General features: G+C 51.0%; 5 protein-coding genes, 2 long non-coding RNA genes and 1 other non-coding gene across 31 annotated transcripts; 3 read left to right on the forward strand and 5 right to left on the reverse strand.

The window, feature by feature from the left end:
• Positions 1-18,391: 18,391 nt before the first annotated feature.
• CTDP1 (CTD phosphatase 1) lies at positions 18,392-44,215 on the reverse strand. Of its 4 annotated transcripts, XM_086372084.1 has the most exons (14): positions 43,753-44,215; positions 41,612-41,700; positions 38,800-38,883; positions 38,202-38,295; positions 36,876-37,004; positions 35,308-35,458; positions 34,339-34,429; positions 32,633-32,799; positions 30,890-31,867; positions 30,511-30,652; positions 29,733-29,933; positions 24,851-25,013; positions 23,506-23,657; positions 18,392-19,186 (listed from the first exon to the last, which is right to left on the reverse strand). In XM_086372084.1, exons 2-14 carry the CDS (start codon positions 41,644-41,646, stop codon positions 19,045-19,047), a joined length of 2,529 nt encoding a protein of 842 aa, XP_086228210.1. In that variant the 5' UTR covers positions 41,647-41,700; positions 43,753-44,215; the 3' UTR covers positions 18,392-19,044. The 4 variants fall into 4 exon arrangements, with proteins under 4 accessions (XP_086228210.1, XP_086228208.1, XP_086228209.1 ...); XM_086372082.1 differs by lacking the exon at positions 41,612-41,700 and having other exon boundaries at positions 43,995-44,215; XM_086372083.1 differs by lacking the exon at positions 41,612-41,700.
• Positions 44,216-93,831: 49,616 nt separating this feature from the next.
• Positions 93,832-98,014, reverse strand: LOC147345824 (uncharacterized). Its single transcript, XR_015153362.1, has 2 exons — positions 97,675-98,014; positions 93,832-95,028 (listed from the first exon to the last, which is right to left on the reverse strand). It is a non-coding gene; the product is annotated as an uncharacterized LOC147345824 (long non-coding RNA).
• Positions 98,015-111,591: 13,577 nt separating this feature from the next.
• Positions 111,592-200,286, reverse strand: NFATC1 (nuclear factor of activated T cells 1). 4 transcript variants are annotated; one of them, XM_086372089.1, is made up of 10 exons: positions 199,823-200,286; positions 185,883-186,954; positions 176,001-176,160; positions 165,172-165,374; positions 163,094-163,266; positions 161,826-161,966; positions 155,540-155,595; positions 149,301-149,433; positions 138,612-138,970; positions 111,592-113,417 (listed from the first exon to the last, which is right to left on the reverse strand). In XM_086372089.1, exons 1-10 carry the CDS (start codon positions 199,947-199,949, stop codon positions 113,415-113,417), a joined length of 2,427 nt encoding a protein of 808 aa, XP_086228215.1. In that variant the 5' UTR covers positions 199,950-200,286; the 3' UTR covers positions 111,592-113,414. The 4 variants fall into 4 exon arrangements, with proteins under 4 accessions (XP_086228215.1, XP_086228213.1, XP_086228214.1 ...); XM_086372087.1 differs by having other exon boundaries at positions 138,305-138,970; XM_086372088.1 differs by lacking the exon at positions 199,823-200,286 and adding an exon at positions 195,249-195,635.
• A 12,853-nt stretch (positions 200,287-213,139) lies between these two features.
• On the reverse strand, positions 213,140-364,730 carry ATP9B (ATPase phospholipid transporting 9B). Of its 13 annotated transcripts, XM_086372091.1 has the most exons (29): positions 364,579-364,730; positions 350,700-350,873; positions 340,319-340,469; positions 336,473-336,586; positions 335,520-335,628; positions 325,053-325,111; positions 320,017-320,068; positions 309,103-309,197; positions 298,820-298,900; positions 293,266-293,341; positions 287,045-287,121; positions 259,055-259,215; positions 247,981-248,123; positions 239,613-239,725; positions 235,659-235,904; positions 227,634-227,795; positions 226,969-227,061; positions 225,249-225,332; positions 224,980-225,150; positions 222,512-222,610; positions 220,553-220,642; positions 219,060-219,204; positions 218,849-218,913; positions 218,114-218,269; positions 217,776-217,840; positions 216,287-216,395; positions 215,968-216,025; positions 215,154-215,357; positions 213,140-213,666 (listed from the first exon to the last, which is right to left on the reverse strand). In XM_086372091.1, exons 1-29 carry the CDS (start codon positions 364,698-364,700, stop codon positions 213,530-213,532), a joined length of 3,411 nt encoding a protein of 1,136 aa, XP_086228217.1. In that variant the 5' UTR covers positions 364,701-364,730; the 3' UTR covers positions 213,140-213,529. The 13 variants fall into 13 exon arrangements, with proteins under 13 accessions (XP_086228217.1, XP_086228219.1, XP_086228224.1 ...); XM_086372093.1 differs by lacking the exon at positions 325,053-325,111; XM_086372098.1 differs by lacking the exon at positions 247,981-248,123.
• LOC147345827 (uncharacterized) lies at positions 256,642-263,829 on the forward strand. 5 transcript variants are annotated; one of them, XR_015153365.1, is made up of 5 exons: positions 256,642-257,062; positions 257,695-257,865; positions 261,352-261,738; positions 262,167-262,308; positions 262,943-263,829. XR_015153365.1 is itself a non-coding variant. In XM_086372105.1 (5 exons), the coding sequence occupies exons 3-5, from the start codon at positions 261,744-261,746 to the stop codon at positions 263,121-263,123; spliced, it is 474 nt and encodes a 157-aa protein (XP_086228231.1). In that variant the 5' UTR covers positions 256,642-257,062; positions 257,695-257,865; positions 261,352-261,743; the 3' UTR covers positions 263,124-263,829. The 5 variants fall into 5 exon arrangements, 2 of the variants coding, with proteins under 2 accessions (XP_086228231.1, XP_086228232.1); XR_015153366.1 differs by having other exon boundaries at positions 262,946-263,829; XM_086372105.1 differs by having other exon boundaries at positions 261,352-261,894.
• On the forward strand, positions 341,564-341,670 carry LOC147345828 (U6 spliceosomal RNA). Its single transcript, XR_015154206.1, has one exon. It is a non-coding gene; the product is annotated as a U6 spliceosomal RNA (small nuclear RNA).
• A 31,416-nt stretch (positions 364,731-396,146) lies between the features above and the next one.
• Positions 396,147-415,439, reverse strand: SALL3 (spalt like transcription factor 3). Of its 2 annotated transcripts, XM_086372108.1 has the most exons (4): positions 415,294-415,437; positions 400,493-403,396; positions 399,936-400,276; positions 396,147-398,873 (listed from the first exon to the last, which is right to left on the reverse strand). In XM_086372108.1, the coding sequence occupies exons 1-4, from the start codon at positions 415,373-415,375 to the stop codon at positions 398,442-398,444; spliced, it is 3,759 nt and encodes a 1,252-aa protein (XP_086228234.1). In that variant the 5' UTR covers positions 415,376-415,437; the 3' UTR covers positions 396,147-398,441. The 2 variants fall into 2 exon arrangements, with proteins under 2 accessions (XP_086228234.1, XP_086228233.1); XM_086372107.1 differs by having other exon boundaries at positions 399,936-403,396; positions 415,294-415,439.
• Positions 404,525-406,436, forward strand: LOC147345830 (uncharacterized). The gene is made up of 3 exons (XR_015153367.1): positions 404,525-404,825; positions 404,906-405,060; positions 406,082-406,436. It is a non-coding gene; the product is annotated as an uncharacterized LOC147345830 (long non-coding RNA).
• Positions 415,440-574,645: the final 159,206 nt, after the last annotated feature.

Genomic DNA, 574,645 nt, shown 5'->3' on the forward strand with positions numbered 1-574,645 from the left:
CCTTGCCTGATCACAGTGCCAGAGACGCTCTACCCAACCCTGGCTGCTCCGGCAGCACACATTTTCTATTTTCTCTGGGATACTGTCTTGCTGTGTCTCACTGATCAATGAACCCAGGGCAGGATACGGGTGTTTGACCCTCCAGCGGCCATGTGTCTGGGGATCCAGCTCTGCTGGTGTTTTATAAAGTGCCTGCTGGTCCACAGGACGGAACCAGAGGCAAAGCTGAAAACCATGGTGCGTCATTACTTTTCCTGCATGTTTGTTCAGTCATGTCTGACTCTGTGCGACTCTATGGACTGTTGCCCGTCAGGCTCCTCTGGTCATGGGGATTGTCCAGGCAAGAATACTGGAGTGGATTGCCATGTCCTCCTTGCGGAACATGGTGCATCGTTGCTTTTCTTAAATAATATTAAATTCATTGCTGGTTGATGCATTTGCATTTTTGTGTGGCTTCTGTTTTAGGAAAGGAGCAAACATTTACAAAATGTTTTTGGAATGTAATACATGCCCGTTGTAGAAAATGAGTAACCTTCTGTGAAAAACACAAAAGAGAAAACGAGAAATCTCTACACCTCTCAGCTCCATCACCCACGCTTTATCACTGTTACTATTTAGGACCTATTTTGGTACCAAAACATTTTGTACCCTTTAAATGTAAGAATGTTTTTGTTTGTTTCTATACAAAAATAGCATCATAACAGCTCCTGGATTTTCACTGTATTTAACAGGATATTAGCGTCTTCAATGTTTTTCAGGATCCAACATAATTTTAAATGATTATCATGTGGCTGGTACCATACTGTAACTCAAACTCTATTGTGTGATTTCTATGTTTTCTCCAGTTTTCTACTGTTACAAAATACTTTGGCCAAAAGGGCTTTCATATATATTTTAACCCACTTTTTTGACTATAGCTGCATATTAGTAAATACTGACTGGTATGTTATTAGTGGAAAATCCTTGGTGTGAATGTAATTGAAATCGTTTCTTTGAAGAAATAGAAAGTTGACATGCATTTCCTTGTCTCTGTCTCAGCAGGCAGTAAGGCCCTTGCACAGGGCCTTTTTATCCTTGCTTCCTTGTCCTCCACACAGGTGGGGCCTGGCACCCACATATGTTTGGAAAGTGTTTCCTGTGAGGGTGGAAGTGATGAGGGGAATGAAAGCTGTTAAAACGTAGACCTCTAATTCCCTTCTTTACCAATATTTTCCAAATTAGTTATTTTCTTCTAGCTATTTATATTTAACTTTCATGAATTTTCATTTATTGGCTCCTTTTCAAAACAAGATGACACAATCAGTCTGCTTTTTTTGGTAACAGCTTTATTGAGAAGAATTCAGACACCACACAATTTATCCCTGTAAAGTGTGTGATCCAGTGGGCTTTAGGTTGTTCACAGAATTATAGAGACGTCACAACCGATGGTAGAACATGACTATCTTCGCCTAAAGAATCCCGGCCCCTAGTGACATGGACCCCCTTTCAGTTCATCTGTCCATGTGTCCATCTGTCCACCTGTTCACGTGTACCCTCTGCATTCAGCAGAGCTCCTGGACCCTGTCAGCCTTCCAGACACTTGACTCTTTGTCTTCCTGTTCTTGGCTTTATTTTTCACTTTCTCTTCCTGTCCATGTCCATCTCTGGCCTGTGTCAGCTCCCCGCCTGAGCGTGGAGGGGAGCCAGCCTTCTAGCCCTCATGGCTCCCCAGCCTGAGTCGCCTTTCCCTGGTTCACTCGGCTGTTACTTGGAAGGCATCTCTTCCCGCCTCTCTCGCCTCTGATGTCTCTTTCTCCAGAGCGCTTGCTGCAGTGCACGTGTTCTCTTCACTTTGCAGTTCCCACAGACAGCCCTGATCTGTGCTCCACCCCCACCCCCAGCTGCGGGTGGCCGTCTGGCTCCTGTGTCCGCTCGTCTCCGCTTTGATGATCAGATGCCGCCACCACAGGAGGACGGGCCTCTGAGCCGCCTCAGCCTTCCTCCCTTGTTCACCCCTCTCATCCCCCGCCTGCCGCCCCTGCTCTGTGCTTCTCTTCTTCCGTTTCCTCATCTCACTTTGAGCTCCATGCAGGGGCTCCATCTGCCGAAGGGACACCGTCTGCTTCAGCCCTTCATCCAGGAAGGCCTGAATCTCCTTGAACCTTGTTCACAAACAGGGTGGGGTTCACCCAGGAAACAGAGGTCCTTCTGAAACATGTGCACCATACAGTTTTGTCAATCAGCTTGAAAATTAGAGATACCAAGGGAACATTTCATGCAAAGATGGGCACAATAAAGGACAAAGCAGTATGGACCTAAAAGAAGCAGAAGATATTAAGAAGAGGTGGCAAGAATACACAGAAGAGCTATACAAAAAAGATTTTCATGAACCAGATAACCACACTGGTGTGATCACTCACCTAGAGCCAGACAACCTGGAATGCAAAGTCAGGTGGGCCTTAGGAAGCATTACTATGAACAAAGCTAGTGGAGGTGATGGAATTCCAGCTGAGCTATTTCAAGTCCTAAAAGATGATGCTGCTAAAGTGCTTCACTCAATCTGCCAATAAATTTGGAAAACTCAGCCGTGGTCACAGGACTGGGAAAGATCCGTTTCCATTGCAATCATAAAGAAAGACAATGTCAAAGAATGTTCAAACCACCGTACAACTGCACTCATCTCACATACTAGCAAAATAATGCTCAAAATTCTCCAAGCCAGGCTTCAATAGTACCTAAACTGAGAACTTCCAGATGTTCAAGCTGTATTTAGAAAAGGCAGAGGAACCAGAGATCAAATTGCCAACATCTGCTGGATCATCGAAAAAGCAAGAGAGTTCCAGAAAAACATTTACTTCTGCTTTATTGACTACATTGAAGCCTTTGCCAATGTGGATCACAATAAACTGAAAAACTCTTAAAGAGATGGGGATACCAGACCACCTGACCTGCCTCCTGAGAAATCTGTATGCAGGTCAAGAAGCAACAATTAGAACCAGACATGGAACAACGAACTGGTTCCAAATTGGGAAAGGAGTACGTCAAGGCTGTGTATTGTCACCCTGCTTATTTAACTTATATGCAGAGTACATCATGTGAAATGCCAGGCTTGATGAAGCACAAGTTGGAATCAAGATTGCCAGGAGAAATATCAATAACTTCAGATCTGCAGATGACACCACCCTTATGGCAGAAAGAGAAGAAGAATTAAAGAGCCTCTGGGTGAAAGTGAAAGAGGAGAGTGAAAAAGTTGGTTTAAAACTCAACATTCAAAAAAAAAGATCATGGCATCTGGTCCCATCACTTCAGGACAAATAGATGGGGAAACAATGGAAACCGTGAAAGATTTTATTTTCTTGGGCTCCAAAATCACTGCAGATGGTGACTGCAGTCATGAAATTAAAAGACATTTGCTCCTTGGAAGAAAAGGTATGACTAACCTAGACAGCATATTAAAAAGTAGAGACATTACTTTGCCGACAAAAGTCTGTCTAGTCAAAGCTATGGTTTTTCCAGTAGTCATGTATGGATGTGAGAGTTGGACTATAAAGAAGGCTGAGCGTTGAAGAATTGATACCTTTGAACTGTGGTGTTGGAGAAGACTCTTGAGAGTTCCTTGGACTGCAAGGAGATCCAACCAGTCCATCCTAAAAGAAATCAGTCCTGAATATTCATTGGAAAGACTGATGCTGAAGCTGAAACTCCGATACTTTGGCCACCTGATGTGAAGAACTGAGTCATTGGAAAAGACCCTGATGCTGGGAAAGATTGAGGGCAGGAGGAGAAGGGGACGACAGAGGATGAGATGGTTGGATGGCATCACTGACTCGATGGACATGAGTTTGAGCAAGCTCCAGGAGTTGGAGATGGACAGGGAACCCTGGCGTGCTGCAGTCCATGGGGTCGCAAAGAATCGGACATCGGTTAGGGGGTGGGGCCCACATATTTGAATTCTCTTAACTCCATGCATCTGAGGAGCCAGGCACTTGGAGGCCTGGGTCCTCCTCTCCTGACCTGTGTGTCGTCCAGGCTGTGGGCCCTGCTTGGCTGCGTTTTGTGTGTAAACTTCTGAATCTGCTCTCAGTGGGCGATTCTCATGACACTCCTCAGCATTCTCTCGCTATGAGAGCTTGTGACCCCAGGACACCTTGGGGTCTCCTCAGGAGTCCCTCGTCGTTTAATTTAAACCTACGATGGTGCCGGCGTCTTTCTGCCTCTGTCAGTTTTGTGCTTGTGAATTTAATATTTAATTTCACCCAGGTCATGCTTCTTGGAAGCAGCCTCAGATTGGATGCAGTAACATTTTAAATGGTTTGAATTGCTTAACCCTGTACAGAATGCTGAGTGAGGGTCTGACCGAATGGGACTTGCTTTTCTCCTGAGCCATTGAGCATGAGTGACTCTCGCCTTAGTGAACAGGGCAAAGACCTGGGCTAGTCCCGTGCATGGACACGCCACTCACACTCACCCGAGTTCCAAGTCCTTGTTCACGCCTGTGCCCTGCGGCCGGGCTGGACACCCCGTTCTGCGGTAGCCACTGCTGGGGGGGTCTCAGAGAGCAGAGCCCGAGATGGGAAGAGCCTGAATATTGACACTTGGGGCTTTTCTGCCTTGACTCAGCTTTTAAATGAGCTTTAAATTCTTCCTCTCAAAACATGAACAAACCATTGTGGCCCCCTCACCCTCCACCACACACACCAGTCTCTACAGAACAGTGGTGGCTGAGGTCATAGAACAGCAGTGAGGAGAAGAGAGACACAGAGGGAGGCTGCAGTCTGCCCTGAGCCCCACCACATGTGCTCACACACACACATGTGCACACACATCAGAACAAAGAGCTGTTCTGGATGGACTAGCAGCAGGCAGCAGGTGGCCCTCAGCCTGGGGTGAAAGTGGCCTCCTTCCTGAATAACAGTGAATGAATCAGGAGCGGCCAGGAGAGACAGAGATTTCCAGCAAGTAATGGGAGCGGCACAGAGAAGGGTCAGCAGGGTGGATGAGAAAAAACTAAACATGGTTGCCAGAGCAGTGACCTCCCAGCCGCCTTTGACCGTGCTTTCCTCACCCTCGGAGGGCAGCGGCCGCCACCATCAGCCCAGGCTGCAACCGTCCCCACACCCTCCGCAGCTGCTCCGGCCGCCTCCTCACCGGGATGGTGCTTAGAGCTTCGGAACTGAAAGCCAGGCAAGCAAATACAGAAAGTGCAGCCACCTTCGGCGCTGTGACCCTTGTCTGTGCATAAATGCTGCTGCTAACAGTACCTCTGCCTAAGCTGGTCTCCTCAAGTCCACCCACGTGCCCAGGTGTCCAGGCGCCCAGGTGCTGTTTCTGCTGAGATCAGACCTGCCTGTGGCCTCACCTGGACTCTCACTCCTGCCTTCAGAGGACTGACTGCCATTCATCTTGCATGTGGGCCGTTTTCCTGTATTTTCCTCTTAAATCTCTGCTCCATTGCCCCCAACACTCAGCATGATCATGGCTTGTAAGGAGGTGCTGTATTTCAGGCAAAAGTGCCTGTCTGTTGGACTTTTCCCTGGATGAGTGTTCAGCTTTGCACCCTTGCTGTCGGTTCTCTTGCATACATTTATCCTCACAGCCTCTGAGGTGGGTGCCTCAGCCTGTCTGGTCTTTAATTATCGACCAGCGATGTGGCTCCTGGCCTCCACAAAGACCCCGGTGGGGATGCGAGGTTTGTGCTCCGTGCTGGCTTTGGGCTTTTTCTTTGCTGAGGAATAACAAGGCCCAATACTAATTACAAGGAGTTCCCACAGTTCTGACAACACTTCCATCTGTGGCTGTCCTGCTCGCATCTGCCACCAGGGAACAGGCCGCCCACAGTGGTTACACAGCCGGGGCGCAGTGCCTTCCCTGGGGACGAAACGCACCGAGTCATCTAGCAGGAAGCACGGTCCATGCTTCCTGGGGGCCAGGAGTCCGGCCAGCTTCCTAGGAGTGTCAAGGACAGGCCCAGAGCCCTGGGGACAATCCATGTGCCTGTGCACGGGTGAGGTGGGTGTGTGAGTGTGTGTGTGCGCCTCGAGTGGCAGGCACTGGCATGTGCATTCAGAGAACAGACACAGCACTTCCCGCGGGAACGGCTGGGGCTCCTCCGTCCTGAGCTGGCCGCTGCCCCCTCTCCCACACCTCCTTGCCCCACTCTGCTGTCCCAGGGGAGGCCCCTCCCGGATTCAGAGATGTGCACCGTTGCGGGTGGGTTGGGGCCGGCCCCTGGGGGCGAGCGCCTGGCAGACAGCCTGTCTGGGAGCGGCTGGGATGGGAGGAACCCTCCAGAAGGGTGGTCCCAGTGAACCCCAAAGCAGAGAAGGGCCAGGCTGATGGGCAATGTGTTTCCCCAGCTTCTGGGGAGAATCTGTGTCTGCCTGGCCGGCTCAGGGCCCGGGGGCCTCATGGTGGGGGAGCGGGGACAGGGGTGGAGGCTGCAGGGCCGTGGCTGAAGGGCTGGTGAGGGGCTCAGCCTCCAGGTTTCCTCTCTCCATGGAGTGGGGGCTCTGTGGGGAGGACCCGCCTGCCTCCCTGAGGGACAGCCCTGCTGTCGGGGAGCCCCCGTGCCCCGTGTGAAGGACAGGCAGGGCCGCATGCCCTCGGGCTGGACCGGCTCCCGCTGTGGCCCTGGGGCTGGAGGCCCTGGCTCCCAGTTGCCCATCTGAGAGTCGAGCTGGGTGCTCTTCAGCCACAGTTTCCCACTCAAAAGTGGTCAACCAGCTCTCTGCTCATCACAAAGGCTACATTCCTTACCTCTCGAAGCAGACAGGCCTTCAGTGTGAATTTCTAGAAAGTCGCATTTCCAACCTCAAATCCTTTGGGGGAGTTATGATCACGTTTCCAGCTTCAGATCTGATCAGAGAATATGGGCTTGGACCGAAGAGTGCTGTTAAACACTGAGGCCTTGACGTTTCATTTACTCAGGCAGCCCCTTCCCCAGACACAGCTGTTGCGTTAGCAGGTGGGCCGGCATAGACCCACACCTCGCTTCTCACAGCCAGGGGCCTGAGCTGAGGCTGTGTGCAATGCAGTCGGGCCCTGCGTCTCTGGCCCACCCCTCCGCTTGTTCTTGGCAGGACTGCACCTGGACTGAGGCCACTCAGGGCTCCAAGGGGAGAGAAGGTCCTGACAACACTCCCAGGGGGGTCTGGCCCTGTGTCTGCCCTGAAATGGGTTGCTGTGTCCAGAGGCACATGCTCTTGGGACATCAGGCTGGGATCACGGGAAAGCAGTCCAGGCCATGGTCCCTCAGTGTCTGTGGGGGCTCTCCATGGGGCTCTGTGCCCAAGAGTGCTCAGCACATTCCTCCCCCCCGAGATCCCAGGGGCCTCCAGTGGTTTAACCAAGGCCAAGTGTCCCCAGGTGAGCAACGTCGTGGTGAACAGTGTCCACACCCCAAATTCTCCATTAAACCAAGAAAGGAAATGGCGTTCAGGGCCGGAATGGGCTGTGAGTCGCGTGGATTTCATCTCAGAGCTTGTCTGGTCCCGTTTCATCCACAGGAGAGGAAAAGTTACTGAAGTCTCACACAGCTTAGAGCAGTAGGAACCGCAAAGCTTGGTTTGTTTTCCTAGTTTCAGGGCTGACTGAGAGGAACGAAGACGGACACGGGAGAAAACAGGGCAGGATGTGTCGCCACATCAGGGGCCGCCCTGGGAACTTGCCCAGCTGCCCACGGCCCCCAGCAGTCCTCCAAAGCCCCCAACCTCAAGAACGGGAACTGCAGGAGCTAAAAATAGATGTGTTCTGGGTGACAAAGGCAGCCGTCTTCTTCCTTCTCCAACTTGAATATTTCCAGCTCCGTTAAGATCTTTCATAAGCCGTAGCTGCCAGCACTATACCCTTCTGCGTGTCTGCAGATGAATCGCCCCAAGCCCCTACTCTCAGTCCCTGTGGGGTCCAGGGCTGAGACAGCACGTGAAGTGGGGAGCATCAGCTTGAGGCCTGGGAGGCACAGGGAACCTGCCACATCCAGGAGCTACGACTGGGCCTCTTGGGGGAAACTCGCCACCATGCAGTGTCTTGGGGGACCTCTAGATAGGTGTGATGTGCAGGTAGAGAGGTATGACATTGCAGGTAGACAGGTGTGGCTGTGTGATTACACAGGTGTGACTGTGCAGGTAGACAGGTGTGACTGTGTGAGTAGATAGGTGTGACATTGCAGGTAGGCAGACGAGGCTATGTGAGTAGACAGGTGTGTGACTGTACAGGTAAACAGATGTGACTGTGCAGGTAGACAGGTGTGGCTTTGCAGGTAGACAGGTGTGACTGTGTGAGTAGACAGGTGTGGGTGTGCAGGTAGACAGGTGTGACTGTGCGGGTAGACAGATGTGACTATGTGAGTAGACAGGTGTGGCTGTGTGAGTAGACACGTGTGGGTGTGCAGGTAGACAGGTGTGACTATGTGAGTAGACAGGTGTGACTGTGTGAGTAGACAGGTGTGACTGTGTGAGTAGACAGGTGTGATTGTGTGAGTAGACAGGTGTGGCTGTGTGAGTAGACAGGTGTGGCTGTGTGAGTAGACAGGTGTGACTGTGTGAGTAGACAGGTGTGGCTGTGCAGGTAGACAGGTGTGACTGTGTAGGTAGACAGGTGTGACTGTGTGAGTAGACAGTTGTGACTGTGTGAGTAGACAGGTGTGACTATGCAGGTAGACAGGTGTGACTGTGTGAGTAGACAGGTGTGGCTGTGTGAGTAGACAGGTGTGACTGTGTGAGTAGACAGGTGTGGCTGTGCAGGTAGACAGGTGTGACTGTGTAAGTAGACAGGTGTGACTGTGTGAGTAGACAGGTGTGACTGTGTGAGTAGACAGATGTTACTGTGCAGGTAGAGAGGTGTGACTGTGTGGGTAGACAGGTGTGGCTGTGCAGGTGGACAGGTGTGACTGTGTGGGTAGACAGGTGTGGCTGTGCAGGTAGACAGGTGTGGCTGTGTGAGTAGACAGATGTGACTGTGCAGGTAGAGAGGTGTGACTGTGTGGGTAGACAGGTGTGGCTGTGCAGGTGGACAGGTGTGACTGTGTGGGTAGACAGGTGTGGCTGTGCAGGTAGACAGGTGTGATTGTGTGAGTAGACAGGTGTGACTGTGTGAGTAGACAGGTGTGGCTGTGCAGGTAGACAGGTGTGGCTGTGCAGGTAAACAGATGTGGCTGTGCAGGTAGACAGGTGTGGCTGTGCAGGTAGACAGGTATGACTGTGTGAGTAAACAGATGTGGCTGTGTGAGTGAAAAGGTGTGGCTGTGCAGGTAGACAGGTGTGGCTGTGTGAGTAGACAGGTGTGGGTGTACAGGTAGACAGATAGTAGACAGGTGTGACTGTACGAGTAGATAGGTGTGGCTGTGTGAGTAGACGCAAGTAGACAGGTGCGGCTGTGCGAGTAGACAGGTATGACTGTGTGAGTAAACAGGTGTGGCTGTGCAGGTAGACAGGTATAGCTGTGTGAGTAGACAGGTGTGACTGTATGAGTAGACAGGTGTGGCTGTGCAGGCATTCAGGTCACTGGCACACACTTCCTTGGTGTGTGCCACTGGCACACACTTCCTTGGTCTTGGCTGAGCGTGTCTCCTCCCAGGTGGGGAAAGCCAGCCACTGCCCCCGACCCCTGGTGAGCTGGTACCTGGCCAGGCCACAAGCCCCTGCAGGAAGGCGGGAGGGCTGCGGAAGCAGGGCCGGCTTCCCTTTCACTGGGTGGGGGCAGGGGTGAGAGGCCGAGGCCCCCGCAGGCCTCCTCCACCTGCCCTCAGGCCGCCCTTGCCCCGGCTTTGCTGAATTGCTCTGGCCTACTTTCCACACACACCTCGCTCCGCACGTCCGCATCGCTCCGAGGCTCCCTGATGCCTCCTGACGGCCCTGTGCTCCTGCCGAGGTTCACGGCCTCCCCCAGCCTCTGCCCCAGTTACAAGGCGACAGCTCCCTGAGGAGCAAGACATGCAAGGGAGGCTCCTCTGTGTCCAAGGTGACGGGAAATTCAGGGTTGGATACGTCACTGTCCTTCAAACGCTCCTTGGACGTGGCTGGGCCTCGGGAGGGACCAGGTGGCCCGGCCTTGCTCCACTGTCCCTGTGTTTCCAGGGCTCCTACGAGGCTGGCGGTGGGCATGAGGCCTCTGCGTTCCGGCCGCTGCGTGCAGCCATCCCACCGGTCCCCAGGCCGCCTGAGGGGCCACACTTCCTGTGGGTCCCCTGACCTAGGGTCCTTTTCCCTCAAGGGCCCCGGAGAAGCCCCAGTGACCTGTGACCCTGCTCTGCAACTGCAAGCTCGGTGAAGACAGCGGAAAGGCTGCACTGTGACACCCTCCTTGGGAGGCTGTGTCCAGTCTGCTCAGCGGTGGAGCAAACGTTCAGGTTCCTGCAGGACTGGGGCCCGACCCGGCCTGCTGTCTCAGAGCAATTGTGGTCCGGAAACGCAAAGTCCACGGAAAACCAAACCAAAGCATGGTTTTCTTTACAGGCAGTGAGCATGTCCTCAGCTGGTGGTGGACACACTGGACCCAGGCCCACTGGTGCTGGGCTGCAGCAGGGACACCACTGGGCGTGATGCTCACGGCCATGGTGTTGGGGTGCAGTGGAGGCTCTGCCCCCCAGTCTGGGCTGGTCCCTCCGCTGGGGGACAGTCAGTGTACCCACAGAAAAGAACCCAGCCTGAGAGGAGTGCCCAGTGCCCAAGTCACGGGTGAATGTAGGCGTCGGCTCGGGGCATGTCCTGGGACATGCCCTGTGTGGCTGCCCCTCCGAGTGCTCGGGACCACGGGGTCCCTGAGGTTGGGGCCCCAGTTCTGCCACGGGCTCCCCCGGCTGCCATCTGTGTCTTTTCTCTGGGATAAAGCACAGCCCTGAGAGTGACAGCTTCCTGTGTGTTCACATCCAGTCTGAGGTGGGGGTCCTTCTGTGGATGCATCCTTCTCCCTGAGCACCCAGCTGGGATCTGTTGGATGCAGAGAGGGTTCTCTGATGGGCTGGTGTGCCAGCTGCAGACCCCGGGACATGTAATCGCCCCAGCCCCTCCTGTGGGGACATCTAGAGGGCAGACCCAGGGGCAGGCTCCGCATTTGGACAAAAGGAGAGAAGAGTCATTTCTCAATGAAACAGGCCGGAGTGGTGGGCCCTGGGCACCTGGGGTGCCATGTCCAGAGGGGAGGAGGCCGTGACTGCAGGACAGAGAGGTGGGGTGACTCTGGGATCTTCATGGGAACAGGACCTGGTGACTCAGACGCTGAGGCCACATCTCCCCCCGGGGGAGGCTGGACTGGGGTCTCAGGGGCAGGTAACGGGCCCCGTCCAGTGGGACGTCCTCCAGAGATGTCATCGCAAGTGTGACATCATCACCCACGTGACCTCACGGTGAAGCAGGTGCACAGTGAAGGGCGAGCTGACGGGTGAGGGGACGCTCCTCGAGCTGGTTCAGGTGTTTCTAGTGCCCTTCAGATCGCTCCCCGCCATGTGCCCCTTCCTCCACCCACAGTGTAAATTTCCCCACTTGTTATCAGAAGTGGGAAATACAATTACCAGGTGAGGAACTGTGAGTAAAAATCTTCCTTGGAAACAGGCAAGGATGCTGATTCCAAGTCTGCTCTGGGTATAAAGCTTTACTCTTTGACAGCAAGGTAACAGGTGTTGACCGGAAGTTGCTTTTTGCAAAGACCTACGTGAAGAACGTTGGAAGGTCCTCTAAGCGCTCCCACCAAGTCTCAGCTGGACACCCCTGCCGCCCCCGCCTCCCCAGCCAGCTCCGAACCCAACTGTGGGCCCTAACTTGATGGCAGATGAGCGACGCCCTGGGGACGCCTCTCGTCCTGCAGAGGCGTGTGCATCCCTGCAGGTGACCTGGACGGGGGTCTGCTGGGGCCCCAGCTCTGGACTCAGCCTGCAGTTCCCGGTGCCTGGTTGAAGCCCTGAACCCCCGCCCACCCCTGCCGCCCAAGCACCACGGAGTGAGGCTCCCACAGCGATCTCAGGGCAGGAACAGGGGCCAGCCCGGTTTCCGGCCAACCAGAGGCCAGGGCTGAGAGGACAGGGGCCAGCCCCTCCCAGCCCACAGCCGCACCACGCTAAACCCAGCCGTCCAACACGTGCTGCCTTTGAAACTGCCCAGGACTTGTCACTTTGTTCAGGTTAACTGTGGACACTCATGTGTCCCTCCAAGTGGTTTTCAGGGACCCATCCTGGCCAGACCGGCCCCTCGTGGGCCTGGTGCTGAGACAGACCCCCTTGAGGGTCAGTGGCCCTGGGGCGTCCATGGCCGACTTGCCCTTGGTGGACACCAACATGTCTTGGGAACATTATGGCATCACCGAGGCTCCAAAGGCAGGGTCCAGTATTTGAAGAGTTGCTCTGCTCACTTATTTTCCTGTATTTGCTGTGGAGTGACTGGAAAATTCCCCATCCGTCAACACCTACGAACCAGAGATTACCAGAACCAAAAATAAAAGACGCCCCGCAGCTTTCCAAGGAGGCGCCCGTGCAGTGATTGAAGGCTCCCAGCCCTCCTCCAACAGCCTGGCAGGGCCTCCAAGACAGCCAAGCAATTAGAGAAACAGTTCAGTAGGGAGGAAAAATACCCAATGCTGCTAGCTTTAGACTCCTCTCTTTTGTCAAGTTGGACACTGGCCACGTTATAAAGCTGAGCGTGTAGATTTTAGAAGGAAATGCAACAGCCCACTGGTTCAAGAGTGATACCAGGCAGGTCCTAGAAGACAAATGGTATGAAACACATAGAAAGAGCCCTCATGATGTATCGTGCCCTGCACTCCTTCCAAATATAGCCAGAGCGCAACTGAAAGCTCCCCAGAGTCACTATCTTCATCACAGGAGCAGATGTGCCCACGTGGGCACACCCCGACGAGACCAGAGCTTTGCGGGGCATCCTCAGGCCCAGAGGCCTCCATGGGCCTCCCTGGAGGTGGACCCTGCTCTCACCCTCAGCCGCTGTCCCGCCCCCGTTCCCGAGGAGATGGAGGGGAGGGCGTGGGGTCCCCACTTGCCCAGCAGATGCCCCTGCTCTGCCCTGGACAGGGTGTGGCTGGAGGGCAGTGAGGGCAGTGGCTGCAGAGCCCAGAGGGAGCAGCCCCGTCCCTTACGGAGCGTCAGTGTGCACCCAGGGGGCTGCCCATGGGGAGACGCACAGGACAGTTCTCAGGGGAGGCCCCGGATGCCCAGCCCTGGGCCAGGACGGATCAGTGGGTGGGGGAGGCAGAGCCCAGAACGTGGCTGCAAACCGAGCCCGGAGCATGACGTGTGGTGTGTTCATCAGGGACACAGTGTGTGCCTGCGTGTGTGTGTGTCTGTGCCTGTGTGTGTGTGTCTGTGTGTCTGTGTGTGTCTGTGTGTCCGTGTGTGTGTCTGTGTGTCTGTGTCTGTGTGTCTGTGTGTGTCTGTGTGTCTGTGTGTGTGTCTGTGTGTGTCTGTGTGTCTGTGTGTGTCTGTGTGTGTGTCTGTGTGTGTGTGTCTGTGTGTCTGTGTGTGTCTGTGTGTGTGTCTGTGTGTGTGTCTGTGTCTGTGTGTCTGTGTGTGTCTGTGTGTGTGTCTGTGTGTGTGTCTGTGTGTGTGTCTGTGTCTGTGTGTCTGTGTGTGTCTGTGTGTGTGTCTGGGTCTGTGTCTGGGTCTGTGTGTCTATGTGTGTCTGTGTGTCTGTGTGTGTCTGTGTGTGTGTCTGTGTGTCTGTGTGTGTCTGTGTGTCTGTGTGTGTCTGTGTGTGTGTCTGTGTCTGTGTGTCTGTGTCTGTGTGTCTGTGTGTGTGGTGGGGGTTCACTTGGCTCCAGAATCCGGACATTTGCTGTCTGATGAACCGCAGGCCGGTTCTTGCGTGGAGATTGTGGGAAAGGTCTAGGAAGGCCAGCGTGATTCAGGCCTGATGGTGGCCGTTCCCACAGCATCTTGGTGCTCAGCAGCACGTTTCCCTAGGTCACTGTTCAGAGCGAGACCCAGGAGAGCGAGTGTCTGCAGTCGGGGCCGGGGTCACCCCTCCATGTGAGCTGCGGATCTCACGCTGTGACCACATTACAGAGGGGTTTCTCTTCATTCCTGAGGTCTGCTCAGTCTGTGTGGAAGTATAGGTGAGAGCACTGAACGCAGGTGAAAATCAGAGCAAAGACGACGTTGGCCCGTCTGGTGTTAGGGTTGACCTGGGTGAGCGGGCTGCTACTGGTCTGCAGCGGGCAGCTGTACCCGGAGCCTGCGGGACCGGTCTCTGGCGCCGCCCCGGCCTGGGCTCATCGCACCAGCTCCTGGACGACTCAGCCGCATGCAGCCAGATTCCAGAGACTGGGCCTCCCGTCTCTGCACCCCGGGCAGCTCTGTGTTGATTTGATTCTATGAAACGAAGGAAGACGCTGAAGAGGTCATAAAGGGACCAGCAGAGCTGAGGTCTCTCCCCGAACAGGCCGCAGAGCGTCACTGATGACGAACCTTGGCAGTTTAATGTCTGCACAGGGACGTGCAGGCAGCCTGCAGGCAGCCTGCAGGCCGTGCTGTTATTAAAATGGACATTCTGAACCGACCGTGAAGCAACGTATCACAGGAGATGCATCGGTTCCTAACTGCTGTCCTGGAGGTCGGTCATCCTGGCCGCCTGGGTCAGTGCTCCAGGTCCGGCAGGGTCAGGCCCCTTGGCGGAAGGGGCTGCCCCATACCGTCACCCCATCACCGGCTCAGCCTTGCCAGCTCACACACTTTCTAACACACGTGTCGAAGGGTGTGCTGTTGGCGTGAGCTGCCGGCATCCAGGGATGTTCCTTGGGCTGGCATAGCCAACACATGGGAGGAATTTCAGGCGAGAGCTCAATGCCAAGCTGTTTCCAGGGTCCACTCGTCTGCTCTTCCACTCGGCACCGGCAGAGTGACTCAGCAGCGGAGAGGAGCGCTTGCGGACCGGCATGGAGGGTCAGGGCCCCCACTGCCCTGGCCCGTCCCCGCCCCGGCCGCCGGCCCGGGCTCTGCGTGTGGCCGGGTCCAAGGACTGTTCTCCTCTCCACGCACGTATGTGTTTACCATGCAGCAAGTGCAAATGCAAACAACAGTTAAGTTCACACGCGTGGGGGTTTCATGTGTATACTTTTTCTGATGCAGAAATGAAACTACTGCTAAATACGTTATACGTACATATATATAAACACATATATGTCCTGACTGTGAGTCCCAGGGGCTCCCCTCCCCGCAGCACATGCAGGAAGCCACGCTGTCCCTGACTTCAAATCTAGGCCTGCTTCTCTGGAACGCGGCCGTCTCAGGGGAGCCGCAAGGGCCGAGGCTGCTGCCCAGAAAGTGCTCTGGAGCTCGGTCTGGCCTCTCAGGTGGCGTGTCACCCGGTGACCTTGTCAGCCCGCGTTGTTGTGCGGAGCTCAGACTCCAAGGCCGGATCCTTAGGGGCCTTCTTCTCCACTCAGGCGGTCCTGCTGGTGCCAGGCCGCGGCGGGCGCTCAGCTGTTAGAGGTTGGAGCCTGAGGAAGCCATCTCCTGTGAATACAGTGCTAGCCCACACGGGCCGTGGCACGTGCATGAGTGTGTCTAGATGGGGTCCATAAGCTCTCCAGGACAAGGCGTGCACTGAGGTGTGTCCAGCATGGGCCACAGACACTGCTGACCTCAGGCCCAAGGCCCCCATGGAGGCAGACAGTGGGTAGACGGCTGCCCGCCAGCGGGTCTGCAGCCGGGGGTGCAGGGACCACAGAGCCATTCTTCTACCTCGAAGAAACTGGCCTTGTTCTGTGCATCTTTAAGACTCAGACTGAGCGACTTTGTTCATAGTGTTGTCACTTTTTATTACAGAACATTCCAAACACACGCAAAGTAGGCAGACCTTGAGATTTTCCTGAAAATAGCGCTGACCTCGCACCCCTCCAAGCCTCAGCTCTCCCGCTGTGCCTCGTACTGTCCAATGCAAACCTCAGCATCATGTCACTTATCATAAATATTTCAGGACATTCTCTTTAAAAGGGGGCTCTGGAAAGAGGTGCACTTCGCCTAAGTGAACAATATTCATCTGTATCTGACATCTGTTCACATTTAAAGTTTCTGTTGTCATGCTGCGTGTGCACGTTCAGTTTGTGTGAACTAGGATCCAAGCAAGCCCACGCACCGGGATTGGCTGACATGCTTCAGTCTTCAAACTGCGCCAGTGCGCTCTGCTCCATCTCTCTGGCTATTCCTGAGAACTACCTTTTGAAGGAGCCAGGGAGTCTCTCCGAGTCTCTGGCAGCCCGCCTTCGTTGATTATTGGTGAAGAGACACGGAGGAGACGTGTGTGCGTGCCACTAAGTGAAAGAAGACAATCTGAAAAGGCTGCCCATGTGTCCAATGTTCACCCGCAGGACTTTCTGGAAAAACTATGGACACAGTGAGCAGGTCAGTGGTCTAGGGGCCGGGGAGGGAGGGAGGAACAGGAGGGCATAGAGGATTTTTAGGGCACTGAAAAGCCTCTGAATGAACCCATCGTGATGGATACATGTCATCACACAGCTGTCCAAACCCACTGAACGTACAACATCCAGAGGGAATCTTAACATGAGCTGTGGACCTGGGTGATGATGTACTGATGTAGGTCCATCAGTTGTACAAATGTCCTGTCTGGTGGGGAAGCAGACAGCAGGGGAGGCTGTGTGCAGGGGAGATGCACAGGAAACCTCTGAACCTTCCCCTCAGCTGTCCTCTAGGCTTAAAACTGCTCTAAAAATTAATTCTATAAAAACAGTGTAAGAAACTAAAAAAAAAAAAAAAACAACAGTTTGAAATGTTAATGTGGGTGGACTTGGTGGACTGAAGCCATTTTCCTTCTCCATCTTTGATGGTTGATGTTGTCATTCAGGGGCCAAGGTGTGTCTGACTCTTTGTGACCCCGTGGCGTCCCAGACCCTCACCATCTCCCACAGTTGTCCAAGTTCATGTCCACTGTACTGGTGACGCCATCCAACCATCTCATCCTCTGTCGCCCTCTCCTCCTTCTGCCCTCAGTGTCTATGTTAAAAGGTGACAATCAGATTTATCTTAAAAGGCCAGGCACATGACCACAGGAAAGCGCCCCAAGTGCTGGCTCTGACTGCTACCCTGGGTGCCTTTTGTTTCATTACTTAAAAAATTTTCCACCTGGGCTGCATTTTGAAATAGGGCTTTTAATATTTAGTTATTGTTGGCTGTGATAGGTCTTCGTTGCTCTTAGTGGGCTTCTCGTTGCGATGGCTTCACTGTTGTGGAGCACAGGCTCCTGAACGCACCGGCTCAGGAGTTCTGGCGCGTGGGATTAGTTGCCCCAAGGCACGTGGGATCATCCCAGACCAGGGACAGAACCCGTTGTCCATTGCACTGGCAGGTGGACTATTAACCACTGGATCACCAGGGAAGTCCTGGGCAGCAGTTTCAAAATGGAAACACTTTATTTAGAGAGCAGGCTGTGCCTCTGTCTGTGCACACATGATCCGTGTGAGGATGAACCGCGGGGAGGGAGTCAGGATCCAGGAGAGAGGACGAACCATGGCGGGGCAGTCAGGATCCCAGACACCTGAGCATCTGGTGGACTTCTGGACCCAGCTGTACCTGAAGCCACACCTCACCTCCTAGACAAGTGAGTCAACAGAGGAAGACAAGCCCACTGGAGCTGTGACTGTTACTTCCAACTGTTGCATGTGAGGATACGGCCATAGCCAGCCCTCACCTTTAACCGGTGATTACCCCAGAAAATAGGAAGAGAAAGGTTTGCCCTGCTGCTGACCTAGAGTGGAAGCAGGCCCGCTTTCTGCGTCTGGTGGCTCAGCAGTGCTGCCGCCCATCCATGCCTCAGACTGGCTGACGCCCCAGGCCCCGGCTCTGCACTGCTCCACAGGCCTGCATGTTTCTCAGGCCTTCCTGGGCTCCGTGCCTCCACCTGTAGGCCAACCCAGGGTCACCAGGAAGGGCCAGAGGGCCGTCTTAGGGGAGGCACGAAGGTGAAATCGCTCTCGTACTGCCCTGCGTGTGGAGGCCGGAGGCAAGCGCCTGGGGTCTCAGGTCAGCGGTGCCAGGCGGGCTCTCATTGGAGCCATCTGAGCACACAGGCCTCCAGGTGAGACCCGAGATCCCGGGAACAGGACCACGCTGTCCATGCTGCTGGCTGACAAGCCGTACTTGATGAATTTTACAGTCTTGTCAGCTCTGAGCTCCTAGGATCAGAATTGCTCTGCTTTCCTTCGGTGTTGGATCTAATTTTCATAAATCTATTAGAAACAGCAGCGGTCCTTAGCTTTTCTAAAGCTTTGGTGTGTACAGAACGAGCAACAGCCATGGGCCAGCTTGGGAGGACCCTGCTTCTCCATCCCAACGTCCAAGGCCCTGCTCACTCACCCATGAACCTCCCCACGTCTCTGCCCACGACCTCCCTGACCGGCACTGGGGTGGGGCGGCAGGTGGCTGGACCCTGTGAGGAGGGAACGGGGCAGGGAAGAAGGCTTACAAAAAAGACTTTTATTAAATGAAAGAAAAATCTGTTTGGTGGGTCACATATGAAATAGATATACAAAACTTTACATCTGATCTCACAAAGGAGCCGAAGGCGTTGGCCTTTGTCCCGATGCCCATGGGAGTGAGGAGGCGGCCTGGGCGCGAAGCCACGGGACCTGGTGTCAGCAGCCCCCACGGGCCACAGTGCGCTGGGCGCCCTGGCCCATCCGCGCTCGGCGCAGGTGTGTGCATGCCACGCAGCCTCACTTAAACCCCGCGCGCCACCGCTTCCGTCAGGAGAGCCAGGACGCCGGGCTCCTGCGCACCATCCCCTGAGTCTCGTCGGGGCCCCAGGCCTCATCCTAAGTGACGTGCTGTGGCATTAACGGCACAAGTGCCCCCGCCTCTGATGACAGACCCCACGCTCCAGCCCACACCCCTCCTCTGATGACAGACCCCACGCTCAGTCCTGCCGTGTGGCCCGGCTGAGCTCAACGACGGTCTGTGGCGTGGCCTGTACTCCCCACGATACTGTCCTTAACAAGTTGGCCTTCCTGTGGTAAAACTTCTAAAAACACCTATTTCTGCAAAATAATGTTTCTGCAGGTGGAGCTCTGCAAACAGACACGTCCTTCCATGGGTGAGCTGCAGGCCGTCCCAGGTCACATGAGGTCACCCAGCTCGGCCTCCAGCGCAGCCGCCATCTCGTCTGCTTCCGAGCTGCCCCCCTCCTCGTCCTCGCAGCTGGACGCCCCGCTGGACTCGCTGGCCGCATCCTCTTCGTTCAGCTTCCTCTTGTGGCCCCTGCAACAGAAGCAGATGCACCGTGAGACGCTCCCAGCCCTGACGGCCAGGACCCACAGCAGGTGACACAGTGACTGTGACGCCCGAGGACAGGAGAGGGCAGGGTGGGACAAGCTGCTGGAAAGGGACATGGGGACAGTCGCCAGCAGACAGGTTCATGGTTTAGGCCTATAATCTATTTTGAGTTAATTTCTGGATAAATTTCTGACTGTGGCCAAGACTATCTTGCATTTGACATCTAATTGTTGGAGCACCATTTATCGAAAAGGAAACTTCAGTTTTATAAGAGTATGTACATCCCCTGACACACACCTCTGGTTTGGGAAAACCTTCCAGAAAGAAGAAAACCACCAAAAGTGCATCTCTCTGAGCCACAAAAGGCACGGCCAGCAGCCACACACAGGACGACGTCGTCTGTTACTCAAGCTCTACCACAAAAATGCTTCTACAACAGACAATAAATGATCTAATCGTGAGAAACATGCCCCAGACAGAAAGCAACCACCGACTCCCTCAAAAGAGAAAACTCAAAAAGGACAATAAACACTAAAAAAATAGTTCGACTTAATTGGAAAGTGAAACGGAGGTGCAGTTAGGAAGCACCTCACCCCTCAGGCTGGCAGGATTGGGGGGAGGCCCTGGGCCTTGCATGGGAGCGGGACTGGCCCTGGGAAGCGAGTCCCCGAGCCGGGACGTGCAGCAGGCACGTCTCCCTGTGAGGAGACACGTCCCCGGACAACCTCCCAGCTGCATCCAGCGAGGTGCTGCGGGGTGGGCGCTGGATGGGAGCTCGGTACCCTCAGCTCCTCGGCCGACACGCCCGCAGCCTGGCACCCAGAACCGCCCCCCACCGCGAGGTCACACTCCCCCACACTGAGCTCAGAGGCTGAGAGTCCCCCACATCCTGTGCCTCCAGCCCCGCCCAGAGGGACACATCCCAGAAAAGGAGTGGGCGCCGGACACACGCGTCTAAGTTGCGGACTTTGCTCTGCACCAGGTAAGCAAAGCGTCACTCTGGATGCTCTTCTGTCGTCATGGCTACAAGAAGAGCTGCAGGCAGAACAGCCTTGGGGTGAGACGCATCTCTGTTTAAAAAACCACTCTGTTTTACGCTGTCACTTACAGAGAAACGTGAGGCGGTGGGATGAGGAGACACGTGAACTGTGGGTCTCTGGGGCCTGAGCTCAGAGGCCTCGCGGAGCAGCCGGGTCTGGGAGGGCAGCGGGCCCCTAGGGCATCCTGCCTCACCCTAGAAACAGCCTTGCAGCAGCTGCACCCACCCGAGACAGGCTGACTCGGGACAGGGCACAGCCACAGGCCACAGCCGCCTTTCCAGTCAGTGCCCACAGCTGGAGCTGGGCGCTGGGCCCCGCAGGGGGGGCCAGGGAAGGGAAAGTCAACGGAAAAGAACCCGTTCTCTCAGGCCCCGTTCGCACCTTGAGGAGGCTAGGCTGGGAAGAGGGGAGGGTGCCGGGGCCTGGACACAAGGATGGGGCCAAGTGGGTCCCTGCGATGCTTCCAGGAAAGGCGCCAGCCAAGCTGGGGTCGGGCGCCGGGTGGGGGTACGCGTGGATGCAGGGCTGCAGCTCTCAAACCAAATCAGAGCAGACGGGGGGCCCCGGGCCGGCCTCCACACCGCAGGCTGACTCTGGACGTGCAGAGATGCTCGAACAGAAGGTGTTACTAAGTGTGATTAATCTGAAGCACCCAGATTATTACCCTTTGTCGAGTGGTAAACATGCAGATATGTTTCGAAATGACACGTAGAAACAGTTTTGAAAGACTGCTTAGTTCTTTATCGTTCAAACCACTGCAAACAACCCCAATAACCACATTCCTCACAGGGGTACCACCTCCCAGGGACAGAACTGGAGGTCGTGTGTGTGCACATGTGCACAGCAATAACACGTGTGCAGTGAACACACAGCCCCAGGTGGGTCCTGTTCAACTGTGGATGCTGGCCACCAGGCAGGTGGTGACCCAGGCCCCACCCCAGCTGCACGGCCTCAGCTGCAGCGAGACCCTGGGGTCATGGGCTGTCCCTCCAGCTCCTCCTCGGCCACCTTCCACTCCGTGTGCTGGGAGACCCCCAGTGAGTCACCAGGGGTGGGGTGGGGGGGTGGGCAACCTTCCCGGAAGTAAGAAACACGAGGTGCAGAGACCCTCATGCACCCCAGGGTGTTTCAATGAGGAGCTGAGGCCATCAGCGGTGAGCCCCCAGGGGTGCAGATGGGGCCAGGCAGGGCGCCAGGGCAGAAGCACAGGTCCCCACAAGGGTACTCCGGGCTACTTGTCGATAAAACCTTCTCAACTGCATCTGGAGACACTGCTGCAGGGGCGCCAGCCCCTCCACTCTCAGGGCCACGGCCCCGATGGACTCAGAGCCGGGAAGACGTGAGCCCCAGGGAGACGCCAGCAGCCGGCCGGGAGGGGGGACACCACAGCCTACTGCAGCCTCCGCTCAGAGACGAGCGCCAACTTGCTGAGCCCTGGGGGCTCCACAGGAGGAAGGCTCGGGGACCGTGGGGTCCAGTAGGCGGGCTTGCCCCGGATGAAAGTCAGGCCACAGGGGCAGTGCCCACTGGTGGAACAGGCAAGCCTTCAGTCCCGGTTACACGCTGTTTGGAATAATCTCACGTCCAACACAATTGAGTTTTAGTGCTTAAATTACCTCAAAGGCTGGAAACAGCTGCAAGCCATGGTTAATAAAGGCCTATAATTGAGACCAGCTTCCTCTCCTCCCAGCAGAACAAGCAATATTTGTGTTTTGTTTCCACAACCAGCTGCACAGTTCCCTAGGGAAACGCTAACAGATTTAATTTGGAGAAAATTTAAGGCCCGAGAGTCATCTCAAATTTGATGTAGAATAAAGCAACAATGTGAACAGGACACAAACACCCATGCAAACTTCCTCCCCCAGGGTCCGCTGTCTGAGCACTTTGCTGTGGAAAAGCATGTAGACCCACACCTAAAGTCTGCTGTTTAGTAAATACTAAATAAAAAATTGTTATTTTGTATCAACACCTAACCCAGATTAGACAAAATCCATAAAGCACGTATGTTTGAACTGCTGGTTACATCTCGCTGGGTGTTTTGGCAAAAATAAAAGGGCAGTGTTGCACCTGGTAAGGTCACTAGTTCGCCATCAAGGCCACATCGGGTGCACGTGTGTGCACGCGTGTGTCTGTGTGGACAGGTCTGTATTCCGCCGCTGTCCCAGCTGCACTCACAGTGGAGGAGATGGTTATTTCCGTGCACGTGGGCATTAAGTGGAGGTTATGACGGGCGGGTGGGAGGACAGGGCAGTGTGCCAGGAACAGGGCATCAGGAGGGAACAGCGGCCTGCTGCTACCAGGACACAAAAGGACCTGAAAAGAATGTCTCATTTGGAAACATGGGCCATTATTACAAAAATGAGGAAACACCTGATCTGATCCAGCAGTACTGGCAAACCCTGAGCTGAGCAACCCAGGAGCACCCGCTCTGTGGTGTGGAAGGCAGCTGGGGCCCCGAAGCCGAGCGAATGCCACCTCCTGGGTGGGCTCCCGCCCGGCCCAGCCACAACAGAGGCTCTGAGCGTCTTCAGAGATGCACATGTGGGGAGCGTACCATGGCACCAGGGTCCCGGGGCACGCAATCTGGGTCAGGACCACAGGGTGAGAGGGCACGCTCCAAGAAAAGCTTATCCAGACCTCATGTGCTCGACCGTTTCTGAAAAGCCTGAGTGTGTTTCATGACAAAAGCAGCTTTCTGAGCCCTTGAGGGATGGAGCACAGGGCTTCCCCAGCCTTCACGCCCGGTGTAGACGCGGGGCCCACGACGCCTGCACCCCTCATACCCTCCGCCCTGACGGCGGGACTCCCCACGTGCGAGAACACGGAGTCAAACTATCGTGTGCAGCCGATCACCCAGAACAGAGTTCACAGTTCTCTCCTTGACCCACGGAACAGCATTCCTAGAAAACGGGGAAGCACAGTGTGCCAAGCGGGCTTCTGCAGCGGAGGGCGTGGTGCCACCTCCGCCTGCTGCGGGGCACTGGCCTGTGCCTGCCTGAAAGGGCCGCACTTTTTCCTCAGGTCAGTTCACCTACAGGACGGCCTGGGAGTCAGACCATATGGCCAGGAAAACACAGATGCAGACACCCACCGGTGCTCACACAGCGAAGCCGGACCCAGCCTCCTGCTCAGAAAGCAGGGAGGCCTCTGCCCTCTGGGGACCCCCTCAGGGTTCCCAGCCCTCCTATCAGGGTCCCCGATGCCGGGAAGACCCAACAGGATGGCGCGCGCTCACCACGTGGGAGGCGCCCGGCCCGCACTCACCTGAGCCCCCGGTTGTCCCCGGCGCTCCTCTCCAGCCGGCGCCCCCTTGGCGCCCCCAGGGCCTCGGGCGGGCCACGCCCCGGCTCCTCCTCCTCCGGCGGTTTCTTCTCACTGTCACTGTCGTCGCTGCCCTCGCCCAGGATGTCGTCCACCTGACAAGGGGCCGAGCGTCAGCACAAACGGAGCACTATCCCAAGGAACCCGCCTGGCGGCCCCTCCCCAGGGCGGGTCTCAGTGCTGCCCGCTCCAGGAGGACATGCAGCAGCTCCTGCAGCTCCGATGTGGGGTCTGCCCGGGAGGGAAGGGGCGGCCCAGGCTGTGTCCCCTCCCCCACCAAGAACTCCAACACCCAACAAGTCACCATTTCTGCCGGAGCCCCGAGTCAGGGAGGCCCAGCGCCCAGGATGACGGCCGGTGCCCTCGGAGCCCCGTCCTGGGTGTGTGTCCTGCACACCTGTGCACCCCACGGCTCTAAGGGGCCCACTTCCCTGCAGAAGTCGTGGACACACAGTGGACGGTGGGGATGCCTTGGAGGAAGGCCCTGGAACCTGGCCCGGCCAGGATTAAAAACCCTCTGATGAAATTTGGGCGATGGGGGTGAAGGAGGACATCCCCGCCCCCAAATAGAGCAGCTCTGAGCAGGGACCACAGCCACGTCGGAGGGCTCAGACCAGCGACATCTCCAGTTGCAAACCTACACATGCAGCTGAGAAGGGACAAGGCACACGCACCCACGAGTTCAAGCACACACACGCTGCGCCGACAGTTCAAGGGCTGGCTTTGCTGTTGGGCCCACAGGGTCTTCCAGGCGTCCCTGGTAGCACAGATGGTAAAGAATCTGCCTCAACGCAGGAGACCTGGGTTTGATCCCTGGGTCAGGAAGACCCCCTGGAGAAGGCAATGGCTACCCACTCCAGTATGCTTGCCTGGAGGATTCCAGGGACAGAGGAGCCTGGTGGGCTACAGTCCACCGGTCACGAGAAGTCAGACACGACTGAGGGACTACCGCTTTCGCAAGGCCTCCACACGTAATACACCCTCTTTGTTAAGCTGAAGGCCTCCATTTCTCCCGTGAAACGCGAGAATGCCCACGAAGGGAGGCAAGGCAGGACTCCTGTGCTCACAGACAGCGCTCACTGCTCCAAACAGAACCACACGTCCACAGACACAAAGCACCCGGACTGTAAGAGAGCCTGCAGTCTCCTCTGAGAAGCTGCCCACAGCCCACAGGCGGGGCGCCATGGTCCCCAGGCGGGGTCAGAAAGCTGCCTCCTGCACTGCCCGCACACTGGCCAGTCTCGCCCCACTGAGCCGCCCCCGCGGCCAGAGGGCAGCGTGGGCTCACCTCCTTGTCCATGCTCTCTAAGTCCTCCTTGCACAGCGTGTACAGCGGCATGGTTTCCGACATGCTGGGCTGGCGCTTCCTCCGTGAAGGACCAGGCTGCTCCCCATCCTGACTGTCTGGCAGGTCATCACCAAACACCTGCTGGGGGCGTGGCTGCACCGCCCTGAAAGGGAAGTCACAGCCCATGAGGACAGCCGGCCCGAGCCTGACTCTCAGGACAGGTACACACACACACGGTATACATACACCCAGGGTACACACACCCACCTCGGGTACACACACACACACCCCCACCCACCCACCCACACAGGGTATACATACACCCAGGGTGCACACACCCACACACACACACAGGGTATACATACACCCAGGGTGCACACACCCACCTGGGGTACACACACACACACAGGGTATATATACACCCAGGGTACACACACCTACCTGGAGTACATACACACACACACACACACAGTATACATACACCCAGGATGCACACACACCCACCTGGGGTACACACACACAGGGTATGCACACACCTGGGGTACACACACCCAGGGCACACACACACACCTAGGGTACACACACACACACACACACACACACACAGGGTATACATACACCCAGGGTACACACACCCACTTGGGTACACACACACAGGGTATGCACACACCTGGGGTACACACACACAGGGCGCACACACACACCCACCTGGGGTACACACACACACAGGACACACACACCCAGGGCACACACACATACAAGGTACAAATACACACACAGGTTATAAACATACCCAGGGTAAACCCACACACACCCCCAGGGAGTGCACACACACACACACACACACACACAGTATACATATTCCCAGAGTACACACACACACCCGGGGTACACACACAGGGCATACACACACCTGGGGTGCACATACACAGAGAATATACATATACCCGGGGTATACACACACCCCCCCTCAGGGTATACACACACACACAGTATATAAACATACCTGAGGTACACACACCCCCACCCACACAGCATACACACCCGGGGTACACATACAGAGCACACACACACAGCTGTGAAGACACACACTGCCTCGTGGGTGGTGCCTACTCAGCTTTCATCAGTCTGTATTTACGAAACTAAAGCCCAGCAGGTCCAGCCAGAATGCGGCAGGTCAGGCTCTCCTGTCCTCGGGCTGAAAGCAGACACTGACCTCCTCTCTCACCAACAAACCACACCACTCAGCGCCGGTCTGGCGGGGTGGACAGGGAGGGTGAACACTTGCCCAGAAGCCAGCGCGGGGGGATATGCCCTCCGTGTGAGGTCAAGCAGCCACAAGATCTCTGTACGGTCCCACATCAGGTCACATCAATAACCACAGCTCTCATGAGCGTGGAAAAACGGCAATGGTATCCTTTTACTAAAGACACGCCCGTCACAGCCTCCCTCCAGGTCCAGAACGGGAGAGGAGGAACACGAGTGTCCTCCGCGGGAGGCGGAGGCCCGGGGCTCCCAGGACCCTACGGGCACCGCCAAGACGCTCCCTCCTCCAGGGACAGGACGAGCTCGGCCACGACTCCCGCCTCGTGGCCGCCCCTGCCAGATGGCAGTCACACCGGGTGGGCGAACAGCAGGAGGGCACCTGCCCTCCATCAGCCAGAGATTCCCCATAATGCAAACAAGCCACGGTTCTCCATACGTTTCTTTTCTACTTGGAAAACAGTCGTGTGTGCCCCCATGGACTGTAGCCCTCCCTCCAGGCTCCTCTGTCCACGGGATTCTCCGGGCAAGAACACTGGAGTGGGTAGCCATTTCCTTCTCCAGGGGATCTTCCCGACCCAGGGATAGAACCTGCGTCTCCAACACTGCAGGCATATTCTTTACTATCTGAAGCACCAAGGAACTGGAAAATAGTTGCTCTTCATTAAAAAGGTGTTAGCATACAGAGGTTTGCTGTCTTAAAAAGAACGAGAAGTAAGTATTTTAAAGACGTCTCTACTCTGTCTCCTAACATGGCGACCACCAGTTGCCTAAGCCCCGCCGCTCCCACGGGCTCTCGGCATCCCACGCTGCCTGCACGACTCCCCAGGTGGGAACACCTGCGCCACCTACAGAGACTGGGGGGGTCAGACGGCCACAGACCACTCCCCGCCCTGGTGTTAGCAAGCCCACAGCAGCCCCCATGGCCAACCCAGGAGAAACAGAGATATGCACACGTTTACAGCGGCCCTGTCGCTCAGAGTCTAGAGCTGGACATGCCCCTGATGTCCTCAGCGGGTGGACAGTCACAGAAACTGCCGCACCTTACACCACGACGCCCTCTGAGCAGTCGACACAGTGACGCTGGGGCAGAGTCTCCAGGAAGCTGAGCCGGGCAGAGCTACATGGCGCCAGCCCGCCAACCTGCGCTCTCTCACGACAGGACAGGGACGGACACAGACCAGGGGGGCCGTGCACGGGAGGCTGAGGGGGGCAGGGGGCTGGTGGGGGTGGGCAGGGAGGCTAGGGGTGGCCGCTCCAGGTCTGGACCGTCGGGGCAGGCATCTCGGCTCTATGTGGGCTGCAGGTCTGGAGATGTGGCCACTGAGGGGAGATGGTTAAAGGGTCCTTGGGCTCTCTGTCATTTCTGTTAACTGCCTGTTCCCCTACAATCATCTCCAAAGAAAACCTATACTATAAAAAACAAGACATTCACAACCTGCAGCATACAGCTAACAAAGGGCATAGAAGAAGCTGTTTCAGTGGCTGACCCACTGGGAGACGCATGTGAGGCATGCTGCCGTGGCCCCGATCTCGCACCCTGCTCATGGCCCCAGCCCAGTGACCCCATGGAGCCGTGCCTGCCACACAGGCAGCCTGGACCCGTGCCCCAGCCCGGTGGCTCTGAACAGCAGCTGCTCTCCCCTCCACGGTCCCAGCAGTGACCTGCACATGGAGATCCCGTGTGAGAGGCACTCCATCCATATTCCCCAAGGACCTCTGACTCCAGGCCCCTCGCGGGCTGGCACCTTAGCCCAGAACCAGAACATCAAAGCAGGAGGTCTGAGACTTAAGACTCCCAAACAAGTATCAGACGGAAGCAACTGCCCAACGGCTGTGGTGTCCGGTCACAATCGGGTCTGCCCTGGGGTTCCGGATCAGAACGTGGCCGGCACGCCGCCCCCGGGAGTGTAGCCCACCCTGCCCTTTGCACACCCGTGGGCTACACGCCGCTACCTCCAGGAAACAGGACCGGAAAGGGTGGATGGCCCAGGGGGTGGCCTAGCTGGGCGCTTGGAGGTGAGCCCGGCACCCCGTCGGGCTCACCCTCACAAGGAGGAACCTCAGAGATGGAGCTCACTGCAACACTTCAGAGAACAGCTCGGTGTAAGGATGAGTGCATAGCAAGCACGCGCTACGCGGCGACAAGCAGGACATGCCACACACGCGCGGAGTGCGAGGAGTGAGAAGACCAGCTTCACAGAACAAGAGCCCCGTGAAGCTTCTGGGATGACAGAATACAGAGCTGCACCCCAAAACCCAAACGCTGTTTAGGATAAGCTGCACGAGTTACTATAGAAACACTGGGCTGCTTTTGTCCAGACGGCGCACCCTCCATAGACATGCACTGAGGCCAGCGCAGCTCCAGGGCCCTCAACCCACCACCCGAACACCTGCTCTCCGTCAGGAAGGACCTGACAGAGAACACAACGATCACCGCAAAGAAAACCCCAGCAGGCCACGTGTCCACACGGATGAGGAGATAGCACCGTTTGGCTGGCAGCACGGGACCAGCGTCTCCTGAACCCAGGCAGTGATGCAGCCCTCTCACAGCGACCGCCACCCAGGAGGACCAGGGCAGAACTCCCAGAAGCCAGCCAGGAAGAAGCATCAACTCAGGGTGTAAGACGACAGCCAGTGAGGTGGAGGCGGGTCCACAGGGCTGCAGAGGCCGGAGACGCGTCATAGCGTAGCCGTGCACCCGAGATGGGCCAGGGCCAGGAGGCTGCCGGGCGGGACCACGGAGCTCAACAAGCCTTGGGCGAAACAACAACTAACTCCCCCATTTATCAGAGTCACAGATGTCCACGACCTTTAACCCAGCCGGAAAGCAACTCCACAGGAACAAAAGCAGCACAGAGGCTCACAACGCATCTACTTAAATGATTAAATGTCACGTTGTCATGAAAAAAAAATCAAAGCTCTATCAGTGACCATGCTCTTGCTGCTGCTGCTAAGTCGCTTCAGTCGTGTCCGACTCTGTGTGACCCCATAGACATCAGCCCATCAGGCTCCCCCGTCCCTGGGATTCTCCAAGCAAGGACACTGGAGTGGGTTGCCATTTCCTTCTCCAATGCGTGAAAGTGAAGTCGCTCAGTCACGTCCGACTCTTAGCGATCCCATGGACTGCAGCCTACCAGGCTCCTCCATCCATGGGATTTTCCAGGCAGGAGTGCTGGAGTGGGGTGCCATTGCCTTCTCCGGACCATGCTCTTAGTTTCAAATAAAAAAAAACCACCAACCAACATCTAACTGAAACTGGCCTCAACCAGTGAGTGCATCCGTCTGTCCACAGCTGGAGCCCAACAGCAGGACAGACACACAGCCTACAGTCTCTAAGGCCCGTGTGTCTGTGCAGGGCGGGAGCTGCTCCCGACAGGGCAGCCCTGTGTCTCAGGGATGCAGCCGGCAGGGCAAGACAGGAGGGCCAGGGCTGCCTCCTGCTCCCTCACTGATCCTGGGCAGAGGAGGGCCACGTGTCCATCCAGGCGGAACCACGCCTTGTCCGGCCCAGCCCCACACCAGACAGGAGACTGTGCACCAGGCCTGCCCCACACGCAGCCTGCTCCTCGCAGCCGGCCATGGCTCAGGGGTGGCTCCCTGCGAGCAGATGGAGTACCTGAAGGAGGAAAGCCCTGCGTGGGGCAGGGCGCCAGGCGGCCCGGGGCCCGAGGTGGCTGTGCGGATGAGCTTGCCCGTGCTGGCATCGTAGATCCGGACTTCAGGACCAGGCGGAGCCTTCGGGTGCACAGGCGTCGGGTGGAACAGGGCGGCGGGGACCAGGCTCTGCCTGTCTGGGAAGGACGCGGGGCTGTCCTCCCTACGGGTGAGAAGGAGGGCCGTGTAAAGGGCTGGAACCCATGGGACCCCGGCAACCCCTCCCACCGGGACATCACTCTGCAGGGGGCATGTGGTTCCTGGTCAGGCCTGGGGCTCTGCCGCAGCCTTGGACACAGGCCGGCACTCTCGGCACTGCTGTCTCTCAGGCTGTTTGCAGCCCTGCCTGTAAACCCAGCACCTGCTCTCATGGAGAGGGGTGCCCGTGAGCCCTCTCCCCCAACACCGCGGCCCACACACCTCCGCACTGCCCTACCCCAGCCACCACCTCCCTCCATGTTGGACTCTGCAGACACCCCGGGACTTGACAGAGCATTCCCAGCCTCAAAACACCTGTAAACCAGGAATCATAGCAGAATGCTGTCTGGTGTCTTAGAAGCAGCGATTCTGCTCCTTCTCCAGGTGGCACCAGGGAGACGGGCTATCGGTGACATCCCGCTCAGCAGGGACAGGGGAGAGACAGGCAGGTGTCTCCGCAGATGGGAAGCTGCGGGCTGCAAGCGCTGAGCAGGCCCACCGCCCGCACCTGCTCGTCGGGGACCGGGCCGCCTGGAGCTCACCTCTGCGTCCTGCCCTGGTCATCGCGCAGCGGGAACAGCTGCTCCTCCACCCTGTCCCAGCGCTCGAGGCAGCTCCACAGCCAGTCGGGGTTGACCACGTGCAGCTGCCCGCACTCCTGGGCCTGGCGCACCTTCTCCGTGCCTGCAGGCAAGCTCAATCCACTCAGAGCCACGGGATGGGGGGCAGGGCGCCTCGGGGGCGGCAGGGACAGAGGGGAGAAGCTGGGGCTGGGGGCAGGGGCACAGAGGGGCGGGGCTGCTGGGGCTCAGGGCTGCTGGGGTTCAGGGTGGGGGACACGGAAGGGCAGGGCCGGGCGCTTCAGGCCTCGGGGACACCTGGACCCCCCGCTCACCAGCGAGCGGGCTGGGGGTGACTCACCGGCCCGCGCGGCGATGAGGTGGGTAGGCCGGGCCGGGTCGTCGGGGTCGAGCACGAGCTGGGTGAGGATGCGCGCGCCCAGCGCCCGGGCATGGTAGTGCTCCCGCGTGCGCTCCACGGGGAAGTTGGTGGGGTGCAGGCCGCTGAAGATGATGGCCACATCCGCCAGCACCTTGCTGCGCAGCTCAGGGACGATCTTGCGGATGTCGGGGGCCTCGGGGCTCTCGCCGCTGAGGAAGCGGTCATACTTGGCGTAGTAGTCGGAGTGCACGCGGGAGAGGATTTCCTCCAGGTGCACCAGGTGGTCGTCGTCGTCCGCGTCCTCCTCCTCCTCCTCCTCCATACTCTGGTCCAGGGACTCACCCACCGTGATGCCCGACTGCTCGCTGTTCTGGGACTCGGTCTCGGCCTCCTTGCGGTCGGCGCAGCCACCGCCCAGCGCGCACAGCCCATCCCGCTCTCCGTCCTCCTGCGCGTCCGCCGGCACGCCGGGGCTGGGCTCCCCGCAGTGGTTGGCGCCCGCGAGCCGCTCCCCGGCCGGACCTGGGGGGCCTCCCTGCAGCATGGCCTTCCCAGCGTCGCGGGCGGCCTGGGGCTTCCTCCGGGTCCGCCTCTCCCCGCTCTCCCCGTCGGAGGGGGCAGGCGAGGGCTGGCCCTCGGACTCGCTGCTGCTCCCGCTGTCGCTGGGCACGTCCGGGTCCGCGTCGGGGCCGGCTGGACCCCGCACAGGCCTCTTTTCTGGTGGGGTCTTTCCGCGCGGCAGGTTACCTGCCGAAGTCCCGCGGCCGTCAGCGGAGGGGGTGCGGGCAGTGGGCCGGGGGCCCCTCTCCTCCTCCTGGCAGGGCCAGCACCCCCGAGGGCCCGGGCCCCCGTTGAGCTCCCGGGCGGGCCTCCCAAGGCCGTTACTCTCCACCGTGGACGCTGGCCTTCCTTCCTCGGGGTCCCTGATGGACAGAGGCTGCTCTGCGGCGTCTGCACCTTCAGGACGATCGACCAGGTGAGGACACAGAAGACAAGGCCACCGTTACTCAGCGAGCAACAGGAAGCCTCCTGTGGACACACTGCCCGCCAGCCCGTGCCTGCGGTTCCAGTCACCTCTGGACGGTGGCACACACCAGGAGGCGGCCAGCGGGTGACTGCTCCAGGCTGGCCGCCTCGTTGGTCACTGGGTTAGGGGCTCCACAGGGTCCGAGACGTGTGGACCGCTCTTGGCTCCCAGGCTACGGTCAGAAGGCCCGTGCCTCAGCCGTGCGGGTCGCCCTGGGGCCTCCCTCCCCTCTGCCTGGCCTCAAAGTTCTGCTTCAGCCAGTGCAGCAGTTAACTGTATTCTCAAAATAATTTAAAAGCTAAAGATTATCAGAAACACTTTAAACCGAAACTTCAAACTTTCTCCAGACTTTGGGCTCGACTGGCCGGAGGGGCTCCGTGTAGGTCTGGGCAGGGTGCAATGGCCCTGCCTCTGCGGGAGCCCCCACACCACACCCCTGGGCCCCGCTGTTCTTTCCAGGGAGAACCAGGAAGAGGGGCAAGTTCAGATGCATTAAGTCAAGTAGCATTCTTCACTCAACTCAACAGGAAAGACGCTCAGGCTAACACTGTTACATTGAAACCACATAGTATCAGTGTAACAAACAAACTCACAGGACCTCTCTGAGGCTGAAACACAAATAAAGGAACAAAACCAAAAACAACTAGGAAGGAGCAGTAGCCACAGTTGAGAAGGGACAGCAGGGGCCCACCCACCTCTCTTCCTCGCTGGGGGCTCCCGGGGCGCAGACGGGGCATGGATGTCCCCAATGCCCTGGAAGTAGACGTATTTCTTCACGGTTATCAGGTTGGGGGCGAACTTCCAGACGTCTTCTCGGTCGTCGATGATGCAAACCATGGAGTCTCCACAGGGAAAGAGATTTCTGGAAGTAAATATGCATCACTAGTACCCTTTATGGAAGTCACCACCCGCCGAACATCTACATTGTCTCTCACGTGGAACCAAGGGAGAGCAGGCTAACCAGAACCAGGCATGAGCTGCACGGAAAGGCTTGTTTAAAAAACAAGACTTTCAAGATTTCCAGAGAAAGTGACACTGAGATTGCTAACACTCCTCCCGTGTCTGGCGCTCCTCCGGGCAGGAGCAGGACAGAGTGAGGCGTCAGGGCTGGGGAGAGCCCTGCCTGGGGGAGCTGGCGTGGACCGACAGGCCTGGCCGCGGCCTGACCCAGCAGGCCATCGGCCCGCGCCATGTGAGAGCTACCGGCTCCAGGCGGGAGACAGAGCCCCACTTGCGTCTCAGCTGGGCACATACGTGACGTCAGGACAGAACAGTGATGCTGGGGTGCCAGGGGAGCAAGGGTCCAGAAAGCCCGAGGGACACAGGCCCACTCTGGGGTCTCGTCACCTTGTTTCTGCCCCCAAGGCCGACATTCAGACAAGCAAGTGCGAAGACAGAGAGTCAGAAGATGGTGCTTCCTGCCCATCTTCCAGGCCTGAGGAACAAACCCAGCAGAAGCGCCTGCCACTGCTCAGGTTTTCCAGCTGCCACTACAGGCAGGAAGAAGGCTCACATGTCCGGAATGACTTTCCATGCGTCTGTTTCCACGGCACAAGGTGCCTACAGTGACTTACGCTGGTGATGCTTTCAGCACATCTAACTCCAGCAAGACCAGGGAACAGCTTGTGGCCAGAAACCTGCCTCACCAAGCACCCCCGCCTGGAGCTGCCAGGAGCCCTGTCCCTGGACACCCCGTCCTCAGGCAGCTTCTCCCCTGACAAGCATCACACCTTCCCTTGTGCCTGTATCTGCTCATCCAGATGCTCAACCTGTAAACACGAGCGCTGTTTCCAGACAAGTACTCCCAAGCTCTCTTATGTACTACAGACGTGAATAGGACATCCTAAACCTGAAACTCGAAATGTCAGCTAAGGGTCACCAACACCGGCCAAAAGACCACACCCGAGATAGGAGTATGTACCCCCTTATTGGGGGGAGGCTGCCTCTCTCTAGGTAGAAAACAGGGAAATTCCTTATACAGGCTGAGCAAGAAATTCGCAATATAAAACAGGCCTTCAGTGAGGGGTCGGGGGCCAGGACCGGAGGGGCCCGTGGGGTGGAAGGAGGCAGGACGCTGACGGCAGGGTCAGCATACGCAAGGCCCTGAAGGAACAAGGCCCCAGGGGCGGCCAGGGGGCTGCAGGCGCTCCGCCCCAGGCGCTCGCGCCCTCACCCCGTGCTCACTCCCACATGTGCGATCCCGGGCTCCAGCCTGAGCCCCCCAGGAGCCACTGCTGCCTGGACATTCAGGGAAAGCAGGGAAGGGAGAGGTCTAGTTAGAAGACAGTGGCTATCCACACGCCAGAGTGAACGCTGGGGACAGGGAGAGGAGATACGGAACCCGCAGCCTAATGCTCCAGATGCAGACTTTACAACCGGAAGTGCACAGCCAGGTACCTACCTAAGGTTCCCTGTTTTGGAAAACGGGTCAATACATTCATCCCTCGATAATATTCGATGAGAAAACAGCTTCTTCTCAGGATCTAAAAAGCCTTTGAAAAGCAAACAGGACACGGTCACGTGTCTGAGACGCGCTGCCATCCCACTGCGTGTGAGATGGGGAGACACGGAGCCCACCCCCCTTAGGGGAAGGGGATCGGTCCAGATGCTGACAGAGCCCCCACCCAGATGCTGCTGGCTCAGCAGGTGGGGTGAACACAGCTCAGTGCTGCCCCAGGAGCCCAGGGCCTGCCAGTAACCAGCACGGGGACCCCACACATGCCACGGCTCCCGAGAGGGGCCCGTGGCCTGTGCATGTCCTGGGCCGTCGTGTTCGTACAGCAGAGGGGAGAGCAGGGCATCCAGGCAGTGCTTTGAAACTCGCCCCTGACAGCAGGACTGCATGGACATGGACGAGGAAGCACCTGCCCAGCCACGCACGGCGCCAGTGCTCAGCTGTTCCCAGGCTCACTGAGTGCCCACCAGAGCCCCCGCCCTCTGTGACAGGACCCCAAGGTCACAGACTTGACACCCACGCCGACTGCTGTCTACTGAGACAGACATGTTCCCGGTGACCAGGCTGGCAGCCCCGAGGGTCTCTACCTGTATAAGAAAGCTCTTATAGAGAGCTCCTACTTCCCCAAGTGTCTGTGATCCTGACCAGCCTCTCCAGGGGCCGGCGGCGTGCAGCTGACAGAGGGACAGGGGCTTGCACTTGGGACTGGAGCGTGACTGCTGGCCGAGCAGAGCAGAGATTCTGGAGGACTGGCCTGCCCGCGCCCCAGCCACTACCACGGGGCCGAGGCCGAGTCAGGCAGAGCCTCTGACCTTCCCTCCATCTGCAGGACCCACCTTTGAGAAGGAGAGGAGCCAAACCCACACGCCGGCCGTTGAGTATCCAGAGTGGGACAAAACCCCATGGGCTGCTCACCTGCGATGGTGTGTGCGTACAGCCGGCTGCCGAATGTGAACACGTGCAGCTCGTACAGCCGGGCCACCTTCTCCAGGAACTCCTTGCAGTGGGGACGCAGGCGTGTGTGCAGCATGGGCTCTCCCCGGCCTAGCTGGAAGTGGAAGATGCCCTGCAGAGAGCAGGCCCAGTCAGAGGGCAGCGCTGACATGTGGCAGGTGACAGCCGCCAGGCTGGGGGTTATGGGGAGGGAAGTCACGGCAGCACAGCCTGCCGCGCCACACAAACGCCTTCCTCTCTCACACTCTGTAAGGGGGCTCAGCCTTTTCCTGCATTAACCGCCTGGGTGAGTACTCCGGATAATCACAGCGACTGCCCAGAATAGCCAGGTGACCTGTGATAGCTTCCTGTGACAACTATGGCGCCTTAGTTGTCTGAGGACCGGGCACCGGAGGCCTCACTAAGTGTCTCAGGATTCTGGTGGACACTCACGTCCCAACCATTTCACGAGCACCCTGGGTGGGTCACTTCACGCAGGGCAGGCAGCCAACCACCGCAGATTCCAGGGTCTATCCACAGTGCCTCCCAGAGCCAGAGAGGAAGGTAAGCTAAGAGCCCCACACAACTCAGCCTAACTTCCTTACGGTTATAAAATGCAACTCCACTGACTTACAGCACAAAAACAGGTCCATCTTTAGGAGACAGATGAGATCAGTAACTCCAACCTGCTCACACATGATCAACATGCACGTAAGTCTACTCTCCTTAGAAAGTTAAACTCTGATCCTTTTAATTCTGTTTATCATTCATTTTCCCAGTAATAATAAACTCAAAAAGAAAAGGAAATGACCCAAGGCATTGTTAAGTTTTCACTGGCTATAAATCTGTCACACTGTTCACGACAGGGCTACTCTGGTAAAACACTTGGGAGTCAAGATGGTACAACCACCACCGCCCCCCCCCACCACCAGCCCCACGCTCAGCGGTAAATCGTCTGGACACTGCAACAGAAAAATCCTCAAATCCCAAGTCAGGGTATCTGAGGTTAAGGGTTCAACCCACCTCTCTAAGTGCTGCCCGCAGGTCTGGGAGCTGTGGTGGTGGGGAATCGGGAGGGCACAGGGAAGCCCCCGGCAGTGGGCATGGTCCACGCGGCCCCAAGGACACCTTGCTATCACACATGCAAGCGGGTGTGATGCAACCGTTCAAACTCTTATGAAACGAATGGAAATGTCTGGCTCCGCAGCAGACAAGCCCCGAGTGGCTGCAGTTGCCACCCCGGCACCCCACCCCTGCCACCCAGCTCTGCCGCCCATGAATGCGGTGGTCGTGATAAGGAAACCCTGAGACACGTCCACAGGCGATGGCACAGACGGCATGGAGAGCTGTCACAGGACAGAAGATTCCACGACACAGAAACACTAGCCATCCGAACACCTGCACTGCTCTGTGGGAGAGAGGGTCCACTCCAGCCCCCACCAGCTCTCCACTGTCCCCCAGCGTGGCCATGAGCTCAGGGGCAGAGCCTGTTCGCTTCCTAAGCTGAACACCAGGCTCCTTCCCAGGACGGCAGTGCCGCCCGCGCTCACCTTGTTGGACATCTGCTGGCAGTGCTGCTCCGTGGTGTGGATCAGCGTCTGGTCCAAGTCCACCATGAGCACCAGCTTCCTGTTGCGGTGCAGTCGCTGCTGGTCTTCCCTCCCCAGCTTTTCTGCTTGCTACAGCCAGGGAGGCAAAGAGAAATGACTGAGGAAGGCTGTGTGGCGACAAGGTGACGCTCCGTCTTCTCAGGAAACAGAACAGGAAGCTGGGGGTGCCCGCTGCACCCACGCGCCCAGCAGCCCGGAGCCGATGCCCTGGTGCCTGAAGCCCGTTCCATTTGCTCGAATGTCCTCAAGCCAGTCTGACCGTGACCGCATCTGGTTACATGTGGACCAGTGATCGGGGCGGGGGCGGGGGGGAGAGGCAAGAGGCTGAGTCTATACGGACTCGCTCAGGGCGGGGCGCTGGAGGACTGAGACTCTGTAAGCCGCGGGGCGGCTGCGGCCGTCCTGATGAGCGACAGGAATCCCACCTTGTGCTCCCGAAAGAGTTTATGCAGAAAGGCCAAGAGCTACTCTGTTACAGCAGAAACAGCGGGAACACTTCCTTCTCTTTTCTACCTCAGACTTCCTTGTTTTGTCTTAAACATACGCTTACGTACTTATGCTTAGATTTCAGTAATTCAGAGAAGTCAGAATCACGTCTCTGGCATTGTCTTTTCCACAAAATACAAAGTAGGCCTGTGTCGTTTACAAGCACAGTGCTTCGACTGACAGCTTACAGAGACGCAGAGCTCCAGGGCTCCCTCAACAAGACAAGAAGCCAGTGCCCTGTCCTGGCGAGGCTCGCACACGTGGGGGCCCTGACCCAGCATCAGGCGGCTTCTGGCCAGCACAGCCACGTGACTCTCGCAACGTAGAAGAGCAAGCTTTCTGTTCCCAGACCTCCCTGCAGCACGCGCACGTCTGCTCGTGAAAGCATGCACTGGGCCCCCACGCCCACGTTGCCAGCACCACTTAGCCGACACCGCTTACTTCCTGCACAGCCCTGCTCCCAGGCAGGGGCCTTCCGGTGCCCCCAGCTCACGACCCCGCCCGGCGGCCAGGGTTCCCCGCCCAAGGCTATCTTCCCCTCTGAGCCCAGGCTCTGGGGGAAGCATCCCGGAGAGCTCCCACCCCAAAGGCAGGGAGATAACAGGAGAGGCACAGCCCCCGTCCCGCGGACAGGCCGCTTGCTTCACACGGACCATCCGTGCACTGTGGTCACTTGGGATAGTGACAAGAACAGGCCTGCCCCCTCCGCCCCCACCCCCACCCTGACTGAGGAGTGCCCCCAGGACCACCCTCCCAGCCCCGGCTCCCCAGGACACCTACCTCGGAGCTCACCATGAGCTCGGGGACGCTGTGCACCATGGACACGGTGGCCGTGGACAGCGGCACCTGCGGCCGCCCGTTCTCGCTCTGCAGCCTGCGGGGAGAGGGGCGCTGAGGCTAGGGCTCTAGCTCGCTAACTCACGGGGACTTCAGCTTGGCCTAATTCTAGTAGACGTGCACCACGGGCCTAGTGCTGAAGTGTCCTCCCCGTCTGGAAACACAGGAGCACTGAGGAAGACTAAGTCACACTCACAAAGTTTCCTTTGAAAATAAAGACGGTCCCAGAGGCCCACAGTGTGAGAAACAGAAGGGTCCACACGGCTCCACACGCGCGAACCAGGGACACCCTCGACCACGGGGGCAGACGTGCCCAGGCTGAGACACGCCCAGGCGAGAAGTCCAGGCCAGGTCCAGGACGGCAGTCCCACAGGGACAAGGAGGAGGGCTCGTCGCAGCTCCTCCCACCACACCGGGGTATGCGCCTCCCGAGGAGGCAGCCCAGCCCGTGGCGTGTGGGGGACAGCGGGGCCGCCGCCTGCACCCAGCCCTTGGCCCTCGCCCCCACAGGCCCCGCTGCTCCCAAGCCGCCAGCACTTACTGGGTCAGGTCCTGGCCACACTCGGCGCACAGGCCCTTCATGACGACGGGGTGACTACATCCTTCTAAGCGCACCAGGACTGCCCTGGAAACGGGGGAGAACAAGCACACATCAGCAAGAGCTGCAACCCCTGGGCTTATTGGATGCCCCAGGACTGCAGGGGGTCACGCCGCCCCCGAGCCACCTCTCTGGCGATAAAGTGAAGGGCTTTCCCCTCCGTGGGTCCTTCACGTGAAACACAGCAAAACTACCTACGGAACAACAGAAAGGACTCAGGATGTCCTGTCAGATAACAGAAAACTGTCTCAAAACGCATGAGAAGCTTACATGGGATTCTCCTATGGTTTCTGATAAACAGCTTAGAAAAACCGAAACGTTAATATGACAAGAAACAACTCGTTAAAATACAGACAGATAATAAATGATTCTTGTCTCCCGTAGTCATTCCCAGTCTAGGAAAAGGCTGTGATTAATCTAAATTTTTCTGACAGGACTAACATTCCTAGTTTTCATAAACACAGAAATTGCTATTTTCTTTGTACATTCACCTCAAACCCTGGTGGCCTGGCAGCGGTCTCTGAAGCGGGGCTTTCAGCTCCGCAACCTGATGGCTGTGGGTCAGCGTGCCAGGCAGGCCAGCGTGGTCCCACCTCCCAACCTGGCGGGTGTGGGCCCGGGCGCCCAGCATGGGGGGCCCTCGGGTTGATCCTCATAGACTCTCTGAGGCCTCTCCCGCCTCCCGGGCAGCGCCCCATCCCTGCTGTTCATGACCCGGCTCCCCGTGCCCCCAGCCGTGTCCCCCCCAAGGCCTGTGCTGGGCTGGCGGCACGGCCCCTTCCCTGAGGGGCCACCATCAGCGCCATCTCAACCCCTCCCCGAAACTGCCCCCTCTCCCTGACCCTAGACAGGCTGGGGGAGTGGATGAGCCCCTTTCCTGAGCACACACAGCTCCTCCAGGTGACCGTGCCCGTCAGCAGCGCCGGCGTGGGGTCCCGCCTGCTTCAGTCCTCGGTTCTGGGGGGAGGCCACTGCTGCCACGGCCCCCGCCCCCCACCTGGGACCCAACTGCATGACAGGGAGGGCGGATGGGGAGGATCCCTTCCTGCCAGGGACCCTCCTGCGCGCAAGGGGGGAACGGGCCCAGGATGCGCCTGAGACCGCGCAGTGGAGCTGGCAGGCAGACGGAGGCGCTCCGCTCCAAGTTGAGGGTGCCCTCCAGCATCTGCTCATGGGTCGGGGCGCTGTGGGCCCTGTGGCACCTGCACACAGCCTGTCGCCTGCCTCCTGGGACACCCACAGGTGGCGGGCGGGGGAGAAACAGTGACTGCTCATCCACCATCTCACTGATGCCACTCACGCTGCGGTCACAGGCCCCGCAGACCTGCTGCCCATGAGGCCACAGGGACACAGCGGCCGGTGGGCTCCCGGGCCAGGGGGCCCCCACACGCCACTCCTCTCAGCAGGTGTGGCTCGGGCTGACACTTGCCGGGTAAGTTGCAGGAACGCCCAGCCCACATTAGAGGGAAGCCGACCTGACAGTCACCTGTGTGTATCCACGGGAGGCTGCTCCCAGGACCCACAGGTACCAGAGTCGGGGGATGCTCTAGTCCCTTACGGAAAACGGCCTGGTGTGTGCACACGTCCTCCTGTATACACTGGCTGTCTCCCGGTCACTGGGGACACCCAACACAAGGTCAGCACTATCACAGTTGCTGGTATGCGGCAAATTCAAGCTCTGCTTTTTGGAACTTTCTGAATCCCTACTCTCACTGCTCAGATGTTCTGACCCAAAGTCAGCTGAACACACAGGTGGGGAAACTCGTGGACAGGGAGGGCCGACTGCATTTTCTGTAAGTTACAGGACCAGATCTGCCCCCCAGGGTCAGAGCTGGGTGTGACACTGTCTGTCCAGCTGACTTCGGCATCTCTGCTTGGGCTTAAAAAATATCCCCCCAAAGAGATGCAGTCCCCAGAGAGGGAAAGGGGGTCAGACAGGAGCAACAGCCACGGCCTTTTGGCACGAGATGCCCTCCCTCTTCAGCTCTGCAGACCTTGCCATGGGCAGGGTCGTTCTACCCTCAACCCACTGCACAGTCAAGGGACTGATGTGCTGTGAACTCTAGAAACACTTCAACCAAGGAGACGAGCCTCAGAATGGCAAGCCAGCCACCAACACAGGCCCACCTCCCCGGTGGGTGAAGAGAGGCCACGGGACAGGTGTCAGTGTGGTCCCCACACAAGGTATTCCCCTCAACACACAAGGACCAAGCTCTTCGGAGGCTTCTGTGCTCAGGCTTCTGTGTCTGCTCTAACGGGGAGCTCAGAGCGCACCGGCTGTGTCAGGGAGCGGGTCCCGGGGTGCTGCCAGGTGCTGGATCTGGGCGGGTCGGACGGGTGAGGGGCAAAGGGGCCTCTTCAGAGCGGTAAATGTCTGGCTACTGAAGAGCACTGGGGGGCGAGGCGTCCAGACCACGGCTGCACTGAAAGGAAGCAGGACTTCTGTGAGAAAGGCTGATTCCAGGGCTGTGTCAGGGAACAGGACCTGGAAGGGTGCCTGCTGCCTAGTCCAGGATAATCTGAGTGTTGAGAAAGTGACTGGAATGGACTATAATCCACTGAATAAGAACCCATGAGTCCACGCCAATAAGTTAGTTTTTCTTACAGTAGAAAGCCAACCAAGAAAGGAAGAAGAAATGAAGGAATTAAAAACATCACCACTGTACAATCCTGATACAAATAGCAGATTCAGACAGACAAGCTACCAGGCACAGATAATGCTAGTTGGACGTCAAGAAAAGACGCAAGCACGCACCTACACAGCCTCCTCCTGTGCCGGTCCTTATCCATCACCAGGCTTGTTTTCTGATTATTTTATGTGTATATTTTCCTTTCCTTTGGAGACTTCAATGTATCCACATGAATTGAAAAAAAAAGTAGACAAGTGAAAAGAAAGGACAAATAATTAACAGAAATACTTTCTGCTAACAGTGCCTTGTCAGAATATTTCCAAATCAAAATAATTTCACTCCACATATGCATTACGAGGACAGAAACAGACTCTTCCTTCGTCTACTTCCCCCACAGGGATGCTCCGGGTGAAATGCGGCCTAAGCAGACAACAGTGTGGAGAAAACCCGGGGAAGCCCAGCAGGGACAGGGCTGGTGTGTCAGAACCTGCTAGGACCTCGTCTCCTCCTCTGTCTAAAAGGTCAGAACAATCCTCGCTCTCCCTGACAGTGTGAGCGCTACAAAAACACGCAATCCCATCGCATGTCACAAGAGCGTCTGCCATTTCCACTACATCCAGAGACAAGTTCTCTAAGTTCCTGGAACTGTTCTTGCCAGAGAACCACCTCTGGTGTGGTCAGGATGAGGCCAGCTGATGACAGCGATGATGGACCCAAGGACAACTCTGGCCACAGAGCCTGGCTCTGGGCTGGTGCTTTACACACCCTCTCAGACCTGAGTTCCAGGAGAAATGCTACCACTGGTCAGAGTCTCAAAAGGCCCAGGGACAAACCACTGCAGTAAGATACCCCAAGACCTGAAATACCAAAAACACACAGAAAATTACCCACAGCTGGGAACTCATCACTAGGCCAGCTGCTGGGCTGACTGGCGGCATTACCTGCCTGGGCTCCCCTTGCTTTGCAGGACGGCTGCACGTGAAGGCTCGCTAGCTGCTGTGACCAGTAACCGGCCTGCCTGGGCCTTGGGGTCATTTCCGTGCAGTCAGAGTAACAGAACAACATGGAGCAGAGGTCTTTCCCTCAGGGGTTTTCTACCCAGTCAAAACGGCAGCATCAAGCAGCATGTCCATCGTTCAGGTGGTGGGTTTACAGGCTCCTTAGGGCCCAGGCAATGGTCAAGGAAGATCTGACTTCAAAGCAATGCTGAAAGCACCCCGGGGTGTCACACACAGCGAGCCTCTCCCTCGTAAGGCCAGGCGGATGGTTCTGGCAGTGGCCAGTGAGAGTGCAGCCCAGCCACCTCCCCTGCACTCTGCGGCAGGTACAGAAGGCTGAAGACCTGGCTCTGCCTCCAAAGATGAGAGAAGAGAAATGGATGCGGGATGAGGTGCCCAGGACTGCAAGGCAGGCAGAGGATGAACTTGCGCCACCAGGAGAGGAGCAGGGGCCGGTGCCCACCTCTCCAGGGGAGGGCCAGGGTGGGGAGAAAGGGAACTGAGCGCCCAGGGCACTGGCGCCCCCACAGAGGGAAACGGCACCCCAGCCACTGAACAGGAGGCAGGGATGCTCACCTGCCCCAGGTTTCCGTTCCTGCAATGGAAACCACACCAGTCATGTGTACACAACTTTGCGCACAACACTGGTCAACTTATAAACAAACAAACAAAAAATCCCTTCACAAGTTTAAAACATTGGGTACAACAGCAAGAGCCGACGATAGAAGGATACACTACTGCTTGCCCTGACCTACCTATGCCAGAGCCGCACCCCCTTCCTGAGCTATGCAGCAGAACTGCCAGGTTTTACAACCGCGCTTCACAAGGTTTACTATGACCTGAACAATTGCATGCCTCTCAACAATTAACGCTGTGACAACAAGCATGAAACACGCCTGCTTCTTCCTCTACGCGCTATGACCCCTAGTTTTCCTAACTTACAAACGTGACGTCTTGGGTGGAGACACCTGTCACAGAGAGAAAAGAACGCAACTGTCTTTCAAAGAGTGCAATCTCGGTGACACAGGGCTTTTTTTTTAAGTTTGCTGCCTCCGATCAGTAGATGACTAGCAGGGACTGTCATCCAGCCTTAGAAAAACAGGCAGAGGCGCAGCTGTGCGCCCTACCTTCCAAACTTCTCCCGGAGCGCAGCCCCTTCAGCGACAGCTCGGGAGACCCTCTCCCACCCAGTGCCCAGCCCAGGACCCGCTCCCGGCCCAGGCCCAGAGCTCCCTCCAGACCTGGCTTCCTTCCCCGTTACCACTCACCCGGGGGCCACCACCTGGCCCGGCTGCGCGCACAGCTCTCGCACCACGCCCGCGCGCTCCGACCTCAGCCTGCGCTCCGCGCGCACGCAGCCTCCGGAGCCGGTGCGGACAGGGGCGGGACCGGGGGGCTGCGTGGAGGCGGCGGCCTCGCACACAGCCAGCACGGAGCCGATGCGGACGGCAGCGCCAGCCGCTACCCTCCACTGGAGTAGGCGCAGCGGCCCGGGGCCGGGGCAGCGCACCTCGGCTACGGCCGGCGGCTGGGAGCCCTCGGAAGGAAGGCGGCCGCCGGGCGGCGCCTCCATCGCAGCCACGCGGAGACGCTGCGGAAGGGCGCCGGCAGACGATCAGGGCCCGGCGTCCCTCGCCGCGGGCGGGCGACCCCGGCCCAGGAAGGGACAACGGCGGTAACGCTGCGATCCTCAGCCCCGCACCGGCTTCCACCCGCCGCCCGTCCCGCGCCGACTTCCGGGACAGCGTGCGGAGTCACGTGTCGCCGCGCGCGCGCGCATGCGCCGAGGGCCGTGGCGGACGCACGCCACGCGGGGCCTGAGAGGCCAGGCCGGTCCCCGGAACCGGCCGCTGCCTGGACGGCGCGGGCGGGGCTGGGCCTGCTAGGAACAGGGCCCCTTCGCCGCGTCCACCCCGTGAGCACCAGCATCCAGGACTGGCGACGGCAGGCAAAGCGGGCCCCCCGGGCCGCAAACCGCGTCAGGCACTGCAGCTGGACGTCCTGGGACTACGAGTCCCGGCGTCCAGCGCGCCCCGCGGGATCACGAGTCCCCGTCTGGCTCCGGGAGTCCCGGCATGCAACAGGGGTGTCTGTCCCGCAGCTCCCAGCGCCGGCTCGTGGCCGGTGCCAGGAGAACTACAAGTACCAGTATGCAGCGCGCCCCGCCGCCCTTTCCGCGCTGAGGGCTGGCTGGCGTCTCAGGACGGCGGGGCCGAAGACCCGGCAGTCGGCTCTCGCCCGGTCTGGCGCCGCGAGTACCGGCACGCCGCAGCGGCCGTCATCCCACGACCCCTCCCATCACCCTCTGAGGCCGGTCGTCCTGGACTGCGAGGCCCGGCGTGCCGCTGCCCCGGGAATTCCGGGCTGCGTTGTGAACCTCGGCGTGCGGAGCGGGCGTCGTGAACCGCTGGCCCAGCGTATCCCGTGCGGCGCAGGGTTGGGGCTTGGTTGCCAGGTCCCCTCCTCGCCCTGGAGTGCGTGTTCTGGGGTCTCTTCTGGCTGGACCTTCACCATACTGTCCGCCTCGCCTTGACCCCGCCTTGGGAGACCTGGTGCACTGCCCGCAGACAGCGGGAGCCGCCGCGGAGACGAGCTGATCCAGTCCGGGAGCAGTGGGCGAGGTCGTCTGCGAAGGCCTTCAAGGTCTTTCTTGATACGATTTCTGAAGAGCTGCTTTTTCTCTGATGAGATTTGGACAGAAGCACCTGTCCCAACAGCAAGAGCCCCCCACCCCCCACCCCAGGTGCATGAAGCACAAACTGACACAATTAAGGAAGGGAGACAACTCAGTATCCGCATACTTTTGCTTCATTTTATTATGCTTCCCAGATCGTGTTTTTTGTTTGTTTGTTTGTTTTACCACTTGGAGGTTTGTGGCAAGCCTGCATGGAGCAAGTCTAACAGCACCAATATTTGCAACAGCATTTGCTCACTTTGTGTCTGAATGTCACATTTTGGTAAATTCTCACAACATTTGAAACATTTGTTTTATTTATTACAATGATCTGTGATTCATGGCCTTTGATGTTGCAATTGTAATTGTTTTGGGGTGCAGGGAACTTAACTGATAAACCGTTGTGTGTGTTCTGACTGCTCTACCAACCTGTGTACCCTGTCTCTGTTGCTCTGGCCTCCCTGTTCCCTAAGCCACAACAGTATTGATATTAGGCCAATTAATAACTTTACAATGGCCTCTAAGTGTTCAGGTGAAAGGAAGAGTCGCACATCTCTCACTTTAAATCAAAAGCTAGAAATGATTAAGCTGAGTGAAGAAGGCATGTCGAAAGCTGAGATAGGCCGAAAGCTAGGCCTCTTGCGCCAAACAGTTAGCCAAGTTGTGAACGCAAAGGAGAAGTTCTTGCAGGAGATTAAAAGTGCTACTCCAGTGAACACACGAATGATAAGGAAGCGAAATAGCCTTATTGCTGATATGGAGAAAGTTTTGGTGGTCTGGATAGAAGATCAGACCAGTCACAACATGCCCTTAAGCCAAAGCCTGATCCGGAGCAAGGCCCTGACTCTCTTCAACTCTATGAAGGCTGAGAGAGGTGCGGAAGCTGCAGAAGAAAAGTTTGAAGCTAGTAGAGGTTGGTTTATGAGGTTTAAGGAAAGAAGCCGTCTCCATAATGTGAAAGTGCAAGGTGAAGCAGTGGGTGCCAATGCAGAAGCTACAAGTTACCCAGATCTAGCTAAGATGATTAAGGAAGGTGGCTACACTACACAACAGATTTTCAATGTTGATGAAACAGCCTTATATTGGAAGAAAATGCCATCTAGGACTTTCATAGCTAGAGAGGAGAAGTCAATGCTTGGCTTCAAAGCTTCAAAGGACAGGCTGACTCTGTTGTTAGGGGCTAATGCAGCTGGTGACTTGAAGTTGAAGCCAATGCTCATTTACCATTCTGAAAATCCTAGAGCCCTTAAGAATTATGCAAAATCTACTCTGCCTGTGCTGTATAAATGGAACCACAAAGCCTGGATGACAGCACATCTTTTTACTGCATGGTTTACTGAATATTTTAAGCCCACTGTTGAGAACTACTGCTTAGAAAAAAAGATTCCTTTCAAAATATTGCTGCTTATTGACAATTCACCTGGTCACCCAAGAGCTCTAATGGAGATGTACAATGAGATTCATGTTGTTTTCCTACCTTCTAACACAATGTCCATTCTGCAGCCCATGGATCAAGGAGTAATTTCAACTTTCAAGTCATATTATTTAAGAAATACGTTTCGAAAGGCTCTAGCTGCCATAGATAGTGATTCCTTGGATGGATCTGGGCACAGTAAACTAAAAACCTTCTGGAAAGGATTCACCATTCTAGATGCCATTAAGAACATTCGTGACTCATGGGAAGAGGTCCAAATATCAATGTTGATAGGAGTTTGGAAGAAGTTGATTCCAACCCTCATAGATGACTGTGAGGGGTTCAAGACTTCAGTGGAGGAAGTAACTGCAGATGTGGTGGAAATAGCAAGAGAACTAGAATTAGAAGTGGAGCCTGAAGATGTGACTGAGTTGCTGCAATCACATGATAAAACTTTAACAGATGAGGAATTGCTTCTTATGGATGAGCAAAGAAAGTGGTTTCTTGAGACAGAAGCCACTGGTGAGGAAGCTGTGAAGATTGTTGAAATGACCACAAAAGACTTAGAATATTACATAAACTTAGTTGATAAAGCAGCAGCAGGATTTGAGAGGATTGACTCCAATTTTGAAAGAAGTTCTACTGTGGGTAAAATGCTATCAAACAGCATTGCATGCTACAGAGAAATTGTTCGTGAAAGGAAGAGTCAATTGATGTGGCAAACATCCTTGTTGTCTTATTTTAAGAAATTGCCACTCCAACTCCAGCCTTCAGCAACCACCACCCTCATCAGTCAGCAGCCATCAACATCCAGGCAAGACCCTCCACCAGCAAAAAGATTACGACTCACTGAAGGCTCAGATGATGCTTAGCATTTTTTAACAATAAAGCATTTTTAAGTTAAGGTATTTACACTTTTTCTTTAAATAGACACCCATAAAGGACTACAGTATAATGTAGAAATAATGTTTACATGCATTGGGAAGCCAAAAATTTGTGAGACTTGGCAATATTCATTTTTACTGCAGTGGTCTGGAACCAAACCCTCTATATCTCCAGGATAGACCTGTCATGGTCTTCAATTGGATTTCTCTCACCCTTTGTTCTTCCCTCCCCTCATTTAAAAACTGTAAATTATGTACATACCAAAGACAGTGTAATCCTAAAATGAACCTATCCGTGGTCTGAAAATGTTGAACATGACCAATATCGTTATAGCTACATCCGTGCTCCTTACAATCCCATCTCATCCCCTTGATTCCCTACCAGAGGTATCAGCCATCCTCAAATTCATGTTTGTCTTTTTCCTGTTGTATGACGTTTTGCTGCATTTGTATAAATGTATGCACAAAGATACTGTTTAGTGATGCTTGTTTTTGATGTTTATTAAAATGCATCATATGTTTTTAAATCTGTAAATGGTTTTTTCATTCATCACTATACAAATTTTATTTGTATTATTTTATATGGGTACAGTTTATTGTGACTTCTATATAATAGCTCATTGGGGGAATATGACAGGATTTATTTATTCATTATTTTATAGAAGGACATTTAGATTGTTTTCCCTTTTTGGTAATATGGAAATTGCTACAATGAACATATTTCTGCATGTTTCTTAGTATAATGAGTTGAAATCTGAGGATATGTACATAAATGTGGAATTGCTGAATCAGGATATGCAAGTGTTCAGATTTATGAGATATGTCAAAATTGTTGTCTCAGCTTATATTCTCACCACATTCTCAATGAATTGCTATTATCCTACTTAATCTTTGCCAATCTAAATGAAAATTGTTAAAATCAAGTTGTGATTTTAATTTGTATTTGTCTGCTAGCCATTTTGACTTAGTATCTTTTCCTATTTTTTCTTTTTTAAATTTGCCTTTTGTGTTTTCTGCAAAATGTCGATTCAAGTTTGTTGCTCATTTTTCTGTTGGGTTGTTTGTCTTTCTCTTGTTCAGCAGTGGTAGTTCCTTGCGGTTCCTGAAACAGATCTTTTATTGTTTATGTGACCCATATCATCCACCAGTTTTTGACTTGTATTTTTCATGGTCATTTGAGAACAGAAGTCTTTAATTTTAAGAATGTATCCCCTAACCCGAGAGTATAAAGATAGCTTCCTTTTTTACTCCTTAATTTTATAAGAGTTTGCCTTTCACAGCTCAGTCTTTAATAAGAAATGGATGTTCTGTACATGGTGTAAGGCAGGGATATGACTTCTTTCCCATATGGGTTACCAGTTATCCTAGCTCTCCTGGTTATTACTACTAGCTTACTGCCGTTGAAAGGCTTATCTTGTTCCCACTGAGCTGCAGTGCCACCTCGGATACTCAGTAAGTCTCTATAAATACATGGGCTTATTTTGGACTTTCTATTTTGGGTTCTTGCCTTGTCTTCATTGCTATAGCATCATAATAAGGCGTATTATTTGTGAGGGCAATTGCTCATAGTAGTTTACTTATTTAGGAAGAAGTTTTGTGGCTATTCTTGGTCATTGCTTCATAAATTTTTTAATTAATATGTCAAATTTATTGATTATACCTGTTAAGAGTTTTGCTCAGAACTACATGGAATCTATAATTCAGGTTGGGGAGAAGATACATCTTTGTGATTTGAATCTCTCCATCTGTAAACAGTATATCACTCTAGTTATTTAGGCCCCCTTTAAAATCTTCCAATAAGAGTTTATGATTTTCTGCATGTAGGATTTGTATATTGGTTACATTTATTCCAGGGCTTCCCTGGTGGCTCAGAGGACAAAGCGTCTGCCTACAATGCAGGAGACCTGGGTTCAATCCCTGGGTTGGGAAGATCCCCTGAAGAAGGAAATGGCAACCCACTCCAGTATTCTTGCCTGGAGAATCCCATGGACAGAGGAACCTGGCAGGCTATAGTCCACGGGGTCGCAAAGAGTCGGACACGACTGAGTGACTTCACTTTCTTTCTTTCACTTTACATTTATTTCTGGTTACTTTATTTTTTGTTGTTGACACTTTTGTCCATTATTTTTCATTGTTGATACTTCATGCATGATACTTTTAAAAATTGATACTTTCTAATTGACTGCTGGTGGTATATAAAAATGCAGTGGGTTTTTGTGCAATGATCCATTTACTTTAATAAGGTAGTATATCAGTAGAGTCTTTGGAGTTTTCATATCATTTACAAATAATTGTTTAATTACTTCCTTTCCAAGTTTTATATTAATACCTGCAGGGCACATGCAAGCTTCATGCCACCCTCCCCCCGCCCCGCCCCCGCTTCCCTGCCATGTGTCACCCTGTGTCTCTCTTCCATCCAATGCCACATCCTTCTAAAATAAATTGGTAATCCAGTAAGAAAACAGGTTTTCCCAGGTGCTGTGAGCTGTTGTAGCAAATTAATCCAACCCGAGGAGGGGGCTGTGGGAACCTCTGATTCTAGCCAGCTGGTCGGAAGTGCATGTGAAAACTGGACTTGTGATTGACATCCTGAGTTGGAGGGGTCCTCGGGATCTTGAGTCTGTAAGGAGGACAGAACCAGGGCTTTCGACTGGATTCTGAAGTGGAGGGCTGTCTTGTGGGACTGAGCCCTTTAAGCTGTAGAGTCTGATTTTGTCTCTAGGGAGACAGGATCAGGACTGAGTTGGATTCCTGGATATCCTGCTGGCATCCAAGAATTGCTTGTTGATGTAGGGAGGCCTGCACACACACACATTGCAACTGGGTTCAGGAACCCAAAGAACCTGCATTCCTTACTTAATAAATGTAAAGTCAATTTTCCACTTTCCTTCCAAACAACATATAGATCTCAAAACACTATACCTCTCTTCTTCTTCAGATGTACACACTATAATTATCTAATATTTTAATTCTGCATTTTTTACAACTCCCAAATTAGTCATTGTTTTATAGACTGTTTTTCTTTAACCTATGTTTACCAATTGATGGTTCAGTCAGTAGAAAATCTGCCTGCAATGCAGGAGATGCAGGTTCAATCCCTGGGTCAAGAAAATCTTCTGGAGAAGGAAATGGCAACCCACCCCAGTATTCTTGCCTGGGAAATCCCATGGACATAGGAGCCTGGGGGGCTACAGTCCATGGGGTCACAAGAGTTGGACCCGACTTAGTGACTAAACTACCACCATATTAACCAATTTGTTTCTCACCATTTTTTTTAGATTTCATAGCTTACTTTCAGAGAAGGCAAAGGCACCCCACTCCAGTACTCTTGCCTGGAAAATCCCATGGATGGAGGAGCCTGGTAGGCTGCAGTCCATGGGGTCGCTAAGAGTCGTACACGACTGAGCGACTTCCGTTTCACTTTTCACTTTCATGCATTGGAGAAGGAAATGGCAACCCACTCCAGTGTTCTTGCCTGGAGAATCCCAGGGACAGGGGAGCCTGGTGGGCTGCCGTCTATGGGGTCACACAGAGTCGGGCACAACTGAAGTGACTTAGCAGCAGCAGCAGCTTACTTTTTGGGGTAATTATTATGTAAGAGCTGCATTCCAATGAAAAGAAACTGGTCCACCCACATGGTGGATATATGAAATATTTGCATAATACATAATCAGTAATTGTGATATTGGCAAGTCCCCTGAGGGCCACTCTGCTTCTTGTATTTTCTAACTGGACTTCCCTCCCTGGGTCAAGCTCATTAGGATTTCCTTGGTTTGAGAGACTTCAGGATGTCCCTGGTAAAGAATATGCCTGCAATGCTAGAGACCTGGGTTCGATCCCTGGGTTGGGAAGATCCCCTGGAGAAGGGAAAGGCTACCCACTCCAGTATTCTGGCCTGGAGAATTCAGTGGACTGTATAGTCTGTGTGTTGCAGAGTCGGACATGACTGAGCAACTTTCACTTTCAGGATGTCCTTTGCTTCCTTCAAACCTCGTGCTGTCATGGAAATTCATGTCCTAGAAGAAATCTAAGTGTTCTTAGTGTGGGGCCCCTAAAGTCTCCAGACTGCTGTCCCACCCAAAGTGGAAAACTCTTAGATTTTCTTCTCTGTTTCTAACTGGATCACATGGCAGAAGTGATCCCTCCTCCCCTCCCCCCACTCCCCTCTCCCTTCTCTCCCCTCCCCTCCCCCCTTCCCCTACTCTCCCCCCTCCTCCTCCCCTCCCCCCACTCCTCCCAGGAATCTCTTCCTCCGCCCCCGCCCCCGGACATGTCAGCAGTGCTCTCCCACTAACATGAGCTTTCTCCATCTGCAGCTTTCCCTCTGCCCCACTCACCAAAACAGAAGGGGCAGTGAGCACAGGACTCCTCTAAGACCAGTGCCTTGAAATACAGAAAAGGGAGAAAACCAGAGGGAAAGGGGAGGGAGGGGGAAGGGAACAGTGACTTTCCCAGGAGCGACTTTCTTCAGGGCAGCTGGGTGATCAGGAGAGTCTCCCTGCTCTCTCTGTGGTCTTACTCCCCAGTAAAGGGGGATGTTGTGGCATCCCCTTGGGTCTCCTGGACCAGCCACAGTAAAATGCTGTCTGTGCAGCCAAGCCTGTGGGAGCGGAGAGTCAGTGCTCCCTTGGTTAAGCCAGAGTAGTGTAGCACTCACCACCTACATGAGGGGACGACTCTAGTGGCAGGGTCAGCAGCACTGGTCTCCTGGCATCTTTCTGGCACACTGTCTGTTACGGTGGGGAGAGGCGGCCTGGAGGCAGTTACACTCGAGCCTTCGAGTGCAGGTGTGCTCAGCTGCTCAGTCGTGTCTGACTCTTGGCGACCGCATAGACTGTAGCCCACCAGCCCTCTGTCTACGGAATTTTCCAGGCAAGAATACAGAGTGGATTACCATTTCCTACTCCAGGGGATCTTCTGAACCCAGGGGTCAAACCCACATCTCCTGCATGGACAGGTGGATTCTTTACCACTGAGCCACCTGGGAATCCCTTCCCACATGGCTTGGGTTTAATTTTTTTAATTATTATTTCAAGTCAGATGTTGAGAAAAGATGAGTGACTCTGATTCACATCTCGAAGCCAGACGTTTTCACTTGAAACTTCTCTATCAGGTTTAGAGCTAGGGAGTCTGCCCTTGTTCTGGACTGAGGGTCCGCTTTCCTAGGTCCGAGCTCGACCCAGTGTGCTCCATGGAAGGGGGTGCGTCGGCGGGCTCTGCTGTGTCCCCCTGGGACAGCAGGCTCCTGGCCACGGCATGCTCTGCTGTTGACTGTGCTGCTCGGAAAAGTCTACTATTTTTGGAGAAATGAACATGAGACTCATTTGATTTTACATCATCAGATGGGTGTAAAAAGGCTGTTTAAAGAGAGCGAGACTTTATAGGCAGAGTCTGTGCAGCTTACAGAGGATGGCTTCCTTTTACTGTTTCAATTCCTGTAGGAGACTACTGTTGTTCAGTCACTAAGTCGTATCCAACTCTTCTGCGATCCCATGGACTATAGCCCACCAGGCTTCTCTTCCATGGGATTCTCCAGCAACAATACTGGAGTGGGTTGTCATTTCCTTCTCCACCTATAGGAGATTACTGGTGATTTGAGTATCAGTTTAAGGGCAACCTTTATCATTTAAAGATGTGTGATGAAATATTTACAGATGAAATCATAGGATACCTGGGATTTATTTCTAAACAATCAGGCCTACTGAATGGGAAGTGTGATTGAACAAGGTAGGTTCTGTCCTGATGAGAGGGATATCAGGAACGTTGGTATTTTTGCGTATCTGAAAACTTTCCTAATAAAAAGTACGATGTTGTGTGATAGGAAGTAATGTTCCTGCATGAATTCCACATGATTTTATGTACAAATTACCTCCTAATTTGCTTCTCATCTCATGACCAAATTTCCATTACAGCTGCTGGAGAGAGAGTTTCTAAAAAGCAGGTCCCAAGACAATCATGTTCGTGTAATTCACAGCAGAGAATGGGTTGGAGTCCTCTCCCGCCGGTCCCTGCTCTGAATCCAGCACAAGACAGACGTGAGAGTAAGCTATGGGGTTGAGAGAGTCCTTAATAGGAAGAAATCTCTCTCCAATGACTCTTTAAAATGTTATTTTGTGTTAAATTTTACGGTACAGACCATGAACATCCTAGAATTTCAAGTTCTGTTCCATTGATCTTTATGTCCGTCCTTATGTTAACACCAGCTGATCTTGATTTCTGTAGCTTTATAGTGAGTTTGAGATCCAATAGCCTAAGTTCTCCAACTTTGTTCTCTGTCAAAATTGTTTTGGCTGTCTAGGTCCTTTTCATGTCCACATATTTACTAGGATCAGTTTGTCAATTTCTACAAAAACATGATGGGATTTTGATAATGATTGCTCTGTTCCTCTATAATTTGTAGGGAACTGACATATAAATAATATCGAATCTTTCAATCTGTGAGCGTGAGATGTTTCTCCATTTAAATTTTCTATAATTTCTCTCAGTGGTATTTTATAGTTTTCAGTGAATAAATCTTGAACTTTTTTTTTTTTTTTTTACATTCATTGCTAGGTGCTTTATTTCTTTTTGATGCTATTGTACTTGGAATTATTTTCTTAATTTCATTTCAGGTTATTTGATGATAGTACACTTGACTTTTTAAGGACTGGACGCTGACCCCTCTGTGCAGTCAAAAATCTGTGTATAACTATTGACTCCCCAAACTTAACTGCTGAAAGCCTAATGTTGATTGGAAACTTTACTGATAACACGACTGGTTGATTAATGCATATTTTGTACGTTGTAAGTATTATATACTGTCTTCTTATAAAGTAGAAGCTACTCCATGCTATTACTATCTCAGCACCCATCTTGTTTGGCCAAGTGGCTTGTGGGGTCCTTAAACTGACACTGGCCCTCATGCAAGAGGACACTGTACACAATAGCCCGAAGAGTCACAGTCAAATATAAATTCCTAATACGACTTCCCCAACAGTTGTTGTTCAGTCACTAAGTCGTGTCCGACTCTTTGCAACTCCATGGACTGCAGCACACCAGGCTTCACTCTCTCCCAGAGTTTCCTCAAGTTCATGTCCACTGAGTCAGTAATGCCATCCAACCATCTCATCCTCTGTCGTCCCCTTCTCCTCCTGCCCTCAATCTTTCCCAGCATCAGGGTCTTTTCCAATGAGTCGGCTCTTCTCAACAGGTGGCCAAAATACTGGAGCTTTAGCTTCAGCATCAGTCCTTCCAAAGAATATTCAGGGTTGATTTCCTTTAGGATGGACTGGCTTGATCTCCTTGCAGTCCAAGGGTTCTAAAGAGTCTTCTCCAGCATCACAGTTTGAAAGCATCAATTCTTCGGTGCTCAACCTTCTTTACAGTCCAACTCTCACATCCACACATGACTACTGGAAAGACCATAGCTTTGACTCTAATGACCTTTGTCAGCAAAGTGATGTCTTTGCTTTTTAATAACGTATGTCTAGGTTTGTTATAGCTTTTCTTCTTAGGAGCAAGCATCTTTTAATTTCATGGCTTTTCTCTAAAATATTAATGTATGATGGAATTCACCATTGAAACCACATAGGACTGAGTTTTTCTTTGTTGAAAGACTTAAAATCACCAATTGAATTTCTTTACTTGTTGTAGGTTCGTTCCAGTTTTCTGTTTCTTCTTGAGTCAGTTGTGGTCATTTGTGTCTTTCTAAGGATTTGTCCATTTCATCTTAACGTTTCTTTATTTCAGGCATGGTTTCTCGTGAAAGCCCCTTTCATTACCAGTTTTGCTCACTGTCTCCTCTCTTTTTCCATGGCCAGTCTAGCTCAGGATCTCTCAACTTGAGAGCTAACGACATTTGGGGCTAAATAATTCATCCTGCACATTCTAGACTGTGCACATGGGCCTCAGGGTATGAGATGTGAGAGGAGAGGAGGGGAAGCAGGACTGGGGTGGGGAAGTGGAGTTGGGGCTGTCAGAGCTGTTGCCAGACGCTGCCCCGGCTTCTTCCCCTGTCCCAACAGCTCTGGCTGAGGCACTGAGGTTGGAGGGGCTGACTTGCTCCTGCAGCAGTGGGGCAAGCAAAGCCCTCTGGGGGTGGGGGCTGGGGACAAAGCCCTCTGAGCAGGTGGGCTGGGGAAGCACCTTCTCTCAAGCCTCCCAGTGAGGGAGACCTGCTTAGGGCGTGAGGACGTGAGCTGTGGCTGGGGCGGAACTGAGCTCACGCTGGCTTGTCTGGAGGTCTTGGGACCACCTTCCTACGCACTGCAGTGGGAGCATGTGCCCGGCAGGGTGAGAGGCCCTCCCAGAAAACGTGCTGCACACAGAAGGGTTTGCTATCTGCTTCATCCACACCTGTAGCCGCGTGAGGCTGAGGCTGCATCTCAGCTGGAAAATCAACACTTGAATCCTAAATAATAATAATTACTGTTTCTGGTTATTTTGAATCCACTGACAAAGACCTTTACAAAATAATTGCACTGATCAATCCCCTACGAGTTACAGGGCAACATTCTTGAGTTGGTGTGTGACGAGAACATGAGTGGGAATTCTGTAATGTGTTCTGTTTAGCACTTGTAATTGTAAGGGATACATCGTGTTAAACTGCCTGACGTAGTGTCTTGCAGCAACACATGGTTTTCATCAAGGAGCAGATGTTTCTCAGCCTCCCCTCAGAATAAAACATCATAATTTAACCACACCCACCAACTCCTCTGTGAAGTGACTGTGAAGGCACAGGCTGCACATTTCAGATCTGTGTAATTGCCGCTTGAAAGCACTTTTTAGGGTGAAACGGCCTTAAACAGAGACAACTTTTTAGAATATCAGCTAAAGGAATCATGGAAAAATTGTGTTTAATAGCTATAGCCGTGGTTTACAAACGAATGAAAGAATCGGTTTCTGGTAAGACTTGTGGCCCCTGGATGTAAACTTCACATCCCGACACAGAGCGAAGAAAAAGACGCCCTCGCTGCCACGCTTCAGATAATGTAATTTCACCAGAAGAAGGCACAGGTGGTGTTTTCTCCTTCTGTTCATATCGAATCCTCCCATAATTGTTCTTTTTTTGAAAATTGAGATGTAATTTTTACCAGGCAATTCATCCCTCTAAAGTGTACAATTCAGAGGGTTTTAGTATATTCAGTGAGGTAAGCAGCCACCCGCACTCTCATTCCTAAACTTTTTCGTCACCCCGAAAGGAACCCCCTGGCGCCTTTTAGCCAGAGCTGCCTTCCGGCTGTAATGAGAGGTCTCTGCCACTAGATGGAGACGTTCCTTCAGCGAATTTCTCTACGAAGTCCGGTCCCGCGCTGTGCCGGGATGGGGGTGGGGACGGAGGCTCTCCCGCGCTGGGTGTCAGGGCCCTGCCACGCCCTCTGGCCCTTACCCAAAGGCAAACCGGGTTCTTTCAAGAGGTTTTCCCAGATTGAACCGCTGAGACTTTTTAGGTAGCGTAGGGACAGTCAGTCTTAAAGGAAATCAGTCCTGGATATTCATTGGAAGGACTGATGCTGAAGCTGAAACTCCAATACTTTGGGCACCTGATGCGAAGAACTGATTCATTTGAAAAGACCCTGATGCTGGGAAAGATTGAAGGCAGGAGGAAAAGGGGATGACAAAGGATGAGATAGTTGGATGGCATCATGGACTCAATGGACATGAGTTTGAGTAAACTCCGGGAGTTGGTGATGGACAGGGAGGCCTGGCGTGCTGCAGTCCATGGGGTTGCAGAGTCGAACACGACTGAACTGAACTGAACTGAGGGAAAGACATGTTTTAATTTACTCATTACATAGTTATTATGTATACTGTATTACATAGTATTATGTATACATAATACATAGGTATTATGTATTATGTCTGAATGTGTAATAGAAAAAATACAACAAATACATTAAGCCTATGATGTTATTCCGGAGAAGGCAATGGCAACCCACTCCAGTACTCTTGCCTGGAAAATCCCATGGACGGAGGAGCCTGGTAGGCTGCAGTCCATGGGGTCGCATTTTACTTAGGATAAGGACAAGTTTTTTTTTTTAAAGGATTACATTTAAAATTAATTCAAAGAAAATTATTAAGTAACTAAATAGCACAAGTGTTGTGTAAATATGGCAAAGTTGTGTGAGCACTCAGGGTGCTGAGGTTTGGGAGGATTCAGGAAGAACCCCTATCCACCATGAGAAGGGGAAATTTCATTTCCAGAAATGAAAGATCCTCTTATGTCAGGAGGGGCGTCCTCCCTGTGCTGGTCAGGGAGAGTAATCCCAGGTTATTTGCCTCGTCCTCCCAGGCCTGGCAGTAAGAGGCCTTGGGTTTCCTCTGTGCTCTGGGATGGCCCTAGATGGGGAGAGCTGCCCTCAGTCATTTGGACAGCCAGTTGGAAGTCGACCCTTGTAGAACGAGAGGCCACTTGTGTGTGCTCGGGGTCCTGACTGTGGCCGGCACACACTGGAACCGGGCAGGACAGCAGTTATCCAGGCTCAGCTGCAAACCAAGATTTGGAAATACCCTGAGCAGTGATACGGAGTGGCTGAGCAGCTCAGTGCTCTGCAGCAGCTCTCCGTCCAGGTTTCACCTCCTTGCAGTGAGCTTCCTGCCCTCAAGTTGTCCTCAAGGTGTGCTCACCCCCTTTCTGATTTCATTTCCATGACATCCGTGAGAGGCAGGAGGTTTCATCATCCTTGTTTCCTAGACGAGGAAACTGACTTCCAGAGAAGCTAGCAACTTAACTGGTCCCTGGAGAAACAGCGTTTGAATTTTGGTCTTCTGACTCCAGGCTTTCTTTTGCTGTATTGTTCTTTCTTAGGTTTGTTTCCACTACAGCACAACAGTGCACTTATACAAGTACCTACATCACTCGTCTGTCGTGGCAACTGCCAGCTTTTTTGTGGGGAAAACACTTGGAATGAAGAAGCATTTCTTCTCATCATAAAGTGTTGCAAGTTTGAAGAGGGGGATTCATGCAGTAATTGCCTTTGTGAGAATGAAATGTTGAACTGGGTGATCATATTCCATAAAGGGGTTATTCTCGTGCTAGTAAAGTGTCTGCCTACCATGCTGGAGAGTGTGCTATACATGCATAAAGAGCAAATGAATGAATTAATAAATTAGATAATAAACACAGTACCTGGTCTGAAGGAATTAACAAGCTAACAAAATCTACCATTGTTGCAAAATGCAGGGTTCTGCAGAGAAGCCAGGCGGCTGCCCATCCCCCTGAGTTCCCCTCCTGCAGCTGCCGTCAGACCTCGAGCCAGTCGGCACAGGCACGTGGCAGTGAGGCTCCCTGGTTTGCATTCTTTCCTGTCACCACAGTGGGGCACAATTTGCCTTTAGAAGGACGTGTGCAAGAGGGGATCTCTACTTCTGTAGTCAGTATCCTCCAGGTGAAAATGGCAAAGCCCCATCTGCTCGACAAGGGGAGGAAAGGCTGGGGCTGAGGAGAGCCGTGCTCTTGTCTGGCCGGAGAGCGAGTGAGAGGGCTTTGGGAGGACCAGGAAGGCACGGAGGGCTGAGCGTGTGAAGGGCCCAGTGCGGGCAGAAAGCAGAGCCTGCGCCAGATGCACGGACCTCAGGCGCTGACTCCTGTGCTCGGCCCCGGCCAGTGCCCCCTGCGCAAGGCGACTGTCTCTAGGTTACAGAGAACGCAGGAGTGCCCTGCTTGTAACACAGCAGGACGGCGGGGCAGGGGGTCTTCAGGTGAGTGTCTTGGTGGCCTTGTGAGGGCTGCCGCATCAAACCATCAAAACCTGAGGGTGGTGGTTGGTGCCAAGGGGCGGCAGGGCTGGAAGGCTTGGGGTGAGGATGTTAGAAGGTGCCTGGGGGTTGTGGCCACCTGGGGCCTTTGAAGGCTCTCTGCGTTACCCTCCGCTGAATCTAGACAGGGGTCTGATAGTCTTCACCAGTCATTGAGATGAAAAACCTGGAACCCAGGTCAGGCGGTACCCGAGACTCAAGAGCAGGATCTGTGTGAGCTGGGGGTGGGGTCCAGGACGTGGGCGCTGCAGAGGAGTAGGGGACCATGCCCGCAGGAGCAGGTGAGAGGTGCTTACACACTGGGACAGCCAGGGATGCGGCCTGGGCTGGGAGCTGACAAGGGCTCCAAAGCCCCCTTCTCCCCCTTCAGGTCTCTCTCTCATCACAGAGTTTTATTAGCAGAAAACTTATTTGAAGATGACATTGGTCATCAATGTCAAAAACAGTCATTACAGGTGTATCTGGTGCCACTAATAGTAAAGAAACCACCTGCAAATATAGGAGACACAAGAGATGCGGATTCGATCCCTGGGTTGGGAAGATCCCTGGAGGAGGGCACTGCAACCCATTCCAGTGTTCTTATCTAGAGAATCCTGTGGACAGAGGAGCCTGGCGGGCTACAGTCCATGGGGTTGAAAGAGTCAGACACAACTGAGGGGACAGTACACTGTATTAAATTAGTTGTTTTACAAACCTGTGTCACAAGTAGCTTAGAGAGAGATGGAGTCACACATTAAAATACAGCTGGGTGTCATTGTATTCTGATAGGGCTGCTCGGAAGGCTCGATCTTCAGGCAGCAAAGATGCATCTTTCCAGCTTCACAGTGAGGTTCCCAGACCAGCACTCGCAGCGGGTGTTTGAGGACCCGCCAGGACGTGGACTGCAGGCCCCGGGGAGAAGCCGAGCGCCCGGCACAGCCGCCTGTCCTGGACGTGCGACGAGGCCGCGTCCTCGCCCTCACCCTCTCCCCACCCTTTCACTCCGAGAGTGTGGCTGGCCACAATCCGTCCATCTCATGAAAGGAATTTGTGACATATTTTAAGTGGTTGTCATTCTTTTTTTCCAAGTCCCATAAAACCTGCCCTCTCCTCCCACTCAGACTCCCAGTGGGAGTGTCTCCGCTGGCAGGAGCCCCCGCCGGCTGAGGCCCCTGTCCTGGCCCGACTTGGGCTGGGGCCTGCCCCCACCAACAGAGGGCTGCCTAGTCTTGGGGACACGCGGTGCTGCGGTGGAGGGAAGTGTTCTGAGGGCCTTCCCACTTCTCAGCCCAAGTTGCTGATCAGAGGCTGGGAAGCCCAGTTAGAACAAAGAGCCGGGGGTGGGGGGGTGCGGCACGGGGGTTGGGGGGTGCAGAGCCAGGCAACCTGCCAGCAGACACGGAACCAAAATAAATGCTCTTTTCTTACAGAAACTTCTCAAGAAATGTTTTCACCGAAACTTTTAAGCCTATAAAAACATTTCAGGTCGGAGTTTCTTATGTACAGAGTCCAAACGCTGGCAGAGTTTGCCTCGGTCCAGATGGCTGCCAGGGGAGATTAGAGCCGGACAGAACCGCCTCACTTCAGAACAGAGACACTCAGAGCCGATAGCCTTGTGCACAAGGTTGGTGACAACCCCAGGTGGACGCACATTCCACCTTCTCTCTGATTCTGGCTTGGGGGGAAGCAGAGCGGCTAGGCCGCCAGCAGGAGGCTTGGAGAGGGGGCTGCAGAGCCTTGAAAGAAAGGCCTGGAGTCCGCCCAGAGTCAGACTAGAGAGGCACCGGCGGCTCAGACGCTGAGCTTTCCATGGAGCTCCTCTGCAGACTCTGCTGTGATGCTGGTGCGGATGGGAGCCTGGGGGCACTGCTGTCATCTTAGGGGGTGGGGGACACTCTCTGAGGGCCTCCCTAGCCTCTGCCCACATCACAGCAGTTGGAGGGCACTTTCCTGCCAGAGGCCACGGGCAGCCACAGGCCCGCCCCGTGTAGGCTCCATCTCTCCTGTGCACACGGGTGTCATCCAGGAGCAGTTCCTCTGAGTGGCAAGAGCCTGCAGACGCAGCTTCACAGCTCAGGAGGCCAGAAGCTGGCCCCCTCCCGGGAACAGGGTCTGCGGTCATGCCTTCAGCTGCTGCGCTTTTACCCCATGGGCTGCAACTGGAAGGTGGGTCCAGCGTGGCACTGGGTGACCCCAGGCCAGGTGTGGAGTCATATAAACCAAGCAATGCCTGGTGGGAGTGCTGTGCCTTCAGGGGCTCCACCCGGGGGGCCGGGGCCACAAAGGAGGGGCTGCATCCCACCTCAGAGCGCGGCGGCTCCTATCCCAGCCCTGGCATCCTGACCCCTGGTCCAGCCCCGGCACCTTGACCCGTGGTCCAGCCCCGGCACCCTGACCCCTGGTCCGGCACCCTGACCCCTGGTCCAGCACTCTGACCCCTGTCCCGGCCCCGGCACCCTGACCCATGGTCCTGGCCCAGGCACCCTGACGCCTGTCCTGGCCCCGGCACCCTGACTCCTGTCCCAGCCCTGGCCTGTGACAGCTCACACACCTCCAGGAACGCCCCTGCCCACTCTCCTGAGCCCCGCATGGAGGTGCTCCTCTGGGAGGCAGCCCTGGCTGGGGCGGGAGCAGGGGCCCATGGCCTACCAGGGCCCCTCGGGCCTTTGGCTTCTCAGAAATGCAAGCAAGGGGTAGAGTTAAACGACCATTCACCCTGTGGCTTTTCTGGGGGAGGAGGCAGAATTTTTAAGAGGCTGAGTGAAGCTGGGAGATTGGGATCAACACATACACACTAGTAGGTATTGAAGAGGTGACTTGTGAGCACTGGGAAGCCTACTCGGTGCTTGTGGTGACCGAGCGGGAAGGAAGTCCATGGCAAGGGGAGATGCGCAGGGAGAGGCGGCCCGCGGCACCGCGCAGTGGAAGCCACACGGCATTCTAAAGCAACTGGACGCCAATAGAAACTTTGAAAACCAGTGTGACATTGTGCTCTTGAAGATTGTTTCACGTGCATTAGACACTGGAACGGCACGGAGGTCACTTCCCTGAAGGCAGATTTCGCTGCGATTGGCCTGAGCCTTGTACCTCAGAGTTTTGCCCCAAATACAAGTCGCTCTGCGTCTCCTGCCGCTGTGGTGTCCCGGGGAGGCTCCCCCGCCCAGCCCCCGCCGGGGCAGACCCACCACAGAGGCAGGATGTGGCCCTGCCCCGCCTCCGTGTTTGTCCCACATTCGCATCTTCCTTTAGGTTTTGGAATTTTTTCAGTGTCAGAATTCTCACGTAGTTTATTTGACATACTTTTGTTCTTTTGCTTCGGATCGTTCGTTGATCTGATGTCCCCTAGACGTTTACAATCCCTAGAGTGTCCTACACGCTCTTAGGACCGCACGGTGCTAATAAAGGTGTTTACAAATACCAGTATAAGTGAGCATTGAGTGGGCTTGGTCTTTCCCCCAGCCTGTGGAAACCTTCTCTCGAGCTTCAGTGTAAGGAAAATGCCGTGAAGCCTGACGGACGAGTGTGGCACACACTGCTCTTCGGGCCCGACTGTGCCACCCTCGGGAATAAAGGGTGTGAGGGGCTGCGGGCTGGGGTCCGGGGAGGTGACTCACCCCTGGTGGGGGCGAGTGCCTGGGCCTCGGGGCCCTCCGAGGGTCAGTCCCAGCACAAGACATTCTCCTCATCCTCTGTTCCATTCTGTCTTGAAAATTTTCAACCCCAAAGGGATTAAAAGCTCGAAACACCAAATACACACATAAAAAGACAAACATGATTGAAATTCAACATTAACAAAAATTAATTCAAGGCGCGATTCTACATCCCTGACTTCGGACACTGGTTTCAGGTCTGAGTGTGGGTGCTGGGGCCCGAAGCAGAGCTGTGCTCTGGCAGCTCAGGAGGGTCCCAGGGTCCCAGATTGGAGCTCTCCCCTGAGGGTCCATGCAGGGGCCCGCCGCAGAGGGGCCACTGAGAGAGGGGTGTGCCCTGCCCAGCTTCCAGTCTCCCTGCCTTCTTCCTCTTCACCCCCGGGCCCCTGTCACTGCTCTGTTGGCTTCAGGTTCGAGGAGGAGCTGGCTTTGCTGCCTGGTTCATGTAGGACTAAACGTGAGTGGAGGCCCGTGCTGGCCCTGGGGCCCTGGGGGAGCATCCTATCCCCTCCTGAAGGGTTAGAGACAGCAGAGTTTCTGTCCCAGCCACCCGAGGCCTCTGCCGCTGTCCCCTGCCAACCAGTGTCACCTAGGGGCCAGAGAGACGTGGTGTCTAGGAGGGGAGACTGGCCCAGTGCGAGACCACCGAGGGCAGGACCCCCATCCCAGGGCCTTGAAGGCTCTGCCCCTGGCAGGGCACAGCCCTGGGGGCCCATGGCGCCTGGGTGAGCAATCCAGGCCCACATGTGCGAGGCTCTGTCTGCAGCAGCAGCCACACCAGAGGACACCATGGGGACCTCGGGTCCAGGAGACTGGCCTGGGGCAAAGAAGATGTTTGTCAGGTGGGAAGAGAGCTACAGAGGAAAGAAACCAGGAGAGTGAAGTGCTGGGGTCAGGAATGCGGGTTTAAGTAGGACAACAGGGCAAAGGTAACCTGGAAAGTGGGGAAAGCATGTGAGCAAGAGGGCCTTCCCAGGATGTCTGGTGCCCTTGGAGCAGCTGGGGGAGTGGCGGGTGCAGGGGGACATGGGCAGCGGCGGGTGCAGGGGGTCTTGGAGGGGGTGCAGGGGTTCTTAGGGAGGGGCGGGTGCAGGGGGTCATGGGGAGGGGCAGGTGCAGGGGGCCTTGGGGAGGGGTGGGTGCAGGGGGTCATGGGGAGGGATGGGTGCAGGGGGTCATGGGGAAGGGCAGGTGCAGGGGGCCTTGGGGAGGGGTGGATGCAAGGGGTCATGGGAAGGGGTGGGTGCAGGGGGTCTTAGGCAGGGGTGGGTGCAAGGGGTCTTGGGGAGGGGTGGGTGCAGGGGGCTATGGGGAGGGGTGGGTGCAGGGGGTCATGGGGAAGGGCAGGTGCAGGGGACCTTGGGGAGGGGTGGGTGCAAGGGGTCATGGGAAGGGGTGGGTGCAGGGGGTCCTAGGCAGGGGTGGGTGCGAGGGGTCTTGGGGAGGGGTGCATGCAGGGGGCTATGGGGAGGGGTGGGTGCGAGGGGTCTTGGGGAGGGGTGGGTGCAAGGGGTCTTGGGGAGGGGTGGGTGCAGGGGGTCTTGGGGAAGGGCAGGTGCAGGGGGCCTTGGGGAGGGGTGGGTGCAAGGGGTCATGGGAAGGGGTGGGTGCAGGGGGTCTTAGGCAGGGGTGGGTGCAAGGGGTCTTGGGGAGGGGTGGGTGCAGGGGGCTATGGGGAGGGGTGGGTGCAGGGGGTCATGGGGAAGGGCAGGTGCAGGGGACCTTGGGGAGGGGTGGGTGCAAGGGGTCATGGGAAGGGGTGGGTGCAGGGGGTCCTAGGCAGGGGTGGGTGCGAGGGGTCTTGGGGAGGGGTGCATGCAGGGGGCTATGGGGAGGGGTGGGTGCGAGGGGTCTTGGGGAGGGGTGGGTGCAAGGGGTCTTGGGGAGGGGTGGGTGCAGGGGGTCTTGGGGAAGGGCAGGTGCAGGGGGCCTTGGGGAGGGGTGGGTGCAAGGGGTCATGGGAAGGGGTGGGTGCAGGGGGTCTTAGGCAGGGGTGGGTGCAAGGGGTCTTGGGGAGGGGTGGGTGCAGGGGGTCATGGGGAAGGGCAGGTGCAGGGGACCTTGGGGAGGGGTGGGTGCAAGGGGTCATGGGAAGGGGTGGGTGCAGGGGGTCTTAGGCAGGGGTGGGTGCAAGGGGTCTTGGGGAGGGGTGGGTGCAGGGGCTCATGGGGAAGGGCAGGTGCAGGGGACCTTGGGGAGGGGTGGGTGCAAGGGGTCATGGGAAGGGGTGGGTGCAGGGGGTCTTAGGCAGGGGTGGGTGCGAGGGGTCTTGGGGAGGGGTGGGTGCAGGGGGCTATGGGGAGGGGTGGGTGCAAGGGGTCTTGGGGAAGGGTGGGTGCAGGGGGTCATGGGGAAGGGTGGGTCAAGAGGGGGCCATGGGGAAGGGTGGGTACAGGGTGGGGGGCCCCATGAGGATGATCCATGGGTGGGAGATGCTTGAGGGCTGTAGGGGGCGATGCTGCAAGCGGGCCCAGGAGGCACTCAGAGTCCTTGGAACCCGGCAAAGACCCAAGGCTGACCCTCCTCCTCTGGCAGAGGTGCGCCTCGCCCACCCCCACTGCAGTCCAGGCCCCGGGAAGGCCCGGGTCAAGGGTCAGTGTGCTGGCCGTCTTAGGGTTGCGTCCTGTGTCCTGGCACCTTGGGCAGGGTCAAAAGCCAACTCAGTGGTCTGGGGGGCTGTTTAGGTCCCTGGGGGTCCAGGGTGCCTGAGATGCTCAGGGGCCCCTCGTGATGAGAGGGTGCAGCCCTACAGTCGTATCCTAAGGGAGGTCGCTCCTCTGGCCTGTGTGCCACAAGCCCTGAAACATCTTTGCCCTCTGGTCAATAATTCTGCATCCAGGACTGACTCCCAGGAAAGGTCAGCCACCCTCACATTGACCCCGTGAGGTGTTGTCGGCAGTGGCGTCCTTAAGCTCATAAGAAGCACAGTTTCGGAGAATGGGCCTGCTGTGGGAAAGAGTGCCCCTGCAAGGGCTCTGGGAGCCAGCACTCCAGACCCGCGACGGACGCCCCCATGTCTGGGGCTGGATTTTGGCCCGGGCTGCACTGAGCGGTTGTCCTGCCTCCACACACACACACATATATGCCTGCCTGCGTGCACGCACATGCACACACACACAGTCGTACATATAGATGCACACATGTACACACATACCTGCACACACATGCATGTACATTCACACACGCATACACACGCACAATTGAGAGGAATCATGCAGGGGCATTAACCCCGGTCCTCTCCGAATTGAGGCTCTTGGTGATCCCCAGTTCCTTCTATTTTTCTATACTTTCCCGTGTTTCTATAATGAGTTTGCCTTCTTTTTTTCTGAGAAAAAACCCCAGTATTTTAACAAAAGCTTCAGCGAGCACTTGGGCTGGACATTGAGAGGTCTCTTGACCTCACGTCTGGGCACTCGGCCCTGGGGACATCTCGCCAGCGGCTTCTGGTTCAGCTAAGCTTTTGGGGTCAGCGCTCGGGTTGGAGTGATCAGTGGGTCACCACGAAGGTTTCCCAAGGCACAGGGGCCTGGCCCACCCCCGGCACCCCACAGCCTCTCCGTCAGCCACGTCCCCAGCTAGCAACCGGGGCCCCTCAGGCCCGGGAAACCACTGGGCCACTGGACGGGAAGCCTCCGGAGGCTGTGGTTTGTCACTAACGTGACCTTGTTCTCAAGCTGGGATGGTCTGTGGTCCTCAGCTTTTGTTTCTTAATTTTGTGCTCAGTGTTTGAGGACGTGGACATTCAAAAAAGCTAATTCTTTTTCTCCCTAAATGACTGTAACTCAGTATTCTCTTGCATGAAGCCAACAACCAAGGGTTGCACTGAGGCAGCTGGGATAGCCGAGCCCGGGCAGTGGGGAGCGGCAGCGGGAGGAGCGCCGGTGGTCCTGGCCCAGCTGGCCTTGCGGTCACGCGGCCCCCTCACCCCTCTGTTGGTCTGGAGGTGCCAGCTGTGCTGGTGGATGTGTGTGCGGTTCTCGTCTCTCACAGCAAGGACGGCCCTTGGACCAGGCCCGAGGGTCCCCCACCACACTGGCCAGGTGGGCCGTGACCTCGGGCCTCGTCTGGTCAAGCCTCCTGCCCCCCGGCTTGCGTCCTTCCAGGCGAGGCCAGGCAGGGACCTGGTCACTGTCAGGTCACCAGGGGTCCCTGTGTTCCCAGTCTTCCTTTCCGAATGGCTTCCAGGCTGAGATCACAGGCCCCCCGAAGGGTAGCGACGGGCTGCCAAGGCTCCAGCAGATGCCTCGTGAAGTCCCCGAAGATGAGGACGCCCAGCTCAATGTGACTGTCCCCTGCTGCTCTCAGGCTGAGGAAGCTGCCTGGGGAGGACGTGAGCTGGGCGTGGAGGCTGCGGCCTCACGTCCCCTACCCAGCCCATGGTCACTGCTGGTGGACTCTGGTTCCTTCTCCTTCCTCGGCTCTCCTCCGGTAAGTCAGGCGTTTCCAGGAGCAGTGCACCTGCAGGACCGCATTCCTGGGACGCACTCACAGAGCGCCGACGTGCTGAGGGAGGTGAGCAGGAGGAGCTGGCCCTCCACCTGAGGCCCCTCCAGGTCCCACCCCACTTGGCAGTTCCACCTCGGTCCAGCCCCATGGTGATGACCGTGCAGGGGAGACCCCCGAGCGCCTCTGGTGTCCACAGCAGTCCAGGCCCGGCCTCAGACTATGGCCCGAGCTAGTCAGCTTTCACTCTAGCTGTCTGTGTGTCACCATGACGCGACACACACGTGCACACGCACACACACGGGTAGCAGCTGTGTGACTCCCAGCCGTGTGTCGGGAGCCCGTGTAGTCACAGGACTGACCTCTCGGGGTGGGCTCACAGGCCACACTCCCCTCTTCTGGGCACTTTTTATTCCATCACCTTAGCTGCCTGTCCTCAGGAGGACAAGGGATCAGGGGTCCTGCGGCTCACTGAGGGGCTGCCGTGGCACCGGGACCTGGGCCGGCCTGGACAGGCCCCAGCCGGTGTGCGCGGGGCATGCTGACTGTGCACAGGTGTCAACACCCCTCTGCTGCGTGTCTCCCGTGGGACCCGAGCTGCTCTGCCCACAGACCCAGCCGACGGTGGGCAGCCTGCGTGCCCGGGACGTCTGCACACCCTACAGTCCCCGGGTTCCCGGGACACAGAGCTCAGAGATGCAGCAGATGGATGGTGTTTTCCTGGACCAAGACGTGGGAGGCGATTAGACTTGCAGTGACAGATGAACTTTCCACATCCTCACCAGCATCTTCTCGTCCCTGGGAGACGCACAGAAAGACAATTTGATATTAATTATTAATATACTAATTTGTGGCGAAGGCTCCCTGATGATAACAGTAATGATAACAAAGGGCGCGTTTATTGAGTTACGTGACGGCACCACCGTTCCAGCTCCGTGAACTTCAAGGGAAGACTCTGTCTGAGGCAACGCCCCCAGGTTAGCGTTTGCCTAGTTTTATTAAGTGTGTTCTGGAGCAGCAGCCCCTGAACGCGCCCCCCACCCTCCTCCTCTCCGGGGCACTTGCTCCCTGATCTCTGAGCTGACCTTCAGTGGCCCCCTGGCCTCTCAGCCACTGGCTACTATCACTGTCTTTTAGGTACTAATTGTTGGCCCCTCTGTTCAGCCCTGGGCCCTCACCGCGTGGCACGCTCCCTACTGGTCACGTGAACAGCATCATGACACCTCAGCCTGAGCAAACTGACCGCTTGCCCTCAGTGTCCACACCTTGAGAATCGACGCTTATTGCTGGACCCCCTGAGGCCCAATCCTGGGGTGCTGCATTGACTTCCAGCCCTGTGGTTGCTCTGGGGCCCGAGAGCCCCCTGCGTCCTCCTGGTCCCCGAGTCCGTTCCTTCTGGCTGAGTGCAGAGTTCATGGGGGATCTGCAGGGACGGTCTATGCAGGACCCTCAAGGTCTCTGCATGGAAACTCGTGCCGTCAGGTCTGGGAAGCTTTCTCCACTATTCGCTGATTTCTTTCCATCTGAACTGCTCCTTGTTCTGGGCTCTGGGTGGCCAGTGTCGGCCCTCCGGATGAGCGCTGTGGCTTTCTGATCCTCCCTTTCCCAGTTTTGATCTTGTCTTCTTTCAGCTGTAATTTCTAGTAGACTTTCTTGACATTCGTCACCATATTTCTCATTTCAAGGCCTCCTTGTCTTTGCTGTGTCTTCTGTTGTAAACACTATTTTGGTTACATTTCCTGCCTTTTGAGGAAATGATGTTAAGCTTTCCTTTCTGCACGGTGTCCATTTATCTGCACAAGCTGTTGCTGGAAGTTTGTTTCTCATATTACAGCGTTTGCTCTGATGTTTGTCTGATTCTGTTGAAGAGGAGGAATCTGGAGGCGTGATGGGGGGTGTGCTTGCTGTGAACTTCCTTGTTGGTGAAAGTAAGGGTGGCCGGGCCTTGAGACACGGGTCCCTCATGGGTGTCTTGTGTCCCACTTGTTAAGCCGAGATTTCCAGACTGACTGCCAAGTGCTCCTGAGTAGAGGTGCCAGGATAAGGTGGGGAATCAGGGTCAGGGAGGACCAAGTGGCTCCTCTGGCTCCACCTCTCTGACCTCGGTCCAGAGTGCAGGCCGGAGCACTGGGTGGATGGACACAAGACCCGCAGGACAGCACCATCCAGTGGGAAGTGATCGGGCAGTTACCAGGGCCCTCACCACATTGAGGGGCCCCGGCAGGAAAGAATGCACCCCTTTGCCTCACTTTGTCTGAAGCCCAGTGATACAGTGAGGATGAGGCCAGGACTATGTGGACAGGCTCTGCTGGAACCCCCAAGGTCCGCAGGGGTAGCCACTGTCTGTCTGTCCAGGGAGCCGTTCTCAAGGCCCAGGGCCATTGGAGCGTCCCCTGTGAGCACCGTCCCAGCGCAGAGGCCCCGGCCGCCACCTGCTTCTCCCGTCTGGATGCCTCCTGCTGGATGGACTCACCAGTTTCCCTGGAGGGTGTTCTGCTGGCTCGGTCTCTGCTGTCACTGCGAGGCTTTCACCCTCTGAGGTCCCAGTCACCTGACCTCCTCTGAACCCCAGCCTGGCTCTGCATCCCTGGGAGCTGATTGCATGCAGAAGTTGTTGTTGTTCAGTCGCTCAGTTGTGTCCGACTCTTTGCGACTCCAGGGACTGCAGCACGCCAGGCTTCCCCGTCCTTCACCATCTTCTGGAGTTTACTCAGACTCACGTCCGTTGAGTTGGTGATGCCATCCAAACTTCTCATCCTCTGTCATCCCCTTCTCCTCCTGCCCTCAATCTTTCCCAGTATCAGGGTCTTTTCCAATGAGTTGGCTCTTCGTATCAGGTGGCCAAAGTATTGGAGCTTCAGCTTTAGCATCAGTCCTTCCAATGAATATTCAGGGTTGATTTCCTTTAGGATTGACTGGTTTGATTTTCCTGCTGTCCAAGGGACTCTCAAGAGTCTTCTCCAGCACCACAGTTTGAAAGCATCAATTCTTCATTACTCAGACTTCTTTATAAGAGAGTAGGTCAAATCTCCGGTTTAGAATTCCAGTGGATGCCTGACACCTGCTTATTTGGGTGTTAGAAACAGCAGCTTCACTGACTGGTCACTGCACTGGCTCCTCACAAATCGGCTGTCACCCGGAGTGGTGGAGCCCGTCTGCACGGCCAAACGGCCAGTGCCGGACCCAACGAGCCTGTCAAGCTGGCTTCACATCAGGCCGGCCCGGGGACGTCCACGCTGCCAGCTGTCTGTTAGGGGCCTTTAAACACAGGCTTCTCTCAAATGCAGATCCCGAAAGTGGGTGGAAAACTACAGTGATTTTCTGATGCCTGTGGCCCCAGGCTGCGGGGCAGTTATACTTAGCTGGGGGCTGACAGCTCCCTCCCCGGGGGTCGTGTGAGTGCTAATGTGGACCAGCTGCCACAGCGGAGCCCCTGGAGGGCTGGTGTGCCTCAGAGGCTGTGTCATGAGATGAAAGAGCTCCGAGAACTCTCTGGAGTCTGTCCCCAGGCCTCTGTGGCCGGGAGCTCCGTCCACCTGAAGAGGCCTTTCAGAAGGTGAAAGGCACCAGATTTTAAAGAGGCAGCCTTGTTGACTGATTTAAATCCTGCCTAATCCCAGAGAGGGCGGAAGGTAGATCATCTGTCCAGGCCTGGGCTGGGCCCTCACTCCATCATGGGCTGCGTGCGGGCTCAGTCATGTCCGACTCTGTGAGACCCCATGGACTGTAGCCCACCAGGCTCCTCTGTCCACGGGATTCTCCAGGCAAGAATACTGGAGTGGGTTGCCATGCCCTCCTCCAGGGGATCTTCCTGACCCAGGGATCAAACCTATGTTTCCTGTGTCTCCTGCATCGGCAGGCAGGTTCTTTACAACTAGCACCACCTGGGAAGTCCCCTTCAAGGGCTGCATCTGTGTAAATCTCCAAATGTGTTGGCAGAACCAAGCATGCCTATAAACACGGGTTTTTTCTTGATCTCGCTTTGCCTTTCTTGTACTTTTCCAAGAGGAAAAACGAACGTTCTCAAGTTCCAGCACAGAGGGATGGGCTGAGTCAGGGTTTAATCACCACCTCCCCAGGGTGCATGTGCAGGTTCCTCGTGGGGGCCCGGCTGTGAGTCAAGGGCAGCAGGGCCTCCGCGGGGCGTCTGCTCCCCAGATCCCGACCCCATGCCCCCCACCTGCCAGGGTTTCCACAGGAATGCGGAAGGGGGACTTCCGGTTTTTCTCTGAAAGGGGAAGCTTGGATCAATCATGAGTACTTTTGGTTGGTTTATTGTTTGTTCTTTCCCCAGAAGCAGCTCTCCGCTGATGAGACATGTTAGCAGCATAGATACTCACCCTGGAAAGTCCCCTGGGACCCCAGGCCTCCTGGAGTTCCACATTTTAATTAAAAGCTCCTTCACAAGTGTGCAGATTCAACATTTACCAAACACGCTGTTGGCCTCTGGCAGCTATTTGCTCCCCAAAGCATGATGTTGTTGCTTTTAATATCCTAAATATTCTCTGTAATACTAAGACTGAGGCTGTTGATAGGAATCTCATAAAAACGGGGTTTCCCATGGCGGATCTGTTGTCCTGAAGTCCATAATCTCTACCGTGGAGAAGGAAGGTGGTGCTGCCGCAGCCGCCCCGTAAAAGCCATCCTCCCATGGCTGTGGAGCTGCACGTCTTTGCGGGGCTCTGGGGGAGGGCTTCCCTGACTCGACTTCACCTAGGCGTCACTTGGCTAGGCAGGCTCTTCAACGCTCTGTGAAACTGAGCTCTACCTTCCAATGTATACCCACTGTGTCAGTTAGGTTGCTGTCAATTCAAGTTCATTTTTATAATGATATCGTTAAGGAGTTTGATCAGCCCCTACAGCTGACAGGTCCAGGGGATCAGGCTTCAGGGATGGCTTGATCCAGCAGCTCAATGATGACAGCAAACATTTGCTTTTTTCAAGCCTCCGGATTCTACCTCATTCTGAGGCTGATTTCACTTGCCATCATGAGGGGGTTTCTGACAGCACCTGGCCTTGAGAGTGCGGGTCTCCCGGTAGTGCAGAGATCTAGTAGGCACTCTTCTGGAAGAGGTTCCATGTTCAGCCTCACTGATGGAAGGGGAGCTTGTGCACCGGGCTGCCTCCCTGCCCAGGGGCTGGGCCAGGCCAGGCCAACCTATCCCGTGGGCACAGAGTCTGGACCGATTCCTCCTCATCTCCTACTGTGGAAGGTGATGCTGCTGGACTCACTGCTCCCTCGGGGTCCTTCACGCCCAGTTGTCATTCTCAGCCCCAGGCAGGGGTCTGCCCTCAGAGCCAATAGGCTGACAGGGACACAGGCCAGGAACAGGACACCTTTATCCTCTGCACACAGGTGATTCTGGAAAATTCCAGAAGCCAGCGTCTGCCCACCCCCAGGGCTAGGTTCATCTGCACGTGGATGTGTTGGGGGCACTTGGTGCTGCCTGAAGGTCACTGAGAAGCCCCCACGAGGAGAGACGGGGCTCCTGGACCAGCACCCCTGTCAGCCCTGCCTCCCCTCCCCTCCCGCTGCTAAAAAATCATGAAATCAAGCATATCTGTCATTGCAATGACAATTGTGGTTATCAACCTTTGCTTAAAATAAATAAAAATGTTCCTGAATTTACACTGTAGCAGTGTCTTTTAAAAGCAGTTCAGAAGTATAAGGTTGCTAGATTGTCTTGTTTAGCTACAGTCTAATTACACCAGAGACTCTGGGAGGAAGGATGGACGTGTTAGGAAAACAATGAAATTCTCTAATTTCTATGTTCTGTTCACCGAGATATTTGAATATGAGATTTCCTTAAAATGAAGTCTCATCAGGCAACGAAAGCCAAATTCAACTGATGTCAAATTTAACTGGTGTCACCAGGTGGGAGTCTGTCTTCTGGTTATGAAAGCAGCCCTTCCAGTTACGAGAGTGTTTAAGACCAGCAGTGGGGCTCCTGTCGGCATCCACCCTGCTGAAGTTCTGATAACGGTGCAGCTTTCGGATTCTCGTTGGCATTGCATTCTGCTGCAAGATGGGGTCCCATCTACTTGTCAACTTAAAATTTTTTTCCAGGTTATGGAAAGCACTCTGCCGTACAGCCAGAGGATTCATGTTCCAGACGAGTCCCGTCAGCTGCGGTGTCATCAGAAAGTCGCTGGCAGCCGGAGTGGAGAGGGCCGCACTCGCATTGATCCACATAAGATTTTCCACATTACGCGGGGTCCTCCTCCAACGCCGGTGACGCCACAGCCAAGTCCCGTCGTGGAGGTAACGGGGGACAAGGCTCTCGCCGGCTTGCCCCCTGTGCCCCCCTCGCTGACTGCAGGCCCCCTTTTAAAGGGCACGCTTGACCCCATGCGGTGACAGTGCGGCTGGAGGCTGGATGCTGGGCCGCAAGGGCTCCGGGTCCCCCACACGGGCCTGCTCCATGGCCTCGAGCCCTGATGCTCGCACCCTGGTCCCCGAGGTGCCGGCACGTAACGTCCCCGCTGACACGTGGCCCCAAAGGGAAGGCCTGGGTGGTGAGCAGACTCGTCTTTGTTCACAGAGGGAGCAACAATAGATTATTTACTTTGACCCATTTGGGAAATATGAATAACTCCTCTCTCAGGAAGACCAGCCACACCCCGCAGCCTCTCCTCCATCAAAGCCAAGTGCAAACGCCCCGGCCGGCCTTTCCCCTGGCATCTGAGACCCTGGTTGGGACCCTGGCCCCGCCGCTTTGCGGGTGTGGCTTCCTCGCCCTCTCAGGAAGGACGGCGACCCCTGGAGCTGGTGCGAGCAGTGCTGCTCTGTGCAGACGGCCCTGCCCCCAGACCCCTGACCGTGCCCGGCCCCTGCTGCTCTGCTGTCGGTGGTCTAAAAAAATCAGAGCGGAACGGAGGACAGGCCAGGGCCCTGGGGTCAGGGGTCAAGGGTCACAGGGCCTGGCCCTGGTAGTGACCCCTATGGCCGTTTGGGCAAGTGGCTTAGCATCCCTGGACCCTCGTTCCTTGTTCATGAAACACGACACCCCAGGTCAGTGCGGGGGGAGCCCCAAAACCCCATGCTGTGTAGAAACCCTGGGCTGTCTCAGGGTTGACCCCCTTTCTGTCGCTGGCCCAGGCCCCGCACCCCCACCTTTCTGGGACAGCAGGCACTGAGAACCAGGGGCATTGTCAGAGCTGGGTGTGAAGCGCTGCAAACGCCCTTCGCTCTCAAGAGGTTGAGATCTTCAGGAGAGGGTCCCGTCTGCTCCCCGGGCCGCTGTGTTTATCCATGTCAGTCCAAGGCCGCTCCCTGCTCGGGGGCTGTTCTCCTGTCATCTGCCTCCCGGCTCCGGTCAGCTCACTGTCTGCCTGCTCCTCCTGGCCCAGCTGTGCCCCCCGCACCCCACCACCCCGGCCGGCCCATCTCCTGGCTGATCTTGCATCTTCCTCCCTTCAGCATCCTCTCTTTCCTTTCATTCCGGCGGCCGCGTCCGTCTCCTGTGCCTGAGGAGGGGCCCGTCTGCTGGGCCTGGAGGCCGCAGGACACACAGCCCCTCCTGGGGGCACTGCCCGCTCAGGAGCTGAGCGGTGGAACCTGCAGCCCAGGGTGCAAACACCCAGAGCCCGCGGTGTCCAGACGCAGGGTTGAGGCTGCTCTTCTCACTTTCTCAGTCTGTCTGTCAGGTTGCCCTGGTGGTCGGCACCAGTGGCCTGCAAGCCTGGTCCTTCGTGCGCCCGCCTGGCAGCCTGGTGCTCCTCCAGCGGGCTGCCTGGCTCCCCCCGACCTGGGCACGACTGAGGACCTAAGACAGCCCTGGCCTCCAGGAGGTGGGGGAGGGGGTGTCTGTGTGTTTCCTCCACTGGTGGATTGTAAGCAGAGTCTAGAGTTTTCTCTCGAGACTGAGGCCAGTGTCATGGTTACTTGGCGTCGCTGGGGAGACGGGTGGTGACTTCTGACTGTGCTCGGCTCATGGCCTCTTCCTCTTCCAAGTTTCCCACTTTGATTCTAGTCCGTTCACGGCGCTCAGATTCTCCGAATGAGGTGGCTGACCCGCTCAGCTCTATGGACAGAAAGAGGAGGAGCTGGGTGGTGGTGCTCACTGCAGGGGTGGGGTGGGGAGCGGGCGCTCCAAACACCCCTGTGCCCGGTGGTCTGGGACACAACCTGCCACCTGTTTCAGGAAACCTGCTGGTCCCAGGCCTGCCCCCGGCACAGGCAAGACACAGGCTTTGGGTCTCAGGTCCGAGGCGGGAGCCAGGAGTGGCCCTTGAAAGGCCCAGAGTCCAGTTCCTGTACCTTGAAAATCCCACTCTTTGAACAAGATTCTCTCCTGACTTTTTCAATTAAAGGCACTTATTTTAGACAGAGTCTGCATGTGACCTTAGCACATGTTGGGAGAAAAACCTTCATGTCATTTGGAATATACTGGAGGCTATTTAGGGCAGACTCAGGCCACCTGATGTGAAAAGCCAACTCTTTGGAAAAGACCCTGATGCTGGGAAAGACTGAAGACAGGAAGAGAAGGGGACGACAGAGGATGAGATGGTTGGATGACATCACCGACTCGATATACATGAGTTTGAGCAAGCTCCGAGAGATAGTGAAGGACAGGGAAGCCTGGTGTGCTGCAGTCCATGGGCTCACAAAGAGTTGGACGTGACTGAGCAACTGAACACCGACAGGCAACCTAGACCCCAGGCTGCCATAGCCTGCGGCCAGCTCTCTGAACCTCTGTCTGAGCTGCAGAGTCGGTGAGGATGTGGGAGGCGTGGCCAGCGGCCCCGGAGCTCCTCTCTGTGTAATGGATGCTGGTTTCCTTTGAAGCAAATAAACCCCCTGCAGATGGGCCCTTGGAGCTTGCCTAAGTTCATTAACACACTCTTGCTGTCTTATTATTCGTAGATACAAGGCTAATTTGGAAAGATGCATTCTTCTTTTAAAGTTGCGTGGTTAAAAGGATTTGGGAGCTGAGCTTAATTAAGAGAGAGCGGCTCTTAGCGTGCGATGGTTGCAGCCAGAAGGGAAATATTAGATTACGGTGTCCGCTCGCTCCCGCCCACAGCTGCTCCTGGACCCCGTGAGGCCGAGCATCGACCCCGAGTGACCCCTTTCTGGGCTCTGTGGGCCAGAGGTCCCGAGGCCAGTGTCCACCGGGCACCACTGGGTAGGCTCCCTCCCTCTGCCTGAGCCCATCTCACTTGGAGGGTCGCTGGGAGCTGGGCCTCCCGGCTGGGAAGCCTGAGTCTGGGCGGGGATGGGGGAGGCTTGCTTGCCTTCCCTGTGTCAGCCCTGGGGCCTGCTTATCTGAACGGGAACTCCCTTGTAGGCGGGCATGAGGGGTGTCCCTGGGCTGAGGCCCTGGGGTGAGCAGGCCCCCAGCCTCCACTCTGGACCTGCTGGGACCTCCAGCGGTTCTCCCATCAGGGCTTCTGGGGAGAGGCCCTGAGGGAGCGGGCAGAGCCCGGGGAGGCCCCGCCCTCCGACATCTGGGTCCTGGTGGGGCCCCCTTCCCTCAGGGTGTGCTCAGCGGGTGGCCCCATCACAGGTTGTAGCTCCTGTCCCCGTGGGGAGTGAAGGCATGGCTCCCTGCGGTCACCCACGTCCCTTGTAGGACAGGTTCCTCACTCCGAGGCTCTGAGTCCTGGGAGTCCTGGCGAGGGTGCCTGGGGCGGAGCGTGCGGTGACCGGTGACCCCACTTCAGCAAGCAGGACACCTAAGGAGAACTCGTTTTTCTGCATTTTCTGGTAGAAAAAATAAATTACCTTTATGTTTCTAATGAAGACTACACAATGACTTTCTTAAAAACTTATTATTAAGCCAAAAAGTAAATTTAGGGAGAGAACAGACACATCTCCTGTGCAGAAGAATTCCAAAGAATTTCCGTGGATTCTCCCCACCCCCTCTCAGGAGGGAGAGTGTTACTCCCACCTGGTCACTGCTCCTGGAGATGCCTGACAAACGCCGCAGTCAGGTGACCCAGGGAGCCTCACCTTTGATACAGTCTGACCAGAACTTGTCGCCAAACCCATCAGCCCAGCGTCATTGCAAGGAAAACAACAGCGAGGTCCCAAGAGAGGGACATTGTGCCAGACAGCTGGCCGACTCTCCCTGAGGTCAATGGGTCATCGAAAACAGGACGTCTCAGAAATCATCTCGGCCCAGATGAGCTGAGGACATGTGAGGGCTTAGCGTCCTGCAGTGAGCTGGTCAGGACCTGGGACTGAGCGAGGACATGAGGGGTCATAGGGGAAGGGGCGGAGGGTTCTCACTGTTCATGGGCCACCTTGGCTTCCCTGAAGCATCTGGAGTGGCCAGGACCTTTTAGGGCTAGGCTGCGCATGCTCTTGGGGTCCTGGTTTCCGTACAGACCCAGGGCCAGGCTGGGATGTGGACAGTACAGGCTGTTACAGACCAAGGACCAGAAGGCCTCAGACCTCACAGAGGAAGAGGGCCGTCCCACAGATGATATTTAATTTGCTGTCATCCGATGGGGCAGCTCCTGGCCCAAAAGCCCACCTGCCACAGAGGCCCAGGGAGCTTGCCTAGAAGTCAGCGGCCGTGACTGGTCCAGGTGGAACAAGCGTCCAGAGATGAGTGTGGCCTGTTGAGTCTTTATTCATGTCCTGCTTGTAACAAAACTGCTTCATTGCAGAGATGTTGACAGGTTTGACCATAGGACTTCCCACCCTCAAGGATGTTGGACAATGAACCCCTCGTGTGTGTCTTCCTGAGCTCTGTGGGCACCCAGCTGGGGATTCACTTGCAGTTGGGGGTCATCTAGGCGCTGAGGAGACAAGTTCCTGTCCGCTGGGACTAAGGGCTAAGGCTTCTCAAGAAAGACAGGCCTGGATGGGTGGACGTCCCTGGGATCCTGGACCTTCCTGACACAGGGACGGATCTGGGCAGGCAGCGTTGGCCATGGACAGGCGCTGCAGGGCCCGCTTCGCAGGAAGCTGTTTGATGATATGACAATTTGCTCCTGGGGGTTAGTTATGGCTTTATTCTCACAAAGGTGTTCAATTCACACCATAAATCATCCACTGACATGCCACCTCCTGCATCCCGTTTTGTTTACCTAAAGCCATTTCACGGAACCGACTTGGAGGTGAGGAATGTGTGCATGTTGCTGGGTGTTTAGAGGGAGATTAATAGATTATTAGCGACTCCTGTAATGAAAACATTACGCAGGCCTTGCAGTTGGCCGTGTCCTGCTCGTTTGCTGCCTGCTAATTGCTGTGGTACACAGGGTCTGTTGTGAGGTGAGGTGCCATCCATAACCCTGGCCACACTGATTAACGTGTAATTGCTTTAATGAAATTCTTATGGAATAAGGTACAGTTCAAACAAAACATTGGCTTTATAGGGGTTGATTTTCCTGGCCAATTATAGACATGACTATGGAATCTCTAGGTGTTCCTCCTGGTGAATTCACAGAGGGAACATTCCAGGAACTGTGCTGGGCTCACTCTGCTGGTTTGAACCCTTCAGTCTGACCATAGAATCTGCCCAGTGGTTTAAAAAAAAAAAAAAACACAAAAAAAACCACAAAAAATCCGCAAAACTATGCAAACCCTACCCGCTCTCTGGCATCCTTGGTAGGCAGGGGCTCTCCTGGGGGTCAGGGTGGAGAAGGGAGGCCTCTGAACTGCGAGTTCCCAGGGCCGGCTGCGCCCTGACCCCCGGCCTAAAGAAGCCGGACGCTCTCCTCCCCGCTTGCAGCTGCGGGCGTTGTGGACGTTAGGGCTGGAGAGCAGCCACCTCTCTCATCAGCATGGCCTTTAGGGCAAAGAAATAAGTGGATAAAACAGCTGGGTGCGGTTACAGCACAGACCTTTCACCCCTGACAAAGCCCTCTTTTCTTCTCCACTTCAAGCAGGCACTGGGTTCCTCTGGGACTCAGTCTCCCCATCTGTAAAAAGGGGCCACAACATGCTGCCCTGTGTGTCTGTCGGCCTTGGCCACTGCCGGTCTGAGCAGTTGATTACCTTTGCTGGGGTCCCAGTTCTAAAAATCTGACTCTAATGGTTGGCAGATGAATGGATCGCCCTCCTCTGGAGATCCCTGCCCTGCTCCTGCTGATGGGTGTGGACCACGTGTCCCCTGGCCACCCTCATCCTCGTAGCTCAATTCATGACCCTCCATCTGTCCCTGGGCAGCTGGAAGCCTGTGGACAGGGCCCACCTGGGCAGTCCTGGCTCTGCAAGAGGTAATGGTGGCATCCGAGGCAGGTTCTGGGGTTGGAGCAATGGCCGTGTCCACCCCATGAGTTATCTGATGTTCCACAGGAAGAATGTCAAGTTCACGGGTGAGAAGTGTGGTTACTAGTGTTTAGTCCATCACGCTGTGGACATGTTGTCCATACAAGTTTTTCCATCTTAGGAAGCCAGGCCTCGCTGGTCCTCGCTGGACCCTGGACACTGGCCCGAGGTGGGGCGGGGAGGCAGGGAGGGCCAGGTGCACAGTCCACTCACTGATGATGGAGCAGGACTCTTCCTGGGAGAACCCGGGATCACTGACCTGGCCAATATGCTTCTGAAAAGTTCCCACCTGTGAACAAGGAGGCCCCCTGCTCTCTGCTCCGTGAAAGGACCTGGTGGGCGTGGGGTGCATCCCTGAGGGCTGCCTGCCCAGGCTCTGGATGTGGCGGACACACTGCACACAAGGCCCTCAGCCCTTGTCCACGCTGACCTTGATGCCCCGGGATGCCACGTCCACGGGCTGTGCCAGACCCCAAACATCAATTCCGAAGGACATCTTGGGAGCAGGGTGGACTCCACACGTGTGGCACTGGGGCACTGGGGCCAGGACGGCAGGTGACGTGACCCCCCACCCCCATCCCCAGCCTGCTGTCCGCTGAGGGTCTGGGGCACCGATTTTGGCAGCCTGAGGCCAGGGCAGAGGCACCACTTCTTCGAGGACCAACTTGAGGCAAAGAAGGGGTGTCAAGGTCCCCACGAAGGTGTATCGGGGTCTGTGGGCGGGACAGGCAGGTGAGTCTGGAGCTGGGAGCAGTGGGTCCTATCTGAACACAGCTTCTGGGGCCTCAGGTCTGAGTCTGGCCAGGGGTCTGCAGGCCTCACTGGCCCCCAGTGGCTGGCTTGGGGCCACCATTTGCATGAGCAGCTCTGTGAGATGTGTCTGGTGTCCATCAGCATGTCCCCATCCTCCTGGGCCCAGGGTCCTGGGGGCTAGGCCCCGACCCCCACACCTGGCTGCTCCAAGCCGGCCACCCCGTCACCCACCCCCTTAGTGGGGAACTGAGGCCTGGGGAAGTTGCCCAAGGTCACAGCTAATTAGCGGCTGAGTGCGCCTGCGGTGTTCCATTACGACACCTGCCTCCCACACGGACAGTAATTGGACAGCTCGCCGGAGGCCCCGCCGGTACCGCTCAGATGTGCCTCCCACCTCCCTTGTTCCCCGCCAGGTGCGGGCTCCCTGGCATTTCTGGGCCCTGGTTACACATCTGAGGGCTGCGTCCCATCCCGGGCTGGTTCCCACCTGCCCACCCTGGTCTTGAGGGGCCCGAGCCCCTCAGTGCTCCCTTTCAGAGGCGACAGGGTAGGGGCTCCTCGCTTCTCCTGGCAGAGGTACCTGAGGGGGCATGAATGCAGGCAAGCAGGCAGGGTCTCATGCTCTGGGGGCGGCCAGGCCTGCCGGAACCACGGACTCGAGGGAAGCCACCCAGCCGGGCCCTGCAGAGGTGCCGGGCAGGCAGGGCTTCCAAGGCGAGGCAGGCCCCACCCAGGCTCACTCCACCCCAGACCTCTCAGAGGGTGTCTGCGGGGCAGGGGGCAGCCTCCTGGAGCCCAGCTGCCAGGCTAACCCCACCATGCCAGCGGGGCCCACAGAGCTGCCTTTGTGTGGCTGCGGGGCGGGGCCTCGGGGGCTGCTGGTGGCTTGCCTGGAGCTGACCTCGTGCCCGCCCGGGGGGCACAGGGATGAGGGAGGGCCCTGGGGGTGGGGTGGTCAGCTGCACTGGCTTCTCCTGCTGTACATCCTCCCCGACCAAGGCCGGTTTCTCATGAAATGGTTTGAGATGAGAACCTGGGTCGCTCAACAGATGCCCAGCTCTGTCGTGGGGCCTGAGCCCTCAGTTCGGCCAAGGATGAGGACAGGCAGGTGGGGCCCTGTGGACGTGGGGCACGGGCACCCGCCAGGGGAGGTGTTGCAGGGCTCCCACCCCGGAGCCCAGGGAAGGTGATGGCTGAACGAGGACCTGCCTCGGAGCCTGGCCGCCTGGAGTGGCCCTTGCACTTGTCAGCACGGGTCTGCTCAGGACAGCACCCCAACTGCTTTGGGCAGCAAGCCCGCCCCCAGGCTGTGGCCCCGCCCCCAGGTTGTGACCCCGCCCCAGGCTGTGACGTCATAAAGTCGGACCGTCTTCCTCTGTCCGGACCTTCAGCAAACAAATTTCAAAGTTGCTTTAGTCCAGGGCCTTTAACAAGTGAGTGTGGAGATAGGCTTTAGTCCTGATTCACCAGGATGGAATGGACACGGGTATCACATAGGAGGCGGGAAGGGTGAAGCCGGTTCCGGGGGTGCTTGTCCGTCAAAGGCAGAAGGATGCCAGAGTCCCATGGGGTCCTGGCTGTGACCTCCCGAAGAGGGGGTCCAGTCGGGTTCAGTGGGTGTGCAGTGGGGGCAGGGTGCTGTGGGGTGCAGTGGATGCATTGGAGGTGCAGTGGGTATAGTGGGGTCCAGTGGGGTGCATCGGGGTGCAGGGTGTAGTGGGTACTGGGGTATTGGGGTACAATGGGGGTCAGTGAGGTATCTGGGGCGTCCCCATGGTGCTTCTCTGTCCCTCCGTGGCTGGCTCGCAGATGCTCTGCCTCACTGCAAACACGGTTGGAAGTGGGTCTCATTTCCACCCTGAGCAGGTGACTGAGCCCCCTTCCAACTCCTTCCTGAGCCAGGCCACAAACCCGGGAAGCAGCCAGAGGAGCCCCTGGTGGGGGTCAGGGGTCATGGGCACCTCAGAGAGACTGGGACATCACAGACAAGACAGGTTCTGTTCACTGTTCTTTAGGGTTTGTCTTCTATTTTCATATTTTCTCTCTGATCTTTTCATCTCCTCTGTTCATGGCGGGTTTGTTTTGCTGACTTTTCCATCTTTTCATCAGCCTAGTTTCCTATTTTCAGCTTCTCTGGGTTCTAATCCTGTGACAGTTTTATTTTCCTTTTGCATGTCTTTCCTAAATTCTGCTACTTAATTTTTCCTTTTCTTCAGTGTCTCAGCAGTTCTCCACGAGCTCTTGTATCCACTTGGCTTTACCTGGACTTCTGCCCGCCGGCAACAGAGATTAGTCCTGCAGGGGAATCACTGTGCAGGCTCCTCCCTGCTCACCTCACCGATGGGCCCCCGCACGGGTTTCCTTGTCAGCCCCACATCCCTGTTCCCTGGCATTAAATACGGTCAGGGATGGTCCCTTAGCCAGCCCATAGCCCTGATCCCATTTTCCATCCCAGGATCATGAGCTTTGATGTCAGTGCATCTACCTACATGCAGAATTCAGCATCCTGCATTCTCTGCCTGAGCAATCCAGGTCTCTTCTGAGCCTGTTTGCAATCCTGGTACAATCTCTGAATGGTGGTGTCTCCCCATGCGGAAGGTTTAAGATTCCCAGTGCCTGCAGTTTGGTCAAACACAGTGTTTGTATTTTGTCCTTGTTTTCCTTGTTTCCAAGTGATTTCAGTGAGGACAAACAACTGCAAACAGCTGAGACCTACTCTCTGTTTTAAGCTGAAAGTCAGTACCTAACGTTTTTTCAGCAGTTACCAATTTATGTCTAATTCAGTCTATGACATGAATTCCATGGTTGTCAATAGAATTTGCATGGTCTGTACAAAATGCTCAAATGAGAGAAACCTGTTTGGGCAGAAGAGTGGACACTAGGGACTCTGATGTGACCAGTGCACGGGGCAGTGTGCACACCCCAGTACCCCTCCATCAGGGACTCTGAGTCCGTGGTATTTCTGCATCGTCTCCCTGAGCTGCTGTTTGGGTCAAGTTCCACTTCCCGTGGTGGTGACTGACCCAATAAACGCGCCCTCTCTGCTCAGTTCTTCACCCTTTCCGTGCTCTGCGGGGTGGTCTCCCAAATCCACTTTGGTTCGAACTTGGTCTCACGGTCCAGTCTGCAGGGTCCAGATCACGGGCCTCTTGTGGGTTTGTTCCTTTTGAGGTGGACAGATCCCCGCCAGGTACAGGGGATGAGCTTGGTGTTGACCTGTTTGGTGGCCTCAGGTGATATGAGCAGTTGTTCAGAACCTGAATTCCAGGCCCCGTGGCCCCGTGACATTGAACGCACAGGAGGTGAAAAGGAGGACATGGTGGCCGCGAGAGTCAGCGGCCAGGTGGACTGGGGCCCTGCTCTGAGGTCTCCAAAATAAGAAGGATGTGTGCAGCTCCGCCTGGAGATGTCTGGGGAGCTGTCTGGAAGAGAGTGCGGCTCGGCCACTTGGGGAACCTCCAGAGAACAGCCTGGTCCATGGGGTCAGAAAGCCGGGCTCTGAGGAGTGAAAGCAACCAGCTTGTACCAGCCCCGTGGGGCCCGCGGGAGAAGCCTGGAGAGGAAGCCCAGGGAAGCATGGGGCACGGGCACTGGCGCCCATCTTGCTCGCGCCTTGACCACGGTCCAGTGCCCGCCAGCCTGCCCTCAGCTGTCAGCAGGCGGGTGTGGCTGTGCCAGGCCTCCCTGCTGCCCCGAGGAAGGCTTCTAGGGGCAGAGGAGAGACAGGAACGAGGTGGCGACAGCAGTAGCCTGTGGGACGGTTCTCTCTCATTGCCTGGCCTGACGCTCCAGAGCAGCGCCTCTAACCCTCGCTCCACGGCCCTTGGGCTGATGACTCTGCAGTGTGATCCGTGCCCTCGAGCGTGCTGGGCGGCACCCTGACCTGCACCCTCTAGACATTGGTCTGCAGAGGTGCCTGTGTCCGAGGGGTTGAGGGCCATGGGGCAGGGTGTGGTCAGGCCTCCCAGAGCGTGGGCTGGGGACGGAGCAGGCAGTGCAGCCCACGCCTACCCGTTTTCCTGGACTCCTCTTCACTCTCCCACTGTCCTCAGCTCAGGACGGGACTCGGGCAATTAGAGGCCGGGTCCCATGTGAGATTTCTTGTCCTCAGCTCTCAGAAGTTCTGCTCCGAATCTGAGAGATGACTGAGGAGGGGCCAGAAGCAGCCTTCCCATCAGGCCTGGAGGAGAACAGCCGCTCCTGCTGCTTGGCGTGTTTGCCTCGGAGCCTTGGACACGCTTCTGGAGGGCCTGGCCTCCTCCCAAGTGCTGCGTCCTTTCCGGGCGGGAGCCAGGCGGGAGCGGGGCCTCCCAAGGGTCTCCCTCCAGCTTCTAAACTGAAGCCCAGGCAGCCTGCGGTCGAGCGCGGGGCGGGCAGGTTGGCGCGCAGACAGAGGGGCCCTGTCGCAGGAGAACAATGCGTTCAAGATGTCGCTGAAAGACGGTGTTTGCAGAGGTTGCTACAGGACACACAGCGCGGAGAATCCAAAATAGAGCGTCTAGACAAACTCCTACTGTCTGACCTTTCCCGTGTTTCCTCATCTGCCCGTCCTGCCAAGCGAATGGGTGACTAAGCAGTGGTTCCGCGGACGCCCTGTCACCGGCCTGACGAGGCCCAGGTCACTGTCATAAATTTCAGTCTGGCTGCCTGGCGATGGGGCTCCTCCAGCGGCGGGGCTGCTGTGCGGTTTCCGAGCTGCCATGTGTGTCTGGATCGTCATGAACTAATTTCAAGCCTGCCGCATCCAAAAGCCACAGGGTGGCCGAAAGCCAGAGCTCGCCTCCCGCCAGCAGGACCCCTGAGTGTACCTGAGACGTGAAGAGAGAGGCGGGCAGGCCAGGGAGATGGAGAGAAGGTCGGTGGCCGCCAGGCCTGTCCTGGGTTGGGGAGGGGCTGCTGGGGCGCGGGGTCTGGCCTCTGCACACCAGCCTGGAATGCTCTTTCCCTCCCAGGCCCTGCTGTCAGCTGCCCTGGGCCTCCGAGAGCAGCTGCGTCCTGAGCTCCAAGGCCAGAGGAGAATCAGCTCCACAGGCAAATGCTTGCCTTGGCGGAACTGGAGCCTGACTGATGCTTCCTGAACCCGAGGCTTCGAGGGTCAGGGCTTTTCGGACTGGAGCTGGTGGGCATTCACTCCAGGATTCCCTGTGGCTGGGGACGTGGACCACAGAGGACGAAGTTTCGGGAAAACAGCCACAAGCCTCCCATGGACACATAGCCTGGCCACCCCTTGGACCGTCTGGCCATTCAGGTGGACGCACGTGCCCTGCAGACACTCCGGTGCTTCCACTGGGACGGGCCTCTGGCTTTAAAAGTGGAAGCTGAAGAAAGACTGGCCTTGTTTTGCTGGAAAAGGTGCCACTTCGCTAGAACAAAGCTGGCATGTGAAGCGTGCGTGGGGCAGCCTCATCCTGGCAGTGGCACTGACTGGCCAGACGCTGTGGACCGTCCAGAAGGAAAGAGACACTTGACACAGACGGCGTCACGTGTGCGGAGGGCGGGGGCAGTACTCCTGAGCCTTCCTGTCCTGTGCCTCAGCTCCAGGGCAGGTGTGATCTCAGCTGCGGGCATGTCCTGAACACGTGTGATCTTTACATTGATTTTCTACAGATGCAGGAAAGGGAAATTTCATGGCATCTCGGAGCAAAGTAAGCTTCATGAGCGCCATGGTAGGAGCCCATTAAGTTTGACCCTGACAACAGAGAAGTGGGAACAACCCTGAATTTCTCACAGGCTGTTGGGGTGAGGCCTGGAGGCCCTGCGGGAGGGGAATGGGAGCCTGGTGATGGGTCACCCGTAGGGGCGGTCAAAGACCTTGGTGGGGGCCCACCTGCCTGCCTGCTCTCCCATGGCTCAGGAAAATCAGAGCCACAGGGGCAGTGCTGGCCCTTGGAGCCTGGCTGAGGGGCTCTGGTCAGAGCTGCTGGGGGGCTCCTGTCACCAGCAGACCAGAGGCCCAGCGACCCCTGCAGTCCCGTTACCACACTGCCCTTAAGTCAGCTTCTCCACATGCCTTTCCCAGCCTACTTGGAGGACTGCCCAACTCTGGACACTACGCTCAATATGCTCCCAGCTCTGTTCCCTCAGGAGATGGACTTAACCGGCTCGCCAAGGTCACACCTCAGTTTCTGGGACAACAGTCCCACCGTGGCTTTAAAAATGACTATGTAACTTCCTGTTTCCCAAATGCATCCTGAAGCTACAGTTGTCAAAACAGAGTGATCCTGGCACAAAGCCAGCCATGACGACCCGAGGATAGAACTGAGAGCCCAGAAATAAACCCTCACGTGTGAGGTCATATGATTCTCAACAAGGAAGCTGAGGCCATTCCATGGGGAGGACAGTCTTTTCAACAAATGGTGCTGGGAAAACTGGACATCCACATGGAAAAGAACAAAGTCGAATCCCTACCTCACACCATATACAGAAATTAACACAAAACATTCAGACCTAAAATCACAAAAATCTTGGAAGAAAACAAGATAAAAACTTTATGACATTGGGTTTGGCTGTAATTTCTTGAATATGACACCAAAGGCACAGGCAACAAAGCAAAAAGGACAAATTGAACTTCAAGAAAATTTGTTTAAAAGTGCATCAAAAGAATATTAACAGAATAAAAAGACAATCCACTGAATGGGAGAAAATATTTGAAAATCATACATCTGAAAAAGGATTAGTATCCAGGACATAGAGACAACTCCTAAAACTCACCAACAAAAAACAAGCAACTGGATTCAAAAGGGGTAAAGGACCTGAATAGACTCTTTTCCAAAGAAGTCATACAGCTGGCAATAAGCACATGAAAAGGTGCTCAGCATCTCTCGTCAGGATGAGACACTACTTCACACCCATTAGAATGGCTATTATCCTAGAGCCAGAAACCAGTGCTGGCAGGGGTGTGGAGAGAGGGAACCTGTGTGCTGTTGGCAGAAATCTAAAGGAAGTCTAAAATGGTGTGGCTGCTGTGCAGACAGAACGGCAGTTCCTCAAAAAATTAATGTAGAATTTCCATATGACCCAGAAATCCCACTTCTGGGTTATACTCAGAAGAATCGAAAGCAGGGTCTTGAGCACATATTGTACACCCGTGTTCATAGCAGCATTACTCACAACAGCGTTACTCACTCATGGAAGCAAAGCAGGTGTCCGTCGACAGTTGAATGGATAAACAAAATATGGTAACAGACACAGCTGGAATATTATTCAACCTAAAAGGAGGACGAAAGGGACTTTCCTGGTGGACCAGGTGCTAAGACTCCATGTTCCCAATGCAGAGCCTGAGTTCAATCCCTGGTCAGGGAACTAGATCCCAGGTGCTGCGACTAAAAGTTCTTACACCGAAACTAAAGACCAGCACAGTCAAATGAACAAATAAAAATAAATATTAGAAAAAGGAGGAGGAAATTCTGACTCAGGCCATAGCATGGGTGAACGTGGGGGACACTGTGCTCTGTGAAGTAGGCCAGCCACCAAAGCACAAATACTGCATGATTCCACCGGTACGAGGCACTGAGAGCCGGCCGGTCTGCAGACAGAAAGTATTTCTGTCTGACACGGGGCTGGTGGTGGGATGGGAGTGAGTGAGTGGTGGGCGCAGAGTTCCAGGTTTATGAGATGAAAAGAGTCGTGGGGACAAAAGGTGGTGCTGGCTGCACAGAAGGTACTTAATTCCACCGAACTGTGCTCCTAAAATGGAGGTGGTGGTAAATTTTATGTGTCTTTTAAAACAAATTTTTAGATGAGGGGAAATAACCTGTGTTAAAAAAGCAGTTGCTCTTGACTTTTTTGTTGTTGTTGACATATTTAGTCTTCAGTTCAGTTGCTCAGTTGTGTCTGACTCTTTGCGACCCCATGAATCGCAGCACGCCAGGCCTCCCTGTCCATCACCAACTCCCAGAGTTCACTCAAACTTAGATCCATCGAGTCGGTGATGCCATCCAGCCATCTCATCCTCTGTCGTCCCCTTTTCCTCCTGCCCCCAATCCCTCCCAGAATCATGAGAAGACATAAATGTAACATTTTGCAAGTTTTCGCAGGTGTCGAAATTTCATAGTTCTGCTTGCCTTTTCGGTAATATCATTGTATGTGTTAGGAGTTATTTGAAAGAAACTGACTGTCCAAAATACAGAGCTCCTTCGGAAACTTTGAGACAGGACTTGGACTGCAAAGGGATCATCTTTGGTGCGCTGGTCCTTGCTCTGACCAGGAGGGCTGGGCTAGTAGGGGGCTGGGGCTGGGGGACCCCCCAGAGCTGGGACTCCCAGGCTCTCGGCTCCGTCCATCTGGTTTGTGTACAAAGCTGTTTCTGCGGAGGATCTGGAACTGTGGCCGGGGAATGCTTTGTAAAAGTGGACAGGAAGTTCTCCAACTAAAGCTTCTTGGTTCCAAACTTCCCTTCTTGCCCCTTCTTGGGCTGCACCCATGGCCACTTGGGTGCCCCCCTGAAGCAGGTGGGAGGGTTCAGCTCTCAACCCCATGCCTGACCTCTTCAGCAGAGCCCACTCCAAGAGCTCAGACCAGCATTGTAACTCCCCGGCCTTATTCACACGAATGTGTGAATGACTAATGGCTTTTTAATAGTCCACACAATTTACATTTTTAGAATAGAATTGTATTTACCCAAATAGGTCTCTAATTGGCTGCATTCCTGGGGCCTTACTCGGAAACTTCTTGGGGCAGGCCTTGGAAGAGGGATGGAGTCAGCCTCCATCCGCCCTTGCGGTAGCCTAGCTCTGACCTTCACCTGCCCCCTGCACACCCGAGAGAAGGTGGCAGGAACTGCAGAGGGCTCTTGAGGGCTGTTGGAGCAGGGAGTTTAGCACCAAGCATGACGCAGCTCAGGGAGCAGCCATCTGGGGAGCTGAGGCCTTGGAGCCAGGGCCTCGCTCATCCCAACGCCCCCCCACCCCAGGGCCTCCCTCCCAGAAACCCCCACCTGAAAGCGTGTCCCCCGGGTGCGGGGTCTGTCCTGTGCCCTCTGCTGCAGACATGCGACTGTCCTACATCCACATGCTGACCCCTCTCGTGTCCCAGCCCACCAGTTGGCACATGTCCATCCCAAGCTGGAGGGGCCCTCCACCCCTTTCTGCCAGTTCCTCAGTTTTCTACCTGGTCCTCCCATCCCAGGCCCTTGGCTCCAGTCCACCCCAGCTGTGGCAACGTGTGAGCGTCCGTCTTTCCCTTTCGGCCCGTGTGCCTTGAGCCCTGCCGTGCCGGCAGCGTCCTCGTCCACGTCCGTGAGCGGAGTGACTGCAGCCCCTGCGCCCAGCCTGCTCCTCCCCTGGCGAGCTCCTCCCTGGTGGCCCACAGCTAAGTCTTGGAAGCTAAATCACTTTAACAGTTTCCAGCAGAAAGAGATTAAAGACAGTCACCAGACGGTCTCCAGGGCGACTCTGCCAAGTTCCAGAGCTGAGCAGCCGGGACCCTCACCCAGAGCTGTAACCCCCCAGACACTATGAGCAGACATTGGCAGCCTTGCCAGACCCGGGAAGTGCCCCACACTCCTGCCCCCAGACTGCTCTCCCAGCCTCCAGAGACTGACTCCAACGTGATCCAGGTGTACACGGGCCGGGGAAGAGGCTGTTCCCCAGGCGGCATTCCCACCCCACTCTTGCCTGTCTTCACACACCTGCTTTTCAGCCATGGAGAGTCTCATGAGTTTTAGAAGTCAGATGCTTGACCACTTGGTGCTCACATCACGTGGGGGAATGCTTCCCCCATGGAAAACTCCTCAACATCCTTCAAAGCCCCATCCTACAAGACTGGGCCTCACTGCCCCCGGAGTGAGCTCTCAGGCCAGCAGGGGAGCATGTGACCAGATGTGTGGACCAGTGCCCTCAGCCCCTGGCCTCCTGGTGGTCCTGCAGATGTTGGAGTTGGCCAGACTTGGGATGTGGATGGGGTGGGCAGGAGGGGTTCCGCCCAGGCTGGGTGCAGGGGTGCTAACCTCTCTGCCACAGGCTGGCCTGAGAGCCCTTGGCAGTCACTTTCCCTGGACGTTCTGGGCCCCGCCTGCCCCTGCTCTCTGTTGGCCACCTGGCAGTCCTGGGAGGACCTGCTCTGGGCAATCACGTGGGCGGGCAGGGTGCCCAGTAGTCCATGTGGGGATTCCCATCCTGCCGGCCCTGGGGGCTGGGCCCCTCGGTGACCCGACCCCCTCCCTGGCATCCAGGCCTGACGACGCACCAGGACGTGCTGGTGGGTACATGGCTGCCAAGAGCGGCCGCCAGCTGGAGGTGTCGCTGGCGCCTGCGTCCCCCAGGCCGGCTCCGGCTCACCAAATACCTGGGCTTAGAGCGATCGCCTTTCTTCCCTCCCGGCAGCAGCCGGCCCCGGGGGCAGCTCTGTTTGGGCGGCTGTCTCCCTGAGTTGTTGAGCACAGATGGGGGAGAAGGCAGAATTGCAAGCTTGGGTTTTTCACCCTCTTCTCATTTCAGTTTATGTGAGCGAATGACTTGCAGCTGCTTCAAAGGGATTCCACCCCCCGTCACTTTATTCGCCGTCCGGGCTGGTGGGGGAGCAGGCCGGCCAGCACAGCTGGAGCAAATTAAAACCCACCTATTCAGGCTTGGCATCTGTGAGCCACGCACACCCACCCTACACACAGACTCACACAGCACAGCCAAAAGAGTCTTTTCATGGCAAACCACAGCCGCGTGTGAAAGGCCTCCCAGTTTAGGCCCGATCCTCAGATCAGCCCCGAACAAGGAGCTCTCTGTTCCTGGGACCTCCCTCCCTCCCTCCCTCACCCGACGTGCACCCCGCGTGCTCCTCCCCACCTGCCAGGGCCAGCCCCAGTCTGTCGTAGGCATGTGCTTTTCCACTCCCGCTCATTTGAAACCTTTCCCCTGGATTGTTCCACGTGGAGGAAGCTCCCCACTGGAGCCTCAGCCAAGAGCTCCCCACAGACCCGCCCTGGACGTGCTGAGGAGACCAGAAGTTCAGGGCGGCTTCCCTTGGCAGGTCTCACCCGCCGAAGAGGAGCAGGATGAGACAGTGGAGACGCTCAAGTAAACCTTTCAGTGTCAATGTGACGAAGTGCCCAAGGCAGGTTGACTGGGATTTGTTCTCCTGGATCTGAGCAGGACTTTCCTTTTTTTAAAGCTTTTTGCATTTATCATCATCTCTCAGCCAGCACTGAGGTGCCTGGAATGCGTAAGAGAGTATTTTTCCAAACTGAAAATCTGAAGTAGAAGCACCAATAAAAACAATAAATCCAGATCCCAGATTTATGAACATGTTTTTTCACCTTCTCCCCCTGCCTCCCTCTCTGTCTCTCGCTTTTCTTTCTTCCAGTTGACTTGGGATGACTGAAAATGAGCGGAAGCCTGGCGGGCTGGGTACCCGCGTGCGGTGCCCCTTTGTCTAGCCCCTGCCCCGCCCCCAGGCAGCCTCAGGAGACGAGACCCCTCGGGCTTGCTGTGGGTGGTAGGCAGGGCTGGGCGGGGGTCCGCCCTCTCCCTGTGAACAGCTGTTTCGGCAGCGCTGAGGGAGGTCACTTTGGGAGTGAACTCAGACACTGCAGACTGCAGGGGAAGGTTCAGAACTCGGCTCCTCACTCTGTTTTTGCACCTTTGCACACAGCGCCTTCCAAAGGCCTGCTTGGCTGTGGCAACTGCTCTGTGGCCCCTTGGATTCTTCCAGAAGGCGTCCCCGTCTCAGCCTCTGAGCCCCGTGACCAGAGGGAGGCTCTGGCCTTCATGGTCAGCACGGAGCCCGTGGCCCCCGCGGCCCACCTCGGCCCCCGTGGGCCTGTGCCCCTGGACGGGGGCCCAGGAGCCGGAGGCCCTGAGTCACGGTTCCCACCCTCGCACCCAGGCCTCTGGGCCCCGCGGCGGCAGTAGGCTGGGCATGCTTTGGGGCCCACGTGACATTTGCACCCCCCAACCCTGAGGCTCTTCTCTCACTGGTAGGGGTTGTTTGTTTGGGGGTGAAGAATTCCCCACAGTGGCCGTTTGCTTCATTTAAAAGTACTTCTTTAGCTTAACAGACATCGAGGACTCCATTTCACGTATTTTGCACAAGCCATCTGTAGGGTGGACCCACCTCCTCCCGCCGTGAGAAGCCAGAGCAGAACTATGCTGCCGGAGGTGCCGAGCCTCCGAGTTAAACAGAGCATCGCGTTTGCTTTAATATTATTTTAAGTGAAGGCAATTAGGTCTGCAATTTAGTTTAATCTTTCGCCTGATCCTATTTTTCAGATCCTAACCATTTAGGGGTTAAAACATTCATCGTTCTTTTTCCTTCCACGTGGTGGGGACTGCTTAGTACGGGTGGCTGGAGATTGCCCAGCAGGGGGGTCTGTATGGAGAAGCAGGCACAGGCCCCTCTTGAGGCAGGGATGCTGGGCAGGTGTTAAAGGGCAGGCCTGGAAGTCCGGAACCCCGCTCGAGGGCACCTTGTTCCCCCGGCCTCAAGGTCAGCGAGGGCTCAGGGAGAGTGGGTCACTCTGTGGAGCCTGTGCCTGGGGGAAGGACTGGGTGCTGGTGTTGGGGTGTCTATGTGCACCCCTGTGTTTTGTTCATTTCTCTTCCTCATACACACAGTAAGGTCCCCTTGCTTTAGACTATTCTTTAAAAACCAGTGCCTTGGTTTCTTTACTTTTTAAAGTGACCCATTCTTTTACATTTAGATACATTTTTATACTTAGAGCGACAGTGGCCCCAGCAAAACAGTACAATGGTCACTCCCCTCACTCTCACTCACTAAAAACCCGTTTCATTTCTTTCAACTTCCTTTTCATTTTACCTCCAATTTAAAAAAAAATGTCAATTTTTTGTCAATTCACTGTCAATTTAAGATTTTTAAGATTTAAGATTTAATTTTTAAGATTTCAGCAATCTGTTGATGTCCTGTTTTGAACCCTCAATTCCCCACACTGCGAGTAGGTGACTCATCTTGGGTGTGGCCTTGTTACATCCACGTGGATGCCACAGGGGACAGCTGGCTGGGGACACCTGGATGGGGACACCTGAACGGGGACACCTGGACGGGGACACTTGGCCGGGGACACCTGGACGGGGACACCTGGATGGGGACACCTGAATGGGGACTCCTGGATGGGGACACCTGGACGGGGACACCTGGAGGGGACACCTGGACGGGGACACGTGGCCGGGGACACCTGGAGGGGACACCTGGACGGGGACACCTGGACGGGGACACCTGGATGGGGACACCTGGAGGGGACACCTGGATGGGGACACCTGGGTGGGGACACCTGGAGGGGACACCTGGAGGGGACACCTGGATGGGGACACCTGGAGGGGACACCTGGATGGGGACACCTGGGTGGGGACACCTGGAGGGGACACCTGGCCGGGGACACCTGGATGGGGACACCTGGAGGGGACACCTGGACAGGGACACGTGGCCGGGGACACCTGGATGGGGACACCTGGAGGGGGACACCTGGACGGGGACACCTGGACGGGGACTCCTGGATGGGGACACCTGGACAGGCAGCATGGTTGTCACCCCCTGGCATTGCCATCCTCCTCTTCTGGACAAGAGACATTCTTTGACTTTTTAAGACTTACTTTTAAACTGAACAAGTTTACATAATACAAATAAACACACTTGGAGTCTGAAACAAATCTCAGTCATCACATTGTTTCATCCATCTGTACTTGAGTTCCTGCCTCTTAGAGACGTGGGCTTTTTTGCAACATCACCCAACATCACTTTCATACCCAACCGAGATAACCGTCACCCTCAACATCCCACTTCCTCCAGTTTTCTCAAGACATCTTTTGTAGCAGTCACTGGGCATGTGGGTAACCCTCCAGCGTCCCCTGGCATCAGGTGCTGCTGAGTGGGTGGGAAGGGCAGTGGCCTTGGCAGCAGCGGCCGAAGCAACCGTTTCAGACCACAAAGGAGGCCCAAGTGCTTAGGACAGTGAAACCACAGGGGGTGGGCCTGGGCCCCCAGACAGTGAGACCCACCAGACTTTTTTGCTGGTTCCAGGTTTTCCTGGGGGATGTCCAACTGAGCACTCTGCTGTCACATGTGAACATGGCCACTGGAAATCCGTCACCCAGGACATCCTCTCCCGTGGTCCGCGGAGCCCTCGGCCTCCTGCCGCTGCTGGGTGCCTGGTTCCTGGCCCCAGGCTTCCTCTTCCATGGTTCATGCTCTCAGGTGGCTGGACCGCATTCTCTAGGAGCTTCCACACACATCTGAAAGTAGCTTTTCCTTTGTGCTTGGTTGATAAAGCACTTCCTAAAAAGGTAGGAGATGATTTTCCTAGAGAAACAGTCAAGCATTGCTCACCAGCTCCTGGGTTCCGTGTTGCTATTTAGGGCTGCCGTGTCATTCTGCAACAACTGTGACTCCTCCCCTCCAAAATCTGCACAGAACGTGTGATGTTCACATGAGCTGTGGCTTCCAGAAGCTGTTGTAAAGACTGGTGGATGGCAGGTGCTCTTTCTAACCTCCAGCATCTGGTGTGAAGATCTTGCCTGGCGCCCGCCACCCTAACTCTAACCCCTTCTCCGAGGTCCCTGCCGAGGGCTGGGGCTGCTCTGTCTTTGGTGAGTCTAGTTCTGGTCTGGTCGAGCCCAGTCCCCTTGTCTCATTGACCTGGCCCAGAGCCCTCCCAGGTGTCCCACCAAAAGAGTCGGCAGTGGTTCCTGGACAGCTACCCAGGAGTCATGAGATGAAAAGCTGGAAGTCACATCATCAAGTTGCCGAACGGGGCTCAAAGCTGCCCCCTGCCTGTTCACATCTGTTCACCCACGGCTTCAAATACAAGGACGTTGTAGATATTCCTCCTCCAACATGTGTGCACCTACACAGAAGACACAAATGCTGTTTGCCTCAGCAGACTCGGAGTGATTACCTCCTTCCCCAAGGAATTCAGGGTTGCAGGGATTCCTGGGGCAGAAATATGGTAAGCTTCTTATCCAGCCTGTTGCTGCCATTTGGTCAAAACACACCTGAAGATACACCACAAGGTTCACAGCAAATTCCACAAACAGAGCACGTGGGGATGGTGTGGCCCTGTGAGCTGGGTGCATCCCCCATGCAGGCGTGGGGCAGAGTCGGGGGACATGAGGAAACCCAGTTAGAAGCCTTGACTCTGCAGGGCTTCTAGGTCCCTAATCACGTGCTTTCTGTCATTCTGTTTGGGTTGATTAACTTTGGAGTTGGATTGGACCTTGGAGATGTGTTGGCTTGAATCTTGGTTTGTTAATTACTGAAGAAGTATTCATTTGGGATTATTTGGAGAAGGGCACAATTTGATTTTACAGATTTAGAACGCTTCTCAGGGCTGTACTGAAAAAAGTTATCAGCATAACAAGAAACTGTAAATTAAAATCTCATCCTTTAACTTGGCTTTGTGTGCACTTTCTAATATTTACTGGGACCCTTTGATCAGCTTGATCTGTTAGCCTGTGGAAGCACAGCTGTATCTGGTACCAGGTTTTAAGCAATGTTTATGCACCATATATGGCAGCAACTGGAGTCTGCACAGAAAAGAAATCTCTCAGATGGGTTATTTCTTAAGACCTGGTTTTGGATGTGTGAGTGAAACGGGAGGTCATGAGGCCGTGTGATGGGGAAGAATGTGAAATGCCAACCCATAGCAACAAGTCTGACCCCCTGCAGAGAAAGAATAATTGAGCAGTTGAAGAAGCAGTGCTTCCTGAGCTCCAGGGCACCCAGGCCTCCAAGTTTGACCTGTGTTACTCCTCGCTACAGCATCAGGGCTGGACGCTGCTGCCGCCCCACTGCCCAGATGATACGAAGACTCTACAAACATGGGCACCTGCGTCCCTATGGACCTGTGCCCATCCCGTGGGGTATGCGTTGGGGGCTCAGTTCAAGGGCACAGAGCTCTGTATGCTCAGCTACAGGGGGCGCTACTCGATGTGGGTGGGCTCCACAGTGGCCCCACTTTATTCTGCTTTCACCCTAACCTTCATTTTCTCTCTGGTTTTAAATGGAACATGATCTGTTGGAGACAACTTGCAAAATGTAGTTTAAAAAATTTTTTTCAGGGCTGTCCATAACAGCCTGCAAAGGTTCTGCTGTGCTTTGTCTATGTGCGGTCGGCCCCGAAACTGCCCTTTTGCTTTGGATGTTAAGTGAAGTTGGGGGCGCCCCTGTGGGCAGAGCCTGGTCATCTGTTTGGCTGCCCTCGAGGGGCTGTCACCTCCCTGCAGGCTCCTGGCAGGCCTGGCTCAACCCCAGAGAGGCACGGCCCGCAGGGGTTCCCAGCCCATCCAGGACTCACGAGAGAACCCTTGGGGCTTCCACGGGGACTCGGGGAGGCTGTGGTCTGCGGTGCGGGATTCTTTGAGGAGGTTTAAGGTGGCCGCCTCATTCCCCACGTCTTGTCCTAATGGTCATTGTCCTGCCATGCTCCGTACTGTGTCCGGCACCTCGTCCAGCCCAGCGTGCATCCCCTTCTCCTTGGTGCCAACCTGTGGGGTCCAGTGGGGACCACACGTGCTGTGTCCTCACCGCCCCCCACCCCCACCAGAGCAGCGTGTCCTCCAAGGAACGTCACCAAACCGTTCGAGGCTGAATGGCCACCGTCCAGATGGAGGTCAGAGGCTGGAACCTGAGGACCGGGAGCAGGATCCGACCACGGGGGCCGCGCTCAGCCCTCGGGAGGGAGAGGAGGGTGGCAGTAGCTTTGCTTCACTTTTCTGTAAAGCCAAGTTTGCCTCCCGAGCAGCTGTGTAATGTGCCTCGTTCTGTGCTGCCCCTTCCTCACTCTCAGCCCCGGGAGGCCCCCCACCCAGGGGTCCGTGTGCTGACACCAACCCAAGGCCCTGGCTGGCCCAGGAGAAGGTGCAGGCCACCGTGGAGAACAGCCGACGCCGGGGCCTTGGGGCCGGGCTGGACCCGGGCGCAGCCGGACCCCCTCCTGCGGAGGAGCCTCTGGTCTGGGCGCGGCTCTTCCCGAGGCTGGCTCCCCTCCCTGCACTCTGCTGTGTTGGCCTTAGCGGGCGGGTGCCCCGGCTGGGGCGGGGTCGGTGTGAGCAGCCGCCGCCCGCCCGAGGACGGAGGAGCAGCGGCCCTTTCAGCTCCTGGAGGAATCACTTCTTGAAGTCGTATCTGAAAATAGATCCTCAATTTCACAGACAATTAGGAACGTCCTGCTGAGGCCATTAAGCCTTTCAGGGCCCCTGCCCCGAGCTGCAGGCTGCTCTTCAGTCCTCTCCTGGGCTCATCTCAAACGGCAGGTGCTTGGTCCCTGGCGGGGTGCACCGGGCTGCCCTCTGGGTCCCGGGGACAGTGGCCCAACAGAGCCCATGTTGTGGTGGCAGGAACCGAACCCACCTCTCTAGGCCCCTGCCCCACTCTTCTCAAGCCGGCATGGGCAGACCCCACCTTCTCAGCGTTAGCCGGGTGTGGGATCTGCCCTGTGCCCAGGGAACAGTGGCGGTTCCTGGAGTCACTGGCCCACGCCCAGGGGTCTCACCTGTCTCTGGAGGCCACGCTCAGCTCCCCTGCAGATGCAGCTCTGGGCCGTCCTTCTAGAGCTGTGTGACACCCTTATCATGGTCAACTGCTAGCTGTCACCACCACGGGCCCCCAGACCCCCAAGAAGGATCCTTCTGGCCCCCTCTTTCCAAGCCCTGCAGGGAGTGGCCAGTCTCCCCATGTGCTGGTCACAGAGCCTCTCCCAGAGACACGCTGTCTTTTTGCAGCAAAAAAGAAGGGATAGAGAAGAAAGGAAGGAGGGAGGGGAAGGGAGAGAGAGGGAGGGAGGAGGAGGGGAAGAAGTCACCCTCTCCCAGTGCAGGCTCCCCGTGGAAGCCTCGTGACCCCACCTCACGGAAGCTTCAAACAGCTGTTGACTCAAGAGCTGGGAATAAATCAAGAAACGTCTCGTCTCAATGTTTGCAGGACTCCCAGCGTCCTGAAATGTGCTTTCCACCTGCTGCTTGGCATTTAGGGAGATAAGCAGGGTGCAGTTTAAGCATCAGTTCATACTCGGGATGTTGCACAGAGTCTCACCAAGGGCTGGGGTCAGGCCACTGGGCAGGGACGTTCAAGGGCGGGTCTTAGCCCTGGGACCGCTGGCCAGCCTTCTGAGGTTAGCATCATCCACTAAAGGCCACGAAGGTGAGCATCTTCCTGGCCAGCCCGGGATCTGCAGTTAGACGCGGCCGCGGCCGCACTGGACTGGGTCACAGTGACTGGGTCACTCGTTCCTCACTTGGTTTCTCTAGCGGAGAGAAGCTTCTGCACAAGCACACACAACTGATGAGTGACCCTGGGGCAGGAATGGCCTCTGCCAGCGGTGGGTGGCCGCCGCACTCACAGGGCTGACTTGCTTGGAAGCCGGGGGTGGGGGGAAGCTTTTGAACAAGATTGATTATCACCAGGAGAGTCCTCTGCGTTGATCGGCACATTAGACAATGCTGGAATTTCTAAGGTTCCTCAGAGGCGAAGCCAGCTCTTGGATGGCGTGGTTTCAAGGAGGCTGGCATGTACAATCCTCCAGTGAGGCTCGAAACCCCACCAGCACCTTCCAGCCATTAGCTCCAGTTGGGAATGCAGAAGACCCATCTCAGGGTGCAAATGCGGTGGATGGGCAGTGATTCCTGGGGTGTGGGGCTCAGTGGGGAAGGCCACAGGGATCAGGCAGTGGTATACCCCGTGGAGGAAGGAGGGGGTGGGAGCACGCAGGCCCTGGAGACCCAGCTGTGGAGTCCTCAGCTGCTGGGAGGGTTGACAGGTGGGATGGGGACAGTGCCTGAGGCCGGGGCACTGAAGGGCAGGAGGGACCCGAGGTGGCTTGGGGAGTGAGCTTGACCTGCCACTGTCCGAGGCCTCACCTAACAGTGGGGAGTTACAGGAGCGAGCCTTCCCCCCAGTTAGCACGGAGGATGCAGCCCCTGCAGAGCGGGAGGGGCGGGAGCGGGGCCTCCTGACGCTCCTCATCTCAGGCCACTCCTGACACGGCCCCTTGTGTGACGTGCCTTGTCTCGGGTCCTGACACGGCTCCTCCTGTGACACTCCTCGTCTCGGCTGCTCCTGACACGGCTCCTCATGTACGTTCCCGCCCTTGTCAGTTTACTCATCCACACATTCGCTCAGAGGTCAGTAACGTGGGATCGGCTGTTTAAGCAGACGTCAAGGTTCGGCCTGGGCAGTGCAGGCAGCGGCCGTGAGCGTCTGTGTCCGTGGGGAGGCAGGCCAGGCCGGTCCACCTGGGAGAAGCTGGTTCCCACGGCCGCGCCGGTGCGGGGCTCAGACGCAGTGACTCAGTGGGTGGTTCCCGGTCACATGAGTCACAGAGCCGCCACCCAGCCGGGCGCTGCAGGTGTCCGCCTGGGTGTGACTGTTGAAACTGGCCCCACCAAACACTGCAGGTACATCTAGTACTTCGTTTGCCTAATTTTGAAGTCACCAGACAAAAGCCTGGACGGCCTTTGGCAAAGTCAGTGTGTTTCTCTGTTCACTCCACTTCGCAGGTGTCGCTGTCAATCCTATAAAAGCCGCTCCTCCGGCCCTGGAGGACCGTCCCAGCCAGGTCCACCTGGGCCCCCACGGCGCCTGAGGCCCCTGCCCAACCCCCGGGAGGTGGCAGAGCAGAGCCACCCGGTCGGGACTCACACGTGTGCAGAGGCAATGCCAGCGCCAGCTCCTCGGGGCCAGTGCCAAAGAATACATTCCTGCTGGGCTGAGTCATGGCTGGTCGAGCCCCACGCGCGGCAGTGGGGGCTCAGCGAGCTCTGGGGCAGAGCGGCCCCACAGTGGGGGTGACGGGGAGACGCAGGGGCCCTCAGGGCGGCCGTGGCCCAGCACTTCCCAGGATGCCGGCGTGGGGTCCTTGGGGTCTCAGACGCGGGCACTCTAGCTTCTCTACGTGCTCAGCAAGCCATGGGGACCGGCTCCCCTCCCCTGGGACTTGTGGGCCCCCTGGAGCCACACGTCTCTGGACGAGGGCAGGCAGACCTGCTTGGGACCTGGTGGACACACAGACCGCGTCTTCCAGGGAACGACACGCGAGAGGGATTTAGCACAAGAGCAACAGGGCAGGGTCCGGCCTCAGGCGATCAGGGACGACTGGCTGCCAGCTCTGGAGCCAGAGCGCAGAGCTGGGCAATGAGTACGTCAGAGAAAGTCCCTGTTCCCCTGGCCCAGAGTCTTCCGGCGCGCTGTCATCCCACGTGGCTCCGTCCGCGAGGGGTGCGGGAGGCTGGGGCCCAGGCCCAGCGCGGGGACGTGCCTGAGCCCGTCAGGGTGGCCGGCCTTCATTTCTGTAATTTCCTAGAGAGGTCCTGCCTGGCCGTTCACTTTTCTCGGGAGGTTAAGTGAAGGCTTGAAAGAAAGATGGCAGAGCACACTCACGCTCTGTTATCCTCTGTAACTGGAGTGGTTTCAGTGGTGGTGAATTGTCCTGTTACCAAGAAAGGTGCAAATATATTTAGTTTTGGTGATGAAAAGGAGACAGAGGAGGAGTGGAGGCCTGGCCCAGGTGGAGGGCTGGCGTGGGGTGGGGGGCAGGGGGCAAGGAGCAGCGTGGAGGCCCGTGGGCCAGGCTGACTGGCTGGGCAGCACGTTGGCAGGCCCGGCAGCGGCATCAGGCACCCGCAGGGGTGAGGGTGTCTCCCAGACACACGCTCAAGTCCAACCCCGGGGTCCCCAAGGAGGCTCTTCTGCACACGTGACTGAGGTGAGCTCGTGCTGGAGAAGGGTGGCCTGTGCCCAGCATGAGGGCTGCCCTTGAGGAAAGGGCACATTTGGACATGGACACACTCAGGAAGAGGCCGTATGACCACAGAGAGAGAGAGAAGGGACGCCCTGGATTTCAGGTGGCCACCAGGAGCTGGGGGAGAGGCCAGGATGAGATGCCCCCTCCCAGCTTAGAAGGGCGCAGGCCACCCACCCGCCGACCCGTACGGCGGGATCTGCGTGGCTAAAGCTGCCCGGCATGGGGACGGGTGAAGGCAGCCCGGGGAGCTAACAGCCTGCCTGCGCTGGTGCTTTGAGCCCTGTTCCTACTTCCCCTCCCCCTGGCCTGGCACCTGGGTTGGGGCCCGGTGCCCATGTGTTTACAATCGTACTAATTGGGACCAATTTGCCAGAGTTACTGGGCAGGCCCCAACATGAGGTACTGAAAGTATTGGCAGGATATTCAGGTGACAAGGAACAGGCAAAGCAGAACCAAAAGTAGATAAAATAAACAATGCCTTCTCGAGGGAAAAAATACCCAGGTGGGTGGTTGGCTGGCTCGGGGGCTCCGGTCAGAAGCCAGAAGGATAGGCCGGGCCGAGGCAGGCGGAGGACTCAGGTGGAGACAGGTGCCCGCCCAGGGCCTCGGGGCGGAAGGACCAGGCGGCCCCCCAAGAGGGGCCCGCTGGCAGTTTCGAGGCCAAGGCTGGAGGAACAGGAGGCCGGAGCTGCTCCATTAGGACCAAGGGGCCCTGGGAACTCAGCCCTGGTGGACGTGCTGGGGTCCTGGGGCTGAGCTTGTGTAGGGACCCTGGTTTCTCCTTTGTTTCCCTCCCACCCCGGTACCCGTGGCTCCTCACCCGACTCAGCCTCCAGAACCATCCCTGCTGGTGGCCTCTGTCCTGTCTTACCCTCCCTGGGGCCTGACCTCCCCTTTCCCCTGATCGTCAGTAATACCCTTTCCTTACCCCTGGGGCCTCTAGGCAGCAGCCTCAGCAGGGTGTGGGGCCCCTACGGCAGTGCTGGGGCTGGGGAGCAGGCCCTGCTGACCGAGGACAAGCAGCTGGCCACCTTTGGGGGGAACAGGGTGTGAGCGCAGCCCCAGGGCTGCAGCTTCTTCTCTAGAAGAGGAAGACAGGACAGAGTGGCCTTGACACTTCCTGGTCCAGGGCCACCTGCCTGCGGGGCTGCTCTTTCCATGCAGAGGACAGAGCCCAGAGAGCGTGGCATCAGCTCTGCCCTTAGCCACGTGAGAGGGGGCCCTGAGCAGCAGGCCAGACCCCGGCACTCCAAGTCCCCGTAAGCTGGCTTCATCGTGTCAGAACATGGTCTGTGTGACCTTGAGGCTCGTGTCTTCTCAAGTACAGAGGAGGAGGTGCAGATGCCTAGATGGGTCAGCACAGACGTATGTTTCATCAGCCTCAAGAGCGTGGGGTCAAGCTGGCTGCCTGGGGGGCCATTGTCCTCCACCTCCAGCTGCCCTGACTGATGGTATGTGGAACTTGAGGCTCCTGACACCTCATTCCAGGGCAGTGAACTCAGCTAGGCCACGTGCCCCCATCCTCCACATCAAAGTGACATGCACGGTGGGGACTCGGGCCTTGGCACAGAAGCTTCCGGAACAGAGCAGGAGCCCCGTTGTGGAGACACCCACACCACCCACTGGGTGACGGCCAGTCACTGAGCCTTGGTGGGCGAGGCTGGTGATCCCACCCTCCCACCCCCTCAGCCGCCAGGTTGTGCCAGGAGCAAGGGTACCCTGTTCCCTTGGGCGCCCCGCTTGCCTCCCCTGCTCAATGAGCCGGGTACATTTTCTTCTGTGATAATGCCTTCCCACCCCGGCTCCCGTTGGCCACTCAGATCTGCTGTCTATGCAGCAACGACAGGTAAGATGACTGTCCGCTGAGCCTAGGCCCCGGGACCCCTCTCAGCCCCGCGTGCAGTCGCCGAGGGCCGGCCAGGGGACCCTTCCCCTGCCGGGAGGAGGGGTCCCACAGGCCAAACAAGACCAGACTCTTCCCTGGAGCCCAGAGGGGCCTGGGCACAAACACGAACGCGTCTCATGCCGCAGCTGGGATGAGACACCCTTGGACCCAAGAGACACCAGACCTGTGCCGACGCCGCCTGCAGCCGGGGTACCTCCTGCCCACCCCAGAGCCGAGTGGCCTCCCGGCTCAGCACGCCCACCGCTGCTCACGCTCCGAGGCCAAACTCCCGCCGGAGCCTGTTGGCTCTGTGTTCACCGTCCGGCTTCACCCCCACCATCCTGGCCGGGACCTTGCTGACCCTCCCAGTCCAGTCCCGAGGCAGGTGGCTCCCCCATTCTCCGGGGAGAGCCCCACCCCCTCATTAAAGAAACACTGCCTGGGATTTCATCACAGCCCATCAAAACATAATCCAGAAATTTTTTCTTAATGGAATAATCAGGAAATAAATGCTCTGGTTAATGGGCTTCCCGGTTAATGGGGTTTAAAACTCTCCTCTTGGAGGTTTTCCTCAGATGTCTCTGTAGACACCACCCCCAGTACCTGCCACCACAGGCTTTTCTTCAACCCCCAGCTCCTATCAAACCCACGGACAAAGGCCTGCCTCTCACGGCTGTGCCACCAGACGTGGTGTTTTCATTTTCTGGAGCAGCCTGCTGCTTGCAGCCTCGCTCCCACCCTGCGGGCTGGGGATGGTGGCTCCGCTCGGCAGCTGAGGGTATTCTGTGGGCGGAAGCGGTGCCCCCGGGTGCCCACCCAGGGTCCACACAGCCAGCACTCACCGGACGCTGGGCTGCATCGGCTGAGGCTGCGGGACGAGGCTCGGGTTGGATCTGCTCGACTCAGAACCCGTGTGGGTGCTGCAGCTGCTGGCCACTGCCTCCTGCCTGGCCAGCCAGGCAGGGAGAAGCTGGATTTGCCCGCCTGCCCTGACTCCCGTCCTGGGCACGGGGGCCCCAGAGCAGGTGGGAAGCCTGCAGGCAGGGCTCGGGCCTGAGAGGAGAAGAGACCAGAACGCGACAGAGGCCGGCAGAGCAGCCAGCACACGTGGACTGAGAGGAGAAGAGACCAGAGCGCGACAGAGGCCGGCAGAGCAGCCAGCACACGTGGACTTCCCCTGGACCCACGCAGGACCCACACGGACCTCTCCAGAACCAGCTCTGAACACGCCTCACCTTCGCAGGGCAGGTTTCGGACGCCTGCAAACAGCTTCCGGGTCCTTGTGACAACACACAGAAACTTAGAAGGCAGTTAAAGTACCATCGCTGCTGTGTGTGTGTGCGTTCAGTCGCTGAGCTGGGTAACTCAACCTTAAAGCCCTGGGGCTATAAATACCGGGCTTTGACCCGGTCCCTCCCTTCTCAAGCCCCAGCACCACGGTCCCCTCAGCCTGGTACCTGCATCCCCATCACAACTGCACATGTGTCCTACACGTGCGCATCCGACGTGTGCAGTTGATGGAGTCACCTGATACCAGCACACCCCTCCCCCGGGGCCTCTCCCCAAAGGGTTGCACCATCCAGAAGGTCCAGGCAGGGGCAGAGAGGTCAGCGGGACCCACAGGCCTGGCCTCCGTCTCCTGCTTTGCTCTGACTCCAAGAATAACCAGGAAACCCATGTGAGGGGAATACCAGGCCATCTGTCAGTGGCATCCAGGATGGGGGTGGGGGCTGGTGACAGGAGCATGGCTGGAGGAAACTGACTGCTGGGCCACCGTCCCAGCCGGATGCAGGTCTGCTGGGAAACTGCAATCAACAGATGCAAAGGAACCTGAATCTAGGCACAGTGAGGGCACAGCAGGCATGGTCCCTGACCCCAGCAGAGGAGGGTCACCAAACACGGGGTGGGTGGCGAACAGGGCATGGGTCAGTGGATGGATGGATGGGTGTGTGGGTGGATAGGTGGGTCTGTGGATAGATGGATGGGTGGGTGGATGGGTAAGTGGTTGGGTGGATGAGTGGGTCTATGGATAGATGGATGGGTGGATGGGTCAGTGGGTTGGGTGGGTGGGTGGATTGGTAAGTAGTTGGGTGGGTGGGTGGTTGGGTCAGTGGACAGATGGATGGGTAGATGGGGCAGTGGGTGGATGGTTGGGTGAATGGATAGATGGGTGGGTCAGTGGATAGATGGGTGGGTCAATGGATAGACGGGTGGGTCAGTGGATAGGTGGGTGGGTAGATGGGTCAGTGGTTGGGTGAGTGGGTGGGTGTGTGGATAGACGGGTGGGTCAGTGGACAGATGGATGGGTGGATGGGTCAGTGGGTGGGTGGGTTGGTCAGTGGACAGATGGATGGGTAGATGGGGCAGTGGGTGGATGGGTGGGTGAATGGATAGATGGGTGGGTCAGTGGATAGGTGGGTGGGTAGATGGGTCAGTGGTTGGGTGAGTGGGTGGGTGTGTGGATAGACGGGTGGGTCAGTGGACAGATGGATGGGTGGATGGGTCAGTGGGTGGGTGGGTTGGTCAGTGGACAGATGGATGGGTAGATGGGGCAGTGGGTGGATGGGTGGGTGAATGGATAGATGGGTGGGTCAGTGGATAGATGGGTGGGTAGATGGGTCAGTGGTTGGGTGAGTGGGTGGGTGTGTGGATAGACGGGTGGGTCAGTGGACAGATGGATGGGTGGATGGGTCAGTGGATGAATGGGTGGGTAGGGTGGTGGACGGATGCCAGGTTCTTTATCCCCAAAGCAGGAGCACAGGGAGAAAGCCCTGTTGCCCCACAGTAACAGAAGCTCTTTCCCCTGGGGCCTCAGGAACTTTACTTGTTGACTGGGGGTTTGATTTGTCTTGCCCGCTCCCTCACAGGATGGCTTTGAGGAGCAAATGACATAGAGCACATTTAAAAATCACTTGGGAAAGTGTCTGAATTGCATACATGAGTCCATGTACTGTTTCTTTTTATTATTTTTTAATTTATTTCGGCCACACTGTGAGGCTTGTGGGGCCCTAGTTCCCTGATTAGGGATTGAACCCATGCTCCCTGAAGTGGAAGTGCAGGGTCTTAGCCACTGGACAGCCAGGGAATTTCCATGTACTCTTATTATCTAGATTAAATAAAGTGCATAGAAATTAGTGAGAAATTTGGATTAGAGGGTATACTTTAAAATTTTTTACCTTATTCTTTTCAAGTATATGTAGTTACAGGAGCTGATTGCTAATAGTATATTTTCAAGTCTAAGTCCTGCTGGGTCTACTACAATGAACAGGAAAAAAATCTCATAATTAGCAGCCTTATTTGCATGCAAACAACAAATGTTCCCAAAGACCTTAACACTGCTTGCATTCATTCTTATTTTCAGGGATTAAATTGCTTGCAAACCCCTTTCCCACTAGAAAGTCTAGAAGTGAACTTGAACCAGTCAAATATCATTAATGTCTAATTGCTCCAGATCCCACCTTAAGGTAGCCTCAGCTCTTATGTGTCCAGGTACAGAACATGAAGACACAGAAGGTGGCTGTGTCCGTGAAGTTCAGCAACCGTTGTTTCCGGGTATGATGCTGGATAGATACTCTGACAGCCCCGTCATTCTTGGGTGTGTGTTTGGGACAAGCCCAACAGCGGCTCTGACCCGGGTGAGGCCGTGGCTGTGAGCTCCTGTCTTCCTGTCCCAGGGACAGCAGGGCAGGGGGCCATGCGTGGCGGGGCCCACGTCACCACCTGAACACAGACATGGTCATTCTTCTCTGTTGTTTGCGAACCTCTGTTCCATAAAAACCTCTGTCTCTTCCCTGGGATTCCTTTGTTCTTCTTCCAGGTAAAAAGCATATTTGGCAGCGAAAGCCGTTTTTCAGCCTCTGTTTGACGCTTTCCCTTCCGATTAAAATTATATGGGGCCCCAAGGCATATCTGGTGATCGCAAGTCACTCTTGGCTAGACATGCAGCTTTTACGTGAATAGCATTATTGTTATATGATATAAAACACAGGGAAAATGGAAGATTGACTACTTCTCTGACTAAAATTTGGCCTACCAAAGAGGCTTTGAAAAATCAAGCGTCAGAACATCTACTTTCAGCCAAGATGGGCTAACAGGGACCAAATTTACTCTCCACTGACAAGAGTGAAAAATGGAAAAAATATATGAAACATATTAGGTGTTAGCCATCAGGCAGTGAAGAACAGTGACCCTGATGGGGGACCCTGTGATGGCCCAGCCCATGGCCTGCAGGGGGCTTCCAGGCCGTATGTGGGGAGGCGACCCCGGCAGACCCTCGCGGGGTGAGGAGCTGGGGTTAGAGGGACTGCCACAGCTGCCAGAAGAGTCGAGGCATTACCCTGAGGAGTGAGCTGCCCAGAGGCGGTGCTCAGAGACCCGCACGGCTGAGGCCTCATGCACACAAGCGCAGGAGGGAGTCCCCTCAGGTCTGGTGAAGAGCAGAACCCTAAAGGATTACAGGGAGAAATACTTGGTGAAGAGCAGAACCCTAAAGGATTACAGGGAGAAATACTCAGAGCCCACGCTAGGCTGATGCAAGGTGTGCATACATCCCCATACTTTGCAGGACACTAGGGAGGATCCTCAGAGGGCTTTGCTCTGAGAGTGGGAAAAATTAGCCACAGACCATGTGTTGCTCTGGTTCCATCAAACATTTATAAGCTGGGAAGACCCAAAAGGATCAAATCTTTCCAAGGGACTTAACTGCTTCCCAGAATAGGCATTCATAAGAAACAGAACATGAGCCATGCTCAGTGACGCAAAAATTCATGTTAGATCTCTGACCCTGGAGAGAACTGGTAGAAGATGCAACCCAGATGAGATCAAAATTGATCAATGAAAATCAACTAAAAATTACACCCATCGTGGAGTTATCAAACAAGGATATAAAAGCAGTTTTTGTAACTGTCTCCCACACATGCAAGGAGTCAGAGGGCAGAGAGACATGCCCAGAGAAAACTTGTAATGAAAGCTCTAGCGTTGGGGCTAAAGTCACCCTGAGTCATAGCAATTAGTTGCTGAGGAAGAGGATGAAGCACAAAAAACTCCGCAATGTAAAATAGGAAAAGTCTGCAGAAGTGAGTGCTGTGAACTGTGGGTGACTCTGTGCAGCCTCGGGTGTGTGATCAGAGCTGTGGCCGGAGGGGCAGAGACACTGAAAGAGGTTGTGGCTGAACTGCTCCACTTAGATGAGAACTGTGAATCCACAGATCCTGAAGCCCAGCTGACTCCAAGCACAGGAGACCCAAAACGCACGTGAGGGCAGGGGTGTGGAGGCCCCAGCTCCCGCCTCCCATGTGGGGCTTAATCTTCCCCTAAACAGATGCTTATCAGTGCTTTTCCTCTGGAAAAAAAAAGGAGGAATGGCTGCTGAGGACAAACGCAGTGGTTATCAAGTCTTGACCATGAGTTACAGCCCTGCAGCAGCCTGGAGGCTATGACGCTTTAAAACCTGTGGTCACAGCCTCCAATAGACGGCATCTGCTAGAGACAGAAGATTCTGCGGGGTGTGTGTGACTGTGAGTGTGGTATGTGTATGTGGATATGAGTGTGTTTGAGTGTGTGTGGTATGTATGTGTGCAAGTGTGTGGGTATGTATATGTGAGTGTGAGTGAGTATGTGAGTGAATAAGTGTGTGTGTGTGTCTGGGTGTATGTGTGTCTGGGTATATGTGTGCGTGTGTGTGTGTGTCTGGGTGAGTGTGTGTGTGAGCGAATGAGTGCATGTCTGGGTGTGTGTGCATGTCTCTGTGTGAGCATATGTGTGTGTGTGTGTGTGTATGTGTGCATGTGAGTGCGTGTGTGAGAGCGTGTGTGTGCAGCTCTGCTGGCAGGCTGGCGCACATCAGCAGGGAGGTCCGTCGTGTGAGACGCCTGCAGCAGCTCAGTTCTTTCAGAAACAGGGTGCGGCAGCGTGGCCTCCGCAAGGCTCTCTCCTCGCTCTTGCCGTCTGTACGTGTGAAGTATAGACACGTGTGATCTGGGGCCTGGCTGGCACCACCTCAATGACTCAGACGCACAGCGAGGCCCCAGTTTGCTGGCAGGACCAGGGCGGGTTGACTCCACCCAGGAGGCTGGAGGCAGACAAGCAGGAGCTGCCTTCTGCTGGGGCGTAAACGAGCACTTAGTCATCTTAGCGCTAACTTAATTTTTTTGGCATAAAGAAGTATAAATACGATGTGTTTCACATATGTGATTCCAAATTAGGTTAGTGATCCACAGTCTGTCTCAGGGATGGATAATGTAAAAATTGAGCAAGGGAAAGCAGTTCTTCAAAAAGTAAAACACACAATTGCTAATTTACCAGGAATTCCATTCCTAGGCGTTCCCCTGGAGAACTGAAAACAGGCATTGGAGCAAAAACTCATATGCGAATGTTCACAACAGTGTTACTCACAGTCGCCAAAAGGTGGGAGCAGCCCAGATGTCCGCTGCCTGATGGACACATGGTGTGGTCCATCCACAGAGTGGACAGTATTAGGCCATAAGGAACAAAGCTCTGATAAAGGCCTTTATGTGGATGAACTTGAAGTCACTGTGCCTCGTGAAAGAGGCCATGTTGTTCAAGTCGGTTTACAAGAAGTGTCCTGAACACAGATTCGCACAGCAGAATTATCGTGGTTCCCAGGGGCTGGAGGAGGGGGTGGGGAATGACTACTCACGGGCACAGGGTTTCCTTTGGGGTGAAGGAAGTTGAGGTAACTCAGCACTGCGAATGCACTAAATCCTGGTTGTACGCTTGAAGGCAGCTCATCTCATCTTCTGTGGATTCCCTACATCTGGCCCTCTTTTCCTCAGCTTCATCCGCTCCTGTTTTCTCTCTCCTTTCCAAACAACCCAATGCAGTTTATCTATAGCAACGTGGAACCTGTTTCTGAAGGAATATGTAATGAGGGGTGCGGAGACCCCTCCTCGCAGCGTCGTCAGCCAAGGCCCTGCACCCTGGCGATTGGCAGAAGCAGCTGCCCCATGGGCCCTCCTTGAAACTGGGGTGGGGCCCACACGTCCTGGGGTGGGGTGGGTGGTCTGTGTGACAGGGTGGAGGCTGCAGGGATCAGGGGACATGTTCAGACAGAGAGGGGTCTCCCACGGCGACTTCTGCTCGGGTCGCACTGGCTACAAGGAGAAATTGGATGTCTATCAGGTTTTTCCACATCGTCTCAGGCTGGGGCAAGCGTGGAGTTGTGGGAAGCCCCAGGGGAGGGGGGGAAGTCAGCAGATGCCCCCATTAGGCTGCTCCACGTGTCCCACGTCAGTGGCTCCCAGGCTGCACCTGCCCAAGTTCCTGAAGTGCCAAGGTCACCCAGGACAGTGAGGGAGCGTCTGGGAGGTGACCTGGCCTCCAGGTCTACACACCTGAGCAAAGCACGGTAGCTGCCTGCCAGAAACAAGTGGTGGGGTGCTTTCCTTCTTATTCAAAAGCAACATGAAAGGAACGAAAACCAAGTAAACGGGTATTTGCAGAGGCCCAGCCTCCTCTGAGGGATTTCCTGGTGGCTCAGATGGTAAAGAATCCACCTGCAATGTGGGAGACCCGGGTTCGATCCCTGGGTTGGGAAGATCCCCTGCAGAAGGAAATGACTACCCACTCAAGTATTCTTGCCTGGAGAATCCCATGGACGGAGGAGCCTGGCAGGCTACAGTCCACGGGGTTGCAGAGTCTGACACGACCAAGCAACTTCACTTCCACTTTTTCAGCCTCTTTTGCAGAAACCATTGTTATGAAGGTTTTTGTTTCTGGAATATACAATGCCATTGTTGGGAGTGGGGGTGGGCTTACAGAGACTCACTTTGAAAACTAAGTGCGTCCTTCAGAGACGTGGATGTGAGCTGTGACCTCCTGTGTGCCCTGTGGCCTCTGGGATGCGCTTTGGGACCCAGCTCTCCAGCTGAGTCCCGCGCTCGAGGCCACCTCATGCTGACCGCCAGCCGAGTCTTCCCACGGTCCTCCCCCACCTCAGCCTACCCTAGCATCTTCGATTCCCTGAGCTCCTGTGGACATTACCGTTGGGCTCCCTTCAGACAGCACAGAAACTGGGTGGGACGGACTCTTGCTAACTACGCTGATGAGATTTTTCTAGGATTTTAGAAGATCCCCTGAAGAAGGGAATGGCTACTCACTCCAGTATTCTTGCCTGGAGAATTCCATGGACAGAGGAGCCTGGTGGGCTACAGTCCATGGGGTCGCAGAGCTGGACACGACTGAGTGACTGACACACACACACACTGCAAACTGTAAACCTTCTGGCCAAAGAAACAGGAATTCTTGAGTTTGAAAGACCTGAGTGCAAAACAGTATTTCCGCAATTCAGCGCACTGAGCCCTGGAGTGCCCCCGGAAGCTCCTGGTGCCACCCTTGTCTTAGAACAACTTGCTGACAGTCCCCACTCGAGCCCGGAGTAGGCGATGTGGGTGGGGGAGCGGAGGAGACAGCCAAGCCAGGCGGTCAAGGGCTCGTCGTGAAGGTGATGGCAGGTCAAGTGTGAGTGTGGGAGGCCTCACCCGGCTCTGCCTCCGGACAGAAACGTTGGCAGAAGCGGAGGTGCTCTCCACGGGGCCTGGAGAAGCATTTCTGACATGCCATCTAAGCACTGGGGACGCCGCTCACATCCACGCCTCCCAGGGTGGCCTTCCTGACATGTAAGGAGGTGAGAAAACGCCTCACACGCGCAGCTGGACGACGGGAAGCCCTTCTACAAACACAAGCACACGGACCTACGGCAGAAAACCCGCTTAAGAACAAAGAGGATTTTTCCATGCGTGGAATGAATCACAGTCTGACTAAGATGGTCCAGCAAAAAAAAAAAAAGAAAAATATTGCTTTATTGGATCTATTTTCTACCTACAAAGAGAGCTAACACAGTATCAAACATCTCCTTTCGTGTCTCCCGAGAAACGTCTCATGCAATTCCTAGGAGGCTAAATGCAGGACGGGGCTCCAAGCAGGGTGAGGGGGGCGGGGAGGGGGCGCTATGTACGGGAAGCCATATACCGTCAGCGCTTCACAGTAATGTGCGAATGTTACAAATATGGCTTTCAGGATTTCGTTTCTGTGACTTAAAAAACAAGTAAGACATAGTCGTACAGAACAACATTTTAAAAATAATTCTTTCTGTGGGAGAGCGCCTTCCCCACTGAAACGCTTGAGTTTGGGGACAGGATGTGTCACCTCCCCCGAGGGTGCAATTCGGCCACGTTCCAGCAGGGGGCGTGAGTTCCTAAGGCACAGTTATCAGGTTAAAGGTGTTATCATTAAACCATGCTTTTTGGTTATGTGAAACAACAGGTCACGGCTAGCAATAACGCGTAATAAGCTGTTATGGGTACAAAATGCAGTAGTAAAGCTCACACTAACCTATGTTAACAGTAACTAGTCTGGAAACACTAGAGTCACCACATAGTAAAACGCTGTTTTTGGTAATGGTTTCTTCAGATGAAGCAGTTAAAAGGCTTTTGTGAAAGAATGATCTTACAGCGGAACAAATATATTACACTCCTTCTGTAACACTATTTACAGTTCCTTTCCAATTCTGCCATTTGGTAACAGCCGATATCATGGATGCACCTTTTCTGGTTCTAAAGTGCTTGGTTAACTGCAGGAGACCCGAGACGCAGACCTCCCGGGGCCGCGGGGCGCCCCCACGGACGTGGCTACGGGGAGCTGGATTTTGAGCCTCGGGTCTATTTTCCAAAACGGATACTGGTTATTGCTGACACGGACGCCCTTGCCGGGTGGAGACTGAATGTCACCACGTCGGTTATATTCACCATAAATATATGCCTATATATGTACACACATGCAAATACGAGACCTATCCCAAGACAGAGAGATTTCTCTTTTTGTCCAGTAGCCTATCTTGTGCTATTCAACTTACCTGTGCTATGTTTGAAGCCAGATTAAAAACAAAATCCTAACATGCTACAATGAACAACCCTATGGTCTGAGTAACACAGGGGAGGGAAGGCAGTCACGAGATCTGAGATGACACTTTGGAGCAGTTCTGAAACACGCTGAGTAAGGCAACAGAATTGTATGTTACAGCCCAGGAAGAGGTGAGAAAGTAGGAAACGTGCCAGGGTTTCCTCACAATGCCCAGTCCTCCAGTATTCTTTTAACTTATACAAAGGATAAAGCCTCGTGACGAAACGTCCTACAGCTTCTGCTCCTACAAATGCCCTCCTGGGAGCCACATCAGCGCTTGATTCCACAGTGCCCAGCCGCTGTGGTCGGCTGAAATAAGGCACTTCCACTGAAAAATCCAGGGTGCCTGAAGGGCGCGGCTCGGGGCGGCCGCCATGTCAGGTTGAGGCCACGAGGGCAGCGTCACGAGGTCTGTCTTCCGTGCTCCCCCCACCCACCCACTTTCGTTTCCTTCTTGAGGTGACTTTCCTTCAGAAGAGGGATCGGTCCTTCCTTCCTTGGGCTACTTCTTTGCACAAGTGACCTGAGCCTTCACTGCGGTGGAAGCTCCCAGTGGTACCAGGTATGGATTCAGTTTGTTGACTCAGAGTCATCACCGTGGAACAGACAGACACCACGCAGCCTCTGAGAGTCCACGCTGCCAACTACGAGTGGATGTTGGTGCTGGAGAGGTCATTCCGGATTATCTCATTTACTGTAAGAAAACAAAAGTAGAGAGAGCGTCAGAGGGACAGGACTCCACACACAAGTTCACGTAAACTTGTGAAACTGACTGAAATCCCATCAGTCAGTTATGTTCAGCCTGTGAAAAGTTGTCCCCTGAGAATGAGTCCTGAGCCAGCAGGACACGGCTGCCCCAGACCCGGGGCTGTGACCGCAGGGCCAGTACTCGGGCTGAGACCAGGGGCCTGAGTCAGGTTCTGACCGCTGAGCCGGGGCAGGGAGCCATCTGTGCTCACGCAGGTTTGAAAAACCAACAGATAAACACCGGCCGTGGAAGCACCGCTTGAAGTCCACGCCCCGTGGGCCCCTCGCAGCGGCCTCGTGGTCAGTCGGCTCAGGGCAGTTTGGGAAGGAGGGCTGACTGCCCGGCCTGAGCCTCCCTTTGTTCGGGGCTGTTCCTTCACCTCTGTTCCCTTGTCCGTGTCCACCACCGGTCTGTGATTTTTGGCAGCCGGGGAGGAAATGAGCGGAGCTGGCAGAGGCCTCGGGAGGGACCGGCAACCTCCCTCTGTCCGCCCCCACCCCCGACGGCACGTATGGGAAATGTCACCGGGAGGCTGTCGGCACCGCTCGCAGGGCTCAGAGGTGGGGATGTGCTCGCGTCACGGAACTGCCCGGGCTCCCCTCTGCCGGCAGATAAACCGTGTGTTTCTGCTGAGGCCCCGGCAGGCCGAGGGCGGCTTCCCGGAGCAATCAGTGGGGCGCGTTTCCGAGCCCACTCCCTTCCCTAAACTGCTTTTCAACACCCCCCCTACCCGCCAAGTATTTTTAAGAATAACAATAATAAAGCACAGTGGGGAACCAGGAATTGTGTCACGGGAACCGACAACAGAATTTGCTGGCCCTGTGGACCCTGGAGCCGGGCCCCTCCCGAGGAGGGGCACGTGGGGGGTGGGGGTGCCAGGCAGTGGCCAACAGCGACACGCCCGGACTGACAGGGCTGTCCGACAGGTGGTCACATGTCCTCTGCCGATGGCCCTGGCCGCATGCGGGAAACGCTGGACAGGCGGCAGCTGCCTCCACAACCCTCGGCCAGTGCACCCTCGGCGGGTGAGGCCACATGCCCCTGCCTTGGCTCACGGGTCCCCGAGGGCTTGGGGCAGGGAGGGCGGGGGGGGCGACACGGGCCCCCGGGCCAGCAGCTCCTCCGTTTCCTCCAGGTTCGGCCTCTGTGCTCCTAAGTCCACTAAGTCTAGTCCATCTCTCCCGAGCGCTGCCCCGCAAGGTCATTCTGACAAAAGGCAGCCACAGGACCCGAGTCTCTCTAAGGTTTGGTCAAGGTCAGGATGGGCCTCAACTGCACGCAGGGTGTCTCTGCCCCAGGGCAACGCGGAACATACGAGAGAGACAGCGAGAGAGTGAGAGAGTGCGAGCGCGCGCATTCAGAGAGGGGAATGGAGTGGAGGGGAGCGTGGACGCGCGAGGGCGGGGTGGAGGGGGGCGCGGACTTGGTAGAGAGCCTAGGTGCAGTGGTGGGTGGCGGGGTGGAGGCGGGTGCGGACGCGGTAGAGAGCCTACGTGCAGTGTTGTGTGGCTAGGTGGAAGCTGGTGCGGACGCGGTAGAGAGCGTACGTGCGGCACGGGGCGGAAGTCGGGGGGCACGGAAGCGGTAGAGCCCGTATGTGCGGGGGCCGGCGGGCATCCTGTGGCAGCACAGGCACGGAAGAGCCGTTCACACTGTCCTCACTGGGCACTGGACGGCTTACGGGGCGCTTTCCTGACCATCACCTCATTTTGTCCTAAAACAACCCAAGGCCAGGGGCCTGGTGGGGCTGCCTAAACTTTTCCGAGAAAAGAAGCAGGTTTGGGGCCACGCAGGTCAGGGTCTCTCCCACTGGGTGACAGCTACTACTGAGAAGGGGTAACGGAGGCAGTGGGGCCAGCTCCATCCCAGAACAGAAATCAGCTGTCATGCTTCAAGGCAAAGATTTCATAGTGCGAACACTGGTCGACCCCACCTGAAGCGGGGTGGGGGTGGAGGTCAGTCACACCACCCAGAGTCTGGCTCTGCCTTCCCAGTTTTAGGAAAATGGAAATCTCAGAGCAGTCTAGTAAGCTCAGGAATAGATGGCTGAAAAATATCTGATGGGCAATAATGACTGGAACTGGGAGGGAGAGCTGAGAGGTAATATTGTTGTATAGTTGCTAAGTCATGTCCGACTCTTTGCAACCCATGGACTGCAGCATGCCAGGCTTCCCTGTCCTTCACCAACTCCTGGAGCTTGCTCAAACTCATGCCCATCCAGTCGCTGATGCCATCCAACCATCTCATCCTCTGCGTCCCCTTCTCCTGCCTTCAATCTTTTCCAGCATCAAGGTTTTCTCCAATGAGTTGGCTCTTTGCATCAGGTGGCCAAAGTATTGGAGCTTCAACTTCAGCATCAGTCTTTCCAATGAATATTCAGGGTTGATTTCTTTTAGGATTGCCTGGTTTGATTTCCTTGGTGTCCAAAGACTCTCAAGAGTCTTCTCCAACACCACAGTTCAAAAGCATCAATTCTTTGGTACTCAGCTGTCTTTATGATCCCATTCTCACATTAGTACATGATTATTGGAAAAACCATAGCTTTGACTATATGGACTTTTGTCTGAAAAGTGATGTCTCTGCTTTCTAATGCTGTCTAGGTTTGTCAAAGCTTTTCTTCCAAGGAGTAAGCATCTATTACTTTTATGACTTCAGTCACTGTCCATAGTGATTTTGGAGCCCAAGAAAACCTGTCACTGTTTCCATTTTTTCCCCATCTGAGGGTAAAAGTGAGGGGTTGGGAGGGAGCTCTGAGGGTTAGTAAGGCAGCCAGTGGAGTAGCTGAGAATCTTTACTCAGGGTTAGAGAGACCACAGGAAAAATAACATCTGTTTGACGAGATAAAAGGGGAAGAAACCTAAGCGGTGGGCTTCCCCTTTTGCCTACTGGGGCACCTGAACCTTTAAGGGGGTGCCCGTGGTGGGGGTGGGGGGTGTAGTGAAGATGCATATCCCGGACATTCTGGGCCCAGAGAGGAGACCAGTGCAGGGCTCTGCAATAAGTGAGGCCTGGTCCCATGGGGAGCCCCCAGGAGAGGCTCAGGGGCCAGGGTGGGAGCAGAGCTCCTGCCCATCACCATCGGCTGGGGCCTCTGATGAGCCTCCTGTTGACATGTCATTGGCTGGACCCAGCGCTGCCCATGACTGGCAAGGGCAGGCTGGGGTCACAGTGGGTCACTCCTCTTAGGAACAGACTCAAGAACCAACCCCCAGCTCTCCACACAGCCTCCTGCATCTTCCCTGAGCACTGTGGCCTGAGCCGGGAAGCTGCCCAAAGGAAAGGCGGAAGACCAGCAAGCCCTGGTGGGTGACGCTTCCCATAAGGGCCCCCGGGGCTGAGGATGGGCGCTCAGACCTCACTTCCTTCCACAGACACAGTTTGAGTAGGAGCCCTGCAGGGAAGCCATGATGGCCCTATTTCATAGGTGGATGAAGAAAGACGAGGTCAGGGTAGGGCTGAGGTAGAGGGGCCCTGATGGAGGGTGGGAAGTGGAGCATAGGGTCCCGGCCCGGTCCTCCCAGCCACGACTTCCTATCTTCCCTCCGTGAGGTCATGGGTCCGAGCCCGCATCAGGCCCGGCCCCGGGGCTCTGTGTGGGTTATTTCGGGGGTGGCTTTCCCTCTTTGATATGGTTGTGCCGAAGACACCTACGGTTTCCCACAATGTCTTCTCTCTACTGATAATTTCCATCTTCTTATTCAGCTTTTCCACCGACACAGAGGTTTTTTTTTTCTTTACAGAAGTATTTTGAACTGCAGGTAACATGTGACCCTCCCGGATCGTGAGGGACCTGAAAGAGGAACCTTTGCTGTGTTTCACGTCAGATTGTCCCTGCAACAGGATGTGGTGAGCTGTTATACCACAATTTAATAAGGGTTTTTTCCCTTATATTTAATTTTTCTCTAAAATGCTCCTGAGGTGGAAACAATTGTTTTTTTCCTAAAACTTATGTGGCAGTTTGAATTGTTGTTTTAATCTGGGATATAGACGCAGGATGTGTATATCTGATGCCCATACACAAATCCACCTCTCTATAAATATGGGATTGAGTGAAAAGGAAGTTAGCATTTTTTTAAAAAATACCAAAACTAACATGTACAAAACACAGGCATAGTTTTCACCTGTACTTGACTAACACTGGTAAATGTTAACTATATCCTTCCTGAAACCATAGAAAGATGTCTCTGCTATTCATAAGCGAGTGTGCAAATTCACTAATAAGGTGAAAAGTCCTTTTAAAGTAAAGTATTTGGCTTTCTTTTGACACCGCTTTGAGAGTAGCTGGCATCAGAGCCTGCTGTTGTGCTGAAACACCATGGCTCATCCCTGCGGTTTCCCCCGTGGGCTCCGTGTGACTATCTTGAGAACAGAGCAAACCTAAAAGGAATCGCGAGTCTGAGTAGTTTTTTACATATTTCTCTCCTTTCAACGTCTGACCTTTAAGTAAATGTTCCCACGTTTCTGAATTCTTGGTTTCTGAATGCAACTACAGATCTCAAGACAGATCATAAGGAGTGAACAAACTATTTACCCAACTCCTACGGTTAGTTGCTAAGCCCTTGCATGTGTATTATTCTTGATCCTGCAGCAATCCTACGGAGGTAAAGGTGGGGAGGCTCAGCCATCCTGGCCCTTGAGAGAAGGCGAGAAGCTGAGACCCTGACCTGGTGACCTCAGCCTGGGGCCGCCCCTCCTCACCTGCACACACTACGGGTCTAGAAGCTTCGAGACTGCTCCGGGTCTGGAAGCTTCAAGACTGCTCCCTCGGGCTCCACAGGGCCGTGTGACCTGCTCTTTCTCAGTCATGACTATGAAAGTCAGAAAGGCCGGGGAGATGCACACAGGGGTGGGGACCCTGACAGCCAGGCCAGCAAAGCCCTGCTCGCCCACCCTCCTGCAGGGTCGGCCCCCCCAGGCCCTCTCTGCCCGTGACTCTCACCGTCCTCACCCGCAAGGTGCTCAGAACACAGAGGCCAGGGAGGCTGTGTAAGGCCACAGTCTCTCGTCTCCTTTTCCGCGGCATGTTTTCAAAACAAAAAATCCACACCCACCCACCATCACACATACACACACAGTACACTGTTTGAGCCAGAAAGACTTCGTCTTTCGTTTTTCCTGTATTGCTTTTCTGTGCTTTAGAAACTTTTTTTAAGGGAGAGACGTTGCAGGCGACCAAGGAATCCACAGGGTCTGTGTGGTGACCATTTCCCCTGACCTGGAGGAGCCGCACGTGGGCTGCCAGCCCCGGCTCCCATATTGTGGGAAGCTGAGCCTGGTGCCTTCAAAGGGGTGCTGTGGGTGCGGGTCCAGTGCCAGGAGGGGCCCGCCAGTGTGGCCTCAGAAACAGCACCACGCCCCCGCAGCAGGGCCTGCACAAGGCGCGGACAGGCAGGGGGCTCTGAGAGCTGCTCCCGCCTGACAGGCTTCTCGCGGCTCCAGCAGGCTCTACCTGGTTTTAAGGTCTGACATCCAAGTGGCAGCTGCCCACCATCCACACGTCCTCCTGCTTATGGTCACTTCTCACTCCCACGGCCCCGAGGTGGCTCCTCATCGCCAGTGTCCCCACCTTATCTATCCGAGACTTTATCACCAAGTGCCCCACTTCCTACCCTAAGTGAAGACGCGGTATGTGTGCTTCTGGGTTTGACTCTAAATATCGGGACTTTGAACGTGGTGATAGTAGTATCACTTTGCTCTGAGAGAGGAAAGAATGAGTACGATGGAAAACCCAGGGTCCTGACACCAGCAGGTCCCCGAGACCCCGGGAGATACAGGACGACACGTGATCAGAGTCAGAACACAAAGTGTGGCAGGGCCAGGCTGCACAGGCCGCCGGGGCGTCCTCCCCCGGCCCCCAGCTTCCTGAGGGAGCGCCTGCCCCCGGGGCCTGAGGTCCCGCGGTGAAGACGCGGGCGTGCCTGAGGCCCTTCCCGCCCAGTGAATCGTCGATGGAGAAACAGACCCCTCCTGGACCCGAGTTCTGTGCGCGGGGGAAAGCGAGGCGTGACGCGGTGTCTCCCAGCCCCCTGGAGCGGTTACTGTTCGCATCGCCGTGGACGGGACCAGGGGCCAGGAGACACGCCGGTCGCCTCACCGCGCGGGCTGGCTCACCACAGCCTGCGCCTGGAGGCTGGCGGCAGGGCGGCCCTGGGGTCTGGTCTGTGTCCGCGCAGCGGGACGGTGGCTGAGGAGGCCCCATCAGCCTCGCCTCCGGCCTCCGCAGAGGGAGCAGAGCTGCTCTAGCGCCTTCCAGGGAACTCTCAGTTACCGACTGCCTGCCGGTAAGAGAGAACCTGTGTGAGGGGCGGCCGCCCTGCTCTAAAGCCACTGCGAAGTCTGGGTTCAACCATGGGACACAAAACGGGACGCGGGACCGGCCCCCTCCGCTCTCAATTTCCACGTTCCTGATGTCCCGTGTGGACCCCTGTGCTGTCAGAACAGTGCCCGTGCAGGTTTCTCAGGTTAACGAGGACATCGCCACGTCCCCGAGTGGGTCACAGACACCAGCTGGTTTCTCGCTGGACGCGGCCGCAGGGACACGCGGGGCAGCGGCCTGTTCACGCGGGCGGCGGGCTCTGCTCTCCTGCTGCAGGGGCCCTGGTGGGCACGGGGCGGGAAGGGCCAGGAGAAGCAGGTGTCAGACGCTTCCGGCTGTCTTCACACAGCTGTCAGCCTGGCCTCTCAGGCCTGGGTTTGGGCTCAGAGGTAAGAATCTAGCTCAGCAACATTAACCTCACCACACAGTTTACTCCCTGCCTTCAAATCAACTTACTCAGAGAAGGACCATACCTTATAAATAACACTTTTGTGTCAATTAAAAAAAACGTTATTTGTTGATATAATGCCTAATTACATACCTGTGTGTGTGTGTTAGTCACTTAGTCGTGTCCAACTCTTTGTGACCCCATGGACTATAGCCTGCCAGACCCCTCTGTCCATGGGATTCTCCAGGCAAGAATACTGGAGTGGATTGCCATTTCCTTCTCAAAATTACATACCTAACTACATACACTTTAAAACATCTCTTTTTTGATAGTTAGGTTAGTTCCAATAAGGAATCAAACTATACTACGGGTTTTTAAAAACTCACAATATTTATCTACTGCTACTTAGCAAACGAGTCAGCCCAGCAGGCACACTGTCATTCTTTCCGTTTCTGGTTTTACAACATGCTGTGATGTTGGTTTTTTAATGAAGAGACCTGGTTCTTTAGAGCATCATTGTCCTTTAGACAAGAGCAATATAAAAAACAAAGAAGGTCTTGGTGACTTCCCCAAGGGGTTCCCACAGAATTCTGTCCCCATCCCAGCTCGAACACACCAGCCCATGCTGTACGAGTTGCCATGACTTTCCATCAAAGCTCATGATCAAATTAAATATGGCACATAAATAAATATATGGCACAAGAGCAACTATTATTTCTTCACTCTATCTTCCTTCAAGGGGCAGAAAAACGCACATCCTTCTAGAGATCAAGTCATCAAAATCATTCTTATTTTTAAGAGAAAACCAAAATAGCTTTCTGAAGAGCAAAGCAAAACAGGAAGGATATTCTTTCCCATTCCTACAACTAAAAGATAATTTAAAAAAGTATCTGCTAACTTTCCCAGAAAATGCACCTTTGGCCAAAGTTAGTATGTAACTTAAGAGGATGATAATTTCGGTGGACGGAAGCAGAAACGTCTCAGCCGGATCTATTCTTAAGGAACTTCTAGGAAGTCTCCGGATCATGTTTGCTGTGCTTGCCTGCAAACCTGGTGATTCCTGGGTAAGAAAGCCCTTGCTGGTGGCTGTGTGTCCTTGCAGACGTAAGGACGTTCACTGCTGTGATTCCGTCACCAATGGGATGGACGTGTCCCCGTTTGCACTGGACACAGGCAGGCACACTCGGTTGTCATTAAGGGCATCTCTGTGGACTTGAGCTAAGCCAAGGCCACAGTTCAGAGAGCAGAGGCACCAGGGGAGTGCGTGCCCTGTGCAGGAAGCATGAGGTGTGGCTGCGTGTGGGCGTTCAGTTTCCTGAGAAGAGGCGACCTCGTGGCAAGTCCACCTCCCTCACAGGTGGGCACTGGTCAGTCTCCCAGGTCCAGTGGCCTCCGTGTCCAGTGTGACCATGCCTAGTCCACCCACAGCTCCTGTCCCTCCCTGAGGAGGTGCCACCCTGCAAGACTCTGGGCTGAAAATGGTGATTTTGCCACGTGCGCATCACAACTGTTGTAATTCTGAAAATGCAGAGTTGCAACAGTACTAAAATCATTCTTCACTTTTTCTTTTTTTCCAGAGATGCTTTGTGAGGCAGTGGAAAATAAAACAGTTTCTCAAGTTTCATTAAAAAGTAAGTTCTCATGTTACCTCGGGTGTCCTGGACCTATTTCAGCCTTCACTTATTTTTATCTTTTTAATCATAATAAGCCACTGCCACGGGGCCTGCTATTTTTGGAAGGAGAGAATGGGACAGTGGAGGGGCTGGATGACAACAGTCACGGTTTTAATAAAACATGACCCTCCCAGCTGGATGTGGGTTGGCCCTGACAGGCACCTCTGTTACGCGGGGCTGCCAGCCATTAAAACAGAATAATTGTCCTGCCTCCATGGCCGCTTCCTCATTTAGCCTGAATACTCCAAATAACGCAAGCGGCCCGTGTGGAAACTGCAGCGTCCGTGGGGAGCGGGGGCCGCGTGGCAGGAGGGTCCCCGCCCGCCCCTGGCCTCCTGCTGGTGTGTGCGGTGGGCGCTCTCCCCGTGACCCGGGCCATTATTCTACCCTTGCCAAGCTCGCTCCGCGTTGCTCACTGGGGTCATTAAACCACCGACAAGCACTTTTCCAGGGCCTGCTCTGTGCCGCCGGGGGACACATTGCCCCAGTGATGAAGTTCCTATTCCGACAATTAACAGAGTTGGAAAAATAAAAAAAATTAAGAGACCCGTTTAATTAAAAAGTAAAATTGAATAAATGGGGCTGGACAAGGAGCCGCTGTGGGTTTGGCAGGCGTGCCCCATCCCTGGCTTTGGGAGCTCGGGCCCCTCCCCAGCTGCAGGCACCCCTGGACCCACGACAGCCAGCGTGGGGCCGGTCCTTCTCTGTGGGGCAGGGGAGGAGGTCAGTGAGGTCAGAGGTGCCCGCTCTGAGTCTGGGGCTCTCGGGACCACCCGGCACAGGATCCACGACCTCCCAGCCAGCACCAGTTTTGGTCAGAAGATGCCGCCCATGAAGGAAGCTCCGGGAACCTGGGTTCGCAGGAAGAGAAAGCCCGCCTCAAAGCTAACCGTGACCTTGAACTAAGCCATCAGCCCCCCGAGCATCAGCAGTAGGTCTGTCAGGTGTGACTGCATCTGCACATGGCGGATGAGAGGATGACTGCGTCTAAAGGCAACACGGGGCAGAGGGGTGACTGCCGCTCTCCCTCCCCCAGGCGGGGAACCTGGAAAGGGGCCAGGGGCCCGCATGCTGCTTCTTCTGTCCCGTTTCATAATGAAGCACCAGGGTCAGAAGGGAGCAGGGGACAGGCAGACCCAGCACCCGCCACCCCACGATGACCAGCACCACGAGGGCCTGCACCCTGCTGGGCCATCACCCCACCACCCTGCTAGGACAGGCCGCCTGCCCCGCCCGGCCCAGGCCTGGTGCTCCTGCCACCTGGGGGCGTTGTGCCGCCTGAGCTCAGAGGGGCAGACCCTGAGCCCCACCCAGGCCCACCCTGGGACGCTGTGTCGCCTGAGCTCAGAGGGGCCGACCCCGAGCCCCACCCAGGCCCACTGAAAGCTCTAACAAGATCCCAGGGACCGGACATGCTAAGCAGACCCCAGGGACTTGGTTCGCACCCACGAACGTCCGGGGAGCCCTGGGCTGGCCAGGGGGCAGGAAGGGGAGCAGACAGGAAACCTTTGGGGTGCCACGGAAGAGAAGTCTCTAGAGCGGCTGTGCTGAAGTCCACACCCACATCCCTGTGGACAGAAAAGCACGCTTTCCTCACCTTCAGAATATTCTGAACTATCGTTCAAATCTCTGAGAAGAGGTTTTTGTACTGCAGGCCCTGGGCTGCCCGTGGACAGACAGCTAAAAACTTCCGGCTGCTCACTGGGGGGCGAGGCTGGTGGCAGGGGCCTGGCATGGACCTCTCACCTGCTCACTGGGCAGTGCCCCTAGTTCAGTGTCAACTAACGGTCTCGGAGCTCCGAGCCCTCCACACTGGGCATGGAGGGGTGGATGTCCTTGTCTCCGAGGGCGCAGGCACGGCTGCTACACGGCAGCAGGCCCAACCTCCTGGCTCCAGAGTCCCTCCAGAACCTCACCAGGCCCAGGCAGGTCCTGAATACCATAGCTGTCACGTCTGCCTGCGTCCCCACCCCAGCTCAGGCCCAGCTCGCACAGGGTGACCCGGACACTCAGTCCTGCAGCCAGCCTCACCCACTAACCCCTGACCTCCTCGTGGCACCGAGCCCACCTGGAGGGTCAACTGTACCTGAGTGCTGACAAAACCCACTGACAGCAGAACCTGTTTGCTCATTCCATAAAGATCAGATCCATAAAGATTTGGACAAAAAAAATAATAACCACAGAAGGCATGAAGGAAAAAGTGCAACACCAACTTGGTAATCGATGCTTAAACTCCTAATTTGGAAAACATTGGAAAGAGAGCGAAGCAGGAAGGCAGAAAATTCGGGCAAATGAGACAGGTCCCATAATCTTCAGGACATATTGACCCTGGAGTAGGAAAAAAGCAAAAACCAAGATTGAATTTTTGTATTGATTATCTAATTATTAATCTTTATAGAAGCTATTCCAACACTGCACATAATGAGTAATTCATCAAAGTATATTAGGTGCCATGGAAGTTGCCTTCAGTATAAAGGGCCATTAAGTTTCTTGTAATTGCACATTACTGGAGCTTTCCTTGCTCTAAATCAAATCAACGGGACTGGCACACACGCACTCTAATTGACTCTGTAATGACGCCATGCCCCTGGTGGCCACGAAAACGAGCGGCCTCGCCGCACGACCCCGGCCCCGCGGCCCGGTCTCAGGTCTCCAGTCCCATGACCCCGGCCCCGCGGCCCGGTCTCAGGTCTCCAGTCCCATGACCCCGGCCCCGCGGCCCGGTCTCAGGTCTCCAGTCCCATGACCCCAGCCCTGCGGCCCCGTCTCAGGTCGCAGCCCGTGGAGGAGCGCGGTTGGGTCCCACACCCCTCGGGGGACCGGGCAGGGGATCCCCTGCGTTTCCTTCCAACACCTGGAAAGGTCGCCCAGACTGAGGACTGGGCAGCACAGGGGACCAGGGACCCTCCCCGCAGAGAGTCTCACAGGCTGGTTTCTGGAGGAGGTTCTACCCGTTGACCTTGCCTGCACTTAACAGATGTGGAACCAAGGCTGGAAATGTGTCCCCCACACTGACGACACTGCACTTCCTATGTGACCCAGAGATGCCACTGGAGGCAGAGAAGCCGCAGCCCCTGAGGCTTTGCTCCATCTCTGCTTCTTCTGAAACGGCCTCCAAGTGTCCCAAACCTAAACCTGGATTCACTGGCCTCTGTGACTCACGGGTAGGTGCTAGGGGGCCGTCTAGAGCACGGCTCTGTCTCCCAGAATTGTTATTTATATTTTAAACACTGTTTAACCTGCTCTCCCTGACTGCACTCTAACTTCCCTAGGGTGAGGCGTCTGATCCGGTTAGGTGCCTCGACTACCCTGCGATGCCCAAGCAGAGCCAGCAATCTGCAGACACCGGTTGATTTCTGTCCTCTTTGAAAGTTGGATTACTCTCTTCCAGGAGCCTCACCAAGGCTGAGTCTGGGCCCCGCAGGCCTCAGAGCTCTTGTTCTCCAGCTGTGAAGTCATGGCCACAGTAACTTCACAGCATCTTCCTTCTGTGGGGCAGAGCTTGGAAACTTAGCATTACTTCCTTCTCTGTTTATCTAAATTAGATTTCTTTTTTTTCAGAAGAACACTTTTAAACATTAATTAATTAATTTTTGGCCACGCTGGGTCTTTGTTGCTGCAGGCAGGCGTTCTAGTCACAGAGACGGGGGCTGCTCTTCATTGTGGTGCCTGGACTGTGGCGCACAGCACTCTAACTGTGGTGGCTTCTCGTCTTGGAGCACGAGCTCCAGGCGCACGGGCTCCAGCGGTCATGGTGCACGTGCTGCAGCGGCCCGAGACCTGTGAAACCTTCTTGGCTCAGGCGTCCAACCTGTGTCCCCTGCATTGGCAGGCGGATTCTTAATCCACTACCACCAGAGATGTTCTATCTAAATCTGATTTCTGAAGAAGCCTTGATATAGCTCTTCAAAAACAAAAAAACAAAACCAAAGAACCAGCATGTGGAGAACAAGCTAGCTAGGATATTTGTTCACAGTTAGTGTCAGCTCAGACTGAAGATCGCTGAGGCCTTCCAGTGGCTTCTGGATGGGTCGTGTCTATACCCGAGCTGTGCTGGGCCTTCATGTGGGATTCAGACTGAGCTTCAGGATAAATCAGGGGCCTATTTCCACCACAGGGCGTGAAGAGACCCGAGATGAAGTGACAGGAGTTCTCGAGCCAGGAGTGGGGCTCCGAGCTCAGCACCTTCCCACTGGTCATGGCCCCTGGTCCACAAATCGTCAGACAAGCTCACTGCACAAGAGCATGGTCTTATCCAAATACTCTATAGATTCAGCAAGCCCTGGGTCAGGAATCCCACACGTTTCTGCAAAGCCTTGTGGTGAGAAGGGCTACAAACTACTGGGATCCAAGGGCATGTTTCTAAATCCACGGGTCCTCTAAGCAGCCAGGAACAGGGAGGGCTCCGTGAGGGAACCTCCTCCAAGGATCCTGCGTTTCTAAGTCTCCTCCTTACTCTACCAGTTAGGAAGTGCTGGACGCCATCTGCAGAGTGAGGCTCGCACCCCACGGCCCCCTTCCTTCCCTCTGTGTTGCTGGGTCTGGGGTGGGGGACAGGCAGGAACCCACTGAGGACCTCACCACCCCAGGCAGCCTAGGTGACCTCAGCACCGGCTCTGAAGACTTAAGTGATGGTGGTGAATGGACACCTCGAGCCAACCAATGGTGGCCAGGGGACGTCAGCATGTTTAAGGCTCACAAGTCGTGACTTCACAGCCAACCTGGGCTTGCGTAGAGAGAAACAGGACACAGTGCAGAAGAGCGTAAGGCAGGCGAGGGCAGGGGTGTGATGCTGTGAGAGGCTGCTGGAGAGCCCAGGCCACAGCCCATTTGCAGGAGCCCACCTGGCTCATCGGGCTAACCTGTTGCCGAGTTTCCATCCACATACTTCTCTGCAGCTCACAATTCTGCAGCATCGTGGCAGGAAACCACGTACAGGACAGAGAGCTGGTACGTGATCTGATGGGAACGACTGTCTCCATCTTGGTGAACGAAGGAGGTGTCATAGCTCGGGGGTTATAGGCGCAGGTGTAGGAGGTGATAGGCGTGGTGGGGTGTGACCGGTGTGTGTAGGGGTGACAGGTATGTGGGATATGATGGGTGTGTGGGGGTTGATGGGTTTGTGTGAGGGTGATGGGTGTGTGTGGGGGGTGACGGGTATATGGGGGGGTGACGGGAGTGGTGGTGGGGTGACAAGTGTGTGTGGGGTGATGGGTGTGTGTGGGTAACGGGTGTGTGTGTGGGTGATGGGTGTGTGTGTGGCGTGACGGGTGTGTGTGGGGTGACGGGTGTGTGTGTGGGTGACGGGTATGTGTGTGGGTGACAGGTGTGTGTGTGGGGGTGACGGGTGTGTGTGGGGGTGATGGGTGTGTGTATGGGGTGACGGGTGTGTGTGTGGGGTGACGGGTTTGTGTGGGGGTGACGGGTGTGTGTGGGGGTGATGGGTGTGTGTGGGGGTGACAAGTATGTGGAAATGATGGGTGTGGTGGTGGGTGACAGGTGTGTGTGTGGGTGACAGGTATGTGGAAGTGATGGGTATGTGTGGGGGTGATGGGTGTGTGTGGGGGTGACAAGTATGTGGAAATGACGGGTGTGGTGGTGGGTGACGGGTGTGTGTGGGGGTGACAGGTATGTGTGGGGGTGACAGGTATGTGGAAGTGACGGGCATGTGTGGGGGTGACGGGTGTGTGTGTGGGTGACGGGTGTGTGTGGGGTGATGGGTGTGTGTGGGGTGATGGGTGTGTGTGGGGGTGACAGGTATGTCGAAATGACGGGTGTGTTTGGGGGTGACGAGGGTGTGTGGGGGTGACAGGGGTGTGTGGGGGTGATGTGTGTGTGGGGGTGACGGGTGTGGTGGTGGGTGACGGGTGTGGTGGTGGGTGATGGGTGTGTGTGGGGTGACAGGTGTGGTGGTGGGTGACAGGTGTGTGTGGGGTGATGGGTGTGGTGGTGGGTGACAGGTATGTCGAAATGACGGGTGTGTTTGGGGGTGACGAGGGTGTGTGGGGGTGACAGGGGTGTGTGGGGGTGATGTGTGTGTGGGGGTGATGGGTGTGGTGGTGGGTGACAGGTATGTGGAAGTGATGGGTGTGTGTGGGGGTGACAGGTGTGTGTGGGGTGACAGGTGTGGTGGGTGACAGGTGTGTGTGGGGTGATGGGTGTGTGTGGGGTGACGGGTGTGTGTGGGGTGACAGGTGTGGTGGTGGGTGACAGGTGTGTGTGGGGTGATGGGTGTGTGTGGGGTGACAGGTATGTGGAAGCAACAGGTGTGTGTGGGAGTGACGGGTGTGTCCGGGGTGACGGATATGTCTGGGGGTGACAGGTATGTGGAAGTGATGGTGTGTGTGGGGGTGATGGGTGTGTGTGGGATGACGGGTGTATGTGGGGGTGACAGGTATGTGGAAGTGATGGGTGTGTGTGGGGTGATGGGTGTGTGTGGGGTGACAGGTATGTGGAAGTGATGGGTGTGTGTGGGGGTGATGGGTGTGTGTGGGGTGATGGGTGTGTGTGGGGGTGACAGGTATGTCGAAATGACGGGTGTGTTTGGGGGTGACGAGGGTGTGTGGGGGTGACAGGGGTGTGTGGGGGTGATGTGTGTGTGGGGGTGACGGGTGTGGTGGTGGGTGACAGGTATGTGGAAGTGATGGGTGTGTGTGGGGGTGACGGGTGTGTGTGGGGTGACAGGTGTGGTGGTGGGTGACAGGTGTGTGTGGGGTGATGGGTGTGTGTGGGGTGACGGGTGTGTGTGGGGTGACAGGTGTGGTGGTGGGTGACAGGTGTGTGTGGGGTGATGGGTGTGTGTGGGGTGACAGGTATGTGGAAGCAACAGGTGTGTGTGGGAGTGACGGGTGTGTCCGGGGTGACGGATATGTCTGGGGGTGACAGGTATGTGGAAGTGATGGTGTGTGTGGGGGTGACGGGTGTGTGTGGGGTGATGGGTGTATGTGGGGGTGACAGGTATGTGGAAGTGATGGGTGTGTGTGGGGTGATGGGTGTGTGTGGGGTGATGGGTGTGGTGGTGGGTGACGGGTGTGTGTGGGGTGACGGGTGTGTGTGGGGGTGACAGGTATGTGGAAGTGACGGGTGTGTGTGGGGGGTGACAGGCCTGGGGGGGGCTGCCAGGCAGGGCAGAGGGTGCTGTGCTTCGCTGCCTGGACAGTGGATGGGTGCTGGAGGACAATGGCCTGTGCTCCCAGGGCCATCTTCCATCCAGCAGAACACCGAGGTGACAGGCAGTCTCCGACATACGTGATTTCAGCTCCTTTCTTTAACTAAAATGCCTTAAAGCTGCCTGCACATCTCCCCTCCAACACGGCCGGGACGCTGCGTTTCCAGCGTGGCTGCAGACGGCCCTGTGCCGCCAGAGCAAACACTCAAGTGACGGCCCGCGCGGCCACCTCTGCAGCCACCACCGCTTTTCCTCTGACCGACCGTCTGCCAAGAGGAAATCACTTGCTGCCCTGGGAGCCTGCGAATCCCAGAAAACAATCTTAAATCCACAAAAATAATTGAACTTCGCTTCTACTGAGCCGCCCATTCCATTCTGATTTTTATTACAATGTCAACAAGAGTTTAATTTGTTTTAAAGTTTAGGTTCTTAAACCTGAGTGATATACGGTAGTTTACAGCTTGCTGGCAACAGCTACTGTGGACAGAAAAAAAAAGGAAAGTGCACAGAAAGGCGATTCTGAGTCTGACGCTGTGAAAGCCAGGAGCCTGGCCAAGAGCAGCAGACAGCAGGCTCTCCTGCAGCCAGGATGGGGCCCCGACACGTGACGCGGTGTGCCCCCTCCCGGCCAGTCTCAGTCTGGGGACAGCAGTTATGAGGAAATGCCCAAAGTGTGGTTTCTCTCATCAAATGTAGCCAGGTCACCTTGGTCCTGCTGTCTTGCCTGGGCGCCATCCTAAAGACGATCCCAGAGGAAACCCTTGAGGGGAAGGAGTGGCCCCCCGGGTGTCCCCCCATGTACCTCCCTCTTCCAGGTATCTCCCCACCGGCTGTCCCCACACCCTGGGTGTCCTCCTCGGGTGTCCCTTGTACCCCCATTCTGGGTATCCCCCTCTGGGTGTCCCCACCATGCTGGGTGTCACCCCCAGGGGGTCTGTCCTGGGTGTCCCCCAGTGTCCCCGCCCCCAGGTGACCCCACCCTACCAGGTGTCACCCCCCCAGGGGGTCCCCCCTGCGTGTTCCCCCAGTGTTCCCACCTCTTGGGTGCCCCCCCGGGTGTCCCCATCCCAGTGACCTTCTCATTCACCGATTTTGGTCTGTGAGTTTCCTGTCTGTACAGAACGCTCCGACCTCACTCACACTCACAGGTGAGAAGTTAGCTCCCGAGGTCGCTGCTGGGGCCCTGCCCAGTGTCGGCTGAAACCTCCGCAGAGACACGGAGTGGCCTGCAAACCAACCCGGCTCGGCACATGGAGAGAGGATGGGGAGGCCTGAGACGGGCTGTCCCCGGAGCCCCGGGGGCAGCAGAGGGAGCCGGCGGGGCCTGGTTCACGTCTGGACGCCAGGCCTACCCGGCCACACCTCCCTGCTTCCTCCTGCCAGGCCCGCCAGCCGGAGCCGGGGCATCACGGCGGTCTCCCCCCGCCGCCCAGGGCGCTCCCAGGCCGTATCTGGAGAGCGGCAGCTGTGTAGCCTGATATGGCGAGTGGGGAAGCCTTCCCGGGGAGGGCGGGTGGGCTGGGGCTGATAAGGCCCCCTGCCCCACCGAGGACTCATCCAGCACTGTGCGCTCTGCTCAGAGCAGAAGAGAGCCAGCCCCGGGTTCTGGGCGATAACTGTCCATGTCCTCTGGAGGCCGGCGCGGCCCATTGTCTCAGGACCAGGCTGTGATTAGTCGGGGTCCCCTGGGCCTGATAAGGGCGGATGTTTGAGAGGGGGGATGGACCGTCTTTATTCTTAACTGTGTGGAAGCGTCCACTTTGTAATCTGTAAGGAAGGAAGAACCCGGTGTCCCAAAATTCAGACTGGAAAGGGTAAAGGGGCTTAAGGCTTTGTGCCCAGCCAACGTGAGGACCCACATGCCTCACGCTTTAAAGAGAATCCTTTACTTAGCTAAACTAAGTGATGGAGAAGCACACTATTTTTATTCCCCAAGAGAAACTCTGCTATCAGCATTATTTTGTGTCATATAAATATAGAATTTGTGAGTTTTCTCCCATCGCGCCTGAAAAAGGGCTGTGTATGTTCCACATACAGAAGCAAACACACACGATGCACACATGCCTTCACTTTCAAAGCACTTCTCTCCTTTGGCATCGAGTGTTTTAGCAAAACCATATGTAATACCAATGACGCTGCACAAGAGGCCAGACCTAGAAACATCCCCAGGCCGGGCTGCCTCTCTGGACACCTTCATATAAATGGACCCACATAAAACGTGGTCCTTTGTGTCTGGCCTTTTCACTCCACATGTTTTCAAGGTTCGACCACGTCCTACCACGAATCGGTACTGCACTCCTCCTTGTGGGTATGGACGTAGCACACTGTTTAAATCTGTTCCGTGGACGTTTAGGTTGTTTCACATGTTTGGATATTACACACAATGTCGCTAACGACATTTCTGTGCAAGTCTTCGTGTGTACATACGTGTTCGCTTCTCTGGGTAGATGTCTGAGCGTGGGATTGTCGGGTCTTCTGGCAAAGGCACGGACCAAGTGACTGCACTCCTTATATCCCCACTGGTAACATGCCAGAGTTCTATTTCTCCACGTGCTCTCCATAAGTTGCTACTGTCTCTGATTTTTCACAGCATCTCTCATGGGTGTGAAAAGGCAGCTTCCTGGCATTCCCCAAGACTAATGACGTTGAGTATCTTTTCATGTATTTATTAGCCATTCATGTATCTTCTTTGGAGAAAAGTCTACTTAAATCTCTTACCCAGTTTTTGACTAGGCTGTCTTATTACTGAGATATGCAGCTTTTACATGTGCTGAGTATAAGTCCTTTATAAGACACTTGTATTTACACTTGTTTTGCAAATACATCCATCTTGCATGTTGCTTGTCTATTTTTTTGGCCATGCCACACGGCTTGCAGGATCATGGTTCCCCTGATCAGGGATTGAACTGGGCTGTGTGGCTACACTCCACGGAGTGGGGGGAGGGGAATAGCCCCGAGTTACAGCACCACAGATCATTTCCCAAGGTCCACTTTCCCTTGAATAAATGCCTTCCAGTTTGCTCTGCCTCTGGGTAGTTGTCAGGTTCTGGAATAATTGATCTGAAAGTTGTGTCGGTGTTTTTACTGCTTTTAGGGACTGATATCTCACCAAGGTCCTCTCTATATCACTTTGGAAGTCTTGCCTCTCCCCCAGTTCTCCCTGGGTCATCAAAAAGTGCCTCCACTAATAACAGAGATTCTCTGATGAAGGAAACACATACCACACTCCACACTTCTCTTTGGCTTTCGAGGTGAGTCCACACATGAAAGCTAGACTCCTAAGCAAGAATCTTTGCTCACTGCATCTTAATGACACAGCTCGACCTCAGGGGGCCCAGAGCCAGCGCTGACATAGGGGCTGGCGGGCGGGTCACGGCGGGCCCCGGTTCTGTCCCTGCCGCACTGTGAGCAGCTCCAGTGACACCTCTCTCTGAGCTTCAGCCTCCCTCTCTGACAGCAGGGGCTGAACCGGCGGTTCTGCCCGCTCAGGGCTGCTGTGAGGCTGAATTCGTCAACAGAGACCATATGTACAGTCACTCTGGAATGAGTCCAGCCCACACGCTGGCACTGTTCTTGTCGCCTGGGTTTTCTGTGTGCTGGTGATAGTGGGTCAGGTAGGACACATACAGCTCTGATGGGAACACAGGTTCTCGAACACCATCCGTCCGGGTTCTTCTCGCCTGGACCCGGAGGATGGCTGTGCCAGGCAGTTACTGTCCTTCAGGAATCACATGGAAGGGACACTCCTGTATCAGAAAGGTCACTCAGAAGTGCCACACACTGCGGGCCCTCTGCCTGGCCCTCTAGGGCAGGGCAGCCACACGTCTACTGCTCTCGAAAAGACAGGCGTCCAGCAGATTTAGACAGGGCCCTCCGGCCCCGGTCACCACTCCTCAGAGACCCCAGGCCTGACTGCCCGTCAGCAGCGAGGCTTCTGAGTACCCTTCCCCTGGTGTCACGCTCTGGGGACAGAGCACAGCCGTGTGCCAGGCATGGGCTCACGTGTCTGAGAGGACCTGCCAGGCCTGCTTGTTCTTCAGTGAGGAAGAGCTTTGAAATGTGTGGCATCGGAGAGCAAAGCCATGGAGAGCAGGCCTGGAATGGGGGCGGTACTGACTAAGCCCCCTGGGAAGGCGCCCACCTCTCCGCAGAGGCACATCCACCAGGAAGACCACGTTCTGGTCCCGATACACTCACCCGCCAACACTCTCCCCCTCGGGGCCAGCCTACAGGGACCATGCACCGCGACACGCCCACGGCGCCCCAGCACGGCAGGCCAGCACCAGCCTCTGGCCCAAGCAGAGCCAAGTGGCTCTGGCTCCACGAAACCTTCCCAGCTCTTCCCTCCGCTTCCTCCCCCCACGTCAGATTCCTCTTTCTTTCCCTCAAATTAGTAACGTCAAACAATTCTCCACTTAGAGAAGGAAGTAAGCTAAGACCTAGGATTAAGGCAGAAGGTTAACGTTAGCTGAAAGCAAACCACCAGATGCCCCTCAACTGCCCAGAAAGCAACTGGGCTGAAGAACCCTGGATGAGAGTTGGGTGGCCGGCGCTTCCTGCTCATGTCGGCATCTGGCATCTGAGGGACGCCCTGAGTGGTGGACACTGAAGCCGCGGGGTCACCCGAGCTGTAGGAGGCCAGGAGACGCTCACCATCATGGCCCAGCGGGCTGCGTCCCAGGGGCCAGGCACAGCGCCTATTTATAAAGGCCCTTACTCAGCGGACACTCAGAGTGGCCCCTGCCTCCCCCCTTTCTTGAGGGGCAGATCCCGGCAGTGCGGGCGCAGCAGAAACACACACAGCGTCCAGGACCACAGAAGCACATGGCCTGATCGCCGCCCGGGATGGGGTGGCAGCGTCCAGGGCTCCTGCCGTCACCAGCTGTCACTCAGGTCCATCTAGACAGGGAGGAGGGTATTTATTCCGAAGTCTCACACCGTCTGACCCTTGGAGGCATGGCGTCCCTGGCAGCCTGGTGTGGGGTCCCTGTGCAGACAGACTCATGTCCCTGTGAGGCTTCCAGGGCCGAGTGTGGAAAGGGCTCTGTGCCCTTCCAGACTCTTGGCTCTGGGAAGTGTGGGCGGGGGCTCTGCTCCCGGGACTCCTGTCTTGGGAGATGAGGCCTGCGGGTCACCAGACTGACGGTAGTCCCCACCCCAGCCACCTCCGGACGCCGTGCCGTAAGGACTGACCCTCAGGACCTGTGCATGGCCAAGTGCGCCCTCCGCCCAGCGGGTAGAGCCCACCGTCTAACGACCCAGCGTGTTTGATCCAGACTCTTTCAATCATCACTAGGAGCGGGGAGGCCTCCGAGCTGGGCCCTGGGCCAGGTTAGTAAAACTTTCCATGAGGAAAGTCTGCCTTCGGTCCCAGAGCAGCCCCAGCTCAGGAAGGAAGGGGGGTGTGGGGGGGTGGGGGCGCAGGCAGACTCAGGCAGACACGGCCTGGCCGCCTGCTCCACCTGCTTGTTGTTTTAATGACATCGAGACTTCTGGAAACCCGAGACCCCTGGAGGGGCCTGAAAGGGCCGATTGTGGCTGAGGCCGCAGGGTGGGCTGGGGGGACACGCGGGCGGGGTCAGCAGCGGCCAACAAGCGACACCCCGAGACTGTCGCTGGCTCACAAACCGGGTCCTCACATCAGCAACACAGGGCCCCCCATGAAAAGACGGGACAGGCCCCGGAGCTTCAGGGACGTTCACAATGCTGCCAGCAGATCCACGTCAATGGGAGCAAGTCCAGGACACAGAGATCAGTGTGTACGCGAGTGTGAACCACCCACACATACACCTGAGGACTGAGTTCACGACACAGACTGCTGTGCACACGTGTGAACTGCCCACGTGTACAGCCAAGGAGCGAGTCCAGGACACAGACTGCTGTGCATGTGAGTGGGAACCACAGTGTGCACACCCGGGGAGTGAGTACAGGACACACAGACCGCTGTGCACGTGTGTGTGAACTGCCATGTATACACCCAGAGCGGGAGTTGCTGGGCGGTTGTGTAGCTCAGCCCAGCGAGGAGCAGGTCACAGAAACCACCAAGGAAACATTGGAGCTTTTATGACACATTCAATCCACATTTAAAATAAGAGAAGACCACAAAGCTGATTTTTTTAAAAAAGGTATCCAGTGATACCGCCATGATTGAGAAATCCTAAATGAAAGTTTAAATTCCATGAATGTTGTTGAACCAAAGAATAAATTATAACCAAAGTTACCTATGGGCCAGACACTATTGATACAACAGCAGAAACACCTGAAAAACAAAGAAATGGGGTTCACTTGAGGCATGTCCTTGAAGCAAACGGAGATTTGGCACCAGCACTGGCCTGCTGTGCACAGGGCTTCACTCTGTATGGAGCACGGGTGTCCTGTTTAAGCTATGGCACCTTTCCTCTCTCTGAAAGATTCACGCACGCGCTCCAAACGCCCTGGCTCCCTGGAACTGGACATGCTGTGCTACTATTGCGCTTTTTACTCTACACTTCTAGAAAACGAAACCTCAAATAAAACACCAGACACGCATGAAACGAGCTCCCATTGCTCACAGGCCCGGCACCACAAGCATCACAAGCAAGCCCGAGGAGCCCCCGCAGGCCCCTGACTCCTATCGGCCAACACAGTGCCTCTGAGAGCCCAGTGGGGAGGGCGCACAGCCTGGCAGGAGTCACCCTAACCATCACCGTGGGGTCAGCCTGGCAGAAGTCCCCTTAACCATCACAGTGGGGTCGGCCTGGCAGAAGTGCCCTGAACTGTCACCGTGGGGTCAGACGCACAGTCGCTCTGTTCCTGAGCCTGTGTGAGGCTGAGTTCCCCACGGGAGCCACAGCAAACGCCGGGCCCTCCTGCCCTGAGGGTGGTGCCAGGGCTTGCAGGACAAAGCCCAGAAGAGGGCAGGGCAGGCCCCCCAGCGGCACCAGAGCTAGCCCCCGTGTCCTGCGGGGAGGAGACTCCCCTGCACCCTCCGCTCCGTCCTAGTTCCCTGGTCTGTACCGTCAGTCAACCCCATTTCTCGCCTCTTCCTGGGCTCAAATGACAAGGATGGAGTGTCTGCTTGTTAATGTCAAGGCTACTTGAAACCAATGGTTTCTAATTTTCTGATTTAGTTTTTCACCCTTGTTTCCATCTTCTCTGTCCATACCTTCCTGAGTTGGCTGCAACTTCAAACCCAGACACAAGTAGAGACCCACGTGGCCTGGAGTGAATTCCAACGATTCTCCCCAATCCCCTCCAGACCTTTCACAGGGGCCTGTTTCTAAATCAGGGATCGGCCCCAGCCCACGGATTCCCTCTCCCTGCAGGGCTCAGGGCTGCACCACACACCCCTGGGATCAGGCCTTGGGGCCGCACTGTACATACCCCTGGACACCAACCCTCTTCACAAATTAATTTTCAGACACCTCGACCACATATGACGTGTAAAGGTGAGGCCGGTGAGGGATTAGATTACTCGGGCCCTCTTAAGTCATCCAAGCATTACAGAAACCCCTCGAGGCCCCCACTCCCCCCATGACACCTGCATACCCCTGCCACCATCCCAGTCAGAAAGGACCAGTGAGATCTGCCCCAACCCCCTTGGTATCCAGGCTGGGGACTCAGGTCCCCACGCTCACGATGCCTTTATTCTGCACCAGACGGTCTTCCGAGGACTGACAAGGGGCTGACTCGCATTTACACGGTAGCTCTCGTGAGCGAGTGGGTCCCGGGCTGGGACCATTGTGAGCAGAGATGGCCTCTCTAGGAACCCACAAGCACAGCCCACAAGGGGGGTGCCTGCTGTGAAGTGAGCATTTAGGAACAAGAACACTCATGAGCTGGTGAGCTCGCGTGAGGAAGGAGCCGGAGAGGCACCAGAAGGGCCCCAGGCCGCCCAATCGGATGGAGACCTGCTAGGCCCGGGGTCCACCTGAGCAGACGGGGACCCGCCAGGCCCAGGGCCCTCCTGGTCACTGGGCTGGGGGCTGTGACCAGGTGTCCCCACCAGGAAGGCCCATGTGCCCTGGGTCCCGCTGTACCCCCACCTCAGGTGGGAATGGGCACCAAGGGTGAGGGTGGGTGCTGGGACTGCACGCCCAGCGACTCTCCCCAGAGGGTCCCTGGGGCAGAACACAGGCGTGGGGGAGACGGCAGTCATGGAAAGATGCCCACATGTCTGGCTCTGATTTCAGGGAAAAGGCCAGGAGCCTCAACGGTGGAGGCAGAAAGGCCGAGGTAGCCGACAGGGGTTGGGGGTGTGGGGCCGTGCCCAGGACTGTCCTGCGGTTCTCGGGTTCCCCAAGTCCTGCAGCTGGGGAGCTGGGCGCCAGGTGGGCACTGGGTCATAGCCTGCTCGGGGACTGACTTACACCGGGGAGATGGGCTGCTGGCTGACAGAGGCCAGACGCCCACATGGATGCACCATGCGGGGCCCACGTGAGCACCGAGTCACCTAACTGACAACACCTGGGGCCCTGGCCTTTTGTCCCAAAGCAAGAAAAAAAATCTCTCGACCAGGTGCCATCTATCATCATTTCATAGAAAGACCTCATATCAGAAAGTATGCATCATCAACCTAACTGCAGGCATCCCCAAAACACACCCTACATCCACCCAAACTCGTCCCCGAGGAGCGGGCACTGTGCTGGGTGGGTGCGCTGGAGTGCCGCTCTACCTCCCCATCTGATCACCGGGCTCCCAGGTGGCACAGTGGTGAAGAGCCTGCCGGCCCGTGCAAGAGACACACGGGCTTGATCCCTGCATCAGGAAGAGCCCCTGGATCTGGGTAACCCACTCCAGTGTTCTTGCTGGAGAATCCCATAGACAGAGGAGCCGAGAGGGTTACAGTCTAGGGTTGCAAAGGGCTGGACGCGACAGCCAACACGCACAGAACACATGGCTTCACAAGCTAAACAGAGCGAAAGCCACTCACTTTTAGCTATTTGACCACTTAATGATGGTTCACATAACTAGAGAGGCACTTCAGACGCTAAGCAACAAGCTGGGCCCACAGCCGAGTCCAAGGAGGCCTCTTGTCCTCACGGGACATCTCAGCTGGTAGAGGCCGTGTTCCAGGGACCGTGGTCACCACACCTGGCATTGCCACAGGGACCACGTGCCCCCAGGATGCACAGAACAGGCACCCTCTGGGCGGGGATGGCGTCCCCCACTGGCCGGCGGTGGCACTGCTGACCGCCGGTACTTCCTGGTGTGACACATGCCAGGCACACTCCCGGGGCGGTGGGCACGCTCCAGGCCGGGGCCCCTCGGCCCAGGGCTGGGCGCGCGCCTGCTGTGGCGGGCACTTACCGTCATCCAGGTCGAGCGGGTCCAGCTCCTGAGGCTCTCGCTTGACCGTTACGGGAATGGGGGCCAGACTACGATTACTGTCCTCACGCACCTCGGGCGGCGGCGGGGGCCGGGCGGCGGCGGGCTCGCTGCTCGGAACCTCAGGTGGCTGGTGCTGCTGGTGGCCCGTCCCGCAGGGGTGCGCTGGGCCACAGGGCTGCAGGCGGGTCAGCTCTCGGGTCCCAGGCGGCAGCGGAGAGGAGGGGCTGTGGGGACAGAGCGCTGGCCGGCGCCCCGGGGAGCAGCTACCGCTTGACGTCGGACTCACCTGTGGCTGCAGCAGAGTGGGGGGCGGTGGCTGGGGGGGCCCGGGAGGCACACCCGAGGGTCTCGGCGCCTCCTGGCTGGCGAGGACCCCACCGACTGGCCGCGGAAGTCCGAGGGGGCTGTGGCCCGGGCCGGCCATGGCCGAGCCGTAAGGGGCGCAGGAAAGGTCGTGGAGCTCAGGGCTGGCACTGCCCTGTGGACGGGGTGGGAAGCCAGGCATGAGGCAGGCTCCCGGGTCGGGCGGCAGGGCGAGCGGCTGGCCGTAGCAAGGCTTGGGGAGCGGGCTCAGGCCCTGGCTCATTGGTCCACAGGTGAGGGCAGGCTCGTAATCATCGCTGGGCTCCGTTTTTATGATTGGAACTGCGAGGAGGAAAAAAAAAAATTAAATAAACATGAGCTGCAGATGGGAGCACCGGGGCGGGCTTGTGGCTAGGATACCCTCTGAAAACAAACAGCGCTTTGACTGAGTCCCTGTGTGTCTCCTGCCTGGTTCTCCCACCCAATTAAAACGAGGGCGTGAGTCATCGGTTCGGGAGAGCTGCAGCTGGTTCTCAGGCCGAGAGCACTGTTTTCCTTGGACTCTCCTGCGGCACTAATGTGCTATAAAAACCCATCTGCGAGCTGTAGCAGAAGCCTGGACCCAAGGGCCCGTGGATTTGTAGCAATCAAAGCGAAAATTTTAACTTGGATGTACTACTGCGTTTCTGCTGCTACCGACATACTGATAAATGTCTGACATGGGGTGAACTGGAGCAAAGAGTAAGATGGCACTTAGAGATCAATAAAAATCCAATAGAAAAGGCGAGTGTCCACTTGCTACAGGAGAGAAGCCTTCAGCCGCTAGACAAGGAAACGCTTTTATACCAGCAAGAATGCCAGCCCTCCTTCCTGCGCACAGGTTCGTTCCCAGGGGAAAATGCACGACTACGGCCACAGGGTCCTGCGCAGTGCCTCTGGGTACTCCCAGCGTGCTGAAAGCCAGGCTGGAAAGTGGCACCACGGGCGCTGGATTGTCCCTTCCCTCCCTCCAGGCTGTGGGCCTGACCAGGCCCCGAGGGCGCTGAGCCCCGTGTCCTGGGGTCTGCGGTGGGCTGGGCTCCACCACGGCCACCCTGCCTGGCGGCTCACTTCCTGTGTCTCATTTCTCCTTGGTTGCTGCCTATTACGCACACGCTCACAAGAGACACCCTGATGGTCGCGTTCCCTGGAGAGCGATTGGTGAGAGCACAGTTGATTTCACAACAGACGCCCAGCGCTGCAGTGCGCAGACGGAGAAAGGACAATGAGCTGTCACCAGATCCTCCTGATCACGTCTTCGCCTCTTCGTGTGTGTGGGGCTGGCCTCCTGGAGTTGGGGTGGGCGGCGTGGAGGGAACGCCCCTCGCCATCCCAGCCCGCGGGCCTCCGCGCACCCAGCCTCCGCCTTAAGTAAATAAAGCTCCTCTCAGACGCAGCTTTGCTGGAACACAGTCTCGAGCCAGTGCGGGTGCACATCTGTTCTCTGTTATGGCTGGTGCCTGCAACCCACAGCAGCCTGGAGGACCAGGACCGGCTTTCCCAAAGCCCGTCCACAAGGCGCCTGGGCAGCGCCGTGGCCGCGTAGCTGGGACCTGGGGACACTGATGTGAGAGCACGCGGCCCCGCTCAGCGTCACCAGGTCCCGGCTTGCACCCGGGATGCCTAGCGGAGTCGTTCCCTTTGGTCTTGCCCTCCCTGTGCCCCCTCCGCAGCCCTGTTCCCGTTCTTCCTGCCTGTGCGGGCAGAGAGGCACCGGGTCCCCAGGCAGTGCGGCAGCTGGAAGGCTGGGGAGAAGCACAGCGGGTGATGGCCACCATGTGGGTCCTGCGGGCAGAGCCAGGGTCATCACTCCCGTCCCCAAAGTCAGGTCGGGTGGACAGCTGGGGCGTCCCTGGCATCCTTGGACAGGACGTGTCCAGCATGGCAGGTGTGGGCACGGCAGGCATCCTCACTCCCAGCGCTGGTCGGTCTCCATCAGCCAGGCTGACTCCCGCAGCCCTGGCCTGCCTGGTGCCCACGCATCACTTGCGGTCCTTTGCTGGGCGAGAGACTTCTCTCTCGAGCACATAGCTGCCAGGGCTTTGTGTGAGGGGCTCCAGATACCACTGGGCAGGATTCAGGGACGCCTCACAGGCTGCTGGCGGACACGAAGAAAGGCCAGCTGACCCAGGTTGATTGCACGTCGTGAAACACCCGCAGGTCCTGGTTCCCGCAGCAGCCCTGTGGGTCTCCCATGGGTATATGTCTCCCACGGTTCCATGGGTGCGGGTTTCCTGTGATTCTAAGTTCCCCTTCGTGCGCGTCTCCCACAGCCCCGTGGGTGCAAGTTTCCTGTAACTCTGTGTCCCCTTTCGTGAGGGTCTTCTGTGGCCCACTGGGTGCGGATTTCCCGTGACTCCGTGTCCCCCTTCCTGCAGGTCTCCCACGGCCCTGTGGGTGTGGGTATCCTGAGACTCTGTGTTCCCCTTCTTTCGGGTCTCATGCAGCCCTGTGGGTGCGGGTTTCCCGAGAACTTCCTGTCCCCCGTCTTGCGGGTCTCCAGTGGCCTGTGGGTGCGGTTCTCCCGTGACTCTGTGTCCCCCTTCTTGTGGGTCTCCTGCGGCACTGTGGGTGCAGGTCTCCCATGACTCCATGTCCCCCTTCCTGCGGGTCTCCCATGGCCCCGTGGGTGTGTGCAAGACCCGCCCCTCCAGCGTGGGTGTGCTACTTCCCCACACGGATGCCACAGGATGCAGAGACCGCAGGCCCCAGGGGAGGGCACACGCTGGGCCCAGGGCTGTTCCGAGTCCAGACTGGGTCCCCAAGGTTCGGTGTGCCTGTGGGCCCCACGTCCGAGGGCGTGTGCAGAACCACTTTCAGATGCGACCCCTCCCCTCCAATCTGCACACCCGTGGTCAGCAGCGGCCACAGCCTGGGGCTTCTGCAGTAAGCACCGTCCCCTCAGCCTGGGGCCCCACGTGGAAGCCGCTTCAGGAGACGCCTCGACTGGGTCCGAGCCCCACGTGCCTCCTGATTGGGGCTCCAGCCCTGAGTCCCACATCCCAGTGAGGCGGTGGGGAGAGGGGGCCGGGGGCCTTGACGGAGACACCAGTCCCACGGGTCACAGACCCCGCGATGCGCCTGCCTGCTGCCCGCCGAGAAGCCCAGTGTGAGGCGGCTCCCGTGCGGGCGAGGTGGCCTCTCCAGGAGCCGGCCGCCTGCCTGGACCGTGCTGCGGAGCAGGGCAGGCTTCCAGCCAGGACCATAGGAAGCGGCAGGGGGCGCGCTGGGGCGGGGCCTTCCAACGGGGCAGCACTGGCGCCTGTCACCAGACAAGCCGGGCGGCTGCTTCTGCGCACGCGCGGCCCGGACGACGCCGGTTACGCTCTGCGTCGGCACCGACGTGCAGGGCCCAGGGCCTCAGAGCGGCAGGTCCGGCAGGTTAAGCCAATGCCCTCGGGGCTCCTCTCCCATGCCGCGTTCTCAGCCTGGTGCCAGGGCAGGCTCACCTCCTTCTTCAGGTGCCCCTCCAGCGCTTTAACCAGCCCCCTGCCCACCTCACCTGCTCTGGCGGAGCTGTGGGGAAATGCCGGGGCTGGTTTGCCTGCTGCACGGCGGCAGCCGCACCACCGGGGCTGGCGGAGGGCGGGAGCAGGAGGGCGTCTGTGTGGCCGTGGGCACTGGCGTCAGGTCGTGAGCCCATGCGGACCCCGAGTCCCCACCACAGAGGGTGGACGTGACCCAGGTTGCGTCCCCCCACCCGTAGCCCCCGGGTCCCCACGGGCGCACAGCTCCGGTTCCTCGGTGACCCGGCCGAGCGGGGCCTTCTCGCTCAGACGTCTTCCTGTGTGCATCCCGCGCTCGCCCCCACCCTGAAGCCCCAGCACAAGGCCATCTCGACGGCTCCCTTTGGGAAGAAACTCGTGCTCTTAAGGAGATGACCCCCCTCCCCCCGCCCACCCTGGGGGCTTCACACGGTGCCCGGACGGTGACTGAGAGAGACTCCAGCGAGACAGCCCCGCCGGGGGCACTTCCAGGCAGCGTGCGGCAGACGCGGGGTCCTGGCACACCTGCCCGCTCTCTTCACGACACCTGGCACGGTATGCAGACGGAGACGACTGGACAAGAAACAGTGACAGACACCGAGAAGAGGCACTCTTCTGATGGACGGACGGATGGACGGACATGGCCACACCCGGGTCGAGGGCCAGCGTCCACACCGCACGTGTGTGGGTGGACTTGGGCCCCGGAAGCACCTGCCGGCTGCGTGGCCTCCGGGCTGACCCCACGGCCCCCAGTCAGGTGACGTCCAGCTAGGAGGGGACTGAGGGCCCAACAAGCACGGTTTCCACTGGCGCAGGAGGAGCCAGGGTTGGGCTGACCCCACAGCCCAAGGGGCTGCTGCCAATGGACCTGCCCCACACGGATGCTGGGCAGCGAAACCCCGAGCCCGGTGACAGCGTCTGGAGGCGGACAGCAGGGAGGAGGCGGGTCAGCGAGGGGAGGGGGCCGACGCCGCGGGGCCGTGGTCCAGAGAGAGGGTCTCACTGTCCATTGACATGGGGAATGCAGGACACAGAGGACATGGGGACATGGGACACAGGGTGAGGGGGACACAGGACATGGGGGGACACAGTGAGGGGACATGGGACACAGGGAGGGGGACCCGGGACACAGGGAGAGGGGGACACGGGACATGGGACACAGGGAGGGGGACACACGGGGGGATATGGGGGGCACAGCAAAGGGGACACAGTGTGGGGGGGCGTCTGTGAGCCAGGTGGGCCAGGCCCCCCTCCCCGACCTGGCACCCCCAGCACCTGAGCTGACTGCAGCCTCCCCAGGCGGGCAGGGACCTCTGTGGGAGATACCACCCTGGCGCCTGGAGCGCCACCTGAGGACAGCAGGAGCGTGAGCCCGCCCGGCCCCGCCCGCACGGGAGAGGCTGTCCTCCCGGAGAGCAAAGCCCAAACTGCCTTCTGTTTGTTACGTGACATTCGAGCTGTGAACACAGACACCCGCAACAGAACTTCAGGGCATGGTTTCTGAGGCAGGAATCGTGGGCATGGAGCTGCCTGAGCTGCCAGCCCCAGTGAGAGGACACCTCTGTGCGTGTCCTGGGCAGAAGGGAGCCGTGGGGATGGGCGGCTGGACCAGAGGATGAGGGGACTCGAGCGCACGACGGCAAGAGTGACGTCTCCTCCTCTGCGGACAAGCTCTGGCCTCCCCAAGCATTTGCATCAGGTCCTGGGTCTCAGAGGACAAGCTCCCGGCTTGGGGCGGGAACCTCACAACCGCGACAGGCGCTGAGACCTCAGGTCTGTGCTGGCGGGAGCTCCGGTCTAGCCTGATGGGGGTGCTGCCCGGCAGCTCTGCAGGAGCATCGAGGGGACCCCAAGAGACAGAGCAACTGCAGGCTCGGGCACGCTGAGATGGACCAGCTTCACGGCTCTAAGGCAGACATGTGGGGTGTGAGCTGGCGAGGCGGCCTGGCCATCCGTGGCGATGGCACCGCTGGGTCGGCCCTGCCTGGGGATCTGACTCCTCTGATTAGGCTGATGATGGATGGCGGGCAGAACAGACAAAATGAACCAACGAGTGGGTCGCTTTTGGGTTTCACCCGGTGCTGCAAAAGCTGCGTCAGAAGGACCGTGCCTCACCCTCTTGCGTTTGGTCCAGGCAGCTGCGCGTCCGGGGCTGTGACTCACTGGGGGCCCTGGGGTGACCTCTGTGTGAGCGCCTCGTGGGGATCTGGAGTCGCCAAGTCGCTCTGCGAGGTTGTGCCTGGGGGCCCGGCCTCATGCCTGACTCAGACCGCCTCGAGTTTCGGTGGCCGGTGGCCCTCAGTGTCCACCCTCCACCCTCCTCAATCCACAGTGTGTGACGGTCTCTGCAGGGGATGCCTGGTGTGGCTGTGCTGGGCTCTGGGCCCAGACCCCCACAGAAAGGGCGCCCACGTTCTTTCCCACCAGTTCAGGCCCCTGATTCACTCACCCCCATCGTTCCTCTCTTCCAAGCTCAGACCCCTCCCTGCAAAGTCGAGGCCGGGCAGCAGCCTGAAGCAGTCGCTGGTCAAGACAGCCAACGGTACTGACCCCATGGAGGCCTTTAGAGGTGAACAGTCTCCAGTCCCCCCCGAATGCCTGGGCTCTCCACCACCAGCTCCAGACAGCAAGGCCAGCGGCACGCAGGCCAGACCCACAGCAAGGAGCTGAGGCCCACAGCAAAGAGTGTCCAAGCCCCCTCCCCCAACTCGTCCCTCTGGGGCCAGCAGCAGGGCCCTGGACACACGGGCAACCAGCTCCCAGCTCCCGTGTGGCAAGTTTAATGTGGAAAGAGCTAGAAACACAGATCCGTCGTCCCTGGCTGGAGCTGTGAGAGAACCAATAAAGCTGGGGTTTAATAACAGCAGGAGAAACCTAGCCAAGTGCCCGCACGAGCCCCCACCCTGCCTGGCCCCCCAGCCACACGGCTGAGCTGACTTGCAAGGTTCCAGGACACCCAGGGACACTGGCCAGGCCACCAACCACAGTGGCTCTCTCCCCACCGCCCTCCCGCCTGCACCCGGCCCCACTCGGTCTTCAGGCGGAAGTTTAGGGGCTGTAGGCCCAGGACGGACACCCCAGCCCTCCGCCCACGTTGGGGGAATGCTGTAGCACCTGCCTGGCCAGGGGGCCGACCGGTCCTCTGAGACGAGGCGAGGCCAGACGGGCCCTGGTGTGGACAGAGGTCCATCTGCAACCCTCTCCTCGGCCCCCTGTTCCCACCAGGAGACGAGATGAGAAAGCTCAGCCTGGGGCCCTCAGGGAGAAGGACGGGGACAGACTGAAGCCCCAGCTTCAGTGAGCTCTGGACATGGCTGCTCCAAGCAAGTGACTCAGGCTGTGCACACACACATGCACGCATACACACACGTGTCTCAGATCAGAGGCACGGCTCCCTGCGGTCAAGGCCACAAAGACGCAGCTGTGATACAGCGGGGGGAGGGGGCGTAGGGGCCCACTGGGATCTGTGACCTGAGGGGATGCTGAAGAGTGGGCACCCGCGAGGCCTGGCTTAGAGGAGTGATCAGAGGGCGGCCTGGGGGCGGCCCCCGAAGCTCACTGCCGGGTGTGCACACTGGCTTCTGGGAGGTCAAGACTCGGGATGGAATGTCAGCGCCACGAACTCGGGGAAAGACGAGCCAGGAGCCCAGCAGAAAGGTCAGCCCAGAGCTGGCTGTGAGGCAAGGTCGCGGGGCTGACGGCCCAGGCGAGACAGCTGCCTGCCCGTGACTCCGGCCACCAGCCCTGGCCACCCTGCTGACCTGGACCCAGCAAGTGTGCGACCCTCGGCCTCAGGCTCTTGGAGATGGCTTCTCCATCGGCGGAGGCCACGTGGGCGCCTGAATGTCCCCAGGGCTTTCTCGCAATCCCGGCAAAACTCCTGGACCCTTGTGTCCTGAGCAAAAGGCAGGCAGGGGGCCAGGCGCCACGGCCGGCAGTCCAGGGAACAGCTAGAAACATCTCAGACCAGAGACAGGCTCTTCAGACCCCAGGCTCTGCTGGACTCTCAACTCAGTAGCACGCAGACTTCCCTCTGTGACCCTGAGGTCATTAGTTGGGCTTCTTCCCTGCGTGCGGGCTGCCTGACCCAGGGGCACCAGGCATTGCCAAGAACGCAAGCCCCAGGGACACAGCTAAAGTGGACACTGCCGTCCCCCAGACTTGGGAGCCGCCCCCCACAGGCAGGCTGCTTTGCATCTTTAACACAGCTGGTGCGTGGGAACTTAAGGACCGTCACTGCTCCCCAGAAGGTCTCAGTCCCACGACAGGACCAGGGCCTTCAGCTCAGTTACCCCAGAGACTGCACGCTTCCTTTCAGAAGACTGCGAGTTAAACCCAGACGGTGACCAACCAGACACGGAGGGAACACCCCGGCCGCACGCGCTGTGTCTGCAGCACAAGCGCCTGGATAGACGTCTGCTCTGCTCTGCCCTCGGCCTTCGCCCAGAGACACTGCACAGAGCCCGACTCTGCCTGCTCGGCTCGCCCTGGGTGTCCCATCGCAGCTGGAGACTTCTCCCCACAAGGGAAAGAAAATGAAAGTGAAAGTCACTCAGCCGTGTGCGACTCTTTGCAACCCCATGGACTGTAGCCCTCCAGGCCAGAATACTGGAGTGGTTGCCATGCCCTCCTCCAGGGTTCTTTCTGACTCAGGGATTGAACCCAGGTCTCCAGCATTGCAGGTGGATTCTTTACCGTCTGAGCCACCAGGGAAGGGACCCAAACTGCCTGGGCCCCATGTAGGCCAGCAGCCAGGACTCCCTTCCAGGCTGAACAGCTGATGCTAACGTGATGTGGCGGACGGCCGGGGACAGGGGGCTGCGGTGGGTTTCCCTGTGGTCGAGGCTTCCGGGGGTGAGGGCAGGGTTGAGACACAATGTGGGGAGGGGGTGGGGATGTGGGGATTTGCCCGCCTGCACCCCCCCAGCACCACCACTGTTGTGAAGACTCAGCCTGAAGCTGAAGGAGGCAGTGACAGTGGGAAGAACACCAAACCCAAAACTGGAAACTTGAATTCTGTTTTTTCATTCATGCATTTATTTTTTTTTAAAGAAAAAAAAACACACATATAGGGATGGCCCCTGTGATTTGGTAAGAAGTCAGGGCTGCCTAGGGGCTGCTCATAGGGAACCTGCAGTACAGTGGAGTGTCTGTAATCACAGCCCCTTGGGGCATGGAGACCACTCAGGAAGGTGGGCAGGGCTGGGCTCCAGGGGCAGGTGGCATGGCCCCCTTGGCCTCTGGGGATGAAGCAAATGTCCAGGAGAGATGTGAAGGGAGACCAGGCCACACGGCCATGCTCTGGACAGACAGACAGATGGACAGAGGATTTACGGGTGGAGCAGGGTCACCAGCTGAAAGGGGCATTCCAGGCAGACATAGAGTGTGGAGTCGGGGCAGGTCACTGCTGGTGGCGGGGCCTGCAGGACTGAAGGACAGCTGCAGGGAAGGGGAGATGGGGGCCCCAAGACAGCCCCGCCCACGACCTCAGCAACGTCTCTTTGGGGGCCTCAGTACCCCCATCTGAAAGGCCCTGTGAACACTGGGGCATCTGTGTTAGTGGGAGTTGAACCTGGAGTGAAATGTAGGAAACGATGTTCAAACTAGTTTCTAAACTGCTTCAGACAGTGATTTTTTCTTTATAACATTCAATTTTTAGTCAACCATACTTGAATTTTAATTAGTACGTGATTGTTACATTTTCAAGACAACATGAGTATTTCTGCCACCAGGGCTGCAGTACTGTGTCCAACAGCAGGCAGGACTTGAGAGGTGCACCCAGTGGGCCACAGATGTGCAGACAGGCCCAGGGCAGGAGGGCGGAGGTTCTCCTCATGCATGGGCCCACGGCAGCACGTTCCTGCGGCTCTGTCCATGTGCACGCTCGTGACGCAGTGACTTTACAGCAAAACCACGTTATTCAAACCTGGAGAGCCTTGGCTACTGTTTTCCTGGAAAACAGTTAATTCTACTGTCTGATGGCCACAGGTTTTCCAGGGCTTTCTGTCACCTAGTCTATTGTGACACAGAGGGTTTCACGTTTAAGAGAAAACTGAAGCCTCCAAAAACATCTTCATAAGGACATAGCTGCTTTCGCAATTAGTTCTAAGTATGTGATTTCCCTCTTAGATAATAGGGATCTCTCAAGTATTCAGAACAAAAGCCACAGTATAACAGCTGCACTTATATCACACAACGGAATCAGGACTCGGTCCTCTCTGGACACAGACCTGCCTGCCTGGAGGAGGTGGTGGGGGCCAGGGCACCAGGCTGCAGGGCTGAGCTCTGCTGGGAAACAACTGCCTATGAGTTCAGGGGTGAAGCAACAACAGTGTTGCTCTCCTTAAGAAAATAGCCTGGAACATGGAACAGGTGCAAACAGGCCTTTTTAGAACGAGAAACCACCCTTCAAGTGTGTGAATGGACCATGTAAACAAGGTGTTTTTGCTCAAGCAAAGGGTGTTTGGTGAAACAGCATCACCGACTCAATGGACATGAACTTGAGCAAACTGCGGGCAACAGTGGAGAACAGGGAGGCCTGGAGTGCTGCAGTCCATGGGGTCGCAAAGATCGGACGCGACTGAGCGACGCAACAACAACAACGGGTGTTTGGGGGCGAGAGCCTCCCAGCCGAGGGGAGAGGCAATTTTCCAGCCGAGAGTTTTATGTGGGACGTCAGCTTGGGGACAGAACCATCATGTTAGTGAATGACCACACCAGTCACCAGCCTCAGGCCTCAGGTTTATTTCTCAAGCACCTGCAAAATCATGACAACTATTTGCATTTCCACCTTAAGCATCTCGAGAATTTAAATTCACGCCGAGGCCACCTCATCAGCTTCTGAGAACGAAACAGCTGCACCTTCTCACCCCCTTGGCGGTTTCACATTGGCAAGCAGCCTCCAAAGGGTCAGTAATCACCCCCAAATGCAGCCCCACCCCCACAGTAATGAAGGAAAGCACACCAAAAGCTCCACTTCTGTTTGGAAGGAACCGACGATGAGATCTTGCTAACCGGACATGACGGCCGGGCCCACAGTGCGACCACACGGTTTGAAGCGACTGAAACGTCAGGGTCCCTGATTTTCTTTTAGGAAAAGCACCCCGTGGGTTCGTTGGCAGCATTTACGGTTAGAAAGAGAGCGTTACCGTTGGCAGGCAAGTAGGTGAAGTGCTGGTACTGGCTCCGCTTCCTCTTCCCGTTGCAGACGTAGAAGTTGACCTGCACAGGGCTGGTTATCCTCTGGTTGCGGAAAGGCGGGATCTCCACCACCAGCGAGTTCTAGAGAGAAAGAGGTAGGTGAGGGTGGTGAACGACTCACAAGCCAGGGACACAACCACCCACACTCCCCTACCCCGCCGAGAGTGAGGCACGCAGGTTTCTCCCTGGAGAGGCCTGCCCGAGCGCCTGGGGCCCAGGGCTTCTGCATGGCCAGAGCCCAGGGGGGCTGAGGGGGGTGTGCGGGGAGGAGGCGGGGGCTTCATCTAAGATGACGCCGACTGAGTCAGGAGAGAAGTTCGTGAGCACAGGTGCCAAGAGGGGACCAGCCACTGGGCAGGACCCCACGCCTCTCTGTCCCCAAGCATGACCTGCAGGAAACTGATAGGCCCCCAGGCACCGACTTGCTGTGGACCCAGGAGCACCTGTCCAGCTAACTGGCAGCAGAGACCCAGGGCAAGTGCCCCCCTGGAGATGCTCTGTGCCAATGGCCCAAAGCCCGAGCCACGACCCCGACAATGGATGGGGATGGGAAGGTGGACAGGCAGGCACGATGGACCAGGGGTTTATGGAGGCTGTTGTTACCCTTCTAGGTTTTAAATGAAAGATCAGCAACATCTGCACCAAACTGCCCCCTTTTAAGTACAGATACACAGAGGAGTCACTGGGGCAGGGCCAGCGTGTGTTGTGGGGGAAGAAAGCAGGGAGGGTCTGCGTGCTCAGGTGTCCAGCCATCCACACGAGGGCCCAATCTCAGCACCAAAGAGAGGCCCTGATTTTGGGGGTGGGGTAGGGCAAGATTTCACATCCTAAAAGGTTTCTTCAATGATTTTTATCATACGATTTCAGTTAACAAGAGGAAAATGTATAAGAGAAATCCGTGGCATCACTTTTTTTTAAGAGTTGTTGTAGCCAATTAACAGCAAAATTGATTGGATCCAGTTAATAATGAAATCTTAAGAATGTTTAAACAGAAAAGTGAGAACTTCAGGGCAACTCTTCCTTTTACAGATGAAAACATGAGGCCCAGTCTGCTGCTAAGGGCAGCTGGTGGGGGGATAGGGGGCAGGACCAGGCCTGCAGCCTGCTCTGGGCTCCGTCTCCTGGGACCACATGTGTGCCAGAAAGTGCATTTCTGTTGTTTTAATAACTTCATCCCATTTGGAACAAGATGCAGTCAGTGGAGCAAAGGGTGGGTAACCCGGAAAGGGCATGTGTGCTCAGTCAGACCCCTGCCGGGGCTGCACCTCTGCCAAGTCTGTGCCCCAGCCCCGCAGCCCGTGTCTGGGAGCCTGGCTTGGGTCGGACAGGCCTGCACTTCAGCCTGGGCTCTGACATCTCCAAGTCTTCACTCCACCACTGGCACAGGGGAGAGGACGAGGAAGACGCTCCTCGGGGCAATGGTCTGAGGAGGGGACTGCAGGGAATGCTGGCACCGGCACACAGCTGGTGCTCAGTGGCAGCAGACATTGGAGTCAACAGCAGAAACGAGGACAAGAGACAGAAAGGCAGAGGGCTTGCTCAAGTTGAGACCAGAACCAGAGCTGGGACGCAGGAGTGGCTGCAGGGACGCACCGGGACATGCCCGGTGGGACAAGGAACTTGCAGCAGGTTCCACGTCGGGGGGCCAGGTGCTCTTCGTTCCAAGTGACTGGAGGACTGTGTTTAGATGTGGGCACAGACTGATATGCTGGACAGGTTATTAGATCATGATGAAGCACTAAATGTGCAGTGAGGGTAGAGGTCAGAAGGGAAACCTGTCTCTCCAGCACCAGGGCAAGAGGTCCAAACAGCTCTCAGCACATTCGTGCCACTTACTTTGAGAAAACCCACCATCTACACTTCTCATGGTCATACATAAACCACACACGCAGTGCCACCCAGCCTTGTTGAAATGGATAATGTGTATGTACGTGTGTGTGTGTACAGATACATACCAACTGTATACACTGCTTAAGGTCATACATAAACCACACACGCAGTGCCACCCAGCCTCGTTGAAATGTATAATGTGTATGTATGTGTGTGTGCGTGTAGATACACGCCCATGACAGGAAAAGGGTGGAAGGAAATACGCCCACGTGTTAATGGTGGCCACATCCCACTGAAATTTCACTAGGCGTTTTCCTTTTTAAACTTTGTTAATATCGTCCAAGTTTCCACAATGAATATGGCACGCTTTCATAATTAGAAGAAATATATGAAAGTAAACTTCATTTAAGAGATAAGAAAGGTGAAACCGTAAAGCTGAAGCACATCGCTGTTCACATGCTTTTCTCTCAGAACACACGATTGATAATGGTTAAGTTTTCTTTAAAATATGCACTGTTCACAGTGGAAAAGGAAACCCAACAACGGAAAATCTGAACATGCAAACTTGGCGGAATTATTTCGATGCCAAAAATGCACAGTTTCTGCTGGCCTCTCCTTCCTGCCCAGGGAGAAGGGGTGGGTAGCCCGGGGGCAGAGGACTTGGGCCTACAGGGGGCCTGGAACCTGGAGCCAAGGGCCTCTGTTTCAGGGTGACCGCCAGTGGCTGGTATTGGTCACAGCAAACCCGAGGCCCACCTCTGTAACTGTGGGGCCTGGAGTCCTTGTCCAGAAGTGGAGTTCCTAAGGCAGCAGCATCTCCCCAAGGGAACCAGGGGGAGCCGTGAGGCAGCGTGTGAGGTTAGAGGCCTGGACACCCTGGGGGGTGGTGACAGTGGGATACAGGCGTCCTCCCTGGGCCTGGGAGGAAAGGTTGCCCTTAATACCATTTGGAAAGGTTTCTGTAAATGCATCAGTGCTTGGAAAAGGAAGCTAAAGTCACAGGTAAAGATGCTTGCGGTAGTTATGTATAGATGTGAGAGCTGGACCACAGAGTAGGCTGAGCGCCGAAGAATTGATGCTTTCAAATTATGGTGCTGGGGAAGACTTGAGAGTCCCTTGGACAGCAAGATCAAACCAGTCAATTCAACAGGAAATCAACCCTGAATATTCACTGGAAGGACTGATGCTGAAGCTGAAGCTCCAGTACTTTGGCCACCTGATGCAAAAAGCTGACTCACTGGAAAAGACCCTGATGCTGCGAAAGAATGAAGGCAGCAAGAGGAGGAGGCGACAGGATGAGATGGCTGGATGGCATCATCGACTCAATGGACATGAGTTTGAGCAAGCTCTGGGAGTTGGTGAAGGAAAGGGAAGTCTGGTATGCTGCAGTCCATGGAGTTGCAAAGAGCTGGACATGACTTAGCAGCTCAACAACAGCATGCTTCTTCCTGATGAAGCCACCTGTGTGGAGGGAGGGGATTCCAGACACAGGGCAGAGGGTACCGGGATCACGTCTGCAAATCTCGTGGCGGACAGAGAAAATTCAGTCCTTATCATGAATGAGACTTTGAACAATGACTCCCACTGCCTGTGCTCTCAGGAATGCACCATCCACACGCCACCATCAAGAGGGGCCAGTGGGACGAGGGAGAGACAGTGGAGGAACTTTGAACTTCAAAAAATCACCGTAGGATGTTAAGAGTAATATAAAATAATTAAATATAAATCTATTACATTTAAATTATTAATTATCTCATTCAAGATGTTTGTATTCTTATTTTTTCTGCACTTGATAAAACATTCTCAGAGAAATGTTGATGTGTCTTATGGCGATTATATATTTTTTCTTTTCCCTTATATTTCTTCTGATTTTTGATTTATGTATCTTTGTTTTTTTGCTGTTAGGTGTCTAACGTTTTATAATATCTATCTTCTTTGTGAATTGTACCTTTCATCATTAAAAAAATTCATCTTTTTTCATTTAAAATAAATAAGTTAAAAATTTTTAAAGTAAAGGATTTTTAAAAGAAAAAAAATCACCTGCCAGCCTGTGCATTGTTACCTGAAGGTTCCTCCTGCTCTGTGAAGACAAAGGAGGACAGACACTCGGAGGTGGACAGTAATCCAACCCGTCAATAAACACTTCAGACACAAGGTCTCCACACCCCAACCAGAAGGCAGGGACTGGGAGTGTGGGTGACAGCACAGGGCTGCTCTGCTGGGCATTCTTACAAAATAAAGATGCGGGCCGAAAGGCGTACCGTGTCAGCGCTCATCCAGAGGAAGGAGAAGCCTCTGCCGACTTCAGACAGAAACACAGCAAGAAGGCACCAGTTTTCCTCAGGCCCCTTCCTGCTTCTCCCTCAGGCCCCCTGGTTCTCTCTCAGGCCTCCTGGTTCTCCCTCAGGCCCCCTGGTTCTCCCTCAGCCCCCTGGTTCTCCCTCAGGCCTCCTGGTTCTCCCTCAGGCCCCCCTGGTTCTCTCTCAGGCCCCCCTGGTTCTCTCTCAGGCCCCCTGGTTTTCCCTCAGGCCTCCTGGTTCTCTCTCAGGCCCCCTCCTGGTTCTCTCTCAGCCCCCCTCCTGGTTCTCCCTCAGGCCCCCTCCTGGTTCTCCCTCAGGCCTCCTGGTTCTCTCTCAGCCCCCCTGGTTCTCTCTCAGGCCCCCGTGGTTCTCCCTCAGCCCCCCTGGTTCTCCCTCAGGCCTCCTGGTTCTCTCTCAGGCCCTGCCCTGGTTCTCTCTCAGGCCCCCTGGTTCTCTCTCAGGCCCCTCGATTCTCTCTCAGGCGCCCTAGTTCTCTCAGGCCCCCCGGTTCTCTCAGGCCCCCCGATTCTCTCTCAGGCCCCCTGGTTCTCTCTCAGGCCCCCTGGTTCTCCCTCAGCCCCCTGGTTCTCCCTCAGCCCCCTGGTTCTCCCTCTGCCCCCTGGTTCTCCCTCAGCCCCTTGGTTCTCCCTCAGACCCCTGGTTCTCCCTCAGCCCCTTGGTTCTCCCTCAGCCCCTTGGTTCTCCCTCAGCCCCCTGGTTCTCCCTCAGCCCCTTGGTTCTCCCTCAGGCCTCCTGGTTCTCTCTCAGGCCCTCCTGGTTCTCCCTCAGGCCTCTTGGTTCTCTCTCAGGCCTCCTGGTTCTCTCTCAGGCCTCCTGGTTCTCTCTCAGGCCTCCTGGTTCTCCCTCAGCCCCTTGGTTCTCTCTCAGGCCTCCTGGTTCTCCCTCAGGCCTCCTGGTTCTCTCTCAGGCCTCCTGGTTCTCCCTCAGCCCCTTGGTTCTCCCTCAGGCCTCCTGGTTCTCTCTCAGGCCTCCTGGTTCTCTCTCAGGCCCTCCTGGTTCTCCCTCAGGCCTCTTGGTTCTCCCTCAGGCCTCTTGGTTCTCTCTCAGGCCTCCTGGTTCTCCCTCAGGCCCTCCTGGTTCTCCCTCAGGCCTCTTGGTTCTCTCTCAGGCCTCCTGGTTCTCCCTCAGGCCTCCTGGTTCTCTCTCAGGCCTCCTGGTTCTCCCTCAGCCCCTTGGTTCTCCCTCAGGCCTCCTGGTTCTCCCTCAGGCCTCTTGGTTCTCTCTCAGGCCTCCTGGTTCTCTCTCAGGCCCTCCTGATTCTCCCTCAGCCCCCTGGTTCTCTCTTAGGCCCTCCTCCTGGTTCTCCCTCAGGCCCCCTCCTGGCTCTTCCTTGGTTCTCCCTCAGGCCCCCTCCTGGCTCTTCCTTAAGTGTGAGCAGCCACAAATACCACGGAGGCCAAGTGTAAGATGGGCACCTGCAGGCCCTGCGCCCTGCAGAGGGTAGGTGGGCACAGAGGACCTTGGGTCTGCAGGTCCCCCTGGCTGCTGGCCAGCAGGACAAGCAGGTGGAGCAGCACTTAGATCTGACCTTGAGCTTGTGTCCTGGTGGGAGGACAGTGCGTGAGGAGCCAAGGACGCTGGTAGAAACCCTGGGCCCGCATGGCCAGGCAGTGAGGGGTGGGGCTCAGGCTCTGGAGAGGGGGTCCTCCCAGAGGGCAGCGAGTCTGGGCTCCCTGGTGACAATGGCCAGTGGAGACCGCAGGCTCTGGGCATGTGTGTGTACCTCGTCTACCTGGTGGGGGCCCGCAGCCCAGGAGCTGCCTGGCTCTCTGCAGTCACCCCGCGTCCGCGTTGTCTGCTCCCTGCGCTGCGCGTGCAGAGACCACTTGGGTCAGGAGGCACTTCACAACCATTTCTATTCCTTGTTCTCTCTCTTTCTGTGTGCTCATCTGTGGTTCATTGCAACAAATCAGAAGCCATGTGCCTTGGGCCAGGAGCCCCTGTGTAGTCAAGAGCCTCTCCAGAGAGCAAGTGGCCCCCTAGGCCGTGCGTCCACTCCCCTTACCCGCACAGCCACCCGTCTGGCCCACACTCACCGGCTTACACAGGTCTCCTTCAGTTTTTGCCTCCATCTCCCAGATGTGGTGCCCATCTGCAAGAAAGGATTTGGGAAGTCTGTTAATTCTGTCCCAACGGGGCGGCCCCCAAATCACACCTGGACGCAGGCAGATGGGAGTCCTGCGATGAGAGGACCCTCCCTTGCCCGGCCGGCTCAGCAGCAGCTGACGGGAGTGGGTCCCTGCATGACCGATCAACCACAGAGTGGATGCCAGGACCCCAGGGGAGAAGCTCAAACAGACCTGACTGCAGGTCTGGAGCGGGGGCCTGGAGATCCCCACTCTGCAGGAGGGAGCCCTTGAGCATCCCTAGCTAGGGCCTTGAGCGTCCCTAGCGCCAGCCCTGGAAGGGGTCTACGCTCAAAGAGGGGGTAACCCAGGAGGAACGCAGGCAACCCAGGTAGGAAGGCCATCGTCTGGGATGTGAGCCTGAGTGCAGGGCACACAGTGGGAGCTGGGGCCTCATTACCTGGGCCTGAAGTGCCCTCATAGGTCTTGGGAGCAGGGTTATTCTAATGATCGTGGCCCTAGAGCCACGGGTCCTGCCCTGCTCAGGGAAACTGGGGGCTGAATAAGAAAATCCTCTCTGAGACTACTCCTTGCCACATCAGGACACAGAAATGCAAAACACAAGGTATTTTGAACCTTACCCCGTGGCCGTTTGCATGTTTGAAAAAATGAAAAGGCTCCAGTGCCTGTGAAAGAAAGGGCCTATTGTCCCCGGGCCAGGCCCTGGAAGGAGGCGAGGCCCAGGACCCACTGGCTGGGGTGACAGAGCCGTGTTCCCGGTGCTAGGAAGCCCCTCTGGCAGGCGTGCTTTGCCTACAAGGCCTAGTCGTTATTTGGAAGTAACAGATGTCAATCTCCTACATGGACCTCTTTGCACTTTTTTATAAAGTCGCTCCCCAAATGAATCGTTACATCTAGTAATGGTTCTGGGCCTAGTTTTTGCTTTCTCTCTGTTTTCCAAGAAGAAATGTATGTGTTACAAATACTAAATTGTAAATAAGTTAAACAGCATCGCCTTTTTCTCCCTCACAGTGCTGGCTGGGCAGGGGCGGAGGGTGGAGCAGAGAGGAAATGTGAGTCACAGAGAGGCCTGGACATGCCAGGCCACACCAGCCCCTCGGGACACCGAGTGCCCCCGCAGAGCATCCAGCAGATGACCCACTAGGGGATCAAACACTGCTGGAGCCAGGGGACCCGCATCCGTCTCTCCTCTAGGAAAAACCAACAGGAGACGGAAAGAACACCCCCGCCCTTAAAAGTGCCAGCATTCCGCAAGCAGCACACAGCTCCCATGAGGGCAGGGCTCAGGGAAGGAGTGACCCCAACTTGGGCGATAAATGGCAGAGGGTCCCTGGTACGCGTGGAAAGCACCGTGGACACGGCTCCCGCGGTGCGGCCCAGACCCGCTATGGATGCGCCACTGGGCCCCACCCACCCCCACCGGTTTGAGGAAACCGAAATGACTCTTCCTGTAACCAAGCTTCCCACGTCCTTGGTGCCTTTTAAAAACAACAATTTTTCTTATGACAAAGCCCATCGTTACCCCAAAACAGCCGTTAAGTGTTAAAACCTGAACAGCTGGGGCAAAGCTTTGCAACTGCTTCTCCTCTGGTCCATAGAGGTTGACAGAGCCCTTCACCCAGCAACCACTGCCCACCCTCCAGGAGGGTCCGCAGACCAGACCAGCCTCCCGGGAATGGGCTGCAGGTCCACAGGTGGAACAGCCATCACGGGAAACACGGGTGTGCAGCGGGCGGTGGGCGTGCGCACGGAGGACAAGTGCGGCGGGAGGGGCCTTCCCCTCCAGGCCCTCGCGGGCCGCGCGACACCATCCCGTCCAGCGCGGGCCTGGGGTCCAGCGGTCCCACCGTGCAAGCAGATCCACAAGCTGACCAGTCTGGCCACCCGCACAGGCTCACAGCCCTGTCGCAGCGTCTGAAAAGCACAGATCCCTGGAGCCACAGAGAGACGAGCACAGAGCAAAGGGGAGAGGCAGACGGGCCACTGAGGTCCGGCTCACAGGCACAGGGCTCCCACGTCCCTCACCCTGGCCTGGGGGCTCTGGCCCAGTCTGTGTTCTGTGGTCAGAAGTGCACACGCAGTCCTGCTCCAGGAGGAGGCCGGAGTGGCAGCCAGGGTGGCCCGTGCCTGCCCTGTGGGACCCCCACACGGGACACTCCCCAGCGGCCCCCACCCCGCTGACTGCTGACTCCTTGCACTGCCCCGGCCTGGGTCAGGTGACCCCTGGCCTCTGGCATGCTTGTCTGCAAAGCTGCTGGGAGGCCACCGGGTGTGGAACGCAGCCGTGGCTCCTACGGGAGGGGAGGCCGCAGGCCTGAATGGGCCTTTGTGCTCCAGCCTTATCAGGAGCTCGCTGGCCTCCTCAGTAGGAAACTGTGTGCAAGCCCAGGAGTAAAAATATTCCGAGTCATTAGGGAATTCCCTGCAGCCTGAGTCATCGGAAAGGCTTCCCCGCCACACCCGGCGGGAGGAGCCGGGCCTGGGAGGGGCTGCCCCGGCGCACGTCCTGCTCCATGCTCCACAGGGTGGGGACCGAGCAGGCCCGCCGGACGGAGGCCCGAGGGTCCCCAGCAGCTGACCCTGCCTGAAATGCGCTGGTTTCCAGCCCTCCGGGGGGCCAGGGTGGGGGTGCTGCCTCTGATGCCCACATGGACAAGCAGACGTGCCTCTAGAGGGAAGGAAGGTCACTCCTTCACCCAGGGGAGGGACGCGCATGCACTCATGTGAGCCCGCACACAGACCCACTGCGCATTATGCGTGACACCAACAGCCGTCCACGGCGAGCGACAAGTAGGACGGGCACCCTCTGGCCTTCAGAGGGTGATGTTCTGATGCCCTCACGGGACACTTGGAGGACCTTGCAGGGTGGCCCCCTGCAAGGGGGTCCCCTGACCATGGGAGAGCCGGGAATAGGATGCCATGGCCCCCGGCCCCAGCAGGGCCCCGCCCGCCTATCATCTGCATTGAAGGCACTTGGGAAACAAAACCCCCCAAGACTGCTGAAAACATTCAGTTCAGGGTCGTGGGAGGACCACTTGGCTCCGAGGCCCAAAGTGAGAAAAAGCCTCCTGAGGACCAGAGGGGCCTGGCTGCTGCTCTTTTCCACCCACTGAGGATCAGCGCTGTTTCCTGATGGTCAATCCTGGGCAGTGGCAGGCCTTCCCTGCAGGAAACAAGTCCTGCTTCTGTTGCAAGGATTTAGGACTGAGGACATGATGTTCTCTTCTAGGTCTGTGACCACGTGGGGTTTGGGACCTCAGTAATAGGTGTGAACAGGTCTGGCAGAGAGGTGGTCTGGTCGTGTAGCTGGCGGTCACACTGAACCCGATGATCCTCCAAGTCTGCACCCTGGGTGGTTTAGCCCTGAGCCTGGGCAGATGGGACCTGCCTGAGCCTCAGTGCCAAGGGGTCCCCCTCGAGTCTGGGCCTTGAGGAGGCACAGTGTCCACTGGGATGTCCACTGGATGCACGGACCACGCCCGTGCCCAGCCACACACAAGCTGCAGCGGACCATGTTGCCTGCTGAAGCCACCAGCTCTGGTGAGGTCTGCTGAGCTTCACAGTTTCTAGGAACCGCATGGAAAGGCTGGGCTACACATCACTGACTTTAAGCATCACAGTCGAGAACCTGGTAACATTCATGGCGGTGCAAGCTCCAAATCCCTGGTCTCTCCCGATCCCCCTCCATGTAGGCACTCTCTTCGTGTCCTCGTATTTAAATGTTTTTTATGTGTTTTTAATGTTCGCACATGTGCAAGTATATCCCTCATGCATAAGTCTGAACAGAGCCCCCTGACCTCCAGCAAGAGACAGTGGGGTGGGGGGAGCATCTCAGCATCCTGCTCCTGCCAGGCCTCCCAGTGAGTCTGTCCCAGGCCCCATGCTCAGGGACGTCCACTACGGGAGGTGGCATCTGGCTCAGAGGCCACAGCTTTCCTCCTTGAAGGGAAGGCCCTGTGGCTTCTTGCTGGACACTAAACCCTGAGCAGAATTACAGGGTGGTTCTGGAGAGTCTCACCACGAACGCAGCTGAGAACACGAACATCTCAGAGATGAGAGCGGCTGCTTCGCGGCTCTTTTTGAGGGGTCCCCTGACCATGGGAGGAGCCTCGCTCCCATGTCCTGAGGGCCATCTTCCTCAGGGACCCTGCTTGGTCACACAAGGTAGGCACAGGTGACAGCCAGCCCTGGCCAGGAGGAATCTTGAAACACTTAAGAAACTCCAAGTACTGCTCAGAGCAGCTGAGGCGACACGGTGACCAGACACCCACCTCACCCAGCGTCTGACATGCGACAGGCCGGCCACAGTCCTGCTCCTGCCCACAGCCAGCAGCTCCTGGACCAGCCTCACCACTCACATGCCAGCCTTGCTGCCTCCAAGTAGGGGCTAAAGACCGAATCTTCCAGCACACCAGGCACCTCCTCAGGAGCCTAAAGGATGACCAGGCTTTCAGTCTAAATTGACTTTAGTGGTTTCTCGCCCCAAAATCAACCAAGAAAAGCCCAGTAACTGTTGAGGCTCATCAGGAAGCACGTGTGCTCGGCTAAGAATGCACGCTGGACACACGGGACTGGCGTGGACGTGTGTGCAAATGTGCCGGCAACTTGGTTTAGACGCAGACGCAGTGTGACAGGACGCACAGCTGCGTGTTTACACTGTACTTGTCATGACGCACCACGTGTCTGCGGGATGTCTGGTCTCCACCCACTTACTGGTTTCTTGCCCTCTGCCCGCCAGACATGGAAATGCTGCAGGAGACAGCAGGCTGGGAACAGGCCAGCGTGGCAGCGGGTGACAGCAGCACTGAGCCCGCCTGGGGCCAGGGAGCCGGGAGCCCAGCGACCTTGACAGCCAGGCGCCCGGAACTCGGCTTCCAGCTGCAGGCGGACGGCCACCGTGCAGACCGGGGACCAGGCCGCCATGACCGAGGAGCCCGCCCCCGTCCACGATCGGCTGAGGAGATTGGGAGACGCCTCACGGTCCCATCATGGCACCCAGGTCGAGGTCAGGGCTGACTGCTCGAGGAAAGAGCCCGGGGCGCTGGCCAGCTCCCACTACACACATCTCCGAGTGCGGTGAGGACCCCGCCGCCCACAGGCTGGGAGGGGGTGCCCACGCACACATTTAGAACACAAATGCTGAAATTATTTCAAAATTCACCTCCTCCAAAGAGGGGCGTTCTGGTAGTGCGAATTCTTCCCCCACCACTGTACTCAGGCGGGTCTTCTCCCACCTGTAAAACAATTTCCAATCACAGGCACAATGGTGCAGGCAGAATGAGGTCAATGTGAAAGACTCTCAAGCCCGTTTTGACTGAAGCACTTAAGTTTCCTGCAGACTGTACAAAATCAACTCCATTACGGAGGCTGAGAGTCTCCGTGGTTTGCGGTCAGCAGCAGGGGCCCTGCCCTGGGCTCGAGAGCTGGACTGGGGCTCAGAGGAGCGGCTGGGCAACTGGCTCCAGAACCTGGCCTGCGGGCACTCCCTCCCAGCCTGTGGGCAGGGGCACCCCCTCAGGCCAGCTCCCCACAGAGAACGTGCTCTACAAACACACCCCAGGGTGTGAGAGAGGTGAGGCCGCACGCTCACCCTTATGACCATGCGGGCCGGGTAGGGCTGGGCAGCCCTGGGACAGGAGCCGGGCTTCCCCCAGCCCTACTCCCACCCCTACCCCTAACCCCCTGCATCCATCCTGCAGCTCAGTAATAGGCTGGTCGCCTGGTTCCCCAGACACCAGAGAGCAGAGAGCCTTTCCCTTCAGACCTGCAAAGGAGCATACACACACAGGTCCATGTGCAAGCATACACCCGCATGCACACACACAGGTCCATGACACGTGTGCACACACACACACGAGTGGCTGTGGCCCCAAGGGGCACCATCATTGAAAGCAACCAGTGTCTCCTTCTGCACTGCGGGGCGCTGTGCCACCAGAACGAGTGGCACAGAAACGTCTCTGGGCCCCAGTGGGGTCCCCCATGGCTTCTGTGCCCATTGCACAACTGGATACCTGCCTAGGATGGTCTGCGGTTCTGAGAAAGCCAAAGACCAGCAAGAGCTGGTTGGAGCCCCTGAGGAGGCACCTGCTAGCTGGGCAGATGCAGGCCCCACACCGGCAGCCCCTCAAAGCCACGTGAGGAAGCTCTGGGACCGTGCATGGTACCCTCTCCCGCCAGCCAACCTCTGCCGGCGCCCAAACAGCAAGCACTCGATGCTGGTTTTAAGAGGAAATACCTGGTGCTTTCTCCACAAAAATGACCTTGGAGTCCTGCAGAAAGTTGTGGCCGGAGAGGACCATCCTCTTCCCTCCGAGGACGGGGCCGCTGGCCGCACTCTGCTTCTCCACCAGGGGCAGCTCCTGGGCCGAGCGCTGGGCTGTGGGGGTGCAGCAAGAAGTGAGCCAGGGAGACCCCTCCCGGGAGGGCTGGTCCACCCACACCGCCCCAGCCCCTCCTGGGCAGCTGGCCCACCCACGACGCATTGTCAAAGGGAAGGCAGCATGCCTCTGACTGGTCCACGCAGAGACGTGTGTGCGTACACATGTGAGTGTGTGTGTGTGACTCTGTGGGAGTGAACGTGTTCTGCTAGAGTAATCACCCTTGAAGGCCCTGGGGAAGCTGTGGGGAGTCCTGCAGGTGAGGGGGGACACAGCCTGCCCACCAGCAGCAACAGGGCAATCCCCGGGTCTAACTGGGTGGGGGGCCCACAGAGCAAGGCACCCCAGGCTAAAGTCGAATGTGGAGGGCTGTCCATGGTGGGCTCTCAAGGGCTGAGGGCACAGGCGGCCAAAATCGGGATATGAGGCAGAGGTCTGTGTAGCAGCAACAGCGAAGATACACTCTGCAGCCCCCAGTGACTGGGGTCCTCACATAGCCCCCAGTCGCCAGGGTCCTCACATAGCCCTCCCCAGTGACCAGAAGACCTGAGATGAGGGGCCTGCTCCTTCTCACGGGGATAGACCATAGGTCAGAAAGCTGGAGCCACCCGTAGCAGAGTCCATGGCCTGGGGATGGCCATCTGGAGACTGGACAGGAGGGTCCAGCGAGAGTGGACCACGTGGCAGAGGGGGCCGTGAGGGAGGGGCCACGGTGGGCTGTGAGGGAGGGGCCGCGGGGCAGAGGGGGCCGTGAGGGAGGGGTCACGGTGGGCTGTGAGGGAGGGGCCGCGGGGCAGAGGGGGCCGTGAGGGAGGGGCCACGGCGGGCTGTGAGGGGCTGCGGGGCAGAGGGGGCCGTGAGGGAGGGGCCACGGTGGGCTGTGAGGGAGGGGCTGCGGGGCAGAGGGGGCCGTGAGGGAGGGGCCGTCAAAGATATCTGACTGACGTTCAGGTCAGAGACAAAGGAATGAACCAGGATGCTCCCCGAGGCGGCAGGCAGGCGAGCTGTGAGGATGGGGATTGCGACACAGCACACCCCCTGGGGCGGGGCAGAATGTTGTGGGCTGTGGGAAGGGAAGGGTCCGGCGGGACTGGCCCTCGGCCTGGACACGGGGCGGGGCACTCACAGCATTCGATGGGGTTGGAGGCCACCTGCAGTGACAGCGTCCGGCCGTTGGGCTGCGGGATGTGGACGCGGAAGACCAGCCGCACCCGCGTGTTCTTTCTCCCGATGTCCGTCTCCCCCTTGCGCAGCTCGATGTCGGAGTTCCTGAGCTTCAGGATCCCAGCACAGTCGATGCTGTGAGATAGGAGTGCCTGCCTCAGTCCCTAGCCCTGCCTGACACCCACTCACCTGTCAGGACAGCCCCAAGTCCACCCATCAAGTGGGGGGGCGGCAAAGGAGCAGGACAAGCCAGCCCCTCATGCACCCAGGTCTCAAGCAGGCAGAGCCCCACTCGCTCAGGGCCCGCCGCAGTGGGTAGGTGTGGACACCCCAGAGGATGTCTCCCAGGGCGGGCTCCGAAAACCTCCTTCCCCAAGATTCTGGGAGTGTCCCCCCTCAGCTCAGGATCCTGGATTTGCTAGGGCCTCATGTGATTTCCAGAGAAGGCAATGGCACCCCACTCCAGTACTCTTGCCTGGAAAATCCGATGGACAGAGGAGCCTGGTGGGCTGCAGTCCATGGGGTCGCTAGAGTCGGACACGACTGAGCGACTTCACTTTCACTTTTCACTTTCATGCACCGGAGAAGGAAATGGCAACCCACTCCAGTGTTCTTGCCTGGAGAATCCCAGGGACGGGGAAGCCTGGTGGGCTGCCATCTATGGGGTCGCACAGAGTTGGACACGACTGAGGCGACTTAGCAGCAGCAGCGTGTGATTTCCTCTAGTTTCATTTAACTTAATGATTCCATCCAACACCAGTCTCCAGCACAACAATCCACAGGCAACTTGTCAGATGGAAACCAGCCCTTCCCTCCGTCAGACGCACACAGACAAGGCAGCACGGGGCCTGAAGGTCGGGACCACAGCCTGGCCCAGAGTGCTGGGAAGACTGGCCCGCGGTGTCCTGGCCTGAAGGGTATTTCATGGAGTAAACGCAGCCACCGGAGTCAGAGCTGCAGCTGCTGGAGGGACCAGCAGGGTCTCCCAGCCGTCAGCCCCGCTCCTGGTCCTTGGGAAACTTAGAATGAATCCCCTCAAATCCCTGAAAAGCCAACACAGAGAGAAGGCTTTCTCTTTGTTTACAACGTAGAGGGTTTAGGAGCTACTTAGAAACGACTGATCAACACCCCACACAAGCCCACACTGTGGCTTCCCACACCCTCCCTCCCCAGCCACGGCCCTGGGCTCCTTCTCCTCCGAGGGACACCCCAAACCCACCTGGGCGCAGGGCCTTCCCACCTGCTGTTTCCCTGCAAAGTTGCTTCGAGGTCGCCCCCACAGACACCCCCCGAGAACCCTGTGTTAATGAACTGCTGCCTTACGTGTTTATCTAGACACACAGGGTGTTGAGGCTCCATTCTGCGCCCACAGAGGCCCCCAGGAGAGGGCAAGTCTAGAGGGACAACCCTGTCCCCTTTCTCTGCTGCATGTGTAGCTCGGGAGTGAAGGGCAGGGCACACTGTGATCACTCAGTTAATGAGGCCACAAGCAGGGACCCCACTTGGACCCGAGAAGAAGACTCTGTAGCTTGCTAACAGAGTCACCTCTACACCAAAGAGCCAGGCCTGACCTGCATGTTCCAGCTGGTCACATCAGCAGAAACCCTCAGTGAAAACAACCCAGACATGCTGGTCTCCATAATGCTTCACCATGAGCAGCGTTTTAACCACTCTTCTGGCTTTCACAGAGCTTTCAGAAAGAAAAGGGTGCCATGCAGGGGTGGGGGCGGGGGTCAGGCGAGAATGACTTCATGTATGTGTATGGCTGAGTCCCTTTGCTGTTCACCCGAGACTATCACAACATTGTTCATCAGCTATACCCCAATACAAAATGAAAAGTTTAGAAAAAAGAAAAAGTGGGTGCCATGTTTGTACACAGAGGGGGCTCGCATAGCTGTGAACTGAGTGGCAACATGAAAACCCCAGAAGGAAACAAGTCTGCCGTCGTAAATGTTTGTAAAGTTTCCTGAGGTGTTAAGCAAAGTGGAAGTGTGAGGAGGACTCCCCTTCCCTCCGAGGGCCGGCCCGCAGCGAGCTTACGTGGCGCGCATGTTGTTCTCCGGCAGCAGCGGGATCTCCAGGACCTTGGTGCTGCAGACGACGGCCTCGTGGCTGGCGGTGGACACGGTCTTGCCCGTGATCCGGTGCACCTGATAGAAGGCGTGTGGCCTCAGCAGCCGGTCGTCCGCCGTGCCGATGAAGAGCTGCAGGGTCAGCGGCTCGCTCTCCACATAGCCGTGCAGCTGCGGGCAGAGGAGCGGGGCCGTGAGTGCCGCGCCCACGCCGCGCCCGCCTCGCTCCCCGCTCGTGGCCCGAGGCCGGGCCCCCGCCCCCTTCTGGGATGGACACCTCGTGAGTCGGTGTTGAACACCCGGTTGCCCATGCTGGAACACGAGCGCACACAAGGGCCGTACACACCTGCACGCATCTGCTTGCGTCTCAGGACAGCAACAGGGGCCCCACGAGGGGCAGGTGGGGAGGAAAGCTGGGGTCTCCGGGCCATGGCCTCGTCCAGAGACTCCTCTGCCCACGCGTGTGGACACAAGCATCTCATGAGGCCAAGCCCCTCCACACAAGCCCACCCCCGATGAATTCAGACATGCACCCAATAGGACTCGACCCACTTTCTCCTACTCAGTCCTGTCCTAACCAGAAACAGGATGCTCCAAATCAGACACACCCGACATCTGCCCGGCAGGCTGCGGGTGCATGGGACCCTGGGGCCTGTCCCATGAGCCCCAGGTCGCAGCCTGTCTTCTGCCAGCTTCAGATCCCACATGGGAGGTGGTGGGGGGGGGCTGTACACGGCCATTTCAATTGTATGCTGGGCACATGGTCTTGTGTGGGCATAAAACCCATCAGTCTTGGGCTCCAGATACACAACAAGCTGACTCTGCACCAGGAGCTGGGGGTAAGTGCCGCTCCCAGGACCTTCACCAGCTGCTCCTGGACAGACCTCAGGTGGAGTCCCCGCCTCGCTTCCCCCGTACCCCTCAGTGAGAGTCCCTCTCAGAAGAGCACTGGATTTGCCTTCCATCCTGTTTATGGCAGGCCATCCTCAAAAGGCAAATCCAAAGCAAGCAGGCAGCGCAGGGTCAGCCCCTGTGCCGATCCCCCTCCTGCAGAAGCGGGGACCTGCCAGGGTCCCGACACAGGCCCCAGGAGTGTAGCTGCCGACATAGGCTCAGGGGGCACAGTGGGCTGCTCTCCCCTTTGCGGGCTGTCATCACTGCTCCTTGGACTCATGGTAGCAGTTCAGACAACAGGCAGTTCAATGAGCCAGACCAGTGCAGTCAAGAAGGCTGTCGGTCACTGCTTCCATAAGGGTGAGGGCATAGCCACCCACCCTCTGGCCGACCCTGCTCCCTGGGCGGAAACCACAGAAGAACTGGCCCTGCAGTGGGGTTGTTCTCAGGTCCGGCTGATACATGAGCCCCAAAGCCCCTGCTTAGATGAGGCTTCAGGGGGATCAGTCCCCGCCCCGCCATCCAGGCTCCACCTCTGTCCTGTGAGAAGTCCTGACAGTCACTCCACAGCCACAGGGCAGGAGGCCAGGCTAGACGACCGAGAACTTCCAGGCAGTGCCGGCTTGGGACTTGGGACTGTTTGGAGGCGGACTAAATGCAGACAGTTCTCAGACACACAAGGGGGACAGGATCAGTGACTGCAGAAACGGGACACTTCCAGGTCCAGCAGCAGCTGACCTCCATGTCCAAGACCCTGCTTGCTGTTTCTAGGGCTCACTTTTTCCAAGCTGGGATGTCAGAATGGAAGCTGAAGGTCCAGAGACAAATGAGCCGGAACTTCATTGGCAGGTCTGGCGCCAGGCTCCGGCACTTTCTCTGCCCCGTGTCTCGCTCCTCCTTGCAGAGATCCCACTGCTTGCTTCCCTGGCTGGTTTCCACTTCTTTCCACGACACCCAGTTAGCAGCGTCCACCTCGTTCCCGCCCTCGGCTGTGGCCTCCCCAGCTCTCCTGACCCCACAGTGAGGAACGAGTCTCTCTTCAGCCCAGAGAAGTGAGCGTGTGCTGCTTCCAGTGTGGTTAAAACCAGCAGCAAACCGTCCATCAAGACGCGCTGACAAAGACCCAGCTACTGCACTGACTTCACTTAATTAAGAGATGAAGTCACTTGTAAATTCTGAAGCCTCAGAAGAGAATCCAAACAATGACAGGCCACTCTTGAGAGTCACGCACACTCATCAAGAAGAGTGCCGGGGCTGCGCACCCCCCACGTGGGAGGATGAGCCGGGGCATCAGGCCAAGAGCCGGGCCAGAGAGGGATCCGCACGGCACCTCATCAGGGCGGGGCTCGCGTAGCCTCATGGCTCTGTCCATCCAGCCCCGTCTTCCAGCAGACATGGTCTGCACAGCCTTACAACAGACAATACGAGACCACAGGCCACCGAGCCCAGCTCTGACTGCGGCTGGATCGCGGCCCCAGTGAACGAGTTTACAGCTTCAGGTGAGCGTCCGGCAGCTGAGACTCCCAGCACCGGGGACTGGCGTCGGTGGACGTCTCTGGGGAACGGTCTGTAGCACCCAAGTAACATTTAACAGCCTGTGTTTGTTAAATGTCATGGGCTGCAGAGTGGCTCCCGGGGCATCTGAGCATCACTGTGAGATCTTATGGAGACGAGGATGCAGGTTGGGCGTGCACACAGGTCGGGCGTGCACATAGGACGGGTGTGCACACATGCACACGCCGCACATGCATGCTCACAGGCTGACATGTGCACACGTGCTCTCCAGACTCTCTCTGGGACCCTGGAGTTGCTTAAAGATCTTATTTCCTGGCAGGAGCAGCAGTTTCAGGCATCAGACTTCCCTGTTTTTATCGTCTCTGTCTGTGACACGGCCCCAGGCACCTATGGGTGTGCTTGTTTTCAAAGTGGGTCTTTCCTATTAGAACAATCTTGTGTTCATTCTGACCCACAGGGTCTGACCCGTACGGACCAGACGTGTGCCCGATGGGCAGTGAGCAGAGGGAGTGAACTGGTCTCAGGCCTGTGGCTGGTCCCCAAGTGTCCACAGCAAGAAGAGAGCTGGCAAGAGCCTAAGTTTACTCAGAGACCTAACGTCCACTCGCTGTCCTCCCGGCCTGCTGCATGGACAGAGGCTGACATGGGGCCTCTCCCACCTCTGAGGCCATCGACACAGAGAACCTGCTGGGGCTGCCAACTCCTGATGGTGGGTCCTGCTGACAAGGTTAATTCTGCAGGAACCGCACGCTCTGCCCACCAGGGCAGACGTGCACTCTCCTAGATGGACCCACGAGAGTCTCTGAGCACAGTGCTGAGTCGGGGAGGGTGCTGGGAAGCAGGATTGGCCCCCCGGCCCGCCCAGCTGCTCTCTTCTGTGCTCGGGAGCCCGAGTCCAGTCTTCTGCCAAATCCCCCCGGCCCGCCCGGCGCTCTCCTCCCTGCTGGGGAGCCTGAGTCCCGTCTTCTGCCAAACTAACGAGTTTCCTGAGCAATCTGTGCTGGACTCGACCTAGGTTTTCACAACAGGAAACGTGAATAAAATCAGAGACTGAGGAAGAGACGAATCCTGCCTCTCAGTATTACATTCTGTGACATTTAATACAAGAATATGTAGGCGAGGCTTTGACCAAGACTTGCTCATGCGTGGCCACGGCGTGTTCCTTGTGTCAGGAGGGGCCCCAGGGCGGCACGTGGTCTGGCCGGGGTCAGACGGTCTGACAGCAACAACTTCGAATCCCACAGGACTCACTCTGGGGCTTGGCTCTGCCGGTAGGCAGTGCATTGTGGGTACAACGCTGCCTTTTTAAAAACATGCCATTTCAGTGAAAATGGGAATATTTAAGGCTTAACCTGGGAGGTAAACATCTATTATTTAAAACATGAAGCTCATTTTAAGAGAAGTCATTTAAATACTTCACATGTTCCACTGCATGAGTTTTCTGCCCCTGGCACCTTATAGTATCTGTCAAAATAATATTTATAAAATTACCTGTCATAGCAATGACCTCTCTTTGCTTCAACTTAAACTAAACTGGATGTATTATTCCATTTTCAAGGTACGAGAGCTAGTGAGTTTTCTACACACAGAGATGTTTGTTTTTAGCTGCTGCGCTCAGCTCAGCACTTACACGGCAGGATGACAGGTGAGGAATGATTGAGGCCAAATTTACCGGACGCTGAAATTCCCACAGCACACACAGTGGCAGCAGCGTCATCAAACAAAGGACTAGTTTAATTGAGTGAAATTACTTTCAACTAAGTTTCCAGTTGGTACAAACATATACCGAGCAGGGATCCTAGTACACAGTCAAGCAGGCAATTTAAAGGGAAATTATGCATTTAACCCAGATGTAAAATTTGCATCTTCATGCAATACCCAAAGGAGCTCTGCAGGAAGAAAAACTCCAGTTCACAAGCTGGTTCCACCTTTTTTAACCGAAATTTTCCCAGTACTGGATTAACTTGAGAGACTGCCGTGTGAGCTTTCGGCCTCCAAATCTGCAAGAGGGCTTCCCCTCAGGGTGTCTCGCGTCCTCCATGGCCTGGGAGGAAGGACGGCCCCCCGCCCCCCACGTGAGGTTAGCTCCCTGCAGACCAGACCTTGGGTGGGCGGGGCCGACGCTGTGACCCGAGCCCTCGTTCCTCAGGACAACCTCTCTGAACTCACTGTAAATATTGCACGATGGATGGGGGCAGTGGCCACTCCCCAGGGGTTTGGGTGGGCAGAGGTGTGACTCTGGAGGCCGAGCCTGGATTGTGGGTCTGCCACCAGTGACCCAGAGGCGCCGTGGGTTGGGCCAGGCAAGAGGGCTGATGGAGGTGCCGAGAGGCCAAGGGCACTGCCCGCCAGATGCCCACACGCCCGTCATCGGCCTGCTGCCAGGCCAGCCCCAGCCCTGGCATCGGGTGCCGTGGAGGGGATGGCTGCCACACAGCAGCTAGGGCAGGACTGTGGGTCCTGCTGGGTGGGGCCCGGCCTACATAGGGCGGGGCTGGCCACCTGAGCCGACGCAGAGTAGACGGCTGTCCCGCAGCCCAGAGCCCAGTGGCTCTCGAGGGAGAGGAGACGGAGGGCCCAGCTCAGTGAAGACCGTGCTGCCCCACCTGGAGTGTGTGGACGGGGTGCTTCCGACTGCCCGGCTGCACGCGGGGCAGGGGCAGTGCTCGGGGGCGAGCGCCTTCCCACCCGGAGCCCCCCACAAAAACAGGCCCATGAGCACAGCACAGCAGGAGGAGGGGTAGTGCCGGGGGCACCTGGCGTGGGGTCCGGCCGGGGCCTGGGGCGTCCCTGCTCCCCAGGCCCTGCTCAGTGTCTGCGGCGTCAGCAGCGGCCGCAAATCCCAGCCCTCGTTTCTGTTGTTCTCACTGGCTACCTCACGCATTCTCGTGCTGGTGCCCTGTGACCTCGTGAGTGGGCACCTCTTTGCTTCGGCAGGAGTACAAATGGCAATCCCCTGCTCGGCACAGACAATGACCACATGTTGCAGGGGCTGAACGGGGCCCAGAGCTTCTGCAGAGCCCGCCCAACAGCAGTAGCTCCCACGGCACAGGTGTGTCTGTGAAGAGGGAGACCGTCCAGGTCTGTGCACGTGGCCGAGAAAGAAGGGCAGGAGGGAAACACCACCTGCCTGGGAGCTGCAGGAAGAGTGGAGGGCAGGCGCCCCTGCCCTGCGGCCCCGTGAAAGACTGATTCACTGCAAGGGCAGCTTGGTGGGGTTTTGCTGCAGGGAGGCCGGGTCAGACCCGCGTCCAAGTGGCGTCTGGGCCCCCAGGGCGGAGGGGAGCCAGGCTGCTGCATCGGGTGGTCTGACCCTCAGTTCCCCGCCGGGCCCAAGGAGGTTTGCGATCAAACGGAATTTCTTCTACTAGCGTCTGTTCCTCTGGCTTTTGTGAAAACTCTGGTTTCAGGTTAAACGATCCTGTCTCCAGAGTAGAAAGAGATGTCCACTTAGAACAAATCAAATAAAAAAAAAAAACGGAGTGAAGTTCAGAGTAAAACAAAACACACCAGAACATCAGATGAAGGAAGCGTTGCTGTCTAGCCGCAGTACTGAGACACTCCCAGAAGCCCATCTCTTGAAATGCTGATGCTTTAGTACCTGGGGCAGGTGGTGGTTGCGGGGAGGGGTGCCACGTGAAATGAAAAGGGATGATCACGTGACACGCTGATTTTAATGATCTGGGAAAAAATGACTGCTTCCTGGTGTGTTCCTTCCTTGGTGTCAGCTGTCACAGTCTTCAGGGGCAAACTTGAGCCCAGAAGCCGGCCACCCTAAGGAACATGAGGGCCGCTCTCGGCATGAGGCGGGGCCAGGACCCTCCCCCCGGGCAGCCCAGCCTCCCCGCCCCCGCCGTCTGGACTGGGGCCTCCCGTCTGCTCACCTGGCCACACAGGGGCTACACGGGTCATTCACAGGGACAAGGACACAAGTTACAAACTAAAGTGCTGTTCAGGAATTGACAGGCCCCACCGAGTCTCACGTTTCCATGACCTATTAATTATTCACTGAGGCCTGGCTGTCTGTGGGGCTAGATGCTATCCCTTGGGCTATTTTGGTAACTGGGTAAATGAAGCGTCCTCCTCTGATCCCTCGGTCAGAGGTCAGTGGTGACCCCCCAGGTCTCTCCCCAGCCCCATGGGGCAGCTGGAACTGGGGACCTTTCCGGCAGGGCCGTCTGCTCCCAGGACTGGGTCGGGGTGTCAGGGAGGCAGTGCAGAGGGCAGGCAAGACGGACGCCCTGGCCTGGACGTTGGCCGAGAGGCCAGAAGTGGGGAGCACTGTGTGCGTGCGTGTGTCTGAACTGTTGACAGAAAAAAAGGCAAGACTGTAAAGTTCAGAGACGCCCACAGCCCCCTCCTCGCTGTTTCCATCACAACAAAGGTCACCCAGAACCGGGGCCCTGTTGCCCTGGCTTCGTTGTCACACTGAGCCTGCCGGTGGGCCTCGCTGAGGCCGGACGGAGCCCACCCAGCTCCAGGCCCCGGGGAAGAGGAGCCAGCACCCAAAGGGGCCTCCCAGCTGGTGGCCGGGGGTCCTGCCTGAGGAGCCAGCACCCAAAGGGGCTGCCAGAGCAGCCAGACACGCCCACCAGGGCTGCAGGGGCCTCTGGAGAGTCGGGGCGGTAGACGGTCTGAAACACTCCCCCAAGTCTCTGAGCGACGCTGGCCAAGCCCCACACGCATCTGTGTCCCCAAATGAAAATGGGGGGCAAGGTCCCCTAAACACGAAGTCCTTTCCTAATCTTATAGTCTGATTCTGCCTAGAAAGGTTCTGTTTTTTACCGTGTCTCCTAGATTCAGGGGAGGGGCCGAGGGGGGCAGCTTGCCCCACATCTGGGCACAGAGGGGCCTGCGTCCTGCACATGGTCATGGCCTCTGACTTCGCAACAAGCACGGGGACGCAGATTCAGGCCCGATGAGCTAGGTGTCCTAGGCGGGCAAGAAAGCCCATGTCCAGCCCAAACGTGCGCTGGCCTCCTTCCTGCTCCGCGTGACAGCAGGTCTGACTGACAGCCTGGATGCTCTGGGAAAAAAGCCTGGTTTCCCTCTGACCAGCTGACCGCAGAAGGGCCCGGGGGAGCAGCTGGTCCCCCGACGTGTGGATCGGCATGGCCGAGGCTGCGACGCCCTGGTGGGAGGAGCCGCTGTGTTGGAGGATGTGCTAAAATAACTCAGCGCAGAATAAAACTTTGTGGTTACCTGGCTTTCACAGCAACGAAGAGAGTTTTCTATTTTCATTTGTTTTATAATTATCTGCAGATTCTATTTTTACCCAATTTGTGGTCCACTAACTGAAAAAGAAAACAAACCCTAAAAGCCCCTCTTCCTACCTGCTGCCTCAGCCCTGCACGTAGCTTCTCTTTGCCTCGAGATCAGAGGACTCGCCGGGTGAGGCTGACGTTTCTGTGGGGCCGGCTTTCCTCTCTCTCTCTCTCTCTCTCTCTCTCTCTCTCGGCTGCACGGTGCGGGAGGGGCCTCACCGTTTACACCCAGAACCAGCCACCCTCATTCCGCCCACACTGAACTTGAGTCATTTTGGGGTACTCATGCTTGGGTGGGGCTTTCCTGGTGGCTCAGATGGTAAAGAATCCACCTTAAATGCAGGAGACCCGGGTTGGATCCCTGGGTCGGGAAGATCCCCTGGAGAAGGAAATGGCTGCCCACTCTAGTACTCTTGCCTGGAGAATCCCATGGACAAAGGAGGCTGGGCTACAGTCCATAGGGTCACAAAGAGTCGGGCGTGACTGAGCAACTAACACTTTCGTGCTTAAGATACTTTAAACGCTGTTTCAAGTTACAGAATTCCTCCAGAACATCTCAGCTCTCTCTACTCTACACTGAGAGGTAATAGCATTTGTGCCCCAGACACCTGCCCAGTGGGGATGGGAGCCTGGGGCCCTGGCCGGGGGTGGGGGGCACATCCCCAGGACCGTGGAAAGCACACCGAGGATGCAGACACCCTCGCTCAGGGCCACAGCCGCGCACCTGGCGTCTCAGCAGCGCCCAGTCCGCACGAGGCTCCCTGCCCTACAGGACAGCACCCCTGGCCGACAGAACCTATGAGGGAGGGGGCATTCGGCTGTTACTTCTCCATTGCTTTATTTTCACTTCTCTGTACTTAACAGCTATTTCCTCGCCTCTGTAACGTAACGTCTTTTCCATTCAGCGATGCACTTTCTTCCAGTGGAAGCCGAAGCAGGAGGGGCCGTAAACACTATGTTTATGCCACTGGGCTAAATGCAGGCACTGCTGACCTGCCTCCGCCCGGGAGGACCTGAAACGCCATGGCCTGGGCACTGATGGGGCCCCTGCTGTGCTTCTAAGTCAAGCCACCAACCAAGTGGGTACTGATTGGCAACGAGTGTGTGGCTGTGAACATCGCCCCAACATCATCCCGCAGACTCCAGGCCCTGATTGCTGCGTTGGTGGACGGCCACTTGTCCCTGCACCCTCCTGCCCTCGCCAGCTTTATTTTTATTTATCTAAATGGAGTAGAATACAAACAAGGAGTGCCTGCTGTCTCCCCTTCCGGCCTGCACCATTCCCTAAATGACAGGGCTGGGAGCTCGGGTCACAGTGGGGGCGTAGACAGGGGTGGGGGACTTTGAGGCCTGCCGCTCTTGGGGACAAGATGGCAAATGTGTGTCCGGTAGGACTGTCACAGGTCACAGCGCAGGGCCCGGCGGGTCATGTCACACGTGTGACTGAATGCTGCCGTCCACAAGGACAGCCCACCTGGGAGCTCAGGTTTATCTCCGGGGCTGGAGAACGGTGGCAAGGCGGGTGAGGCCTGAGCACTAGCTCAGCATGCTGGCCTGTAGCCAAGCAAGCTGGCCCCCCAAGGTGTGTGCAGGGGAGTGGTGCCCAGAGCCCACCCCACTCCCAGCCTCCTCCACCACGCTGCCCTGGCCCTGACATCCTGTGGCAGGTGCCTGCTCCTCCATTCCCAGCTGACAAGTGGCGAGTCCCAGCCAGCGCCCCAATGTCGGACCCAGGGCCCAGCTCCGACCCCAGTGGGGTGGGCAGGCCAGAGAACACGCATCTTAAAGGGGCACGGCGAGGATGACCCTGCAGGTCAGGGACCACATTTTGGGAGCCACTGCCTCCAAGGGTCCCAGGCTTCAGAGAGGAAAGCAGAGTCTTTAGAATCAGCCTCTGAAAACTCCAAACCGGAGCGGAACCCGTGCAGACAGACCTAGCTTGGGACGAATCTGAACGTGGCCCAAGGTGACCTCTACTGATGGCTGCTCGGGGACAGGGACCGTGACCACATCTGGGGAGCAGCCCTGGGAGGCGGGAATGTGGGCAGGGAAGGGATGCCTGGGGGCTGGGGGATGGTTCCGAGCAGGGGGCGGGCAGAGGGGCTCTGTACCCGCGGGGCTGGGGGCAGGCAGAGGGCCCTCAGATTGGGTTCTGACTCTCCCCAGGGCAGAAGGCCTCCGCCTGTCCTCACGCAGGGTGCAAGGTGCCCAGCACGTGGTCTGGCTGTGCAGCGCCCGTGGCAGGAATCAGGGACGAAGGGCCACACGGCCGGACGAGAGACCGAGGGGGATTCTGAGCAGAAGCTTCTCCGTGGCTCGACCAGCCCCGGACGTTCATTCTTACAGATTGTTACAGAAAGGTCCTGGAAAATGGAGCACTCTTATTTCAAAGCTATTTTTATTCTCTTTAAGATCTTCCTACTCCAGAACACCTTGAAGTGACAGAGCACCAGGGTCAAGTCTGTTAAGAGCCTAGTCTAGGTGGCAGCCCCAGCCCACGCTGCCCACTGGCCACAGAGCACCTCCTTGGGCACGCTGTCTCTCCTTGGCTTCTGTTGCCCATCCTTTCTGAGTCAGGCATGCTCAGGGACCCACGGGGGTACGGGGCAGCGTCCCTCTGGACAAAGCAGCTGCCTGGCTGTGCCCAGGTCCCTGTAGCCCCCACCAGGAGTCACAAGCAAAAGCTAGAGCCATTTGCCCTCCTTGGTGAAAAAACACTTGCCAGCAACACCATCCAGGGGGTCCTCCTAGCTCCCCCAGGCCCAGGCTGGTCACCCCAACACCACTGTCCATGGAGCCCTCCCAACGCTCCCAGGCCTACAGTGGTCACCCCATGGTCTCCGGGGTATCGCCTGCCCCCTGCCCCCGCAGCAGCTCGCTGAAGAGAAGCCTCCTCCCCACATTACAGCCATACAGGGGCTGCAGGCAGTGCACCCTCAATCTGCCTGTCTGTACCGAGCAGACTGGGACTCAACTGGGCATAAAATATTCAGCTAAACTGGCTGAGAGGTGAAGATTTTTTTAAGAACACAGAAAGAGCTGTTGGCTGTCGCCGCAGAGTGGCCTCTGGGCTGAACTGGCACCTCCCTGAGCAGGGCCAGGCCTGGTTGGAGTGGAGAGGTACCTGCACGCTGGGGTGGCCCCCGGCTGATGCCTTCACGGCCCCGCGGCTGCCCTCCGTCTCGTAGTGGGCACGGTGGTGGGACTTGGGCTGCACCTCGATCCTCAGCTCGTAGGGTCCTGAGTGTGACGGCAGCTGCCAGTCGAGAGCCGGCAGGGACGGGCTGAAATGGACACACGGAGCGTTAGAGGCATGGACGGCTCCCCGCGCCCACGGACCCGGCCTGAGACAGACGGGCGGCGTGTCCTTCCGGCTGGGTCTGAAACTCCCATCGGTGAGGTCATTGTCCTCACATGAGCAGCAGTTAAAGCTGCAGAGCCTATGGCCAGCTAATTGTGACGGACACCCAGACCTTCTCAGCTCCTCACGACGAGGTTCCTGAACACAATGCAAACCTCTTCCACATTTGACCCTAAATATTTTCCTTCCTTCATGAAAGGCTTAAAAATTATTTAACCTCCCCAATAAGGTAGATCTTTTAAAAATCACAGCTCTATCAGCCTGACCTGAGAAGTGGGCAGGCTGGTTCCCATTTCCTCTGCCCACAAACCAGCTGTGAGCACACCTGACACATGGGGGGCGCCTGATAAGGCAATGGGTTTGCAGCAACCTCGCCATGTCCATGATCCACAGCAGCCAAGACCCGCAGAACCAAGGGAGCAGCAGGCAGGTTTGCGAGAGGAGCAGGGAGAGATCAGACCACAGAACCTCTGGTCCCCCGGGGCAGTGGTACCAGGCCCACATGAGGAGACCATGTCTCCATTCAGAACATGCAGTGTACTAATCTGTTCCCTTATACATACTGTCCATCTAGGTGAAAAGACTGTCCTTTGCTGTGAACAGAAGAGAAACAGATGAAAAACAGGTAGAAGTTAGGTTCATCTGACTCCCAGGAAATCAAAACAGAAAGAGACTGAGAGACAGACAGAGAAGTGGAGGAGGACCGAAAGGTCCACTCCTCACCATCCAGAGGGCAAGGCCCCAGAGCCGCTCGGCATTGAGTACAGCCGAAAACAGGCTTGGGGAATAACTTGTTCCTGAGTCACTGGCAGAGCCAGCAACACGGCTGCATGCAGTTTAAAGTTAGAATGGCTCACAAAATAAATACTGTCACACACAGACAATTAAAATTATTGTTTGAGGTTGGAAATTTTCAGCATGAATCTGGCAGCTCCACAAAACTGTAAATGTACCTCTGATTCAGGGAAAAGGCCTCAGCCTGGAAGAAACATTCTGAGATGTGCCTGCTGCGCCATCCTAACCCCTCGCGGCCCTGCCGCCAAAGCACCTTCCTCGGCTACCCCCGACCCGGAGCGGAGCCCCCGCACGACCCTGAGCGCCTGGAGGTTCTCTTGTGCCTCAGCCCTGCCTGCTGAGCATGATGGATGACATCAAACTCACCTCCAGCCTGATCTGATTTCTTAAAAGATCACACTCGATGCAATGAAGAAAATGGTTAAATTCACATCTGACACCCAGCTGATCCAGCTGACCCATGCAAACAGGAGCTGTCTTACGTTCTCCACACACACAGACGCGTGTGTCTTACGATCAACCAAACAGACTGCCTCCACAATTGGGTGCGCGTCTCTAAGTATTTCCGTATAAAAGGGATGCTGTTGTGTTCAGTAGTCAAGTCGTGTCTGGCTCTGAGACCCCATGGACTGCAGCACGCCAGGCCTCCCTATCCCTCACCATCTCCCAGATTTTGCCCAAGTTCACGTGCACTGAGTCAGTGATGCCATCCAACCACCTCATCCTCTTTAAAAAAAACAGAGTATCACATCTATTTTATTTTGTTGATATATCCCTTTTATATGTTTTTGCCTTTTTATACAGATATAAAAGGGCTTCCCAGGTGGCTCAGATGGTAAAGAATCTACCTGTGATGCAGGAGACCTGGGCTCCATCCCTGGATCAGGAAGATCCCCTGGAGAAGGGCATGGCAACCCACTCCGGTATTCTTGCCTGGAGAATTCCATGGGCAGAGGAGCCTGGCGGGCTACAATCCATGGGGTCACAAGAGTCAGACAAGATTGAGTGACTAAACCACCACCACTGTAGACACCGAAGAGGTGCACATCCAGCGTGAGACCCCGGCAGCCTTGCTGGTCATGTCCCTGGCACAGACCCACAGCCTCCATCACAGAGCACGACCCCTCGGGGCTCCTGATGCCTCCTGGGGGTCTGGCCCCTGCACGGAGCCTGCTGGCTGTAATCTGGGCCAAGCCTCATAGGGAAGGGCACTCGAGGTAGCATCTTCTTACAACACTAACGGGCACCCCAGAGGTGGTGACATACACATAAACACCTGAACCCCCAGGGGTAACATCCACCAAAGTGTCCGGGGCTTCCAAGTGTCCCCTGACATCTGACATGCGTCTGCCTACAGGCAACGAGGGACTCTAGGCCCAGGACTGGGACCTGCCAAGCCCCTCCAGCTGAGCACGGGGGAAACGATGGTTCATGTACCTGAGCAGACCGGGAGGCGTGGAGCCGGACTCCGACGGCCTCGGGGAAACCACGGGTCAGGGGGTCTGAACACTCGCTGGGTGACACCAAGGGATTATTTAAATCACACATTAGTGTCTAGTGTGATGTCGACTGGTGCCACAATTCGTGTCTAAACCTGACCCCGTCTCTGGAAGACGCACACTGAACATCACTGGAAAGGTCACGCAAGGTGGGCGTGGGCGGGGGCAGGCAGGTGGACTGCGAGTTCCTCCATCTGTTAGGGGTGGGTGTGGACACCGTGACGAGTCTCCGACGCTGCACAGGGTTGTTTTTCTGTGACACAAACTGAAAGAGCAAATCTAAGAAACACACCCTCGAGTTTCCACGGTGATCTTCCAGGCCGGAACCAGCAGGCACTCAAGTTCCTTTTGGTTTACTGACATTAAAAAATATGCCACAGGGAACACTGTTAGCTGTAAACCCCCCAAGCCACCCTCCTTTCCACCTTCCTGCTCTCACCCCATGAGCTCGGTGACTATTCCCTCGTCCAGCTTCACCTGAGCCTGGGCCCCCCGAACCTCCTCCCACAGAAAGGCCATGTCCACTCACGACTGAGAACAGCTCCCACTGAACGGCTGCCCACGTGCCCCACGCCAGGAGCCACGGACGAGCCTCAGGGAGCCCTGTGCTGTGAAGTTCTCCTTCCTGTAGACACCTGGGGTTGGTGGGGGGGAGCTGCTATTCCAAGCAGATGATTTGGGTACAGTCCTTTCAGTGTTGAATTTTTGAGAGCTAAAGCCCATAATGGACCTATCACTTAGAAGAAAACTGCAAAGGTTTTAGAACTCAGCTGTTTCTAAAAGAGCTGAAGATACAAACTCTGAACTTGGCAGGGTTCAAATCTACCCGAAGGAGACCAGACCTAGAGGGGAAGGCCGTCACCCCAAGCTTGAAAGAAACGCGTTTTCCCAGGGTCGCAGCCAAGGGAAGGGCTGCTTGACTTACTTGCTTTGATTTGACTTTTTCCCTTTAATTTTAAAAAAGGTCATGGGCTCAGTTCCCATGAACTTTAATGAAGCAGAGTCTTTGGGCTCCCAGAGCGCTCTGGGCCGAGGCCGGGCCGGGACCACACACCTCGCCAAAGGCCAACCCACCCCCCGCCCCCGGCAGAGTCCAGGCAAGAAAGCTGCTCCCACTGAGAGGTCACCTTCCTGGAGGGCTGCTGGGCAAGGCTGATCTCTCCGTGGTGACCCTCACTGGTTCTCGGGGCCCAGGGAACCACCCTCAGGGAGGCGCTTGGGGTCAACCACGGGAAGGCCCGAGTCTAGAGCTGGCCGGGCTCTTCTGATGGGCCTGGAAGGGATGCAACAGGGGCCGTTCAGACAGGAGCTCTCACCTGGGTCTCAGGACACTGTGAGCTGTCACCCCCGACTGTCGGGACGGCCTCCTCTGCACTGAGGGGACCTAGGGACAGGACAGGCCGAGGGGGCTGGCGGCCTGGAGGACGCTGGAGAAGTGCTTTTACCGGGGTATCAGTGGGTGGATGGGGGGCGAGGGGCAGAGCTGGGCAGTAACGTACAGGGGGGCCAATGACCCACGTATCCCCTGCCTGTCCCAGCACCCTGACCCTGAGATTCTGCGGCCAGCCACCTGTCCTAAGGCCCAAGCTCCCCCAGGAGGCTCTGCCCAGGTCACACTGGCCCGGACCCCTCCTGAGTGCCAGCTCGGTCCCCAGAGTCCCCGACGTGTCCCTGTGCCCATGGGAGGGGGGCTCAGATGAGGTTGAGCCCCTAGGGGGTGCTGGCGGGTGGAGGCCACCTGCTCGTCCTCCACACAGCCTGAGCAGGGCTGTCCACCTCAACGGGCCATGGAAACGGCGTGGCCGGAGTGACAAGCGCCGGGGCAGGGCGCAGCACTAACCAGCGCTTCCGTGCGCCTGTGGCGGGGTGGGGTGCCTGCACTCAGCCCGCTAACCGACCTGGACGCAAAGCCTCTGGGCGGTTACTTTCTTCACCAAAAACCAGCTCGAGGCTGGGTGTGAAGCCCCAGCTTCCAGGAGGTTATTTTAGAAGCATTTATTCAAAAAGCAAACCCCATCACGACACATACATTTTTGCTCATGAACCCAAGGAACAGTTGTCAGCGAAGGCCCGTTAATGTCCACAGAGGGCCTCATCTTAAATGTGACTAAGTTTCACCCTCCGCAGGATGGGCCCCATGTCTCCCTGGCTGCCTAACCCAGGTGCACTGCAGGTGCCTGAGGCCCTGAGTCCCCTGCACTCTCTTCAGAGGAAAACGTCTGGACAGAAAGAGTTCTCTTTTCTCTGTGGTCACTGGTGCATGCTGTCACTGGACACTTCCTCCCGGTCAGGTTCCTACCAGTTTGGGAAACTCAAGACTGGAGACCCCCGAGTGCAGCCCAGCCCCACACGCATGCCATGGCCAGCTGGGTCAGAGCAAGAACAGGCCGGGAGCTGTCCAGTCTCAAAAGCAAAACTCTTTGAGCACTTGGATTATCCACAAAATCAACCAGCACGGATCTCAAGGCTCAACTTGAAAATCAGTGTATAAAGCCACAAAGACTCAAACTGATCCTCTCCAGGAATGCAGAAGTCCTTGAGATCCTCGTTCTCCTTTTCACAGCTAATAATACCAGACATTCATAGGATAACATCCAATAAAGCAATCGGGGGCTTCCCTGGTGGTCCAGTGATACAGAATCCACTGTGCAACGCAGGAGACATAGGCTCGATCCCTGGTCCAAGAAGATCCCACGGGCCACGGAGCAGTTAAGCCCGCGCACCACAGCTACTGTGCCTGTGCGCCTGGAGCCTTGCTCTGCATCGAGAGAGGCCAGTACAAGAAGCCCGAGAGCCCAACCAGACAGGAGACCCCGCTCGCCGCAACTAGAGAAAGCCCGTGCACAGGATCAAAAGCCCAGCACGGCCAAAACACAAAATAAATAAATCTTTGAAAAAAAAAAAAAGAGCAGTCAGGCCCACATCCTCCACCTGAATCTCGAGGAAAGACTGAAAGGTGCAGAGAAGCCTCTGCCGCAAACCTGCAGATCTCAGCTGAACCCTCAAGGCTACGCCTTCCCGCCGGAAGTCAGCGCTTAGGCCGCTGTGTCCAGGGTCCACGGTGGACTCTGAGGAGCCAGGAGAGCCTGCTCCATGGGTAGCTGGGCACTAGGCCTCTGAGACTATCTACTCCTGCAGCAAGCAAGCATGATCTGCAGAAATCGCAGCCCAGGCCCGACTCTGGACACCGAGTTCACCTGCAGACGCCTCTGCACAGCTGAGGCCACAGTTAGCCTCTGGGCTCCTGAGGCCTCAGTCTGCCGGCCTCCCACCTCCCCGAGCAGCCACCAACACCCTGCAAGCAGGACATGGACTTTGTAGAGAGATCCCAGCCCTCGACACCACCAGAGCCCCCCACCTAGCAGGCAAATGCATCACGACTCCTGGGAGCAGGGCCCAGCCAGGGGGCTGCCACTCATGGCCTGAGTCCAGCTCTACCTGTTACCAGCGGGGCCTGAACAGTGGCCCGGGTACTGGGCCCTGGTCCTGTAAGCACTGGGGGGGACGGATGGAGACCACTCCACTCACTGGTTTCTTTCTAAAGCTTACTGTCAGCGGCTTCCTTTTATTGGAAGGGTGTAAATTTTTTTTTGTCCCTGCCTCACGTGGGATCTTAGTTCCTGGACCAGGGATTGAACCTGCGGCCCTTGCAGTGGACATGCCAAGTCTTAACCACAAGACCACCAGGGGTGTCCCTGCTGAGCTTCCTTTTGTGACCTCCAGATGACGAGCTCCTCGGCCAGGTCAGAAAAGGGAAAATAACCCAGAAGCGATGTGTCCAAGACCTCGGGTGGGCTGGCCCGATGCAAACTATCTGAGTGCAGACGGCTGGGGCCAGGGCAGTCATTCCAGTGGAATGATGTGTGGTCAGATTTGTTACCAGCATACAGTTTTATTTAATCTTTTTCCAAATTAGGGTAAACTCTGAAATATTCATATAACTTAAAGATGCAGTCAATCAATTGTAGCTTCATCAGGCTTCTGGGAGCTAAGACCTGGGCACAGCACGAAGGTCACAGATATCATTAAAGTCATCAATTGTACCCAAAACCTAGAAGAAACTGTGTCTGAAACACATTGACTGGGAAGTGCAGCCCCTTGGGTCGCTGAACCCAGAACAAGCAGTGGGGTCATCACATGCCCGCACCCCTCAGAAAGTTGACCCCACAGTGGGGGCTCTCCTGGGCCCAGTGGTTATGACTCCGCACTTCCACAGCTAGGGGCGCAGGGCTGGTCTGGGAACTAAGACGCCCCAAGCCTCAGGACATGGCTAACAAAGAAATAAGTCAGTAATGCTCAGACCACAAAGCAAAGTTTCGTCTGCAGTGATTTAATTCAACGCTGCTGCTGTCAGAAACGGCATGTCTCAAAACACTCTGCCTTCCCAGACCAGCTCCTTCCAGTCCTTTCCTCACATAACCCTGCCCCTTGAAGGCACATCCAGAGATTCTGCCGGGCACAGAGACAGCACTGAGACGTCAGAAGTCAGGCCTCTCCACAAGCCCATTCCAAAGGAAGAACGAGCTCCCTGAACGCATGCAGGCCCTGGGTAAGGACGACACCCTTGCCAGGGCAGGAGTTCCAGTACATTTTCTTGAACCGACACAGGCTTACGCTTGAGCATCTCCGGGACAATGACAGCCCCTTGAAGCCACCAGCGGGAGTCAATCCACAGCCATCTCTGCCCTCTCTGCCACGGTCAGGGGCAGCATCGCTGTCAGCGCCGTGGGAGGACCTGCTTATTCTCATCCAAGGACAGGCGCGGGGAGTCCTCCCTGGAGAGGCCCCCCCGTGGCCTGGCTAAAGCCATTGGACAGACAGCCTTCAGATGGGTCACTTGTGACTCCTCTGCGTCTCTCAAGCTTCAGGAGCAGAGCACCGTTCTCTGAGGCTCTACATCAAAACTCTTCTTTAAAAGCTACGAACTTCTGTCCAACAACTCTGTTGATTCCACAAACACAACCCCTTCTGTGGCAGGAACTGGGAATCATCTTTGACCCCGTGAGACTGTCGGAAGGTTCCACGCAGAACAGAGGGCCGCGTGTGCTGGGAGCGGTGATCCCATGGACTCCACATTCCTCGGGAAGAGACCCACGCCGCACACGTCTCATTAAAAAGTTCCTCTCGCTGGCAGGATAGTCGTGGATGTGCCCAGAGGGGCTGCCTGCTCCCACGGGGGTGGCAATGGATCTGTCCTGATAAACTGCCCATCCCAGACCTCGGAGCCTGTCAGCACCGGGCGCCCGGCCGTGCAGCCCGAGACCCACTGACACCTGATGCCAGCCCCCTCCCTCCACCGGTCCCCAGGCACGTGCAGCAGCGTCCAAGGGCAGGAAGTGTGGTCACCACCCCCCAGGGCAACGGCCTGACCTCTCCCTTCTCCAGCTGGCCCCTGGCACCCGTGGACAGGATCACAAGGAAAACACTGCCAGGGACCAGGAAACATATTTTGATGTGGAACCAAAACAGTGGGAAAAGCTGACTTCAAGCCCAGGAGGAAGTGTGGGGCTTGTTGGCGCGAGCTCACAGGAGTGCTGGGGGACCCCACCTGAGGGGGCCTGGACCGGGAGATAGAGCGGGGCACTCAGCCTGCGGAGCAGCCCCCTGAGCAGAAACGGGGCAGCCCTGGTGCTTTCCATCACTGACAACCCCCAGAACCACGCATGTTCCCATGGGCACCCCAGCACTGGGGCTCGAGAAAGCCGCCCCGTCCATCTGGGGTCACAGGCTGAGCTGCTCCCCACAGAGGCTCCAGGGTGGAGTCCTAACTCCAGGACGGCAGCAGACCCCCGCGCCTGCAGGCTCAGTCTTTACAGGGGCCGTCAAGTTAGGGTGAGCCCCTAAAGCGGTCGCATCCAATGACGGCAGGAGGAGCCAAACGGCTGGACCGTGGGCTCCAAGCCCCAGACTGTGAGGAAGGAACGTCTGCTGTTTAAACCGCCCCGTCAGTGGGGCTGGGTCCTAGCGGCTCCTGGAGATACGGGCTCATGGTCTCCTTGCAAGCCCTTAGGACCTTCAAGCCAACGTCACCACGCGAGTTCACTGAAGCCTCGTTCTAAACTGGAGAAGGGTGCTTTGATGTATTCTTCCTTTATATAATTATAAAACTTTTATAATAATTATAAAGAGAGCGTGAATAAAAATTCTTACATTTTAAAATGCCTCCAAATGTATTTTTTTAAACTCTCACATTCATGAATGAAATCCACGTTCCGGGATACATCTGTTTTGACAGTAACTCTGGAAACGCCAGCTTTTTGAACTCTATGTGCATGCACCCTGAAGCCTGTCAAGACCCGTCACGGCCCCCTTGCCCCCTGGCTCTCGACTGCTACCCACGCCGGCGGAAAGGAAGCGTTCAGCTTTAGAAACTCACATTGCTTTTTTGCCACAAGCTTCTGTAAAGGTTTGGCACCAAGAACTAAACTGTCCACTTACAGCTCTAACTACATCTTTAGTTTAGAAAAAAGGACGGTTCTGAAGAGAACACAGAAAGCTCTGTAACAAATAACACCCTGATTCACTCTCCTCAAGGTCTGGACAGGACAGCTGGAAGCCACGGGGCCAACACGCAGTCCTGCCTCCAGAAGCAAACAGGAGCAGCAACAAGCCTCGAACACTGAATCCACAGGCAGAAGCCTCTTCCTGGGAGGCAGCCACAGCCCTTGGCAGAGCACGGGCCTCCAGGGAGGGCCTGTGCGCATGGCCGACACCTGACCAGAGTCCCGGGGCAGAAAGCACTCTGCTAGGGGTCATTAGTGGTCCACCTGCTGGGAAAGCTGTTTAGTTAAAAATAAAAGCCCCGGGCTGAGTGAGGGGACCCAATGAAGCAGAAGCAGCAGCCCCAACACCGTTAAAAAGAAAAATCAACAGCCCAAGATGCAACTAGCAGCTCGGAGGAGCTGGGGCTCCTGCCAGGCGGCGGTCTCTGGGGAGGGGCACCGAGTCGCTCCCAAGCCGGCACGGCTGGTGCGGGCGCGCGGGCTGCTCCGGGGAATTGTGAGCAGGGCCCCATCTGCGCCGACTGTGCAGTGACAGCAATTAGGTGCGAGCAGGGGAGGCGAAAACAGAGACAGGAGCTGCGCCTGGCTTTACAGGGAGCAAAACAAAAACCCAGCCCACGTGTTAGTAAGCCCCAAGACGGCAGACAATGTGCCCGAAGGTCCCCCCAGCGCTGGAGAACACAGCCTCGTCTGGGCACCGGCCTAAGAAGGACAGAACGCGTGAAGATGAGCTCTCTGGCGCTCAGCCAACGTGACCAGGTCCTGAGAAAGGGAGATTGGACACAGACGCAGGCTGGAGAAGGCAGAGTGATGCCGGGAGGCTGCAGCCCCGCCCGCGCGCCGCTCACCTGGTGTAGGACGCGGGGGACCGCGGCCGGGCCCACGGGTACGGGTGCTGCGGCACCGACAGGTACTGGTCGCAGAAAGCGCCCTTGCGGATGTGCTGGAAGGCCGCGAACTCCTCGGGCTGGAAGTCAGGCGTGGGCGGCGTGGTCCCCAGGTCCTCGCCCGCCGGCTCCACCTTGAGCGCCACCGCGGGCGAGTGGTCCAGCGTGGTCTTGCGGGCCTTGACCGGGACGCCGTCACCCAGGTCCAGGCTGCTGTCGGTGCTCAGGGCGTTGATGGCGGCCACGATGGCCGAGCTGGTGTACTGTGTGGTGTTGCCCAGCCAGGTGTCGTCGGTGACGCTGACCCGCGGCGAGCCCTGCGGGGACGGCGTGGGCGAGGGGTGCGGGGAGCAGGACAGCTGCCGGCCGTTGAGCCCGTACTTGCGCTTGTTGCAGGGGGACGAGGGCCTGGACGTGCGGGCCCCCAGCCAGCTTTCCTCGGTGACGCTGGTGCGGGGGGAGGTGGAGGGCGAGTGCCGTGGGGACCCGAGCAGGCCGCAGGCCCCCAGGCCACGGGCGAAGCCCTCCTCGGGGTCTGTGGTCTTGGGGGACACGCAGGGGGACTGCCAGGGGGACGTCTGCGGAGACGCGTATGGGTACGAGAAGCTGGACTCGTAGGACGAGGCCTCAGAGTTGCAGCTTCGGGAGGACAGGCTGCTGGCGGGGCTCAGGCAGGAGGGGTCACGGTAGGCCTCCAGGCTGGGCAGGTTCAGCGTGGCCGTGGATGGGGACCGCTTGGGGAGGACGTCCTCCACATCCACCTCATGCAGGAACTGGCTGCTGTTGTGGTGCAGCCCAAGGTAGGAGGTGATCTCGATGCGCGGGCTCTCCAGGGCCGGAGCCCCGTTGGGCCGGATGCCGCCGGATGACAGGAAGTAGCCTGAGGGCCCGCTGTCCACTGCCCCGCCATAGCCCACGGCGGAGACGCCCGTGGCCGAGCTCTGCAGGTCGTGGCATGGAGCAGGCAGCGAGGGGTGAGCCGCAGAGAGGGGCAGGCCCGCACCCAGGCCGGGGGCGGCGTAGCCGTAGTGCTCTGGAGGGAAGAGGGAGATGGTGAGGGCCTGGGCTGGGGGTGTGGGGCCCCCCACCTCCGACCCCAACCCCACAGGCCACTGAGATGGGCCCCCCACCCCCGACCCCGTAGGCCACTGAGATGACCCCGCTGCTCGCCCGCCCTGGCCTTGCCCTCAGGGCCCCCGCCCCTCTGGCCCTCCTCTCTCCACTCCAGCCGTGGCCTCACACTCGGTCACACGCCCAATGGGGTTTCCGTCTGCCCACACTCCTTCCTCAAGAGCCGCACGCGGGGCCCCTTTTTTCTGCTTCTACTCAAACACTGCCTCCCCCAACCACCCTATCCCAATCCCAACCCCCCAGCCCAACACGCATGTCACGCTCCCCCACTTTATCTCCCCCACATAACGTTGATCATCCATCATATTTTCCACTAGAGGAAACCACGGGTTTCAGGATGGGGGTGTCAGAGCCATCCCAGTGCGCTCTGTGGTCCACTCCTGTTTCCAGTCCAAATGGTGCTGATTTGTTCAATGAACAGATGGACAGGGTTTAGACCTGGGGTATCAGACCCTGGGACCGGGACGTTTAAGGACGTTGTAACAGACTGATCACCAGAGACAAAGCACTGAGATGAGCACACAGACTCCGGGGCCTCTCACGCAACCTCTGACAGTGACTCGGGGCCCAGGAATCCTTTCAAAAGAAAGAGAAGCAGAGGGTATCGATGTACAGCCATGATTTGGCTCTTTTTAATTATAACCTCAGTAAAATATGTATAAAAAATCATTACTAGTGTAATTAGTCATTTTTAGCAGCAAACCACACGCCTGGATTTCCGATTTGAACAGACGGTTCATAACTGCTGGTTCCTCATGACCGCAGCCTGGAGCCGAGTCTCCCAAGGTCTCTGAATAATGGAGCCACTTGAGGAAACCCTACACCACCTCCCCGGCTCAGCACACCGGCCCCAGAGACGCTTCATCCAGCCTCCAGGCTTCTGAACCTGCCTGGACAAACCCTAGAGCTCGGGGGCCTCGAAGTGCAGGCTCAAACACCACGGATTTACCAACAACAACGGGTCTAGCTTCCCAAATCGGGGGAGATCTATTTCCATTCTCACTTATTTCAAAAGAAGCCTGCGACCACCCTCTGGTAACCCAGGCCCTTACCATCCCTGCTAGTGAGGAGCTCCGGCTTTTACACTCTGAAATACCGTCCCATAAAACACTGTTCTCAGCTGCCCCTCAACAGGGCAGGCCGGGAGAGCACGCAGGCCTGCCCCGCCCCCGGGTCTCGCAGGCAGCCTATCTTTCGGGAAGAAGGCGTCCAGATGCTCAGAGTCGCTGCTGGAATCTAAACAGCCCCGGAGCGAGGCTGAGAGGGACGAGAGCGGGAAACTGCAGCTGAGGGAATTGAAGCTCCAGGGGGCGGGGGGAGGAGGTGGGGGCGGGGGTAAGCGGATCTGCAGACACCCCCCCACCCCACCCTGCCAGCCCTGTCGTCCCCACCCCCACCCACCCCCATGCTCCTGAGGGGGATGGAGGGACCCTCCTGGGGCTGCCAGGCGAAGCTGCCCTCAACGTCCTCACACCAACACCCGCAGTCTCACTGACACTTCAACACAAAAACCATGGTGAGAATCAGATTACCATCTTTGTAAAAATCTCCAGGAAGTTAACAACCCTGCAAAGGCACATCCAGAAGAGACGGTCAAGACTTCTGAGAAGCAGCTGGCCCGGGGGCTGCAGGTCAGGCCGCTGAGGCCCTGGAAGACCCACCCACCCTGCAGGGAGCCCTCAGGACAGGTGTGGACACACCCACCTCAGCCTGGGCCGGCGGAGGCCCTGGACACAGAGAGGCCCGGGCAGCAGGTAGGGGCCCCTCCCACAGGAGGCCTCGGGGCCCCTTCGAGGGTCTGACCCTCAGGGCAAAACTGACTGGACAGCGGCGTCAGCCAGAATCCTCGTTACTACGGGAGCCTAAGCACGTCTCTGTGCTTCTTCCCAAAGGCGTCCAGCAGACGCACCAGGCAGGACCAAGGGCCCCTTCTGGCCACCGCGAGGTGCGCACCCCGTGGACGTCCCAGCCTCGTGCACAGACCTCCAATTTGGAAGGTCCCCTTCACCGTGGCCCAACTCTCCAGACCATTCTGACCAGAGCTGCTCGTTCAGAAAACAAACAACTGTTCCCAGCGCTGGCGAGGCTTCAGGTAAGAAGTCAGACATCAACCAGTCCAATCAAAAGCAGGCCAGCCAGCCAGGCTGGAGTGTCGAGCAGTACCACCTGGACAGTGAGATGTGATGAGGACCGTGATCAACGTGCAGAATATTAACAAATCGTGTTACCCACACACACGGCACGGATTTCTCAACACGTGGCTGTGCCATGTTCGGTGTGTCCCCAGACCACGGGTGAGTCACGAAGGCGCCTCGGAGGTCATCGAGGACCGGCTTCCTCCCAGGCGGGTCCTCTCGACCGCCAGCGCAGCACCTGGCTCCATCTCAGGGGGTGGGGTCGCCCACCCTGGCCCCTGCCCCCCGCCCACACACGGGCCCCTCTGCCAGCGTGGTGGTCACACGGTGCCCGGAAGCAGAGGGACAGGCCAGCCTGGCCCAGCACTGTGGGGGCCCCTCCCCGGGGGCAGCAGCTGCTAGGCAAACGTGCTCCAGCGCCTCCATGACGTCCGTCCTGGAGGCGGCCCTGTCCGGGTGGCCAGGACACCACGCAGGCTACCAGGTGGGCGTGGCCCCCAGGCCTGGCTGCCCCAGGAGGAGTGACCGTGCCCCAGACCAGACCCCTCGCTCTGGGGCCACCGTGGCTCACAGCGCTCTTGTCCCTGTGCAGCACACAGACTGCAGCACTCAGCGAAGAAGGGACTTCGTTTTAAAGAATGAGGCCAACTCCAGGAGGGGAGCCCAAGCAGGAGGCTGATGGGCAGCGCACACAGAGCGCAAACCAGGCGCCGCGGGCTGGCAGGCCATTTCCAGCTCCCAGAGCCCGCGGGGCCTTGACGGGGTCCAGGGAACAGATCCCATGCTTCCCGCTCAGCCAAACAGTATGACGCAAATCTGTCCTTTATTTTAGGACTTACAGCTGATCCGACCCCTGAACTACCATTTGTTGGCAGGAAGGTAATTTCAAGAATTCGAAGAAAAATCCTACAGTTAGCAGAGCGAGTCCTGGCCCCACGACCACCTGCCCGCAGGACTCCGCCACGGCCCGTGGTCCTAGGGGAGACTGGAGCAAGGGTCAGACCCCTAGAGGCTCCAAGGAGGGCCACTGTTTAACCCAGGTCTGTAGAGAACCATGGATCAATGAGGAAAAGAAAGGCATGAGGCTTTTAGAACACAAACAAGACCCCCTATGCACAAGTTTTCCTTAATTAAATAAATTATGAAGCGAAACTCCTAAGTGCCTAAACTTTGTTCTGAGCTCAGCCGGAGCCTGGGACGAAGACCTCCCTTGCAGGACGAAACGCCCACAGGTTGCTGCCAGCCGCCTGGGCCTGCCCGCCCTGGGGGGCATCTCCCCGCTCCCCCTGCCCCACTCCCACCCAATTTGGGCTTATTTCCCACCTGAACTGTATTCAAATCTGAGTTATTTAACTATCCAAAGGGATTACATTTACATGGGGTGGAAATATTTTCAGCGAATTTCTTAAAATCCTGAGATGCCCAGGCTGATTCACGTCATGTCAGGCAGCACCAAAGGGCTCAGCACCCACGATATGCACTTTCTGCCGCTGCCTCCAGAGCCTGGCCGCCCGCCAAGGAGGGTCATTAACTCACAGCGCAGGAGTCTAGGCGAATACCAGGGAGAGCCTATTCAAGAAGCCTTAACGTAACGGACATTCATAAAACCGTGCCTCATCTCTGAAGACAGATGCGGCCTCGCCTCCAGGGCAGACCCCGTCCTCCTGGTGGACACAGAGCTGGATGCCAGTGTGAAGCCAGGGGACAATGCATAGCTCCTGGCCCGTCCAGCCCCCACAGCGAGCTCCACCCACAGCACGTCCCAGACCAGCGTGGGGAGGAGTGTTTCCTCTCATTCTGGAAAACCACTCATTCCAGAACCACTCAGTCGTGCTAGGTCTGAACAACCGGTACTCTGCCTGCAGTGCAGGAGACCCTGGTTCAATCCCTGGGTCGGGAACATCCCCTGGAGAGAGAACAGCAACCCATGCCAGTATTCTTGCCCGGAGAATCCCATGGACAGAGGAGCCTGGCCAGCTTCTGTCCCCGGGGTCGCAGAGTCAGACACGTTTGAGCAACTAACACTTCACTGAACGATCAACAAAAAAGTTGCCGGGTGTACCTCCACTATGGCCAACTGCGTCCCCGCAGGCTCCTGACCGCTCGGACCCTCCCTGCCAGTGAGGTCAGGACCCCTCGCCCTTCCTGGGGAGCAGCAGGCACGCAGACGCACTGCCGGCCGCGCTCGCCCACACCCACCGTGGCTGCATCGTCACAGCACCTCGCCCCCTTGTCGGTCACAGACCCTGAGAGGCAACACGACACGCGACTTTTGTTTTTCATTTTAAGGAACATCCCCTGCAGCATTTGCTGGGGCTGAACCGCAGGACACGAAGCTAGAAATAGAACTGGAAGCAGCCTGGCAGCCAGGCCAGGCCTCCCGACGCCTTGCCAGGCCTCCTCTCCCGGGTGGCGGGCGCGGCCCCACAGGGCTAGATTATAGCTTCGCAGGTAGTGGAGACAAAACAAAGCAAAACAAAGCCACTCCTCGCCAGGACCTTTCTGTGGGGAGCCGCTGACTGAGCAGGGGCGGCCAGGCCCCCGGGTGACGGACAGACACAGCTTTGAGGGCCAGTCCGCCACCTGCAAGGCAGACGTTTCCAGAGGCAGAGCAGCCGGCCGTCTCAGCCTCCCGAGGCCCACGGCTCCGAAGCCCAGCCTCGCGCCTCAGGTCTTTCCCCTCCAGGCCCCCCGTCTAAGGGGCCAAGACATCCCCAGGCCGACTCGCCCCGGCTGCTTCCTTCGACAAACTCCACGGGAAGAGTAAAACATCCTCCGGACAAAGACCCCGGTGGTGGAGTGTCTCTGGAAGTCTGAGCAAACCGAGGGCTTGGGCCTGCCGGCTGGAGGCGCAAGTGTGGCCCTCGGCCTGCGTGGCCCCGGGTTGGCTGGCACGCTGGGTTCTGGGCCCGAGGCCCGGAGGGCCGCGAGCGAGCAGAACACGTGGGCCTCTGGGGTCTCCAGGCCACCACCATCACTGAGAGGGCACTTTGAATAAAAACTCCAAGTCTTCCTTTTCTCAGGAAACGTCCCCTTTCACGCAAGAATCTTGAGCCCCCAACCGGCACGGTGAGGGACCCGCCCCCAGGCCGCCAGGAGGCCCCGCCCATTTCCTCCTGCGTTGCCAGGGTGACAGCCCCAGCTGGGCGGCCAAAATAACTTAGAAAACAGGAGCCCGGGGCGGGAAGCAGGGCCACGCCCGCCCGGCCCACAGCAGAGCAGCTATTTCCTGAGACCCAGAGGGAAGTTGCAGCAGGAAGCCCCCCCAGGAGGGAAGCCCCCAGCCATCCTCCTTCCCCAGAGGGGCCAGGGCAGCCCCTGTTGGGCAAACAACACCCTGCCCAGACCAGGGCGGGTTATTTTTAAAACTCTGCTTGCTTTCTTTCTTCCAACAAATGGTGACTGACTATCTGCACCTGCCAAGCTCTCTGCACATAAGGAACCCCAGCACCCAGGCCTCCTCGAACGCGGGGGTGTCACGCACTCTAGAGCAAGAGGTGGCGTGAGCGACAGGTGACAGGTGAGAAGATGCCACTCTCACTCAGAATGGTGAGGGTGAGGGGCCCTGTGGTCAGGCAAGGCCGAATCCTTTTGAGAAAGTGCCCATTCTGGGCTGAGTATAATCGCCTCCCAAGCTCTGTCACCTCGCTTCACAATCAACTTCAGAGTTGGTCAGTCATTCACTTATTTCTGTCCAAGTTCATCCCTGAAATAATGTGAAGTCATTTCTGTCACCCATTAAGAGCTGAAGAATTTAATATAACAATGTAACCATTAACTTAATAATTACAATGTAATGTTAGTAATTAATAAGAACAAGAAGAATGTACTTTATTCATAGCTTCCGAAACTTAGAAGCAACCAAGATGTCCATCGGTAAGTGAATGGATAAACTGTGATCCATCCAGACAAAAGATGTTATTCAGCACTAGAGCCATCAAGTCAGGAAGAGGCCTGGAGGAGACGCAAGTTGAGTGTCACTTGAGTGAAAGGAGCCAATCTGAAAAGGCTGCATCCTCTGCGTCCAGCGTCCCAACTGCAGGACGCTCTGGAAAAACTAGGGACACAGTGACCAGGTCAGTGGTCGGGGACCGAGGAGGCAGGGATGAACAGGGGCGGGGCAGTGAAAGCGCTCTGAATGACCCCACTATGGTGGACATGTGTCGTTACACATTCATCCAAACCCACAGGATTAAACACCCAGAGGGAACATTATGTAAACTACAGACTTTGGATGATGATGTGTCCATGTAGGTTCATTGACTGTAACAACCGTCCCATCTAGGGGAGATGTCAATGGTTGGGGGGCTGTGCCTGTGGGTGCAGGGGGTACACAGGAAATCTCGATACCTTCCTCTCAATTCTGCTGTAAACCTAAAACCTGCTCTAAGATAGTCGTAATAAAAAGTATGAGTGTCTCTCACATAGATAAAAAGGGATGCTTACTTCTAATGCCATGACAAAGTGAAGGCACCACCTCGTCTCTGCCCAGAGCTCCCTCCAGCTGCCTGACGTCCCTCCACCAAGGCCCGGTATCCCAGAGGCCTTCCTGCAGGAGGCTTTCCTGGGACTGTGGTCCCTGGAGGCTGGGGTGGGTGGGGGTATACACTTGGCAACGATGCTGAAGGAGCACCTTGAGAATTTTGCTCAGTTTGCTGTCACGGGAGCAGACATGCACAGAGACCGAGGGGGCTGTGAGGCCTTCCCCCCACTCCAGGGGACTCCCAAGCACGGGCCTCTGCTCTGACCAGGCCTGCCTTCTGGGGCGGCAGAGCCTGAGGACACCGGATGTGCGTGGCACTCCGTCCTCACCCGGCTTTCACACCCTGGAGTGGTCAGGGGAGCAGTTCACACATCAGGCCTCTCGTCAGATACATCTGCTAAGAAGACTGGAAAGGGGGCTGGATACCAAGGGAGAAAGTATGCTAGTGGAAACAGCCCAGACAGCCCAGCCAGGACCTGCGTCCAGACAGCCAAACCCAAGCGAGTACAGAAGGCCTGTGGGGCCCATTTCTCCACCTCGAGCCTCACATCTGTTCAGAAAACTGCCACGCTCTCCCACCCTCGCCTGCCTTGGCTCCCACCCACCCAAAGGCCTGGGGACCCACAGCCCAGAAGAGGAAAAGGGAGGCCATCCAGGGAGGACTGATTCAGGCCACATTGGCCTGGTTGGAACATTTGTTTTTTAAAAAAACGAGCAGGACGCTGCAGTTTTAAAAGAAGGGTGGTGAATGATACGGAAAATATTATACAGTCATTGCAGAGCTGGGTACCCAACGGTGCCAAGCTGCTGGGCTCAGCTTCACCACTTCCCCGCCACGTGGGCAGGGCCAGAGAGAGTGTCCTGCAGACAAACAAGAAAGGAGGCTGACAGGGGACACAAGAGACAGGTGGGGGGCCAGGCTGCAGGGAGGGGCTCCGGGCGCCCTCCACTTGGGGCGGCCTCCAGCTCAGGCCCAGTCTTCCTGCAAAACTGGGTGACTGCTCAACGTCTCATTCCTATTGGAGAGCACGCACCCAGTCCCGGGGGCTGGAGGATTCCTGCATCAGCTGCTTGTTTAAGTAGAACCTTTATTTTTGACAGAGAAGAGAAAATGAAAGAAAGAAAAGGCCGGGGAACTCGGTGGTCGCGGGGCCTGAAGGCTGGTTCCCCTGGGACTTTTCTTGGTGGGGCGGGAGGTTTTAGCGCTGAGGGCACAAGGAGCCTGGAGGGCAGACGTAGGGGCTCCTGGCCCCCGCCCCGCGGGACGTCCACGTCCGGGGCCTGGCGCCCTGTCCCCTGGCAGGAACAGTACCCACCGCGCCCTAAAGAGGAGGCCCCTCCAGCGGGACGGCGCCCGGAGCCTAGCCCATTTGGCAAGGCGACCCTACGACCCCAGAGGGCCTCCCCCGCCGCCCCGCTCGCCCCTCAGCTTGGACCTGTTTTCTGCCCGGGTGCCGCGGAGGGTGGGACGGAGGCCGGGGGGCGCCCCGGGCAGAGGGGCGGGAGCCGGGCGCGCCTCCAGACCGGCCCCTCCCGACCCGGATCCGCCGCCCGCCCCGCGCCCGGCCGCGCACCCACCTGCGGGGGCCGCGACGGCGCCCTCGTCGCTCTGGTTAAACTCGAAGAGGAAGTCAAAGTCGAACTCCTGGTCCTCCTCCAGCCCCGTCATGTTGGGTCGGGGGTCAGAGGGCCAGGGCCGGAGTCGGGGTTCGAGGTCAGGGGTCCAGGGTGGGGGTCGGGGCTCGGGTTCCGAGTCCTAGGTCAGGGGTCCGAGGTCAGGGTCGGGATCAGATTCAGGGTCCGGGGTCTCATGGGGTCTGGGGTCGAGGCGGGGTCGGGCTCCTGGTCGGGGTCTAGTGTCGGGGTCCCGGGCCAGGCTCCGTGATCGGGCGCGGGCCGCGGGCACCTGTGGTCGCGCCGCCGGGACTCGGCTGCGCCCGGGCTCGGCCGCGCGTCCTCGGTAACGTGACTCCCGCGCCCCTCCCCCCCGGCCCTCCCCCGCCGCGCCCCTCCCCCCGCTGTTTCCGGGTTTACATAAACAAGCGGCTCGCCGGCCGCCGGCTTCCGAGTTTTAAATAAACTCTCCCCGCGAGCCGGAGCGCACGCCTTTCACTGGTGTCCCGGCTCCCCGCGCCCCCACCCGCGCCCGGGGTCCCCCCCAAGGGAAGCTCTCGGGGTCGGCCCCCCAGCGCGAGGGAGATCCCCGGGTGCCTCCCGGATCTGCGCTCGGGGGGTGCACTGGTGCCAGAGGGGCACACGGGGTCTCCGGCCACCTCCGTCCGCCCCGCGGCCCTAGAACCCCTGCGGCGGGAGTCGGGTGGACAGAAGCTGGGGGTGCGGACGGGACCTGGCGGTGTACCCCCGCCAGCCCGCAACCTCGCTCGGGGAGGCGGGCGCAGCGAGCGGCATCGGCGGCTCCACCGGGGAAGGGGCTGGAGGGAGGGGCGCAGAGCCCGGGACGCGCGGCCCTGACCACAGCGGCTCCGCTGAGCGGCCGAAGGGACCTCCAGGCTGCCGCCCGCCCCTGGGTCGGGGAGCCCCCACCTCCGTCCTGCTGGAGCCCCGCAGGCCGGGCCGGCTCAGAACCCCCTGGATGGCAGGGCCGGCTTTCAGAGGAGCAGCTTCTTCCCCCAACCCGCACGCACGATACTGCGCTCCGGCCCGTGCAGCTTAGATCTCCGCCCCGCCCCCCCAGCCCCACCCTGAGAGTCAGGAGGTGGGAGGTCGTGGGGACGCCCGGGCCGCGGCGCAGCCTTCCAGCGCGGCCTGCTACGGGCAGGCTGATGCCCAACTAGCTACCTTTCCTTTTTGTGACCCCGCTCACTTTAGTCCCTCAAATTACTGAAACACGCGTGCAAACGCCTGTGGGCCCACGAGTAGCCTGCCAACCATCCCTGAATAACCCCAGAGCTCCCCCAGGCCGAGCGAGAAGAGGGGGAGCCCGCGGGGGTGACACCCAAGGCCGGGGCGCAGAGCAGCGTGTGCGCACAAAGTCCGTGTAGAGCTAGGCCCTCCTGAGACCAGCCCGCCCCCGGCCCAACTGGACTTTCTCCCAGCCGTTCTACTTCCCCAGGGTCTTGGCGCCCCGTGAAAGCAACATCTGGAAAAGCCCGAGAAAGGTGGTCAGGAAGGCGGGGGGGGGGGAGGGGGGGGCGGAGGAGAGGCAGAGGATCGCCCACGGGGGAAGGAGGCGGTGCTCAATGGTCCGTTTCTGCGACTCTGCTGCTAATCCAGCCTGTCGCGTCCTCCCCTCTCCTGCAGGCCCTCGGCCCCTGGGGACCAATTTTTCCGGAAGCAGAGAACCTGGGAGTCACCCGACACCCCCCAAACCTCTTCTCTCTCAGGACCTTTTCAAACGGCTGGTTTTCTCTCGTGATAAACTATAGTTCACTTTGGCCTGATTTAGTTTCTAATAATAGTCCCAACTTTGAGATGTATGTTGGAGGGCTGTTTTGTTTTAGTTTGCTTTTTTTGCTGACCTTCAGGCAAATGGAAGTTCTGTTTTCCGTTCAGAAGCCACAGCATTTCATTTTTCTCTCTCTTTTTTTAAGTTCAGCCACTTTATCACCCTCGCCAAAAACTTACACACAAACCTAACAGCCTCTACCCACTGTTTACACCAAAACGTCTCTCTGGACTGTTTTGTCCTGGAGAAAGTGGGTTTATCCTTCCCGGTGGACCCGAGTCCCCCAGGGTCAGGACTCAGGTCTGCTTTGTCCCAAGGAGAAGCTGACCCCCCACCAAGGTCGCCCGAGAGGGGGCCGTTTTCTAACTGGTCCCCCACCAGCACCCTCAGTGCCTTGCGTCTTGTAAATGGTTTGGAGCTATTTGCCAATTCAGCAGACACTCCTGTCTTGATGGAAATGTTTAGCTTGGCGCTTCCTCCCAGCGGCGGCGGGTGTGCTCGGGGCCCAGGCCTCCAGCCCTGCGAGCGATGCGGCCACGGGGCCTTTCTAATCTGGATTAGGAGACGACGCGGAGCGAGGCGGGAGAACAGGGCGGGCTTTGTTCAGTCCTGGAGCGCCCCAGGCATTCCGTGTGGAGCAACTTCTGAATGGGTGGTGGGCGTACCTACAAGGCCCGCATTTCTCTGCCTTCCCCACGCGGAAAAACAAGCACAGGGCCTTCCCGAACAACAGGCCTAATGAGCTTTGACCAGATGCTCATTAAACTGGAGGGGAAGGCTGGGGATTCCCTCAGATTCTCAGATGGGCAACCAAAGCCCAGTCTGGCCTGCGGGGAAGGCCAGATCCTTCCGCCAGCCCTGAGCAAGGCAGGCGTGGACCTGCAGACGGGCTCTTGCCTCTCACACCCCGCTCCTGTCTGTATGAAGGATTAGATCATGCTTTCTGGTTGGCCTAATTCTGCAGTCCTGATACATGCACCGATATTTGTTTAGTCGAAGGGTATCACCGCGCCTGGCTAGCTGTCTCAGCACTGGCGCCTTAGAATGTATTCTCTTACGTAGGAAACAGGACAAATAATCACCCCCTCATAGATGTCTTTTCTTCTTGTAAGAGAAAAAAAAAAAAAAAAGACCCTTTATTGACGACAGACCACCGACTGCTCAAGTAAAGAGATCTAAACTTTGAAAGGCCCACATATTTAAAAAGCAGTGGTAAGAAATATGTGGGGAAACTTTGATGTAAAGTGTCCAAAGATGTAAAATCAAAATCTCGACAACTTTTAAAACTTTTCTGACAGTAACAGCTCATCCTGTAAGCATTATCTACTGCTTACATTTAAACATTTTCTAAATTGGCATGAAATGGTAAGAAACATAAGGTGTATGCTAATATATATCTTCCCTTGATTAAAACTACATATAAATAACATAAGACATCAAGGCCCTGACCCCCATATGACGTTCTTACATTGAATGTAGGGTCTTGAGCGCATGTTTGCTGATGGTAAGAAGTTCTCCAGAGCAGGCAGTCTTTGAAAACTGCAGCTGTGATGCAAGTGGGGCCGTCATATTTATTAGAATCGTGCAGGAAGCAGTAGCATTTAGTTTCTAGCACTTCCCAGAAGGATGTCTGCCCTTATAAAATATGAGTACTCATTACACATTGGCAGCCTTGGCAGTTTTCTTAAAATAATTTAGACAAAGTACTTCAGCGCTGATAAGGCGTTTGGAAAGGTGTCTCTGGCTTCCACCAGAGCCCTGGCCCCGGTGGCCCCTCACAGGAGGCTAATCACCCCTTTGCTCCCGGCTAATGAGGGTGGTGGGGGAGTTCGGGGTGATGGTGGCGGTTTCTAAGGGCGGGTGAGGGGTGAATGTGAGGGGCTGTGGACCCGAGGCTGCCGAAGGAGGGTCGCCAGCAGACTATCAGTCGCGGCCTCGCCATCACCGGCTTCAGGGCAGACGCTTATGCCATCCTTGTGACTATGAAAAAGTAGCTTGAAACTCGGCAGGCCCTTCCCAGACTGTCCTGAAACATCTACGGTTGGAACTCTCAAATCCACAAGATTGCAAACTGGTTTGAATTAGGGGCTGCGCCCCACCGCGCCTTTCATCGCTTTTAGTTCTGCGGGTCGAGCCATCGGCGTGGCGGCGCCTTACGGAGCGGTTCCCGTGGCCCGGTGCCTGGAGAGAATCCGCCCCCGTCTAAGTTCGTAGAGGGGAGCAGAGATCCCCACCTCACTGTACGGCTGGTCTTCGAGGCTACAGGGTGGCCCGGCCCCACTGGGGAAGAAACCGGGCCATCCCTCTTTCCTAAAGAAGCCTCGCTTCTCCCCAAAATGTCCTTCCTTTGTGGCTCTGTCGGCCCTAACCTCGCTGGTCCCCAAGCCGCCTGCATATGAACCGAGTTTCTACAGCGGGATCTGCCGAGCGGCTGCACCAGCGAAGGCCAAGTGCGCGCACTCAGCGCTAGAGAAGAGGAGACACCTATTGGCAAGAAGGCGCGTTCGAAATCAGGGCCGCTCTGGGGAAACACCAGGGGGACACCGGTTCCCAATCTTTGCAGCGCGCCCGCTGCGCGCTCGGCTGCCCGCGCCCCTCCCCGCGCGCGGACACCAGACTGGCCTGCTCGCCCCTCCCCAGGCCGGGAGCCCGCAGGGCGCAGGCGGGATCGGCGCGGGGCTCAGGGTGCGGGGCCGCCCCCACGCCTCGGGGGCCGCGGTGGGGGACTGCGGCTGCGCCCGCTTACCTTCCTCTGCTGACTTCATGGTGCCGCCGGCGGGCGCCGAGGGCCCCAAAGTTTCTCCGCTCCCGCCGACTGCAACCGGAGGGCCGAGTGGAAACTTGGAAGGGACTGGAAAACTGGTACTTGGCATCCACGCGGCGGCGGCGGCGGCGGCAAGCAGGAGGAGGAGCGGGAGAAGTGGGCGCCTCGCGCTGCCGCCCGGGGTCGGGTCTCCCGCGAAAGGCCCCCTCTCCCCTGGCCGACGTGCTCCGGCCCGGGCTCAGCTCAGCCCGCGCGCCCCAGAGAAATGTGGTGGGAGGGTGTGTGCGCGCGTGGCGGAGCCGGGCTGCGGCCCCGGGAGCCCCGCAGGGTGGCGGTGGCCGGGGCTCGGAGGTGTGCGCCCGCGCCCCGGTCCCCGCGCCCGGCCGCCCTCCCCGGCGCGGTGACTGTGCCGGCGAGTTCGGAGTCTCTGAGTCTCGCTCTGACGCAGGGCCGCGCTCTGCCTCCTGCCTTTTTAAAGCTGGAAAATACCTCCCCCGCCTCCCCGCTGGCCCGGCCGCTCCCGCGCCCCCTCCCTGCCGTGACATCACGCCCCCGCCCGCCCGAGCCGGCGCTGGGCCCGGGGGACCAGCCGCCGAGCGGCCGCCCCTCCCCGCGCCGGGCCGCCGCTCGCCCGTCCCGCGGGGCGCAAGGGGGGCGGACAGGGGTGCATGCGGAGAGGCTGGGGCGCACCCGGCGCGCGGACCGGCCCGGACGCCTGGGTCCACTCGGGTGTCCTGAGAGAACCGCACTGTTAATGAGGGGGGCGGGGCGGGGCGGGGAGGGGGGCCGACGGGGGTGCCGAGAGAGCCCTGCATGCTGAAGTCATTATGTAAAATCGCAGGCTTCCCCCGCTGTGGAAATTTGGAAAAGCGCTTCCACTGGCAGGCCCGAGAAAGGAAATTCCCATCCCGCTAAATTACTAACAGATTGCACGGCAGTCCCGGGACGTGGAGTCACTGTCATTTTTCTTCTGTAAATATCTGAGCGACCCAGATTGCCTGTTGCACGGCTGGCTGGCGCGGGGCGGCGGGGTGGGGGGGGGGCGTGGAGAACCACGAGCCCCTCCCCGGGCTCCCAGCCGTCGCCCCCGGCCGGCCCCGAGGGCCAGGGCGGTTTACGGGCGCGACTGGGGTTTCCAGCCGACGGGGGCTGGTCCACTCGCCTCGCGGGGGAGGCCTCTCCAAGCGGCCGTTTCACTTCACTCTTTCCTCTTTCAAGCCCTCCTGCTTCTTGGTGCAGCTCAGCGGCCAAAATGGGACCATATCTTCGTGTTGGCCTTGGATGGAAGGGACGGAGTGTTGGGGCAGTTAAAATGTCTGGTGTTTAAGAATCATAAATCTATTGCACGACACCCTATGTGGGTTAAAATAAACCCAAAGCAGAAGACGTGTCTGCCGCAGGGACCAAGAGGCCTGCGGCTCGCGGGTGGGTGCTCCCAAAGGACTCCACGCCCGGCACCCGGGGAAAGGGGGATGCCACGCTTGACCCAGTGCGGGGGGGGGGGGGGGTTGCCCTGCCCTCGGTGCGACATTAAACAACAGGAAGGCGCCCTGCGGGGGGATGCCCACGTCACCACCGCGGTTGTCGGTTCATCCCAGTGGAGTCGGCCTGACTGGGCGCAGGTCTCCCCTGAGGGTCTCCCCTGGGGGTCTGGTGGGGGTCAGGACACTCCTGGTGTTACTACCTGTGGGTCAGCGCACGTTCTGGGAGCTGGCCCGCCAGGCGCCCCGAGCCCCAGGCAAAGGGCCGGGGGGACCCCGCGGGGACGCAGTGGCTGGGGCTGGGAGACCCCGCGAGGACGCTGGAGGCCCAAGAGGGGGAACCGCTCGCGCTTACCGAGGGGGTAGGGTCGCGAGGACGCGGGACGGAGGGAGGCGGGGCGGGGGGGGGAGAAAGTGGGGGGAAGAGGAGACTGGGGGGCGGGGACTCGGGGGGCGGGACGTGCGTCCGGAGCTGGCAGCCGCCAGGGGGCGCCCCGCCCCTCCCCCTTCCCCCCGCCCCCGCCCCCGCCTCCCTCTGCAAAGATGCGCTGGTGAGTCCCCGGCCCCCTAGTCTACGGGCTCGAGTTTTGCCTGGAGAGTTTGTCGGCGCGAGTGCCCGCCCCACTAGGGGAACGGGCCGGGAGGAGAGGCCGAGTCGTGGCGTGGAGCGAAGGGAGGTCTGGAGAGTTGTGTCAAAAGGAAGGCTGACTCTCGCCCCCTCCGCCCGCCCCTCTCGGGCTTTCAGGGGCGCGGGGCTCCTGCGGCTCCTGCGGCCCCGGAGCCTGCGGGACCCCTCGGGGCGGGAGTGCCACTTGGCCATTGGCCGCCGCCTCCTCCTCCTCTTCCTCCAATAAATAATTTTCACTCCATCCAGAAAAGCTCTTTTCCTGTCTGCTCTCAACGCGCCCCTCATTCCCCCGCCCGGGTGACGGTGTCCCGTCTGTTTCCCTCTGTTTAATGCCGTTGCCCGGACCACGGTGGCCGCGCGCCAGGGCGCAGGGAGTCCCGGAGGCGGCGGCGCAGCTCCGCGGCCAGCGCGCCCCCGTGTCCGCCTCGGGCCGGCCCTGCGGCCACCGCGGGGCCACCGGCCTCGTCCCCGCGCCCGCGGCCCCCCGGCGCCCCTTCCGCCTTTCTGGGTCCTCCGGCCCCGCTCGAGGTGTGTTTATAGCTGCTACTAGGAGAGACGTTACACGGGTTTTATTTTAAGAATTGGTGATGACTAACGAAGTTAAAAGGAGCTTAGGACAGAAAACAAGACTATTTTTAGATTACTGTTGTTTCTGTGGATTATTGGGGCAAATACACCCAAAGAAGCTTACCACTTTCAAAGTCCCTTTAGTGCCAAATCCTTTCTTCTGGTGCACACTTGGGTATTCATCTTCCTGCTCAATATTTTCTATAGACTTTGCAGTCGCTGTTGTTCTCGGTTTTGTGTTCAAGTACAAGTGCTATGGAGATGGCACCCTCAGCGCCCGCGGCCTGGGGACCGGCTCTGGAGGACCTGGGAGGCACTGGTCTGGCCAGAGCTGCCTGAAGGGGCTGCTGTGTCCCCTGCCCTGGGAGCCCCGCTGGGGACCCCTTGGTCCCACTTTCCAGCTTCTGCACCCCCAGCCTGGCAGGGCCTTCTGGGCAGGTGCAGCTGGTGTCCATCCTTTCTTCCTGTTCCCTTGTTGCACACCCAGGTGCCACTTCTTGCTCATGAAAATCACCTCAGACATCTGTGAGTTGAATGTAAATGCTTTTGTTCTCGCCAGGTCCACCTCCGAGCCCTGGCAGTGCCAGTTTAAAGTTCTCCCATTTGGAACCACTTTGAGCATGCGATTTCTCTAAAGGGCAGGTGTGCATTCCTCCTGCAGCACCTCTGAGCAGCCTGCAAGAGGCTTACAGACTGAACCAAGTGTTGGCAGACATGCTTGGCTACATGGGCATTGAGCCAGAGGGTAGAGATAGGCATTAAGTGAAAAATCAGAATTGCATGCATGTTAAGTTGCCTTAGTTGTGTCCAACTCTGCAACTCTACGGACCGCCGCCCACCAGGCTCCTCTGTCCATGAGAATTCTCCAGGCAAGAATACTGGAGAGGGTTGCTGTGCCTTCCTCTAGGGGATCTTTCTGACCCAGGAATCAAACCCACATCTCTATGTCTACCTGCATTGGCAGGCAGGTTCTTTACCAGTAGCGCCACCTGGGAAGCCCAAAAATCACAATTAGGAAGAGTTTGTTTACTTCTAAGTAAACTTTGCTGAGGTTCTTTTAAAAAGCCATTGACAGTAAACCTGCCAGTTGTGCCTGAAGTTGAAAAAGATGGGTCTGCACACCTGTGAGTTCCCTTTTCTGTTAGGGGTGTCCTTAGAGGTCCGTACATTTCTGGTTTGGAGGTTCTGCTCTGAGATTTTCCCTGTGAAGTAGCTCTTGAATCTTCTCCTCGTCCCTGAGACAGCACAGGGGCTTCTTCATCTCCAGACCACCCACTCCAGGCGTCCCACCACTGGGCTAAAACTGCAGTCCTCAGCCAGTGTCAGCACGGCCAGGGCTGGTCAGCACCCCTGCCGAAGACTCAGCATGGCACCTCCCGCCCTTCGCCCTCCACGTGGCCCGCCCTGAGTCTCAGCAGTGGCTCCCCTGGTCCAGTGGAGAACGTTCTCTCTGGACAGTGTCCCATGTGACTCTGAGGGGAACGTGTGTTCTGCCGCGCCTGGGTGGCGTGTCCTAAGGATGTCCGGTGGGCCTTGCTGGTATGCCTCCCTGGGCTCAGGTCTTCTGTTTCGTGGTTGGTCTTCTGCCTGGTTGCCACACCCATGATTGAAGGCAGGGCCCTTCCTGACATCTCCCACTATTGCTGCAGCGTTGCCTCTCCCTTCCTCCCGTCAGCTTCTGTGGCATATATCCTGGGCCTCTGTGGCTAGATGCACATATATTTATAATTTTTACGTCTTCCTGATGGATGGGCCCTGTAATCGTTATGAAACATGCCTCTTTGTTTAATGACATTTTCTGTGTGTTAAAATCTATTTTATCTGACATTCATACAGCCGTTCCAGCTTCCCGACCTTGTTCTTTGCATAATGTATGTTTTTCCACTTTAGTCCATTCGTGAGTCTAAAGTGCACCTACTGTAGCCGGGTTCGGGTTGGATCACGTTTTCTTTTGATCAGCTTGTTAAATCCATCCACATTTAATGTTAGTCTTGATATCATTGGATTTATATCTGCCATTTCATTTTTCTTGTTTTCTGTTTTCCTCCCGTTGGTTTGTTCCTCTGTTCCTCCTTTATTGCTTTAAGTGAATGTTTTCTGATGTAGCAAAATGAATTCTTTAGTGCTTTTTACCCCTTTTAAAGTTATTTCTTTAGTGGATTTACCACAGAAATATTAACATCACAGTCAGCTTCAGATGCCTAGTAGCTTAATTTCAGTGACAGACATAACCATGAATCCTATGTGGGTTCATTCCTTTCTCCTCTTTTTATGGTAACATGTTAACGAATGGTGATGCTGCAGACCCAGCGGGGCTCTGGTGCTCCTTCACCACCTGCAGGCGTCTCCTTCCTCCCAGCTTTGTTTCACCCACTTCCTTGGTTCTGGTGAAAATATTACACTTGTCTTACATTTCCACTAATTATAGGCCTCACATTACATTATATCTGTATTATTTTATACGATTGCTTTTTAAACCAGTTATTGGAATAAAGGAGGAAAATATACATTTGTACTGCTTCATAAAATGACGTACTTACCTTTAACAGCACTGTTTATTCATGTGGCTTCAGTGTCTGTCTGGGGTCACCCGCTTTCCACCTGAAGAACTTCCTTTATTTCTTGTAAGGTGGGTCTGCCAGCAGCAAGTTCTCAGTGTTTGTTTATATGGGAAAATCTTCATTTCACCCTCGCTTTTGAAAGGTAGTTTTGCTGAGTATCAGATTCTTGGTTTGCAGTGTTCTCCTCTGAGCACACTGGTGTGTTGCCCACTGCCTTCCAGCCTGAGGAAGTCTCCTTTGGGCTCAGTCCCCTGGGGCAGCGGAAGCGACCTTGGGATTTTTGTCGTGTCTGCAATCCTCAGCGCTTTCACAGTGATGCAGGCCGAGGTCCTCTCTGTTGAAAGGGAGGCCAGAGGCGGATTTCTGGGCCCACCTGAGACCCCGCCTGTGGGCTCCTTACCTGGGAGGAGCTGCCTCCCCTCTGCCGCTCGTCTGCTTTGCTGTGGACTCAGCCTCAGCTGGGACCCCAGGCCGCACCGGAACCCCAGCTGGCCCTGGGGTCTGTCCTGCTCTGCGAGGCCCACAAGGGCCTGGCGGCCTCTGAGGTGGACCCAGGAGGGGTGAGGATGCCCCATGGAGCAGAGTCCCCGCAGTTCCCCTCCATCCTCTTGAGGGATTCTGCACGGGCTCCTGCTGCCCTGGGTCCCTCCCAGCAGCCTCAGGCCAAACCTATGTTTCTGAGAGCTGAGGGCATGCGGAGGCGGCGGGCACTCCACACCCCCCGTATCTGGCTGTCTGGGCATCTGCTCTGGCCACCGACCTGGCTGGAGGGAACTAGGGTCCTCCTCTGGTTTCTGGCAAGCTTCACGGTTTGCACCTGTGAGCTCACTATGCCTTCGTTTTGCAGAATGGTAACAGGAACAGTCTTCTGATGGCAACTCTTAAATTCAGCAGTGGCCCAAGGCGAGCAGTTTTCCATCCCAGTCTTGGGCCGAGGTTGGCGGGGTTGGGGGGTGGTCTGGGTCCCTTTCTCGCTCTAATTGGCTTCGCTTTTGCACACAGTGAGTTTTCGGGAGGGGCGGGCACAGGACCCCAGGCACAGGCCAGCACCCCCTCCCCAGCCCGGGGCTCTGGCCCAGCGTGGGAGGAGATGGAATCCGCCCATGGCTTGGGTCTGCCGAGCTTCCCAAACTATTTTTAAAGTGTTTTTGGTTCAATAAAGCTCTAAACAAGTTTTGCCAGGCACTTTTTCCATTAATTTTTAAACTGGAGTGAATTTCAAGGGAAATTTAATCCATGTGCTTCTGATTCATTTACACTTAACTCATGGAGATGCTGCGTTGAACTGTTTGATGTTGAAGCAGAAGTCGGCTTTTTACAAGCCCGCTTGGCCTTTTTTCCTTCTTGGAAACAGGAAGTGGCGTCTTGCCAAAGTGTAAATGGATGGGAACCCTCAGGGAAGATGCTGTTTCAAGCCCACACCCTAGAGCCTGGGGCTGTGGCAGGGCTGGGCTGTGGGGTCCCAGGAGCTGACAGCGGGGGGTTCCAGGCAGGGGCCATGGGCCCGACACCTCCGCACACCCCCAGGCTCCCCCGCATTTGGGCCTCCAGTGCCCAGACAGCAAGAGACCCTGTGCTGTACTTGTCTGCTTACAACGCGTGTGGACACACGCAACACACGCAACACAGTTCACTATCAACACACGCAACACACGCAACACAGTTCACTGTCAACACATGCAACACACGCAACACAGTTCACTGTCAACACACGCAACACAGTTCACTGTCAACACACACAACACACGCAACACAGTTCACTGTCAACACACGCAACACACGCAACACAGTTCACTGTCAACACATGCAACACACGCAACACAGTTCACTGTCAACACACGCAACACAGTTCACTGTCACACACACAACACACGCAACACAGTTCACTGTCAACACACGCAACACACGCAACACAGTTCACTGTCAACACACGCAACACACACAACACAGTTCACTGTCAACACACGCAACACAGTTCACTATCAACACACACAACACACGCATCACAGTTCACTGTCAACACACGCAACACACGCAACACAGTTCACTGTCAACACACGCAACACACGCAACACAGTTCACTGTCAACACACGCAACACAGTTCACTGTCAACACATGCAACACACGCAACACAGTTCACTGTCAACACACGCAACACACGCAACACAGTTCACTGTCAACACATGCAACACACGCAACACAGTTCACTGTCAACACACGCAACACAGTTCACTGTCAACACATGCAACACACGCAACACAGTTCACTGTCAACACACGCAACACACGCAACACAGTTCACTGTCAACACATGCAACACACGCAACACAGTTCACTGTCAACACACGCAACACAGTTCACTGTCACACACACAACACACGCAACACAGTTCACTGTCAACACACGCAACACACGCAACACAGTTCACTGTCACACACACAACACACGCAACACAGTTCACTGTCAACACACGCAACACACGCAACACAGTTCACTGTCAACACATGCAACACACGCAACACAGTTCACTGTCAACACACGCAACACAGTTCACTGTCAACACACGCAACACACGCAACACAGTTCACTGTCAACACATGCAACACACGCAACACAGTTCACTGTCAACACACGCAACACAGTTCACTGTCACACACACAACAGACGCAACACAGTTCACTGTCAACACACGCAACACACGCAACACAGTTCACTGTCAACACACGCAACACAGTTCACTGTCACACACACAACACACGCAACACAGTTCACTGTCAACACACGCAACACAGTTCACTGTCAACACATGCAACACACACAACACAGTTCACTGTCAACACACGCAACACAGTTCACTATCAACACACACAACACACGCATCACAGTTCACTGTCAACACACGCAACACAGTTCACTGTCAACACATGCAACACACGCAACACAGTTCACTGTCAACACACGCAACACAGTTCACTATCAACACACACAACACACGCAACACAGTTCACTGTCAACACACGCAACACACGCAACACAGTTCACTGTCAACACATGCAACACACGCAACACAGTTCACTGTCAACACACGCAATACACGCAACACAGTTCACTGTCAACACATGCAACACACGCAACACAGTTCACTGTCAACACATGCAACACACGCAACACAGTTCACTGTAAACACACGTAACACATGCAACAGTGCACTGTCAACACACGCAACAGAGTTCACTGTCAACACACGCAACACATGCCACACACACAACACACACAACACAGTGCACTATCAACACATGCAACACACTGCACTATCAACCCATGTAACACACGCAACACAGTTCACTGTCAACACATGCAACACACATAACACAGTTCACTGTTGACACAACACACGCAACACAGTTCACTGTCAACGCACGCAACACACGCAACACAGTGCACTATCAACCCACGCAACACACGCAACACAGTGCACTATCAACCCACGCAACACATGCAACACAGTTCACTGTCAACACATGCAACACACATAACACAGTTCACTGTTGACACAACACATGCAACACAGTTCACTGTCAACGCACGCAACACACGCAACACAGTGCACTATCAACCCACGCAACACACGCAACACAGTGCACTATCAACCCACGCAACACACGCAACACAGTTCACTGTCAACACATGCAACACACATAACACAGTTCACTGTTGACACACATAACACAGTTCACTATGGAAACAATAAGTGTGCACTTCACTGGCATCAAGTACGGGCACACAGTCGCCATTGTCTGTGGAGTGCTCTCATCTTCTCAAGCTGGCACCCGGATCACCAGCCCCACCCCATCCCCTACCTCCCATTTGTGAACCTGCACACTAAGCTAAGCCCAGGCCCCTTGTGTGGATGGAATCACTCAGTATTTGTCCTTTTAGAACGGCTGTTTCACTCGGCAACATGTCCTCGAGGTCCATCCGGGTTGTTCCCGGTCAGCGCTCCTCCCTGTTGAGGCTGACTCAGCCCAACGTGGGCAGGGACCTGCTTCCCTCCCTGCTCGTCCGTGGAAGGGTGTTTGCATTGAGTGCACCTCCCCACCGTCAGGAAGTTGCCGGCCTGAGCACGGGTGCAGATACTCCTCGAGACCCTCCCTCTGGCCTCTGGGTGACTGGCCCCCTCGGGGGTCTCTGGCCCACATGCTCCAAGTCGGGCTCCTCCAGGGACCCGCAGCCCATGTTGCTCTGTCGATGGCACTGCAGCGGCTGCTCTGGGCAGGTGCTACCAACGTCCTGGCGGCCGTGAGACCTTCCGGCCGGCGGCCAGAACTGGAAGGCAGAGGGGAGGCGGTGGCAAGGCAGGGGACCCCAGGCTGAAGGCACTTTAGAGGACGAATGCCTGCCCTGGTGCAGGCAGAGGACCAAGGCTTCTGGGACCCAAGGACAAAGGGCACGGCTGCAGCCTGGTGGGCTGAGGCTGTTGAGGGGGACTGGGAAGGGACTCAGAAATGCCCCAGGCCTCTCATCCCCGCTGGGAACGGCTCTGTAGCTGGGCCCACCCAAGTCTGTCCGCCCCTCATCACTGCTGTTTAATGATGCATGGCCTGCGTCCTCACGTGGTTCTCATGCAGTGTCCTCCAGATCTGGCCACGTGGGGCCCCAAGCTGCCAGGTGGTCCCTCCTGGGCAGTGTGATGGGGGGCCCTGGACATCCCGGCTCCTAGGGCCACAGCAGGCGGGTCCTAGGGCCACAGCAGGCAGTCTGTAGCTGAGTGGCTCAACTGCCAGGCTGGCAGCTGTGGTTACCAAAATGCCTTCAGCCCCCCTCCACCAAACTCCCCAGCTGGGCATCCACCCAACATTCACCTTCCTGTTTCCTCCTGAGGACCCGGGTGGGCCCCCGGCCGAGGGCAGAGTGTCCTGCTGAGCATTAGGGTCACGTGGTGGGATGTTGGGGTCTGCATCGCTGACCACACTGGGCGTCCTTCCCCCATAGAGGCTGCTCAGCCTCCAAGTGCCTCATCCAGATCTGACCAGCCTGAGCCCAGCCCCACGGTCCCGAGGTCCTGGAGCCCCCCCATGCCCTCCCCCGCCTGTCTGTCACCTGCCCCTCATGCAGGCATTCAGATGGGACGGGGTGGTGGAAGTCAGAATGTCCCAGCAATTGTGGGGGCAGAGCCCGCAGCCTGGCACGTGTGCCCGTGGTGGGGTGCCTGTGGCGGGCAGGAGGGTCCCGGCACACAGGAAGCCCTGCTGGAGGAGGTGGCCACCTGCAGGGTCGTGGGGGCAGCCCCTCACATCCTGGGAGGTCCCAGTGACAGGCTACTCTCCCAGAGGTGGTTAGTGGTGGCGAGGGGGTACAGGCCAGACAGGGACCCCACAACCCTGCACCCAGCTCAGGCTCCAGGGGTGTGGGGACCTCAGGGCTCATTGAGAACATGTGAGGGGAGTAGTGGGAGGCTCCCTCCCCAGAGCCCCTGACGCCCCCAGGGTCCTTGGCATTGGAACTGTGACCCCTGAACTGAGCTGGGCCCATCCAGTTCACTGGGTGTGGGTGCCTTGCCCTCTGGCACCCCCGAAGTGGGGCCAGAGCCTCCTCCAGGACCAGCCCGGCCTGGCGCTCTGGGGCCATGTTTGGGGCGTCCCCCTCTGCTCTGCTATTCCGGACACAGGGAGCTGCTCAGCTGGAGCGGGGGCATCACGGGGCTCTGGGGCCAGGAGGCTGCGTCCCAGCCAGTGAGATGTCACCCCAGTGAGGGGAGTGGGCCTGGGGGTGCAGCTGCCTTCCGCTCCTGTTTGGTGAAAACAGTAAGAAGCACGTACCCCTTCTCTTTGGGTGAGACCCCAAAGTCATCATCGTAACTGCAGCCTCCAGACACTCAGACAGACCACTCTCCTTGGCAGCGACAGTCAGGGCTACTCAGGACTAGGACGTTGGGGCTGAGTGGACGCCCCGCCAGCTTGCCTGTGTGGAGGGCACCCCCTGTAGTTGTGCCCAGAAGCCCTGGGAGCAACCGTCTAAACTGTGAGGCTCCCCCCGATGCTCAGGAGTCTGGCTTCTCTTAGAGCCGGCTCTCTGAGGGCAGGTGACCCAGCCAGGTGCCGGGCAGGGGACGTGAAGACGCAGCCTGGACCAGACACCCGGCCCCATCATAGAATCAGAGCCGCCTTGGCTCGGCCAGCCAGTCTCTGCACCTTCAGGTCAGGAAGAGCCTGGGAGCCCTGAAGCGATGTTAGGTCACTCTGAACAAACAGCATCCAGGGTTCAGCGCAGTCACCTGACCGTCGTGAGCCTGCCCGGGAGGACCCCTCCGGCTCTGTCTGTCCCGGGCGTGGGCTGTGTGACCGGGGCAGGGGCTCCGCTGCCCAGGGACCCGAGGCCCTGCCCCCTCCGTGCTTCAACCCCGTCCTGCCTTTGCTTCACTCGCTTCTCAGAGGTCGTGTCCACCCTCAGCTCTCCCTTGAGCCCTGACGGGCCACCCAGCCGATGGATGGACGCAGAGCTCCGAGGGGCCTGAGCAGGGCCGATGGACGAGCAGAGTGGGCCCAGCCTCCCCTTGGGAGCTCTGGCCTCCTTGGAAGAAGCCACCGCAGCCCCCGGCAGAGCATCCTGTGACTGGGAACGGAGAGTTCCGCCTAACCCCGGTCACCCCGGCTCAGAGCCCGCCAGGCCCACGGTGGCCGCTCGCCCAGTTGGCAGAAGGGACTGGGGGGTCGGGCAGGGACTCGGGGGCCCCTCCACACACTGGCTTCCCTGAGCCGGGCGGGCCCCCGACCCTGTAGGCAGCAGAGCTGGGCTGTGGAAGGCGCTGGGGTCAGCCTTTCTCTGCGGCAGCCACATAGCCCAGGCCTGAGAACTGGCTTGGAGAAGAGCAGAGAGGGTCTCTGGCTTTACAATCACGTGGTTGTGAGACTCATAAAGTTCTGCTTTAAGGAAAACGGTGCATGACCTCGGTCCTCCTGGGCCCTAGGGTTCTGCTCACCCAGAGTCTCCCGGCCACCAGGAGGGCGGCGGGCAGAAGAGCGGGGGCCGCGGGTGGGGTCATCCTGGGAGAACCAGGTGTCGCCCGCACTTTACCATGAAGGGGACCCCGGTCCCCATCCAGAGTGTAGTTCGCGTGGACACAGGCCCGTGCGTGAAGGCAGCGAATGCGCGGAGAATCTAGCCCAGACCGCTGACTGACCTGAGAGCCCGAAAGTTGGGCCGCCGGCCTTGGCTGCATTCCTTAGTTTCTAGCGCCACCTGCTGGAGTCCCCTGGAATTACACTTGCTCTGCGCGCTCTGTTCATCGGGAGCCCAGCCAGGCCGCCTGAGCAGGAGCCTGAGCAGGCACCGCCCATTGAGGGCCTCTGGGATCACAGGGGCGCAGCCACCGCGCCCCCTCCTAGGGACGCAAACCAGTGCCACCTGCCTGTCGTGTGGGGCCCTTACTGGCAGCTTGGGATGAGACCCCCGCCCGGGACAAAGGAACACCAGGAGCTATCCGGACTGGGGGTCAGACCAGGGTTTAGCAGGAAGTCGGGGAGCCAGCACAGTGCTTGTGTGGATGGCCAGCTTCCCTGAGTCTAAATTACTCCAGCAAAAAGGGCTTTCAGGAGAACCTGCAGGGTGGACCCACCCAGCAGCAGTGGGAGCAGCCTCCCCGGGACCCCAGGGTCTGCCTGTTCGGGGGCCACAGGACTGTTTGCTGAGTGAGGAGCTGGGTATGTGAGGGGCTTCCGACTGACGGCCTTTCCTGTGGGGACCTGGCCGGGGACCAGAGTGAGAAGCCCCCCTGGGATGCATCCTGGGCAGTGGCCACCCAGAGGGGGACTTGGAGCACAGCCTGGAGGAGGAAGCGCTCTCCCACGGAAGCACCGGTGAGCGGCCATGGACCGCCTGAGTGCCAGGAGCCAGAAGCAGCAGCAGACGCAGACAAACACCAGAAGGACGCGGACAGCTGAGCTAATAGCAGCGCCTCAGGACACACGCGTGTGGCTGCCGTGGGCATGGAGAGGCTTTGCGGGTGCCTGGGACCGGGGTGCGCCTGCAGGAGGCGCGGGGAGGGTGTGGCAGACACGGCCTGGACAGAATGGAGGCTTTATTCTGGTGAAGAAGAGCGACTCTGTTATGACATCAAAGAAACAACCTGAATGTTAGTTGGGAAGTTGCAGGATAGTAAATAAATTTTCATTTCAGTTCCCAGAACTGCAGAGAATGATGATGTTTTACAGTAACAGGGCTCATGTTCCTGGAAACTCAAGCTGGTGCTACATGGAAATTAAACTTTGAAAAACAACAGAAAGGGGAGGAAAAGAAATCCAGCCCCATGAGGACAAGGTGGGGAAGTCCATGGTGCCTAGGCAGGATGTTCATGGCGCCTGGCTGGGTTGCCTGGGCCCTTCTGGCCTCATGGCCTCTCAGCAGCTGCAGTGCTCCGGACATCACGGCCACCAGCCGAAGGTGCAGGGAGGGGCTAGGAGGAGAGCTTGGAGTAGCTGGGTGGGGACAGCTTCCGCTTCAAGTACTTCAGGACATAGAGCGGGAGGCAGCTGACCACTGTGATGGCTGACACTTTCCACACGAAGGTCACAGTCGTGATAAAGGCAACGTCTGTGGGAGAGAAAGCCCTAACAGGTCTCAGGGTGCTGGGGTCGTGGCCCCCCTCCGCCTGCACCCAGGTTACCACAGAGGTGGGCCTGGCAGAGCCTCGGGGTCCCTGTGAAGGCACTGTTCTGCCTGCATCAGGTGAAGGGTTCGCAACAGGAGGCAGGAACCCCCCGTGTTCAGGGGCAGATGTGCACAATGGAGCCCATGATGGGTTGGACCTTCTGGGCATGTCTGGAGTCAGCTGAGTCATCTCCGCAAGCCTGCCCCCCACGGGTCCTGCTGACCCAGGGGACGTGCCGGGCCGACCTCCAGCCTGGCGGAGGTTAGGCTGTCCTGATGCTGACGGGGAGAGCCGCGTGGGAACCTGGCTGGGCGATCGCCTTCAGGACGTGCCAACCCTGCAGGCTGTGGGCAAAGCTGCCCGAAGAACCACGGATGGCATGGGGCCCGGGAAGCAGAGGCCTGGTCTGCCCAGGGCTCACGGGGCCTGGGCAGTGTGGGCACGCCGTGAGGACCCGGCTCAAGCACAACAAACTGGAGGCCTGGTGCCATGTGCGGGACAGTGTGGATGCTCGTTGGGCACACATGGCGGCAGCCCTGTCCTTCTGACGAGTGCAGGACCGGGGCCCCGGGGGTCATGAGGCGCCTCTGCAGGTGGGTCAGGCCAGAGCGTCCCGGGGGAAGGGCCGGCGGGAAATGCCTCCCAGACGGGGGACGGGGCTCTCCTCAGTCGGGCGTCTCCAGCGTCTCCAGCGACGGCATTCAGCTGCCCGTCTACCCTTTCACTTCGCCCACTTGACAAAGTGCCGAAAGACTCAGCCCGCACCCGTTCCCTGGGAACCACAGCTCCCCCTGGGGCTCCGTCCACAGTTTCAGGTTCTGCCCTGCGTGTCCTGTACCTGTGCTCTGCGCCCGCGTCCTGTCCTCTGCGCTCTGAGCCCCGCATCCTATCCTCTGTCCTCTGTGCTCTGTGCCCGCGTCCTGTCCTCTGTCCTCTGTGCCCGCATCCTGTGTTCTGTGCTCTGCACCCGCGTCCTGTCCTCTATGCTCTGCCTTCTGTGCCTGCGTCCTGTCCTCTGTGCTCTGCGCCCGCGTCCTGTTCTCTACGCCCACATCCTGTCCTCTGTCCTCTGCCCTCTGTGCCCGCGTCCTGTCCTCTGTGCTCTGTGCCTGCGTCCTGTCCTCTGCTCCATGTCCTGTTCTTCACGCACTCATGGGGGGTAGGGGGTGGGCGCGCGGGCCCTGTACTTTGAGCCTCTTCCCTGCAGCCTCAGCAGGAAGCAGGAAGAAGACCAAGGGGAGCATGCCCTTGGGGAGCCCAGCCCAGCTCTGGGCATCACTACACGGAACTCTGTCTCCCCGCAAAGTGAGCTGTGTGCTGTGAAGCTGTCTGCAATCCACACTGAAGATCATGTAGCAGAAGCAACAAGAAAATCACGTGGAAACCAGGAAGAGACAATTATTCAGAAAACAACTGCATGGCAACTTACCAAAATATTCATTGAGGAAAGCCAGCGAGGCCACGTAGCAGCCGAGGCTGAGCAGCTGGGCCACGACCATGAGCCAGTGCCAGGTCCTGACGGTCAGCGCCACCATCAGCAGCTCCGTGAGCACCAGCGCCGTGAAGGAGATGGCCACCACGTGCACGAACTCAGACTCAAACAGCACCAGCGCCCCGAACATGAGGATGCCACCTGGGAGAGAGCACCGCGTTCCGCTGCGGCTGCCGGCTCTATCACCGAGAGGCTGCCGCTAACGACATCGACCGTGCCAACAGACACGGGCCTGCACGGCTGGGGAGCTGAGCGGCGCCGCACAGACACTCTGGACGGGCAGTGGAGCAGCATCTGGGCAGGCCTCCCCCCCAGTTGGTGATCACGCCCTGGTGCCCGCTGCGGGTCTGGCCACTGCCCACACGCTCCACGGCACCTGTTTCTCTGGGACGCCACAAGGGCAGCTGGCTCCTTCTAACTACAGGGTCCAGATCTCGTCAAGCCCTGCCACCACGCCAAGAAAGCAAGCCACTGTGTGGGCTAGATGCTGTCATAAGGGCTGATTACGTTTTCCAGAATTGTCATTTATTTAAAACCAGGTCGGTTTTTAGGTGACCTGGACCAGTAAGAAACGCCAGCCCACACTGCGCTGGGAAGGGGCAGCTGCTGGGGATCGACTCGCGAGATAAACAGAAGGCGATCTTCAACTGTTGACGAAACATGGAGCCTGAGAAATTTAACCGGCAGGCAGAGCACCACTGCTAACAAGAGATAAGGCAGCTTCAGCCCAGGAGGAGAGAGTCTGTCTTACCTTGGTAAATGCTGATCAGAACCCAGACGAGGAAGGTCTTGAAGGATAAGGATCGCCCCTGGGGAGACAGGGGAGCAGCTCTGTCAGTGGCACAGCACGTGTGTCTCGTGGCCGCGTGTGGGTAGCCTGTGAAGACCCCAGGCCCACAGCCCACCAAGGTATGAACCCCGGCAGCTCCAGGGGGCGGGAGCCGGCCCCGCCTGAGGACGACGCTGACCCAGGGCCACGGTTCCCACAGAAAGAGGATGCGCCCTCCTCACAAGCACAGTCTCATGCGGAGCACTGCAGCTCCCCCCCGCTTGGGTCTAGCGGGCCGCACCTTGGTGAGGTCCTTGTACAGCTCTGGGTACAGCATGGCCATCTCCGGCTTCACATCCTGGTCCAGCACCAGCGAGAACACGGGGAACATGGTGTAGACGGTTGCGTACCTGAAGGAGAGCAGGGCGGTTACCCCGGGAGCACACCTCTTCCACCAGAGGCCAAAGGCAAACTCTAAACAGAACAAAACAAGTTGGCAACAGAGCAGAACCTGTCCTAAAGCACTGGAGCAATGCCTACAAGCCACAAGGCTCACAGGCAGCGGAATCCAAATTTTCAGTTTTAATTAAAGCTTTTTAATTAAAACTTTGAGATTGCTGCAGACGTCAGAACAGTTATCACAGAGAACCCAGACAGACCCCGAGGAGCCGTTAGCCAGCTCCCCCCAGTGGCCGCATCTCCAGAACTGCAGCCAGCCTGAGGCCGGGAGGCCACAGGGGGCCCTGGAGCCCGCCTGGAGTCTCCCTCTGCCCCTCCGACCCCCTGGCACCTGTTCTCCATGTCATAATTGTTGTTGCCTAACGGCGACAGGCCAGCATCACACTGCGGGCGCCAGCGTCTGGACTCTTGCTCAGCTGGTCCCTGGTCCCTGGCTCTGGGCAGGGCAGTTCCACACCCCCTTCTCTGCAGTGCATCTGTGTCAGCCCATTTTTGGTTATTACTAATACAAATAAAGCGGCTACAGACTGCACAGGGTTTTTGTTCTGTAAAGGTAAGCTTGATTATTTCTGACAGGGGTGCCAGCCGGGGCCGGAGGACCAGGGGTGCAGGCAGCTGTGTGCTTCGTTTCAGCAGAAGTCGCTGAGCTCGCCACAGTGCCCAACCCGCCGCCTCAGGTCCGCTGCCTAGCAGCCCAAGCCTTCATCCCTGGGCTGCAGGGACACGACTCAGTGGATCTCCTGAGTCAGCTGTTGGGCGTCAGGGCTTCGCAGGACCGCGCTGAATAGAGGAGGGGTCTTCCTGTGGCAATGGGCACACACGGAGGTGAGGGCTATTGGGCCGTAGGTTTACTCTTATCTCTGGGCTGCTTTCCCACTGTGTGCTCCTGCCGGGGCTGTAGAGGCCTGGGAGCCCCCTTCTTGCCAACACCTAGCGAGGTCTGTGGTCTTAACTCAGCTGTGCTCCCCCAGGAGGCCTCCCGGTGGCTGTCCCAGGATGTCAGGCCCGTCCCAGCGCTGTCTGCCCTTCGTGTCTTTGCCGCTAACTTCACGTCCTGCTAGGAAGAACCATGTCCGGCGGGAGGGTGCGGGCCCAGGAAGGGGCGGCCCTGCTTGGATGCAGTGTGGCTTCCCCAGAAAAACAGCTTCTAAGGAGAACAGGTGACAGCGGGATCGCCGGGGGACAGACGGAGAGGGGCCACCTCCCACGCGCACGTGTGTGATCGTCCTGACTCTGCCCATGTGGGAAGCGCTCCGGCTATGGCCTCCCAGGTTCCCAAGGACCCGTCCTCCCGACGTGCGGCCACTGCGTGTGCTGGATGGTCCACTTACCCCACCATGAGGAAACCCTGGTACAGAGGGACCGATGCAAAGTAGAAGACGGAGGAGAACACAGCCTGCAGGGAGAGAGCAGTGACGCAGGTCCCGACGGGTGGTCAAAACGCGAGGCACCCAAGGAGCCACCGCCCACGGCCCACCGCCCTCCTGGAAGGCGGGGGCGGCGGAATGGGGTGGGCTGGGGCGGGATTGGGGGGGCTGGGCTGGGACTGGGTGGGGTTGGAAGCGGGGATTGGGGTGGTGCTGGGGGCGGGGATTGGGATGGGGCCAGGGCGGGGACTGGGAGCAGGGATGGTGAATTGGGGTGGGGCTGGGGGCACGGCGGGGCGCACCTGCATCGTGGAGATGATGAGGCCCCGGTGCATGACGAACTGGCCGAGTGCCGCCGAGCGCTTGTAGCTGCTGCGCCCGTGCACCATGAGCAGACGGCCAACGTGCTTGAACCGCGTGATGGAGAAGTCAGCTGCCAGTGAGGCCTGCCGCCCCTCCTGCAAGGGCGGGTGGGGTGCTCAGGACAGGCCGAACCCACCAGGGAGCGACATGCTGCTGGGGATGGGCCTGCGGGGCGTGTCCGACCCACAGCTCCCGGGAGCACAGAGTGGGCAGAACTGTGCGGGCCCCCTGCCCAAGGGAGTCCACTCTTGGCTGAGGAGCGGCCGCTGCCCCCAGGACCTCGGGAGGGTCCAGCTCCAGCACTGTGGGCGTCCCAGGATCTAAGCAGGGACCTCGGGCGTCTGCAAGCCAGTCCTTGCAACCTGTCGCCTCAGCTGGAGCCGCCAACTCACGCCCCACCACAAGCAGCTGCAGGTTCAGCTGTGACCAGACACCCGACTGGGCCCAGGAAGCAAAGGAGCTGGGACCCCGTGCATGCCCCGTCTCTCTGGGTGTTTTCACGTGAGCTCAGAGGACAGACTGGCCGGGGAACCGGGTCGTAGCAGGTCGTGACTGTCCCCACCTGGCCTTCAGGGAGCTGCTCCCACAGGGCAGTGGGCCCCACCTTGCCCCCTCCCACCCATGTGGTGGAGCCACCCAGAGCAGGTGCTGGGTGCAGGGAGGGCAGGCCGCACCTTCCCCTCGATGCCGATCCCGCAGTCCGCCGCCTGGATCATGCTCACGTCGTTCCCTCCGTCACCTGAGGCAGGGAACAGGGTGTGAGGAGGGCCTGCAGGGCCGCCTCCCTCGCTGACAGCAGACAGGGGTCTGGACCCCGGGTACCATGCCGCTGGAGTCCAGCCAGCGGGGAGTGCGGCACCCGTCCCGGTGCATGGGGATGCTCACCGATGGCGCAGGTGCGGCGGCCTGTGTGTTGCTGCAGCAGCTTGACGATGTGGGCCTTCTGGGTGGGCGAGCAGCGGCAGCAGACCACGGCCGGGCACTGGCAGGCCAGCTCCACAAACTCGTGCTCGTAGTACTTCAAGCAGACCTGGGGGAGGAGCGGGCCCGGGTTCACCGCCACAGACAGAGAGTGGATGTACAGCTCGAAGGCCAGGGCTCCAGGGCGGCCTCTGACCAGCCCGCCTCGGCCCCCCTGAGAAGATCTTAGTCTCTGGTCACATGGAACACTTTGATCCCTAGCTCCCCATCTTGGCTGGGAAACTAAAGATCCCCCAGAGCTGCCTAAAGGCTGTGGGGCCCCATGGCTGAGCTGGATACCCCGAGTTACGGCTGTGGCTCTGCTGCCCAGGCCCTGTGGTCCTGTGCGGTTCTGCGGGGGCCACTGAGCAGACTTGGGAGGTGCGGAGCCCAGCAGCGTGGGTGGCAGGCTCTGTGACCACGGCCACCAGCCCCTCCCGGGTCCACAGGGAGAGCCGAAAACGTGGCGCCATCTGCAGGCACAGACGGCACGGCCATCTCTGCTGCTCCCCCGGGAAGTGTGGGTGCTGCCTGCACCCTGACGGGCTGGCCTGTGTCCCACTGACAAGGTGGGACACAAAAGGACCCACCACTTCGCCCAGACTCCTAGAAACGCCTGTGAGAACCATCGGCAAACTGCAGAAGGCGTGGGTGCCCGGCACCCCCTTGTCTGGGTAACTGTGGCCGCCAGGCCCATGAGCAGAGTGAGTGGAGGGGACCGGACAGAGGGGATGGCCCAGACATCCATGAGCCACCCGCCCCATGCGGGGGTCTCCAGGAGCACAGGGTCTCCCGGGTCCCGGGCCACTGCTGGACGTCTGTGTGTGGATGAATTTAGATCACGAGGTGCGTACCAGAGCCAGGACTCCACAGTGGCCACGCTGCTAGCACGGAGCAGGCTCCAGGCGCCCAGAGAGGGGCTGAGGGACTGAGGGAGCCAGCAGCAGAGCAGAGGCGAGAGCTGTGCGGGCCAGGCTCTCACCGCAGCACAGCGGCCACTCCTCAGGGCCCACCCCTCACAGGGCTGCATGCGGCCTGCTGAGAGCAGAGACCCAGAAACAGTGCCGATGAGCAAGGCAGCCTGGCAGGTACACCTGTGGCAGCCCACAGGCCGCCAGACAGACAGACAGGTCTAGGGGCAGGACAAGCCTCACCTCCAGGGAGGACAGACAGACAGGTCTGGGGCAGGGCACGGCCTCACTTCCAGGGAGAAGGACAGACAGACAGACAGGTCTAAGGGGTAGGTGCGGCCTCACCTCCAGGGAGAAGGACAGACAGACAGACAGGTCTAGGGGCAGGATGCGGACTCACCTCCAGGGAGAAGGACAGACAGACAGATAGGTCTAGGGGCAGGCGTGGCCTCACCTCCAGGGAGAAGGACAGACAGACACACAGGTCTGGGGCAGGACGAGCCTCACCTCCAGGGAGTCCCCGGAAATGACCAGTGCGCAGTCATGTTTCCTTCGAAAGGCATTCAGCTCCAGGTGGGCTTCTCCGCGGCTGGTCACCTCCACGAAAGGGGAGAAAGGCCCAGTTAGCATGATGGAGCTCCAGACACAGGAAACGCTGTAACAAACTGTCTTCCGAATTTCTCCTGCAGCGCTGGCAGTAAACAATATCATTGTTTCCCAATTTGTGGCAACTCAGAGCAGGAGACACACTGGGAAGTGCAGGGCAAGTTCTACAAGTGCAGTAAGATGAGGTGAGCGGAGACGGCAGTCCCGCCCCCGTGAGCGCTCAGGAGCACACGCGAGTGAGCACACGGCGGCCACGAATGGACAGTCTACAGTCTTGGGGTTGGGCGGTCCGGTGGGTCTGAGGAGACCGAGCAGGGGGTGGGGAACGGAAGGACCATTTACAGACGCCTCGTTCATAACAAGGTGAGTGAGCAAAATGCTTGCTTTGTGTTTTGGTCATGAGTTTCAACTCTTTGTAGTTCAGGCCAACTAAGTATCTGGAGGATTAAACGATGTAAAATCGAGCCATAATCTCAAAATACCATTAATTTTAGGATGCAAACATTTCAGAAGCCAACACACCAGTTTTTGACATTCTTCCTGTGGAGATTTTATGGGGCATAAAAGAAATGATATATTATATAGGACTAAAATAAAGTTTCATGTGTTTCAAATTAATCCCAGACTCATCTTTAAGTAGGTAGTTTTTATTATGGAGATTTTATTTGTGAGGCTATAACACTGAAAAGTCAACAAAAATTGATCTGAAATTTTATCAGAATCATTAATAATTTAATTGCAAATAGTAGTCTGCAGGGCCTAATTTGTGATTCTGATGCTCCGAGACAAATGACATTTACATGTAAATTATATTCAAATCACTATTTCTGTAGGTGCAAGTGCTTCATCTGGAAGACAGACACACACCATGTCTGCTCAGCCACCATCAATCAAGACCCAAGAAACTTTTATGTCTTGTTTGAATCAAATTTCATCATAACTAACAGATACAGTAAACACATTAATTTAGATCATTTCTATTAATTTCCTTTGATCTAATTAAGGGAGAACATTTAATCTGAAGATGGCGGTAGATTAAAAACACGTCTACTTTGCATTTACAGCTTGTCTCACAAAAGCGGCCTCTAGACCGCATATAACGTGTATGATGACTAAGAGACAGACATTATTATTTCTTGGCTGTGCCACACACCTTGTGGGATCTTAGTTTCCAGGCCAGGGGTTGAACCCAAGGCCTTGGCAGAGAAAGCACCAAGTCCTAACCACTGGACCACTGCTGCTGCTGCTGCCAAGTCGCCTCAGTCGTGTCCGACTCTGTGCGACCCCATAGATGGCAGCCCACCAGGCTCCCCCGTCCCTGGGACTCTCCAGGCAAGAACACTGGAGTGGGGTGCCATTTCCTTCTCCAATGCGTGAAAGTGAAAAGTGAAAGTGAAGTCGCTCAGTCGTGTCCGACCCTTAGCGACCCCATGGACTGCAGCCTACCAGGCTCCTCCATCCATGGGATTTTCCAGGCAAGAGTACTGGAGTGGGGTGCCATTGCCTTCTCCGACTGGACCACTAGGGGACTGTAATTTTTTAAATCACTACACACTTTTATAAATCAAATGGAAAGTGATGGCAGTATGTCTGTTTTAAAATAGATATTTAGTTAATAATTCTAATAGTACTACAGGAAAATACTCTTGAATGTGTATCTTGTTTCACTCTATCAAAAGCAGCTTTTTGATCACATTAATATATGTAACTAATAGAAATCTGTTTTTAACATTTATAAATTGAGCAAGGAAATTATTTCTCTTTTTAAATAGGTATCTAGTAATTAATTTACATTCTCATAAAACCAGTAAATTTTAATTTAAAACGTTTAAAGTCCAAAGGGATGTGGACTACACTTACCGGCCTGAAAACATGCGTGTCCTGCGTTCGCGACACCAGGTGGGAACTCTTGGCGATGCATGTGGCGGTCTCCAGCTTGTCGCCTGTCAGCATCCAGATCTAGGAGACAGTCCCAGTGGGTGAGCCCCAGCTCTGGCACGCGTTCACTTCTTTAGTCTCTATCCTTGGACACCTGCACCTACAGCGTCACTATTCACAACAGCCAAAACGTGCAGTGAGGCAAGAGTCCATGGACGGACAGTGGAGACACCAGTGTGGGCCCTCCATACAGGGCAGGCGGTTCCGACACCTGCTACAATGGGGGCGGGCCTCGAGGACACTGTGCTGAGTGGAACAAACCAGCTGGCAAGGGAAACACTGCCTGATCGCGCCTAAGTGCGGTCCCTAGAGGAGTCGGACTCAGAGAGACCAAGTGGACCGGCAGGTGCTGGGGCTGCGGGAGGGAGAGCTGGCAGCCCAGGGGCAGTTTCGTCTTGAAACTGGCGCGTGAAGGCAGGCGGCGGCTGCACGGACTCAAGTGCGCCTAGTGTCACCGCTCCGTGCACCGGGGACTGTAAAGATGGAATGAGAACGTCTCAGACGACGTGCTGACGGCAACAGCAAGGGCAGAGTAATGTTCAGACGAGCCAGCTGGAGCCGGGGCAGGCGAAGGACTGGGGCAGGAGCCTCATGGCCGAAGGGCCACAGGGCTGAGGACCCGACCCGAGATTCCTGTGTGACCTGTGAGCTTCTCAGTTGAAAGCTGGGGTTCAAGATGGGTTGACGGGCAGTGGTTAAGCCAGAAATTATGTCAGATAAGGCATGTTGAACAAGACCATGAAAAATAAAAAGATCTAGCCCATTTATTATTGTAGTTATTTTATTTAACTTTTGCTGCGCCCTGTGGCTTACGGTATCTCAGTTTCCCAACTAGGGACTAAACTTGGGCCGTGGAAGCCCAGAATCCTAACCACTAGGCGACCAAGGAACTCCAGAGACCACTCTTACTTATAAATATCACACACATGCAGTATTACTGTGTAAATCTCCCTAGCCTGAAAAGCAAAATCAGCACACTTTATACATAATGGAATGGTTTATACACACTTCCTGTAACATCAGTAGTTTCTATCCTCTGAATTTTCCAGGTGTTCTATGTATCAGACACAAGTGTGAATTTTGGGGCACAGGACGCAAACTTACATGGTGTACTGGCTCTCTGCTCAGTGGCTCCTTTCAGTGTCTGAGGATTTGTGTTTTTTATTTCCATTACACATTTAGATTCACTTTACTGAGCCTAGATCTGAGATTATGACACCTCATTGTGACAAGGTTGGAAACAAGGCACAGAACAAGAATCCCCGCTCCCGACAATCCGGTGACCGTGACCTGCGGGTGCCATGGCTCACGCTCAGAGGACGGGCCGAAACCGCATCCTTCCATGGGACGGGACAAAGGAGTCTGCATCTTTAGATGGAAAACGGGGAGGAACTAGGGCAGAGCCTCACCCGGGGCTCAGGGAGCAGCTACTGCAGACACCCACACCTCTACATGGGGCGCGCGCACTGCCCGGCTCGCCGACCACCCAGGACACCGCGAGCTGGACTGGCGGAGCTCAGGAAGAAACATGGTGGACGGGCAGGCTGTCTGCTCTAACCTGTCTCGCATCTCTACCCAACTTCCTGGCCAGGCGGGCTAAGGTTGGCTCAGCGCTCGGAGTCCAAGCTGCTCTCTAATTCTGACTCCCACCTGGATAGCAGCTCGGACCCCTGTGGCGGCCCCACTGCACCCCTCAGTGGGCGGGGAATCTCCTGTGTTCCTCTGTGCTGTCATGGCGCCCTCATCTAGGTGTGCCAAGGGCACTGTTATCTGAAGCTGGCACGCCTTTGTGTCCTGACACTTCCCCCTAGTTGGCTCTCTGGTCCAGCAAGACACAAGTGTTTCTTTTCAGTAAAATTCTCAAAAGTGGAAGGCCTGTTCTGAGGCAGCACGTTTCTTGCCCCCCAAAAACCGCACTTCAGCTTCAGTGAGAGCATGGAAGGCAAGAAAACAAACTGAAACTCACACCCAAATCCCTCGTCTCCCCAGACCCAAAGAGGACAAACTGCTGGGAAGCCAGCTGGTCTGTGGGTCAGTAGGCAGCATCATGAAGTTTATGGGAAACCCCCAAAGTGGGTACAGGCTGCGGTGCAGGCAGCTCGGGCCAGGCCAGGGGGGCAACCAGCTTGCCCTGGGAGTGCCTACAAGCTGGGGGCGGTGTGGAACTGCCCGAACCTCTAAGGATGGACGTCCAGCTGGGGACACGGAGGTTTCCAGATGTGCTGGTTTCTTCTCCGAGGGTCATGCAAAGACCTCTGCTTACAGACACTTCCACACTACGTCTTATTTGAGTTCCAAGGGACCACCTTTGGGGGACAGGGTACTGAGTTCCAGGGGACTACCCCTGGGGGACAGGGTACCTGGTTCAGGGGACCACTCCCAGGACGTACCTTGATGCCAGCGTTGCGCAGCATCTCCAGGGTGGGCCTCACGTCTGCCTGCAGCTGGTCCTCCACGCCTGTCAGGCACAGCAGCTCCATCTCCCGCTCCAGGCTCTCCACCACAGCGGCCACCTTGAGCGTCCGGTCGTGGAGGCTCAGCTTGGCCTGGTTGTAGCGGCTCTGGGGATGATGGTGGAGCTGTGAGTCATGCTGGATCGACCGAGGCTGGATGCCCTGCCCACCCAGCGACAGTGGCCCCAGGGGAGCTGCCCGCTCACCTCGAAGTCCTGGTACTGCTCCTCCGTGAGTGCCCTCTTGGCCACCACGAGCGTGCGCAGGCCTTCGCGGGCCATGTTCCCACACTGGGAGAGCACAGGCAGGTCACAGGCTTGCCATGGGCTCGGCACCCCCCGCACAGCCACTACCACGGCTTCCCCCGGGAGTGGGCAGCAGACAGGCATCGCAGAAGGAGCCGCACCCCAGTGCCTCCAGCTGGTCTACAGAGGAGGTGCTGGAGGGCAGGCCTCATGCCATCGCCCTTTCCACCACACGAGGGCAAGTGTTGGTGGTTTTGTTTTTCCAGTTTGGGGAAAAAGTTTATAAGCAAAATTCCACTCGGGTGCTTCCCTGACACAGAACAGCTCCTGTAAACTCAGGCTCCAAGAACCTGCAGGCTTTTGAATAAACAGAAAGCCCTCAGACAACAACAGTACTACAACAAAGACGCGGGCGGGGGTCGAAAGATGTGTCCACGGAACAAACTACAATGTTGGAAATAAACGCATAAAGGATTTTTAATAAAGTTATCTTTGTGAAAAACAATCTGACATTATCTGTCTGTTGCAAGACATTTATTGATTTGACCTCATAAAGCTAAATAAATTAAACAAGGATTTTATAATTAATTGCACATCATTATGACCAAAAGTAATTTTTATGGCATTTTACTAGGTCTTCAGGGAGTTTAATTTATTCATGTCCCTGATTAAATCCAGTGCCTGAAGGAGCTATTGATTCATATTGCCAATACCGCCATGGACGTGGGCTGTGCTCCCTGGACTGACAGACCGACTCGGGTGTGCAGCGGGGGCGGGGCACACCGGACCCCGGCCACAACAGGCACCGCGCGGGGGTCGTGCCGTGACTTCAGGGCGTTAGTTCTCCTCTGAGTCTAACTCTTTGTTAACACATAACGGGGCACACCGGACCCCGGCCACAACAGGCACCGTGCGGGGGTCGCGCCCTGACTTCAGGGCGTTAGTTCTTCTCTGAGTCTAACTCTTTGTTAACACATAAATGTGAACAACAAGTACAAGTCATACTTGTTTAGGGAGAATTTGATGAAAATATAGGATTGGTTATATCTGGGTCTTACTTTCCATGTTTGAAGTGAATATTATGTACAAATTAGAGTTAGAGTAAAATTCTAACTAAATTAGGTTACAAAATAAGTATCAGGTTAAAATACAACTCTGCAAAGACAATATTATTTCATATTTTTTAGTGACTGATTAGTGATGCTGTTTCTTCACCAACATAAAATATTCTTCATAAGGACCCGCCTGCATATATCCATGTATATTCACACAAAACCCCAAACGCTAGCTGTTCACACAGCAAATGCGTGTTTTATCACCAGCTCTCCCACCTCTCCTGCTCTACGGGCTGGCTGGTGTCTGGTAGAACCCGGAACCTCGGTTCGTGCGGCGACCCCAGTGAGTACCCACAGCTTGCGGCCTGCGCTGCGTCAAGCCTGCAGACGCAGCGAGCGCATACCTCCTCCTCCAGCCAGAACCCGGAACCTCGGTTCGCGCGGCGACCCCAGTGAGTACCCACAGCTCGCGGCCTGTGCTGCGTCAAGAGCCTGCAGACACAGCGAGCGCATACCTCCTCCTCCAGCCAGAACCCGGAACCTCGGTCCGTGCGGCGACCCCCGTGAGTACCCACAGCTCGCAGCCTGTGCTGCGTCAAGAGCCCGCAGACGCAGCGAGCGCATACCTCCTCCTCCAGCCAATCGTTGTATTGCACGATGGAGGCCATGGCCACGTCGGCGCCCTTCATGTAGAACGTGATCTCTGCTGTGGACTCGTCCTGCAACGAGACATGCCCGCTGAGGCCAGGCTGCCTGGACGGAACGGCTGGAGACAGCAGCCCCGGGAGTGCCCTTCTCCGAGCGGGCTGCTCAAACACCCCCTCTGCAGGGCCACGTCCTCCCTGGGCGCCCAGGCCAATCGCAGCCAAGGCCACGACGGCAGCTCGAGAGGTGCTATGCTGAGGCTTCTGAAGTAAAACCTGTACACACACATGTGCCTGGGACTGCAAGGTAAATTCTCTCAAATTTTCATAGTTTGAATGAGCTTCTAGTTTAGCCAACATCCAAGATGTATTTGTGGTATTTGCTAGAAAAATTTGACAGCAACTTCATGGTCATAAGCCAGTCTTCAGGTAAACTCTTCAGCGGCTACTGCAGTGGAAAACAAAGATGCTCGAGCTGATTTCAAAACTCACCAGTAACACCTTATACTCACTCTGCCTTAGTCGTCACAACCACTGGAGCATAAGTTATCAGTCTGAATTTTGGGACAAGCATAAAGCCCTGCAAGGAGCCTTAGCGGCCCTGCAGTGAGCAGAGCCGACTCTGGCTGGGGCAGGGGCGGGCATACCCTGACGATGACCCCCATGCGCTTGCTCTCCGACGTGAAGGGGAAGGTCTGAAGGATGCAGTAGGTGAGGATCTGGCCGCCGGGGGTCCGCAGCTGCATGGACGTGAGGTCTCTGCTGACCAGCGTGAGGCCGACGCTCTCTGTCCACTGCACCAGGGCCACCTGCAGGGGACCCGTGAGGTGTGAGGCTACCCGAGGGGGACTGGCGAGGTGTGAGGCCACCGCTCCCTGCTGGGGGAGCGTGTCAGGCCAGCATCAGCGAGCTCGCTGAGACGCCACCAGGAGAAAAAGCTGGCCCTGCTTGTTCTGAGGCCTTTCTAGGGGACCCTGGCCGCTCCAGGGTCCAAGAGCATGTGAACATGACACAGTGAGTCACCGTGGAGCTGGAATTAGAACCCGCCTTCCCCGGATTTCCAGCACGTTACTAGGATACTAGAGAAGGCCGGGCCCTAACAAGATGCTACAAGGATACAGGACTATAATTTAGAGCATCAGTGATGTTCCCCAAATTATAGCATTCAAAAGGGACACATGGACATCAGCAGAGGCATGTCAAGGGGGGCAAGTCAACTACCCCACAGCCTCATGCAAACGAGAACTGAAAGTGAAACTCCATACACGTTCCTACACAACCTCTTTGTATCTGCACGTGATCCGGACCCCAAGGTTCTCCTTCAGTCTACGCAGTGAAAGGTTACCATTATACCCTGACCTATAAATTGTATCTTCCTGTGAACACCCTATCATCTCGTTGGGCCCACTGCAGTCAGGATGCAAGTTTCTATATTTGGTGACTCACATCTGTTTATTATTTAGCTTATGCTTGGTTTCACAACCCCTTGGAGGTAGCATTTATCACAAAAAATCAGTTGGGCTTCTGCTACGTAGCCTAGCATCCGTGTAGCTGTTCTTAGTGAGCATTCTGTGGTTTAACTGTCTGTTGCCAACAAAAGGAAAAGTGTTCAGAATGTCAACGGTATAGACACTTTAGAATAGACATTTTAGTTACTGTTCTGATGTTAGTTTCTGGGCAGAACTCTCTCTGATAAAATAAAACTTAACATTTCTGAGCAGGTCTGTAAACAAACAGCCACAGAGGATGGACAGGAGCGCACAGGACTCCTTGTCATGTGCTCAGCACCCCAGCCACCGCCACCTGCGGCCACACACGTGGGGCCGTGGGGCCTGAGAGGGCAGAGGGTCTCCCCGGCTCTGAGCTTCGCCACCCTGCCTCGGCGTGCCTTGGGGCTGCAGTCGGCCTCACGGAGTCCAGGCCGCGCTCTCTGAACGTCTGAAGTAAACTAGTGCTGTTCTTTTTAGACGGATTTGAGGAGTAACTTCACATCCAGAGGTGTGACACGTAGCAGTGAAAGGAAGGACAATTTCTAAGGTACTGACAGTTTGACTGTATTTTCTTCCTAAAGATGATTAAGCAATTAAAATACACATGCTGTTTGAAAGCATAATGTCTCCTAACGCAGAATGAAGAGCATCAGCCAAGGGTCGGGGAGGCTCTTCATGTGACTCGGGCTCTGCTGGCCACACCCACCCCCAGAGGCCCTGCACAGACTGGGCGGCAGTGGTCCACTCAGACCCCTGTGGCAGAAGCGACCATCCAGTTACAGAGCTGGACAACAGCGAGGGGGTCTACGATGGCCTCAGGGCAGACCCTCGAAGCCTGCTGTGTTCAGGGCTCCACCCCCAGTGACCAGCACCACAGACACCTCTTGAACCAAGGAGAAAGAATCTCTTCTTCAAGATGGTTGAACAGTGGGAAGCTCAACGTGACACTGAAGACAGGAGAGAACACACGGAGCCCTGTCTGAGCACTGGCTCGTGTGTGGCAGTCTTCTGGGTCCTGGAAGAGACGGGGGTGAAGAGCTTGTCCAGCGTCATCTGGGCTTTGAGAGTAAAAACCCAATTTTCACCCTAGAAGTCACTAGTTCATGGTTAGCCACTTCTTCACAAGCAAAATGTCATCGCTCGAAAGACGCACCCAGGCTGCTCTATAGTCCCATACAGCCTGTGTTCGCACCTGTTTTTGGTGGCGCAGGTGTTCAAATTTTTTGCTTCTGTTTAAACCGGGTGATTGTTTTCTCATGATCGAGTTTTTCAAGTTCTTTTATCTGTACTGGTTACCGGTCATTTGTCAGGTATGTATTTTGCAAACACATCCTACAAGTCTGTGGCTTGTCTTCATTTTCATAACAATGTTTCTCAAAGAATGTAGGATTTTTACGTCAAAGTCTAATTTAACAGTTTTTTCTTTTATAATTTGCACTGTTTCTGACCCACAAAATCATTGCCTAAATCAAACAAACCGACAAAGATTTTCTTTTAGAAATTGTATACTTTTGGTTTTTCATTTAGGTCTATGACCAATTTGAGTTAATTTTTATAATAGTGAGACATACTGGTTCAAGCTCTGTTTGCAAATGGCTGTTCAAATGTTCTGCGCCCCATTTATTTTGATCATCTTTTCTGTAATGGATTTCCATGGCACCTTTATAAAAAATCAGCTGACATCTTGGTAACAGAAAGTCTTCCAATCCATGTGTACACTTCTCACATATAGTGTCCTCAAGTTTTCTTCATTGTCTTACACTTTCCAGCATACAAATACTATACGTATTTTGTTAGATCTATCCTTAAAACCGGAGAAGGCAATGGCACCCCACTCCAGTACTCTTGCCTGGAAAATCCCATGGATGGAGGAGCCTGGTGGGCTGCAGTCCATGGGGTCGCTAAGAGTCGGGTACGACCGAGCGACTTCACTTTCACTTTTCACTTTCACGCATTGGAGAAGGAAATGGCAACCCACTCCAGTATTCTTGCCTGGAGAATCCCAAGGACGGGGAATCCTGGTGGGCTACCGTCTATGGGGTGGCACAGAGTTGGACACGACTGAAGCAGCAGCAGCAGCAGCATCCTTAAAACATGTCATAGTTTTCTGTGTGTGTGCTCTATAAATAGTACATTAAAAAATTTCAATTTCTAATTGCTCATTGCTTGCATATACAAATAGAAGTAATTCTTGTATATGGATATCATAACATACAACTTTGGTAAACTCACTTATTAAGTCTTAGGAGAAAGTTAAACTTTCAGCAGAGCTTTTGGGATTTTCTATGAAGACAATCACATTATCTATTGAAAAAAGGGAGAGAGTTTTGTTTCTTCCTTTTTTCAGATCTAACAAGGTTTTATGTAGTTCTTACACTCCATTTTGCTAATCTGTATTTTTCCTGAACATGGATATTACAGGTTTTAAAAAATATTAGCATTTGGGCTGTGTTTTAATATTCTCTTTTAAAAATTTAAGCTCATCTGTCTATTATACACTCTTCATATGCATACTTTTAGGTGTGTATGCTGAGTTTGCATTCACTGTTTTGTATTATTTACTATTTTTGCCAAGTTTTTCCATTTTATTTAATTTTCAAAGGATCAGCTTTTGAATTTACTGCTTATTCAATCATTACTTTTATGTTTTCCTTTATCTTTTCTTTCTCCTACTTTCCTTTGGTTTTCCCATTTTCTTAGACATTTTAGTTGGGTACCAGCTTCATTTGCTTCTTTTCTTTCTGTCAGTGCAGTCCTGGTTTGATGTGCAAGGCACTACCTAGCATGTCTGCTGGCTGAGGTGGGGTTTCCAGCTGCTGACTGCTCCCAGGAGGGGGTGCCTGGGTGGAGCTGCTTGGGGTGCACGACCACGGCCCTGGCTCCTCCTGGGCTGTCACCGTCACATCAGGTCACACCGCTGCTGTGCGGCATTTCTAAGGGGACACTCGCAGAAAGAGAGCCACCGGGGCAGGGAAGGGCGGGGTGTGTGGCCTCTCAGAGAAGCGGTGCGGGGGTGGTTGGAGCAGCTGCTGCCCTTTCCTGCTCCCTCTGGACGCTGTCAGTGATGGAAGAGACCATGTAAGGATGATTACTTCTCTAACTTGGCTTTTAGACATTTTTAACAACGTGATTATTGAAAATAATACAAAGATCAAAATAATTAAAATGCAAGTGTGAAAAATACATATTTAAATGGGAGCTTGAGCTAAATCTCATCCACAGGCCAGTTAGTAACATGCTTGGGCAATCATTGTCACAGGCAATTTGTTTATGCTCTCACACTCCCCCACGCTAGGTAGCCAGTGTGGGGCAGATTTTGTTATTAATTTTTGCTGTAATTCCATTATTCAGCAATGTCTGTGCTGTCGTTCTTGAAAAGATCAGAAGAAATTTCCTTTACCATATTAGCATCTGCATAGCCACCAGCTACACTCCAGGGACACCTTTCCTACTGTGCACCTTATAAATCACAATTTGATCACTGACACATCTTCATTTTCAATTGCGGTACTACCATCACTGCTATAATTTGATAGAATTATGAACAAAATGTGCAAGCTGACCACCTGGAAAAGCTGCCAGTCAATACTCAGGGCAGGCTGTGTGGTTCATGTTCTGTCCTGCTCCTGAGGGTCATGGAGGGGGACTCACGTCACAGATGGGGAGCTGCTCCCCATAAACATGTTGACCCAACACCATAGTTAGTCCTGCTTCAATAAGCACACACAATTAAATGAGTGTAAAGTTACAGCACGCAGCATACATTGGAGTAAATCAAAAGCAATGCTATTAAGGACGGTCATTCTTTTGTTTGTAAATAATCCACTCGTGGTTTGTCATAAATTTCAGCTGATTCCTGCACAGAAACGTCCAAATGAACAGAACTAGCTACACCCTGAAATAACAGTTAATACAGAACTTACAGAGGTGAAGGAGGAAATGTTACCAACAACAGCAGGTTCGCAGGTTTAAGTCATTGAAAATCTCAGCCTATCAATTATTTTGAGCCGAGCTGACTGGGGTCTTGGGTTTGCATCGCACTGGCCTTGCTCACTGGAGGTGACGACCTGGTGCCCGAGGCGCTGCCCCTGAGCTGACTTGGTGGAGCCCGTTGGTGACACTGGCTTGGTCTCAGCTTCCACAGCTGCACTGGACACAGAGTTTACCAGGGTTGGGTTTTAACTTTGTCCAGGAATTTCCAGGAACATTTGTCTGATAAGCTGGAGTTTGCTATGCTGAGGCTGTACTGGCAAAGTGACAGGCAAGCGAAACTTTCTACTCTCTTGGAGAAAATGAAATATTGATCACTTATCATAAGAAACAGCGACTGGAGCCTAAGTAGGCTGCAGGTTCTGAATACGAAATCACTCCTGCTCTGACAGCCCAGCCCCCGCTGCACGTGACAGCTTCAAGCACGCTCGTCACTATAAGTGTGCAGGGACCGTACCTCGGACAGCCTCTCACGGCTTGAAGTCAGTCCCCAGACACCATCCCTGGAGCAGGAGAAACACGTCTGTGCACACACAGAGGTAAGTCAGCAGATGCTCTCTTTTCAGGAAAACGAACACAAAGCACTTCCACAATATGAGAGACTAGAAACCAGTGCATTCCACTCAGTAAGTCACACTTACTGAAGCTAAGATGACACAGGAGCCTGAGCAAATAGGGATTGTAAGAGTATGGTGTTGACATGAGTATATGAAGCCGGATAAGTCTCCTAAATGCTAAGGTTGCTTATTAACTGCACACATGCTGACAGGTCAAGGCTGAGGGCAAGCAGAGAACATCAACTGAGCCATTTCCCTGAAAAAAGCTCCAGGGTGCAGTATTCTAAGCACTTTATTCAATAAAAAATGCCTTTAAAACAGTACTTTGGTGATTGGGAAACAATGCTATCATCTGTCAACCTAATTGCAGCAAAGTTCAATAAGCAAAATAATGATCCATTTAGATGACTTTCCTTGGGCTTCAGGGACCTGCAAACACTGCATCCACAAAGTGCTTTAAAAACTACGATGAAGTCAAGTCTTTTCATTTTCAGATTTGAAATATGGGTTAGGGATTTCTCAGAGGTTATTTAATGGCCTGCCATTTTTAATCATTGTCTAATTTCTAAAGTAGGAAGAAATTTTGACATAAAAAATTTAAATATAAGGCTAGTACTTTTAATTTAGTTCTGGAAATCTTTGAATCAGTGAAAATCTCTATTGTGAATTCCTATTTAAAATTTAAAAAATGTTGTAACATAAAAACCTAAAGATAAAAATTCTAGTATTTTAAATAAAAATTTGTATTTATTTTTGGAAGGTAATAAGGTAAACATATAAGATTATTAAAACTTCCAATAAAATTTTCCTTGGAAAACATCTGTGGTCTAAGTTTCCCGTGCTCGGGACTAGGAAAGAATACGTTTTCAATAAGTAATCACATGGAACTCGAGAGGATTTCTAGAACACTAGAATGTGAAGAGTGTAACTCCTTTGAAAGAAAAAGAGGGGCGGCGTTTCCCTCCAATGCGTGTCTGCTCCAGGCCGACCCGAGGCCAGGCCAGCCGCCCGGACACCTGACCACCCGCCTCCGCGGCCCAGGCCCCACGCCCACTGTGACCGTGAGTGACATGTATTCCAGGTGACACACACGCGATTCCAAAGGCCGTACCGAGCTCGGGTGGAAAGGAGGTTTCTACACACCTGCTGGTCAACGTGGTCTATAAAGCAGAGTTGGGGGGATGGATGGGACCCCGTGCTCTCGCCCACTGCATCACTCACCAGGGACGTGGGGCCTGGAGGCTGTGCCCCAAGGGTGGCTCAGTGCCCCACGGCCTGGATCCCTGTTCTGCACGACGGCTCAGCTGTGCTGCGGGGCGTCCCCACGGCTGACCACAGACCGGCTCACAGCTCACAGGTTCCCCAGCACTTACTGGGAAGACAGGCACTGAGACTCACAGAAGGCAAAGGCTGAACCACAGGGCAGGCTCCCGCTGGCCCTGCTGGGGAACCACACGCACCAGTGGACGTGACAGGAGAGAAGCAGACTCACAGATTCAGAGAACGGATGAGTGGCGACCAGTGGGGAGAGGGGAGGTGGAGCGGCAGGCCAGCGGGGAGCGAGAGGCCATTATGTACAAAATAGGCTACAACACGGGAAACACAGTCAACATTTTATAGGAACTAGAAACGGAGTATAACCTGTACAAATTGTGAATCACTGAGCCACCGGGCAAGTCCACCTTGTACACCTGTAACTGATATAGTCTATCAACTATACTTCAGTTTAAGAAAAAAGGAAATACCTCTGTAATGAGAGCTTCAAAAATAAATTAAAAACGAAACACAGCTGTCAATGCCCTGAGCTGCTCCACTGGGGGTTCACCGTCAGGAGGTCAGGACAGGCTGCAGGCCCTGCGCTGCACACCCTGGCCTGCACCCTCTCTCAGAGCCTGGCAGTACCAGCAGAGGGACCTACTGGGGCAGTGGGCCTCAGCTCTGGTTCGACCTACTGGATCTCCAGGATGGAGAAGAGCTGGCCCCACCTGCGGAATCAACAGCATTTCTGGAACTGAGCTTCCCAGGTGGCGCTAGTGGTAAAGAACCCGGCTGCCAATGCAGGAGATGGAAGAGACACATGTTCGATCCCTGGGTGGGGAAGATGTCCCAGAGGAGGAAATGGCAACACACTCCAGTATTCTTGCCTGGGGATTCCCACGGACAGAGGAGCCTGGTGGGCTACACTCCACGGGCCGCAAAGAGTTGGACACAACTGAGTGAGCGCACACACACACACACACACACACACACACACACACTGTATCTAAATTCTAGAAAAATGCCTAGAGATTTGACTTGCAAGCCTGGTGATTCCTTTGGAGAGAGAACACGGGAGGATGCAGCCTGCAGACCTCATAATCAGCAGGCAACTGGTCCCGCTTCCCGCCTCCCTGGACCCAACCCCAGGGCGCTCTGGGATGAGAAGGCACCTGCCCACGAGGATGGGGTGAGGGCAGGGTTGGGCCAGGAGGGTGCTGGCCTGTGGCAAAAGCCCATTCTGAAAACCACGGACAAGCCCTCCTCACCCCATGAGAAGACAGAGCAAGCACTCCTGGCGGGGCCGGGAGGAGTCAAGGGAGGCGCTGTCTGCGCCTGCGGACATGCCCTGCCCGGGACGCGGCCCTCGGCGACTGACCTCGTCAGGGCTGGAGGCCTGGTAGGTGCGGTTGTCATCACTGAAATCCTGGTCCGCCTCGGCGACCTCGGTCTCGCCAGCTGCGCCGCGGGCCTCGTACACGGGCGTCACATTGTGACACAGGGCGACAGCCTTCACGGCCTCATGGACCCGGCTGCTCACGCTCCTCCTCACCTTGGGCGCTGACGACGGGGCTTTCCTCGGAGGAGTTGAAGTAGCGCTGCTTCCGCCAGCCTGACACTGCGTCTGTAAACACGGACGCCGCAGGGTTAGAGGCAAGCAGGCGCACGCTGGAGTTACCCACACGCACGCCTGTCACGGACGGCCAGGCTGAGCTGCAGAGTGGCGGCAGTGACGGTCGCCTACACGTGACCCACGGGGCAACGACTCACCTGGGGATCCAGGGGCCACAAGGTCCTTGGACATTTCCCGGTTGTCCAGTAACTGAAATATTTGCTACAGTACTCAAAATCTGACCATCTCCTTTTAGTAGATTCACTGCAGCCTGGCATGCATGTGCCCAGTCCTGAACAATTCCTGTTTATCCACCACTTCTAAGAGCAAAGTTAAGAACAGAAGACTCCCAAGTGCTTTCCTTTCTCCTTAAAAACTGTGTGCATAAAATGGTCTGAAGGTAAGAGCAGGAAAAAGCGTTTGGGATGGTTCCCTTAGTACTATGGACTCACTGGCTTTGCATCAGTCTCGGAAGTGTCTGGTTTGCAGACAAGGAGCACTGCATATAGTAATTGCCCCCTGATGGCCCTGGACACACCCACCCCAACCCATTCACCTCCTCCTGGGTGGGGCTGTGGGAGGACCCCGACCCCAAGGCCCGTCACATGCTTCTCCACGGAACCCAAGGGTAACTCCTGACGCCTCTGGAAAGCCTCTCTGCTTCTGGGTGGCTGTGCAGAGCAGCCGAGCCATGCCCATCCGCCCGTCAATCACAGAGCCAGCTAATGAGGTGGCCTCCTACTCAGCTGGTGCCCCTTCCTGCCTGCGCCCCCTACCCACACCTGCATCCTGACTGCACACCCACACAGCTGCCAAGCAGCCCTGCTCCTGCTGACCCAGGCTGAGCACCTCACTCCACTCAAGTCCACGCAGGATCCCAGGGTGGAAGCGCGATCAGGCTGCACCAGACTCGTGTTCCGTTACAGTGGACTTAGATTATTGTCATCTCATTAACACTAACAAGCAGAAGGGAACGAAGAAATCCATTCACATAAAAAGCTGGATAACCAGCCAACGAACATAGCTTTCATTAAAAAAGGTTTGTAAGATTCTTCTTAGATGGGATACTATTTGCTGTGTCTATATGACATCTTTTCTGCTTTTAATTTTTTCTAGTAAAATAACTTATTTGGAGCTACTGAAATCATATTAATGGATAATACAGGTTGTTTTTTTTTTTTTTTTAAAGATGTTACCTGGCACTATTTAATCTAGACACAGATCACAAGGGAGATAGTAGTCCTCCATTAAAATTTTTTCATCTATTATAAATACTCTAGGTTCCAAAATACTCTGTATTAAAATGAACGACACCCAAATTAATAAAGTGCTTGACTTTACGTGTTCATGCACAGATGAGTGCTTCTGGGGGTGTCTGATCATACATATCACACACACACACTTAGGTAAGGCCGTTTTCATTTGATAGCATCTCAAAAGTAAAGTACATGCCAGACGGGTGCACTTCACAGAAAAAAGAGATGGTTTTCACAAAACTGAATATAAGGCTGACAACATACTTCGTGTTCGGAAAAAGCAAGAGAGTTCCAGAAAAATATCTATTTCTGCTTTATTGACTATGCCAAAGCCTTTGACTGTGTGGATCACAATAAACTGTGGAAAATTCTGAAAGAGATGGGAATACCAGACCACCTGACCTGCCTCTTGAGAAACCTATATGCAGGTCAGGAAGCAACAGTTAGAACTGGACATGGAACAACAGACCGGTTCCAAATAGGAAAAGGAGTACGTCAAGGCTGTATATTGTCACCCTGCTTATTTAACTTCTATGCAGAGTACGTCATGAGAAACGCTGGGCTGGAAGAAGCACAAGCTGGAACCAAGATTGCCGGGAGAAATATCAATAACCTCAGATATGCAGATGACACCACCCTTATGGCAGAAAGTGAAGAGGAACTAAAAAGCCTCTTGATGAAAGTGAAAGAAGAAGAGTGAAAAAGTTGGCTTAAAACTCAACATTCAGAAAACGAAGATCATGGCATCTGGTCCCATCACTTCCTGGGAAATAGATGGGGAAACAGTGGAAACAGTGTCAGACTTTATTTTTGGGAGCTCCAAAATCACTGCAGATGGTGACTGCAGCCATGAAAATAAAAGACGCTTACTCCTTGGAAGGAAAGTTATGACCTACCTAGATAGCATATTCAAAAGCAGAGACATTACTTTGCCAACAAAGGTCTGTCTAGTCAAGGCTATGGTTTTTCCAGTGGTCATGTATGGATGTGAGAGTTGGACTGTGAAGAAAGCTGAGTGCCGAAGAACTGATGCTTTTGAACAGTGGTGTTGGAGAAGACTCTTGAGAGTCCCTTGGACTGCAAGGAGATCCAATCAGTCCATCCTAAAGGAGATCAGTCCTGGGTGTTCGTTGGAAGGACTGATGCTGAAGCTGAGATTCCAATACTTTGGCTACCTCATGCAAAGAGTTGACTCGTTGGAAAAGACCCTGATGCTGGGAGGGATTGGGGGCAGAAGGAGAAGGAGATGACAGAGGATGAGATGGCTGGATGGCATCACCGACTCGATGGACATGAGTTTGAATGAACTCCGGAGTTGGTGATGGACAGGGAGGCCTGGTGTGCTGTAATTCATGGGGTTGCAGAGTCAGACACGACTGAGTGACTGAACTGAACTGACTGAAGGAAGAACTGCAGAGGGCAAGGAGAGTTCAGTCCAGTCTGTGAAAAAGCAAGTGGGGACACAGTGGCCTCCGCAGGTGTGAGCAGCAGCGTGGCTGCAGAGCCTGGCAGCAGTAAGACCCGCGAGCACAGCCACCATGCGCAGGATGTGAGCTGGGAGGTGGAGAGCCTGAGGGCAGGGAGACCCGCGAGCACGGCCACCACGCGCAGCTCGTGAGCCAGGAGGTAGAGAGCCTGGGGGCGAGCAAGGCCACCATGTGTGGGACATGAGCCGGGAGGCGGCTGTGTCGGCCCTGCTCTGTGGCCCCCACCTGTGATGGGGACCCATGGCCCTGACACCCCTAAGGCCAGGAGCCTGAAAAACGGGAGGACTGTGGCCCTGATGCCCTGTGGAGAGCAAATGCTGTACCCACTGTGCTGTGCCCTCCCACAGAAAAAACCGTTCCTCCTCCTATGACCTCAGAGGGTCTGTAAGTCTGCTCTGAAAACGATTTAGAAACCTATCCTTGTCCATTAGAGATCCAGACTGCATATTTACAGAAGAACTAACGTGGTACTCTCTCCAAAGCAATGTGCTAAAGGACAGTGGTTAAGATGAAACAGGTTAGCTGTGCACTGATGATCGTTGACAGTAAAAGGCAGAAACATCAGGTTGCCTACTTCTGTTTACTGAGAGGGTTAAGATATACCTTTAAAAATACGAAGAGGGCTTACTGATTACGAAGAAAAACAGAAGGATTATTAAGAAACATATTTATTGCCACATTCCACTTAATATTCTTAAAAATACTGTGTTTACCGAGTAATTTTACAAATAGTTCACTAAGGAAATTTAATACAAATAAGTGATTTAAGGTGGTTAAGGTTATGCTTATACAACAGAGAAACTGTTAACATTAGTTCCAAGACTGTTTCCTGGTTTATAAGTGAGTGATGTGCACAGCCACGCCGAGGCGTCGCCGGGGAAGGAGCCGCGTTGCAGCTCAGCCTGTGCCAGGCCCCGTGGCCACAGCAGCACTGGGCACACTGGCAGGGAGATGCCTGCTGGGCTGGGCCCGCTCACCTGTGTGTAGGCGTTCACGAGGTGGTTCTGGATCTCATCCATCGTGTCCGTCCCGTAAGACACGGTGCCCAGGTGCAGCCGCTTAAACACCATCTCGTTTTGGGTGAGGGTTCCTAGGACAGAAGCAGCAGAACACCATCAACACAGGGAGCTTGCTGGCGGGTCACGGCTGCGCCCCAACACGTCACACCCAGGGCTGGCTGCGCCCTGCACCCCAAGCACGCGCTCTGCCACACAAAGCATCCCTGAGTGTCGTCCACACCATCCTCATTTACTTCCATTTCACTATGAGGACTGGAGCACTCTTCCTGCGGCGTCAGGCTCCCTTTCAGCAATTTCCAATAATGGGTTGGGGGCGGGGGGTCTGGTTCTGCAGAAAAGTCTGGGCTCTGTCTCCCGGTTCAGATCTGCTGTTGGTCCAAGGCAGATTTGCCCCTTCAGAGAGAGACGGGTGGGAAACTGGAAAAGTGACCCTCAGTCGAGATTAGCACGTCTATCCCCTTCACATGAATCTGTCGTGAACCACGGAGTATTTTCCACTGAACAGAAACAACGCACTCGAGCCTGGACACCATGTGAGTCGCACAGAGAGGAGGAGAGGAGGCAGAGGCGCTTTCCTGGCTGCTCTCCAGCTCGTGGGCCACCCTGTGTGCCCTCCTCACCCACCCTGGGACCAACCACCAACCCGGGAAAGCCATTTTCAGGAGGGTCCATGGTTTGAGCCTCCAATCAAAAAGATACACAACAGGCGCAGTGAAGTACCAGCATGACAGAGGGGAGGCAGCGGGGAGGCCGCGTATTTCAGAACCTCGGTGAGCTCTCATTAAAAGGGGCCCAGGAGGTCCCAACGGTACTCATCTTATGACCCTGACAGGAGACTTCAACTACTGCACGTGGATCACTTACTGTGAAAACACACACACAGCACATGACATCAATATGAAGAAACACACACAAGCACGGGACCTCAATATGAAAATGCACACACAGCACGTGACATCAGAATGAAAACACACACACAAGCTAAGTGACCTCAACATGAAAACACACACATAAGCATGGGACCTCAATATGAAGACACACACACAAGCACGGGACCTCAATATGAAAATGCACACACAGCACGTGACATTAATATGAAAACGCACACACAGCACATGATCTCACTCACACAAGCAAGGGACCTTGATATGAAAACACACACACAAGCACAGGACTTCAATATGAAAATGCGCACACAAGCACATGACCTCAATGTGAAAACACACAAGCACAGGACTTCAACATGAAAATGTGCAACAGCACGTGACATCAATGTGAAAACACGCACACAAGCACAGGACCTTAACGTGAAAACATGTGCACAAGCACGGGACTTTAATAAGAAAACACACACAGCACGTGACATCAATGTGAAAACACGCACACAAGCACAGGACCTTAACGTGAAAACATGCGCACAAGCACGGGACTTTAATAAGAAAACACACACACAGCACGTGACATCAACGTGAAGACATACACACAAGCATGGGACCTCAATGTGAACACACACACACAAGCACGGGACCTCAACGTGAAAATGCACACACAGCACGTGACATCAACATGAAGACACACACACACAGCACGTGACCTCAATGTGAACACACACACACAAGCACGGGACCTTAACGTGAAAACATGCGCACAAGCTCGGGACCTTAATATGAAAATACACACACAGTACGTGACATCAATGTGAAGACATACACACAAGCATGGGACCTCAATGTGAACACACACACACAAGCACGGGACCTCAACGTGAAAATGCACACACAGCACGTGACATCAACATGAAGACACACACACACAGCATGTGACCTCAATGTGAACACACACACACAAGCATGGGACCTCAATGTGAAACCAAACACACACAAGCATGTGACCTCAATGTGAAAACACACACACAAGCACAGGACCTTAACATGAAAACACGCACATAAGCACAGGAGCTTAACGTGAAAAGACGCCCACAAGCACGGGACCTCAATGTGAAAACACACACACAAGCACAGGACCTTAACGTGAAAACACACACACAAGCACAGGACCTTAACGTGAAAACACGCACATAAGCACAGGACCTTAACGTGAAAACACACACACAAGCACAGGACCTTAACGTGAAAAGACGCACACAAGCATGGGACCTTTGCTTTTCCTGCTCCACAGAAGGAAAGCCACACGGGGTGAGGGGCGGGGGGTGGGTAAACGCCTGGCGAGCCCGTCCCCGGACTGCAGGCCGGCTTGGCATCTGGGGATCCCTGCACTTGTGTCGAAGCTCAGAGGAGGGGCGCCCTCGGGCACTGATGCAGTTGTAAGTGTGAACATGACGGAGAGCCATGTGATCACAGCACACGTCGGACCCTCCTCGTGGGTTCTCGCCCCCTGCCTCTACCCCCGACGGGAGGTTTACTTAGAGACTGTTTTGACAAACACTCTCAAAAGAACGTACGTCATGTACATTCTACACACGTACATATATGCTGTGACCAGGCCTGCTCGAGTGGTGGTGAGGGGGCCACTCTCTGATTACTGGCGTGGCCTTCTCGTGGCAGTGGCCTCTGCTGCTGCAGAGCACCAGCTCTAGGGCTCACAGGCTCCCGCAGTCACAGCTCACAGGCTTGGCTGCCTGGAGGCACGAGGATCCTCCTGGACCAGGGATCAAACCAGCGTCCCCTGCACCGGCAGGCGAATTCTTAACCAGTGGGCCAGAGAAGTCCCCCATCCCTGCTTTAAATGGAAGTAACAATGGCATGGAGAAGTCAAAGCAACGCTTGCAGTCAGGCTGTTAGTGAAACAGTGAGCAAGACAAGAACATGGACCCTCTGATGGCACATCGCACGTCTGCCACCGCGTGGCGCTGCTGCAACCCAAGACTTGACTGACAACCAGGTTCCTGTGCCAGTATCTGTGGAGCCACTCAGAAACACGCCACCTCCTCCACGAGCGTGCCATGCTATGCATAAAAGAAAGAGCTCCTAAAGTAAACGCAGCCTGACAGGTGACTATGAGAGCAACAGGGAGTCCTCGGCCTCCGATGCAGGCCGGGTGTGGACTGGGTCATCTACCGGCTTCAGAGAGCGGCTGAGGGACAGGGCCACAAGGTGACAGGGACATGGTATAAGTGGCTGGATTAAAATAGTTACTCACGGACTCCCCTGGCTGCCCACTGCTTAGGAACCTGCCTGCCAAGGCGGAAGACACAGCTTGGATCCCTGGGGCAGGAAGGCTCCGCAGGCCATGGGGCAGCTAAACCCAAGAGCCCCAACTACTGAGTTCGTGTTCTAGTCTGGGAGCTGCAACTTCTGAAGCGCCTGTGCTCCAGAGCCCCCGCTCTGCAACAAGAATCCACTGCAACAGAGAAGCCCCCAAACAGCAACAAGGACTCGCGGCAGCCAAAAACAAAACAAAAAATAAACAGAACCAAAGCCAACCAACCAACCAGAAAACAGTGTTACATCTTATGGTGCAGGAATGGAAACAAAACTTCTAAAGTGGTAAGACTAATTTACAAACCATGCAAGCAGACATTCGACGTTATTTAATGGGGGTCACACATTCTACGTGCAACACACCAGGCCTTCCCGTGAGCCCGGCACCACTGGCACCAGCATGTGTGTGGAACCTCGCCTGACTAGCACCCCACTGTCCCTCTCCCTCACACCCGGTCACCCGCGTCAGCGAACAACCGCACCAGCGAGGCTGCTCAGGCTGCTTCACTGAGGCCCCACGCGGGCTCACCAGGCAGGAGACACCGCTGTGGTCCTCTGGGGTCAGGCCACCAGCACACACTCCGTGCACGTGTGCACACTGCTGGGCACACCTGTGCTCTGGTGCCCTTGGAAACCAGGGAGATGGTGCTTCCACGCGCCGCTGCCGCCGTCCTACAAAGCTCCCTGCGAGTCGAGTCTCAGCAAGGCAGCATGCTGGGCAACGGATGCTGTGATTACAGTGCATCCGAGAACCTGTTGTTTCAGAGGGTGTTTCAGGAATGGCTTTGTTCTACATGAAGACAAAAACTAACAAAGGAATTAATGTATTGCTTTAACAGGCTGCACCCAAGTCCAGTTTTAAAATTTATGAATCCTCGGCAGCATTGTTCTCAAACAATGGCATCTTGGGGGCGGCGGGGAGAGGGGATGTCCTCTCAGCAGGTTCGGGGCAAACGGCCTGTCCTCTGGTTTCAGCATCATTTGCGTGTTGATCACACCACGCCTAGTATTTCTGGTCAGTGTCAATACGCTCTGCGTCCTGGCAGCTAACAGATGTCTACCCTTGTCGAGTGAATTACTTTATGTTTCACGCACTGGTGGCCGCAGATGTGTCACTATGGCAACATCATTAATTTCAGATCTTACCGGAAACGTGCACTCCAATCAAACCTAATTATAGCACACGGCTTTCTTGTCCAGGAGGAGGAAACTGTAATGCAATTATTGGAATACTTCATTTTCTGTTCTGCTGCGGCAAATGAGAGATACCCTGATGGACGCTTCTTGTCAGAAAGCTTATTGATGAAGCACAAACCCAATTTACAACCGCACGAAGGCCTACCTCACAGCTCCACCAGCCCTGTGAGGCTCCTGACAGCAGCTCGCCCCCAACCCGGCCTCCGACAGGAGGGGCGCCCACACCCGGCTCATCCTGGGAGCCGTCCCGGGGCCTGAAAGGCAGAACAGACCCAGGAACTCAAGAACACCGCCGCAGAGCTACATCAGGAGCTGAAGGCTTCCGTTTAGAAGACGAGATGAAAAATATTTTCTCTATTTTATACAATTATTCTGTTTTTTTTTTTTTTTTCCCTTAAATCTCAGGAACCAAGACCATTTATCCAAAACCTAAAGCAGCGCTGGTCTAGCCTTTTAAAAGTAGCAGAGTGAACTGTGGGAGAAATGAGGCTTTGTTTTTATGACTCTGGGCAAAAACCACTTATCCTTACCCTGACTGTAACTCCAACTCAATAAAGCAAAATGAAGGAGTTACAGAATGATAACCCCATTTTTGTTTAAAATGCAAAACAACAGTTAGTCTTTGGAGGACAAATAACATCACAAAACCTTGACTTAACGACATCACACCGGCAGACACAGAGACTGGAGCTGACCACGTGCTGTCAGGCATGAGCTTTGTCTGTACACTTCTGTGAAACAGTAGGTCAGTGCCTCCCAGGGCAATCACGTGCGATGGCCACACGAGGACTTCTGGTCCAGACAGCACCTGCTCCCCCAGGAAGAATGAGGTAAACTTGGCACTGGGGCTGGAGGCGACCGCAGAGGCCCTGAGAGGGGCAGGAGCTGCGGCTGGGGGTGGGGGGCCAGGCCTGAGGATGTGCCGAGCCCCCAGCCCTTCCCCGCCCCATACGCCAGGAGGGGCACGCCCTGCGGGGGTCGCTGCTGCATGGGCCCCTGCAAGGACCGCCATGGTACCGCTGTCCCGGAGCTGATGCTCTCTTCACACGCACCGCTGGCTCTTGTGGCCAGAATTTTGCTAGGAACACCTGGAACGTGCTGGTAAGGATAAGGACGCGTTAGAACTCTTGGACGCTGCTGGCAGGAATGTAAAATGGTGCAGGGCTGCCACGTCACCCAGTGCAGACGCTTCCCCAGGGAACAGCCGCTTCCGAGGCACAAACGCTGGGCTGACCAGGCCAAGACCCGCCTGACAAGGTAGCCTGCCACAGGGCGCTCCCACCAACTGTGACCAGACTTGGTGAGTCTTGTCTGTGCAGACATGTCAGACGTTTCATGAAGGTGGAATGACACCCTCCTGCATTAGGATATCCTACTCAGGAGAACAGGGCGGCCGAACATTTAATTAGGTCTCGGTAAGGTCTTTCAATGTTTAAACACACATATCCACATAGTTCTTACCCATTTTTTGCTAGAATTTATTTTTAAATTCTTTATACTTTTTGTTGCTATTCTAATTGGCATTTTTAGAACAATGGCACCCCACTCCAGTACTCTTGCCTGGAAAATCCCATGGATGGAGGAGCCTGGTAGGCTGCAGTCCATGGGGTCACTAAAAGTTGGACATGACTGAGCAACTTCATTTTCCCTTTTCACTTTCATGCATTGGAGAAGGAAATGGCAACCCACTCCAGTGTTCTTGCCTGGAGAATCCCAGGGACAGCGGAGCCTGGTGGGCTGCCGTCTATGGGGTCGCACAGAGTCGGACACGACTGAAGTGACTTAGCAGTCCTCCTTTTTGCTGGTATAGAGAAATGCAGTTCAACGCTGATACCAAATGCTGATACCAAGTTTACAGTGTTAACTAACTAAGCTCTCTCACCGCTCTAGAAGCTCTGGGGGGGCTCTTCGGGTTTTGAAGTACACAGTCATGAACTTGCCTTCTCTGGGAACAGCCTGCCTGTTGGCACCAGGATGCTCGTCTCCTGGGGGTGGCTGTGGTTCCCGACTATGTTCACCGACAGCCGTCGACCGGGGCGGTGCTCTCTGCTGACAGCAGCTGGGTGCCTCCCTGCCCACACCTGCCGGCTGTGGACTGACCACCTCTCCAGGACTCGGCTGGTTCTGGAGACATCTCTGACACATCTGTAACATCTCGTAGGGGTCTGGGTTTGCCATGTGCCTGCTTCTCCATCCAACAAGTTCCAGCTGTTTTCCAGAAACAGCTCAATCTCTGATCAGCAATGGGCCATTTGTGCATTTTCCAGTGTTGTTCGAGGCTAACTCTCTGAAGTTTTCTCCCATCAGCGCAGTGAGGATGGGAAGGCACTTCCTCCACCTATCTTCTTGACCCCAAGCTCCTCAGGTCGCTATTTCTGAGTTTTTTTGATTCACCGAGTATCACCTTTCCAGCAGATTCCTCGGCGTCCCACAGAGACAAGCCCTAATGAAAACCAAACACAATCCAACAACTATTTCTGACTGAGCTGCAGGAAACCTGTAATCCCTGTATGAAGGCTGGCTGCCACAGGACACTGAACCATCGCCTTCGGGACATGGGGTATCTCTCCACTGCCGTCAGTCTCCCACAGCTCTCTGCCAGCTCTGCTCACTGCCTTCACACGTGCCCGCAGGTTCCTCAAGTTTGTGCCCTCGTGTTTTACATGGACCTCAGCGATTCTAAACAGAATCATTCTTCAGTTTATTCCACATGTAAGGGAGTGACTTTTATTCCTGTTGCTATTTCAATCTGTAACCTGCCACTTTACTGATTTCTTATTTTCAGCCATTGACTTCCTTGATTGATTGTTATATTTGTAAATATTTGTTTCTTCTTTTGCTTGTGGATCTTATTTCTAGTCCCTGGCTCACAGCAGTAGCTGGAGTAAATGTCAAAGCCTGGTACATGTTAGTTTTTCTTTTTCCTGACTACAGTGAGGATTTTTCTAATATTTTATTAAAAATAAGGTTGAATTGTAATTGAGATATATTTTATTTGTTGCTGTTTCATTGCTAAATTGTGTCTGACTCTTTTGTGATCCCATGGACTGTAGCCCACCAGGCTCCTCTGTCCAAGGGATTTTCCAGGCAAGAATACTGGAGTGGGTTGCCATTTCCTCCTCCAGGGGATCTTCCAGATCCAGGGATTGAACCCGTGTCTCCTGCAATGGCAGGGGGATTCTTTACCACTGCCAATGGTATGGTATAATATGGGAAACCCATATTTTCTTTACCATTTATAGATTTTACTTCTAGTTGGCTAAGAATTACAAAGGAATTTACACCATGAATCAGTCAGTCAAGAAGGGATTTTAACCCTTAGATATGGCTCTTGTTATAGTTCTGGATTCAATTCGTCATTTATTTAGTATGTTATGGACTGACAAGAATTCTTTGATGAAAAAATTAAAAAATGAAATAAAGACAAAGCAAATTTGGAGCAGGGGACCCTATGGGGAAGAACCATTGTAGAGAGGCTCTTTGGAGAACGTTACTGTTAAAACAAACATCAAATTCACAGATCTTATTAATCCTCATTTTCTTCTACCAGTTTGTAACTACCATTCTATAATAAACAAGCCCTGTTAGCTCTTAAGAAGCTACCAGAAAGGTGTAACACAGGCAGTTAAATAGAACAAAATCACAAGTGTAAGGATGTGGAAGTTCAAAACACAGAAATAAGTTTTTAAAAGTCTAAGAATCTCACATCTCGCTAATTCTGATGATCCTGTTATGTCAGAATCGGGAGACTGGCTGGAGGCCAGTTTCGCAGTCAGTCTGGGGATCGCTGTGAACTCAGCACTCTCACACATGTGCATACACACCCATACACACGCGTGGGCACAGGCAGGCCAGGGTCCCCCCACCCCCGCCCAGATGCCTCCAGGTGCGCGTGGGCAGAGCGGCACCTGTCTTGTCGGTCAGCAGGTACACCAGGCGCCCCAGCTCCTCCGGGATGGTGCTGGTCCGGACCACGGTGCCGGGAATGTGCTCGTCTCTCATGATCATCCACCCGTAGGCAGCCTTGCCCATGTCCAGGTTCACACGCAAACTGCCAGAGAAAACCCACTGCAGTCGTTAGTGACTCAACACCTCATGTCCAGCATACTTTCGATAAAAATTCATTTACAGAGACATGCATTCTCTGTAATGTGAGGTGGAAGAGATAGATCACAGTGGATTTCAGACTTTAAGAGAAATGAATTTGTTGACACCTAAGTCAGCAGGCCCCTTCTCAGCCAGTTGCTCATCCTTCGCCCATCAGCCTGGTTTGCGATGCAGCTGGAAGGACCTGGGAGAGGTGGACAGCAGCGTGGGTCCGGGCTCAAAGGGGCCAGCGACACGCGGGAGGAAATCACCCCGAATCACTGAGCATCAGTATCTGAGAGGGGTCTTGACATCCATCCCCGTGATTCACAAGAACAAAGGAGAAGCGCCGTGAAGGGGAGCAGGTTCAGGAGGAGGCTGGGCGAAGGCCCTCCGAGCACCAGCCCCTGAGCATCACGTTCATAAAAACAGAGCAGAGCCACTGTGTATGAAGGAAAAACACCTTCAACTAAGACGATAACACCATATAGGGAGGAAGCAGAGCTTATGTTCACTCTGATTCACATTGGACATCTTGATCAAATGTCAGTCCATTAAAAATTTTCATTTTTAATGCCAAAAGTTTCTAGAAGCTCAAACTTCAAACACCAAGTCGACAGAGTAATTATCATCACTTACTTTAAGTTACTTTTTAGTTAGATATTTAACTTACTTTTTAGTTATGTTCTAATTTTATGGAACTTCAAAACACAGGCCTCTGTTCAACTGGTATTGGATTGGCCAAAAAGTTTCTTCTGTTTTTTCCGTAAGCTGACTCTAGTAGCACTTAGTTATCTTTAACTTCATTGACACAATTTTGTTAAGATTGTATTGTGACAGTTGTCATAGCATGCATTAAAAAAAAATGAATAAAATTGCTGAATTTTTGTGTAGCCATTTTAATACTGAAGATGGAAAAAAAGCAACATTTTTGGCATATTATGCTTTATTAGTTCAAGAGAAGAAAAAACACAACTGAAACACAAACAAGTTTTGTGCAGTTTATGCAGAAATTGCTGTGACTGATCAAATATATCACAAGTGGTTTGTGAAGCTTCATGCTGGAGATTTCTTGCTGGACGATGCTCCGCAGTTGGGTAGACCGGCTGACATTGATAGCAATCAAATCGAGACATGAACTGAGAATAATCAATGTTATACCACATGGGACACAGCCAACATACTCAAAATCAAGTTTTCAAATCAAGTGTTGAAAACCATGTGTACCAGCTTGGTATGTTAATCATTTTGATATTTGGGTTTCACACATGTGAAGTGAAAAAAACCTTCTTGATGGTATTTCCACATGTAATTCTTTACTGAAACGTAATGAAATGTTCTGTTTTTAAAACGAATTGTGACAGGAAACGAAAAGTGGATACTATACAAGAATGTGGAATGGAAGAGATCATGGGGCAAGGGAAATGAACCACCACCAACCACACCAAAGGCTGGTCTTCATCCAAAGGTGATGTTGTGTAAATGGTGGGATTGGAAGGGAGTCCTCTATTATGAACTCATTCTGGAAAACCAAACCATTAATTCCAACAAGTACTGCTCCCAATCAGACCAACTGAAAGCAGTGCTTGACGACAAGCCTGGGGAATTAGCAGAAAATACATTGGCTTCCATCAGGATAACGCAGGACCTCAAGCTTTTTTGCTGACCAGGCAAAAACTGTTACAGCTTGGCTGGGAAGTTCCGATCCATTCGCTGTATTCACCAGACATCGCACCTGCAGATTTCCATTGATTTCAGTCTTTACAAAATTCTCCTAATGGAAAAAATTTCCATTTCATGGAGGACTAAAAAATGCACCTGGAACAGTTCTTTGCTCAAAAAGACAAAATGTTTTGGAATGATGGAATTATGAAGTGACTGAAAAATGGCAGAAGGTAGTGGAACAAAATGGAGAATATGTTGTTCAATAAATTATTGGTGAAAATGAAAAACATGTCTTTTACTTAAAAACTGAAGGAACTTTTTGCCAACCCAATACTTTATAGTTACACTTTTTCTGAACAAAAAATTTTTATTAAGCCTTCTATTTTGAGTATTATAATAATAGCTACCATATACATATTTAAGCTCATTATATTACTAATTTAGCAACTGTGAAATTTTCTAGAGACCTACTCCAAATAAGTGGGAAAACGGCTGCAGTTCTAGATGGTCAGTTGAATCAGAGGCAGTTATGACCTTTACTGCTAAATAATGTTGTTTCTGTTCAGTCACTAAGTCCTGTCTGACTCTTTGCAACACATGGACTGTAACCAGGCTCCTCTGTCCATGAGATTTCCCAGGCAAGAACACTGGAGTGGGTTGTCACGCCCTCCTCCAGTTACACACATTAGAAAAATGAAATAAACTATCTTCACGAGCTAGCGTGTTCAAGAGTGTCACCGAGAGGAACATGTATGAACCTGCTTTATGCTATGGTGAGAAAATACGAGGTTAATTTTAGAACACAGAGGTCATCTTAACAGTGCCACTTTCTTTCCCCATGTTTCTTCCCCATGGCCACAGAAGTGTCTGAGGGGGTAGCCTGGACCCTGCACAAGTGAGGTGCGCAGCGTGGACTGTGGCATACCACCCCCAACCCCCCCACTCCCCCCGCCCCCCGCTGACACGGCCTGCTGCATTTAAACTTAATTTGTTACAATTAAACCTGCACATTTATCAGGACCAGGTAAGCCAGCTGCAGGGCATACCAGGCTCCTCAGGGAGTGAAGCTACCTGAGATAATTCACACATACTTCACCAAAGAGAGGCTTATTTTTAGATCCTAATCTGAGCAAAAGAAAATAAAAGTCATTTAAATGACAAGCTTTATCTAAAGTAATCAAAACTTTTTCCTGTAAATAGTCATTTAAAGGAAAAAAGCTCAGATACAATTTTATCTGATTTCTCCCTCCCCCAAATGTTTTATTCTATGATTCTTTAAAATTTTCATGACACACCACAGATGGCAAGCGATGGTTCAACAATGTTTTCACCAGGTGATTTGCCCATGGCTCTCAGGACCAACCTGGACCAATGCACCCACATGTGTGATGGGGTCAGGCTCACGTTTCTTGAGTAAGTCTGTAACCATGAATCTTGAACTTGGATGAAACTGTTTCAAGACAGGTAGTAAGTACAAGTACACAGTTTAGAAGTAAGGGTATTTGTCTTGGAAAAACGTATTTCCATCTCTTATCTCAAATGATTCCTATAGTTAGCTTTACAAATATATATATAGTTAGCTTTTCAAATATAGTCAGCTTTTCTGCAAAGAAACAAACAAAATCCAAATAAACCAAAAACAACAAACACCACATAGCACACAAACATATTATACCACGAACAAGAGCCAGAGGAAAAATACAAGAGAAAAAAACTGCGGAAGGTGTGAGATATACACGTGGGACAGGTGTGGACTGTAGCCTGGACACACAGGGAAAATGAGAAAAATATTTGCATGAAATAGGCAAAAATAAAAATGGAATAGTCAAGTCCATAAATAAATCAAATTTTAGAACTAAAATAATACCAATAACTGAAATTTAGAAATTAGTTTAATGCCTGATTAGATATAGCCAAAGATGAAATCAGTGACTTGGAAGACAGGTCATTAGGAATATTATTTATTAACAGAATAAAGCAAGAAACAAAAAAAGGTGGAAAGTACAAAAGTAAAACAGAAGAAACAAAGGGTACGGGTGAATCTCTGCCCACCCAGAACAGGACAACGGCAGTATATTTAGGGACAAACTGAGAATGTTCTTGGATGAGTGGAAGAAACCTATCTACAGATTCAGGAACAGACATCTATCTAGACACACTGTGTCAGAGAGCAGGACACCACCAACAAAGAGCACACCTGAAAGACGCTGGGAGGGTGCCGGGGGTAAGACCGAAATGAAAAGCAGCAAACAGCAGCCGCAGAAGCCAGAAGAGAGCAAGACAGACGTGACAACGCAGAAACCTATCCACAGGTGAAACTGTTTTTCAAGAGAAGAAATCTGGAGTTCCCAACAAAGAACCTCTCTAAACAAAAACTGAAGAATTAATTTCTGACAGAAGGAAAATTATTCTACAGGGAAGGTCTGAAAGGTAAGAAGAATAAAACATTGATAAACCAAAATTAAGAGGGAATGTGTAAAACAGTAATCTCACACAGTTTAAGAATAACTACAATTAGGATAAACTACAAAAATGGATTAGGTCAGAGGGCAAATAGAGTTAAACATTCGTAAGATGACGTGCGAAGGAAACTAGTACCTTTAGACTCTGAGAAATTAGGAATGTTTTAAATTTCAAGGATACATACTAAAAAGAACAGAAACTCTTATAAAACCTACAAACTACTAGAGAAAAGGTGGAATTGAAAAAAAAATGGTAAGAAAGGAGAAAAAATACAGAATAGAACTATACATTAAAAGCACAATATAAAATAATAGATTTAAACTAAAAATACAACAGTATTACAATAATTGTGTATGCACTAAATAGTCAAAAACTATGAGTAGATTAAAATTAAACTTTATGCTATTTACAAGAGACACATATAAATAATAATTACACAGAAAAGTTGAGAGAAAGATGGAAAAAGACATGCCAAGCAAATTAAAGCCAGCTGGCATCACTATATTAACATAAAGCAAAGTAGAATTTAATGCAAAAAGCCTTAGCAGAGATAAAGAAAGTCACTTTCTATTGAGAAAATACATAGTTCAGCAGAAATATATAATGATTTAAACTTGGATACCATCAACAGTAAAGTCACAAAATATATAATACCAAAAATAGAATTCAAAGGAAAAATAGATGAATTCACAATACTGATGGGTGATTTTGGCACCATCCTTAGTAACCGTTAGAAAAGGTTGAGAAAACAAGCAAAAGGTACAGAGAAACTTATGAACAAGATGAACAATCCTGACCTAACAGACTGTGAAGCACTGAGACCAACAATTCAGACTTCATGTTCTTTTCAAGTACACAGTGAATGTCCACAAAAACCAACTAAATATTGGACCCTATAACTAGTCTCAAAATATTTCATAGATGTGCAATAACAAATGGCATGTTTTCTGACAACAATGCAATTAAGCCAACTATGAACAGAGACATGTTTAGAAAAGTCAAATATGCTCATAAACTAAGAAATAACTTTGTAATAACCACGGGTCAAAGAAGAAATCACAGTGAAGATTAAACAATCTGTAGTTGACAATCACAAAAATACTACACATGAAATCTTCTAGGATGCTGCCAAAGTAGTACTTATATAGAAATGTATAGCCTCAACTGCATATATTCAAAAAGGTAAAAATATGAAAACCAGTGAGTTAATCATCTATCTGAAGAAGAAGAATACAAACCAAAGAAGGTAGGAGGAAAGAAATAAAGTAAGTTAACATTATTAAAATAGGAAAATATTACATAGCCTTAGGGAATCAATAAAGTCAAGAGTAGGTTTTCCTGAAGACTACTAAAGATGACAAAACCACTGGAAGACTAATCAAGAAAAAAAAAGAGAAGGGGCAGAAATAAGTATCGAGAATAAAGACGATCAATACCACAGATCACACTTCTAAGAAGAGATTATAGGAAAACATTATCAACAAACTTTGATAAACATTTTTGAATATTTAGGTGCAGGTGATGTATTTCTTGAAAACCATACTTTCCAAAACTGACTCGAGAAGTTAAAAACTTGAAATAAAGTTTTCTGACTACAGTTAACTACTTAAACTTTAAGTATTTAAGAAATATAAATAAACCAGTAGAGAAATCAAACAACCTTCCACAACAAAAAGTTCAGGCTGACGCGGGCTCCTTGATGTGTAAATGTCCAAGGAATAAATAATTACAATTTTAAACAAAAAATTTTGGAGAAGACTCATTGATGTATTTTAAGAGAACAGCATAATCTTGACACTAAACACCAAAAGACGATGTGAGAGGGAGGCATAAGTTAATCTCACTCAGATAAACCAATGCAAAAACTTCACAAAAATGACAAGCAAATGGAATCCAGTAATGCATGAAGGAGTATTATACCATGACCAAGTTGTGCTTTTCCCCCCAAATAATACAAAGCAGGTGTGACATCAGAGAGTCAGTTGGTATAATTTGGCAAATGAATATCTGAAGAAGAAAAACTTAAGATGAAAAATCATCTCAAAAGATTTAGTAGCAATGTTTAAAAAATTAGTTTTAAAGACAATTTTTAACAAAATAGGAATAGAAACAACTTCTATTATATATTGTAAAGAAGGGGTTCTGTAAAAACTTCTAGCATCCTTACGATGAAATGTTGAAAGCTCTGCCTTTCACACCGGGAACAAAAGAAGAATGTCCGGTATCACTAACATTAAGCTAGAAATCGTTGCTGCAATGACAAGGAAAAGATAGAAAGGGTGCAAAAAAACTGAAAGAAAACAAGCTATCATTATCTACTGACTAGGTGATTATCTACAGAAAAAAATAGAATAGATTTCACATTAATAATTAGAATCAATAAAATTTTACCAAAATAGATGGATTCAACCATTTTTACAGAAATCCATTTTATTTCAAAAAATGGCATTTATAACAGCATTTGAAAAATGTCAAGTATCTAAAAATAGTTCTAACAAAAGTTATGCAAGATTTCAATGAAAGTTTTTAAAAGGTTTGAGATGTTAGAAAAGACCTAACACAGGTAAGAGATATTCCACAGTCATGGTTTGAAGATTTAGTATTAAATGTAAATGACCAAGGAGAGCCTGCATGTGCGCTCAGTCGTGTCTAGCTCTTTGCGACTCCGTGGACTGCAGCCCGCCAGGCTTTTCTGTCCATGGAATTCTCCAGGTAAGAATACTGGAGTGGGAAGCCATTTCTTTCTCCAGGGGATCTTCCCAACCCAGGGATCAAATCCTGTCTCCTGCATTAGCAGGTGAATTCTTTACCACTAGAGCCACCTGGGAAGCCCAACCAAGGAGAGCAAAGGCATTCAATGAACACATGGAGGACTTGTTTTTATCAAATACCAACTTACTATAAGGGCTTACTAATTAAGGCACTTTGTCATTTGGTCAGGAAAAGACAAAAAGACCAGAACAGGGAAGCCAAAATAGACCTGTGCATATATGAATACTTAGCATGTGACAGAGAGGACCCTAGATCATTGGGAAGAGGTGCTTTCTATAAAGGGTGCTAAGAGAACCGGTGTGGGAAAATATGTGAAAATACTACTTCACACTATTAACCCCCGCCCCCCCCCCGCCCCCCCCAAAATAGGAAACAACAACAAAAGCACTTTCAGTGGTCAAAGAGAAAACTGATGAACTTCTAGAAGTTAACACAGGAAGACAGCTTCACCATTCTGGAGTAGAGGAGGAATTCTTAAACGTACAGAGTAAAAGGCAACAACAAAACAGAATTATAAATTTGACAATGTAAAATTAACAATTTTATTTATAATTTAACCACTGGGTGAGTAAAAATTCAAGTTAAAGACTGAGAAAGATTATCAGCAGAACAGAGAACTGAAAAAGAACTAACATCCAGACATCATAAGTAACTACAAAGCAGTTGTAGTAACTTCCCAGCAAAGCAGATTCCATCAGGTTTCAAGAGCTGAGAATAATTCTCTGTGCCTGGAAGCTCCACAGCCTCTGCAGGACATGTGCCAGCTCTGGCCTCAAAACTATTCTTCCTTTCCCCGCAAATGTAGCACATGCCTGCAGCCAGGCCGTTCTATCAGCCCATTTCCAGCCATGGAGAATTCCAGCCCATTTCTCCCACACAGAATTTTGGGAGTCTGGCAGGCTTCTTATTTTGTTCTCTCTGTCCCTTCCAGTCCAAGATGGCAGTGTTACTGCTGATACAACATTTTCAAAAACTCTGAGGGTCTTTCGTCTGTGTCATGGGGGGACCACACCGTCAGACAAGAGCCCCTCCACAGGTCTTTGCTGGACAAACCCATCTATTCTTCACTCCTGCTGAGATGGCTAAGTGGATCTAAGAGTCACAAACCTCCCTTCTTCAGCAAAAGGCTGTCCAGCCACACCCTAGGACTTCCCTCCAGTGCATGCTTTCCACACACCGAATCTTCTAAGGTTAGCATCTTCTGCAGTCTGGAGAGACTGCAAATGTCCCAAGCCGAAAGTAACTGAATATCATGCCGAGGTCTAAGTAAGGTTGAAAGTACTCTTTCCCCTAAGCATTCTACCTGGAAAATGAAGCTGGCAGGTTAGCACAAACTTGTGATGCTGCAGGAAGGGTATCTGCCCTATAAATAATTTGACAAAAATCTAAGTATTTTCCTTCAATAAAACTCCAGGAAAGTTAATCTCTAAATTCTGAAGCAAATGTTGTGCCTGTGTTAGCTAACATTTTCAACACTCCCTTCTTGGTGTGCTGACCAAGCAGAGCTCTGGGCAGAGCACCGGGCGTCCCACCAAGCGGTCAGCTGGTAGAATGAATACGTGGGCATTTCCCTGGCAAGCCTTCCCACACCCGCTGATTTGGCTGCTTGACTCAGAGTGAAAGAGAGGAAAATGGTCTCCCAGGCCACACAAACACTCATCAACGTCAGTGTTTCCACAAAGACGCTGTACCCACAAGAGGCACTCCAGTGTTTCCTGGAAGGAACGCCGCTGTCGCCTCGTCAAATATCACCTTGCTTCTGTTGCCCACATAAGCCTCCCTGGCTCAGCATTGCTAAGACACTTGTTTCTGATCATCAACGAGACTGTCACGCAGCATTTCACAGCATATGCAGAAAACACAGTGACTAGAGACATGTAATGCAAGTTCCTGACCTGAGGCAACTGCACACGCACCATGAAGAATTCTGATGGTTGGCTTTGTGCTGTGAGAGAAACAAACGACTTAAGGAACACATATTTATTTCTGATTACAAAAGTCGAGGTAAGTCTTATACTATTTTCCTTGAAAGATGAAGTAACTTGTATCAGGTGACTCAAACAAATTTAATTCTGTAGAGAATTTCAATAAAACTGCTCTCTTTTCTTCAAACAGAAAAGCCTTTTAGAGTGTTAGGTCAGTAGAAGAAAAAGCACTTTATTTTCCAGAACTGGTACTTTGAAAAAGAGAAAAGACTATTTTAAGACTAATTTAAAATTGATTCTTCGTTAAGCGCAGAAACATATTTAGTAAATACTAAAATGTATTGCTATTTATATTTTAATGGAAACTTTGCAATGAGAAAACAAACTTGGTTGAATCAAATGTTAAGCCCCTAAATCAGTGTCCTCTACACGTTTTACATTTTACTGTGTCATCCCTTCTGCTAAACCTGTATAACTGCATCCTCACACTATGAAAAGTGAGGAAAAGTGTCACGCTGAGGTGCATGTGAGCATCTCAGAGACAGACAGAGGTGCAGTCACACTTCATCCAGCGAGTCTCTCCAAGCTTGACTAAGCATGTTAATCTAAATATAAAACTGTTGATGGAAAAACTAGAACAAGCCAGATTTGCACAGAGCCTTGTACCTTTCTCATTTTGTAATCAGATTTTTTTTTTTTTGGCCCCACCAGTGGCATGCAGGGTCTCAGTTTCCCGCCAGGGATTGAACCCAAGCCTCACACAGTGGAGTGTGGAGTCTTAACCACTGGACTGCCAGGGCAGTGCCACATAAGCAGACTTTTTAAAAGGATATACAGACTTAAAAAAAGGATATGTGTGAATGCTAATATACTTATGTATAGGTAAGTATGAACATTCTTACTTCTAAGTCTGTAAGTATATCCACATCTGAAAGGTCTTACAGAATTTATCATTAGCTACAGAGATTATACATAATATTTCTTTCTTTCTCTTGTTATTGGGTATTATCTAATTTTTTTACTATAAATATATAAAATTGAAATGTGAGAAAATGATCATTAGTTTTTGTTTAAAAATAACTTATGTATTAACTTTCATGACTATAATTAGTATTTCCTATTAAGAGGATAAGGGGGAAACATGTCAAGTCTCTTTACATCATTAGTTTACTACAGAAAAGAAGAAAGAAATTAAACATAGTCATATTAAAAAACTGCAATAAAATCTGAATATTGTTCAATAGTTTCTATCAAAGACGGAAGTGCCCCAAAGAAGGAAGAGCACTCTTACCCAGCCTTTCTCGTTGTACAACAGAAATAGTCATGAAGGACACCACATAAAATTTCAGAACTGATAAAAGCAAAAGAATGAAGAAAAACAAGATTCATGAAAACAAAGGAAAAAACCCTAAGAAATCCCAAGAAAAGATGTGTTTGCTCAAGAGAGACGGGAGGAGATGGCCGTTGGCAGCTGCGGGACAGGGAGTTTGTTAACACCTGAGATAGGCCATGCGGATCTAGAGACTCCGCCCCTGGAGGCTGGCTGTCCTAGGGCAGGGCCCCCAGTGCAGACCTAGAGACTCCGCCCCTGGAGGCCGGCTGTCCTGGGGCAAGGCCCCCAGTGCAGACCTAGAGACTCTGCCCCTGGAGGCCGGCTGTCCTGGGGCAAGGCCCCCAGTGCAGACCTAGAGACTCTGCCCCTGGAGGCCGGCTGTCCTGAGGCAGGGCCCCCACTGGGGTTCAGGGCGGGGGGTGGGGGGGGTCGCCTCACATCAGGGGGTGGGGCTCACACCGGCAGATTCTGGGCTCAGGACTTCCAGTGCTGAGAGCGCTGGGGCCAAGGGTAACAGAATGGACCCCTCCACCTTCTTCTCAACGGGGAGTTTCAGGCACGCGCTCACTTCTCAGAGTCAGTGCCCGCAGTGAAAGGGAAGCAGCCATGGTTAGAGTCAGTCCCTTATCTTCCCTCTTTAGTTCTAAGTGGATCATTTCTTTCACACTGAGAACAACACATTCAATAACATCATATTCAATGAAACCAGACACTGGTTTTCCTCATCCTTAAACTCACCTTATGGGAATGATGTAGGAGAAGAGGAGGAGAAATCGGAAGAGACTGCGGTACCAGGGGCCTGCAAATCCCTGCAAGGTCACCATGACAACCGAGAGGGCAACCAAGGCCAGAAACAGTGCTTTGGTCAGCTGGTTGAGTTCAAGATCCAACAGACCAACCTGAAAGAAAATACAGAATTAGCAAAGAGCCACAGTGTCTCTAATTTTACAAGTCTAAATACATGGTAGGGATGACTTTCTTTTGTATTAGCCTTTATTACAATAAAACACATTTTCTTGGGAAAACTTATGACATTTACAGTTTTTCCCAAAAAGTGTTCTAGAGATTCAGGGAGAATTTCTGGAAATGAGTCCCGGTCCCCAGAAGGTTTCCAGAAAGAGGCTACTGAGAAAACACAAGTCCTGAGAGCCTCTCTCTGAACGAAGACGTTTTGACTACTGCTGGACAGAAGGGGACGCACAGGCGCACAGCCGGCTCCTGCGAGAGCACAGGTGCCTTTTCCTCCGCACGGGCCAGGCCAGAACAGGCCGGCTGTCTGTCATCCCCCTCAGCCAAGAGCCTCTCTGAAAAGAACTTCTCTTGATTAAGAAAAAAAGCAACAGATGGAATAGTTAGCTTGCAATGACAACTGGTTAATTTGCAGAAGTCCTCCACTGGAGGTTCTCCCAGGAAGGTATGCGACACTCAGATTCAGTTTGTGGATTATTTACCAGCTAAGCAAGATATGGGAAAATTATGTCAGTAAGAATTCATTCATTTTTTGTGTGTGATCTGTGCGGGATCTTGGAGGTAGAAAAGGTGAGACATCCAAACACCGCCCGTCCTACAAGCTAAGAGAACACAGCTCTTCTGAAGCATGCAACTTCACTTTCCAGCCCAGTAACCTCCACCCAGTCTTCCTCCCGGCCGAGTTTCATGGCTGAAAGACCACCGTGCAACGTGGTGTGGCGGGCAGGGAGGGGCGTGGGGAGGGCAGTGTGGGGCTTTGCAGAAAGGCTTTACAGCCGCAGAGAGGAGAAGGGACGCCACACTGCGGCTGAGATGCCTCAGGACGCCGTGTCCAGGCCAGTTTGGGTGCTGGCTGCGCAGCTTTGGGCGAGATGGGCGTGTTTCCCGTCCGTGACTGGGCAACTGGGGGGAGGAGGCGCACAGCACAGGGAGCACGGCCTCCAGCATGGAGCAAGACTACAGGCATGGTGCTACTGTTCTCACTACCAGGACCACTTTCTTTATTGCTGAGAACGTGCATCTGAGTCTCTGCTTACTAGCCGTGTGGCCGTGGAGAACGTTTCACACTCTCTAAGCCTCACTTTCCTCCATGGTAAACTGGCGCTGCCCATCTCCTAATGGAGGTGCCGGGAGCCCAGACAGCGTGCCCCACCCTCAGGCCAGGGCCCAGCAGGTGTTAATAGAGCTGCTTACTCCTAAGTTTTATGACACTAGCAGAAAAGTGAATCCTATAGGGTTATCTGTCATTTGAGTTTCTCCTGTATCTGGTACAAATTTTGAAAAAGAGAAATTAAAAAAGGAAACATGAATTACCAAAACTACCAACAGCAGGACTTGGGAGTCTGATTATCAACTCCATTTAAAAACCAGCATGACCAGGACAAATACCTTTATAAACACTTTAAATTTAAAACTTGAAGAATTACTAAGCTGCTTAATAACTGTTTACTTTGTAGTACCTTGTCAAATATCACTTCTCTGGCCAATAAAAGGCTAGTCTTTTCCATACCTCACATATTTAGTGTATATCTTGTTTTGATTAATATTTGCCACAAACCCTCATGATGTTAGAACTTGTAGTTAGAAAGCACTTGTAGTTAAAAAGAAAACTCTGTCAGAAAACCCATTAAGTGCAGCAGTGAAGAAAATTCATTCATTATACAAGTAAGTTTAAATGTCTACTACATTTTTTGCTAAACTCTAAGGTTATGAAAAATGAAGGTGTACAGTGGTAAAAGAATCACTTGCCAATCCAGGAGATGCAAGAGATGTGAGTTCAGTCTCTGGGTTTGGAAGATTCCCTGGAGAAGGGAATGGCAACCCACTTCAGTATTCTTGCCTGGAAAATTCTATGGACAGAGGAGCCTGGTGGGCTACAGTCCATGGGGTCACAAAGAGTCGGACATGACTGAGCACACATGCATGCTAAGGTTATGAAAACTGAGTAAACTACAAGATTTCACCTGGGGAGAAACAGTCAGTCTAGCAGGAAATGTTACATGTATTAAAAAGCAGAGACATTACTTTGCCAAAGGTCTGTATACTCAAAGCTATGGTTTTTCCAGTGGTCATGTACGGATGTGAGAGTTGGACCACAAAGAAGACTGAATGCCAAAGAATTGATGCTTTTGAACTGTGGTGTTGGAGAAGACTAATCATTCCTAAAGGAAATCAATCCTGAATGTTCGTTGCAAGGACTGAGGCTGAAGCTCCAATACTTTGGCCACCTGATGTGAAGAGCTGACTCATTTGAAAAGACCCTGATGCTGGGAAAGAGTGAGGGCAGGAGGAGAAGGGAATGACAGAGGATGAGATGGTTGGATGGCATCAGTGACCCAATGGACACGAGTCTGAGCGAGCTCCAGGAGATGGAGGACAGGGAAGCCTGGCTGCTGCAGTCCATGGGGTCGCAAGTCAGACGACCGAGCAACTGAACAACAACAGTAGGAAAGGTAAGATGAACACGAGTGATATGTCCTGTAAGAGAGGAATCTTCTCTAACCAAGCTTACGGACAAAGTTACCTCTTAGAACTGACGATCAGCATCGCTGTTGGTGGACACCTTATAGCCTTTAAAGAGGTTGCACAAGCAACGGGAATGACACCAGGTACCCAGAAGCAACACGACTGAAAGTGTGTTTAGTGCATGCACCCTACTTTCACACCCGACCCAGACACTGCAGGGTCCCCTGGGTGGGCTGGGAGCCACTGGGCCCTGGGGTAGGGGTGAGGGCTGAGGGTGATCTGCAGACCCCATCCCTCCGAGCCAGCCCCCAGCAGGCCCCGGCCCTCACTAAGCCCCCACCCTGCAGACTCAGCCCCTCAACTGGCCCCTTCCACCATGCCCTGCTCCTCACTATGTCCCCCAACACCCCAACAGGCCCAGGCCTGGGACACGTGGCTTCCTCTGGTCACGCTATTCAGACTAGGAACTCTGGAGACTTTCCCCGGGTCCTGGCGATGCTTCACGTCCACGTGCCTGCGGCTGATGAGGCCCTTCCCGGGCCTCATGGACTGGCCAGGTATGCAGCACTCCCTGGAGGTGGGGCGCCCTGCCTTCCTGGCGGTCACTTCCAGCACAGTGCCCCGGCAAGTGGGCAGTGGGGCCAGCTGGTCCAGGACGAGTCATTCGAACAGTGTTCTGGAAGCTTCTCCGGCAGCATGGGGCGGGGCCTCCATGAGAGCAGGCAGTGGGGACCTGGACGCCTGATTTATCAACTCCATTTAAAAACCAGCACGACCAGGACAAATACCTTGCAATCTCCACTACTTCAACTACTACATAGTTTATGCTTGAATTATTGAGAAAAATAGGGTTTTGGATTAAAATGAAGAAAAATTAAGCCAGGGAAGTAGAGCATGTTTCAAAGCCTGGGCCTCTGCGGTGACAAAGGCGGCCTGAGTTCCAGGCCTCGGGAGGGTCAGATGAAGTCATTACTCATTCAGTCAGGGAGAAAAGACTCAATTACCTCAACGTAAAGATGCTATCAATGAATGCAAAGTGCATATTTTACCCTATTCATCCAAATCCCATTAAAAAGTGAAAGGAATGATTTAATCTGGCCTTCCAGAGTTGGTCTTTTTTTGTAATAAAATAAAGAATCACTGTCTTGCAAAATGCATAACCACTACCTCACACTTTCCCCTGCGTTGCAGCAGTGAAGGAGGGTCTGTCAAGAGGCAGGAGGAAGTGGTCAGCAGTGGGCACCAAATTTCCTTTGAAACAATGCCCCATGTGGGACGGAAACGTTACCAGCGGCCACTGCACTCTGATGCACAGTTCACTCCAAGTGTCAATGTGCCTCCAGTGGAGGAGGACATGTGGTCAGCCGCCTGATGTGCCTGTAAGGCGGACATGCTGTCTTCTCCAAACACTTCCAGCTGAAAGGACGGAGTAACAAGTTCAGCAGAGTACACACAGCTTCTCAGCAGTGGGCTGTTCCCTGCCGTCTTTCAGGAGCCTTTTCTCAACTACGACTCTTCTTCCTGGAACACAACTGCACCACGCTACAGTATATATCAATAGTATGGTCTTATTGGAGAGGGGGGCTCAATTCTAACAAAACACAGCGAGGAGAACAGAGATATTTCAACTGTTTTTTAAAAGGTCATTTGCAATTAATTTTATACTCATTTTTCTAGAACACCCTTGAAAGTTTCTTCAACTTGCCTAAAATGCAGTCTGGACTCAAAAACTATTCACCATGAAAGCTAATTAACACTAAAGCTACAGATTCTATAAAGGTGGTAACTTGAGTTTTGATGTGAATCTCTTCCTTCTTTAAAAACTTTTAAAACACCTAAACAGGCCAGGTACCTTTTACTCCGATTTCAAAATCTTTTCACCCCTAACATATATTACTGATCAGTTGAAGTAATTATGACTGTACAAAAAAAGGTAAATTAAGTACACTAGGAAGTAACTTGCAACATTTTTGTAATTTCCTATATTAGTAAAGCAAATTTTCTTCCACTTGTCATAATATTTGTTTTACTTGAAACAACTGTGATAACAAAATTAAATACGCTACTGGAAATTTTAATCTCCAAGGGAAAATCTGTGCATAATGTCCAAGACACCACAATGGCTCTGGGAAGGGGCTGCTCTGGGGTAATGAGCACTATAATTGCCTGTATAATCTAAGACGCCACTAATGGCAGCGATCACAAATCCACTTAGCTCCTCTTTAATTTATGTACCAAGTTTTAAACAGCTAATGGTTCTCAGTAAAATAATGGTTTATACTAACAATGAAGGGTAAATACGGTAGCCTGCTTAATCAACGAAAGATCAGTCAGGTTTGTTAAGGCACTGGGGACGAATGAGACCCCACCTTATCTCAGCAACGCAGCGCCTCTCCAGCCTGTCTCAAAGTCCCCCCAAGTCCCCAAGAAATCAATGCAGAAGTCTCGTGTTATAAAAACTTAGTAGCAGAGAAAACGAAAGGCATTAATAAGCATCACCAACTGCTCTTCATGTGCTATTATCCTGGATTAATGTTATGTGAACATCCAAACTCTGTAACCTTCCTTCTAAACTCACATTTCCTTACCTACTACATGAAGGTATTCTACAATAACAAATCAGTAATGTGCAAAATGTCAAAAAGCCAATTTAAACTCTTGAAAAAACTTAAGTATCATTTTAATTTGTCCTGTATTTTCGCTGTAAACACATCTCAATTTGAAAAACAGAAAAGCCTCCAACCTACTAGCAAATACACTCAAGACAACTCTACACAGGCCGAAGCACAGCCTTACATGACAGAGATGACTGAGGGGAAACAGGGACATTGCTGTTGCTTGGTTTCCCTTTTAGCAGCTAAACTATTCTGGGATCAGCCCGTCGGTCCCACATCATTCAGAAATTGGGTTGTGACTACAAAGCTGACACAGGATCACTGCTTTAACCTCCTGAAATTACTATAAAAAGCACATATTTTTAAATATCTTAAAAACAAATCAGTCCCATATTTTCTACTTATGGCAGAATCTTAAAAATTAAAAAAAAAAAAAAGTAATTTTCAGTAATGTACTTCTGAAATTCTTACACTAAATGTAAACTTCTAAATGTTATGGCAATAACTTTTTCCAGTTTGGATTTTTAAAGTATTTTTTAAATTATAAAGTGATGCCATATAGCCCCTTTCCCCCTTCTTCTCCAGTTTATTTATTCATTCATGTTTGGACAAGAGCACCTTAGTCCTAAGTGTCTGCCCTGGATGCAGGCACCGCCCGCCCATAGACAACTCGGCTATTATCATTTACTGCCCCAGTGATCTGCGAAATAAGAAGTGCTTCTTTTAGCTGTTCTAGTCTATTGGCTCGATAATCTGTGCTTTAAAAGCTCCCTAAATAAGTATCAGCACAATAATTTTTAATGTTATATCACCTTAATTTTTAAAAGTCAAAAATCTATATTTACATGATACACATTTAAAAGTCTGTACTGAAAGAATAGTTCATATTATACATTTTTGCCTACAAATAAATTTTGCCCGACTATTCTATGTTTAGCACTTTAAGATTTTTTTCCCTTGCTTAGCATACATTATCACATATTTCTTAATATTTAACATTCAAAAATAAAATGGGGTTGCTATATTTTTCATGTAAACAAACAAAAAAAGGCTTAATGCAAAGCTTAGCTACTGAACCAGGAAGTATAGCGCTTTGCATATTACTGTGAGAAACTCAAAAGAATGGGAGACCCAACACGAGACCTCTCGGAGCTGACACTACCTTGGTGCTGATCAGCTCCGTGTTCAGGGCGATACATGCCATCAAACCAGTCTGCCAGCCAGACACAATAAACATGTTTGTTGTTAGGGGCAAAATTATTCCTAAAACCTACAAACAGATTACTTGCTGAGTTTGAAGGGGGCTTCATGAATGAAGAATGAGGCTGTCTTTTCAAACATTCAACCTTCCAGATCATTTGAGAAATTTCAATACTGGCTTGGGCATTTGCTATAAAACATATCCACTCAACATTTTATAATTGTCAAAACTGTCAGAAAATGGCACATTATCTATGAACATGTTACATACACATATACACACGTCAGATCTTTTTTTTTTTGCCAAATTCAGACTGACTTCTACATTCTTGTAGAATAATTTGGTCAAGCCTGTTACTATCTGACAGCATCTGTCATAGTAGAGCCTTTATTAAAGCATAACCAGTATATTAAAAAGTCATCAAATTTAAAGCAATATAGTGATTCTAAGTGGTAAAATTTTTTGTTTTTAATAATTATTAAATTATTTCAAATAGGTTCAACTTGTGACACATCAAAGCCATATTTAAAACCAAAAATGAGTAAACATAAATATGCAGAACAGTCTGGCAAGTATTTGTAAATTTAATTTGTACTCTATGTACACAACCTACATTAAAATCTATAGCACTTAACATTTAAAAACAATTTTCTAGTGGACAGTAGTCTGGTCTTATCTTACAACAGCCCACACAGCTTACTGAAAAGCCAGGGACGCAAGGTGACTGCCCCTTACGAGTCACTGTCGTCCGAACACTGTGCGGAGTGCGATCTGCGTGCGCTGCCGCCATGTTCCTGCTGCCATTCGGCTACTCGCCGCTTGTACAGTAACATTTCTTTGCTGGGAAGAGAAAGCGAAAGCCAAGGAGCAGCATGTTGTAGCTTCACCAGCAGAGGGCGCTCAAGTTTGATGCTTTTTTCCCCCGCTGACTGCTGAAAGCCGCCTTTTCATGAAGCAGAACTTTGATCTTCAATCAGCCAATTTAGTAAATTTAATACATGTTATCTTAGTTTTATTAATGAAAAAAATTACCCTAAATATCTATGTTGCCATGAAGAATCAAAGACAGAATTTATAGACTATAACATGATAAACTACATACGGGGGGAAATTTCCTAAAGAAAAACTTCCAGCAAATAAAGAATCATATTTTAAGATATGGCACCCAAAATACTGTAGGTAACCAGTACAACAGTATAGTGCTAAGGCTTTTAGAAAAAAAGATTCAGATCTACAAATTAAGTCAATAAAGTTGTAACAGCTTATATTAGTGGTACTGAGATCCTGCATGTATTTACCTTATTTTTGTCTTAACAATGTAGTAAGCTATCAGTTTTAACTGGTTTTGCCAAGACCACCCACCAATTCAAAATAATTGCGCCAACAGCCTAAGTTATCCACTGACACCAGAAACTTCAACATTCAACATTCATATAAGTGAAATTTGAGGTCAGGCATTTGATTTCAATTTAGTCTAATTAAATAAGCAGTTTATTTTGGTAATTTAATATTTACTTTAACAGATATTTTACAAATAGCATTAACCTACTCTTGAATTCTTACTATCTAAAAGCACAATACCCATGAGTTTAGGGATTAGTAACTGTGTTTAAACAAAAAAAAAAGTCTGGAAAAATGCCAGTAAGAGCAGGTTTTGTGTGTGGTCACTGGTACGCTAAGGAACTTTGTTTTATATTTCTTCAAAGATTTTTAAAGTCCCCACACTCTTGATAATTCTTTTTTCCCTTGAAACATGAAAAATAGATTTTCTTTCTAATAAAAGCTCTAAATGGTCCTGATATTTTTAAAGAAAGGTTTTTATTAGGAATCTTAAAATTTTAACAGACTCAGTAAGAAAGGGCTGTAAATCTGCTGAAATATGGGCAGTCGTTACCTTTCATTTTCTCGTGGATTTTTCATACTGAAGAGACTATAGTATTTACAGTTTTCTTCTGGGAGGTACGTGCATGTGTAGTTCTTTATTTTCTCCTGCATGTGCCAAGGCCCTTATTTTAAGTATCATTGTGCATATGTGTGTGTTCTAGAAACACCCTTAAGATACACTCTAAAATATAATTTATAAAATATATTACTGAATTAGAAAGTAATCTTCTCCTTTAAGCACATTAATAATACTGCTGTTAACATCTGGGCTCTGGGATTGCTCGCTGAGAGACGACTGCACACATCGCCAGAGCTTCTCACGCTGCCGCACCAGGGTCTCCGGCACAGGCCCGCCTCCTGTGAAAGTGCCTTCTGAACTCTGCAAAGAGCTGAAACAAGTACTTCCTGGCACCCAGAAGGGACACTGCAGGAATTACTCCTGCTACTGGCTTGGAACTGTGGGACCACAGGCGATGGGGAAGGCTGGGATTTAGAAGACACATCAGATCAGAACATGCCTCTTCCCAAGACAAGCGAGTGCCCGGCCAACCCCTGGTGGTCCCCCTTGAGCAGGAGGCATGGGGAACAGCTGGGCAGTCAGGTACCAGACCATCCCACTCCCTGGAGCTTGCCTGGGACACGGCCTGAACAGTTTTTTTTTTTTTTTTTTAAAGTGAATGAATTGGGGGTAGGAGGTGGGGAACACCCTCCACCTGCATATTTTCCTAATAAAATTTTGGGAAAAGGAATGGTTAAATTTTATCAGTAAACAAGGTCATTAATTTCCAGTGAAACTTTAACTTCCAGACCTAAATTTTTTTCATAAGAGGTCATGATAAAGATGAGTTCCTACAACAAAATCAGAGATTTGTTCAGTGATTCCAAATGTCACCATCTAAACTCTTCCTTTGGCAAACCAACATATTTTTACAGGTTTGTGCCAGGCAATGTATTAGACATTAGTTAACAATTTTTATATATAAGAGATTCCATGAAGTCTGGTTCCATTACGGACTACTTCCGTCCCATACATGGTAGTATAAAGTTGTTAATTCTAAGTTATAGTGTGTTAGAAAGCAAAAAGGATGATTAGCAGGAAAAACCCTTAACGCCTGCGTGCTGTGTGTGGTAGAGCTGAGTTCAGCGTGTTTCATGTCTGGTTCTCTGCGGGCGGCTTGGCCCAGCGAGAACCTACACTGCATCACAAAGCCTGCGATCAGACGGTGTCACCTGCCCCCGCATCGCTGCTGGGGTTATTGTGTAAATATGTGGGGATTTATGGGCCACTTAAGGTCTCCACCCCAATCTCCAGATATCTGGCACCCATCATGACATAAAACCACTCAGTAGTGTTTTTAAATCAAGAGTCATTAGCTGACGTGACAAGATCTGTGTCTAAGATATTTACTGGAAACAAAGCTATGATCACTGTTTCACTGAACTCGTGAAATTCCCAGTGAAATGCATATCACCTCTTTGTGATTATGTTAAACACGGGTAAAGATACAGAAAACACGGGTAAAGATACAGAAACCCTGGCCCTAAGGGCTGCTCTCAACCTGTCCCTACTCTGACCCACCACGCGGTTAATGATGGGTAAACGTACTCGCTTCTTAAGGCAGCGCAGGATGCAGGCAGAGGATGGCGGGAAGGGGAAAGGATGAGGAAAGGTACTGCCCTGGCCTAACACCTGACACCTGACTTTGAATCAATGTCAAAATCCATGGTTCTCATGATGTGCATTCTTTTGAAAGGAAAATGGAATTTAGCAGATTTACTGAAAATTTTAAATGACTAACATCATATGCTTAAATAAACTTTTCATCTTCCTAATTACCCTTTTATTATTAACTGTCTATTTAAGAGGTTTATTACTAGTATCTCAGCAAAATGTAACATACTTTAAACTATCTAAAATTTTTGTGATACGTCTTCAAAGACATTTTATGAACAATTTCATACTTAATGGCTTGTAAGCAATCCCAAGAGTTGGGAATTGTGTGAAAAGTTGCCCAGATTGACAGATAAAGTGAAAAGGTCTGTATTAATTTCCAAATAAAGAAATGCATGGCGTGGTATCGCACGATGATTATACTCTAAAGTACCAATTAGAACGCATCAGAAACCAGAGCAAGTTGACACTCTACAATAAAGCAAATAATTTCCAGTTGGAGGGGCAGAAAATGTTAATATGCAATGTTCAAGACTACAAGAATCTTTGTAAAAGGAAGTAGCTAATAAGGTTTAATGATGCATGTCAGGAAGCCTCAGTATGTAGGGAAACACAGCTGGCTTCATTTTGTAAACTATTTGATATACACATCTTTCTAGTTCGCGATTATCAGCTGTGCCAGTGCCATGGGGGACAGCTTAGCCTTCAGATCGGGGCATTCTTCTTGTTCTCTAAATTACAAGTAAAACACATTAATATAATATGGTGCTATAGGCGAGTGCTCTGAGCGCAGCTTATCTGCTTGAGGAAGAGGATTAAAGAAGTCTTCTGCAGAATGTCGTGGAAACAATCCCACCAGCCTAATCGGCTGCTGAGCGCCAGGGCCATGAAAACAAATCATAAAGCGACAACACACTTGGACTCAGAGAAGCCATAACTTTCACAAGGCGTTCACCATCCTTCCCACCGCGTGTATTAAATGCAAACCAGCTGAGCACTGCTCCTCCTGAGAACGCTCAGCCCACACTGGGCTTTCTCCCTGGGGCACGCGAGCCCGAGCCAGGAGGCCCTGCACCGCCCACGGTGGGCTGTGCTCACGCCACCTCCGCGAGGGCCTGCCATAGCAGGCGACAGCAGCGCTCTGCACCAACAAACCTTCCACAAGGAAGCCCTGTGTCAGGCGACTTCCACACTCGAAAGCTCTCAGACACAAGTTTATTCAGCCACTGGAAGACAACTGCTAGGTCACAACTCTGATACCAAATGTGTCAATCACTTGGACGCACTGATTTTAAATGTGAGTAAACGTATTCGCTGTTAAAAAAGTGCACCTAATGACAAAAGACGTTGCCCTAAACTAAAAGAGCTAGGGTTCTAGTAATTGGTCGAGAATAGTCTTATGGCAAAATACACCCCAGGTTCTCCCTGGGGTGGGCAGGCCATTCACAACCAGAGCCATTCAGTGGGACCCGGCCCCCAGACTCCCCCAGGCACCTGGCTGATCGCTGAGGCGAGGAGAACCCCAGGAGCACGGGACAGGCGGCACCATGAAAGGGCACCAGTGAGCTAGGAAACGCCTTGGAAATCTCCAGGTGATGTGTCAAGGCTTCTCCCTCAAAAATAAAGGCTGGGGATTTTGTGACAGGGCTGGAGCCAGGAGCCAGGAGCAGCGAGATTTCAGAAAGACTTTGGCATTTTGACAGGGGAGGCACCATCACTGCCACGTCAGCACCGGACTCACTTGTCTGTGTCCTACGTGAAAAAACATGCTTCAGACAAGCAAACAAAACACATAACCAATTTACTTTAACAAGATTAACTCCACATGAGTAACTAACACACAAAGCAGCTTCATTTTGGTTGAAATTGTTTATAACTGATCACATTCTGATTCCTTGTGACCTTGGCAATTTCCAAGCCAACGGCCTTCCTGGTTTGCCAGGTGCTTCTGCATGACTTCTGTTACGTGGTCCCAGTCCCGCCTGGTTACGGTTTCTCGTTCAGCCCATGGAGCAGAGGTGTGTGGCCAAGCTTGCAGCTCCTGGCCCCTGACTACAGCTGGGCTTCCCTGGCTGGCTGATGTGAACCAGAAATGATAATATTTCTGCTCTCATCATTAGATCTGCGGCTGGAATGTTCATTAACTACACAAACTTCCATGAGGTTCATGAAATGACTGGTCAGATCTTATCAAAATGCTTTCTTTCACTGTTTTTATTTAGCAGTGGTGAAACTTCCTCAACTGGCATCAGCTACTGTACTTTGGGAAAAGGAGGAGAGCCTAAACAAAGTGATTACACACCGCGGCCACGGGAGCAGAGAAAGCACAAGCTTGGTGAGGCCTGAGTCTTTCTCTGGTGAAGCAGCTCAAAGGCAAAGCCCCTGGCCTGCGTGCTCCCTGCAGAGCCCGCTGCCTGGGGGGCTTTCTGCCACGCGGCACGCAGGCTCTGCTGTGGATGACTCTGCCCAGCAGTGGCTGGCCCGGCGGGCAGAGGCCTCGGGACTCCGCTGTTCTTGAGACGGCCGGGTGGGGCAGGGGGCTTGTCGGTCAGACACCAGGGGCAGGGCAAGGTGAGGTGCAAGACTGGATCTAATGACCTCAAAGCTGCTAAACAGAAAGCACACCTGGAATTTCGGAAAACGAATGAGCAGCTGAGGAAACAATACATATGTTCACCTAAGATCTTAACAAAGGAACGCTGACGGAGGCCAGCTCAGGAAACCCCGCCCACGGGCTCAGCCCCTGAGTGTGACCGCAGACTCCACACGGTCAGCAGGCCGCCCAGACCGCAGCCAGAGCAAGCTCGGCGGGACGGGCAGGAAACCCCCGTCCTCCACAGCATGTCGGGAAAGCCCACCACTGACTGCGGACAGGGTGGGGGATACTGCTCGCACCTGCGGGTCCTGCCGTGGTTTGCGGCATTGTCTCCAGTGAACGGGGCTGTGGGAGGGCAGAGGAGAGCAGACCCCACGCTCTGAACTTGGCCTGCTTGGATGTGTTCGCTTTGGACTCGGAAGCGTCCAGCCAGGCCCCGCCACCCTTGGGCCATGGTCAGCAGGACCGTCCCTGCTTGCAGCCCAGGCCACATCACCGCCTCGCCCCAACGTCCTGAGTGACGAGAACACCACCCCAGACCCTCAATCCCGCGTGGCGGGAAGCGTCCTGTGCCTTTACTCCTCAGGCTGGTCGGCCACAGCTAGAAGGCCCGAGCCCGGGTCCGAGGCTCTGGGGCACTCACCCAGCCTGGTTGTTCCCAGGCACCCGGTCTGTCATCAAGGGGAGAAAGCCCTCAGCCGTTTCCCTCTGAGTCTCTGCTGCCCTCCGGCTGCCTCGCTGCTGCTCCCGTACAGTGCCCCACGCCTGCTGAGGCACACACACCCGCGGATGCTCTGTCCTGTTGTGTGTCCCCCTTCTTCATTCTTCTTTCATTTGGCTTCTCGGCCTGGAAGTTCCTGACGTATCTTCCCGCTCACAGGTCCCGTCTGCGGCTGGGTCCCGTCTGCGGCCGCGTCTCCCGTCTTGGCTCCTGTAATCTCTCGCGGGCACTCTTGGTTTCTGCTACGCTGACCTCGACTTCCTCGCAGTTTCTGCCTCCCCGCTGATGCTTCCGTGCCTGTCTGGGCGCGCTGTCTGCTCCCCTTCTTGGGGCCCTTAGCGTGCTGACCTGACTTCTTCCACATTCCCCGTCTGGTAGCCCAGGCCTGACGTGTGCCTTCTCAGACCGCCTAACCTCCCCTTTAGTCTACGGCTCGTAATGTGTACTCACAGTGCAACACACAGTAGTATCCGATAAAAACCGCCAGTGTTCCTGCCTGGAGAACCCCATGGATGGAAGAGCCTGGTGGGCTACAGTCCACGGGGTCGCAAAGAGTCGGCCAGGACCGAGAGACTTAGCATGCAGGCAGTAAGCGCTGAGGTGAGAGCCTCAGTGAGAGGCTCTACGTCAGCCTGGGCGGGACCGGTGTGTCGGATGCTGCTGCAGCCGTGGTGACTGAGGCGGCCAGCTCCTCCAGTGCCCCGAGTGTGCCCCTGCCGACTCTGGGCTCCTGAGGGGCAGCTCCTCAGAGTCCATGTCTTAGGGCTCTCTCAGCTGGAGCCCCGCGGGTGTGGAGGTGCAGGGTGGGGAAAGAGTGACTCGCCCAGGTCACCTTTATGGGTGCTTCTCGATCCCACCCCACAGGGGACCGGGCGGATGAGGGGATGGGGCAGGACGCCCTCCCAGAAGAACGGGGGACAGGCAGTCCCGTCCACGACTGTGCCTGTCGCTCAGGACCTGCTCCTCAGTCTGCCGTGCCTCCCAGAGGAGGGAGGAGCCCCTTCCGGGACCTTGGGCGAGACTCACACTGCAGCCCCAGGGTGGTCGAGCCACACTCGCCCCTCCAGCACTTCGTCTACAGGCCGTGTGGCTTTCCCACAGCTGGCGGTTCGGGGCTCCTGCAGCACCCACGCCGGGAGGCCGGGACTGCACCGGGTGTGTCACTGGGTCTGGGGGATGGGCAGCAATTCTCTGTCCACTTGGTCTTTCCTGCTGCAGGGCCCGGAGGGACGGCCTCTGAGGGTGACACTGGAAGAGGCGACAGTTTCCAGCGGCCGGGCCCTGCGGCTTGGCTGGACGCGGAGGCCGCGCAGAGGCCTGGGGCTGGCGGGGAGGGCCCGGCACAGGGGCAGCGCTCTGCAGACAGGAGCCTCGGGCACATGCGGCCCGCCTGCTGCTGCCCCTCGCCTCCTCTGCATGGCCTCCAAGGGCCCGGACAGCAAAGCGCAGCCGGGGACTCGGGCCCCTGCTTCTCCACCGGAACAGGGCAGCCCTGCTGGACAGTCACACGGAAAGTCGGAGGTCTGTGGCGACCTTGTGTCCGGCAAGTCCGTCTGTGCCGTTTCTCTAGCATCTGCTCACTTCATGTCTTTGTCGTGTTTTGGAAATTCTCGCAATATTTCAAACTTTTTTATTGTTATCAGACTTGCTAGGGTGATCTGGGATCAGTGACCTCTGATGTTACTACTAAGACTCGCTGAAGGTGCAGATGGTCGGCATTTCTTAGCAATAAAGTATTTCTAATGAAGGCATGTACTTTGTTTTTTAGACATAATGCTACTGAACACTTACTAGACTGCAGTGTAGTGTAAACCTAACTTTTATACGCACTGGGAAACCCCAAATTCGTGTGACTTTGCTGCAGTGGTCAGGAGCCGAGCCCACAATATGTCAGGTACAGAAACTCAAACTCTGAGCACCAGACTACTATAGTTTTTCTTTACGTTAGTATTTTAAAATACTCAGTGCTGTTGTGCCCCTAACTAGATTTTTTAGCATCTCTGAAGTGTCTGGTGTCTTGTCTCCTTCCACAGGCTACAGAGGCCTCGATGTTCAACAGTCTGAAGTGGGTCCCACAGACCTAACGGGCTTTCCACCTCATCTTTTATGCCAGCCGTGCTTGGAGCTATCAGAGCAACTGGCCTCTGTGTCTCTGCTGGGCCCGTGGCCCTGGCTCCAGACGTGGCTCCAGCATCAGCGGCATGGGAGACCCTCGGGGGATCAACCCTCGACTGCTTCTTCAGCCCCCAGCTCCTGCCACTTCCCCCAAAACTCATAGCTAGCCACGCTGAGCCGCTCCGGTGCAGGCCGCTGACCTGGGACACCGGGGTCTCCCTCCACACAAGGCTGGCTCCCCTCAGTCAGGCATCCCTCACAAGCCAGAGGGTCAGTTTTCAGTGCTCCTCAACCCCCTATGAACATGAAGGCTATCAAGGTCAAGTGAGTTTCATGCAGTCTGTTAATGCATCTGCCATGTGGACAGAGGGCGACGGCTCCTTGAGGGAGATGTGCCCGCACCTGCATCCTAACTGCTCCCGGGTTAGTTAGGGGGAGCAAGGGCAGCGCTGCAGTGGCCGGCATTCTGGCGAGAAGTGACCCACTGAATGGCCATGGAGCACTTACACTCCATTTACTAGCAAGAGACATAACCTGCATGTAAACAGAAAGCAACAACTTTATATCAACAGTAACGGCAGCAGCTAGCTGGACCTGCACATGACAACCAGAACTAACAAAGAAGTTCAGGTCAGACAACAGGCAGAAGCAGGCTGGACCAGCAAGGGGAGAAACTGGCCTTCCTGGATGTTAAAAGGATGACCAAGCAACTCAAATTTTAGTCTGAAAACTAACAGTGTAGCACTAGGAAAATAACGGGCTTCCCTGGTGGCTCAGCGGTAGAGAACCCCACTGCCAACACAGGAGATGTGGGAGATGTGGGTTCCATCACTGGGTCGGGAAGATGCCCTGGAGGATCTTGCCTGGCAGCCCACTCCAGTATTCTTGCCTGGAGAATCCCATGGACAGAGCCGCCTGGCGGGCTACAGACCATGGGGTTGCTAGGAATTGGACACGGCTGAGCATGCATACACAACAAAATAACAAACAAGACTTTTGTACTTCTTGAAGTAATTATAGTCATTCCAGGGGAAAATATTTAAACTACCCTTCAGCTGCTTTTAAACCTTACACTTGAAATCTCTCCTGACATTACCCTTACTTTGTAGAGGATGTGGACCATGAGCGTCCTGCTTTCTGTCCTTAATGCATTAACTCAGCATTAAGAGAACGTGCAGTCACAACCTAGCATTCTACACATCCTTACAAGGACCAAACACATGAATTGAATGAAACTGTGCAAATCATGTGATACTTTAAAAGAATTTACTTTTGTTTTACTTAATTAGCAACCATAAATTACCTTTAAAATTGTCACGGCCTTCATCCAGAAAGCCAAAGCTGAGAGCGTTCTCTCGAGAGAGGACTGAGTTCTACAAAAGGACGCAAGGAGACTTTCAGTCCGATTCCCTCCTGCGATCTACAGCACACTCCTCGGGGACCGAGCTCACTGCTCACGAGGCCAAGGACACACACCCGCCCTCCTGAAATGAGGCACTGCAGTGTCACCACATTCATCTCAAGTACGGAGCGAAGGCAGCAGCTCAGACTGAAATTAAACCTTGGAAGCAGTCATTTTTTATATTGTTTGGAATTAAAAACATATTAAATTGATCCATTATGAAAATTCTGTTCTCTATATTGTGTGTTTCAGACCATGTCTGTATCTTAAGGCTATGGAACAATTTTTGTAATTGTAATAAAAAAACAAATTATTGACTTTAACTTAAGAAAATTGTTGCTCAAATGACTAAATATTCATTTAGAACAAAACAAATCCTTCTCTGAAGTGTATGGTGCACCAGTTGCTCATTTCCACAGGTTAATGAACTGTAGGTAGCAATGTTACATCTGTCATTTTTCCTGGGTCTCATTTTTACGCCTTTATTTGCGGGCCTGGGAGGGTTTCCACGCCGCACATAACGTGGTGTCGGCTGTCGGCACTACTGCAGGAGCGAAGGAGCCTCCTCCTTTACACCAGCACTAACAGGCAAGTGAGCAGAAACCGAGGGGTGACTTTGAGCGAGGAGACACACATCTGAGTTCTAGTCCTAGCTTCCTAAATGTGTCCGATAACTCTGATATCACCTCACCTGCAACATTTGAAAAAACTGTCCTTACTGCCAGCACAGCAAGTGCCATCTAAAGTAGTCATTTATTAAGTGTTTACCTACTTGGGCAGTAAGTGCATTTTCAAAGTTCTAGGAACAAACATTTTTGTTGTGCCACTGCATAAAACACACAAAGACTGTGTGTTAAAGGACATTGAGAATTTTCAATCTGAGACCCTGGTTTGTGAAAGATCCCCAGTGTTCTCCCTACTTGCTGCAAGTGATAAATCCTCCCTTTTTTCCTCACCAAAAAAAAAAAAAAAAAAAAGAATTTTAAATCCTTTTAGAGTGTTAGGTGCCACCTTTTCATAAATTCATAACTTTTAATGTAAATGATTCCTCTGCTTTATCTGTTTTGAAAGTACAAAATTTTGTAAATTAAATCAGCTTCAAAAACTAAGAATAATCAAAAAAGATTGCTTAGGTGCAGTTCTGTCTGTAACGGGATTTCGCTGGCTTGCTCAGAAATGTCAACATTTCAAGGGAAACAAAAGAGCTTCAGGTGCCCCCCAGTGGAACCTGCTCCTCTGCGGCCCAATCAGCATCTCATTACAGCTGCCTCTCTGGCCTCTCCTGGTCAGAGCAGATTATTTCCAGCGCTCTTTCCTCCTCCAGAAATGAAGTGACTTCACAAACATGCACTGAGACTTCAGCACATGGACTCTGGTCTTTCGAGTCTCGTAGCATAAATTCTAATGAGCCCACTCTCCAGTCTACAGAACTAACTAACCCATCCTCATTAACTAAGCTGAACTAAGGCAGCTCAAATAGTACCCAGCACTGTTAACTAACAGGATGAAGCTGGTCAGAAGAAGCACCCAACAGATTGTGAGCACCCCCATCGGACCAAATTCCTTTTGTATCTCCTCTCCGTTTAATGCTCTCAACACAGCAGCATCGCGATGCAGAAGCGAACCTGGTAGGTAGGGGCACGCCGGGAGGGACAGACCTGGAAGGGCACTGATGAGGCCCATCCAGAGGTCTTCCCAAGATGTCACCACCAGACCAAAATTTAAAGTATTGATAAGCAAGTATTTCAACTAGTATATTTTACTGAAGCTTTCTACAGAAGGCACTGTTCACTGGTGGAGAGGACTAATTAACCTTCACTAGTACATTTTGGGCTCGTTATCCTATTGTCTCTTGAAAATATTACTAAGAAATACACTGGCACACCAATTACAATTTACATTATAATTAATTTATCCTACTGATAAACTAACAATTATTACGTGTGGTCATTTATCTCATAGAAGTTTTATATTCTAATTGGGTTCAAATAATAGGGCTCAAAAAATTTCCTTCTGACTTCAATGCCTCAAAAAAATATTTGATTTTGATGGTATTAAGCAGTTTAAGAAGAAGCCACATTGAGCAAAGTAAGTCAGAGAAAGACAAATATATTATACTGCTTATACGTAGAATCTAAAAATGGTACAAATGAACTTATTTACAAAACAGAAACAGAGTCACAGGTGTAGAAAACAAACTTATGGTTACCAAGGGGGCAGTCAGGGGACGGATAAACTGGGAAATTGGGACTGACACATACACGCTGCTGCTGCTAAGTCACTTCAGTCGTGTCCGACTCTGTGCGACCCCACAGACGGCAGCCCACCAGGCTCCCCCGTCCCTGGGATTCTCCAGGCAAGAACACTGGAGTGGGTTGCCATTTCCTTCTCCAATGCATGAAAGTGAAAAGTGAAAGGGAAGTCGCTCAGTCGTGTCCGACTCTTCGCAACCCCATGGACCGCAGCCTACCAGGCTCCTCCGTCCATGGCATTTTCCAGGCAAGAGTACTGGAGTGGGGTGCCAATAGATAACTAAAAAGGACCTACTGTACACAGGGAACTCTTCTCAATACTCCGTGATGCCCTACATGGGAAAAGAATCTGAAAGAGTGATGTATGTATATATATAACTGAGTCACTTCGCTGTACAGGGGGAACTAACACAACATTGTAAATCAACTCAATTTCAATAAAATTAAAAAAAAAAACAAACATAAAAAAACCCAAGCCTTTCAGAAATGTTTGATGTGAATAACTGTCCCTCAAAAAGAAACCTTAAGCAGTTAGCAGCTTATTACAGTGGGAAAAGTCAAACTCACATGATATATTTTAAAGTTTTGCAAAAGGAAACTACTAGATGAAAATGCTTATTACGTAGGGGAAAAGAAAGCTATTTAACTTCATGTTAAATGTATCATATACATGCTCAGTTAATGTGGTTGTAAAAAAGAAAGTTGGGTACAGTAGCTACTCTAATGTCAACATACTGGAGTTTCTTTTAAAAATGATATCCAGAATACATTTTTAGGCGTGTGAAAAGACAATTAAGTTGAAACCAGATGTGTTTCTGAGGAATACACTTATTTTTAAATTATTGGTCAGAAAAATGTAACTATGGAGGGGAAAACCGTGAACCACTGCTAAGTACCGTGACCATTCAGTACACGGGTGGGCACCGTTCAAGAGGCTAAGACAGCAGCGGTACCAGGATGAGGCGGCACAGAGCCCGGGGCTGCCTCTGGAGTGGGCACCAGACCACCGTCGCCAGGGACCAGGGGTGGCAGAGGGCCGGGCGCTCCCACACACGCAGCCAGTAGGCACGGGGAGAGGCTGGGCTGGAACTCGGCCTCCACACCCCCGCTGGGGTCCTCACCCACGACAGCCCCAAGGACAGGCACCCCGCACACCCTGCCGGGGGGCAGCCAAGCCTTCCCCTAGCTAGCTTCTCTCTCAAGAAGCAGGAAGCATGGTGGGGGCCGAAGGGTCCTGCCCATCCCCCCTGCCTTCCCACACAGCAAGCAAACCAAGTGACTTCCCTTCTCTTCCAGCTGACCCCTGGCTTCGAATCTTCCCCAACCAAGTCTGCTTCTGAACCCACGCGGCTCATGACCCGTTTCTCTTCATGGTGACCACGAAGGGACCCCCTCTGCCTAACAACCTAGGGCACTACACCCCAGGTACCCACCACGGTCCTGGGGCTGCCAGCCCTCCTGGGAAGGTGAAATGTACCGTGAGAATCTGAAAACAGGAAAACCTTGTCTTCCTCTGCTGTCTTCATTCACGACACAGTCATCCATCCACTCTGGTTTCATCCAGAAGTTTTCCAAGTTGCTCATTTTTCATCTCACTACATCTTTCAGACCGTATTTCTCACCCACACTGAAAGGCCTTCATCAGAAATGCTCCTGGGAGTAAGTTTTGCGAGCTTATATAAATTAAGATGGAAATGTCATGATAAAGCAGTCATCGCAAGTCCCACTTATTTCTAACAGTTTTCATGGCCCCAGGACAAGGAATCAAGGATTTCAAAATACAAAGGCACTTATGAAAACACTTATCTGTTTCCTCAATAAATTGTACTTCTCTGTTAAGAAACTGATTACAGGGAATTTAGTTCAGAAATGATGTTGTTGTTGTTGTTTAGTCACTCAGTCGTGTCCGACTCTGTGACCCCATGGACTGTACACGCCAGGCTTCTCTGTTTTGCCATATTTCCCGGAGTTTGCTCAAACTCATGTCCATTGAGTCGACAATGCCATCCAATCATCTCATCCTCTGTTGCTCTCTTTTCCTCCCACCCTCAATCTTTCCCAGCATCAAGGTCTTGACATACTATCAATTACTACTTACTTTATACACAACAAATGACGAGTAAGACCTCATTCAGAAATTTACGTAAAAACTTGTCTTTTTAGCGGTACAAAGTATTTACTTTAAATAACAAATATGCTGTTTCCTATTCAGAACACCTGCCTTACAATCAAATTCATATTTAAAAGGAACTAGGGCCTGAATCCAAGTTTTCCGGTTGAGATGTTTGCTGTACACTCTGATAGAGCATCATGTCTCAGAGGTTATCATTAGGACTGCTTCTTCATTCAGCATCTTGCCTCTGTATTGCTTTCCTGAAATTATAAGTTTATTTATATTCACACTGCTGATGAAGAAACACAACTTTTAATTGTGAGCAGCTGTAATATCCGAGTGCGCGGCTGAGCAAGTGCAGCGAGGCGGTGTGTACTGTCACAGCTCTGAGGGCCACCAGGGGTCTTGTCTACGTGCCACTGAATTACTTTATTGGAGGTTTGTTTCTCGAGTTAATCTTCTCCTGATGAGGCTTCGAAACACTATGATTTGTTAATATTAATAACAGTTATCCAAAAAAAGCACTCCCAAAGCCTTTCTATCTCTGTGGATTGACTGTAATACCATATTCCACAACATGTAGCTCTTTTGTGAACCACATGATCCCATTTTTAAACAAGTATTTAAATCCAAAAATATTTTATTACTCAAGAAGGCAACTATTAAAACAATTAAGGGGTGCGGTGATTGTATACAACCACAAGAAGAGTAATGTCTTTCTACTGTAAAATTTTAATATAAAACACAACTTTTAAAATATTAATAAACTGCCCTTTTAAAAATAAAAGAGCTAGTCTCAAAACAGTCTTTGATATTTCAACTTGCAAAGTATACCATGGCTGATCCTATTTGGGCTCTATTATCTCAAATGCCTTTACAACCATTCAGATAAAAGAAGAGGCTCTAATTCACATAATGGCACATATCACCTGTCTGTCTGTCAATGAGACGTTTGAAAGCATCTTTTTATTAGAAACACAAATCAATATGCCCAAGGGATTATAATAACTGCTGGAAGCAATCTGTATTATCATTTCATCCTTCTGTTCTTGCTCTGAGCAACTTATTATTATGAATGGCGTGAAAATGGCAACCTGTCACAACTGATTTTTCTTAACCTCCTGCAAGAATTTTTTCCTCGTAAATGTAGAGTATCTTATTAAATATATCTCAAGCTGGGCTTTATAAAACAGTCCATTACTCTAATTGTATTCCTTATAATTTAAAATTTCATCAAATATTACTGTAAAAGTAACTGCTTTATAACATAATCTTTTGATTTGTTCCAAGTTTTAAAACAGAATTTTTGAGTTTTGTGTGGACACCAATCCCTGCTTCTCATTTGCCTCAATGAGCACTACAAGGGGAACATTCTGACTCTGAGAAGGAGCTCTAACAATTTCTCTTTTAGAACTTTCCTCCACTCTTAATTACATTTTAGGATTTATTCTTAATCCCCACGTCTGAATAAAACATGCTGCATTTTAAACAGTATTTTAATAAGCTCCTGCAATAAGGGTAAAACAGTATTTCTGATTATAAAATTATCAAGTTGGATTTATAGAACCAATTTCAAGGCCATTCTAGAAGGATGAATTTAAGCCGGATATCTGCGAGTCATGGAATTCAGTTACAGCCGATAAATCTACGCAGGATCCTCACTTATCTGACTGTGGTATCCACTCGGGGCAGTGGCTCTCCGTCTCTGGTGTGTGTCAGAGACCCCAGAGGTTTGGGCTGGGGAAGTCTGGGGGTCGGGGGGACTTCAGCCGGATCAGTCCCTGGATGGGAAGCTGATGTCACCAACCCAGGGCCAGTAAGGCAGGAGGCTGAGCCCCGGAAGGTGCGAGGCTCCCTGCTGTATAAAAGGACACCCTTGGGATAAAACCCCATGCTATCTGCCGCCACAGAGCGAAGAACCCAGTGGGCACCTGTGTGAAACCTAGTTCAGGTCCATTGGTGACTGCACTCCTCTCCTCCTTTGCTGTCTGAAGTTGTCTTTAAAAAAGCAGCTGGAGAACAAAACGGACAAGATGAAGACAAAAAGGAGAGTGGCTCCCACAAGGCTTTGGACGCTAGCTGAGTACGTAACTTTTAAAGTATAGTTTATGAAACAACCAGTACTAAACAGTCAAACGATCTAACATGTGTCTTGGAGGGTATTTTACACAGCACACAGGGTGGTCCAGAAGAAGCGTATCCTCAAAGGGGCAGTGATCCTCACACTCCGAGGGCTGCAGAGAGTGCCTGGGGGTACTGCCAGAGGACTCAGGGCTCCCCAAAGATGGACACCTGTGCCGTGTGCAGAAGCCTGGAAGGAGGGCCCTGTGAGTGGGCGTGGGTACGGAGAGTGATGATGTACAGGGCCATAACCCACAGGGCCGCAGGGCACTGACCTCGCTGCCTGCTGGGGTCGGTGGGCAGCTACTGTCTCTGATATGGGAAGCTGTCACCCCTCTATTCCTCAGGTGCTCCCACCTGACAACCTAAAACTGTGGACCAGACCATTCTCCACTTCTGCTCTGGGGCTCTTGACCATCAGCTTGAGAAGACCACATACTCGCTACTGGCTCCACCAGAGCTCTAAGATGCAGCTGGGGTTCAGTAATTTAGGGACCTGAATGGTTGAGCAATAATCTCAATGCTTTTAGTCTCGTACGCTTATCCTGTTGTGCATCAATTTCACTACATCAATTATCATCACTAACTTTCCACTAACAGTGCTTTAACTGTAGTGGTTTTCATCCTAGGAACTCAGAGCAGTTAAAAATTTACATGAGCCTTCTGTATTCACAATAATGGAGGTAGGAAACAAATAAAATATGGAGTAATGGGCGGGGGGGGGAGATCGGGGAAATACTGGCTGATTAGTTGATGACTGTGAATCTTTGATTTTTATTATTTTTTACTGAGGTACAGCTGACTTACCGTGCTGTGTTAGGCTAGGTATTCAGCACAGTGATTCAGTTATAGATCTATATATGTAGTCTTTTTCGGGTTCTTACAAAGTAAGGTTCTTATACAATATTGAATGGAGTTCCCTGTGCTATCTGGTAGGTCCCTGTTGGTGACATATAGTGGTGTGTGTATGTTAATCCCAACCTCCTCTTTTATCCCTCACCCCCCTCATTCCCCTTTTGTAACCATAACTTTGTTTTCTGTGTCTGTGAGTGTAAATATTTTTTACAAAATCAAAGAAGCCAGGCCATATTTTAGATGGTAACTGTTCTCCATACTACAGTATATAATTTCTCATTAAGAAATTCTGTTTGTATATTTAAATTACTAATCAGATGCCTACAAAACTCTTCCAAAACATATTTTTCCTCTGTGTAAACTAAGACTGTCTCTTCTTTTATTGGAAGCATCAATAGTCTTGTGATATTTTCTCACCAGAAACAAAATCAACACAATCTTTTCCCCACGGAGGCACCGGTTAGCTTTCACCCCCACGGCTCCTCCGGTGCTTTGGGCCCTGCCTAGAAGCCTGCCCTGTCTTTCCCGCTCCCCCTCGGCCGAGCGCTCCCAGCCACCCCGCACCCACAGGGGTCTGTGCAGGATGTTCACTCTCCACTCCTTCGCCTGCCGGCCCTTCAGCTTCTCATCCCCAGGGCGTCCATGGCACCGACCTGCCGTGGCCTGCCCAGCTCCAGAAACGCCTTCCTCTCCCCTCTCCTCCGCCTCAGCCCTTCACGACCGGCACCTGTAGGCTCTATGAGGTTCCTCACTTCTCTTTCCAGCTCTGTGTGAAAGGCCTGGAAGCTCGCTGTAACCACACTGTGGGTGGGCAGCAGTGCACGGCATTAAACATCCCCAATTCTCCCTCTCCCAAGGCTGGGGCAGGCCGCAGGGCCCCGGTCACTCCCGTGCTCGGGCCAAGGGAACACGGCTGCACTGCTGACCAGCCGGACAGGACGCAGTGTGCGACCTGCCATGCCAGCTTTTTATCCCCAAGGTCACCGAGGTGTGTTTCCAGGACAGGCCCATGAGGGGCCGCGCCGAGCAGAGCACCTGCCCATGCGTCAGACGTGTACACAAGCAGAGAGGAAACGTCTTCCACTTGACACTCCATCCCTCAATGTCCCCACAGACACTCACTCACAGGGCAGCTCTCAGAGTGGATGGTTAAGAACAGTGTGGCTTCCCTGAAGAAGTCCGATGAAAGTCAAAGCATTTTAAAGGTTAGTTTTTGTTTCCACTAGGTTTCTGTGAAATCCAGAAATAAGCTGGTTTAGGAAGCTACTGAGATGCAGTTTGCAGATAATAATGTCTTACAAATACTGAACATTTCTTCCCTTCTCTGTTTAAGACTCAAACACTACACATTCTTTTCATTCGACACACATCAACTCACCCTAAATAAATAGCATCAGCTACTTTTGCTCACTGTAGCATGCTTGTAACATTTTCCTGATTTTTATTCTTATAAATCTAGCATTTAACACTTAGAAAGATTTAATGACCTATGCACATTGGGAGATTTTATTTCTCTCCTAAGATGATTCCTTGATTTATAAGACTGTTTCCAGGTCAAGCTGGTGCTCCACCACCCAGAGTGTCTTTCGGGAGAAGCAGCCCCATGCGGACAAGGCAGGTCCCGCTCTGCGGCCCGCTGGCTCTGTCTGCTTGGGGGCCACTGTGCAGGCTCCCGACACCACACGCACAGCCTGTGATCAGCTGGGAGCATCACGAGGGCCTCCCACCAGAAGGACTGCAGCAAACGCTGGCCAAGCCCCAGGAAAGTGTGGCCACAGAAGGGACAAGTCCGCTCCCTGTGTGAGGCTGACAAGTGCCTGAGCAAGGGTCCGAGTGCAATCCTGCAGAATCAAGACGCTTTTCCTAACCCAAGGACACTGAGAAGGCTGTCTAAAACCAGGAGGAGGAGGAGAGGAGGAGCAGAGGAGGGGGGAAGGCAGACACGAGGCCTGACAGGGCTGGAGCTGTTGGGGGTGTGTCCTGACTGGCAGTGGGGCTTGCACTCATTTCGATTTAACATTTCACCTCGTAGAAAGCTAATAAGGAGAGGCAACATCTGCCGAGTGCCTGGAAGCAAACAGCTGGTCAGTGGCAACATCCAGAGCCTAGCCCAGGCCTCCAGGGTCAGAGTTCTTAACTGCATCCTAAACCCAGGAAAGGTCACTGGCACGCAAGGAACAGCTCACTGAGCCAACACCAAAGGTGACCTGAGAAAAGAAGTGACCGTGGGCAGACAGTGAGAGTGGCAGAGGTGAGCTGCACTGAGGCTAAGGGGGAACTAAAAAGCTGGATTAAAGAGGTTCAGGACTTTAAAGTTAATATTTACAACTAAATTTATCCTCAAATAGCATCATAAGTGTAAAAGTAAAATGATTGAGGAAAAAACCCTAGAAATCATACATGCATTATTAGACACCCTAGTTTCGCCTACTGAAGAAAAGAAAAACACCATACTTGCTGGAAAACACACATTAACTATGTATGTGGTGCTAACTCTTGTCATTAGTATAACAACTTATTTTTAAATGATTTAACTCTATTGCAGAATTATTGACATATATCTGATTTGCTCAAATTAAGGCAAAGTTTATAAAACTTGGTTTATATAAATCAATGAGATTTATTTCTCCCCATTATCAAAATCAGAATTTCTACTAAAACAACAGTAGCACTACCTTTTTCTTTGACTTCTCTAAACATGCGCCAGGCAGACACCTGGAGCCCTAACAGACACAGAGACATGAGCGCCATCAACCTCACTGGTGACTACTGCTCTCGGTCATCACCAGAAAGGAGCCCTGCAAATGGCCCAACCATTCAGAGAAACAGGGATGCTCTGCTAGCCTCTGAAGGGTTAACTATTTTTTAAAATACTATTTAGCTGAAACAATGAGACACATCCTGTCCTAAAAGGTATCTTCTCAAATAATGATTTCATTTCTATTGCTTGGTTATAAAATTTCCTACAGAAGACAAGCTCTTCTGTTAATTACTCACATAGCAGGCACGGCTCCATGAGAGGACTTTTTGTTCTACTCAGATATACACAAATTATATTTCAAAGAAAAATGAGTAAAATGCAGTAAGAAAGAGCTTCTCATTCAGCAGATATTAGCATATATTATGACTTGATACAAAACATGTTACTTACTAACTACTGAGAATTTAGACTTTTTGTTATGATTTAACTTAGATACACAATGACTACATAAATAACAATTTTAGGACTATAATAGGAATATCATTTTAGGAATATAATTTTAGAAATATAATCTAGCAGTCTTTAAAACTAAAATCTAGTTTTCAACATGCTTCTTCTGAAATGGAAATAACTTAAAATTACCTTAACAATACACTATCAAGTTAAATACCATAAAAACATTAATACAGATTCATTTTAAAAGTGAACCATCAACGTAAAAATAGAGTGCAAATTATAAAATAAATAGACTGAGGAGAAATTAAAAGACCCATAATTAACTGTTAAATTATGGGCAAATTATATATACAACAATGAAAATTTAAGAGACATATAAAACTCTGATTAAGCAAAGAAAAATAGTGCTGAAAATTCTTCCAGACAAGCTTGCTGTTACACAGAGAATCCACGTCCCAGATCACCGACACAGGAAGCCCTGCTCCTGTGACATGCATGAAGCTAACACGACCGAGCTGCCCGGAGCCTGTCCTCTCCCAGGGAAAGCGGAGGCCACTCACTAAAGCAGTCAGTGCTCCACCTAACCTACCTTGTTTTTTGGATTTGATGTGTTCATGACACTTCTAGTCTCTTTTCCAGTATAGATGACCACACCTATTACAGTACCTGCAAAACACAAAAGTGGCCCTTACAGAGAAACTTAAATGTAAGCACAGAGGTAACACCTCCAATTTAATCATTTTGATTGAAAATATTAATGTACCATTTGATTCTACACATATTTATCTAATAGCGTATTTAATTTTGGTAGCTCATAAAATCTAATCTTAACTTTAAAAACAGGCTTTGAAAAACTCAACTGATGTCTCACGCAATGAAATGCACTAATACTCTCTTGGTAACAACGGAAAGTGTGACAACAGAAGTTGTTCGTTCACTAATGCCTACTAAAATGGTAACTTGAACACTGGAGTTACATTGAGAGAGCCTACATTAAACTGATCAAACTTGTGACCACAAACAACACGGTACCAGGTGAGCCATTTCCGCTGAACAGGTATCTGAGAGCATCTTTCCACTGTAAAGATTCAGGACAACCAGGTACAAGAAACTTCTGTGGACATGTCAGCACGCAGACAATGAAAACAGTAAGAGAAATACTATAAAGACAGTATTTGCTTTGGAATTTGTGTGTCTCTTTTACTCACATCTCCTGAAAGTTTGGTTTTCTAATCGTACATGTCAGAAAGAAATTGTTAACTTTGTGCTCTATCAAACTTAAGATAAAAGAATAATAAAATACCCCAAGAATGACCTATAGATTACAAAGGCTCAGATCAGAGGTACTCATTTCTGAAATATCAACTTAAAAGCCATGGGGATGTCCCTGGTGGTCTGGTGGTTGAGAATCCGCCTTGCAGTGCAGGGGACACAGGTTTGGTCCCTGCTTGGGGAACTAAGATCTCACACGCTGCAGGGCAATCACAGAGCATGAGTGAAAGTCACTCAGTCGTGTCCGACTCTGACCCTATGGGCCATGGAATTCTCCAGGCCATAAAACCGGAGTGGGCAGCCTTTCCCTTCTCCAGGGGATCTTCCCCAAAATGCAAGCAAAATCCTGTGGGCCGAAATTAAGGCCTGAGGCAGCCAAATAAAAAAGTGAAAATACCTAAAAACAAAAACATGGAAGTCTGTTTTGTGAACTGCTGCTATGAGTAATTTATATTCGTAACTTTCACAAAATTTGAAGGTGAGAAACATAATTGAGGTGAGAAAGACAATGCCTGTACTACTGACTGAAGTCAACCAGTGCACAACTAACCATGGAATTATATGAGCCTCCACTGTCTCTTTACTGTGGAGTGTGGAATATGGGGCGCTGAGGCAGGACCTGTGGGGCAGATGTGGCCATGGCGATCTTGGGTCCACGGGAGCAGGACAGCTGCTGTCACTCATCCCTCCACAGATCAGATCAGATCAGATCAGTCGTCAGTCGTGTCCGACTCTTTGCGACCCCATGATTGCAGCACGCCAGGCCTCCCTGTCCATCACCAACTCCCAGAGTTCACTCAGACTCACGTCCATCGAGTCAGTGATGCCATCCAGCCATCTCATCCTCTGTCGTCCCCTTCTCCTCCTGCCCCCAATCCCTCCCAGCATCAGAATCTTTTCCAATGAGTCAACTCTTTGCATGAGGTGGCCAAAGTACTGGAGTTTCAGCTTTAGCATCATTCCTTCCAAAGAAATCCCAGGTCTGATCTCCTTCAGAATGGACTGGTTGGATCTCCTTGCAGTCCAAGGGACTCTCAAGAGTCTTGTCCAATACCACAGTTCAAAAGCATCAATTCTTCGGCACTCAGCTTTCTTCACAGTCCAATTCTAACATCCATATATGACCACAGGAAAAACCATAGCCTTGATTAGACGGACCTTTGGTGACAAAGTAATGTCTCTGCTTTTGAATATGCTATCTAGGTTGGTCATATTTTTCCTTCCAAGGAGTAAGTTAATTTCATGGCTGCAGTCACCATCTGTAGTGATTTTGGAGCCCAGAAAAATAAAGTCTGACACTGTTTCCACTGTTTCCCCATCTATTTCCCATGAAGTGATGGCACCAGATGCCATGATCTTCGTTTTCTGAATGTTGAGCTTTAAGCCAACTTTTTCACTCTCCACTTTCACTTTCATCAAGAGGCTTTTTAGTTCCTCCTCACTTTCTGCCATAAGGGTGGTGTCATCTGCATATCTGAGGTTATCGATATTTCTCCTGGCAATCTTGATTCCATCCCTGCACAGAACCCCGGAAAAGCAGAAGATGCTAGGTACCTGCTCAGCGTGACATCCTCCGAGGTCACGTCTGCTTCTTCTTAGAAGCATGCCTTTGTTCCCTTTTTAATTGAAAGCCCCTGGTGAAGCCAGGAGGCTTGCATTTACTGTGGCCTTGAGCCCCGTGTGACTGTGGGCTCCCACTCTGCCAATGGCGGCACACAGGGTGACCGGTGAGACCTGCACGGAGTCAGGGCTCCACCAACGGGCACATCAGAGGAGGAGCAAGACCACAGGAGGTGAGGGGGAGCAACAACGCCCCTCAAGACCGAAGTCTGAATCACAAGCTGCAGGCTGGTACCTGTTCTCTGCCCCTAGTTACTACCTCTCGAACGCCATCCTGCTTTTCTGTCTGTGCTCTCTGGTCCAGTCCCTAGGGACACCGGAGGGGAAGGGGTTCCCCTGCTGTCTGACATCTGATACTAAACTTTCTCCAGAGCAAGAGTGTTGCAAACTACATGGTACAGGTTCTATTTTTAAATTTCTAAGTGGTCATGAGGACTAGTTTTGTAAAATACTATATCAATAAATTATTGAGAAACAAAAATCTTTGAGACAATATATGTCCCAATTTTCTTAACATTAAATTACTTCGTTAAATTCTTACATAAGTTTTCAAGTATTTACTCTCACTACTGTATTTATCACAATCAGCCTGGACCCCGTCTGGGCACACACGCCCAGCAGTCCTGCTCTGGGGCTCAGCCTGGACCCCGTCTGGCACACAAGTCCAGCGGTCCTGCTCTTGAGGACTCTTTCTTGTTTCCAGGCTCAGCCACTTATGATCGCATGCTGACATCCACCTGTCACTGAAACATGGTGGGTTCCTGGCTCTCTGAACCAACAAGGGGAAGAAACACAGCCCCCTGGGAGTCCATGTGTCCCTCTCTGGTGCCCTCAGTCCTTGTGTCTGTCTGTCAACTTTAGTCCTTGCTCCCAGACGTTCAGTTCCTACAAGGAAGGAAGACCTGAGTTTACTCCACCAGGAAGCAACTTGAATTCAATTGATACTTTTTTCTTTTTTAATTTTTATTGGGGTATAGATGATTTACAATGTTAGGGTTAGTTTCAAATGAACAGTAAAGTGAAGCTGTTATACATATATTGATAAATAAAATGATAAATAATAAGATAAAACTTATCTACTCTTTTTTAGATTCTTTTCCTGTACAAGCCATTACAGAGTATTGAGTAGCATTCCCTGTGCTATGCAGTAGGTCCTTACTAGTTATCCATTTTATGTATAGTAGTGACACATAACCTTTGAAGAATAAGATTTTTAAAAATTCTGGTCTTTCCTTCTCAATTTGTAATCAAGTGAAAGAAGACAAGAGTTCCTATAATACTTCTGGAAGTCCTAAGTATTTTAAGCATACTTCAGTATATAGGAGTTAAGTAATATAAAATAAAAATTATTCACATTAATAAGGCTTTTAAATAGTTAAGCATGTGTTAAAAGATTTCAAATTCATGAAAAAAGTTTGCATTTAAAAAATGCCTAAATAGAAATTAAAATTAAATGTGCTTTATTTAAACTTTTGGGATGGATGGTTTTAAACAACCTAAACAGTCTCTCAGAAGAAAAAACACTCCAGCAACTGTATTCTGTACCTTAATAAGAAAGGGCTACCTATGCAGTAATTGCAGTAGTATGCACACACACATACCTACGGTTCACAACTGGGAGCTACAGCCCCTGCCAAGGTCAGGCTGGGAGTGAGGTCAGGAGAGAAACTGTGTGCACAGGGAATTATCTGGGGCCCACAAGCCCGGTTCTTTGAGAAGGACACAAGTCACTAGGACTGCGGACCAGTCGGAACAGTCTAACGTGCAGGAACAAAGATGAAATGGACTTATAGACAAAGAGAATCTTCAAATATCTTTATGAGTAAACCCAATCTTGATCCTTTATAAGAATACATATCAACATAATGAAAAAAAAAATAGCACACAACAGCTAGATGCAGGAAACGTAAAGTCTGTGACCAGGTACCTAATTGTGGATGCTGTGGTGTTTCCCATAGGCTGTGACATGCTAAGTGCTGAAGGTGAAGGCCTGGACTCCAAGCCTGGCCCAGCTGCACACAGCCTGGGGACGTGACCCTGCTGATAGCAGTGGCATCTGAGCACAGCCCTGCACCTGGGACTCAGGAGGCATCTCTGAGGTCTCTCACCATGTGCAATCCTTACTTCCTCTCTCTTTTCACTAAAAATTCATCATGACAAAAAAAGCAATACCTGAAGAGTTGTCTGCTATCACACTTCCTCCCCTCTTCTCTAAAGGGACAGGTGTTCTCCTGCAGGAGCAGCCTATCACCTGTGTGCACACACATGTGTTCAGACACACACAGAATGCCCTGCTCCGCGTGCTGGGCACACGGGCCTGGACCACTGTCTTCAGCCTGCGGTGCCCTTGGCATGAGGCCTCCACCTGGTGGTCAGTGTTGAGCAGTCAGGCTCCAGCCTCTCACTGCATCCTCTCCTTTGGGCGCATCCATCTGTTTTTAAATCTAGTTCACGTGTTCCTTTCACAGAGAAGGCTTCCAGACCCTGAGAGGTGAGCTATTCACTTCTTTGTTTTCAGGGCACCCTGCACTCTTCTGAGACACTCAGCAAAGCTCAGGTGATTTGTCTCATTTTCTTTCTTTTCCTTTTGTTTTGGCTGCACCGTGCAGACTGCAAGATCTTAGTTCCCCAACCAGGGATTGAACCTGGGGCCCAGAAGTGAAAGCACTGAGTCCTAACCAGTGGCTACTGCTGCTGCTGCTAAGTCGCTTCAGTTGTGTCCGACTCTGTGCGACCCCATAGACGGCAGCCCACCAGGCTCCGCCGTCCCTGGGATTCTCCAGGCAAGAACACTGGAGTGGGTTGCCATTTCCTTCTCCAATGCATGAAAGTGAAAAGTGAAAGTGAAGTCGCTCAGTTGTGTCCAACCCTTAGGGACCCCATGGACTGCAGCCTACCAGGCTCCTCCATCCATGGGACTTTCCAGGCAAGAGTACTGGAGTGGGGTGCCATTTCCTTCTCCACCTAACCACTGGACTGCCAGGGAACTGCCTTTGTCTCATTTCCTTACTGTCTTTCTTGACATGAGCTCCTGAAGACAGGATCCGTAAGGACTCTGGCAGACACACTGGTCTGGAGCAGAGACCCCACACAAAGCCCCGGGGCAGGCGGCTGCACTAGTGACGGACACCAGGACAGACAGTCCTGCATTCTCCCTGCTAGCACCCTGACACTCCTGGCTGCCGCCTCCTGCTACCACCCACAGGGTCAACCACCTTCTGAAAGGGGGAAGCACTTAGAGTGTCACACCTCTCAGAGAAATCCACTTGATGAAATGCATATGTAAATGCCTTCCTGTCTGACAACTAGCAAAAATAATGGAGTGCGTTGCCATTTGCTCCTCCAGGGGATCTTCCCTGACCTAGGGACTGAACTCACATCTCTTATATCTCCTGCACTGGCAGGTGGATTTTCACTGCTAGCGCCACCGGGGAAGCCCTAAAAATATACCAACATACTCCGATTTCTCGTGAAAGAACCTGGACCCTGGCCCTTAAAGGGCTGACCCAATCCACCTTGTCAGGCCCCTGTCTCATATAACACGTCCCCCCACAGACAACCCACCACATCGACCCCTCGTGCTCTGTTAGATGAGCAGTGTAAGATCCCTCTAAACTCACCAGCTGCCCCCTAGCCCCAGACTGGTTCTGCTGCACCACCTTCTTGAAGGCACAGTGACAAGTCAGAACTGTCTCCCCACAAAGGAGCAGCCTCCGTGTGGCTCAGTTTCTCCTCAAAGTGTGAGGACCGCACAGGGGCCTCAGCCTGGGCTCATCTGAGAGGCAGACTGTCAGGCCGGGCCCACGAGGTCCCCCTGTGATGAAAGCACTCTGACACATGCTTGTCTGGAGTCACCTAAACACATAAAGCACCTCCTGCACGTGCGAACTCACACTAAAACCACAACTCCTTTCTCACCTGATGCAACCACAGTGCTTGCCCACAATGTATTTTCTATGCTGAGACTTTCATGAACAGGTGGATCACTGTCTTCCTATTCAGGGAGAGAAAAGAAAGAAAAATGCAAATTAGCAACTTTTTATTACTCATACTTCAGATATCCACAGTGTTAAAACAAGTCCACCAGCTACATTCAACTAACAAGCAGAGAAAAAGCAGTGAAAAAATAGGCAAAAAGACAGGAATTTACACACGCTTCTAAGATGACAATGGAGCAGGAAGCACCAGGAATGACTCCCCACCTGGACAACAACCTCAGGGACAGAATCCATCTGATGTAACTAATTTGGAATCTGGAGCTGGTGAAGGGTGGCAAGTTCCAGAGGCCACACATGTTTCTGGAGCCGCCTGTGGGAGCCAGAGTGGACAAAAGGACCCTGTGCTCCAGGATCAGGAACCTGTACTCTGATGCCACGTTGGGTGACAGAGATGCAGCCAATGAGGCAGGTGGCCGCTGCTGCTACCACTCCCCCACCCAGAGAAGTGATCTCCAGGGCATTTCAAGGACCAGTGATCTTTTAACCCCTACCATTTTTCTCTTTTTCCCCTTTTGGGAGCCAGATATTAAAGACCAGGACATTCAAAAACAACTGCATATACGGGAAAAAAAACATAAAACAATGGCACATGCCCAAGAAAAGGCTCAGAAAAGACACAAGAAGATATCAAGTTTACGCCTCAGGCTGAGCTGACAATCAAACAACAACAAACAAAAGCAAACACAGAACCCCAGCAAACCCTGATTTTAACTTCCAGGGTTACCACATTATTATATTCAAATGCTTGCTGAACAGCAAAAAGTGACAAGGCATAAAAGAAACAGAAAAGCATGCTCCATTCAAAGGAAAAATATAAATCAACAGGAACTATCCCTGAAAAAGACCTGATGGCAGATATACTAGACAAAGACTTTAAAAGAAAACTATTAAAGATGTTTAAAGACAAAGATGTGGAGAATGTCAAGAAAACGAAGTATGAACAAAGCAGAAATGTGAATGAAAAGACAGAAAATCCAAACAGAAACCAAAAGAAATTCAAGAGCTGAAAAGTATGGTGATCAAAATGAAAAATTCACTAAAGGGATTCAAGGCAGTTTGAGCAGACAGAAGGATCACAAGAGACAGTATGTATTAATTAAATGTTAAATAAGGCAGAAAGATATGACAATTAAAAACAATTATGTTCCCAATGGGGCTTTCCAGGTGGCGCAGTGGTAAAGAACCTGCCCGCCAATGCAGGAGACATAAGAGACATCGGATGTAACTAATTTGAATGCAGGTCCATTCCCTGGGTCGGGAAGATCCCCTGGAGAGGGCACGGCAACCCACTCCAGTATTCTTGCCTGGAGAATCCCATGGACATAGGAACCTGCCTGGTTACAGTCCATGGGGTAGCAGAGAGTCGGACATGAATGAAGTGACTTAGCACGCATGCATGTTCCTAATGAAAGACAGTTATGAAGCAATTGATAGAATTGAAGGAAGGACAACCCTGATATCAAAACCAGACAAAGAGAATACCTAGAAAAGTAAACTACACATCAATATCTTCTATGAACAATGATACAAAACTCCGACACAAAACATCAGAAAACCAAATTAAGCAGCATATTAAAGGATTATACTTCATGATCAAGTGAGATTTATTCCTGAAATACAAGGATGGTTCAACATGCAAATCAATCAAGAAAATATATCACAATAACAGAATGAAGGAAAAAATACCCAACATGATCACCTCAATTGATGCAGAAAATGCATTTGCCAAAATTCAACGCCCTTTCTTGACAGAAAACATTCAACAAACTAGAAATAGAAGTCCTTTGGACTGCAAGGAGATCCAACCAGTCCATTCTAAAGGAGATCAACCCTGGGATTTCTTTACAAGGAATGATGCTAAAGCTGAAACTCCAGTACTTTGGCCACCTCATGAGAAGAGTTGACTCATTGGAAAGATTCTGATGCTGGGAGGGATGGGGAGGAGGAAAAGGGGACAACAGAGGATGAGATGGCTGGATGGCATCACCGACTCGATGGACATGAGTTTGAGTGAACTCCGGGAGTTGGTGATGGACAGGGAGGCCTGGTGTTCTGTGATTCATGGGGTCGAAAAGAGTCGGACACGACTGAGCGACTGAACAAACTAACCTCCTTATATTAAAAGCCATTATGAAAACCCCACTATGTGTATCATATTAAACAGTGAAATACTAAAACCTTTCCTCTGAGATCAGAATGCCCGCTTTCACCACAACTAACTGATATAATACCCAAAGTTTCAGCCAGAGCAACTGTACAAGAAATAGAAGGTACAATTTAGAAAGGAAGATGTAAAAGTATCTGTTTGTTGATGTTATGATCGTATATGCAGAAAATCCTAGAGCTTACAAAAAAACTTCTAGTATCAACTCTTGAAAGAGAGGAGGTGGCCTTCACACAGTAACTATTTCGTACTTAAATTTTTGACTGAACTGAAATGATCAACTTCTGATTCATTCACAGAGATGGTCTTAGAATCTTAACACTGATAAACACTGATGGAGCGCCAGAAAAAGAGCGATACCCTCCTGCCTCCTCCTACACAGTCTACATGGTGCACCCTTCACCTGTAGGCTAGTGCAGGTGCTTTACCACGGCCCAGCAAAGTACGTGCGGACTAGGACATACCCTGCCGATTGCTGATTCACACAGTTACCATTTAAGGCATAAGACAAATATATAAAATTACTCTCCAGTGTGAATTCTGTATTATTTTTACTGCATCTAGCAATTTCCATATTTAGTTTCCCTTCAGACTGTGAGCAACGTAACTATGGCACTGATTTTGATGTTGTGAACTCCCAGCATGGAACAGGCAGTCACATCTGTCCAGTAAGAGAATAATCTAAGACGAGATAAACATGAACCTCCTCCTCTGGTTTCTAATCCTTGTGATGGAACTAATAATGTGGCAGCAGCATGCTGTTACTCTAAGCCACCCATTTCTTTTAGTAACTTCTTAAGACCACCTGCCCACAGCTGGCCATCAACTGACCACAAAAGTACAAAAGGGGTACAACTGTATTAGCTTCAAACTCTCCCTATGGTTCCCCTGATACGGAAAGTTAAAAACCATTACTGCACGCGTATCTTTGAGTATAGTATTCCCACTGTGTGAAACCCCAGGACAGACAGGGGCATAAGAAAATGTAACACTGTTATAAAGCTTTCTGAACTGCAATTCTATACAATTTAGCTTTAAAATTTAAGTTGGTTCTCCCATTACTTTTCTAGAACTCTTTAATCACGTGAGTGCTTTTGTCAGTTTCTAACACCATTATGTGCTGAAGAATACACAGTGCCTACGAAGTTTGCTTTCAATTCTGTAACAACAATGATGGACTTTAAACATTAAACATTTTTCTAATATCGAGAAAATTACTGTAAACGATAGTTCTTTACCAATCTCATATAGTACAGAAGACAGACTGGGATGATGGGAAAGAAATTATCTCTAAATAACTTTCTCTCTGGGTTTCCTTCCTCTTAATGTTATATAGTTTGAAAAGATAAAATTTGCCTTGAGGGGGAGAGTGCAAAATGTTACAATTTCAAGCTGTTTTCTCAATAGTGCACCCTATTTAACAAACAATAGGGATATGCTTTTTAAAAGGAGAGTATTTTGATTGAAAAAGACATGAACAATGGTAAGTGTGCTATGGTTTACAAAGGAAATTACAGTAGAAAATGCAGCATAAAAAGATTAAGTGGGAATGTGATGTTAAAGGACCACAGATGCTGTTAATATTTCAAAACTGGCTACAGTTTTAAACTCCAAAGTACAGAGAGAATAGCTATATGTCTTTAACAATAAGCAAAATTAGTGATATCAATAATAATAACATGAATCACTTATATAACACAAAATGCCATATAGCACATAATTTATGTAACCCTGACATTGTTTCAAGGGAATGGATAGTAATCACAGCATGCATGTGTGCCTTAAACTCTGCATGGGCAGTGACATATACAATGTCTATTGCCACAGGACACCTTAATCAATCTCTGATTCTTATTATATTACACAGGCTGAGTCAAAAGAAACATATTTTCTCCTTTGTATTGACCCATTACACTATAAAAAAGGAATATAAGCAGATACCACTTTTTAAAATGTTCAGTTGTTATTTTGGTAAACTAAGCTCCAGTTACAAAACAAGTTACACTTAACATGGTTTTTTTCTTTCCTTTTTGAAAAATGCACACAAAAGCAAAGATTTTTCCATCTGAAATGATCTAAAACTCATGTTTGAAATAATTATGAGTGAATAATGAGTGAAATAATAATAATGAGTAAAAAAACTTTGCTAGGAACATCAAATGAAGGCAATGAACTGTATTGATAAGAGCCTGCAGTAATTCACACAAGTTAACAAAAAGATGCAATCAGGGTCTGGGCTCTGACACTATCGGTGCATCTGGACCTCTTCCCCACTCACAGGAAAATTCAGTCTTCAGAACTCTCCCACATTTATGCTGCGTATATTAGCAACAGGTGATGCTGTCTGCTCTTAACATTGGCCTGGGCACTCTGGAGAGGCTGTGAGGCCATGAATAAACTGCAGCTACTTTTAGGGCAGCACTTGCGGAAATGAAGTCATAGAGTCATGCCCATCTCCTCCTCCTCAGGTCTACACTCCCACTCTGCTCATTACCCGACACACAATATGCCGTTAGTAAGAAAGAAAGTGAAAGTGAAGTCGCTCAGTTGTGTCTGACTCTTTGCGACCCCATGGACACCAGTCTCCTCCGTCCATGGGGTTTTCTAGGCAAGATTACTGGAGTGAGTTGCCATTTCATGCTTCCTCAAATGATGACAACTGTTCACCAACCCTTGTATGTGACCAAGAGTGAGACAAAGATGGTTGTACTACCAGAAATCTTTAAAAATAACTGCAGGAAGTAAAAATAAACTACAATTGTAAATATTAAAATCCCTTAAGTATTATAAATCATTTGTAGCATCAGTATAAGGTGCTAAATCCAAAAGTTACCAAATCCTAACAATAATTGAGGGAAGAAGGGACTTTAAGCTACACCAAAACACCAGTGAAAAGAATGCAGAATGAAATACATGTATGTACATAAGAAAATGGATGTGGACTTACACACACACACATCCATCCAACCAGTCAGTAAAAATTAAGAAATGATGTGGATATCATCCTGTCCAAAATAAAAACTGGAATAGCTGAATTACTTCATTTTACTGACTCATAATATTTTAAGGGAGAAGGATCTTATTAAGAGTAAATATGCTAAAAACAGAAAAACTGTACTTAATGTATCTCAAAGAAATATCTGACATAGGAAAATTTAAGAACCTGAAACATTCTCCAGGTCTTCACTTTTTAGTTCAGAGCTTGTTTAAATTGATTCTTGATTTAATTACACTTTCAAAATAAAGGTTTGCTATAATGTTTTTAACGTACACAATGAATATACTTGCATTTAACAAAGATTTAACTTACCCTCGTAAATGTGCCTTCAAAACTATGAATATCCAGTTGTGGCTTCTGAGCATAAACATAAGCATTGATAGAAAAAAGGTCCTGGAATACAGAATATCTGAATTAATTACATGATAATTAAACAGAATTACTTGGAAAGTTCTCAATTACCAACTAATATTTTTAATATATCATTTACCAAAAGAGGTGATTTTCTTATATGTTGTGTGCCAGTACTATGAATTGTGATGCAAGAGAACCCAAAGAAACCACTTTGAAGCTCAAGAGCTGTGTGGGGATCTCTTGCCTTTAAAGGACGACTGCTATACCTCACGGCAGGCTGTGTCAGAAGCAGTCGGGAGTACCTGGCGCTAACCCCACGGACCATGAGCTTGACTGTGAGCCTGACCCACTTCCCAAGACTCCTCCTGTACACACACCTCCTGCAGCAGTCTAATCACTGAAGCCACTGTCCCCAAAGGGGATGACCTGTCCTGGACCGTGCCTGAGATAAATGGGCAGGATGGAAGGGCTGGAGCTATGGAATGCTATCTGAAAAGTCTGAAGATTCAGAGTGCCTCCTGACCAGTTCCTGAACACGACTTGTCTTCCTGCGAAGCCACCCTGTGCCTGTTCTCTGTGCTCACTACTCTGGGCCCTTTCATGGTAGCGACCAAGGTAATGAGGCGCACATGCTGAGCCCTGGGGGTCCTCTGAGAAAAGCATCAAAACTGGGGGGATCCAGAGGATCCCTCAACACAGTCTGCCATTTTTGTAAGTTTTGCTTTTATTTTCTATTTTGTTTTGCCTCATGGCTGCTAACACTCAGAAAACCGCAGATTTCCAGGCGTGAAGAACAAAGGTCAGATCATAGATGCTGAAGCTCCACAGAGGAGGTGAAGCCCCAGAGGGCAGGTCCAGGAGGCTGGGCGCCGCGAGCCTCACGCTCTCGGCCTGAGTCCCGAGCCCCTCGTGCAGGCAGGTTCCAGCTCAGCCAGAAGAAAGGAGCAAAAGACCCCCATGGCTCTCCACTGCAGGGAAGACGAGGTGGGGGTTCGATTTCAGTCTAGTCAACACCAGTTCAAACCAAACCAAACAAGAAACTCAATACTCTTCAGAACATTATAGAATCCAGAGTCTCTACAAGGTATCAGTATGTTGAAGATACAATCCTAATGTCCAGACACAGGAAGAAATGAGAATACAAGATCCATATTCAAGGAGAATCTAATCAATGAAGACTAATTCTGACATGACCAGACATCAGAATGAGACCAGATGAGAATTTCATAGCAGTTAACTGCTGCTGCTGCTGCTAAGTCGCTTCAGTCGTATCCGACTCTGTGCGACCCCATAGATGGCAGCCCACCAGGCTCTCTGTCCCTGGGATTCTCCAGGCAAGAACACTGGAGTGGGTTGCCATTTCCTTCTCCAATGCATGAAAGTGAAAAGTGAAAGTGAAGTCGCTCAGTCGTGTCTGACTCCTAGCGACCCCAAGGACTGCAGCCTACCAGGCCCCTCCGTCCATGGGATTTTCCAGGCAAGAGTACTGGAGTGGGTTGCCATTGCCTTCTCCGATAGCAGTTATTAGGACATTTCAAATCTTTAAAGGAAAACATTCTCTTAAAGAATAAACAAATAGGAAACCACAGGAGAAAAAGAAAACATATTTACAAAAAAGGACCAACTGGAAATTCTAGAATTGAAAAAAAACACAGTTGAAATAAATTCACTCATTAGATAGGCTTAACGGAGAACAGAGTCGGTGAACCTGAAGACAGGTCAAGAGATGGCGACTCTGAAGAACGCACAGGGGTGAGACTGCGACAGCGAGTGTGGCTGCAGCGTCCCTGAGCACAGCAGGTGAGGGCCTGGAAGAGTGCACAGCAGAAAGAGCAGGAAAAACTTTCTGAGAAACAAGAGGCCAAAACCATGCCAGACTGGCTGACAGCCACATGTGTGCAGACTGAGGAGGCTCAGCAAACCCCCCACCAGGGGAGTAAAACCTGGCACAAAGTCACAGCTAAAGAAGAAAGCAAATATAAAGAAAAATCTCAAAAGTACCTAGAGAAAAATGACACAGTCTATACAGGGAAAAAACCTATCAAAATAATGACTGATTTTTCATCACAAATAATGAAAGCAGAACATAATGGAACAAAATACTTAGAGTACTGTGGCGGGCGGGGGAACTGGTCAACTCTGAATTCAATATTCAGCAAAAATCTCCTTCACGAAACAGGTGAAACTACAATATTTTGAGATAAAAGAAAATATGAATTCACTGCTAGCAGACATAAACTACAAGAAATGCTAACAGAAGTTCTCTAGGTTGACAGGAAACAATATTCAGTAGAAACTCAGGTCTTTAGGAATGAATGGTGAGGAACAAAAATGATTAATACAGAAGAAAAATAAAAATCTTGGCTTTTAACTTTATTTCTTTAAAATACAGATAAAATATCAGAACAGTTTATGGTATATGTAGACACACTACATATAGAACATCTACAAATACATACAAAAGTATGTGCACACAAAAACCGTGCAGTGTGCTTTAGCATCAAAAATGAGTGTGATAAATGGATCTGTATAATTACAAGGTTCTTAATTTAATGTGGAAATGATACAACTTTAACTTTTCACAATCATTTTTAGTTAAATGCATACTTCAGTCTTTTTGTTGTTGCTGTTCAGTCGCTAAGTCATGTCTGATTCTTGTGACCCCATGAACTACAGCACACCAGGCTTCCCTGTTGTTCACCATCTCCTGGAGTCTGCTCAAATTCAAGTCCACTGAGTTGGTGATGCCATCCAACCATCTCATCCTCTGTTGTTCCCTTCTCCTCCTGCCCTCAATCTTTCCCAGCAAGTCTGAGGAAGTTTGAGGATCACTCATCATTCAAGGGGCTTCCCAGGTGGCTCAGTGATAAAGAATCTGGCTGTCAATGCAGGAGACACAGGAGATGTGGGTTCGATCCTTGGGATGGAAAGGTCTCCTGGAGTAGGAAATGGCAACCCATTCCATTATTCTTGCCTGGAAAATTTCATGGACAGAAGAGTCTAGAGGGTTTCAGTCTGTGGGGTTGCAAAGAGTTGGACACGACTGAGTAACTGAGCACGTCCATCATTTAAAAATTTAAGCACTATGCTGTCACGGTAATTTTTAAAAAGTGACATTTTCATATAAGAGAATATCTTTAGATACATGGAAATAAAGAACTGCCTAGCAACAGCCCCCATATTTCTGAATGCACAAGAACACTGAGAGGAGTGCATTTCATCTAGTATATTAGACATCAAATGACTGAATAATGGCACAATAATGAGAATGTCATTCGAAGCTTTTCATGATAATTTAAAAATCATTCTGAAGTTTTCAATAATGTAGGAAAGCCTCTGCTATTAGGTCAAGGGCAACATTTGTTCGCATTACTTAAAGGTCATTAAAATACATCCTTAATCATAACATGTGGTTCATTACAAATAAAATTGCCTTTCGTTCAATAAAACTAATTAAATGTAAATGGTATTGTTTACTGCTATATGGATCTTTTGAAATAAATCAGCGAGTCATGATTTATTGAAAATTGCTGTGACCTCATTGTTGTTAATAAATTTGCCTGATCACAGAAGCCGGGAACGCGCTTCCCACATGTTTCCGAGCCCTGCCTGCACGGCGGTGAGAAGCCAGACCTGCCATCACAGGGTGGGATCAGCCGACAACACCGCTCTGACTCAGCTTCAATTCTTTGATCACATTAGGTGCTCTGGACACAATGGAACTAGGAAGCCTGTTCCTCAGTTTTTCAGGAAGGGCTCTAACACAGGTTCACCCATTCCTGGTGGCACCACGGACACAACGCTCCACTGTCGATGCGACAAACAGCAAATGACACTGCACACTCCCTGGGTCTTTTACATCAGACACAGAAAGTCAAATGAGTGACAGTTATGGGCAGTGTAAGCTATCAGATGAAAAACCAAACTGCTTTGCCTATGTCCAAAATGAAATTAGAGCTTTCCTTCCTATGAAAAAAAGTCTATATCTAATATGCCAAATTATATGAAGTTACAAATGTAAATTGATGGTTGAATCACGAATTCAGCTAAATTTATCAAAACTTAAAACATTTCATTTTCCAGTTACCTCACCCAAACGCTTAACATACTATCAAAGTGTATCAACCATAAAATTTTAAAAGTAGCACTGTATGAACTGTCTACTCTAGCTTTCTAAGTATTTTGTAATTCATACATCTGTCACTAATAAAAATGAAGAAAATATCCTTATAATACTGAATGTGATAGAAAGTACTTCCTGTGATCACAGCCAAGGGAATATTCAAAAATACAGGCAACACGGTGGGATTCTAAACATTTTCTTAGGACATAACTTACAAGCAATAAATTATACATGCTTACAGTGTACAATGTTCTGCATCTTAATACAAATACACACCTGTGACACCAACAGGATCAACGTATGGACATTTCTACCAGCACTCTGCAGGCCCCTCTGCACACAGCCTCTGTCACGGCTGACCCATGCTCCTGGAATCTATGTAACACATAGAGCCTTGCTTGTTTGGCTTTTCTTTCAGAAAAATTCTGATACAGTGCCTTAACACTGTACTTCTTTTTTAACACTCTAGCAAATTAACTCTACTACCAATGTTCTGCTGCAACTGCTTCCAGGTGTCAAGCACTCAAGCACCTCCCAGCTCCTGGAAAGGCAATGCAGAGGCAAACACTCTGGGGTGGGCCCCCCACCCCAAGCGTAACAGCAAACAGACATCCTCCAGTCACTGGGGCATGTGGCATCTCCCCTCTGCAACTCTGGGGAAGTCTACTTGAGAATGTGTGCTGGGAACGGAAGGCAGGACACAGAGGAGGGAAAGGGTGCCTGAGAAGCAGCAGCGGGAAGCCTCCAGGGCTCAGCGGACAGGCTGAGGCCAACGGGCTACCCTGTTAACAAGCAGTGAGAACTGAAAGCTGGGCGTCTTCAGTGACAACGCAACAGCACAGCCTTCTCTCAGGCAACACCTAAGAAAAGGAAGAGCAAAGCCAACAGAAACGCTGGGGGTCTAAGTGAGGCTGCAGAGAGTGGAGAGGAGGATTGCGCAGAGAAGGCTCCGGCCCAGCTGCAGGCTGCCGTGAAAAGAACCTACTCGACCTCACTCAGAAAACCATCTTTCAGCCACACAGATTCAGCAACAGGACTGACCCTCCTTCCCTATGGTCTATGTGCAGGGAATATTTAATAATTACAAGACAATAAATGCTAATGACCAGCCTCTCACTTGAGACTACCGCTGACAAACACTGACAGTGGTTAAAATGATGAACAAACACGGGTGGAAGAGCAGCCTTCTGGGCACAGCACAAAATCCACATTCAAAAAAAGAAAATGTATAAATATTTACCGACACAGAATTTAAAACATTTACACATTAATATGGCAAAAGATTGGAGAAGGCAATGGCAACCCACTCCAGTACTCTTGCCTGGAAAATCCCATGGATGGAGGAGCCTGGTGGGCTGCAGTCCATGGGGTCGCGACTGAGCGACTTCCCTTTCATTTTTCCCTTTCACGCATTGGAGAAGGAAATGGCAACCCACTCCAGTGTTCTTGCCTGGAGAATCCCAGGGACGGGGGAGCCTGGTGGGCTGCCGTCTATGGGGTCACACAGAGTCGGACACGACTGAAGCGACTTAGCAGCAGCAGCAGCAGCATGGCAAAAGATATAAAGTGTAAAGTCAGGAAACAGTCTGGGAGAACAGATGTGCAAAGGTCTGGAGAAGTCTGCACACTCAGACACCGAAGTTGAGGCTTTAAAACAGAACCTCCCAGGGCAAGCTTAAAATTGTGCTAAAATAGTGAGCAAGTCAGCAAACAGTACGGCTGCAATTGGCCAGCAGTTGTTTTTGATTTCCTACTCAGAGTTCAAATGCTAGATGGACTAGGGGGTTCATGTGTAAAGCATAATTATTTTTAAAGTAACCATTTATAACCATGGAGTGGGACAGTCCAAGCATAAAGACAAGGCAGTGACTTTTTTTTAAAGTAACCATTTATAACCAAGATTGCCGGGAGAAATATCAATAACCTCAGATATGCAGATGACACCACCCTTATGGCAGAAAGTGAAGAGGAACTCAAAAGCCTCTTGATGAAAGTGAAAGTGGAGAGTGAAAAAGTTGGCTTAAAGCTCAACATTCAGAAAATGAAGATCATGGCATCCGGTCCCATCACTTCATGGGAAATAGATGGGGAAAGAGTGGAAACAGTGTCAGACTTTATTTTTCTGGGCTCCAAAATCACTACAGATGGTGACTGCAGCCATGAAATTAAAAGATGCTTACTCCTTGGAAGGAAAGTTATGACCAACCTAGATAGCATATTCAAAAGCAGAGACATTACTTTGCCAACAAAGGTCCGTCTAGTCAAGACTATGGTTTTTCCTGTGGTCATGTATGGATGTTAGAGTTGGACTGTGAAGAAGGCTGAGTGCAGAAGAATTGATGCTTTTGAACTGTGGTGTTGGATAAGACTCTTGAGAGTCCCTTGGACTGCAAGGAGATCCAACCAGTCCATTCTGAAGGAGATCAGCCCTGGGATTTCTTTGGAAGGAATGATGCTAAAGCTGAAACTCCAGTACTTTGGCCACCTCACGCAAAGAGTTGACTCATTGGAAAAGACTCTGATGCTGGGAGGGATTGGGGGCAGGAGGAGAAGGGGACGACAGAGGATGAGATGGCTGGATGGCATCACTGACTCGATGGACGTGAGTCTGAGTGAACTCTGGGAGTTGGTGATGGACAGGGAGGCCTGGCGTGCTGCGATTCATGGGGTCTCAAAGAGTCGGACACGACTGAGTGACTGATCTGATCTGATCTTTATAACCATGGAGTGGAAACAGTCTAAGCAGGAAATAAAGGCAGTGATTATTTATTTTTAAAAATATTTTTATTGAAATATATGACATCTAACATTGTGTAAATTTAAGATATACAAGTCAGTTTGAAAGTCACTATAATGATAATTAGCACTTCTATCACATTATATAAATAATCATTTTAGAGACTACTTTAAAACTGCTGTTAGGTCACCTTATTTAAGGACAGGAAGCTTTTATATGGACAAAAGAAACTATAAACAAAAATATTTAAAACAGATTAAAACAGTGAAGAATGATAAATGATTAGCCAACTAGATATAAAAACCTCTTTAAAAACATACAACAGGAAAATGGGTAGACAACATGAACAGACACTTACAAAAAAATAAAATAAGTCTACTTTCTTAGGTAAGAAATCTTCAACCTCACAGAAAGATTAAAAGCATATTTAAATGGGATGCCACTCTCGCAGTCATCAGACTGAAGAGGCTGACGGGTCCACTGACTAACGTACAGGAGATGAGCAGGGCTGTCACTGTCGTCTTCTAGAGCATTCTGGCCAAAGGATCAAACCGCTGCGCTATGCCTACTTCTGCACTCTATTATTATCTATAAAATATCAAAACATTAACTTTCACATTCACCAATGCCAGGCTAGTCCCAGAGGTTATAATTTGCCAAATACCATGTAGCTAAAAAACTCCTTCAGAGACACGTATTTTCTAACATAAAAGGATAACCCCCAAACATACTGCTGAACGCCTATCCTAACAGGAAAAATGTGCACAGCTTCACTCACGTGTTTGTGAAGGAAGCTGTGTGGTTGAGAACAAGGGTATGAAGTGCCTTCCAGGACAGAGGAGACATGGCCGGGGTGTGCCCCGTCCTCCTGGCAGGTATGTTCCTGAAGTAAGCAAACCCTCCAATAGCAAAGGCCCATTGCTCTGGACTTGTTAAAACTTTATGCTTGATGGACCACCTTTTAATTTTAAATTTAAATATCATGGAGCTCAGTTAGCCCACAAGACACATATTTCTCACTAAGAATTAATCAAACTTCTACAAGCTGTGTCATTGCAACTGGTGTGAGATTTGCCCTCCCAGTGCAAGATGAACAAATCATGTGAGTCAGCTGTTTCAGACACAGGACACAGGGTACCTGGTAGAGTCGCAGGACTGGGACCCTCGGGAGACGAGAACGCAGCTGCGAGCCCCAGGGAGGCCAGCCTCCTGCCCAGGGCAGGTGCCGCGCCCGGGGCCAGGCTGCAGAGCAGCAGGTAGAGCCCAGGGACCTGCGGGAGCTGGCAGGCGCCAGCACAGAGGGAGGGGGAGGGAAGGACAGGCCACAGCAGGTTTGATGAGTCTGCTCCCGCCTTGGACTGAGGAGGACAAGGGAAGTGATGGCTGGCGCAGTGTGACCAGAAGCATCCTGCCCAGACCCAGGGATGACACAGAGTTGGGGAGAGACACAGTCTGAGCGGCTGGAGTTAGAGGTACCTCAGAAGAGCCTGAGATGCCCACGGTTACCCCAGGAGGAGCAGGCCCTGGGGTGGCGTTACATTAGCATCACGATAAAGGGGACTCCAGGCCTCCCCAACAAAGCTTCAGAACAAGTCTTGGAAAGGTCAAGTTTATCCACAAGTTATGGAACTAAGACAATGAAGATCAGTAGGTTGCGAAGTAAGAGAAAAACATAGTTATTTACATTATTCAGCACCCAATTAAAAGTTATCAGCTATGCAAGGAAGCAGGAAAGTGTGACCTGTAACAAGGAGAAAAATTCTTTAAAAAGAAACATACTCAGAAATAACAGAGACAATGGAATTAACAAACAAAAAATATGTATCACAAACTGCTGAAAGAGTTAAATGAAACTATGAACACATTAGGAGAGAAGAGGACTTAAATAATAACAAAAAGTGGTGACCACATGGAACCTGGTTCCACAGATTAAAAATACAGTATTTGGAATAAAATAATTTGTTGCTGCTGCTGCTACTGCTGCTGCTGCTAAGTCGCTTCAATCATGTCCGACTCTGTGCGAACTCATAGACGGCAGCCCACCAGGCTCCTCCCATCCCTGGGATTCTCCAGGCAAGAACACTGGAGTGGGGTGCCGTTTCCTTCTCCAAGGTCTTTAACAGAAAACTAGACATTGGTGAATTTAAAAACCGACCAACATGGGACTTCCCTGGGAAGTGAGAAGCTCGACATGGGCAGGAACGTCAAGTCTAACACTTGTCACCCGTGTCCCAGGGAGAGGAGTCTGGGCAGAAAGGAGGACGGAAAGAGAAGAAAACCATGAGCCCACAGACCCAAGAAACCCAACAAACTCTAAAGAAGGAAGGAATTTCAACGCAGGCACTACCGAAACTATAGCTGACGGAAAGCACCTGAAGAATCAAAATACTGCCAAGGCTGACATATGTCACACAGATTTAGTTTCCCCAAAGTGCAATACATACAAGAATGAGGAAGTCCCCGGTGATTCACAGAATTAACTGTGAACCATGAGCCGTCCCTACTTCCATCAAAGCCAGCCCATCTCAGGACAGTGAGCAAATCCAGAGGATTCAACCCCCTTCCCTGCAACAACTGCTTGGCTTCAAGGTCATTCTTAAGACAATCTCAGTCTTTCTTTACTCTCCAATGAATATCAACAAATCATGTTAAGATAAAGCTGCTCTCATTCAAATAAACAGCACATACAACACCCAACAACACCAAAAGGCCACAATTGTGATTTTGCTTAAAGAAAAAGAAAAAAAGATGTGTAGCAGTTTCGGAGATTCTGAGCACATGTGAGATGGACTTTCAGAGACCACGGAACACGCTGAAATCCACAAGCATGGTGTCCTCTATCCTGTCCATCTCCAGGCAGCAGAGGCCCAGCTGGAAGTCTGCAGGTGTCTTTCTCCTCCTCAGGAGCTGACAGACACAGGGACGCTGTACCTCCTCCTCCCCAGGGAGGACTCTCCACTCTCAGAGGGAAAAGCTGAAGTGGATGGGCTGAGTTCAGGGCTGGGGATGCCCCCCCTGAATTATCCCAAAGCAGCACCTTAACAGCCTTCTGGGAGTCAGTTAGTTACCAAAAACGGACTCATTTAACCCCCACCAGGAGTCTCGATTTCAAAGATTACTCAAATGAGAGGATTAAAAATAGAAATAACAAGGAAAGGGAAAGAAAAGAAGGAAAACCTGAGCCAAGCTCAGAACATTCAAAACCACACCTCAAACAGGGTATGTGCTAAGATATCACAGAAATTATGTGGGCATAATTTTCGATGAATTTAGTAGTGAAATTATTCTTTACATTATCAATGCATTAATCAAGTTAGCTGGTACGTAAGTGCACAGAAATGACCATACAGTAACTGATGGAGTAACAACAACAACGCTCACCCCCAGAGCAGGCAGCCTCTGTGTGCAGCTCACCGCCACTTTCAGCTTCCAGTCAGTTTCACCATCGAGTTGATCAGTTCGAATAAAACACGAACCTTGGAATAAGAGAAGAAAAACTCCTGAGTTATGGGTACCTTAAAGCCACAATTCATCGTACAGTGGTGATATACAAATGATGTATCTAGAGATTCCCATGAACAAAAATCCTTAGAAGTCTACTTATTTGACTCACAAAATGAGTTTGCTGAAAAGACAGAGCACGTTAACTGTTTAAGTGATTACCTCCTGTTTGGTGTTCTTGACTATTAAGGTTTACTATTAATTAGTACTTTATTTTAGAAAGTTATAGAGGTGGCAAATAAGCACATGAAAAGATGCTCCACATCACAAAAGGGAAACGAAAGGGAATACAACAAGGAGACGCCACTCAACACCTATGAGAATGGCCAGACTCTAGAACACCGACAGCGCCAAATGCTGGGGACTCAGAGCAATGTGAACTCTCTTTCATTGCTGCTGGGAATGCAAATGGTGCAGCCACTTCGGAAGACGGTTTGGTGTTTTTTACAAAGCTAAACATAATTTTACCATACAATCCAGCAACTGCACTCCCTGACATTTATCCAAAAGAGCTGAGGAACTTATGTTCCATGATATCCTGCATGTAGATTTTATACCAGCTTTATTCACAACTGCCAAAACTTGGAAACAACCAAGACGTCCTTGGGTGAGTGAATGGATCACTGTGGTAAATGTGGATAATGGAGAATAATTCAGCAATACAATGAAATGAGCTATCAAGTCATGAAAAGATATGGAGGAAATTTAAATGTTTATTTCTCAGTGAAAGAAACCAATCTCAAAAGGCTGCATACTATGTGATTCCAATTACATGACATTCTGGAAAAGAAAAAACTACGGAAACACTGAAAAGATCAGTGGTTGCCCAGGATGGAGTGGGGGTAGAGGCAAACAGGCAGAGCAAAGAAGATTTTAGGTTGGAGAAAATACTCTTTATGATACTATATACAACGATGGATGGGCGTCATTACACATTTGCCAAAACCCACAGAACGTACTACACCAAGAGAGAATCTCAATGCGAATGACGGAAGCTTGGTGACAGTGATGTGCCAGTGTGAGTCTGTCAATTGTAACAAACGGCCCGTCTGGTGGGGACGCTGATAATGAGGGAAGCTACCCATGTGTGAGGGCAGGGAATATACTGGAAACCGCTGCACCTCCTTCTCACTGTTCTGTGAACCTAAGAACAAAGTACAACATTTTTAAAAACCTTTAAGAAACATATTCAGATTATTATAGAAAATGTAAACCAAAAATGTTACACATACATTTGTTCTCTGCAGGATAGGAAAACTGCAAATAACTGAAACTGCACTATAGTAACCTCCATCTAAATTTATATTGTAACACCTGCAAAAATGGAGATTACTTTTCATTGTACTTTTTTCATATTTATATTTCTGAGCTCCCCTTCCCCTGTCTAGCAGTGTTTGCTCCTATCCATCAATTTTATGTAGAATTACACTATTGACCAGCACAGTTCAGCACACTGCAGCTCTGTTGAACGGCTCACTGCATACATGCTCCTTTAACAGAGCTCAAGCTATGACAACTATTGGCTGACTACACGTCCTCTCCACTTCAGTAGCTAATTTCATCAATAAGTTATCTCATGGCCTTTTCCCTTTTATCCAGAGGAAGAGACTGCCGTATGCCAGGTCAGCTTTCAATAGTGATCACTACAGCAAAACAGAAGCATTAAATTAAAGGTTTGCATGCTATCTAGAAATAAATACCTCCTAACATCTTTTAAAAAATAAATGAAGACCTAATGAAGATTTTATAGGAAATGTCTAGAAATGTTCACTAAGAACTTAGGAAAGAAAGGCAGCACTGTCAACTTCTGAATTAACTCATGTGGCTTGGCCTTGCTTCACATTATTACAGGTTGATACACCACACTGGTCTTAGGTGTGTACCCAACATCCACTGAACACCACCATACTGAAAGCATTATTCCAGGTACTACAGTTCCTACTGACCTTATTAATAATTAGATAAACAACCAAATAAAATTAAAGAAAAAAAAAATGTGCTGGGAGAATCAGAGTATGCATGCCACTGGCCATACAAGTAGCCCAGCCATAAAGTTCTAAAATGAAACTTAGTCATTTGGAGCAGGCTTTTTAGAGCCTTATACCAGAAATGGGGTGGAGGACTTCTGTGAGAGGCCCTAAGGGAGGAGGATTCAGCTGGAAAATGACTATGATATACACTTAAGGAAAAGAAGACCCACAGTAACACATATCAAGTGTTCACGTTTTCTGGGCACGGGGGTTCTCTGGTCGCCTAGTGATTAGGATGCTGGGCTCTCACTAACACAGGCCCCCGGTTCAATCCCTGGCCGGGGAATTAAGATCCTACAAGATATGCAGTGCGACTCCCCCCCCACCCCCCACCCCCCGCAAAAGTCTTCTTAGAAAATTTTGAACCTCAAGGGCCAAAGGGCCAGAATAAAAGATACCAACGGTGTGCCAGGGCAGGAAGGATGAGGCCTGGGACAAAGTAGCAGGAAGAGCAGTAAGGGACACCGGAGGGATTCAACACAAGCACACTTTGGCCCGGCTCTCTCCGGGTAGGTCTTTCAAAGATTATGATGAGAACTAACAGAAAACTCCAAATTAAGGAAGCAGTAGTTATGGAGTCTACATTTTCAGTTAGAAACTATTTTGGACTTGGCCCCTCAAAAAATGTAGAGTTATATATGTATCCATAATAGGGTGTCATTTCTTTCTCATCAAAAATGAAGGCTATTACTACTTACTGAGCACCTACTAGTCAGTGAAGGACAGGGGAGCCTGGCATGCTGCAGTCCACAGGGTCGCCAAGAGTCAGACATGATTTTTGAGTCTGAACACAACTAAGTGACAGTCCTGGCCCACACAGAACATCTGATGTCCCAGAGACAGGAGGCAGGTGATGCCCTGTGCAGGCTCAGAGGAGAACTGCCCCAGGGTCTCACCAGGAAGCACAGCTCCATGCCACCATCGGGTCCATGAGATTCCAGACCCCAGTGCCGTACACCAACACAGACCTCGTCACAGCTGATTTATCTAACAGCTTGAACCACATTACACAAACCAGGAATTTAGTTTGGATGCTGGTTGTTTAGTCAATGGTTTATTTTTAAAGACCTGGCTGACAACTTTGTGAAATCTTGCTCCTCCACAGTACCCTCCCTCTGATATCCTTGCTCAGAGTATTTCCTTGCTTTCTAGGCTCTGCGTAAACCTCTTACTGGTTTAAAAAAAAATAGTGCCTGAATGTGCTTGGTTGGTCAGATTTTTCATTCTTTATCAGTGAATGTGTATGGCTCATGGGGAACTCTCGCAATTCTGGACAGTCCTACTTTGGCCCCACAGTCGGTCAGGGACCAGCAGCTTGAAGGTTCTCTGCCTGAGCCTGGGACCACAGCCTGGACAGACACACTGACGTCTAGGCAGGGGTGATGGGGGTGCATGTGATTCTGTTTTGAAGGTCAGCTTCACAGGAACTGCCCTGGGAACAGAGCGGGGAATCTAGAGACTGTGCTCAGGCCCCGGGCCAACATGGGTGAGCCTGTCTGTTTCCCAGAAGCCTTTCCAATCTGTCCCACTCCCACTATTCCTGCATGGAGTAGCCCAGTGTCTGCACACACAGACGGGTCGGGGGCTGTGGGCCCCCTACTGGGTGACTTTCCCCCGGAGTCTAGCAGGGAAGTTTCTGGCAGGGCTGCTGTTTCCCTTGCTGGAGTGCATCACAGATTCGTCCTCTGAACTACTGCCCACCAAGCTCCCCATTGTTTTCAGCACTGCCCTCATGCATGGACTTAAGCAAGGTCTGTTCCCAATAAAGTTCACAGGGAAACAAATTTTGTTATGCATTATTTGTCAACAGATTTATGATAAGGAGAATAACTGGTTTTAACTAAAAAGGAGTTCAAGGAAATTTGCAGTACATATTATTTTACGCTTAAACGTTTTTCTCAAGATTGCTTTTTTCCTCTTAAATATATGCATGTTTATACATCTGTGTGTGTACTTCATAAAGTACAAAAACAACTTGAAAGGGAGTGGATTCTAGATTCTGTCTGACACATACTTTGAGACATCGATGCCCATGGCTCTGCTCTAAAGGTTTGCTTTCTAACATATAAAATGAGACAAGAAAGACTCTCTAAAGCCTCTTAAATTTCACATATTTTGTGTTTATATACCTTACCCAGATATCTGTAAACTTACCAAACACTAGAAACAATATACATGCTCTTCTTCAAAGTAAAAGGATATACCTCATGTTAAATAATTACACTATTCTTAAAATTATAGAGGAAACTGACATATCATTTATCTTCCAGTACAGTTAATAGGGATAGGGAGGCATGCTACATTCCATGGAGTCACAAAGAGTTGGACACAACTGGGCAGCTGAACAACAACAGTTAACATTACTAGGCTCACACGATACGATTTAAAGAGAGAAAATGAACTGTAGAAAAACTGTAAATATGGCCACCTTGTCTTACACGAACTATGTCTAGTAATTTTTTAACAGCAAGCACTAGCTATAACCGATGCCACTTAAGGCTCAGTAAAAATGAATTATTAAATTGGTCTGCTTATATCCTATTACTGACTTCTTATGAATACTTGATTTTATTTGGTATAATTGACAAGAGTTGACAGCAAAGGACAGGTTTAATGATCATCAAATGAAGATTAACTCATGTATGGGTCGCCTAGGAGAGCTGGTGATAAAGTAATTGATGGGACCCTCAGAGACAGGGCACATGAGTCTGTCATAAGTTTTAATAAGTTACCCTGTAATATTAGCAGCCTGCCTGCAACAGCTCACACATGCAACGGCTCTGAAAGAGACAGGCTACAGTATGTGCCCAACAAAAGAAAAATAGACATTGACTTTGCATATGTAATACCAGATCATTTGCCATTAAACTTAATTTCTAAATCATTTATATGACTTAATGACTCTGCATGAAATTTTTAAGCTGTGGCAAGATGAATAGTACCACACAGAGAATGCAGAGGAGTACAGTGTCATTTACCTACCCCTCGCCCACTAACAAGTGACAGCTGATCTCTTGTGGTATGTCCCAAACACTTAAACGATAATGTCATCACTTAGGAGACAAGTGAAAAAGATATTGGCATTTATAAGAGATTGATGAAAATTAGTTCTAAAGCATTAATTTCTCTTAATACCACTAGAAGAATTGTGTGCATTCAGGAGATATTTGATCTGAATTAAGAAACTGATGAAGCAATTGATTAATTGGAATTTAAGCCATCAGTCACCAGATCCATCAACAGCTTCATTTACATTCTAAACAATCAACTGACGGCCCGATAGAATACCCTGTATTAATACACAGTCAATATGATGCCACCAAGAGACTCGCTGAGCTGTATTGACAAACGCCCAGTGGCTATTGTCCAAACTTGAACATGCTGCACAGATTTAAGACTTTTATACTGCCTAGTGTTAAAGATTCTTATTATAATAGACAATGCATTATCAGGGCTTTCTGAGCTGAAACTAAAAAATAATAAAGTAATATTTATAGTGTTAGCAGATACACAAAAAATTCTGAATGTGTACTTTTAAAAATTACGCTTTAATTTAAAAACTTAAATAATTATATAAAGTCACAGAAACAGAATTTCTAAAAATAAATCTTTGATTGAAAGTAATATTATGACACAAATTTTACATAGCTAGAAGCTATGCAGTCATTTTATAAAGAGAAGAAAAATATCACGAAACAGGAATCTGACATGTTAATATCTCCATATAAGTATTAGTAACTGTTTTAACAATTAAAACTTGACATAAAAAATCCTAAACCTGAGAAATATAACCACAGGTTAAAACAGATGACAGCATGATCTTAAACTTGGATCATTAATAATCTTCTAGGAATATGTAAAAAAATAAAAAAATTAGCAGACATATATATTATGTACATTCTTTTCAGGAACAAAGTGATAATTCTTAAGAGTCTCAAAAAGATCTATGTCCTCCAAAAATTAAATATCATTACCCTACAGAGAGAAACTGTCCCTACAACATACAATACAAAGCAAAATCTGAGAAAAAGGAGACATTTTTAGAACATAATCCATTTGGATACAATTCTATTTATCTGAAGTCATCACAACAGACTATATCATTTGTCACTATAACACTATAACTAATGTTCTAATATTCTATTTGAATTGCTATCTTACTATGTCATGCCATAACAATCATACAGTGGCTGAATTACAATTTCCAAAACTTCAGCAAAGAATTAGTATTCTAGCCTTCAGATTCTTGCTCTGAAAAATGGACTTTTCTAATAATCTTCCAGCTTTAAAGTGATGGATATTGTTCACATTTAATCTCCTAACATGATGTGCATAATATATTTCTTTTAAGTTAATTACCTATAGCCATTTTCACATTTAGTATAATATTCTTACATATATATCTACCATAATCACTACAAAGGCAATTAAATATAAAAGCACCTCCCAAATACACACATTGTTATTCATTATACTGAATACATTTACAAACAAAGATAAACAAACCATAAATAAGGAGAGATGGCAGTGTAAACATCTCTGTAAACCCATTCCTCCATAACTGTAATGAGAACATTAGCAAAAGGTGTCAAAAGCAATTTTTTTCAAAACTCTGGAAAATAATCAGACTTGCAACAATCCCAGGTGCATTTATTTAAGAAATGGGGCTAAATCTAACTATGACAGACCTGTGTGGTCTGACTTGTCCCTTTTCCAGTAACCTGTCCCCAAGTCAAACTTCACAGAGCTGAGGAAACCAGAGGTCTGGTAGACACTGAGGAGAACAAATGAGGGCTGGGACTCCCCAAACTCCACACCCAGAGAGCTGTAATCACCTGACTAGGTAGGGTTTGTCTGGCTTTGACCCAACCCACAGTTGAGTCACAGAGAATGGTGTTTCTCCTGGAATCTTTGTCAGAAGCAATCAGTGGCAACTGTTCATTATCGCAGATTCCTTGGGTGGTAGCAAAGCTGGGGTAAACAACAAGCTGATCACAAAATTTAAAAGAAAAGCTGAAAAATCAGATGACAAGGGGTAAGAGCTCTATATTCCCAAGAGTCTAGAAGGCCACACCTGCCAGTGCAGGGATACACACATCCCCTTGAAAACTGCAAAGGCCCAAATCTCTCAAGCCTAGCAGAACTTGAGGGTCTGTACAAACAAGACATGAAGGCAAAGGCAGAGTTTTAACTGCCTGTCACAGCTCTGCAGGTGCTAAGGGAACACTATTCTATCCATAAAAGATAAACCTTCCAACTCTACTAGTTAATAGTAAGTCTCCATCATACAGAGCTCACTAGGTGATGGGAGGGGACAGGACTGTTACAGACAGTCATTTAGGAACCTAAGCTGAGGGAAGCTCTGCCATCTTCAACAGGCAGCTCCCAAGGTCAGAGCAGTCATGGAGACGCAGCCAGCGCAGGGAGAGCCGGGGCTAAAACCGGTGCACACAGCTTTCAGCCACCCTTCCTCTGCCACACCTCAGGGCATGGCTTCGTCTAACTGGACAGGAAAGGGAAAGGGACTGGTAAAGTAGTTCACCAGTCTCTGTCCCACAGGAAAAAGAAAACTGCCCATTAAATAGCACACAGTAAAGTAAATTTAGGTAAAGGGAACATTTCATGCAAAGACGGGCTCAATAAAGGACAGAAATGGTATGAACCTAACAGAAGCAGAAGATATTAAGAAGAGGTGGCAAGAATACACAGAAGAACTATACAAAAAAGATCATCATGACCCATATAACCATGATGGTGTGATCACTCACCTTGAGCCAGACATCCTAAAGTGTGAGATCAAGTGGGCCTTAGGAAGCATTGCTACGAACAAAGCTAGGGGAGGTGATGGAAACCAGTTGAACTATTCCAAATCCTAAAAGTTGATGCTATAAAAGTGCTGCACTCAATATGCCAGCAAATTCGGAAAACTCAGCAGTGGCCACAGGACTGAAAAAGGCCAGTTTTCATTCCAATCCCAAAGAAAGGCAAAGCCAAAGAATGTTCAAACTACCGCACAATTGGACTCATCTCACATGCCAGCAAAGTAATGCTCAAAATTCTCCAAGCCTGGCTTCAACAGTACGTGAACCGTGGACTTCCAGATGTTCAAGCTGGTTTTAGAAAAGGCAGAGGAACCAGAGATCAAATTGCCAACATCCGCTAGATCATCGAAAAAGCAAGAGAATTCCAGAAAAACATCTACTTCTGCTTTATTGACTGCGCCAAAGCCTTTGACTATGTGGATCAAACAAACTATGGAAAATTCTTAAAGAGATGAGAATACCAGACCACCTGACCTGCCTCCTGAGAAATCTGTATGTGGGTCAAGAAGCAATGGTTACAACTAGAAATGGAACAGACTGGTTCCAAATCGGCAAAGGAGTATGCCAAGCCTGCATACTGTCATCCTGCTTATTAACTTATATGCAGAGTACATCATGCGAAATGCTGGGCAGGATGAAGCACAAGCTGGAATCAAGACTGCCAGGAGAAATATCAATAACCTCAGGTATGTAGATGACACCACCCTTATGACAGAAAGTGAAGAAGAACTAAAGAGCCTCTTGATGAAAGTGAAAGAGGAGAGTGAAAAAGTTGACTTAAAACTCAACATTTAGAAAACTAAAATCATGGCATTCAGTCCCCTCACTTCATGGCAAATAGATGGAGAAACAGTGGAAACAGTGAGAGACTTGGGGCTCCAAAATCACTGAAGATGGTGATTGCAGTCACGAAATTAAAAGACACTTGCTCCTTGGAAGGAAAGTTATGACCAACCTAGACAGCATATTAAAAAGCAGAGACGTTACTTTGCCAACAAAGGTCCATCTAGTCAAAGCTATGGTTTTTCCAGTAGTCATGTATGGATGTGAGAGTTGGACTATAAAAAAGCTGAGTGCAGAAGAACTGATGCTTTTGAACTGTGGTGTTGGAGAAGACTCTTGAGAGTCCCTTGGACTGCAAGGAGATCCAACCAGTCAATCCTAGAGGAAATCAGTCCTAAATATTCATTGGAAGGATTGATGCTGAAGTTGAAACTCCAATACTTTGGCCACCTGATGCCAAGAACTGACTCACTGGAAAAGATCCTGATGCTGGGAAAGACTGAAGGCAGGAGGAGAAGGGGACGACAGAGGATGAGATGGCTGGATGGCATCACTGACTTGATGGACATGAATTTGAGTAAGCTCCAGGAGTTGGTGATGGACAGGGAAGCCTGGCGTGCTGCAGTCTGTAGGGTCGTAGAGAGTCAGACACGACTGATCAATGAACTGAACTGTGAAGTGAAAGGCGCTCAGTCATGTCTGACTCTTTGTGACCCAATGGACTATACAGTCCGTGGAATTCTCTAGCCCAGAATACTGGACTGCGTAGCCTTTCCGTTCTCCAGGAGATCTTCCCAACCCAGGATCGAACCCAGGTCTCCTGCATTGCAGGCAGATTCTTTACCAGCTGAGCTACAAGGGAAGAACTGAACTGAAAGTAAATTTATATCTAGCCCTAGGTGGCGCTAGTGGTTAGAAACCTGCCTGCCAATGCAGCAGACTTAGATATAGGTTGGATCTCTGGATCGGGAAGATTCCCCTGGAGGAGGACATGGCAACCCACTCCAGTATTCTTGCCAGTATTCTTGCCTGGAGAATCCCATGGACAGACAAGCCTGGCAGGTTATAGTCCATGGGGTTGCACAGAGTCGAACACAACTGAAGCAACTTAGCACGCATGCCTCTTAGGATGTAAATAATCGTAACACAATTGGTGAAAAGAGAAAACATCTTCCTTCTTTATGATGACTTAAAATGTCCTTAAAAAAAGGAAAACACTATTTATAAATGGAGAAAAAACTAAACCAACAACTCTAAATTTTTAACTGAGTCCTTTATAGAATTTTCATGCTACAAACAATATGCTGAGTTTCCAGAACAAAAGTAACATGTTGAGCTTCCTATAAAAATAATGTTCATTTATTCAACAAAGTCAGAAACATAAGGCAGAAGGAACTTTGGATATTACCTGATAAACCTCCCATCATTTTAGAGATGATGAAAGTGTATGACCACACGGATAGGTCATATAATTAGAAACTAGTCAAAGCAGACTAGAGTTTAAGCTTCCTGATTTCCAATTAACAGTTCTTCTCTCTGACCACAAGAAGCTTCCTTTTCATTACCACTTTAGCAACTTCTTCTTGTTTAAAGTTCAGGTCATATAAATATCATTTTTACTGTGAAGCTCACTTCAACTTACCCAGGCAAATTGTCTGCTCCCTCCCATCACCCCCACATGTCTTTTAATATTTATATACAATCAGAGTATTGCTAGCTGTCAACATGTATACTTCCATAAATGAATAGATCATCAACTCTTTGAAAAGAGCAACTTGGTTTCACTCCCTTTTGTGTCCTAAGCAACAAGTAGTGCCTGGCACATGGTAAGTGCTAAATGAATGTTTGCTAAATGAGGAATAAAACTGTAAATGCAGAACAGCAATCAAAATTTGAGCAACATCATTAATTATTTAGATATCAAAATGGATTGCATGAAAATATTCACTTGACAAACAGATTCTGATAGGATTATATTTTTTAAACCAACATATTATACAGTAAAATCATTGTTTTAAACATACTTAAATGTGATTTAGAAATTAAAGAATTCAATTATCATTTGAAGAAAAATTCTTATGAGAATAACTTTATCTTTCAATATGAAAATTAAACTGCCAAAAACTAATCATCAGCAATGCAAATAAAAATAAAAATACCTGCTTTTTCTGACGTCCTAAGAAATACCATGTCCGATGGAATTCTTTGATTCTGCAGAGTAACATAAAATATTAATTATCTGTATGTAAGTTTATAAATTAACACAATTCCATTTCAAAGGCGAAACAGCTGCTAAAAACAACTAAAATAATATTATCTCTATGCTGAAACATTTATAATTTGTATAACAATTTAATTCATATTTTAGTTAGATCTCTAAGATTTCTTTCCCCATCAATGAATCATGTAAATGCCATTTAGTGATGATCTGAAACTACTCTATTTCTAAAAAATGTTAAACATTACCATTTCTGTGGCCTTTGCTGTACTTCGACTCATACATATAGTATATGTTTACTGCCTTATAAAAAAAATTATGCACTATCTGACTAAATGACCAGGAAGGGGAGGATAGTGTTCTTCTAACATCTAACACAAAACAAAGCATATCAAAAATGAACACTTAGTAAATGTTGAATGAATGAATAAATGTATAGCTGAGCAGACTAAACCCTACAAATTTGAGAAGATACTCTTTTACAAGGCAGAAAAGGAGAAAAACTCAAAGTTCACTATTTATACATTTACTTAATCACTATTACTGATGATAATTGGTATTAATTAGTACTACTAATAATACTTAGCATTAGCATTAATTAGCTGGGAAAGCTGTACAAACTAAAGAAAAATATAATAAGAATACTTCACATAATTTCATGAATTATTTATATTTTTTGAGACCTAAGTAAATATTTATATACAAACAATAAAGAAATGAATTATTGTCAGTCAGCAAGCAACAACAACAAATATAAATTGAGCTGTTAATGGTGAAAAAAGATATGCTGCAGAACAGTGCTTCTTATTTCTAACATGAAATAATTTCTAACATTTCTTTAGGCCATTATTGAGAGCTAAGGAACCCCTAGGTGAAGGGGGAATGGAAATTAGAAAATGTTGGTAATAAAACCTCAACATATCAAAATGTGTGGAACACAGCCAAAGTTAGAAAAATGGTAAGAGGAAAGTATACATGATTAAACTGCAAACAGAAGAAAAGGGAGACTAACAACCCACAGGGAACTGAATATCTGTTTGAAAGCAGAAAAACAAAAAGCCAATAAATCCCAAAGAATACAAAGAACACAAACATCAAAGATGTAAGCAAATATAAGAGCAAAATTAATGACACAGAAAATGAAAACATATATTCCAGTAACAAACAGCAAGAAAGTACATTAAAAAAAAATGCCCATTTTGGTAATAAGAAAAAACTAGCATTAGAATAAAACAGATGAAAGATGGGCAAGTTCTCTCAATAAAAAACTATAAAAAAATTTATAAACTATAAAACATTACTGAAAGAAATTAAATAGAACACACTGTGCTCTCACATTATAATATGCAGCATTACAAGTGTCCACAGACTGACCTATACATTCAATACAAACTCAACTGAAATCTTAACATGCTTTTTTGATGGGAACTGACAAGACATTCCTAATATTTAGAGGGCAATGCAAATGCCAAGAATGACTAACAACATGGAGGGCTGAATGTATAACATAGCAAAACTAAATATTAAAATAGAATAATTAAGACAAGATGACATTCCACAAAGATAGATCATTTTATAATGTAAAGTAGAGAATGCAGAAGTCAGTCCACACAAATATGGACACCAGATTTATGAGGAAGTTGGCACTGTGGACATCTTGTAAATAAATAGCTTTCTAGAGAAAACTAGATACCTATGGGCGATGAGAAGAGGTAATATCAGGCCTCTACGTCAATAGAAACACAAAAACCTATTCCAAATGAATTATAAATGTCAAAATCAAAACAATAAAACCTAAAAGATAATACAGAAGAATACTTTCATAACTTTTTGGTAGAAAGATCGATTTCTTAAACAAGACTCCTTCCCCTCCCCCACCACAAATTAAAAAAAAACTTATTATAAATGAAAAGATTAATAAGGTAGATTTCATTAAACTAGGAATTTCTATTCCACAAAGCCTACTAGGAAAGAAAAGATATTTGCAAGATAAAACTAATAAAGGACTCCTATCTAGAATATCTGAAGGCCTGCAAACTGATAAGAAAGGATAACTCAGAAGAAAAATAGTAAGAGATTTTCACTGGCTCTTTACCACTGAACCACAGGGAAGCTTCCAAAAAAGAAATATCCAAAATCATATAAAAAGTGTTCACCTTTGACAGTTTACAGAAATGCACATTAAAACTACAACTTGCTACATATACAATCTGGAAATGGTAATTTTAAAAGGTTGGCAGTGCTAAGTGATGGCAAACATGAGGGATGGGAACTGTTCCTGCTGACCTCAGTACTAATTTGATCCATCACTCTGCAAAACCATTTGGAGTAAGCACTCAGGTGAAACATCCACACACCCCTAAAGCCAACAAGCCCACTCCTGAGTACATATGCAGCAGCAAAGTGCACACGCGTGAGCCACAACACATGGTCACAGATGTCTCGCAGCTATCATTCCTAACAAGAAAACCTAGAAGCAACCCAACTATCCACCAGTGGTAGAAAGGATAAAAGTCATAGTTATGCAACAACAAAATGAATGAACTATAACTGCAGACGACGAAATGAATGTCACAATCAGCACTGGATCAAAAATAAGCACCCACCCAAACACAGCTCCATCCTACTGAATTTTCCAGGCACCCTTGTTGAAAGTCAATTAACCACAAACTTAAGGCTTTATTTCTGGACTCTCAATGTTTAATTTATGCCAGTTCCATACTGTCCTGATTGATTACTGTTAACTTTTAAAAAGTTCTGAAATGGAGAAGTGTGAATACTCGAACAATTTTGTTCATACATTTAAAAACTGCTTTGGCTACTCTGAATCTTTGGTATTTCCATATGAATTTCAGAATCAGCTCATAAATTTCTACAAAGAAGTCAGCTAGGATGTTGAGAGGGCAGCACTGAATCTGTAGATCAGTTTGGGAGTATTCTCGTTTTAACAGTATGAATGCTTCTAATCTATGAACATGGGAAGTCCTTCCATTTATCTAGGTCTCCTTTACTGTGTTTTGACAATGTTTTGTAGCCTTCAAAGTTTTGGACCTCTTTTATTTATTCTTGGACCTCACTCATTTATTCTTAACAATGATTTTATTTGTAAGTATTTTATTTCTTTGATGCTACTGCAAATGAACTTCTGTTCTTAATGTCAATTTTAGACCATTACCCTATATTCCTCTATCCTGTTTTATGTTCTATGGGCATCAATAAATAAATTAGAAACTCCAAAATAATTACTGGATACTTTTTATTTTTCCCTCTTCAGGACTCTGAGCAACACAGGAGTAGGGACCTGTGTCTTCTTAATATACCACGGTCCCTTTCGCTGACACTTACACTCTCTCTTTCCCCTCCAACTGGCACGTCAGTGGTGAGCTGCCCGGTGGAGAGGCCCATATGGCCAGGAACGAGAGTGGCTTCAGGCCAAAAGCTGGTAGAACTGAGGCCTTGAATCCAAAAAGGCAACAAGTCCTGCCAACCAGCCCCGGAGTGAGACCAGCATCAGGTCCGCCCCAGTGGAGCTTGGAGGTGACGGCTAGGAGGCTGACACCCTGACACCCCTTGACTGCAGCCCTGGGACAGACTCGGAGCCAGGAGGTGCAGCTAGGCTGTACCCAGATTCCTGACCATACAAACTGTGAGGGAATAAATGTTGATTTTTTAAAAAAATTACATCAAAATGTATATGACCAACATATGGCTCAGCCATCTCTCTTGTCAGCGTTTAGCCCACAGAATTCTGCAAGAATATATGTACCAGGATGTTCACTACAGCACTCTTCAATAGCAGAAAAGAAAACCATCCAAAATCTAACAATGGATCAAAAGTTAGTAATTTATAGTATTCATATAACTGAATACTACATAAATATGTTGCAAATCAATGTGTTTAATTTTCTCCCATTCTGTAATATTAGACAAACACAGCCCACAACATTATCTGTGTACACATTACTGCAACCAGATGAAGACCACTTCAGTCTTGAGGAAGAGCCCTCTCACTAAACACCCCTGCGGGTGACGCAGGCTAGGGGTGCCCTGGTGGGTTCCCAGGTGGACGTCAGCTGGTACCAAGGGCTCACACTCCTCTGTAATAGGCCTTATGAAAACCTGCCATATTTTTTTAAAAGTTGTTCAAGAGCCTTAAAAACAAAGACTGAGCCCTCAGTAACGGTTACTCAGCAAGACTGTGCAGGCAGAGACGCTTCTCCACACAGGCAGACAGCCCAGGCAGGTAACTCCAGTGGAGTGGCGGCTTGTCCATAGCCACCTCTGACCACTGTGGCTTCCTACAACACTGACCTAAACTTTTTCTTTCTAATCCTCTTTATTTCCATTTCCCGTTTTTTTAAGCCACAGAATATCCAATAATCATGTATAATACATCTGTCTGTAAAAGGAAGCTCTAGAAACTGAAACTGCGTGTGCTAAGTTGCTTCAGTTGTGTCCGACTCTTTGCGGCCCTGTGGACCAGAGCCCACCAGGCTCCTCTGTCCGTGGGATTTTCCAGGCAAGAAACTGGAGTGGGTTGCCATGCCCTTCTCCTGGGGATCTTCCTGACCCAGGGATCAAAGACGCACCTCTTATGTCTCCTGCATTGGCAGACAAGTTCTTTACCACTAGTGCCGCCTGGGAAGCCCCAGAAACTGAAACATATTTCATGATAAATAGGTTCTAACTAATATAATTCTTTGGTCAAAGATATAATTCTGACAATGAAACAATAAACAGTTAACACATATTATTTTAGACAAAATATGACTACACACTAAAATGTACTTTAGCAAAAAAAAAAAAAAAAAAAAACCCACTATACAAAAGTCTAGATTTTTTCCTTCAGAATATCAATCTTACACAATAATGTTAAGATTTAAAATAACTGTCTCAAATAATTTCCTTCAGATGCAATCAGTCTAAATGTTAATAACTGGTATACACATGTCTAAAATATATTAAAAATGCATCAACCTTTTCCACTATGATGAGGTCTCCAACTTGTATGTCTGAACTCTTAACTTGCACTTTACCTTAAAAAAAAGAAGAAGTATAATCAACTCAATGAAATAATAGCACATCAGAGTTAAACTTTCAGTTGATAAATAATACTTCAGAAATAACTTTGGGAGGAAAAAATTACATTCTAGATATTTATCTATACTTATACTTTCAAAATAAATTTATTTCAGATGGACACAGTCACTAAAAATTAATTTCTCTCAGTCAACTCCCAAATACAGTTAACTATCCCCCAATAAGAGATGTGTCGGAACATGGACAAGGACTCCATTTGGAAAGTTCTTCCCGTATCTGCCATTATTTCAGGTCTGAGTCAAGTTACGGATGATCGAAAGTATCACTAAACAAAATAATTTGATGACAAAGCTGAAAAACATGGAGATGTAAAATCCTTACATTAATACTGTGAATGGCATTGACTGGCACACAACTGACAGAAAAACAAACAAAGAAAAATAAACACCAGATCACCCTCCACTAGTAGCTCCAAAGACACAGGTCAGGGCTGAAAACTAAGGGTTAGAGCTTTACACAAAAAGTGCTGTAGACGCTTGTAAACTCTTATCTCTACAGTATCCAGTGCAGCATGACCATTTACAAAATCTAACACACAGAGTCTACGTCATGTCAGCACCGCAGAGAGGAGACGAAAAGCTGATGTGGACAAGGTGAGACGTCGCGGGACAGCAGTAACGAGCCCTGGTCCAGGTCCTGCTCCCTGTGATTCCTTCTCCCCTCCGTCTCGCTCCCTCTCCTGGTCTCCCTCCCTCTGTCCATCTCCCTTTTAGGACCAGCAACAGCCATGTAGATCTATTTTTATATTTTTGTCAAAACTACTGTTTTGATAAGAGAAAAGATCCACTTCTTTTACAGTCAGTTTATTCTGAAAGCTAAAAGAACAAGAGGTAAGTTCTTATTACATTTGTTCATATTACAAAAACTAATGTTACCAGTCATTACTTGACTTATAGAACAAATTCAGCTCATTATAAAGCCTTATTTCCTAAATATCTCTGAATGCAGCTGAGTTTCAATAGAACCACATCAGTTCCTAATTATTTGTTTTGAGGATATCAAAAAGTTTGGTAAATATATTTCTGCTGTTACATTTTTTCACACTCCTCAATTATACAATAAATACATAAGGGCTGAGTTACTTTCCCGGAGGGAGGTGAAGCTACTTTTTATTGATATTATAAAATAACAGTGTACTTTAGAATTACATGTGAAGCAATCTTAAGATATCTTCATAAGAGGTAAGTATCTGTTTATTAATAGCCAGAAAACTTTTTGTTTTTTTCAGTTGGTTACTTCAAGCCTCATGCTTGTACTCGCACTGCCATGTTTTTACAGCTAAGCGTCAGGCAGTGAAGACACACCCTGAGCGCACACCTCCTGTATATTTTTGTTCAACTGCCAAGTCCTGTCCGCCTCTTTGTGGCCCCATGGACTGCAGCATGCCAGGCTTCCCTGTCCTTTAACTCAACACAATTCCCATCTTATCATTTAATTTTATGCTGTGCTACTATCCAATCCACTTTCCCTTCCTTCTGCTTTTTTACATGTTAATAGAACTAGATGAAAAATTAAGGATTATGCTCATCCTCACCCCAAGCCCTCTGTTATTTGACAATCACTTAGAAGATAACCAAATCTGCAGCACGTGTGCTTCTTCTCCACAGCTGATCTCACAGTAGCTTTCTGCTTCATCCCCTGCCTCGTCTCCCTCTGCTCCTGCTCTAGTCTGGCACTTTATCCTACGACGATGTAATGTCCACGCTGGTTCTCACAGGCTCTCTGCATTCGCTGTTCCTTTAGGTTGAAACCCATCCCTCCGCAGATCTCCTTACTCACACAGTAACACTACCCCACGAAGCCTCTAGAGCAGGTATAAGCAGCAGCAGATTTTATAGACTGCTACACATGTGCTTAAAATGCTACATTGCTATAAATATTCAAACACCTGACAGTCTACCAAATTTCAGATCCTGTGCACTTCAAGGACATTTAGTTTGTTCTTCACAAATGCATATCCAAACTTAACCCATTTTAAAAGAAGAGAAGGACTGTATAACCATTCATCAGTTGAAATGGGTCAAATGTCAGAATGGGTTAAAGAGAACAGAACCATAAAAGCCACCTATAACCAGATACAGACATCAACAAATAAGAATGAAAATGTATTCATTGCTTATTTCCCAACAAAACACACGTAACATGATAAGAGTGAGAGATAATGATGTAACTTTTTAAAAAGCACTTGCTCACAGATAAGGAGCCCCTGGAAGGCCACAGAGCTGAGATGAAGAGCACTGCTGCTGAGCAGATGACCACCCGCATCTCAGCAGGCTGTCTGGCTGGTCCTCATTATTGGGGGAATCGTACTCTCCCCCAATTGTCTTCACATCTTAAGTAGGAGCCTAATTTAACACAGATTATGAAGTGGGTAGCTGGGAAACAGTATATTAATTATGTTATGTTATATTATAAGGTTGGCCCAAAAGTTCATTCCATTCTTCATAAGACCTTATGGAAAAAATCAAATGAACTTTTTGGCCAACCCAATATATTAAGAGAGACTGCTAATTCAGAAGAAAACCCGAAATATTGCTGGGAAGAAATTTTAAAACTCCTAAATAAAAGAAGAGGTATATTTCTTTCATGGATCAGAACACTTTAATACTATTAAAGTGCCAATTCTCCCCAAAATTTACCTACAGATTCAGTGCAATTAAAATCCTAGCAGGCTACTTTTTAATAGAAATTGAAAAAGCAATTCTAAAAGTCACATGGAAATACAAAGGATGCAGTTTAGCCAAAGCAACTCTGAAAATGAAAACACAAAGCTGGAGGGCAAACACTGCTGTGCTCCAGAATTATTAATACTATGAAACAACAGTAATCAAGAGCATTGTTTTAGCATAAAGAGAAACAAACAGATCAACAGAGTGAAGAGAGAGTCCAGAAATAAACACATACATGGAAGACAACTGATTATTGACTGAAGTTTAAGGCAATGCGGTGGGAAAGAGGTCACCTTCTTGAAAAATGGTGCCAGCAACACCACCACCCACACCTGGTACTAATACAAAAATTTACTCGAAATAGATATGTGATATACACAGCAAATTCTAAAGCCAAAAAACTTATAAAAGAAGAAACATCGGAGAAACTAACATTTCTTTGTGAAAGTTTCTCAGGAATCTCATAGTGTTTCATGTTTCTCAGAGAACACAAGAAAAAAATGAAAAATGACAATACCTGGTGGAGGGTAGGAAGGAGAGAGGGAGGGAGAGGTCTCCTGATGCTAGAATGCACTGTAATGAAACACTCTTCAGAACTGTGTGGACGTGGCCTAGAGATTTGGATGAGTCAGTGGAACAGCACAGAAACTAGAGAAAAGGGCCAAAACGAATTGAATGCATTTCTCAAAGATCTGAGGAAAATTAAGAACTCGTTTTAAAGTAACTTACTGACCATTTGAGGGGGAAAAAAAGGTAGATCCCTTCTCCACATAGTACCTTACACGTAAAACTGCAAGTGGAGTAAAATTCTAAGTACAAAAAAACAAAAACACAGAAACATTGTAAGGAAATTAAGATAGCTGCTTACAACACACTGGGATTGAACAGATTTTCTAAGATTAAAGTAAAAACCACAAAGATCAGAAGAGCTGCCTACAAAAAAGGTATCTACATGTTTAAAAAATGAAAAAATTAAACAAAATAAAAATATTTGCCACATGTGATACAGTGGTAAAGAATCCTCCTGCCAATGCAGGAGATACAAGAGACACGGGTTCAATCCCTGGGTCGGGAAGATCCCCTGGAGAAGGAAATGGCAACCCACCCCAGTTTTCTTCCCTGGTGAATCCCATGGAAAGAGGAGCCTGGCAGGCTGTGGGCCATAGGGTCACAAAGAGTCAGACATAACTGAGCGTGTACACACAGAAATTTTAATAAGGTAAAGATGAACATGGGAACCAAGGAGGAATAGACTTTTATAAAAGAGAAGAAACAGTAAAGTGTTAAAAGAGAAATAGCAAGCAAAAACAGCGAGAGGATCTCTCACCAAACTGGAAATTTAAAAAACCGGGGACCTGGGAGTCCAGTCACTAAAGAAAGCTGCAGAGCAAGCCAGACTCCAGAGGGAGCAGAGGATGCTCCCCGCATCCACACACACACGCTGATCTGGGTGAGAAGGCACTCTGTGGGCGCCGGTATTCTTTAAAGTTATGTCCCATAGTTTCCAGGCCCTGATCTCCAAACAATGTAATAAAAACTGCTAAATGTTTAACATCATGAAGAAATGAATTCATACAGGTCCTCTCAGGGGGACCTAAGGAAAAATACCAGTTATGCAGGAAACGAGCACACACATCCACTCCTGCCCGTGCACCCAGTCCTGACAGTACATGTCTACTGTGACATGGCCACAGAGAACCAAACAAAGGAGGTGATAAACCTGAAGTGCTTGCTGTGCCTGACACACAGTAACTGAGTGACAAGTGTCAGTGCAGAGTCAAGATGAAACAATGCATGCTGAATATTCCTGAATGAATATTGGAATAATTATTTTCAAATGCAGAACACAGACAAGAAAGATGACTTAGTGAAAGTGACAATGCATAGACAATATGTAAAAGGCACAAAAGAGGGATTTTAAAATCTCTTGATTTTCAAGGAAAAATTATTACTGATAAATGGGGTCAATTTCACTAGAAGATGAGAAAATTTCATTGAGACATTTCATAAAAATCTTTTTAGCATAAAAAACCTAAGAATGTTAAGAAGTATGGGACAACACAGTATTGGTACTGAGTCAAAGATGCCCAAAAATGTAGGCATAAAGAACATCTTCTCTTTCTGAACTCTGCATGAGTTAGGTTCCTGTTTGGCAAGGAACCTGGATCACAAGAAATAAGTAAATATGCAAGTTGTCTCTCTCATATTCACACACACAAACACAAGTAATTTACACAAGCCTCCAGTCACAATTTCTCTCTCTCCTAGGTTTGAAACATGTTAAACAACAAAATGCCAGAATGAGTGAAAGAAATAACTAAGATATCCTGGGAAAAACAATCACCACAAGCTGTACGAAGGACCCAGCAGCAGCACAGAATTAATTCAAGTTTGTTTCTAAACATCAAGTTCCACGCTAGCTTTAGGTTTAAATCTGGGAAATGGCTGACATGACTTAGCCCTGCTGAGATCTCATGGCTGCTGAGAACACACACAAATAAATGAAGACTTCTGGGTTGATCTCATCTGCTAGAAAACAGACTGCATGAGTTCTGGGAAAAGCTTATTAGTTCATGACTGATCCATGTTTGAATTTCATGAGCTTATTGTGGTAACTGACACACAGTGGGTACTTAGCAAACAAATGTGGAAACTGTGAACTAGCTAACTGGATGAAGACAAGCAAGGTATACAATCTACAAACCACTCCTTAGCAACAGGGGAAAAAACAGCATTGATTCCAAGAATCCAAAAGGAGAATGGCCACACAATTCAAACTTCTTCATCAGGAATTTTTGCAAAAGCTGCCAAGAAGCAGGAAAGTCTACATTACTCTCTTCTGTGACTCTCCTCTGTTGCTACTCACTAGGAGATAAAGCTTAACACAAGCAGTCACAAACAAGGAGACAGGAAGGAAGGTGGAAGCAATAGGTATGGAAAATTCCCACCCAAGAAAAGCAGTTTATGAGGCAATGAAATAAAGAGCAAACTAAAAACCATTCAGTATTCACTGAGATCACGTGCCACAGTCAAAAGACTCTCTGCTTCCAAACACAGCACCTTCAAGATGTTAGCAAGTGGAAGTGGTTTTCCTTTTCAAAAGAAAAAATACAACAAAGTTTTCTCAGTGTATTTCTACAAGAATGTGCTTGAGAACCCCAAATAAGAAAAGTTCAAATGCTGTAAAATGCTACAACAGACTAGAGTGAATCACAGTGGAAAGAGCCATCAATGCCATTCAAAGAGTAGGTAACTGTGAAACACTAGAAGTTAAGTAGGCAGCATATATTCTTGATAAGAAAATATTTTAAACTATACTCAGCAATAAGCATAAACTCCATTGTTTTACATTCTAAACTTTACTTACCAATCACCTTTAGCAGAATAACCAATCACAAAGCAAATGCCACAGATGGGAGAACACTGGACTTGAGGCCAACAGGTCCAGGGTCAAACACAAACTCCACCCAGAAGGATGGCCACTCAGGGCAGACCATTCTGCACAAGCCTCAGGCTGCTCACTGTCCCTGAGACAACGCCAGCCGCCTGGGTGTGTCGTGTGAGTGAGTACAGGGCATTTTCTCTGACACACTCGGGCATCAAGCAGCACTAGCTGTCATGACTGTCACCCACGTGTGAAATGTCCACTGCTCAGGTCACAGGCAACGATGACCCATTTTTTTAAAAAGGTAAATTTTCATTTGTATTTGAAATGAAACTAGTGAAATTGTTTTAGAGTATTCTGAGTTCAAATAATACAGAATTGTAAAAGATGTATACTTCCCTGGTGGCTCAGTTGATAAAGAATCTGCCTGCAATGAGGAAGACCTAGATTCAGTCCCTGGGTCGGGAAGATCGCCTGGAGAAGGGAATAGCAATCCACTCCAGTGTTCTTGCCTGGAAAATCCCACGGACAGAGGAGCCTGACAGGCTACAGTCCATGGGGTCGCAAACAGTCGGACACGACTAAGTGACTAAACCACACAAAAGATACATACCAGTCTGTCTTCCTCAACAGTTTATACTCAGTGAAAATGACATGAAAGCAGCCACTTTAAGGTAAATAATTCAGTGGCATTTAGTACATTCAAAGTATTCTACAACCGACTCTACCAAGTTCCACAACGCGCTCGCCACCGCCAGAGAAGCCCTCGCCCACTGAGGACTGTGCCCCATCCCTGCTTCCCTGGCCACGGCAGCCGCACCTGCATTCTATTAACTTACCTGTTCTGTGAGTTTCAAGAGCGGCATCGCACAATACACGACCTCTGGTACCTGGCTTCTCTCACACAGCATAGCATTTTCAGGGTTCATTCATATTCTGTCATCTATCAGTATTTCATTAACTTTTATTGCTGAATAATTTCCCAGGCTATGAAGAGACCATCAATCCCTCGCCCTTCATCCACTGATGGACAACTGATGTCACCGCCTTCTGCCAACCCTATGTAGTGCTGTGACAAGCAGGGGTGTGTGTGCATCTGCTTGAGCTCCTATCCTTAATTCTAAACTTATCTGGGCAGGTCTTCATTTCGCCTTTACTTCTGAGTGACACTAGATACAGAATTCACTAGATACAGAATTTCTGTTGACAGTTCTCCCTTCTCCAACTCCTCCTGCCCTCCGGTCTCTGATGAGAAGCCTGCAGCATGCTCGTCACCATCGAGGACCCTGCCTGGAGCCGCCTCTCGAGCTGCTCGCAGGCTGTGCTCGTGGCCCCGGGGTTCAGACCACGTGATGATGCTATGTCTCGGTGTGGGTCTCCATTCTGACCTCCTGGGCTTCAGGGAACTTCCTCAATGTGTAGATTTGTATCTTTTGTCAAAACTGGGGGTCAATGGCCATATCCCTTCACATCTCCCCTCTCCTCCAGCACACACTCCTCTGGGTACCTCAGTACCCCTGACGCTGCCCCACAAGCCTCTCAGGACCTGCTCACTGCTCTTCCTTCTCCTCCCTGCTCCTCAGGCTGGACCATTTTCAGTGACCGGAGGCTCAGGCTCACTGATCTTTCTTCTGTCAGCTCAAGTCTGCTACTGAAAGCCTCTAGTGAGTTTCTCTTTCATTTACTGTATTTTTCAGTACCAGAATTTCTTGCTTTTTTTAAATACTGACATATCTTTACAGATATGCTCTATCTGCCAATATACTGTTCTGGTATCTTTCAGCATCTTTCCACCATCTCCCTTAGCTTCAGAACATAACTGAGGTGGGTGACGTTCATGTTTGTCTAGGAAGTTCAATGTCTGGGCTTCCTCAGAGACAGTTTTTGTTAATGTCTTCTGTGAAATGCATTCTCTGTAATTTTTTGTGGAAACCCAGACATTTTGAGTATTATCATCTGATAACTCAGGAAATGAAATATTTCCACCTTTTGGGTTTGTTCTGCTCTGCTTAGTATATGCTGTAGCCATGTATATCTGGTGACTTTTCTAAACTATTTTTGTAAAGCATGTATTCTATGTCACATGCGGTCTCTCAAGTCTTTCTTACTTTAGCTTATATTCAACCAGTGTTTGAAAGAGATCTCCTTGCATGTGAGGAAAAAGGAGGCTGTGGAGGGAGGAAGCGAAGGGAGCAAGGATGAAGACAGGAGCAGGCACAGCTGCTCACAGCCTTCGCAGACCACGGTTCCGTGCGGGAACCCTGGTCGCAGCTCCGCCTCAGCCTTCACTTCTGCCTGCCCTGAGCCTGCATCCAGCCTTGAGCGTGGCTTTCAAACCGCTTCCCCCCGGCCTTGGGCCAACAGGGGTACTTCAGATTCCCTCCCGATTCTTCCTGCCTGGCTGTGACAGCTAGCGTGTGAGCCCGGCTGTGATATCTCTGCCCGGCTGCTGCGGCAGGACCCCAGCCTAGACAATAAGAGACACCTGCAGCTTTCCAGCTTTCCCGCCCAGAGTTGCAGGTGAGGTGAAAGACAGACAAGCCAACTGGGTCAGTCCTTAAGGTAGCCCCCACACAGGTTAGACAGACAAAAAAGATTCACCACAAATAAGTTCTGCTCCGCACTCTTCAGAGTCAGTGTCCAGAGTCCCAAATTAGGATCTGGCTGCTGCCATCTTCAAGAAGGGTGCCATGACGGGGACAGGGTGGAGCAAGGGCAGGTGAAAACACCAAGGAGCTTTCCTACTATTTTCAAGTGGCCTTTTCCTGGATTCAATAATCCCCTAGATGCTGTAAGGCTCTGACGTTTTTCAGAGTCCTGACAAGTTAGCTCTGCCAGGTCTTGATTGATCTGTGGAGCTGCTTACTCTTCATTTTGCTGACATCACTGCACTGTTCATTTGTGAATGATACAATCAGTGCACAGAAACAAATCTCTGCTCAGCCCACATTTCACAATATAAAACAACAGAAAACACAAGCCAAGATCTATACTGTATTCTAAAACAGACGAACCAAAGTTATACCTAATTTACCTGGCCATTCTGGGGAGTCTTCTCCCCAGAACTAAAGCTTACCTTCTTTTTTATACAACACAACTTTCCTCTACCATGCCAATATTTCAAGCATCAAAGCTTTTTAATAATTAATTTTCAATTCAATTGAGAAAGCATAATATTTTCAACAAATGATACTGGGACAACTTGGTATTCACATGCAAAAGAATGTGAAGCGATACCACATACAAAAGGAAAATGGGTCATATACCTGAAGCTCAAACTATAAAACTCCTAAAAGAAAATATGGAAGTAAATCTTTGCAACTTTGGGTTGGCAAACTATTTCTTAGATACAACCCGAAATATAAGCAACAAAAGAAAAAAAAACAGATGAACTTGGGACTTAATGAAAATAAAAACTTTTGTGCATCAGGAACACGGTGAAGAAAGAAAAAATACAACCCATAGAAGGAGACAACATAGTTCCAAATCATATATATCCAACAAGGGACTAAAACCCACTCCACTCTGAACTCCGCTTCCAGACAGGCTCCAAGGTTTTATGAATCTTCACGGAGTTTCTCTCTGGCACCTTCTCCTGTCCTCATGCTTATCATAATAGCCTCACACATTCTCTCCCTATCACACTGCCTCTTTTCTACAGTGGACTGAAAACCAAATAAACAACTCTTAACACATAAACCAGACAAGGGTGCAAGCCTGAAGTGAAGGGTGTGGGGGAGCGAGCACACATCGGCTTCCATTTTGGATCGCGACGTCTGTTTCAGGTGCTAGAAGTCCTATTCCCCAAGTATAATTTCAGGCCATGGTGCCAGATGTCTGGTCTTGCTGACTGTGTTTAAAGCAGGTTGCAAAGACAGACTTTAAATGAGACGATGCTATGCTTTACAACGTGTACACGTAAGTGGGGTTTCGTGTGTGTCTAGTACACAAGCATTCTATACGAACTGTAACAGAGCATACGTGTAACTATATATAAACATATATATATATACACACACACCTGTGTATGTACATGTGCATGCATGTGTTTATGGGCGTGTGTATACATTTATATTCATATATACATACATACATTCAAACATCGAGAGAATAAAAATCTATCCTGAAATCATATGCATCATACTATTATAGGAAAATTAGTTAGATAACATGTAATTGCATAATACTATTTTCAGTAACAAAACTAAAACGTTTTCTTGCATTTATGCTCAGTCTAGAATGATGATCACATGAAGCAATGGTAAACTGGATTAAAAGTGTCTTACTCACCTCTTACTGTAAGCTTGCTGTACAGTTGTGAGTTCACTTCCTTGTCTCGCTGGAAACGCCGAAATTCATCAACTGCTTCTCTCATGATAGTAACAGCCAAGACAAACCCCTTTAAACAAAATAAAACAAAGTATTTGAGAAAATTGGACTTTAGCAAAAAAGGGAAAATCCTTTTACTATTTAGTTTTACTTTTTTCCTTCAATTTATACTAGTTTTGAAGCATACAATAAACAAAAACAAAAAATGACAAAAAGTAATAAACACTACCTAAGGAACACAGTAATGCACTGTGTAAGATTTACAATTCTCACTGTACCCCAAAAAAGTTTTAAAACTCACATCTTAATATGTACTTCAAGTTAAACATCAAAAAACCACCTCCAGTGAGGAGAAAAGAGAGAGAAAACAAAGCAGCAGAAGTCACCTGTGTTTCCTCTGCACAGCTGTGTGGCTGGCTAGGACTGTGGGGTCAGCCTGAGGGCTCCCTATCGAGTGACGTGTGCACACACAGACACGGGCCCCATCCCACTCAGGAGGAAACCCGACAGCCCACCACCCCGTGGGCGCCTCCCACCACAGCCGTACGTCCACACGCTCCTGCAGCATGCCAGGGCTTCGTGCAACTGCTGTGCCCTCTGCCTGACACCTACTCTGCACACGACGCCTGCTCTCTCCCAGCATAGGAGGGAGCTGGGCTGGGACATGGAGTTGACCCCCTGGGGCCCGAGAGAACCCCCAGCCCCGCCAGCAAAAGTGCTTTGTAATGTCTCCAGCTGACCTAGCTGGAGGACTGCAGAGGACTCTAGAAACTGTTTAACAAAGTGCAGTGACACACAGCAACAATGTCACATTTCAAAAATCCGATCAATTTCTCTTTTAACCACCTGAACTCTTAAAACTGTATTTTAAATACTTAATAATTTAACTTAATTTCAAAATCTTTTCTTTTTACCAGAGGAGCCCAGTAGGTGTAGAGATACCCTATTTTCAGTGCTGGTACAAACTGTGAGCAGGATACTATCAGGAAATAGAGATTCAGGAAAAATTTGAATTGTTCATATAAAACCTAAAAAGAAAAAGAAAAAAAAATCAATATAATCTCTTCAAGAAAAATCTTTCATACCTTAATTAAAATCAGCATAATATCTAACTGAATTTCCACCAACAGTGAGAATATGCTGAGTCACAATAAACTTAATTTTGACAATGGCTTTCTAATAACTAAACCACAAAAAAGAGCTAAGATTACCTCAAATTATATTTAAAATAAACTGAAAAAAAGGCAGAACTTTCAACTATGTTAAACCTTTTGGTTTTCTGTTTCCTTGTATGCAGTCTTCCACATTCATCTTTCATAAATCTCTACATGCATATCACCCAAGACACACGGGAGAACCTTCCCAATGTTAGTAAGCCATAAATTCAAAAAATCTTTTGCGAAAGTGGTGCAACCTTATATTTACGAAGTGGTAAACACTCAAACATGACAGCCACATTTTCTGAATGTGAACATTACGTAGCTTCACAAAGATCCAGTGAATAAGCAAATCATTTATAGGTATGCATTCACACACGTAAAAAAAACACTAATCTCTTGCATTTGCTTCCCTCAAAGTATAAGAAATGAAAATATATAAAAATATGTAAATTATAGACCAATTTTTATGAAGAAAACTACCTGTATATTCTTTATAGTCTCTTGGTAGTTGATCTTAAATAATATTTTCAAATATAAACTAAATTAAAATCATCATTCAATAGCATCTTCTAGGAATGCAAATCCCGTATTTTCATTTTTGTTTCTTAATTCAAACAGAATAATCCTTAAGGAAATCCAAGATCTAGTATATTAACAGACTTCTATTCACAAATGCCTCACTCATTAGATTTAAATTGAAAATCAAAATGGAAAAAAACTCGTGTTTATAGATGGGAATACCTTAAATAGCACACTATAATTATAATGAAACTTACAAACTTGCACATTGTAAATCAAAATCTCCTTGGATGCCATTTTTAAATACAACTTGGAATGCATGGAAATTTTAACAAGGGCAGAGCAATGGGTTAAGTCCTTATTGTTGACTTAAAGAGGCTGGAATCACAGTTTTTATATAATGAAGCTGTATACATCATCACACAATTATGTGTGTGACTGAAAAATCAGTTACATTGATAACACGTTTATATTTATAATCACATTCAATTGCTGTCTAAAATGTTTTGAATCATTTCATAAATTAATCTCAGCAGGAAAGAAAGCTCTCTTTTTCCTCAGTGATTTCTTTAAAATCTCAGTTAGCATAAATTATATCTATTAGCAATTCAGAAATTGCCATTTGTGCTAAAAATGGCATAGAATTCCTACTGTGCAATTACCAAATGTTTCTAAAATACTACATTTTAGATGAAAAGACTAATTTAAGAGATAATCTAAGGAAAAAGTCATTCCCACGGTAACAGTGGTACAGACACATCAACAGGTCTCTTCAGGACAGCCATCCTAAAGGCTGTGTGAACTCATTCAGATCAAAACCTAAGCTGCACTGCCCCCCCTGGACACTGCAATCAAAACTCTATTTCTATCGTCTGCTGAGTGAACTCAGACGGCGTCGGAAAAATGTACAGTATTTAGCCAATCTGGGAGTATTTAATAATTTAAACCTAGGGAGAAAACAGCAGCTTCATTCAATAAAGATGAGAATATTTATCTGCCTGGAAGACAGTTTACATTTTATTGTCCTGACAAAAGAGCAGTCTTTTAATTATGGAGGCATTAGTTTTGCATGTTTTAATAAAGAAGCATATTAGACATCAAGCATCTGACAACAACTGGATGGATGGGGGCGGAGAGTGATGCTAATCAATGCCCAATATAAAGTCAGCATGGTTATTTAAATAAAAACATGAAAGCTAAAGCAGCCCTCATTTCACATAATTGAGTATTTTTTGCAAAATAGCATAAGACCTAATACTGAAAATGTGTTAAAAACTTTGATAATGGAAAGATAATCAGCACCAGCTTTCTTTTGCCTTTAGAAAGATAAATAAATCTATTAAAATAGGGAATGAGGCAAAAATAAATCAACTATTCTAAATACATATAATCTCAGCTTTATAATTTAAGACAAAAACATCACTGGCAATAACAAAAAGTAATAAATATTTAAATTTCAGAATTTAAATTTAGCATAATACCTAATTAAAGATAACTACTGATATAATAATAAAACAAGGCCTGAAATGTATACTGTGAAGTAGAAAATAAATCTACAAGTGCTTGTAGATATTTTGTTGCTCAATCATGTTTGAGTAAAGTTATTTTTCTTTGATTGTGACAGCCTTCAGTTCAGTTCAGTCACTAAGTTGTGTCTAATTCTTTGCGACCCCATGGACTGCAGCATGCCAGGCCTCCCTGTCCATCACCAACTCTCGGAGTTCACTCAAACTCATGTCCACTGAGTCAGTGATGCCATCCAACCATCTCAGCCTCTGTCATCCCCTTCTCCTCCCACCTTCAATCTTTCCCAGCATCAGGGTCTTTTCAAAAGAGTCAGTTCTTCGCATCAGGTGGCCAAAGAATTGGATTTCAGCTTCAGCATCAGTCCTTCCAATGAATATTCAAGACTGATCTCCTTTAGGAGGGACTGGCTGGATCTCCTTGCAGTCCAACGAACTTTCAAGAGTCTTTCCCAACACCACACTTCAAAAGCATCGATTCCTCAGTGCTCAGCTTTCTTTATAGTCCAACTCTCACATCCATACATGAATAATGGAAAAACCATAGCCTTGACTAGACGGATCTTTGTTGGCAAAGTAATGTCTCTGCTTTTTAATATGCTGTCTAGGTTGGTCATAACTTTTCTTCCAAGGAGCAAGCATCTTTTAATTTCATGGCTGCAGTCACCATCTGCATGGATTTTGGAACCTAAAAAAATAAAGTCTGCCACTGTTTCCACTGTTTCTCCATCTATTTGCCATGAAGTGATGGGACTGGATGCCATGATCTTAGTTTCCTGAATGTTGAGTTTTAAGTCAACTTTTTCACTCTTCTCTTTCACTTTCATCAAGAGGCTCATCTTCTTCTCCTGTGAGAACTCCAAAACCACAACTCCCTGCTGAACAACTGTTGACTAGAGAATGTTGGATCCCACTAAAAAGATACCCCACGTCCAAGGGCAAAGGAGAAGCCCCAGCAAGACGGCAGTAGGGGTGAAATCACATTTAGAATTAAACCCCTTACCCACCAGAGATGCTCAGAGGGCTCAAACAAACCTAGTGTGCAACAGGACCCAGAGACACCCCAGAGACTTGAGCCAGAAATGCGCTTGAGTGACAGCCTTAGCAGGCTTTAAACGTTATATATATAGTCAACATTTCCCTCCAAACAAATACCCAGTCAAAATTTATGACTTATTTTCTGGTAATTTTATTTAGCTTTATTTGATTATTTCTACAATGATATAAATGTGATGTTTATCTGGAACTGAAGGCAATAATCAGACTATAAATTTTCTTGAGTTGAACTCTGATGCTGCTGCTGCTGCTAAGTCGTATCAGTTGTGTCCGACTCTGTGCGACCCCATAGATGGAAGCCCACCAGGCTCCTCTGTCCCTGGGACTATATGGCTATTAATGACATGTATGAAAACAAAAAAAGAAGAAGTATATGAATTATTTGAAATATCCATGGTTCAAAGGTCTCTGATTTGGATATGACAGAATTAACGAGAGAAAAAAAATGAGAACAAAGTAATCTCCAATATCCAGTGCATTTTCAAGAATTTAACAATCTTACCCCAGGTATAAAGGTAAATATATTATATTTCTGATTTTTTATAGAATTTCTGGGATGTTTTTCTTCACACTTTTCCGGACATCCAAGCCACACCGTACGAGCTTTCAATTCTCTCTTTCTTTGACAAATATTTATCAGCCAGTCACAGCAACTGCATGAAACAAAAGATATGTGTTGTGTATGCTTTTCTAAATGTTTTACAATTAATTCTAAATATCTAGAGCCAATATTGTTTCTGTATTTACCAGACACCAATGGCTTATTTACTGTTAAATAGTAAGGACTTTCTTAAAACGGGTCAGCTACATTAATTTAAATTTGACATAAAAGTACTGAAAGAGCTTATACAAGTGTGTGATGACTCCTGGAACCTCAGGGAGATTGCCTTCCCTGTTTAGACCCTCTCACTGGCAAAATAAAACCACTAACATTCTGAAGCAGTCAATGCTGCATATACTGAGAAGAGTCACCATATGTTACTCGTAATTCTCAATACACCACTCGGTGATTCTGACAAAGGCTCTTAGACGTCAATTGATTAAAACGTGACCATCCTCGTTTTGTCTTAGGTAGTCACTTTTTTCCTCCTTTAAAAGATGACTTTTCTAGTAGCATTAATATAAAATTAAGACTTATGACTCAATGCAATATTCTGAAAGGATACCAACATTTAATGGACTATTCAAATGGTAATAAAAGCTTGACTATATTTTCATATAGTTACCTTCACCTATGAGGTACAGATTTTAATGCTAAATCTACCCTTGTTGCTCCAATAGTGCCAGGGCTCCAGGGATACAAACTCGTCCCCTTCCTGGGACGTCCCCCTCGTCTACTCAACCATTATACTTGAGTAGAGCATATAAACCTTCTAGTGGGAGAACTTTTCTTAAAATACTTCAGAAAATGATGAAAAGGTATCAAATTCATCTTTATTAAGCATAAAATAATCATGAATTTAAACTGCAGTATTAACAATTCAGTTTAAAATTTGCAAAATGTAGAGAAAGACTCTCAATGGTTTATTTAGGAAGGGAAGTTGAAGCCAAGGATAGAACAACAGAACCACCAACCAGGAGGAGGCAGACACACCCAACTTCACTCTGACCAAGTTAACATGACAATGCCAGTCTTAGAAGGCGTGACAGTGAAAGGAGGGTGACACAACTGGACTCAGGTCCAATTCACTGCAGGTCCTCCCTCTACTCCAATCATTCTGAGGTGATTCTTTAATCACTTTTTACAGTGCTCGCTTCAGCAGCACACATGCTAAAACTGGAAACATACAGAAAAGGTCAGCATGGTCCCTGAGCAAGGACAACATGCAGATTCATGAAGCATACCACATTTAAAAGAGAAAAAAAAATCACTATCAAACACAGAACACTTAGATGTGCTGTATGAGGGAATACGCTAGGTGTTTAAATTGCGATGAGTTTATTCCTCCTGAATATCCACCAGGTTCCTGGCTGTGCTCAGAAAACCTTAGGTCTGGAAGGAGGCACAGAGCTCAGTGCTTCCCTGAGAGAGATGGGCCTTGTGCCAGGAGCTCATGTGGACCTTGTGATGTCACAGGTGACTTCATAGAGCTTCCCCAACCCCTACTTTTTCACTATTAGTAGCAGAGTGTTATGAATAACTTACTTACATGTTGGAAGTCTAGGAACCTTAGTTTTTTTTTATACAGAGTTATAGAGAAAAAAATAAACTACTGAATATGTGTTTTTAGCCTTCTGTTTTTAGCTCTCCTACCTTATAGTTCATTCGCTCAGTCGTGTCCGACTCTTCGTGACCCTGTGGACTACAGCATGTCAGGCTTCCCTGTCCATCACCAACTCCTGGAGCTAGCTCAAATTCATGTCCATCAAGTCAGTAATGCCATCCAACCATCTTATCCAACCTTACAACACTGTCACAAAAACTTACTGTCTAATAAAGCATCCATTCTCCACATGTGGCTATTTTAGTGTGAATTACTTACTACTTAGTAAAATAAAAGGTCCAGTTCCTCAGTCACACTATCCACATTTCAAGGATTCAACAGCCACCTGTCCAGTGACTAGCATATTGATCACCAAAGATCAAGCATATTCCCAGCATCCCAGGGAAGCCGTGGAGCAGGGCTGGTGGACACAGAACATGCTGCGGGCAGCATGGCAGCTGGGACAATGGTCCTCGGCGGTGTACACTTCAGATACAGGAGAAACCCTCCAGGAATGCATTCAGATATGAATTTTTTCTTCTGAAACACATAACTATCTAATCTAATGGCTTAATGTGCAAAAAGTCAGACAAGTCTTAAGATGAACAAAGGATAGCCAAGCTCAGTGTTTGAAAAAATAAATATAAAACTGAAAAAATGTGGATTTTCCAGAGTTTATGTTAGTATCAACATGGTCTACCAGTAAAAGGCTCTTAAGTGTAAAACCACTGTCTTCGTCACATGACACTATAAACATCTACTAGAATAAAATCCTCAGTATCGACACCACTATCAGCAGCGCATGAAATTAACATCCCAGTAACTCCCAAACTGTCGTGCCCTATAAACTCTAAATTAAATACCAAAGGCTAAAAACACATATTCAACAGTTTATTTTTTCTCAATAATCCTGTATAGAAAAAACTAAGGATCCTAGACTTCCAAAATATAACTAAATTATTCATAACACTCTGCTACTAATAGTGAAAAAGTGGTGGTTAGGGAGTTGTTATAAAGTCCAAGAGATGTCAAAAAGGAGATGGCAAGAGTGAACATCAACATATTAGGAATCAGCAAACTAACATGGATGGGAATGGGTGAATTTAACATTATATCTACTACTGTGGGCAAGAATCCCTTAGAAGAAATGGAGTGGCCATCATAGTCAACAAAAGAGCCTGAAATGCAGTACTTGGGTGCAATCTCAAAAGCAACAGAGTGATCTCTGTTCGTTTCCAAGGCAAACCATTCAATATCACAGTAATCCCAAGTCTATGCCCTGAGCAGTAATGCTCAAGAAGCTGAAGCTGAACAGTTCTATGAAGACCTACAAGACCTTCTAGAACTAACACCCCAAAAAGATGTCCTTTTCATTATAGGAGACTGAAATGCAAAAGTAGGAAGTCAAGAAACACCTGGAGTAACAGGCAAATTTGGCCTTGGAGTACAAAATGAAGCAGGGTAAAGACTAATAAAGTTTTACAAGAGAACACACTGTTCATAGGAAACACTCTCTTCCAACAACACTAGAGAAGACTCTACACATGGACATCACCAGATGGTCAATACCGAAATCAGACTAATTATATTCTTTGCAGCCAAAGATGGAAAAGCTCTATACAGTCAGTAAAAACAAGACTGGGAGCTGACTGTGGCTCAGATCATGAACTCCTTATTGCCAAATTCAGACTCAAATTGAAGAAAGTAGGGAAAACTACTAGATCATTCAGGTATGACCTAAATCAAATCCCTTACGATTATACAGTGGAAGTGAGAAATAAATTCAAGGGATTAGATCTGACAGACCGAGCGCCTGATGAACTATGGACGGAGGTTCATGACACTGTACCGGAGATAGGGATCAAGACCATTCCCAAGAAAAAGAAATGCAAAAAAAGCAAAATGGCTGTCTGAGGAGGCCTTACAAATACCGTGAAAAGAAGAGAAGCAAAAAGCAAAGGAGAAAAGGACCAATATACCCATTTGAATGCAGAGTTCCAAAGAAAAGCGAGGAGAGATAAGAAAGCCTTCTTTAGTGATCAATGAAAAGAAATTGAGGAAAACAACAGAATGGGAAAGACTAGAGATCTCTTCAAGAAAATCAGAGATACCAAGGGAACATTTCATGCAAATATGGGCTCAATAAAGGACAGAAATGGTATGGACCTAACACAAGCAGAAGATATTAAGAAGAGGTGGCAAGAATACACAGAAGAACTATACAAAAAAGATCCTCATGACCCAGATAATCACGATGGTATGATCACTCACCTAGAGCCAGACATCTAGGAATATGAAATCAAGTTGGCCTTAGAAAGCATCACTAAGAACAAAGCTAGTGGAGGTGATAAATTCCAGTTGAGCTATTTCAAATCCTGAAAGATGATGCTGTGAAAGTGCTGCACTCAATATGCCAGCAAATTTGGAAAACTCAGTAGTAGCCACAGGACTGGAAAAGGTCAGTTTTCATTCCAATCCCAGAGAATGGCAGTCCCAAAGAATGTTCAAACTACTACGCAATTGCACTCATCTCACACGCTAGTAAAGTGATGCTCAAAAGTCTCCAAGCCAGGCTTCAGCAATACATGAACCATGAACTTCCAGATGTTCAAGCTGGTTTTAGAAAAGGCAGAGGAACCAGAGATCAAATTGCCAACATCCGTTGGATCATGGAAAAAGCAAGAGAGTTCCAGAAAAACATCTATTTCTGCTTTATTGACTATGCCAAAGCCTTTGACTGTGTGGATCACCACAAACTGTGGAAAATTCTTAAAGAGATCGGAATACTAGACCACCTGACCTGCCTGTTGAGAAACCTGTATGCAGGTCAGGAAGCAACAGTTAGAACTGGACATGGAACAACAGACTGGTTCCAAATAGGGAAAGGAGTACGTCAAGGCTATATACTGTCATCCTGCTTATTTAATTTATATGCAGAGTACATCATGAGAAACGCTGGGCTGGAAGAAGCACAAGCTGGAATCAAGACTGCCAGGAGAAATATTAATAACCTCAGATATGCAGATGACACCACTCTTCTGGCAGAGAGCAAAGAACTAAAGAGCCTCTTGAAAGTGAAAGAGGAGAGTGAAAAAGTTGGCTTAAAGCCCAACATTCAGAAAACGAAGATCATGGCATCTGGTCCCATCACTTCATGACAAATATATGTAACAGTGGAAACAGTGAGAGACTTTATATTTGGGGTCCAAAATCACTGCAAATGGTGACTGCAGCCATGAAATGAAAAGAGGCCTACTCCTTGGAAGAAAAGTTATGACCAACCTAGACAGCATATTAAAAAGCAGAGACATTACTTTGCCAATAAAGATCCATCTAGTCAAGGCTATGGTTTTTCAAATAGTCATGTATGGATGTGATAGTTGGGCTATAAAGAAAGCTGAGCGCCAAAGAATTGATGCTTTTGAACTGTGGTGTTGGAGAAGACTCTTGAGAGTCCCTTGGACTGCAAGGAGATCCAACCAGTCCATCCTAGAGGAAATCAGTCCTGAATATTCATTGGAAGGACTGATGCTGAAACTCCAATATTTTGGCCACCTGATGCGAAGAACTGATTCTTTTAAAAAGACTCCGATACTAGGAAAGATTGAAAGTGGGAGGAGAAGGGGATGACAGAGGTTGAGACGGTTGGATGGCATCACTGACTCAATGGACATGAGTTTGAGTAAACTCTGGGAGCTGGTGATGGACAGGGAGGCCTGGCGTGCTGCAGTCCACAGAGTCACAAAGAGTCGGACACGGCTGAGTGACTGAACTGAACTGATGAAGTCCAGTGGTGTCGCCAAGATTAAATAAGTGGACAAAAGCCTGGGGTGCTACCAGAACTGCCACTGGATTATGCAGACAGAAGACAGCGAGAGAGACAGGTGCTACCAAGTAAAGAATATACTTGTAATCAAAAAGTACATGTAAGTCTTAGGGAGTTGTAGAGCTAAGGCAGAAGGTACACATGAGCGATTTTTGAAGGCAAAGAAACAAGAGTAAAATACACTGGTAAATACTGGTGAGTGAGAAGGAGCAGCAGAGAGCTGCCCCTGCAACAAGTCAGGAGCCTGCACCCAGAACATGGGCAGGGGCCCAGAAGGCTACCTCAATGACTCATCACTCTGAAGACACTTTCCCATTTATATGCAAATTGAAACTAAATTCAGTAATGCACAAAGTATCCTTTTTACTTAAAAACACTTTAGGATTAGTAACTTTTCACAGATGCCTCTACAATCAAAGTAGTGCTCCAATATTAAATAAAGTATCTACATACCAAGATCCCATCTTCTAAAATTTTAAGTGACCATAATTAGGTAACTTCCAATATTTAGAGCTTCCTAAATAAACAAATAAATATTCCATCCATCAAGTATCTTCAGTCACCAAGCCAGAAGCAATCGGGCACTCACGTCCTCCTGAAAGACCTGCATTTTCCCATGCTTTTGCACTCCAAACATGCTGCAGGTTAACTGAGAGGGTAGAGGCCATTGAGATCCAGGAATAATCCCAGCATTTGATACAGGCCCCTTCATATGGAAATGCTACTCAGGGCTCCACTTTCACGGGACAAAGTGATTTTTGATAGGGAGTGAAATGTAAATCTCCTGAGAAAGACATTACCGCTCCACTTCCACCCCCAGAACTACATATCTGAGTGCATCACAATAACTCATGTGGAGGACACTCAAACGTTTAGAAGACAGATCACAGAAAAAATTTTCAGAATCAAATTTGTCAGAGTTGGAATTTTTGCCAAATAATAAAAATGAGAAGGCAGATCTTAAGCCATGAAGAAATTAAAGCCGACTTAATCCCTGAAGAAGAACAATTTTAAAGTAAGCCTTACTATTCACAGAATCTACAAGTAAAAATACACAGAAATATCTAGAGCTCACTAATATTATTTGCTACCTTTACTACAATATTCACTAACATTTTCTACTGCAATTAAACTAATTTTACACAACTTCTACTTTTTGATCCACCACCTAATAATTATAGTAACACAATTTTATAATGTCATGTCATTGTGTTAGTCACTCAGTTGTGTCCAACTCTTTGCAACCCATGGACTGTAGCCTGCCAGGCTCCTCTATCCATGGAATTCCCCAGGCAAGAATACTGGAGTGGGGAGCCATTTCCTTCTCCAGGGGATCTTCCCAAGCCAGGGATCAAACCCAGGTCTCCTGCATTGCAGGTAGATTCTTTACCATCTGAGCTACCAGGGAAGTTATAATCCCTGGTACTTAGTAAATAAAAAGGTTAACGAATATTCAAAACTGGAAATCTGTAAGAAATAAAAAAAATAAAACCAATGTAAGTTGCTAACCGTAAACTCTGTCCTGTAAGGTAGTTTTAATTTCTGTAACGATTTCCTGGTGCAGCAGGTGTCTCCTGAACACTAAATGTGGCCACGTCTCAGGTCACTCTGGTCCACATGGAAAGAGACACTCATGAGTAAAGCCGCCACGATGGCTCAGTCAGCTGTGCCCACTGGATCACCATTTCTTAAGATAAAGACTTTACATACATGTCGAGTGTATGTTACTCAGCTGTTTTAATTTCCCCAAAACATGGGTGTTTTTGCTGCTAACATCTATATTTTCAAATATATCTTCAGTAAGAAAAGGAATACTACAAATGAAATCCCGAATGTGCCTATGTTCCATTTGGTAAAAACAAAACCCTGTAAGAGACCAAAAATAACTCAACAGTATACTCAGTGTTGTTAATGCTCACAATTCCTGGCAAATGTCTGACCGGGACGGATAAGTCGCCACTTCTACAGCACAGGCCTCCTTCGTGGAGCCCACACTGCAGACACGAGGCCACACTGTATCCTCACAGCTGCCTGTCTGTCCGTGCCTGCCCCCACGCCCTCAGTCTTCAGAAACACTGTCACCCAGGGATCGTCCACGCATAACAGACGCTCATTTCCACTGCAGGATTCCTTTGGGGGGTGTTCTCTACTGGCAGATGGCAAATCCGGACCTACTGCATGGAGACCACAAGGCCCAGTCCTAGCACTTCTCCCAGTCCATGGGGCAAAGAGGGAGGAAGGGCTTTGGCTCGTCAAGTCAGACTCTTCTTCAACTCCTAGCTTTCCCCTTAACTCTCATGACAGGGACTCTCAGTTCTTGGCTTCAACCATGGTGAGAATGTGCACCTCAGACGGCACCATGGGGTCAAGTCCGACTCCTTTCTCCACCCCACACTAATGAAGAACACATGTCACACCATCAGACAGTTCCACCCAAACCCATCCACTGCAGCTGTCTCCTCAACCGACAACACTGGCCCCCGTTCCCACCGTAACCACCGCCTCGCTTCCACAGCTGGTGTTGTAATGGCCAAGCCTCTCCCTGATGGACAAACAGTAATAGAATTATGCTAGGTTTGATACAAATGCATGATTATTGATCTTCCTTTGTTGATTACTGATGATCTCTACCAAAGCATGACCAACTTTCTCTTGTTTTTAGCCCTCATCTGTATCCCAGACACCTTCTAACTTAAATGAACGAATGGTCCCAATCAAGGATAAAAGTCATCTTCTCCAACATGATTTCACTGTTCCTCCCTTATTTTTTCTGCCGCCTAAAAAAAAGGAGTATAAGCCTTCCTTTCCAAAACTGTCCTTTTCCCCAAGGTACCCACCCCTCCTTTCCCTGTCATAGGCCTATGCCACACGCCTACTGATGCTTTTAGGAGAGTCATCGTTGAGGGGCTTCCACTATCACAATAATTACAACAACGCTCAACCTCTATCTCTAGACCCTGCTTCTGGGTCTGACACAACTGTCTTAGACCAATCCAGTTCAAAACAGATTTATAAAAGGTACCACAGGTACCTCACACTAGTGAGAAGGGCCATCATTAAAAAGTCTATAAATAATAAATGCTGGAGGGCGTGTGGAGAAAAAGGAACCTACACTGCTGGTAGGAATGTAAATCGGTACATCCACTAGGGAGAAGAGTATACTGAAAGTCGCTCAGTCGTGTCTGACTCTACGACCCCATGGACTGTGGCCCACCAGGTTCCTCTGTCCAAGGAATTCTCCAGGCAAGAGTACTGGAGTGGACTGCCATTCCCTTCTCCAGGGGAATCTTTCCAACCCAGGGATCATGCCCAGGTATCCTGCACTGTGGACAGATTCTTCACTGTTTGAGCCGCTGGAGATGCTCAGGGAGAACAGTATGGAACTGCAAGCAGATTCTTTACCATCTGAGCCACCAGAGACACTCAGAGAGAACAGTATGGAAGTTCCTTAAAAACTACCATCACCATATGATCCAGCAGTCTCATTCCTGGGCATGTATCCGGAGCAAACTCTAATTCAGAAAGATACATGCACACCAATGTTCACTGCAGCACTGTTTACAATAGCAAAGACATGGAAGCAACCAAAGTGTCCACTGACAGAGGAATGGATAAAGATGTGGGACATATATACAATGAAATATTACTCAGCCATAAAAAAGGATGAAATACTACCATCTGTAGCAACATGAATGGACCTAGAGATGATCATATTAAGTGAAGTCAGTCAGAGAAAGACAAATATCATGTGATAGTGCATATATGCAAAAGCTGAACAATGATGCAAATGAACTTATTTACAAAACAGAATCACAGATACAGAAGACAAACTTAAGGTTACCAAAGAGGATAGCAGGGGTTGGCAAGGAAGGGGGTAAATTCGGAGTTTGGGATAAACATACACATACTACTATATATAAAACAGATAACAACAAGAATACAACACAGGGAACTATATTCAATACCTTATAGTAACCTATAATAGAAAAAATCTGAAAAAATACATATGTTTAACTGAAAAAACAAAAATACTAACAAGGAAGTATATAGGAAGATGTGTATAGCTGCGTGCAAAGACTAGGCTATTTTATGTAAGAGACTTGCGCATCCATTGATTGGTAACTGCAGGGCTCCTAGAGGGCTTCCCTGGAGGCTCAGACGGTAAACACAACACAGGAGACCTGGGTTTGATCCCTGGGTCAGGAAGATCCCCTGCAGAAGGGAATGGCTATCCACTCCAGTATTCTTCCCTGGAGGAATCCATGAACAGAGGAGCCTGGTGGGCTACAGACCAGGGTCGAAAAGAATTGGACACCTGTGAGTGATTATCACTCTCACTTTTCAGGGGTCCTAGAACCAATCCTCCACAGAGGCCATGGGGTACGTATAAAATTATAGATGGAAAAGAAAGGAACACAATTTATAAGTATCAATTTACAAATATCAATACAGTGACAAAAATCAATTCTACCATGTATTAATTACAGAGTCACTGTCTCCATCTTTTAAAGTGTTAGTCACTCAGTCGTGTCCAACATTTCACGATCCCATGCACTGGGGCTCGCCAGGCTCCTCTATCCATGGAATCCTCCAGGCAAGAATACTGGAGTAGGTTGCCATTTCCTTCTGCAGGGTTTAAACATTAAATCATCTGACAAGAAAAGTGAATTTGGCTTTCTGTCCCTTTTGGATTAGCACTGTTTGGTTTTGACTAAGGTTATTTACACTGTCCAGGATGTCATTTAGAGTGGCTTCTTTAGTTTGACATGGAAACAAATGTGCTGAGAAGCTAAGCTTATAAATAACAATGTAACCTCGCTGAGCAGGAGGTTAGGCAGCGAAGGGAGACAAACCTGGTACAGAGGAACTTCCATCCCCCGCAGACAAACCACTCCAGGCCTCTCTTTCTTCGGGTGATCCTAGCTCGTGGTAAAGTGTGGTAATCACTTTCGTCGTTCTCAAAGCCCTCTTCAGACATCATCAGTGGCATTTCATCCAAGTGGGCAGACTCATCCTCCAGCTGGTACCTGGAGAGAGGAAAGATCAGAGCACTGAGGTGGGGCAAGCTGTCTCCTGTCTACAGTAAGGGTTTCACTCAGGGTAAGAGCTGGCCCAGTTCTACTAATTACACTTTTCTTTTCTCCTCATATTAAGCTACATGAACCAAGAACATCCAGATGTACAAGCTGGATTTAGATAGAAAAGGCAGAGGAACCAGAGGTCAAATTGCCAACATCTGCTGGATCACAGAAAAGCAAGGGAACTCCAAAAAAAATCTACTTTTGCTTCATTGACTACACTGAAGCCTTTGACTGTGTGAACACAACAAACTGTGGAAAAATTCTGAAAAGAGATGGGACTACCAGACCACCTTACCTGTCTCCTGAGAAACCTGTATGCAGGATAAGAAGCAACAGTGAGAACCAGACATGAAACAATGGACTGGTTCAAAACTGGGAAAGGAGTCTGTCAAGGCTGTATACTGTCACCCTGCTTATTTAACTTATATGCTGAGGACATCATGCAAAATGCCAGGCTGGATGACTCACAAGCTGGAATCAAGATTTCCGAGAGAAACATCAACATGACTTAGTGACTGAACAACAACAAAAATGCTTAGGTTGTAACTCATATTACCTATGCCTTTTGTTGTTTAGTCACTAAGTTATGTCTAATTATTTGTGACCCCATGGACTGCAGCACACCAGGCTTCCCTGCCCTTCACCATCTCCCGGAGCTTGCTCAAACTCATGTCCACTGAGTTGATGATGCCATCCAACCATCTCACCCTCTGTTGTTCCCTTCTCCTCCTGTCCTCAATCTTTTCCAGCATCAGGGTCTTTTCCAAAGAGTCAGCTATTTGCATCAGGTGGCCAAAGTACTGGAGCTTCAATTTCAGCATCAGGCCTTCCAATGAATATTCAGGGTTGATTTCCTTCAGGATTGACTGGTTGGATTGCCTTGCTGTCCAAGGACTCTCAAGGAGTCATCTCCAACACCACAGTTTGAAAGCATCAATTCTTCAGCACTCAGCCTTCTTTACAGTCCAACACTCTGATCCATACATGACCACTGGAAAAACCATTGTTTTCAGTAGATGGACCTTTGTTGGCAAAGTGATGTCTCTGCTTTTTAATATGCTGTCTAGGTTTGTCATAGCTTTTCTTCCAAGGAGTGTCTTTTAATTTCATGGCTGCAGTCACCATCCACAGTGATTTTGGAGCCCAAGAAAATAAAATCTGTTACTGTTTCCCCAACTATTTGCCATAAAGTGATGGGACTGGATGCCATGATCTTAGTTTTTGAATGCTGACTTTTAAGCCAGCTTTCTCACTCTCCTCTTTCACCCTCATCAAGAGGCTCTTTAGTTCATCTTTGCTTTCTGCCATTAGAGTGGTATTATCAGCCTATGTGAGGTTGTTGATACTTCTCTCAGCAATCTTGATTCCAGCTTGTGATCATGCAGCCCAGCGTTTCTCATGATGTACTCCGCATACAAGTTAAATAAGCAGGATAACAATGAATAGCCTTGATGTACTCCTTTTTCAATTTTGAACCAGTCTGTTGTTGCATGTTTGGTTCTAACTGTTGTTTCTTGTCCTGCATACATGTTTCTCAGAAGTCAAGTAAGGTGGTCTGGTATTCCCTTCTCTTTAAGAATTCTTCCAGTTTGTTGTGTCCACACGGTCAAAGGCTTCAGCACAGTCAATAAAACAATAGTATAATTAAAAAAAATTTTTTTCTATAGTTATTGTTGATAACACCCTGCTCCCTGGCAGCCAAGAAACCACTGGCAGATGGATATTCCCTCATCACCTCTCACACCCCCAGCCTGCCAAGCTAATTCCTACAATGCGGTCTTGCCTGAACTTACCATGAGGCCCTTTCCTCTTGTCGTCCTGCTGGCTGCCACAGAGAGAGTCTGCACCCTGACACACAGGGCAAATTCACTCAAGAGAGTGAATATGGGGAGTGGGCTGCTCAACTGGACAGCCAGAATATTGGGGAAAGAACCCCTGAAGGCCTCTTAGACTAGAAGCTCAGGGAAACGGATGGCTGATGTTTACTGAGTCCTTACTATGGCCAGGTACAATGTAGGTCTGTAATCTGCATTATCAAAGAAGAACATCTTAAAAGAAACAAGCAACTAGGGGGAATAAATGCAGCGTATAACAGAAAAACAATGCTATATAGGCAGTTCTCCCAAATCGATAAAAAAGCAAATGCCTCAAACGACAGATGAGCAAAGACAATTCACAAATGAAAAAAAAACAACTAAAAAAATCACGTTCCACCACATTAGGAACTCCAACGCTTTCAACACACACTCGAGTGCCCACTACGTGCTAGCAGTGTCCCCGCGGGTACAGAAGCAGAGAGGCAACAAAGCCCCTGCGATACACAGCTCAGGGACTCACAGACACTGAATGGGAAAAGTGCTAGGAAGACAATTAAGGAAGTGATAAGACTGGAAGTGACAGGAAGGGTTTTCCTGGATCATCAAGGAAGCTGAGTCTCAACAAGCGACACCTGGATGAAAAGCAGCCAACCACACGAAGGTCTAGGAAGGCAGAGAAGGGGCTGTGGAGCTTGGAGGACCGCAGGAGGGGAGAGAGCCAGTGTGGCTGGAGTGAGTGAGCCTCATGGTCTGGGGAACGAAAATGAAGTGCTCAGTGAGCAGAGGAAGGCAATGAAAGGTTTTAAGCCTGGGAATGATTTTCGTTTTCAAAAAGGACTCTTAAAACATGCAAATTAAAATAACTGAAAAAAATTAATTCTTAACATCTGGCATAGCCAACAGTCTTGGATAACCAGGCACTCTTAATTGCTGTAAGAAAGTGAACAACTTTTTGGGAGAATAATTTGTGAAGATGCATCAAAAGCCTTTTTCTTTTTTTATAATGTAATTTAACTTTAACCACAGGTTCTAATTATCTCATGAAAATTAAAAATATATGTAAGATGTATCTACAAAGATGATGATCACCATGCTATGCTAGTCACCCAAAACGCATGGAAAAACCTTCATATCAACAATTAAAGCTGCTTAACTCATGATGGAATACCATATCATTACTAAAACCAAGAAGGCAGAAGACCTCTGCTTAAAGCAAATGTCTGGAGAAGCAGCAGTCAATACTGACACCCGTCTTGAACACTTCACTCCCCTAATCAAAGGGATACTTGTCTTCATCTCTCATCTAATCCACAAACAACTCCAAATACTCTCAATTCCACCATGGAATATCCTTAAAGCAAGCCACCTATCACTTTAGATGATTTAGGCAAAAAGTACACAATCTGAAACAGAATTAATATTTTTCCTCTCAAAAATTCCTTTTTCTTACTTTTGTGTAAAAGCACCTCTTTTAAAAGTCAACCAGAAAATGGATATTTATACAAATTGCAATTAAAATTCAAACCACCACTTACAGATATTATAACATAGTATACAAAATGAGATTTTTAGTCTTTTTCATTAAATTCTTTTAGTGATTATGCTGCATTTTAGCAAAAGTCACAATCTTATCATGTTTAATGCTAGAAAAGCAGTACAATGAGAGTCTGAAAGATAATGAATATAAGCAGCATCATGTTTAGTAACCTCAACTTCAGAAAGGGAGCCTTTGAACTGGCAAGCAATTTATTCCATTTCCAAAGCAATTTTCCTATTGTATTGAAAATTTTACCTCAGTATTTAAAAACAATAAGATGATGAATAATGGATTTTTTCAGAGACAAGATAAGCAGAGAATCTTAAGTGTCTTTGTTGCCTGGTGTCATACACACTTAATTGGTTTGTCACTCAAGAAAAATCAACGTTTCCAGCAATTAAGTATAATTCTGGAAACATATTTTTTTTAAATGAGTAAAAACAATGTGAACAAAGGACAGAATGGATGATCCCCAACCCAAGAGTCCACCATGCTAAGAACTGACGACAGCTCTCTCCACGGCGGCCAAAGGTTAAAAAACCAGGAACTTTCAACAAAACATTCAAGTACTGGAAGGCACATAATTTACATGTATCCAAGTAAAAGTAGGTCAGCACAATAACTATCTTAAACTCACATTTTTATCTTAAGTCCAACAGCCTTATTGTTTCCATTTTGATGAGAAACATTTCTGAGAAGTCAACTGATATTAAAGGGAGAAAAACACTTAAAATATGCCTACTGCTTAAACCTTCTTTAAGAAAAATAAACACTCCCTCTCTGCCTACATGTTAATAAAGCAGAAAAACAAGGCAATGAAATGCTATAAAAAATGTATATTTTCTTCATCAAGTACAGCTTCCAAGTTCAACTGTGTTTCGATGAGTCATTAATAAGCAGCAAAACTGTATGAACTAGTGAGAAATTAGAACTCCTTTCCTCCTACAACAGCAGAGGAGATGAACAGGGGAATAGTTTTAAAAAACAAAAAAAAATTAAAGGACCAGTGCTGGAGCAGCATGCCTTGACATCAGGAGCAAAAATAAGCAACAAGGACAATAGGCTTTACTGACCTATGATTCCTCTTATAGAATGTTCTATAAAAACTGAACACCAATTTCTTGAATAAGAAATTACACCAACACTATACATATATTGAGACAAACTTCTGAATTAGTTAATGGTGCATACATGCTAAGTCACTTCAGTCATGTAACTCTTTGCAACCCCCTACAGCCCATCAGGCTCCTAGGTCTATGGGAATTTCTAGACAAGAATACTGGGTTGAGTTGCCATTTCCTCCTCCAGGGGATATTCCTGACCCAGGGATTGAACCCATGTTTCTGTCTCCTACACTGGCAGGCGAATTCTTTACCACTAGCCTCCAGAATTAATAGTACAATATTTAATGTATGTAAATGCCAATCCAGAAATTTACAGACAAGCAGGACAGTTAAGCTAAGGACACATACTCCAGCTGCCCAAAAGGTGCTATTCCAGTCACCAACTCTATCTTCATGCTAATACTGTCAGTTTAGAAAGTTAAGAAAAATATTTCTATTTTGGTTAAGTATAAAGAATTTTATAAACTTGCATGAAATAGTTCTTTTAAAGGAACTGCTATGTATTATAAGAGTATGTCTCTGATTCCAAGGAATCCTGGACCTGGGTACTTTGATAAATGCTATCTTAAGAATCATTCTGTACTTTTAAAAAAGCTTTTAATTACAGACCATCACAGAAAAGGAAAACAGTAAAATATCTATTATCATAATAATTGTAAAACTTTTTAGATTCACAGAAAAATGTGTGTAGACACTCAATGAAAGAAAACACTGAAAAAAAATTGTATTTCCTCTACCAAGAAACATACTAATATTTTAGAGATAATCAGACAATAGCCATCTGTTCTCAGCATGAGTCTCTTTTTAAAAGAGACTGATAAAACAGAAGACTTAAATAAGGTGTGTGTGTGTGTGTGTGTGTGTGTGTGTGTATGTGTTAGTTGCTTAGTCGTGTCCGACTGTTTGCAACCCCATAGACTGTAGCCCACCAGGACCCTCCGTCCATGTGATTCTCCAGGCAAGAACACTGAAGTGGGTTGCCATTTCCTTCTCCAAAAGGAACTACAGAAAGAAAGAAAGTGAAGTCGCTCAGTCGTGTCCGACTCTTTGCAACCCCATGGACTGTAGCTTATCAGGCCCCTCCATCCATGGAATTTTCCAGGTAAAAGTACCAGAGTGGGTTGCCATTTCCTTCTCAATTAAATAAGGTCCACAGCTTTAGAGCACAACACCAACTACGTCCAGGATACAACCAAAATCACTCATACCAAAACCCAATAAACCTCAACCTGAATGAGAAGAGACTCAAAAGATACTAACATGAAAAAGATTCAGATGCTGAAATTATCTAACAGGAGTTTTAAAACAGTCATCATCAAAGTGTTTCAATGGGCAATACAAACATGCTTGAAACATAAGAAAAAATTAGAAAAACTAAGCAAAGAAAGAGCTAATATGAATTAGAATCAACTGGAAATTTTGAAACTAAAAAAAAAATAAGACTTAAAAACTGAATGGACAGGCTCAGCAGCAGAATGAAGGAGACAGAGAAAAAAATCAATGAGCTTGAAGATGGAACAACAGAAATCACCCAATCTCAACAGAAAATGAACAGAACTCATGACCAAGTGGGACTAAAAGAAAAGCTCTCACAAGATGTCACTAGAGTATCAGCAGAAGAGATGAAAGATTGTCCAAATATAAGCATTCAAATAAATAAATGCTGAAAACTTCTAACTGACAAAAGATTCAAGAAACTAAGTGAAACAGTATAAACTCAAATCTGTGCTAAGGCCCATAAAAAATCAAACTACTGAAAACCAAAGACAAAGCTTGAAATTAGTGAGAAATACTGCACCAACAATGGAAATCATTCCAATGACATCAGATTTCTCATCAGAAATCATGGAACCCAAAAAGAAGTGACATAACATTTTTCAAGTGCTGAGAGAACTGTCAACCTGAAACTGCATATATGATGAAAATATCCTTACAGAATGAAGGGGAAATAAGACATCCTCAGATGAAGAAAAACTAAGAGATTTGTTTTCGGCAGACCCATCCTCAAAGTATAGCCAAGGAATTCTTAGAACAGAAACAAGAAAATAGTTTTGGTATACCAGGAAATAAGAGAACAACAGAAGTAGCAAAAATACTATAATAAGGTGTCCCTCTCCTCTTATGTTTTCTAAATTATGTTTGAGAGATAAAGCAAAACTTCTAACATTGATGAGCAGTTCTAATTGTATGTAAGGGAAATACATAACTACTTTCGTATATGTAAAACTTACATATAATTTTACACGACACAAGCATACCTCAGAGATACTGTAGGTTCAGTTCCAGACCACTGGAATAAAGCAAATATGGTAATAAAGTGAGTCAAATAAATTTTTTGGTTTTCTGGTACATACAAAAGTTATGTTCACAATGTATTGAAGTCTACCAAGTGTGCAATAGCATTATGTATTAAAAAAAGTACATGCCTTAACTGAAAAAAACTTTATTGCTTAAAAATGCTAACCATCAACTGACAATGCAGGGTTGCCACAAACCTTCAATTTGTAAAAAAAAAAAAACAAAACAACCACAATCCTGCAAAGCACAATAAAACAAGGTATGCCCATAGTTATATTACCAGTGGTGGGAATAAAAGGATGTAAGGTATACACTTTACTTTTTATTTTATTATACACTTTACTCAAATTGACGAAATATCAACAGGAGCACACGGTGATGAGTTATGCATGTGTAACATAACATGTAGAACTACTGCTACAGTGTTCATACAAAGAGACCCATGTAAAACACCACAAGTAAATCAAAATGGAATTCTAAAAAATGCTCAAGTGACTGTTAAAAAAGGCAGGAAAAAGAAAAGAGAGAAACAAAAGACAGAAAACAGAAAGTAAAATGGCAGGTGTAAGCCCTAACTGATCAATCACTACACTGAATGTAAATGTTCTAAATGCATCAGCCTAAGGACACACGACGGCAGAGTGGATAAAAAGTATAACCAACCACATATCAACGAAGAGAAACTCACTTTACTAAAAGCAGGTTGAAAGTAAAAGGATGGAAAATTATGTGCCAGGCAAATATCAATCCAAAAAAAGCAGGAGTGGCTATAATAATGTCAGTAAAGCAAACATCAGAGCAAAAAAGTTACTAGCGACAGACAGGGAAATTTCATAATAATAAAAATGTCAGTCCATCAAGAATACATGGAATTCCAACATGAATGCACCAAAAATAGACCTGCAAAATATGTGAAGCAAAAACTGATAAAACTACAAGGAGAAACAGACAAATCCATAATTACAGTTAAGAGACTTCAACTATCCACCCTCAGCAACCAGACAGTAAACCAGCAAGGAGAGAAGAACTCAGCACCATTAAGTAACAGGATCTAACTGCATTTCAGAACATTTCACCCAACAACAGCACAAAGTACTTTCTTTTCAGGAGCCCCAGGATTTCTACTGATATAGATCATATCCTCAGTCACAAAACAAACTGCACCAAATTTAGAATAACTGAAATCATACAAATTGTGTTCTTTGATCACAAAAAAAATCATGCTAGCAGATAACAGTAAATTTTCCAAAGTCACTTCTAAACAATCCACTGGTCAGAGACGATGTCTCAGAGAAAATCAAAACACAAAAATTTGTTGGACACAGGTAAGTCAGTGCCAAGAGGGAAATTTACAGCAATAAGTATTTACATTAAAAAAGAAGAAAAGTCTCTAATTAATAATCCAAGATCTCACCTTAAGAAATGAGAAGAGAAAAATGAATATAATGTAAACAAAGAAATTAATGAAGTTGGAAAAAGAAAACTAGTAAAACATAAGTAAAGTAAAAGATGGATCTTTGAAAAGATCAAATCTCTAGCAAGAACAAACAACAACAAAAAAAGTGAAGGCACAAACCACCAACATCTGAATGAAATAACAGCAAAAAGAAAATAGGGGAATACTACAAACAAGTCTATACACATAAATACAGCAACTTAGCTAAAATGAACCAACTGGTCATAAGCACAAACTATCACCATTCACCAAATATAAAACAGATCCTTTGAATAGCTCAATAACTATTTTAAAAACTGAATTTTAAATTGAAACACCCTAAAAAGAAATCTCCAGGTCCAGATGGTTTCACTGGAAAATTCTACCAAACATTTAAAGAAGTAACACCAACTTTACAAAATGTCTTCCAGAAAGGGAAAGAGAAGAAAACACTTCCCCACTCATCTCATGGGGCCAGGAATCAGGGTAAAGTCTGGCCATCACTGCCACTCTACTCATGGAATTTAAGGTCTAATGAGAAGATGAGCAATTAGTCAAGTGCACTCTGTGCTGTGAGGGGAAGCAGAGTGCTGTATGAGCCTGGCAGGAGCATCTTGTTCTGTTCTGGCTAGGGATGAAATCAAGGAAGGTATTAGAAGGCCACCTGATGTGAAGAACTGACTCATTGGAAAAGACCCTGATGCTGGGAAAGATTGAAGGTGGGAGGAGAAGGGGGCGACAGAGGATGAGATGGTTGGATGGCATCACCGATGTGATGGACATGAGTTTGAGCAAACTCTGGGAGTTGGTGATGGACAGGGAAGCCTGGCACGCTGCAGTCCATGGGGTCACAAAGAGTCAGACACAACTGAGTGACTGAACTGAACTGAATTAGAAGTCAAGTCATTTCAGATGTTGACACAAGTCAGGAATACAGTCACTGTAATAATGGAGATTTGTAAATACAAGAAATAGTTAAAGGAGTACAAAGTAACTGCCAGTGGAATGAGAGGCTGGGGAGAAGGTGACTGGTAGAGAGCAACAGTGACTATCATAAGCCTTTCACCACCAGTTAACTTTTTAAACTATACATAAATGTCACCATGATAAAATACAACCAAAACCAACTTCACAAAATAATACAGGAATACAACTTTTAAGTCACAATCCATTTCTCTCTGTTTCTCTTCCCTAAAAACAACTATCAATCAATACGAACCTGGAAATAAAGCAAGAGCCAACCAGGAGAGCTCTGGAGGGTGGTGAGAATACAGCAATGAGAGGACTGGGGACCCAGAACTGGGGACCCAGAACCAGAGGAACACAATGGGAGGACACCTTATGAGACCCCACCCAACAGAAGGACACAGGCCCAGCACAGCCTACTCCATCCTAGCAAGAAAAGGCAGCCCAGGAAGGCCCTCGCTCCCCTGAGAGTCCACCACCAGCAAGACAAGACTGACAAGTGGCCTTAGGAGGTGCTGTCCCACCCCACCAGCCTGAGACTCCCACATCCCACCCAGGGACACGAGGGCATCCAAGTGGCACTGGTTAGGGCCCCTGCCACAAAAAGAGGTTAGAGGCCTCAGACATCAAGGCCTTCCTTGATGTCTCCATGTCCCGTGAGCCTGAGACTCCCCTCTCTCACTGGAGTGGGGGTGGGAGGGTGGGGTGAGGCCGGGGCAGGCAGCATCAACAAACACAGAAACAGCCACTCAGGAAATGGCTTCTATCCATGGCCTGAAATTCTTCTCATCTTCCTCAAGTCGCCACAGCAGCCATGGGCACAAGCAATAACGATTCAGCCACACAGAGCCTCTTGGCCACAGTGGTGCTGAGTCTCCTCTCCCACCAAGACACACCAGGGAAGTCAGGGGGCACAGATGGAGAGGAGACAGCTACAGCCACTGTCCATCCAACAGAGTCTCATCATCCACATGGGATGACACCATCACCTCTCACCAAGAGACCCTGAGCCTGGGGAAATCCCTTCTCCTCGGCAGCATAGAGAGAGACAAGTAAGAGTTCTGGTAGCACGACATAAACCAACAGACCAAAAATCAGCACAGAGGCCCTGTGAATTAAACTGTCGTTGGAACTGAGGCCAACAAAGGCAGGCCAGGACCTATGTGCTAAATCTAAACAGGGTTATCATCTGCTAGAATTAAAGATTCCAATATGGCCCGCATTCTCCTAATATTAAAAAAAAAGTATCAAGGAAACAATCAAAAACTATTCATCATCCAAAGAATCAAAACACTGACAATGTGAATTAGAAAAGACAACCAACTGACATCAATCCTAAGATTAACTCAGATATAGAATGGTGTAACAATTATTTCAAGCACCAAACATAAAAATGCTTCAACAATCAATTTCAAATTCTCTTCAAACAAATGGAAATTATAAAACTTAAAAATACAACATTAGAAACAAAACCTCACTGGATGGGATCTATGTGAAAGTGAAAGTCACTTAGTAGAGTGAAAATGACAGATGACAGAATTAGGGAAATTAAGAACAAATAAATAGTATTTACACAGTCTGAACACAGAGAATAGACATGGGGGGAAAAAAGCCTAAAAGAATTAGGTAAAATAAAAGATCCAGCATCTGTATCACTGGAGTCCTGAAAGTGGATAAGAGAGAGGTGTGCATGAAAGAGTGCTTGAAGAAATTATTACTAAAAACTCCCTAAATTTGGTGACACAAAACCCAACAGATTCAAGAAGCTTAGCGGCTACCAAACAAGTTAAACTCAAAGAAATCATACCAAGATACTTCATAATTAAACCTTTGAAAACTAAAGACAAAGAAAAAACTTGAAAGCAGCCAAAGAAAAATGATGCATTACCTATGGAGAACATCAATTTGAATGACAGCGGACTTCTAATCAGAAACTATGAAAGCTGAAAGGAAGTGGAACAAGAGTTTTCAGGTACTAAGATATATCAACAAGAATTCTCTATCCAATAAAAACTATCTTTCAGAAATAAAGGAGAAATAAAGACATCATAATATGAAATCTTAAGACTGCCTATAGGAAGGTCCTAAAACAAAAAGGAAATTAAAAAAAAGAGAAACCTGGAACAGCAGGAAGGAAGAAAAAAACGAGTAAAAATATGGGTACGTTCAATAAGCTATCCTTTCATCACAAGTCTTATAAACCATACTTGATAATTTAAACAAAAAGTTTAACACCATCAGATACTCAGGACATGATTTTTTGTGAAGTTAATTTGTGCTTTTATTTGCCAGTCTAATTTAACTATAGTGACCTGCAAACTTTTTTTTATCTAAAAAATACATTTTACAACACAATCCAACAAACACACATACATATATAAGGACATGACATTTAAATTGCATGGGGGGAAAGCGAAGTAAAGGAACCAAAATTTGTGGAAAACAAGTTTCCACAAATCACTCCATATAGTAAATACTGGTATCAATACACTACAGTGATACCCAGAGCAAACACTACAAAAACTATACAAAGGCCTACCCTAAAAAACACTATAGCGATATCACAAAAACATTCAAGCAAAAGGAAGGCAAGAAGAGAAAGATAAGAAACAGAAAAACAGATTAATAAAGTGGCACACTTAAACACTAATGTATCAATAATCACCATGAATGGCCTAAATATACCAACCAAAAGACAGAGATTGGCAGACTGAATAATGGAAAAACATGATCCAGCTGCAACCCACTTCAACACAGATAGGTTGAATGCTAATACGATGCAAACATTTATCCACAAAAAGCAGAAGTGGCTACACTAGTCTACTAAACGAGACTCCAGAGCAAAAAAAGTTACCAGAGACAACAATAAAAGAAACATCTGCCTGAAGACATAGGGATCCTAAATGTATATATACCACATTCAGTGAAGTCGCTCAATCATGTCCGACTCTGTGACCCCATGTACTGTAGCCTACTAGGCTCCTCCATCCATGGGATTTTCCAGGCAATAGTACAGGAGTGGGTTACCATTTCTTTCTCCAGGTAATCTACCCGACCCAGGGATTGAACCTGGGTCTCCCGCATTGTAGGCAGACGCTTTTACCGTGTGAGCCACCAGGGAAGCTTTAAAATGTATAAGGCAAAAACCGGCAGATGAGAACTTTGAGGGAAATCTATTGTGAAAGAGTTGGCACATTTTCAAAAATATCTCCTAAAATCAACTACTTAGAAGACTACTAACACAGTTACTCTTATAGGTAATGACAGGGAAGAAAGGAGAAACCATACCTCTCCATTTCAGGGCCGAACACTAAAAATGGGCTCCTTACTAAAATATTGCCCCCATTTTACAGCAGACAAAATTAGGGCTTACAGTTTAAGTTAACGAAGATCAAACAGCTAGTATGTAAATGAACCAAGATTCAATTCAGCTCTGAAACATTATAATAAGTACTCTTTTGACTATAAACTGAGAAAGTGAAGTCGCTCAGTCATGTCCGACTCTTTGCGACCCCATGGACTGTAGCCTGCCAGGCTCCTCTGTCCATGGGATTTTTCAGGCAATAGTACTGGAGTGGGTTGCCATTTCCTTCTCCAGGGGATCTTCCCAACCCAAGGATTGAACCCGGGTCTCCCGCATTGTAAACAGACACTTTACCATCTGAGCCACCGACTATATGGCCTCTCAAACAGCACAAACCAAAAATTATTCTAAAACTTGAATCCTGAAGCAACCGGGTACTAAAATCCATACCTCTTCTGTGTGCTAAAGGCAAATTGCTTCTACAATCCTTCAGAAATAAAAATTTAACAACTATTTCCCCTTTTTATAGGTTTCTTTCCTTAACCATATCATACCATATGTACCATATGTATCATAGGGGTAGTCTTCCGTTTGGGTAAGAAGTTAAATACGAACTAAATCCAACTAGGGTATGAGATTTCCATTTTAAATCAAAGGTCTCCACTTTTATATTCTACCACTTTAATAACTGTGCTCACATGAAACAATTCAACCTTTCTGAATCTCCGTTTTCCCATTGTTAAAGAGCAAAAATTCTTGTCAACAAAAGGTACTTTGTAGACATGTTTAAGTAAAAAGTGTTCTCAGGAAACAAACTGAAATGTCTTCACGTGGTCTTCCACTTGTGAAGTGACTCCCAACAAGGTCTACATTTCTAAGCCTGACTAGTTGTGTCTGCCATCTTCACGATCTTCCGGAGACGCTCAAGTTTCGGAGACTAACAACTGCTAGACGGGCGCCGTGGGACCCATGCTGCCTGCGCTGATAGAGGCAGCAGTCCCTGAACCCGAGACAGCCCCGTCTCTCCGCCGAGCCGGGCCGGGGCGCTCCAAGGCGGGGGACCTCTCGCAGCGCAGACGCCCTGCCCAGGTCCGGGCGCGCCTGGGCGGCCACTGTCGGGCCGGCGAGGAAGGGCGCCGGGGCGGGAGGCTGGGGCGGCCCAGTCGTTACCTGCTGGGCCTGTCGGCCCCCGGCCCGGGCCCCGCTGAGCTGAAGTAGGCCGCGCGTTTACGGTTGGCCGCGGCCACGGCCGCCGCGCTGCGCACCGGGTACAGAGGGATCTGGTCCGCCATCCTCTGGCCGCCACCTTCCCGCCCCTCCCCGATCCCTATCGGTTCACCGCCTTTCCCCGCCCTCTCCCCTCAGCGTCAACCCGGCTGAGGCACCGCCCGCGCGCCCTGCCCCTCCACCGTGCGTCGAGGCCTGATGGCGTCACCACTTGTCGGGGCCCGATGATGATGCCACCGCGAAGGTGAGGCGCGGGGGGCGGAGGCTTCCAAGGCCCCGCCCCTGGCGCGACAGGGCCCGGTGACGTCATTCTGCGGCGAGGGCGTGAGAGGGAGGTGGCGGCGTTTAGTGGCCCAACTCCGTCGGCGACCAATGACGTCCCTGGGCGGGGAAGGCCCGAGCGGAAGCCGTTTGGTCCAAGCTAGGCGGGAAGCAGGCCTTTCCTGAGCGCTCCTGGGCCGAGGCGCTGACCTGTTGGTCTGGAGTGCGGCGGATGCTGCCCGGCCCCTGTGCGCCCCTGAGGAGGCCTTCTTGAGAGCCAGATGGAGGGCACTGAGGGCCTTGCGGCATGAGAACCTGGCCCACCTTAGCGCAGTGCGCAACCTGCGCGCCTCGCCCGTGCGCACCGGGTGACGAATGAAGCTGGTGGCCAGCGCCTTTTGCCACAATAGCGTGACACTCTTGAGTGTCCAGCTAGATAACCACCCTCAACAGCTGACACTGTTACACCAACCAACTAGATAACCACTGTCAACAGCAGACATTGTTTACACCAACCGGCTAGATAATGATTTTCTTTTTTTTTTTTTTTTTTTTTCTTCCAATTTTATTTTATTTTTAAACTTTACATAATTGTATTAGTTTTGCCAAATATCAAAATGAATCCGCCACAGGTATACATGTGTTCCCCATCCCGAACCCTCCTCCCTCCTCCCTCCCCATACCATCCCTCTGGGCCGTCCCAGTGCACCAGCCCCAAGCATCCAGCATCATGCATCGAACCTGGACTGGCAACTCGTTTCCTACATGATATTTTACATGTTTCATTGCCATTCTCCCAAATCTTCCCACCCTCTCCCTCTCCCACAGAGTCCATAAGACTGTTCTATACATCAGTGTCTCTTTTGCTGTCTCGTACACCGGGTTATTGTTACCATCTTTCTAAATTCCATATATGTGCGTTAGTATACTGTATTTCTGTTTTTCCTTCTGGCTTACTTCACTCTGTATAATAGGCTCCAGTTTCATCCACCTCATTAGAACTGATTCAAATGTATTCTTTTTAATGGCTGAGTAATACTCCATTGTGTATATGTACCACAGCTTTCTTATCCATTCATCTGCTGATGGACATCTAGGTTGCTTCCATGTCCTGGCTAACTCCTACAGCTCAACTCCAGAAAAATAAACGACCCAATCAAAAAATGGGCCAAAGAACTAAATAGACATTTCTCCAAAAAAGACATACAGATGGCTAACAAACACATGAAAAGATGCTCAACATCACTCATTATCAGAGAAATGCAAATCAAAACCACTATGAGGTACCATTTCACACCAGTCAGAATGGCTGCGATCCAAAAGTCTACAAATAATAAATGCTGGAGAGGGTGTGGAGAAAAGGGAACCCTCTTACACTGTTGGTGGGAATGCAAACTAGTACAGCCACTATGGAGAACAGTGTGGAGATTCCTTAAAAAACTGGAAATAGAACTGCCTTATGATCCAGCAACCCCACTGCTGGGCATACACACTGAGGAAACCAGAAGGGAAAGAGACACGTGTACCCCAATGTTCATCGCAGCACTGTTTAGATAATGATTTTCAACTGACATCGTTAACACCAACAAGCTGGAACCACTCTCAACAGCTGACGTTGTACTCCAGCTACATAACCACTCCCAACAACCCTAAAGGGTGTAGTTTATTGTCCTACAGGCTTTAACCACTTTTATATATAACCCAGATATCCCACCCTAACATTCCTGTGTCAAATCGCCTCTAAACACATAGGTCCTGAAATACTCTGAGCAGCTCTTAATATCTTTCACACCATATCTTCCGTCTTAATTACTTGAAAAAAAATTTTGTCACATCTTTGTTATATATCTTCACGAAAGTTGTTTTACCTCCCAAAAATTATAATTTAGCAAAAAGGCAAATTTTTAAATATTGAAGAGCTTCCTTATGTATTTTTAAAAATGGATGACAGGTTATCAAATGGTGGAATTTAAATGCCATTCCATGCATATGAAAGAGTGATGTCACAGTTCTGTTTTTAAATGTAAACACTTACTTAAATGCCAAAGATGCATCATTTGTAATTATCTACACTTACAATAAAAACTGCTGTCAACACAAACTGTGTGAATGAATACATTTCCAAAATTATTTTAGGGAGTCAATGAGCAAAAAAGAACTTTGAAGATTGTGCCTGGCAGGCTACAATCCATGGGGCTGCAAAAGAGTTGGATACAACTTAGCAACTAAAGAACAACAAATTGTAGTGATCAGTTAAAAAAACTACCACCAAAAAATGAATCTTGTAAAAATCCATCTTTAAATATATCTTTTATAGGACAATTTTAACATTTATGATTTCTTACTGATGCTTTCTTTCCTTTGCTTTCATGGAACTCTCCCTTGAGAGAAATGCATTCTTTATCTCAACAGGTGAAAGTCTTAAGTGAAGTCGCTCAGTCGTGACCGACTCCTTGTGGCCCCATGGACTGTAGCCTACCAGGCTCCTCTGTCCATGTAATATTCCAGGCAAGAGTACTGGAGTAGGTTGTCATTTCCTTCTCCAGGACTCGATGGTTAGTGAAGTTAAACAAAAAGTCTCTGTACTGCCACACCCTCTAACATACATCTGGATTCAGAAGATCCCAGCTTCACTAAAACACATCATATTTCATTCCTTGAGTAGAAATACATTTTAAAGAAGAATGATTAAGTACCTTTATCATAAAAGAGAAAAATGTAATTACAACAATAAGGTTTTTTTTTTTCAATTCACCACTTAAAGTGAAAATGTTGGTCACTCAGTCCTGTCCAACTCTTTGTGACCCCATGGGCTGTAGCCCACCAGGCTCCTCTGTCCATGGGATTCTCCAGGCAAGAATACTGGAGTGGGTTGCTATTCCCTTCTACAGGGGGATCTTCCTGGCCCAGGGATCAAACCTGGGTTTCCTGCACTGCAGGCAGATTCTTTACCATCTGAGTCACCCCCAGATGGTAAAGCTAGAGGGGGGGTGGCGGGAAAAACTAGAATAAGTTTTTTTTTTTTTCTTCTAATTCACCACTTAAGGCTCTCACATTATAGCAAGTTCATAATTTAAAACTAATATATTTGTGAGGGGTAATTTATTCTAGCTTCTCATAGAAGAATTCAAGGGCAAGAATTCTCTGAATTCTTAAATTCTGAAAGAATTTAAGTCAACCACAAAAAATGTGTGTGTGCATGAATATGAGTGGGTACACATATACATGGCATTTATTTTTTTGCTACATGCAACTTCAACCGTACTCAGGAAATCCTGATAACTTGAAAAAGAATTTCAGGTTGTTTGGAATCCGGCTGTTTAGATCAATGTAGAGTGTTCATAGTTTTAGAGCATTCATAGTTTCCTTTAAACCACTCATTCAATTACTGCTTTGTAATGAGCCATAGATGTTTCAACTATTCTATCAAAATGGGAAAAAATGCAGTTAATAATTTCTTGTGGAGAGTTTCAAAGGGTTAGCTAAAGAATAAAATGGAATCAAACTACTCTTTGGAGTCTTGTTATAGCTGGTCGGAATTTGGAATCAATAAGGCTGTTCTTATGCAAAGAAATAGAGAAAACAACAGAATGGGAAAGACTAGAGATCTCTTCAAGAAAATTAGAGATACCAAGGGAACATTTCATGCAAAGATGGGCTCAATAAAGGACAGAAATGGTATGGACCTAACAGAAGCAGAAGATATTAGGAAGAGGTGGCAAGAATACACAGAAGAACTATACAAAAAAGATCTTCACGACCCAGATAATCACGATGGTGTGATCAGTGACCTAGAGCCGGACATCCTGGAATGTGAAGTCAAGTGGGCCTTAGAAAGCATCACTACGAACAAAGCTAGTGGAGGTGATGGAATTCCAGTTGAGCTCTTTCAAATCCTGAAAGATGATGCCGTGAAAGTGCCAGCAAATTTGGAAAAGTCAGCAGTGGCCACAGGACTGGAAAAGGTCAGTTTTCATTCCAATCTCAAAGAAAGGCAATGCCAAAGAATGCTCAAACTACTGCACAATTGCACTCATCTCACACGCTGGTAAAGTAATGCTCAAAAATTCTCCAAGCCAGGCTTCAGCAATATGTGAACCGTGAATTTCCAGTTCAAGCTGGTTTTAGAAAAGGCAGAGGAACCAGAGACCAAATTGCCAACATCGGCTGGATCATGGAAAAAGCAAGAGAGTTCCAGAAAAACATCTATTTCTGCTTTATTGACTATGCCAAAGCCTTTGACTGTATGGATCACAATAAACTGTGGGAAATTCTGAAAGAGATGGGAATACCAGACCACCTGACCTGCCTCTTGAGAAATTTGTATGCAGGTCAGGAAGCAACAGTTAGAACTGGACATGGAACAACAGACTGGTTCCAAATAGGAAAAAGAGTACGTCAAGGCTGTATATTGTCACCCTACTTATTTAACTTCTTTGCAGAGTACATCATGAGAAATGCTGGGCTGGAAGAAGCACAAGCTGGAATCAAGATTGCCGGGAGAAATATCAATAACCTCAGATATGCAGATGACACCACCCTTATGGCAAAAAGTGAAGAGGAACTAAAAAGCCTCTTGATGAAGGTGAAAGAGGGGAGTGAAAAAGTTGGCTTAAAACTCAACATTCAGAAAACGAAGATCATGGCATCTGGTCCCATCACTTCATGGGAAATGGATGGGGAAACAGTGGAAACAGTGTCAGACTTTATTTTTTGGGGCTCCAAAATCACTGCAGATGGTGACTGTAGCCGTGAAATTAAAAGACGCTTACTCCTTGGAAGAAAAGTTATGACCAACCTAGATAGCATATTCAAAAGCAGAGACATTACTTTGCCAACAAAGGTTCGTCTAGTCAAGGCTATGGTTTTTCCAGTGGTCATGTATGGTTGTGAGAGTTGGACTGTGAAGAAAGCTGAGCGCAGAAGAATTGATGCTTTTGAACTGTGGTGTTGGAGAAGACTCTTGAGAGTCCCTTGGACTGCAAGGAGATCCAACCAGTCCATTCTGAAGGAGATCAGCCCTGGGATTTCTTTGGAAGGAATGATGCTAAAGCTGAAACTTCAGTACTTTGGCCACCTCATGCAAAGAGTTGACTCATTGGAAAAGATTCTGATGCTGGGAGGGATTGGGGGCAGGAGGAGAAGGGGATGACAGAGGATGAGATGGTTGGATGGCATCACTGACTTGATGGACGTGAGTCTGAGTGAACTCTGGGAGTTGGTGATGGACAGGGAGGCCTGGCGTGCTGCGATTCATGGGGTCTCAAAGAGTCGGACACGACTGAGCGTCTGAACTGAACTGAACTGAAGGCTGTTCTATATCAATAGCTATGTGGCTGACAAGGTCTTTCTACCCATAATTTTAAAGTCTGAGAATCTTTCTAGTCACAATACCATCGTCTCAATAATGAGATGCCACATCTGACACATCCCGTCCACATGCCCAGCAAATCCTGGTGTCCAGTGTCCCTTTTCCTAGGAGGGGGCCTCCTTGCCTGGCCCTGGGCTGTTGGTGGTCCTTCCCCCCACAGCCCCCTGGGCACTGCACACATGTCCTGAGCCCGTCATTTCCTGCTTGTCACAGCCACACTGCAGGGGTCTGAACAAACTGGAAGGAACGGCCCTCCCACTTCACTGGGCTTCCCTGGTGACTTAGCTGGTAAAGATCCACCTGCAATGCAGGAGACCTGGGTTCGATCCCTGGGTCGGGAAGAGCCCCTGGATAAGGGAAAGGTTACCCACTCCAGTATTCTGGCCTGGAGAGTTCCATGGACTGTGTATGTAGTCCATGGGGTTGCGAACAGTCGTCTATTCCAGCTAAGTCTATTCCTATGAAATTTTTATTTCAGAAATTTTGGGGGGTTTCGGTTCTAAAATTGCCATTTGGTTTTTTAAAAGATTTTGTCAGTATCTCTAATGAGATGTCTTGTTTTCCACTTATTTAAAACATACTTCTTTCACTTCACAGATAATAGTTACAATATTCACTTCAAAGTCTTGCCTGTGGGCTCCATCTTGGGTTCATACTGAGATATGGCTTCATTGCTTCTCTTTCCTCCTGATAACAAATTCCATTTTCTTGATACTTCAGATGACAGGTCATTTTGGACTGATCCTGGACATTGTGAATGTTAGGTTGTAGAGATTCTGGATTCTGTTATTGTTCTTCAATGAGTGTGTTTCATATGCTCACAGGAGACTTTTACGGGAAAATTCAGCTTTTCGGTATGAATACCAGTCTCGGTCTAGATCTTATTTCCTTAGCTGAGCTAACTTAAGCCCGTTTCACATACACATGGCTCAGGGTCTGTCAGAGACCACTGGAGGATCCCACAAAATTTCAAACCCAAACCCTGTAGGCACTTCACAACCCAAGGTCACCTGTATTTTCCAGCCTCGTGGGAAAGTGAGTGCCTCCTTGCCTCCCCTATGGGACTCCAGCATGCAAGACACACAGTGAGGGTCTTGAAGGTGTCCAGAGGGCTGTATTTCTCACCCCACTCAGCTGATCTCTGAATCAATTCACCTGTAATATAGCTTCCATCACACGTCCAACTCCAGTGATGATTAGTGGTGCTGCCTTGGATGTTTGCAGTCCTGAGGCTCACAGCACCCTTCCTTCATGATGGCCTGTTCTCCCACCATACTCACTGAATATACAAGAGAGGGGAAGCAGCAGTTATTGTTGATAACCACTGTGTTAGGTCTAATTTGCATCTACATCTGAAAGGACAAGAGTGATGGTCCCGGAGCTGCACATTAAACACATTAAAGACAGGTGCTTTCCTGAGACACCCTCCCCCCAATTCTGAACCCTTCTTCCTGGGAAGGATGGTTACAATTTGTCACCACACAAATGACACTGCACTTGCTGTTGACATTCTTTAATCAGATAAATTACTTGTTTTTATTATGCTAAAGACAGTTTCCATGGAACTTTCATACCGTGAGCATCTTCGTTTAAGTTGAGATGGAAAGAGTTGGAAGTCTTGTTGATGGACAGAAACGTGAGTCCTGAAGACGCATGTCCATGATTGTTTGTAGAATAAAAGTCAAGGCTTTGGTGTCTGGCCACCTTTGTCCCTATTCAGGGTGCCCCATGCCCACTTGACCGTCATCCCTTGGGGCGCACAGGCCCTTGTGGACCCAAACACAGTCACCCTGACTCTGCACCCCTGCAGGACAGAGCACAGACCTCATGGGGCAGGGGCCACTTCTGGGTATTTTTAAGTTGCTGAAAACACCAATTTAGTGTTAGTTGGACCAACTTAGTGTTTAGTTGGTAGCATTAGACAGTGAGTTTTAAATCATTAGAACTAGGTTCAAGCACATTTTATTAATAGGAATCATTACAATCAACACATTTTTGCCAGTGAGAAATAAGTTCATTTATTCCCATAGCATAAAATGAATGAATGCTTGGAAAGCATTTTCTGCATCCTGCTGGTTGTGGAAGTGTTTTCCCTGCAAAAAGTTGTTGAGATGCTTGAGGAAGTGGCTATCAGTTGGCGAGAGATCAGGTGAATATGGCAGATGAGCCAAAACTTCGTAGTCCAATCATCCAATTTTTGAAGCATTGTTGTGTGATGTGTGGTTGGACATTGTCTTGGAGAAGAATTGGGCACTTTCTATTGACCAATGACAGGTGCAGGCATTGCAGATTTCGGTGCATCTTATTGATTTGCTGAGCACACCTCACAGATGTAATGGTTTTACTGGGATTCAGAAAGGTGTAGTGGATCATTCCAGCAGCAGACCACCAAACAGTGACCATGACCTTTTTTGTTGCAAGTTTGGCTTAATGACCCAGATAACCATGGATGTCATCACTCACCTAGAACCAGACATCCTGGAGTTTGAAGTCAAGTGGGTCTTAGGAAGCATCACTACAAACAAAGCTAATGGAAGAGATGAAATTCCAGCTGAGCTATTTCAAATCCTAAAAGATGATGTTGTGAAATTGCTGCACTCAATATGCCAGCAAATTTGGAAAACTCAGCAGTGCCACAGGACTGGAAAAGGTCAGTTTTCATTCCTATCCCAAAGAAAGGCAACGCCAAACAGTGTTCAAACTACTGCACAATTGCACTCATCTCACACGCTAGCAAAGTAATGCTCAAAATTCTCCAAGCCACATTTCAACAGTATGTGAACCATGAACTTTCAGATGTTCAAGCTGGATTTAGAAAAGGCAGAGGAACCGAGATCAAATTGCCAACATCCATTGGATCATCAAAAAAGCAAGAGAATTCCAGAAAAACATCTACTTCTGCCTTATTGACTATGTCAAAACCTTTGACTGTGTGGATCACAACAAACTGGAAAATTCTGAAAGAGATGGGAATACCAGACCACCTGACCTGCCTGTTGAGAAATCTGTATGCAGGTCAAGAAGCAATAGTTATAACTGGACATGGAACAATGAACTGGTTTCAAATTGGGAAAGGAGTACATCAAGGCTGTATATTGTCACCTTGCTTATTTAACTTACATTCAATTTAACATACATCATGCAAAATTCTGGGCTAGATAAAGCACAGGCTGGAATCAAGATTGCCAAGAAAAATATCAATAACCTCAAATATGCAGATGGCACCACCCTTATGGCAGAAAGCAAGCAAGAACTAAAGAGCAAGAACTTAATGAAAATGAAAGAGGAGAGTGAAAAAGCTGGCTTTAAACTCAACATTCAAAAAATGAAGATCATGGCATCCGGTCCCATCACTTTATGGCGGATAGATGGGGAAACAATGGAAACAGTGACAGACTTTATTTTCTTCGGATCCAAAATCACTGCAGATGGTGACTGAAGCCATGAAATTAAAAGACACTTGCTCCTTGGAAGAAAAGCTGTGATCAACCTAGACAGCATATTAAAAAGCAGAGACATTACTTTGGCAACAAAGGTCAGTCTAATCAAAGCTATTATTTTTCCAGTAGTCATGTATGGATGTGGGAGTTGGACTATAAAGAAAGCTGAGTGCTGAAGAATTGATGCTTTTGAACTATGGTGTTGGAGAAGACTCTTGAGAGTCCCTTGGACTGCAAGGAGATGAAACCAGTCAAAGGAAATCAGTCCTGAATATTCATTGGAAGGACTGATGCTGAAGCTGAATCTCCAATAATTTGGCCACCTGATGTGAAGAACTGACTCACTGGAAAAGATCCCGATGGTTGGAAAGATTGAAGGCAGGAGGAGAAGAGGGTGACAGAGGATGAGATGGTTGGATGGCATCACTGACTCAATTTACATGAGTTTGAGGAAGCTCTGGGAGTTGGTGAAGGTCAGGGAAGCCTGGTGTGCTGCAGTCCATGGGGTAACAAAGAGTTGGACATGACTGAGTGAGTGAACTGAACTCAATTTGGCTTGGGAAGTGCTTTGAAGTTTCTTCTCAGTCCAACCACAGAGATACTCATCACTGGTTGTTACATAAAATCCACTTCTTGTCATACGTCACAATCGGGAAATGGTTCGTTGTTGCATAGAATAAAAGAAGATGACACTTCAAAATGATGATTTAAAATTTTTTTCTCTCATCCCCTGTAGAAGGAAATGGCAACCCACTCCAGTATTCTTGCATGGGAAATCCCATGGATGGTCCTTGGGGTCATGAAGAGTTGGACACAACTGAGTGACTTCACTTTCACTTTCTCATGAGGCACCCACCTATTTTCACCTTTCCAATTTGCTTCAAATGCCAAATGACCATAGAATGGTTGACATTGAGTTCTTCAGCAATTTCTCGCGTAGTTGTAGGAGGATCAGCTTCGATGATTCTCTCAGTCGGTTGTTGTCAACTTCCAATGGCCAGCCACTGGGCTCCTCATTTTCAAGGCTCACGTTTCCTTTGCAAAACTTCTTGAACCACAGCTGCACCGTACGTTGGTTAGCAGTTCCTGCGTCAAATGTGTTGTTGATGTTGTGAGTTGTTTCTGCTGCTTTAAGACTCATTTTGAACTCGAATAAGAAAATCGCCCGAATTCGCTTTTTGTTTAACATCATTTCCCTAGTCTAAAATAAATATAAAATAAACAGTCATAAATCATTAGAAAAATACATACAGCAATAAGTGTGCATTAAAATGATGTAAAACATAACCACATTTGTATAAGAATGTATTCCAAAAAAAAAAAAGAATGTATTCTGTTATCAAACAGCAAAGTTCAGCAATGCAAAACCAAAATTACTTTTTTACCATCTTAATATTTTCAGCAGTGTTCAGAAGTTAATCATAAGAAACTTTATGAAACATGCTACCCATATCACAAATCACCTCTGAAAGCCAGATACTCAAGAGAAACCACAAAATTTGAGGAACGACTCAAAAAAAGCACTCAGTGTCTTCCTTTAAAAAGCACCTAAAAAGAAGGAAATTCTCCTTCCTTCCCTAGAATAGTGCCCGTTCCTTGTGGAGGCAGAATGATGAAGTGGTTGTGGGCATGGACTCGATAAAGGGTCCTCACCCCACCTCGGCCCTGTGCCCTGAGCTCACGGGCCCTCCTGAGCCTGGGCTCCTCGTCTGTTTGACAGGGAGACAGCACCGGCCCCGCCCCGCCCCAGGGCTTTGTGAGACGTCCATGGGATCATGTGTTTTAAGCATTTGGCCTAGTTTTAGTACAAAGTAAGTGACTTTAAGGAAGGGCTCTTACTCTCTTTTTGCAGTTGTTAAAAAGCAAAAATGCCCTCCTCACCCCAAAACCATCTTTGGAAGAGGCAGCAATGGCCCGATGTGCAGTATTTAGAATGTGATCAAGAGTGCAGGGGAGTGAGGGAGGTCAAGGCTGAGGCTGCCTTTACCCAGATGACCTGGAGGTTTGACCCCCTGGGTGAGACAGCCCTTGCCCTCTGACCTCCCGCAGCACTGTGGGGCTACTCTCGTTCAGGACACAGTGGAAGCTGCCTTTTGCTGTGGGTCCAGTGGTCTTCTTCATTCTGTCCAGAAAGGACCTGCATCTTGTCTGTTTCCTCAGATGACCACCATGGTTTCACCCACACCAAGAGGCTAACAGACATTTGTTGTATAAATTGTGAAGTTTTTTTCTCTCTTCCTTGTATTTATTGATAGCATTGATCCTCAGCATATAGCAGAAACACACATTCCATGTGTTCTGTTATACACTAATGTTCAGTTCAGTCACTCAGTTGTGTCCGACTCTTTGCGACCCCGTGGACTGCAGCGTGCCAGGCTTCCCTGTCCATCACCAACTCCCAGAGTTTGCTCAAACTCATATCCATCACATCGGTGATGCCATCCAACCATCTCATCCTCTGTCATCCCCTTCTCCTCCTACCTTCAATCTTCCCCAACATCAGAATCTTTTCAAATGAGTCAGCTCTTCGCATCAGGTGGCCAAAGTACTGGAGTTTCAGCTTCAACATCAGTCCTTCCAATGAACACCCAGGACTGATTTCCTTTTGGATGGACTGGTTGGATCTCCTTGCAGTCCAAGGGACTCTCAAGAGTCTTCTCCAACACCACAGTTCAAAAGCATCAATTCTTCAACACTCAGCTTTCTTTATAGTCCAGCTCTCACATCCATACATGACTACATCCATACATGACTATGGTTGAAAAACCATACCCTTGACTAGACAGACCTTTGTTGACAAAGTAATGTCTCTGCTTTTAATATGCTGTCTAGGTTGGTCATCGGAGAAGGCAATGGCAACCCACTCCAGTACTCTTGCCTGGAAAATCCCATGGACGGAGGACCCTGGTAGGCTGCAGTTCATGGGGTCTCGAAGAGTCGGACACTTACTGAGCGACTTCACTTTCACTTTTCACTTTCTTGCATTGGAGAAGGAAATGGCAACCCACTCCACTGTTCTTGCCTGGAGAATCCCAGGGACGGCGGAGACTGGTGGGCTGCCATCTATGGGGTCACACAGAGTCGGACACGACTGAAGCGACTTAGCAGTAGCAGCAGCACCAGGTTGGTCACAAGTTTTCTCTCAAGGAATAAGCATCTTTTAATTTCATGGCTGCAATCACCATCTGCAGTGATTTTGGAGCCTAAAAAAATAAAGTTAGCCACTGTTTCCACTGTTTCCCCTTCTATTTGCCATGAAGTGATGAGATTGGATGCCATGATCTTAGTTTTCTGACTGTTGAACTTTAAGCCAACATTTTCACTCTCCTCTTTCACTTTCATCAAGAGGCTCTTTAGTTCTTCTTCATCTTCTGCCATAAGGGTGGTGTCATCTGCATATCTGAGGTTATTAATATTTCTCCTGGCAGTCTTGATTCCAGCTTGTGCTTCATCCAGCCCAGCGTTTCTCATGATGTACTCTGCAAAGAAGTTAAATAAGCAGGGTGACAATATACAGCCTTGACATATTCCTTTTCCTATTTGGAACCAGTCTGTTATTCTATGTCCAGTTCTAACTGTTGCTTCCTGACCTGCATACAGGTTTCTCAAGAGGCTGGTCGGGTGGTTTGGTGTTCCCATCTCTTTCAGAATTTTCCACAGTTTGTGTTGATCCACACAGTCAAAGGCTTTGGCATAGTCAATAAAGCAGAAATAGATGTTTTTCTGGAACTCTCTTGCTTTTTCGATGATCCAGCGAATGTTGGCAATTTGATCTTAGTTCGAATAGGAAAAAGGAGTCCAAAATGGTGGTGGCTAAAAGCCAAAGAAAGGAAAAAGCCCGTGAAAATGGAACAAAAGAAAACCCACATGCTGAAGTGAGAACTTCATGTGAAACAAACACACCCCCTTCTTGGCCAGGCCAATTTGCATAGGGCAGGCTCAAGGCGGGGAGGAGACAAACACATAAAAGGAGGAAGCCAAGCCGACTGAGCCCTCTCCTTTGGGGTTGGCCCACCCTCATGCAAAAGAAAGGTTGTACTTGCCTTTGCTTGCCGAATAAAACTCTGGGCTGTAATCAAGCTGTAACGCTGGCCCACCATTTCAAATCTTGGCTGCGGCAAGACAGAACCAAGGAAATTACACACTCCCCCGACACTATTATTGTTTACCTGAATGCTAACTTTTCTCCTATTGTGCTCAGTCGCTTAGTCATGTCTGACTCTTGGTGACCCCATGGACTTAGCCCACTAGGCTCCTCCATTCACGGGATTTTCCAGGCAAGAATACTGAAGTGGATAGTCATTTCCTTCTCCAGGGACTTTTCCTGACCCAGGGATTGAACCTGCATCACATGAGTCTCTTGCATTGGCAGGTGGATTCTTTACCACTTAGTTTTTAATATGTTTTTCCTATATTAGATGTGGAATATATCTGCTTTAATTTTATAGTCAAATAAAAATAAACCAAATGCTGAAACCCTTTTTCCTTTGGAGTTTTCAGACGATCTAAGCTTACCAAGTTGTTATAAGTGAGAGATTCCAGATGTGCTTGATACACTTGTAAAATCAGAATTAACATACAGGGCCCAGGCACCGTGAGTGGCTGGCCCAGGGACAGCTAGCCTGACAGCTGACAGGAACACAGCCTCTCTGGGAAAAATTTTCAGATTTTTTCATAGAGGCTCTCCAGTGTTCAGCCACCCTCATTGCCAGGGACTTACTTTCGTACAGAGGCTGCACAGCACTTTCCTTCCAGCCACAGTCTTGCGTCGGCTTCCATTAGAATGAGGATGGCTGGACGGTGGACACCCCTCCGTGATCTACCCACACTCCCCCTGCATCCCCCTGCCATCCTCTCCTGTTCCTCTCCGGGAACTCTAACTTTTCCAACAAGTTTAAGTTTGTTTTACGAAAGCACACTCTACAGATGTTTATTATTTTCACATGTCATTTTTTATTAATAACTGTCCACTCTTCCTACTGAAAATTTTTGGCAACATTTTAAAAATTAATTTTTGTTGGAGTATAGTTGCTTGGCAAAAAAATTTGCTATAGAAACTTGACACGCATCAGAGACCATGACAAATTTATTTTCAGATGTATTTTAAGGTATGATGATGGCTTTATTAAAATCTAGGAGCCAACAGAGCTCATCATCTAAGAGTTGATGCTCAAGAGGAAGCTGTTGGGCTTTCATCTCTCCTCTCCTTCTTACCTTACTATGAAGAAGTGACGTGTTAGTTCTTGTCCAACTCTGAAACTCCATGGGCTGTAGCCTGCTAGGCTCCTCTGTCCATGAAATTCTCCAGGCAAGAATTCTGGTGTGGGTTGCCATTTCCTCCTCCAGGGGATATTCCCGACCCAGGGATCGAAACTCTCCAGGTCTCCCACATTGCAGGCAGATTCTTTACTGTTTGAGGCACTAGGGAAGCCTATGAATTACAGCAAATTTTAAACTCTGAGTAACAGCTCTCTTACCTGAGGGATGGGAATAATAATAGTACCGACTTCAAAAGATCTGTGCGAGAACGAAGTACAAGAATGCATACCGAGCACTTGGAGTGCACTGGACCCAGAAGCACATGTGTGGTGACCCTGTTGAGTCCTTTCGGGCTCCGTCTGCCTTGAGTTCCTTGTCTCAGATTCTGGTAGGATAAGCAGTGACCCAGCAGGCCTGTCCCGCAGGAGGGACTGCAGGGCGGGGTGTCCCCTGACAGGTCTGCCCCACAGGAGGGACTGCAGGACAGGGCATCAGAACGGCACCGTCATCGCTGGACCGTTGAGGCTTCCCCAAGACCCAAGAATCACAGGGACACCCACTGCATTGGAGAACCTTCTTCTGTCCCCCCTTTATAGAAAGTTGCTGGAACATCCCATCACTTAGAATTCATTAATGCTTTTCCCTCCAGAAAGGAGGGAAGCAGAGCTCCCTCCCTTAAAAAAAGGCTCAGAATTAAAAATCCTTATTAAAGAATATTAATACTCATGAACTAAGAAAAACAAAAGAAGAAATTGCCTGGAATAAGTTCAGATCACCCTTTGATTCTGCCCACTGAGACGTGTAAACAACAGAGCCATTAAACAGAGGTGGCGTGGACTGGAAGAGAGGCTCTGACTTCCATCCAGGGAACCTCTGCCCCTTTGGCCCCTAGCCTTGGTGAGTGCTCACCTGCTCTCAGTCAACTTGGATAACTGTGGGATATGGATGGGCACCCAAATGAATATCGTAGGTTATCAGCCTTTCCTTCCCGAGAGAAAAGAAACGACGGTGTGAAAGGATCAAGGTAAGCAAAACAAAACTACAGGCACTGGGAAAGTCGGATTAATAGCTTGTGTTGCAAGAGGCCATACTGTTTCAAAAACACTTCCCGTATAATTAAAATGTAAGACGTGTACATTATGAAGTATGTTTGCGAGTATTGACTCAAATACCTGTGGACAGAACACCTATTATTAAATATATTTATAAAGGTTAGAAAAAACACTGTGGACATAGATGCAACTTCTTTTTCAATATTTGAGCTTTAGCATGTCCTCCTTGGAGAGTAGGAGCAGTAGGACATTCAAAGAAACCTCTGGGAGCCCTGCCTCTTATTTTGTTCACTCTCTGGCCAGCCTTGTGGGAGCCACACAAGTGTATTGCCAGCCTCTCTGGGAGAGTCACCTTGTCATGGGGTCATACGGAACAATGACCTTCATGGAGATCACAGAACCTCGGGGACGCCACGCCACGGAGATCCCACAGAAAGTCAGCAACGTACAGCCAGGCAGCAGCCCGCATGTGCGTGCTAAGTTGCTTCAGTCACGTCTGACACTTTGTGACCTCACGGACTGTAGCCCACCAGGCTCCTCTGTCCGTGGGTCTCTCCAGGCAAGAATACTGGAGTGGGTGGCCACTCTCTCCTATAGGGGATCTTCCCAACCCAGGGATCGAACCCTCGTCTCTTACGTCTCCTGCACTGGCAGGCGGGTTCTTTATCACCGGTGCCACCTGGGAAGCCCAATTACTATTATAATTATTAGTCATTTAATGATTACTAATCACTTAGCTATTTAATCTGGTGGGCCATGCTAGGTGGGTGATTAGGACAAGGAATAACCAGGGCTTGAATGGAACGAGAAGCAAATATGGCACCTTCGCCTGCGCCTGCGTGGCACCTTCTGAGGCCGGGCGAGGGCTCAGGGGAGGCAGGCGGTCGGCTGAGTGGCCAGAGGGCACCTCCCTGGCCCTCGTGGAGCGGCCCTGAGGGGCAGCGTGGCCTGTGGGTCCTGTGGGCGCGGCGACTCGCCGAGTTGGTTTTTCCTATGATTTACACAGTCACCATAACTCACACAGAAATGCATCTTCGGGCAGAAGTTTTTCTTAATAACGGGAATGAAAGCGAGAGGGACAAAGGCTCTCTACACGGCGGCACCGTTGGCAGCACCCCGGCCTCATCCCGCTGTTGGATTCCATTTCTTCCTCCTACAAACCCAACTGATCCAGCATAAACAGCCACCCGTTAGAGAGGGACGCTCCATCAGTGTCACTCCCAGCAGGTGAGTGAGGCAATGACAATTGTGAGAAACACTCTTAACGCCTGTTGCAGCCAATCTAGCCCCAAGATTAAGGTGACTGCATTGTTTTCAGTTTTCTACATTATGTTTCACGACAGAAAATCACAAATAGAATATGGACCTGAAGACCATGTTTGGCGTATGCACTGGGAAGAAGCATCATAAACTGGGCATTTATTCAGATTTTCAGCTATAATGCCAACAGCTTTCTATCTAATGAGAGTCGGAGCCCACACACATGTAAACCGTCTGACAGCGCTGCACATGCTTCTGTAAACAGCCACGTCAGGCAGCGTCTCCCCACGAGACGCAGGAGTCGCTGGGCCAGGCTTTGAGTGCTGGGGGCAGTTCTCAGAGCATTTGTCCTGTCGCCTCCGATCCCGTGAGGGTGGGGGGCGCTGGGTGCCCTACGCTCTCAGCTGGCTCTTCACTGTCTGCACGGTGAACAGTCGGGACACGAGGGCCGTCCCTGGCCAGGGCAGGGGGCAGCCGGCCGCCTCCCTGTTCTGAGACTCAGGCGTCCTGGCTCAGGGTCCCTCTCCCATGTGAGCAGCTGTCACATGGGGATGGGGCTTAGAGACCTGGGACCAAAGCCTGGCTGCTGGTGCAAGTGACCCGAAAGCCTGTGTCTCCTCCCGGTGCCCTGGACCCGGCACTTGTCCTGGGCAGTGTGTGAGCTTGTGAGCAGGTGGATGGACGCTCAGATGGTCAGAGCTGCTGACAGGACCTACTAGGTTCTGGAGCATTAAGCACTTAATCTGCAAAATACCCTGATGTTATTTCCAACACCTGCAACCACAGGGGTCTCCCCTCTTCATCTAGGTGGGAAACCCGACTCGGGAAGGCCAGCGGCCATCCAAAGGCAGAGGCAAAGCTGCGGCCCAGGGCACAGCAGGATGGCCTTCCTCCCACTGTGACGAGCTCCCAGGAGACATGCAGGGAATGTGTGTGTAAAATAAACGAGGGCGTGAGGGACCCAGCTCGGGGTGGACGAGGACTGAGGGCATCTGGGTCAGGCTGAGGGGACATCGCCCAGTGAACACCGGCCAGCAGGGGCGAAGCGGGGTCATATGCGGGCCAGGCGTGTCTCTGATCAGGTTCCAGGCCAGTCTCCACCTGGGAACCCGCAGGACACTCTTCACTCTGACCCTCTGACCAGGACAGGTGGCTTCCCTGAGGGGCCTCTGGTTTCTGGGTGTGCTCGGGGGACGCCCCAGCACTGAGGGCCACCCGCCTTCCAGCCCAGAAGCCCTGCCCTTCCAAGTCCATTTGGGTCGGGCAGACTTCTTTGCTGCTGGTGACCACAGAGTAAGCATGGAAATCAAAGCAGAGAACCAAGGCCAAGGTGAACATTAATGTGGCTGCTGCCTGGTGAGATGTTGGTTCATGGGGGGCCAGACCCCAACATGCAGGTGACCCTCAGAGGCGGCCTCAGACTGCAGGGCACTCCATGAGGCCTGGGAAGGTCCCAGACTCTGGCCCAGAGAACCGGACACTGGGTCACAGGGCTCCTTTAGCTGTGAGGCTCCTACCACTTGGACTCATGCAGTAGGAATTAGGAAGGGGAGGCACCAAGCACTGGCCACGGTGCCCTGCAGCAGGGCGCAGACACACGTGTCTACACAGTGGGCCTGCCGCCAGAACCTGGGAGAGAAAAGGGCCACCTCCCCCTCCCCGATCTCTGCCCCAGCTGCCTGGCCCGCAGCGCCTGGACGGTGGGGTGAGATAATGAGTTTCCTTTGTTCCCGAGGCCATGGGAGCCCCCCCGGGTGGGGGGACTGCAGCTTGGCCTACAGACCAGGCCTGTGAACGAAGCACACACGAGGTCAGGAAAGGAGAGGAGGGGCTGGCAGCTCGGGTGGACCCTGAAGAGTCCCGGGAGGCTGCAGATGGTGAGCTTGGGGGACGCGTCTGCACCTTAGGACAAGGTGGCTGTCTCCAGAGCCGTGGTGTGGGGCGTGGACCCTGAAGAGTCCGGGGGGCTGCAGACGGTGAGCTCGGGGGACGCGTCTGCACCTTAGGACAAGGTGGCTGTCACCAGAGCCGTGGTGTGGGGCTCAGGGTCTCCCACCCTCGTTCTATGTTCCACGCCTGCCAACCAGGCAGACCACACTCCTCGCCAGGAAATGCACGGGGCTCGTGAGCTCATTTAAGGCTCTGAGAAGTCCTGCAGCACAGAAACCCGCCTCAGCTGCCCCGAGTGTGTCCCTGAAGAATCCGATTCCCAGGCCCTCATCCATGCCTGGGGCCGCCGTTCCTACTCAATCAGCACATTCTTTCTAGACATGAATTATTTGAGAGCAAGAACTAAAACTGGAGGGTTTCTACCTGGAGATTGACTATTGGTCAAAACAAACTAAAAGTTAAGTGGTCCAACACTGAAATTCAAAGTGAGTTAAAGATTGCTTTGGGAAACGCCATTCTGCTGATTTTGCCCTTGAATTTAAGGAATGTCTAATACAAAGGCCTGCAGGCCAAGAGGAGCGCAGCAATTCAGCTGCAGTTCAGGCTGAAATCTGGTGAAAGGAAGAGGATTCAGTACCAAGACAGGGCTCTTCTCAAAGCATCCTTGGTTCCGAAAGTGGTTGGGAAAGCACACAATTTTAACCTTGAAACCAACAGATGATAAGATGTAGTTGTTTCTTCAAACACCGAAGATCTGATGACTTGGAATAATTCAAAAAGTAGAAGCTGGGGAATTACAATATAACCTGGGACATAACATGCTTGGTTTGGAAAGCAAGCCAAAGTATTACTTGCTCAGTCATGTCCCACTCTTTGTGACCCCATGGACAGTAGCCCACCAGGCTCCTCTGTCCATGGGGTTCTCCAGGCAAGAATACTGGAGTGGGTAGCCGTTCCCTTCTCCAGGGGATCTTCCCCACCCAGGGATATAACCCAGGTCCCCTGCAGTGCAGGCAGATTCTCTACCGTCTGAGCCAAAAGGGGTTCCAAGTCTCACTAATGACATTGCCTTTCTAAAGCCATCTTTTAGCAAAATACCTGAGATGGTGCCTGTCACTCATGTCCTCCCCAGGAGGGACCTCCCGGGTAACACAGCACCCGGCACAGGCTGCCCGGGTGCGTCTTTGCTTTTTGACTGAATGGAGCTGATTTACAGTATAGTGTTAGTTTCAGGTGTCCTGGAGCACCTTTGCATCGTCACTTCCAGAATAAAGACCTTCTGTGTGGCCACCCTGGAAGTGTGCTCCTTTTTGTCTAAACTCTTTTCCCTGGAGCCGTTTCATATTCCTACAGTGGGTCCCCAGGCTGGAAGTTTCATCTTTACTGTTGGTTTTTCTTCAGAGTTTAAAACAAACTAGACCTGTATGCGGAAGGTTTTGGCTCTGCTATTATTTCTGTAATCTAGAACATGTCTAAATGCTTCAGTGATGCAAGCACAATATGGTTTCCTCAACAAAACTCGCAATATCTTTTCTCAACAACTGATTGCACCCATTCTGCTGAAGAAAAAGGTTTTAGGATTGCCTTTTAGGCTAGTTTGTCACGGTTGGGCTAGATTCATGCCATCAAAGCAAAGACAGCTTTGGGTGGAAAATTCCATTTGCACAGCAGTGAGTACACACATTCGGTCATAATTCACAAAATGTTAGTATTTCTCTTGGATTGTCAGAAAAATAAAACACGTGTATTTGTCAAGACAACTGTTTGGTTCGGGGCTGTGCTTTGTGTAGTTAAAGCCATTAATCACATCTATATCTCTTTTTGAGTTTTCTGTTTATAATTCTTTGGTCACCAAATTATTCTACCTTCCTTTTCCATGTCTAGAAAGATGCAATTTCAGAAGTCAGAGGAATCAGTTATCAGGATGGAATGAATCTTTGCCTGTCACAAACTAAATACAGTCTTCCTGGGATCTGATTTGGGTAAAGCTACAAAATTAAAATTCTATCCCGGCATTTTTCATCTACTGAAATTTTAAACATTTTTGCAGGACAGAACCACTATAAGTAAAAATGTTCTCTTTTGTTTTAGCTTCCTCTAGGTCTGTAGTTTATTTCTGAATCTTTTATCAGCTCTAGTTGGACGGTTATATCCTGCCTTTCTATTTCTTTGGTACAGTTAGACTTGTTCTTCTTGATTTCCTGTATGAATCATAAATAATCTCCCCCAAAATTCAAGATCGTAGTTTTTACTAAGTGCTTCTCACCTTTAAAAAATCTGCATTTCATCATTTTCTTACCAAGTAGTTACTGACCTTTCCCTATGCATATTCATAATCCAAAATCGTTATTAAAATCCTTCACTATTATATAAGCAATGCATGCATTCAGTGAATGATTTCCATCAATGAAAACCTCATTATGTTCATTCTTATATGCTGCTGCTGCTGCTGCTAAGTTGCTTCAGTCGTGTCCGACTCTGTGCGACCCCATAGACAGCAGCCCACCAGGCTCCCCCGTCCTTGGGATTCTCCAGGCAAGAACACTGGAGTGGGTTGCCATTTCCTTCTCCAATGCATGAAAGTGAAAAGGGAAAGTGAAGTTGCTCAGTCGTGTCCGACTCTTAGCGACCCCATGGACTGCAGCCCACCAGGCTCCTCCATCCATGGGATTTTCCAGGCAAGGGTACTGGAGTGGGTTGCCAGTGCCTTTTCCCCATATTTATATTCAAATAGGAATTACTCATTTCAATACATAATAACGTTTCTATCTCAGGAAATGCAAAAAAAATTAATATAAAAATTCTAATATAAAGGGATACATATTATCATCTAGAAATGCTGAAAGAATAATATACAGTTAATAAATGTAGCATATGGAAAAATAGTAACAGTGAAAGAGACTGCTCTCAAGAGTTGGCAATAGTTTTAGCTAACGCTTATGTGGTCCTCACCGTTTACCATCACTGGTCTGACCTCCTTACAAACGAGCCTATCAAGCAGCCCACTTGACAGTTGAGAAAATGGACATAAAGGTCACGAAACTTGCCGATGACTACACAGCCAGTAGGTGATGAAACCTGAGTGTGAATCGTGACAGATTTCAGATTTTATACCCTTCTAACTGTTTAAGTAAACTAATGACTCAGAGAAAGAAAGAATGAAAGAAAAAAAGAAGGAAGGAAGGAAAGAAGGCAGAGGAACAGAAAGGAAGGAAAAGATGCACCCATAGAGCAGTGACCTTTGTTTTGATCGTGACTACTTCACACGGAGAGCCTGTCCACACACACACAGATATAAAGTGAGACTCATAATTTCAACTTGCCGTGCCACGAGGTCTAACATTTTCTATTCCGCTTTCTTTCATTAAAAAATGCTGGTTTAGAGCCACTAAACGTAGTTTTAGTCTGAAAGGAGAGATACCTATCTGTACTAACTGCTTCTTCTGAAGATGATCAGTGAAAACGTCAGAATCCACTGTTCTAGCATTTGAGTCGATAGGGAACAATGGGATGGATTAGACTTGAATTCTGAAAGACTTGTGTGGATGAAATACCTCTGCTACAATTTTGACATGGGCAACAAATAAACCCCACAACTTAGAATTTGTAATTATTTCTCAAATTGTTTTCACCAGAAAAGCTGTGAGCAACTTAGTTTTTTATTTATCTATATTACATTTGAGAACACGTCTAGGCAACAGAGATAAAATATTTCACAGATAACTTCCTTTTTTCCAAAACACAAAATAATCTCAGATGATTTGCTTAGGAAGGAAATGATATTGAAGGATATTTAGCATTTTCTTCACATGCAACTACATAATGTTATATAATGGAAGTACAAAAATGCAAAGTAAAATGCAGTCTCTCAACTGATGAATGGGTGTGCCAGTTTCCCAGGGCGACAAATTAAGAACATTGAGGCAAATTGTATTTAAACCAATTGACAGTGATATCAGATGAAAAGAAGGCTGAACACCAAAGAACTGATTCTTTCGAATTGTGATATTGGAGAAGACTCTTCAGAGTCCCTTGGACTGCAAGGAGGTCACACCAGTTGATCTTAAAGGAAATCAACCCTGAATATTCATTGGAAGGACTGATGCTGAAGCTGAAGCTCCAATACTTTGGCCACCTGATGTGAAGAACTGACTCATTTGAAAACACCCTGATGCTGGGAAAGATTGAAGGCAGGAAGAGAAGGGGGCGACAGAGGATGAAAGGTTGGATGGCATCACTGACTTGGACATGAGTTTGAGCAACCTCTGGGAGATGCTGAAGGACAGGGAAGCCTGGTGTGCTGCAGTCCACGGGGTCGCAAAGAGTCGGACACGACTTAGGGATTGAACGACAACAACAATCAGAGGAAATGGCTGATAACTGAAATAAAAATAAAGGTTACTTCTGCAGTTCAAAGTGTGTGAAAGGTTCATCCCCTTACAGCAAGATTTTTGGATTCAAATATATAAACGTGACTGTTTAGGTCCATAACAGTTTTCAGTGATGAATGTAAATTCAAATTTGACACTAAGACTTAAGCCCAAGAATCAAATTCAAGACTTTAACCACTAGGCAATAAACAACAATTTCAAAAATATGGTGCATTTACCTCGAAATTTAATTTTAGGCTTATATGGACATGCTCCAGAACCCTGCTGCTGCTGCTGCTGCTGCTAAGTCACTTCAGTCGTGTCCGACTCTGTGCGACCCCAGAGACGGCAGCCCACCAGGCTCCCCCGTCCCTGGGATTCTCCAGGCAAGAACACTGGAGTGGGTTGCCATTTCCTTCTCCAACGCATGAAAGTGAAAAGGGAAAGTGAAGTCACTTAGTTTGTGTCCGACTCTTCGAGACCCCATGGACTGCAGCCCACCAGGCTCCTCCATCTATGGGATTTTCCAGGCAAGAGTACTGGAGTGGGGTGCCATTGCCTTCTCCGCCAGAACCCTGCAGTATGCAAAAAAAATTAAATGTGAAGGCGCCTAGAATTCACCTCTTTTTGACAGCTGAGCCCCGTTATGGTTACAAAGTACCTACATTTGGGCTCAATAAAGCAAGTGCTTTGAACAGACCATCAACCTTAATAAAAATAATACACAGGTTACAGTGGACGCAAGAGACAATGTAAGTTTAATAAATGGGAAAACACCATCTACTTTGGCTGTTTATTTATTCCAGGACCAAAACAGCTACGAAATTTCTGAGTTTCTAATTTAGAAAATCTTAAATAGGGAGAGAACAGTTTGGACAAGCCTGGCTAACAGTTTTCAAAAACTCATTAGTCCTGTAAAATTTCAATTTATCCTCTCACATTTGCAAGGCGTCCAGTGCATTTACCAATAATACCCTTTTCTTTTCAAGTTACCCTCACCTCCATCTGCAGTTCCCATATCATTAAGCTGAACACAGAGATGTGACTGCAGAAAAGCCATTCAGCATTTGTCAATAATCACTACTGAGACTCGGGGAAGGGGAGAAGCAGAAAATATTAACATTCTTTGGCAGATTCACTTTCCTCCGGGTTCACTTAAACTTCATCAAAGTTCTAGGGATTTTTTTCTGCATTTATAACTCCAATTGCAGTACACCAACACGTATTTATTGGGCATGGACTATGTGCAAAACTTTGGCTCAGTGATGAAGGTGAAACGCTTGGTCAGAATCTGGAACGTGCTTCTCGAGGATAAATTCTGGGATCAGTATCACCCAGACAATCACCCACCACACGCAGCACCCGTGCCTTCATCTTTGCTCACAACGAGGCTCTGACACACAGCAGATGCCAGGTGGGTCACTGGGGAGGGTCCCTGAGAAGGGCTCTGACACGGACGTCACATGCACTGACACGGATGAGCGTGTGAGAGTGAATGCACCTGGGGTGGCAGCAGCCATCCTGTGGTCATGAGTGAAAGTACAGGAAACAGGTGCCATCCATCCATCATCTATCTACCTACCCACCTACCCACCCATTATCTACTTCTCATCTACTAAATACAGTAAGGATTGTTACAAGACTGACTTGCATTTATCATCTCACAGTGTCCCCGGCAGACCTTTCTGCTGGAATCCCGCCCTGTGTGCTGTGGGTATGTGTATTATAATTTGCCTGACCTTTGTAGATTAATTCTGTTTGGTGACCAGAGATAAGTGGTGTGGCTCATTAGTGTGGCCTCTGGACCAGAGAGAGGAAGGAGGTAGCCATGTTGATTCTCACTTCATGAAGGATATCCGGGAAGGCCCCTGCCCTGGGGGTGGTGTGGGCAGAGCAGACTGCAGGCATTTGAGTGAGCAGGTGGCAGTGTGAGGTCTGTGTGACTGTGTGTGTGTGTGAGCATGATATGTGCGCCTCACCTCTTCCCTGACCGAGTTCACGGCCCCGGGGCCGGGGCAGCACAGCCGCTCCGCTGAGACCTACTCTGTCCAGGTCTCCTTCTAAGATGTCGGTCTGGACTCAGCAAGTCCCCTAGGACCCCAGTCCTCTCCGAGCCCCCACCGCCCCCGCAGGACTCAGAGGTGGTGGTCTTCCCGGCAGGAACTCTGGAGGCCAGGAGGTAGGAAAGTGCCGAAGAGGCGGGCTTAGGTCGCCCCTGCCCTGAGCCCCCACCTGCAGAGGCGGCAGGGCCCTGGAGGTGCTCCCAGGGAGCCAGTGGGCTTTCCGGCCCACCTGGGGGGCTTCACTCAGCAGCACCCTAGAGGGCGCTGCCCCTCACTCTGCAGGAGGACCACGCAGGGTGGTGGGGCTGGGGTGAGGCCTGCAGGCCCCTGCCCTTGGTCCCCATGTCGCTTCCTGGCAGCTGGTGGGTCTCGGCTTCCCGTGCGTTCAGAGCCGCCTTCCCCAGAAGCCTCTCCTGTCCGAATTCCAGCTCTTGGTACGTCCCGGGGGCGGGCATCTCCATGTCCACGAGTGGAGTCTCTCCGCCCCACAGCCTGGGCGCTGGGACTGGGGACACGTGCCCCCCCAGCTCTTCCTTGGACCTGTCCCGGCCGCGCGTGCAGGCAGGTTGCTTTGGAGAGAGAGCAGCAGGGGCCCAGGAATTCGAGGAGCGGGGGAGTGAAGCTGGTCTCCATCCAGGGGGGGAACCAGGCCCCTGGAGGTGACGTGGGAGGGGGAAGCCAGGAGGCACCCCCCACACCCCCGCCCTCCTCACCTGCAGCGTCAGGGACCTGGGGGCGTCCCTGCCATCAAGGGCCAGAGAACCTGCGTCGCACCACATTCTGTTTTTGCTTTTGGAAAGTACTTCATATTTTCAGAAAGGCTGGACTGCTTTGAGATCGGAAAGGAAACGGGCTCTCCCGTAAAGATCTGAGACCGAGGTGAGGTGGGGATGGAGAGACACCAGCAGTGGTTCTCAGAGAAGCGGTGGGTGGGGTCTGGTGTCGCAGCCAGGGAGAAGGTTCTGGAAACGGCAGAAGTCTGCATCCGTATCCAGCGCTCTGTTCTAGGAATTCGGACGCATCCCAAGAGAAGTCCCAGCCTCTTTAATTACAAGAGCAGGGAAAACACAAATTGTATCAAACGTGCAATTTTTAGAAGCACAGAAAACACAGCATTTTCCAACACACAACTAAGCTGCCCATGCAAACCTGTGCCAACTGCTTTCTCTGCCTAACCCTAAATCCTAACCCTAGTATCTTCTCACCTCAGGGAGTACGCAGCATCAAAACAATTACGTTTTATTTTCTGCTCAAAAAGCTGAACTTGTTATTCTGGACAAACAAGTATTTGCAGAGTTGAAGGAGGTGATTCTTAAAGAGTTGCTCTTTCAGGTACACATAACTTACCAGTAAAGTAGAAACTCCTACTAGTGAAGATCAAAACAATTTAAACTAGTTCTTATCACTGACTTTAAGATACACATTGGGGTTTAAGAATGTCTTAAAAAGTGAGTTTTATGAAGAGCCAGGCAACGTCATTTTTCCTGCAAGATCCCATACTTGTGTTCCCTTTGTAGTACTCACCAAAGCTCAACCTGGTGGTACTTTTTTCCTGTGATTACAAGTACTATTTTAATGCACTTATAATTTTAAATACCTACACTTATTCCCTTAATGTTCCCAAAGTAAACCAAGTCAGATACCATCAACCACACGGGACATTATGCAAAATGAACTACTGGGTCACTGTTGTTCACTGTCGTCAAGATGGAATCAGTCCTGGACAGCAGGAGGCAGGGCCTGCAGGCTGGCTCAGACACGCCTGCCCAGCAGGAGACGGTGTGCGTCTGTCCCTCGCCGCCTCCCGGCAGACACACAAGCACCAGGTAAGGCAGCTTGTGCACGACTGTCTCCACACCACGGAGGATGCTTTGTTTGTGCCAAAGTGAAGCCTGCAGGCAAAAGCGGGTGTTGAAATCATCTAAGTCTCCCTTTTCAGGGATTGTGAGAAACCTCTGAATTTGTCTTCAGTTAAATACCAAGTCCAGGCACAAAGACCGCTGGGTCTGTATTTCTAAAACTGAGTAATCCAACCCACTGGGAGAGAAGGAGGCCTGGGCTCAGAGCTCAGCCTCAGGAACCAGTCTGGAAAATAACCAAGTTAAGATCTCTAGTTTTATGTACTGTTTTGCCTCATCTTTCAGCTTTGAGGATCTCAGTTCCCCGGTCAGGGACTGAGCCCAGGTCACAGCAGTGAAGGCACCGCATCCTCACCACTGGACTGCAAGGGAGCTCCCTCACATCACAATTTCTAATTTAAAATTTGATCTCTACTATTTTCCAGCAAAACAGAAAAAAAAGTGACAAAATCAAGGTTAAAACATAAAATGAAAAAAAGAGAAACACAAGCCAGGATATAAATTCTGGATAAGAGATGACAATGCAAAAAAACAAACATAATGGAAAGGTTTCTAAGTGGACCAGGGGTTCATCACCTTAAACAACATTCAGGGATTTGTTCAAGTCCTAGAAAGTGTCCTGAGCTTATGAAAAATGTGTAGTTGCCCTCAGGAAAAGCTAATCATTTACAAATATTTATTGATAAAGTTAATTTCCCAAACTGCCTATAGCTCCTAATTGAAAATCCATGAGGTTAATGCAGCTATAAACTCTCTGAGATGCTGGTGAGTTTTCTACTCTTTATGTCTCTGTTAGTGTTTATTTTCACTGCTGGTACAATTTCCAGATTGGCTTCTTTAATAAGTTGGTGCTTTATCCATATGTAGCTACTCATCTTGGGGTTAAAATTATCAGCGGGTTGGGAGACTTATCCACGATGTCACAGAAGTGAATCGCTCACTTTAGAAGAGAATGCTTTCACAGCTCCTACCTCTTTTCAATTATCTAGTTTGTTTAACCCTCAACTAGGAGACACCTGGGTTCCAGAACTCTTCTCTGTGACCCCAAACCCCCGCCCGCACAGCCTCTGCAGCGAGGGGCAGCTCCTCTGTTACCAAACATCACAAACAGAGCAGAACAAAAAGCCCCGAATGAGAAGCCAAGGAAAGAATGGAATTACCGAAAAGACAAGATAGAAAGGAAATGCTCATGCTTCTTGCTCTCAGGCACAGTCTTTACCCCAAGAACTGTTCCTAGACCCGTCTATTTCCTAGGGAGAAACCAAACAACTCCAGGCTTACTTGTGAAGGAAAATGAATTCAAAATCTAACTTATTGTTCAATTATCTGAACGTGTGGGGAAGTTTCTATGTGCTCCTCCCTCTGTGTATCCCTAAAACTTCCACTATCGTCAGAGCGGAAAATGTTTTTTTCTGAGGCTGCCTGTTTTTCCTTGGAGGTGGTGTTTGAGGGCCGGTGTGACATATTCCTCTTTCTGGGTAAATTTAGGTCATAACAAGACCTGTTCCCAAGCTGCCCTTGATACTGTAAATAGAAAAGGTAAATAAAACAGAAATGTTTTATATCACACATATAATCCATCTTGTATAATGCCAGTTAGACAAGAAATGTGGTGACTTTGGTCATTTAAATATTTATATCCTGACTTGTAAAAAGTTATGAAAGTTCAGGTGTCCTTGAGGTTCAACCAGAAAGAGAACTGATAAATGGAAAGAAAGCAGCAGCTGGAGAGGGAAGGAGCCCACACTCCTGAGACAGTCCTAGATCACAGGTAATTCTGTGGTGTAAAAACATGCACAGCAGACCAACATGGAAAGCATTTCGTGGAATGTGCAAAATCCCCATGTTCACAAGTGACCACATGTGGGATGACAGCCAGACATTTATTTCCAGGTTTGAGTCAGACACAGTGAGTGACTCACAGGGATACACACATATCCCTTCACTTTGGGGGCTTATAAATCATGTTTTCCATTCAGTGACGTAGGGAACCCTTAACATGCATGGACTCTCACATTCAGGACTCCCTCTCTTCCCCTCTCCTGTCTCACCAACATTCTGATTATCTCCCTCTGGGTTGGTCCAGAGCGCAGTGAATACTGAACTCAGCCATGAGGAAGAGCTTGAGGCAGAGTCGCTTAAGAGTAATTGGCGAGCCTTCCTTCTGAAAACATCACACCAGAACTGCACATGCAGTTATAAATTAGGACAGGAAACCCAGTGCTAATAGCGAGGTTCTCTAACTGCTCCCCAGAAAGAACTATGAACCAACCCCTGCTCCGGTGTATCCTCTGCTGAGTGTCTACACTGACACAGATATCTGTATGTTGCCTTAATGAGGCTCTGTATGTGACGTGCACACGTGACAAAATCCAATCCACCTGAAAAGGTCTCCTTTCTGACAGAAAATGCAGTCAGCATAATGTTCACAGAGATCGACTTTATTTTACCTTAAATATAGTTGCATTTTTAAAAGCTTCAATAAACTTAATGATTTTTTAAAAAATCAAAGATACCAACACATTTTTCATGGTCCAAATATGATTCCACATATTTTCTTTAGCAAAGTCATTTGTAATAGATTTTTCATATTTATATTCTTAATCATTTGTATCTTCTCTCTGTACAGAGGCCATCAATTAGTCTGTCTACTGAATTCTGAAGGGGGCAGGGAAGAAAGATGTACATTAGTGGTAGTTGTTTAAAGAAAAAAAAAACAAAACACTGGTTTTTGGAAGTGGAAATTTTATTGTCATCAAATTCTCCCCCGCTGTTGCTGATCGGGAAGCAAAGGGAGGAATTGCTGGGGCTCTCACAGGGCACAGCCTGGCCTGTCCCCAGCCTGAGCCACTTCGGGGAAGACCAGGGCCACTCGGCGACACTGATGCACCCACAGCCGCCACCCTGGGACAAAGATGTGGACAGGAGAATGTTTCTATGGTGATTTCATTTTAAGGTTTTCCGTTCATAAAAAAGTGCTGAAACAATACACAGTGTTTTCCACTTAAGTGAAAAAGAAAAGGATTTCATGATCTTCCTAGTGTTGCATGGAATATTTTGTAGATCAGATTTTCCCGTAGCTCAAATCAGCCAACAGACCCGCTCACAGAAACATTTCACAGCCTCTGCTTTTCAAAGACGCGTTGGACCCCTAGAAAAACTTCTTGAAGGAGCAAAGGAGTGCCTCAGCCCAGAAACGAGCAAATGAGCACAGGACTCGAAACACAAAGGCTGAACCCGAGGTCCTCAGGTCGGCTGGCACGCTCGCAAGGTGACAGGCTGGCTGCAGAATTATACACATGTGACCTTATTATCCACCGAAAGCATGCACCAGGGGAAGAGACAAGGGTCTGGACTTCCGTGGCTTGGACAGCCAGCCAGAATAAATAAAGCGCGTTGAAGGTGGGTGGGCTGGAAATGCCGTGCAGCCGCTGGTAACAAACAGCCTTGATGTTTGCCTCGGCTTCTGAGCGCTGCAGCGGGCGCTGGGCGCTGCCTGCCGGGCATAGAGGGGGAGCGGGCAGGGGACCTGGGATGCCTGGAAGCTTCCACACACACAGAGTTAAAGAGCGAGGGCTTCACAGCAATTGCTTTTTGGCCCTTAAGCAATGCTTTTTAATTAGTTTGAAATGTTAATTGTTCCTGCAACCAACTTAGAATATAAATATATTTAAATAAATAATTTTTAGGGATTGTTGGCATTTATGATTTGTTGATATACTGTCTGAGCAGCTAGAGTTCATGTCAGGAAGAAGTAAATATCCAGGCTTGTTAAGCCCAAACACCTCTGGTTTTACACTGGAAACATTTTTGAATTAAGAAGTAAATCTCTCTCTTTTTTTTTACATTTTAATTTATATTAATTACTTTAAATGACTATTGCCATATGTTAAAAAAATGACTATCTGATTTAGTCGGTTTCTCTCATAATTTCTGCTCTAGCTCTGAAATCAACAGGGTTTTAATTCCTAAGGCTCATGACATATGACACCTGCCGGGGGACTGGGCAGCTGTTTAGTGGTTAGTACCTTTCTCAACACTTCAGAAACACCCAGCATCTCCCAGGTGAACTTCACTGTGGCTTCTAGGTATCAGTAGTTACTTTTTTAAAAGAAGAAATGGATTATATATGTTGAACTCCAGGAGCTACTAAATTATGTAAGGTTTTATGCCTTATCACATGTTTTTGGCAAGGTAAAGCTTCTTTTCAAGCGAGGGGCTCCCTTCATCTGGGACTGACAGGCTCAGGGAGGGCCCCGCACCTTCCTCCCTGGCCTGCTTCTTTGAATCACGGCTAGAGGCACAGCTATTTAGTTTTCCAGGGACCCAAAGAACTGAGGTTTTCCTCACGGCCCACCACGGGAGGGTCATTCAGAGTACAGTCATTTATGGACACTGTCAACCGTCTCTAGTCATTAAACATTTTCTACCACATCTTCTTCCATCAAAGATGTAAATTAAAAAAAAAAAAACCACAATCAAAAGGCTGTATTTTTATTTTAGAAAAAGGTGAAACATGAAAATTTCAAGACCGATCAAGACACGCTTAGATATGGCTTAAATCTAAGCTGTCAGACCTGACTGACTGTCCTTGGAGAAACACCACAAATATACATCCACCATCAATGACCATAACCTCAAATGCCACTTTTTCCATTAGAATAATCAAGGAGCGCCATTCAGAAATAATATTACATCCTGCATTTTATTCAATTCCATATGACAAAAATAGGAACCTAGACTAAGACATCCATTTCAATCAGTAGATGTGTCAAGCCACAGATTTCGTCATAAAAAATATTGGATCTGGGTAACAACTCTGCACTGGTTCAGGGAGGGCCCGGCCCTGCACGGTGCTGCAATAGAAAAATAAGTGTCTCTCCACCGTGCGGAGGGACAGCCTCACCCGGACACAGGCTGGGCAGTCTCACTGCCCGCCGCGAGCTGCCTTATGTACAGCACTTTACATTTCTCTTTTCTCACGGTATATACACATCTTTCTGGGAGGACAGAACACTACATGGTACCAAATACGACCCCCACCCCCCAAAAAAAAATCACACCAAAAGGGACACAGATAAATAATAACAACATTCACTGCTGAAACACAGCGACACCGAGCACCTGTTTTCTGTTCCCGACACAGGCACACCCTCACCCGTCCTGGGAGAAGAGAGGGTTCCCGGGGCTCACTCCATCCCACCTCTGTGGGAAACAGTGGGAGGGTTCCGTGCTCTTTTCCGACAGAAACCACCGCTAGGTCTGCTCATCTGTGAGGCTCTGAAACTCTGCTCAGTGACACGATGTGGTCTGCGCTTGCTGGGGCTCTGTTAGGAAGATCGTTCTAGAGCTCGGTCTCTGCTGAGGCGGCCGACTGCCTGCCTCCTTCCTCAAGGCTCGCCTCCCGGCGCTGCCCCCGGGCACGATGACCCGGGGGACCGTGCAGTCGGAGGAGGCCCCACTTTCAGACTCCGGCACGCGTGCAGCACACAGAATGAGGTAGAACACACCACCTGTCCACACGGCCTGGCTCAGCCGAGCCGCTTGCACCTGCCCGGGGCCCTTCCCTGACTCGGAGCAGCTGACCGTCACCAGCACAAGCCTGCACTTCGAGTGACTGGACCACAGTGCGCTTCGTTTGCTTCTGAGAAGGTAATAAATAAATCAGAAACCAGAACATGTCCCGCTTGTGATGGATTATACTGCCCGACACCCGGCACCTCTCGGTTTATTGGACACAACGCCAGGCCTGCAGGCAGTTGGGATCTGGTCCGCGGGCGTGCGAGGAAGCAGCAGCGGGGACAGCAAGATCACACCCGCACGGCAGCTGCTCGGCTCCCCCCTCCCGGCTTATGTTGGTGCCACAGCCCTAAGACGAGTTCACCAGAGTTCTGTTGGGGGTGGTCAAGCTTTTAAATGCGCTTTCTAGAAAAGTTAAATCACTCAATGTAAGAAATGGCAGGCCCTAGTTTACTGAGGAACGGAAAAGTCCTGGTGGTTTTCCTGGTTAAGGAGCACAGATTTCTCGTATCGTTTGACCTAAGACCGTAACAGCTTTTTTTTTTTTTTTTTTTTCATTTTCCTTCAATCAAAGTACTATTTATAAAATGCTTTACATCTTTTAAAATTTTCAAATTATAGACAAACCTCCCTAATACAAAATACTAAAAGTGCAATAGTATAAATTAAGAGTTTGCAACCACATTATACAAACATTACCTTTTTATTGTACAGCTTTGATAATGTGAAATATTTACTCACAACTGCTATAATGTTGTGAATAATTCACGGTGACGTCTGTCTGTGACTTGTTCCCAATTGCTGGGCTACAGACCACACTAGAGACCACTGTCCACATAGCAGCTACAGACATTTAAATTAAAAAAAAAAAAAAAAAAAGGCTTGTTATTGACAGGTGCTTGCACACGAAAAGCATGCTGTTTCCTAACAGAACTTCACGATTTTGCCTGCATGGAAATCACCCACTTATTTATAGTAAAACAAATCTTGCTTTAAAAAAAAAAATTCACATAGCCAGATGTATTCTGCAGTACAAAAGCTGCCGTTATAGTCAGGCTGCATTGTCTGTGACCCGCATCATCTGAACGTCATAAATTCTACAGGGGAAGGTGCTGTGCGGGACCGGCGTCAGGCGCACTGGACCACGTCATTGAGATAAGAGTTCTAAAGACAGAGTTCAAGTTTCTAACTAATTCCAACAAGACCACCGGACGAGTTTCCCTGGCACAGGGCGGGCTCTGGAGGGATGGAACGGATGTGGTCTGAGCCCCTTCGGCTTCCGAGGCGGCTCTCGGAAGACGTCTCTTTCTGACTCAGATCTATCTCCAAGGTTGCTGAGTTCCCAAGTTCACCTCGAAAGGCGCAACCGGGCAGCGCAGGAGGCCACCTCGGGCGGCCACCCGGTGACGTCTTTCCTGCTCCGGGTGAACCGAGAAGGAGACCCACAGGGCAGGGACGTGGCTAGTTAATCCCAATCTCCTTGTTATCCTCAATGAACCGTGTGAACGGCCGGCTGCCTCCCGTGTCCGAGTTGGCTTTGTCCAGCCCTGCGATGGGCGGGCTGCTGCCTGGACGTGCCTTGTCCAGCCCGGCGGCCAGGGAGCCCAGTGGGGGGAGGGCGCTCCCGCTGAGACTTACGGGCAGCTGGGGGAGGCCTCCGTTCTGGATGACGGAGATCTCGTTGTTCTTCATGGCCAGCCCGTTGGTGATGGCAGCAGCGTACTGGTTCCAAAAGCTGGGGTCCACGTTCATGGCCCGTGCGGCCAGATCCTTCTGGAACATCTCTGAGAACTTCAGGGCATCGCCACCCAGCAGGGCCATGGGGTTCTCCACCGACAGGCGGCGGCCACGCCTGGCGGGAGCGTTGTTCCACATGTGGGTGCCCATGTGCACCTGCGGGGACAGAGCCACACTCAGGCGTGAGCGCGCCCAGCCTCTGGTTACAGGGCATCCGGGGCCAGGGGACGCCTTCCAGCTCCTTTCCGTCCCCTCCTCCCCAGCCTGAGCATTCATCTGGGACAACAAACTTGTTAGGTGAGGTTTTCTGAACATCTGAGACATGAACCTGCAACACTCCTTTCGTCAAGTACAAGGCAAGCTGACCGATGAGCTGATGGACACTCCTATCAGTTCACAGCTTGACAGCATGATTTCCCCACTAAGGTGTCAGACCCACAGGCCACCTGGAGGGTCCCAAAGCTCCCCCCATACCCAGATCATCTTCTGCTTGTAACTCCTGCCTTTTCTGTGCCTTTCTCTGGTTTTCTCCCCAACAGAGAGGGAACGTCTGGGCACCTGTGGTCAGCAAGGACCTCAGGTGGCCTTCAGGAAGTGGAAACCACGTCCACAGTGCCTACTGAAGGGGGTTGCTGAAACCCCACATGCAGCTAACCTGGGCTAGAAAGCAGCACGCTGGCCTGAATGGCTCCGTGGTGCTGGCCATACAGCCTGCCTCCAGGGAAGATGGGCTGCCTCGCTGCATCTTGGATACCAACATTATATCATTGTACCGTTTGCCCCTGGCCCTCAGGCTGGGAAGCTTCTGCCAAATGCCCACCGGGCCCTCTTGGCAATCACGTGGACAAACCCACAGATCAAAGCCCTGGCCTCTGGACAGGATCAGCAGTGCTCGTGTCACGTGGAAGCATTTAAAAGCCTAGCTATTTTGGTATCAGTGACCCACTGGACTCAGGGCCGCAAGTGTGCATCTCCCCAACACCCTGCAGCCACTTAGGCGGCACCAGCCTCTCAAGGGGAGGACAGACCGGCACGGAAGGCAAGCTCCTCACTGGGCCCTGGACGTGCGTGGGAGCGCCACATGGAACACGCATACCTGGGCACACATACAAGGCAGACTCGTCCATAACACTCATAGACACGGCACATGCACGCTCTCTTGGGGGTACCCCTCAGCCAGGACCACAGGAGGTGAGGGGGGTCCCGGGCGACCCTCACCTTGAGGTTGCCCTTGGTGGTGAAGGCTCTCCCGCAGATGGTGCAGCCAAATGGCTTCTCCCCAGTGTGGGTGCGCTCATGGATCTGCAGGGCGCTGGCCGAGGAGAAGGTCTTCCCACACGACTGGCAGTTGTGCTGCTTGGGGGTCCGGCGCGGTGGGGGGGCCAGCATGGGTGCGAGGCCAGGGCTCATCACCGTCGGAGGCCCAGGGGGCACCTGGACGGCAGCTGGCAGCGGCGGACCCTCGGCCAGCAGGCCGGCCTTGCTGTGCCCGTTCACTTCCGTTTTGATGGTGGTGGGCGTGGAGCCAGGGCCCAGGCTCGGGGTGCCCTGGCTGGGACCTAGAGTAAAGTTGGGGTCAAGCAACTGGGGAGGCAGCTCTCGCAACCTGTGGGTCAGTAAGTGCTGCTTTAAGTTACCCAGTGTGGAGCAGCCGCGCCCGCAGACCGCACACACGAACGGCCGCTCCTTGGTGTGGCTGCGGAGGTGGATCTCCAGGGCGCTCCTGCAAGCAAAGGGCTTGGCACACACACGACACACAGTGCTCGCACACTTACCCCGATCGCGGCTCAGGAACAGCAGGCTAAAGGGGGCCTCCTCCTTGACGGCCGGCCGGCACGGGTGGGTGGCCGTCAGGTCCAGCGCCCCTCCATTCTCGGGGCCGGGGGGCGGGCTGTCCGGCTTCTCCGTCTTCAGCGGGGTTTCCTGGGGCTCCTCCTGGGCGCCAAGGCCCGGGGACTTGGAGGGCAGGCTCTCGCTGTTACTGTTTCCGGGTGACAGGGCCTGCAAGGAGGAGGACGACTCAGACAGGGCCGGGCTGCCTGCACTCCGGCTCTCCAGGTCGCCCACCGCCGAGGACGAGTCGTTGCTCAGACGGTCGCTCTCCCCAGACCCGTTCTCCAGAGACTTGAGGGCACTCAGCTGCGGACAGCTCATGACCGAGTCCATCATCTTCATCTGGTTCTCCAGGGCGGCGATGCTGGAGATGACAGAGGGCGGGGAGGGTGGGCAGGAGCCCGAGAAGGCCAGCAGTGGCTTGTTTGGGTCGCCGGCCGCGTCCTTCAGCTCTGCGTCATCCTCCAGGGAGTTGTCGTCCATGTCGTCGTCGCAGGCACTCAGAGCATCGGCGGCCTTGTCGTCGTAGGGCAGCACAGCGTCCATGGCGTCCTGGAAGCCCTCGGGCAGCGGCGTGTTGGGGATCTGGCCCCCCATGTGCATGCGGATGTGCTGCTGAAGCACCACGGCGTTGGTGAACTTCTTTTGGCAAATGGGGCAGGAGTGCTGCACACGCAGGGGCGGCTTGGCGCGGTGCACGCCGAAGTGCGTCTTCAGGTTGCCCTTGGTGGTGAAGGCACGCCCGCAGATCTTGCACTTGAAGGGCCGCTCGCCCGTGTGCGTCCGGTAGTGCATCTTCAGGGCGCTCTGGCAGCTCAACACGCGGTGGCAGATGACGCACTGGTTGGGGTCTGTCATCTTCTTGTCTATGTTCTCCACCAGCTGCTGCAGCTTGGAGGTTTCGGACGTTTGCATAGAGTCGAGCAGCCCTCCGAAGGGGAACTTGGCCTTAAACGGCTCGGCCCCGGCCGGGAGGACCGGGCTGCAGAGGCCTGGGGATGCGCTGCTGTCCGCCAGGGCAGACGTGGTGGAGACCTGCCCCGCCGTGGCCGGGAGGTCCCCTACCCTGGCGTTTGTGCAGGGCAGGCTCACGGGCTCGGTCTTGGGCAGGGAAGATCCACCGGGTGCTGGCTGCGGGGATCCCGCAGCCACCGGGACGCCTGCCTCGGAGCTGGTCAGGCCTGGGGACAAAGAAGGGCACTCGCTGGACGCGGGTGAGGGCCGCTGCGGGGAGCGGCTGGCGGGGGTGAGGCTGGGGGAGTCCACGTAGCTGCCGACGCCCACGCCTGGGAGGGTGGGTGGGAGCTGCAGCCCCACTGAGGTGGGCACAGTGGGCAGCGCTGGCTTGCTGTCCAGCCAGGTGGTGACCGGTTTCTCTGGCGGCAGCGACATCCCGTAGGGAATCCCAGAGCAGGTGGGCACGTTGTCCAGGTACTCGGGCACCGGGTAGGGGTTCATCTGGATGTGGGGGTACTTCTCCTTGTGCCTCTGGAAGTGCACCTTCAGGTTGCCCTTGGTGGAGAAGCGGTTCCCGCAGATGTTGCACTTGAAGGGCCGCTCGCCCGTGTGCGAGCGCAGGTGGATCTGCAGGGCACTGTCGCTCCCGAACACTTTGGCGCAGAACCTGCACTTGTGCTTGAAGAAGGGGTCCTCAGTGCTGGCCTTGGGCTCAAACACCGACACGTTGGGGGGCTTGCCCTTGCGGTGCTTCATGAGGGCTGACAGGGGGTCCAGCGCGTTGGCCGTGGCCGCGATGCTGACCAGCGGGTTGGGGAAGATGACGGTGCTGGCGGAGGTCTGAGGTAGCAGTGGGCTTGGCAGGCTGGGTGTAGAGGTGAGCAGCGGCCCGGGCCCCAGGGCGGGGGGCGTGGGGGCGTTCTGTGGCCGGGAGGCGCACCCCGAGGCGCCGGCCGCTGGGGTGGAGGCCGTGGAGGTCGCGGGGGCACCGGAGCACGCGGGGGCACCGGGCTCCGGCACCGAGGGGCCTCCGCCCGCGACGTGCGGGGTGCTGGCTGTGGACGCCGGCGCAGCCAGGTGCTGGGGGCCCTCGTAGGCCGCCGGTGGGGCGGCGGGTCCCTGCGCCGTGGCCGCGGGGCCGGTGCCGGCCGAGAGTGGCAGGGTGGGGTGCGCGGCCGGCCCGGGGTGCAGCGGCGGCCGGGATGGCGGCAGCGGGCGGCTCATGAGGGCCACCTGGCTGCGGATCTGCTCGATGAGCTGCAGCTGCTGCACCTGCTGCTGCTGCAGGGCCACGAGCTGCTCCAGGATCAGCGGGAGGGCCGCGGCCGCCACGCCACCGCCCGGGCCCGCCGCGCCCGCGGCCCGCGAGGTCTGCGAGAACTGCGCCACGGCCACCTTGGTGCTCAGGAGGGTCTCCAGGGTCACGTTGGTGCTGGGCATGCCGTAGGCCGCCCCGGGGGCCGGCTCGGGGCCTGGCGGTGGAGGCGGCTGCCCCGCATGCGCCGCGCCCGGGCCCTGGAAGCCCTTGTCCGCGGGCGCGCCCACCTCCATGGGCTCGTCCTCCCGCTCCGGTGCCCTCGCCTCCACGGCCTCCCCGCCCTCCGGGGCCGCCGCCGCCGCTGCCGCCGCCTCTTCGGCAGCCTCGCTGTCCGCGCGCTCACTGGCCGAGCTGGCTGGGGACGCCTCGGGGAAGTCCTCGGAGGGCGGGGCGGGCTCATCCTCGCCCACGATCAGCACCAGGGGGTTCTTGGTGCAAGCCTCCTTGTGCGCCAGCAGGTCGGCCCACTTGAAGAACTCGGCGCAGCACTTCTCGCACACGTGCGTGTCCTCGCCTCCGCTCCGGCTCTCGTTGCCGCTGTCCGCGTCCTCGGCGCCCTCCCCGGGGGCCGCTGAAAAAGCAAGACATTACATCAGCCGGGTCTCGAGAGACAGCCCGCCCTCCATCTCAAAATTTTGCACATAAGTAAAATCAATATTTTTTATTCTGTACAAATTACCCCACTTCAACATTTCTGACGTCCTGGCGTGTGTATTCTGACTCTTTCTAGCTAGCTAATCATTTTCTTAGCACAATCCATCAAATTATGAGGCTCTATCAATTGTGGATACTGCTTCTTAATGAAATTCCATAGAAGCCATTGATTTCCAATATTTTCATACAATCTGCAGCCACCCTGTCTGTTGGGTACAAAGCCAGCCTTCGATGGGCTCATTAGGACTCCCCTACCATCCGGCTTCCTCATTTCCAGCAAAATCAGAGATGCCTTTGCCAGTTCGCTTAACATTGCTAAACTAATCTGTAACCTTTCAAACTCACGTCAGCACCTGACAGGGGAGCCGGCTGCAGCCTCTCTCCTGGGCTCGGACCACGGAGATTTATTATCTTTATGCCGTGCGGAGACATTACAGATTTAATGTAATTCTACAGAACCTTTCAAATCAATGGGCATTTATTTCATGGAGGAAATTTCAGCTAAATACTTTCATTTGTAAATATAACAAAGAATATATAAGCACTTCTTACATCTCTGCTCAGAAAAACAATCTCCCCGACTTGCAGTTCGATCCACACATCAATCCTGTATCTTTTTAGCGGGTGCACTTGCCTCCAGATACAGTACGTTTCTACATTTCAGGATTCACCAAACGAATACCATCAATATAGTCTGTGCCTAAAATTAATCATGTTTAATACAATTAATTGCCTCTGTCAGATGCAATATTTCTTGGCAAAATGAACCAAAATTATATGTTACTGTTACTAGCCAATCGTGTCCCACAGATTGTTAACAAACTAGAAATTATATATTTAAAGTTCATTTATGTTGACATGTTTAACATGAGAATGTTGTAGTCAGACACACTTTTTGTACCTATTTTCATCTATTCACATAGAAAGACTTAGCAAATTATATGCTTGTGCCATGGTGGAAACCCTCTAATTGGTTACACATGTTTAATTACTGTTGTAGGCAGCGACTTGCCGACTCCCGTTACCCTCTTGTGCCGAATAACAACCCTGTATAATGAATGATTCTCATTCACACCTGATCAAATAAATAGCTATACAGGAAGGAGAAACCAACATCCGAGGACATGCCCAGCTCCTATTTTCGGGGGGAGGCTGGGGTGACAGGCAGCCCTCAATGGGGTGCTCAGGCTCCCTGTGCCAGCCTGGGTAAAACTGCCTTGCAACTGCTTTTTGTCAACTTGCGGATGGAGTGACAGCAACAAATCACCTGGACAGAGACAAGTGACAGCCTCAAGCCGGCCCTTTGTTGTCGTGCGCAGTGGAGTGTGAGCGCCACGCACCCTCAGGTCCATATCCCCGAAAACCATTGACTGTTGAAACATCAACAAATGGATTTGCTGAGAAGCCTCCATGTTTTCTCGTTTAGGGTTTTAGGGAAGGAAGGATTCGGCACTGATTTCAGTAGAGAAATCTGACTTGTAAAAAATATCCAGTGAAAACATTTAGTCCCTCCGCTAGAGGAGAAAATAAAACTATAATTCGAAGCTGGTCGGCTGCTCCCCGCGAGGCTGCTGTTTCCAGGTAATTTATACGTGCCTTTAAAAAATTATTAGTGGTGTTCAATTAGCATTTTCTTAACTGGCTCAACCATTTGATGGGGGAAAAAGTTAGAGCTGCAGCCCATAAAGACCTGCTAGACTTTTAAACTAAATTCAGTGCTGAAGCTCAGACTGCAAGGAGTCTCCTTACTGCACAGAGGCAGGAGCGGAATCGGTGTCTGTAATGAGGTCGAGTGTAGCTGGAAGCAAAGACATGGCTGATTTATACTGCAGATAGCAGCGTTAACAAAATAAATACTTGGAGTACTTAACTTTGCTCTATGTATGCAAAATCTGATCTGAAACTTGCAAGGGTTATGGAACAGGGCAGGGAAAAAGCCTCAACTCTTCAGGTAAATAATTTCTTAATGATAAGAAAACACGGGCTATCTCACATTTTAGTTCACCTATTTTAAAAAGGCAAAGAATCTCTACAATTTGTTTATAACAGTGGGTTGTTCTCCTGCAGACCCACATAATAAAAAAAGCACTAGTGGACATTTTAAAAAGTTCATCTGCATTAAGCAATCAAGTTGGAATCAGTGTTATACTGTATCATAAATAGTGTAATTATCAGAACACAAAATATTCTAAAAGTTAATTTTAACACTTTAAAGCTATGATATAAAATGCCAGCCATAGTCTTCATAGAGTTTTAATTTTAATACTTTTTAAAAAGAAAACTACAAAAAAAGAGAAAAATACAGAGAAATTAAATACTGCTAATTTTTTGAAAAATTATTTTTACATCTTTATTCCCCAGAGAAGAAAAAAATGTATAACTTACATGGTACACAAAAGCATTCACATGGTATATACGTTTACAGTTTTATACAATTAAACACAGTGTATGTTTTGTCCAAAGAATATTTTTCATTTTCTTTTCCAAAAAATTATGATTGAAGTACAGTTGATTTACAATGTTGCACCAGTTTCAGGTGTACAGCAAGGTGATTATTTTGTATATACACATATTTATGTTTTATTTCTGTATTCTTTTTCAGATTCTTTTCCATTATAGATTACTAAAGAATAACAGTTGAATATATAAAAGTTGAATATAGTTCCCTGTGCTATACAAGAATATATTTTTTAATATGGAGTATGTATTGGGGACAATTCACTGAGAAAACACTTGGAAATTGGCTGATTGCTGGATCACTTTAAGTGCAACGACTGCCAGAAGAATTTACGTTAACTTTCATCTTTACAAATGAGCATTTCCCAGATTTTCTTTGTAACACATTATGGCATGTGAAATAAGGAAACAGGATTTTATTTTACACTGTACTTTTCTCTAAGGTTTTAAGAAACCCAAATAAATCTCTATTTACTTTAAAGATACATTTTAACATTTCCATTGGCTTTTTTCATGTACTAAGTATGTGGGGTTCACCTGCAAAGTCAAGAAAGCTGAGAAGGTAATTTCCTCCTGCCCCCACTGCAGGTGGGCAAAATTATAACTGTGTCTCAACTGTAGAAACCATGCACAGAATAATAATATTTAAGCACTATCTACCAAATAATAAGCCATTTTGTTTAAAGGAAATTGATAATTACCTAAACACAATGAAGATATTCTTGCCAAAGTAAAATAAACTTGCATTGTACGCCTCTAAAATCGAAGAAGGAAAGCAAAATTGAAGAGAGGAAATAGGGTGAAAATGGCATTCTGAACATTAGGGCCTGTTAGTTCATTATGTTAATGAACCTAACTAAACAGTTGTTGGATTTTACAAAGTTTCATAATAAATTTGCCTTTTAACTAAAACATATTTAAAAAACTACAATCAGTGAAGAAAAAAAATTCCTCAATACAATTCATATTTCGTATTGAGGGCAAATAATTTAGCATCACCACCTATGGTTTTTCTTACTGGGGTCTGCATGAAATACGGTAACATGATCACTTCAATTGTTAATTTCTACTTGTTTCACTATCAAATCTGAGTGGGATTAGCATTCCATGAAAGTTATAGAGAAGCACAAATTTCACAAGACAGTCTTGAATGCAATGAATACAAATGAAAAGACTCTAATACGTCACGTGTGGAATAGAAATTTTGGGTGCATATTTTAAGAACGTTTTTAAAGAACAACAAGCACTTCAACTGAATTGGTTGGGAGAGAAGAACCAAAGCGAGCCTGTTTCACTGGGGACAGAGCTCTTTAGAAGCAGCAAGACCGCACTTGAGCCCAGAGTGAAAGCAGCGACCTTATGTCGCGTTCGGGGTGAGACGCAAAATAAGTTGTTATAACTTGCTTCTCGTTACAGTGGCTACACGCATCGTGTTACAGCGTAGACATGCTAATCTGGAAGTACTTATCTTTAAAAAAGTGCTTTCTATAACAAGAAAACCCTTATAGGAAAGATCTGACAGCAGCTCCAAATTTTATCATATAACGTCTAAAGTCCTTTAATCCTGCCATTGTTTTAAGCCACTATTGTGTCGGATTCAACTATCTTTTAATTAAACTTACATTGGAAACTGGCTTTTGCATTCTAAAAGTAGAAGTTATTATATCCATTTGTTGATATGGCTTTAAAATTTTTGTTTCACGGTAAAGCCATGTCCATGAGCCACTGTAACAACAGTACAAGTTTGAGAAATTTATTTCCAATGCAATAGGAAATTCTTTCTTCCTAAAAGGGACAATTGAAAAACAAGCATTGTTAACATTATCATTAATGTCAAAATAATTTATTTTTTGCATATTGGCAGATCAATGACTTAAGAGACTTAACTGCACATAGTCAGGGGCTTAGACTGTGCAAGGGTTAGAACTAGTGGAGAAAAATGCCAACCAGTGCACCCAGGAACAGAACTTAGGCAGGAATCTTCCCTTCTTGGTTAACAGGAGTATTTGGTCAAGGTTACTTTCTGAAAGTGCCACACAGCTTTCCTGGACTGACTGTCAACGAGAAGAAGGAGCTGTTGTGAAAATAACCTTATTTTGCTAACATGAAGGATGCACTGGCCATGGCTGCCAGCCCGGCGATGGGGTCTGTTCTCCTGGACGCAGTCAGGAGGAGGGACACGCAGGAGCTGAAGCTATTTCAATTGGAGAGGAAATGTGCAATTAGTTTACAGCTAGCCCCACACTTACTATTTATACATGAGATTTTCAGGGCTTCTAACGCTCACCATTCAAGCACTCCTGAGCACGTGCGCCACAGGAGGGGCAAAAGGCTTCCCTCGCCTTTCAGAGAGAGGCCTCCAACCTAGGGAGGGCCTCAACGGCAGTATTAAAAGTACATATTTTCCCCCTTCTCACTAATAAAAACACAGAGGATGTTTAACAAAAATGTCCCCTTTATAACTCTCTGGGTGTGAAAGGACCTCCCCTTGCGCCATCTCTCTCTCAGCTCCAATTCCCGGTCTGCTATACAATATACAAGGATCATGTTATACAGGGATCAGGTCTTCACTGCCTGCAAAAGCTAAGGTGGTCTTCCAAGTAGAGATGACCTGGCAGAGTGCTTACATGCCCGATGATCTTTTTAAGCTACAAGTAAAAAGCATCACTGTAATATTGATGAGAATATTTGCCACATGACGCTTTCCTAAAAAAATTCTAAGTGGAGTTCTCAGTAAGGCGTTTTTATTCTCTGCGTCCTGAGGGCAGTACCTTGTAAATAAGTAACCACTTACACAGAGCAGTAAACAGGTGTTTGATAATTTTGTTGATCAAGCTCAAACTTTCACCTTGATTCTGCTACACTTTTTAATTCCTTTTAACAAGAGGAGAAGCAAAAGTTGTCCTTTATGGGAAAACGAATGTTAACCTCTTCACTTTAATTAGTAACTGGGAAACGCACGTGGGTCTCGAGGAAAGGAAACTGTACTTTTCTCCTGTGCCTTTTCCATCCCTTAAAAATCTAAGAAGCATTTTTCAAGTTTTCCCAAATTGTTAGGAGACACTATTTTCTTGCAAATTAATTCTTTTTAACTCCTTATGATAGCTTTGAATCCCATAAAGAAAGATGAATTATCACATACTGAGCCCAAGCTGTGAAACAGGAGGAGACAAATAGAGACCCCTACTGTGTTTAACAATGTAGAAGAAATTCCAGACGCGATAGAAAAATTTTGTCCTTTCCCTAGACCTCCAAGCGTGTGCGCTCGGAGCCGGACAGCGGAGGGCGCTCGCGCCTCGCCCAAGCCGCGCTGACCCGCAGGCCGGCTTCCGCCGACTCAGTGGCCCACGCCTCAAATGTGTTAAGGACAGACCACCTGTGGCACAGGCACCAAACGCCTTCTGTTTAAAAGGTTTGCGGGTTCTCCTCTGCGGGGTGAAGCACCGGGGAGGGAGAACACTGTTTCCTTTATGGACGCACGCAGCTGGAAAGCAGCCACAACGTTCACTTGTCTTAACTATCTGCCCGACGCTGTATCAAATAATAAGATGTTTGTTGCACTTCAAGGTTGCACAATCGTTCTTTCATTCAGATGTTATGCTGTAATCACCCTTCCGATGAATGCACGGATATCACTATCTGTGCCTCACGAGCAACGCACAAACCTGAAATTCGGCGGCCAATGCAGACCATTTCGATCAAAACTAGGGGAGGGGAAAGCACGGTTTGTGCTGGGTCACTTTTTTGGTCCAGATAAACTCACACATGAAGCTAAACGAGCTACTCCACCATGCATCTATGCAGACAACTGCCTAGGTCCTCCCCCAACTCCTCACTTTCCATATCCACCGGCACGACGATAAAGAAATAAGCCAAGCCTCTCGGATGTACAAACACCTGGCCTGAAGAACCCCACAGCTGCGCACACTGCGCCGTGTCCAGGAAGAAGGCGCCCATCCATCGACTGTAACCGTCGACTCCTGCACTCGGTCTCAGGTTATTAAATCATTTCCAGGATTTGCCATCACCTCTGCACACTGTTCCATTTCTACAGGGGAAGTTTACACATGAGCAAAAAAAAAAAAAAAAATCCTCCAGGAAAAGCTCTGCCCGGGGTCTGAAGCCAGCGTCTGCCTGCGCTGAGCCTACAGTCAACAATCAAACGGCGGTCTGGAGAGGGCACTCAGCAAAGAGGACCAGGAATGCCGAAGAATTAAGACCAAGAGCCACGGCACCTGCAGGGTTAATTAAACAGTTCAAGATGTAACAGCCGCACAAAAGAAAACGGGTCTCTCTCCCTCTTGGAGAACTATAAACACTTGTGCTGAACTAGCCGGGCATCTGATAAGCCCAGCAGCACAGGGCAAACCTGTGGGTCTCCAGTCCACTCTCAGAGCCAGTGTTAACACTTAACAGAACACTGGTGAGTCCTGTTGCCAAGGTCAACAGCGCAGATGCACTAATTGTATTATGAGCTTGACATCTAGTGGCCACCCCTGGCAGGGCAAAGCAGGCAAAGGTTAAACCAGCAGGTCTGTTGCAGCAGTGCTCTGAGCCACCCACCTTTGGTAGAGCAGTAGGAAGCTGCCAGTCCCCTGCAAGCCCACCTTCTCACAGATTCCAGGCCACCAGGCAGGACCCTGTGCGGCCCCAAGGCTTCCCGGAACACAGAGGGGGAGGGGTCCGGGATGGTCAGCAGGACTAATCCAGGATGCCTGGAAAAGACAGGCCCACGGAGGGGCGCCGGGATGCCACCCCAGAGCCTCAGGTCTCCCTGGACCCGAGCTCTTGCCTTTAATTAACAAACAGGCCAACCCTGATCTCTCACATAAACAGAGCCCATTACATTATTTTATTATTTCAATTAATATTTCACACTTGCTGTGATACGACTTGCCTTACTCGTCAGCTTGGAAATCACACGGTTAACTGCTTTCGAGATCACAGAAGTGTTCAAATTAGAGAGAAAAACCTAAGGATAGGGCTTAAGTTTATGTCAAGTAATAGTGAAAAACAAAAAAATCTAAGGACAGGGCTCTTTTGTAAAATATAAAAGTTTATGTAGAGTAATAGTAAAACGTTCAATGTCTACATAGATTTTATTTACGCCTGGTCTTATACGAAGTGTGGGCAGCATCACACATGCTGTGATAGCAAACCTGGCCCACCGGCAGTGGAATCAGCTCTCGTTCTCACGAGGCTGTTGTTATCCTGGCAACTGGTCAAGAAACCATGAAGGAAATGAAAACTAACAAAACAACAAAACCTCTTCCTCTTCTAAGTAGTATTTAACAATTCTCCTTCTTGAAACTATTTCCAGCCTTAAAGGATGGGGCATGACCTCATTGGCAGTTAAGCAGGTTTTTATTTCATGCAAATAAAATACTTACATTTAAGGATGTTAAATTCTAACTGGTGTTCAGTACAGAACGGAAACCTTGGTTGCACCTTTGCTGAATTCTCCCCAAAAGAAAACGTTCTCAGAGCTATCTTGGGGTGAATGGCAAAGCCTCTTAGAGACTGTAGTTGAAAATGAAATCTGACCCACTTTTGCCTGCTTTTGCCATCATCTTGTATACAAAAAATAATCAGCTTGCTAAGTAATTCCTGCTGTTGGTCCATACCTTCTTCCTTTTCTGGATCTAAACAGATCTAAAAATATTGGATTATGTATAGATTGTGGAAGTTTAAATGTGCCTTAAAAAAATCCCTCTTACATAATCAGCTCTTTCTCTGTACGGTGGGAATTAATTGGCAGACTTTTTATTGGTCGCCAAATTATGCATTTTTAAATAGATTAGGATTTTAACTGCCATTTTAAAAATAAATGTTTGCAAATTCTCCTTTTCCTTTCCCCTCCTGCTTAACTTACTCCTTACCTTTCATGTTTCAGAGAAAACAGTCTGCCTACGGATGTTAGAAAGTGGCTTCTGTATTGTTTCCTTTGCAATGCTGAATTGTAAGTGTGTGAGTGAGTGCCCTGAGCGCTGAAGGCAAACCGTGCACAGACAGATAAAAGAGAAAAGATCTCAGCACCCAGGGCTGGGGGCCTTCTTCCCCTTAATTTAAACACAGTCTTTGAATACCACTGGTAAAGTCTTAAATCACAGGATCACCACATTTTAAAGGATTTTTAAGATAGCCATGTAACTGTGAGTTGGCAGAAAATAAAAAACAAACAAGATACAGGATGGCAAACTGATTTAAATTATAACATTCTTTTGTTCTTCCTCATATACATATTTTCCTCCTAACGACAATAAAATATATCCCTCCTAATTTGTATTTTATCCAATGAAGGATAGCAATAATACACCTTTTAAAGCTCTTAGTAGGAGTGTAAGTGCTGTTCCATCATTAGAAGTTTTAATTAATTTTTCTTAGAACAAAAACATTCAGCTGGCTCAAAGGATTTCCATATTGGTGGCATACATTTAATTAACTGAATCCTAAAACTGCATCCCATTTATTTCTAAATTTTCAGAAACAGGAAGGAAATACTTTGCAATTTTAAAAGATAGTACCTATTGGGAATGTAAGTCAAGTCCCAGCCATCCTTAAAACACATCTTTAACAACCGAATAACTTTAGAACTTTATGTAAATCTTTATCACTTTTTCCCGTTCTACATACGTCATCATAGTTCACTTTTGCAATAAGGTCTGGAAAGTGCTAAGGCATTTTTGGATAGCTGTCTTTTCACTGCTTGCCTAAAAACTAAAGCCTGAAAAATAACAGTCACATTTCTATTTTAAAAGAAATAAAGCCTTTTACTGTAAATTGATGTGACTGTGCACTCTGCCCCGCCCATACCATACTAAAAATTTTGCATAGAATATTTGTGTTTCATGTCATTATCAAGAACTTTCAATTTTATTGCAGGCATTTACTGCTTTAATTAACATGTAACACCCAAAGTGATACAAAGGAATTATTTACTTCCTTTCTAAAACAATGTAAACTTAGTTCACTTATAACTTGATGCATAGTTTATTTCCACTGCTTTTAACAAAATATAATTCTGAGAATATCTGAATTCATGGTGGAGTGATTTAGTTTTCACAACCATTTATCTTAAAAAAAATATTTTACTTAATTCTCCTCCTAATGGCGATCAGCACAACAGAGTAATACATACATGAACATTCCTTAAGTGAACAGAGAACAGAGTATCTTTTATGCTCCATGAACAATCAGCTTCAGAATAATTAAATCAGAAAGAACTATTTTTTAAACAGTTTTCCGGAACAATCGCGGGAACACACTCCTTGACTGAGACTCAGCCCCAGACAGGCTATTTTTGGCCTGTTGCAAAGTATGATCAGGAACTGTGGCAATATCTTGATTACAACTCTGAATGATTGTGAAAAACATAGCCTAGACAAAAACTTTAATCCCATGGTGGGTTAAAAGAAAAAAAAATCCTGAATATGTTTCACCCCTAAATAAATTCAGTAACAACAAGGGGAATTCAAAAGAGAACTTGTGAATAATTTACTCCATCTTAGGTTTTCAAATAAGGGCTCTGGACCCCTCCACATGCTACACTAGGAGGTTCACCATGCTCGCATTTCTGAAGTGAAATTAAAAATGAATAGCAGTGTCTCAGCTTGTTAATTGTTAAATACAAGGGGTTTTACTCTATTAATTAAAATATGCTTTAATAAAAAGAGACATTGCACATTTTGATAACGACCCTACAAAGCTGAGAAGTATTTACATTGTTGCATTTTGGGGCGGCTGTGAAAGCCGATTTTAAGCTATTCAGGAGCCACAATAATAAAGCTTTAAAATTCCTCACTGGGATGCAATGTAGTTCTTTTGAAGGAAAGACTGTCTTTCTCATTCGGCAGAAATAAATCCATTCATTTGATCATGTAGTCATTGAGGGCAATAGAAAACAAACCAAGTGTGAGAAATTCTATGTGATGAAGTAAACAAAACAAAAAAAAATCCATTTCCATGACAAAAAGATTCTTTGTCCTTAATCTACCCACCATATGCAAGCGTTTCTTTTTAGCATATCTCCCGTTCTAATCTTGGGTGACCAGGCGACACAGATAAGAACCTCTTACCTCCGCTGCGACAAAAAAGACCCTCACGAGTTCACGAATTTTATTTAATTCCTGAATTCCCAGCCGCGTAAGAAGCCTTTGCTCCCTTCTCCATTCCGATGTGGACGAATACCTGCTTTTGCAAACTTTAGGGCACCGCTCGCTAAACTCTTCAACTCCTTTTATTTTCTGCAGCCTAGTTCCCAAAGCAAAGATGCGTATCTGCTCTAAACCACTTATAATAGGTTAATCCAAAAAGTTGGCCGGCCTGTTTCGTAAGGATCACACTACTCTGTGCCCGGGCTCCGGGCAAGTGCAGGGTCGCCCCGCGTCCCGCGATAGCCCCGCGGCCGCCCCTCCCGCACCCTGGGGACCCGCGGGCGGCGCGAGGCCCGAGCCTTCACTTTCCCGGGCTGGGGCGCGCCAGGCCAGCCCGCTCTTGGCCCGGAGCTTACTTTCGCGGCTCCTACCTTCCCTCCTGGATGGGCAGGAAGTCCCTACCCTCCAGCCGACTGCAGAAGTGGCCGCGGCGCCTCCAAGAGCAGGAAAAGGCCCAGAAAACCGAGAAGCGACAGAAGCGTGCCGGGGTCCTACCGCGTGCACGACCACCCCCCGCGCCGCGGGGCAGCTCACCCGGGGTTAATTCCCAAGGCGGCCATTAGGAAAGGCCAGGCCACACCGACTTCCTACTCGCCTCGGAATGGGATCGCTGGTTTGTCGGCGCGCCCGGACCTCGCGGGCTCCGCGGCCCTCGGGGCACACCGGGCGCCGCTGGCCTGCCGGGGAGGGAGAGGCCGCGGTCAGGGCGGCGGATCCGCTCCGAGAGCTCACCGCCTGGGGCGCCGGGCGCCGAACAAAGCTGCCCCGGCCCGCATCCGGCGGTGGGAGACCCCGGGACGCGTCCCCGCCGCCGCGCTTTCCCGAGTGGGCGCCGCGATCGCAGAGGCCAGCCCCAGTGTCCAGGCGTGGTGAGCCTGGGGGGCGGCGCGGAGGCGGCAGCTCGGCCCCTCCCGCCCGCGCCCGGCTAGGCGCGCTGGCCTCCGTGGGGCAGCGCGGGCTCCCAGCGGTCCCCGAGCCCTGGCGCCTCCGCGCGCAGCTCAACTCCCGGCGGCCGAGCCAAGTTTACTTCGCCCGAAACTCCCGCGCCGCGCGCTCCGGCGGAGGAACGGATCCCCAGGCTGGCCTGCCCGGGTCGAGCGCCACACGTCAGGCACCGGCTCGCGGGAGCCCGGGCACTTTCTGGGTCCGCGGGGCCCACGCTCCCTCCAGACGCCCGGCCGCCCCGCGATCCGCGGCCCCTCACCGTGCTCGGGAGCCCCGTCCGGCGGCGGCAGCTCCTCGTCCGACTTGAGATGCTGGGGCTTGGCCTGCTTGCGCCGAGACATGCTGCTAGCGGCGCGCGGGCCCCTCGCAGGGCAGCGGCATCAGCGGGGCGGCCGGCGGGGACGGCGCGGGGCTGCCGGGCGGGCGCGGGGCGCGGGGCGCGGGCGGCGGCGGCGGCTGCGCGGGCCGCGCATGGGGCTGAGCAATTAGGCTGGTGAATAATGCATGGCTATTAGCAGAGGGCCGCGCCGATTGGCCGGCCTCCAGCGGACTCGGGCGGCCTATGCAAATGAGGCCGCGCTCGCAATTAGCGGCCGCGCGGCGAGGAGGGGCCGTCGCCTGCGGGACCCGGGCGCGCGACCGGCGCCGCCTCACATCGCGGGCTCCGCGCTCTTCGGCGCCCGGTTGCGGCCCGGCGGGCCGGGAGCGGCTCTGGCCGCGGCGGCCGCCCGGACCCAAGCGCAGGCAGCAAACTTTGGCGGCGTCCGCGCGGCGCCTCTCCGCCGGCGCGCCGGGCTCGCCCCTTTATAGAGTGTCTGCGCCGCCGCCCGCGCCCCGCGCCGCGCCCCCCCGCCGCCGCCCGGCGCCCCTCCCGGAGCGGGCGGCCGCGGGCAGGGCTCCGGCCGGCGCCTTTGTCTCTCCGGGGCGCTCGGGCGCCGAGCCTCCTGCTCTCCGGGCGCGGAGGGCCGGCCGGCCGCCTGCCTCTACTGGTCCTCGGCGTTTCTCCGCACGCCGGCCCCGCTCGGGCTCAGGTGGTGTCCCAGTCTCCGGACCTTCTCTCCGGGCTCGTGTCCGCTCTTCGGGCTCCCCCGGCGGCCGGCCCGGCCCGGAGGCTCGCGGCCGGAGCGGAGCGGAGTGCGCACGCCGGGGTGGCGGGACTTCGGCAAGACCAACTTTCCGGTTCGGAAGCGGCGCGGGCCGCGCGGCTCCTCCCCTCCCCTCCCCTCGGACCCCCTCCCCTCCGCTCCCACCCCTGTCTCCCCGCCGCCGCCGCCCCCCCCCTACCCCGGGCCCCTCGACTCCTGAGCGCCCGCCCCGCCCGCCGCCGCCACCGGGGCTGCCCCGGCCCTTTGCCCGCCCGCCAGGCCTCCGGGCCGCCTGTGGCTCCTTAAATCCAGGGACAGGGAGGGGACCGCGGGGCTTCGCGTCCCACCCCCAGTTCCGTAGCCTGATGGGTGCAGTGCCGGGCGCCTGTGGCGTGGGCAGGGAGCGCAGGGTGCCGGAGGCCTCGCGACTGAAAGTTCCAAGTCCACAAAAGTCCCACGCGTGGCCCACCGCGTTCTGGACTTTTGGGGGTGATGTAGGGGGAGCAGGTGAGGGGTCGCGCACGTCCGAACCTGCCCCGCATCACCGGGCGGCGGGCGCCGCGCGCTCCCGGCACACGCACCCACTCTCCGCCCGTTATCAGGCGCGCGCCTCCGCCCCCTCGCGCGCACCCCACCCGCAGCGGCGCACACGCGCCCTCGCCCACTCCCGCGCGCTCACTCCCGCTCGTGTCCTCCATTGCGAGCGGCCGCCGGGATGTGCTCCAGGCCCGTCGCTGCCGAGCTCGCGCTTGTGCCCTGCGCCCCAGCATGTCTTCTTTCATTTCCTAAATTTATTATTTTTGTCTTCACAAGTGGCCCTGTCTGGTACGAAGCTTTGGCACAGATGGCCTCCCGGCGCTTCCCCCAGGGTCTTGTGCTGGAAGGGAACTGCCGGCTAGCAGACAGCCCTGGGCGTCCGCAGGGCTGCGATCTCCCCGCGTGGCTGGGAGCGGGGCTCTGACTAGTGGGGACCCCCTCCCCCGCCCCGGGTGGACCCCAGCCCTGCGCCACTCGCCCGGCTCTCTGGGAATTGCTTTTCCGTTCTAGAACCTTCCCTCTTCCCAGCCGGTGTTCTCTCGCGCGCCTCTAATTGTGTAAGTTTCACGAAGCAACAGCTTTGGGCTCCAGGTAAAGCGCAGAAAAATCATACAGAGGAAGGAAGCGCACAGGTTGGAATCGTCTCCAAAGAGACCCCGCCATCGCTTTTGCCACCCCCTCCCAGCCAGATTCCTGAAAATTGGTTCTGTTTTGCTACTTGGTGGCAGGAGTATTCACTTAGGTAATTTTATTTTTTAAAATAAAAAATGGAAAATGAAACATGTTCGAAATCTAGAGTTAACATCCCCCCCCCCCCCCATGGTAACGCTTTTATAGCTAAGCTGGGAGATGCAGGGAAGGTCTGTTTCGCCAGTGCGCCGTCAACTTTGGCAAATGCTGCTGCATTTTGGGGACGCTCTCGCATCCGGCGCAGAGGCGCTCGGAAGTGAAAAGTTTCCAGCCAGGGCTTTGGGGCTAGCTGGCCAGGAACTTTGCTGGGAAAAGAGTGGCTAAGAGGAGGGGCGACGCAGGGGCAGGCGGTGGTAGCGAGTGGAAGTTTCTTGCAGAATTTACAGGACGGCAGGAGTTTGGGGAAGTTGCAGCGCCGCAGCGGAAAGGTAGACGTCTGCTCCCCAGCAGAGAAAGAACCCAAAGCGGCCGTCAGTGGGTCGGAGTCCTGGTTAAAGGTGCACTGCCTGTTGTGACCTGGTTAATTCTTTTTCCCTTCTTTTTACAAAACGACACTTTGGGGGAAAAGAAGCAAATGGAAGTTCTCGAGGCGTCCGAACCCTCTCAGAGGAAGCCCGCGCCCGGCTCCCCCGCAGCCTTCGGGCCCCGTGGCAGCGACTCCTCCGCTTCGGGCCACTTTGCGCGCACCGGCCCCCGCCTTTTTGTTCCTAAAGCCATTCGCCCGCCTCCCCCAGCCCCCCAGCCCCGTCCCCCACTCTCTCCGACCCACTGGCACGATTTCCTTAAGTCTTTCCCGGACTTATAAACGCCACAGTCTAATTCCGTCGACTCGTTTTGCATTTTCTACGGTGTGCGGTCGTGGGGAGGATCTTAAGTCCCTCCAGCGAAGGCGAATGTCAGGCCGCGGCCCTTTAGCTGTAAGAAGCGAGCCGTCAGATCGCAGACGTGTCCGCCAGCCGCGAGGCGCTTTGTGAGTGGGGAGACACGGCAGGCTGGGCTCGGCTGCGGCGGACGCCGGGGCTGCCACAAAGCGAGCGGCCGCGAAACCGCACGCGGAGCCCGCGGTCCGACCTGCCCGGGCGCGGGGTGCAGTCCCTGCCCAGGGCGCGCGCGGGGTGGGGCCGGCGGGGCGTAGGTGCGGCTCCACCTCGACACCCGCGCTCTCTGCGCTCGGATTTCGTTGAGAAGATCGAGCAAAGACTTGGACGGAAAGAGCCAGGGACGCAGCGGAAGGGGAACCTACAGAAATTCCCCGCCAAGTCTAGGTGGTGTGGATCTGTAAACCTTTTAAAAGATTGACTGGGGTATTCAAGATCAATAAAATTAAAAAAAAGAAAAACAATAAAATACAAAGTAGAGGCGGAAAACAAAAGGCGAGTTACCTCCTGAGTCTCCTGTTCTCCTTCGCCTCCCTCCACTGAGGTCTGAAACTTTTCTTTAAGTGTTTTTATTTAGTGCAGGAAGTTTTAATGAAAGCATACCTATCTTAAGTTCGAGTCCCAACAATAGCTACAATGCGAGTCGACAACGTGTCAAGAAGGGTGTTTTCACAGATGAGGTACCAGAATGTGTCCTCCAGTCTCGCCCAAGCGAAAGGACCCCCGGAGCTGTGCATCAGACGTGTGGATACCGACTTGTGCAGGCAACACACAGGTCTTTGCCATCACATGACCACTGTCTATTACAATATTGTAATACCTAAACACTAGCAAAAACAAAAGTTGGGTTTTCTTCCCTATAATTAAATCTAATTTGTTAATTGTCTTTACTCTTGCAATGTTGTTTTCATCTTTGGAGGCGACACGTTATTATTTTGTCTGCTTAATAATATTATTTACAAATTAATACTGTATATTTTACATTAGTGGAACATATAATTAGGTGTTTGATTAATTTGTATCATTTATTCAGATACTACAGAAAGCGTATCTGGGATACTGGCTTGACAAGGGAAGGTGGAAGGCTTGGTTCTGTCTTAATGTCCCGGTTTATTGAGTCTACCTGGCTCTTCAAAAACGAAAGACAGCTTTGCATACGGTGCATTGGGCACTTTATTTACAATGTGCTTATTTTCCCAGCTACTTTGTATAAAAAGTATTCAAAGGTTAGAGCTTTATTTTTTTGTCTCTTTTCATTTTTTTTCCCCTCCCAAATCAAAGTTCTTTTCTTCTCTCTCCCCTGTCTCTGGTTCCTCCCCCACCCAAACTTTTGTTTTTAGGTCCTTAAAACCGGCATGATTTTGTGTCTTTAATGGTGTGACAAGTGACCGCTAATTGGTTCTCACTTGAGCAAAGATATTACCATACTAATATTATTATTGGTAAGAAGAGGTAATTGATAACACCACCTGCCACTCTGGGGCAATCAGGATGATAAATGTTTCCATCAACAGGAAATCTGTGCTGGGTGTACCACAGCCCAACGCAAACAGCATGTCAAGTGCCAATTATAAAGATGTTTCTTTTCTATTACATTTGGGCGGTGGGGGCTGGGGGTGGTGCTAGGAAACGTGCAGCCAAAAACTATATTTATGGTTTTTTGAAAACGCTTTTTCTGAGCTTCTCGCTCACCCATTTGAAATCACTTTCCCCATAAAAATAAAATGCTCTCCTTAAATAAACCAACATATAGCTAACTGCCCTGCCCACACTGCACACAACTCCTGCTGTTACCCCGTTTGCTTTCAACACTATCGAGATAAATATGTCTAAATATTTTTATAGATAGGAGCCACGTGTGTAGTTATAGAAATCCATCTAGGTCTTTGTGCTTCACAGTCATCTTGAATGTTCATTACAGGTCAGCTTACAGCTTCACATGTAGGCATCACAGGCAAACATTCCATGGCTTTTTATGTCATACGCAGAGAAACAACAGCACAGACTCATTCGTCTTCACATTTAGCTACACAAGCCATGTGAAAGCACTTCTCTTTTGACCACTGAGCCACATATCTGGGCTGTGGTGGACCGGCTGGGGCACTTCAACACGGATGATTCCTTAAACAGTGGCCAGCTAAAACCTTGACTCCCTTGCCTATAGGGAGGCTCAAACGATTATTATTAGCTTGCATTTTTAGATGCAGGCCTCAAAAGGCGAAATCAGCTATTGATAATTGCAAGAAGTATACAGCAGCTACTGTATCGATCGGCTTGTCCCTATTCCCCTGGTATGGGAGAGATAAGAAGACTCAGTCTTTAGTGCAATATAATTTCTTTTGACCTATCTGCTTGCTACAGACTTATGATGAATAGCCGGACTGGTTAAAGTCCTTTATCACGAAAGTTACCCCTTGATATAATATTGATTCTTTATAACTAGCTCCAAACACAAAAATCAAACTGTCCACTTGACCATCATCATCATCAATATCATCACAAAGCCTCCGGAATAAAGATCAGCAGCAGCCTGAAAACGCTTCCATAATCTTCCCAGCTAATCTTTATTTGCTGATGATGAAAAGAAGAGGGGGGAGGGGTGGGCCAGAGGGAGAGCGAGCGGAATGTCATTTGGACGAACACTATATTTATATGTGTACATACACGAGGCCGAGAGAGACCCGGCCTCTCCTCCGGAGGGTGCGTGGGCAGAGCGACCTCCCTCCGCAGGGCTCGGCCGCCCGCCGACCTCCGCCCCCCCCACCCCGCCCCGGGGGACTCGGGGAGCCGGGAGGCCCAGGGTACTGGGGGTCTAGGGAGAGACAAAAAGGGCTCCACCCGAGCTGCCTGACGGGAGACACAGGGGGAGACCCCGGCCTCCTGCTCCCTCCAGATCAATGTCGCGCGTCCTCGGCGCTCGGGCGGGCTGCACTCCCTGGAGCGCGGGCGGCCCGGGGCGCACGCGGGGTGGGCTCGCCAGCCTGGAGGGGCCGCGCCGCCCCCGGCGCACATCAAAGGCCGCGCTGGCAATCCGTGTGCATTTCCCCAATTAATGGCATTTCCTGCCCCCCGCTCCGCCTGTCCGCCCCGCCCCCCGCGCCAGCCCGGCTGCCCCGCGCAGGGACAAGCGTGCCCGGCGGAGCGAGTGCGCGCGTGTCCGCTCGCCCGGGTCCTCGGACCTAGGGGCGCCCCCGCACGCCTGGGCCTCCTCGAGGCCGCGTTTCGGACGCCTGCTGGGAGGAGAGAGGCTTCGGGTGCGGCGGGGGACACAGGGAGGACGCAGGAGGAACCTCCTCGGCCCCCTTGCGGCGCCTACAGGCACCGAGTCCCCGGGGAGGCCGTCTTCCGGGCCTCTGGTGCAGTGGGCGCCGAGGGAGCCCTGCCTTTGAGCCCGCCCCAGTCCCTTCCCACTCGCGTCTCTGCAGCCCTCCGAGGTCGCGGTTCCAGTGGGAGCGGGGGTGTGAAAAGCAAGCGAGGCCTCAGCGCGGGACTGCGTCCTCCTCTGCTTTCTAATCCGCTGGGCGGCAGGGCGGGAGCCGGAGGGTCCTCTGTTGTCCAGACGCCACTCACTTTGGAGAACGCGGCCCGCTGTCCCCTTCTCTCGTTGGGCCCACCCCGTGGGACGTACGGAGCTCAGTGCAGTCGCCGGGCACCCCGGGGCGGGGTGGGGGGCTGGGGGGCAGGCTCCACCCACCCCGTCCCCACGCGGGGCCCGGGGCGCCCTGCGGATCGGAGGGAGGGGCGCGGGCTGGGGAGCACGCCGGCTCTGCCACGACGTGTTTGTAGAAGTTGTAGAAAGGCAGGAGCAACTTCGATGGGGCGGACCCGTAGGTACTGGCTGCTCGTGGTCACAGGCGTCACTTGCTTCAGCTCCAGGCGCTGCAAAGCTCAGAGCTGACACTCTGCCCCGCTGGCCTTACGGATGGCCCCCGCGGTGCCCCGCCCGCCCGCTGGCCCGGGTGGACGTCTGCACTGTGCCCGGATGCACTGGGCCTTGCCCGGAACGGACGCTTTCAAGCTGTCCTGGAAGGTCAGGAATCAAGGAGCAACAAAAATCGTACAGATTAGAGTCGGTACATCCTCCTGAAAAACCATCAACAAAAGAAAACCAACCCGGTAGCAGGACTTACAGCCTCCTGCTCAAGCCGTGCAATCAGGCTGATGAGCTAAATAAATGAGCAGGTCTGTCCAGACGCGCGGGCCCTTCCATGCTAAGGGCTGTGCTTGGCCTGCGTGGCCCGGAGCCAAGGAGCAGGCTGTTGCTCTGGGCCTTCCTGGTCGGTGTTGGGCAAGGACCAAGCTTCTGTTCTTGCACGTGCGGGGGTGGGGGTGGGGGTAGCCAGGACATCTCTGCTTCTCCCTTCTGAATCGCTGGCTACTGCTGAGAAATTTCACTTAATAATGTATTCTGCATTTTGAGCCTTGTATGTCTGATTCATCCGGACTTTTCTGTTTGAAATCAGACATGAGGGAGTGATGCAGAGGCATTGCCTGCCCTTCTATGGCGAAGACACTGGACCCCAAAGACACTGATTTTCTTGAAATCAGAAAGTTAAGAAAAAAAGAATCCTTTATAAAAATTTTAATCAGTGAGCAGACAGTGGATTTCCCTAAAGTCTGGAGATGTTTGCACTCTGTGTGTGTGCTCTGCTTTACGGAGACATGGTGAATCAGAATTCATAAGATAGGAAGTTGAAGGTGCCATGACTCGGTCGGCAAAGGACTCTTCCCTTTCCTGGGAGCGTAACTGCAGGTGTCTCTGGAGTGGCCAGCGCTGCCGTTCAGGGTAGAGCAGTGGGCTTGCGCAGCCATGCCCCAGGGCCCCAGGACCAGGCTCAGCCACACGCCTGCCTGCCGGAGACCAAGCAGGTCTTCTGGAGCACGGACGGTCTCCCTGCAGCGGTCCACGGAGGTCTGCAGCCTGCGGCCCGTGCACCACGGCCATCCCACCAGGCCTACCCCCGTCTGCGCAGCAGGTGGGCTGTTTCGGACAGATGGCCTTGAGTCTCCTCGGAGCGGTTGAGGTGAAGGTGTCACCAGAGGCTGGAAGAGGAGGTCCAGGCTCGTGAGGAAAGCCAACAGCAGTGAAGACGTAGGTGGCGGTTGTGCCGAAGAGGGGACGTTTGCTTACAGGAGGGGGCCGCTGCCACCGGAAGTGGAGAGGGAGAGAAGCCCCTGAGACCGAGGCCCCACCAGAGGAAGGTGGGGTGTGAGGAGGCCTGAGACCAGCGCGGGTGAGGAGGAGCGAGCGGGAGGAGGCAACGCAGGACCGTCGGTGGCCTGTGCTCCGGAGCATGATGGTGGCACCTACGTTTCCTGCAGAGTACACCCCCTGCTATTTCACTTGTTGGTTGATTTCTTTATTTTGAACTTTTGAAAGGCAAGAGATTAGTCCTTCACACAAGGTAAGATTCTGGACAAGGCAGATAAATGAACTGTTAATTGATTTATACCCCAGCACACCTCAATCCCAGCCCTTCCTTCCGAAAGTAATGCTATTTCAAGAAATCAGACTATGGCCTTGTGTGTAACATTCAAGTTGAAACATGAGACAACTGTGTTTATGATTGAGGCACACATCCGATGCTCACTTGAAAGTAAAAACCAGAATTTATTTATAAAGGACATTTTCCCCTTTAATGACTTAATTTTTCTTTCATTTTGCTTATGCTGACTCCTTTTTGCTTCTCTTGTTTTTAATCAATCAAATTTTGGCCAAAAACGAATGTCAGCATTGAATGTATGAAATACATTTAATGTAAATCACATAATAGATAAACATGCTGTTTGGATGCTTTTTGCCTTTTTTGTGTTTAAGAACTGAGCTGACAGAAAAAAGTGGCTTCTTGGATAATTGCTCTAAAAATAATTAGAACATGTACTGCTGGCTTTTTTTTTTTTTTTTAAACACTCCAGTATCCTTGCCTGGAAAATCCCATGGATCTCGGAGCCCGGTGGGCTGCCGTCCATGGGGTCGCAAAGAGTTGGACACGACCGAACGACTTCACTTTCACTGCTTGCATTTTTTTTTTTTTTGATGCTGAAGCTGAAACCCCAATACTTTGGCCACGTGATGAGAAGAGTCGACTTTGGAAAAGGCCCTGATGCTGGGAAAGATTGAAGGCAGGAGGAGAAGGGGACAACAGAGGTTGAGATGGTGGATGGCATCACCGACTCAATGGACATGAGTTTGAGCAAACTCTGGGAGATAGTGAAGGATAGGGAAGGCTGGAGTGCTGCAGCCCATGGGATCGCAAAGTGTGGGACCCGACTGAGCAACTGAACAACACCAACTGCTCGCGAGGGCAGATCTCACTCTATGTTGTTACCTGTTCATTGTGTGAACTGTTTGTGTGTGAGATAGCCCCGTAGCCTACAGACACATTTGAAACTAGTTTCTTGCTGAGAATGGTCCTTATAATCCATGTGGGGATTGGTTGGATTGTTTTCCCTGTAGTCACGTGGTCCTTGAATTTTACAATGACTTTATTTTTTTTTGGTTTTTTTTTTTCTAATTTTATTTTATTTTTAAACTTTACATAATTGTATTAGTTTTGGCAAATATCAAAATGAATCCGCCACAGGTATACATGTGTTCCCCATCCTGAACCCTCCTCCCTCCTCCCTCCCCATACCATCCCTCTGGGTCGTCCCAGTGCACTAGCCCCAAGCATCCAGTATTGTGCATCGAACCTGGACTGGCAACTCGTTTCTTACATGATATTTTACATGTTTCAATGCCATTCTCCCAAATCTTCCCACCCTCTCCCTCTCCCACAGAGTCCATAAGACTGTTCTATACATCAGTGTCTCTTTTGCTGTCTCATACACCAGGTTATTGTTACCATCTTTCTAAATTCCATATATACAATGACTTTATAAACACAAACATTAACTACTCATATTCCATGTTAAGTACACATTTTAGTCATATCAATTCAGAGAGAATTTAGCTGCTACTATTATGTCACAATGGCACCCCACTCCAGTAATTTTGCCTGGAAAATCCCATGGATGGAGGAGCCTGGTAGGCTGCAGTCCATGAGGTCGCTAGGAGTCAGGCACGACTGAGCGACTTCACTTTCACTTTTCACTTTCATGCATTGGAGAAGGAAATGGCAACCCATTCCAGTGTTCTTGCCTGGAGAATCCCAGGGACGGGGGAGCCTGGTGGGCTGCTGTCTCTGGGGTCGCACAGAGTCAGACATGACTGAAGCAACTTAGCAGCAGCAGCAGCAGTATTTTGTTACAATGTACCGATTTCAAAGAGAATTAAAATAATATCATATTGTGATTTCTGAAAAATTCTGCCAGACCTTACATGTGTTTGTGCTGAGAATCAGCTGGTGCGTTTTTGAAATCTCTGCCATTGCTTCTGCCCTCGGGTCACTGACAGCCTTTCTCGGCTTTTTCTCTCATCTCCAGTCTCCACACATTACTTTCAGGAGGTTGGTGTTCATCAGCTGTCTTCGTGTATTATTTCAACAAGAGCGATGAATGGTCTTCAAGATGCCTGGTTGGATGGCCTCTGGTGGAGCTGGGCTGCAGGTGAGATGACATCCTGAGGGGTCTTCTCGCTGAACGGCCTGGGACATGGTCCCGGCGGCGGCCTCTGTGTCCCTCCTGTCTGTGGGTGGCAGAGCTAGGGCCTGGCTGGGAGGTGTATGTGGTCCGTCTCACACCATGGACCCCGTCCGCAGCCTCAGGAGCTCAGGCTGGAGTTCTTCCGCTGCCCACTAGCTAACTTTCTCTGGGGGAGAAGCCTTCACAAAACCCTGAAAAAAGGGGACTGTGTGTGCGTGGAGGACTTTGCTTTCTGTTGGGTACATGCTGAGAAGTTTGGTTGCCCTGAGTAATGTTTAAACACAATGAGATGTCTCAGGGAATGCCACGGGGCACCATCCTTCTGCCTTACAAGTGGCCGTGGTCTCCCGTTCCCCCTGGGAGGGGAGCACAGACCCCCTGCCACTGGGGAGACACTGAATGAAGGAACAGAAGGTCCCCCATGTGTGAAAAATGGCAGCTACGTGGTTTTGACCACAAATTATTGCTTGATATGTGATAGCTGGACAAAACTGTTTTATCCCATGCCTTTCTTTAGAGAACAAAAGCATATTTGTTCTTGGCTGTTGTGAGGTTATTGGAAGAGTAAATGTGTTACTTTCCATATTATCCAAACGGGATTAACAGATGCGTGGCCATTTGACACAAGATGTTACTTGATGAGAAGAATTTCGGTCAACCTTTAAATGGGTTTCCTGGCCCCAGATTTGCTGAGTGAACACCAGACACTTGAGAAGTGACTGCAGGGCTGCATGGGGCTCTTTCTGACCAGGACGCATGCAGGCTCTATGCCTCTGGCTCCCTGTATCCTGGCTGGAGACCCTGTTGGGGGGGAGTTGGGGGGACACTGGCCTCCTGGGTTTCACGCCCTCCCTGGAGTTACTGGATGCCACACCTTCCTCTGTGGGTCTCTGCCATCTGCTCTCAGGTGGAAGGAAGGGACGTTGTCCCTGTGACTGTGGCTTCTGAGGGCTAGGCTGCTCCTTCCACGCCGCGGGTGCCCTCCGGGCCTCGCTGACACAGGGCTCAGCACACACCTGCGTTTACCCCTGCCACTCTGTGGTGTGGACACCAGGTGAGAACTGGGGCACCTCCCAAAACACAGGTGCTGCAGGGGTCAGACGTCCGACGTCACTGTCTCTGCAGTGAGGATGAAACTCAGCCACAGAAGTGTGTGGCCCGGAGGCTGCCGCCTGTGCCCACAGGGGTCGGGTCGCTACCGTTTCACGCTGACCGTCTGAGCGGCTGGACCTTCATGCTCTTGAACAGAACAAGCGGCCTCTGACCTGCGGTGCCAGGCCAGGACTCGGGTGTACGGGGAGGGATCTAAGTGTGACAACTGAGTTGCTGCCCGAGATGTGGGCTGCGCCCCACATGCCCTCTGTGTCCCCGCTCGTGGCCGCTTTCCCTGTTGGTGAGGTGTCCCCACTGTCCAGAGAGCCGGTGCAGGATTTCTTCTGCTGTCATTCTGTGATGAATGAAATAATTACAGCATGCAATCAGAGCATGTTGTATGATGATCAACAATCAGATCAATCAGCATGACGACGATCTCAGGTCATCGCAGAGTCAGCCCACTGAACATACCAGAAACTTCTGCTTGGCTTTTAATTAAACAGTTCTCCCGCAAGGTCTGTCGTCGCTGGCTCGGGCAAGTGGGCAGTGCTGGGACCCACAGGGCCTGTTGGTCCTCAGCACCGCAACTGCCTGTGGCCTGAAGCGAGGCTCAGGGCGCCTCCATCGTGTGGAAGAGACACCTCCTGGTTCTGCTTGTAATTACGGTGACGGATGACGTCATAATGTTGGTGCAAACAGGGCACCTCTTCCTAGGCGTCTATAATGAAGTTTCTTCTATGCTTCAAGAAGAGTCTCCATCCTTTGTACAGTCTAACCCCAGAGAATCTATGGAGGCAAACAGCTAGCGGTCTACTGTCTGCACAGTTGGTACTCATTTTAGGAGGAAATCCCCCCAAAACATATTTTCATTTCAAACTTTTCCTTTTCTCTATAAGCTTAAAAAGACTGTATATGTCCTGTTATCTCCCTGGGAATACTTCTGGGCTGCAAAGAAAGTGGTTATGACTGTTAATTGGTTCTGCAGTTTGGACATCATGTTTTTGGTCCTATCTTACCTTAGAATGGTAAAGAGTTTTTTAAAGTAGAAAACCCACAGTGTGCATGTTAGCAATTACTACCTGGTTACAAGCACTCGAATGTGCCTTCCTCAGTAGCTGAATTGCTCTGTTTTGAGTCCAGGATTCCATAGCTATGTGTCCTGCCATCTGGGACAAGGTGAAGAAGTGTGGAGAGTTCTGTGGTGGAAGTTAGGGGTGATGAGCTTACGACAGGGGCGCAGCCCCAACAGGGTGTCTGGTGATGACTTAGATAGGTGGGGAAGCCCGGCATGGCTCACCCCTGCCACACTCCTCTGCTGCGAGCCCCACCCTGAGTGTGTGATGATTTACTGGAAACCACAGTGTAATACAGAGAGAAAGAGCGTCCTGCAGGGCTCCCACAGCTGGGCAGGAAGACACGGGAAAAGGCAGAGATGAGGCCGCTGCTGGGACAGGTAGCGAGAGCCCTGAGACTGCCCCATCACCTCGTCCTCCCCTCAGGAACCTGTTTGGGGCTTATGGGGCAGCGTGCCTCACATTAGCAGTTTTTAAAGGTTTCTCTGTTGGTCATTGTGTTCGTTAGTCCCAAGGAAGCCCTCTTCTTCCAGGAGAAAGTGATCTTGGTGGCCAGGCCCCTGCTGATGGTCTTCCTTCCCCAGGTGGTTTCTCTCTACAGGCGCGAGTCCCTCGGGGGCACCAGAGCTGGGAGCTGATGCCAGCGATGCCCTGGCGGCTTCCTTCTGCCCGCTGGCCTGTTGGTGCCGTCTCCCACGCCCACTCACGAGGGGCCCTGGGCGGCAGTGCCAGGAAGGGGCTGAAGCTGGCAGGTGGAGGTTTATGTGGGCGCCCGTCGGGCAGCACTGCAGCCATCTCGCCAGAGCAGAGTTTCCTTCTTTTGGGTCTAGACTCGGCTAGTCCTTTGGCGGGAGCAGCTGCAGCATCAGATTCTGAGGAAGGTCAAGGGGCATTGCCGTGACTTCTGACTGTTAGAGATCCAGAGAACACTGCGTTCAGAGACATAGACCTAGGCAGTGACAGTCTGCAGGGGCAGGGCCTGCTGTGTTAGGGGACTTCCTGTACGTATGCACAGAAGCAGGTGCCACAGAGCCTGGGAGCACGTCCTCTATCAGACACATGCCACAAACACAGAGACGGTGCACCAACCCAGCTGGAAGGCGCTGAGTCAGGGCTGTCACGTGTCCGCCCACAGCAGCTCTATGGTGTTGTATGGAGGACGTTTACCCTTAGTCATCACATCTACAGGACATGTGGGTGTCACGTGACTCAGATAGAATGGAAAATCCATGTGCTAGCTTTTAAGTCATGTCCGACTTTTTGCGACCCCATGGACTGTAGCCTACTGAGCCCTCTTTCCATGGAATTTTCCAGGCAAGGATACTGCAGTGGGTACTGTTTCCTTCTCTAGGGGATCTTCCTGACCCCGGGATCAAACCCACATCTCCTGCATCTTTTGCACTGCATTTGGGATCTTTATTACTAGTGCCACACAGCAAAGATAGGAGGGAAAATCCATAACCATCTGAAAAATGTATGATCTTTATTTTTATTTCAGCTGGTACCTGAATTCTGCATTTTTCTGAACATAATTAACAGGAGAGCTAGGGAGATTTCTTAGGACAAGGGCTTGGTGGTGTGGGCCTGCAGCCACCTGGTACGCTGTGGTGTGGAGTGATGTGCTATAGATACTGACATAAACGGAGGGGACTGGCCAGATCAGTCAAATGCTCCACCTCGGAGAAGCCCAGGGAAGGGGTGAACGCCATATGATGGGCCTGTTCTCGTTAGAATTCCATGTCCAACTGACCTTGGGCACCCCCGAAGCCAAGAAAGCCTCAGAACTGGGGACGTGGGCATAACTTGGTGAGGGGCAAGAAAGAAATGCTGAGACATGAGATGCTGTCTGCACTCCAGGATCTTTGTGTCTGAGTTAAAAACTTGCCCAGTTTCTGCAGAAAGAGTAGTTGTGACGTTTTGCCTTATTTGGCAGCTTATTTTAAATAATGCACACTTGGGAAACTTGGCAGAGCATGACACTAATCTATGTGAGATCCTCATCACTGGTTCTGTTGCAGCTGGGACGCTGTAGGAGGGGGTCTCGTCCACTGGGCATGGCGGGAAGGTGTCTTTCTCCTCTGAGGCTTTTCCACCTGGACCAATGGTTGGCTTCTACTCCACCAGCGTTTCACTAGGTTCTGACTCACTTCATTTGGACTCAAACCAAATTCAGAACTGACCATTTATGGAGCAGCTTTTAAGGTCCACCGATAATGAAGACCATCCCGTTGTTCATTTGTTGAGTCATGTCTGATTCTTTGTGACCCCATGGACTGCAGCACACCAGGCTCCTTTGTCCTCCACTATCTCCTGGAATTTGCTCAAACTCACGGCCATTGAGTTGGTGATGCCATCCAACCATCTCATCCTCTGTCACCCCCTTCTCCTCCTGCCCTCAATCTTTCCCATCATCAGGGTCTTTTCAATGAGTTGCCTCTCTGAATTACGTGGCCAAAGTATTGGAGCTTCAGCTTCAGCATTCGTGCTTCCACTGAATATTCAGGGTTGACTGAATGACTTTAGGACTGACTGGTTTGATCTCCTTGCTATCCAAGGGACTCTCAAGAGTCTTCTCCAGCACCACAGTTCGAAAGTATCAATTCTTTTATGCTCAGTCTTTATGGTCCAACTCTCACATCTGTACACGGCTACTGGAAAAACCACAGCTTTGACTAGACAGATCTTTGTTGGCAAAACATGTCTTTGCTTTTTAATAGACTGTCTGGGTTTGTCATAGCTTTTCTTCCAAGGAGCAAACGTCTTTTAATTTCGTGGCTGCAGTCATGGTCAGCACTGATTTGGGAGCCCAAGAAAATAAGAATCCCATGGACAGTATGAAAAGACCATCCTGGACACCATATAAAAAAGCCTCCTTATGTTGTAGATGAGGATGGCACTTTGGAGAGATTAAGTAGCTGAGGCACATGGTGTCACTGATGCTCTGGCTAAGATGGTGATGACTGTGGTGGGGGTGACGGTGATGGGGTCTGAGGGTGATGGTGCTGGTGATGGGGAAGATGATGGTGATGATGGCTGTGGTGGGGGTGATGGTGATGGGATCTGAGGGTGATGGTGATGGTGATGGAGTCTGAGGGTGATGGTGATGGGATCTGAGGGTGATGGTGATGGTGATGGGGTCTGAGGGTGATGGTGATGGTGATGGGGTCTGAGGGTGATGGTGATGGTGTCTGAGGGTGATGGTGATGGTGATGGTGATGGGGTCTGAGAGTGATGGTGATGGGGTCTGAGGGTGATGGTGATGGTGATGGTGATGGGGTCTGAGGATGATGGTGATGGGGTCTGAGGGTGATGGTGATGGGGAAGATGATGATGGTGACTATGGTGGGGCTGATGGTGATGAGGTTCTGAGGGTGATGGTGATGGGGAAGATGGTGATGATGACTGTGGTGTTGGTGATGGTGATGGGGTTTGAGGGTGATGGTGATGATGACTATGGTGGGGGTGATGGCGATGGGGTCTAAGGCTGATAGTGATGGTGATGATGGTGACTGGTGGGGGTGATGGTGATGGGTTCTGAGGGTGATGGTGATGGGGTCTAAGGGTGATGGTGATGGGGAAGATGATGGTGACTATGGTGGGGCTGATGGTGATGAGGTTCTGAGGGTGATGGTGATGGGGAAGATGGTGATGATGACTGTGGTGGGGGTGATGGTGATGGGGTCTGAGGGTGATGGTGATGATGACTGTGGTGGGGGTGATGGCGATGGGGTCTAAGGCTGATAGTGATGGTGATGATGGTGACTGGTGGGGGTGATGGTGATGGGTTCTGAGGGTGATGGTGATGGGGAAGATGGTGATGATGACTGTGGTGGGGGTGATGGCGATGGGGTCTAAGGCTGATAGTGATGGTGATGATGGTGACTGGTGGGGGTGATGGTGATGGGTTCTGAGGGTGATGGTGATGGGGAAGATGGTGATGATGACTGTGGTGGGGGTGATGGCGATGGGGTCTAAGGCTGATAGTGATGGTGATGATGGTGACTGGTGGGGGTGATGGTGATGGGTTCTGAGGGTGATGGTGATGGGGTCTGAGGGTGATGGTGATGGGGTCTGAGGATGATGGTGATGGGGTCTGAGGGTGATGGTGATGGGGAAGATGATGATGGTGACTATGGTGGGGCTGATGGTGATGGGGTCTGAGGGTGATGGTGATGGGGTCTAAGGATGAGGGTGATGGTGATGGGGTCTGAGGGTGATGGTGATGGGTTCTGAGGGTGATGGTGATGGGGTCTGAGGGTGATGGTGATGGGGTCTGAGAGTGATGGTGATGGTGATGGGGAAGATGAAGATGATGATGACTGTGGTGGAGGTGATGAAGCTGGTGATGTCGGTGATGGTAATAATCCTTGAAAATCTCTGCTGTTCCTCCCCTTCTTCAGCAGTGGGTGATGGTCCTTGTGGGGATGAGGAAGGCCTCTTTCTGGGAGTGTGAGCACTTCACCAGCCTCAGATGTAAGTCTCACCCTGATCAGCTTCTGCAGCTGCCACAGCATCCACACACCCGGTAGCTTCACAGAAGTCCACTTGCTCATGGTCTGGAGGCCAGAAGCTCACTGTCCAGGTGTCAGCAGGTCCAGGCTCTGCTGAAGGCTCTCGTGGTACCTGCTTCAGGTCCCTTCCTGCCTCTGAGGGGCCGACAGTCCTGGCTTGTGGACGTGTCGCTCCAGTGCTCACCTCTGTCTTCACGCAGCCTTTTCCTCTTCTTGTGAGGAACCCAGAGTGGGTTAGGGGCCTATCCTCATGACCTCATCTATTCGATGTACAGGAGCCCGATGTGATGGGTGGAGCTGGGCTGCTTTTAGAAGCTCAGTTCTCACGAGAAAAGAGTGGGAGCCAGGTACTAGAGAAAGTCATCAACACGGGCGCCTGAGTATGATCAGGTCACCTGAGGTCATTGGTGTGTCTGTGGCATTTATCACAAGAGGGACACCTGCTAGGCTGGGGGTCACCTCCACATTCCGGGTCCCGTGCTTTCTGTGGGACCACCTTTGGCTGCCGTGAGCTCTGGGGCTGGTGCAGGGGGGAGCAGGGCAGAGCCTGTCCCCAGGACCCTCAGCAGTCCTTCTCCGAGACCAAGTGGGAAATCATGGGCCAAATCAGGGCGGATTTTCCAATGCGCAGCTTCGGGGACTTTGATAACGGGCTTCTCCCAAATATGAGGACCAATGCAAACACGCTGTGTTCTCCCTGTGAGGATGGGCTAATGTGTTTCTCTGGGAAGATGCTGTGCTTGGCCGGGCCGCATGAGGGTCAGAGGCTATTTGCGTTGTTGTTTAGCAAATGCAAAACCCAGTTAAGAGAAGGGTGAAGGTCCCCTCCTCACGCCTTCCACGCTGTGCAGCTCTCTCGTCATCCAGTGGGCATGGGTCTTGCAAGAATGATGGGGGAAGCATTTATTATTATTTTCTGTTTCATAACTCAATCTCAGGCACCAAGGTTTAGAAATAGTGTCTTTATAGGTAGGACTGAGTTTAGTGTTTTTCCTATAAAATAATTTCCACAAATTTAGCTCCAGGCTCTTTACCCTGCCTGATATAGGAGACTGGATTCAGAGTTCATTTTTTTTGAATGTCCATAAAACGCACGCACCTCACAACCACAAGAGCTCCTGGCCGCGAGGTCCCAGCTCTGTGTCTGGGTCTGCGTGCCTCCTGGGCCTCCGCTGGCCTGGACGACCCTCGCTCCTGCCCTTCCCGCTGTGGTTCAGATGCCCCTTCAGGACGGACGTGCCAGCTGCACGGCCGTGAGGGGCCACGTGTGCGTGTCCTGTGGCAGGTGTGTGCTCCTCGGGTTACCTTCAGGGCGGCCCGTGCTCGACTGTGGGGCTCAGGGCGGTCCATCTCTGTCTCCGACCCGGGCTCAGGGCGTTCCTAAGACCCGGCCTTGCTGAGCGAGTCTTGAGCACCCTCGTGTACCCCAAATAAGCCTTATTGTGAGCAAGGCTCTCCCATCTCCCCCCTCCTCAGAAAACCCCTCTGAGAACAGACCGTTCACAAGAGAAGGACACAGACTGTGTGCACAGTGTTAGCGCATTTATGTTTCTCCCCAGCATGGTCTCTTCCCGATGTTGCCTTTGAGTCTATGTTTTAAATTTTTGTGAAATTAGGGGGAAAGGCCTCATATTTAAAATTGATTTCGATTTAATGACGATGAGATGGTCTGATTTCTTTTCCTTAGAAACTTTTTTTTTCTTCCTAAATCTCCCTATGACTCCTCACCCACCCTCTGTCTGTTGTTATGATCCCTTTGCGAACCGCGGACAAGCCCTATGTTTGAATTTGGTGGACTTGGGGCAGCAAGTTAGGTACTCAGCTGAGAGTCAAGGGAGGTTTCGTGGCTGAAATTCTATGTAATTTAAGGATCTTTGACTGTAAGAGAAAAACCACAAATATGAAGTTACAGTTAATACATTTATTTTCTTCTGTTTTTTTTTTTCCTGGGGTCAGAAAGATGTGATAAGTGGGAAGAACAATGAGTGACTTTGGTTTATTGCATCAATGAATGATTCAGTTAATACTGAGGAAATTTTAGTCTCTTCAGATGAACACGCAAAATAAGAGAGAAGAAAATAAAATGCAAGGAATATTTCGATGCAGTAATTCAAATGACAGTGATTATGTTTCTGTGAAAGTTTGATCTGGAATCTGATGTGCAGAAATTTCCACGTGACTGAATTTGTCTCCCCCACCTTTGTGTTTGGGGAACGGTAAACAACTGGAATCTAAGCCCTTGTTGTTTGCGTATAAATCGCGTTTACAAAGGCAGGCCCAGGCCTTCACTAGGCTGCTTCGTGTAGCCATGCGTTTCTGTTCCTCCTCATGGCCACATTCTGCTGCAGCAGCCGTAGCTTCTGCACTAAGAGAAAAGATTAATTGGCTCATGGCAACACATCGGGCTGGCCTGGACATTGTTCTGGGGCTTTGCTTTAATTCTTGCTGTTAAAGGCAAAAAAAAATCCTCTGCGACAGTGTTATTAATGTGATAAAAAGGAATACTTGTTAATAACCAGATAATTTTGAGAACGTGGGTTCATCCATCTGTTAATCTTTGTTGTGATTAAGGAGGAAATCCTATTACCCATTATTCCTAATGACAAGACCAAGGAGGCTTAAAGCCCCGGCTGGTGCAGCCCTGGAGAAGAGCCGTGAAGGGTATCGGCGATCTTGGTGGCAATTGAGGAATTGGCCCGACCTCCACACAACCAAAGTGATACAAAAGAATTACACCCTCACTAAAGTCTATTTCCTCGTATAATCACACAAAATGATTTTTCTTAAATATGATAATAAATCACAGCAAAAAATCAATGTGGCAGAGCCCAACTGCTATGGCCTGATAACACATCAATCAATATTTAGTATTTAGATTTTAATTAATACATAGCCGTGCAGAGACTTTTTAAGGGAGAAATATTATCTCAGATAAAAAATCCAGCACCGTTAGCATGCAAAAGTTGTTGCTCATATCTGTCATTGATCAATCTGCTGGGGTTGTGATTAAAAACCCTTGGAAATATCAGACAAGAGGGCAAAACAGATTGAACCAGAGAGAATGTTGTCGGCATCTCTGCTGGGAGACGCAGCTCAGGAGGCCGTGGAGCCAGGGCAGAACCGCCTGAGCGGCAGGCTTGGGGAGATGGAATCCAGGGTCCTGGGAACCTACAGACCCCAGAGTCCCAGGTTAACCTGCAGGGCTCCTGCCAGTGCTCCCCCTGAACTTACAACCTTTAGTTTGGGGTGAAATTTTTCTCTTGGTGATCAAGTGTTTTCAGAATAATTTTGACGTTTATTGAACTTTTCTCATCAATTGCAGTCACACTTTTAAATTCCTCTGTTTTTCTCTCATTCATGTCAAATGGTCCCCATCTGGTGCCCCCTCCCCCTCCATAATGTCTTTAGGCTCTGCTCTCCTTCAGTCCTACACACCATCAGACAATTTTTTTGTAAAGTCCTGTCCCCACACGTGTTCCAAGGGTTTTTAATCACAACCCCAACTAACAACAACTAACAGCCCCTGTGGACGACGGACTGCTAAAATTCAGAGTCCTTGCAGGGGAGCGGGTGGGGGGTGTGGGCTACTAGACTAGGCTAATAGACTCTAGACTGTTTACAAGCCACCCCCTGGGTCCCCACCCCAACCACCTCTGCCCTCACCTGACTTCCTACTTCCTGCAGCTGTTCTTTGAACCACACCCTCAAGGAAATGACTCTTCTCCTGTGTCAACGTGGTCAGTAGCCACCAGAGGCCATGCATATTACATTCCTGAGACTAGAAGCTGACAGGATCCTGGTTGCATGGGGGGTCTCTGGGGAACTTTGTCCTGCTTGATTTCCATGTGGAATCTGTCTGCCTGCGGGGGCGATGGACAGGGACACAGGGTCCCTGAGGAAGCAGCTTGGGAGGTCAGGCTTTGAACTCACAGAAGAACGCTGGGTCATTGAGGAATTAGCCGACTAACTGATTCTTACTTATCAGAACCATGATGGTATCAAAGGCTAAAACATTCCTGCATTTTGACAGCACAGTTCCACCTCTAGGACTTTACCCTAAAAAGTATTCAGATAAGCCTAGATGTCTCTGTATCAGGGTCTTCCTGCAGTGAAGCAGCAACAGACCACCCCCCCATCCCCACCCCGGGCAACAACTAACAGACACTTAGAGGCAAGAAGGAGCTTGTAAGTCGGTGTGTGAAAGGCGTCCTGGAGGCCATGTGTTTAGGGGAATAGTTAGTGACATTGCGAATGGTGATCTCAATTCACCCAAACACCTTTTGGTGGATGCGCCCTGACGTTTGGTGGGAGACAGAAGGGGAACAGCTGTCTGCTGCCTCTGAGCCCATCCCCCTTTCCCAGGAAGCCCCCAAAGGAGTTCTCTCATTCATGTCAAATGGTCCCCACCTGATGCCCCCTCCCCCTCCATAATGTCTTCAGGGTCTGCTCTCCTTCAGTCCTATACACCATCAGACAATTTTTTTGTAAAGTCCTGTCCCCACACGTGTTACATGAACCAAGTGGCATTGACAGTTTGGAGTTGGATACTAAATTTAAGAAGAACGTCCTGTGCCCCGTCTTTATGTGGTTACAGACTCAATGTCCTCATACCAGAGCAGCTGGTCCTTGCCTCCAGGTGCCCTGGACGTTGCTAAACCAGGGAGTGGTTGGAAGTAAAGGCCGTTAGATACCAGAATGTCATGTACGGGATGGAAGGAGCTTTTATTTGCATTAGAAGTGACCTCTTGTTTTCCTGCAATGATCAGATTAAAACAATACTCAGTTCTTAAAATGTACATTGATACAGGTGCAGATGGAAAGATATTTATCTGTGAGATAAACACAGCAATTCCATCTACAAGATTTATAAAGACAGCCATCTGAGCTCAAGGTTCCCAATGTCTGTGTCTTGAGGGGTTTATGAAGTCACCGTCAGGTTAACTAGTTAACGCTGATGGAGGCCCATCAGTATCACCCCAGACCCGGGCTCCAGCTTTGCCGAAGGAGCAGAGGGGAGGCAGACAGCCTTCGTCCCAAAGACCTTCCTTTCCTGGGAGAGAAGAATCAGCCTTTAAGACGGTGCCCTGGAATCATGCATGGGATCTTAGGTCCAGGACCTGATTGCTGACACTCAGCCTGGGGTCTCCATTACATGCACTGAATAAAACATCTGATGAACTGAACTGTTTAAATTCCGGTCCCTCTGTGTGGCGGAGCTCGCACCTAAAGTCGCCGTGGGTGGGAAAGTCTCTGACCACCATGTAAGCAGGTGATTTCTGTTCCTTTCAACCTTGTGGGCTGGGTGGTGGGAGGTCTCCTGCCCCAGTCTGGCGGTCTGGGGCTCGGGTGGCCCAGCCCCCGCTAGGCCTGTGATGCTGAGTTCTCCCCGCCCCCCACCCCCAGCTGGGGCTGTGTCCCTCGGGGAGAGGAGGCTAGTAGTCCCGTTAGAGAGTCTGGGGGAAAACTGAGGGTGCTCCGCGTGGATTTGGGGAGTGTGCTTTCTCACATTCCTAGTAGATCAGGACACAGCCAGAACCTTCACACCAGCACATGCAGTGCTTTCCCACATTTGCTTCTTTTCCTCGCCTCCTTCCAAGCAGACGCCGTGGGACACAGTCCTGGAGGTCTGCTCGGCAGAGGAGCCTTCGTAGGTGTCCTGATACAGCTGGACCCACTAACCTCATGGTGACGTCGGCATGCTCGTCTCTGCTCCAGGCAGGCACACTTTATTATTCTTATTATTTAGGTGCACTTTGTATCCCTGTGAAAGTATGTAAGCCTCCCAGAAATTAGATGTTAGACACAAAGATTAGCGCTGTCACAGGTGTTAACTATTGATTAAGTCCTATAATTGGCTGTAAGAAACTTCCTGAGGAAAGCCTTGGATCTGGTTCCAAAGCTGGGGAGGCTGGGATCGGGGGTCATGGAGGGCTGGGGAAACCATGAGCTGGGGGCTGTGGCTGGGTGTGGAGGCCATGACCTCCAAGTGTGGACACGTTGGCCCATTCTGCAAGACTCTGTTATGAGACGCATCTCAGCCTTGGCATGAACGCAGGGCAGGCTCCAGCTGACACAGGGTCCAGATCTAGAAGCTGCACTCGATGGCCCTGACGTGTCTGTGGGGAGGTGACTTACCCTTAAGTAGACAAGCTCGCCGTGTGCACGTGAGCCAAACGGGCAGGTCAGGGGAGGGGCGCTTGTGGAGGGGGGCGCGCATGAAGGTGGGGATGAAAAGTGGTGAAGAAATTAGGGGAGCTGGACCCCAGACTTCGCATGTCCAGGGAGAGGCTTCTCGTTTTTAAAAACGAGGTGAGAAAGGCAATTACAGCGAGGAGAGACATTTAATAAGACAGATCTGTGCCAGTCACGCTCTACAGACGGGTGCCAACGCGAGAGCGGGTGTCTTGTCTGACCTGTCCTCGTCTCCACACCTGAGGGGCTGTTCCTCTTGAGGGCTGTGTGCTGCCTGGAGGGGACTCTGGGGGCTCATCTCTCGGCCGAAGCCGAGGGTTTGAGATGTGAGGTGGGAATCTTCCAAGGACGGGAAAATCCTTGAGTTGCAGACGAGGCTTCAGGACTCAGCCTTGAATGTAACAGTGATGGAGTGACTGGGGCCTCCCTGAAATGATGGAGGCATTGAGTTGCAACTCAGGACAGAAACTGGGATGGAGAGAAGTCGGGACCCTTGAAGGCTGGGGAGGAGGTGATGGTGAAGGACAGGAGCTTGTGGTAAAATAGACCAGCATGTAGCAATGCCCGGAAATCAGGCTAAATGCTTTCTCCCAGCCCAGGTTGTGGAAAGCATTGTGAAGATTCAGACAAACCAGCAACAGAAAGGCATTTCCAAAATAATCAGGAAGGCTTGAGAACTGACTGGTTGTTAGATCACTCGAGGAGACTGTCACTAACTACTTACAGTGTGATGATGATGACAAGGCTCCATTGGAAAGGGTGCTGACAGGTGAACGGACAGGGCTGGGGCTCCCGGTGGAACAGCAGGTGGGCAGGGTGGGACTGGGAGAACCAGCGATGAAGCGACCTGGACGCAGGCCGTCAGGGCTCTGCCTCTGTGCGCGTCCAAACATGCCCATCACGTTTGCTTTGTGAAGGGCGGCTGTCAGCATGGTGACAGGACCAAGGGCAAAGCCGGGCTGTGTGGTGTGGTCACGAGCTTGGACGTGCCCGAGCTCCTTGGGAAGAGGCGGACTGCGTGCCTGTCCGCCTCTAGTGGCCGCTCAGGGGGCGAGCACACGAGCCCGGGTGGACATGGATTGGTTCAGATCTTTCAAGAAGGGTGTCTGCCACTCACGGCACCCAGACTCCCACCAGGTGTGCATGTGTTCACTTTGCTCTTCAGGCAATGCGGAGCGTGGGGCCCTTACCCAGACTTTACACAGGAGAAGGCTGGGGCTGAGCAGGGTTGGTGCCAGCCGGGCAGTGGGTTAGAGCCTGGTGTGCGCGAGGCCCTGGGACGGAGGGTCACACCCGTGATGGGGTCAGCCCGCACCTCCCTGCCGTCCGCGCGGCGCCAACCCTAATAGATGGAGCGTCTGGGCAGTGGTCAGCCCGCGCCTCCCTGCCATCCGCGCGGTGCCAACCCTAATAGATGGAGCGTCTGGGCAGTGGTCAGCCCGCACCTCCCTGCCGTCCGCGCGGTGCCAACCCTAATAGATGAAGCGTCTGGGCAGTGGTCAGCCCGCGCCTCCCTGCCGTCTGCGCGGCGCCAACCCTAATAGATGGAGCGTCTGGGCAGTGGTCAGCCCGCGCCTCCCTGCCGTCCGCGCGGCGCCAACCCTAATAGATGGAGCGTCTGGGCAGTGGAGGCACCTGTGGAGACCTTGGCGCTCAGCCCTGGTCTCCTGGGCTCGGCGCGCACCCCTCATGGGGCGGGCGAGTTCCTCCTCAGGCGCGACTTCCCTGTTAGCGGGCACCTGCCTCCCGCGCTGTCCCGGGATGTCTTCGCGGCTGCCCGGCCAGCTGGCTGCTCTCTGATTCTGCTCATTTCTCCGACGGTCGATGGAAGCTATTAGTTCGTTTCCAACGTCGGACGAGTGTCAGTGACTTAACAAGGGTTGCGGCTCTGACAGCAGAGCCGGCTGATACAACCGTGCTGGGGGACAGCCCTCCGCCCTCCTGGAGGCGCCCCAAGGCTTGGGTCCCGTTACTGGGAATTGTGCTCCAGAGTCAAATCTTTACTCCTGTGTCGGTAAATTGTGTGTGAAGGGTGCTAACAGATTTGATCTACTAGGAATATGCATACTGTTTATCCATCTGGAGGGACAGTTGTCTTTTAGTGAGATGAAAAGCATACTGTATTTCAGTTTTTATGGTACATACATGTGCGTGTGCACCTGTGTGCATGTGTGTGTATAGATGCATGTATGCGTGTATATGTGTGTGTGTGTAGTGTATACGGATGTGTGTCCCTGCATGCTTGTGTGTGCTTGTGCGTGTGCATGCATGTGTGTAAGTGTGTGGGTGTGTGTATAGAAGCATGTTTTTGTGTATGTGTGTGTTTGTGTGTATGTATATATGTCTGTGTGTCCATGCATGCTTGTGTACACTCGTGCATGTGCAAGTATGTGTAAGTGCATGGGTGTGTGTTTGTGTGCACAGCAACCTTGTGTGAGCACCTGCGATATGGAGGTGTTTTGTATACATTATTCTTTGTTCCCAGGACTCTGAGGTCTGCAAGACTGTGCTTGTGATGTTCCTGTTACTGCCGTCTTTGCTGTTATTTTGCAGGAGGACATGGGCTTCTGTAGGTCATGTTCCTCACGTGCAGGCACATGAGGGCACAGCTGGGCCTCCAGCCTGCACTTGGGTCTGCATCTGGACAGCGCCGGCTGACACCCTGCCTTCCCGCGCTCAGGAGCCTAAACACGAAGCACCTCTTGGCGTGTTTCCTGTGGAGCCCACAGCCCGTGCCCCGTGGGCAACACGCATGTCTTGGTGGAAACTGGGCGCCCGCTCCCGCATCACCTTCCTCCGGGCGTGCGTCCTCACACCCCAATGCTGAGGCTTCCAACCCGGGCAAGTGTGTGTTCATTCTCCAGATAATCAGAGGCCCTGATAAAATAAAGCTTCCCATGACGGACACCCGGCCGACAGGGCTGTTAGTTTACGGAGGGTGTGGGCAGAGTCGACTGGAAAATTTTGATCACTTTAATTTACTATATCCAGTGTGCCTGCTGTACTCGGCCGGCACTTTTATCAAGCCCTGGGCGGTGGTATTGATTTTTTTATTTTCTATGTAGGATAAGAAGACAGAGAGTTAGGAGCGAGAGTGAATGAAGAACTTTCTCCGATTGCTGCTTTCTCCAGCTTATTGCATCCTGTCGTCTGTGGTTTCAGATGATGTGCGGTATGTCAGGGCTGCTGGGAGCAACAAGCAGGGCGAATGACAATGGAAGAGCCAGAAAGATTGAAAAAGGAGGAGGAGGCAGAGGAGAAAGTCGGAAAGTGCCTGTGAGCCCTAGAAAAAAGCAGAGGTGGAGGAAAAGTGTCCTCAGTGTGGGCAGACCCGTCAGCATGTTTCTTTAAAGCTGCTGGGATAGAATGGACAGGTGCCAGCCAGCAGCTGGGCTGTAGCACCCTTGAAACAGGGGCATCGAAGAAGCCTTTGTGTTATTATTTTCTTTCTGAAATGAAAAAAAGACACGCCCCCCGCAACAACAAGAACAACACACACAGCCCCTCACACAACAACCAAGGGCATTCAGCCCATCTCTAGTCTTGCAGGCGAGCCCTGGCGGGTGTGTGGGTGGCAGGCACTTTCCCTCGGCCCCCCCACGCCCTGGGCAGACCCTGGCAGGCAGTTCCAGGGCACAAGGGACTGAACCCCCTGCAGTAGGTGCAGGGCCCCTCCCTGTCGTGTGGAAGCCCCTTCCCACAGCCGGGCTTCTCAACAAGGCCAATGCAATTTGACAAAATCCAGAGGCGGAAGGAGGGTATTTTACTGGCTTGATGGCTCCCGTGTGGTGGTGGACGTGGAGCAAGAGGGATGAGAGACAGGCCCCTGGGACTCCAGTCATGGGTCTGGGTTCCTGTGTGTTTTGTGTCTCCGGGTCTCTAGTTTGCCCATGGGCTATGTGCCCTCACCTGGCTGCTTGGCAGTTGGGACCAGGGGTCACGAGCAGCACAGGTGCCCACCTGGTGTCCCCAGGAGTGAAGGATGTGGGTTCCTGATGACCATGAGATGTGAAATGCAAGGTGTGATAGGAAGAACCCAAGCAAAAAGCGTCAGTTATGGAGGAGCACGCAGAACCTGGGCTCCAGGCAGAGCTGTGGGGCCAGAGGACCGGGTCACTGAAAGCTGGGCACAGAGTTTGGGGCTGGATCATGGCCAGGCTTGGGTTTGCCCCAAGAACACACCACCCAGCCCATGAGATGCTGCCAAGACCCCACTCAGGGTGACGGCAGAGGACAGCAGGGCACTGGGTCTTTGGAAGCCTTTTTGGAAAGAAAACAGTAATGCGGGAAGGACTCGACTCTGTCTGGGTCTGGCTGACCCACAGGGAGTGACGAGGGCTCAGAACTGAAGGCGGAGGCCAGGGGCAACAAGGGAGCTGTGGAAACGGTCAGCGGAGGTGCGCTACAACAACCTGCACACACGCGGCCCGCCTCTCACTGTCAAACAGCCTCAGTTTACCGCTGAGTATCTCAAATCCCAGTCACAAAGCTGAGTCGTGTGTGTGATGTTAGGTCTTCCTTCTGGAAACCCTGATCCTGTCCTCACTGGACGCTGTTCCAGAAGACACTGCTCATGTCTGCAGGCCACCTGTGCTTGCTTTAATTCTAGGATGTGAAATGCACAGGAGGTCGGGAGGGAGCAGGGTTTGGATGGCGTGCTCGGTTGCTCCATCGTGTCTGAGTCTTTGTGACCCCTTGGGCTAATTTAAACTTTAGGACTTAAGTTAAAGTCTTCAGGGTCAACCTTTGACTATCAAAGATAGTTGTTTGTTTTTTTCAAAAGTATAATTAAGTGCTTTTTAATTTTTAAATATATTTATTAATTGGAGGAAAATTGCTTTACACATATATATGAAATCTGGAAGAGTAGTATTGATAAATCTATTTGCAGGGTAGGAATGGAGATGCAAATGTGGAGAACAGACACAGTGGGGGAAGGAGAGAATGGGACAAATGGAGCGGGTAGCGTCGACATGTATACACTCGCACTATCATATATACACTCTCACTATCATGTATACACTCGCACTATCATGTATACACTCACACATACACTCTCACTATCATATATACACTCTCACTATCATGTATACACTCGCACTATCATATATACATTCGCACTATCATGTATACACTTGCACTATCATATATACACTCGCACTATCATGTATACACTCGCACTATCATATATACATTATCACATACACTCTCACTATCATATATACACTCGCACTATCATGTATACACTCGCACTATCATATATACATTCGCACTATCATGTATACACTTGCACTATCATATATACACTCGCACTATCATGTATACACTTGCACTATCATATATACACTCTCACTATCATGTATACACTCGCACTATCATATATACATTATCACATACACTCTCACTATCATATATACACTCGCACTATCATGTATACACTCGCACTATCATATATACATTCGCACTATCATGTATACACTTGCACTATCATATATACACTCGCACTATCATGTATACACTTGCACTATCATATATACACTCTCACTATCATGTATACACTCGCACTATCATATATACATTATCACATACACTCGCACTATCATATATACATTATCACATACACTCTCACTATCATATATACACTCTCACTATCATGTATACACTTGCACTATCATATATACATTATCACATACACTCTCACTATCATATATACACTCTCACTATCATGTATACACTCGCACTATCATATATACACTCTCACTATCATGTATACACTTGCACTATCATATATACATTATCACATACACTCGCACTATCATGTATACATTATCACATACACTCGCACTATCATGTATACACTCGCACTATCATGTATACATTATCACATACACTTGCACTATCATGTATACACTCGCACTATCATGTATACATTATCACATACACTCGCACTATCATGTATACACTCGCACTATCATGTATACATTATCACGTACACTCGCACTATCATGTATACACTCGCACTATCATGTATACACTATCACGTACACTCGCACTATCATGTATACACTCGCACTATCATGTATACATTATCACATACACTCGCACTATCATGTATACACTCGCACTATCATGTATACATTATCACATACACTCGCACTATCATGTATACACTCGCACTATCATGTATACATTATCACATACACTCGCACTATCATGTATACACTCGCACTATCATGTATACATTATCACATACACTCGCACTATCATGTATACACTATCACATACACTCGCACTATCATGTATACACTCGCACTATCATGTATACATTATCACATACACTCGCACTATCATGTATACACTCGCACTATCATGTATACATTATCACATACACTCGCACTATCATGTATACACTATCACATACACTCGCACTATCATGTATACACTCGCACTATCATGTATACACTATCACATACACTCGCACTATCATGTATACACTCGCACTATCATGTATACACTATCACATACACTCGCACTATCATGTATACACTCGCACTATCATGTATACACTATCACATACACTCGCACTATCATGTATACACTCGCACTATCATGTATACACTATCACATACACTCGCACTATCATGTATACACTCGCACTATCATGTATACATTATCACATACACTCACACTATCATGTATACATTCGCACTATCATGTATACATTATCACATACACTCACACTATCATGTATACACTCACACTATCATATATACACTATCACATACACTCGCACTATCATGTATACACTCGCACTATCATGTATACATTATCACATACACTCACACTATCATGTATACACTCGCACTATCATGTATACATTATCACATACACTCGCACTATCATGTATACACTCGCACTATCATGTATACATTATCACATACACTCGCACTATCATGTATACACTCGCACTATCATGTATACATTATCACATACACTCGCACTATCATGTATACACTCGCACTATCATGTATACATTATCACATACACTCGCACTATCATGTATACATTATCACATATATACACTATCAGTGTTGTATATACACTATCACGTGTAGGGAGAAGGCAGTGGCACCCACTCCAGTGCTCTTGCCTGGAAAATCCCTTGGCGGAGGAGCCTGGTGGGCTGCAGTCCATGGGGTCGCTAAGAGTCGGACACGACTGAGCGACTTCCCTTTCACTTTTCACTTTCATGCATTGGAGAAGGAAATGGCAACCCACTCCAGTGGTCTTGCCTGGAGAATCCCAGGGACGGGGGAGCCTGGTGGGCTGCCGTCTATGGAGTCACACAGAGTCGGACACGACTGAAGCGACTTAGCAGCAGCAGTATCACGTGTAGAATAGATGGCTGGTGGGAAGCTGCTCTATAGCACAGGGAGCCCAGCTGAAAATATTTGTTAATTACAGGCATTGCATAAATAAACTCCTGAAACTAAATCTAATAATGTAGCTTGATGCTCTTAGATTAAAAAAAAAAAAAGATCTTTACTTTTAAAGCTCTATTTCCTCTGTTAAAGTCACTTAAAGGGATCTTTTATTTTCCTGGTAAGCCCTGGTTCTGTCTCTCTTCTTTATATATATATATGTCTACACATATGGAAGTACGTATGTATAAAACTAATTTTGATTGGAGTAAAGTTTCGGTAAAGTTAAGTTAGTGCATGCTTTTAAGAATGTGGTTTGCTAAAATTGTCTAATTTGCAGAGATTGATGCCTTATCATTAAATGAAATCAAGGCAAGTCGCCCCACCCCAGTTCCCTTGAAAGCCCTCGTCACGGCTGGCAGAGGAGGTGGGGCGACCTCCATGAGTGTTTTGTCAGCTTAGGTATTTACATGTTTTCCAAATGCTTTCCACTTAGTTTCAGGGCTCCAGGCAGCCCAGGTGGAATGACTTCTTTAACCTCAAAACACACCCTGAGGGTGCAAGTGGACTCTGCCCCTGGAGCCGACCATTGGTCCCAGATGGTTTGGGCTGAAGCTCGTGGGGCTGAGACCCACCGGCCTCTCCAGGGCCCTCTAGCCGCGGCTTCAGTGCTCCACCCTCTTTCCATTTGTCCAGTTTGATCGGGAAGCGGGGCTCAGAGCCTGGTTCCTGTCCTGCAAAGAGCAGAGAACGTGGGTTGGCCTCTAGCAGTTGTGTTTACTTTTGCCTCTTCCCTAAGAGCACTGAGTTAAAAATTAAGGGCCGTGGGTGGAAAAAAGCCTGATGATGCAACAGAAAATAAAGGCAAACTAACTTTCTATGTTGCTTGTAAAAATGGCTTTGTGCTACCTCGTCTCATGTTCTGGTGGAATTTGTCTCAGAAGAGATAAAAAAAAAAAATTGTTGCTTTAAGGTGATGTGATGCACAATACAGATTTTATTTCACATGTAAATACAAATTTAAAGTATATGCAGGAATTGCTGGAACGAGCTGCCAAGGTCGAGAATGTTTCTTTGGAGTTCTGGTGAGCTTGCTGTATTCTTTGTAACACTGTGATTTGTCCTCATTATTTTAAAAGCTATTGCTAACAGTTAAAATAAATTGCTTCATTTGTAACATATAGGTTGCTGTATAAAAGATGGCAGGTCAGGTTTGAGTGAGAAGTGCCAGCGCTTGGCAAGTAATCCTGGCGCAGCCTTCACGGCACCAGAGACTCGGAGGTATTCTGAGCCCGGCCCTCTGCTTGGGCGCTGACTTAGAATCAGTTTCACTTCCAAGTAGAAGAGCTTCCGTCAGTGAGTGTTAGCTTCCCCCGTTCCCCCTGCAGCAGGTGATACCAAGCACAGACTGCACGAACAGAAGCGGGTCTCTGAGAGGAGATGGGACATCCTGTAGGAACGGGAGGCAGAAAGCACCCCCCTCCCTGCCCCCAGGGCCACAGATGGAGGGTGACAAGGGGCACTCAGTTCAGAGGAGCTGAACGCAGCACATGCTGTTTGTTGCTCAGTTGTGTCCAACTCCCTGCAACCCCATGGACTGGCGCCCACCCGGCTCCTCTGTCCATGGGAGTCTCCAGACAAGAATACTGGAGTGGGTTGTTGTGCTGTCCTCCAGGGGATCTTCCCGACCCTGGGATCGAACAGATGTCTCTTATGTCTCCTGCTTTGGCAGGCGGGTTCTTCACCTCTAGCGCCACCTGGGACTCAGTTTTGATTATCCCAGTTTTGTTGCTGCTGCTGCTGCTAAGTTGCTTCAGTCGTGTCCGACTCTGTGCGACCCCATAGACGGCAGCCCACCAGGCTCCCCGTCCCTGGGATTCTCCAGGCAAGACCACTGGAGTGGGTTGCCATTTCCTTCTCCAATGCATGAAAGTGAAAAGTGAAAGTGAAGTCGCTCAGTCGTGTCCGACTTTTAGCGACCCCACGGACTGCAGCCCACCAGGCTCCTCTGTCCATGGGATTTTCCAGGCAAGAGTACTGGAGTGGGTACCATTGCCTTATCCCGGTTTTGCTGGCGACGTGCAAAGCGTACCAGTCGGGAACCAGCTGAACACATGCCTTCTCCTCTGCAGCAGGTCTGACCAGGGTGCTGGCCTTGGCCACGTCAGTGTCGGAGGCTTCAGGGCCTGTTTCACTTGGTGCTCATGGGCTTTGACGTCCACAGTGAGTACCAGTGAGTTGTTGTCTTCTATTTTCTTCACGGTGACTCAGTGGTGAGGGGGCGCTTGATGGGGACTTGATGGTGGCCTAGTGGTCGACCCTGTTTCTCCAGGGTGGGGGGCGCTCTTCCGAGGATATTTGGGTTGCCGGAAGGTGGGTGACATCGGGATCTCACTTTTTTTGTGTCTGTGGATGCTTTTCAACACTGCTTTCTTGGCCTTCAACATGCGTTTTTCCCTTTGATTTCCTTTCCTTTTTGATTCTGTGTTGAAAATTCAGCATTTTTTGGTTATTAATTGGCCTCAGTAAGATGCACAATCACACGATTTTTCCCCCCAAGGAAGATTAATATGTAGCTGTAGATTCCAGGATCATTTAAACCCTCCTTGAAAATTTGACCCATCAAAACAGACAGATGCTCTCAGAAAACAATAGCAATGAAAATAATAACAATAATGACAATCATAAATGTTAACAATGGAAATCTGCACATTGCAGTGATAATTCAGCATTAACTGTTCCTGAAGGAAGGAAGGCTCTTCTAAAGGTACTTCTTTCCATTCAAAATACAGACCCAAGCAATGAATGAGGATGAGAAAAGGGAAAAACAACAGAAAATGGGAAAAAATGGCTTCCGTTTACCCAGGTTATTTCTGAACAGTAATGCAAGGATGTAATAGAAATAATTTAGACATATGGATAAGAACCTTCAAAATCAATAGTGCTGGAAGAAATGAAGCATATGCTGATGCAATCAAACAGAATTGAATTTCATACAAATGTTAGCAAATCTATATCAGATTAACACAGCAAAAACTTCATTTTCATTGATTTATAACGTATTATTATTGTTTTCACCAAACTGCCATAGACAGCCATTTAGCAGCTGCCACGTGCCTCACGGGTGAATAGGAGCCTGCATTGCGGGCGGGCACAGACAGGCAGGGGCCCGTCAGTCACCAGGGCGCAGGTGCGGGCTCCGACGCCCTCCTCTTGCTCCTCTTCATCGCGTTGCATCATCCTGGGAACTTCCGGTGAGTGTGGGCTGTTCACATGGAATTCACAGACTCATGATGGAAAAGGGAAGGGGATGTTTTGTAGCCTATGAACATTTAGCAAAAATGGGGCTTGAAAGGACCATCAGACACATGTGCCTCTCTGTAGCCATATCTATCTCTGCCTAAATAACTCCAAAAAAGTGGTTCCATCAGGATTGTTCTCAGGGATCCACTGTCTGCTTCTGGAAGCCACGCCTCGGCCTCCGTGGCCCAAGCTGAGCCTTTATCTTCATTGTAAGCCTGGGTGGACCGCCTCCCTGAGTTTGCAGTTCCCGAGGTGAAAAATAGGGGATTTGTCTTAGATCCTCCGGTGTCTCTCCCATCTCAACACTTTTCATAAGAACTTCCTCTTTGAGGGAGAGAACTAAGTCAAGGACTGAGGTCCATGAAAGGCCAGCCTGCAGATACCTTCCATTTGGCCCTTGGGTTCTGTCCCGGCAACGGTTTACAAGGCGAGTTGTATTTCCACCGCAGACCGGGCCCTCTGCACGCGGCCTCAGGACAGGTGGCCACACTCACCCTTTCTGCCCAGCTGTCCCACATCCCAGACGGTTCCTCCCAGTTTCTGTGCCTGGAGTCTCATCGATTGCTGAGTTAGGTCTGACTCTTTGCCACCCCAGGGACTGTAACCTGCCAGGCTCCTCTGTCCATGGGATTTCTCAGGCAAGAACACTGGAGTGGGTTGCCATTCCCTTCTCCAGGGGATCTTCCCCACCCAGGGACTGAACCGGGGTCTCCTGTACTACAGGCACATTCTTTACTGTTTTCGTCGCCAGGGAAGTCCCTCATCAGTTCAGTTCAGTCACTCAGTTGTGTCCAACTCTTTGCGACCCCATGAATCACAGCACGTCAGGCCTCCCTGCCCATCACCAACTCCTGGAGTTGACTCAAACTCATGTCTATCGAGTTGGTGATGCCATCCAGCCATCTCATCCTCCGTCGTCCCCTTCTCCTCCTGCCCCCAATCCCTCCCAGCATCAGGGTCTTTTCTAATGAGTCAATTCTTTGCATGAGGTGGCCAAAATACTGGAGTTTCAGCTTTAGCATCATTCCTTTCAATGAACACCCAGGACTGATCTCCTTTAGGATGGACTGGTTGGACCTTCTTGCAGTCCAAGGGACTCTCAAGAGTCTTCTCCAACACCACAGTTCAAAAGCATCAATTCTTCGGCGCTCAGCTTTCTTCACAGTCCAACTCTCACATCCATACGTGACCACTGGAAAAACCATAGCCTTGACTAGATGGACCTTTGTTGGCAAAGTAATGTCTTTGCTTTTTAATATGCTATCTAGGTTGGTCATAACTTCCCTTCCAAGGAGTAAGCATCTTTTAATTTCATGGCTGCAATCACCATCTGCAGTGATTTTGGAGCCCCCAAAATAAAGTCTGACACTGTTTCCACTGTTTCCCCATCTATTTCCCATGAAGTGATGGGACCGGATGCCATGATCTTCATTTTCTGAATGTTGAGTTTTAAGCCAACTTTTTCACTCTCCTCTTTCACCTTCATCAAGAGGCTTTTTAGTTCCTCTTCACTTTCTGCCATAAGGGTGGTGTCATCTGTATATCTGAGGTTATTGATATTTCTCCCGGCAATCTTGATTCCAGCTTGTGCTTCTTCCAGCCCAGCATTTCTCATGATGTACTCTTCATAGAAGTTGAATAAGGAGGGTGACAATATACAGCCTTGACGTACTCCTTTTCCTATTTGGAACCAGTCTGTTGTTCCATGTCCAGTTCTAACTCTTGCTTCCTGACCTGCATACAGGTTTCTCAAGAAACAGGTCAGGTGGTCTGGTATTCCCATCTCTTTCAGAATTTTCCACAGTTTCTTGTGATCCACACAGTCAAAGGCTTTATTGACTATGCCAAAGCCCCTCATCAGTTGTAGGCAATTAACAAATAGCCCTCCTTGCCGTGGGACCTTGGTGAGGGGTAGAGGAGTCACTCCAGGTGCGCTGGGCCCTAGGACGTCCTCAGCAAATCAGGGCTGTTTCACTGCTGGCTGGGGATGCTTAGCTGTTCTGTCCGCACCCCAGCACCTCCCCTGACAGTGGGCTGTCAGTTCCTCCAGGCCTTGTTATCCGTGTTGTCTCTTCCCCTGAACCATGTGACATTTCCCAGTTGAACTCCTGCCTCCGGTCTTCCTGCGGCGGTCAGAGTGGCCTCCGAATACAAACCAGGTCCTGATGCTCTGCTCCGTTAAGACCCCCGGGGGTGCCCACCACCTGGCCTCTCCAGCCCGGCCCTGGATGCCAGCTGCGCCTGCCCCTCCTGCAATCCTGGGCTCGGTACACCCCAGGCTTCCCATCTCTGGTGTTCTGTTCAGCATCTGCCCTGCCTGGAGACTGTCCAGGACTCACTCTACCACCCACAGCTCGAGGGTTCTTCTGCATGGAGCCTTCCCCCAGACTCTAAGGCCTCCATGCAGGCCCTCGAATGCCATTGTTCCCGAGCTAGTCGTTCCCTTCTCCAGGCTCTGGCCTTCCCTCCTGTAGGCTGGGTGTGTCTGCTGGCACTGCCCTCAGTGCCCAGAGGGACCCCAGGTAGTCACAGAATACCTAGCTGTCAAGTTTCTTCTCCTGGGTACGCCTACAGAGCATCACAGAACAACGCTGCCTTTTGCACCTTTCAAGAAGACTTCTGCCTTTTTTCATCAGTTCGGATAGTTGCAAAGAAGTAATTTCCACCATATTGATATATACTGGTCTTTAAAAATTAAAATGGATCATATGAGCCTAATACTATAGCAATTTGGTACATGGCACTATCCATCTAAAAATACATGATAACTATTCTTTCCTTAACAGCCAGAAGTTAAATATTATTTTTCCCCTTAAATTTCTGTTTCTCTTCCCAATAGGAGTTTAGCCTAATGTTATATAACATGTTTTATTTTTTTGGTCCATTATCTTATCATGCTTCTTTGAAGAAAAAGAATTCCCTATGCTTAAAATAATTGGGAAAATTTTGTATTTGTAAAGCTCTGATTTCTTTTGGATTTATTGGTATAATTATTGTAAGGACATAGTCTATCAAAAAAAATTATAAAATTTAATAAATATTAATCACTTAAAGAAGCAACGTAGCTCAGTTGGTAAAGAGTCTGCCTGCAATACAGGAGACCTGGGTTCAATTCCTGGGTTGGGAAGATCCCCTGGAGAAGGAAATGGCAACCCACTCCAGTATTCTTGCCTGGAGAATCCCATGGACACAAAAGCCTGGCAGACTACAGTCTATGGGGTTGCAAGAGTCGGACACAACTGAGCAACTAAGCACACAGCACACAATCACTTAAAAGAAATATTAATAATTATTCAACACAGTGGTCAGAAGTTTATAGATGCGATGGAGACAGTGTGGTTTCTATCTAGTTACGTATTTGTAGATGAATATTACTCATTGCTGGAATGGGATAGCATTCCTCTCAAATCGATTCTGTTTTTATGGATATATTTGCCAAGTTACTTCCTTCTGGGGTGCATGCCAGTAATCACACGGTGATCAATCATTGAAACTATTTTCAGTGACCTATACCATCAAGACTCGGGTAGGGCCTCCTGCAACTTTGCTGAAGGCAGAGCTTTGGGACCATCGACTTGCTGAAGGGTTTGCCATGCGGCCATCGTGTTGTTTGCTCACGTTCTCAAAGTTGACAGCGGCACTGCGCTGCTTCCTTCTCACCCGAGGACGCTTTCACCCCTGGGCCTGCTGAGGTGCGCTGTGAGGAGTGACTGGCGAGCCTTCGCTGTGGGAGAAGGCGGGGTTGCGACTCAGGCCCCAGGCTCAGCCTCTGGGGGAGGGACTTCAGGAAGGAGCAGGTGAGGAGGCTGAGGATCCCGAGGTCTCTTGAGATGGCGTGCAGCCCTCCAAGATTTACCCTCATTGTTCCAGCATCAGAGTGCCGCTTAATCTCAGATTTGTGCTCAGGGCAGCCCTTTGTGAGGACGCCCCCTTTGAGGGTCTCTAGCTGACTGCTACTTCAATCAAGACAATGCTGTCAATTCAGTGCCGAATGTGGCCCATGATCTCTGGTGGCCAGGCACTTCCTGGGGAAAGGTAATTCTGCTAATGGGTCAGCTCTGAGGGAGAAATGCACAGAACGGGGGGGGGGGTCCTGTCTCTGCCCCCAGAGACCTCCACACCCTGCACACCAGCAACACCCATTCAAGAGGCTTCACCCAACAACTGCTGGGTGTCAGGCCTGCAGCCATGAGCTAGAAACACAAAGAATCCATGCTCAAAATTCAAGGCCTAGTGAAGGCGGAAGGTAAGACCAGGAGCAGGTTCTGTGTACCAAGTGCAATGCTGGTATGCACTCGGGACCCCTGACTCCCAGGCAGGGTCCCCAGCTCAGACGAGAGGGGGAGACAGAGGCCATTTCCCAGAACGTGTGCAACCCTAGCTGAGGTTTACGGACCAGTGAGGGGTGTGTGGACAGAGTGGGGAGGGCAGACACCAGAAAGGGGACTCCAAGCTCAGAAGCACAGGAGCCATGCCCAAAGGCTGCAGGGTTCCCTTGATGGGACGTGTGATTCAAGGCTGGGGGGCATCCTGAGGACCTGTGCTTTGGAGTTTGCCCAGAACGGCCCCAAGGGCTTTAAGACTGAGAGGTGAGATTGGCTTGGTGTTTGACCTTTGTGGGGATGCAGAGATTAGATTGGGACAAGACTAGTGCATAGAACTTAGCTAGGAGGCTGCCCGATAAAGTCCCTGAGAGATTAGATAGAGGCCTCGTGCAATGGACAGAAGGGCAGTGATGGACAGACGGGCAGAAATGGAAGCGAACTGGGGGTGGGAGTTGATATGACGTCATCATCGGATGATTTGGGGAGGGCGTCAGGGACCAGGAATTCACAAGAGTGACTCCAGGGTGATGCTTTCCAAGGAGATTTACAGGAAAGGAGGGACGTGTCTGTTAGGGACGTGTTAAAATTCGTGTCTGCCGGACATCAAAGTGGAGGTGTCTGAGGCAGCAGAAGCAGCTTAGAAAACTGTCAACCAGTGGGCAGCGGCTGAAGCCCTGGAGTGAATGAGTCACAGGAAGAGAAAGTCAGAGGAGGCTTAAGGCAGGGGTCCCGGGGTGTGGATGAGAGGAGAGGAGTAGCAGGTCTTTGAGGGGCAGGAGCACTGGAAGGGGGCTGGCGGGGCCACGGGGCCCGAGGACAATAGGGAGGCGGCAAGGCCCCAGAACAGGCTCTCGGGGAGCCAGGGGCGTGCGAGCCGAGTGGGACTTCTCAGGGAAGAACCAGAGAGCCTGGGGCGGGGGGACTTGGAGTGAGATGGAGACTGACTTTCTGCCCGCGTGCATGCTGCCCACGCCGCGGGGAAGCTGTGTGAGCTTCCAAGGACCGTGGGCCCCAAGGCAGGCTTCCAACACGCGTGGGTTTTGTTATTTGACGATGAGCACGCCTGGAGCATGTGTACGTGGTCACGCAGACAAGCTGGGCACAATCTCCAGTAAGTGTGGCCCCATGGGGTGGGGCTGGCCTGGATGCAGCTGGATTGTCGACTGTGCAAAGGCAGAGTGGAGGAGGTGAGCCCTGAGGGCGGACCTGAAACCTGGGGCCGTGGCCGGTGATGCAGAAGCAACAGGAAGATTGTAACTGAGAGGCTGCTGGCCCGGAGCTGCTGCTGAGGGCAAAGAACAGGGCCGGGGGCGAGTGGCAGTCTGGGTGTTCTCCACCTTCCACGGTGTTGGACGTGGGGAGAGCGGTCCAACTTCATGACGATAGGGCCTGAGATTTAAATTTTACGGTGCAAAAAATCATTTATGATTCAGGTTTAGCGAGGGGTTCTGACTCCACTTAGCTGGCTTTTAGGGAAGTTTGCAATAAAGAAGGGGACCTGGTGAAAGAGCTACAATTTAACCAGAACCATTCATTAACCAGGATCGTTCATTAACAGGGCAGACTCAGTAGTAGTTTTCAGCTCTCATAATTAAACTAAATTAACTTGAGAATTCCTTTGCCTAAATTTGATCTGGCTCCTGTGGGCCTCTGACTCCTGTAAGGCAGGCAGGAACAGCGACTTAATAATGTATTATATTGAAAACTAATTTTCGTAATGGGCATCACAGTCACGCCTCAAAATGGTGCCTGGTTTTTCCCGACAAGGGCAGTTTGGACCATGTGGCTTCACTGGGTGGTTTTGGGGAGCACGGATCTCTTGCGTCTGGATTGAGGACTGGTTCTGATAGAAATAATTGTGTCTCAGTTTAGAAGGTACATCACGGAGCTCTGACCCGGGAACACTTTTATATTAATAGTTCCGTCCCCTGATGGGGATCTAACTGTGGGAGGGCGTGGGGGACGGGTGGAGAAATAGAGCTCCTGGCTTATTCTCCTTTCGTCTCCGCAACTTTCTGGGGAGGGACAGTGTCGGACTGCAGGGACGTCGAGGTGCCGTGGGATTTGATTAGGCGGTTGGCTTCAGTGGACTTGAGGTGTAATTGTTCTGAGATAAAAGAAATATAAGCAGTTCAGTTACAGTTCAGCTCTCCCTCATCACCTGCAATGCAAGCCTCAAACATTATTTTGTTAGAGAAAATGTCAGCAGCTTGTCAGGGATCTGATGAAACACCCTCTTTACCTTTCATACGCTAACTCAGTTCTGACTCTGTTCCCTGGAGTCAGCGTCAGATCTGCAGGTCAAGGGCTCGGTCCCACAGGCTGGCCACCCCCAGGAGCTGCCCCAGGCCCTTCTTCCAGTACCGTGCTGAGGATGGAGGTGCCTGGACATGGAGGGTCGGGGCAGCATGAACGCTGAGCCGCTGGGTGGGTTTGCCTGGACTCCTGGTTCCTTCCTGTGCGCCCACTTCCTCACTCTTCATTCGTGTAAGAAGGAGGAGCCCGTGTGTGTAGCTCTCAGATTCAGGGAAGATGGAGGAAAGTAAAAACACGCGTCAGTTTGGAGAGAAAGGGCTCGGGCCCCTGATTCCTGGGCTGCCGCTGGACAGAGCTGTGTCCTGGTGGCGCCCGGGGGCAGTGGATCCCGCAGGGTGTCCTCCGGACTCACCTGCAAGGCTGGGGATGAAACCAGGCCACGGAGGTCAAGGATGGGACCGCGTCTGGCTTAGAATTCACCCGAATAGTACCGGAGCTGGAGCTTGAGCTCCCAGGACGAAGTGCGGGCCCGGGGGCACCCCGAGCAGGAGGCCAGGAGCCCTGTGACGAGCTCCGGGTGGTCACGGCTGGTTCCTGCTGCTGTATGGACGCCGCAAAGATGAGGGGTGGAGGGGGGCGCCCTGCCTGAGCCGCAGCCTGACGTCCAGGCCCCTGCAGTCCTGCAGGGCCAGCCCTGGGCCTGCAGCAGAGACCCAGGAAGGCAGTGTGGATCCACATCTGGGCTGTATGGTTCGTCCTCAGCTGCTGCTGCCTCTGACATGCGTGGAAATAGTGATGCTGCGGATGTGACGAGGCTGCTGTCGTGTCTGATAGCGACTATCCTGACCGCCCTTCTGGTATACACACCGTCAGGGCAGGCATCGGGTCTTCATAGCACGTTCTCAGCTGTGGGCCTGGAGGCTGGGGAGTGGCTGGTTTTACCTTCTGTGGTTCTGCGCCTTTGTTCTGGACTGGAGGCCTTGGGTTTTGGCAGCCGTTTGTGGATATGATCACGTTTGGAAATGTATTTGGAGATTTCCATGAATGAGGACAAACGCTGGTTTTCCAGCTGCAGGACTGGACCCGTGGGGGCCTCCTCTCTGCTGTGTGGTGTCCACACTCGGGAATGACGTGCGGATCAGCTCTCGGGGACGCACGAGCCCCACACGGAAGCAGGGGTCGCCTGGAGCCGCAGTCCCAAAGCGCAGCGGCAGCCCCAAGGCCCTGTGGGCGCTTTGGTGAAGCAGATGCTGGGTGAGAGGTGGCTGAGCGGCCCCAGCAGAGGAGACAATGGTGGGATCTGAGGGGCCGGTAGGCGTGTTGGGGCGCTTGGCACGTGTGCCTGGACCTGGAAAATGCAGGGTTTTGCTGGGAATGGCTTTCAAGGGCCCTCTGTGGGGGCATGTGCCAGAATGGGTGGCACTGGCAGGAGCCCAGGACTCATTGAGAGCCGCTGGTCAGAGGCAGCAGGTGATGCGGGGGGCGCCCACCCCCAGGAGGGGAGAGCCAGGTAGGGACGTGTTGGGGGCTGTCGGGGTCGGGGCTGATGGCAGGGCCCTGGGTACCAGGCAGGCTGGTGGCTGCAGGGAGGCTGGAGAGGGAGTGGCTGGCGCGTAAGGGGCCCTGGAAGGCTGGGCTGCACCTGCTGGAGGCTGGGGCCAGGCGATGGCAGGGAGGCTGCAGAGCAGCTGGAGGGCCTCCAGCCCACTCCGCTCGCTCCGGCTCAGAGAACGGGCCTTGGCGGAGACGCTCTTCTGCCTTTGCTCTTGGGCTCCAACTCTAGAAGAAGAAAGGAAACAATAACCTCACTTGCTTTCCTGCAGATATCCTTCTGGGCAGTCGTCTGGAGCATCCTTAGGCCAGAAGGCGCCTTCCTTCTTGGGCGGGTGGGACGTGAACGAGGTGGCTTTAGGGCAGAGTCCTAATCCCCTCACCTTCCCCTCTGCTGTCCCCCACCCCTGTGCCTTTGCTGGAACGATGGTCAGAATGCATTAAAATGCACAAAATAAAATACGAGTTCCAAGGAACAAATTTTACTAAAATACAGTTATCAGAATGCTGGAATCAGGACGACATATCCAGCACGTGGGGTGAAAACGCTGTATGTGCTTCTCCTCAATAGTCACACAAGCCCCGCAGCCAGCCTGGCGCCGCCCTGACCTCGAGTGTTCCTATTTCGGTTGCAGGTGACCCGGCAGGTGTGAGCCGGCGGCGGGAAGGGACCAGACATGGCTCTGCCCCAGCAGCCCGCCGGGCTTCGCTCACCGTCTGCTCCCCACGCCGAGGTCCTTTGGAGTCTCCATGGAGGTTAGTGGCTGTGAAGATGGCTTCCCCCCATCTGTGTCCTCTGGGTCTTGTGGGAAAAAGGCACCAAGAGCTCCGTGGGTGTGCACCCGTGACAGTAGAGGAGACGGGTGAGTTCTGCGTGTAAACGGAGGGGCCGCGTGAGGCGCCTGCATTCGGTCGGGAGGTCCCAGACCCCAGCCCCGCTGCCGGCTGGGAGCCATGTGGAGAGAGACTGATGATGTGGGGTTGGGGAGTGGGGGGCTGGCTGGGCTGAGCTCGGAGCTCCTGGCTCCTAGCAAGGCCAAGTCGGTCTCTTAGGCACCTGACAACCGTGACCCCAGGCCTGGAGCCGCCAGGCCCCTGGAGGGAAGGAGCATGCTTGCCAGGCGAAGACTTCAGGTAAGGCTTTACTGGGGCTTCTGCTGCAATGGGTGGGGTGGGTGGGATGGGTGCGGTGGGCGAGAACAAGTAACAGGAGCCCTGCTCTTCCCCTTACATGGGGTAAGGGTGGGGCCAGGTCAGGGGTCGGGCGGGGAGGTGACTTGGGGGTCCGCCCCCCTTGGTTCATGCATGGGACTTTGCTTTTGCCCTCGACACCTCCACGTGGCAGCTGGGTTTTGGCCTTTTTACATCATATTCTTCATGCAGTCATTGTTAGTCCCTGATAGTTTCTTTGTATTTTGTTGCTCGAGGAGTCATTGTTCAGGCGCACACATTGCACTGAAGGGTCCTGGGTCCCAGGTCCCAGCCTGGCTCACGCTGTTACCTGAAATCCTGGTTTGTGCCCGGAAACGTCCCCTTTACAGCGCTTTACTTCTGTGCTTTTCATGTGGAGCTGGTGTAAAGGACTAATGCTCCTTTAGACGGAGAGCGTTTTAGCAGTTTCCATCACTGAATGAAAAAAAAACCCAAACTCTGAAGATTTGGATGTATCACAAAACATTTTTCTGGCCAATTTTTGTTGGTGTCTGTTATGGTTGCTAGGTTGTTTTGGAAGCATATTTTTACTGGCATCTGTTTTAAGAAAGTTTGGAGCAGATATGTGTCTTGTTGCAGTAGAAAATAATTGTTAAGAATGAGGCTTGTCTTTGCCACCAATTTCAAGCCTCAGTTCGGCATCAGGGAGGCCTGGGGCAGGATAGGAGGGCCTGGGGCAGGACGGGGTGGGTGTGGGCAGCTCCAGGAAGCCTGGGTGGGCACCAGGACGGCCCAGGGCAGCAGGGCATCAGGAGGAACTGGCAACAGGCAGGCGTGTAAATATTTTATGCTCTGATTTGCTGATTTTGTGGGGGTTATGTCTCAGTAAGTCATGGCTTTATTTTCCAGTGTCATATTCTGGTGCCCAGAAATAATGGTATTTTAATTTGCAAATATGTAAGGTACTTTGGCCACCTGATGCGAAGAACCGACTCATTGGAAAAGACCCTGGTTCTGGGAAAGGTTGAAGGTGGGAGAAGGGGGTGACAGAGGATGAGATGGTTGGGTGGCATGATGGACATGAGTTTGAGTAAACTCCGGGAGTTGGTGATGGACAGGGAGGCCTGGTTTGCTGCAGTCCATGGGGTCGCAAAGAGTTGGACACGACTGAGCAACTGAACTGAAGGACCAGTCATTTTTCACAATGTGGTACCTGGTTAAATGATAGTTGACCCGGTTCCTTGGCAGTGCTCTTACTTACTCAGGCATTCAGGGAGCTGAAAACATCTTACCAATGTATAAATTGTCCTCAGAAGCAGTAAAAGTTTTATGAATACCCAGTTGAACAGTTAATGAGGTGAGCTGATATAATGTTTTATAGACACCTAATTCATTATTTATTGGAGAAGGCAATGGCACCCCACTCCAGTACTCTTGCCTGGAAAATCCCATGGACAGAGGAGCCTGGTGGGCTGTAGTCCATGGGGTCGCTAAGAGTTGGACACTACTGGGTGACTTCACTTTCACTTTTCACTTTCATGCATTGGAGAAGGAAATGGCAACCCACTCCAGTGTTCTTGCCTGGAGAATCCCAGGGACGGGAGAGCCTGGTGGGCTGCTGTCTATGGGTCACACAGAGTCAGACATGACTGAAGCAACTTAGAAATTCATTATTTATTAATTAGACTTTACATATTTTGAAGATATTGCTCATCTAATTAAAAATTCAGCTGGCTTTATAATCTGGTAGGGATGAAATGATCATTTAAAGTTTTAACTAATTTTATATGTATTTATGTCATGACTTATTCCAGAAAAGGATTTGAGGTTTTAGGTAAAAGAATAAAACATTGAAAAAAAGAGAAAATGCCAGTCCGTGGGGAAGTGGAGACAGAGCTGGACGATGTGGGGATGAGGGGCATCCTCACGGGAGGCCAGGGAGCTCCCCCATGTCCAGGGTCGGGGGCGGCTTGGCTGTGACTTCCTGGTGGTCAGTGCAAATGCTCTGTGGTCACTTTCAAGACTCACCCTATCTTGTGAATCTTCTGTATGATTAAACGATTATCGAATTTTCTTTATTATTTATATGAGCAACACTGGGTTTCTGTGTATAAACACATGAGTGTGAATACCTTCCCACAGTTATACCATTGACAGAATGCCGGTCGTTCCAGGAGAGCGCAGTCCGGATGCTGGAGGGAGAGGTGTGTCATTCCCAGCGGAGGGTCGTCGTGTTCCCGTGGACCCTGCAGCTCTTACCCACAGGTCTGTGGCACCGCGCTGCGGGGCTCCTTGTCTCCTGCGGCCTGTGTCTGGGGGCCGGGAGTGCACCTTCTGACACCCTTGGGGCCGCCCCGATGGTTCCGGCTGGGCATGGCCTATTTCCTGGAGGGGCTCAGGAATGGGTGAGTCCTGCCGTCTCTGCCCTGGAGTAGTTCACCACTGTCTGCACTGGACATTTTCTCCAAATGGGGATGGAATGAAACGGTCTGCATAACCACGCTCAGGCCACAAATGCTATGATTTGTCTGTTTCTCGTTGAATGTGTGTTGTTTAGGAAGGAGAACACAGAAGTAAAAATCTTGTGTATATCATTAGGAATCTGTGTCTAAACCAGATTAAACGATATATCCATTTTTACCTTCTCAGCTCAAACGTAATATTCATGGCATCAAGGTAGCAATACATGAGAAGTAGATTCAGAAGTTCTGCACATTTTCCTGTCTTTATAATGCTCCACATTTCATTTTCTGAGGAAGCTGAATTTATTAAGATATGCTCTTAAAGTTTTTAATATTTGCATGTGAAAAATGCAAAATACCTTATTTTCTATGAAAGCAGAATCTCTTAAATATTGCGCTTTGTTGACACCCAGTCATCAGGATTTGTAAGCACATATTTCAGGAAATTCTTGCAGTTTTGAGACAATGATTTTCTCAGGTTGTATGTATTATATTGGAATTATAAGTATGTCTAAATTAAAATATAAATCTCCAACAGAGGAACTCTCTCTTCGTTGTCTCTCATATAAGTGTGCACATTGTTGATACTCAATTAACTAATAATGATAATAATAATGTAGCAATATTCAACTTCCATTTGGTCACACATTCTGCATATACAGTAATTGTAAAAGCATATCATCTCTTAGATTATGTGTCGTGTGGGATAAAATGTGTCATAATCATGAAATTAGAGTTAATGGCAGGAAGGGGACCTCTTTGATCAGCCCCTCCAAACCCCTATATACACCTCTTAAATGTACCTCATTATGAATTCATTTTAAGCTTCATTGAGCCCCAGAAATTAATTTGACATAAATTTCATTGTAAGGCTCTGGAAACTTTAATTTCAAAGGTAATACTAAAGCAGATTCTCTTTGCCTGGGTACGCGCTCCCCGGGCGGATGACGGAACACAGGCTGGTACACCAGTGTGGACGTCGGTCCAGAATGGCTCTGACTCAGCGCATCTTTGGTGCTGTGTAGACTTATCACTTTATCTCATAAACTCCCAGGGTCCCCTGGTCCCGGGGTCAGTCCTGCTGGCTGGCCACGTGCTGGGCCGGGCCGGGCCGGGCTTGGCCTCCCTGCTGGCCGTCCGGGGGTCTCCCTGTGCCCGGTGCTGGTCAGGACGGGTGTCGAGGACAGAGTTTTCCGAGTCTTCCCTGTTGGTGCTCTCACACGCTTTAGTGTGAGGACCTGTGTCCTCCATGTGGGGATGTCCTGGGCTGGCCTCCGCCCCCTGCCCCTGGAGGCTGGTCTCCTGGGGCCCTGTTGGCCTCACTGCCGGCCCACCCCTCCCAGAGCCCTCGGCTTCCACTGTATGTGGCGCTGTCCCCTCTCTCTGACCTCACGGTCTTCATCTTTGCTCTTTCTCGTCCTCCTAACATCTCCCTTGGTTCTCTGAAGTAAGCAGTTGTTCTTCTGAGTTCTTCTTGCCTGTTTCATTCCTTCGACGTCTCAAAGGTCTCTCTTTGTTGTTATTTATCGTCTGCCTTGCTGAGTCCTGGAGCGGCTCGGACGTCCTGTAAACTCACCTTCTGATCTCCTGGGAGTGGCCTGGGGAAGGGAAGCAGGCATGCCTCCTCCTGGCACCTTGGGGTAGAGGGACCCCAGGTGTCCCTGGACCCTCTGTCCACATGCTCTTACCCAGGGGCGGCCACTCTCTGATGTGACTGCTCAGTGCATGTGGCAGGAGGGGGTCCTGAGGGGGGTTCTCCTGCCCCCCACCTCCCACCAACCATGTTCATGCAGCCTGGCATCCAGATCACTGATGGCCACTGATGGTCACTGATGATCACTGACAGTCACTGACGGTCACTGACAATCACTGATGGTCACTGAGGTCACTGATGGCCGCTGACGGCCACTGATGGCCACTGACGGTCACTGAGGTCACTGACGGTCAATGACGGCCACTGACAGCCACTGACAGTCACTGACAGTCACTGACAGCCCACCGATGTCACTGATGGCCACCAACGGCCACCGACAGCCACTGAAGGCCACTGATGGCCACCGAAGGCCACTGACGGCCACCGACAGTCACTGATGTCACTGGCGGCCACTGATGTCACTGGTGGCCACCGATGGTCACCGACACCCACCAATGGCCACCGATGGCCACCAACGGTCACTGAGGTCAGTGACGGCCACTGATGTCACTGGTGGCCACCAGCGGTCACCGATGGCCACTGACGGTCACCGATGGCCACTGACGGCCACCGATGGCCACTGACGGCCACCGACGGCCACCGACGGCCACCGATGGTCTGGGCTGTGTTGGGGAAGGGACAACAGAGGTACCTCTGGACCACTCCAGGGTCATGACCCTGTCCTGCTTTGTCGAGACGTTCTGTCCCCCGGTATCCTCACAGATTTGTGCCACCTGAGGACTTTCATCCCCTCTGGTCCCCTGTCAGGTGTCCAGGAGGATTGCGGGGCGGCTGGCAGCCCGTGGGAGGTGCCCCTCCTGTCCGGATACTCCACCTTTGTGCATGTTACCAAAATATGCTTCTTGTGCCTTTTAGTAAACTCAGTGTAATATCATAAATGCCCAGGGGTAAAGAATCCACCTGCCAATGCAGGAGACGTGGGTTCGACCCCTGGGTCGCCGCCCCCCCCCCCATGCTATTAGCCTCCTGGTGGCAGCACCCAGGCCTTTTTATTTGGTTGGGGTTTTTGCTTTAGAGATCCATTGATATTGTGGAAATATAGCTTTTCTAGTTATTATTTACTAAGCCATTCCTGTTTCTTTAGTTTTTAAAAACCAAATTGACATCAATATGTCAAATGTGCTAAAGTTTCGTTTTTCTGCCTTTGATTTGTTCTCAACCGGAATGACGATGACCAGATGTTGGTGAGACAGGTCAGAACAGACAAGATGCCTCCCTCTCGCCGTGGAGGCCGATGCTGAGCCGCGTCTGAGCTGGACGGCCTCCCAGCGCCTGTGTGCCTGGAGCTGTGTCCACTGTTTTCTCTAACACATGGAGTTTTTGTATTTTAAATAGTTTCTACCCGGCACATTGGTTCACACTGTGCTTTCCTGATTTCTGGCTAAACCTTCTACATCTATTCTATGTCTCACTCCTGAACACTGTCCTGAATTTCACAACTACAGCTGTTCATCCCCACTCCTGCCCTTTTCGGAAAACTAGGCTCACGGTGATGAGGGTGACCTGCCTCCAGCTGGGCTGTGGGTGGGTCGAGGGGTCAGCTTTGAGTTGACTGCATCTTCCTCACCCTTAGGAACTCTTCTCATGTCCCAGGGTTTAAGTTGTAGAGTCTCAATAATTTAAAAAAAAAACCTTTTTATTTTATATTGAAGTATAGTCATTTAGGGCTTCCCAGGTGGTGCTAGTAGCCTGGTGATGCAGGAGACAGAGATTTGATTGCTGGGTCCAGAAGATCCCCTGGGAGAGGAAAAACCACTCCAGTATTCTTGTCTGCAGAATCCCATGGACAGAGGAGACTGGTGGGCTATGGTCTATAAAGTTGCAAAGAGTTGTACATGACTGAAGTGGCTTAGCACACACGTAGCAAATTAACAATGCTGTGATAGTTTCAGGTGGACAGCCAATGGACTCAGCTATACATGTATACATATGTATCCATTCACCCCCAAACTCCCCTCCCATCTAGGCTGACACATGACACTGAGCAGAGTTCCTGATGCTGTACAGTAGGTCCTTGTTGGTCTTAAATAGGTGAGTTTCCCAAGAGTGGACATCACGGCCTGTCCCGCCTCTGCCCACGTGCGTGTGTTCTGATCCTTCTGTTCCTCGATGCTCCCTCCACTAGGCGCCCTCAGGGGACTCGGCACACTGGCTCTTTGTTTTGATATCACTTGTCCTCACCAGAAGGCACCTTTCCTGAGGCCAGAGACTGCCTGTCTTTCCTATTTCTTTGTTCCCGGCACAACGCACTCAGGAGGTGTTGGGTGACTGACTTGGTTGCTTTCATGGTGCAGGAACTGGAAACATAGCTCTAAGGCCTGAAATCACGTGCTTCCTAGAGCTGGAAAGTGATGAGATGTACCTGGCCAGGAGTGAGGATGCTGCAAGAAGTGGGCACACCTAATGGATCATGGACACGAGGGGCAGGGGGCTATCCTGGGTTCTTTTATGGACTGGTCCTGGGGAATGGAAACCCACACTGCAGAAAGCCAAGAACCAACTCTTTTGAGGGACTGTTGGGCAGGTAATAAAAGTGGATGACAGAAGTGATGGCTCAGCCATCAATGCCTGGCGTCCCAAGAAAGCTCAGGATTCCGCTGGAAGCAATCAGGGCTTTCGTGTAACACTTTACTGCAGGTTTAATTGCGGTTATATTTCAATGCCAAGGAGAGTAATTTGCAGCATGAATAAGGCATTAGATTTGCAATCCCCTACATTTTAAAACCCCATATAAAAAGAGTGTTTGGTACTGGTGCTAGCAGAATTGTCATTTCTTGCTCAACTTGCAAAGAAATGGGAGTTGAATGTCCATATTAAAGTTTATAAAATTTTGAGTGACATTCTCATTACATCATTAGCCTCAGCTCTCTGCCGTGTGTGTGAGTCCAAAGGGACCACACCCCAGACAGAGCTTGGGCTCCAATGGGGTTGGGGGGCGTGCGGCTGAGACAGACAGAAGTGCTCAGAGCGACGTCATTACGACCCAGTGTTACTCATTTTAGTAAAATCAAGTGCTTTCTGGTTAATGAAAAACTGGGGGCAAACTCTGAATGCCTAAGGAGGTGACGGTGTTTGGCAGCTTAGAGAAAGCTACGTATATGAAGATGGGCCAGTTTTGGAATGGCAGCTAGCATCACCTAATGTAAGAGTGAAAAAATACTCATTGAGAAGAAGCCAGGAGAGTACGTCTCCTCTCCCGGAAGAGAACCTCAGTCCTGTTGCTGCTGATGTCAGTGATGTGAGAGGCGCAGAGCTGCTCACCGGGGCATCTGCCTCTAAACGGAGGCCCCAGACTGGGACCCCAGCGTGGCCACATCCGGGGTCTCCGCAGGCCCCAAGGTGGGCGTGGCTGTCACCCCACCATCCTCACCACAGTTGCCACCCCAGGGCTCTGCTCTCTGCCCATATTATCTTGTTTCATGCATTCATAGTGTTTAAAAATATGTAATTTATTGGAAGTGAATTGTGTTTCTCATTAACTGTTTTCTATTTTGAACATGAAAATACTCACTCCATCACTTTTGAAGCTTAGGAAGGAAAATTTTGGCTGCTCACCTCAGTTCGTGATGAACATGATGATGGTGGCAGGGCCCTGCTTCTCTGGCCTGGTCTGGAATGCGGACACAGAGCCTGAGGCTCTGAGACATCTGTCTGCGGAGGACCCGCCGTCACCATGGAGACACTGACCTTGAGAAACATCATTTAGTTGTGTTTTACTTCCGTATTATTGCCACCTCTCTCTCCTTACTTTTGGATGATAGTCTCTGTGTCTGAAAACTATTCTGGGTTTTTCTCGCTACTGAGGAAAATGGTAGTGATGTGACTTTAATACATGTGAGAGTGACAGGTTCTAAATTCTGGGGGCTTTCTGAATCCCATACCCTCCCACCCGCACCCCTCTGCGCCCCACCCCCCCCCCAGCCTGGCAGAAGCCGTTCATTGAAATGTAAACGGGGAACATTTGTGCACCTGTGTTTTATTGAAGAAGCTTGAAAACCAAAAAATAAATGAACACTCTACACAGAATCGGTGGCTGTGGGACACTCTTTATAGACTTTATTCTCATGTTTCTAGATCATTGTTTGAGTTCTCTCGTCAGTTTTCAGCAGCTCACCCCATCCTTGGGTAATGTCTTCATTGCTTAAAGGCGTATCAATCTCAATTCGTGCGATGAAAGCATTGTGTGTTTCTAGCTTTTAATTTCTGTTGTTGTTATTTAGTTGCTAAGTTGTGTCTGACTCTCTGTGACCCCATGGACTGCAGCACGCCAGGCTTCCCCGTACTTTACCATCTCCCAGAGTATGCTCAGACTCATGTCTGTTGAGTCAGTGGTGCCGTCCAACCATCATGTCTTTTGTTGCCTCCTTCTCATTCTGCCCTCAATCTTTCCCACATCAGGGTCTTTTCCAGTGATTTGGCTCTTCGCATCAGGTGGCCAGTGTATTGGAGCTTCAGCTTCAGCATTAGTCCCTTCAGTGAATATTCAGGGTTGATTTCTTTTTGGATTGACTGGTTTGATCTTCTTGTCCAAGGAACTCTCAAAAGTCTTCCCCAGCACCACAGTTCAAAGGCATCAGTTCTTTAGCACTCAGCCTTCTTTATGGTCCTACAATCGCATCCATACACGACTACTGAAAAAGCCATAGATTTGACTACATGGATCTTTGTTGGCAAAGTGATGTCTCTGCATTTTAATATGCTGTCTAGGTTTGTCATAGCTTTCCTTCCAAGGAGCAAGCGTCTTTTAATTTCATGACTGTAGTCACTGTCTGCAGTGACTTTGGAGCCCAAGAAAAGAGAATCTGTCACTGTGTTCAGTGACCATATTCTCTGACCATATTTTATTCATATTAAACAATTCTCTATGCAATGTGAGAAATTTCCGCACATTGTCTTTTAGGGAAAATCAGAGACTTAAAGTTCTTCACGTTGTGGCTCTATCTGTGGTGCTCGGATGCAGTGCAGGCAGGTGTCGGGAAAGCCGGTGGAAGGTTCTAAAGGTTCTCCTGCTCCACTCACAGCTTCTGCAAGAAAACCCTTCTGCCAGTGGAGGTGAGCGTCCTTAGAAAGTAGGTGTGGACCCCAGTCAGGCCCCCTGATTGGCCCACTTTCACTGTGACTTTAATGTGTCAGTGGAATATAGGAACTGCACAAGCTGGAATTCTTTTTAAGTTCCATATTGAACTATGTATTCATTGAATACAATTACAAAAGAACATAATATCTCAAAATTTTGAGTCACAATCTTAGGCTTATTACTGTCAAAAAGCAATTATAAGCTATTTTTATGCAGAGCTCAAACATAAAATTAAAGACTCAGAAATGAAAGAGAAACATTTTTAACCATACTACCCAGCGCCTGCAACAACATCTATCAGCCAAATGTGGGGCGTAGAAAATATGCATATTCTGCAACCCACAGAAAGTGTTCACAGAGGGGCTGGGAGAGTAATTTAGGCCAGCTGTTTGTAGTAACTTTATTTCTATGCTGGCTGATATATTAGGGTACAAAAAAGTAGAGGAAAGACTGTACTGAAATGTTTGAAATCCTGAAATAAACCAGCTTCTCTAGGATAAGGTTTTCAGAACCAGCGATGTGACCGCTTGATAACCGGTCTAACCAATGTGTGTAGACAGACACACAGCTCTGTAGGGCTGGGTCCTCGGATGTGGGCAGAGGGGCGTTTGGGCTCCAGGGAGAGAGTCCTGACTTGGGGGAGAGCTGAGATGTCTCCATGCCCGCAGCGTCCCCACGCGGGTGCTGTCCCTATGGATGGTCCGCATCCCGGACGGTCAGCCAGCCCTGATGGTGGCTGATTGTGGATGGTTTGCACCACATATGACAAAGGAGAGTGGGTGGGCATGGAAGGGGCTTGCCTGCTGAGTTTAGACCCTGTACAGCCCGCTGACCTAGGCAGCTATTGTGAAGTGGCCAGAGATCTGATGGACACACAGCTCCAGAGGGTGCTTGTTCGTCTTACTGAAGTCTGGGGCCTGGGGTACTGGCCAACATGCTTAGCTTGAATTTGCCACAGGTCCCTGTTGCTTTTCAAGTGTGGATTTGATTTTCAGAGCTCTGGGCTTACCTAGGTTCAGGTCAGACCCTGGGAATCCTGTGGGAGGAGGAAGAGAAAGTCTGGCTTTGGGGTGACTCGGGGCTCCTGTCCTGGGGGGCTGAGCACCCCGCTGCCCACCTGAGAAGACAGTGGCCAGGATCCTGAGTCCCACATTTCCAGGAGCTCTTGGCAGGTCCTGTGTCCTGTCTCCCAGATGCTGGTGTGTTTCCTCTATGTGTGCCGGGAACCCCCAGACCTGAGAGGCCCCAGCTGCTGTCTGTAGGGAGGGGCTGCTCCCAGGACCGCCCCCTACTTTCACGAAGGGCTCTTCCCAGAAAACACTCCAGCATGGAAGGTCCTGAGAGACCAAAGCCAACTTCTGCCCAAGGATGGGGCCGTGGACACGATCTCACAAACTGCCCAGACCTGTAGACCTCGAATGCGTGTGGTCTCCGGGAAGAGAGGCTGTGGGCAAAAACTGAGAGGTCCCACCTCCTGGCAAGAGACACGTGTGTAGTACATGTGTGCTCACATGTACTGTGACACGTGTGCTGAGCACGCGGGGCACGTGCAGAAGCTGTTGTCACACGCGTTTGCAGAGCGTGCTGTGGAGACGCGTGCGGGCCGCAGGCTCTGGGTGTCCCCGCAGAGCCCCCGCCCCTGAGGAGCTTAGGGCCCTGACCACACTGCCTGGGCTGCAAGTAACCCGCTCACACGGGAACCCCACGCCCCACAGGGGTTCGGTGCCTGCAGAAGACCCATTACCCGCTTCACTGAACTGTTAATTTGCAGAGCTCTTGCCCCCGGTGATGGAGGGACGTGCCCTCCGCCCAGGTGCCCGTGGGCACTGTTTTAAGTTACATGTATAATGCATGAGAAAAACACGTTCGTCACACAGTCTAGACATATAGATCAGGTGATAACAGTCACCCCAATGAGGCTGGAAAGGAAAAAAAGCTGTTATTTATTTCAATAACAGCTTTATTGAGATATAGTTCACACGGCACACCGTTCAACCTGAGGGTGTTCATTGCTGTGGTTTTAGCTCATTCTCAGGTGTGTGCAACTGTCAGCACTTGAGTTTAGAACATTCTTTTCCCTCCAAGAGAGACCCCGTGCCCTTTGGGGGTCACGTCCCATCACCCCCAACCTCCCAGTCTGTAGATCGGCTGGCTGTGGGCAGTTCACAGAAATGGAGCCGTGTCCTGCGTGGTTCTTGTGGCTGACTTTTACTCAGCACAGTGCTTTCAGAGTTCATCTATTTGGCACTTCACTCCTTTTTAGTTTTTGCTGAAGAATACTCTGTCCTGTGGATGTACCAGCATCCACTCATGAGCAGGTGGGCATTTGGGTTGCTTGTTTTCTTATTCTAGTTTTTCTTAAATATTAAAAGCGTGGATGTGGATCAAGAAGACAGCATGAAACCTTGGAGCCGGCATAACTGTCTTGCTTCCAGTAAGACACAGCACAGTCCCCGTCCCTGCGACTCCCTCCCATTGCCACCGTTTTCTTTCTTGTGACTTTCATGTGATTTCTTAAAGTAGTAGTGCCTTTTGAGAAGAGCCAGAGCCCAGGTCAAAGCTGTACCTGAGAAGTGAGGTGTAAACGGGCAGTTTGATCAGAAGCACACGGGGTCACAGCTGGATGGGCTGGGCGGAGCCCGTCTTCTTCCCTCTGGGAGCAGTGCGTTATGGTGGGGACTGACCACAGCAGCTTGCGTTTGGAAACCACTGTGCAAGGTGATTTTGCCGTCACCCTCCTACTCAGTCCTCACTCGAGCTTCCTAAAGTCACCACTGTCTACCCTTGTGACAAAACAAGGCTCTAACTGCTTACCTAGTATAAGGTTCTCCTGGTTCATCCCTGTGGGCAAAACCAGCAGGATTGCCTTCTGTGTTTCAGATAAATAGTATTCTCTTCTTCCAATCTATCTGCCTACCTCCCTATCATCCATCTTTCATGGTTTCTTTATCCATTCCTCCACCGATGGATGTGTAGGTTGTTTTCATATCGTGGCTCTTGTGAATATGCTCAGTGAAATAAGCCAGATACAGAAGGAAAATACTGTGTGATCTCCTTATGCATGGGATCTAAGAAAGTCAAACTCATAGAAACAGAACATTGGCTACCCGGGGTACGAGGAAGGGGATTGAGGAGATGCTGGGCAAAAGTAGAGTTTGTGTTACATGGGATGGGTAAATTCTGGAGGGTAATGTATAGCATATCAGTGTAGTTCATAATACCGTCTTTGACATTTTCTAAGAGTGTAGATCTTAAGTGCTTTCACCACACACACACACACATACACACACACAGTGCTAATTATGTGAGGTGATGCATGTAAATTAGCTCAACTGTAGTGATCATTTCACAATGTATATGTATATTGAAACATTACGTGTCATACCTCAAATACATAAAATTTTATTAAAAAAGCATGATGTCGGCATTTGGATTAAGATGCATTTAATTATATCGTGAAAATAACCACCCATGCATATTTCATTGAGTGCATTAAGAATGAGGGTGAATTTGTCAGAGGGCTTTTTAGCATTTTTGGAGGTGTTTATATGATGTCTCTGGTTAGATATATTAGTGTGACTAAGCAATAGAATAGGAAGAAAGCAGTTCTCTGCAGAGACGAGTCCTAGCCTGCAGGCTACTGCCGGTCTGTCCCCCAGAGCAGGCTGGCTGGGTGCCGTCCACCAGCAGGGCTTTGTCACACAGCAGTGTTCACACATGCCCCCCCAGGTGCAAGGCGTAAAGTCTGTCCTGCAGTTTTCTAACGCTCTGAGAATCGGTCATTCAGGTAGACTGAAGTTGAGTGAGCCAGGAAGTTCCTGAATATGAGCAATTCTGGTGTTTATTCTCTCACTCTTTGTATATTTAATGCAACCGAGGCTGTTACTTAGATTTTGTAAATAACAGGGTAAGATGAATACTTGTTTTTACCAACTCATACTCTTGCCTGGAAAACCCCATGGACAGAGGAGCCTGGTGGGCTGCAGTCCATGGGGTTGGGAAGAGTCGGACACAACTGAGCAACTCCACTTTCACTTTTCACTTTCATGCATTGGAGAAGGAAATGGCAACCCACTCCACTGTTCTTGCCTGGAGAATCCCAGGGATGGGGGAGCCTTGTGGGCTGCCGTCTATGGGGTCTGCACAGAGTTGGACATGACTGAAGTGACTTAGCAGCTTAGCAGCAGCAGAGTATCAGACGCTGAAGAAAGCAGAGAAAGAAGATGACAGGGTCGACCGCAGGGCAGATAATCCTGATCACACAGTCCCATCCCACGAGGGAATTTCTGGTCCCCGGGTGGCCCGCCGCCCCCCCACCCCTAGCTGGGTCTGGAGGGGCTGGGTGCGCAGGGACCATGGGCAGAGAGAATTGCTGTCCTTTTGGGGTTCACCACCTTGCAGGGTTTTTGTTTCTATTTGCAGTATTTTTTTTCAAGTGAAGAATAACATGCATACAGAGAAGTGAGCAAAATGTAAAACGCAGTTTAGCAAATTGTCCAGGAACTGAGATCCACTTAATTACTGCCGAGACAGAGAAGGGGACCTCAGGGTCTCACACAGCTTGGTTGTGACCTTCTTCCTGCTGAAGGGTAAGCGCTGTCCCGACTTCTAACGGTCTGTCTGGTTTTGTGGTTTTGGACTAAACGTGGTGACTCTTGGAGTCTGCCTTCCTTCTGTCCAGGGTCTTCGTTCTACGTTGTGATGAGGAGGTTGCCCCATCCTGGTGGTTTGCTGTGGTCACTCCCTCGAGGCTCCTGTGGTTGCCCACGTGGACACGGGAGCTGGCGCCCGTCCCTGCTGAAGGACACTGCCTCACTCCCGGGTTTCCCCTCTTAGTAACATGAGTGTCAGGTTCCAGCAGAGAGTTAGAGGTGCTTCGAGGGATCTGTAATCAGGGGCTATTTTCTAGCCCTTGAAGAGCTGGCACCGTTGTTATTCCATCCCTTTTTGGATAAAGTTCCAGGGATTTACAACCTCTGAGAAGAAGGAAACTCTAATGATTCCTTCTCATTTGTGGAATGTTCTTGGTTATGTAATTGTTAGGCTTTTAATAAAACTGTAGCCTTTAAGGGATGCAGTGCATATTGAATACAGCCAACTGAAATAGCCTCTGTGAGAGAATCCCAGAATGTTATTCCCTCATTTGGAAGGGCAGGAGGTGCTAATCAAACGAGTTTACACGAATACATTTGCTTTATCCGCCAATTTACCGAGTGCCTGTGGACGCGCTGAAGGAAAAATCCATTCAAATGAATACCTGATGAGGGGCTCAGCCTGTCTGGTGGCACGGAGCACTTCAGCCACGCATTTCTGAGATTTCCTTTGAAATCCCAAGGACATCATTTAGCTTAGAAATGCATTATTAATGTTCCAATTAATATAAAATTCTCCGTTGTATTTTTGGTGACTTGAATGAGAACCGATAAATCTTACAAACTACAATGCAAATTACAGGGAAAATACTTTGGAACCTTTTCCACTCGAGAGGTACAAGCTCCTTTATCACTTTGCATGCGGGCCGTTAGTTTTCCTTGCTTGTCTTTGTTACTCAGTGTAGACGCATGTTTTCGGAATTTGAGCTGAATTCTAAACCAGCCACCTTTTATGACGAAGCTCCAGGATTCCTGCTACAAACAGTGGTGTTGCCCCTGGAATCCTCCTGAGTAGGACCTGGGAGATGAATGGAGGACCTTTTAAGAGTGCTCACAAAGAGGCCCAAGATTTGCACAATTCCCCAAAATTTACAAGTTGTGTACCATTTAGCACTTATGGATGCAGTGTGGATAACTTGTGTTCCGCTGGAGGCTAGAGATAGGTTTCGTGTGTGTAACATACAGAACTGAGGGTTTCACTGCAGGGAGTGAGCTCCTGGGATGGTGCCCTGGAGCCGCCACCCTTCCGCATGGAATAACCAAGAAAGCAGAACACACCTGGGCTTCTTTGGCAATTCTTTGAGGAAACTGCTCACGTGGAAGCACGTCAGTTTCTGAGTCAGTGCTTTGGGCGGAAGCCTGAGGGGGGTACTTTTGATGAGGTGAATGTCTGAACAAAATTTTATTTTCTGCACTTTTCATTCATTTTTGATTTCGGAGGCTTTTTGCTGTTCCTCCCATCAGTTGCATCTTCCTATGGGGCTGCTGTGGCTCAGAGTGTTCCGGGCATAACTCCTGTCCGGCTCTCAGGCCCCCTCTCAAGTGCGGAGCCCCGTCCACACTTCCTGCGTTTTCTGACTGACCAGCAGCCTCTGAGTTCTCTGGCTGTTCTGTTCCTCCGCCTTCTGCGTCTGTGTTATCTTGGCCTCCCCACCCCCACTGCTGTTCGCTAAACCGCAAACTCCCTGTGGGGAGAAAGCGTGAGCCTCCCTTATCAGCTCCAGAAGCATTCATATCACTGTAGAGACAGTGCTCCATGACGTTTGTTGAATTGAACTGAAAATGCTACTTTATGCCCGCTTATTACTGAAATTATTTCTTTAAGTATTATTTTATTTGAAACCTAAGGGCTTTTTAACCTTAAAAGCGAAAACAAGAGCCTTTGATAATAGTGTGTGAACTCGGGGAAGAGATGCTTCAGGGGCGCCCCCAGCAGTAGCTGGGTGAGAACTGACTCCGACCGAAAGCAAGGCCATGGGAGCGTCCTCAGACTGGAGGCCCCGGAGGACCCCATCAGGGGCTGGGCAGCCCTGGACCCCCCGGCACAGTGACTGCGTGGGGCTGGGCCTGTGAGGGCTTCACCCTTTACGCAGTCGTTCTCATTTCACAGACAAGGGAACTGCCGCCTGCTCGGTGGGCATGCCAAGGTCTGGGGCTGGCTTCAGGTGGAAGACCCAGAACCCAGTCTCCTGAATGACGGTTTCGAGCCCTTCTGCCACGAGTTACAAGTGGGAGCTTCCGTGGTTATAAGCGAAAGTGTTAGTTGCTCAGTCGTGTCCAACTCTTTGTGATCCCCTGGACTGTAGTCCACCAGGCTCCTCTGTCCATGGGATTCTCCAAGCAAGAGTACTGGAGTGGGTTGCCATTCCCTTCTCCAGCAGATCTTCCTGACCCAGGGATCGAACCCTGGTCTCCTGCACTGCAGGCGGATTCTTTACCATCTGAGCCATGAGGAAGCCTGACTCAATTATACAAATGTATATTTTTTCATGTTTTTTCCAGGATGGTTTATCACAGAATATTGAATGCAATTCCTGGTACCATACAGTGGGGCCCCCCTTGTCGTTTGTCCATTCTCCATGTGCCAGCTTGCATCTGCTAACCATTCTCCATGTGCCAGCTTGCATCTGCTAACCCTAGACGCCCAATCCGCCCTCCCCACCCCCGACTCCGGCGACCACTGGCTGCTCTGTCTGTGAGTCTGCTTCTGTTTTACAGACGAGCTCATCTGTGCTATATTTCAGATTCCACGTGTGAGTGGCGTTGTATGGTACCTGTCTCTGACTGATTTCACTTAGTATGATAACCTCTAGGTCTCTCAGTGTGGCCACAGATGTCCCTATTTCACTCTTTCTATAGCTGAGTAGTATTCCATTGTATGTATGTACCACCTCTTTTTTATCCATTCCTCTGTCAATGGACACTTGGGCTGTTTCCATGTCTTGGCTATTGTGAATACAGTCATATCTTATATATAATATTCAGTGTGGTATTTTTGTGGAAGTGAGACATGCTCAGATAACAAACATTAAGGAACAGGGATCTTCTAATACTGAGAAAATTGGTTTCTCTCTCTGACACTCTGGTTCCCTACTCAGTGGGTTTTGATTTAAATTTCACTATTGGGAATGCTTAGCACATCAAATGATATTAATTATTAGCTCCAGGTAGGAAAGTAATATCCACAAAGAGAACATTTATCACTTTTCCAGACTCAGACCTCCTTTCCATGTGACTGTCCCCGTGATGTCAGTGACCCCTGATTAAAAACAGAAACTCCAGTATTTGGTCATTGGTGATACGTTGGTAAATACATCTGAATATTCACCGTTACTTTGATGGATACATGTCCTGTTCTATATGCTAGAACTTTTTTGTTGATGTTCAGTTGCTAAGTCATGTTGGACACTTTGTGACCCCATGGACTATAGCACACCAGGCTTCCCTGTCCTTCACTATCTCCCAGAATTTGCTAAAATTCATTGTCTATTAACTTTCTAGGATGGTCTACCAACTAAGCCTTAATACCCGGGCCTTTCCTCTGTGTGTTATGTATAATGACTGTTTTAACCCAATTGCTCTCAGCAAGTGTGAATTATTAGTTATATTAAAAAGTCTTAGAGACAACTTGTTTCTAATGCTGACTCCTTACGGCAGGTGACATCTGTTCCTGTTTCTTTGCCAGTGGCTTCAGAACTTTGGTTTATCCTAGGGAAATCTGAATAAAAAAGGAACTTTTATGGCACTACCCACACAGATGGGAGAAACATAGCCAGGCTTCCCTCAAAAGGTTCACAAACCTTGAACAAAATTCTTTCTTTACAGTTATCTAGGGAAAACATGATGGATACCAGAAAGTTTTAAGAATACCAAGCTAAATATGCAAGGAAAGAAGTGTACAGAATTTCTGAATATTTCTAGCTGCTTCAGATATATATATATATATATATATATATTTAAGTTGAAATCTTTATCCACAATTCTTTTTTTATCCACAATTCTTGAGCTTATACTAAATCACGGAATCAAAATTGATATACGCCTCATCCCCCCAGCTCCACTTGGGCAGCTGGCGACGTGCAAATTGGTGTGCTCTTCTCTCCTGCTCGCATGGCTTCTAGAAGATCCTCAGGACATGGACACACCAAGTCACTGGAGACAGAAAAGGAAAAATGCTTGGTTCTCACGTGATGCAAATTCCTGTGAAGCCACGAAAAACAGCTGTGTGCGCATAGCTACTGGATGTGGAGTGATACAAAATTGTATGACATTTCTGCCAAAAATAAGTAGTGTGATCTTTTATAGTTTTTAGATGAAATATTTCAAGACAAAACTGGGCGAAGATTAGTTGTTTTTGAAGCAACAAAGCTCACCGAGGGCGCGCGTTTACAGTTTACTGAGTGAGAAGAAGGCGGGGGGTTTGGAGAGGTGGACGCGACAATTTACGGGCCTTGGGGGTGGACTCGGGGAGAACGGGCCGAGGAGGCCACGGTGCCCCGCCGACATCCGCCTCCGTTTGGCTGTCTGGGCAGCTGACGGCCCTGCCGTTGCACACACGTGTGGCTGAGTGTGCTTCTGAGCCGCTGTGGCAACTCACCAAGTGTCGGCCTCCCAACGGCAGCAAAGGATACTTTTGTTTTCCCTTTCCGTTTGGCACACGAGAAAGCCTTCTCCTCTTTCCTGCTTAAATATACACAAAGGCCTCAGTATACTTAGAGTGTTAACACCCTGCGAGGGAGACTGGGAACGTTAAAGGAGTTTAATCTGACAACTGATGCTCTAGTTGATTCCTAAGTGAATAAATGATTAGCCCCGTATTTCCAGGAAACCACAGCATTCTGCATCATGACATAATTCAAGATTACGTATCATTTTGCTTTATCTCAGAGAGGCAACATAAAAGCCCGGCGTCTCTCCACTTGGCACTTGCTCCTTCTCTAGCATGTCTGGACTAGCAGTTTGGCTCATTAACGGGTGGCAGAAAATGTCATTGCTAAAGAGGGGCCTGTGCTTTGGTTTGTAAGCATTTTTCGTGCTTTGGGTTAGGGAGACAGCAGCTGGCCACCAGGTCAGAGGAGGACGCTCAGCACGTCCATTCAGAGAATGCAGGCACGGCTCCGTGCTGCCCTGTCTTTGTCTTTAAAGTATGAGGGGATCCGCTCATTTGGACACCGTTTCCTGAGAGGCCAACACGGAGGTACGCAGGTAGCCATCAAGCTGTGGCTCTGAGGAGGTGGACACTGGCCGTGAGGGGCCGCCTGGTGACGGTGGCCTCGCGACACGCGGCTCCATGTGGTTTCCCGGAGCAGCGTCCGCTCTTGATGTCGCTCCGGTTAGTCGGCCCTTCCGAGATCCTGGGTGAGAGATATTTGAGGGTGAGGCTGCTTCGTCCGAGTGGGTCTCTGCCAGCCGTGGCTCTGATGGTGGCCCCCAGGCCGGCGGGGGCAGGAGGTCCCTGCGATGGCCCAGCCTCCCCGAAGTCCAGATGGCTCTGCTCCCTCATGGGCCTGGCGTCCAGCGACAGCAAGGCAGTTAATTCACAGCTCGCACAAGGCCAGTCTGCTTTCCCCCGATGCCCGGGTCACAGCCTCGGTCAGTTCAAGGACCCCGTTGTTTGTTTATTTGTTCTTGTGGGTCTTTGTTTTACAGACCATCTAGGTTCTTTCCTCCTGTTTCTCTCTCTCCCACCTTGGTCCCATCCCCTGCACTGCGGTTCACTGTTGCAATGGGAAATAAGAGAGGAAATAAAACAAAGCAGCTTGGCTCCATCTCCGTGGCTCTGGATACATTTTCGGTGGTGGGAAGAAGTTGGATCCCCTGGTGGTGGCTCAGATGGTAAAGATTATGCTTGCCAGTGCAGGAGACATGGGTTCGATCCCTGGGTCAGGAAGATCCCCTGGAGAAGGGAATGGCTACCCACTCCAGTATCCTTGCCTGGAGAATCCCATGGACAGAGGAGGCTGGCGGGCTATAGTCCTGGAGTTGCACAGAGTCGGATAAGACTGAACGACTGAGCACACACACACAGTCAGCATTGGATTAGGGTTCTGCAAAAGCAGCTGAGCACAAGAAGTTGGATATATTAAAGTGAGGTCTGTACAGTGAAAAACTGGAAACAATTATTCCGATGTTTAAATAGACTGCAAGGGTGAAGCCGACTTTGCATTCAGGCTGGAGGGTATAGGCTGGCATGGGAACCGTGAGCTCTGGCAGGCATCTTGGTTTCTCTGTGAGACCCTGAACCAGATATCTTTGCTCTGTGATTCTCTGTGTGTAACACAGGGACCACTGGGTCCTTGCGAAGACCGCCCTTCAGGTCACAGAAAGGCTCGGAAGGCAGCCACCCTGCTGCGCCTTGTGAGAGGCAGTGCTTAGTGGCTGCACCCACCACTTTCTAGAAGACAGACTGCTGTATAGTCTTTAAAGTAGTCTGTAGAGTTTTCAAGGACACGGGAAACTGTAACTTCGAGAAAGTTTTTTTTTTTCTTAAGTAGAATTAAAATGATAAGAACCTTATGACTTTATAATGTAAAAAAATGGAAGGACAATTGAAATATGACAAAGTATTACATGGCTTGCCCCTGGATGTTGGGATTATTTGTTGTTTAGTTGCTAAGTTGACTCTGACTCTTTTGCAACCCCGTGAACTGTAGCCCTCCAGGCTCCTCTATCCACGGGATTCTCCAGGCAAGAATACTGGAGTGGGTAGCCATTTCCTTCTTCAGGGGATCTTCCCAAAGCAAGGATCAAACCGGAGGCTTCTGCATTGGCAGGTGGATTTCTTACCAGTGAACAACCTGGGAATCTTGTTGGGAGTATGGGTGATCTTAAAAAGAATATTGCTTTATCCTTGCTCAGTTTTGGGACATAATTGTGTTCCTTTTCTTTACCATAGGCAGAGATCCTTCCCTCTAACTCAAAAATATCAATAAAATGAGAAAGGAAGGTTCTACTAATATATATTTAATTTATGCCGGCTACACTAACACATACAGTAAGTTTAGAGGTTGGAAACAAGTGATGGAATAAAAATATGTAGGCCTCGCTGAGAGGCTGTGCTCTGAAAAACAGTAATTTGGGAATTCACGTCTGTGAGCCTGAAGATGAAGAGGGGCAGTGCCGGCTGCTCTCTGCCGGGAGGATGGAGGTTCCCCCACTGAAACCATCCCCCACCCCTCAGGATGCGGGGGCGCGGGGCCTGCTGCCCTGGAGTCCCGTGTCCATGGCGTTCAGACCGGTCCTGACTGGGTGCGGGCCAGGCTGTGCTCAGCGTGGACGGCTGGCCCGCAGAGCAGGGGGCCGGAGGCGCAGAGGCTGGGGCCGCTCACTCGCTGCTCAGCACAGCGAGGGTTGTTCATTAACCAGACCTGTGACCACAGGAGAACTTAATTGGATTTTATTTGGTATCTCTCTAGCCAGAGGACTTTTCTCTGTATTGATAAACATTACATTCATTTTCCATTGTTCTGGTGGGTTCTAAGATACTGTGGATCAAATCAAAGTCTCAATCATCCCACTGGAAAAAGCCCAAAATAAGCAAAACTCAGAAAAGTCCCCCGAATTCTAATCAGGAAGTGATGTCAGTCACTGGCGCTCGGCCTCCAAGTGGGTTGCTTCTGTCGCCTGTGTTCCCACGTGTGGTCAGAGGCTCGAGTCCCGTGGGACGGCCCAGCCGACGTCCTGAAGCCCCGTGGACCGCGGAGACACCGCCCGTGATGAGCGCTTTGCTGCCTGCCGACCAGCAGGAAAGCTGAGGTCGCAGGGAGGAGACGAATGCTTGTGTCCTCCGCGGAGCGCTGGTCCAAGTGGGCACACATGTGTTGTCGCCATCTGACCCAGGACCGCCGACTCAGTCCTGGGGAGACGCCGGTCCCCGCCTTCACGTCCGGGCTCCCCCGGCTCCAAGTGGGCGGCCCCACATCTGGGCAATGAGGAGACAACTGCAGACCCTTCCAGGCGCGATCAACTCTGCTTGCCCGGCTCCCGGCCCTTTGAAGCTGCAGACGGTTTCATGATAATTGATAAGCTAATCTCAGCCCGGCCTGTATGTTTTTCCCCCGTTTCCCCTGTTTCTTTCCAGGCTGCTCTGCAGGGAGGGATTTCTTACAGCAGACGTATTGACGCTCACAGAGAGGTCAGAGTGTAGGAGCTGCCCAGTGAGCACAGGTTTGTGGAAGGTGAAATCTTGGCAAGACCTGAATAACAACCAGGGGGCTGGCGGAGCGTGGGGAGGAGAGTGTAGGAAGGATTTTATTCTCACTACCTAAGGCGATACATGGCAATTACTATCGAGGAGGCAATAAAGAAGTTGTTAATTACAGGTTTATACCCCTGTGGCCCAAAGCGGGAACAAGGGACCAAAGGTTATAAAGTGGTTCTTAAAGAAAAAGTTGTAGGTGATTCCTTTCTCCTTTCCAGTGGAATAACTTAATTAGCAGTCAGGTTTGCGCCTGATGAAGAAAAGAACTCTGGAAGAGACATCTTATTAGAATAACTCAATTTGTTCAGACCCTCCAATTTGCCTTTCTCAACCATCCATTCTGTTTTTATTTTCCCTGATCGTCTCTTGAAATCCTTCAGGTGGGGAACCAAGAGAGCACGAGTTATTAAACGTGCCTGCCCGCCCCCAGCACGGGCTCTGATATTACACGCTCACGGAACGTGCTGCCATTCAGTAATCAGATTTGCTGTGAGATCCTGGGGCTCCGCGGAGGCTACAGAGGTGCTCCTATGTGTCTGATCAAGGCTCACGTGCCCGAATCTTCAGTCACAGCCCTGTTCTTTGGAGACTGGGGCAGGCCCAACCCCGGGCACCCAGCTGGCAATTCCACGAGGTGGGAAAGGCTGGGCTTGGAAATGGTCTGTCCTGAAAAGTTAAATCCTCTTTGAAGCAATCTGCATTTTCTGTACTTAGGTTTGACTTAAAAGGAGCTGGGTGATGCCGTTAGGAGCCTGGCTCCTGTGTGCACACCAGGCCCGAGCTCGGTCTCTACACTCCCTCCTTTGAGGCATTTATGAGCTGATGTGATTCGTGTGTGTCTGTGTGTGTGTGTTGGCCTCTGCATGGGCTCTTGTGTCTTTTTCATCTTTTCAAGCCCAGCACAGTGATGGTACACAGTAGGCGCTCACTAAGCACAAACGCAGCTTTCTGCCCATCGCCCTCTGTGTGCCCTTCCTGCAGCAGAAAAGCACTCTTCTCTCCGGGGAACCTTCTGTGTGTTGATCACATTTGTTCCAAACTTGGAGTGTCATCAACATGAGTGGAGGTGAATAAAGAACCCTTCAGAGTTGGTATGAAGACCCTTGGGGCCATTTTGGGGGGAGGTGGGTGCCACGGTTTATAGGGGACAAAGGGTGGTTTGGGGGAACCCTGGGGATGGGAGGCCTAGGAGGGCTCTTGGGGCAGGGGCATGGGGACCCCATGGGGGCAAGAGGGCTGCCAGGAGTTAGGATCCACCATGGGCTCCACCGGCTGAGGTCCCCGAGGCCTCAAAGCTACTGCCTATCCTTGGCGCTCGGGCCTGGCACTGGCTGCCCATCTAGTTGTTGGCGGGGCCAGTGTGGTCTCTGAGGGCACCCAGGCCTTGCTCCCCAAGGGACTGCAAGTGGAGGGCCCGGAGTCCAGACTCACACTTGACATGCGTGTCAGAACGGGTATCACAGTGAGCTTGGCCGGGCACAGTCCCGGAGGACTGCCCCGAGGCACGGCCTTTCTTTCCACCCCGAGTCCCAGCCCTGCACACGTTCTCCACCCTCACATCAAAGGTGCCCTTCTTCTTTCTCCGTTTATAACACGTTATTGTGTGATCATTGCATAGAAACAAAAAAATTGAGAGACATAAGAAAATAAGAGAAACTGTTCATCTCCCAACAAACCACTTTCCTGTGTTTTCTCTGTTATTTTTCTATTTCATGTGCAGCAGAGACCGTTTGTTAGTTTGGTTTTGTGCCTTTTCACTTCATGTTGTAACAGGCAATCTTCCTTGAAGATTGGACTTCACAGGGATTTGAATGTCATCGTATGATTTACCATAACTTACTGGTTTCTCAAAGGGAGTGTCTGGGGTTTGGACTGCTGGTGGAAGCATCCCCAGACGGTGGATGTGTGGAAACTGAGGTGATTCCACAGTTGGGTCAGACACTGAGGCTGACCAGCCGGAGAAGGGCGTCTGAACTGGTCTTCAAAATGGGAGCCCCTGCACGCTTCTGCGGGACAAATACATGTGTGCACACGTGCACACACAGATACCTGTGCACACACATGCACACGCGCACACGCACACACACATGCACAAAGGCACACGTGTACACATGTACACAGGCACACACAAGCACACAAGTGTACACACATGCACACGAGTGTACACACATGCACACGTGTACACACATGCACGCATAAACATTAAAGAACCACAGCACACATGTGCAAACACAGAGACACACACGCATACAAACGTGCTTGTGTACACACAGCTGTGCACACCCACATGTGTGCACAACCTTACCAGTAGGTTCCAGAGCCCTTTGTGACACTGCTGATTCTCATCACCTTTAATCACAGCAGACACACTCCGGGCAGCACTGCATCGCCTCTGCAATCATGTGATGTGAGGATCCTGAGGGGCTGGCTGGGGAGCCTGGCTGGCAGGTGAGGAAGCAGACGTGTGATGCTCAGGGTTTCCCAAGGTCTGGGTCTGGGCTGGAACCGGGTTTCCTTCCTCATGGGCTTACTGGTCCTTAAGGGTCACCTAAAGGAGAGAGACATAAAGATTTTCTCTTTTTTTCTGATGAAATAATGGAGCTATTTATATGGAGAGAGAGAAGAGATTTTAGGGCCATGCAAAAATCCACTGGCCAAATAGAGAGGGACTGTGTCTTCTCACTCTAATCCAGGTTTTTCTGCGCTGTCGTCTGTTCTTTGCAATCCTACTAGAGACAGTGACTAGAAACAGTCTGACTAGAAACAGTCCGTTTCTCAAAGTCTCCACAGACTGGACGTGCAGCCCACCTTCTGCGGGCTTGGGACGCCACCCAGGTTGCCCGACCTCTGGGCACCTGGGCCTGGCCGGTGTCCTCCGTTGAGGAGATGGTGGGCAGGTGAGCTGAGTTAGGCCCGGGCTCCAGGCAGGCGCGTGGCCCATCAGAGCTGCAGAGGGTAGGCGCCCCGGATGTGGTGGACAGAAGGTCCGTCACGGTCTTGTGGATGCAGGTGGGCATGCGCTGTGCTCACAGCAGATCTGGGAAGAGGCAGTGTCTCTTGGTGAGGTTTCGGGGAAGCTGTCATCAGCACGAGGTGCATCAGCCCCCAGGAGAGGCTGTGCCGTGAGCCCAGGAGGGGGCACATACGGGGACTGTGGGGAACATGTGCTTTCAGTTCTCAAGAGAGGAGTTCATGGTGCCCGTCCAGGAAGTACAGTCTCTGGACCCGGGGAAGACACATCTCAAAAGTGTACATTTAAGGACAGTTTAATTATTACTATAGTTAATAGTTGTATATTTGTGTTGCATATTTGAATGCTGCTGAGAGAGTAAGTCTTAAAACTTGTTACTAGAAAAAAGTCTGTGACGCGTTTGGTGATGAATATTACTTAGACAAAGTCTTGAGCTTGCAACATATACAAATATGGAATCAACGTGTTGCACATCTGTGGTACTGTGTGTCAGTTACACCTCAGCTCAGAAAAGAAGTCCTTGACGCCTCATCTTCCCGTGTTGCTTTGCCATCTCCCCTCTTGTTTATCTGGGACCACATTCCCTGATGGCTTCCCTGGTGGCTCAGCTGGTAAAGAATCTGCCTGCAATGCAGGAGACCTGGGTTCCATCCCCGGGTTGGGAAGATCCCCTGGAGGAGGGCATGGCAACCCACTTCAGTATTCTTGCCTGGAGAATCCCCACAGACAGAAGAGTGTGGCGGGCTACGGTCATGGGGTCACAAGGAGTTGGACAGGACTGAGCGACTACGCACATTCTCTGAACACAACCTGCTGCATGCGTCCCTGCCTGCAGCAAGAACGCACAGTGTAGCTACGCTCTCAGCAGATGCTCTCCGAAAGGTGACACTCTGTGACAAGTCATTTTGCAAAAGACAAACATGAAGTTTCTCTTATTGTCCAGTATTTGGGTGAAGTGCGTCCATCGTGGCAGCCCCTGTCCATGGGAGTGTCGACTCTCATTGCAGTTAGCCGACAATCCCTGGACGAAGCCATGTGACAAAGCAGAGTTTCACGGAGAAGAACATGGCACCTTTGAAATGGAATGGAGAGAAGTCTCCTTCCTGTTGCTGAACAGGCGTGTTCTGAGTTTTTTCTCAGGAGGGTAGCTTAATAACTTAGTTTCCAAGGACCACACCAGGATTACAGATAAAAAAATTTAACTCTGCCACACGCCAAAGCCAGTGTCTCAACTTATATTGGCAATAAGACTGAAACTTAGAGACGGGTGTCCACGTTGGGGCGGCTTTTGTTTTTCGGATCTCTTCAAAGAAATTCTCCCACTCCGGGGTGGTTGTCAGGGATGGTGCAGTTTGGCTGCTACAAGTCTGCTAAATTTGAGTAAGCCGTTCTGAATCCTTTTAAGATTGAACTCATCAGCCCAGAATTCCACCTGCACCCCTTCTGACACTTTAATTTCTGTCTGTGGGAATCAATTGGCAGGTCCTAGTTGAGAATAGTATTCCTTCTTTATATTTTGAACCTCACAGTTGTGGTGTGTGAACTTCACAAACCAGTGAGGGAACCTCATAGACCAGTGTGTGAACCTCACAGACCAGTGCGTGAACCTCATTGACCATAATCAGGAATGTTCATATGAAGTTGGATGTGGACAGCTGTTCTCACCGTTGGTGAGGCTGAGTGACTTGCGGGGGCAGAAGGTGACTCGATGGCTCACAAACACCATCTACACCAATGAATAAGCGGAACTACCAACAGCGGAGCAACTCGCCTCTCTTTCAGTAATGAAGACACTCGAGCTTGACTGTTTGCAATGTAAACAGAAAATTATGGCTGCACACAGTTCAGTTCAGTTCAGTCGCTCCGTTGTGTCCTGCTCTTTGTGACCCCATGAATTGCAGCATGCCAGGCCTCCCTGTCCATCACCAACTCCTGGAGTTCACTCAAACTCATGTCCATCGAGTTGGTGATGCCATCCAGCCATCTCATCCTCTGTCAACCCCTTCTCCTCCTGCCCCCAATCCCTCCCAGCATCAGAGTCTTTTCCAATGAGTCAACTCTTCACATGAGGTGGCCCAAGTACTGGAGTTTCAGCTTTAGCATCGTTCCTTCCAATGAACACCCAGGACTGATCTCCTTTAGAATGGACTGGTTGGATCTCCTTGCAGTCCAAGGGACTCTCAAGAGTCTTCTCCAACACCACAGTTCAAAAGCATCAATTCTTCGGTGCTCAGCTTTCTTCACAGTCCAACTCTCACATCCATACATGATCACAGGAAAAACCATAGCCTTGACTAGACGGACACAAGCCCCCACCATTAAAAAGGCAGCTTTCCTCTTGCTGGTCTTGGGAACAGACACGGTGCACGGATGCAGGTCACACCTGCCCGCATCTTCCAGAGACTTTTCCAGACCGCCCCCCCCAGGGTTCGGGGGCGGGGTGCTAAGCCGCTTTGGCTCCTCCACTGCGCTCTCACTGAAGCTGGTGAAGCCGTGTCCCCTGAGGGGAGACGAGGGCCCGTCGACAGGGACACAGGCGCCCTGCGCGGGATGAGGCCGGGCCTCCGTTGTCCTGCGGAAGGTGCGCACGGGGGCGCCAGGCCCGCGGTCCACGTGCGCGGCAGGTGTGCTGCTCTGCGGGGTGGACAGCTGCCTGCTGGGCGAGTGCTTCAGGGCGGGGAAGGGGCCCTGCAGGCGGGAGGGCCGGCCTCTCCTCAGCCCCCTCCCCTCCTCTGCACCCCTTCTCAGGCCCCGTTCCATCATCCCAGGTCCCTTTCTCCCCAGTCAGGACCCACTCCAGCGTCTCCACTCCCTGACCCTGCAGGTCCAAGCCAGACCTCGCTCCGCCAGCACGGGGGCTTTGCTTGTTGGGTTGTGAAAGGGTAACTTGGATTTACCATAAGAATTTAACATTTTTCCCTTGAAGAAATCCGTTTACAGATGGACATTTTTGTATTCATGCAAATAAGACCATTACAGAGACTCTGATTTCATATCAGACTATTCTGGGTCAGCGGTCGGCCAATCCAGTCGGCTGCTGGGGTCTGTATACCCTACAAGCTGAGAAGGAGTTACTGAGAATTCTTTTAATGGATTAAAAAAAATCAAAAGAAGAAAGAATCAAATTTCTTGTGGAAATTATGTGACACGTCAGTGTCCACAAATAAAGTTTTATTGGCACACAGCCACACGTTCACTGACGTATCGTTTACAGCTGTGATTGGTACAAGCGCTGAGCCGAGTTGAGTAGCTGTGACCAGGATTTTCCACCCGCGAAGCTGGGTGAAAAATCAGGATTTACAGTCTGGCGTTTGCAGAGAACTCTCCGAGCAGACCTACCTCATATTGTTTATCTATAATCCATCATAAGTTATAACGACAGGGGTTCCATTCTGTGACATCCTAAACATGCCCACAGGCTGTAAAGTGATGAGCTTGACTACGCACATGGCAAAAACATTTTAATCACATATTGGAACATTTTCAGTACAGTTAAAGGAAATTTCCTTTGACAGAGAACTTCCAAATATGTGTTGCATCTGTTTTTGCATGCAATCGACTATAAGACTTGGGAAGTATTTATGAATACTTGAAGTTTCCAAGCCCTGATCCTTAATGTTCAGTGAGGCAGTGGCATGTTCCCTTTCACTTCATGTGAGTGAAAAATATGTAAAAGTGGTCGATTATGAAATTATCCCTGATTCTCGCGAAAAGAATACCTCAGACTTGTGCAGCTTGGTTCTTACCAGTTTTGATGTGCATTATAAAAATAACATAAAGCAAAATACAGACATCCTTGTCTGTATAGTTTAGTGTGCTCAGCCACTCATCTTGTCTGACTCTTTGTGACCACATGGGCTGTAGCCCACCAGATTCCTCTGTCCATGGAAATTTCTAAGCAAGAATACTGGAGTGGGTTTTTATTGCCTTCTCCAGGGGTTCTTCCTGACCCAGGGATTGAACCTGCGTCTCTTGCATCTCCTGCACTGGCAGGTGGATTCCTTACCACTGTACCACCGAGGAAGCCTTGTCTACATACATACTGTATATATAATTTCTGATGCTGGGGACAACAGGCTGTAAAGTTCCAGTTAGGGAATTTGTCCATTTCTCAGCTGAAGAAACTGAGGCTCACAGAAATTCTGGGCCTTGTCCAAGACTTCATGGGCAGTTGAGGGTCAGGGCCAGAATTCCTGATTCTAAAGCACCTGCTTCCATCAATGATCTCGTGCTGCATCTCTGAGATGACTTTACTTACAGCTTTTTTAAAGCAAATGTGGGACATTGTATGGGGAATCTTTTGGGTCTTTGTGATGAAAAGATTTGCTGTAGGATGCTAACAGAAAGAAGGCAATGGCAACCCACTCCAGTACTCTTGCCTGGAAAATCCCATGGATGGAGGATCCTGGTAGGCTGCAGTCCATGGGGTTGCTAAGAGTCGGGCACGACTGAGGGACTTTACTTTCCCTTTTCCTTTCATGCATTGGAGAAGGAAATGGCAACCCACTCCAGCGTTCTTGCCTGGAGAATCCCAGGGACAGGGGAGCCTGGTGGGCTGCTGTCTATGGGGTTGCACAGAGTCAGACACGACTGAAGTGACTTAGCAGCAGCAGCAGCAGCAGGATGCTAACACTCTGTGAGATTTCTGACATTATTACGAGATTTCTGACACCAGCCAATATCAGAGCTCATGCTAATTGACCAGAGAGGACCGTCTTCAAGGACAGAAACTCGACGCGCTTGGGGATGGAAGGTGCTGTTTTGCAAAACCCTGGGCCAGCCATGTGGTGCCTTGAGAGGGCTCCCGGGGGACAGGGCCGAGACCCAGGAGAGGCGCTGTCTCAGGTGACGGTTGTTTGGAGCCCAGGTGTTGGCCACTGTAGCAAAAAGAACTTTCAAGGCAGATATCATTAAAGACAGGCCAGACAGGTTTGGAAGACATGGGATCTGGGTCTCGCAGGCATATTTGTCCTTATCTGTGTGTCATCAACCAGCTGTCAGGCAGCTCAGCTAATTTCTGAACCTATCGAAAGGCTTTGCTGAGAATGAGGATTCCTGCTCATCCCAGTCTCCCCCGCCGCCTGTATGTTTTCCTCTGTTGTCTTCAGCTCTGGCCCCACTGGGCTCAGTCCTTTTGAAGGGAAAGGATAATATATAAATAGATATAAACTCTAAGGTTTGGAGTAGTCAAGCTGTTTAGCATTTATGCTTCTGTTATTGACACTCAACTGGAGTTTCTCAATTCACGTTTGGGGAGAGGAAACACCTTCCAAAGAACTCACTTTTTTCTTCTAGTTTTATTGAGATGTATATACAGAGCGCTATACAGAGCGCTATACAAGGGTGAGGCGCAGCAACATAATTTGACTCACACACATCGGGAGAAGATGACAATAAGTGTAGTGAACACCCATCACCTCGTATAGATACGACATTAAGGAAATAGGAAAAAAGTTCCCTTGTGATGCGAACTCTTAGGATTTACTCTCATAACAGCTTTCATCTGTAACATTCAGAAGTATTATTATATTTATCATGTTGTATTGGCCAAAAGCTTCATTCGGGTTTTTTAAATATCTTACTCACCTGCAAGACTCAGTAAAAACTTTCTCCCATGGGGAGGAGCTGCTTTTGCAAAGCTGTGAGTGAAAAGACGGATTTTACAAAATCACTGTGTCTCAGACGGAGCTACCTTTTTTTTTTTTTTACAAATTGCCACATTTCTCTTCTTTTGCTTGTTGGAAAGTAATTTTTCTTCCTGCAAACATGAATTGTATAACATCAACTCCTTTTACACTGCTTTTTTCAGAAGAAAAGAATTAGCAAGAGCAGGTACCTTGTTAGGAGCAGATTACGCACAGAAGGAATGTACAGAGGTCGGGGATGAAAGCCCGTGCGTCACCGAGAGGCTTCGAGTTGGGTCTGGGGCAAGTGCCTCTCAGGTCGTTGAAACTGGGGCCCGTTCTTGGGACCCTTGGAGGATTAGGAAATAAAACAACACACATTGTCCTCGGTCATTGTGGACACACTTGGGCTAACTCGGGTTAATTGACACTTGTGATCCTGTGCGCCTGCAGACTCTGTGCAGCCGAAGCGGAGGGTCTTGCTCCAGCTTTCTGATGTGCAGACAAGGACTCAAGCTGCAGGGGCTGAGTGTCCAGAGGGTGAGAGACAGGGAGACAGAGAGAGAGGAAGAGAGAGAGAGAGAAAGACAGAAAGAGAGAAAGGGAGATAGAGAGACAGAGAGAGGGACCAGGAGGTGCAGAGAGCTCACCAAGGGAAAGGCGTCGTCAGTGGTCCTGGAGTTCAACAGCTGTAACAGCAGAAGTTCCCAGAATGTTAGCGCACAGTCTCCCAGGGAGAGAAAGTCGAGAGAAGTGAGCACACGTCCACATGAATCTCGCCAGAGAGAGCTCACAGTGGCGTTCCTCCCCAGAACCCAGAGTGAGGCCGCGGACGTGGCGAACGTCAGCTGGGGAAGAGTTAGTGTCGGGCTCCGTCCACACAGGCAGGTGTTGTTTGTCCACAGAAAAGATGAACCTCGAAAATGTTGTGCTCCCGAAAGAGGCCAGCAAAAAAAGACTATCTATTGTATGATAGCATTTACATACAACATCCAGAAGAGCAAACATGGAGACAGAAAGTAGGTTAGTGGTTTCCCGGGAGTGGGGGATCAGCGTGACTGCCACTGGGTATGAGCTTTCTTTCTGGGGTGCTGAGAATATTCTAAAATTAGCATGTGACGGCAGTTGTATCATTCTGAGAAAATACTGAAAGCATGGAATGTGTCAGTTCAGTTCAGTCGCTCAGTTGTGTCTGACTCTTTGTGACCCCATGGACTGCAGCACGCCAGGCCTCTCTGTCCATCACCAACTCCCAGAGCTTACTCACACTCATGTCCATCGCATTGGTGATGCCATCCAACCATCTCATCCTCTGTCATCTCCTTCTCCTTCCGCCTTCAATCTTTCCCAGCATCAAGGTCTTTTCCAGTGAGTCAGTTCTTTGCATCAGGTGGCCAAACTGCTGGAGTTTCAGCTTCAGGATCAGTCCTTCCAATGAATATGCAGGACTGATTTCCTTTAGGATGGACTGGTTGGATCCCCTTGCAGTCCAAGGGACTCTCAAGAGCCTTATCCAACACCACAGTTCAAAAGCATCAATTCTTCAGGTCTCAGCTTTCTTTATAGTCCAACTCTCACACGCATACCTGACTACTGGAAAAACTATAGCTTTGACTAGATGGACCTTTGTTGGCAAAGTAATGTCTGCTTTTTAATATGCTGTCTATGTTAGTCATAACTTTTCTTCCAAGGAGCAAGCGTCTTTTAATTTCATGGCTGCAGTTACCATCTGCAGTGATTTTGGAGCCCCCAAAATAAAGTCTGCCACTGTTTCCACTGTTTCCCCATTTATTTGCCATGAAGTGATGGGACTGGATGCCATGATCTTAGTTTTCTGAATGTAGAGCTTTAAGCCGACTTTTCACTCTCCTCTTTCACTCTCATCCAGAGGCTCTTTAGTTCCTCTTCACTTTCTGCCATAAGGGTGGTGTCATCTGCGTATCTGAGGAATGTGTACATGAAGCTAAACTTTATGGGATGTGCTGTCACCCCTGGCGTCTGTAGGGCATCGATTCCAGGATCGCCTTGGGCAGCTGAATCGGAGGATGCGCAAGGCATACGCACGCATGCTTATGTGTACCTTAGCTCATTTCTAGGCTACTTACGAGGGCTTCCCCTGTGGCTCAGCGGTGAAGACTCTGCCTGGAATGCAGGAGATGCAGATTCAACACCTGCATCAGGAAGATCCCCTGGAGAAGCGAATGGTTACGCACTCCAGTATTCTTGCCTGGAGAATTCCATGGATGGAGGAGCCTGGCGGGCTACAGTCCATGGGGTTGCAAAGAGTCGGATATGACTGAGGTGGCTGAACACTCACAGGTTACTCACACCACCTAACATGATGTGGATGCTGTGTAAATAATTGCTGCCACATGGAAAATTCCAGTTTGGTTTCTGGAACTTTCTGGAATCCTTTTTCTGAATAGCTTCCATCCACGGTTGGTTGAACCCGTGGATACAGAGGGCCCACTGTAAACTGTATCGTTATAAACTTGCTATTAAAGTAAGTTATAAATTTGTTAAAAACAAGAAAAGAAATCAAAATAAATCAAGAAAACTTTTCTTTGAGTAAAAAAATTCTCCGCTTCCTTCATGTTCTTTTCAGGTAGTAAACACACTGCTAAGGTGGGTTTCCCGAAAGTGGGGCTCTGGGTAGGACCTGGTGGCAGGGGTGCTGCAGGAGAGTCTCTGCAATGGGCAGGACCCTCAAATGGGCTTTGCAAGGTCACAGTGAGGCCTGGGCAGCTGGATACCCATCGAGGCAGGTCCGAGAGGCACCGTCCCCTAATTAGCAAGATGCAGCTCTAGACTCATAACTCTGACGTTTGGGCCAGAGAATCTGAACTGTTTTTTGGGGGAGTGAGTTAGGGTGGATTTGGCTGAGGTCACAGGAGCCTGTGGACCGGGGGTGGGGGCAAGGGGGTACCAGCCACAAAGTCGGGGAGAAATCCTTGGTGTCAGATAGTACAGCCGAGGCCCCAGGTCCCTTTCCTTTTGGGAGCACCCTGGGTTTACAAATGCTCAGTCTTGAGATGGTTTTGCAGGATGATGCATACGCAGACCTCAGTGACTTGGCCTTGGTGCTCAGAGAACCCCCCAGAATAACTCCACAACATCGTTGCCAACACTGCCTGCCAGCTGGAGTTAGCTAATCGCTGTGAGACTCGTTTCCTATGAGCCAAAGGGTCCCCAAGTCTGCAGGTGCAAAGCAACGTGACCTGTCGTGTGGTCTGCACAAGCAGTGACAGAGACTGCTGGGGCCCCAGGGGACCCTCCGCATGCCGGGCCTGGGGCTGCTTCGGGTGGGGCTCAGGTGCAGGGGGCTTGGGTGCAGGGGGCTCGGCGGCACAGACGCTCCTCGGAGCTCCGGCTGGGTCGGAGGCTGTGCTCCATGCTGCATGGCCGAGGTGCTGCCCCGGGTGGCTCAGGGCCTGGGACGTGGCCGCAGATCACAGGGGCCCCTCCTGCGACTTCGGTCCCTGCAGGCGGGGCTCAGGCACTGGCGCCAGGCCCGCCCCGCCCGGTCTGCGCAGAAAGACTGGACTCTTGCAGCGTTTTCACCTCAGGATGCTGTTACACCTCAAATTGCAGACCCGGCTGTACGGTGGTTGAAAAGTAATTAAAAAAAAAAAAGAAAATCCACCATTGCAAGAACGATGAGAAAAAAAAAGACACACGTAAGCCAAACGGAAGTCGCACAGGAGAATCTGTAGGAAGTCACGGATTCGTCTGGTTTCACAATCGGGGCCCGCGCCCATGAAGGGACTTGGCCCTAAGGCATCCCAGTGCCCGCTTTCCCCAGAAGCCGCCCTGGGATCCGGTGAGTGGGGCTCAGGATCCTTGGCCCCCACACCCTGGCCTGTGCTGAGCCCTCCTCAGGACAAACAGTCCAGCTGACCCTAGTTTCTCCTGCAGAGAGGGAGGCGCTCAGTGACCAAGGCCTCGCTGTGTAATAAAACGTCTAGACAGCAATTAGCGCCCATCTCCCCCAAGACTGTGATAGTCACAGGCATGGCCACTTTCCAGGGAACCGCTTGAGGTCTGTTTCGTCCTGAATCGGTTTCTCAAGGATGGGCCCAAACTGTGGTCACTGGACAAGAGCCCCCCCATGCCCAGGGCCATCTGTCCACCTGCCCGACTTCCTCTCCATCCGGCGCACGGGGAGGGCCGTCAGGGATACCGGCTGGACAGGTGCTGGGCTGTCCGTGTGGGGCCACTTCGTGCTGGAGCTGGAACCAAGGCTGAGAAGACTCGGCAGCTTTCTTATGCCTGTGATCCCCGGCGCTGGTTCCTCTTATGCCTGCGCTGGCTTTGACAGTGACAACGATCAGGTGTGGCAGGGGCTGCAGGCCAGGCCCCGGGAGGCGTGGGAATGTTTCGGCTTGACATTCTCCACTGGTCTCACCTCAAACCGCCTCCCTGGCCTGTATCTCCACCTCTGACCCCTCCTCCCTGTGGACTGGCACCCGCCCCCTGCGGACAAAGTGCCCGGACCTCTGGCTCTGCTAGGAGTGGACTCCGCTGTCTCTGACAGTAGAGAGAAGACTCATATTCAGTCCTAATAAGTTTTTCTGAGTGAGCCAGAAATCCATAGGAGTTTACTCAAGCCAGAGGATGAGCCGAAGAGGAGGCCTGATCTTTGAAGGGAGACGCGCCCTTTGAGGAACAAACCCAACAGTCACTGTTTCTCTCCGGTTGAACGTGCAGCACGTGGCTGGAGGGCCATGACTGCAGGAGAGGGCCAGCGGGCAGACTGGGCAGAGGCGCTGACCTAGGACGCTCCTGGTCCCCGTCCAGCTTCTCACGTGCCTGCGTCTGCACCTTCCAAGCTTGGGTAACGTCGGGACCGTGGCTCCACTCCAACCTCCCCTCGTCACGTGCCCTCCTGCAGCCTGGCTTGTGCAGGGACTCGGTGCACACAGAAGCGGCTGAGTGCCCCTTAGAGCCCAGACTGTGAGCAAGTGAGCACCATCACGCGGGGGCTCAGAAAGGACAGACGCCCTTCTCAGAGCAGCAGGCCTTGGCCTGTGCTGCCAGGACTGGGGCCTGAACCCATTTCTCAGACAACCACACTGACCTGCAAATTGGCAGGACACAGACCATTTCCCCCAAAGGTCTCCCTCTTGCACCCTCCAAATATGTATGTGTAACCACAGTGAGAGCAGTAGCGATTTATGCATTAAATTTTATGATAATGTGTCATTTGCAAAGCTTAGATAATGTATTATTGAAAATAGGGTATTTCAAAATACGTAAAATGCAAATTTTCCTGTAATTTGGTATCTTTCAGATATCTCACATCCAGCCTCACTCCTGCCTCGTAAATTTTTCAGGAGCGTCACGTGGCTCAGGCTTTGTTTAAGGAGAACGGGACCAGACACAGTCTTCTGTGTCCATCTTCATGGTGGATGTGGCAGGAATCACCTACTTTGATGGTCATGGATGGGGTCTGAGTTCTGCCACGTGCCAGGCTCTTTTCTGCGTGAGGTTGTGGTGTCTTTCAGCATGTTTGCACGTGGCTGGTCTGTGGTGCATCACCTTGGCGGGTGGAGGGGCTATGAAACATCACAGGTCGGTCCTGCAGGTCATGAGCAGAGGAGCCCAGAGGAACAGGACAGAGCCGTGAGGAAGAGCCGGTGACGCAGAGCCGGGCAGCGCGTCCTTGATGGGTGTCTGCTCCGCACTTCCAGGTCACAGGCGGACAGTCCAGAGACACGTCGATGTGGGACGAGGTGGTGAACCAGCACCTCATCGTGGTGGCTCTGGCCACAGAAGCCGCCTCTGAGGTCTCTGAGAGATGTACACGACTGACTGCTGATCTGCTGTTTGCCCAGTCACTTCCCACAGCCTATCCATCACCGACCCCAGTGTCCGTGTGAGCTGCTGGGTTTGAGATGCTCTTGAGGTTGTAAATAAATGCCACAGGGCCAAGGGGCAGACGAGACGGAGCCTGTCAGAGCTGGACGTCGGCAGCAAGTTATAATTACCGCGGAGTGGTACGAGGTGAGTTCCCTCCTCCCGTAGATTTAATTGCTGGCAGCTGCAGGGGTGGGCACAGCGGCTGGGTGGGGTGGGGCAGGGGCTCCAAGTGCCCCCCGATGACCTCCCCACGGCCCCTGGAGCAGGACAGAGGGGCCCTGATGCCTGGCGGCGCTCCTGCAGGTGGGAGGCTGCCAGGTCACAGACCCTTGTCCACCCAACATTTGGCACGACGTGGGAACCACGTTTGTCTTTAGAGGAAGTGGGTGGCAGTGAAGTCGGGAAGAAGACTGACTTTCCCCACAGGTGCAGCGTCTGAGTGCCCCACCTCCGCACTCATGCCCAGGTGCTCTGCCTTCCAGGTGAGTGGGGACAGGCTGCGACCCTCCCCCAGCCAGCCCCTTTATCAGTGACTGGAATTCAGCAGAGCAGGGGTCACTCCAGGGCTCACTTGTGGTTGAGTGGACACAGCTCAGCTAATCGCTCTTTCACTTGCGGGAAATTCGTTGTTCCTTAATATCAGACTCTGGTGATGATGGAAATAGGCTTCACTAATGACAAGGCAGCGGGGATTATAGGTAAGAAACAGTTATAATCAGAAAGCTAATAATTATCTTGCAGCCGCAATTGGACTTTTGAATTTTACATTTCTTGCATTTTTTTATTCTTAATTACAACGGTTTCATTAATGAGAAGCAGCCTTCGAGAAACAGAACGGGACCCATTTTGACTCAAGGAGACCTATGTTCTCTGCACTGTGGGATCAGCCAGCTCCGTGTTGATTTTCGCTGAGTGACTGGACTGAAGTGCCGTTTCCCGCTCGAGGACGGTGGTCCCTCTGTGGACGAAGAGGCAGCAGAGCCCGGCACACGGCTCAGACACAGGCACCCTGGTCACCAGGGCTGTGCGGGTTCAGGCTGGCACTCAGAGCTCTGCTGTTCATGCCACTGGCTTCTCTGTGTGTCCTGAACTTATGATGGGTTTGTTGTCAGCCTTGCGGGCAGCCAGGAGGTCCCTGCTGGGAGAGGCTCCTGACTGAACAGGTGGTTCAGACCGGAGCTGTCTCTGAGAGGCTGCCTACCGTGAGGACTAGGAGGACCCATCAGCCCACACACCCAGAAAACGTGGGGCTTGACTGCTGACAAACACAGGAGCCCCAGACGGCCCCAGACCGACCAGCCCTGCACCCCGAGATCCTGACAGGAAGACCTCACCCTGAGATCCTGAGAGCACAGCCCTGCACCCCGAGATCCTGAGAGCACAGCCCTGTACCCCGAGACACTGACAGCACAGCCCTCACCCCAAGATCCTGAGAGCACAGCTCTGCACCCTGAGATCCTGGGAGCACAGCTCTGCACCCTGAGATCCTGAGAGCACGGCTCTGCACCCTGAGATCCTGAGAGCACAGCCCTCACCCTGAGATCCTGAGAGCATAGCCCCGCATCCCAAGATCCTGAAAGCACAGCCCTGTACTCCGAGATCTGGAGAGCACAGCCCTCACCCCAAGATCCTGAGAGCACAGCTCTGCACCCTGAGATCCTGGGAGCACAGCTCTGCACCCTGAGATCCTGAGAGCACGGCTCTGCACCCTGAGATCCTGAGAGCACAGCCCTGCACCCCAAGATCCTGAGAGCACAGCCCTGTACCCCGAGACACTGACAGCACAGCCCTCACCCCAAGATCCTGAGAGCACAGCTCTGCACCCTGAGATCCTGAGAGCACAGCCCTGCACCCCAAGATCCTGAGAACACAGCCCTCACCCTGAGATCCTGAGAGCATAGCCCCGCATCCCAAGATCCTGAAAGCACAGCCCTGTACTCCGAGATCTGGAGAGCACAGCCCTCACCCCAAGATCCTGAGAGACCAGCCCTTATCTTTAGATCCTGGCCCAGGGGGTCACTGGTGTAGCTTGGAGAGGCTATAGGGCAGAGGACTTGATCCTACGCTTCTTGAGTGCAGACCCCCAGCACTGACCACGTGGGGGCCGGGCCCTCTGGTCGCCTCTTGCCCAGGCAGCACGGCCACCTCTAACAAGAGGGCTGCTTTGACTTTGTGCCGACGTTGTCCTACCAGCTCAGGACCAGCTGCCTGCCCCCTCCCCCAGCTTCTCTGCCCCCTCCCCTGGCCCCCCGTCCTGTGGAGGGCCGTGGGCTGTTAGGTCTGGGGGTCAGGCCCGTGTTGGCTCGTCTGGGGAGGCCAGCTCTCCTGCCCCCTTAAGCCCCAGGGGTTACCTGGTGCCCTGCCGGAGCCTTCCTTGCCTGCCCGCCCATCGCCTCCCCCCCACCGCCGCCAGCCCAGCTGGCCCACCTGCCCTGCAGCAAACACTGGGGTCCGTGTCCTTGGTCCTCGTGAAAGGAGCTTCTGCCTTTGGGTCTTCACAGGCGCCAGGACCCAGGAGCACTGGGAGTGGCCAGTGTCCCAGAAGAGTTCCTGCTGGGGTCTCGCGAGGTGGATCTCGAGCAGAGCCCTAAGCTTCTCCACCGGCCCCCACCCCCATGCCCTCGGCTCCCAGAAGGCGGGGAGCACAGCAAACCGCGGATGACAGCACAGGAAGGAGGTGGGAGCGCTGACTGTCGCAGGACGGGCTTCGTGGACGGAGGTTGCTGGGCATGGCCGTGGCCCGGCTGCAGTGTGGCCTGCGGGCAGTGACCAAGGCAGTAGTTTGGCAGCAGAGCTGGTGTTGGGCCCGCGTGGTGGGGAGTATGGCGTGGGCAGCCTGTGGGGGCCGTGGAGACGCTGCTGCGGTGGGCTGGGGCGCCTGGGCCTCCTCGTCCAGCTTGGCCTACAGACGCAGCCATCAGGGTCCCTCCTTTTCCTGTAAAACCAGATGGAGCAGGCCTTTGGGGGGCAGGGCCTGCGTCCTCCCGGGGATGCTGCGAGGCTGGCTCTTGTCCAAGTGCACAGAGCATCCCTCCTTTCATTAGGAACGTGAGGAGTAATTTTCTCTCTTTTCAGGGAAATTTGGGCTTCAGTTACAAACCGATCTTTCTGACAAATTTTTTTCTTATTGTTTAGCTGCAATACTACAACTTGCGCTTTCATCAGACACCGGAAGCAGAATCCTGAGGCCCACGTGAGCAGCTGAACTACCTCCGCCGCACTTCCGGCCGCTGAGCGACCTGGGGCCTCAGAGGCCGCCCTTTCCAGCGACAGCAGATCACAGTGCGTCAGGCTCCTTCGCGGCCCGCGGGCTGATGTCTCAGGGTTGCACACTGAGTCCCCTGTAGAGCACAGACAGACACACACCCCTCTCTGCACACCTCAGTGTGCACCAAACTTTGCTGTGCTTAGCAGCTGTTATTCGACCCTCAGTGATGCTGTTACCTCAGTTTACTCTTCGGGATTTCGGTTATTCTACCGTTTTGATGTCTATTTAAAGGGCACTGTCCTAAGTCTGAATTTATCATATTCTTTTTCCCTGAAGCTTTCTTCTTAAAGAAAAACAAAGACCATTTATTTAATGATGTAGGATGAAGTGCGCAATCATCGCAGTGAGTCTCAGGGCTGCTGTTGTAGTGTTGGGACTTGACTCCAGTGTCTTCACCAGCTCTTCCTTTGAGGGTGATAGCTGTCAAATATGGAGGACTGCTAGTTGGCAGAACTGATTTTAAGTGCTGAGTTAGTGACCTGCATTTGGGCAGAGCCTTGGCCCCAGTGTCACCCTGCCATCGACAGGGTGGAGGGCATGCACGCCTGCCCCTGTGGGGCACTGTGAGGGTCGCGGCCACGTGGGGATGGCAGGGGCTGGAGCCTGACCTTGAGGGGCAGCCTGGGATGGGGGTCACGGACAGCGGGATCGCAGCCCCGTGGTGCCCCCCAGAGCCCCAAGATCAGAAAACAAAGCTCGGAAAGGCCCCCTAGGAGACAGTGGCCGGGGACAGCTGCTCACCTTGCAGGCTGGACGCTCTGGGGTCGGGCCCCACGTGAAATCCCAGGGAACAGAGGTTTTGGACACAGACACTTAGGCAAGTTGATTACTTCTGAGCAGGGAAGTGAACCGACTTTGGAGCCAGGTTTCTGGGTTCAAAGCCCAGTTTTGGCATGAGACACGTGGCCCTGGGCAGATGGTGTAACTTCTGTGCCTCAGTTTCCTCACGTGTAACGGGCAGAGCAGAGAGTCTGCTGCATGGGGTCCCCCGTGTAGTCTGCTGGGTTCCTACCCCCGGAACTGAGGGCCCTGCCAGGCTGCTGGCTCTGCTCTGGGAGGCGTGTCTGCTGCAACGTCCTGGGTGCGGGGCGAGGAGGACCTGGGGCCACCTCCCCTGTCGCTCTGAGAAGGGACAAGGCCTCAAGAATATGTGGTCCCATTTCCTCCTGCCCCTTCCAGATTCTCATGCAGGTGCAGCTCCAAGTCACGGGAACTCTCTGGGTAAACTTGGAGCTCGTCTCGGGTGTGACTGGACCCTGGAGAGATGATGGGGTCTGCCCAGCGCTGATGGAGAAATCTGCCCAGTCTCCTTACCAAGGTTGCAGGGTCTGACCCAGTGCCTGTTGGCCAAACATCGTTTTTTCTCCTGGAAGACCAAGTTTTAGTTTTTCTCACATGTTATATCTCTAAGTAACTTAGAAGTAAGTAGCACATAGAAATGAAAAACACTATTTATTGAATGAGAGGCATCATTTATTTGCTGAATCAGTATTTTCTGTTGCTGTCAACATGCAGGCATTGGAGGCTCTAACTGACCAGTCCCTCCCCAGGGACATGCTGAGGCCTCATACTGATGGGTCCTCTTGGCAGAACCATCCTGAGCAATGGGTCTTGGGGCTTCTCCCCGGAATCCTGGTTCTGTGGCTGGAACAGAAACATGCTCTGAAACACCAAGCAGCTGTTGTCAAGCAGAAAACCCTCTTCCTCCAGGAAACCTGACTCCCGTGGTCACAGCTGTGTGCTAGTCCTCAGGCCAGGAAACCGACCAACTTTGGAAACGACAGGCTCCATTCAGAATCCCTTTCTCTTGTGGCCACAGGCAGCCCTGGCTGTTCCGAAGCCTCTTGGGGGCCCCGTCCTTGTGTGGGGAGGCACCCCCATATGGTGGGGCTCGGATGGCACTGAAACTAGTCTCTGAGCTGCGTGTGGTTGGAAGTGCACCCCCTCTGCTCGGTCATCCTCTTGATGAGGATGTGGTGTCTACTGATTGGAGAGCGTGGGTCCAAGTTCAGAGACTGGTTGGAATACAAGGCTGCTGAGTGACCCTGGCCAGGACGCTTGACCTCTCCCGGCTTCAGTTTCTTTGTTTTTAAAAAGGGGCAAATAATATAATGGAGTTTCCCTCCTAGCTCAGTTGGTAAAGTATCTGCCTGCAAAGCAGGAGACCAAGGTTCAATACCTGGGTCAGGAAGATCCCCTGGAGAAGACAATGGCAATTCACTCCAGTGTTCTTGCCTGGAGAATCCCATGGACAGAGGAGCCTGGTGGGCTACAGTCCATGGGATTGAAAGAGTCAGACATGACCTAGCGGCTAAAAACCAAATTATGTAAAGACTGGGGTTCCCAGATGGTGCTAGTGGTAAAAAGTCTGCCTGCTAAAGCAGGAGACACAAGTGTGATCCCTGGGTTGGGAAAATCCCCTGGAGTATAAAACAGCAACCCAGTCCAAGTATTCTTGCCTGCAGAATTCCATGGACAGAGTATCCCGGTGGGCTATGGTCCATGGGGCCACAAAGAGTCGGACACGACTGAGCATTCACACATGCGACGTATTATGAAGCTGAGTGGGTGTCCCTAAGAGTCCTGGCTATCGCCATGACTTGGGTCCTACGGTCGTGATGGGTATTGAGAAATGATGCCTGAAAGCTCCCCCTCCCTGTCCCCCCGAGGGCGTGTGCCTCTCCAAGGCCCGTGAGGGCACAGAGGGGAAGACTGGCTGGCGTTTGTGTGCATTTAAATCCGTGCTGTTCGGACGGGGCTGTGCCCCTGGGAGCTACTGATGTCATCAAGCCTTCTGAGCAACTTAATGTGTTTGGTGAGGTAACATTTAGATGTATTTACATTCTCTACTTAATTAAGGATGCTCATCAAACCCATTTGGGCAACTCGATATTAAAAGAAGAGCAAGTAATCTTTATGGGGAATCATCCTCCATAGAAAGATTAAGTCAAGATTGTGGAATGCTTGGGCGGGAAACATTAACAAACCGTCCGGCTCTTAGACGGGAGACTTGGGGGAAGAAATAAAAAGAAGGCCCTGGGTTGTCGTTGCAGCCCTGCCTCGCTCTCAGGCTGTGCCAGCCAGGCCACCCGTGAGCTGCGAGCCCATTAGGAGAACAGCTGCCCTAAAAGAGGAGCAGGCCGCTGCTTCTATTTATTAAATCTGGGGAGAGGCTCCATCCATCACAGCAATAGGTTTTAAGTGTTTGCCGGGCCAGGGAGAGCCCCGTGAGCGCTCTTTGAAGTGTCTTTACTGAAGGTAAACATCTGAGGGACATAAATAGCTTGCTCCCTGACTATGAGTAACCTTGTCGGAGGGGTGGGCGCAAGGGGCGGGCGCACATCTGAAAAGGAAAGGCAATAAAGGATCCTTGGGGCAGCAATTTGCACATTTTCTGCTCTTTGATATGTTAACTAGATTTTTAAAAAATGAAATTCTTGCTTTTTGAGGTCCTGGAGCACAGAAGCCTCTGGGAGGGCCGTGGGGGCCCCGCAGGGTGAGTTGGATGAACTTCTGGACAAGACACGAGTGACTGGGGGCACCGCCCTGTCCAGGAGCTGGCCACGGAGCCAGCGTGGGCCTCTTCTGCCTTCACAAGCCTTGTGCATCTCGACAGTTTCTCCTAAACAGGACACGTCCACTCTGAAAATCAGCAGTGCTCTGTTGTTCTTGTTTGGCGGCTCAGTTGTTTCCCACTCTTTGCGACCCAATGGACTGCAGCATGCCAGGCTTCCCTGTTCATCACCAACTCCCAGAGCTTGCTTAGACTCAAGTCCATTGCATCGGTGATGCCATCCAGCCATCTCATCCTCTGTCGTCCCCTTCTCCTCCTGCCCTCAATCTTTCTCAACATCAGGGTCTTTTCCAATGAGTCAGTTCTTCACATCAGGTGCACAAAGTATTGGAGCTTCAGCTTCAGCATCAGTCCTTCCAATGAATATTCAGGGTTGATTTGTTTTAGGATTGACTGGTTGGATCTCCTTGCCATCCAAGGGACTCTCAAGAGTCTTCTCCAACACAGCAGTGCTCTAGAGGACTCATTTTAAAAACTCACACCCTCCACACCATCTTAAAACCCAATAGTTCTGGATTTTTCAGTGCAGTGCTTTTAGCCTCAGGGAGGTTGACTGATTATGTTACAATACTTTTCCACAACAGGTCACATGGTGTTGCCTGTTATTCAACACGATCTGTGACAAAATTGAGAGCTGGCTGTGCAAACCAGGAGGAAGTGAGGTCTTCCAAAAGTCGGTTAGTCGATTTTTTTTCTGGATGTGTATTTGGCTGCTAAAACTAGAGGCCTGTCTTTGACTTTGACGACTTGCTGGCTGTTGGAGGCTGTCACTGGCTGAACGGAGCCTGGGTCCTGAGCGCACCCCTGGATCTGCTGGTGGCGTCCCTGGGCTCCCCTGGAAGCAGGCAGTGTGGAGCTGGCGGGCGGTGCTGCCACGTGAGCAGAGACGACCAGCAGACGCTGGTTATCGGGACGCAGAGAGCCGAGGGGGCAGAAACATGTTGCCCAGGCACCCAAAGAGCAGTGCCTGTGCTCGGGTCCTGGAAACGTGGGCAGATCCCGGCGACACTGTCCTTCAGTCCCCTCCCCTGGGCCCGCAGGGGGTCCTGGCCGGGCTGCAGGCCCTGGTCTGCCTCCTCTGTCCCCCGGCCTGTGAGGCACGAGCTCATGTGAGGACCTCAGCCTGTTGCCCCCCAGCACGGCTGAGGTCATGGTGAGCATTCGGAGGCCAGCAGATCCAGGCTGTGTGAGACCCCCTCCTCGGGGAGAGCCCCCTCCTGAGCCAGCATAGCCAGAGTGTCCTCAGGGTGCTCAGAGCAGGGGGGCCGGCTCCCGTGGGCGCTCCTCACATGGCCCCCACCTCAGCATCGGTCATGCAGCCCCCAGAGCATGGTGCCCCTGGGGATGCCCAGGCACCCCCCAGCACGTGTTTTCCAGACCACGGGGTTCATGACCCAGTGCATGCCAGCCGTGGATGCCAGCAGCATTTAGACAGAAACAAAAGGCAATGGAGGAGGGTGAAGAGAAGGTGTCAGAGCACTGCTTCTGCATTTGTTTTGCACAGTGAGTGTTACCTGCAGGGACCAGGCCAGACCTCGGCAATTCCTGGACCCGGCCATTAAGTGTCCCCCAGGCACTTAGTCACAGGGTGTCTCCGTGTGCCCCTGCTTAGCCTGGTCCCCTTCCTGTGGGGACTCTGAGGTCCTTGCTGGCTGTGTGTGACCCTCCTGTCCCAGAGGAGACCCTCAGCTAGAGTGACGATGAGGAGCAAGACGTGAGTCAAGTGGACATGAGCCGGGAGGGAGCACCGAACATGAGCCGGGAGGGAGCACCGACTTCACTGTGCCCTTGGCTGGACGGGCCCGTGCCCGCCTGCCCCCTGGACTGCTAACAGGTCTGAGACGTCCAGGTTGCCTGGGCCTGGCTGAGTGCCCAGCCCCTTGGAAGATGAGGGGCACAGCTGAGGGGCTCTAGGTTCAGGCAGCCGGGAGTCCCAGGCTGCCGTCCAGCGGCTGCCGTCCATCAGCTCCGTCCACTCCTTGAGCCCGGAGTCCAGCAAGGCCTGTGCAGGGCCCGAGCCTCCCTCGCTCGGCCAGCACCCTGACGGGAGTGTGGTGTGGGAGGCTCAGCCCGCTCCTCACTGACCACCCCCAGAAGAGCTGCGTGTGAATCGAATTTAAACAAATCATACTTTGCATCTCATGTTTTCTCAGGGAACTTACTTTTTTCTCCCTTGAAAGAAATTAGAGATAATACTGTTTTAAAGACTAGAATCTTCTTGCCGTGTAAATTGTTATTCTCGTGTTTATCTGTTTTCTCACTCAGGTTTTCTGGGTAGTGCTTTCTTTCTCTGTTTTAACACCGGGTGCCTGTGCCAGAAGGTTAGCAGTAATTAGCTCACATTCCCGCTCTCTACATGCACGTCGTAAACATTTTCCTTGAAAGGTGTGGCATCTTCGGACAAGTGATCAGCCTCCCTCCTGCCCTCCTCTTCCTTCCTTCTTCATTCTTCACTTTTTTAATCTTATCTTGACCTGAATCCGCTTAACGTCCATCCTGGAGGCATTCTGCAGAGAACTGAAGCTAATACGTTTGAGTCAACGCCTGACTCAAGCCCCCAGCTGGCCTCTGGTTTCCGGCGTTTGCTGGTGCCCCCGATGTGGGCGGAGGGCCTGGTTCCCCACAGCCTGCACCCTTTCACGCACGTTTGCTGAACTCCCGTGTGTCCAGCGGCGCTCTTGGCCTTGGAAACAGGAGAAAACATAAGACACCGCCCTGGTCTCAAGGAGTGGATGGTCTAAAGGAGAGGGAGGGGCGGACACTGGCGGAGAATGGCCAGCTCTGCACTAAGGTGGCTGATGTGTGCAGAGCGTGGCTGAGTTCCGGGCTGGGCTGTCCGGGGCCCCGGGGGCAGAGACCTGCCCTGGGTCTTGCGTGGCTACCAGCTGGCCCGTTTCTCAGGATGAGAAGCGGCTGGGGAGGTGGAGGCAGCTTTGTGGAGACGTGGGTGAGGTGCCCAGGCCCCGACGTGGGTCAGGGTGGGGGGGTGGGAAAGGGCCGTGCAAGCAGGCAGGTCAGGTTTGGAATGCGGGCCTGTGTCCCAGCCCATCCGCGTCCTCCCGAGTCTCTGAGGCTCCAAATCCCTTTCTGGTCCTAAAATCTCAGCCTCTCCCCAGGCACTGAGGCAGGGTGTGTCTGCGCTGGCTGTCCCTGGGATGAGCCCTCAGTGGTGTTCACCTGGCGGGTAGCACTGGGGACGGGCTCACCCATCCTCGCCAGTGCGTCTCTTTGGACAGCGTGGAGGGGGTGGAGCTCAGTCTCAAATTCCATCCAGTCCGCCTGCTCTTCTGAGGTTGCTGTGTTCTGGGCCCGGGAAACCCTGATTTTATCTCGTGGCTGAATTTACATATTTCCCAGCAGACTCTCCAGGAAAGAAGAAGATCCTGTGGGGGTGTTTGATGGCGTGATGGCGGTTCTTGTTCTCGTGTGTAAGGCAATAGCCCTGGCACTGTCTCAGGTGTGCAGCTGGGGCATTTCCATGCACGCGAATCTTTGGCAAATCCCTCTATACACAGAATTCTGAAATGATTCTCTGGGTAAAGCATTTCTGTGCACGTGAGGGTCTAAGCTTGTCAGTGAGCAAAATGAGGTGGGTCTAAGCTCCCTACAGTCTGAGGACTCTGACGGGTGGCTTGCTCTCCCCTTCATTAGCTCGTGCAGTGGGTTCGCCCGCGTGGAACTCAGGGCCAGCGACACCGCGACTTGACCTGATGGAGCCTCACCTACCACGTGTGTCCCCTCTGCAAGGGGAGTCGCCACCTTCCCGAGCTCAGGGCACCGGCCAGCCTTCCACTATCCCACATGGGGCTGGTGTAAACAGGGAAACCACCAAGAAAAAGCATGAACATCGGAGGAACATGGCCCTGGATGGACCCTGACAGGACCCGTGTTTCCAGGCTGAGAGCTAGAGGCTGCTCGCCATTGGTGGGACGGGCACTTGGCACGTCTGGTGCATCTGTGAGGTCCCACGAGGCCCTGGGCGTTGACTTGAGGAGACAACATGCTTCAGGGGTGGGCGAATCTGCAAGACCAGAATCCACGAATCACAAGGATGGATGGCATCTGATTCTCTTCAGGAAGCTCCTGACAAGGAGGAGAAGTCAAATATTCCCATATTCTAGGGGAAACTGAAGCAGGTGTCTCGACAGATTCAGAGCAAGGATGAACACAAGGCCACCGAGGGCGTTCGCCCGAGGGTACTCATGCCAGCAGTTTCGTAATAGCGAGGGTTTCCAGCCCCTGCACCTTCGTGATGTAGCCACTTGCTCCGTGTCAGCTGCCGTGGGCTGGGGGAGCGGGCGGGGTGGAGGCACAGAAGCAGAAACACCTTCGTGATGTGGCCACTTGCTCCGTGTCCGCTGCCGTGGCCGGGGGAGCGGGCGGGGGAGCGGGCGGGGTGGAGGCACAGAAGCAGAAGCACCTTCGTGATGTGGCCACTCCGCTGCCGTGGCGGGAGAGCGGGCGGGGGGAGCGGGGCCGGGGGAGCGGGCGGGGGAGCGGGCGGGGGGAGCGGGCGGGGGAGCGGGGCTGGGGGAGCGGGCGGGGTGGAGGCACAGAAGCAGAAACTCTTGTTTGTTTTGCACCTTCCCTGACCTTGCTGGCTGTTTAGTGACGTTCATTTTTGTTTCTTTGGCTCATTAAAAACACGACCCTTCCTCAATTCTGCATTTCCTCAAGTGCAGTACGATTGTCAGCTGTTATTTTGCAGATGGGAACAGGAAAGAAAAGATGTAGCTTGCAGGTCTGTGGCTGCTACTGATGGCATGTATTTGTTTAGACGTGAGTTCCAGAGGCGGGTGTGGACCGCAGTGGGCTCGCTTTTAGCTGACTTATGTCCCTGTTAATGACACAGTGGATTTTCCTCTTAGTTTGTTATTATTTTTTATTATTGGCGTTAACATTAATCTCCCAGAAAATGGATATGAAATAGGAAAAGCATCCTGGCCTCCCTGACGGGACCTTCTTCTGCAGGGTCTGCATCCGTGGCTTTAATGGAAGCGTTTCCTCTCGGCCGGCATTCAATCAGAGCTTGTCTCCCGTGTCCCTGGGCCGTGGCATAACTCTAATATTGACCTTAACCGAAGTCCTTTGTTTTCTACCCTAACAGCCCGAAGCATTAAAAATGCGTGTTTACTTAATTTGTCCTGGCATGCAGTGTAATTACAAGCAGTTTGTTTTCTCTGTTGTAAAATATGGTCTGGAGAAGGAATAAAGTAATGTGGAAAATTAACATTGTGATGTACTGTATCGTGGAGCAACACTAAAAATGCCTGCCAGTGCTCGTACTGGAGGTGCTATTTGTGTCGTGTGCAAGAGCAATAAAGAATTAAATGCCTCTTTCTCAACTATATTTGCATGATTTTCAACTGCAGTAAAATTAATCTGATCCGCCTCTGAGAATAAACACCACCATGACAACAAAACCAAAGAACCCCCAGAGTCGGCAGAGTGCTCGCAGCTTTGAGTTCTACCTCGGCGTTTGTTCTATGGGTGACTTTCAGGGACGCCGTCCTTGGCTGAGTCCCAAAGCTGATGGACACACCGCGGGTGTCCCCAGGGGCTCCGCAGGCGTGTCTCCTGGGCCCAGGTGGAGGGGGCCTGGACAGAGGGTGGCACTGCCAGCCGCCCCGGCCTCCACCCACGCCCCCGGAGGTCTGGGCGCTCGGGGCGTCTTCTGCGTCTGTCTTAGTCCTTTGTGGACGGTTCCCGGTCCTCTCTGTGAAGGACACTGTATAAATAATAAATTGTACTGTATCATCTATCAAGCTTCAAGTGCTCACAGAAAGAAACACAGTAAGCCGCTGACAATAAAGGTAACAAATTCCTCAATTCGCCCAGGGGCAAGTTAGGACAGCGTCTGTCTGGGCGGTGCTTCCCTCAGCGGCTTCCTCCCGGCTCTGCTGGATGTTTTTAGACAAGCCACTGGAACAGAGCCCCCTGGGCCACTTCTGAGCTTCTGTCTGCTCTCTGCTGGGTGACCTGCCCGAAACCGGCCTCACTTGTCGCAAGGAACTTGAAGACTGTTGTTGCTGTTCAGTCGTTAGTCGTGTCCAGCTCTTTGCGACCCAGGGACTGCAGCACACCAGGCTTCTTGTCCTTCACCATCTCCCAGAGCTTGCCCAAACTCATGTCCACTGAGTCAGTGATGCCATCCAACCATCTCATCGTCTGTCGTCCCCTTCTCCTCCTGCCTTCAGTCTTTCCCAGCATCAGGGTCTGTTCCAAAGAGTTGACTCTTCTCATCAGATGGCCAATGTATTGAAGCTTCAGCTTTAGCATCAGTCCTTCTGATGACTATTCAGGGTTGATTTCCTTTAGGACGGACTGGTTTGCTCTCCCTGCAGTCCTAGGGACTCTGGGCTTGCTGTAAACACGGCCCCCTTGGGGACACTTGAGGCCTTTGTGCTTGTCTTTGTGGTGAAGCCACAGTGCCAGGGCCCTGAAAGGTCTCAAAAGCATGGGCAGTTCTGTGCAGAGGGTCCCCAGGCAGGAGACCCATGACCCTGAAGGGGCATTCTGTGCTTTGGGAGGGGTGCCTCAGATCCCAGGCTGTGGACAGAACCTGAATTACCCAATAGACCCCCTCCTCACCCCAAGGCCTGGCCTGCAGCTCCCCTGAGAGGCTGGGTGATGACAAGGGTCAGGGCTCTAACAGCAGTCAAGGAGCGAGAACGCTCCTGGCCCTGCCAGCCAGCAGTGGGAAAGTCGTTAGACAAGGTCAGGCTCCGCAAACATCGCAGGACTAATTCCCCCTGTAATTCATGACCTTTGGGGATGGAATCAATATTGTTAGAAAAAGCGCGTCCACCAGACGGCCCTTCCTGGCAAGCAAGAGCGTCTCATCTTGGCGATGTTTGTGTTCTGTCTGCTCAGAGCGGCGACGCTGACGGCGGTGACCTCCCCCGCCGTCCTGGGCCGTGCGGGCAGCTCTGTCTCCTCTCAGCTCCCCCCTGTCCACTTCCTCCGAGAAGGGATGCATGGGGGCCGCCTGAGAGCCAGCTGCAACCCCCAGGGGCCCAGGATGGGGGCACCCAGACTCCCCTACCAGGTTGCAAAAGAGGCTTCAGAGAGGGGAGTCAGAGAGAAGGGGAGGTCGGGAGACGGTGGGCACCCTGCTGCATCTTTTCCACCCAAGGGCCTTCCTGGAGACGTGGGAGAACACACTGGGCTGGTTTCTCCCCCAACTCACCCCTCTCGAGCGTGGACTGCACTCCATCTTGGCATCACTGCTGGTGTGTCTGTTGATCTGCACGACCGTCCCCCTGCTGCCATGGTACGTGGCAGGATTCCCAGTTTGGGGAGGCGCACACCTCCTGGGACTCTGGACACATGCAGCAAACAGGTGATAGTGGCCAGAAATCGTGGGGTCACGGTGGAGCCTGTGTCAGGATAGGGTGCTTGGCGTCAGCCGTGGGGGCTTTGCTGAGCCGTCTCTCCATGGGGCCTGGGGCCCTCTGTCCGCTCCCGCCTCCCCCAGGCTGCGCGCTGGGCCTGCCTTCAGACACGGACCTTCCAGGTCCTGCTCTTGGCTCCAGCTTGTTCTGCACTGGGTGCTGGGCGAGGGTCCTGCCCGCTGGTGCCGCGGCTCTGCTTAGCGCAGCCCTGTCTGCTCAGCGGGGCTGCTGACACCAGTGGAAGGGGGCAGCTGGAAAGAGAAACGGGGGACCCTCCTCACACCAGAGGCCTGGGCGAAGCTGGCGGCCCCACTGCTGCCGGAAGGCCACGGTGTGGACGCATCCAGGGCGCCTAGAGGCGGGTGTCCTGGACGGTCACTAGGGAGACGTGGGGCGATGAGGACAGAGCGCAGGGTCAGCACCCCGACACCCGTAAGGAACCCCGGCTCCCCGTGAGCGTGGCCCCCAGCGGCCGTTCCTGGCTCAGATGTCAGGACAGACCTGCCTCCTGACCTCGGGCGTGCGCGCATGTGGAAAAGCTCATTGGGCCTAAGGGCTTCGCGATGTGGATTCACTGGGCCCCTGACGCACCCGTGCCCACGGGCCTGGGTTGTCCCCCGGGGCAGGGAGATGGGTCTGTTCAGCCAGGGCTGTCCTGCGTCTGTGAGAAGGCTGAGGGCCCCTGGGTTTCCTGCCCCTCGTCCTTGCCCGGCCCGGGCTTCCTGGGGGCCTCGGACGTGCCCTCCCTGCAGCCTTCCCGCTGGCCCGCAGTGCGCCTGGGGCCGACTGCGGACCTCCCGCTCTGCCTCCTCGGCCCCGTCGCTTCCTCGCTGCTGGGAGGACTTGCCTGCTGCTCTGCTCCGTCTGTGAGAGCGTTTGCGACTTTGTGCTTGTGCGGTTTCCGGGTGCCCAGAACTGTCGTGAGTGAACAGGTCCTCTAACTTTTCAGGGCAAGTGGTTGTGGTAGGATTACCTTCATATAACTGATGTACTGCAAAAATACCCCAGTGTAAAGTGTGAAAGTGCTTCCTTCTTTTCACTTTTCCGTAGACCTTCCAGTGGTGCACCATCAGACTGTAAACATCAGGCAGCGTTGGAGGGAGAAGCCGGGGCTGGAACCTGCCCAGGCCGGAACTGCAGCCTATAAAATACCGAGAGAGGAGAAAAGGGAACCCTCTTACACTGTTGGTGGGAATGCAAACTAGTACAGCCACTATGGAGAACAGTGTGGAGATTCCTTAAAAAACTGGAAATAGAACTGCCTTATGACCCAGCAATCCCACTGCTGGGCATACACACTGAGGAAACCAGAATGGAAAGAGACACGTGTATCCCAATGTTCATCGCAGCACTGTTTATAATAGCCAGGACATGGAAGCAACCTAGATGTCCATCGGCAGATGAATAGATAAGAAAGCTGTGGTACATATACACAATGGAATATTACACAGCCATTAAAAAGAATACATTTAAATCAGTTCTAATGAGGTGGATGAAACTGGAGCCGATTATACAGAGTGAAGTAAGCCAGAAAGAAAAACACCAATACAGTATACTAATGCATATATATGGAATTTAGAAAGATGGTAACGATAACCCTGTATGCGAGACAGCAAAAGAGACACAGATGTATAGAACAGTCTTTTGGATTCTATAGGAGAGGGAGAGGGTGGGGTGATTTGGGGGAATGGCACTGAAACATGTATAATATCATATATGAAATGGATCGCCAGTCCAGGTTCGATACAGGATGCTTGGGGCTGGTGCACTGGGATGACTCGGAGGGATGGTATGGGGAGGGAGGTGGGGGGTGGTTCAGGATGGGGAACACATGTACGCCCGTGGCGGATTCATGTTGATGTGTGGCAGAACCAATACAATATTGTAAAGTAAAAAAAATAAAAAAAACAAAATAAAATAAAATACTGAGAGAGGACTTTAGCTCAGCTGTAATGTGAAAACACCTGTAATCGAAGGAGGGACCACTGGTTACATCGCATCTTATACTCATAAATGTTTCAGGCTTCTCCCTTCTACCACGTATGGTGTTAGAGGCTGGAAGACCAGCAGCCTCGTTTTAATGTCTGCAGGGGATGGTGAGGCACGGGCTCCGTGGAGGCGGTTTTCCTTCAGTGGACAGACTTGTAGGCATTTTAATCTGAAAAAGTCTGTTTCCTTCTGTTGCTTGTTCTCTTCTCACGGTGCCTGTGGAGTCGCAGCTGTGATGCCCATCCTCAGGGCCCCTGGCCTTCGGGTCCAGCTGCTGGCCGGGGCTTTGTGGGGGCTAGGGTTGCCATCAGGTTTCTTCTGGGTGGAGTCTGAGTCATCTGGAAACGATGTTCCTGAGCGTGAATCCGAGGGTCACTGACCCCCCTCAGGCGGGTGTCACAGCGTGGAGCCACGGTCAGGACTCCCCTGGCTGCCCCCGTCAAGGTCAGCGTTGTGGGAGGTCACAAGTGATCAGGCTTGCTGGAAACACGCTTGCAAGGGCCCGGGGGTGTGGGGGCCTCAGGGACGGTCTCTGTCCCCTCCTGCCTTCTGTCTGTCCAACCTTCTTCATGTCATCGGCACCACACTTTTTGCCCTGTGACCCCGTTTTGGAAGGGACATTTTGCCCCTTCTTGATGGTTTAAAAAGGCATCTCTTCTCTCCAGGGCTTCCGAATGGGCCACTGTGTGCCTATGGGCCGTGCTTCCCTTCCTCCCCTTGGTAAACCGAGACTCCAGCTGGCGTTTGCTGTCTGTGGAGTGAGTGTGGGGGACGCACAGGCTGACGGACCTTGCCTGCGACAGTCATCAGTGAGGTGTTGTGATGGTGACTTTCCATTTCTCTCATTTCTTCTGTGTTTATTTCTTAGATATTTTTCCCTTAAGGAAGTGCCACTCCGTTAATGTGTTCTAACTTATTGGGTCCCATGGTGGGGTTAGGATGCTTCAGGCTGGTCCTAGTAAGTGTCAACATGGTTCTTGTATAAAGTGTGGCTGGAAATGTCTGTTGGAATTAAATCTTGTTACTGGAATTCATCCAGGGAAATATTCATATGTCTGGTGTAATTTTATTTTCTATTTAAGTTCATAACATTTTTCTCAGGCACTTCTTTGTACGTTAATACTGAATAATGAGTGTCCACTTAAAAATATGATTATTTTAAGATTTTTGTCCACTTAGAACACTATCTTATGATTCAAAAGCCAAGTATTGATGTAAATGACATAAGTTGAGGGGAATACAGAGGATGAGATGGTTGGACGGCATCACTGACTCGATGGACATGAGTCTGAGCAAGATCTGGAAGTTGGTGATGGACGGGGAGGCCTGGCGTGCTGCAGTCCATGGGGTCACAAAGAGCTGGACACGACTGAGCGACTGAACTGAACTGATGTAAATTCTTTGAGATAATCGTATGCTGCTGCTAAGTTGCTTCAGTCATGTCTGACTCTGTGCAACCCCATAGACGGCAGCCCACCAGGCTTCCCCGTCCCTGGGATTCTCCAGGCAAGAACACTGGAGTGGGTTGCCATTTCCTTCTCCAATGCATGAAAGTGAAAAGTGAAAGTGAAGTCGCTCAGTCATGTCCAACTCTTCGAGACCCCATGGACTGCAGCCTACCAGGCTCCTCCGTCCATGGGAGTTTCCAGGCAAGAGTACTGGAGTGGGGTGCCATTGCCTAGTGTCATTATAAGTTCATATATTTAAATGGGGACATGGTAAAATGACTGGATGGCATCAATGATGCGATGGAAATGAGTTGGAGCAAAGCTCTGGAGATGGTGAAGGACAGGGAAGCCTGGCGTGCTGCAGTCGTAGGGTCGCAGAGAGTCAGACACCACTTAGTGACTGAACAACAACAGAAACACATAGGACATAGGAAGCTAAAAAGTCATAGATGGAATCGTCTAATTTAGAAACGGTGGGGAAAGTAGACACTCTTGAGGAAAACATCTTTACAGGCACCATATATCCTTACTCTTCAGTCTTTCCAAAGAAATGGCACGTGGATATTAAAGAATATTTTTGCAAGATCGGGTGAGTTGGATGTGCTCTTATGCACATAAGTTTTTTACTGCCCTTTAGCAGCTGGTCTTAGCCAAGAAAGCGAGATATTTCCCGCTAAGCTTTAAATCCGCTGTTTTATAGAGCACAGAGAATTTTTTATTATAACATAATTCCGTACATAAAATATCACATTAGAAGAAGAAGATAAAGTTTTGTACTTTCATTTTCCATTTATTTGACTGAAAACAATTGCAAGGGAATCTAACCAATCAGAGTCCTTGTCGTGCAGCCAAGAGGATTCGAAGCTCAGGTGGGAGGATGGAGGGGGTCTCCAGGGCCCAGAGCTGGTGTCTTCGGGGGTGGGGGCTTCGGCAAGTGCACAGAAAGGTTGCTTTAACTGTGGGGGACATGGAGGAGGGCTGACGGCGGCGAGAGGTTGGAGCACAGCCACACGTTGGGGGCCTGCTGCTGGGGCTCCCCATACGCAGATGGGGATGGCCGCCCAGCCTAGCTTAGAGGCGCCTGCTGGCTTCCATGGGCTGGCGCTGCAGGGCTGTATTCTCTGCGGATCCTCCCACCTGAGGGTCTTCTGCTGTTCCCCCACAGGTGAGCTCTCAGGAGCTCCAGCCCACAAACCTGCTCCCACCTCTCAGAGCCGTGTTTCCACCTGACAGAAGTAGAAAGGATTTAATTTTTTGAGTATCCCAAGATGCCCTGTAAAGGGTCAGCCTCCACTCTCTTACATTCCGAGTGTATTGCACACAGGCTGTAATGGTACATTTTGTCTGAAATCATGGGGGAGAAACATCAAGGTCCATCTTTTTTGAAAAAGAGAGAATTCTGCCTTAACATCACTCGTTCTCCTCCGCGATTTTAGCTCATCTGATGTTCTTGTCAGACAGCCTCAAATGTCTCCATGCCTTTGAAACTTTGGCTGTCAGGATAATTAAAACTTCCCATCCTATTTTTCTGCAGCTAGCTTGATGAATAGCAAACAAAGTTTCTAGAGGCACAGTCCCTCAGGCTCACCAGCAGTTATCTCTGCCTATTTGACCTCATGGAACTACTACTAATGTTTTCCATTCTTTGTTAGGGGTTCCTCTTTGTTAGCGGGCAATTACACTTTATGCAAAGAAAAGTTCAGCTGAAGAGTTAAGTTGATACTTCAGAGGATGTGACCAGAGAATGTGAGGACCACGGACAGCTCCGTGGCCAGAAAGAGTCTGCAGGCCTGGAAGGCAAGGCCAACCCTGTAACTGGGATGGGGAGAGCACCTGGATCCCACTGTTACCCTGGCAACAGCCGCTGCTACCCCATGAGCATCTTCACAAGGGAAAGGACTTAGCATCTCTATTCAACCAATGGGAACAATGCAATGAGCCTTCCAAAGCTGTGAGCTGTCCAAAGATGGCGAGTTTCTGATGAGGGTGCTGGAACAGGTTTCTTCTCTGTTGTCTTGTTTTTAGGTGTCATGCTAGCATGGCTATACCACCCTGTCTAGGAACAGTGAAAAAATGCACGTCTGTTTCTCAAAATGGCCTGCTTCTGTTCCTAGTCGACACTGTACACTTGTCATTTTATGTTGTCTGATACCTTCTGTAGCTCTTGGGTGCCTACTGCCATTAAACAAGAAAACATGCCCTTCCCACATGGTCAGTGAGGGTTAACCAGCATGCCAGGAGCTCCTAAGCCACTGCACAGGCTGCTTTCCTCGTTGGTCTGCCCACACGTAACCTGTGCTTCTCTCCTGACCCCTGTCACGTCGTCATTCGGTTTCTATGCACTGCCCTGTCTAGAAGACCTGGTTTCCTGGGGCAAATTTGTTTTCCTTTTTCTGATCCTGTGTTTAGCACAAGGCTGGGCATTTTGTAGGTATTCATTATGTGCCATGAAAAGACCGTACATTGAAATCTATAGGTTCAATGTTCCAAACTGAGCATGAAGATGCATTTATTTAGAAAGCATTGAGCAAAGTTTGAGCAGGATGTCTGATCACTCAGTTAAATATATGAGTGTTATGATTTTTCCAGCGAAGAAGTGACCGTGTTCACCAAAGTGACTGTAAATGACCCTTCTTTCCCAAGGTCACACAACACAGAACACAGAGCAGGAGAGTCCCTGGACACCCAGCTGGGCCCTCCAGAAACTAATGTCCTCGAAGCTGCAGAGTGTTCTCCTCTCTCTCCTGATCAACGCTATTTATCAATATTTTATTAACTGTCTTAGGGGCTTCCCAGGTGATGCTAGTGGTGAAGAACCTGCCTGACAATGCGGGGAACATAAGAGATGTGGATTCGATTCCTGGGTCAGGAAGATCCCCTGGAGGAGGGCACAGCAACCCACTCCAGTATTCTTGTCTGGAGAATCCCATGGACAGAGGAGCCTGGTGGGCTACGGTCCATAGAGTCACAAACTGTCGGACACAACTGAAGCGACTTAGCACATACACACAGATGCTCTGTAGTTGTATTTTCAAAGTGCCCTCAGCAGAATCTCCTGGGGGTACTAGTCAAAAGTGCAGAATATCAGGCCCCATGCACCATGTTGGGTGCACAGCCCTGGGGATGGGGTGAGGGTTTTGCATTTTTATTATTTAGACCATATGTGGATTTCTGCACACAGAAAATTTGGAAACAGCAAACAGCAAGTCTTTTGAACTTTTTCATACTGCTTTTTGCAGAGACGGATTCAATGATTTGGGTTTCTTCTGTGGTGTAGGAGGTACTGTCCGCATGGGGGGTTATTTGTAGCCCCTGCCCTCCCCTGCATCCTGGTGGAGCCAGTGACTAGTTCTCAATGATGGAGTGGAGTGGAAATTGCATCCGTCCCTTCCAGGCCAGTGTGTTGATCTGCAGGTGGTCTTTGCCCACCATGGCTCGTACAGTGATGTGCGAAGCCCAAGAAGGAGATGCTGTGGACGGAGGGAGCCTGGCTCCCAGAAGGGCCATGTGGAGGGCAGCCAGCGGCAGAAATAGCCACACTGGATTGCTAAGAGAACGGGAAACAATGGGCTAAACCGCTGAAGCTTGGGGGCTTATTTTTTACTTGCTCTGGACATGGGTGCAGGTGTGATAAAACCCAAAACTCTGGCTCAGTTCTAGCGGTCTGTGGATGGATGGCAAGGTTGGCACTGCAGGCCTCAAGGCTGGGAGGCCCATTAAACCCTGGCAGAATGTTTGGCAGAACCGTCACCTGCAATGACTTGGGAAGGCTGGCCTCCTTGCTGCGGAGCCCCTGGCTGTGTGGGGCCTTCCAGAAGAGCCAAGACATTTGTGTTTGCTGGCTACCTCGCCATTACAGGGACTTCCCTAGTGGCTCAGTGGTAAAGAATCTGCCTGCAGTGCAGGGACAAGGGTTCCATCCCTGGGTTGGGAAGATCCCCTGGAGGAGGAGATGGCAACCCACTCCAGTATTCTTGCCTGGAGAATCCTGTGGACAGGAGCCTGGCGGGCTGCAGTCCATAGGGTGGCAGAATCGGACACGGCTGAGTGACTAACACACATGCAGGCCCGGCAGGGAGGCATTAAAGCAGGAGGCGAGCCCGGGCCCGGGTCAGTGGGTTCCAGGTAGAAACAGGAGAAGAGCCCAGGTGATACATCAAGGGGCTTGCAGAACTGGAAGAACTTGCTTCTGGATCTTAATGGGTAAGAGGTAAGACTGAAGGATATTTTCAGTTACGGAGGTTTCTGTTGAACAAGATGAGTTGCTCTGCCCTACAGCAGTGGACGGCTGTCCTGCTTGTGTTTCAGGACATCTCAAGGTGGTGGCTAGGGGGAGGGTGGGGAGGGACCCAGAAAAGCAAGAGCAGAGTGGGGCAGGGGGCTGTGGAGGGAAGAACCCTGTGCTGCTTCCTGGAACCAGGAAGGCCTGAGGCCCAGACCCTCCGGAGGCACAGGACATCCAGACTGAAAGGTCTCGCAGAGTCCGAGCCTTAGGGTCCCCGTTGCACCCCGATCCCCACAAGTGGGGCCCCCTGCCCCCTCACAACTTCAGGAGTGGCCAGGAGGTGGACCGGTCCAGGAGGGTCCCCAGGGTGGAGGCGGGACTGGCCACAGCCTGCCCGGAGCTCACAGGCCCCCAGGAGGACACGTGGGCCCTGACTGGGCTTCATATCCCTGAGCGCCTGGAACTGGAGCTGGACGTGGTGGCTTGGGTGCTGAAGTCAGGGTTCAGTCCCCAGGTGGGAGCTGGGGAGGGATGCCTGCGCCACCCCCCCACCCCCACCCCGGGAGTTGCAGGCGCATCCACCACCCGCTTTGCAGCAGGACTGACTCTGGGTCGAGAGCCTCTGAGGACTTTTTGGTGGAGATATGTGACTCTTGAATGCTCCGGGATAGGATTTTTGTAAACTCTGAGGTGATAAAAATTGGAATAGGGCCAATTATGTACAATTTCATTATCAACCGTTCTATTAAAACAGTGAAAACAGGCCAAATTCTTTCATGCAAACTAGGCTAATGTTATAATTAAAACCCAAACCCAAGCCAAACCAAAAAATAAATTGGAGATTGAGAGGCTGAGCTGATAATTTACAGATAAGATTTGCCAGATGAATGAGACCTTTGTGAGCAGGAGATTACATGGACCACAGAAAATCTCACTAGTTTGTTAAGTATCCTGAGAAGAAATGATAATATTGGGGGTTTCAATAAAGTATGCGTTGTATATATACAAGTGTTTTCACATTAACTCAAAGCAATGACTTTTATTTATTAAACTTTTTATCATGTACTGGAGTGTAGCCTGCTAACAATGTGATAGTCTCAGGTGGACAACACAGGGACTCAGCCATACATATACAGGTATCCATTCTCCCCCACGGAGAAGGCAATGGCACCCCCCTCCAGTACTTTTGCCTGGAAAATCCATGGACAGAGGAGCCTGGTGGGCTGCAGGCCATGGGGTCGATAAGAGTCGGACACAACTGAGCGACTTCACTTTCACTTTTCTCTTTCATGTATTGGAGAAGGAAATGGCAACCCACTCCAGTGTTCTTGCCTGGAGAATCCCAGGGACGGGGAAGCCTGGTGGGCTGCGGTCTATGGGGTCGCACAGAGTCAGACACGACTGAAGCGACTTAGCAGCAGCAGCAGCATTCTCCCCCAAGCTCCCCTCCCATCCAGGCTGCCACATAACGTTCAGCAGAGTTCCCTGTCGGTCCTTGCTATTATCCATTTTAAATATAGTAGTGTGTACATGTTGATCCAAGCCTCTTAACTATCCCGTCCCCCTGGTAACCGTAAGTTTGTTCTCCAAGTCTGTGAGTCCGTTTCTGTTTTGTAAATAAGTTTATTTGTAAGATTTCTTTTTAGATTCCACATATAAGGGATGCCACACTATGTTTCTCCTTCTCTAACTTGCTTCAATAAGTATGACAATCTCTAGAGTCCATTTATGTTGCTGTAAAGGACATTATTTCATTCTTTTTAATGGTTGAGTAATAGGCCACGGTACATATAAGGTACCCATTATATTAAATGGTTTTTGTCATAAATATAAATCCTTAGAAGCACTTGTCGGAACACCCTTAAACCTGAACCGAGGGGTCGTTCATTACACTTCACTGCTTCATTCAAGTTGCTGAATGCATATGTCTCCATCCTCACCCTCAGGAGAACCGTCTTGAACGTGTGGTTATTTTGTGACCAGTGACAAGCAGGATGGAAGCTTGGGAATCTTGACTTGCTGTTCTCAGTGCTCGGGGGGTTTGTAAGACAGATGCTTGTTGCGTGTTCAGGTCTTGGGCCAGTCAGGATACTGAAGGCTCCCCAACCCCGTCTTGATGGACAGATCCGTCTCCACACCCCCAAGTCTCTCCTGGTGCCCCCAGGCCGTGGATGAGACGGTTGGTTCTCCCCGGCCAGGAGGCAAAGGAGAGGTGGCGCACATCCTCGGGCTCTGCGGCCTTTGCACCCCCATCACTCTCCGGACAGTTCTCTGCGCCTCTGCCAGTAAACCTTCACACTCACACGTCTCATTTCTGCTTGGTGGTGGTGTGTGTGTGTGCATGTGTGTGGGTGCACACGTGTGTGCGCGCGCGCGCCTGTTTATTTAAAAATGTCTTCGTGAGAAAAAAGTTCCTGACAACTTTCTGATCCAACACTTAGTCTGAGAGACTAAGTGTTGTGACAATCAGTGACTCCAGAGCCAAAGACAGTGACCGGTTTCTTGTTACCATGCACTGGCCTGAGGCCAGCTGCAGGGGCGTTTGGGAAACCCGTGGACCCCCCATCCGACAGCCATGCTGTCTGAGCAGGGACAGGACAGTCTAGAGCTCCCTGGGACACAGGGTGCCTCTGGTGGAGACATTGTGACCATGCCACTGGCTTCCACATCCACAGTGGACTTCCCATCACACCAACCTTCTCCGTGAGGCTGGGGAACCGAGTGGGGCGGGGAGGCAGAGCACCCCAGAAACAACTTCTGCCTGAATGTGCATCTTGTCGCAAAGACTCCGACTATCCGAAAAGAAATCACTACATTTTTGGTTGACTTGTTGGAAAACGAGGACCGAGGGCTGCATTAAATCAAAGATTAAATTATGAGGTTTATCTACATGTGAGAATACATGAAACTGTGGTTCTGGCCAGAGGTAATTAGTGCTGGAAGGTGTCCTTTGTCCGCTGACCATAGTAACCAGGCTTCGAGGAGTTGCTGGGAAGCACATCAACCCCCGAGATCCCACAGGCAACTCCGGGGACCACCGCCCAGGTCTCCTGCCTGTCACTCATCAGGTGAGCAAGCGCCAGTCACATCCTGCTGAGCAACAAACTGCAGTGTGAGCTCCTCACAGCGCCTGCCCTGAGGGCGGGGGTACGAGAAGGTGAGTGGAGCCCCCATCTCGAGCAGCCCTTCTGGACCAAGGTCCTCGCTCTGCCTGGGCCAGGTCCCCCAGCTTTATTCTCGTTCTAACATCAGCCTCCTCCACAAAGATGGGAGGACGACCTCTGCCACCTGAACAAGGTTTTTACAAGGTGGTGACAAGCTTTTGAGAATTGTACTTGTTCTGTGGATGCAGCGAAGGCTTGAGGGTTCTTCATTCTGACCCTGGGTCCCAAAACCACCTCCTAAGCACACTGCAGGTCATGTCAGCTAAATCTGGCCCATTGGGAACTTCAGGCCAAAGGTAAGTCCTTCTCCATCGAATACCCAGAAACTGCTGAGATGTGCCCCAAACAGGGCACCCTGCATTCCTCTGAGTCTCCCCAGCTCTCTGGACACTTGTGATCATGCTAAGAACAGAGTCTCTTCTCCTAGACGTGCACTCTGCGGAGCTCAGCACCATGAGGACCACCTGCTCACCAGGTAAGCTGCTTACCTGTTCAGGGCTGCAAACACAACCTGGCCATTCCTGTGATTAACACATTCGAACATCCTCACGTTAACCCGCTGGGGCACCACTCCGTTCAATTCAAATTGCAGAGCCGTGATGGGTCTGGAGGTGTACCCTAGGATTTTGCAGCGTGGATATACTTCATGAGTCACAAAGAAATTCCAGAAGCAATGAAAGGGGTGGAGGAATGAGAAAAAGATAAGAATTTTATGATCGTTGCTAAGAATGTATGGGTGCAGCTGTGGAATTCTAGAGCGGACCTGGTTGGAACCAGCCTCCACCACGAGTGTGCACTTTCCTCCTCTGTCGTGAATCACTGCCACCGAGCAGTCCAGTGTTTACTTCTTAGCAGTGAACCTGAGCAAAGCTGTTCTCCAAGACGACGGTGCTGTTAATTGGAAATGCCCCTCGAAGCCTGTCAACATCAGTCCCAGGGAGAAGAAGAAGGGCAGGTCTGCCCCGAGCGGTCAGCGGCTCTGCGATTTGGGAGAGGGCGTCTCCGCTGACCTGGAGCTGTATTCAGAACTCACAGCGGATGGCAGGAGGAGAAAGAGCAGTTCCTTTCAGGCCTCTCTGTTCATCAGCACACATGTAATTTAAATGTTTATCCACTGGGAGAGGCTGCTGTGAGGGGCCCACCTGTGCCAAAGGAGCCAGTCCTGGGGAGCGAGTCGTGCTGGCCCCGGCCGGCTTTGTGCACCCCGATTGAATAACACACAGCGCTCCTCTCAGGAAACCCCCACTATGATTTCAAAACACATCAGTTTCAATTAACTCTGAGGGGGGAAAAAAAACGTGATCACTAATTCTGGTTGTAGTTACTTATGGTGGAGCTGGCTGGCAGAGACTTAACCAAATGACAGACAGCAATGGAAGCCTTTTTAAAGACTTTTTAAAGAAATTACACCTGGAGTGATGAAATTGCCAAATAGTGTGCTTTCTGGCTTCTAAAATAAATTATACTAGAACCTATGTGCTGGAGAAAATCTAAACACAGTAGTGAGTATGACATGGACCAAATGGTTCTCCCAGAATAAGGGGCAGTTGTTTTTGTTGCCGTGTCTTTATTTATTTTTTCAAATGCGAGCCTTATCATCGGTTTGCCGCAGACGCAGTCGACAGGCGGCAAGGCCCCTCCTTAAAGGTTCGCGTGGCAGGGAGTGCTGTGGCCCCTGGGGGTCCCGGACTCAGATGAGCTGGGGGCCCAGGAGGCGGGGGCCGGGGCTGCCCTGCGGGGTGTGTGTGCAGACGCTCGAGGCCTGGTGCAGGACGGGTCTGAGGCGGGTCAAGGCCAGCGTTGTCTGGTCTTCAGGATCCTGTTGTCTTTGCCAGCATGCATCGTTTCTAATTTTGTCTTTTGTTTTCAAATTCCTGCAGGGTGTCAGGTAGGCGTGGCCCTGTGGGTGTCGTCAGGAAGCCACGTCCGTGTTATCTCCGTGCGTGGACGGTGCAGAGGTCCAGCGGCTCCAGGTTAGCGTCACTCGTGATTTAAAGCTGCCCTCCAAGCTGTGTGGGGTCGGCATGCATCAGAGAGAAAGGGAGGAAAGGAAGATGCGGAGACATTCTTGCAGGCTGAGTTGGGCGGTCTTCCGCTTTGTTTGGAGAGGCAGAGGGACCACCCGGCTCCACCTCTGGGGACGGGCATCCTCTTCTGGGCCGCCCCGACTGGGGGACCCTTCGGCCGCTCCCTGTGAGCACTGGCTTGGGGATGTGGCTCATGTGGAAACGGTAAAGACCCCAGTGAGCCGGGGCCCACATCTCGAGGGCGCTGGAAGGAGGCCTTGTTTGCCCCCAGCACCCCGCCTCCTGCCAGGAGCACCAGACAGTGCCTGGCACCGTCTCAGGAGCCTAGGGCCGGCCTCAGCCTGAGAACATGGACATTTCTCCTCCTCTTCTCCCCTTTTGCAGGCTCAGCTGGTAGGGAATCCGCCTGCAGTGTGGGAGACCTGGGCTCGATCCCTGGGTCAGGAAGATCCCCTGGAGAAGAGCATGGCAGCCCACTCCACTGTTCTTGCCTGGAGAATCCCATGGACAGAGGAGGCTGGCAGGCTACAATCTATAGGGTCACAAAAGTCAGACGCGACTGAGTGACTAACACTTTCAATAGTATTTTTAAAGCTCAATTCCCTATAGATAAACAATAATTACAATCACGACTGCATAAGCCTAAGAAATGCTGAATTGTCTTTCAATGTAGGAACCTTGCCTTTTACACATGGGGAGCACCATCCCTGGGATCTCTTTTTTAGGGTGATGTTTAACATGCCCATGAGTGACCTGTGGTTTGAAAGGACCGATTAGCACAGTTGCCCATCGCCCCACCGCCTTCCTGGGGCTGACACGTTCGTGCAGCTCCATCCCATAACTGTTAAAACTACCTGCCACCACGGCTTCCCGTCGCGGCCTTATTAGCTCAGCTCTGTTTACCCAGATGGGAGAAGGTGACTGACCAGATGTTCTGATTTTTAAAGATCTGTTGGTGCCCCAGCGATTTCCGCTGGGAGACTGAATCGTCCCAGATTATCCTGCTGGGAGCCGAGTGGGACGAACTTGCTGCAAAGTGGAGCCGTTCAGCTACCTGGGAGGTGGGAGGGGTGGGCGGGAGGAAAGCCCCCAGAGCGGGGCCGCGCGTGGGCTCAGGCGTGAAAACGGTGGACGGTGTTTCTGATGCCATTTGCTACGAAACAGGAGCTTCCTAGTGACGGTCCGGAGCTGAAAGCTCAGAAGCGGGAATGTCTGTGTCCCTGGGGCTGGGGCTCACACAGCCCTCCTGGGTGTGGGTGTGGGAGTGCGTGGCATGCCCTCCCCTGGGGTCTGAGACCCAAGGAGAAGTAGGGGAGGGCCATCCCAGGCCATGAGCTGCCCGGATGACAAGCCCGCTAGTGCAGGAGTGAGCCCCGTGTCCTGTGATCTAAACCCCTTCCCTGGAGACAGAGGGTGTCCACCTCCTTAGTATAGACCCAAGGCTCAGCATGGCCCCCGGTAAAGCCAGAATCAACAGCCGCATCGATCTGACAGCCCTGCTCCCCAAGCTGTCACATTCCCTCCTGACAACGAAGGCTGCTTTCTTATTTACCTGGAGACCCGTGATCATATTTTGCTTTCTAAAGAGATCTGGAAGCCACCTGCCATGGCTTTGGTGTTTTCTCTGCAACGAGGCACTCAGGCCAGGGCTGGAGCTCACAGCTCCGCTCTGGTCGTGGCCGGGAGACGGCAGGGAAGCACGGGATCCCACAGAAACGATTATTGCTTTAATCACACAGTCAGCAGTCCACACTTCAGGCTAACATGGCAAATCCATAGCAGCCTGCCTGCACCCCCGCCTCACAGATTCCCCTGCAAACACGACCCGCTCCTGGCAAACAAGCAGAGCGCGGGGTCAGCCTCGCTGGGGGCTGGCGGGCATGCCTGGGGCTGAAACGCGCTCGCAGTGAAGTGCTATCAATCAGCCTCGCGGGCCTGTCTGTTAGCATAACGACATTGGCAGGAGGATTACCCAGTGCTTTCTTGCCATAATCTAGAAGCATCTTTCAGACAAAACTCTGCGGGAAATCGATTGTGTGCAAGGACCGCCTGCAAGGCCGTGGGGTGTCATCGGAGGGGACACGGTCACTGTATCCAGCGAGACCCGGGCCTCGGGTTCTGTCCACACCCGGCGCAGCGTCTGCGCTCCGGGACCGAGTGTGGGGGGAGGCCGGGGTGGGCCACCTGCTTGGGGGCGGCCGGCAGGGCCCCGAGGACTCCGTGGGGACTGGTGACCTCGTGTGGGCCCCTCCTTCTGCCCCATCCCTAGCCTGGGATCCCCATGCAGTCTGGTTACTGCGGGGTGGATGGGGTCACTGTGGGGCACCCGCCTGGTGTGGGCTGGCTCCCAGACTCTGGTGGCTCCGTGGGGCCTTGGAGGGTCCCCGAGTTTGAGCGAGGGTGAAGCAAGGGTGGCAGCGTGTCACTTCTGCCCATGGGGCGTTCCCGACACAGGCACGGCTGGACGTGCCCCCAGGGCCATCCTAGATGGCATGGCCGGTGGGCAGAGTCTGGAGCCGGCGGGGGTGTGGGGCTGGACCCCTGCCCGGGACAGGCACAGGGACGGGGCGAAGGGCCCACCCTGCTCTCCAGTGTATGAGGCGCCCACGAGGGGCTGGGACCCTGGCTAGCGTGCAGCCAGTCTTCACCGGAGCGAGCTGGGTGCCAGGACGCAGAGCCAGGCAGGGAGCTTGATGGGAGGGGCTGAGTGTCCCCTGCAGAGCAGGCGGGGAGGCCTGGGGGCCCTGGCTCACGTCCCCAGGTCACAGGTTCCCAGGTCACAGGTCCCCAGGTCACAGGTCTTTCATCTTTTCATGTTCATCTCATTCTAAGATTTTCCTTTCCTTTACCACCAGTGTAAATTATTTGTTTATATTCCGGAATGGTTCTTTAGAGCCTGGCACCTGCAGGGCTGGGTGGCAGCCTCGGAGAGAGACTGGGCACCTCCCGGGTCAGGGCGGGCCCTGGTCAGGGTGCTGTCTCCATCTGGGCCTCCAGGCATGGGTGCCCGCAGTGGCCACATGACTCCCTCCCTGTCTTGACCTCAAGCATCCTTCCTGAGAGGACAGTGAGGACTGGAAGTAAAATCAAGCATGTTCTCCGGGAAGCCTGGTTCTGCGTGGAGGCGAAGCCGGTGACTCATGTGGATGGCTGTGCTCAGCCCCTTTGTTTAGGATGGGTTCTGACCAGCTCAGAACCTGGCACCATCATGCTGACCTGAGCGACGCTGTAGCCTTTGCCCCCGGCTCACAGGGAAAGCCGCACCCACATGGCTGTGCATAGCGGCTCCCGTCCCCCACCGGCCGTCCTGGGGACCCCTGCCCGGGGAGCTCTGCACAGAGGCCTCAGGGTGGGGGTTAAAAGGCAAAGAGGAAGAAAAGCCCTCTGGCCCCCCTCAGAGCCTCAGATGGAGCAGAGGTTGACCGCCTGCGTCCTGTGCAAACAGTCAGACTGAGCCCCCTGAGCCTGGACCTGACTTCAGGAGGTGTGTGCTCTTATTCCACGTCTCCTGCTGGGGCCAAGCTGCTTGGCAGAGCAGGCCTGGCAAAGCCTCGGCTGACCAGGGACTCCTCGCTCTTTGAGAAACACAGAAAGCAAGAGACATGCTTGGAGATGAAATGTCCAGCCTCACCCAAGGCCAGGACGTAATGCTTCAGGAACCCTGAGCGGTGGCTGGAAGGCCGCCTCTGCCTGAGGCTGCACCCTCCCGCCCGCCCCCTCCAAGGACCCCCGTCCACGGCTGGCCTCCCCCACCATGAGGCAAGAGAAATCACCTGACTTGAAACAGCAAAAAGTAAAACAGATTTCTAAAACTGTGGATGGTGTAAGGGGCCTCTAGGACAACATAACATTGATGTTCAAGGGGTCCTGGAAGGAGAGGAGGGAAAGAAAAGAACAGAAAATCTACTTCAAGAAAAAATGACTGAAAAAAGCCCCTAACCTGGGGGAGAAAACAAGATGCCCAAGTCCAGGAAGCACAGAGAGTCCCAAACAAAATTAACTAAAGAGCTCCACACCAAGACACGTTATGATTAAAATGGAAAAAGTTAAAGATAAAAAGAGAATTCTAAAAGCAGCAATAGAAAAATCACTGGCTATGTACAAGGGAGTGATTTTTCTATTGCTGCTTTTAAGATGGGAAGCCCCGTTAGATTATCAGCTGATATTTCAGCAGAATCTTTGCAGGTTGGCAGAAATGAGCACAAAGTGATGGAAGGGAAAAAAACCTCCAACGGAGAAAACTCCACCCAGCGAGGTCAGTGCTTAGGATTGTAGAAGAGACCAAGGGTTTCCTGGATAAGAAGCAGCTAAAGGAGTTCATCTTGTCTAAACTTCCTTTACCAGAAGTTTTAAAGAGGAGTCTTTAAACAGAAAAGTCAGAAGTAGAAACAAAAAAATATGGAAGAAGAAGATCTCACTAGTAAATGCAAAAAATAAGGTTAAAACTTAAAGAAAGGGCATCAACTGCCTAAAAAACTAGTATAAAGGTTAAAAGACAAATGTAGTAAAATCACTGCCATCTAAAATAAGTTAAGCAGTTCACACAATATGACGTCAAAACATAAAATGGGGGGATAAGTAGAAATGTAGTGCTTTTAGAGTGTGCTTGAACCTCAGTACTTATAGACTGCTATATACATGTGCGTGTAAATGTGTATGTATGTAGGTTACTATGTGTACATAGGTTGTTACATATGAACTTCTTGGTAACAACAAACCTCTAATAGATACACAGAAAGTAAAGAGAAAGGAATAAAACATAACAATAGAGAAAGTCATCAAATCATAAAGGAAGAGAACAAGAGAGGAAGACAGGAACACGGAACAATAAAAAAAACAAAAAACAAAAAGAAAAACACACTAGAAAACAACAAAATGACAGTAAGTACATGCCTATCAATACTTACTTTAAATGTTAATGGGCCAAGTGCTCCAATCAAAAGACACACAGTGGCTGAATGGATCAAAACAAGATAGCTATCTGTGCTGCCTGCAAGACTCGCTTCAGAGCTATAGCCTCTGACCGATGTTGTTGTATTTATGCAAAGGGGATATTACTGTTCTAACCACGCTTCTCAAAGGAAAGGACCTAGTGATGTGAGTATCTGAAAGCTACAGAGTTGGTTTTTCTCTGAAGGTGGCCGTCCTGCCTGTCCGATGAGTCCCAGTCTGGTCTCAGGATTTTGTGTGTCTCTGTTTGTGGAGAATGCAGGTTTGTGGGCTGCATTTGAGTTGAAGGGTCCAGCCTTCACAGAAAGGAAGGGGTCTGGGGCACAGGAGGACGATCCGGGGAGGGGAGCTGCTCCAGGCTCTTGTTTACGAGGACCTCTGGGGCGTGGGTGGCTGGACATGCATCTTGAAAAGGTTTTTTAAATTATTATTTGGAATTTATTTCAGTAAATAGACTTACTTTATCATTTTATCATTCAGTAAATAGACTTTATCATTTTCTCTCATCCAAAAAAAAAGCTACCTTTATGAACAATTTTGCTTTATTGTGAGTTTCTTTTATTCACAGAGTGTGTGTGTTGCATAAGCTTATAGATCTTATAGGAGATGAACTAAATTTTCATGTTGTTTTTGTTTAGTTGCTCAGTTGTGTCTGACTCTTTGCAACTCCGTGGACTGCAGCACACCAGGCTTCTCTGTCCTTCACCATCTCCTGGGGTTTGCTCAAACTCACGTCCATTGAGTTGGTGATGCCATCCAACCATCTCATCCTCTGTTGCCCCCTTCTCCTCATGCCCTTCATCTTTCCCAGCATCAGGGTCTTTTCCAAAGAGCTGGCTCTTCACATCAGGTGGCCAAAGCATTGGAGCTTCAGCTTCAGCATCAGTCCTTCCAATGAACAGTCAGAACTGATTTCCTTTAGGATGGACTGGTTGGATCACTTGCAGTCCAAAGGACTCTCAAGAGTCTTCTTAAGCACCACAGCTCTAAAGCATCAATTCTTTGGAGCTCAGCCTTCTTTATGAAATGCAGTTAAATCATCGACCTGAGAAAAGTGAAGTTTGTGTATTCTCACCAGTCCCCGACCTCTGTCCGACGTCTGCCCAACCAGGTGACCTCATCTACACACCTCTGGGGGCTGAGTGTGGAAACAATCATATGAAAATATTGTTCTTGGTGGTGAAAGTTTTCTTTAAAGAGAAATTGTGTTAATAGCATCGTTTCTTTCAGTCATTTAAATACCCTGCGTCCTGGAGAAACAGAAAGGCTAAATTCATTAGGGACAAATTATTAACTTAAATCTTCAAAGCCAAAGCTGCGAAGAAGAAAAGCTCACCAAACGGGGAGCGAGGCTCAGCAGCGCATAACTTCGTACCATTGTTTGTGTATTATTACCGCTATTATAACTAATTGACGCACGAGTGCTTAATTAGTAGCCTGAATTCTCCAAATGTTCTGCAGGACAATTACGCTGAGCTGCTTTCAAAGGGCGCGGAGTTCCAGGGAGATGTTTCTACCTCTGAGAACCGTCCTGTGGTCTCCCCGCTTCCTCCTCACACCCGGCCCAGGCAGAGAAGGTAAACCAAAGGCACCTAAACGATGCTGCAGATGTTGAACTTCACATTGTTCTCTGCTTCCTTTGCCCAAATAAACCTCTATGTGTGCTTTTTGTTTATTTAACAGTGGGCAGAAGATAGAGCAACTTGAACGAGGTCCAGAAGCAGTGAACCCCATGGCAAAGGCGTTCTTCACCCATCCGTGCGTCTGGAGGGTCCATCCCTGAGCCGAAGACTCCAGTGGCAAATTCCAGGGGCTGGTGGGAGACAGTGTAGTTAGACGGTTGCCCCACAGGGAGAGCAGGTCTCTCTGGACAGAGAAGATGGCTTGGGGTTACCACCTTGTTTCAGGGGTTCCTGTTTTAGTCCATCTGGGCTTTGGTTTCTGAGCTTTCATGCCTTTAGATCCCATGCAGGTGAGCAGCCAGATGGGGGCTGGGAGTCCTGGCTTAGGAGAAGAGCCCATCTACAGATCCCAGGGAGGCCCCCACTGCAGACCCTGGGGCGGCACCCACCACAGACCCCGGGGTGGACTCCACCGCAGATCCCGGGGAGGCCCCCACCGCAGACCCTGGGGAGGGCTCCATCCACAGACCTCGGGGAGGCCCCCACTGCAGACCCCGGGGCACCCCCCACTGCAGACCCTGGGGCGGGCTCCATCCATAGACCCCGGGGCGGCCCCCACCTCAGACCCCGGGGTGGACCCCAACTGCAGACCCCAGGGTGGGCTCCATCCACAGACCCCGGGGTGGCCCCCACCCCAGACCCTGGGGAGGGCCCCACCCAGGTGGCACAGCCACGTCTCGCTCTTTTCAGGCCAGTTTCAGAACAGTGCAGACGGCATGTAGTAACTCATCTTCTGGTCAAAGATCAGAGTTTTCCTGGCTGTGTTGTTTTTGTTCCCACCTGGTGGGCTGGCTCTGGACTCTGACAGCGGAGGGGCAGCACATCAGGAGGCCCCGGGATTCCTGCTCTGTGACGGGGTGTGATGCAGGTGTGACGGGGTGTGACAGGGTGTGACTCAGGTGTGACAGGGTGTGAAGCAGGTGTGGCGGGTGTGACACAGGTGTGATGGGGTGTGACACAGGTATGGCGGGTGTGACTCAGGTGTGACAGGGTGTGATGCGGGTGTGACAGGGTGTGACAGGGTGTGACTCAGGTGTGACAGGGTGTGATGCGGGTGTGACGCAGGTGCAGCGGGTATGACACAGGTGCAGCGGGTGTGACGCAGGTGCGGCAGGTGTGACACAGGTATGATGGGGTGTGACACAGGTATGGTGGGTGTGACTCAGGTGTGATGGGGTGTGATGCAGGTGCGGTGGGTGTGATGCAGGTGTGATGGGGTGTGACACAGGTGTGATGGGGTGTGACTCAGGTGTGTTGGAGTGTGATGCAGGTGTGGCGGGTGTGACACAGGTGTGATGGGGTGTGACACAGGTATGGCGGGTGTGACTCAGGTGTGATGGGGTGTGACACAATTGTGGCGGGTATGACTCAGGTGTGACGCAGGTGTGACGGGATGTGACTCAGGTGTGGCTCTGCCCACGCAGGTCATGGGGCCGCAGGACCTTCTGATGTGGGGGGACATGGGCATCTCTACCCCAGGCTGTGTACACACTGTAACACCTGTTCACACAAGAAGAAACTGAGACTCGGAGAGGTTAAAGGAGGAGTGCAGCAGCTAGCTCCTGGTGGGACTAGGGCTTAGGCTTAGGGGCCCTTCCTGCCCACTCACCTGTCCTGTGGGACCAGCCCCAGGTGACAGCGCCACTCGGAATCTGATGGGGCCTTTCCCACATGACTTATTCTGGGGTCTGAAGACTCTGCTGTACCCTGGGTAAGGAAGTGCATGGTGGGGGGGAGGGGGTCACGGCCTGCTAGATGGCCTTACACCTGAGCCAGGTGGGGCTGCAGAAGCTTCCCTCCCTGCCTACCTGAGCCAGGTGAACCTGTGGCTTCACTTTTTGCTTGAGCCATGCGTGTCTCCACGGGGCTGACCTCTGCCTCCTCTGAGCTGGGAGAGGCCTGCTGCCTGTGCCCACCAGGCCTTAGTGGACACGGCTGCCAGTGTGTGACACCCCTGGGCGTGGGCTCTGCTCCCAGGGTCCCCGTGAGGAAGTGCCCGCCCTTCCTGCCGCCCAGGCCTGGGTGGAGCCACCTGAAGGCGCCTGTGGAGCTGCGGCTGGGCGGCCGGAAGGTGTTTCTCAAGAGCAGACAGATTCTTCTGAAAATATACCTACTGAGATAATTCAATTTCATGTGTTAAAACGTGGCTTTCTTCAGAAATCATCAGTGATATGATACAGCTAATTAAGGCATGCATGGTGTTAACAGTTTCATTAGAGGAGATAATATTGCACAAGAAAAATAAGAAATCATTATGATGAATGTCTCAACATTACATTACATGTTAATGAAGTGTAAATGATCTAATTATTTTTGAAAGAATACAGATTCGATTAAACTGTCGGAATTAAATTGGGAAGGACAGCCCATTGTACTTTTTATGTACAGACAAGTTAGCGTTAATTAGGCACAATCTACAGGAACAAATGAGGCCCGACCCTCGGTGAGCAATCACGGATCCATTGCTCAAGGCAGGTTTCATAAAGAATTATATTAGGGGAAAAATTCTAAGTCAATTACAGACAGCGCGGCAGCCGTGGAGGGCAAGTGAGGAACAGGCAGCCCCGTTTCATCCTGACGGGGCTGGGAGCAGAATATTCCGCCGACCTTGCCCACCAGGAATTTCATAAATTCCGGTTCTGCTGATTGGAGCAGTGATGGATTCTCACCGCCTCTCCCTGAAGAGCTGCTTGCAGATGGCGCGGGCCTTCAGAGCTGGCTTTCTCGCCCACCGCCCCTCGGCTCTCCGAGCAGGTCGCTGGCGTGGTGCTGTTGTTGTCACCCTGACACACACCACGGCTCGGGGCCACTGCTTTCCTGGCCATGACTTGCTGAGCTCTGCGGTCACTGCTTGGGGTCTCACATCCATTATCTGGTTCAGTCCATAGACTCAGAGAAATGAATCAGGAAGATGAAGAAAGAAACCAAAGTGAAGCAAAACCCCCAGATCCGTGAAACATCAGTGCTCTGTCAACAGAAGCCTATCTCCTCTCCCCTTTGGAAAAATAACTTAAGAAACTGAACGTTCTGCAACATTCCAGTGTAACTTCCCCCTTGTTTAGTATTCTTGTAGAATCCAAGTCTGAACCAAGATGAGTTCTGGTTCATAGCAGATGCGGCTGCTGAGAGCTGGGAAAGTCTGGGTATCAGCGCAGGTTTGGCCCTCAGTTTGGCCACAGTGGGATGCTGGGCTGAGCTGGTCTCCAGGCCAGCTGGAAGTTCTGGACAGTACAGGCTGGCCTCGGGATGGCCAGCTGTGTCCAGGAGCTCCAGGTACCACAGTGCAAGGCCGAGGGGGCCCCTGGCCTGCCAGTCACGTTCCTTGGCTCTTCCTGCCTAATATTCTCATTTAATTTAGTTAAGTAGGAGCTGTCCTACTTAACTAAAATCCAATACGCAAAAACATGATTAAAACCTTCCAGATAAGTTAAAGGATAGCTGTGTATTAATATGAAGAGAGTTTGCTGTATCAAAGGATTTACTGCTTGGGTCCTGCTCATTCTTTTGGTTCATTAACAGGAAGATGGAATTGACGCAATGACCCATGAATGTGTTCATTTCATAAAACAAGGCCCATAAACACTCTGTCCCCTTCTCTTTCTCAGGAAGGTCCACCAGGGTTTGGAGAGGAAGGGGGCCCTGCTCTTTTGGTGAGCAAGAACAAGGCTGTGCCTTTTACACCCAGCTCCAAAACTTTAGGGTAATTATTAATAATTAGAATTGAGTGAAAAACCCACACCAAGTGAGTTATTCAGTGTAATTTGCAGTTAACAATAGTTTCCTTTTTGAAACCTCAGGAGTCAGAACAAGAGCGTCATACAGTCTTTTTGTTTTAATTTCTGGCAGCTGAAGGGACCAAGATTTAGAAAAACCCTACAGAGGGAACCACATGCCTAAGCATTTTTACCAAAAATAATTTAAAAAAAAGCACACATATCAACAACAACAAAAAGTAATTTGTAAAACGTATGGAATTTGGGGTTTTAGAGTATATTTGGACCCTGCTCAAACTAGAATGTTCACAAAAGGTGCTCACAGCAAGCTGGGTTTTTGTTTTAAAAATTTTTAGTTTTATGGTGACAAAATTTCATCCTGAAGAACATTCTTGGGAGAAAGCTTTCAGAGCTGAGGAGCCTTTGGTTCCTGGGACACTGATGACCACTGGGCACCAGGTGATGGCAAGTAGGTACCAGTGGTGACTTCAGTATCAGGTGATGACCCATCCCCAGGCGATAACTAGTAGGTACCAGATGATGACCAGTGGGTACCAGTGATGGCCAGTGGGTATCAGGTGATGACTCATAGTCCCCAGGTGATGGTCAGAGGGTTCCACTGATGACTAGGCTGTCAGATGATGACTCATAGGCCCTGGGTCATGACTGCAGGTTGGCACCAGCGAGGGACAGCTCTGAGGAAAAGGCCCCATAAGCTGTGGTGCCTCTGGCTTGTGGTCATGGGGTCTGTAGCTGGGGGTCCAGGGCTTCAGCGAGGAGCTCAGAGGGTGCAGTGGTGGGGACCCACGTGGGCCCTGACACCCCAGGCTGTGTGCTGTGCTCCATCTGCCTGTACGCCACCAGCTCCATGAATCTGAGACGGGAACCCTCTGCACCCGTCGTTATTGGAGCTACCTAGAGCTTGCCTGGAGAATCCCAGGGACAGGGGAGCCTGGTGGGCTGCCATCTCTGGGGTCACATAGAGTTGGACTCGACTGAAGCAAGTTAGCAGCAGCAGCAGAGCAGGAGTTGCATACTTGCCTCTAATCTTTGTGGACTGTACTTAGAAAATGAGATGCCTTGCATCAGAATATCTGTGAAAGGTGAGAAGATGTCAGAAGTGATATTTAAAATCACTATCTTCTGAGGAGAAAAATTATTTGGAGACAGAATACGCTTTGAAGCAGTGATCAGTGACACTGGGCAGAGTATATTTCACAATGACTATCTTTGCCTGTCCAGAGATCATCATTCCATAATCCTTATTTTATAAATAATGTTGACTGAGCTTTGCAATCTGGGGTAATACCAAAGAAAAACCCTCAAAAATAACTACCAAACTGGTGAATAAACAATGCAATAGAATCACGTGTGCTGGGATATATAATCTGTGTAATAAAATGTAAAATATAGTATTTTGCCAGTAGCTAATAATGCATTAACAATTATTCTCTTGTTCCTCCCAGTGGATTCATAGTATAATCAATTTCAGGTAATATTTATTAGACTCATATCCTGTATATCAACGACTCAACTAGGTCTTGCAAATTTCTCACAGAGGAGAAAAATATTCTATTTGATAGTATTTGAAACAGTAAAATTCTGTTTAACTGAGTTTCAAAGGCTGTGGGGGTCTTGGGGATAAGAAATGCATCTTTGCGTTCTTACCTTGGGGTACCAAGTCCTGCATCACTAAGATCCAGACCATCTAATTACAAACACCAGATCGAGTCAAGCGGTTACTGAGCATAATCCTCAGATGAACACGGCTAATGTCAGTGTTATTAACATGGTCACTCAGAAACTAATTGTAGAACACAGTGAGGGTGTCAGACATGTTGTGTGCTAATGCTACACGATGAAAGATTAGTAACAGCAAAAAAGAAAAAGAAAGCCTGTGACTGCCAAACGTCACAACCAGGTTGCCAAGTTGCGGGGCGGGGGGACCCCACAGGAGGAGGTGGGCTTGCCAGGCAGAGATGGCTCACAAAGAGAAGCCATAATTCATTCCCCTGTTTTTTCCCCAGCCTTATAGACATGCTTTTTTGTTCTGTTTAAATTGATTTTTCAAGCTGATCTCAAGCCAGACTATATGTGACCTGATGAAGTCCTGGCCCCCTGAGCCTGGATCTTGGTCTCTTGTCTGGAGCAGTTAGCCGAGCCCGCATCTTGGGCCTGGGTGCCGAGCGGACCAGCACACCCTCCTGACCAGGGCTTTACACAAGCCAGTTAAGAGTCATCTCTTGTGAACCCTGGGGTCAGGTGGTGGGAAAAGCAGCTGCCCTGTCGCCTAGCCCCACAGAGCATGCAGCAGGGTCTGAGCCGGGCCGGCCCCCACTGTCCACCAGAGACCTGCACCTTTCAGCTGTGCGGGCGGTTTCTGCACTCCGGGCGCAAACAGTCCGGGAGGGGGGACTCACAGGTGCAGGTGGCCAGGTTTAGGTCAGACTTAGGCGTCCTCGTGCGAGGAGAGGGCTGATGGAGAAATGATGCCAGGTGTTTCAGGAACAGAGATGCAGGGGAGGCCGGGGCTGGCCCGCAATGGGAGAGGGCCTTGCAGGACGAGAACGCGGGTGAGAAAAGCCCAGCGAGCCCAGCGTTGTGAGGTGGTCCTGCCATTCCCTGGTTTAAAGGGTAACTTGGAGAAGGAAATGGCAATCCACTCCAGTACTATTGCCTGGCAAATCCCACGGACGGAGGAGCTTGGTAGGCTGCAGTCCAGGGGGTTGCTGAGACTTGGACACGACTGAGCGACTTCACTTTCACTTTTCACTTTCATGCACTGGAGAAGGAAGTGGCAACCCACTCCAGTGTTCTTGCCTTGAGAATCCCAGGGATGGGAGAGCCTGGTGGGCTGCCGTCTATGGGGTCACACAGAGTCGGTCATGACTGAAGTGACTTAGCAGCAGCAGTAGATAGTAAAGGAAGTCAGTCCTGAATGTTCATTGGAAGGACTGATGCTGAAGCTGAAACTCCAATACTTGGGCCACCTGATGCGAAGAACTGACTCATTGGAAAAGACCCTCATGCTGGGAAAGATTGAAGGCAGGAGGAGAAGGGGACGACAGAGAATGAGATGGTTGGATGGCATCACGGACTCAATGGACATGAGTTTGGTAAGCTCTGGGAGTTGGTGATGGACAGGGAAGCCTGGTGTGCTGCAGTCCATGGGGTCACAAAGAGTTGGACACGGCTGAGACTGAACTGAACTAGATGGTGGATGTTGCCCCCCTCGATGTCCTGGTGACTAGAGACGGAGTGGAGCTCAGGTATTCAGTGGGGAAAATATTAGGTCAACATCACAACCTTAGGTCAGCATGGATAACAAAAAGTAATTATTGGCAGGCATGTACTTATCATCATTTTGTTGCTTCTGTATGGCGGCAAGCCCAGTAGAGTGGAGCTCACCTGGCAAGGTAATCAGTTTGGAACCATAAGAGACAGGTGTATGGGCTGCTGCTGACTTTCTCTGGACTAAGATGGTCTGGATGAGGCCTGAAAGGTGGGGTTGGACAGGACTCATATACACCACTCTGGCAGGAAGCTGCCTGCTGATGAGTTAGAATCAGGAGGCTGCTCTATAGCCTCAGTAGCCCATTAACCGCCAGCCTGTGAGCCATGAGAGCTACAGGAACACACTCACACCCACAGCCTCACACCAGAATTGCTGTTACTTGGCAATGCAGCCTTGGTCCTTTATCTGCATGAATTTTCTGCAAATTTTCTGGGAAGCCATCAGGGCTTCCCAGATGGCTCAGTGATAAGGAATCTGCCAGCCAATGCAGGAGATGCAGCTTTGATCCCTGGGTCAGGAAGATCCCTTGGAGGAGGAAATGGCAACCCACTCCGGTATTATTGCTGGGAGAATCCCATGGACAGAGGAGCCTGGCAGCTACAGTCCATGGGGTCACAGAGAGTCAGACATGACTGAGCACAGACACACACACACAGCACTGGTTATATTTTAAAAAGATTATAAAAGGAAGGAAGTTTAAAAATGGCCAACAAAGAATATTCATCAGAAAATAGTGTCATAATTGGTTTTGGCAATGATTTTTTGGGTATAACACCGAAAGCACAGACAACAAAGGCAGCAATAAACAAGAGGGATTACATCAAACTAGAAGGCTCCTCACAGCAAAGGAAACAGTTGATGAAATGAAAAAGCAATCATTGAAACAGGAGAAAATATTACATTTGCAACCTATGCGTCTCATAAGAGGCTGATTCCCTGAAATGTATAAGGAACTCCTACAACTCAATAGCAACAACTCCCCACACCCCAACAAACCCAAATAAGCCAATGAAAAATAGACAAAAGATCTTAGCAAATTTTATTCAAAGATGATATACAAATGGCCAACAGATAAATGAACAGGGACTTAACATCTCTGATCATTGGGGAAATGTAAATCAAACCCACAATGAAATACCACCTCACACCTGTTAGAATCTACAGAATATAGAAAGAGACAGTTCAGATTACATACTCTGGTCATAATGCATTAAAAATAGAAATTAACCACAAAATCATAACACATATTATCCACAAAAGTCATAAGATAGACAAATAAAAATCTCACTAACTGAAAAATTAAAATGAAAAAAAAAAGCATTTGAAAATAATGAAAAGAAACTCAGATAAAGAAGGGGCTTCCCTGGTGGCTCAGCTGGTAAAGAATCTGCCTGCAATGTGGGAGACCTGGGTTTGGTCTCTGGGTTAGCAAGATTCCCTGGAGAAGGGAATGGCTACCCACTCTAGTACTCTGGTCTGGAGAATTCCATTCCCTGTATAGTTCATGGGGTTGCAAAGAGTCGGACACAGCCGAGCAACTTTCACTTTCTTTCAGATTAAAAAAGAGACTACAAATGGAAATCTCAAAATCTCTTGGAAATAATGATCAGAAAATATGCTGAAACTGATGGATTAGAACTACAGCAGTGCTCAGAGGAAACTATAATCTCAAATGATTATACCATAAAATAAATAATAAAAATTAAAATAAATTAAGTACTCAATGTAAAATTTGGAAAAATTAGCAAGTACATAAATTTTAGGAAAGCAAAAGGAATCAATTAAAGATAATAATAGTAATAAATGAATTTTAAAGCAGAAAATCAGTAAATATTATCAAAGTTTGCTCTTTTGGAAAAAAAAAACGAAGAAGGGAAAAATGACTTCAAATTTCCATAGGTGGTAAAAAAGCACATGTTAAAAAATCGTTATAATATGTATAACATCTATATAGTGTATCATAACTTCCATACATGATTTTAAACACTTTGTGATTCTGTTTCTCCTTTATCATGGGATTGGATATGTATTTTGTTAGTGTTAGAACATAGGTTTCAAGCTTGTGGCTTTGTGTGTAATAGGGAAACACAAGAAGCTTTCGCATTAAGGCAGGAACAAAACAAGTTTGGAAAACAATTATCATCACTATTATTTAATATTCTGCTGGAGGCACTAGCTAATACAATTAAATGAGACAAGAAAACAAGTTCTGAAAATTGGAAAGAGTTAAAATTATTGCCATTTGCAGAAACACAATTGTTTATTTGATAAATCCAAGAAAATAGATTGAAAATTTATTGCAGATAAGAGAATTTTGTGAGGTGGTTACTACTAATAAAATATATAGAAATTGATGCTGTTCACATATACTAAAAATATCCAGTTAGAATTGTTGAAGAGCTGATTTGCAGTTGCAACCATTCACATGAAAATATCAAAAGACAAACTTTAAAAATACATTAAAAAAATCTCAAAGTCTATCTGATTAAAAAATTGAAACAGTGTGGGAAAAGAGAAAAAATGAAAAAGAGTATCTATTTGAGAGACTCGTCAGGGATCACTTCTTCCTTAACTGTCCTGTAGGTTTAGGACAATGTTAGCAACAATCCCTGAAGAAGGAAACAGCAACCCACTCCAGTATTCTTGCCTGGAGAATCCCATGGACAGAGGAGCCTGGTGGGCCACAGTCCATGGGGTTGCAAGGGATTGGACACGACTGAGCGACTAACAGCAACGATCCCAAACAGAACACATTGGGTGAGTAGAAAGTTATATTGAAAAATTAGCAGGAATAATAATTAGATGAAAAAATGAATGCAATCTGCCACTACTAGGTTTTAAATTGTACTGTTAGGTGGTGCTTGTTTCTAGATAGGAGTTATCACTGGCATGGAAGAGAGCACCCAGAAATAGTCCACACTGCAATTTATTACATGATAAATGCAGATTGTTGCTGCTCAGTCTCTAAGTCGTGTCCGACTCTTTGTGACCCCAGGGACTGCAGCCTGCCAGGCTTCCCTGTCCTTCAGCATCTCCTGAAATACGCTCAAACTCATGTTCATTGAGTTGGTAATATCATCCTCTATCGACCCTTTCTCCTCCTGCCCTTAATCCTTCCCAGCATCAAGGTCTTTTCCAATGAGTCTGCTCTTTGAGTCAGGTGGCCAGAGTATTGGAGCTTCAGCTTCAACATCAGTCCTTCCAATGAATCTTCACAGTTGATTTATTCTAGGATTGATTGGTTCGATGTCCTTGCTGTTCAAGGGACTCTCAAAAGTCTTCTCCAGAACACAGTTTGAAAGTATCAGTTCTTTGGTGCTCAGCCTTCTTAATGGTCCAACTCTCACATCCGTACATGACTTCTGTAAAAACCATAGCTTTGACTAGATGGACCTTTGTCAGCAAGTGATGTCTCTGCTTTTTAATATGCTGTCTAGGTTCGTCATAGCTGTCCTTCCAAGGAGCAAACATCTTTTAATTTCTTGGCTGTAGTCACTGTCCGCAGTGATTTTTCAGCCCAAGAAAATAAAATCTGTCACTGCTTCCACTTTTTCTCCATCTATTTGCCATGAAGTAATGGGATCAGATGCCATGATCTTAGGTTTTTGAATGTTGAATTTTAGATCAGCTTTTTCACTTTCCTCTTTCACCCTCAAGAGGCTCTTTACTTCCTCTTTGCTTTCTGCCATTAGAGTGGTATCATCTGCATATCTGAAGTTGTTGATATTTCACTCGGCAATCTTGATTCCAGCTTGTGATTCATTCAGTCCAGCATTTTGCACGATGTACTCTGCATGTAAGTTAAATAAGCAGGATGACAATATATAGCCTTGTCATACTCCTTCCCCAAGTTTGAACCAATCCATTGTTCCATGTCTGGTTCTAACTGTTGCATCTTGATCTGCATACAGGTTTTTTCAGAAGACAGGTAAGGTGGTCTGGCATTCCTGTCTCTTTAAGAATTTTCCACAGTTTGTTGGTGATTCACATAGTCAAAGGCTTTAATGTAATCAATGAAGCAGAAGTCGTTCATCTTTGATTCCTCTGCCTTTCCTAAATCCAGCTTGAACATCTGGAAGTTCTTGGTTCATGTGCTGCTGAAACCTAGCTTGAAGGATTTTTAGCACTACCTTGCCAGCATGTGAAATGAGCACAACTGCGTGGTAGTTGCACTTGAGCATTCTTTGGCACTGCCTTTCTTTGGGATTGGGATGAAAACTGACCTTTTCCAGTCCTGTGGCCACTGCTGAGTTTTCCAAATTCGCTGGCATATTGAGTGCAACACTTTCACAGCATCATCTTTTAGGATTTGAAACAGCTCAGCTGGAATTCCATCATCTCCACTAGCTTTGTTCGTAGTGATGCTTCCCAAGGCCCACTTCACTTTGCATTCCAGAATGTCTGGTTCTAGGTTATCCGGCTTATTATTGCTTAGCACAATATCGGGACTCTGGGTAGTACTCTTTTAAAAATAAATTAATAAAATGGGACTCTTGCTTCACCTCCCACCCAAATAAATACCAAATGAACCAAAGGTTTAAATTATAAAAAGACTGAAAAATTATTTAACATAAAACTAGTATTTTATCCCCTGAATCTTGGGATATGGAAGGACTTTCTAAGTGTGAAACCAAATCTAGAAGATGTAGATAATAGATTAAGTAATTGAACCACAATCAAATCAAATATTTTTAATGACAAATAAAACAGGCAAAAAAATCACAAGACAAATGAAAAATTAGGGAAAATATTTGTAATTCATGTCAGAGACACAAGGCTCATTTTCCTAGTAGGTGAAGATCACCTTACAATTTATTTTAAAAAAGTTAACAATCCAATAGGAAAAAATGTATACAAAAAGTTCATATATAAAGAAGTACAAGTGGATCTTAGACTGAATCTCACTCATAACTGGAGAAATGCATTAAAACTATACTGAGACTTTTTTACCCAATAGAGAAGCAAATTCATGGCAAGGGTCATCACAATGGGGAGGGAGGCAGGGGCCATGGTGTGAGGGGCCCCGGGGGGTGAGTCAGGGTCCCTGTGACGCGGGCCTGGGAGCCATGGATGCTGAGTAGGCCGGGGAGCAGAGCATCTCCCCGGAGCCTCCGGAGGGAGCTGCCCTGTGGACCGCTTGGATCTGGCATGTTGGGGCTCTTTGCACTTTGGCCTCCAGAGTGGTAAGAGGACACGTGTGTGAGTTTCAGCCTTTCACCGGGAGCAGTTTCTTGCAGCAGGGGTGGAAAGGGAACCAGCTCCTCAGGGCGGAACCGACCCTTGGTTCTGGTGCAGGCGGTTGCTCTCAGGTGCTGGGGAGGGGGGCAGGCCTGTGCCGCCCGCTTCCGTCCCTATTGTGATGCTCAGCAACTTTGGCGAAGAGGTGCTGAAAGCGCTGTGAAGCTGTCTCTGCTGATTATTGATGCCGGGCGTGTCCGAGGAAGGAGAGAGGCTCCGGGGCATCCGCGTCCAGGCTGAGTCCTCAGAATGTGATACGGCCTGTGACTCTGCGTCCTCTGCTGGCTGTGGTGGCGGGTGGCCTTCCAGACAGAGAGGTCCTTCCAGCGTCCTGCTCACGTCTGCACTGGGGCCTCACCCTCCAGCCCCTCTGTCTCCCCAGCCCTCACCTGGGACCCGTGTGCGGAGTCCTTTGATTTCAGCATCGCAGTCTGTATGGAGGGGAGGGTCCTCAGACCACCGTTCAGTCTGTCTGTGAGATGCCTGAGGATCAGCGGGCCGTCGGTGATGCGTGGGTGACTCGGGTGGTCAGTGGCCTTGCCGGGGGGTGGTCCAGGCTCCTGGCTCATAAGTGTGTGTGCCTCACAGAGAAGAATGCGTGTGACACATGGGAATCTCAGCAGGACGCCCAAGCCTGAAGCCAATGGGCTCCGCGTTCTTCAGCATGGTCAGAAAGGGTGTTTCATCAGTTCCCACAAAGGAGAGATGCTTCTTGAAGCTGCGTTCGGACTTCCTTCCTTGTTATGGTCTTCCTACGGAATCCCATCTACAGAACCGAACCTGCATTTTGTGGGTCGATACTCGGACCTTCGCAGCACTTGCAGTGCTGTATCATGCTTTTCTTTCATCCTTTCCGCCCACCCCGCAGAAGCCTACACGGCTGGAGGTCCCGCGGTTCCCGGGGGCTGCTCTGTGGACTCAGATGAAGGAGGGGGCCATCTGCTCGGGGCTGGCTTGCGTGAGACCCTGGAGCAGACAGTCTTCAGGCTCGAGTTTGGGCAAGGACTGCTCTGCGGACCCACATCCTTCTCCGGAAACTCAGCACTTCCGCTTTCTCCAGAGCTGGTTCTCTGCAGGCGACGGTTTAAGCTAACACTGTTGAAGGTGATAAGATTCTCCAGAGGCTGACATACGAGCACGCCCGCTAATCTGCTAACTTCGGCCACGAAGCTGTCAGGTGACCTACAGGCACCTCCTTTCTTGTAGAAGAGGTTTCAGAAGCCGAGCTGTGGGAAGTTCGTCTTCAGCTGGTAGAAGAGTTAAGTGAGGGAGCCGTTGGCCGCCTCCTGTGCACGTGGGGTTGAAGGTGGTGTGAACAGCACGCGGCCCGCCGCCCCTTCTCTGGGGGAGACCCCGGCAGACTCCGCTTATTCGACCTTCCTCCCTTCTCACCGCCACGCCTAGAGGACGGTGGCACCGTGGCCTTGCTTTGGGCGTGTTCATGCTGTGGGTGAATTAGAGCCAGCATGGTGTCATGTCATTTATGTGATTTTTAGCCAAGCTCCTTTACGACAGACAATTTTGCTTTTCAGTCATGTGAGCTTTCCCTCACTCCGGTCCCAGCTGGGAAATGGTGGTTTTCCTTCCTGTCGTCTGCGAGGGGAGGCCCTTTATCATGCCATCCCCAGAGACTCTGGTGTGGGTTCACGTATTGCATCTGCCTTTCTCGGGCTGGTAATGGGAGACATCTGGATGGCTTCCCGGGCAGGATCCCTTTGAGTCCAGAGCTGGCCATTTTCTGGGGAGGCTCCAGGGTCTCCAGTATGAGCCCGCAAAGCCCACAAATCACCTTCTGTCCTGGTTTATCTGATCTGCGCTTCTCCTCTTTATGCGACGGTTGCTTGTGGGCGGTGAGAGGACCAGTCTCTTCTGGGGCGACTGCAGGGAGACTGGGAGGCTCCCCTGCTCTGTCCCCTCTCAGGGGAACCTCCAAAGTGCCTGGTGACAAACTTGGAAAACCTTGAGGCTGAACCCCAAATCTACCATTTGGAGACCTTGGCCAGGCTCTCTGATCCTGGCCTGACGGGTTGATGGGGAGTTAGGGAGGTGAGGGCTTTGTGACTCTTGATCTGATCTTCCCCAAATCACAAACTACTTTTATTATTATTATTGCTGCTGTTGTTGCAACTATGCTATCTGAGTCCTTCCAAATGATTCTCTTGTGCAGTTTGGTATCACATCCAAGGCCTGTGGCGATGAGCACCTGGACTTTCTCATGGTCCAGGGTACAGAGGGCAGCCACACCAGCTCTGTTCTGAGCCTGAGCTGTGACTTCAGGCAAAGCACTTGATTTCTCATTTGTGACGTGACTTTTGAGGAGGTTATTGCCTGTATTCCTACCAGAAGTGAGATTCCACATTTTCAAACAGGTGGTGAAACTTGGAGGCAGACCCAGAACTCAGTCAGCAGACCTGAGCTGATGGCCAGGTCCACAGAGGATGAGCCGTGACCCAGACAGGCTGCCCCGTGGCCATGGTACGCTGGGGTGTTAGCACAATTTCAGGCTGAGACCCCAGAGAGCAAGGTGGGTGCCCTGGGCCCAGAGGCCCCTCTGGGGTACTGAAGAGTGTGGTGCATGTGATGGCGGACCGCCCGCAAATCTGTAAACAGCATGCAGTTGTGTGATGTAGTTGTTCATGTACGTATGGTGTAATGTTGCGGTTACATGTAATTTCACACATACACACACAGCCTCCCTCGCTGCCCAGGAGGCCTCCCTGAGGGCGGTTCCTCTCCTGCAGCCCCAGGAGCCCGAGAGTCCCACTCATCACCCCAGCAAAGAGCTTCCGCTCTAAGATGCTGTCCATCTTGATGCCAAGCCCTCCCATGCCTCGTCCTCAGATATGGCTTGAACGTGTTATGTTCAGGTGACCCAGCCCCACGCATGGCATGGTCCTGCCTTCTCTGCATCCAGGTTGTGATACCTGCCAGCGAAGAGTGTGAGATGAAGTCTCCCTCTGTATTGATTTACTGATGAAAATGTCACAGAGGCGTAAGGAGACGCTCAGGGAAGGACCTGTGAGAATCCAGTCTCAAGAAGCTTTTCCGCTATGTTTTCTCCCAAGACTTTATAGTTTTAGTTCTTATACTTAGATCTTTGAGTTAGGGTTTAATGGGAAAGAGGACAAAAGTTTTGGGGATGGGTGGTGGTGATGTAGGCACAACACCGTTGAACTGAGTGCTTAAAAATGGTGAATTTCATGTTTATTATTCTATGATTGGGCTCCCCTGGTGGCTCAGACAGTAAGCAATCTGCCTGCAATGCAGGCTTGGGTTTGATCCCTGGGTTGGGAAGATCGCCTGGAGAAGGAAATGGCAACCCACCCCAGTATTCTTGCCTGAGAAATCCTACAGACAGAGGAGCCTGGCAGGCTACAGTCCATGGGGTTGTAAAGAGTCAGACACAACTGAGCCACTAACACTATTCTGTGATTAAAAATAAAGGGAAAAAGCAGCAATCAGAAGCCATATCCTGGGCTGCCATCCTAAAATAACTGGATCGTGACAGCATCTAACAGCAGATACCAGTAACACAGGGTGTGGGGTGGAGATCTACACCGCTGTGCTCCCAGTTCCTGTCCTGACGTCTGTCCTGGGATGTGCGGGCTGGTTGATGAGACCAGTGTTTTCCTGGACCAGCTCTGACTGGCCTTTGCATGTTTGTCAGAATAAACCCGCACTTGAAGCCCTCTTGTAGGTGCTTTGCTAGAATGGACGACTTGAGGAAGCACTGAGCGTAAAAGAGGTCAAAGTCTCTGTCTGGGTTTTGGGGTGTGGAGAGGGCGCTGCAGTGGACGTGGGAGCATGAGGAGCCGCTGGCTGGGGAGGGGAACGCACGAGAGACGGCAGCCTTTGAGGGGGCCGTGGGCTGTCCTGTAGACTCAGGAGGGATTTTCATCTGAGAAAAAGCTCAGTTTCCTGGCGATTCTTTGGGGCACCATGGTGGTATTATGTGTATCCTATCTAGCATCTCCCCATGCAGAGATCTCATCAATGCAGAACAGATTCGCTTCCAGGGCTGACTTCTCCGGCTGCAACTTGATAACCACGAAGATGACAGGTCAGCCACTGAACCAGGTACCTGAGAGGCTGGATGGGGCACATTGCCCCCAGGGAAGGTGCGGCTGGCTTCCTGGGAACGTCCTGCCCTGGGGGCCGGGGGCTCATGGCAAATCTGGTTCTGTGTTAAAAACATCATTCCGTGGGCTAGTGGAGCTCAAAGGCAGCACGAGCAAGAATTAGGCTGGGTGGAGAAAGAGGGTGTGGGGAGGGTAGTCCCCACCGTGAGAGGAGGGGGTGCCCACGCTCAGCTTCCCTTCCTGTGGGTCACCTGCCTTGGTGCTGGACATGCTGAAGTTCTGCTCTTGCGTCTGCACCAGCGGAGAGTGTGATAATCCAGGGCTAGGGCCTGCACAGCGCACGGGGGCATTGCTGTGAGGCTGGAACAGATCAGATCAAACATCACCTGCGAAGACTCACAGGTGGGGAGCTTTCCTGTTCTTACCTTGGCCGCATCCTCAGCCAGGGAGACGCAGGAGCCATGCCCATTAAACATTAGCAAAGACCACATTTTAGAAACATGGAATGGTACAAGCCAGGTACTATGTGGTTGTAGAAAATGGGGAAAATCCCTTTTTTGATATATAAAAAGTAGAGCAAAAGATAGTTGGCCCTTGAACAATGCAGGGGTTTGGGTGCCGCCTCTACATTGTAGAAAATTCACCTACTGCTCTCTCTGCCTCCAAAACAGTGAAGAACTCGCCGGGGCAGGAGCTGAAGCAGCCCCAGGGGATGCAGGGCTCACCCTCCTTTTCTGATCCTTCCTGTTATGGTCTCTAATCAAACACAAGCATTTACCCACACTTAGTTTAAAGATCCATAAAGGGTAAAACAGTTACTATTTTGAGAAAACATAGTATCAGGCCACCTGATGCGAAGAGCTGGATGCACTGGAGAAGACCCTGATGCTGGGAAAGATTGAGGGCAGGAGGCGACAGAGGATGAAATGGTTGGATGGCATCACCAACTCAATGGACATGAGTTTGAGCAAATTCCGGGAGATGGTGAAGGACAGGGAAGCCTGGAATGCTGAGGTCCATGGGGTCGCAAAGAGTCAGACATGCCTTAGCCACTGAACAACGAAAATATTGAAAAAAATCTATGTGTAAGCAGACCTGTGCTGTTCAGGCTCGAGTGTGACTTCTGTCCACAGAACAACTACAGAAAGGTGGACCCTGAGGGCTCTCTCCTCAGCAACCTTCACCCCTGTGCGGCCTGGACAGGGCGGTCACAGGCGCTTCACCCATGACCTGAGGCTTCCTTTCCTTCCCTCTGGTTGGAGAGACCAGAGCACACATTTTTCCCTCCAACCTAGAGCATGTGTCCTGAGACCAGTTACCACTTTTCATCCCACTCCTTTTTTTTTTTTTTTTAATTTTAAGAACAGCCTCAGAGATGTGGCTTTCCTGGTGGCTCAGAAGGTAAAGAATCTGTCTGCAATGCAGGAGACCCAGGTTCACTCCCTGAGTGGGGAAGATCCCCTGGAGAAGGGAATGGCTGCCCACTCCAGTATTCTTGCCTGTTGAGTTCAATGGACAGAGGAGCCTAGTGGGCTACAGCCCATGGGGTTGCAGAGAGTCAGACACAACTGAGAGACTAAGCCTTTCATCAGAGATGTAATCCACATGCCACGGGACTTGAAGTCTGTAATTCAATGCCCAGCTCTCATTGGTTCTTGGCCTCTTTCTCAGTTCCTTTGGATCACACAGGTAATTTTTAATAAATTTCTCTCCCTTTTAGCTAATTACCTATAACTTTATTTTTGTTTATTTTGATATTAACTTTAGACTTTGTGGTATATATATTTACCTCACTGCCTCCTACCATGAGTTCCTATCACTGAACAGGTGGCGGAGGAGGACGGCCTTTGCAGTGGGGCCCGCAGGCAGTGTGCTCTTCTCACAAGCTTTCCTCTGTAACCCAGCTCCACGCTGGCTTCTGCGGGGCCACACCCGCGAGACCTCCGACTCCCCCCTCCTCCATCCATTGCCCTGGCATACATTCATCTCGACAGCTGTGTGGTACTGAAACTATCCTCCAGACAGAGGCTTGCTGAGCTCCTCTGAGGGCCCCGGTCCTGGATGTGGAGGGTTCAGCCGTGAACACAGTGTGTCTAACCTTCTTGAGCTCGTTTTCCCGCAGGGAGGAGAGGCTGTGAGCGACCAGACCAGGGAACTGCGACAGGACTGTGGTGACGAGCAGGAGAGACACGGGTGACTGGCTGGGGGGCGGTGGCGTGTGGGGTCGGGGGTGGTGGGCCACCGGGCTCTGGGAGGTTCCCGGCAGGAGGTTAGCTGGTCTGGGGGCCCCCGAGCCAGCAGGGGAGCAGGTGGGCCGGGAGGTGAGGGGTGTTGAGGCAAAGTGATCCTTGGAGTGAGAGGGACCACTCTCACCCTCTGCTTCTTTCTAGAACTGGGTCACTGGGCTTGGAGGGCCCTCGAGAGTCCCCTGGTCTTCCCCCGGGGCACAGACTGACCCGGCCGCTCCTTCTGCTGCTGAGACCTCACTCCTGGGACAGGTGGTCAAGGGTGACAGCCCGATGGGGTTCACCGTGGGGGCCAAGGATCACTTCCCTGGTGGACCTGGAACCATGGCTGGCCATCCCCTACAGAGCCGTGCAGGCTCCGGGCCAGGGGCCCTGGGCGTGGATTGTGTGCGAGAAACGGGCCGCTTCTGTGTTCCACGATGCTCCCTCTCCTCAACCTTCCAGGCCAGCTTCAGCAAGCCTGGTTTTCGTGTTCTGGTGAGTGGACTGAGCACATTTCTCAGGCAGAAAATTTTTATTGATGGGCTCTTTATCACAGATGTCACCTGAATAAAAATAATTTTCCAAGATTCAAGTTGGCTAAAACACAGCCATCAGGACAGAAGCCAGTAATTCAGGGTAGGACGCTGACAGCCCCGCAGGACACTCTCCAGTCTGGAAGCACACCGCTTGGCGGGGCGCCCACCAGCCATCCATCACCCAGCACTGGGGACCCCGCAAGGCCACAGGGTTCCTGTGCGATGCTGTCCTTGTCCTGGCTCTGGGCAGATGGCTGCGTTGCGTTGACTGTCCGACCAGAGCAGCTGCCGGAGAGAAAGCTGGCCCTTGGGCGTGTGGACCCTGGCAGAACCGGCTGGACGCGGCATCAGGACCACGCACAGAACGTTCACGCCCGGGGACTGGGGCGGCTACTTTCTCAGTGGTTGCTGCTGTGGTGCCGGATGGTGTGGTGAGAGCCGAGCGGGGCTGAGAAGGACAGGCCGAGCTGACCGGCGGGCCGCATCTCTCCTGCTGGTTTGAGACCCAGGTCTGCAGGGGCCAGGGACAAGGCGCGGGGGTCGCCTGCAGCTCGTGGCATCCTCTGCCCTTTCCATGTTTGGTGATTGACTGGCAAGGCTGGAGAAGTGTTAGCCTTGGAAGGCAGAGGGGGTGCGAACCGGGACCGGACCTTCGGGGGGAGGGATCTGGCGTGAGGGAGGGGCGGGACAGCGTGGCCGTCTCGAGGGCCCCCCTGGCACCGGGACCGGCCTGTGTGACCGGGGCTGCTAGCCAGCGTGTTCTGTGTACCACTTGGCTCTGGGGCAGCGGTCAGCAAAGGTGCTGAGTAATGATCGAGAGCGGGTCCTGGCCTCCTCCTTGAAAAGGACAAATAAGAGAGCAATTATGGGTTTCCGTGCTCCCAGATATCTGCCCTAACTTTTACCTGGGCTCAAAAGAGGTTTTCATTACACGGCTTGTGGCTGGAAAACTGACTTTCAGTTGATAAGAAATGCCTTGCTTTCGTGTTGGAAATAGTACCAGTTAGCTTAGAAAATTATATCTGGCATGGTATCTCCCAAGGGCAACGCCAGAATTCTTGAGTGTGAACTTGAGGGAGGAGTCAGACTTGTGTTCCCTCACGTCTCCACCGTCTTGGGTCACCTTGTGTCTTTCTTATCCTCAGAAGGTGTTAGGAGTGTCCTGGGGTTTCTGAGACTCTGAAGTGGTGGTGAGATTTGGGGTTTCGAAAACAAAACCCCCAACCCCCATACTACAAAATGCAGCAGTACAAAATCTATTTTTTTTAACATGCCACAAAGAATGTGAGTTTCCTGAAAAGAAAGATAGTAAGCCATGAGTCTCAGATCTGAGACAGTAAGTGCTTTAAGTGCTGACAGATGCTTTGTGCGCCAGGTCCCAAACTGTCGGTGACTGACGATCAGGCGGGCGGGTGTCCCAGTGAACCTGGCAGGACCTGAAGGGCAGGTGACGTGACAGGTGACGATCAGGCGGGCGGGTGTCCCAGTGAACCTGGCAGGACCTGAAGGGCAGGTGACGTGACAGGGTGTCTGCACGTGGGTGTGTTGGTCCTGAAGGGGATTCTGGAATGTAAGCGCCACAGAAGACCCCTGAACGAGCCCCTTACCTGGGGAGGGGAACTTCCTTTAACTTTGCAAAGGTTTCCTGGGGCCCTTGACTTTTCTGAGGCTCCATTCATAATTCCAGGTGTTTCCTCTCAGACTCGCGGATCTCGCTGCACTGCCATCAGTGAGCTCAGAGCGTGGCTTTTTGGTGAAGCTGGAGGTGGGGAGGGGGCGCTGCAGCCCCACGCCTGAGATGCAGGAGTGTTCTCCTTTGGGGCAACTGCGCGCCACGGCCTCTGTCGGCTTGCAGGCCCCAGGCTCACCCCCTCAGGTCTCTGACTGCGGGTTTTTCCTGGTGGCCCACCTTGCACCTGCTGGCTCCCTGTCTCATCCGCCTGTCTGTGTCTCTTCCCTTGAGAGACTAACCCAACACCCCACTTCGAGACGTGATTTGAACATCCCGGGAGAACAGGACATTTCTGCTACTTGAGGGAGATGACGTCTTGGGATCACGAAGCGGCGGTGACTGTTCATACCACAGCACCATTTGGCACAGCCTGACTCAGTCGTGGTCTTTAAACGATGAGAGCAGAGGTTCGGGCTGATGGCACACCAGAATTAGCCAGCTCCGGTGAGAGTGAGGAGCCAATTAAACCATTTTCTCGGGGGGGGATGGGGTGAAGTAAAGGAAGAGAGTCCACAAATGAGCCAACATATCCTTCATCTGAGGAATGAGAATGTCTCCGCACCTACTTTGACTTGGGAAGCTCAGAGGAGTTCACACAGTGGACAGGAGTTGAATTTGCACCTGGAAGAACCTGGATTTGAATACCAGCTGGAACACCTTGGGCAAATTATTTAAGTGCCCTTGAGTCTCAACTTCCTCACGTTGAAAATGAGACTTGTATGGCTGCTCTGAGAGTCGGAGAAAATAAAAATAAATAAAACATGAGTATGAAAAGGGCATGATCAGTGGTCACTAATTTGTAACGAAACTGGACAATGACCAACCTCAACTCAGCTGTGACTCCGCTCAGCCAGTCGCGCCTACACTCACGCCCTTGCTGGGTGTCTGGCATCTGCCTTTCACCCACAGCGGCCCCCCAGCCACACCAACACTGCAGGAGGCCACTGCGTTCCAGGTGGGCACTGGGGGGCTCCACCACCTCTCCAAGTGAGGCTCCCATGTGGGCTGTGGGCTCTGGGGCGCTGTGGTTGGACAAGAAACTTGCTCCTTCACAGGCTTGTCCTGCTGCCCCGACCTGTGTGGGGATGGACGCCCGACCAGTCTCTGGATGCAGACTTGAGCCTCGGCCGCCCAGGGAGGCTGCCGCCAGTGCCAGCGCCCAGCCACCAGACAGCTCCCTGCTCCGCAGATGACCTCGGGCACCGGGCCATGGGTGGGCCTCCCACTTCCTGGCTTTGCCCCCACGAGACTCTTCTCCTAACTGCTCACTCTTCACACGTCTGTGCACAAGTGTTTTTCAGTTGAAACTGTGACCACGTGGAATGCAAAGACACCCCATCTCTTGGGGAGGAGGAATTGTTTTCACGCTCCCAAGGATGCCTGGCTTGGAGTATAAACAGTTTGCCCCCCGCCCCCCTTCCACCCTGGTACTGCCCCCAAAACATCCTGGCCTGGGGCTCATGGGTGTCCTGGACGGGGGTCCTCAGGCAGGCGAGCGAGAGGCAGACCGGGACCCCAACTGGTGGGTACTGATGAAGCTTGCTGACCCCCAAATAGCATTGAAATGAAGTTTCCTGAAGCCATTAGGAGTTGAAGCAGCCAGATTCCTTTTCACTGTGGGCCCGAATTTAAAAAACAAACAAACAAACCCCAAAACTCACCCAAACCAACCCAACAGGCAAAGTTTCCAGTAGAAAAATTAACCCTGGGAAAATCTGGGAAAGCCAAAGATTATACAAGACATTCATCCTCAAGCTGATTTTTTTTGGTACAATCCTGTGTTGTGCTCAAAACAAAAATCTGAGAATACTTCTTAAAGAGAAAACAAAGCCCAGCCCCGGCCATACATCTGTGAGTTTTGAAACAAAGGTTTGTTTGTGTGCCTCAATCACTCTCCCCCATGAAAGCAGACACTTACTTGAAAAACTTTTCAGGGAAACACTCTAAACCAACATCCTGGTATAAATTTGCAAAACGCAATACAGGCCTGATTGTTTTTGGAGTGGATGCAGGCCGCATACGAATAGCTCTTTCTGAAACGTAATGTTCTTTGCACGGCTCAGTGGCTAATGTACAATAAATCAACAAAAGAGCGCTTCAATAAAGCCAGTGGGCAGCGGCAAGGCCACTGTTATTTTATCTTTTTACAGTATTTAATTGGAAGGTTTTTCCTGAAACTTTAGCCAGCCTTCAAATTACGAGACTCCATATAAGAAGAGATTGATAAGAGAAAATTTTTTTTTCCAGCATTTTTTCCTTACAAGAGAGCAAGTTTTTGCAGAGGGAGAATAAAGTTACAAGTGTCTAGCATTTTGCTGAGGGAGAATGAAATTAGATGCTGAATGGAGCGGATAGGGGAGGCTGGGAAAACGCAGAGTTGGCAGCCCTGCCAGGTCCGTGTAGGGCCCCCACTGTCCTCCTCGCGGGACCAGGTGTCCCCTGCATTCAAATGATACTATTATTCATAGAAGGAGCAGAGTATTAAAACTCCCCCCCTCAAAAATCATTTGCAACTGAATAAAGATATAATCCTGGAAATATAACTCTCCATTAAGGGTCCCCATTAGCAATACAAGAGCCCCATTGTAAAGGAGTTATGTATATTTATCAAGTTAAAAAAAAAACTTGTCTTAGTGCTTACATGTTAATAGAAAACTTTTATAGCCCTGGTCTCAGAACTAGTTATGCATAAAATGTAAAGCATCTATTATTCTTTGGCAAACTCTCTACCGGTTGACAGTGAATTGCTAATACAGGCACAGGCCCCAGCTGAGGCTGGTGAGTCTTCCTGGCTGGCCGGGGGCTGCGCCAAGTGGGCAAGAAGGGAGGCCTCGCATTTCAGGGGCTGGACCCGCCACGGCCCCAGATTGCTTTCTCCAGGGCTGTGCTGAGGTTCCGAGGCTGCTTCTGAATGGCACCTCCTAGTTCGCAGGTGCTGGGCCCGTTCAGAGCGCACGTGGCGGCCCTGTGTCCCATGCCCTCTGTCGTTCAGAGTCTCCTGCGGGGAGCGGTGGTACCCGTCTGGTGCCCATGGGGCCCTGTGGTGGACTCGGGGACCTGTGATGGGCCCTGGGCAGGGCCCTCAGGAGCTGCCTCCCCACCTGCTCTGTGCTGCTCAAGGCTGCAGAGTTGCCCTGAACCCACGCTGGTGATGAAAGGGTCAGGACGGTGTGAAATCTGGAGGAGCAGGGAAAAAGAGTGAAAGAGGAGCAGCTCCCCAAGGAAGGTCCCTTTCTTTATTCACAGGTTCTTCTGACTTTTTACACTGGAATGCGATAAATAGCAGAGCAGTGTCGGGAAGGGAACGCTGCCTTCCTGCGTCTGCGACCCACCCTGTCGCTGCGCTCAGAGCATCGGGCTGGTTCGGGGTGTCTCAGTGTCCCTCTGGGTGCACTGCCGCCTCCAGGCGGCGGTCAGGAAGCTGCTGTGGGGTCAGTGGACTGGCTCGTGGCGGGGGTCTGCTGCCCCTCCAAGTGCTGGCGCCTCAACGGCAGACAGGATGCCCCCCAGACCTGGGGACCCTTTAACACCTCCCCCCTGAGTGTATCTGGAGTGGAAATCCCTTGCACGTGACTCTGTTCTCTGAGATCAGGGTCTTGCGTCCTCCAGCTGTGGTGGTATCCCCCTAAACGCACGTGTTGAACTTGTAAGCCCCAGGACCTGTGAACATGATCTTGTTTGGAAATGGGGTGTTTGCAGAGGACGGGCCCTAGTCTGGCATGACTGTGTCCTGACCGAAAAGAGATGCTTTTACCTAGAGACACAGCTGCGGGAAGAGACAGCACACAGACACCCCCGCTGCGGGACCTGGAGGGCTGGGACTGGGGGCGTCCCGCAGGCATCGGAGCAGCGGAGGGCAGAGGGCGCGGACAGGGGGCCGCCCCGCCAGCACGCGGACAGGACTCTGGCCTCTGAACTGGGACAGAATAGAAGTCACCGCGTGTAATAGTCTGTTACTGTAGCCCTAGCAACTAAAGCAGAGATTAATCGTGTCAGAAACCCCAGAGAAAGGGAGCTCATGCAGAAGACCCCCAGCAGCTAACATCCAGGGACTGGCAATGCAGAGCTCTGCTCCTGGAAGCTTCCTTGTGATACGTGGAGCATGCTTGCTGCACAGGGAACATCCTTGCTACACAGGGAACAGGCTTTATGTACAGGGAACACTCTTGCTGTACAGGGAGCACCCTTGCTGTACACAGAACAGCCTTGCTGAATAAGGAACACCCTTGCTCTACAGGGAACACCCTGCTCTACATGGAACATCCTTGCTGTACAGGAAACACTCTTGCTCTAAGGGGAACATCCTTGCTGTACAGGGAAAACCCTTGCCTCACAGGGAACACCCTTGCTTCACAGGGAACACCCTTGCTGTACAGGGAGCATCCTTGCTTCACAGGGAACACCCTTGCTCTACAGGGAACACCCTTGCTGTACAGGGAACACCCTTGCTTCACAGGGAGCATCCTTACTGTACAGGGAACATCCTTGCTCTACAGGAACCACCCTTGCTGCACCAGTGAAGGGTGAGACACGACCAGTGCCTAGTTGCAGAGGGGTATTTCCCCTTCCCCTTAATTATGGTCCACGTGTAGAAGAGGCTGTGGCTCTTTCACTCACGAGCGCGTCTCTGCAGGGGGACGCCAGTGGCTGGGGCATTTCTGACGAGTGCTAGAACAAAGCACAAGGAGGCCAGGGTGCCAGCCCGTGGGTGTGTCCTGCAGCCCCAGGCTGCCCCTGGGCCATCCCAGGCAGTCTGCCTCCCTGGGGAGAAGCTGGGCACTGACCACGCTCTTGCAGACTCCAGGAGGTCTGTGGTGCAGAGCCCTGGGGCAGGACTGGTCTGCGGGCTCGTCTGACCACACTGGCCTCAGAAGCAGCACCTGCGTGCCCAGGACCACGCTTGTTTAGGACAGACTCTCACCACCTCCTCCCACTGCTAACCGTGTCTCTAAATCATGCACTAAGGCACATGCTATGTGGAGATGGGCATCTTTGCTTCGCACTGGTGGTCTTTTCAGCCTCCGCTGGCCTGTCTTGAGCTCATCTACCCCCACCTTCACTGACACATTCCCCAGAAGTGCGGGCACTGGGGGCCTTGGCTCTGTCGTACCCTTTCTGGGTGCCCATGACAACGGAGGGGGAAGCCAGGTCATCAGTGGGCCTGGGCGGCTTTTGGCCTGTACAGGGGACATTCTTGCTCTAAAGAAATCTCTTCGTTGTACAGGGCACATCTGGACCTGCCTGGACCAGGGCCTCTGGAGCCTGCAGCCCTGGCTGCCCAGTGCCGGCACGAGGCACTGTCAGAGGACAGGGCTGGCAGAGGTCACCTTGACCAGAGGAGACGGGAGCAGAAAATGCAGGGACTGCTTCGGGAAGGTCCTGTCTCCAAGTCCACCTCAATCCGGCAGAGCCGCACCTCCAGCCCTCCTGACTGTCTCAGAGCTGCTGGGTCAATCAACATGCCAATCAAGGGCAGTGCCTTGTAGGACCTGAGAACCAAAGCTGGAACATAGACTGTTTGCTAAGGCAGGTGAAGTGGGTCTGTCCTGGGGATGGTGGAGGCACCGGCGACGAGCTGGTCAAGGTGGTTTCAGATGTTTTGATTAAAGATCCAGTTTTCATTTTGATGATGGCCCAGAACATTGCTATTTAACCATTTGGAGTCTCAGCTCTATACTTGGCAAGTAATAACACCTCTTAAAGTGGACAGGACCCACAGAGCCCCGGGCTCAGTCCTGGGCAGGTCTTTTCCAGTCTTGCTGACTTTGTGCTCAGTGTAGAGTTTGGCCAAAGTGAAAATGATAAAGACCAGTTTCCTTTTCATTCTTGCTGCTCAAAAACCCACACGTAGAAGCTAGTGCATTTCAATGGAAATGGTAATAAATGTGTCTATCTCTGCCCCAGCAGCACGACTCACCAGACTCCTCACTGTTGTTCAGCCACTAAGTTGTGTCTGACTCTTTGGGGTCTGTCCATGTGCTCATGGACGGCAGCACTCCAGGTTTCTCTGTCCTCAACTATCTCCCAGAGCTTGCTCAGTTTCGTGTCCACTGAGTTGGCGATGCCGTCCAACCATTTCATCCTCTGTCATGCCCTTCTCCTCCTGCTCTCAGTCTTTCCCAGCATCAGGGTCTTTTCCAATGAGTCGGCTCTTTGCATCAGATGGCCCCAGTACTGGACATTCAGCTTCAATATCCTTGTTATTAACTGCAAACAGAGTGGGAAACGGAGCTTGTCTAGTGGTGAGGTGACTTCTTTTCACCTGTGTGAAAACTCTACAGGAAAGCAGACCCACAATGGCCACATACTATGTGCTGGATGTTAAGTATTCAATTTCAGTGTTTCCCCTGAGACTGTTGTTCATTCAAGGTCACTAAACATTTTTTGGTATCTTTTGAGAGGTGCTTTCAGGGTCCCACTTCTGAATTCACTTTGCTTATATCAGTGGGTTAATTTCATGGAACCCCTGTAGCCTTGAGGGAGGCTGACCATCACCCTGGCTGTCTGGAGCATGCCTGTCCAGGCCTGAGCAGGAGTCGGGTTCCTGTGAGTCATCTCACAGTGTGCCCAGGCTCCAGGTGAGGTGTGCAGGGGGCTTATTGGTTTCCCTCACTTCACAAGCATTCCCTGGGCAGTGTCTCAACTCAACATGAGGATCTTTTTTGTTAATGTCTCCCATGGGGAACCAGTTGCAATGACATCAAAATTCCGAAGAGATGGGTGGAAAGTATGGCTCATGGCTTGGGGAGCGTGGAGAGAGATGACGGAGAGGATAGGACAGTAGCATGAGCCCCCGTGTCTGGTTCCCACCTTCTAATCATGTTTTCAATCCTTCAAGTGCTTGAAGTTTTCAGAAGGTCCCTCTGCTGCCACTTGCTTCTTGTCAAAGTGGAGCTCTTCAGGTTAGTGGTCTAGTTTAATTTCTATGCTGAGGACATCATGAGAAACGCCGGGCTGGAAGAAGCACAAGCTGGAATCAAGATTGCTGGGAGAAATATCAATAACCTCAGATATGCAGATGACACCACCCTTATGGCAGAAAGTGAAGAGGAACTCAAAAGCCTCTTGATGAAAGTGAAAGAGGAGAGTGAAAAAATTGGCTTAAAGCTCAACATTCAGAAAACTAAGATCATGGCATCTGGTCCCATCACTTCATGGGAAATAGATGGGGAAACAGTGGAAACAGTGTCAGACTTTATTTTTTTGGGCTCCAAAATCACTGCAGATGGTGATTGCAGCCATGAAATTAAAAGACACTTACTCCTTGGAAGAAAAGTTATGACCAACCTAGATAGCATATTCAAAAGCAGAGACGTTACTTTGCCAACAAAGGTCCGTCTAGTCAAGGCTATGGTTTTTCCAGTGGTCATGTATGGATGTGAAAGTTGGACTGTGAAGAAGGCTGAGCACCAAGGAATTGATGCTTTTGAACTGTGGTGTTGGAGAAGACTCATGAGAGTCCCTTGGACTGCAAGGAGATCCAACCAGTCCATCCTAAAGGGGATCAGTCCTGGGTGTTCTTTGGAAAGAATGATGCTAAAGCTGAAACTCCAGTACTTTGGCCATCTCATGTGAAGAGTTGAGTCATTGGAAAAGACCCTGATGCTGGGAGGGATTTGGGGCAGGAGGAGAAGGGGAGGACAGAGGATAAGATGGCTGGATGGCATTATCGACTCGATGGACATGAATTTGAGTGAACTCCGGGAGATGGTGATGGACAGGGAGGCCTGGCGTGCTGCGATTCATGGAGTTGCGAAAAGTTGGACACGACTGAGTGACTGAACTGAACTGAACCTAAAAAGGGGCTTCCCGGGTGGCTCAGATTGTAAAGAATCTGCCTGCAACTCAGGAGAATGAGGTTTGATCCCTGGGTTAGGAAGATCCCCTGGAGAAGGAAATGGCAACCTATTCCAGTATTCTTGCCTGGAGAATCTCAATGGACAAAGCCCTGGTAGGCTAACAGTCTATGGAGTCACAGGGTCAGACACCACTGAGTGACTAACACTTCCAACTTCTAACCTAAGAAAGTTACTTTTCAAGTATCCTGTTATTTGTGTCCTATTTTTTAATTGGAGCTGAGCTGAGAAATAGCTTAAATAATTGTCTCTCTTTCTGCTTTGTCACTCAAAAGTAAAGACACTTTTGGTAATCTATAATGGAAATATTCTGATTCTTTTGAAAAAATGGATCAGCAGATAAATTCATTAAAATCCCATCTCCTAGTTTTGTGTCAAAGTAGTGTGTTTTATGTTTTATAATTTTTGACCCTTTAGTACATTAAAAACACACTGAGCAATTTCATGGGCACTTGACCAGAAAGTGAATATGTTTTTAAGAGGCTTTTGGGAATTTCATAACCTTATATCACAGAATAGAGACATAAAAATAAACACATCTAAATATCCACTACTGTACATTTAAATCTAGTACCATCCCTAAAGATATGGAAATATGACTTTTTTCAGAAGTCTTTCTTGATCATATTGTAATGTTATCATTTCAAAATAGGGCAGATTATTTTCTGAAAAGAGGCAAAAATTTTCATACAGTTCCAGGTGTGATGAATAAACTCAGTTCTGGGTCCTCTGTCACCAGCTCGCTGACCGTGTTATTGGCATCTTTCACCATAAAGGAAAGGGTGGAATTTCAGTGTTCTGTTTCCATTTCTAATGATGCAAGTGAAATTTACTCCTGCCGTCTCCAACCTTTCAGACCTTTCTGACGTGTTTTCTTCTCGTCTTGCCATCCTTTGGTCATTGTCTCAGACCTGTGTAAGAGATGTTTGTGAAGATTTTTCCATCTAAGAGAATCACTTGGAGCAGAATTATTTCTGCCACTCAGAAGTAATGCGTCCCTGCCCAGCACGGGTATTTTCCACTGCAAACACGCTGGGCCTCACAACCGGGAGAGCCAGGCTGTGCATGGGAACCGCGGGCGCTCCCTGCCCCTCACAGCCCTGGTCAAACAGAGCGGGCAGGTGCAAGTTAGGAGGCTACCGATTATTTATGGCTTTTAGATACTTTGTGGGTTTAGCTGGTGAGAAAAGTTTTATTCCACTCACATGGACAAAACCCGACCGACTGTCTGGGCTGATTAAATTCGCATTGTTGGTGGAGCACATGGCAGGCAGGGGGAGAGTTATGAAATCTCACCGCCCATGCCATGGCAACGAGGCAAACAGCTCCTGGGAAGCCTGTGGATAATAGAAAGAGCAGTATTTCTCTTTGTGTTTCCACTGCCGACAGTTCCATCTGTACATCTGCCCGATGTCCGGAGCGTGAGCTGCAGGCCGTTCGCGAGGCTCTGCTGTCTTCTCTGCTCCTCCTCCTCCTCGTGCTCTGCTCAGCGAGCTGCTTGGATGCAACCTGTTTCCAGGACACAGACAAGGAAAGCTCACCTCTCAGGGAACTGAAGGTGAGCAGAAAAGAGTAATGCAGGAAAAGGGCCCAATCAGCCATTTGGATCCATCCACTGGGGTGTTTGGATACTCCAATACTTTGGCCACCTGATACGAAGAACTGACTCATTAGAAAAGACCCTGATGCTGGGAAAGATTAAAGGCAGGAGGAGAAGGGGACAACAGAGGATGAGATGGTTGGATGGCATCACTGACTCAATGGACATGAGTTTGAGTAAACTGTGGAGGTTGGTGATGGACAGGGAGGCCTGGTGTGCTGCAGTCCATGGGGTCACAGAGTCGGACACGACTGACTGACTGAACTGAACTGAACTGGAGTGTTGGGCTTCCCTTGTGGCTCACCTGGTAAATAATCCACCTGAGATGCAGGACACCTGGGTTTGATCCCTGGGTTGGGAAGATTACCTGGAGAAGGGAAAGGCTACCCACTCCAGTATTCTGGCCTGAAGAATTCCATGGACTGTATAGTCCACAGGGTCGCAAAGAGTTGGACACGACTGAGGGACTATCACTTCACTGGGCTGTTATCCTGGCTTTTCATTTAGGATGATGCTGTGTCAGAGGCAGTATGAGGAGGAGAGACCAGGACTTAGGCAGAAAGCCAGAAATCTCACACTAACATGTCTCGTAGGTTGTGCTGTGAACCACCTTTTTAATTTTTATCTTTTGAGAGTGAGACTGAAAAGCAAACAGCCACTCTTGGCAGTTTTTCTAGAAATAAATCTTGTACCTGGGTGTTTGACAAGAGGCCCTCCCTCTGTGTGCCTCTCAGGACCCTCCCTCCCTGTTCCCACTCTTTTCTCCCCACCCCTCTCCCCTCACCTGGTCTCGCATTCCAGTGGGCAGGACCCGGAGGGATGTGGGATTAGCAGACACAGCCCCCCCACGTCAGGGCCTCCAGGACCACGGACAGCACCACAGCCCTCCCTCCCGGGGTTCCCTCTCTGCCCACGGTGACCAGTTTCCCGTCCACACGCCTCTGTTTACTGGCTGCTGGAATTCTCTGGTTTTCTTTCTGACTCTTGCTGACTTCTGGGTATATTTCTTCAGGTTCTGACATGGCAGAGCTGATGGCATCACTTACTTGATGGGGGCTGTGAGCATTTTTTGTTTTTTCTTTCTATGAATGTAACATGTTTAGACCAGAGGGCCTCTGGAAACTTGTAACTTTAAGTAAATGATAGTGTGGAAGTCTCTTCTGTAGGAGCTGGTGTGACAGTCTCATGTTCTCAGAGGCAGCCAGCAGTAAGCTCTTGAGTTGTACAAGTTTCAGATACTTTGGCAAGATACCTGTTGATCATACCATTTATTTTTTTGCAGTATATCTCCTCATTTATTTAGTTCTTATACATATTTCATCAGTGTTTGGTAGTTTGGAATAGGCATAAAAATGAGAGACTCACTAGAATTTGTTATTTTCTGGAAGAATCAATAAAATATCCTATTTATACACACACATGCACACACACACACGTCGGTAGGTATATGAAGCATTTCTAATTGATCACAGTGCGTGCTTCTCAACAATGAGTGACTTTGCCTCCTGGGGGACACTTGGTGATATCCGCAGGTGTGCCATGGTCAGGATGTGGGAGGGCTGTGCCACTGGCATCGAATGGATGGAGATCAAGCATGCAGTGCGGCCCCCACACAGAGAACCAGTTCTCTCCGAACATCAGTATTGCTGAGATTTAGAAATGCTTGCCTGTGATGAGCTTAATTCACAAGGAACATCTCTTTATTTCCTTTTCATTTTATCCTAATGGATTAAAAACTATAAGAAAATGTTCTGGTTTTGGTTAAGATGGAATAGCTCCATTCCTTCCAATTTCTCCCTCTTACAGGTAAGAATTTCTGACCATGCCTCAACAAATAACTACAAGAAGACTCTGAGGGGTGGAAAGAGAAATCCAGTTTGGCCAGATAGAGAGCCTGAGCCTGGGGTAACAGTGAGTCCTCATCGCCTACCTGACGTCCTGGAGGAAGAGCAGACATTTCAGCACCCCCAGCCCAGAACCACCAATGGGCACAGAAGACAAACTTCCAAGAAAAGTCAGTTCCCCTTAGCCTGAAAATGGTGGCAAACGATGACTAACAATAGAAAACATTACTCCAACCAAACCCAGAGAAATTCCACATGCTCCTTCCCCCTGTGATTCCAACAAGTTCACGTGCAAGCAGACCGTTCACAGCACCTCCTCACCCCCGTCACCTGCTCCCGTGGGGCAGGCTGCATGGTGGTTCTGTGGGGCTGAGCATGCGAGCACTTTGCTGACTTTTCAGTTGCAGCTGGTAAGACACTGTCTTGTTTGTTCTGTGGGAATGGTGTTGATTGGACAAAGGAGGGAGCAGAGCTTCAACCCCTTTCAGCAATGTGAGTTTCCCCCACCCTGATCCCCACCGGGTGTTACCAATGCCCAGCAGAGTAGGTCTTAAGAAACAAGGTAGTGGGAGTCAGTCTCCTAACTTTGCTGGGGTGGTATCGTCAGGGCTTGGAGAAACTAAACATATACACTCACCTGGCCCTCTCAACATGGGGACTGCCTGCTAAAAATAGATTTAACAAGATCCAGGTTGCCATAATATGATCTCTAAAATATCCCAGATACAACCAAAAATCACTCATCAAACCAAGTAGTGGGAAACCCACAAGCTGAATAATAAAATATAGTCAACAGACACTAACACTGAAATGAATCACATATTAATATGTTTAGACAAGAATTTTAAAGTGGCCATTATGAAAATGCTTCAGCGAAGAATTACAAGTTCTCTTGATAAAAATAAAAAATTGAAAATCTTGGCAAAGAAGAAGTTATAAAGAAGAACCACATAGAAATAACGGAACTAAAAATAAGATCTCTAAAATAAAAAACTGGCTTAATGGGCTCCATAGTAGGATGGAAATGACGGAGGGGAGTTGTTGTTCAGTCACTCAGTTGCGTCCCTCTCTTTGTGATCCCATGGACTTCAGCATTCCAGGCTTCCCTGTCCTTCACCATCTCCTGGAGTTTGCTCCGTCTCATGTCCATTGGGTCAGTGATGCCATCCAACAGAGGAGACAGTCAACAGAATTAACCTAAACTGAAAACAAAGAGAGTAAACTATAAAACAGAGCCCCTCAAGGACCTGTGGAACAATAACAGGAGACCTGATATTTGTATTGTCGGATTCCCAGAAGGAGAGACGTGAGAGAACGCACTGAATATGTGTTTGCTGAAACCCCCCAAATTTAGCACTAGACAAACCTACAGATTAAAGAAGCTAAAGAAATTCAAAGTTAGATAAATCCAAATAAATCTACACCAAGAGCCATTCTAATTAATGTTCAGAAACTGCAGAGAAAGAAAAAATCCTGAAAGTAGCCAGCTAGAAAGGACGGTACGCTGGGGTCATAGCGACTCCAAGGACAGCAGACTTCCTATTTGAAACCATGGGAACCAGGAGGAAGTTGGACAACACATTTCAGTTCTCTGTCCAGTGAAATATCCTTTGGAAATGAAAGGGAGTCAGGACAGGCTCATATGAAGGAAAACTAAGAGGATTTGTTGCTAGAAATCCTGCCTTTAAAGAACAACTAAAGGAAGTTTTCCAGACAGAGAGGAAGTGACAACAGAAGAAGCCTTGAGTCTTCAGAAAGGAGAGATGACCAGAATGGGTAAAACAAAGGTCAATGTAATATGCTGCCTTCACACATGCTAAAGTCGTCCTTGCTTATTGAAGCAAAACCACAACACTATGTGTGGACAGGAAGTAGCATCATTATATTTAAAAGGACCTAGTGGAGGAAGCTGGAGAAGGCAATGGCATCCCACTACAGTACTCTTTCTTGGAAAGTCCCATGGACGGAGGAGCCTGGTGGGCTGCAGTCCATGGGATCACTAGGAGTCAGACATGAGTGAGCGACTTCACTTTCACTTTTCCTTTCATGCATTGGAGAAGAAAATGGCAACCCACTCCAGTGTTCTAGCCTGGAGAATCCCAGGGACGGGGGAGCCTGGTGGGCTGCCGTCTATCGGGTTGCACAGAGTCAGACATGACTGAAGTGACTTAGAAGCAGCAGCAGCAGTGGAGGAAGCACAAGCTGGAATCAAGATTGCTGGGAGAAATATCAATAACCTCAGATATGCAGATGACACCACCCTTATGGCAGAAAGTGAAGAGGAACTCAAAAGCCTCTTGATGAAAGTGAAAGAGAAGAGTGAAAAAGTTGGCTTAAAGCTCAACATTCAGAAAACAAAGATCATGGCATCTGGCCCCATCACTTCATGGGAAATAGATGAGGAAACAGTGAAAACAGTGTCAGACTTTATTTTTTTGGGCTCCAAAATCACTACAGATGGTGATTGTAACCATGAAATTAAAAGACGCTTACTCCTTGGAAGAAAAGTTATGACCAACCTAGATAGCATATTCAAAAGCAGAGATATCACTTTGCCAACAAAGGTCCATCTAGTCAAGGCTATGGTTTTTCCAGTGGTCATGTATGATGTGAGAGTTGGACTGTGAAGAAAGCTGAGCGCCGAAGAATTGATGCTTTTGAACTGTGGTGTTGGAGAAGACTCTTGAGAGTCCCTTGGACTGCAAGGAAATCCAACCAGTCCATCCTAAAGGGGATCAGTCCTGGGTGTTCTTTGGAAGGACTGATGCTAAAACTGAAACTCCAATACTTTGGCCACCTCATGTGAAGAGTTGAGTCATTGGAAAAGACCCTGATGCTGGGAGGGATTGGGGGCAGGAGGAGAAGGGGACAATGGAGGATGAGATGGATGGATGGACATGAGTTTGAGTGAACTCCAGGAGTTGGTGATGGACAGGAAGGCCTGGCATGCTGCGATTCATGGGGTCGCAAAGAGTCAGACATGACTGAGCAACTGAACTGAACTGAACTGAGTGGAATTAAAGTTTCAATACTTAACTCAAAGTGGCAAAACATGGTAAGAGTTTTGTGATAAATCATGTATGTATACTATAATACTGAACAACAAATGAAACTATATAAAGTGATATACTAAAAGGCACTATAAATAAATCAAGATGAACTCCTAAAAACATTTAGGTAACCCACAGGCAAGTAAGAAAATAGAAATAGAGAAGTGAAAACAGAAGATACAAACAGAAAACAAACTAAATGGCTCACCTGAGCCCTAATAGACCAATAATTAAGTGTAAATAGTCTAAACAATATGATCATTAAAACTCAGAGATTGGCAGAAGAGATGAAAAAAATGAAACAACACTAAACGATTGTCTATAAGAAGCTCACTTCAAATACTGTGACATAGGCAAATGGAAAGCAAAAAGATGTCAGATTCTTGCAAAACATACCCTTATCATGAGCTCAGCAATCACATGTGGGCGCAGACCAAGACAAAGGAGATCTGTATTCACTTAGTACTCCTACGGGAATGTTCACAACAGCTTTCCCTTTAGCTGCAAAGGCTGGAGACAATCCAGGTGTCCATCCACAGGTGGGAGGTTAAGCTGATCATGGCACCCCCATGCCCGGAAACATGAGTTAGCAGCAAAGAGAAGACGTTGACTCATGCAACAGCCTGGAAGAGGAATCATCCCAAGTGAAAAAAGCCCATTTCAAGAAGCTACAAACGGATTCCATCCACATGACATTTTGAAAGGCAAAACTGTAGAGATCAGGGGTCGGGGTTGTGGAGGGAGGCGGCTGTGTGACAACGGGTAGCTCAGGGCCCCAGTGGTGGCTGTTCTGCTCGTGACCGGGCTGTGGTCACACGAGCATGCTCACTTGACAGAACTGCACACATATACACATCACGTCACAGTGGTGGTGTCTAGAAGCAGATGGGGGACGACGTGAGTGCTCCTTTCCTGGCTGTGAGGCTGTTTCATAGTGAGGTACCTTCCTGGGCAAAGCTAGGGAGGACCAGCAGATCTTTCCAGACTCTACCATAGCTCACAAAGGCTTATGAATCTATAATGATTGCAATGTAAATGTTTTAAAAAATTTAAGAATAGCAAGTTGTGTTTTTGAAATTATAATATCTGGAAATTGTTGATTAATGAGTTAGGTGTCAATGGTCTTTCTATTTCTTCCACTCCCCCATCATTAATCGTTCCCCTCCCATACCAGAAATCCATTTCCCAGCTGGCTCAGTGGTAAAGAAGCTGCCTGCCAATGCAGGAGATTTGGGTTTGATCCCTGATCTGGGAAGATCCCCTGGAGAAGAAAATGGCAGCCATTCCAGTATTCTTGCCTGGAGAATCCCATGGACAGAGGAGCCTGGAGGGCTACAGTCTGTGGGGTTGAAAAGACTTAGACACGACTGAGCGACTGAGCACTCAGTCACTCATGCACTCAGTGTATGAGTGCATATGCATGCTGCTTGGGAAGGGGCTGGCCCAGGAGGACACAGGGCCACCACATCTGCACCGATGTGAATGCAGAGCATCATCAGCTATTGTGATCCCCAGGGACCCAGAGCTGCTCTGCTGGTGCCTGCATCAAACAGCTGGCATCTCCCAGAGGCAGATACGGGTCATCTCTCATCCCTGGGCTCACCAGTCCCTCAGCCATGCCTGCTTGGGAGAACGGCATCCCATCTCTGCATACATCCTGAGATGAAATTCCAAAATGCAGTCAGTCTCATGAGAATTGCTGGCACCTTAAGAAAACCCGCAACGCAGCCTGGGCTCCTCCCCAGCTTTGGTCTGAGTTTGCTGGGATTCGGACACTCAGTCCTCGTGTTGGTAACAGTCATAATACAATATGTCCTGGAGGGACCCAGCAATCAATTGTTCTATTACCGTCTTAAATTTTTAAAAATCTTGGCAGAGAAAGTGATGAAGCAGCTTTGCAATGCAAAACCTATAAGAGTTTCACTAGCTTTGAAAGGAAGTGCAGTTTGATTTAAAGTCCTCATCTCTGTAACACAAGGCAGAACATCAAAGGGAGGCTCGCACTAAACATGGACCTCGGGATGGAGTCTAATTGGCCCCCCTGTCCACTGTCAGCCCTGCCCCTCTCCACCCTCCTTGGCTCTCCTGTCAGTGCTGATGGCCACCACCCAGTGCCTCCCTGCTTCCCTGGGCCTTCTGTTCCGGGCACACTGGACAGTTCGAGGCCCACTCCTCTAGCCACTCCAGACTCCAGTTCACACTGCCGGCTTCACACCAAGGTCAAGCTCAGGCTGTGGAGGTGGGAGCCGTGCTGCCTTCAGGATGGAAGACAGGAGAGGGGTCCTCGAGCCCCTAGTCCCGCAGCTGCGCCAGTCTCCCTCTGACCAGAGACTCTTCTGTCTCAAACTCACCACTCTGTTTGGTCACTCAAGATATCTTCTGAAAACAAACAAACAGGTTTTCTCTTGAGATTTAATTTACTGTATTGTTTCCATGTTTTGTTTGGGGAGTTTATAACTTGAGCTTTCAGAAAGTTTCCCTGAAGTTCATGAATATTTGTCATTCTTTAAGGAGGGGGACTTCCCTGTAGCTCAGATGGTAAAGAATCTGCCTGCAATGCAGGAGGCACGGGTTCGATCCCTGGGTCGGGAAGATCCCCTGGAGAAGAAAATGGCAACCCACTCCAGAGTTCCCACCTGGAGAATCCCGTGGACAGAGGAGCCTAGTTCTATAGTCTGTTGGGTCGCAAAGAGTCGGACATGACTGAGCAACTAGCACTGCTCACTGTCAAAGAGGGGGATGACTTGACAGTGACACACGGGAAGGTGGAGAAGAATCGTGTCTTCCCTTCAGGCACCCTGAGAACACGTGGCCAAATGTCGACACACACCCCAGTGCCTGTCCAACAAGTGGTGGGCACTTCCACTCAGACCTGTTATGAAGGTCCGTCCTGCACCTCATCCTTCCCTAAGACCCACTGAGGTTTATGACATGATCCTCTTTTTCAAAGCTGTCGTCCTTTAGGATTTAGTAGTAGTGACTTAAAAAATGTAGCTGCATTTTGTTCCGATAGTTGTTTAGTCACTGAGTCCTGTCCGACTCTTTTGTGACCCTGTGGACCATAGTTTGCCAGGCTCCTCTCTCCACGGGATTCTCCAGGCGAAAATACTGGAGTGGGTTGCCATTTCCTCCTCCAGGGGATCTTCCTGACCCAGGGATTGAACCCACATCTCCTGCATCACAGGCAGATTCTTTACTGTCTGAGCCACAGTTACATTTGATCTCACAGCATCTTTTGTACTTAGACGAGCACACACACACACATGTATTTTTTTTCCTTGTGAAAATATAGAAGCACAGGAATAGAGACTGTGATCCAACGCGGCAAGATCTGCTCTACTGTGTCCACAGTGGCCCCTGCGTACAACTTCAAGTCCAAAGTCAAATCTTGATGAGACCCTGCTCATGCTTTAAGAATTGTTGTTAAATTAGTCCTTGTTCCCTGAATACAGAAGTCTGCAGTCAGTGTCTAGGCCCTCCGTGGACCCTGAGACTGCCTTTAACAGAAGCAAGCGCGCCAGTGCTGCAGAGCCAGAGGGGCTCTCAGAGAGGGGGCTGGGGGAGGAGGGCCCACGGGGGTCTTCCGCACTGGGCAGGATTCCAGTCCACGCACTTTCAGACAACAGAGGAGCACTCCAGCTTGGTGGCTGTTTAGCTATTTCTAGCAGGTAAGCAGCTGCTGACAGTGTGTGTCTGAGGAAAGAGCATGTATCTTCAATTGTTGCTTTTCCTATAAAAATTACCCCGGAAGCACACTTTTTAAAGTTCCCACACTAAAAAAATTCAGGAGAAGCAGTTCACAAAAAAATCTTTCACTGCTCAAAAGCACTTTTTTGGGGGTAATTTATACTAAGCCCTTTAGAAGGTCATATTGGTCCTTTATTAGTAACCTTGACAATATGATTAGACTCCAAAAAATGTCTACTTGTTAGTGAATAGCTTTCATTCTCCAAACTTTAAAGAGGCTACTCAGCTCTGACCAAAGCAGGCTTCGTTTTTTAATTTTTTTGCAACAAAAAGCACAGATGATAATAAAATGTATGTTTAGATCAAGCCTGCAATTACACATATCTGGTAACAGTTAAGTAAATGTTGTAGTTTTGTAGATTTGTTGGAACAGACTACTTGGCTGCCATAGTTAGGGCAGAATTCTAACTTTCATTTTCTGAATTACAGTTAACTTTAAATTATAATTGTAAAAATGATTTTGTTAAGAAGCAGAGAAAACCCGATTTTTAGAAACATGCATTTTCCAGTGGAAAAGCCTTTGTCCTCTTACGTATTATTTCCTCTTTATTACATGTTGAATCCTATTTACAATTTGTTTAGATGTTGCCACAAACAGGGTAAAGTTTAAGTTGCTGTAGTTGAAAAAAGTGGGAGAAAGCTACCTGAATTGACTAAAGAAGACAATGAAAGCCTTAGCTACATTAATTGAAAAGCATTTTAATAATCGATCATGACGGAGGGGCAAAGAAAGAGAAGGAAAACAAAACAAAAAACACAAAGCAAATCCCCCAGCCACACCAACAAGCTGAAATAAAACCCTCAAACTTTAACCTTCACACAGAGATCTTGTCTTGCTTTTCAAAAGTCCCTAATATTTTCCCGGTCCCACCACCCGCCCTCCTCCCCAAGTCACTTCACTGCCCGTATGTTATTTAAATGCTGATAATCTTGTTCATGGTAATTTCAATGAGCAACAGCAGACATATAATGCTTCCTCTTTTAATAGGTGCAAAGTGAGTTATTGTCACAAAGCAGATATGAAAAAGGGACGTGAAAAGAGAATCTTGCTTAATCTCTGTAATACGGGTGTGGGAGGGTGCGAACGTGGTCACCTGAATTATGCATGTCTATTGTGTTCAGATATCATAAATCAGTGCGTGAATACCCTGCAAATCATTTTCAGTTCGTGAACATTTATATACAGCGCTCTTGAGCGCTGCAAAGACAATTAGTCATATTTGTATGCCGGAATTAATTGAGAGTGAGATGCGGGAGGCAGACGAGAACAAAGAATGCTTTTTGTCAGTTCTTCCAACTGACAGGGATAATTAGATATATGAAATTGAAATTCCTCAGCAGGGGGTTTCTGTTGACAATGAATTTTCTTTTGATTCCATTCTGTTATTCTTTTATGCTGTCATCTGTGGCAATTTGTTATTCAGCTTGAAGCTTAAAAAAGCAAAGCATTCCGCTTTTATGAGTAGATGATGTCAGTTTGTACACTGCTGGGAAATAGATATTAAATGTAATCTTTAAACTAAAAAAAAAAGAAGAAAAGAAAAGAAAAAAAATAAAATCAGTTAAAGAGACAGTGCGCTGTTTACCCAGCCGGTGGAGGAGAAACTTCACAAGAGGTTGTCAGAACTTGTTCAGCAGTGTTTGAAGTTGTTCAAGCTCCATTAATCCAGGGCCGTGATTGCAGCTCCAGCCGTCCTTCTAGAGGCTGAGCCGAGGGCAGGGAGGCGCGCGTTCTCACTGCCCGAGAGGCGCCCGGCGTCCCCAATCCTTCCTGTCTTCACGGCCCCAGGAGCTTCATGCTCGCATCACCTCTTTTCTTGGCTTCTGTCTGAATAAAGTATGTTGTCAGGAGAGGAAGCTAAAGAAAACCTTGCAGTCCCTTTGCCCCACCCAGAAAGTTCCAGAATATGGCATCGACGCTGCTTGTGCAGGCGTGCTGCGGAGCCAGCTCTTGGCGTATTTCATCCATCAGGGTCAAGGCACCTACCACGTAGCTTGCAGCCCCGTCACCCCGCAAGGTCTTGTCAGCAGGGGGAACACACTGGGTGCTGTGGATTGTGGACTGGGTCAGCATCTCCTCTTCCAACTCCAGCCACTTTCGTGTCTTGTGGCCGAGAGGTCTGCCTCCCAGAGCCCCTCCTTGTCTGCAAGGAGGGGTCAAGTGAGAGACCAGCCCCAGCCATGGCCTCTGCAGGGGAGGACGTGTGCCGGGCTGGGGTGCAGAAGCCAGGGCCCCACGGCCCTTCCTCCCAGGAGTACTGCCCCCTGTGCCATCTACTTGGTCTCCAGTCCATTGCGTTCTCAGGACCCACCCTTCGGACACGAGCATGTGAGCACACCGAGTGTCTCCCCCAGGGGTAGCATGCTGGTCCTGGGGAGATGGGAGGGGTGGGGTGTAGAGCTAGCCTGGGTTTCTCAGAGCCCCGAGTACCAGCAGCACATGAACCACCACCACCATCTGATGAAATGCCATTTCTTGAGCCGTTTATCAAAGCTACAGAGCTACATACCTGACCAGGTGCAGGAGTCTGAATTTTCAGTGGCCATTTAGGTGATTCTTGTAGGGATTAAATTTGGAGAAGCACTTGCCCTCGGAAGGTACCTGGGGCTGCAAGCGAATCCTGCTTCACTGTCAGTTTTCTTGCACAGAAAGGCAGACTACCTCTTGCTGCTGTGTTGTTACTTGAAATGTTCAAGCTAGGGGTTTGTTCCCAGACCACCTTGGTTGTCCTGTGGGCACAAGAGCTCCAAGGTGGAGGTGGGTCTGCATGAGCCCATCGAGGCCAGTTCAAATAGCCCCATAAGTGCTGAACATGGATGTAAGGATGTGCCTTGGTTGTAGTCTGTGGATCAACACACGTGGTGAGGGTGTCTGTGCGTGTTGTTTATCTATGGGGACTAAGGTCAGGGCAGGGGACTGGAATAACTGGGTTGAATCTCGTGTTTGGGTTCTGAGTACAGAGCAGAGGTTCTCCATCTTTGCACACTTTACATGCATTCTGGAAAACCATAGAAACAACTTCCTCCCTTTTAAAAGTGTTTCTTCCCTACTTGGAGTTCTCCATGCTGCTGCTAAGTCACTTCAGTCGTGTCCGACTCTGTGCGACCCCATAGACGGCAGCCCACCAGGTTCCCCCTTCCCTGGGACTCTCCAGGCAAGAACACTGGAGTGGGTTGCCGTTTCCTTCTCCAGTGCATGGAAGGAAAAGTGAAACTAAACTCGCTCAGTCGTGTCCGACGCTTCGTGACCCCATGGACTGCAGCCTAGCAGGCTCCTCCGTCCATGGGGTTTTCCAGGCAAGAGTACTGGAGTGGGGTGCCATTGCCTTCTCCCAGTTCTCCATGAAACCTCCTTAACTCTCTTCTGCCTCTGTTTTTTCTCTTCATCTGTCTCTAGTCTCCTCAGAGTCTGGAAGGATTGCTTCTCCAAAAGAAAATTCCTTAATCAAAATGAGCATCCTGGTGACTGAATGAAAAGAAGCAACAACAAAAACCTAATTTTCATCAAAACCAAAAATCTAAAGAGGTGTTGGTGAGCTCCAGCTTACTACTGTGCCTGTCAGTGGGCCCTGGGGACCGTCACCGGTTGAGGCAATTTGGGATAACAGCCTCACTTAAGTAAGGAAACTCCTGTGCAAGTTCAAGGAGAGGAGAAGGTCACCCACAGATAAAAGAAAAAGTCAAGGCAGAAAAGCATCCCCAAATACAGGCCCTTCTAGACAAAGACTCAGTGAATTCAAACCAAACCCCAAACCTCAGTATTTCCTTTGGGCCTGAATTAAGCTGAAGATCCATATTTATCCTCTTTCCTGATGGACGTGTCTCTGCAGTGCCCTAGTTGACGCCTACAACTTTCTTCAGAAACGAATCACTGTGGTTTTGTTTTCCGGTCCCATAGGTTTGGCTGAGTGGAGGGAATGGGGCTCTGATTCATGCCTGTGAGGAGGGAGCAGTGGATGGAGGCATGTGCGTGGACCAGGACGCCCACAACTGTTCCTGGAGACCTTGGAAATGCCCGTCCTGCACGCCGGTCAGGCTCGTCTTGGTGAAGTTACTGGGGGACTCTCTCAAGCTCTGTTGCAGCTGCTTGTGTCCGAAGGATCCTGAGAGACTCAGTACCAGTGAGACTGGGCTCCACAGAGTGGCAGTAAAGTCTCCAAAGAAACTTACCCTGAGGTCAGTGTTACTCTTAATCCCCTAGAAAGACGTTACACCCTGGACGGGAGATACAGCCAGCATTAGGACTCTAAGGTGGTTGTGATCAGCTCAACCACTGTCATCTTTTTACAGTCCTTGCCCATTTTTGTGGCCTGTTAGATAAATAGTAAGTCATTTGCTCATTGCACTTAGCAAGTTCATTTTAGTCTCAAGCACTGTTATTAAGCACTGTGTGCGGCCCTTAGGCACTGGGCTCTGTGCACGTGATCTTAGCCTGTGGCACTGAAGGAAAGGACTCTCTTTGGAAGGTATGACTGTCTGTTTACAGCTGTGTTTACATCTCATTTCCTAAAAGTGAGCTCTGCCCTCCCGGGAGATTCTGAAGGCGCGTCCTTCAAACGCCCTTCCTTCCCAGAAGCAAACCGTCTGTCAGATCCCGATCTCCGTCACCAAGTTTTGCTTTGGAAAATGAGCTGTGCAGAGTAGCTGTTCCTGCAATCGTCCTGAGAGCAAATTAAATTACCCCTGCGACGGCTCTGCAGTGCAGACCTGCTATCTGTGTTCCCTCCCAGAACCGCGGAGCTCTGAGTTCTCTCCCCACAACCCCCTGGGTGGGCCACTATCGTCTCTATGGGGACTCAGGGCTCTGACTAGCATCGTCTCTATGGGGACTCAGGGCTCTGACTAGCATCCTTCCTGCACCGTCTTCCTCGGGCAGTTCAGCTGCTGTGGTGGCTACCCCTCACACCTGCGGTGTGCCGGGGGTTCCTCCTGCATCAGAGCCCGTGTGTTATACACTGGATCTGCTTTATTCACATTTCTGGCTTTTTCATTAAGTAGAGGTGCTGGTTTGGAGAAGACTCCTGAGAGTCCCTTGGTCTGCAAGGAGATCCAACCAGTCCATCCTAAAGGAGATCAGTCCTGGGTGTTCATTGGAAGGACTGATGTTGAAGCTGAAACTCCAATACTTTGGCCACCTGATGTGAAGAGCTGACTCATTTGAAAAGACCCTGATGCTGGGAAAGATTGAGGGCAGGAGGAGAAGAGGTTGACAGGGATGAGATGGTTGCATGGCATCACCGACTCAATGGACATGGGTTTGGGTGAAGTTGCCCATGGCTCTTGTCTTCCTGAGTTTCAGGATGGTAACAGCATCGACCTTGGAGACTGTGTCTTATTTTCATTTTAAAGAGAAGCACTCTCTGACTTGACCCATGAGTCTTCAGCCCTTCTCTGCGGCCTGCATAGAACACTAGCTCTGTGTCATAGTTCCAGGTCCGTGGCTCCCGTCTTTGTGCGGCAGTGGGCTGACAGCAGAGCCCTGGGCCACTCCTCTGGAGCCTGACCCTCACCATCTCCTCCACAGTGTCTGCAGAGACCCCAAGGCCTGCAGTCCGGGAGTAGACCCGTGAATTCAGAGGTGAGTTGAGTCTGACTGTATAGACGTCTGGCAAAGGAAAAATGAAGCTTTTCCCTCTGTGTGTGGTCCGCTCACCTATGGACACTTTGGAACAGTTTGTGCATGTGTATGCGTTCCTGTGTAGATGTGTGCATGTGTGTCCGTTCAGGGAGAGGTGAGGGGGCAAAGGTCCTCTGCCATGAGGATGCTCCCGAGGTCCAGTGGACCTCGTCCCCTGATCCCCAGGCTGCGGGTCCATCCTCTGTAAGCCCTCCGATGGCGGCCATGTGCCTGTGATGAGAGCAAGCCCACACCCAGACTCTGTGTCCATCCTGGTCAAGTGGAACCCTATCCCTTCCAGGGTGGGGTGTCCCATCAAACGGACTTGCTAAGAAGTGGCTGGTTGGACTCCCTCAAGGGCACTCCATGCTGGGGCTCAGCGCAGTCCCTGGCTGGCAGGCTGTCCTCCTGCACTGACCATGTCTGACTGGCCTTGGGGCACGGCGCCCACGCTGCAGGGTCACGTGTGGTTACTCTGTCCGTAAGCCATCGCCAGGTGGCTGGCATCTCAGCCGTGTCGTCCTGTGTCTGACCCCCAGGTGCCCCAGTGAGGAGCTCTTTGCCTGCTGTGGGGAGGGGGGTGGTGCGGGTACAACTGCATCCGTACTTGTATGTGAACTGTTGGCCGGTCGGTCTGTCATTTTGTCTCTTCAGCGGGTGGATGGCACTTGGCCGCCGCCCCAGCTCTGCATCCTCATGCTCACGGATCCCATCCTCCTGGAAAAATGCAGAGATGTTGCACCCGCCAATGTACCTGCCTGACCTCTGTTCACAACCAGAGACCTCGGAGGACGTCCCCACGTCTATCCAGCCGGTGAGACCCCCGCACTGGAGTCTGCTTCCAACTCTCTTAGGAAGGAGGGCATCCTACTTCAGGTGATGAGCAGAGGGCAAGCCTCAGGCCGGCGGTGGAGGGGGCAGGGCAGGCGCGGACAAGCTTGGGTTCAGCTGAGACCAGCTCCGCCCACTTCAGGGGGCAGGGAGCCCAGGGTGAGTGTCACACCGCAGGAATGGCTCCCTTGAGGCTGGGGGTGCTCTCCCTCCCAGGACCGTGAGTCATCGGGTGGCATTGGCTGTGCTGGGGTGAAGAGCGGGCCCCCTGGGGTGGTGAGTCCCATCCGATCAGGGAACAGCTCGAAGGCG

Source organism: Bos grunniens, chromosome 24 (genome assembly GCF_055505025.1).
Source record: "Bos grunniens cultivar Pamir isolate PY7600 chromosome 24, Bosgru_T2T1.0, whole genome shotgun sequence".
NCBI classification, from domain to species: Eukaryota; Metazoa; Chordata; class Mammalia; order Artiodactyla; family Bovidae; genus Bos; species Bos grunniens.

Coding starts and splice junctions, on each gene's coding strand:
- NFATC1 (XM_086372087.1), bottom strand. CDS start 199,949: ATGCCAAGTACCAGTTTTCCAGTCCCTTCCAAGTTTCCACTCGGCCCT. Junction 165,375..176,000: donor GGGGCCACCCCAGCGTGCAG/GTACCTCTCCAC, acceptor CTCTGCCCGCAG/CTGCACGGCTATGTGGAGAG. Junction 138,971..149,300: donor CACCTACTTGCCTGCCAACG/GTAACGCTCTCT, acceptor TCCTCCTCGCAG/TTCCAATCATAAAAACGGAG.
- CTDP1 (XM_086372083.1), bottom strand. CDS start 44,057: ATGGAGGCGCCGCCCGGCGGCCGCCTTCCTTCCGAGGGCTCCCAGCCG. Junction 38,884..43,752: donor GGCCAGGTGGTGGCCCCCGG/GTGAGTGGTAAC, acceptor CCCCGTTTCCAG/GGCAGTCCTGGTGCGCTTAG. Junction 32,800..34,338: donor TCCAAAACAGGGAACCTTAG/GTAGGTACCTGG, acceptor ATTTACTTCCAG/AAATCTCTTTCCCTGTGGAG.
- LOC147345827 (XM_086372105.1), top strand. CDS start 261,744: ATGAACACGAGTGATATGTCCTGTAAGAGAGGAATCTTCTCTAACCAA. Junction 261,895..262,166: donor AGCAACGGGAATGACACCAG/GTACCCAGAAGC, acceptor ACACCCCAACAG/GCCCAGGCCTGGGACACGTG. Junction 262,309..262,942: donor GGGCCTCATGGACTGGCCAG/GTATGCAGCACT, acceptor CCTGCGTTGCAG/CAGTGAAGGAGGGTCTGTCA.
- SALL3 (XM_086372107.1), bottom strand. CDS start 415,375: ATGTCTCGGCGCAAGCAGGCCAAGCCCCAGCATCTCAAGTCGGACGAG. Junction 403,397..415,293: donor GGACGGGGCTCCCGAGCACG/GTGAGGGGCCGC, acceptor TTGCTTTTTCAG/CGGCCCCCGGGGAGGGCGCC. Junction 398,874..399,935: donor CCACCAAGGGCAACCTCAAG/GTGAGGGTCGCC, acceptor CTGTCCCCGCAG/GTGCACATGGGCACCCACAT.
- ATP9B (XM_086372091.1), bottom strand. CDS start 364,700: ATGGCGGACCAGATCCCTCTGTACCCGGTGCGCAGCGCGGCGGCCGTG. Junction 336,587..340,318: donor TATTTACCTTTATACCTGGG/GTAAGATTGTTA, acceptor TTTTCTTTTTAG/GTTTTATATGAACAATTCAA. Junction 239,726..247,980: donor CCTGCTGACCGACAAGACAG/GTGCCGCTCTGC, acceptor CTTCTGTCCTAG/GAACCCTCACCCAAAACGAG.